Raw genomic sequence first — 558,211 nt, 5'->3', positions numbered from 1 at the left:
TTCTCTTTGAGGGCTTGTGCCACTCCCACACCTGCGTCCAGATGACGCAGGGAAGGTGGCTGCCTGGTGACGTTGGAGACATGACACATCTTTTTATGATGATTTATTTATTTATTTTTGAGACAAGAGTCTCGCTCTGTTGCCCAGGCTGGAGTGCAGTAGCTTGATCTTAGCTCACCGCAACCTCTGCCTCCCAGGTTCAATCGATTCTCCTGCCTCAGCCTCCTGGGTAGCTGGGATTACAGGGGTGCACCACCACGCCCAGCTAATTTTTGTATTTTTAGCAGAGACGGGGTTTTACTATGTTGGCCAGGCTGGTCTCAAACTCCTGACCGTGTGATCCGCCCACCTCGCATCTTTTATCTCAACACTGGCCGTGGTGTTTCTCCCAGGAATCAGTCTCTGTCTCTCTTTGCCTCCTCCCCTCCACCTCCATCCACTTCCACCCACCCCTGCCCTTTCTCCGTCCCTGTAGAGCCCCCCAGCTTTGGGACAGGGTAGACCAGGGGCACACATGCACGAGAAAGTCCTGTAAACCAGGGCTGACCCTTTACCAAGTCCTCCCGTGTTTAACAACCACCCTGCACCCTTGGAGACGAGACAGAGGGAAGGGAGTTAATGAAATCACCAGCCTTTACCTGGCATAAATGGCTCTTCACCCCCCAGGCGGGCGGCGATTTGCAAGGCTGAGAGGGTCTGGGCATTAACTGTTCTGGGCACTCTTCCCAGCTCAGCGCTCCGTGCAGCTGGAACAAATCACTTTACTTCTCTTCCTTCCCCCAGCTTCGATCTGCACCCGCTCAAAAGCGGGGCAGTCATGCTTAATTAGAAAGTGCTCGGGGTTCTCGGGAAGGCTCCCATTCTCCCTCCAGATGGGACGACCCCATTTCTGTGACCAGGGCAGACCTGGCTGGCACCCATGCCTGATCCTGGGACATGCACGGGTGTTGCCTCTGCTGGTTTTCCTGTTGAGACCTCCCAGGTCTTGCAGTCATTTGTTTATGGCTGACACGTCTGTGATCAGTGAAAGTCTGGCAGGTAGCAGCTCTTTCCCTCGGGGTCAGCAGCTGCCGGGAGATCTTGGACAGCCTGGGCTGTTCCAGGTGCTTAGGTATCACTCAGTGGTTCCCCGCCCTCAGCGGCTTGGATTCTCATCTTTTATGCCCCCACGACTCCGCATGAAGTCCAAAGGCTGTGTTGCATTTATTGCACTTTTCTCCTGCTACACAGAGCAGCTGGAGCTGGTCCAGTTTCTCTTTTGGGCTTTCCTTCTTGAGCACAAAGCCTTTCACGTCCTTTAGCATCCAGGCTCATTGTTTTTCCCTGGTTGAAGGTCCTGACTTACTAGTGTTTTTTTGTTTGTTTGTTTGTTTTGTTTTTGTTTAGAAGGCATCTCACTCTGCAGTCCAGGCTGGAGTGCCATGGCACAATCTTGGCTCACTGCAACCTCTACCTCCTGGGTTCAAGCAATTCTCCTGCCTCAGCCTCCTGAGTAGCACATCACCACACCTAGCTAATTTTTGTATTTTTAGTAGAGATGGGTTTTCGCCGTGTTGGCCAGGTTGGTCTTGAACTCCCGACCTCAGGTGATCTGCCTACCTCAGCCTCTCAAAGTGTTGGGATTACAGGCGTGAGCCACCGTGCCCGGCCGCCAGATTTTCAGGGCTTCCCTCAGCGGACTTTACATCACAACATACTCTTTCAGTCTTCGCTGCAAGTCTCTGTTGAGTATTTGTTTTTGTTTTTGTTTTTGAGGTAAGATCCTGCTCTGTTGCCCAGGTTGGAGTGCAGTGGTGCAATCATAGCTCACCGCAGCCTCGACCTCCTGGGGTCAGGTGATTTTCCTACCTCAGCCTCCCTAGTAGCTGGGAGTACAGGCATGCCCCACCACACCTGGCTAGCTTTAAACAGTTTTTTTTTTGTAGACACAAGGTCTCGCTCTGCTGCCCAAGCTGGTCTGCAGCTCCTGGGCTTCTACCACCTCAGCCTCCTAATGTGCCGGAAGGCATGAACCACTGTGCCCAGTCCTTTGGTTGGGTGTTTGAATATTACTTAAGCTGGAACTGTAGTTTTCAATTTAGTAATCCTCCCAATTACTGTGTAATCAGAGAGGCAGTGTGGTTGGGAAGTGCTTTCTTCTGGAGGTCTGGAGACCAGATCTGTCCCCACAAGCCATGTGGCCTTGAGCTCGTCAGTTCACTTTCTGAGCCTCAGTTTTGCTGTTGGGCTGTTAGGAAACCGGAGTGAATGGCCCAGCAACCTCTGATCCAGGAGGACACCTGGGCCATCCCATGCAGATGGGACGTTCAGAGTCTCTCGTGCAGCCAGGGGAGAACCTCTCTCTTCCGAGGGTCCATTATCACTAGCTCAGCCCAGCCCCAGCCCACCGCCCAACACCTCTGCTGCTCACAGGTCTGGTGCCTGGGGCTGAGGGCTGCCAGAGACATTAAGCCAAGCCAGGTGGGAGGACAAGATGGGACGATATGGACAGAAGTTCATTCCCATGCAGGCGGCCAGAGCCCACCTGTAACCTGCTCCACAAATGACCTCCCACCTGCTCCTGGTTCCTTTCCCAACAACCAGGCTGAGCCATTCCACCTCCCAGATGGAAAAGCCCTCAGAGCAGTGGTTCTCAAAGTAGGGTCCCGGAACAGCAGCCCTTCCCACCCCCTCACCCGCACCTCGTCCTTGTTAGAGGAATGCAAATCATCCAGCCCCACTCCAGACCTACAGCTCCGGAAATTCAGGGGTTGGGGCTCGGCAGGCTGCAGGACTGAAGCCATCCAGGGGGTTCTGACGCCCCACTGTGTAAGTTGAGAAGTGCTGCATGAGAGAATCTGCAAGGGATACCCCCTAAATCAGAGAATGTCACAGCCTCCATAACAATGCAACACTTGACTCTCATACACCGCCCAAGTACTTGCCACCTCCAGCTGTTCATTGCACCCAGCACCATCCCTTCCAGGGAGAAAAGAATTGTTCTTCCCATTTTACAGAGGAAGAAACTGAGGCTCAGGGCCCGCCCAAAGTCACAACTAGCAGATGGTGGCACGAGGGACCAAACCCCGGCCTCCTCATTCCAAGGGGCGGGCTCTCTCTTGGACACTTTGGGTTTCTGGGGCTTCTTAGACCAAGAGAGCAAATGCATGTTCCCCGGCCAGAGACGCATCCCCCTTGCAGCCTTCTCCCCGCTTCCCAGTTGCAATCTTAGGCACAAACATCCAGGAAACATAAATTTTGCCTGGCAGTTGAGTAAGAGCTCTGAAAGGAGTTACACGTCAGGGGTATGGGACTTTATTTCTCAATGAAATAGCCTTTTTATGGTTGGAATAAAAGTGCCAGAGGGAGCCTCATGCCAGGCAGTAGCAAGTTATTTGATAAACTCCTCCAGCCAGGGGTGGGGCTGCGTGGGAGGTGGCGGCCAGAGAGAAGATCCCCCCATTTCCAGATGCATCTTTCTCTTCAGGTTAACGCTGTGGAAGACCCCGGGGGGCCTCGTGGGCCACCCAGCTGGGGAAGGGCTGGCCCTGGGACCATGCCAATGCCTTCGCTCCGATACCAGGTCCCGGGAGCAGAGCTGCAGTTCAGAGAGCGAGCAGCAGGGGGCAGCATAACCCACCCTTCCAGCCCGTCTGGTGGGCGCTGCCGGGGGCTGCGAAGCCCGGGTCCCTGAGGCTCAGCCCTCGGAGGAGATCAGCAGTAGCCCCCTCCCTGGGACCTCTTCCTCCTCCCTTCAGCCCTTCCAACCCCTTGTCCCTTCATGGCAAGGAGAGTTTGTCAACCTTACCCTGGTGGCAGCCTGTGCCCCAATCCAGATGACCATGGGGGTGGGAGTAAGTGGGAGGGGGCTTCTCCATCCCCTTGCCCACCCCGTGGCTGCTTTCTCAAAGCTTCTCCAGGGTTCGCTTTGGATTTCATTAACCCTTGGCTTCCTTCTGAGGGGTCTCTGGAGGGGTCTCTGTGTTCGTGGGTGGATGGGTGGCTTTTGTGGGCTGGGGACAATAGCCTTAGTGGTCACTGGGGGAAGGGGGACAGGATAAAAGCCTGAAGGACAAAGAGAAAGCAAGGAAACCTCCTCGTTTGAGAACGTGTGTGATTGGCAGGTTTACGGCCTCGGGAAGGTGCGTGGTATTCCGCACAATCAAGTCATTTTTAAAAATAATCTCTCTGCTTAAGTCGTACACGCTGCTAATTGCATTTTAATAAGTCTCTTAAAATCTTGCCATATTTTTTAATATCCTAATATTAGGTAAGTGATTGCGGGGGACACTGGAGGGCATGGGGAGTTTATGTAGCAGAGGAAGGGCTGTGATGAAGCCGGGGGGTGGTGGCCACCCAGTGGCCTGTGGTGTGTGTGGGGGATGGATGGGTGTCTGTGTTTGTGTGACCTGTGCAAGATCCGGGGGCTGTGAGTGTCCACAGACAGGGCTTCCCCTGGCCACAGCCCTGGACAGTGGGCCCCGTCTTCAGCCGCAGTGCCAGAAATCACTTATTACACCTGCTGGGGTCCTGCAGTCATCGGGGACAGACAGGCTTCCTCCTTCCTTTTCATCCTCTGGCCCCAAACTAGAACATCTGAACGGAGGGGACCTTCAACCCAGTTCCTCTTCTCCTCTTTTCCCCAGGATGCAGGCCTTGAGCCCAGAGAGGGCAGGTGACTTGGCCAAGGCCACGTAGTAAGAAGGGGGCCGGGGAGAAAGTCGGACCCAGTCTTGAGAGGGGCAGAGGAGGAACTGCCTCATCCCTCTCATCGCAGCACAGGGCGCTGGCTACACCATCCGGCCCTAGCATCCTTCCACACACACTACATGCTCTGACCTCCCCGTGGGGAGAAGGTGGGTGGTGGCTGGTGGTGGCTGCCATTCCTGGAGCCCTTACTACGTACGTGCCAGGCACCCTGCTGAGCACATTCCCTTGAACAGCCGTATGGGTTGAGTATTTTAGGATTCCTGGGTGGACCCACAGCTAAGAAATGGCAGAGCTGGGATTTGAACCCACAGTCGCTCCTGCGCCTGGCTGGGGAAGGTTCTTGACCACCATTGGATGGGAGGCTGAGCTGGGATCCAAGCACATTCTACATCTCCGAATGCCCAGGGCCAGGGAGGACCATGCTGGGAACAGCAGGGGAGACTGGCAGAGGCAGGGAGGTAGGGCGTTGGGTGCCTACGGTCTTTTTCTCCTGACCCCTCTGTTACTGCAGGGCAGGGTCCCAAGGCCAAGATCAACAGCAACCCTTTTCCCCAGAGCCCCTGGAGGTCAGAGGCCTGGGAAGGCGGTGGCCTGGGGTTGCAGGCCTCAGACCTTAGCCACGCTCTGGGTTTCCGGAGGCCCCCTGAGGCACCCGCCAGCCTCCATTGGCCCTGGCCTTCCTCCTCCCTCCTTCTCCCTCCCCTTCCTCCATACACGCCATGGGCCCGGGTGGGAGGCACATGTCGAACGAACTTCTGAACAGGAAGTCAGCGTCCAGGTCGTCCCGAGTCCCTTTTCATGTGGTTTCTTTAATCCCCCAGGCTGGGTTTCAGAAGCGTTTTACAGTTTCAGTTTTACAAAGCTACGCTCCCTTTAATGTTGGCGTTTTTCAGGAGGTGGGGGCAGAGCGGCTTCAGTCAAAACATGTGTGTTTTACATCAGCCAGCTGCGGACAGGGCGGCCCAGGGCGGGAGGCAGCAATGTGGCTTCCAGGCTCCGCGCGGGGTCCTTGGGTAGATGCATCTACTCGGCTCTCTACCTCTCCTCTCCTGGGCTCTGCCTTCCTGCCTCCCTGAGTCCCTTTCTCCTGTCCATGGGGCCAGCGGGGCCAGGGCACTCCTTTCCAGCCCCTTCCCACCTGAGCTCTGATCTGGTCAATGCAGATCTTCTTGCTGGTTTCTGCTGCCAAGACACCAGCGTGCTGATCTTCCGCCACACCCTGAGCTGTATCCTCCAACCACCTGGGTTTTCATTTACTTAGTATTTTCCCTTAAATCACTGCACTTCTTTCACTTACGTAGATAGTACCTAAGCAAAAATGTCCCTGAAATTGTGAATTTGATGTGCTAGTTACATCTATCTGCTCTAATACACAATAAAACAAATCTAAAACTATTAAGGCATTTAAAAAGGTGAAGATCATCACGCCAGCCTCGCATGCTTCTGGAAATCCTGCCTCCATCCCCCTTCCGTGGCAGAGAAGACGAAGGTCAGGAGGTGAGGTGGCCCGTCCGAGGCCATGGGGTTGGTTAGAGTCCTACCTGACTGGTCTGCCTCCGAGGCCAGCACTGGATGTGCCATGAGTCATTTCCAGGGCTGGCTTCTTGGCCACGCAGTTTCAGGCTTTAGAGGAGCCGCCTGGGGCTCTGTGAGCACACCAAGGAGAGGGGCTGAATTCCCTGGCAGTGTGGGTGGGTGGAAAGAACAGAGACTTGGAATCAGTCAGACCTGGGATCAGATCCCGGCTGCACTAACTCCTAAGACTGTGATCGTGGGCAAGCATCTCCACGGCTTTGAGCTTTGGTCTCCTCCTCTGTGAAATGGGGATGACCACGCCGGCCTGGAAACAGCAATGCCAGGGTCAGAGACACACCGGGACAGAGCCCGCATCGGCCAGGCCTGCAAACCCAGCGGTCATTCGCAAGCCGTCAGGGCTTGGTTCTTATCCCCTGTGCTCCTTGTCGCCAGCCTGGTTTCCATCTCTCCTCCCCTACCCACAGGAGGCAGCAGGAGGTCCAGGGAAGGAGGATCAGGAGTAAAGGTGCATGCCCAGAGGGGCTCACGGGCCCTCTCACCCTCTGTCCCTGCGCTGCCTGGGAGCAGAGCAAGTCCTGTGTGGGAGGATGCTGTGACCAGCAGTGCAGTCTGCGCCCTGCCGGGAGAAGGAGGAAGACAAAGGTGGCTCTCCCTGCCCACAGAGGCGGGGTGACTCGGGGGCTCCAGAGGCTGTTTGGATAGTGGGGAGGGCCTAGGATACCCAATCCATGCTGCCTGAAATGATGGGGGGTCCAGTATTGCAGAGGCCACCCCCCTGGTAAAGCAGAGGCCCTGACCCCTGCTGGCCCCAGAGCTTTGCTGCTACCCAGAGCCCCCAGCTGCTTGAGGGGCTTTGCCTCCATAGTGGCCAAGGGGTCTCTGGAGCATGACGCCTCGGATCTGAGCTGCTGTTCTCTGGCGACAGAGTGAAGTGGTCTGGCTTCCCCCAGTGCCAAGGGCTGCCCCCAAAGGATCTGGGAGAGTGGAGGAGGCTGATGTCAGGCCAGAACACAGAGGGACAGGACCTAGGGGTGGGCACTGTTCTAGCCGCTGATTCTCTCCCTTCAGAGCCTGGGGGCAGTTAAGAGACCTTGAAGAATGCAGTAGTGATGACGATGATGATGGGGAGGCTGGTTAAATGCACTGAGCGCTTGCTACGTGCCGGACCCAGTGCTAAGTATTTTATTTTTATTTTATTTTTTTGAGGCAGGGTCTCACTCTGTCACCCAGGCTGGAGTGCAGTGGTGTGATCTCGGCTCACTGCAACCTCCACCTCCCTGGTTCAAGCGATTCTCTTGCTCAGCCTCCCGAGTAGCTGAGACTACAGGCGCACGCTACCACGCCCGGCTAATTTTTGTATCTTTAGTAGAGATGGGGTTTCACCATGCTAGCCAGGCTGGTCTCTATCTCCTGACCTCAAGTGATCCACCCACCTCAGCCTCCCAAAGTGCTGAGATTACAGGCGTGAGGCACCGCGCCTGGCTGCAGTGCTGAACATTTTACACAGTCATTTCATTCCATCTGCTCTGTGACACACAGTGGGAGGGCATCTAGAATAGTGCCCGCTCACAGTAGGCCCTCAACGAATACTTAAGAAAGAGGCTTGGAGAGGGTGAGAGATCCACCCGATTCTCAGCCTCCGTGTTCTTACTGTGTTTGTCCTTCAGGGCTGGCCGCTAGGGCGGGCATCCGGGTGTTGGCAGAGGAGAGGTTTGGGGCCGCAGGTTCTGCACAGCGCACCTGCCGGCTCTTCCTGAGGGAGGCTGTGGCTGTCCCTTTCGGGTGGGTCTGTGGGAGGGCCATCCCCCAGGGCTGAGGATGCCTTGTCCACTTACCCCAAGCCACCCAGGGGAGCAACACCCTCAGCCTAGGGCCTCTTCTGCTCCCCCTGGGGCAGTGTAGGGCTGGGCCTGGCCCTGCTGCAGCTGCGTGGGGCCCAGGGAGGAGAAAATCAAAGGCAGCCCATGTGGGTCCTGCTTTCATCTCCCGGCTTCAAAGAGGTGCAAACAAACCCTGTCCCCGTGCCAGGCAGCAGCTCCCTCCTCACCGCCCAGCCTGCTCTTTCTCTTCTCCTCCTCTTTCCCCGGAAACCAGCAGGCCTCAGTCCTGGTTCCAGGAGCACCCCAGAGGGGCCTGACTCCTGGCTGTGTGCGAGAGGCTGGGCAGGGCTGGCAAGGAAGGAAAGGGGAGGCTCTGCGAGGCCGAGAGAAAGGGGGCTGGGACCCTCTCACCTGCGCACGCTCTGAAAGCTGGGGATTTATCCAACCCAGACGTAACCTTCCAATCTAGAACTGTACTGTCCAGGACTATGGCCATCTGTGGCTCCTAAGCACCAGTCTCCTGTGTCTAAATGCCCTATAAGTAAAAGATGCACAGGACTGCTCAGCTTTGGTGCAATCAAAGGAATGTGAATTATCTCATGCATCATTTTACCTCTGACTATGGGCTGACAGGATAATATTTTGGAGCTACTGGGTTTAAAAAAACACGTTGTTAAAATTAATTTCACTTGGTACTGCTTACTCTTTTTTTTTGAGATGGAGTTTTGCTCTGTCTCCCAGGCTGGAGTGCAATGGTGCGATCTCGGCTCACTGCAACTTCTGCCTCCCAGTTCAAGCGATTCTCCTGCCTCAGCCTCCTGAGTAGCTGGGATTATAGGCATGTGCCACCACAGCCAGCTAATTTTGTATTTTTTAGTAGAGATGAGGTTTCTCCATGTTGGTCAGGCTGGTTTCGAACTCCTGACCTCAGATGACCCGCCCGCCTCAGCCTCCCAAAGTGCTGGGATTACAGGCGTGAGCCACCATGCCTGGTGGTTTGTTTTATTTGTGTTGGATTGTTTTGTTCTAGACAATATTCCCATGTTGTTCTTTTTGATTTTTTCAAGATGGAGTCTTGCTCTGTCGCCCAGGCTGGAGTGCAGTGGCATGATCTCGGCTCACTGCAACCTCTGCCTCCCGGATTCAAACAATTCTCCTGCTCCAGCCTCCCTTGGAAGCTGGGATTACAGGCACGCATCCCACGCCCAGCTAATATTTGTATGTTTAGTAGAGATGGGGTTTCACCTTGTTGGCCAGGCTGGTCTCGAACTCCTGACCTCAGGTGATCCACCCACCTTAGCCTCCCAAAGTGCTGGGATTATAGGCGTGAGCTACTGCGCCTAGCAATATTCCCATTGTGCAGATGAGGGTCCTTGAGGCTCAGAGGGATTTTGGCACATGGCTCCCAGGTGCTGCTCGTAAAAATCATGAATGAATGAATGAATGCATAAATGAATGAATGCATGGATGAATGAATGAAAACCTAGTCCTGGCTGCTGGGGAGACACAGGTGAAACCTGTCCCTGTTGCTGCCCTCAAGGAGCTCCCAGTCCAGAGTCTAGTCCAGTCTAGGAAGGAGAGGTAGTGGTGGAATCAGAGACCCCTGCATTCTGGGGGACCCCAAGGCCTCTGCACAGTAGGGTGGGGAGTGGTAAGTGGCTCCTGGGTCCACATCCTGGCTTCGCTGCTTCCTGGTTGTATGACCTTGGGAGAGTTACTTAACCTATTTATGCCTCAGTTTTCTCCTCTGTGAAATGGGGGTGATAATAATTATCATTACCATGGAAGCAGCTCACTCTTGGGTTTCTGTGAGGATGAAGGGAGTTAACACACTTGACTCAGGCGGGGCAGAACTTTGCGCACAGTGCGTGCAACCTGGTGATGATTAGTTATAATTCGGGACAAATGCTGTCCATCACGTGTCACCTGGTCCTGACAGCAGCACCTGGGAGGGCTGAAGGCAGTGTCCTGCCCTGGAGAGAGAGCCGCACTCCCAGCCGGTCCCAGGCTGCCACCACCTGGAGGGGAGAGCGGAGGGACTCTGTGACTTTCCCTCCAAATCGTTTATTTGGGTCCGCTTGGGCAGCGCCTGGAGTCCCTGCTCTCTGCGCTTCGTCTCCCGGCCTCGCCTGCCACCCATCATCTCTTTGCTCCATGACACACCCACCCTTACCCTACCCTATCCCAGCTCTGTCCCTGAGGCCCTGGGGCCTTTGGAAGTGGCTTTGAAGAGAAATGCCCTCCAGGTAAACACAACTTTGTCTTGCTTCTGTGCTCTCAGGACAGACAGAGCCTCTGGTTCACTCCTGGTTACCAAGGACCTCCCAGGGAGGGTTGGTGGGAGGTGGGGGTGGGGAGCAGGGAGCCCAACACAGTGCCTGATGCACGGGAGGGCCCACCCCAGGAGGTGAAGGGAAACAGGCCTAGGGGATAGCGGGGTTCCTGGAGGTCTGGGCGGGACCTGGCAGGCTGTGGGTGGGCATTATGAAAGCACAGGCTCCCAAGCTGCAGGAGCAGCCGGAGGAAAGGTCTGAGGAGACATCTGGGGGCAGCGAGATGATCCATCACATTCATGGTGAGCCCAGGACCCTCTGGAGCCTGGATAGACCCCAAGCATCCCCCGGATTGCAGGGGGACACTTGGGACCCACCCCTGACACAGCCTTTCAATCTAGAGCTGCGCTGTCCAGGACGACAGCCACCCGCGCCTCCTGAGCACCAGTCTTCCGTGTCTGAATGAGGTTGTCGGGGACCCCACTGAGCAGGATTTGCTGAAGCCTGAGGGAAGGGGTGGGGGCTGTTCCCACAACTTGGCAGGGGTTGGGGGCACCCAGAGACGGTAGCAGGAAGCGGGATGATTAGAACCAAACGCGGCCGATGGGAACCAGATGTGCTGAGGTTTTGGGGGCTCTTCCAGAGGGAGATGTTTTTCTTTTCCACTGAAGCTGTAGATGGGGGAAGAGAAGGGCGCAGGCTGTTTGTTCCTCCCTGCTCCCCCAACCTCCTACCCAGTGTGGCATCAGGGCGTTCTGCAGCCCCAGCTGCCAAAAGGTAATGAGAGCCACACCTGGAGGCGATTTGCATAACTGCTCCTGTGGTGTCCTAGGACAGTTTCTGGGGAGAGGGCTGGGCAGGACCTATATGGATGTGGATTCGAGGGTCAGGGGACAACAGCCCCCAGCCCAGTCCAACCCTCCCTCGCTCACCCTGCAGGCCTGGGGATGCTTGGGGTCCAGAGGGTGCTTCATGGTAGCCCAGAGGCTCTGGGCTCCAGAGGGTGCTTCATGGTAGTCTCTCCTGCTGGCAGACCCCATGACTGCTCAGCCTCACTACTCACGCTCAGTGCCCCTGCTCCAGCCACTTCTTCCAGGAAGCCCTCTGGGTCTTCAGGTTAGATCAGTCACCTTCTCTGGGCTCTGGAATGCAGTGGCGCCATTGCGGCTCACTGCAATCTCCACCTCCAGGGTTCGAGCCATTCTCCTGCCTCAGCCTCCCAAGTAGCTGGGATTATAGGTGCATGCCACCATGCCTGGCTAATTTTTGTATTTTTAGTAGAGACAGGGTTTTGCCATGTTGGCCAGGCCCATCTCTAACTCCCAACCTCAAGTGATCTGCCCGCCTTGGCCTCCCAAAGTGTTGGGATTACAGGCATGAGTCACTGTGCCTGATCTTCTCTGGGTTCTGACACTGGGTTAGAGCTTCCAATATTTCCTGTGGTGGATTATAATTCCCTCTCCCAGTGAGCAGTTATCCAACTTAGACACCCTCCCCAGCTGCACTCAGCACTGGACCTAATAGGGTACTGCCTGTGGCCACACCCGCCTGCCTCCCCAGGCCTCTCCAGATCCCAACCCCTCCCTCATGGACACCTTCTAACACTCTACTCCTGGGGCCACTGTGAATTTTATATATATATATATATATATATATATATATATATATATATAACACACACATACATACAGTAAATTGGTTTTTTAAAATCAAGTCAGTCACTTGAAAGAAAAGCACTCATTGCAAAAATTACAAACCCCAGAGGCATAGAGAGTAAAACACGAAAGACCCCTTTGCCTGGACTGACCCCAGTCACTCCCTTCCTCATGGCAACTTCTGTTAGATTTGTGTAAGCTAAGGTATCCAGTCTTTTGGCTTCCCTGGGCCACAGTGGAAGAAGAACTGACTTGGGCCACATATAAAATACACTAACACTAATGATAGCTGATGAGCTAAAAAAAAAAAAAATCACAAAAAATCTCATAATGTTTTAAGAAAGTTTATGAATTTGTATTGGGCTGCATTCAAAGCCATCCCATGCCACAGGTTGGGTAAGCTTGGTATAGAGCTTTCTAAATTTGTGTGTCTGTGTGTGTGTGTGTTAAAAAATATACATATATGCTGGGTGCGGTGGCTCACACCTGCAATCCCAGCACTTTGGGAGGCCGAGGTGGGTGGATCACTTGAGATCAGGAGTTTGAGACCAGCCTGGCCAACATGGTGAAACCCTGTCTCTACTAAAAATACAAAAATTAGCCAGGCGTGGTGGCACATGCCTGTAGTCCCAGCTACTTGGGAGGCTGCGGCAGGAGAATTGCTTGAACCCAGGAGACAGATGGAGGTTGCAGTGAGCCGAGATCATGCCACTGCACTCCAGCCTGGGTGACAGAGCAAGACTTCATCTAAAAAAAATACATATATATATAAATATTATATACTATTATATAATATTTATATAATTATAAATATTAACATAACATAAAATTTACAATCTTAACCTTTTTTTTTTTTTTTTTGTTAGAGACAGGGTCTCACTAGATTGCCCAGGTCTCAAACTTCTGGCCTCAAGCGATCCTCCTGTCTCAGCCTCCCCAGGTGCTGGGATTACAGGCATAAACCACTGCACCCAGCTGATCTTAACTGTTTTTTAGTGTACGAGTGCACAGGTTCAGTGGCACTAAGTACATTCACGTGGTTAGGCAACCACTGCCACCATCCACTTCTAGAACTTTTTAATCTTTCCCAACTGAAACTCTGCACCCATTAAACAGTAACTTCCTACTCCCCCCTGCCCGCAGCTACTGGTAACCGCTACCTTACTTTCTGTCTCTGTATTAGTCTGCTTGTGTTGCTATAAAGAAATACCTGAGGCTGGGTAACTTATAAAGAAAAGAGGTTTAATTGGCTCACAGTTCTACAGGCTGTGCAAGCATGGTTCCAGCATCTGCTCCTGGTGAGGCCGCAGGAAACTTCCAATCATGGCGCAAGGCCAAAAGGAAGCAGGCGTGTCACCTGGCGAGAGCAGGAGCAAGAGGTGGGGAGAGGTAGCATGCTCTTTTTATTTATTTATTTATTTTTGAGATGGAGTCTCGATCTGTCACCCAGGCTGGAGTGCAGTGGCACGATCTTGGCTCACTGCAACTTCCACCTCCCAGGTTGAAGCCCTCCTCCCGCCTCTGCCTCCCAAGTAGCTGGGATTACAGGTGCGCACCACCACGCCCAGCTAATTTTTGTATTTTTAGTAGAGACAGGGTTTCTCCATGTTGGCCAGGCTGGTCTCGAACTCCTGGCCTCAAGTGATCCACCCCCCTCGGCCTCCCAAAGTCCTGGGATTACAGATGTGAGCCACCATGCCCAGCCTCATGGTCTTTTTTTGTTGTTGCTGTTGAGACAGATTCTCACTCTGTCTCCCAGGCTGGAGTGCAGTGGCGCAATCTCGCTCACTGCAACCTCTGCCTCCCGGGTTCAAGTGATTCTCGTGCCTCAACCTCCCAAGTAGCTGGGATTACAGGCGTGGGCCACCACGCCTGGCTAATTTTTGTATTTTTAGTAGAGACGGGGTTTCGCCATGTTGGCCAGGCTGGTCTCGAACTCCTGTCCTCGGGTCATCCTCCCACCTTGGCCTCCCAAAGTGTTGGGGTTACTGGCTTGAGCCACCGCGCCCAGCCTCATGCTCTTTTAAACAACCAGATCTTGCATGAACTGAGAGAGAGAACTCGCTAATCCATGAGGATGGCACCAGGACATTCGTGAGGGATCCCCCACCATGACCCAAACACCTTCCACCAGCCCCACCTCCAACATTGGGGATTATATTTCAACATGAGATTTGGAGAGGACAAACATCCAAACCACATCAGTCTCTGTGAATCTGACCATTCTGAGGACCTCATGTAGGTAGAATCCTACGTTCTTTTGCCTTTGTGTTTGACTTAGTTCCCTTATAGCATAATGTCTTCAAGGTTCATGCCTGTTGTAGCATATGTCAGAATTCCCTTCTAAATCTTTTAATTAAAACATTTTTTTTTTTAAGAGAGTCTCATTCTGTCACTCAGGCTGAGGTGCAGTGACATTATCACAGCTGACTGCAGTCTCGAACTTCTGGGCTCAAGCGATCCTCCTGCCCTTAACCTCCCAAGTAGCTGGGACTACAGGCATGTGCTACCATGTCGAGCTAATTTTTAAAAGTGTTTTGTAGGCCGGGCGTGGTGGCTCACGCCTGTAATCCCAGCACTTTGGGAGGCCGAGGCGGATAGTTCACAAGGTCAGGATTTCAAGACCATCCTAGCGAACACGGTGAAACCCCGTCTTTATTAAAAATACAAAAAATTAGCTGAGCATGGTGGCATGCGCCTGTAGTCCCAGCTACTCGGGAGGCTGAGGCAGGAGAATTGCTTGAACCCTGGAGGTGGAGGTTGCAGTGAGCTGAGATTGGTTGCGCCACTGCACTCCAGCCTGGGCAACAGAGCAAGACTCCGTCTCAAAAAAAAAAAATGCTTTGTGGTAACAGGGTCTTACTATGTTGCCCAGGCTAGTCTCAAATTCCTAGTTTCAAGGGATCCTCCTGCTTCAGTCTCCCAACGTGTTGGGATTACAGATATGAGCCACCCTGTCCGGCCCAAAAGATATTTCTTACTCTGAAGTCACAGTCAAGAATGTTGAGAAACCTGGCCTGAATTTCCATACCAGCCAAGTGCCCTAGTGTGGCAAGCACAATTCCTGCCCCAAGACACACAGGCTTTCCTCTTGAGGTCCCTTCTGCTGCTGCTGCCCTTGTCTTAGGTTTTTGCCACCTCGTTGGCTATTTTTTTTTTTTTAAGTCAGAGTCTCGCTCTGTCGCCCAGACTGGAGTGCAGTGGCGCGATCTAAGCTCACTGCAAGCTCTGCCTCCCGGGTTCACGCCATTCTCCTGCCTCAGCCTCCCGAGTAGCTGGGACTACAGGTGCCTGCCACCACGCCGGCTAATTTTTTGTATTTTTAGTAGAGACGGGGTTTCACCGTGTTAGCCGGGATGGTCTGGGTCTCCTGACCTCGTGATCCACCCGCCTCGGCCTCTCAAGTGCTAGGATTACAGGCGTGAGCCACCGCACCTGGCCTTTTTTTTTTTTTTTTTTTTTTTTTTTGAGACAGAATTTCGCTCTTATTGCCCAGGCTGGAGTGCAGTGGCATGATCTCCACTTACTGCAACCTCCACCTCCCAGGTTCAAGTGATTGTCCTGCCTCAGGCTCCCGAGTAGCTGGGATTACAGGCACTGCCACCATGCCCAGCTAATTTTTTGTATTTTTTTGTATTTTTTTTAATAGAGATGGGGTTTCACCATGTTGGCCAGGCTGGTCTCAAATTCCTGACCTCAGATGATCCACCTGCCTTGGCCTCCCAAAGTGCTAGGATTACAGGAGTGAGCCACCGTGCCTTCCCCAGCTCCCCCCGCCCTTTTTTTCTGAGACAGAGTCTCATTCTGTCGTCCAGGCTGGAGGGCAGTGGCACGATCTAAGCTCACTGCAAACTCCACCTCCCGGGTGCAAGCGATTCTCCTGCCTCAGCTTCCCAAGTATCTGGGATTACAGATGCTCCCCACCACGCCTGGCTGATTTTTGTGTGTTTAGTAGAGATGAGGTTTTACCATGTTAGCCAGGCTGGTCTGGAACTCTTGGCCTCAAGTGATCCACCTGCCTCAGCCTCCCAAACTGTTGGGATTACAGGCGTGAGCCACTGCACCTGGCCAGTTTTTGGCACTTTTTAACTCAGCTGAAATACTCCCTTCTCTGGAAAGCCTCCCTGTTCCTCTCCAATGCCTGGAACACTCTCTCTCTCGGGTTCACCCTCCCATGTTTGGTCTTACTTTCCCTGACAACAGCTGAGCACACACTGTCCTGCAGGGTGTGTGACTGGGCCTTCTGACCTGAAAGTACACTCCTCTAGGAAGGGGCCCACCCCACACCTGTCCCATGTGGGTGTCTAACAGTGCCACTGAACACAGAAGGGCCAGGGCCAGGCTTCCTGACAATAACCATGACAATGCTGGTGCAGTGGTGATGTGCTGGTGACCATAATTCGTGGTCATTGTAGGGAACAGTTTTCATGCTCATGGGCCACCCAACACCCTGTGAACCCTCTTTTTAGAGTGGAGGCATCTGTCCCAGTAGGAGTCCTGCTCCCGCAAGGTAGAAGTCAGAAATTCACTTTGCCAGTCTCCCTTGCAGCTAGAGTGTGCCCATGTGACCTGGTCTCCACCAATCAAGATTTCTACTTGGGGCCGGGCGCGGTGGCTCACGCCTGTAATCCCAGCACTTTGGGAGGCCAAGGCGGGCGGATCACGAGGTCAGGAGATCGAGACCACGGTGAAACCCCGTCTCTACTAAAAATACAAAAAATTAGCCGGACACGGTGGCGGGCGCCTGTAGTCCCAGCTACTCCGGAGGCTGAGTCAGGAGAATGGCATGAACCCGGGAGGCGGAGCTTGCAGTGAGCCGAGATCGCACCACTGCACTCCAGCCTGGGCGACAGAGCGAGACTCCGTCTCAAAAAAAAAAAAAAAAAAAAAAAAAGATTTCTACTTGGAAGAGGTGTGGGCAGGCTCTGTGCTGATGGAGCTTGGGAGGGGGACACCCAGATTTCAGAAGCAGCAGTGGTGGTGTCCTGGCAGGGGCATTCCTGACAATTTAGGGTGGCTTGAAGCAGCATCCCCATGCTCAGCAACAGCAGCTGAAGTCACTCTTCCAGAGCATCCCTGGGTGCTAGTCTGGCCTCCAAGTCTGATCCTGTGGGCCCTCTAGAGAGTTCGTGAGTTACGTAGTGTCCCATTTTTCAGGTGAATTAAAGTAATATTTACACATAGTAGAATTTACTTCTTTTATGCATATAGTTCTATACACCTTAACAAATTTACACAGTCATGTAGCTACCACCACAATCAAGATACAGAACTCACAAAATCTCTAAGTGCCCCTTGGTAGTCAAGCCCAGTGGTGTGCTAGAGCTGCGTAGTATCAGTTCATGGGAGCCAGTTGTTAGGTTTTGAGGAACTTTGCAAGCTGTTTCTTAAACATAGTTATCATTAAACATTAAATTATATAAACTAGGGTGGGCGCGGTGGCTCACGCTTGTAATCCCAGCACTTTGGGAGGCCGAGGCGGGCGGATCACGAGGTTGGGAGATCGAGACCATCCTGGTTAACACGGTGAAACCCTGTCTCTACTAAAAATATATTTAAAAAAATTAGCCGGGCATGGTTGTGGGTGCCTGTAGTCCCAGCTACTCGGAGAGGCTGAGGCAGGAGAATGGTGTGAACCCAGGAGGCAGAGCTTGCAGTGAGCCAAGATTGCGCCACTGCACTCCAGCCTGGGTGACAGAGCAAGACTCTGTCTCAAAAAAAAAAATGATTTAAACTAACAAAAATTTTTATTAAAACAAAGGTAATAAGGCCAGGCACGGTGGTTCATGCATGTAATCCCAGCACTTTGGGAGGCCAAGGTGGGCAGATTGCTTGAGCCCAGGAGTTTGAGGCCAGTCTGGGAAACAAGGTAGAACCATCTCTGCTAAAAATACAAATAATAGCCAGGCATGGTGGTACTCATCTGTGCTCTTAGCTACTTGGGAGGCTGAGGTGGGAGGATCAATTGAGCCTCGGAGGTTGAGGCTGCAGTGAGCCATGACTGCACCATTGCACTCCAGCCTGAGTGACAGAGTGAGACCCTGTCTCAATAAATAAAATAAATAAATAAAACAAAGGTAATAAACTTACCACCTCCTAATTATTTTGCTACATTTTACTGTTTAGATGCCCTTGAGATTATTTATTTATATATTATTATTATTATTGTTAAGAGATGAGAGTCTTACTGTGTTGACCACACTGGTCTTGAACTTCTGGCCTCAAGCAATCCTCCCACCTCGGCCTCCTAAAGTGTTAAGATTACAGGCATGAGTCACTGCACCTACCTGAGATTATTTATGTCCATTGTATCTATATGGTATAAATACTATCTAATGATGTGCTAATGTACAGCTCTTCTCAACTCTGAATTCAGTGACCCCATGTGAGCAGCTTAAAATTGGCCATGGTTGGAGTATTTATATCAGAGACATTGGCAAATGCTACAAATCAGGGTCTGATTTTATTGTTTTGTTGATAGTCTAGACATGAGAAAGTAGCAGAGAAAAGGCAGATAATACAGATTAAACTTATAAGTGTGGTATGTCTGTTGCCATTACATTGAGAATAACACAAAAAATTAAGGAAACATTCTTTCAGTATTTAAAAACTATGATCTGATTCAGCAAAGAAGTCACTCACATCATTGATGAACTAAGTTCTGACATATATCTTTGTTGTTTTATTTTTGTCTTACTCTTGTCAAATGGTGGCTTCCCAAATACGGCCAGTGCAACCTGTTGATAAGACAAAGCTGGGTTTATTGCTTACTATAGGAAGGGAGAACATCACGTTGACAGGGCTTTGTTGCTATTTCAAAGTGGGAAGGCAAAGTCGGAATCCATTAAGAACTAGAAGTTTGGTTTAAGGAGGGTCTTTCCATGCAGGAGTTTGATTAGGATTGTGTTAGGAGCTGGGCGCGGTGGCTCACACCTGTAATCCCAGCACTTTGGGTGGTTGAGGCCAGTGGATCACTTGAGGTCAGGAGTTCAAGACCAGCCTGGCCAACATGATGAAACTCTGTCTCTACTAAAAATACAAAAATTAGCCAGGCATGGTTGGGGGTTGGGCTGTAGTCCCAGCTACTCAGGAGGCTGAGGCACTGCTGCACTCTAGCCTGGGTGACAGAGCGAGACTGTGTCTCAAAAACAAAACAACAAAACAACAAAAAACGGGATTATGTTAGGGTCACAACAAAACAGTCCAGGATTGGTGGAGACAGCAAGGTGAGGGTCTGTGACACAGAGCAGTCGAAGAATCTCAGGGTGCTGCCTGTCAATACTTCCCATTGAGGAGTTGGTGGGTCTTATGGGAAGTTTCTCTAATGCACAATCAAGTCATTTGTGTGGGCTAGAGTCTCCCAGAATAGCACGGAGACAATGGAATAATGCAGTCTTGTTGTACACTGTCATTTGTTTGAAGGGAGATAGTTTCAGTCTTCAGTGTCCAAGGTGTATGTTAGGGTAGGTGTTTTTTTTGTTTGTTTGTTCGTTTATTTGTTTGTTTGTTTGGAGTGCAGTGGCATGATCTTGGCTCACTGCAACCTCTGCCTCCCAGGTTCAAGTGATTCTCCTGCCTCAGCCTCCTGAGTAGCTGGGATTACAGGCACCTGCCACCATGCCCAGCTAATTTTTGTATTTTTAGTAGAGATGGGATTTCACTGTGTTGGCCAGGCTGGTCTCAAACTCCTGACCTCATGATCCGCCCGCCTTGGTCTCCCAGAATGCTGGGATTACAAGCATGAACCACCGCATCCAGCCGGGTAGGTGGAGTGCCCAGGCTGGAGTGCAGTGGCGCAATCACGGCTGACAGCAGCCGTGACCCTCAGGTGATCCTCCCACCTTGGCCTGCCAAGTAGCTGGGACAACAAGTGCATGCCACCACACCTGGCTAAGTTTTTTATTTTTTGTAGAGATGGGATTTTGCCACATTGCCCAGGCTGGTCTCAAACTCCTGAGCTCAAGGAATCCAACCACCTCGGCCTCCCAAAGTGCTGGGATTACAGGCATGAGCCACCGCTCCCAGCCCTAGTGGTTTTAATTGTTACTCTTTAATGTTAAGTAAAATATCAACCAACATTCACATTGGATCTGCACTTGTTTGTCAACTGCAGCCACAAGTTGGTTCCAGTTACATGAATTTAGCAAAATTGAAGCACTTTGTGAGAATCAATTGGCTATATGAAATTTACTTTTTTTTTAAAACGGTTTCACTCTGTCGCCCAGGCTGGAGTGCAGTGGTAAGATCTCAGCTCCCTGCAACCTTCGCCTCCCAGGTTCAAGCAGTTCTCCTGCCTTAGCCTCCCGAGTAGCTGGCATTGCAGGTGTGCACCGCTATGCCTGGCCAATTTTTGTATTTTTAGTAGAGACGGGGTTTCATCATATTGGCCAGGCTGGTCTCGAGCTCTTGACCTCCATGATCCTCCTGCCTTGGCCTCCCAAAGTGCTGGGATTACAGGCATGAGCAGCTGTACCCGGCCTGAAATTTACAATTTATCATTTGTAAGTTATGGGCTATAAATTCAGGAAAGTTGCAGGAGACAAGATCAACACACAAATATCAGTTGTGTTTCTATACACCAGGAATGAGCAAACTGAAAAGGAAATAAAACAATTCTATTTACAACGGCATCCAAATACCTAGGAAAAAAATGTAACCTAGGAGTTGAAAAACTTGTACACTGAAAACTACAAAACATTCCTGAAAAACACTGAAGACTTGATTAAAAGGAAAGACATCCCATGTTCATAGATTGGAAAACTTAGTATTGCTAAGATGGCTATTCTCTTCAAAGCAATCTACAGATTCTAGTGCAATCCCTATTAAAATTCCAATGGTCTTTTGGGGCAAAAATAAAAAAGCTGACCCTTACATTCATATGGAATTTCAAGAGGCCCCAAATAGTCAAAACAAGAAACAAAGTCGGAGGAATATACTAGTTTGCTTGGGCTGCCATAACAAAGTAACACAGACTGGGCAGCTTAAACAATAGAATGTATTTTCTCACAATTTTGTAGGTTGAAGTCCAAGATCAAGGTGTTAGGCAGTTTTGGTTTCTTTCGAGGCCTCTCTACTTGGCTTGCAAATGGCTCTCTTCTCTCTGTGTCTTCACATGGTCTTCTGTCTGTGTGTGTCTATATTCAATTTCCTCTTCTTGTGAGGACACCACTCCTGTTGGACTAGGTCCCACCATAATGTAATCATTTTAACTTGGTTACCTCTCTAAAGAATTTATCTCCAAATACAGTCACATTTTGAGGTATACTGGGAGCTAGAACTTCAACATAAGAATTTTGGGGGTAGAGACACAATTCAGCCCATAACAAAGGGTTACATTTCCAGATTTCAAAATTTACTACAAAGCAACGGTAATCAAAATGGTGTGATACTGGCATAAAGACAGACATGTAAACCGTTGGAACAGAACTGAGAGTCCGAGCTGGGTAGTGGCTCATCCCTGTAATTTCAGTGCTTTGGGAGACCAAAGCAGAAGGATCGCTTGAGGGCAGGAGTTTGAGACCAGCCTAGGCAACATAGCAAGACTCTGTCTCTACAAAAAATAAAAATAAAATAAAATTAGGCATGGTGGTGTGTGCCTGTAGTCCTAGCTACTCATGAGGCTGAGGTGGGAGGATCGCCTGGGCCCAGGAGTTCAAGGCTGTAGTGAGCCATGATTGTGCCACTGCACTCCAGTCTGAGTTACAGAACAAGAGCCTGACTCTAAAAAAAAAAAAAAAAAAAATTGAGATTTAATATCCAGAATATCTAAATAACTCTTACAGCTCAACAAGAAAATAATACACAATGCAATTTTAAAATAGGAATAATAATTGAATAGATATTTCTCCAAAAAAGATACAAACGGCCAAAAGCACAGGAAAAAATATTCCACATCACTGGTCATTAAGGAAATGCAAATCAAAACAACAGTGAGGCCAGGTGCGGTGGCTCACTCCTGTAATTCTAGCATTTTGGGAGGCCAAAGTGGGTGAATTCCTTGAGCCCAAAAGTGAGACCAGCCTGCGCAACATGGTGAAACACCCTCTCTACCAAAAAAGATACAAAAATTAGCCGGGCATAGTGGCACACGCCTGTAGTCCTAGCTACTCAGGAGGCTGAGGCGAGAGGATCACTTGAGCCCAGGAGGCAGAGGTTGCCGTGAGTTGAGATCTTGCCACTGCACTCCAGCCTGGGTGACAGAGTGAGACTGTCTCAAAAACAAAAACAAAAGTCAATAGTGAGATACCATTTCATATTCACTAGGATGACTATAATTTCTTTAAAAGGAAAATCAGTGTTGACTGTGTGGAGAAATAGGAACCCTCATCCATTGCTCATAGGAATGTAAAATGGCGCTGTAGCAGCCTCAGGAGACTGGCTGCTTAACTCAAAAAGTTAAACATACAATTACCATATGACTTAGCAATTTAATTACTAGGCATATAACCAAGAGAAAAGAGGACATGTCTACACAGAAACTTGTTGGTGAATGTTTGTAGCAGTGTTATTCATATAGCCGAAGACTGCAAACAACCCAAATGTCCATCAGTGGATGAATGGATAAACAAACCGTGGTATATTCATATAATGGAATATTATTCAGCCATAAAAAGGAATGAAGTATTGATAGATGCTACAACTTGGATGAACCTTGAACACATGATGCTAAGTGAAAGAAGCCAGACGTAAAAGGTCACATATGATATGATTCCATTTAAATGTACATGTAACTTTGCAAGAAACTGCCAAACAGTTTTCCCAAGTGGCTGCACCACTTGGCACCCCTACCAGCCATGTATGAGAGTTCCAGCTGGCACTGCATGCTTCATGTCCTTGCCAGCATTTGTTATTATCTACATTTTTTTTTTTTTAAACGGAGTCTCAGTCTGTCACCCAGGCTGGAGTGCAGTGGCACAATTTCGGCTCACTGCAGCTCCAACTCCTGGGTTCAAGTCATTCTCCTGCCTCAGCCTCCCAAGTAGCTGGGATTACAGGCACATGCCACCCCACTACGCCCAGCTAATTTTTGTATTTTTAGTAGAGATGGGGTTTCACCATGTTGGCCAGGCTGGTCTTTGAACTCCTGACCTCAGGTGATCTGCCTGCCTTGGCCTCCCAAGGTGCTGGGATTACAGGCATGAGTCACTGTGCCCGACCCTGCAGTTTTCATTTGAACCATTCCAATAGGTGTGTAGTGGTATCTTACTGTGGCTTTATTTTCATTTTCCTAATGACTAATGATTTTGAGTATCTTTTTTTTTTTTTTTTTTTTTTTTTTTTTTCTGAGATGGAGTTTTGCTCTTGTTGCCCAGGCTGGAGTACAATGGTACGATCTTGGCTCACTGCAACCTCCGCCTCCCAGATTCAAGCGATTCTCCTGCCTCAGCCCCCTGAGTAGCTGGGATTACAGGCATGTGCCACCATGCCCAGCTAATTTTTTGTAGTTTTAGTAAAGACGGGGTTTCTCCATGTTAGTCAGGATGGTCTCGATCTCCTGACCTTGTGATCCGCCCACCTCAGCCTCCCAAAGAGTTGGGAATACAGGCATGAGCCACCGCACCCGGCCCCTAATACCCGTTTATAATACCTTTCCACTCAAACCAGGGTGGCTTCTTTCGTTTGCAACTGAGAACAGCGACTGCTCTGGAAATGGTGGTGGTGGTGGTTATGGGCATGGCACCAGTGCCAGTGGTGAGGTTGGAGAGAACAGTCGTGTGAGTAAGAAGTTATGGTTGATGCTGGGGTTAGTGCTGGTGGTGATCATGGAAATGAGGCAGGTGGTGTTGATCAGTTTCTACCTGAAATCCTTCTCACTGTGGTGCAAAATCCGTGGCAGCCCTGACTGTCATTAGCTTGTCACTTCTCATTGAAGATCCATATATATTGCAGACTCCAACCTGTCAATCTCTCATAAAACAAGATGGAAAGTTGGGGGTGAGTCTCAAAGCCACCTCCAAGAATTTACCTCTGTATATACTTGCTGAAGTATTCAGGATGAGAATGTTCATTGAATCATTGTCTATTGCAGGAAAAAAATGAAAACCAACCGGAATGTCTATCTGTAGGAGAATGGCTAAATAAAATATGGTCTCTCCATACTGTGGAATATTACGCAGACTTCAAATAGAATGAGATAGATCATTACGGACTTCTGTGGAAGGATACCCATGATACATTACTAAATTAAACAACAAATTGCAATGATATATGCTATCCTATTTTTTAAAAAGTATATACAGATGCATGTTTGTACACGCCAAAAAAAAATTGTCTGGAACCACACACAAGAAACTATTATCAGTGGATCTCTAAAAGACACTTCACTTCACATGCTTCTGATCTGTTTGAATTCTTTGCCTTGAGCAGTTACTACTTTAATCTAAAAGTAAAAAAAAAAAAAAATACACAATAATGCATACAAGGTGAGGTGGAGCGAGATTATTCTCTTTATTCTCAAAATAAGGAAACAGAGTCATGGAGGGGAGGTGCTGTCCTGACTTGCCTGGGTGGGTGGCCCAGGGAGCCAGTGGGAGGAACTGGCTAGACAGAAGACCTCTCGTCTGGTTCCCAGTTGCTGTTCCCCCACTGCCTTTCTTGGAAGCACGGTCCTGCCTCCTTGCCTGTCACAGGGCAAAGATGACCTCTGAGCCCTGCTCAGCCACCAGTTGCGACAGGTAGCTGTGGCCTGGGCCAGCCCCTTGTCGGTCTTTCCTCCATGTCCTTCTTCTCCCACGTGGGTATCCCATAATAGCCCCACTGGCTGTGGGGTGTGTGCTGGGTGGATGGTGCAGGTTTAGAGGGGCTGAGGATGAGGAAACAGAGGAGCTCTTCCTGACCAATGGCCTGAGGCCCACAGCCTCATCATCCCCTGGGAAGTGTGTTAAGAATGCTGGCAGGGCTGAGTGCGGCGGCTCATGCCTGTAATCCCAGCACTTTGGGAGGCTGAGGCGGGTGGATCACCTGGGGTCAGGAGTTCGAGACCAGCCTAACCAACCTGGTGAAGCCCCATCCCCACTAAAAATACAAAATTAGCCGAGTGTGGTGGTGCATGCCTGTAATCTTGGCTACTTGGGAGGCTGGGACAGGAGAATCACTTGAACCCAGGAGACGGAGGTTGCAGTGTACCAAGATTGTGCCATTGCACTCCAGCCTGGGCAACAAGAGTGAAACTCTGTCTCAAAAAAAAAAAAAAAAAGAATGCTGGCAGGCTGGGTGCGGTGGCTGAGGTGGGCAGATCACTTGAGGTCAGGAGTTCGAGACCAGCCTGGTTGACATGGTGAAACCCCGTCTCTACTAAAAATACCAAAATTAGCCAGGTGCGGTGGTGGGCACCTGTAGTCTCAGCTACATGAGAGGCTGAAGTAGGAGAAGTGCTTAAACCTGGGAGGCAGAGGTCGCAGTGAGCCAAGATCGTGCCACTGCACTCCAGCTTGGGCAACAGAGACTCTGTCTCAAAAAAAAAAAAAAAAAGAATGCTGGTTCCTGGGTTTTACCCCTGGACCAATAATCTGAACCCCTTGAAGATGCATACCAAGGCTTGGATTTTATGGGATCTAGCTACAACAAGAACTATGTGAGATGCACCTCAAAACTATAGTTCTCAACCCTGGCTGCCCATTAGAATCACCGGGGGCACTTTAAAAAATACAGGGGCTCAGCCCGGTGCAGTGGCTCACGCCTGTAATCCCAGGACTTTGGGAGGCCGAGGCAGGCAGATCACGAGGTCAGGAGATCGAGACCATCCTGGCTAACACGGTGAAACCCTGTCTCTACTAAAAATACAAAAAATTAGCCAGGTGTGGTGGCGGGCGCCTGTAGTCCCAGCTACTCAGGAGGCTGAGGCAGGAGAATGGCGTGAACCCGGGAGGCGGAGCTTACAGTGAGCCAAGATGGTGCCACTGCACTCCAGCCTGGGCAACAGAGCAAGACTCCGTCTCAAAAAAAAAAAAAAAATACAGGGGCTCCAGTGCCACCCCGGAGATTCTCAAGGGTCTGCAATGTGGCCTGGGCGTTGGCAATTTTTCAAAGCCCCCAACTGATTGAATGTGCAGCTGGGCCTGAAAACCACCAGCCTTCTATTCTAATGACATCAGAATCTCTGGGCTGGAACCCAGGCATCTGTGGTTTTTCAAATTCCATGGGAGATTCTGATGTGCAGGCAAACTCAAGAGTCCTTGATCTGGCTCTTGGACCACAGCAGCAGCAGCATCACCTAGAAGCTTGTCAGAAATGCAGAATCCCAGGCTCTCGACCCACCTAGACCGACTGCATCAAAGCCTGAACATTAACAAGATTCCTGGGAGATTCGTATGCACGTTGCAGTTGGAGACGCAGTTGGAGAATTGAGCTGAAGCAGGGTAAGTTTAATATTCTAAACTCCCAACCCTGGAATCACCTGGGAGCTAAAAAATCTCAACGCCCAGGCAGCACTTACAGCACTTCACAGGGCAGCATCAGTGGTTCCAAAGGTCCTCAGATGCCTCCAGTGTGCAGGGCTCAGAACCCTAGTGTGGAGGTTTAGCTGGGGCAGGGGTGCAGGGTAAGGGCAAGGTTGGATGGAGGTGATCTCGTCACAGTTAAGGGCACTGGGGGTCCAGCCTGGGTTTTGTTTCACTTCCTATGTCCTGTGATCTAGGGCAAGTGATTTAACCCCACTGGGCCACAGCTTCCTCATCTGTAAAATGGGGATAGGGTATAGTACCACCCCTTGCCCCAGGGCTGTTGAGAAGATGAAATGGGTTAAACCACATGAAGGGCTTAGTGCGGCAGCTGGCTCTCAATAAGTGCTTCATGCCAGCTACTGTTTTTGTTACTGTTTGGCAGAATCTGCCAGTGGAACACAGAGGGTTAAGAGCCTGGCGTCTGAAGATAAACCCGCTGTGCTAAAGTGTGAAGTGTGGGCACACCACTGAACCTCTCTGAGGCTTGCTTTCACATCGATACACAAATAATGATAGTACCCACCTCGCCGGTCTCATCTGTGCCTGCTCTTGCCTGCCTGGCAGCCACACATCCCAAATAGACATGATTCCATAACGTGAGCACAAGAGAGAAGAGGAGATTTTATTGACAATTTTGTTGACAATTTTCTTTCTTTCTCTTTCTTTCTCTCTCTTTCTTTTTTCTTTCTTTCTTTCTTTCTTTCTTTCTTTCTTTCTTCCTTCCTTTCTTTCTTTTTCTTCCATCCTTCCTTCCTTCTTTCCTTTCTTTTTTCTTTCTTTCCTTTCTTTCTGTTTCTTTTCTTTCTTTCCTTTTTCTTCTCCTTCCTTCCTTCCTTCCTTCCTTCCTTCCTTCCTTCCTTCCTTTCCTTCTTTATTTCTTTCTCTCTTTCTTCTATTTCCTCGCTTTCTTTTTGAGAGGGGATCTCACCGTGTCACCCAGGCTGGAGTACAGCGCCACAATCACGGCTTACTGGAACTTCCTCATCTCAGGCTCAAGCAATCCTCCCACCTCAGTCTCCAGAGTAGCTGGGACTACAGGCATGCACCACCACACCCGGCTAATTTTTGTATTTTTTGTAGAGACGAGGTTTTGCCATGTTGCCCAGAGTGGTAACAAACTCCTAGGCTCAAGCGATTCACCTGCCTTCACCTCCCGAAGTGCTGGGATTACAGGAGTGAGCCACCACAACTAGCCTTTGTTGACAGTTTCTTGGGGGATCAAGGAAGAAGGTTCATCTCATACCCCCAACAGCAGAAGCTTTACTAAAGCAACCACTGGACATGTGTTTCTTCACTCCAAGTTCCTCTGCCCTGCTGGCTGCTTGTTCTCTCCTTGTCCCTCCTCCCACAGCCTCTGGAAACCCCATCTGGGGCGCTGTTCTGCAAAGCTGCACCTTATCCACCTCCCGGAGCAAAACACGAGCTACCTGCCAGGGATTGTTCAGAGTGCTTCACGCGAAGTCTCCCACTCAGAATTCACAGCGATCCTAGGAGGTAGATCTATTCCTCTGCCCGTTTTACAGACAAGGAAACTGAGGCAGAGTTTTGGTAACCGGTAAGTATGGAATCATGATTCTACTCCAGGCTCTGTGCCTGCCCCTTAACCTTTCTGACCTCTACTGTGCTGTTCCTCAGGCGGTGGTGGTGGGAGAGGGTCTCACTCCGTCCACACATGGCAGGGGAGGACAGATTAGACCTTGTTTTGCACAGTGCATTCATTTAACAAATGTTTGTTGAGCACCTACTACGTGCCAGGTGCCAGGGACACAAGGGCATGTCCTTGTCTTCACAAGAAATATGTGGTTCCTGTCTTCACAGAAAGATTGATTGAGTTCTTTGAAAAGAGATGAAAAAGGCATCACCTAAATCAAGAGGGTCCCGGACACAGTTTTCAGACTCTCTGAACCTCTGAGACTGCTTGGCCTCTAGTCCAACATTGCTCACCCCCACCTCACAATTGACCCAGACTCAAGGGGGATGAGCCCCTCCTCCCTGACCCTGGACCCATCAGGGTTGGTCTCTGGCAACAGAGGAGCAGGGTGGGGTTGCCTGGCCACAGGATGCTGGCCCACAGGTGGGCTGCAGCCCCCACCCAAACCCCAGCAGTTCTCCACCGAGATCTGGGTGCCCCCCGCCCACTTCCTCCCTGGCTCTCCCCTCCCCAAAAGCTGGTAATTGGTAGACAAAGGAGTTTCAGACAGTTGGGGACCTGCGTCCTTTGAGTCCCTGAAAACATGCTATTATTAATTAAAGACTTTGGCTTCGGCGGGGCCCAGGCCTGCCTTTTCCTGGCTGGGCCTCAGACTTCTGTCTCTCGAGTCGTCTCTTCTTGCTAAATTTTTCAGTGTTTTTAACATCAGACTGATGTTACGTATAATTACCAACTTTGCACCCAAATTATATTTGACATGGCTTGTGTGGGAAATTAGACCATTTCAGCGCCTACAAATTCACCTGGGAAGCCAAGGCAGGCATGCGGGCGTGCCGGGGGGAAGTAATTTAAATATTACATGTGCCCTCGTGAAAATGCCAAAACTCTTTAAACTGCCAGGAAGAATTCTGTCTTCCCCTCTGCTTGCCCCCCTCCCCAGTCTACTGAGTGCACCGAGGGTTGGGAAGCAAAAGGGGCCTTCAGGCAGGGGCCTTCAGAGGAGCCCTTTTCACTGGGACACGCATAGGGATCAGGGGAGGTGCCTCTGGAGATGCTGACTGGAGCCCTCGTGCCATCTGTACGGGGAAGGCCCATCACAGTGGTGTCTGTCTGTCCATCTGTCTGCGCCTCCCTTCTCTCCCTCCTTCTTCTGACCCACCTGTTCCTGTGCCAGGGAGAGGAGGCTCCACCTACCCTGGGATGTGGTGGAGGGTGGAGGTGGGAAGAGAGTGGCCACAGCACCCAGAACCCAAGCCCTGCTGGGATGCTGAGGCTGGGGCTCCGTGGCCAGTCTAAGTGACAGCCTGTCACAGAAGTCCCCTTTGGACCAGACAGGGCTGCCTCACAGGGGTTTCAGTTTGTCATTTCAATTCAACAAGTCCTGAACACTTACTCTGTGCCAGGAATTTTGCTAGGCATTAGGGATCCAGAGAAGAAGAAAACCCACTTCATTCATTAATTTATTCATTCAACAAACACCTATTGATCACCTATTATGTGCCAAGTGCTATGTAAGGGGAATATAGAAATTTAAAAGATTCATTTGTTTATTCACCCAACTCATACTAAATAAGCACCTACTATGAGCCAGGCTCTGTGCTGGGTCACATAGAAGAAGCAGTCAGTCCCAGTCCTTACTGGCTCATAGTGAAGACGGGGAGACAGGCTTCTAGGCAAATAATGAGTTACTGGGTCCATCAAATTGGAAGGCCAGACCCTGCCCCAGTTGCTCCCTTGCTTATAGAAGCTGCCTGGTGGAGGGAGGGAGACCTTGATGGCTGCGAAGCACTGTCACCTGGACAGAGACAAGACAAGGGCTCTGCAGCTGGCAGACCACCCTTTCCTGGCCCTGAGGTCCGTGGTAGGACCTCTGGAGGGGAGATATGGGACCCAGCCTGGCACAGTCTAGGAAAGAAACCTTTTTCTTCCCTTCCTGGGCATCAATCCCTATCTTAGACTACAAAGAGGAGAGCTGGCCCTCTGTAAGGTTCAGCACCTTCTGGAAGCCATGCTGGGCCAACTTTAGAGGCAGGGGTACAGAAGCAAGGATGGGGGAGGCTGAGGCACCCCCTGCTGCTCCCCCCTCCCACCTGTGCCTGGGAAGGTCCAGGACCAGAGAGAAGACAGCCAGAGCCAGGGGTTCTCGGCCCAGGATAAAGGGACTCCAGAAAGACACCCCTCCCAGGCCTCAGAGCCTTCTAAGACTGTGGGGGGTCCTGGAACCCCAGCCCTGTGCGGATGCAAGGAGGGGTGGTGTTGGGTGGCATCCTTTGGGGACCAACCAAGAAGTCCTAATCCCAGACACCATCTTCTGCCCCTTAGACTAGTGGCTGTGATTCCCCAGGGCTTTCTGGTCTTCTTTCCTCTATCTCTGGCTCTTTTTCTTCCCCCGTGTACTGGAGTAGTCAGCCCCATTAGCCCAGCAATCAAGATTGTGCTTGGTCCTTGTAGCCGATTGTGTTTTCTGAAGATGCCGCAGCAGCGTCTCTCATCCACAGGTTCTTCTTACAGTGTGCTCTCAATGGTCCTCCTTTCCAGTGGAGGGCTCTGTGTCCTCTCCCCTGGAATCTGGGCAGAACTTTGTGAATGCCTCAACCAATGGAACATGACTGCAGGGACACTATGTGATTTCCGAGGCTAGATCACCAACATTTCATGCACTTCTGTCTTGTTCTCCTAGGACTTGCCTTTGGAACCCAGCCGCCATGCTGTGAGGAAGCCCAAGCTAACCCACGTGGTGAGGCCATGCAGACAGGTTGTGCATGGGGTTCTAGCCAAGAGCCTGGCTGAGATCCCAGCCAACAGTCGGCTGTGTGAGTGAATGTGCCTTCGGATGATTCCATTCCCTGGTTATCAAGTCACCCCCAGCCTTTGTCTTCCCAGACAAGACCCTAGAACGAGGCAGCAGAGATAAGCTGATCCCACCATGCCCTGTTCAAATTCCTGACCCAGACAACCCATGGGCATAATCAAATGGCTGTTTTAGGCCATGAAGTTTTGGGAGTGGTGTGTTATGCAGCCATAGATTCTGGAACAATCTCCCCGGAACTGCTCCATTTCCCCACATACCTTTTCCTCCATAGACATATTTGGAGTTCTCAGCATGCTATGATGTTTCCCACATTCTTCACCTTTGGCCATACTGTTCCCCTACCTGGAGTACCCTTCCTTCATTCTTCTGGCACATGTTTGATTGATCCCTTAAGACTGAGCTTAAACAGGCTGGGAGCCAGGAAGGCCTCACCTCCTCCTCTAGGAAGCCTCCCCTGACCTCCTGTGGCCAGGGCAAGTGTTCCTCTGCTTCCCTGGCCATGGGCTTACCTTACTGATTTCTATTTGTTGGCTTTGCTCACCAGGCTGTGTGCTCCTGGGTGGCAGGCCACAGGTCCTGTTTCTCCTAGGCATCTTCATCTCCTGTCCTGGCCAACCTGGAAGTGCTTAGAGAGGGTTTGTTTGACCGACTGGAGGGTGTGGAGGATGGACACTAATCCTGGTAGCCAGGGATCCATCCCTGCCCACATTCTCTGAGCTCTCATTATAGGGAATCACTGTTGGCTAGGCCCGATGTGGACTGTGAATGACCTGGGCCTCCAGACCTCAGTTTCGCCACCTGTGAAATAAGAATGTTGGATGAGGATGAAGGGGCTCCCTCAGCTTATTTGCTCAGGGATTCCCCAAGAGGGTGAGGCAGCTTCCTCACCATCCAGCCTCCCAGCCTGACCAGACAGGGAAGAGGGAAGGAAAGGGTTTTGGAAGGAAGTCTCATCTAGCCACCCGGCTTCGTTGGAAACTTGGTGACACTCAGCAAACTCCAGCCCCGAAGGCTGAGCTGGGGCTTGATGAAGGGGTCTACTGGGAGCAGAAATGCTCTGAGGGCAGGGCCAGGCCAGCAGAGGCGCCTGAGTGCAGGTTCTGCTCTCCCACCTGCTCACGCCCCTTCACCAAGTCTCAGTTTCCTCATCTGAGGAATGGAGAGGGCAGTAAAGCAGCCACTGCAGAGGACTGTCAGGGGGACTTGCAGACCAAGACGGTGGCGCAAAGCGCTCCGCACAGTGACTGCCACGGGCTCCAGCTCCATGAATGTAGCCATTAGCACCGTAGAGGCAACATGAATGCGAACCTGCCCCGTGCCAGTGGCCAAGTCTCATATATTCTTTTTTTTTTTTTGAGAGAAGTCTCGCTCTGTCATCCAGGCTGGAGTGCAGTGGTGCGATTTTGGCTCACTGCAACCTCCGCCTCCTGGGTTCAAATGATTCTCCTGCCTCGGCCTCCCACATAGCCGGGATTACAGGCACGCGCCACTACACCTGGCTAATTTTTGTATTTTTAGTAGAGACGGGGTTTTGCCATGTTGACCAGGCTGGTCTTGACCTCCTGACCTCAGGTGATCCCCCCACCTTGGCCTCCCAAAGTGCTGGGATTATAAGTGTGAGCCACCACGCCCAGCCGTTCATACATTCCTGTAATGTCAGCTCCCAACAGAGATCCTGCAGGAGGGAATATCTTTATTGCTGTCTTACAGGGGAGAGAATGAGGCTCAGAGAAGCTATGTGACTTGTCCAAAGCCACACAGCCATGAAGAAGCAGTACCAAAAATTAGAACTCAAGACTGTCTGAGATCTTGCAGCCTCCCCTTTCTGGGACTTCCGTGCAGGGCAGGCCCAGAACGATGGCACTGATGCCACTGCAGGAACAGTCCATCTCAGCACTGCCAGTGATTTGATGGCAGAAGATTTTGGGTGCAACCTCTTTGGACTCTGCTCCCCAGCCCAGGTCAGTGCAGACTCCCAGACCCCAGGGATGGGCTCTAGAAGCACGGGAAGATCCCAGAGAGGACACTGGGCTGGGCCCTGAGCCTGCCCTGTGGGTGGGCTGGAAATTCCTCTCACTCTCAGCTCTGGCGGGCCGGGGACGGGCCAAGAGGAGTGGCTGAGTGATGTTTCCTCTGCAATGATGTCCCCAATCAATCAGTGGTCACTACAGTCCCAGTCGGGGCCCTGTACCCCCACACGCAGGCACAGAACACAGCCCCGCTCCTGGCAACCTGGACCTATGAGAGTGCATGTGGTCACATGGGCAGCCCCCAGCCCTGCAGCCACACACACAGTCATGTTCACAGGCTCATGTCTGCACGCCCACCACGTGTGACAATACACAGATGGCTCCCCAGGAAGGACAATACACGGCCCCTTCGCAGCTGTCCAGGCTCAGCCATGATTCCTGAGACTGCCTGGGCATTGCTCCCTGGTTACGCAGAGGGCCCCGGCCCCCCGTGTTCCTCTGCTCTGAGTGTGTGTGCACACAGGTGTGCATGTGTGTGTGCCTGATTGTGTGTGTGTGTGAGAGAATGTGCGTGTGCATGTGTGTGGGTGTGTGTGGAGTAAAGGCCGGGGCTTAGAAGCAGCCCTGGCCTTTACTCCACAAAGCAGAGGGTCCTGGAGCTGAAGCCAGTCTAAAAGCCGCAGTTCCTCCCTATGCTCTGAGCCTCATTCAGCCCTGGGGACAAGCCCAGTGGAGAGTAGCTCTTATTTTTCACTTTAGGAATGTGAAACAGCCACAGAGACATTAAACAGCTCACCCAAAGTCACAAAGCTAGATTACAGACAGGCAGCTTGGCGGCTCAATGCCCAAGGCCTTAACCACCAGGTTATGCTGTGGTGATGGGGTGAGCCCTTGTCACCCACTCTAACCCTCCCTCCTCACCTGCCCCCTGCTTGGTGTCCCTTGGCACCTTAACCATTGGTGCCCTTTAAACAGACTGTGAACTTTCAGTATTTGCTATTCTGCCCCCTCCTTGCCTCTCCCCACCCTCACACACAATGTCAGCCCTACAGAGGTGGGCGTTTGCCCTGTTCTCTCTGTCACCAGTGTCCTGTGGCACAGTGAGGACTCACAAATGTGTGTAGAAGGGAGGGACTCCGTGGATGAATGAACAGGGTCATGCAGCCTCAGCACACAGGGCTTCCCACGTCCCGGTCCCGAGGAGGGACTGGTGTAATGGGCAGGAGGCTGAGTGCCTTGGGGGCTGCAGGTACCACCCCCACTCCTTCCCGCCCACCCCCACTCCTTCCCGCCCAGCCCTCAGTCTCCCTCTCTGGGTAGGATGCTGGTGTCTGAGCTGCTGCTGGCTGGGCTGGCTGGGGACTCCCGAGCTGGCCCAGGTGTTCTGGAAGAAACCCCTGCGGCCCTTCCCCCCATGCCTTCCCCACTGTCCTGTTCTGCTCTCCCAGGATGGCCTCCAGGCTGGGAGGGGGCTGTGACCTTTTGGCGCACACTGGCCCCAAACAGGGCCCAGAGAAGCCGCTGAAACCTGCTCCTTGGCCACGTCTCACCCTCTCTGGTTTCCATCCTGCGCCAGGGCCCCCGCCCCGCCCCACCCTGCCCCTGCCAGGCCCTCTGGTGCCCCCACCCGTCACTAGGTGGTGCCAAGTACCCTGAGGCGGCAGGAAGTCGTCCCAGAAGGGCTCAGGGCTGGGGGTGGAGGGGCCGGTCCCTACATTCAGGCTTCGACTGGGCCTCCTGTCCCCATGTCCCCTTCCTTGAATGGCATGGCAGCCCCTAAGAGAGCTGTGCTAAAGGGTGGTCATACATCCCTGACATGTCCTCGCAAGCCTCGCAGAGGCCAATGAGGTGAATACCATCTTGTCCCCATTTCACAGATGAGGAAACTGAGGTGCTGGGAAGAGAAAGCCGTGTGTCCAAAGTCACACCGCTACTAAGAAGCAGAGTCGGCCTCAAACCTGGGTCTGCCTGGTTCCCTTCTTCAGTTCTGCTTCCCGAAAGCTCTCCCGGAACGATCAGTGGCCCCTGAGTGAACCATGGCCCTGGAGCTGGCTTGAGGCTCTGTGGGAGCCTCCAAGAGGGGAGATGATTGGAGGACTGTAGTGGGCAGGGAGGATGGACAAGTCCCAGCTGTCCCTGGATTCCCCGGCAGCTGCCCGATGGCTCAGGAAATGAAGGCAGGAGAGTACTAGAGGGCAGCTGGGAGAAGCCTGGGGGGCTAGGCACAGGTTGGGGGAGAGGTCGTCCCAGATGTTCTAGGAAGTGCTTGGCCGAGATGCTGCTGAGATGGGCAGGCCCCATCCTGGAGTGTGCAGGCTTCCACGGGTCAGGCCCACCTGCCCACTATGACAGCCAAGTGTCAATGCGGTCCCCCATCCATCTTTCTTTTTTTTTTTGAGATGGAGTCTCACTCTATCGCTGGAGTGCAGTGGCACAATTTCGGCTTACTGCAACCTCCGCTTCCTGAGTTCAAGTGATTCTCTTGCCTCAGCATCCCAGGTAGCTGGGATTACAGGCACGCACCACCACACTTGGCTAATTTTTCTATTTTTGTAGAGATGAAGTTTCACCATGTTGGCCAGGCTGGTCTCGAACTCCTGACCTCAAGTGATCCGCCTGCCTCAGCCTCCCAAATGCTGGGATTACAGGCGTGAGCCACTGTGCCCGGCCCTATCCATCCTTCCCTGGAACACACGGACTCTGCCTGTGCCAGGTGCTGGGGATACCACAGAGAACAGGACCAGTGAGGCCCATGCTTTCTCGGGGATTACTCTTTAGTTTGGGGAAAACGGGGACTAGACATTCTACCGTTGAAATTCCTGATATTCCCAGTAAAAGAAAACCAGAGAGATCAGAGAGAACAAAAAGTGATGGAGGGTCTGTTTGGATTGAGTGATCCGGGAGGACTTCTTGGGGGAGATGGTATTGGCTGTCAAAGGCCAGAAAAAAGTGATGGAGGATCTGTTTAGATTAGGTGATCCGGAAGGTCTTCTCGGAGGAGGTAGTGTTTGCTATAAAGGGCCAGAAATGATTTTCTAGGCAGAGGGGCCAGCAGGAGCCCTGGCCCTAAGGCAGGCATGAGCTTAGTGGGCTCAAAGAATAGGAAGGTCAGTGGGTCTCCCGCTGAGTGAGCAAGCACAGAGGACGGGGGAGGAGGCAAGCCTGAGACAAGGCCAGACCGAGGAGAATCCTGCAGGGCCACGATTGTCTCCTAGGCAGGAGGGAACGGGGCTTAGAGGTGTCAGCTCGGGAGAAACAAGCTCTGCATTTTGGAAGATTACATTTGTTGATGTTGGAGAATGGTCGACGGGGGCAAGGGTGGTGCAGAGAGACCACCTCAGGGAACCAAGGGCCTAAGGGCTCTGCCTGGAGACTGTCAAGCACCTGGGTAGCTCAGAACAGCAGAAAATGCACGCAACAGGGACTCTAGTACTCTGCCCCTATTCGAGTGCTGGACACACGGCTCACTGACAATACAACCTGAAGTCTACAACTGCCCCTCTCTGAGCCTCAGTGTCTTTTCTGGCAAAACAGGGACAGGAAGAGCTGCACAGCCTCCTTCCCTGGCACGTGGTGAGAGTCGAGGTTGGGGCATGACATGGGGCCAGAGTTTTATAAACCCTAAGGCGCCAAAGGCAGAGCTGGCAGGTAGGAGGACCCCGAGCCTGGGGCTAATTTCGGGGACTGATACGGGGGTGACGTTGTTTCTCCTATGGTTGAAATCATCCGTACGGGTCAGCCTCCATCACTGCTCTGGCCTCCCCAGTCCTCTGGGTCTTGGGGTCCCAGCTTGACTGATCCCCGGAGGCTGCCCACACCCCTCCACCCACTCTCTGTCCCTCCGCTTTTTTTTCCTGCATCTTCTTTTTAAAATAAAGACGCCGGCCGCTCGCGGCTCGCTGATGTTTATGCCTCAGTAATACATTATGTATTATTTTGTTTTAAGCACAGCTTTTGCATCCTGACAGTAACAATAAAATGTGACTATGGGATTGCTAATACAGACAGACTAATGTTTCCATCGCCCGCCTCTTTTTTTTGCGTCCTAAGCACTTTTGAAAAGGCTCCTTTTATATTCCTAATAAAATTATAGCAAAATACATCGATTTACTGGAAAAGAGTTTAGGGTCGGGGTTGGGTTTTTTCCTCCTCCTCCCCCATGTGTGGGCTTCTTTTCCCCCCCCAAAGACTGATGAATATTCTGAATCAAACCTTCTAAGTGCTGTTTGACCCCCGACCCTGGCTGCATCTTCCTGCTGCTGGAGGGCCAGGCTCACCTGGCCCCAGCCTGCTGCGGGCGAGTGTGGATGTGCTGAGCAGTTGGGCCGGGTGTTGGGAAGTGGGAGCGTGCCCGTGTGTATGTTGGGGTAGCCATATGTCAGTGAGGGCGTTCGTGTTTATGTCGGGGTGCCATGTGAATGTTGGCTGCGCCTGTGTGTATGTCAGAGTGTCCACGTGTATGTTGGGGTGTCTGTGTGCATGTCAGGGTCTGCCTGTGTGGAAGTTGTTGAGGTGTGTGGGACTGTGTAAAGGTGATTGTGGTTCTGTGTGTGTGTGCTAGTGTGTGTGCTCGGCAACACCTACCAGTGTGACTCTTTCTCTGGGAGAATGGGAGAGTGGTGGGTGTTGGGGTGTGAGCCTGGGTGCTAAGGTGCTGGTGGGTGCCCTAGAAGCAGGCTGTGGTGAGTACTGGGTGGTGGGTGCTCATGGATTTATGAATGCAAGGCTATGAGTCTATCTAGCGTGTGCTGGGGCCACTGATGGTCAGGGTCAGGTTTGTGTCACAGCGTGGGGTGGGCTGGGAGTCGTCTGCCTAAGTCAGGGACCAGCAGTGATGTCCAGTTCTTTCCCGTTGGGGAATGTAGTTTACCTGTTTCCAAAAAGCCTGCATTATCAGGGAATTACTTTCCATCTGAAAAGTGGGGTCTCCTTCTAGCTGACCTCTAATTCATTTCCATGCTCTGTCTATGAGTGTGTCATTCTGTCTGTCTACACGGGGCTCTGTGGGATCCTGGTGTATGTGAACCGGGCACAGCAGGGTGGTTCCTGGGGCACAGAGGCCACCGCAGGCTGTGGCTATGCCGAGCTTGGGGGCTGCCCCTGCCAGCACACAGACATCGATTCTCTGGAGGGGAGAGAGGGAGGGAAACCCTGAAGCTCTTAGTGGCCTCCTGGGCAGGGGTGGTACAGGGGCGGCAGGTGGGGGAAGGGTTCCAGGCCATACTATGAAGGAGAAACTTTGGATGGAGAGGACCAGTCCCCTTCCTCCCACCCCAGTGGGCTCAGGGAGAGGGAGGAAGGATGCCCTCCTCATCTTCACCAACGTCATTGCCAGCATCGGGGCAGGAGGTCCCGGTGGGCTGAGCAGGAAGCGGTGGCCCAAGCTTTCTGCCCTGGCCACCCACTTGGTGCCAGGACCCAGAATCTGGGGGCAAAGGCTTTTTTTCCACTTCCTTCTGCCTTGGTTTCCTGGTGCCAGATGGCTCCAGCTTTCACCCTGCCCCCCGAATCCAGTCTGGGATGTAAAGACATCCCCGGGCTCTCCCTACCTCCACAGTGTGCCCCTCGAGGGAGTCTGAACCCCAGATCCTCAGGGACCCCGTGGCCAGAGGGGCTGCTTCTGGGGCATGGAGCTCAGGGGAGGGTCTGGCGGAGAACCCTGGTTCCCCTGCACCCCACCCTCCATGGAACTGAGTGCCTGTGGCTGCGCCTGCTACTACAGCTCAGCCCGGCTTCCTCTCCCCATCCTCCCGCCCACCCTCTCGGGAGTGTATGTGGATCTGCACGATTCAGAAACAGGGGAAAAAAAAAAAAGAATTGGGTTTTGTATACTAAGCACTTTTGAGGGCAATCTTGGGCCCCCTAATCCAGAGGTTTATAACCTCCCCAGCTAATGCTCCCTGACACCGTGTTTTGATATCATTACTACATTATACTCACAATTTTTGAGTGAAAAAATACAGTACTTAGAAAGTCGAAATTCATAAATAAATTCATGTCAAACCGCACTTAATATTGATTTTGTTAGTGTTCAGATTCAATAATAAGGTACTGCGTGCATGAATATTTAAATATAATCATCATTTCTGCATCTCCTAATGGCCTCTGCTCCTCTACACTCAATTTAAACACAATTTAAAAACTATAATGTATTGAAAAATACTAGGATTTAGCAATAAATCATCATCGGGAGATTCCAGGCCTCTTATAGGGTGGCTCGATATGGGTTTCTCTGGGGACTGTACAATTAGATTCATGTTTTTAAACTTCTCAATTATCCATATACCATAATTTTATGTGAAAGTTTGTTTCGCTTCCCCCCCCCCGCCCCCCGCCGCCCCCACCCCTTGCGGGCCCCCCCACCCGGCCTCCCTCTGTAGGAAGCGGTAGAATATTGCTTAAGTGTTCTCTTAGCCAGAGTGGAGTGGGGTCAAAGGTGGCCGTCCTCAAACTGAATTAGAGACCAGGCCTGCCAGAGGCAGCCGGCGCTGAGTCACTTAATCACATTATTTGGGAAAAATATAGGGGGGAAAGAGATAAAATGACTTAAAATGAACTTGCCAAGGAGGAAGTGGAGTTTTTTAGATTTATTTAAAAAGCAATCCTTGGCCTGATGAAATAGACGCAGGGCTGCGGCAGGAAGTGGTACGAACCGGGTAGAGTAGTGGAGGGGCGGGGGCTGCCCTCTGGGAGCAGAGGGGCTTCCAGATTGGCCCCTGGGTCCCAGATCTTGATGAGGAGTCCCTGGGGGTGCAGAAGGCCCCCGTGGGTGAAGATAAAGAGGGTGCCCTTGGGACCTGGGGGTGTTGCTGGAGTCTTCTCATCTGGGAGCCTGAAGCAGGCTGGATGGTGTGGGCTGTGGGGAGGACAGGGCATGGCAGGGCCCCCAGGGTGTATGGGGCTGGGCATGGTGCCCCGATGGCGGCAGGCACAGCTGGTAGATGGTGGTAGAAGTGGCACAGCAGCAGGCACAGATGACAGGGGTGGATGGGGACCCAGGACCTGGAGGGATGGTGCCCACACACCCAGTGTGTAGAATCCAACGCCTACATGTAGCTCCCGGGAGCCCCATAGCCGCTGTGTGATGTGAGACGTGGCCATGCCCATTTTACAGATGAGAAAACTGAAGCTCAAAGTGGGGAAGCCATTTGTCCAAGGTCACCCAGCTATGAGGGGACAGTGCTGGGATTTGAACCCAGCTCATTCTAGAGCCAGTGTTCTCTTTGCCTGGCTCCATGCCTCGCTTGGAAGGTGCAGTTGGAGGTGGGGACAATGTTGCCTCTGAGCCTTGGCTTCTGGCCTGCTCCAGAATGCAGTTCAGCTGTTCACATCGTAGGAGATGGGACCAACATCTATCCATACAGGGAAGGGCCAGGGACTCAGCAGGGTTGGCTTCTGGAAAACTGTTTGGCCTCCAGACACTGGGGACTGGGGCTGTGGTGGAGGGAGTGGGGTCGCTGACGTGGATCCAGAGCTGTTCCTCTGGCCCTGTTGCCAAGGAAAACCTGAGTGTTAGATCGACTATGAGGATGCCCCTGGGGCCGCCCTGGAACAAATGGGGCAGGCAGCTGGCGGGAGCTGACGCCCAGCCTTCTGGGCAAGGCTTTCCACATTGGGCAAAAATGCTGGGACAGGATAGGGGCTCTACCTGGGGAGGGGAGGGCCACCAGAGGGGCTGGCTCCCCAGCTGTTTCATGAGCAAGGACAGCAGCAGGGGCCCAGCCATTCCAGGGATGTGGTCAGGTGTGTAATGAGCAGAAGCAGCACCTGGCTTAGCACACTGTCATGGGGAGGAAATGACACAATGAATGCCCACCTAGCATGGTGCCTGGCACACAAGGAGCTGTGATTACAATGGCCCATCTGGGCCCAGCCTCAGGCTCCAGACCTCCAGTGAAGGGTGTTTTGTATTTTTTTCCTTCTGGCCTGCACTGCCTTGGTCCTTTTGGGTAGGTTTGGGGCTGTGGAGCTTTGGGCACTTTGGAACCTGGACTCTTACTGGGGGAAAGCGAGGCTCCCATCCCATCAGCTGACTTTGCAACAGGGACACCCATGGGACCGTGTCAGCAGGCAGCAGGTTGCCTATCCCCAGACCAAGGCGGAGGCAGTTGAGGGGGAATGAAGGGCCCGAGTGCCAGGCTTCATGGCTCAGCCTCCCCAGCAACCCAGAGCTTCCTATGTCCTGCTATGGGCATTACTCATTCATTCACTCATTCAGCAAATGCCTACTCCATACCAGACCCTGTTCTAGGCACAGAGATACACCAGTGAACAAAACACTATTTTCGGCCGGGGGCGGTGGCTCATGCCTGTAATCCCAGCACTTTGGGAGGCTGAGGTGGGAGGATCACTTGAGGCCAGGAGTTTGAGACCAGCTTGGCGAACATGGCAAAACCCTGTCTCTACTAAAAATACAAAAATTAGCCAGATGTGGTGGCTCACGCTTGTAATCCCAGCTATTTGGGAGGCTGAGGCGGGAGGATTGCTTGAACCTGGGAGGCGGAGGTTGCAGTGAACCGAGATCACGCTACTGCATTCCAGCCTGGGTGACAGAGTGAGATCCCATCTCAGAAAAACAAAGAAACAAACAAAAACAAAACAAAACAAAACAAAAAGCCACTACTTTCAACGGAGGACAGAACCTCTGTCTCTTGCTCTGAACCCCCAGCCTCAGTTTCCTCATCTGTGATAAGGGGATTCACATGACCCATTTCACCTCCTTCTGCCTAAATTGTTTCAGTCTCGGAGGTGAAGAGGCACGGTGAACATAATTCTTTTTCCAGGGAATGGGCCTGACAAGACACTCATGGATAGAATTCTTTTCTTCTGTCTGCCACACTTCAAGGCTGTGGTTCCCAGATGGTGAGGGCAGGAACAGAGATGAAACAGAGTAAAATTTGGGAAAGTGGGAACCACTGTAAGCCCTTGAGCCACAGTGGAGGCCTATCTGGGCTTCTGTGTTCCCAAAGTCCTGGGGAAAGCGAGCTCTTTGAGAAGGGGGAGGGACAGGTGGGAAGGGGCCCAGCTGAGACCTCCAGCTAATTCCCGCACCCCAGCTCCCCATCCCCCTGGCCCAGTTGTGGGCCTGATTAGAGGTGGGATGGGAAGGAATGCATTTCCTTTGCCTTCATGGAAGCTACTGGCTGCCAGAAGGCACAGCCCAGAGCCTCAGACCTGTGGGACCCCCATCTTCTGGACAGAAAGAGTTGCCAGGAAGAGAGAGTGCAGAGCTTGGGCAAGGTGTGGGCAGACAGCAGTCCTGGGTCCCGGGGTGGCCACCCAGCCCCACAGACAGGATGTGGTAGGGAGAGCCAGAGCCTGCAAGGAGTCTCTTCACCTCCCACCCCTGCAATCCACTTCCCCTAAGATCGTCTCCCAGCTCTTCACCTCCCACCCCTGCAATCCACTTCCCCCAAGATCGTCTCCCAGACTTCCCCCTCAGGAACCTCTCTGAGCTTTTAGATCCCTGGACCCCTCTCCAGTTCCCCTCCAGCCCACACACTTGCGCCTACCTTCCCTTTTCCTGCAGGCCTCAGTTTGCTCATCTGTCCAGTGGAGCTGCTCTAGCAGCATTCCTCCCACAGGGCTGTTGAGAGAACCCGAGGGATGGGAAGATAGGCCTGGGAGCCGGAACTGGGGGAGAGCTCCTATTTGGGATCCTAGAAAGCCCCCGAAGGAGTCAGGCTCTGAGGCTGCTGACAGACCACTGGGGACACCCGCCATGTCCCGGTCCTCAGACACGGAAGGGAGGGCTGGTGCCCCCCGAAGCCCTGTCACTCTGGATCCAGGGCCTGTTTTTTTCTGGAAAACAAGCGACATTCATCACGAGTGACAGCCAGGCCCTAATGCAATCTCGGCTGGAGCCATGAATTGCAAATGCGCCACAGGGAGGAGGCTGCTCCATCAGGGCCCCCAGGGAAGTCACACGCCTGGGCCCCGGGGGTGCTGGTCAGCGGTGGGGACACCTCACAGACCCAGCAGGGTCCAGGGCTCCCACAAGCCAACCTGGGCCAGACCCCGCCACCTCGGGGTCCTTGGGTTCTCGGAGTGGGGTGGGGACCAGGCTCCAGCGTGGGCAGAAGCGGGAGGCGGTTCCTGGTGACTCAGAACTTGCTTTTGTCCCTCTGTGAGATTCACAGGGAAAAAATAAAGCACCGGGCAATTAACCGGAGCAAGTCGGGTGAGTGGGGCAGGGCAGGCAGGCCCAGAGGCCCCCACTCTGACACCTCACCCGCCTGGCAATTGAGAAGGCCCCACCCCAGGGCCAGGAGCACTCATGTGACCAGGGTGCCATGGCCCCTGGGGGTGGCGGGGCCTGAGCTCTGCCCCTCACCCTAAGTGGGCCCTGCCCCCTCACCCGCATCTGGCCTCCTCCCAGCTACCCACACACGTGTGCCCTCCCCCTGCCGCCTCATCCTCCCATGCCCAGGGGCTCCGCTCCTTTCCAGGACCAGTGCCACTTCCACACTTGTGTGCCCGGAACTTCTGGCTCTGCACACACGTTTGCGCCGCTGTCCCCCACTCCCCAGCGTGTGCCCAGGCCTCACGTGTGTGCCCAACTTGCTGCCAGCCCAGCACTGAGTCAGGGCGTGCCTGCCCGCCTCTGGCACCCGGAGTAGACGAGTAGACGGGTGGGTTTGTTTTTCCCTGTGTGTTTTGGGTTCAGGAAAAAAAAAAAAATCCACAAACGAGCTCTCCCTGAGGCGCTTTTCCCTTCATTTTTCTGCCCAGGTGTCTCTAAAGGGAACTTCATTGTCTGTTTCAAATTCATTTGCACTTAACTCATCTAGAAGTTTTGCAAGAGCTGTTTGAAGTCCAAGGAGCCTCTGAGCACCCTCTCCACCTCTCCCCACCCTTGTAATGAGCCCTTTAACCCTTAGAGACCCAGAGCTGCCTCTGGGCCTGAGTCAAAGGCTCTGCTGTCCCCTCCCCTCCTGGGCGTGGGAGCAAGCTTAGGACTGGGTAGAAGGCGGGAGTGGCATGGGGTGGGTGAGGCTCTGTCCAGCTTGCCCCCTCCTCTGGAACACACACCTACCTGGGCATCTCTCAGTGCACCCCTCCACAGTGGCCTCAGGCTCCACTGGGTGCAGGCCCAGCTGTTGGGGCTTTGAGCCTCCCCTACTAATTAATGGGTGCCTGCAAGGGCTGACCCAATCAGCCCCCAAATTAATCTCAATTACAGCGATTTGGTAACTACAGCTCTAGCCAGCCTGATTGAGCCGGGATTTCATCACCTGAGAATGGTAAGCCGGAACCCAGACAGCTCAGCCTCGATGTTATTGGCAGGGGGCGGAATTGTGGCGGGGAGCTGGGTGGGGCTCCGGGGCCCCAGGCAGCCCAGCCTTTATCACCACCATCAAATTATTTCACGCCAGCTAATACTCACATTGGCAGCCTGGCCTGCCATCCCCCGCAACACACACCCCCGTCCCAGGTACTGGGGAAGGTGGAGGAGGCTCTGGTGGATCTCGGGCTGCCTCTCCAGGTTCCCTGAGCTCACAGCCTGGAGAGGAGGCTGCTGAGCCCAGTGGAGCCCAGAGAGGTTAGGCTCTGGAACTCCAAAGTTGGGCAAAAGTCCAGGCTTTAGACCCCGAGATCCAGCTGGGCTGCCTCCCCCAGGACTGCGAGGCCAGGAGGCAGACGTGGGCAGATGACTCTGGCGCGCTGGCAGTTCCCTGCAGTTTCCAAAGCCCTTTCCCATCCAGTAGCACTGGTTTGCTCCCTGCAACATCCCCACAGGGCAGGGCAGGGCTATTAACTCCATTTTACAGAGGGGGAAGTGGAGGCCCAGGGAAGAGACATGGCTTGCTCGACGTGTCAGTACAGGAGCCAGGGCTCTACCAGGCTGCAGGACTCCTAGTGCAGTGCTCTTCCCATGAGAACACATCAACTGGGAGATGTCCTCCTGCCCCCAACTTCAGCACCCCCACATCCCCATCACACACCCAGCGCCTCCTCTTCCTTTTCCTCCCTGCGCTCTAACTGCCCCAGCATGTTGCCATTTGCTCATTCATTCAGGCAGGCCGACTTCTCCAAGGCTCTTTCCTCATCTGTAAAATGGGGTGAAAATCATTACATCTGCTTCCCCACTGACCCCCACAGGACTCTTCCTTCCTTCCTTCCTTCCTTCCTTCCTTCCTTCCTTCCTCCCTCCCTCCCTCCCTTCCTCCCTTTCTCTCTCTCTCTCTTTGAGACAGTTCTTGCTCTTGTCACCCAGTCTGGAGTGCAGTGATGCGATCTCAGTTCACTGCAACCTCTGCCTCCCGGATTCAGGGGATTCTCCTGCCTCAGCCTCCCGAGTAGCTGTGCCATCGTGCATGGCTAATTTTTGTATTTTTAGTAGAGACAGGGTTTCACCATGTTGGCCAGTCTCATCTCAAACTCCTGATCTCAAGTGATCTGCCCCCTCAGCCTCCCAAAGTGTTGCGATTGCAGGTATGAGCCACCGCGCCCAGCCCCCTACAGGGTATTTTCTATGTCCTGAAGCCTTCTTTGAGTGTGAGGCTTCAATTGTTGTTTTTACGAAGAGTCATGGTGGCAGCAGAGGGTACCAGAGACCTGGCAGCTCCTGGTCTGTTCCCCAGCCATGGGGCATGTTCATGTGGACAGAAGGAGAGCGGGAGGGCCGCCTCCCTGGGGCCAGGCAATGGCTCTCTATGGTGGAATCCAGGCAGCCAAGGCCAATTGAGGGAGGAAGTCTTTGGGGCCCTTGCTCATCACCCTGGCCCACCCCACACCGCCAGTCAAGACCCCTGTATCATAACATTCCAGCTCCTGGAGGACTGTGAAGTCCTTGGTCACCTCCTCCTGAACACACGAATGAATGAATCAGGTCACACATCCTGTGGAATAGACGGAAGAGAGGCTTAACACAGCTCAAGCTACTTCCACACGCCCTCCTGCTGCTTCCTTCCACCCTGGCCTCTGGGGGGCTCCTCTGTCTCCAGGGCCCTGTCTGCTGCACCCTTGGCAGTAGCCCCAGTAACTCCCACCACCCCACCCTCTCAGCCCTGGGCCTGGTTGGCCAGCTGGGAAGGGGTCCAGAGGTCAGGGTGGGATTCTCTTGGGAGTGCTTTGCCAGGCCCCCAGCATCACCCATGAGCCCAGGCACCGCTCACAAGGGCTGTCACCCTGCAAGGGAGCCAGGGCCCTGCGAGGCCTCCTGCCGGCCCCCACTTCCCGCAAACAGTGGCAGGATGATTGATTTTGCGGGAAGAGCAGCCCCGAGGGTGGGGGCGGGGAGCCGGGGCGCCAGGGGATCCTCACTCCATTTGCTTGTGGCTGTGAGTCAAGGCCAGGTCCCTCTGGGCAGGGTGTGAGGTGTTCCCCACTGTGCCTGCTGTGGGAGGGCAGGGAGGGTCTTATGTGGCTTCCCACAGCAGGTCCAGGGCCCTGGGGGTCTGACAGCCTTGAGGGGGCCCTCCGACCCCTGGGACTCCTGGTCACCCTGTTAGAAGATGTGGCTGGCGTGGCTCACCCCAGGGAACATGAGTCTTCCCTCACTTAGTCTGAATTCTGCAGCTGGGCTGGGGATGTGGAAGGGCAGGGAGAGGCTCTATCCTGGGCTGAGCTGGCCCCAGTCTGCCTGGGACTCCTGCCCTACGGCCAGGCCTGCAGAACTCCCTCAGGACCTGAGGGGGAAGGAGGGAGTTCTGAGCCATTCGAGAGTCTTGGGTACATATGCCCAAAGACAGACAGACAGACACACACACACACACACATACACAGACATACACACACTGGCCAGGATTCACAGGTCTCAGGGTCAGGTCCTCAAGGCCTCATACCCACAAACACGAACACTTCACACAGGGGCATGGTGTCCTGGAAACGCGCTAATATGAGTGGACTCCAAGCAAACCCCGCTCCACGCGGCTGCCCCAGCGGTGGACACAAAGACAGCGACACCTTCAACAGCAGGGAAGGGGGGTTTTCTTGTATTCTGCTCCTTTTGGAGAGACAGGCAAACTGAAACCCAGTAAGAGAAAATGATTCAGACCCTGGGTGAGTTGGCAGCAGTGAGCAAGTCCCAGGAGGTCGCCTGGATTCAGGATGCTCCGGAAAAACAGGCCAGAGCCCTCTCCGTTTGTCACGTTTGTCCCCAAGCTTTTGGGCCTGGCACAGGTGCGTGTGTAGTGGTGGTGGAGGCGTGGGGGGTGGGGAAGCAGCTTTTTCTAGCATTGCCCCAGAAGGGGATGACTTCCGCCTGGATTGAGAATCACGGAGGACTTCTTGGAGGAAGGGATGGCAGGAGTTCTTCATTAGGGAGGAGGAGAAGGCAAGCAGGAATTTGGGGGGGGGACCCTGGGAGAGTTTGGGGAAGCTGGGTGTCTTGACTTGGGCGAAGGGAGGGAGGCAGCCTCCAGAAGCAGAAGGCAGCTGGAAGGGGGTCGTGGGGGTGGGTTTCCCCGTGAAGTGCTTGTGGTGTGTCTGCAGTGTGTCCAGGCTGCGCCCAGTGCTACGTGAGACCCAGGGGAGGTCCCCACAACCAGCCTCGCCTCCAGGGACCTTGCAAGTCGGTTGGGAGGACAGAATACCCCCCTAGTCATGCAGAAAAACATCCAAATACCGTCATGAAATCACGATGAGGGACACCAGGAACCCCCCAACCCAAGCTCAGTCAATGCCACTGGAGCTCAAGAGAGTGAGGGAGGCTTAGGCTGCCGGGGAGGGTTGGGCGGGGGTCAGTGCAGAAGAAGGACACCCCAGTGGGCAGAGGCTTGCAGAAGGGACCCAAAGAGACTGATGCAGGCCCGGATTCCAGATTCTGTCCAGGGAAACCTGGAGAGACCCCAGCAGCCCTCAGAGGCCCATCACGAGTACAGATGGCATCCAAGCACCCCCAGCCCCACTCGGTACCCAGGGATTCACCACGAGCTACTCTGTTTCCTCTCCCACCACATCCAGGAAACGCTGTTGACTGAGCCATGGTGGGTGTGACTGTAAAGGCTCTGAGAAGGCCTGCAGAGGTGAAACTGCTTGGTCTCTGTCTTTTTTGGTTTAGATATTATTAGTTTCTTATAGAAGAGACATACAAATTATTTACACGGTGAAACTTTCAGAACTGCAGTGGAATGGCAGTTTCATGTGATGCCATTTCAATAAGCGATTAATTTCAGTCCACATACATCCTAAGAATGTCACCATCTCTAGATAAGAAATAGTCCTTATTGGTTTCCGGATCTCTGAGTAAGTGGAGGTTGCTCATGGGTGGCATGCCCAGAGAGGGCGTGGAAGCTCTGCACCCCTTCCCACATACCTCTCCCTAAGCACCTCTTCATCTAAAACCTTAAAGCAAAAACTCACCTAATCTCTTGGTTGACAATATTGGCTGGATACTGAAGTTTCTTCTTCCTATAATAGTTACTGCTTTATAAATTCAGGAATATAAAGAAAATCTAAAAAAAAAAAAGACAGCTGAGCACGGTGGCTCACGCCTGTAATCCCAGCACTTTGGGAGGCTGAGCAGCGTGGATCGCATGAGCCCAGGAGTTTGAGACCAGCCTGGCCAACATGATGAAACCCTGTTTCTACTAAAAATACAAAAATCAGCCGGGCGTGGTGGCGCGTGCCTGTACTCCCAGTTACTCAGGAGGTTTAGGCAGGAGAATTGCTTGAACCCAGGAGGTGGAGGTTGCAGTGAGTCGAGATTTCGTCACTGCGCTCCAGCCTGGGCGACAGAGTGAGACCCTGTCTCAAAACCACCCCCCCAAAAAAAACCAAAAAACAAACAAAAAAACAAAGACAAGAAAAGTAAGAATCTTTGTTGTCTAGAACAACTTTAGTGCCTCCATATTCTAGGAGAATAACTTGATCTCCAGCTTTCACTCTAACTAGTTGAATCTCTCTACCTTCCCTTTAAAGCTGCTACTGTTGCTTGCAATACTATTCTGGAAGCATCAGGCCTCGTTTGGTTACAGTTTCAGCTGCACTCCTTCAATCAATACTGGGTCAAAGAGCAAAAGAAACTTCCTAAGCCCTGTCCTGTCATGCCTCCCGCCACCTTAGTTTGTACTCATGCTTATATTCTCTCTCTCTCTCTCTCTCTTTTTTTTTTTTTTTTTGAGATGAAGTTTTGCTCTTGTTGCCGAGGCTGGAGTGCAATGGTGTGATCTCAGCTCACTGCAACCTCCACCTCTGGGATTCAAGTGATTCTCCCGTCTCAGCCTCCTAAGTAGCTGGGATTACAGGCGCTCACCACCACGCCTGGCTAATTTTGTATTTTTAGTAGAGACAGGGTTTCACCATGTTGGTCAGGCTGATCTTGAACTCCTGACCTCAAGTGATCCACCCGCCTCGGCCTCTCAAAGTGCTGGGATTACAGGCGTGAGCCACCGTGCCGGGCCGCTTGTGTTCTCTTTACCTGACCGTTGTCAAACTTCCCCAATCCCTCAGAATCTTGGTTTTGGCCACCTATTATTATAATAACATGCTGTGGAAATAGCATTTGGAAAATGCTGACCTAAATCCTTAAAAATTCCCCTTTCCCTGATTACTAAAGCGTTGCAGTTTCCATGTTCGTTGTAAGAAATATGGCAAATGTAATAAAAAATAGAAAAAAATGTTTCAATCCTTTAATATCTCATCACCCGCTCTTTTTTTCTGTGAATATGTAGGGGTTAGGGGAGTGCATAAAAATATGTAAATCTGAATTAGGATCATACAGTTTTTTATTTTTATTTTTTAAGGATCAATATAAAGCCATAAGGATCATATAGTTTCATATCCTGCTTTTTTCCTGCATTTTATGATTTACTTAATACATGCAAAATAGTATACGTACAGTTTAAAGAATAATAATAAAACAACCAGATATCCACTCCCAAAGTGCTGGGATTTCAGGCGGTGGCTCACACCTGCAATCCCAGAACTTTGGAAGGCGGAGGAGGGAGGATCGCTTGAGCCCAGGAGTTTGAGACCAGCTTGGGCAACATAGTGAAACTCTGCCTCTATCAAAATAAATATACAAGAATTAGCTGGGCGTGTTGGCGTATACCTGTAGTCCCAGCTACTTAGGAAGCTGAGGTGGGAGGAACAGCTGAGCCCAGGGAGATTGAGGCTACAGTGAGCTGTGTTCACACCACTGCACTCCAGCCTGGGCGCCAGGGTGAGATCTTGTCTCAAAATAAAATAAAAATAATAAATAAATATTCTTTGAGAACTTGAATTTTGATGGCTGCCTAGTGTTCCTTCAATGGATGTACCTTATTTTATTCAAGCAATCCCACTTTCTCAGAAATTTAATTGCTTTCAACTTTTTCTATTAAAAAAACACCATGAGGCTGGGCGTGGTGGTTCATGCCTGTAATCCCAGCACTTTGGGAGGCCCAGACGGGTGGATCGCCTGAAGTTGGGAGTTTGAGACCAGCCTGTCCAACATGGAGAAACTCCATCTCTATTAAAAATACAAAATTAGCCAGTCATGGTGGCGCATGTCTGTAATCCCAGCTACTTGGGAGGCTGAGGCGGGAGAATCACTTGATCCTGGGAGGCAGAGGTTGTGGTAAGCCGAGATTGCGCCATTGCACTTCAGCCTGGGCAACGACAGTGAAACTCCGTCTCAAAAAAAAAAAAAAAACCAAAAAAACAAAGAAAAGCAAACAAAAAACAAAAAATCCCCAAAACCAAGAAACAAAAACAAAAAACACCATGAGGAAACTACTGTATGTAAATCTTTGCCCATAATCAGAACAATCTCTGACTATTTCTTTATTATAAGTGAATAGAAGTAGAATTGTAGGTTCAAAATTTTAAAATAGTAATTGCCAACATATGCCAAGCATGTGTATGCCAGGTACTGTACAGGCAGTTTATATGTATTAGCTTGTTGAAATTTACAACTGCTGTGGTAGGTACCATTCTTTTTTTTTTTTTTTTTTTTTTTTGATACAGCGTCTCACTCTGTCTCCCAGGCTGGAGGGCAGTGGCATAATCTCAGCTCACTGCAACCTCCACCTCCCAGGTTTAAGCGATTTTCCCGCCTCAGCCTCCCGAGTAGCTGGGATTACAGGCGCCTGCCACCATGCCCAGCTAATTTTTGTATTTTTAGTACAGACGGAGTTTCACCATGTTGGCCAGGCTGGTTTCGAACTCCTGACCACAAGTGATCTGCTCGCCTCAGCCTCCCAATGTGCTGAGATTACAAGTGTGAGCCACTGTGCCTGGCTTATTCCCATTGTACAGATGAGCAAACTGAGAGTCAGAGAAGTCAAGTGAATTGCCCCAAATCACACAGAAAGTAGCAAAGCAAGTTCTTGAACCAGCTGTCTGGTTCCAGAGTCTGAGCTCTTAGCCACTACGCCATATGTATATATACATATACAAATTATAGGTATATAGCAGTGAACCAAACAGATAAAAATCTCTGCCCTACATTCTAGTTGGGGCAACAGACAGTAAACACAGTAAGTATAATCTTTACATTGTTAAAAGGTGGCAAGTCTCCTGGCCAAAAAAAAAATGCTACTGCAGGTAGAGGGAACTGGGCGTGGCCACTCATGCCTGTAATCCCAGCGCTTTGGGAGGCCGAGGCGGGCAGATCACCTGACAGCAGAAGTTCAAGACCAGCCTGGCTAACATGGTGAAACCCCATCTCTACTAAAAATACAAAAATTTAGCCAGGTGTGATAGTGCATGCCTGTAATCCCAGCTACTCTGGAGGCTGAGGCATGAGAATCGCTGGAACCTGGGAGACGGCGGTTGCAGTGAGCTGAGATTGTGCCACTGCACTCCAGCCTGGGAGACGGAGTGAGACTCTGTCTCAAAAAATAAAGAAAGAAAATAAAGAAGAGAAAAAAAGAAAGAAAGAAAGAAAAATAAAGAAAGATGAAAGAGAAAGAAAGAAAGAAAGAAAGAAAGAAAGAAAGAAAGAGAAAGAGAGTATCGGAGTGGGCATGCAATTTCAAATAGGAAGGTCAGGGAATATCCCCAAGAAAGAGATATTCATGCCAAGTCTTGAGGAAGGTGAAGGAGAAAGCCCTTTTGAGATCTGAAAGGAAAACACTCCAGGCAGAGGCACCTGCAAGTGCAAAGGCCCTGGGGCAGAGTGGCCTGACTGTCCCAGGAACAGCAAGGAGGCCACTGGGGCTGGAGTGGAGTGAGAGGTGAGTTGGGAGGAGGTGAGATCAGAGAAATAATGGAGGAGATGCAGATGGCAGGGCTCTGAGGGCCAATGTGATGACTTCGGCTTTTCCCTGGTGCCAGTGGGAGCCATGGAGGATTTGAAGCAGAGCGGCAATGTGATCTGGCTTATGTCTAACAGGATCCCTCTGGCTGCTGGGTGGAGACTTTCCATGGAGGGCAAAGGTAGAATCTTGGAGGCTGCTGTGACAGTCCAAGATGATGGTGGCTCGGCCCAGGCGGGGAGTATAGGCTGGAAAGAAGTGGTTTCCTTCTGGATGAATTTTGAGAATACAGTTGACAGGGTTTGCAAATCACCTGGCTGTGGGATATTTTTTTTTGAGATGGAATTTCACTCTTGTCTCCCAGGCTGGAGTGTGGCAAATCTCAGCTCACTGCAACCTCTGCCTCCCGGGTTCAAACAATTCTCCTGCCTCAGCCTCCCAAGCAGCTGGGACCACAGGCATGTGCCACCACGCCCAGCTATTTTTTTTTTTTTTTTTTGCATTTTTAGTAGAGATGGGGTTTCACCATGCTGGCCAGGCTTGTCTCGAACTCCTGACCTCAGGTGATCCACCCGCCTCTGCCTCCCAGAATGCTGGGATTACAGGCATGAGCCACTGCGCCCAGCTGGCTGTGGGATGTTTTTAAAAGAGAGGAATCCAGGACACCCAAGCCTTGGAGAAGGGGAGATGCCATTAGCACAGCTGGGAAGCCTGGGAGGAATTTGGTTGGAACAGGTTATGTTTGGGGTGCCGAGGCAGACATCACTGAGAGCTTGGTACCCTGTTCTGTTGGGTGCATAGGAAGATGGTACATCTTGCCACATTGAAGTTAGATGTGGCCATGAGACTAGCTCTGGCCAGAGAGTTGTGGGTGGGAATCATATGTGCAATTTCTGGGTCAGGGCATTTAATCACCTCCAACTCCGAGGGTTCTGTCCTGAGGCTGCCTAAGGAGGAGGCACTGAGGTGGAACCTCCATTAACCTGGGTTACTGAGTGACTCATGAAGGAAAGCCCCCTGTCTACCTGCCTACCTGACCTGGACGTGTATCATCAGAAAGAAATAAGCTTTTGTTGTTCTAAGACACTGAGATTTTAATGTTGTTTGTTACAACAGCATAATTTATCTTATCTTGACTAATACAGGCACCTATTAGCAGGACTGTCAGGTAAAGTTGCACAGGTTGTACACTATACCAGGGCAGCATAACCAAGGGGGTTTCATTTTGATCATAGACCTGTCTACCTTCCAAGTCCTGCACACAGGTAAGGACGGTGTTCTGTTGTAGTCACACTCAGAGTGGCCCCTGAGGCTGCTCCTCTTGCTCACAGCCTCTTTGGGAAGCCTAACTTCCACCTCCACCCAAGTCTAAACCTGTCAAGCTGCGTCACAGGGCAAGGGTGGTGGGGGGAGTGGTCAGAGTGTGACTGTTGCCTTAGTGCCTGGTGTAGGTGAGCAGGAGTGTGTGCCTGGCCTGGGATGCTGCCCCCAGGAAAGCTGCTTCCGAGCCAACCCAGGCCAAGCTAAGGGGATGAGTGTGGGGGCACTGTAATGCCCCAGCCCCGGCACTGCTTCTAACGGGATCCATATGCTCTGGCCACAGATTTAACAAGAAGTTTGATTTATGGAACTGCTGTTCAGATGAACTGAAGCTGGATGCTGCTGATTAAACCCCAGAGCCAGTGCCCCTCCCCCTCCCTTCGCAAGGACCAGTCTGGGGCTGCCTGGCCAGGCCTGGAGCAAGCAGGTGTGCTCTGCCTCCTCCCGTCCAGCCTTCCCGCCATTGGATGGAATCATGTGCAGTGCCAAATTTTAAAGAAAGTTTCTTTTGCCTTAGAAAGTCACTTTCTCCTAACTGGCCAAGGGCTGTATGAGCTGGAGGCAGCTCCGCCTCTTCTCCATGTGCAGATGTGGAGCAGACAGGCTACAGACATGCCGGGGGCTCTGGGGAGAGAACTGAGCGACAGATAGAAGTTTAGAAATTGTCGGAATACGCTTGGTGTTTAAAGAGTGGAGGCACAGAGGGGATCTCGGAGGGAGGGGGCACGTGGAGAAGAGTCAGAGGATGCTTGGGTGTTTATGGTGAGGACGAGGAAGAGGAAGCTGCAGAGGAGACTGGAAGGAGCAGCTGAAGAAAACGGGGAGGAACAGCCAAATAAGGAACGTTCAGGAGGGCGCAGGGACCACTGGGTCCAGTGCACTGATGGGACTTGTAGAACAAGGGCTGCGAGCTGATGACTGGGCTTTGCTACCTGGACCCTAGATTAAAGCAGTTAGTGACATAGAGGGTGGGAGGAGAGGAACCCGAGCTCCCTGAGTCTGAGAATAGGATGGTAGCGGAGGGGAGGTGGGGTTAAGGGAGAAATGAGGCTGATGAGCTCAAGACAGGGACAGCTCCTGCCGCTTGAAATGGAGTTGGAGCGCTGTCCCCAGGCAGTGAGAGGGATGAGTCCGGGGCCCAGCGGGAGGTGCTGGCCTTAGATGGGAGATGCCATCTCCCATTAGATTGCCAGGTTGCCTATGTGGAGTTTCCCCATTCCAGGCCCCTAGCAGAGCCTGAGGATGGCCTGTTTCCCGTCTGCCCCACACCCGGCTGAAGATTCCACAGTGCGTGCAGAGCCCACCTCTCCTTATGGGGTTTCCAGTCCCCTCCCCAGCTTGGGTACTGATTTCTGGGAGTCTCCCGCTGGGGGGAGGAATTAGGATCCACATGGACCTTTTCCCACCAGGCCTCGATGAAGCTGCAGATGTGGGAACCAGGCCCAGAGAAGCTAAATCACTTGCCCAAGATTGGGCGGCTGTTAAGTGGCAGATTCTAATTCAGCCCGGATTCTGCTCAATACTCTCCTGCTCTCAGGGATCAGAAGAGGGAATCGGATTGGGAGCTCCTTGTCAGAAGCGCCTGTGAGCTGCGCTGGTTTTGCCTCCTGCTGCTTTTGTGTTTATGCCTTTGGTACCCGGGAGCTAGATGCTTTCATGGGGTCGGTGGAAGAAGTGCAAGGACAGCGGCTGGATCGGGGTGTCAGGACAATCTTCTCAAGGAATCCACTAATAAGCAGGGAGCCAGAAAACGAGCGGGGTTAGGCTTGGTGAGGAGCGATGGCAGGGGGGCGTCCCTGGCAGGGGGCAGAGCTCGGGCAAAGGTCTGGAGGCTGGAGCGCAGTTCGGGAAACGGAGGGAGCCAGCCGGCCGGGGCGGGCGTGCGGGGGATTCGGAGGGGCCTGCAGCCTCGCCGGTCGAGCCGGGCCTGGCATCCCCGCTGCGCCCGCAGCCCGCCCTCCAGGCCGCCCAGGGGCCGCCTGCTTGGAGCCAGCCTCGTCCCGCCCGCGCGGTGGTCGCCCGGCCGCCCGGGGGCGTCTAATGGGCTGCCCGGCCCGCGTTCCGGGGAGTGGTCCGGGCCGCGCTAATGTGCGGTCGCCCCGCCCGCCGGCAGCTGGTGCCCCCGCGCCGACCCCGGGCTCCGATCGATACGCATCAGGCGGCGGGCGGCCGGGAGCCCCCACAGCGCCCCCTCCCCCGGGCGCCGCCGACTGCGGAGCAGGGGCCTCCCGCGCCGGGGGTGGGGCAGGGCGGGCCAGGTGGGGAGGGGCGCCCCGTCTGGGACCCCCGGGCCGCGTCCACCCCGAGCCCCTCCTCCCCTTCTGTCTCGGGCCAGACTCCGGCCCCCTCTCGCCTCCCTCCTGCCCCTCTTCTGCTGTGGGGGCCCCGCTCCCTGCCTCCCCTTCTCTGTCTCTCTCCAGGGCTCTCCCCGGGACCGCTCAGCCGCCCCAGGCGGGAAGCTGTGGGATTTGGGCGTCTGGAGCCTCCCGCCCCTCTCGCCTGGGAGACCCGGGTGACGGTTTTAGGGACAAGGCCAAGGCCAGGGTCACAAATCCTGTGATCCTTTGGTCTTTTTGACTAAACCTCTTTTATAACGTGTTCAATAAAAAGCTGAACTTTAAAAAAAAAAAAAAAAAAAATCCTGTGATCCTGGGCGGGAACCTGGGTAGGGCGCGAATGAGGCACTTGAGTGCAAAACTTCAGGGGGCGCCAAAAACCCCTCAGAAATCAAGATAAATAATACTTTCGTGCAATTAATTAATTAATTAATTATTATTATTTTTAGACAAGCTCTCACTCTGTCGCCCAAGCTCACTGCAGCCTCGATCTCCTGGGCTCAAGCGATCCTCCCACCTCAGCCTCCCGAGTAGCTGGGATTATAGGCTTGCACCACTATGCCCGGCTAATTTTTTTTTTTTGAGAGGGAGTCTCACTCTGTCGCCCAGGCTTTAGTGCAGTGGCGCCATCTCTGATCACTGCAACCTCCGCCTCCTGCCTTCAAGTGATTCTCATGCCTCAGCCTCCCAAGTAGCTGGGACTACAGGGGCGTGCCACCATGCCGGCTAATTTTTTGTATTTTTAGTAGAGATGGGGTTTCACCATGTTGGCCAAACTGGTCTAGAATTCCTGACCTCAAATAGTCCACCCGCCTGGGCCTCCCAAAGTGCTGGGATTACAGGCATGAGCCACCGTGCCCAGCCCCTGGCTAATTTTTGTATTTTTAGTAGAGATAGGGTTTCGCTATGTTGCCCAGGCTGGTCTCCAACTCCTGCACTCAAGTGATCCATCCTCCTCAGCCTCCCCAAGTGTTGGGATTACAGGCGTGAGCCACTGCACCCAGCCCTAATGGAATACATTTTAAAAGCAAAATTAATGCAAAAATTTTTGTGGTGAACAACATATCAAAATTTTAAATACAGACAAGATCAGTAACTACCTAGCTGAGCCATATTGAAGCCTGCAGCAAAGGAAAAATCAGAATACTGATCCTATATTTAAACTTCTGAGATTTTGTTCATCGTAGATTGTTCACCACGGATCTTAAAGGAGATCCATTCAGGGGTACTTGGACTGTAGGTGAGAGTCCACTCCATCGGCTGTGATTAACCAGTGGGAAAGCATCACGTGCAAGCATCTTAATTATCTTTTTTAAAAATAGCTTTACTGGGATATAATTTACATACCATACAGTTCACCTAATTTAAAGTGTAAAATTCAGCTGGGTGCAGTGACTCATGCCTGTAATTCCAGCACTTTGGGAGGCTGAGACAGGAGGATCGTTTGAGGCCAGGAGTTCAAGACCAGCCTGGACAACATAGCAAGACTCAGTCTCTACAGAAAATGCAAAAGTTAGCTGGGTGTCATGGTGTGCGCCTGTAGTCCCAGCTATTTGGGAAGCTGAGATGAAAGGATCGCTTGAGGCCAAGAGTTGGAGGCTGCAGTGAGCTATGATCACACCACTGCACCCCAGCCTAGGCAAGAGAATGAGAACTTGTCTCAATAATAATAAAGTGTGAAATCGAATGATTTTTAGTATATACAGAATTGTACAGCCATGGCCACACCAATTTTAGAACATTTCCATCACTCCTAAAAGAAGCCCTGTGACCACCAGCAGTCACTCCTCATTCCCTCTCAGTATCCAGTCCTAGAAAAGCACCAGTCTATTTCCTGTCTTTGGATTTGCTTATTCTGAATATTTCATATCAATGGAAACAGACAATCATACATCACTGTGTATTGCTTTTTCACTTAAGTATAATATTTTCAAGGTTTGCCCATGTCACAGCATGGATTGTCAATATTTCATTCCTTTATGTTGTCAAATAATAACCCATTGTATGGATATACCACAGGTTACTTACTCATTGGTCAGTTGATGGACATTTGGGTTTCTACTTTGGGCTATTATGAATAATACTGCTGTGAACATTCTTATGTCAGTTTTTGTGTGGGAGAAACTTTTTTTTTTTTCTTTTGAGCCAGAGTCTCATTCTGTCACCCAGGCTGGAGTACAGTGGTGCCATCTTGGCTCACTGCCACCTCCACCTCCTGGGTTCAAGTGATTCTCATACCTCAGCCTCCCAGTAGATGGGATTACAGGCACGTGCCACCACACCCAGCTAATTTTTGTATTTTTAGTAGAGACAGGGTTTCACTATGTTGGCCAGGATGGTCTTGAACTCCTGGCCTCAAGCAATCCACCTGCCTCGTCCTCCCAAAGTGCTGGGATTACAGGCATGAACTACTGCGCCCGGCAAGCAAAACTTTTTCATTTATTTTGAGTATATACCTAGGAGTAGAATTGTTGGGTCATACGGTAACTCCATGTTTAGCATTTTGCAGAACTGCCAGACTGTTTTGTGGTTGTACCATGTTACAACCCCACCAGCAGTGTATAAAAGTTCCTATTTCTCCACACCATTGCCAACACTTGCTATTATCTGTCTTTTTGCTTATAGCCGTTCTAGTGGGTGTGAAGTGATACTTTTTTTTTTTTTTTTTTTGAGACGGAGTCTCGCTCTGTTGCCCAGGCTGGAGTGTAGTGGTGCGATCTCGGCTCACTGCAAGCTCCACCTCCCAGGTTCACGCCATTCTCCTGCCTCAACCTCCCGAGTAGCTGGGACTACAGGTGCCCACCATCATGCCTGGCTAATTTTTTGTATATGTAGTAGAGATGGAGTTTCACCGTGTTAGCCAGTATGGTCTCGATCTCCTGACCTTGTGATCCACCCACCTCAGCCTCCCAAAGTGCTGGGATTACAGGCATGAGCCACCGCGCCCGGCAATTATCTTTTATATAAATGACATCACACCACATTTGTTGTTCTGACTTGCTTCTTTGCCCTTGACAGCATGTTTTGGAGATCTTTCCATGATATTTACAGATTTTCATAGATCTACCTCACCATTTTTAGTAGCTGTTCAGGGTTCCTCAGTGTGGCAATGCTATACATATTTATCCAATCTCTGATTAATAGACATTTATGTTTTTTCAAACATACTTTCTATTACAAAAAGGCAAAGTAACAAACATCCTTACATACATCTTTGCCCACCCAAACAAGTCTTTCTGGAAAAGAGAGCCCTAGAAGTGGAATTCCTGGGTCAAATGTTTAAATTCAATAGATATTAACAAATTGTTCTGGCCAGGCGTGGTGGCTCACACCTGCAATCCTAGCACTTTAGGAGGCCAAGAGGGGCAGACTGCTTGAGCTCAGGAGTTCAAGATCAGCCTGAGCAACATGGCAAAACCTCATCTCTACAGAAAAAAAAAAAAAAAATTAGCCAGGCTTGATGACACGCACCTGTAGTCCCAGTTACTTAGGAGGCTGAGGCAGGAGGATGGCTTGAGCCCGGGTGGTTGAGGCTGCAGTAAGCCAAGATCACGTCACTGCATTTCAGCCTGGATGACAGAATGAGACCCTGTCTCCAAAAGAATAAAAAAATAAAAAATCAAGCTAGGCTTGGTGGCTCATGCCTGTAATCCTAGCACTTTGGGAGGTTGAGGTGGGCAGATCACCTGTGGTCAGGAGTTCGAGACCAGCCTGGCCAACATGGAAACCCAGTCCCTATTAAAAATACAAAAATTAGCCGGACATGGTGGTGCACACCTGTAATCCCAGCTACTGGGGAGGCTGAGGCATGAGAATTCCTTGAACTCGGGAGGCGGAGGTTGCAGTGAGCCAAGATGGTACCACTGCACTCCAGCCTGGGCGACAGAGCAGACTCTGTCTAAAAAAAATAAAAATAGAAAAAACAAACAAATTGTTCTCCAAAAAGTTAACTCGTGTAGCCCTTCACCAGCATTGTATGATAGTGCCCGTTTCATTGGATTTTTACCAATACTAGATATTAATAGATCTCATTATTTTTTCTAATTTGTCAGGCAAAAACAAAATGATGCCATTGTTTTAACTTTCATTAATCTGATTACTAATAAGTGTGAATTATTTTTCATATGATTATTTGCCATTTTCATTTTACCTTCTGTGAAATGTGTTTATATCTTTAGTCCATTTCCTAATGTTTTTCTATATTCTAGGCACAAATCATTTTTCTCACAGCCTGCTGCTGGTGTTTTGTCACATAGAAATGTTAAATATTGACGTCATAAAAGAATGTAACACTTTTTTTCCTCTTGGGTCCTGGATTGTGTCTTGTTCTTCCTGCCCGGGTTTGTGAAAATATTTTCCTCTAATATTTTTATAAAACATTATATGAAACATTTCTTTTAAAAAAAATGAAACGGAGAGCCAGGTGTGGTGACACACACGTATAGTCCCAGCTACTTGGAAGCAGGAGTGTCTCTTGAGCTCAAAGTTTGAGGCCGCAGTATGTGATGATCATGCCCATGAATAGCCACTCCAGCCTGGGTAACATAGCAAGATTCTATCTCTAAAAAAATTAAATGAATTAAAGGATTTATTACAGGGACAGAATATAAGCTGGCCTTAAACAACAACGACAAAAAAGAAATGGAGAGATATATTTTAGATGAGACGACAATATTGAAATAAGTCTTCTTAATAAATGGAATGTAATCTCAATGAAGTTTCCAACATAAATGTTTATCAAACATGATAGTTCATTTGTAGAGTTCATATAAAAAAAGGAAATGGGCCGGGCACAGTGGCTCATGCCTAGAATCCTAGCATTTTGGGAGGCCGGGGTGAGAGGATAGCTTGAGCTCAGGATTTCAAGACCAGCCTGGGCAACAACATAGTGAGACCTCATTTCTACCAAAAAATAATAAATAAATAAATAAATAAATAAATAAATAAATAAAATAAAGTAAAATAAAAAATTAGCCAGATGTGGTGGTGCACACCTGTAGACCAAGCTACTTGGGAGGCTGAGGTGGGAGGATTGCTTGAGACTGGGAGGTCGAGGTTGCAGTGAGCTGTGATCCTGCCACTGCACTCCAGCCTGGGCAACAAAGTGAGACCCTCTCTCAAAAAAAAAGAAAAGAGGGGCTGGATGAGGTGGCTCACGCCTGTAATCCCAACACTTTGGAAGGCAGAGGCAGGCAGATCAGCTGAGGTTAGGAGTTTGAGACCAGCCTGGCCAATGCAGTGAAACCCTGTCTCTACTAAAAATACAAAAATTAGCCAGATGTGTTGGTGGGTGCCCGTAATCGCAGCTACTCAGGAGGCTGAGGCATGAGAATTGCTTGAACCCGGGAGGCAGAGGTTGCAGTGAGCTAAGATCGAACCACTGCACTCCAGCCTGGGGGATAGAGAGACATTCTGTCTCAAAAAAAAAAAAAAAAAGAGAAGAAAATAGATAATAATATTGAAAACAATTTTTTGAAGAAGAGCCCTAACAGTTGGCAAAACACTATAGACTTATAATAATCCAAACAGTGCAGTATTAGAATGAGATTAGATAAATTGATCAATGGATAGGAACTAGTCCATGTTTACATGAAAGATTAGTTTATGATAAAGGTGACATTTGAAATAAGCAGAATTTCATAAATGGTCTTGGTCCAAATGGCTATCCATTTACAGGGGACTTATTTTTTCATTTGTCCATCACATATGTTTGAATGAATAACATCTGCCAAGCATCATCCATGTGGACACTGGGGTGGGACAGTGAACGAAACAGACAAAAGCATAAAAAATTTCTGACCTTGCCAGGCGCTGTGGCTCACGCCTATAATCCCAGCACTTTGGGAGGCCGAGGCGGGTGGATCACAACATCAGGAGATCAAGACCATCCTGGCCAAAATGGTGAAACCCCGTCTCCACTAAAAATACAAAAATTAGCTGGGTGTGGTGGCACATGCCTGTAATCTCAGCTACTCTGGAGGCTGAGGCAGGAGAATTGCTTGAACCTGGGAGTCAGAGGTTGCAGTGAGCCAAGATCGCGCCACTGCCTTCCAGCCTGGCAACAGAGCAAGACTCCGTCTCAAAATAAATAAATAAATAAAAATAAAAAAATAAAAAACTTTGACCTCATGGAGTAGGGGGGGGTAGTGAGTCTCCCATAAAAATCAACAACAACAACAAATACATAAATGATGTAATGTATTAGAAAGTTATGAGTGCTGCAGAGAGAAATAAAGGAGGGGGCAGGAATGTGGGGAGATAAATGGCAATGTTAATAAGGAAGACCTTGTAGATAGCTGTGGGAAAGCCCAGAACAGACAGTGCAAAGGCCCAGAGGCAAGAACACATCTGTTTTTCTGGGCTACTATATTTTGAGCTCTAATGTGTGGACTTGAACTTTCATGCTAAGGGACATGGGAGGCATTGGAGGGTTGTGAGCAGAGGTGTGACAGGAGCCTATTTATTTATTTATTTATTTATTTATTTATTTATTTTGAGACGGGCTTACCTCTGTCGCCCATGCTGGAGTGCAATGGTGCGATCTCGGCTCACTGCAACCTTCGCCTCCTGGGTTCAAGCAATTCTGGTATCTCAGCCACCTGAATACCTGGGATTACAGGCCCTCACCACCATGCCTGGCTAATTTTTGTAGTTTAGTACAGATGGAGTGGAGGGGTTCGGGGTTTTCACCATGTTGGCCAGGCTGGTCTCGAACTCCTGGCCTCAAGTGATCCACCCACCTCGGCCTGTAAGGTGGTTTACAGGCATGACCCACCTCGCCGGCGCCCAGTGCAGCGATCAGTTTAGACTTTAACTGGACCACTCTGGGATCTGGGTGGAGCACAGATTATAGGGGCAAGGGCAAGAGTGGACGTGGAGAGACCAGGGAGGAGGCGATTGCAGGTATCCAGAGGGGAGGTGTTGGTGGCGTGGGCCATAGTGGCGGCAGTGGAGGAGGTAGGAAGTGGTCGCATGCTGCATGTATTTTGGGTTTTTTGTTTGTTTGTTTGTTTGTTTGAGTCAGAGTTTAACTCTTGTCGCCCAGGTTGGAGTGCAATGGCACAATCCTGGCTCACTGCAACCTCCACTTCCCCGGTTCAAGTGATTCTCCTGCGTCAGCCTCCTGAGTAGCTGGAATTACAGGCATCCGTCACCACGCTGAGCTAACTTTTGTATTTTTAGTGGAGACAGGGTTTCACCATGTTGGCCAGGCTGGTCTTGAACTCCTGACCTCAGGAGATCCACCCGCCTGGGCCTCCCAAGGTGCTGGGATTACAGGCATGAGCTACTGTGCACAGCCTCTGGGTGTATTTTGAATCTAGAGCAGCAATCATGGAAATTGGATGGGGGGTGGGTGGTGGAGGAAAGATCAGGAGCTCAGCTTTGGAGGTTGGCGTCTGAGATGCCTATTAGACTGCCAAGAGGAGATGCGGAGTAGGAGTAAGTACACGTGCCTCCAGATCTGAGAAGAGGGAGCTGGGCTGGAGATGACGCCAGTAGAATGGTCAAGATAGATTCTATTGCTGCTCAATACAGCAGCTGCCAGCCACGGGTGGTTACCAAGCTCTTGAACTGCCACTAGTCTGATTGAGATGTGCCGTCAGATGTAAAATACAAGTCAGATTTCAAAGGCTTAGGATGAAAAAAAAGCAAAATGGCTCATTAGTGATTTTATATATTGATCACAAGTTGAAATGATAATATTTTGGATATATTGTACTCGGTTAGAGTATTTGAATTCATTTCTCTTTTTAAAAATGTGGCTACAGGCCGGGCGCGGTGGCTCGCGCTTGTAATCCCAGCACTTTGGGAGGCCAAGGTGAGAGGATCACTTGAGTCCAGGAGTTCAAGACCAGCTGGGGCAACACGACAACACCCTGTCTCTACAAAAAATTAAAACATTAGACGGGTGTGGTGGTACATGCTTGTGGTCCCAGCTACTCAGGAGGCTGAAGCAGGGGGATCGCTTTAGCCCGGGAGGTGGAGGCTACAGTGAGCCATGATCATGCCACTGCACTCCAGCCTGGGGGACAAAGTGAGATCCCCCCCTTAAAAAAAAAAAAGCTATGAGCAGGATGGATGGTCACCCTGGGAGTGAGTACAGTAGAGGAGAGGCCCCCAGGATGAGCTCTCCAAGGTGAAGAGGGGGAAGAAGGGTAGCAAAGGAGGCAAAAAGGAGCAGCCAGGGCAGTCAGAGGAAAGGCAGGAGCCTGCAGTCTAGGAAACCAAGACAAGAGAGCATCTAGGAGGAGGGAGAGGCCCTCAGCCACAAAGGCTGCTGAGAGGCTGAGACCATCGGAATGAGCTGCTTCGAGGTCACGGTTGCAGAGCGCGTTTCATTCACATCATATTCTCCAGCTCCTATGATGCTCAGGTGCTGGAGGTGCCGCAATGAACAAGGAGATGTGGCCCCTGCCCTTCCAGGACTCATGATGCCAAGGGGTAGCAGGGTCCTCAATAATGAGCTGCCAGTCACCTGAGAGGAAAGGAAAAGGAGGAGAGGGCAGAAATCAGGGAAGGCCAGAAGGTGTGGAGGCCATGTCCTGAGGGCTCAGAAAAGGTCTCAGCCACATTGTGTAAACCCACATCCCGGGGACCTCAACCCCCAACCTTACCCCCAACACACACCCCAGGCAAGGGTGCTGCAAGCCAGGGAGAAGCCAATACAACCTGCTCAGGGCTTTACAGTGCTAAAGAGTCCTCCTGGCACTCCTAGAAGGTGACCAGGTTTCAAACCCAGGGCTGTCTGTCCCCAGAGTCCGTGTTCCTAACTACTCTGCTTGCTGCCCTGATGTCTGCAAGGGCGCGGTCATGTCCACTTGTGACACAGGTAGTTACAACAGGCTCTTCTTTTTGTTTGTTTGTTTGTTTGAGGTAGAGTCTTGCTCTGTCGCCCAGGCTGGAATGCAATGGCACGATCTCAGCTCACTGCAACCTCTGCCTCCTGGGTTCAAGCGATTCTCCTGCCTCAGCCTCCTAAGTAGCTGGGATTACAGGCGTGCACCACCACGCCCAGCTAATTTTTGTATATATATTTTTAAGCAGAGACAGGGTTTCACCATGTTGGCCAGGTTGGTCTTGGACTCCTAACCTCATGATCCACCGACCTCCGCCTCCCAAAGTGCTGGGATTATAGGCGTGAGCTACTGCATCCAGACTGTTTTGTTTTTTGAGATAGTCTCACTCTGTTGCCCAGGCTGAGTGCAGTGCTGCAATCGCTGCTCACTGTAGCCTTGACCTCCCTAGACTCAGGTGATCCTCGCACTTCAGCCTCTAGAGTGGTTGGGACCACAGGTGTGCTCTAGCACGCCCGGCTAATTTTTCTGTTTTTTTTTTTTTTTTTTTTTTTTAATAGAGATGAGGTCTCGCCATGTTGCCCAGGTTGGTCTTGAACTCCTGGGCTCAAGTGATCTGCCTGCCTGGGCCTCCCAAAGTACTGAGATTACAGGCATGAGCCACTTCACCCAGCCCAGGCTCTTCTTTTTGACAGCGGGAGCTCTTGGGCTGAGAGTCCCACATGCTGGGTCTGCAGCCGGCTCCCAGCACTGCAGCACTTATTTGCCCAGCTACTTTAGGCAAGTCCCTTTAGCCTTAGTTTGCACATCTGCAAAATGGAACCCCTGAAATGGAGCCACGGCGCATTAGCAACCACACCACACTACAGATTACAGGCAGAGTTAGGTTGGGAGGCGCAAGCCAGCCTATGCCCCTTGCGTGCTTTGGAACTCATTTCCTAGGGAAGAACTAGCCTGAGCTCACTTGACAACAGGGAGGGAGGGCGATGAGGGCAGGTGCAGCCTCTGATCCCTCCCTGGCCTGTGTCCTCCAGAGCTCTGAGCCCTGTTCCCGGTGCCCCTGAAGGTCAGGCACCCCTTCTGACTCCCGCTGCCCCCTTCTGCCTCTGACTGTCCCCTCCGCACTGGATAAACAGTGCCTCCGCCCGCCTGCCTCCCCATTCCCTCACGCTTCACCAGAATTAAATTCATCATTCATTTTTTATGGTTTATACATAGTGTAATTTATGTTTTCAAATATATTGAGGTCACACTTTAGCAGAAAAAAAGTATTTCACATTGAAATTGAAGGCATGGGTGTTCCATTAAATGGGGATGTTTGGGATAATTTTAAAAGGCTAAAAGTAGTAGAAAGTAACATTAAAATAAAATTTGAGAGATGTAATTACCCCTAATCGCACCATAAAATAATCAATACTGCATTCCATTATTTCTGACTTCCCTAGTTATAGCTTTTTTTGTTAAGCTCTTGAATATTGATGAGGTGAAAGGGTTGTGTCTTCTGGCGGAGGTCTGATGGAGGTGGAATTAAGGTGGCATCCTCTCCGATTAGCCCAGGGATGCTGTGAGCACTGTTCTTTGTAGCTACAGATCCCAGGGGGCGGCACCAGGCTCCCCAATCTCCTGTCTGTCAGGCAACCCAGCTCTTCTGAACCCAGAGCCTGGTGAGAGGCCAGGGTGAGGCCATGAGTGGAGGCCACGTGAGTTCACTTGAGCTACATTCTAGGATCACTTTGTGTGCCACGCTCTGTGTAAGCATCGTAGATGCATCAACTCATTTGACTCTTAAAGCAACCCTCTGCAGGGGGTGTTGGCAAGACTCCTCATTTGCCAGGTGGGCACAGCTGAGGCTCAGGAACATAAAAGAAGTTAGTTACCAAGGAGCAGAGTAGGGAATTGTACCCTCGTCTGGGCTCTTGCCGCAATCTATGTCACCTCCCCAAGATGTCTGGCCTCTGGCTTGGGGGTGGGCTGAGGGATGGCGATCCCAGCAGAAGGTTGCAGGGGTGCTGAAACCCCCTGGTAGAAGATGATTCAGTGCTGGCCTTGAGGACAGTTGTCCCAGGCCACAGTGGTGCATAGCTAACAGGAAAACCTCTGGTTCCCTTTAGAGACAGCTGAGAATATCTGTTCCTCTCCTATATTTTATGCAACAAGTTCGCTACTCTGGGCCTTCATGATCTCATCTGTACAATGGGGATAACAATACAGCACCCCTCACTATGTTGTGTGGCTGAAGGGTGCTCTAGTGCCCACCCTCCCAAGCATGTGGGAAGTGCGGGGCAACGGTACCTACTGAGGCACTGGTGATGCAGCCGCTAATGACGAGGTCACTTCTTTTCCCTGGCTTGTCTCCCCATCTCTAAAACGCCCCTGGGCGGGCACTTGAATGGAACAGCAGCAAAGCCTGGCCTCTTTCTGATGTTCTGTCTTCTATGATCTATGCACAGAGGTTCTGCCCTGTGCCTTTATGGTAGCCCATGGTGAGCAGGGTCCTCAGAAGGTCACTTCCTCCAGCCCCCACCCACCAAGCAAGGTCACACATCTAGGGGCGCTCCCAGACCCTCCTCCTTCGACCTCAAGAAGCCTTCACCGGCCAGGCACAGTGGCTCACACCTGTAATCCCAGCACTTCGGGAGGCCGAGGCAGGAGGATCACTTGAGGTCAGGAGTTTGATACCAGCCAGGCCAAAATGGTGAAACCCCGCCTTTACTAAAAATACAAAAAAATTAGCCAGGCATGGTGGCAGGCGCCTGTAGTCCCAGCTACTCAGGAGGCTGAGGTGGGAGAATCACTTGAACCCGGGAGGCAGAGGTTGCAGGGAGCCGAGATCATGCCATTGCACTCCGGCCTGGGTGACAGAGCGAGACTTGGCCCCCCCACCCCCGCAAAAAAAAGGAACCAGGAGTTTGAGACCAGCCTGGGCAACAAAACAAGCCCCCCACCCTCTCTACAGAGATTTTTTAAATGTTTTCTTTAAAAAGAAGCCAGCGCCTTCCAAGCTGCAGAACTTCCCCCAGGGGCTCAGCACTGGGACCTGAGGAAGGGCCTATGGGAGCCCCCCTACCTAAGGAGGGCATCAAGCTGATCCTTGTCATACCCAGCATATCTGGGTGTCTCTATGCCTACTATTTGATATCTGTGCACCAGAATCTAGACATCTCCCTGCCTAGAGCCTGGATAACCACATGCTCGAAATCTGGACACCTCATAGCAGTGCTGTTCACAACAGCCAAGAGGGGGATATCACCAGAGTAGCCATCAGTGGGAGGCTGGATAAACAAAATGTGGTCCATCCGTGCAACGGAATACTCTTCAGCCACGCAGAACAAGGGATGGAGCGGATCCACGCCACAACCCGGATGAAGCCTGAATCCATGAAGCTGAAAGGCAGAGGCCAGAAACGAAAGACCGCATATCAGATGATTCCATTTATATGAAATATTCAAAATAGGCAAATCCGTAGAGACAGAAAGTAGATTAGCGGCTGTCAGGGATGCGGGGGATGGGAAAATGGGGAGTGATCGCTTAATGGGTATGAGGTTTCCTTTTGGGGTGATGAAAAAGTTCTGGAATTCGATAGTTGCATAACATTGTCAGTGTACTTAATGCCACTGAAATGTACACTTTAAAGTGGTTTACACTAGTACATTTTATGTTCTGTGTATGTTACCACAATAAAAAAGAAGTTTAAAGTCTGGACACAGCCTGGGCAACATGGAGAAACCCCATCTCTACCTTTTTATTTATTTATTTTTTTTGAGATGGAGTTTCGCTCTTGTTGCCCAGGCTGGAGTGCAATGGCGCAATCTCAGTTTACCGCAACCTCTGCCTCCAGGGTTCAAGTGATTCTCCTGCCTCAGCCTCCCAAGTAGTTGGGATTACAGGCATGCATGGCTAGCTTTGTATTTTTAGTAGAGACGGAGTTTCTCCATGTTGGTCAGTGTTGTCTTGAACTCCAGACCTCAGGTGATTTGCCCGCCTCAGCCTCCCAGAGTGCTGGGATTACAGGCGTGAGCCACCGTGCCCAGCCTGCAAAAAATTTTAAAAATTAGCTGGGTGTGGTGGTGCACGCCTGTGGTCCCAGCTACTCGGGAGGCTGAGGTAGGAGGATGGCTTGAGTCTGGGAGATCGAGGCTGCAGTGAGCCGTGATAACACCACTGCACTACAGCCTGGAGCAAGCCCCTGTCTCAAAGAAAAACAAACAAACAAACAAACAAACAAACAAACACAAAGAGAAAGTCTGGATACCCGCGGGGCCTCATCCCATGCCTCAAGCCCAGCCCATACTCCATGCATGGCTCTTGGTGCGGCCACTCAGGCCCCAGCACATAGCAAGCCCAGGATGATGGGCTGAGGGGCAGCCCCGTGTCATTGCTGTGAATACTAAACAACAATAGAGTGTATTTTTAAAGTTTTCCCTAATGCAGATTCCCAAGCAGCAACCAAAACACTCTGATTACTCACTGGCTCCCTCAAGATAATGACACACGAGCAGAGTGGGCCACGGGGGTCCCCGAAGAACAAGTCTTCAACTTGGAAAGTACAGGCTTCTTGAGGCAGGAGGAAGAGGGGCTGGGAGCGTCCTTCAGACGCGTGACCCTACTTGGAGGGCTGGGGCTGGAGGAGGTGACCTTCTGAGGCCCTTCTCCCCATGGGCTACCACAAAGGCACATGGGCTGGATGCTCCCTGGTATCTGGGTAGTGTCTGTCACCTCTCACCCCTTCCCTGCCAGCTCCACTTCCAGCTGTCCCCAGACGTACCAGGGACGGTCTTCCGCATCGTTAAGGTCCTTGCCGATGTTCTGACTCAGTTTACCCAGCAGGTTCCTCTTCTTGCCCTGCTCCCTTAAGGCTGGGCTTAGGGATGTGGGGTGGGGACACCGGGCCCACAGTCATCAGAGCAGAACTGGCAATGCCGACATCAGTGTGCATTCTGGTGTCAGGGGGCCAGCAGCAGCCTGCACTCCCCTCTGACATGTCTCACATGGGACCTGATTACTCAGACCTGACATGCTTAAGGTCTCCCAGCAAAGAGGCCGCAGAGTGGGAGCTTGAACTCCTGGCAGATGGTCCACGTTTGCTCTCACGTCTCAAGCTGGTGCTCAGTAAAGGCAGAACAGAGCAGGTGCCAACTCAGACCCTGGAGTCAGACAGTCCTTCCCCTGGGGAACCTCAGGCCAGGCAAGTCACTAACTAACCCCCAAGGCCTCCGCTTCCCCATCTGTAACTGGGTTGGGGAGGATTGTGGAGACCATGCATATGGTGTCTCAGTCTCAGCACCATGCTGAGGAAATGGTGACCATTATTCCAAAGATGAGGCCAAGTCCCAGGCCTGGGTGGCCTCACCCTATCCCAACCTCCCTGGGTCCCACCTGGCTACCTGGCCAGGACTGGCCAGAGTCCCCCACCCCACTGAGTTAGGAGGCTGGGCTCTGAAACCACGAGGCCCAGCCCAATACTGGCCACTTGTGATGGAGCACTCACTCACACGCTTTGCCAAATAATCTCTAAGCAGCCCTGGGAGAGAGAGACTGTTGTCCTCACCGTACAGATGAGGAGACTGAGGTCCCAAGAGGCGGAGGACTTGCTGCATGTGGGATTCAAAAGTGGTTTACCCTGATCCAAGAGCTGTTGCTTTCAAACACCACGCGATGACCGAATTGGGGTGGGGGCTGCCATGGTGTAGAGCGGTGTCCCTGCAATTATGCAATTCCTGCAGGGAACACGTTTGTCTGGAGTAGGGGGTAGAGCTCATCAAATTTTCTTTTTCTTTCTTTTTTTTTTTTTTTTTAGACGGGGTCTCGCTCTGTCACCCAGGCTGGAGTGCAGTGCCACGATCTCGGCTCACTGCAACCTCCGCCTCCCAGGTTCAAGTGATTTTCCTCTCTCAGCCTCCTGAGTAGCTGGGATTACAGGTGTGCGCTACCATGCCTGGCTAATTTTTGTATTTTTAGTAGAGATAGGGTTTCACCATGTTGGCCAGGTTGGTCTCAAACTCCTGACTTCAAGTGATCTGCCCACCCCGGCCTCCCAACGTGCCAGGATTATAGGCATCAGCCATGGCTCCTGGCTTCATCAGATTTTCAAAGGGATCAGAAGGAGACCTCTGTTTAGGTCCCAGCTCCTGTAGTGATTGACTATGCGGCCCTGGGAAAGTCACTTCCTCCACTGTGCCTTAGTTTCTCCATGTTTCAAATGGGGGGTTAGACTGGAAAATCTCTAAGGTCCCTCTAAGCACTGACATTTGCTCATTCTAATATTCTCTCCTCCACGCTGCCTCCTCATCCTAGCCCTGGCCTCCCTGACATAGCCTTGCAAATAGCCACAGGCCCAGGCCAGCAACCAGACTAGGGGCGTGTCAGGGAGAAGAAGGAGGCTGACACCAATCAGGGAGAAGAAGGAGGCTGACACCCAATCAGGGAGAAGAAGGAGGCTGACACCCAAGAGCTTGGGGCTGGGCTTGCTCTACTTCGCTTCCCCAACATTCCCCTGTCCCTATTCTCCCCTGAGGTCAAAGAGGGCCCCAGTCAGACCCCATCCAGAGGCCCCTGATCCCCTCCAGACCCAGTGACCCCTGAGCCAGCCGCAGCCCACCCGTCTGGTGAGATGTAATTGGTTTCAATTGACAACCATAACAAGAAGGCTCTTTTAGGAAACTTCGGAAATGGAAGGGAGGCCATTAGGAAATTTACATTTGCGAATATGATGTTTAATTAGCAATACCAATAAATTAATAGGAGAATCTTGCTGCGGTTCTGGGTTCATAAAACACCAGCCTCAATCAGCAGAGGAGGAATGCAGCCTGAGGCAGCCTGAGGGGAGGGGACGGGAACAGGACCACTCCTGGTTGCAGCTCCTCACAGGGACCCTGGGCCCATGCCCCACACCCCTGCCCCAGCCCTTCCCTTGATGGAGTGTGGGGCAAAATGAAGCCAGCATGGACCGTGGAATCAGGAAAGTCTTAGTGAGCATTCCAGTTCAGCCACTTATTCCCTGGAGAGGCCACTCAGCTTCTGAGCCTCCATGTCCTTATCTGTCAAATGGGGACAGTGATCATAGTACCCATCTCATAGAGTTGTTGTGAAGATTAAAGCAATTAATATGGGTAAAAGCACCTAGAACAGAAAGAAGCTGGCACAAAGTAAGTGTTAGTTATTAGGCGGCGGCTGCTCCCACGATTACTATTATTAATGGGGTGATGAATGGGAAGCCCCTGCCGAGGAGGAAGGACCTGGTAAACACTAGGGTGTTACTGGCTTTGAAATTTTCTTTCCCAAGCCGAATCCTCTCCTCTGGACTCCTGGCCACCTGGAGCAGTCATCCTGATGGCTCTTACCACCCGATCTTGCCCTGGCCTGGGGCCCTGACTGTTTTCCCCTTGGAGTTATTGGCTGGTGATTTGACTGCAGAGGCCATGGCTAGCTTATTGTTATATCCCCAAACGCATTTATAAACAAACATGGGATACCCACTTCTGGCAGTTGCCTCCACAGCTTGCAGACCATCCACAGCTCCCAGTTGCTCTCAGGACTTTGCTCAGGCCCCTCATCAGTGCTGCCCCATGGCTGCCTGGGATCCAGCTACCTCATCTTCCACCTCTGGGGCCTAAGGCACCATCTTCTGCCACAATGCCGGGCCTCTCCCGCTCCCCAGTTGTGCCAGCTCTCTCCTGCATTTAGGCCTTTGCATATGGTGGGGCTGGTCTTGGAATGTCCTCCTCTGACTGATAAACTTCTGCTTCTTCTCTGAGGCCCAGCCTTACCAAGCCCCCTCTGACTCCAAGCCAAAAATCAGAGTCAGCCCAGGGGGACTGGGACCCAGGAGGCCTTAGTCATCAGACCTCCTCCTCCCCCTTTTCCATGCCACGACTGCTGTGTCCAACACTATAACAGGGTCTTGCTGGTCCCTTTGAAGAAGCTGGTACGTGGCCGGGCGTGGTGGCTCAGGCCTGTAATCCCAGCACTTTGGGAGGCCAAGGCGGGTGGATCACCTGAGGTCAGGAGTTCAAAACCAGCCATGGTCAACATGGCGAAACCCCGTCTCTACTAAAAATACAAAAATTAGCCGGGTGTGGTGGCGCACGCCTGTAATCCCAGCTATTTGGGAGGCTGAGGCAGGAGAATTTTTTGATCCCAGGAGGTGGAGGCTGTAGTGAGCCGAGATCGCAGCATTGCATTCCAGCCTGGGTGGTGACAGAGTGAGACTCTGCATCACAAAAAAAAAAAAAAAAAAAAAAAAAAAAAAGAAAAAGAAAAAGAAAAGAAGAAAGAAAAGAAAAGAAAAGGCCAGGTGCAGTGGCTCACGCCTGTAATCCCAGCACTTTGGGAGGCTGAGGTGGGCGGATCACGAGGTCAGGAGATCGAGACCATCCTGGCTAACACAGTGAAACCCCGTCTCTACTAAAAATATAAAAAAAATTAGCTGGGCGTGGTGGTGGGCGCCTGTAGTCCCAGCTACTTGGGAGGCTGAGACAGGAGAATGGTGTGAACCTGGGAGGCGGAGCTTGCAGTGAGCTGAGATTGTGCCACTGCACTCCAGCCTAGGCGACAGATCGAGACTCCATCTCAAAAAAAAAAAAAAGAAAAAAAGAAAAGAAAAGAAAAGAAAAAAGGCTGGAACATGACCCCCGAACTGTCCTCTGTAGGCTCAGAGAACTCACCTTCTATAGGTCCCGGAAGACCTGCTCAGTGCCTCCTGCCAAGAAAAACCTCCCCAGCCATTTCCCCAGCCTCTGCCCTCTCATCTGTCTTGGTTCCTTCCTCCCCACCACGTTTCCTCATTGCGTTATAATAATTTAGTTGCTGGCTGACTCTTCCCCTGAGTCTTGGCTCCTCGGCACTGGGCCTTCCATCTCTTGCCCTCTCCAGGAACAGTCTGCTCTGCCTAAATGGATGAATAAAGAAATGAATAAATCAGGGAGTGGATTTAAATGTTGCCTCCTCCAAGAAGTCCTCCCTGACTTTCCCAGCTCTTTTTTGTAACCATTGCATGTAGTTATTGTCTGTCTCTCCACCAGATTGTCAGCTCTTCTAAGGCAAGGACCTTGTCATTTTATTTACCACTGCTTCCTGGCACCTGTCCTGGAGCTTGTCACATGACTATGCTAACAAGTATTCCCTGGATAAGTGAATGAATGAATGAGTAAATGAATATCCAAATGAATGAAGGACTGAGTGAATGAATCAATGACTAACTGGATGAATGAATGAATGAGCAAACGGCAGAAAGAATGAATGGATTTGATCATGAATGATGATGGAAAGGGCTCAGCTTCTCCTGAGCCTTGGCCCCACCAAGATCTTGTTTCCTCAACTGTTGATTAAGTTGTATAAAGTACATAGAAACCATGATAATAATTCAAGCAGATACAACAACAGGTAATTAATTGCATTTTCAAAATTTGATCCATGCTCATGAATGAATGGGAGGTCATAGATTCAGTGGAGGAGGAGCCCCCATGCTCTCCAGGGAACAGAGGTGGGGGGGTCTTTGCAGAGTGGAGCTCTCAGAGGTTGATCCTTCTGGAGGTTCTGTCTTCCCCGCACCCTCTTGGCTTGGCCCTAGCTCCCAGTGAGGAAGGGGTGTTTAAGGAGGGACTATACAGGGATGGCCAAGGAGGGGTTGCCCCAGGAGCTCACAGCCATAGAAAGTCTCTGGTGGTGATTTCCACGAGGTGGGGAGAGGTGACTAGTAGCTCAGCACAGAGCAGGAGAATGGATCCCCAACCCAAATCCACCAACTGCATGAGGAGGCCCTGGATGCTTGCTTTAAAAATGCAGAAGTTCCAATCCCTGCCTGGATGCTCTGGACATAGAGATTTGAGTGGGATCTGTGTCTATATTTTAAACAAGCTCCCCAGGCTCGTTTAAAGTTCTGAAAACTTTGCTGGCTAACCTCAGGTAGCCCCTCAGGTCCAAGGCTCAGAACTACCCTCTCTCCTCCCTAACCCCCTCTCAAGAAAGAGAGTCTACCCTGCACCCAGGAGCACCAGGGGCAGGACAGAGTCTGGATTGGAGGACAGCTGTCCTGGAGTCCAGGATGATGGGAGAGGCAGAGACACCTCCCCACTCCAGCCGTAGCAGTGTGATATTAGTTACTACAGCCAGAAGCAGCTTTGGTGACAGGGGACAGTTGGGGGGTGAGGTCCCTCTAGACCCCAGCACAGAGAACTGAGGTTCAGCTCAGAGTTCTGCTGGGAAAATGTCATCTCCTCCAGGAAGCCTTCTGAGCCTCCAGGATGAACTGAATACTCCTGCGTCTGGCTCCTAAAAGGCAAGGGGCCCACCTGTCTCCCCCAGCACTCATTCCACGCATTCTACGGAAAAGTGAGCATCCTCCCTCCCCTTTAAGAGAGCTGGGGCTGAATCTGGTCCAATGCTGGCTCCAGAGCCTGTACAGCCCAAGGTGGGCACTGGTGATGACAAGTGTAGCTGGCAGGCGTGAGACCACCCGAGTGGGCACTGGGCCCCCATCATATCCTTTGGTCTACCCAGAGGGCATCTGCAGCTTCTACTGACAGTTCCCGTCACTCTAACTCAAGTTCCCCAAGGACATCTCTCTGGCCATAGGAGCAAGCTTGGCCCCCTGTGACCTTCAACCAATGACAGATGACAGTTAGTGGATAAAGAAGTATCTCCTCCCCGCTCCCCAACACCTCTTGGGACAGTCTGGAGCGGAGATCCACAGGCTCTGCAGGGTCCCCAGGTGAGCTGAGGACCGACCACCCACACAGGAACTGCCCTGTGACACGGCTTCCTGCATTTTGCCTCCCCTCTCTCTTACCGTTTTCTTTGGGGATCACGCCCAAATAAAGGAGGGGTGAGACCCCAACTTACTAACAAGAATTGTCTTAGCAGACAGAATTCTCTTGGGCCACCCTGAGGAACTCTACACATCCCTCCTCTTTTCTGGCCCATGCACCCCCCTGGGACACAGGTAGTGTTTTTATTTCCAGTTTACAGATGAAGGGACAGAGAGGTAAGACTCCTTGGTCAACGTAACAGAGCCAGGCAAAAGGCACATAGGGGCTGGAACCCAGGCCTCGCCTGAAGGAGCAAGATTCCAGGGCGAAGGTTGCTAACTGGTTGTCAGATATCATCACCTTAAACCATTGTTTCCTTAAGAGCCAAACTATTTGGGAAACTCTTGGGGGAACCATGTGTTTGCATGTGTGGTCCACTTCATGCATTTGCATTGCCAGTCTAGGCCCAGGGCAATTGAGTTTGCAACTCATTTTTAGTGACGCAGACCAACTGCTGCTCCAATGGGGAGGGCTTGTAGCCCAGCGCAAGGTTTGAATCTGATCTCCTGGACATGGGGTCCGGGACACAAAGCAGCGTCTGGGTGGGGGGATGGAGTTCCTCTGCCCAGCTCCGCGCCTCTTGGCTCATCTCTGAGCAGCTGTGTGATCTTTGGCACATGGCCGCATCTCTCTGGGCCTTGCTTTCCTCGTCTGTAATATGGGGCTTACAATCTGAATGTGCGGGGTGTTGCTGGGACGAGAGATCTCAACACGAGCCAGCATCTCAGCAGATGCTCAACAAATGGCCCTGGGTCCCCAGCCCCTGTGATGGTCGTTTCTGCCTTCTGGCTTATTAAGCCTGGGCGGGGAGTCAAGGCACAGCAGGAACCATGGGGGGGTGGAAGGGGGGTGTCATTAGAATCTGTTCTCAATGAGGAGAGGCCATGAGGCCGAGAGGCTGGCCCAGCTCCCCAGGGGCCTGCGTGATTAGGAGCTAAAGCAGCTGCCTGAAAGAGGCCTCTGCTCTCCTCATTACCTGCCTGTTAGCAGGACCGGCAGGCTTGAAGAACAGGCGACTGCATGCAGGCAAATCCCCAGAGATCACAGGCATCTTAGGGGACACTCCAAGCCCGGCAGGGGCCTGCTCTTGGTCATCACTCCCCCCACCGTGTCCTCTACCACCCAAGTAGATCATCTGCAGCCAAGAAGATCCACTCCTCCCACCGAGAAGACCCCAGGAAGACACTTCCTGGACGCTTATTCTAAAACCACAGATACCCATCTATAGACAGTGGGCTTTCCTGTATTTCACTTGAACTTAAAAAAAAAAGCCTTCATATCTCAACGTTGTAAATATTCTGCAGAAACTTGGAAACTCTTATAAAATTGTTTGTAACCATTTTTATAAACGAATGAAATCTCCTTCTCTGCTCTGTCCTTCCGAGCCTGTCCTTCTCTGAGGCTGCAAGTCCTGGTCCAGAAGCCCTGGGGTGAGGGTGAGACGGAATGGGGGGGTCCTGGTCCCCACTGCACCGCGAACCCAGGAGCATAAGAAGGGGCTCTGGCTTGGGCTCTATGCAGCCTCCCCCGCCTCCCCAAACTCATTCCTCGGTCTTGGAGTGAGTAGGAGGCTGCTCCCCGGACGTGGAGGGTGGGGGAGGAGGGCCTGGCCGGGTTGGGGTTGAGGCGGGGATAGAGGCAGGAGCTCCCTCCCGGGTGGGCAGGGACACGTGCGTGTCCTGGGTCCGGCCGGGTTCGGGAGCGGCTGGGCCGTTCCTGCGCCGCCCGCGGCCGCCGGTAGGGGGCGCCTTGGTCATGCATTATTCATCGCCGGCGCCCGCCCGCCCGCCCGTCCGCGCCTCCCTCACGGCCCCCGCGCGGGCTGCGGGCTGCGCTGCGGAGCGGGAGCGCGGAGCCTTCACAATATTGTGGCAGCTCCGCGAGTGACGGATCCGGGGAGGCGGGGGCGCGCAGCCTCGAGCGGCTGCGGGGGCGGCGGGGGTTGGGAAGGGTCCGGGGTGGGGGCGAGGCTAGGTCACCTGGCCCCGAAGGGGGCTCAGGCGGGGGGCTGGCCGAGCGGAGGGCGTCCGTCTGTCCGTCCTCCATCGAGTCAGCTGGGACAGAGGGAGCATTGGCTCAGCGTGAGGGGCGGGGGATGTGATGGGGAACAAGGTAGGCGCGGCCCCATCCTTCTCAAACTTACATTCAAAGGTTGGGGGGGTGGTGGTGGGATGCAGATCCAAAGCATATAAACAGACAAGGAAGATAATTCCAGGTGAGCGCTCTGCATAAAGTAAAACTCGGCTGGGGCTGTTTGGATGGCCACGGAGGGCTTCTGGGAGAAGGTGACATTTGTGCAGAGACACGACTGGCAAAGAGGGGCCTGACCTTGGCCAGGCCCTGGGCCACTGGAGTTTCTCTCTGCCCGGCCCCTGGCCTTCTAAAGGTGCTGTAAAAGTCAGCACCCCAAAACCTACACACATCCTGAGAAGCAAGGAGGGAGGGTCTTGGGGAGACCCCGCTGCGGGCTGAGGCCCTGAGATGGGGTTCCTGCCCAGCCTTCTTCTGGTTACAGCAGCCAGTAAGCTCTGGGGCCCTGGGCACTGGGCATCAGACGGGTCAGGTTCAAGGTGCCCCCCTCCCCACTCCTGCACGGGGCGCTGGGCTGGGGAAACTTGGGATCCTGGAGTCTGAGCAGCTCAGCCCCTGGTGGGGGGCTTGGCCCCTCCGCCTCCCAGCCCCCAGCTCCAGGGCAGGGGCTGGTCGGGGGGTGGGGGCAGGTGGAGGGCGTGGGCTCAGGGTCACAAGCATCGGGTTTCCTTTCACTTGTACAAAGACTCATTGACGCCTGAGCACATCAATATCCTTAATGACAGTGAGAGGAGCTGGGACTCCAGACGGCCCAGCCGGAGCCCCCCACCCCGCCTCCGCCTCTCCTGTCCTCTCCCCTCCCGGCTCACTCTTCCTTCCTCCTTCTCTCCTGATTCATGTCCCCTCTCTCCTCACTCGCTCTCTCCTCGTTCCTCTCCCCTCTCTCTCCCTCACTCCTGCTTGCCTCTCTCCTTTCCTCTTCCCTCCTCTCCCTTGGGTCCTGGTATCTTTCCTCTTCTTTTCTTTCTTTCCTTTTTCTCTCAGCTGTCTCCTCTCCTCTCTTCTCTCCCCTCCCCTCCTTTCCTTCTTCTCTCCTCATTCCCAGGACCTCACAGCTCTTGGGCATTCACAAACTTTCACCCAGCGAGCTCGAGGCTCCAGTGGGCAGCCCCTCTGTCTGTCTGCCTGCCTGCCTGCCTGTCTGTCTGTCTGTCTGTCTGTCTGTCTGTCTGTCTGTCCTGGCCAAGGCAGGCTTACACAGTGGGGCCCTGGGAGAGGCTGCTCAGCTCTCAATCCCGCAACTGCGGTCCCACAGGGCCCTGGGCTTCTGCCTTTCCCGCCGGCCTCACACTACTCTGGGAAATGAAAATGGCAAGTTTGGGTGCGGGGCGCCACGGGTGAGGAGAGAGTTTTGGGGAGGATTTTCTGTTTTGTATTTTTTATGACCATATATAATTTCGCATTTCTCCCCTCAGCCTCTGCCTCCTTGGCTCCCAGATGTGTCCCACATTGAAGAATTATCTCTCCTCCCTAGAGTGAAATAAATGCAATCAATATGAGTATTGCTCTCAGGGCCTTGAAATATTACATTAATGTTCCATGTGGTGACATTTTAGCTGGAATTTTCAAATACATTATGATGGTTCAAATTAATATTTATCAGATCAGCTTTTATATTTTGCAAAAGAGAGAGAGAGGGAGAGAGGGAGAGAGAGAAAAGGAAAGACAGAGAGAGCATTATTAAAATACGAAATGCAGATCAAGTCTAAAATCGATGGTCCATTTTCCCAGCACTTTCCAGGGGCTGTCTTTAGCTTTCTGGGTTTGTTTTTAAATTTATTGGTGTTTCAGGCAAATCTATTGGGCTCCCTCGGCCCCCTGGTCCTTCTCCCCTCCCTGCTCCCCTTGCAGGCTACAGGCCCCTTCCTTTTCTGTCTTTCTCTCTTTATTATCCTGAAATGTAAATTACGACATTAGCCCGGTCCTTATTTTTTTTTTAAACTCTCCGATGATTAAATCTGCTACACGACATCCTTGTCCTTTCTATAAATTAAATCATCTTGGCTTTGCACCTCCAGCTCAGAGTGGATGCCACATGGGTGTTGAGGCAGCGGGCAGCTCTGGCTGAGGGCTGGGGTCCTTGTCCCCTCCTGGAGCAGACACTGGGGGCCTTTGTGTAGGGCAGAGAGGACGCCTCCCTAGCTCCTTGTGTTTCTGTAAATAAGAAACAAGGACTGGAGGGAGGGGGTGATGGCAATCATACATTCCACTTTATTTCAGTCTCTTCCAAACTGATTACTCTGTGAAGTGGAAAATCCAGGCAGATTAATGGTTTAATTCTCTTTTCTCTTTTCTTTTGCTTTTCCCACACTCTGCCTCCTGTTTTGTTTTTTTTTTTCTCTTTCTTCTTTTTGCATCTTTTTTTCCCTTCTTGGAGCTGTATTCAAGAAAAGACTCAAGAGATTTGGGGAGATGCACACAGAGGTGAACGTGGTTCTGGGAGGAAGGACAGCAGGTCCAGCTAGGAGATGTTCCCAGCCCCACCCCAGCTCTGCCTGGGAGCTCTGCAAGGGTTAACAATGCCCGCTCCAGCCCTTAACTTTTTCTCTCTGGTGATTTTCTGTTTTCTCTCTCCTCGAGTTCTCGGCAAGAGTTTGAACTGGAGCAAGTGTTTATTGTCAGGTGCACAAAGGTACGCGCACACACGCACACACATACACAACTGCAGATCCCACACGCGCACATGCAAACACGCACACAAATACAGCAATATAGACACTCTGAGAAGATCTCCATAAAGCGAGCTGCCCTCCTGATTTCTCTCCGCTGCTGATCTGGCCAAAAGAACGACAGGAAACTTAAAAAAGAAAAGGAGGAGGGATCGATTATTCGACCTGTACTTGAACCCGACTGAAAGAGATAAAGCGGAATTTTCAATAGGTCCCCTGCCCTTTTCACCAGGAGGGAAAGAGGAGAAGAAAAACAAGAGATATTTATATGACAGCAGCTGCTGAAAATAGCATTTCAGTGCCATAAAAAAAGGCAAAAAGAAATTCAATGGTAGAAAAGGCAAGAAACTCCTCGTCTGCTCCCCAAAATGCAAAGCAGGCAGTGAGTGTCCCTGGCTGGAAATGCATGCATGCTTTCTATAGATCTGTTGGAAATTATACTTGTCATTGAGGGGGAATTTATGCTTCTATTGATCTGCAAAAGGAAAATATTAAATGGTTTGGTTTTGATCTTTCGGTGACCCCAAGGTCAAGGGTAGTAGCAGATTAGTATTCATAGAATTCATCACAGAATTGCAGCCTGCATCCACTTTATGCAAACATGCTCAAAACACGTCTGGTGAAGCAGGCAGCAAATGGCCAATGACAGGGAAAAAACCAACAGCACCCCCTCCCACCCCAAGGAGCTCTCCCTCTTTCAACCCCTCCGGAAGAAAAGGAAACAGCAGAGGGCTGTTGTTGGATGGATGACGGCAGACACCCCCCTGACTCTCGTGGGCCTGCACAAAAGGTGGGGTGCCCAGGTCGGGGCAAGTACACGAGGAGTTCAGAAGAACATCCTTGATGGTGTGAGCAGAAAGATCCAGGGATCAGGCTGCGGACCCAGGTGGACAGTGAGGGGCACGTGTACCTGCAGCAAGACATCACTGGGGGAGCAATGAGCAGACAGGTGCGCACACACACACACACGCACACGTGCACACACTCAGCCAGTGGAAGCCTGGGTCTTTCCTGAAGGGGGGAGCACAGAGCGCTCTCCTGGGGTGACATTGCTTCTCGTTCCACGCTGAGGAGCATCTTTCATGTGAGGCGTCCAGGTGCCCAGCCGGGAAGGAGACAGGCCAGGCGCGCATGCCTCCTGGAACTCCTCCTGGAGTTCTTCCTGCTCTCCCTCCCTCAGTCGCCATGGGGCCCGAGTTCAAATGTGTGTGCAAAAAGGACACACGAGGAGCCCCCAAGATGGGCTGCAAACCCCCTCCTGCCTTGGTTCAGCACACAAGTGCCCTCTTAGCAGATTCTGTCCCCAATGTGGGAACATTTGGTCAGTAACAGAGTCACTTGCCAACGCACTAAAAATAACCCACCAAGCATATCCCTGCAATGGCAGGAATTCTGGCTGGCCCTTGTTCTGCCGGCTGATCAGGGGGCCAGTGGGGGCCACAGATCCCCACTCCCACTGGGGGCTGGGGAGGAGGGAGAGGGGGCAGACTTGGGGGATGAGGGTCTCCTCGGGTGACTGGTCCCCTGTGCTTAACCTGCATTAATCTTGCATTTAACACTTGCATCTCTCCTAGGCAGGGGTCGTTAACATTCCATTGTATAGATGAGAACACTGAGGCTCAGAGAGGTGAGGTCACCAGCTTTAGGTCTCAGCTCTGTCCTGACACTCAAGTCCGCTCTCTAAACTGCTCTGCTTCCTGACACTTGCCCTTCACAATTTGGGTGAATTCCAGGAAGGGTCCACATTTCAGCTGCGGAGGGAAGGGAGTTTGGGATAAGGATAGGGGCTTGGAGGCCTTGGGGGGCTGGGGGCTGTGGGGAGGGACAGCTAGAGTGGCCCCAGCCCTGCCTCCTCAGCCCTGCTAAGGAGGACAGCGTTCTGCCTATTAATCATGTTTCATTTATATTAGCTTGACTCGATCTACTGTATATTTGAAATGGATTTAATTTTAGATCACGCACTATGGAAGAGGGCCAGTTTGGTGTAAGGAGCATTATGAATATTTTCCATAAGCTGGATATACATTATCCAGGGACAGATATACGAGCAGCAGCACAGGGCTCCTGGCTGGCTAAGGGGGCTGTTCTCTCCTCCCTTACTCCCATTCCCCTGAATCCCAGGGTCACAGGGCTTTGGAGGCACCCATCTCGACACCGTGCCCCTGTGGGTGTGGTGGGCTGTCAGCCCCATCTTTCCTCTGCCCGTGACCTCATCCCCATTGACCTCAAAGCCGCTGCTTCTCCCAGCTCCTTGCCGACTGGCAGGCCTGAGAGATGTGTGCAAGGTGGGAGGGGCCCAGGACTGCACCAGATCCCAGGGCCAGGGTACGCTGGCCTGACCTGCTCTGATTCCCCAGAGCTGTGGGAGGCACAGGGCGCAGCCTGAGATACAGACCAGGGGGTGGGACTTGGAGGAGAAAGGCATCAGAACACCCACCTTCAACCCTAAGCTCTGATGGAGGAGGAAGCCAGGTTCCCACTGGCAAGCTGATGGGTGGCACCTTCCAGCTCAGCCAAGCAGCAGTAGACAGGCTACACCTTCCCGAGAGCCCCCGGGCCTGGGCTGGGATGCCCCTTTCCTGGGGGCTGGCCGTGGGCCTGAGTCCTAAGGTCTTGTCCCTGACAGAGGGCATTAAAGCTAGAAGGCCCCTCTTGAGCCAGCCTGTGATTCCAGACTCAAGCTGGGGAAACTGAGGCCCAGAGAGGATAAGGGTCTTGCTTAGGGTCACAGGGTGAGCAGGGAAGGTGCACATGGGCACTTACTTACCTAATGTTTTCGTGCTGTAACGTGCTTCCCTTGTTGGTTCTCCTCTGAGCCTCACACCTGGCCCTGCCCTTGAGGAAACTGACACTCATAGTGGTCGAAGGACAAGCCCGAGGATGCACACTCACACCTGGGGAACAGCAGAACTGAGCGTCAGAGGCCTGCCCCACAGCTCTGTGTGAGCCAGGTGTGGCATCGGACTTTACGGACAAAGGAAACCGTGGCCTAGGAAGGTGATGACATTCATATCCACACCTGAACCTTTTCTCTTCCCACACCCCAAATCTGTGTCCCCATTCCATTTCCTTATCTAGATAAGTGGCTCCACCATCTCCCAAGCTGCACATGACCCAAATCCGGCTTTCATCCCTGCCCCCACCCCTTCTCCTCCACCACCATCACCACGACTGATCAGTCTTCCCTTAACTGACCCTCTCTGGTCTGCCTGCTTCTCTCCTTTGCCCCCATCTCCCTTACCCGGGCTGCCACCATCTCTCCCAGCCCACCGCATGGGCCTCCTGGAGTGTCCACAGAGTCTCTGCCAACTCCAATCTGTTCCCTGCACCGTGGCCAGAGGACCTTGTTTAAACACAGCACAGTCACATTGCACACTCCTCCTCTTGGCATTCCTAGGACCAAATCCTGAATCCGGACACTGGACAAGAAGGTTCGCCAGAGAGTGACTCCTGCCCAGTTCCCCAGAGTCACACCCTCCTCCCTCCTTTCCACCTCCAGGGTCAGCTTCCATGCCTTTCCAGCTCTTTACCTGCCGTGCGCCGTGACCCTCCACTCCAGGACCTCGGCACACACTGGTCTCTCTACCCGGACCTCTGCCCCCTTGCTCTGTACCTGGGGGTTGAAGGGTTTACTCCTCTGCAACCTGCAAGCTCTGTTTTGACTATTCCAGGGAGGCTCTCTGATCACACCTACCCTTCCCCACCCAAGTCTAGCTCAAGACCTACTTCTGCCTTTTGCGAACCCTGCAGCCATAAGGGGATAGCTGGGGATTAACTCTCCACACCCAGCTGCTTTGGAAAAGCGCTGGGCCTGGTGCGGACAGGTACCAGCTGCTATTCCGTCCTCCCCACTACGTGCACATCCATCAGCTCCTCCATCGGCGCAGAGTATAATACACCCATCACCCACCCCAGCCTGGGCTGGCAGCCTTTCAGAAGTGGCATGCAACGCTTCTCTTATTCATTCTTAATTTAAGGTTTTGTGAGTTGTAATAACCCCCCTTCCCCCCAAATCACTGGGGATGGGGACCTCCATGTCAGCCCCGGGCCAGGAGATCTGAAGGGTAATTGCATTGCACATATGCTAATGGTTGTCTGGAGAAGACAATGGCAACAGGGGGACTGGGATGGGGCCTATCTCAGTACCCAGAGTATCTGAGGGTGGGGGAGTGTGGGCTGGGTTTGGGGGACTGGTGTTGCAAGCCAGATGGGGGCATTGAGGGATTGTGTGGTCCATAGTCCACAGTAGATAAGATGAGAGGGGCTGGGAGTCACAGTCTAGGGGGCTTGACTGGAGACAGATGCCCTGGAAAGGGCCTGAAAAACCCCTTTCTTTCTCCAACTCCTCCTGTCCCACCCCAGAGTGCAGGCTACTCCCCTCTTTTCTGGGACCACAGATGGCTCTCAAAGAGAAGGAGAATTGGGGTGCATGGATGTTGCACTGGGCACTCAAATCCTGGTCCTGCCTCTTACAACCTGTGTGGCACCAAACAAGCTACTGAACCTCCCTGAGCCTCAGTTTCCTCATCTTTAAAAGTTTTTGGTTTTTTTTGACAAGGTCTTGCTCTGTTGCCTGGGCTGGAGTGCAGTGGCGCAATCTCCACTCACTGCAACCTCCCCCTCCTGGGCTCAAGCAATCCTCCCACCTCAGCCTCCAAGTAGCTAAGAGCACAGATGAGCACCATCATGCCTTTTTTTTTTTTTTTGTAATTTTTGCAGAGACAGGGTTTCACCATGTTGCCCATGCTAGTCTCAAACTCCTGGACTCAAGCGATTCACCCATCTCAGCCTCTCAAAGTGCTGAGATTACAGGCATGAACCACCACACCTGGCCAAACGTCTTTTTTAACTCGTACCTGCCTCTAGGTTGTTCTATACTTTAAAAGAGATAATACACAGAAGCAAGTTTCAGAGCACTTGGTATAGATAGGTCTTCAACGAGTTAAGTGGTACCTGAAGATTTTATGACTATTGAACCAAGGTGGGTCTGCCCACAATCTGTGATGAGCTGGGATGTGGGACTCCTGACTTCCTACCTGGAGGGGAGGTGCTTCCAGGATGGAGGGAGGATCTTGAGGCACCAATGTCCCTTCCTCGGAGGTCTTCTGCCACCTCCCATCAGAGGAGGCTCCTTCTCCCTCTCCGTCTCCCTTCGCCCTGCAACATGCTCCTGCTTCCTTCACTAATTCCAGCTTGTGATGAGATATATTGTCTGCCCCCTCTCCAGACTGTGGGTTTCTTGGGGTGCCTGGAAAAGCCCTGGCAGATAGTAGGTGCTCAATACATATTTTCCCAGTGAAGGAGTGATTGATTGACATCTATGCAGAAAAGTGGGGGACGAGGGCAAGCGGATTAGAATTCAGGCAGTGGTGGTCTCCCGGACCCACCTTCCCTCTGTCTTGGACCTCAGGAATGACACCTGTCACTCACCTGCCCTGCCCTCCCTAGGGCCCCATGCCCATTCTGTCACTGGCATGGAACTTTCCTGCCTCCCAGGGGATTCAGGGCTGATGGGGAGCCAGGACACCCTCTGGGCATGGGTGTGGAAAGGAGGGTGCTTTCCAGGCCACTGTCCCCAGTGTCCCCTCCCAGCACTTCCCTTTTGGGCTGCACCAGGCCACGCAATGCACCTGAGGCCCGCCACTGCCTGGCAGCTGAAGCGTCCCTGGAGCAGCTTGGCTGTTCCTTCTAAGGGTCTTATCAGGATTACTTCCCTTCCCCTTGACCAGGGAGCCAGAACCTAGCGTTTTAAGCAGGTTTTGAGAGGGTCGCATCCTCCTGGGGAATGAATAATAGTGGCCGAGGAAGTGGCCGATGAAGAAACTTTGGTGATGCCTCCTCCTGCGGCCCTGGTCCCACTGCTGTGGCCCACTGGGAACCAGGTCACCCAGATCTCAAATGCGTGGCCTCACTGGCTCCAGTGCCAAGGAGAGCCAAGAGGCTGGCAGCCGACTCTGGCTCATGCCAGAGAGTCTCTGAGCCGGTCCAGCCTGTGTTCCCGGGTGTGGGTCCTCCATGGCCCCAGGGAGCTGCCCGCTCCACCCACCAGGCCCACAGTGAGGGCCAGGCTGAAGCCAGTAGCTCCTCTCAGAAATTCTGAGCAGTGCGGCTGAGGGAGAAAATAGATCCGATGACGCTGATGCCAGGGGATGGGACTTCCAGTTACGGAGGCCATGTGCTGGGGGTGGGGGCGGGGGGGTGTCTGTGACAGAGACAGAGCCGGAGAGAGAGGAAGAGAGTCAGGGAGGGGAGAGACAGAAAGAGGTAGACACCAAGGCAGGAAGCAGATGGAGAGAAAGAGAGAGAGACAAAAAGAGGTAGCAATTTATCTAACAAAAGATGGAGAGAGAGACAGAGACAGAGAGCAAGAGAAAGGAGAGAACGGGAGGGAGAGAGAGATGATGAGAGAGTTTCTCAGAGACAGAGACACACAGAGGGATACTGAAGCCAAGAAGTGGGGTGCCGGGCCAGGGGCCTCTGCCTGTGGGACCGGAACGCAGGAGGTGGAGACAGCTGGAGCCCAGCGTGTCCGTGCGTGTCGGCTCTGGGACTGTTGATGCACAAGACATATTGCTAGGCTCAGAGTCATTCGGTGAATTCGATGGAAAATTGGAAAGTTGGGGGCGGGCACTTTGCATGAGGAGAATGAGTGGCCTCCTCATGTGACTGCGCTCGTGTGTCTGTGATCACATGTGTGGCGTGTGGAAGAGGGCAAGGCCCAGTTTCCCCCTCAGCTGTCAGGACTCTGAGTGCAGACAGCCCCGGCTGGTGGGCTGCAGGGCCAGGGTGGTGTCTGGTAGGGGGCAGCCAGACACACGCCCTCAGTAGGGGAGGCCAGGGAGCTGTCAGCAGCCCAGGGCCAGGCAGGCAGCGAAAGTGAGCCATGGCATGGCCACTTCTCCTTGCCGCTGTTCACTTGACACTCTCTAACCCAGAAGCCACCTGTTCAGCCATCAGTCACCCAAGGAAAATACAGCTTTCCTGAAACTGGGAATCGGACAGAGAGTCCCAAGAGGGGGTGAGCAGGGGGAAATGCCTGCTCTCTGACACTTCCATGGGGCCCCGGGCCCACTCCCAGGCAGGCTGGAGGCCCAAGTCTGGCCTTCAAGAGCTATAAAAAAAAATACACTACCAATCGGGCACCATCCTGGTACATTTGGGGGGATTTGGGTGGCAGTGAGGGCCCCTGCAGAAATGCCCACCTTGGGGGTGGTGAAGGACCAGCTCTTGCTGGGGTGGCGCAGCGAGGACTGTGCCTTGCAGGAGCTGCTGTGTGAACCACATGCCCCTGGGTGAGGACAGGGCAAGGGCTGGCATGGGGTGGGGGTGGCACTCCAGCTGGGCCGGTGTTTTGGGGGCAGGCAGGGTGGCTGGGGCCTGGAAGGGCCCTGGCTTGGAGGCAGGTCTGGGGCTCTGCCCAGCAGCAGCGCCCTGGCCAGTGGAGGCCCGGCTGTGCCCCGCCATGCCCCGCCTCAGATGGCTTGTTAATTTCATCGTTTAGCCCGTTTATGGTGTTCCCAGTTGCTGTTGCTTTTATAAACAAGCATTTTGGTGACCTTCCCCTCCGGACATCAGCTCCGCAAGAATCCCGAGCCCTGAACATTTATAAATAAGCCTTCTCTCAAGTTCCACAACAGGTGTGACCTCCCCCCCGCCCCCCTCCCCTGTCCTGTCCGAAAACTGAACAGTTTCAACAAGCAAAGGGAAGCCGCCCAGGCTGTCTTAAAGGGGTCGAGTGGAGGCCACTGTGCACTAGGCAGCCAGGGGGGCTGACCTGCTTCCCTCTGCCTCCCCCAGGCTAGGGGTCCCAGGGGAGAGTGCCAACCTGGTGGGCAGTTGACCCCTGACCCCACTTCCCCCTAACACCCCACCCCAGAGGCTATGGACTGAGAGGGCTCCTTGGCTGACACACTGTATCTGAGTCAGACCTCTCCTCCCAAGGGAAGCCTTAACAAGCCCCCAACCCCATTCCCCTCCACAGTTAGCTTCCCACTTCTCGCCGTCCTTGGCTCCACCCTGGTGAGTATAGAGCCTTTCTGTCTCTTCTTCCCTGCCAAAAGCTCTCTGATTCATGATTTGCAACATTTCATACACATTTATTTAACAAGCATTCATTTGTTCAACAAATATTTCTTGAGCTCCTCCTCTGAGCCAGGCACTGTGCCAGGGATAGAAAGCTGAAGGAAACCCAGCCCTGCCTCCAAGGAGCTCACCCTCTAGTGGGGCAGACAGACAAGTAGCAAGACAAGTGAACCACAGGTGCCTTGGCTCCTGAGAAAGAGCTTTCAACCCAGACTCGGGGTCAAAACCCTTCCTGGGAGGGCTGACTCTTGAGTCCACCATGGACATGATGAGGGGAAATGGACAGGGCAGGGCACAGAGGCAAACACGGCCCGTGGGGAATTGCAGTCATCTGGGCCAGAGCTCAGGGTTATCAGCAGGAGTGGTAGGGAAGGAAGGACTTTAGAATCCCGCCATCCCCGTGCCTGTCCCCAGCAGCAGTGCTGGCCTTCGATTCAGAAACCCCAGAGAGCAGGGATCTTCCTCGTGACAACTGGTCCCCAGGGGAAAATAAACCTATAAGGTCCTTTCGTATTGGTCATGTAGGAGGGCAAGATGGTGTTGTTGAAGGATGATGAAGGTGGTGATGCTGATGACTGAGAAAGATGAGGAGGGAGAATAGGAGGGTGATGATGATGATGATGATGATGATGATGATGATGATGGAATTGAAGATGGTAGTTGTCTCCAGTGAGCAGTGACTATCTGAGACCAGCATCACGAGGGCAGTAAGAAGACTTTACCAAGACAATTGTAGGTAAAGAAGGGCAGACATATTAGAGAAAGTATGAAAATACGCTGCAAGAGTGCAATGGGCAGACCAGCAAGAGAGGATGATATGGTTAGGCTTTGTATCCCCACCCAAATCTCATTTTGAATTGTAATCCCCAGGTATTGAGGGAGATACCTGGTGGGAGGTGATTGGATCATGGGGCGGTTTCCCCCATGCTGTTCTCATGATAGTGAGTGAGTTCTCACAAAATCTTGTGATTTTAGAAGTATTTGGAAGTTCCTCCTTCATTCACTTGGCTCTCCTGCTGCCTTGTGAAGAAGGTGCCTGCTTCCCCTTCTGTCATGATTGTAAGTTTCCTGAGGCCTCCTCAGCCACATGGAACTGTGAGTCAATTACATCTCTTTCTCTTTCTTTTTTCTTCTTTTTGAGACAGAGTCTCTCTCTGTCACCCAGTCTGGAGTGCAGTGATGCAATCTCAGCTCACTGCAACCTCCACCTCCCAGGTTCAAGTGATTCTCCTGCCTCAGCCTCTTGAGTAGCTGGGACTACAGGCACGTGCCACCACGCTCAGCTAATTTTTTATATTTTTAGTAGAGGCGGGGTTTCACCGCATTAGCCAGGATGGTGTCGATCTCCTGACCTCATGATCCACCCGCCTCAGCCTCCCAAAGTGCTGGGTTTACAGGCTTGAGCCACTGCGCCTGGCACATCTCTTTCCTTTATAAATTACCCAGTCTCGGGTATTTCTTTATAGCAGTTTGAGAACAGACTAATACAGAGGAGCTGACTGCAAGGAGACAAAGGCTTGCTGGGGATTTTATGAGATGGTGCTTGTACTGTGTGCTGAAGAGGGCTTTGTGCAGTACTGATAATGCCAAGGTTGCAGTGAGCTAACTTGCAGGTGTCTGGTGAGAAGTCGGGCTCAGGAGGGCTACATGTCCTGGACCATGAAGAAAGGCGGACTTAGAGCTTATCTGCTTTTTCTTTCTGCTTTCCCCTGCTCCTGCCAGCCTGACTCCTTTTCCCTAATTAGGACTCCACAGTAGTAGCAGGTGGTGATGTGGATGTTGATCAGGATAGTAGTAGTGGTGATTTTGGTGGTGACGGTGATGGTCACTGTAGTGGTTGTGATGTGATATGCTGATAGTGGTAGTGGTTATGGCGGTGGCAATGGTGGTAATGATGGTGATAACAATAGTGGTAGTGATAGATGGTGATGATTATGGTGGTAATGATGGCAGTGATAATGATGATGACAGTCATCCTGGTGATGGTAATGATGGTGGTAGTGATGATGGTGGTGATAGTGGTAGTGATGATGGTGTTGATGAGGGTGGTGATGGTGGTGGTGATGGTGATGATCATAGTGGTGGTGCTAGTGCCTGTGCTGAGGCTAGTGATTGTGGGGAGGGTAATAATGGTGATCAGGGCCATGGTGATGATGGTGGTGGTGGTGACAGTGGTGATGATAGTGATGGTTGTCATGTAATGCTGATGGTGTTGGCAATGGTAGTAGTGATGGCAGTGATGGTAGCAATGGTTGTGGTGGTGGTGACGGTGGTGATGACAGTGATGGTTGTCATAGGAATGGTGATGGTGATGGCAGTGGTAGTAGTGATGGTAGTGATGGCCATAGTGATGGTAGCAATGGTTGTGGTGGTGGTGATGGTGATGACAGTGATGGTTGTCATAGTAATGGTGATGGTGATGGCAATGGTAGTAGTGATGGTAATGATGGCAGTAGTGATGGCAGCAATGGTTGTGGTGGTGGTGACGGCAGTGATGATAGTGATGGTTGTCATAGTAATGGTGATGGTGATGGCAGTGGTAGTAGTGATGGTAGTGATGGCAGTAGTGATGGTAGCAATGGTTGTGGTGGTGGTGACAGTGGTGATGATAGTGATGGTTGTCATAGTAATGGTGATGGTGATGGCAGTGGTAGTAGTGATGGTAATGATGGCAATAGTGATGGTAGCAATGGTTGTGGTGGTGGTAGTGATGGTAGTGATGGTGGTAATCATGGTTGTGATTGTGATGTTGGTGATCATGCTGGTGGTTGCAATGCTGCTCATGGTGGTAGTGGTGGTGCCTGTGGTGTGGAGTGAGGCTATCGATGGTGGTGATGGTTCTGATGGTCATGATGGTCATCATGGTGGTGATCATGATGTTGTTGTTTGGTGGTGACGGGGTGATGGTGATGGTGGTACTGATGGTAGTGATGGTGGTGATCATGGTGGTAGTTGTGATGGTGGTAGTGGTAGTGCCTGTTGTGTGGAATAAAGCTATCAATGGTGATGATGATAGTGATGGTCATCGTGGTGGTGATCATGGTCTGGTGGTGGTGGTGACAGTGGTGATGGTGATGGTGGTAGTAATGGTGGCAGTGGTAGAGATCATGGTCATGGTGATGATGGTGCTCATGGTGGTAGTGCTGGTACCAGTGGAGGGAGGCTAGTGAGGGTGGTGTTGGTAGTGATGGTACTTATGGTGCTCTTGGTGAGCAAGGTGGTGATGGTGATCCTGATGATGGTTGTCATGGTGACAGCTGAATGCAACTAAAAGGAGTATTTCTCCCAGTGTAGCCCAAGGCAGGAAGGTGGGAGATATTTATCATGCTCATAAGCGAACGTCAAGATTTCAATTCAACTCTGAATGCCCAGGGTGACAATCTAGGTGAGAAGGGAAATAGAGAAGAAGCAAAAAGGCCTTGATCCTGAAGGATCAAGTGCTGGATAAAGTAGGGACCAGTTAGATCATGGGGCTCAGATCCAAGTCTGTCCACATGTGTCTTGGGTGAGCTAACTTGCCTAGTAGCTGGCATGGGTGTCAGGGTGGGCCTCATGACCTAGAGGCCTCCCACAGGGCCTGGACTCTCCAGGTGGACATCAGCCACAGAGGGTGGGTCCTGGGGTCACTCTTCGGGTCTGAGAGAGGGAAATGGAGCCCAAGGACCCCACCCATCTTAATAAGGACCTGAAGAATAATTCCTCCCATGCGTTCTGTGATTCAGTTTCAAAAGAACGTTCCCCTCCTTCTCTCTTAAAACATAGCAAGCCTTTGACAGGAGGTCTGTTATTCACTCTACCGATGACAAACCGACTTCATCTGGGATCCCCTTTCTCCTTTTCTTACGTTTAGTTACTCTGTTTATCCTTCCGGCTGGCTCAGTGGCTTTCTCCCAGAAGCTTCCCTGAACAGCCTCAGATGAGTTACCTCACCTCCTCTGGGAGCCCTGGCATCTGCGATGGCCACGCTGTGTTGCAGGAATCTGTCGTCTGCCTCACTCCACAGCTAGACTGTGTCTGTAAAGGAGGCTGGCGAGGGTGTGATGGTTTGCTTTGCCGCAAACCCTGTGCTCGCTTCAGCCAGGGACCTGCCTCTTACCTCCAGCCTCAGGTGCCTGGCACAGACCTGGCTCAGGTGGTGCTCTGAAATTGCCAGATTTGTTGATTATTGAAGTCACTAGCTGACTCACAGCCCCTCTGTCGACCCTGGGCCACCCAGAGTTGGTGGTGCCCCCACTCAACTCACGAGTGGGCACAGGCTGGGCCTCAGGAGAAAGGAGAGAGTATGAGCAGGCCAGGCTCAGCTGCCAGTTTAGGGCCGGCTAGGGGAGGGCTTGGGGCTGGGGATGTAACAGCCCCGTGGCTCCTATGGTCTGAGCTCCTTTAAATGTTCCGACTGTCCATCCCTAGAGACTGGCTAATGGCCGACTGGGCACCACGAATTTAACGGCATCAGACCCAAACCAGCCTTGTCTGCCCTTGACTTGTTTTGCCCCCAACCCCAGGGACTGGGGGCTCCCCCAAGGTCTGCATGGAAGAGACAGCCAAGCTCTGGGGGACTTGGGCTGGGTTTTGGTCAACAGACCCAGGCAGCGGGTGAGGAAGGGCTCCTGGCTCCGTGGGTGGTGGGGGTTGGAGCAGCAAGGTCACTGGCTGCAATCCCTTAGACCCGTTGCCCCGCCTTCCAGGTCCTGGGTAATCAGATTAGCGTTCTCCCTGCTGGCCTACCCCTGGGGCTTGTCTGTGAGTGAGGAGGATGGCAAAGCACTTTATAACCTTTGGAAGGAAGTCCATGGTAACCCAAGCTTAGAGTATCAATACGATTGGTAACAACAATAAAATTGAGCCCTGACATTTGGCACTGTCCTGCCGAGTCACAAAGAACGAAGCTCTCTCACACGCATTGCTGTGCTGTGACAGGGCCTCGGAACAAGCCCAAGGGTAGACAGGGCAGTAATAACGGTAAGCCCAGGGGCCGGGTGCTTACCGTTATTACTCATGCCTGTAATCCCAGCACTTTGGGAGGCCGAGGCAGACAGATCACTTGAGGTCAGGAGTTTGAGGCCAGCCTGGCCAACATGGTGAAACCCTGTCTGTACTAAAAGTACAGAAATTAGCTGGGCATGATGGTGCACCCCTGTAATCCCAGCTACTCGGAAGCTGAGGCAGAAGAATCACTTGAACTTGTAAGGTGGAGGTTGCAGTGAGCGAGATTGCACCACTGCACTCCAGCCTGGGTGACAGACCAAGACTCTGTCTCAAAAAAGAAAAAAACCCAAAAAAGTAAGTGCAGTGGTGCGTCTGCCTGTGCCCTGCTGTGTGCCCGGCACTGGCTAAGTGCTTTATCTTGGCAGAGCCCCGACATCCTCACCTTGGCAAGCTTGGTAGCTCTGAAAAGGTGTCCCTGCCACCTCCCAGCTTCAGCTCATCAGAACTAACTGCTGTACCCTCGTGCCCCCAGAGAGCCCACCACAAGGAGGAGGGACCGTCTCCCCATTGTCCTGGCTTGGAAACTGAGGCTCAGAGAGGAGCTGTGTGCAGTAGGGAAGCCAGCCCAAAGCTGAGGCTCTGCTTTGCCCCAAACCCTCTGTGTGACCCTCAGCAAGCCCCTCCCCCAAGTGGTCCTCAATTCTATACCCCATCTTCGTAATAGTGGGGAAGGGGGGGTTGCTGGACTGAACAATTGCCAAGCGGTCTTGGCTTCATCCATTCAACAATATTCCCTGAGCACCTATAACCTGTCTAACTGTTCCAGGGGCTGGAGGTGTGGGGACAAATGGGACCCACATTGGCGCTGCCTTCCTTCGTGGAGTTACAGTCCTCATGGAGGTTACAGACAGGAGACTAGGAGGAAGGGGAACCAGGCAGTGATAAGCCGCAGAGGGCAGTAAGACCAGGTGCTGTGACAGTGACCTGGGTTTCCATGGGGGATGGAGATGGGGAAGGTGATATTAGGCTGAATGACAAGAGAGAGGAGGGGCCCTGTCTGCAGGCAGCATCAGCCTCTGATTCTGACAGTCTGGGCTCACTTGGCCAGGAGGCAGCAACGGTAAGACTCAAATCTGGGTTTCCCCACTCCCAGCCCTTTCCAGGGGGCTAGGGTTGGCTGAGTGACAGCAGGTCAGCATGCTAGTTAAGGCCGAGGCTTGGTGACTTGGATGTCCCCTCCCATCTCTGTGCTTCCTGGGGTGTCCTGCTGGGGCAATGGCAGGGCTTGCCTTGTCTGTTTCCCTTCTCTTAGGGATGGCTGCCAGGCAAAGGGCATGACCTGCCCAGGGCTTCAGTGGAGGCAGTGATGCAGTCAGAACTGGAAGTTGGGGCTCTGGACTCCTGCAAAAGTGCTCCTTCCACTGTCCACTTCCCTATGGTGAAAGGAGGGGAGGACCCTGTACCCTGGGCTCTGGGAGTCCCAGGCTTTTGGGGAAGGAGGTGATGGATGTGAGGTGGGAACTCAGGCCTTTGGCTTCACAGCTCCAACTCAGGGGCCACTCCAGGGCAACCCTTCAGCCTCTTCTTGGTAAAATGTTACAGAGCATCAGGTGAAGTCAGGCACACTCCATAAGCCATTTCACAAACCCTGCAGCCCCCAGGGTCAGGGGAGACTCCATTTCACCAGTGAGGAAATAGGCTCAGAGAGGTAACAGAGCTCTCCTGGGTGCCATAGCACAAAGGCGGCTCAGCTGGGATTCTAGCCCTGCTCTGCCAGGCATCCCCTGCCCAGGGATTCATTTGGTGAGTCCCATAATACAAATATTTTTTCTTACCAAACACCCACTGTGAGCCGTGGGGTTTACAGCACGCCCTGAAACACAGCCCGGCTCAGCCCACCAGCAGGCCTCTCACCCTCATTGCATAGAAGCAATCACTGGGGCCAGGCAGTGTTTCAGGGGCTGAGGACACAGACAAAGTCCTTGTTCTCGGGGAGTTCTGCCTGGTCAGGGTGGCAGACATGAGCCCAATAGCTAATCAGCCTCGCGCATGCTGTAAGCATGGAGCTCGTCTTCATGCCTCCTTCCGATTTTGACACAAAAGTCACCTTCTCAGCAAGGTGTTCCCTGGATACCTTGTCTAAGGTCTTCCCCTTTCCTTACTTCTCTTTTTCCCCCTCCTTGACACCTTTTATTATCTAACATACCATATACTTAACTTCTTTCTTTTCTTTTCTTTTTCTTTTTTTTAAGACAGAGTCTCGCTGTCACCCAGGTTGGAGTGCAGTGGCACCATCTCGGCTCACTACAACCTCCGCCTCCCAGGTTCAGGTGATCCTCCTGCCTCAGCCTCCCAAGTAGCTGGAACTATAGGCATGCACCACCATGCCTTGCTGATTTTTGTATTTTTTGTGGTGATGGGGTTTTTGCCATGTTGCCCAGGCTGGTCTCAAACTCCTGAGCTCAAGAGATCAGCCCAACTCAGCCTCCCAAAACGCTGGGATTACAGGCATGTGCCACTGTGCCTGGCCATACTTAACTTACTTATCTTGATTATTTTCTATCCCTTCCACTAGATCAGAGGTTGGCAAACCACAGCCGGCCACATCTGGCCCACCACCTGTGTGTATATGGCTGTAGAGCTCAGAATGGTTTTTACATTTTTAAGTAGTTATAAAATCATCAAAAGAAGAATAATACTTTGTGATATGTGAAAATGATATGAAATCCAAATTCCAATATCCATAAATAAAGTTTTATTGGAACACAGCCATGCTCATTCGTTTACGTGCTGCCTATGGCCGCTTTTGCACTGCAATAGTGGAGTCAGGCAGCCACGACAGAGACTGTATGTGGCACTCCCATTGCTTTGCACACTACAAATCACAGCGATGTGGTTTTAACTCACTTTTACTTCTTGGCCCACAAAGACTAAATATTTACCATCTGGCTTTTTTTTTTTTTTCTGGACAGAGTCTCACTCTTGCCCAGGCTAGAGGGCAGTGGTAGGGTCATGGCTCATTGCAACCTCTGCCTCCTGGGTTTAAGCAATTCTCCTGCCTCAGCCTCTCGACTAGTTGGGATTACAGACGCATGACACCATGCCTAGCTAATATTTTGTATTTTTAAGTAGAGACAGGGTTTCACCATGTTGGCCAGGGTGGTCTCAAACTCCTGACCTCAGGTGATCTGCCCACCTCGGCCTCCCAAAGTGCTGGGATTACAGGCATGAGCCACCATGCTCGGCCTTTTGGCCCATCTGGCCTTTTGTAGAAGTCTGTGGTTGCCCCCATTAGAATGTGCCTGACCCCTGCATTAGACGCAAGCTTCACAGGCAGGGGCTTTTTGTCAGTTGATTTATTATTGTGTCCTGGCGTCTAGAACAGTGTTTGGACTTCTGCCTCTGGACATGATGGTATAACAGGGCCAGATTTACTTTCTCACATTAAAGTACCAGAAAACTCTGCCTGGTATAGTCGCTTATGTTTGTAGTCCTAGCTACCTGGGGGGCTGAGGTGGGAGGATCACCTGAACCCAGGAGTTTGAGTCCAGCCTGGGCAACATAGCAAGACCTCAACTCTGAAAAATAAGGGCCAGAAAACTGGACAAAATCTATGAATCAGTGGTTTCAGACATAAGCAGCACAGGATGGTGATCTCTAAGAAAAGGAAAACAAAGAAGGCCGGGCACGGTGGCTCACTCCTGGAATTCTAGCACTTTGGGAGGCAGAGGTGGGTGGATCACTTGAGCCCACGAGTTTGAGACCAGCCTGGGCAACATGATGAAACCCCATCTCTACTAAAAATACAAAAATTAGCCTGGTGTGGTGGTGCATGCCTGCAATCCCAGCTACTCGGGAGGCTGAGGCAAGAGAAATACTTGAACCTGGGAGTGGAGACTGCAGTGAGCACTCCAAACCCGAGTGACGGAGAGAGACCTTGTCTCAAAAAAAAAAAAAAGAATGAAAAAAAACAAAGATGAGTCCTGCAATTGTCTCAGCTAACCTCCTGGAGAATTACCAGGCCAGTAAACAGAAAGGCAAAATAGAGTCATTGAGTTGAGGAGATGGAATTTGGGGTTCTGGGAGGTAGAATGACTAGATTATGTGCAGCAAATACCAGAGAGGGAGGAGGTGCACAAAGAGACGGTGCAGTGATCTGAGGAGGGGTTCCCTCTCTCTGCAGCCAGAGTGGAGAGAGCTGTACTCCGTGAGGCATCAGATGGAAACCCCAGAAGGGCATTGCCTTGGTAGTGGGGCTGAATTCACCCTAGACTAAAGCTGCTCTGAACTAATGCTAACAAAGCTTAAAAGCAAGCCTTGACAGTAGCAAACCAACTCCAAATAACTTAGCTGTGTTCCAGAACAAAGCCAGCAATATTTAAAGGAATCCAACAAAATCCAGCACTCAACCATGTAATATTTTAAATGCTGGTTGAACAATAAGTAAATGGATGGTGGTCAGTGGGAGCCAGATTTCTTGTGGCTGGAGGGGAAGTTTACAGAAAAACAAGGAGGGAAGCCTGGAATGGACTGTGGATTAGAGCTAGAGACATCAGTGCAAACCCATGCTTAGCTCAATGTACACACAGATGGATGGATACAGAAAGAAGTACAGGCATGTGTGGATACATGGGTTATGTCTTCTGAGAGGGCCTAGCAGCAGTGGCAACCTAGTAGTAGCAAGCACTCCCAGCCAGATTCTGGCTTCCAATACCATTCTCCACTAAAAGGAGAAATGGTGGATTCTAGGACCTGAGCTGGAAAAATACAAGATGAGGCAGAGCATCTTGTATACCAGAAAGAGCAGGCCAGGCGCGGTGGCTCATACCTGTAATCCCAGCTCTTTGGGAGGTTGAAACAGGCAGATCATCTGAGCTCAGGAGTTGGAGACCAGCCTTGGCAACATGGTGAAATCCTGTCTCTACAAAAAAAAAAAAAAAAAAAAATTAAGTATGGTGGTGTACATCTGTGGTTCCAGCTACTTGACAGACTGAGGTGGGGATCACTTGGGCCCCAGAGGTTAAGGTTCCAGTGAGCAGTGACTGTGCCACTGCATGCCAGCCTGGGCCACAGAGTGAGACCCTGTCTCAAAAACAAAAACAAACAAAGAAAAAAGAGACTCTATGGCCAGGCATGGTGGCTCACATCTGTAATTCCAGCACTTTGGAAGGCTGAGGTGGGCAGATCACTTGAGCTCAGGAGTTCAAGACCAGCCTGGGCAACATGGCAAAACCCTGTCTCTACAAAAAATACAAAAATTAGTCAGGCACGGTGGCATGCACCTGTAGTCCCAGCTACTCTGGAGGCTGAGCGGGGAGGATTCCTTGAGCCCAGGAGGTTGAGGCTGCATTGAGCAGTGATAATGTCACTGCACTCCAGCCTGGGTGACAGAGTGAGACCCTGTCAAAAGAAGAAAAGAAAAGAAAAAATAGAAAAGAAGGAAGGAAAAGAAAGGGCTCCAAAAACAGGAGGGGACGTGTCAAAGGGATACAGAAACCAGCCCGAAGACCTCTCGATGGCCAAAGCTGGAACAATTTGGACAATAAAATAAATAATGTAGTATTGGGTTATAACCCCAAAGTATAAAATAAATGTACATGAGTCCATACTGATGTAAATACACAATTGAATAAATAAATACAAGAGGGAGAAGAGATAAATCTTTCTCATGAAGAATTCTCAATAATATGTGTAGATTCTCTTCCAACAGGAAGTGGAGCTTAGTTTCCATCCCCTGGAGTGTGAGGTTCACTTTGTGACTTGCTTTCAAAGAAGGGGGCAGGGAAAGGAAAAAATAGTACCTTTGCTACTACTGGTGGAGAAACCTGGTCAGTAGCACCTTAATCAAGTGATGAGGGTTAGCCTCATTGGTGATATCCTAATAGGCTGTGATGAGAAGGGCATTTCACTTTGGTGGTGATATTCTTTCCATAAACCCATAATTCCAATCTACTCATGAGAAAAACAACAGGCAAACCCAGATCGGGGACATTCTATAGAATAATTGGCCAATACGCCTCAAGATCGTCAAGGTCATGCAAAACAAGAAGAGACTGATCGTGACCAGCCTGGGCAACATAGAGAGACCTGGTCTCTACAAAAAAGCAAACAAGAAATTGGCCGGGCATGGTGGCACGCACCTGTAGTCCCCATTAATAGGGAGGCTGAGGTGGGAGGTTGAGGCTGCAGTGAGCTGTGGTCATGCCACTGCACTCCAGCCTGAATGACAGAGTGAGATTCAGTTTCAAAAAAAAAGACTGAGAAATGGTCATAGACCAGAGGGAGTCATGACAAGTAAATGCAATATAAAATTCTGGATTAGATACTGGAATAGAAAGAGGACATTAATGGGAAAATTGGTGAATCTCAAATAAACTTTGGAGTTCAGTTAACAGTACTGGGCTGGCCGGGCGCAGTGGCTCACACCTGCAATCCCAGCACTTTGGGAGGCCAAGGCGGGCGGATCACGAGGTCAGGAGATCGAGACCATCCTGGCTAACACAGTGAAACCCCATCTCTACTAAAAATACAAAAAAAAATTAGCCAGGTGAGTAGTCCCAGCTACTCAGGAGGCTGAGGCAGGAGAATGGCGTGAACCCCGGGGGGTGGAGCCTGCAGTGAGCCGAGATCGCGCCACTGCACTCTAGCCTGGGCGACAGCGAGACTCTGTCTCAAAAACAAAAACAACAACAACAAAACAAAACAAACAAACAGTACTGGGCTAATGTCAGTTACATAATTTTTTGTTTCTTTGTTAGTTGAGACAAGGTCTTGTTCTGTTGCCTAGGCTGGAGTGCAGTGGCACAATCAGAGCTCAGATCATAGCTCACTGTAACCTCGAGCTCCTGGGCTCATAGCTTTGACAAATATATCAAAGCAATGTAAGATGTTAATGATGGGGGAACTGGATGTGAAGTGTATGGGAACTCTCTGTACTATCTTTGCAACTTTTCTGTAAATCTAAAACTATTCCAAAATTAAAAGTGTATTTTAGCTGGGTGTAGTGGTTCATGCCTGTAATCACAGCACTTTGGGAGGCCAGGGCAGGCAAGTCACTTGAGCTCAAGAATTCCAGACCAGCTTGGGCAACATGGTGAAACTCTGACTCTACCAAAAATACAAAAATTAACCAGGTGTGGTGGTGTGCACCTGCAGTCCCAACTGCTTGAGGAGCTGAGGGGGGAGGATCGCTTGAGCCAGATAAATGGAGGCTGCACTGAGCTGTGTTTGTACCACTGCACTCCAGCCTGGGTGACAAAGCAAGACCCTGTCTCAAAAAATATATTTTTATTTTAAAGATGTCCAGCATCCAATAAAAATTACCAGTCAAGCAAAGAAAGGGGGAAATATGACCCATAGCCAGGAAAAAAACAAATCAATAGAGATAGACCCAGAAATGTCACAGTTGGTAAAGTTAGCAGACATTTAGAACAACTAAAACTAATACACTCTTCATGTTCAAGAAGATAGAGGAAAGCATGAACATGATGTGAGAAATAAAAATACTAAAAAGACTCAAAAACTTCTAATGTTGAAAAATGCAACCACCATCCGAAATGAAAAATACAATAGATGGAATTAACAGCAAGTTAGACATTGTAGAAGAAAATATTAGTGACCTCAAAGTCATAGCAATAGAAACTATCTAAAGTGAAATGCAGACGGGGAAAAAAAAATCAGAGCCTCAGTGACCTGTGGGACAACATAAGAGGTCTAACATATGTGTAATTGGAGTTCCAGAAGAAGAGGATGGAGATGGGAAAGATATTTGAAGAAATGATGGCTAAAGCTTTTCCAAACTTGATGAAAATGATAAACCCACAGATTCAAGAAGCCCCAATGAACTCCACAGCAGAAGGAACCTGAAGAAAACCATATTCAGGCACCTCATGGTCAAATTACTGAAAACCAGTGAAGAAAGAATAGCATCTGGCACAAATTTTCAGTAAATATTTGTTGAATAGTAAAATGAATGAAATTCACCAGTGTTTAGAATGTGAAATTTAAACTATGGAGAACAATAAAACAGGATAAAGCCTGGGCATAGTACCTCACATCTGTAATCCCAGCACTTTGGGAGGCCAAAGTGGGAGGATCACTTGGGTCCAGGAGCTTGAGACCAGCCCGGGTAACACAGTGAGACCTCGTCTCTACAAAAAAAAATTTAAAAACTAGCTGGGCATGGTGGTGCATGCCTGTAGTTCCAGCTACTCAGGAGGCTGAGGCGGGAGGATCCCTTGAGCCCAAGAGGCTAAGACTACAGTGAGCTATGATTTCACCATTACACTCCTGCCTGGGTGACAGAGTGCAACCCTGTCTCAATAAATAAATAAATAAAAGGGTAAAAGGAACAGGGATGGTGGAATGGTGGGCTCCAGAGGAAGGGCTTTCACTGTTTCCACAAGGTGGTTCCAAGAATGTGGCATTTGAGCAGAGCCTGAGGGAGGCGAGGGAACCAGCTGCATGGGGACCTGGACAAGGGATTCCAGGCAGAGGGAGCAGCCTGGGACTCCAAGGGCCCCATAAGCAGTGACCGGTATAAGATGATGACCCACTGGCTCACCAATCTCTGCCTGCGGAACAGCAACCTTCATGGCCCAGGAGCCCAGAAACAAGTGCTCAGGTTTGATTTCTGCCCTGAAAAGAGACCATGCCTGCTGTGTTCAAGGAGGAGCAGAGGCCAGCCAGGGTCACGGGGGTGAGCTGGGGGGAGGGTAGAGACGAGGTCAATGAGGGTGGGCTTTGTGGTCAATGCAAGGACTTTGACTTCTACACTGAGTGAGACAGAAGTTATCGGAGGGCCCTGAGAAGAGAAGCAGGATCATCTGAGTTAGGTTCTAGAGGGTTCACTCTGGACCGTAGGGGGTAAGATTAGAAGAGGGAGACATAAGGAGGCCCCTGCAATCACTCAAGGGAGAAATGACGGAGACTCAGACGGGGCCGCATCAGTGGGGAGGATGAGCAGTGGTTGCATCCTGGGTACCTTCTGAAAGGAGCGACACCAGGATTTGCCTACATTTGGATGTAGGGTAGAGAGAAAGGGAAGTAAAGGGAGAGTCTAAAGGTTTTGACCTGAGCAGTTAGAGGAATTGAGCTGCACTTAATAAGAAGGGCAGGCTTGGCCAGGCACTGTGGCTCACGCCTGTAATCCCAGCACTTTGGGAGGCCAAGGAGGGCAGATCATTTGAGGTCAGGGTTCAAACCAGCCTGGCCAACATGGCAAAACCCCATCTCTACTAAAAATACAAAAATTACCTGGGCGTGGTGGCAGGTGCCTGTAATCCCAGCTACTTGGGAGGCTGAGGCAGGAGAAGCACTTGAACCCGGGAGGCGGAGGTTGCAGTGAGCCAAGATTGCACCACTGCACTCCAGCCTGGGCGACAGAGTGAGACTCCGTCTCAAAAAAAAAAAAAAAAAAAAAAAAAAGGGCAGGCTTGGTGGTGAGCAGGTGTGGGGTTGGGTGGGGCAGGGCTGAGGGGCATCAAATGCACAGCCGTCTCCTCCTGCCACAGTGGGCCACCCCACTCTTTCTCAATGATCCTAGATGCTCCCCGAGAATTCTCCACACAGTGCATGTAGTAGGTCCATCATAGTTCCATTAGGAGGCAGCAGGTGAGAGTTTGAGCTTGGGGGTGCTGATTCCCTGGACTCACATCCTGGCTCCACCACTAAGTAGCTTAAGTATTCAGGCAAGTGGCATCATTACTGGGGGCCTCTGTTTCTCATTTGTTGAATGTTTCTGCGTTTTCTAGCTCCCTAATGTATTAAATGGGATCATACTCGACATTTATCTCGTTGGGGTTTTGTGAAGATTTAGATGAGAAGATGTATGGAAAGGCCCACACACGGTGCCCAAAACACAGGAAGGGTCCTATAAACGGTGACCGGTGCATTCCACCACAGGACCTGATGGTTCACCCATCTTTGTGTGAGGAAGAGACCTTCATGGCCCCAGGAACCCAGAAACAAGTGCTCAGGTTTGATTTCTGCCCTGTGAATGCCTAACCAGAGTTCTGGAGAATGCTGCACGGACCCAGATGAAAACGCTCTCATTTTTGGACAGAGTGGGCAGTCACTGAAATATAAGAAGTCCCTGTTGAGAAACGTCCCTGCTGTGAGCACTGCTGGGTGGATTAGCTGGCATTCCTTCTCCTCCATTGAGCGGAGTCACAGGCTAATAAATATTTCAGAATTGGCTGTATTCAATCCAGCCCTTGTCCCGTTTGACGTCTGTTCTCTCGGCTTTCAGAAGGAGACAGGTGCAGAAGGATGAAAAGGGATTTAATTACTAAACATCCCCAACTCCCGATATGCAAACACATGCTGTACTGTACACACACCTACTGCGCACAGTCACGCACACCCCCTGCACTCACACACGTGTGCAGGCACAGCCCGGGGCACACGTGTACCCACGGGACCCTCTGGACACACACTCTACTCTAGTAGTGGCCTCTCTACTGTATTGGGGAGATCTCCCATGCATGCCTGCACACAGCTTGCACAGGAGTCCCACGGGCAAACGATACATGGGAACACACATGTGCCCCCGTGTATGCAATAGCCTTGGTTAACATGAGCATGTTTACAGCCGATGGGCATGGAGGTACGTGTACATGTGCATTTATTTTATTTATTTATTTATTTTTTAAGACGGAGTCTCGCTCTGTCACCCAGGCTGGAGTGTAATGGCGTGATCTCGGCTCACTGCAGGCTCCACCTCCTGGGTTCATGCCATTCTCCTGCCTCAGCCCCCCAAGTTGCTGGGACTACAGGTGCCCGCCACCAGGCCCGGCTAATTTTTTTTTTGTATTTTTAGTAGAGACAGGGCTTCACCGTGTTAGCCAGGATGGTCTCGATCTCCTGACCTTGTGATTTGCCCACCTTGGCCTCCCAAAGTGCTGGGATTATAGGCGTGAGCCACCGCGCCCGGCCTACATGTGCATTTATAACATGTGCACACACTGATATGCATACACTCAATAATACAGTCACACAGATGTTCATGTCTCCACATACATGTGTGTAATGTGTTTCTGAAGAAAGGACGTTTCAAAAGCCCTATTGTTGTCAAGCCATGCTGTTCACTCTAGGGGGAGGTTAGGTAATTTAGCAAAAAGGCAAATGGAAAGGGGCCATACAAGCCTTTCACACTGAAAACTTCGATTTTCCCTGACACATGAGTGAGCGCACACACAGCACACAGATGCACACCTGTGCACACAGACGTACAGATCCACGTACATCTGTGTCAAGATGCACATCTTCTCCCCTGTATTCAAGACTGTCGGGTCCACCCACAGGAGCACATGCACTTTTGAACAGGCATGCTTGTGCACACAGGCCATGCACACACACTCAGCCCTCTGCTGGGACCAGCAGCTCTTTCCTCCTCTTTGAGAACTCCTCAGCCTTTTGCTGCCTGCCCTCTGGGTGGCTGTGGAAACAGAATTTCCACAAATGCACAGCCAGGCGCCTGGTCCCCAGGTGGAGTGGGAAGGCAGGAGATGAAGCTGGCAGCATCTGATCGGCAGCCTCTCAGATTCCCCAACATCCACCCCCAGGGCTGGCCACACTGGCCCAGCGGACCAGGTGCCATCTCAGCAGTGCTGAGGACCCTATCACTGAGACCCCACCTGAAGATCTGAGCAGACTGGGCAGCTGACGCTCATTTTGACCCACCCACGCTTTGCTCATCTATCGATGCAAGAGCCGGCTGGGCACTTTCTGTGTTAGGCGAGGCCTGGGGACTGTTACCTGCTCTGTGCCACTGAGCAATCCCTACGGGCCTGATTCTCAGCGAGCACCCTGTTCCACCTAGACCAGGCCTATGGATTAGCCTCAGGTCTCACGGGCTAGCCTCAGCTCTCAGCCAAGCAGAGCCTAACTGCACTTCCCCCACCTCCACTCCCACCCCACAGGGCCATTGCAAGCAGAGGAGTTGGCAGGAATTGGGGACTTTCAAATAACCAATCAGTGGGACCTATGGAAATATATGCAAATGAAAGATGCAAATCACCACTCAGTCTTTTTGCATCTGCTGCCAGCCAGACCACCTGCCCTAGGTGAGCACTTCCTTCCTTTTGACAGGAAGGATGCAAGCTCCTGTCCAGCAGGAAGCGGGCTGGAGGTCTGAGGTCCTTGCAATACTGGGCTGGGGCCATCCACCATCCCCCCAGTCCTCTCTGCACTGCCAGACCCAGCAGCCTCCGTGCTTGGGAGTCGGGGGTCCCCTTCCCCTGCCCTGGCCTCAGTTGGCCCTGTCCACACTCACACTTACACTCAGTCACACTCTTGCACACTTATTTTCAGTCCAAAACACACTTATCCATGCACAAATACACACAAACCTATTCACACTACACACACCTGCACGCACCTACACACTCCTTTATGCAGTCATTTTCGTTACTGACCCACACATGTGTGCACAGACACCTGCCACATTCAGCTTTGCACACATGAACCGTTACACACGCAGTCACATATACACATCCACATTCTCGTTTTCCACATTCATATGCACTTACACCTTTGCATGCTGGCTCACACGCATGAATCACTTACAAGGGTTAACATACACCCACACACATGCCTGCCCTTGTTTGGCCTTGACCGTGTAGGAGGCTGTGGACGTGCGGCTGTCTGGGCCAAGAGGCCAGGATCCTGAAGGGGTGCAGGGGCAGGGCCATGGGGCGCCCCAACTGGAAAGCACATTTCCTGGAGGCTGGTGCACTTCCTGGGGCACTTCCAAGGGGCCAGTGCCCAGGGCCCAGCCTGGCCCCCTGTGGGCTTCCCTGAAGGATGGGGACGCCCTACCACAAATGCCCTCTGCAGCCTCTGGGCCAGGCAGGCGGCTGCTCCCAGGGTAATGCCTCTCTCAGGAAGCGGTAATTGAGGGGTAGAGAATTAGATAATCAACACCGCCAGGAAGTGGGGATGTGCCCGTGCTGCCTTTGTTCCTAGAAGAGCAAGTAGGGGACGGGAGGGAAGGAACCCAGCCAAGCTCAGGAGTGACTGGAAGGGGGAGCCAGGTCCCCTCATCCCTCAACTGCCGCCTTTTGGTGCCGCCAACAGGAGTAAGGCGGGCACTGTCAGGCCCTGAACCCACCGGTGGGGGTCTCTTGGGGGGCCAGCGGTGCCTGGGAGGGGCCTGGGAGTGGCCTCAGCGCCCCTGAGCCACATCACTGATTTCCCTTGGCCTTCCCTCCCACCACTGTGCACCAGAGGCTGCTAAGAGCCCAGGAAGGAGGATGACCTGAGTGCAAATCCTGACTCTTTCTCTCACTAGCAGTGTGAGCTTAGGTGATCCCCTAAATGCTTCAAGCCTCAGCTGCCTCCCTGCGACCATTCCTGCAACGAAGTGCTCCTTCTCAGCCCATTGAGCACCCACAACAGTGCTTGTCTGTAGCTCCGACCCTGTGCCTGGGCTAGGCTGGGTCCTGGGGTGTAGTCCCATCCCAACAACCCTGTGAAGCCAGGGCTCTTGCTATTATTCTCTCCATTTTATAGATGAGGAAACCGAGGCCTGGCGAAGTCATATGAATGAGTGGCTGGGGTCAGACACTAGTGTGAGGCAGAGCCTGAGTTTGAACCCAGATCTTTGTAATGCCAAGGCCCGTCCAAGGCCCATGAGTTCCACCTCCTGCCAGCTTCTACCTCTGTCCTGGTCTAGGGAAGAGCCCACAGGCTTCTTCCTCTTCTTCTTTGTTTTGTTTTGTTTTGTTTTTGAGACAAGGTCTCACTCTGTTGCCCAGGCTGAAGTGCAGTGGCGCAGTCATAGCTCACTGCAGCCTTCACCATCTGGGCTCAAGTGATCCTACTGCCTCAGCCTCCCAAAGTGCTGGGATTAGAGGCGTGAGCCACCAGGCTCGGCCCCCACAGGCTTCTTGACATCTATTCACCCCCAGAAGTGGGACAGTAGCAGTGGAGCTTGAGAACTAAGCAGCTGCCTGCTCTGGCCTCTTTGCTCCCTGTCTGCCTCCCTGCTGTGTGCATGGATGTGTGTGTCCACGCCCTTTGGGAGACTCTGCCCACTTGATCTCCGAGGCTGGTTCCTCCCCTCCGTGGACAGGGGATGCCTTCCACCCCTGCAGCGGCTGGCACTCTACACCTGCTAGAGTCCCACCCCCATTGCACAGATGCAATCACCATGGCCAGGGATGAGCAGGGGCTTCTCTAAAGGCCTTCTCTGGGCCTTGGTTCCCTCTCGGTAACATAAGAGGGTTGGACTCTCCCCCATACCTTCTCAGATCCTCCTGTCTCTGCCCCCACAGGCCCGTGGTCCCTTGAAGCTCAGCTGAGAATGACTAGGAAGATTTCCAAACTGCGAGGCATTTTACTCACCCGCCAGGTCCCGGCAGAGATGGGCTGATGATGCCACCTCTCAGGAGCTCAGCGGCTACAGGGGTGGACAGACAAACAAACCACCATAGACTTGAGGTCACTGCCTCACATCGTGAGCATGACGGTGAGCCGGGCTCTAGGTGTTTCACCTGTGTCCCCTCCTCTAGCTCCAGGCAAACCCTACAGGGTAGGACCACTAATCTTCCACCTGCTGCTCTCTCTGGCTGGAATGCTTTGCCCCAGATTTGCCTGGATTGCGCCCCACCTCCTTCTGGAGTGGACCTCCTATCCCAGGTCGCAACTCCTTCGCCCAGCTTCCTCCTCTGCGGCCCCGCTGCTCCTAGCTGAGCGATTTTGTGTGCCATTCCTTTATTTATTTATTTATTCATTTATTTATTTACTTGAGATGGAGTCTCACTCTGTCACCCAGACTGGAGTGCAGTGGTGTGATCTCGGCTCACTGCAATCTTCACTGCCTGAGTTCAAGCGATTCTCCTGCCTCAGCCTCCCTAGCAGCTGGGATTACAGGTGCCCGCCACCAGGCCCGGCTAATTTTTTTGTATTTTTAGTAAAGACGGGGTTTCACCACGTTGGCCAGGCTGGTCTCGAACTCCTGACCTCAAGTGATCCACCTGCCTCGGCCACCCAAAGTGCTGGGATTACAGGCTTGAACCACCGTGCCCGGCCCATTACTTAATCTTGATTCTTGTCTGTCTTTTGCACTAGGACTTGAGGGCAGCGAGGGCAGGGATTTGCTTCCAGTTTGCTCACTGCTGCTATTCTGGTGCCCAGAGTGGTGCCTGGCACGGAACAAATGCTCAGTATTTATTTAGTGAATGGACACCCGTTTCACAGACGAGAAAACTGAAGCCCAGAGAGGCTCTGCCAGCTGCTGCGAGCTCAGGATTCATCAGCTCTGTGAGAAGCCCACAGCAAGCCCCTCACTCTCAGCCCAGCCCTGGCCTGGGGCCTTTGTTCCCCCTCCGGCCTGCTCTAGGTGGCAGTGGTGGTGGGCAGACAGTCTGCCCAACCTTGCTCCGAAACCCAAGGCTGGGAGGGGCCACTGGGGGCGGGGAGGAGCCTAATTCTTCCCCCTCCCCTTCCTGGGCTACCCGCCCCCTCCTCCTGCTGGAAACTTGACACCCGAGGCCCATCTGCCGCTCTGCCGCCCTCGGTCCTCCCCCCTGGAGGCCGCTGGGCCGGCGGCTGCCGAGCAGTGATTGTTCCGGGCTGAATGGGCAGGCCTGGCGCCCACGCCAGGTGCACCATTGTGAGGGCTCTGACACCTGCCTGGCGGGTCGCATGCCCTGCCGGCACAGACCCTCACCCGCCTGGCTGAGAGGAGCCGCCCACTGCCTCCTGCGAGTGGGGCTGGGGGTCCGGACTCCTGCTGCTCCCCAGGGGAAAGCACCCCCGAAGGCACCCCGAACTCCTGCCTGTCTGGGGCTGCCTCCCCAGCCCCTCCAGCCCCCACCACCTCCCCTGCGCCTCCCTTGGCCTCTCAGCCCTGGTGAGAAGGGCATGTTTTGGAAGTCAGTGGTGCCACCACTTGCTGGCTGTGACAGACAAGAGACACGAGCTCTCTGAACCTCAGTTTCTCATCTGTAAAATGGGGGTGATCACAGAACCCAAGCCATAGGAGCATAAGAGGATCAAAGGCTTGAGTCCGTGGGCCACGCTTAGCCCATAGTGGGCGATGGAGAAAGCCGGCTCTTCTTATTGAGACCTCGCAGTGTGCAGACGGGGGCCCAGGGGAGCTGGTCTCAGCCCCCGGCAGGCCCAGCCTAGGGAGCCCCCAGCCTGCCCCCCTGCCCGCCTCCCCTTGCCTGGCCTCCCGCCTGCTCTATGAAAATTTAATGCCGGGTAATGACAGTCTGGGCTAATGAAAGAGGCTTCTCTTCTGGCAAAAAGAGAAAAACAAACAAAAATCAACAACCTGCAAGGGGGCATTAACTTTTCATGAGCTGCTCTCCCCACTGTCACCCCCCGCCCTGGCTCACCGGGGCAGCGCCAAGCCGCCTCCTTCCCCTCCTTTTATCTTAGAGCTGGGGCTGGGGAGCCAGTGGTGAGGTCGAGCAAACTTGTGGGGACCTGGATCTTTGGGGGGCATCTTTCTGGGGCTCTTCCACAGGGCAGCTGCCAGCCCTGGAAAGGGAGGAGAGCCCCTGAGGGCTTTTGCAAAGCTGTATTGGGCTCTGGGATGGGGATCCAGCCTTCAGAACCCTTTCTGGGAGTGGGTGGTGGGTGGGGGAAATGCAACTCAGAGTGGGTGGGTCTCAGGGGCTCAGTGGTCCCATCTCCCATCCGCTGCCAGCCTCCTCTGCAATGCAAGGCCTTGGCAGCTCCACTGTCTCTGCTGCCAGCCAGGCTGGAAGTGGTTAGAGAAAAGGGCATGGGGCGTCTTGCGCTCCGTTTCCCTCTCTTTGTGGTATCCTGGAGAGCCATTGGCTGCTGCCTGTGATATCCTGAGAGATGCGACAATTAATTTTCTTTTAATCAAGGTCGGATGAAGTAAATTGGTGCAGTTCTGCAGCCCTTCATTTTCTGTTTTTGCAGTGATGCAAAACAAATATGATCAAATTATGCTCTTTCTCACCTTATTGAATTAGGAAGCATGACTGATCAGAGGGGGTGGAAATGCTCTATACCATGCAGCGCCACCCCCTGCCCCGTCCCCCTCCTTCCCTACTCTAGCCTCAGTCTCTCTGGATTCACTGGCACTCAGAGCAGGTTTGTCTTCCCCAGGGACTCCAGGGTGTTGGAGGACAGCACCTGGCATCGTGGGTGCTCAGTAAATGAGTGAATGAATGAATGAGTAAATGAGTGAATGAATAAGTGAGCAAGTGAGTGAATGAATGAGTGAATGAGTGAGTGAATGAATGAATGAGTGAGGGAATGAATGGGTGAATGAATGAGTGAATCAGTGGGTGAATGAATGGGTGAATGAGTGAGTGAGTGAGTGAATGAGTGAATGAACAAGTAAATGAGTGAATGAATAAGTGAGTGAGTGAATGAATGAATAAGTGAGTGAGTGAGTGAATGAATGAATAAGTGAGTGAGTGAGTGAATGAGTGAATGAGTGAGTGAATGAATGGGTGAATGAATGAGGGAATGAATGAGTGAATGAATCAGTAAGTGAATGAGTGGATGAATGAGTGAATGAGTGAATAACGAATAAATGAGTGAATGAATAAGCGAGCGAGTGAGTGAATGAATGAATGAGTGAATGAATGGGTGAATGAATGAGTGAGCGAATGAATGGGTGAATGAATGAGGGAATGAATGAGTGAATGAATCAGCGAGTGAATGAGTGGATGAATGAGTGAGTAACAAATGTCCTGGTCTTGAGAGAAATCCAGGTCAGGCTGGGAGAAGGATTTGACTTGCTTTGGTGAAAGCCAGAGTCCTATCAGCTCAGGTTCTCTCTAGAACTTCACTTTGTTTCTTCATACGATTTATCACTGTCTGAAATTAGCTTGTTCATGTGTCAGCCGACATGGGTATTGCTGTGTCTCCCTCTTGGATTTGTGCCCTGTGAGCTCAGGCCTTGTCCACCCTGTTTACCCCGATGCCTGGCACATACTAGGTGTTCAATAAATATCACTTGAGTAGGTGAATTATTTTATTTGTTCATTTTTTGAGAGAGGGTCTTGCTCAGTCACCCACGCAGGAGTGCAGTGGCATGATCACGGCTCACTGCAGCCTCAACCTCCCAGGCTCAAGCAATCCTCTTGCCTCAGCCTCCCAAGTAGTTGGGGCTACAAACATGCACCACCACATCCAGCTAATATATAAATTTTTCATAGAAAGGGGGTCTCACTGTGTTGCCAGAGCTGGTCTCGAACTCCTGGGCTCAAGCGATTCTCCTGCCTCGGCCTCCCAAAGTGCTGAGATTATAGGTGTGAGCCACCGCACCCAGCCTGGGTGAATGATTTTAGTACATCCTGGTTGAGTGTTCGGGACTCCTCCTGATTCAGCAGGGGGAACAGACATGGACAATACCAAGGCCACGTTCTTGGCACCACACAGAGATCTGAACTCAGAGCCATGAGGATGAATTCTGTGTGGTGGAGTTGAGGTGATATTTGAGCTGAGTCTGGAAAGATGAGCAGGAGCTGGGTCCAGGGACAGGCAGGGGGACGGTGGGTGCAAAGGCTTGTGGTCAGCAATGATAGTGTTGGCTTGGAGAGAGGCTGGCTGGCCTGCCCGGAGAGGGAGGCTGCCCCAAAGGGCCAGGTGGTCAGCCTGGGCTCAAATCTCAGATTCCTTCTGGGACATCCTGGATTTTCTGTCACTCTCTCTAAAGTGAGGATGACAGTTGACACCCCATTTCAGAGTTACCTGGAGAATGAATGAAGTGACCCCATCTGCCAGGTGACCTCAAGCATGAGGCACTCAGTCAATGTTAACCTGTAGGATCACTGTCAGTTTTTATTTCTGTTATGAAAGGCAGGCTGGGGCTCGATTGGGAAAGGCCTTGAATACCACACAAAAGAGGCGGACAGGGCAGACAGGTACGTGGGCTTCCTGGGCTTGCCAGTGGACCCAGCCCATGATGCTCCAAGCAGGCCAGGCAAGTTGAAAATCTGTAAATAAATCTATCTTGCAGGTACCAAGAGATCTGGCTGTTTAAAGAACCCCTGCGAGCATCCTTCTCTAAAGCAAAGACTTTCTGTAGAGTGGACTTTACCCCTGAGTATATCGGGTTAGCAAGTCAAGAGTCAATTTCACTTACAGCAAAGCTGCCTTGGGTGCCTTCTTACCTGCTATTCTTGAGTGTGCTGGAATCTTCTGCCCCTCCACTGTGGCCAGAGTCCTGTCCTAGGTAATGGGGGTGGGAAATGATTATACGGCTTAGAGCTAGGCTCTAAGCTCACATCACACATAATGATAAACCTATGAAGAAACAACCATGATGCGGCCGGGCGCGGTGGCTCATGCCTGTAATCCCAGCCCTTTGGGAGGCTGAGGTGGGCAGATTAGTTGAGGTCAGGAGTTTGAGAGCAGCCTGGCCAACATGGCAAAAACCTGTCTCTACTAAAAGTACAAAAATTAGCCAGACGTGGTGGTGGGCACCTGTAGTCCCAGCTACTAGGGAGGCTGAGGCAGGAGAATCGCTTGAACCAAGGAGGCGGAGGTTGCAGTGAGCCAAGATCGCACCACTGCACTCCAGCCTGGGCAACAGAGCAAGATGCTGTCTCAAAAAAAAAAAAAAAAAGGAAAGAAAAGAAAAGAAATAAACATGATGCTCACACACAGAGAAGAAAAAGACAAAAGAAGACCAGAGAAGTTACCCAGCCACACAGAGGGCAGAGATGCTGATTTCAGGGCACTGGGGTGGAGGGTCAGATGGCTCAGGGAGGCACAGTGGTGCAGGGAGGCTGCCTGGAAGAGGCCAGAGAGTTTAAAATAGGGGTTTAATGGGAATCTGGGTTTAATGGGAGCGCAAGGGGGAGGAGTTCCTGGTGGAAGGGGAGTCCCCTGGGAAACCCAGCACTGAGACCAGCCCCCAAGGGCATGTGGACGGCTGAGAGTGCCCATATCTCACTCCCGAGAGCAAGGCCTGCTGTGGAAACGCCCCCTGAGTCTGCTCCTCAGGAGCCTCTGGGAAGCCCCCTCTGAGCACCCCAGGGCCCGCTGGGCCCACAGTGCTGCTTTTCCGGGGCGCTGCCCAGCTGTCAGATCCTAGGATTAAAAGGTTTGAGGCTCACGCCAGTGCCAGTCTCCAGCCGGACTCTGGGCAGCCTGCTGTTACAGGCAAGCTTTGGGCTTCCCCACTCTGTCACATCCAAGCTGTGTGACCTTTGGCAAGTGACTTGACCTCTCTGGGTTTGAATGGGATGAAACCTCACAGGCCTTGCTGTCTGGCCCCAGCAAATTCCTTGATCTCTTTGGGCCTGCCCTGCCTCAGGAGAGCCAGCTGGCTGGTTCTAGGTTGCAGCTTGGACAGGGGTGTGAAGAGGCCAAAGGGGGGTACCTGAGCCCTCAAGCAGATGGGTAACCCTGGGCATTGCTCCATGGGCCTCCCCAGTGCATGCCTGCTGTGCCCGTGGGGCTGAGCCACAGCCTGTGGGACCAGTCTCTGGGTGGGGAACTTCTCACAGGTGAGTCATCACCCCTGGGGTGCAGCCGGTGACCCAGATGGGGCAAGATCATGACATATATTTATCTCTGTCATCTCCCAGTGCCTCCCCTTCCCCTTCCTCTTCCTGTCCTCATCCCCTCCTCCAGCCATTGGGTGAGCCAGGGTGACACTGACTACTCAGCCCCCGATCTCGCCTATCCTAGACAAAGTCTATGGTTCTTCTAGGCCGCCTGTCTCTTCCTCTGTAAGTTTGACAACAACAGTAACAGCCGCCATTAATTAAGCCATTAGCAATTACCAGCAGCTTTGCATACATTAAATTGAACCCCTCCATTTGCGGGGTGAAGATGTTGCTATTATTATTCCCATTTCACAAGTGATTACAAGGAGGATCAGAGAGGTTGCGTGGCTTGCCCGAGGTTCCAGAGCTAGGGGTGGCTGGGCTGGGATTCTAACTGGGCTGCTCTGGTGCCAGGGCTCATGATCTTCCCATGATGCTTTGTGGAGTTGTCTTCACGGCTCGCCTCCTAACTCCGTAGGGTTCCTCTCGTCCCCCAGCGCCCCCTGCCCCAGGAGCTGCCACCTGGTTCCCATTACATTGACTTCTCCCAGGTCCCAGGCCATCAGCTGCTGACCCGATCACTCCATCCAGCTGGTGTAATGGGTTACCTCCCTCCAGGAACTTGCTAACTCTATCAGAGGAGTTAGAGATGCTTCTAGAGACACGGCCTGAATCCCAAGGAACACAGGCCAGTAGAGGGGAGAGTAGAGGGCAGGCCTCTCAACCTGCTCTAGGACAGAGGGTGGGAGAGGGTTCCTGGGGCCATGCCCCCTGGTAGCTGCCACCCTCCCTCAAACAGGATCTGAGCTGCAGGCTGGGAAGTGATCGAGGGGGAAGGGGCGGCGCCGGGGTGGGGGGGCGTCCAGCTGGTGAGCGGTGATCCTTCCTTATCCGGCATCAGCGCATCATCGCTTTTCCAGGCTGAAGTTTCAGATCTCGTTTTCACTTTGGCCTTTGATCATGCCCGGAGCGGGTGGCGGGTGGGCCAGGGAGGTGTGGGGCTGTCAGGGGCATTGGGGAGAGTGAATTCCAAGGTGACACTCTCCCCGCTATGTACAAGTATCTGCTGCCTGGAGAAACACTCTGAGGACAAAAGACCAGGGTGGCGGCGAGAGAGTGATCTAAGGATAGGGCCCCCACCCGGCATTGCCACTGTCTCCCCCTTCGGGTCATTTCTTTTTCTGTTTTCCAAATGAAAACAGCTTTGTTGGGTCTCTCCCCTCCGAGGATTAAAGACGCATATGTTTGTTGTATAGGGTTCAGACAATACAGAGAAAAAGGTCCCCAAATCTTTTTTCCTCGTCACCAACACTGGGCGAAGGGGTGACAGGGTCTGTGCATATATCTGCACAAAGATCTTTTTTCCTTGTGACAAATGGCATGCTGTGTGCCTCAAACTGTTCTGAAACCTGCCCTTCTCACTTCACAGTGTATGTTGAACGCTTGTCTGTGCTGGCACATTAAAAGCTGCTTTCAGTGGTGACATAAGAGTCCCTATGCCACACTTTATTTAACCAATTACTTCACTCTGGACATCGACACCATTTCCAGCTTTTGACCCTCCCTGGCCAGGCGGTCCGAGGCTGCCCCTTTCTTGCTTTTCTCTTCTAGGCCCTCCTGCCAGGTTGTCTCAGTACCTGGTTCCTCGGTCTCTGGATCCGTCCACTGAGGGGGTCTCAGCTCAGCCGGTCCTGGTGGGTGGGAGGGTTCAACACAGTGGGAAAAACATGGGTGCGAGTTCAAGGGAGTTGGTTTCAAGTATAGCTTTGCCATATACTAAGCACGAGGACTTGAATGACTTTTTTTTTTAAGACAGGGTCTGGCTGTGTTGCCCAGGCTGGAGTGCAGTGACAGCACATGATGACGGCTCACTTCAGCCTCAGCCTCCCAGGCTCAAGCCATCCTCCTGCTCCAGCCTCCTAACTAGGTGGGACCACAGTTGCTTACCACCAATGCCTGGCTAAATTTTTGTTTGTTTGTTTTTGTTTTTATAGAAATGGGGTTTCACTATGTTGCCCAAGCTGGTCTCGAGCTCCTGGGCTCAAGCAATCCTCCCACCTTGGCCTCGCAAAATGCTGGGATTACAGGCATGAGCCACTGTGCCTGGCTTGAATGACCTCTTATCTCTATAAAACTTGATTTTCCAATAGAGAAACAGGGACGATAAAACAAAAAACAAAAAACAAGACAAAAAAACTTTTGCGGGGCTGCTGTGAAAACTCCGGAGTTTGCGGGTGGAGTGTGCTCCGTCCTGGGCTTGAGGAGACTTGCAGGGGCCAAGCACGGCTGAGAGAAGGGAGTTTGTGCAGGAGAGGCAGGGGAGGCCTGGGCAACCGGGTGGAGGGCGCTGCGGCCACCTCCATTCCTTCATCCTCACACCTGCCAATTTTCCCATTTTAAAAATTACACACGCACATGTTCATTGCGGGGAAATTAGAAAACACATCAAGGTTCTAAAAAGCAAACGTCTTTTCCTGGTGATTTGATCCCCGGGAATGAGCTCCTTTGAACATTTCCTGGTCATGGATCTGAAGGCCAGAGGCTTCCCACTCCCCGAGGGCCTCGCCACAGAAACAGGAGGTCCCCACTTGTTCTGCTGCAAGCAGGATTTAGGGTAGATTTGGGAGGGACTGTCCCAGCGGGCAGTGTCAGCGTCCCTGGGTCTGGTGATGGAGGAAAATGGGGGAAGATTGAGCGCTTCAGGACCAGATACTGGGGGAGTCTCTGGCTGGGGCTTCCGGAGGTGGCAGCCTCAGAGACCCTGAAACTTACCCGTGGAAGAGAAGGGCTATGAAGTGGGGTGGGAGGCGCAAGTGGCCTTTTGGAGGGGACAGCTCTTGCAGAGGAGAGGGTCGGGGAGGGGAGAAGAAAGGGGGCAGGGAGGGACGGTTTACAGCCAGAAACTTGCGTCTGTCACCGGGGGCTGCTGGGATGAAAGATGGCGGTGGGCTCTGAAAATGTGTGTGTCAGCAGCGGGCAGGCCCCGCCAACACTCGGAGCTGCCAGGCAGGGAGGCACTTTCAGGGCGAGTGGAGAAAGGACCGAGGAGCCAGGTGGAGCGATAAATCTCAGGCAGGGCCTACTCACACCCCAAGAACCCCGTCTCCTCCCGCCACTCTGAGGGACCCCGGTATTCGAGGGGTCCCTCCACCCTTCTTCCCCATCCCCTCGCCATTGCCGTCTCCCCAGGAACGTCCTTCATCGGCCCGCAGGGTTCATGTCACCCCACGGAGCGCGGGCCCCGTGCCACTGTACACTTCGGAGAATCATTAGCAGAAATCATTAGCTAGAATACAGCCTCCCCCATAAATCTCCCCTGCACCTGGATCGTTTGTCCGTGCCTAATTTCCATCTCCCGAACTTTATGATTTGTCCCTCGTTTGATGAGCATCTCTCCCATCAATTGTGCGTAAGTGCTTGCAGAGAAAGACCCCCCGCACTGACCCCATCTCAGAGAGACGGGTGTGGGCTCCTGGCCCCGCATGCTGGGTGGAACCCCCCTCCCCAGTCCCCTCCTTGGTTCGTCCCTGAAAGGGCAACTTAAAGACGCTGTGCCCGCTGCCTCGCTCCCTCGGGGACGGGAGACAGAGCTGGGCTCGGAGCGTGGCTGGGATCATGGGGGAAGGAGGGGGGTGGCAGGGGCCCGTGGATGGCTGGGTGGCTTGAGTTTCCCATCACAGCCCCCAACTTCCTGTGTGACCTCAAGCATGGTACTTTCTTTCTCTGAGCCTCAATTTCCTATATGTGGGGAAGAAGCTGCCCGTCTTTCCTGGTTATTGTTAAGAGTTGAGGTCATTCACTCACCCATTTGTTGACTCATTCATTCATTTGTGCTTTCACACATTCAAAAATCATCCAGTAAGTTCATCTACCCAGGAAGCATTCACTGGACACTCATAAGAGCTATGGACCGGGCTGTTCTGGTGCAGACAGCAAAAGGCTTGCAAATGGTGGGACAGAAAGGAAAGGTGCTGATTAAGAGCCAGGGCCTTCGTGCCAGGTAGAGATGTGGGTTTGGATCCTGGGTCTACCATGCACTAAGTGTGTAACCTTGGGCAAGCCACCTGACCTCCCAGGGTCTCAGTTTCCTCATCTGTACGTGGAGGTGAAATGAGCAACTGTAAGGGCAGTGCCTCACATGTAGCACGCGTGGCCCGGGACACGCACTGCCATTGCTGTCTCCTCACACTGGGGATTGGAACATGTGAATGAGAGAACTTAGGAAAATGTAAAGAGGGACAGGAACACTGGACAGAGGGTTTCCGCCCGGGGAGCGAGTATTTTATTTTATTATTTAAAAAAATTTATTATTGGCCAGGCGCGGTGGCTCATGCCTGTAATCCCAGCACTTTGGGAGACTGAGGTGGGTGGATCACGAGGTCAGGAGTTCAAGACAAGCCAGGCCAGCATGGTGAAACCCCATCTCTACTAAAAATACAAAAAATTATCTGGGCATGGTGGTGTGTGCCTGTAGTCCCAGCTACTCGGGAGGCTGAGACAGGAGAACCGCTTGAACCCGGGAGATGGAGGTTGCAGTGAGCCGAGATCATGCCACTGCACTCCAGCCTGGGCAACAGAGTGAGAGTCCGTCTCAAAAAAAATATTATTATTTTTTTGAGACAGAGAAAAAAATATTATTATGTTTTTGAGACAGAGTCGCAGTCTGTCACCCAGGCTGGAGTTCAGTGGCGCGATCTTGGCTCACTGCAACCTTCGCCTCCCAGGTTCAAGTGATTCTCCCATCTCAGCCTCCCGAGTAGCTGGGATTACAGGTATGTGCCACCACGCCTGGCTAATTTTTGTAGTTTTAGTAGAGACAGGTTTTCACCATGTTGGCAACACTGGTCTCGAACTTCTGGCCTCAGGTGCTCTGCCTGCCTTGGCCTCCCAAAGTGCTGGATTACAGGCGTGAGCCACTGCACCCAGCTGGGGAGGGAGTATTTTAAACCTTGCCTCATTGCCTAGCAGGAGTGCCGAGGAATGTCTGGTGGACCCCAGGAGAGGGGCTGTGAGGAGGTTAGGAGCAAAGCCTGGAGTTGTGGACCCTACAAAGGAAGGGTGTACCTGGGGCCTGCCCTCAGGAAGCTGTGGGGTTCCAAGAAAGTGCTGGGTCCCCAGGATGGGGCAAGGATTTCAAGTCAGGGAAATTGGGAAACCTGGCTGCCAGGCCCTTCTCAAGGCAGATCTGCCCATCTGGTTGTGATGTGTGCACCTCAGGGTTTTAGGACGCAGAGTTCAGCCCCGTCTGCCCACAGGAAAGTGCTGGGAGGAGCCAGGGCTTCTCTGAGTTCTCTCTGAGTCGGGGGCAGAGGGGCATGGCTGCAGGGTCCTGCTGTGAGTCCCATCAGGACCTGTGGCAGGAGTGGATCATCTGGAGAAGAAGCCGTGGAAGGAAACTCCCGCCTTCAGCCTCCTGGACGGCAGGGGAGGGGCTCGGCCAGCCCCGTGATCATGTGCCTGGCATTTGCAGGGCTGTCCTTAATTTCCACTGTGGGTGGCCGGTGAGCCTGGTAGTTGGGTGTGTAAGTCATGTGGCCTCAGGCAGGTTACTTAACCTTCCTGAGCCTCAGTTTCCTTCTTTTGAAAAAGAGATAATGATCTCACAGACCTCTTACTGTTGTTGGGAGGATTAACTATAAACCTTCTAGTATGGTGTCTGGCACACAGTAGGGCACTCTGTAAATGATGGTTACTGTCATCATCCCAAGAAGTATGCTTGCTATGATATAGTTTTTTTTCTTTATTATCTTCTTGCAAAATTACAAGGGGCAGGACTTTTATGTCCATTTTAAAGGTAGAGAAACTGAGGCCCCAAAGCTGCTCAGAACTTATCAAGATTCCAAACAGCCGATTGCTGGTGAATTTGGGAATAGACCCCCAGCCTACCGGCTCCCATCTTGCCACCCTACTTGGCAGCAGACCAGGGGATGGAGTGTCTGCCCCCAGTGTGTGAATTCCCAGGAGCTGAAAACAAAGAACCAGGATTCAGATTCGTCAACACACTCCCACGGGGTGACTCACCCCGAGAACGAGAGCCGGGATCTGCCCTAGCACATTCCCACCCCCCGGTCTGGCAGCAGCAGCCCTGCTGACCTGAGCGCCCAGGAACGGTCTGGGGGGTGGCGAAGAGGGGGGTGCACTGGCAGTGGGGAAGGGTCTCACAACCCGCTGCCCACCTGTCCAGACTGTGGTGCCTCAGGGCAGCTGCCTCCCCCAGCTTGAGGGTCCCTGAAGCTTAGAGGGCCTGGGCCCCAGGGGACACCCACGGTAGTGTCCTCAGCCTGGGGGCAGGAGAGTGGAGCTGGGAGTGGGAGTGGGGTGTGGGGCCGGGCGCCACAGGCTGGGAACAGCTTGCAGATTTTACAGGTCACATTATCTTTTATGGGCATCCTAAAAAGAATGTCAGGCACTAGAGGGTTTTTTTTCCCATTTTCTTTCTTTCTGTCTCTCTCTCTCTTTTTTTTTTTTTTTTTTTTTTGACTCTGATCACTGCAGTTGCCACTGCAGGATTTTTATCGCAGGCCTGGTCCCTGAGGAGCTGGGCAGCCCCACTGGTACCTGCCAAGAACTGGGTGCTGGGGGAAATCGGGGTGGGTCGGGGTGGGGTGGGGCAGCGTGACTACAGGGAGCAGCACGCTCACTTCTTCAGATGGAAGGGCCTGTGTCTCCCCCATCAAGCTAGGACAATAAGCTCAACCTCCAAGTACAGCCTTTTCCTCTCCCCTCTACGGATCTCTGCCCACAGGAGAGTTCAGTCCACGGTGGGGACTAATTCACTTCCAGCATCAGCTCTCTGGCCCTGCATCTCCCAGATTAGGGAGTGGAGAATCCCCATGAAGACGCTGGCTCTCCCCGCCCTTTCCCCAGCAGCTCAGTGCCCCTGTGGTTCCATCTGCAGCTGATCTCACTCCCAGGAAGCTGCCTGGCCCCTGGTATCCCCAGAAACCAGCTTTGGGGCCCAGAGGTCCTGCCTGGGCAGCATCATCTCCCTCACCTTTCAAATGGCTTGGGTCCTCCAGAGCCCGCTGCCTCAAGGGCATTGTTTTGGGGGCATTGACTCCCTACTTTTAAGGAAAGCACCATTCTGGAACTGACAGCAAGATCTGCAAGATAAGCATGTGTGTGTTGGAATGGTGGGGGATGCTGGGGAGCATGTTCAGCCAGGAGAAGGACATTCGGAGACTCTCTCTTTTTTTTTAAGACAAAATCCCACTCTTGTCGTCCAGGATGGAATGTAGTGGTGGGATCACTGCAGCCTCTGCCTCCCAGATTCAAGCGATTCTCCTGCCTCAGCTTCCCGAGTAGCTGGGATTACAGGTGTACACCACCAGGCCAGGGTAATTTTTGTATTTTTACTAGAAATGGGATTTTTACCAGGTTGGTCAGGCTGGTTTTGAACTCCTGATCTCAAGTGATCCGCCCACCTCAGCCTCCCAAAGTGCTGGGATTACAGGCGTGAGCCACTGCAACCTACCTCAAAGACTCTTTGAGTCGACATGGCATGGTGGTTAGAGACATTGATTTGAGGTCCCGGCTCCACCACTTACCATCTCTGAGCCTTACTTTCCTTACCTATAAGACGGGGATGATAAAGAAGGGTCTCAGCCTCATTAGGCTGCTGGGGAAAGTCACTGAGTTCACAGACCGTGGCACACAGTAAGAGCTCAATAAATGCGCATGATCATAATTGGTGTTCTTACGAATCAAGTCTGGGTACAGCTGAGCCGCTGCTTTCTGTCCCTGGAGACTCCGGAAAAGGGGGTGTGGGCTGACGTGGCAGCAAGACGCACCACGGTGACACGGCAGGAACAACTCCAGGCCACGATACCAGGCGAGGGGGCCGGGGGTGAGACAGCTCTTTGCCCTGAGATGGTTAAGAAAGAGGAGAGACTGGCCAAGAAAGCGAGTGCCGCCCAGGAAAATTAGGCAGCTGGCCTAATGAAAACCAGGCAGCGAGCCAAGCGAGAAATGTGACCTTCCTTCTGCCTTTCCTTTTTCTTTCCTCGGAACCTGGGGAGGGGTGGGGCAGGGTGGCTGCCTGCAGCTGGGGCTTGGGCTGGAGGTACCACTAGGACTGATGGGGTGGGGGCATTGTCCAGGCAGGGAAGGAGAAGGGAGCCCACGGAGGAGGAGAGGAGGCCTGGAGAGGATGTAGAACTGCACGAAGCCGGCCAGCCGATCTTGGCTTTAGAATCAGAAAGGTTTGTAGGGCCTGCTGGGATCCTAGCAGAGCTCTATTATATGCCAGTCATTTTACCCACAAGAAAGCAAAGACTCAGAGAGGTGGGGTGGCTTGCCCAAGGTTATACAGCAGGCAGAGTGAGAGCCCTGGCTGGAACTCAGGGCTCCTGGCTTTCAGACCCTTCTGACTTTCCCTGCTCTGAGGGTAGCCCAGAGAAATTCAGCCCTTAGCCCAGTCCTCTGAAGGCCTGATTTTCTCAGGCTGGGGCAGCGCAATTGGGACATGAGGTCTCAAACCTTCTTCCAACTAAGGGCGGCCACTACCCAGGGTGCCCTGATGGTGGCTCCAAGGGCCCCCTTCAGTCTAGAGTATCTCTCACAAGTTTATGTAAGTTTGATGTGCTATCCCATAACGGATTTGTGTTGCTTAAATAAAAGTTAATGCAGGTCGGGCATGGTGGCTCCACTCGACTTCCAGCACTTTAGGAGGCCGAGACAGGGAGAGCGCTTGAGACCAGGAGTTCAAGACCAGCCTGGGCAACATGGTAAGACCCCATCTCTACAAAAAATTTTTAAAAATTAGCCAGGTGTGGTGGCACGCACCTGTGGTCCCAGCTACAAGGGAGGCTGAGCCAGGAGAATCACTTGAGTCCAGGAGGTTGAGGCTGCAGTGAGCTGTGTTCACACCACTGCACTCCAGCTTGGGAGACAGAGTGAGACCTTGTCTCTAAAAGAAGAAAAAAGTTGACTGGGCACGGTGGCCCACCCACGCCTATAATCTCAGCGCTTTGGGAGGCCAAGACGGGTGGATCACCTGAGGTCAGGAATTTGAGACCAGCCTGGCCAACATGGCGAAACCCCGTCTCTACTAAAAATACAAATATTAGCCAGACGTGGTGGCAGGCGCCTGTAATCCCAGCTACTCGGGAGGCTTAGGCAGGAGAATCACTTGAACTCGGTAGGCGGAGGTTGCAGTGAGCTGAGACGATGCCACAGCACTCCAGCCTGGGCGACAGAGAAAGACTCCGTCTCAAAAAAAAGGAAAAAAAAAAGAAAAAAGAAAAGTTAATGCTCCCGCACCCAAAATTTAAGAAAGAAACTGATGGATTGGGAAGATGTGCCAGTTTATCCCAGGGCTTCATCTCCCCAGGGTGGGGGTTGGAGGCCAGCTCCACCTGCTAGGGAAGTTCACAATTAATGATCCACTCGGATGTTAGTTTCTTAAGGCCAGGGATTGGTTAGTTTGGTCACTGCTGTGTCACCAGCACTCAACACAGGGCTTGGCACGTAGTAGGTTCTCAATAAATGTGTGCTGAATGAGTGAGTGAATGTATGAGCAAGGTTGTCCAGAAAGCCTGTCTAAGGAGTTGAAGTTCTAGCTGAACTCTGAAAGATAGAGAGGCATTTAATTGGCAAAGAGAGGAGACAAGCCCTCAAGCCAGAGGAAGCAGCTTGTATGAGGGTCCCAAGATAAGAAGAGCCCAGTGTTGGCGTGGCTGAAATACGGAGTGTGCTGAGCGGGGCGCGATGAGGGACTGTGAAGCTCAGCTCCTCTCCTTTCCCGCTGTGTGATTATTGGTCCTCTCTGAGCCTCCATCCCTTGGTCTGTCAAATGGGGTATTACATTAGGATCCATCTTTCGGGAGTGGAGAGGACCCTGGAGTTGATGCACAGAGCCTGCCTGTGGCCAGTCCCGAATACCAGTAGCCCACAGAAGAATAACAGTAGGCTGGGTGTGGTGGCAGGCACCTGTAGTTCCAGGTACTTGGGAAGCTGAAGCACAAGAATTGCTTGAACCCAGGAGGCAGAGGTTGCAGTGAACTGAGATTGTACCACTGCACACTAGCCTGGGCAACAGAGTGAGACTGTCTCAAAATAAATAAATAAATAAAATAATAGCAGTGATTATTATCATTATTCCAATGAGCTTCCATGCTTCATTTCACACCATACCCTCAGGCCCCGTCCCCAGCCCAGGCCAAGCTGTGGCCCCAGGGTGGCCCCTTCTTGTTCCCACCCCTCTTGAAGGTCAGGCCTCCCCAAGGTTATCTGTGTTTTTCCCTGGATTCTGTGAAGTCACACAGGTCACACTCTGGGGCTGAAAAGTGTTGCTTTTTATAGCCTTCCCTGATGGCCAGGAATGCCTGTGGGGCCCATCCTAGGGAGTCCTGTCCCCTGAGCAGAGACACCTCCAGGGGCTGGGGGCTCTTCAGTCACACCAGCCCAACACCCCAGCAGTCTGGGGCTCTCTAGGCCAGGCCCCCACCCCAGCCAGGTGTCAGAGTGGCGGGGAGGCTGGCCAAGAAGGTGAAAGTGCCCTGGACAGACAGCCGGGACTCCTGGGTTCCAACTCTGGTCTTGGGCAGCCATTATCCCTCTCTAGGCTTCAGTTTCCTCATCTGTAAAATGGGAACATTGGGCCTTGCCTGCCTCCCACGGTGGGGAAGTGTCCGGAGGCTTGGAGAGAATGGGGCAGAGGGTCAGCGGGTCCCCCAGCTAGGCCCCCATGATGGCAAGAGTGGGAAAGGGACAAGGGCAAAGCCAGGCAAAGACGGCGTCAGAGCGTCATTGATTACGTGGAAAGATGCGGTGGGAGGAGGGAGGTGTGTCTCTGTGTGGCCGACACCCTGTCCCCTCCACCGTGTTTCCTCCTCACCCTGAGCCTCGCGGGAGGCACACTCATCAACACAGCTTACTGGTGGGGAGACGGAGGCTGGCAGCGCAGGCTTGGTTTTCCCAGGGTCACCGGCTTCTGTCCCTGGTTGGGGCATTTCAGCAGGCAGCCCTAGGTGATGGCTGGCTGCCGAGGACCAGAGTTGGGGACTATGTGGGCACCCTCGGCTTGGGAGGTCAGTACCTCTCCTTCTGCTGGCCAGCCCGGCCCATGCCTGGCAGCTCACCCACCAGTCCCTCTATCCCTGCCCCTGCCAGTGCCCCCTGGAAGGAGCTTGACTCTGGAGTCCTAACTGGGCCCTGACCAGCCCGAGAGCAGCCAAGGGCTGGCTCAGCAAGAGCGAAGCTGCACTTTGCTTCCCTCCTTCGCCCTCCCGCCCCTCTCTCTGCCCTCTCTCCCCTCTGCCCCCCTCCCCTGTTTAATCTGGTTCTTATCAAGGATAATAACATTCAGCGACAATCACCCAGCTGATTGCCCCCACACCCTGATTCAGCAATACAGAAGCCCATGGCCTGCGCTACCTGAGGAGGCCTCCGTGAAGGAGACCACTCCCACTCCCCCACCCAATGGGGCTTCTACCAACACCCTCATCACCCCCACACCTGGCTGGCTCCCCAGGGCACCTCCAGGGAGGGGACGCAGCCTCCCATCTCTACACGTCTCTCAAAGCTGTTTCCTTTCCTCCAGGACCTGCCAAAAGGGCCCAAGGACTCCCGTGGTGCCCATCTGCCCATCCCTCTCTCCCAAGAACAGCAAGCAGCAGCTCCCATTCACTGAACACTGACTTTGCTCCACGCTCTGCAGTGTTTGGGGCAGGTTCTCACTGGATCATGAATAACGAGGACTATTCTTAAGCCTGTTTTATTCAGAGATGAGGAAACTGAGGCTCAGAGAGGTCAAGTCCCTTGCCGAAGTTCACACCGCTGGGCAGCGGCAAAATCAGGATTCGAACTCAAGACTGCTGGATCCCAGAATCCAGACTGAAGTGCTGTATGTACTGCCAGCTGCCTGTGCCCTGCCAGAGGGAGAGCACCTGCCAGGCAATGTCCTGTCCTCACACAACTGGGGTGGCTCTGTCCCTAGGGAGATGGACCTGAGACCAAGATCCCTCCCTCTCTGCCCTGAGGCTTGAGATGGCAGAGCTGAGAGTGGGGGTTCCCGCTGCAGCCCAAGCCCAGACCAGCTGCCAGGGCTGAGCCTGAGGTGCCTGCACCCCATGGGGACCTTTGTCCCTTTAATAGGTCCTCTTGGGTACAAGATGTCCCAGGGCGGAGGGTGCAGCTGGAGTGCCAGGTCTGGGCAAGCCCTGCCTGGGGCACTCCCCAGGCTCTGGGGCTGGGGGGAGGGCAGCCTTGTCTTTAACTGCAGCCATTGGTTTCCCTGCAGACAAGAACTGTGGCCCACAGTCACCCCCAGCCAGAGCAAGACTTAGGGGTCCTAGGTATGGTGGTGGCCAGATGCACAGCCTGGCACTCTCCTAAACATCACCCACGATGTTTGTACAGATGCCCCACCCCTCCCACCTGCTTTCAACCTCACGCCTCTTGCTCCTGTTTCCTGTATCCTGGTCTCCACAATCCCTAGAAAGCATCCGCCCTCCTCCCTCCCAACTACTTTGAGCCTCCATGGGCTTCAAGGCCGTGTTCTCAGCACCTCCCTCAGGAAGCCCTCCCTGCCTGCTGCAACACACACTGGTCTGCCTTTCCCTCCTGGAACTCATGAAGTTCCTGGTGTAGGGTTATCTTTGGCCGGGCGCGGTGGCCCATGCCTATAATCTCAGCGCTTTGGGAGGCCGAGACGGGTGGATCACCTGAGGTCAGGAGTTTGAGACCAGCCTGGCCAACATGGTGAAACCCTGCCTCTACTAAAAATACAAAAATTAGCCAGGCATGGTGCCGGGCGACTGTAATCCCAGCTACTTGGGAGACTAAGGTGCAAGAATCGCTTGAACCCGGGAGGCGGAGGTTGCAGTGAACCGAGATCACACCACTGTACTCCAGCCTGGGCGGAAGAGCAAGACTCTGTCTCAAAAAAAAAAAAAAAGAAAGAAAGAAAGAAAGAAAGAAAACCTTATCATTTATCAGTTCTCTTCTGCCTGCATTGGTTGAGCCCCTACTGTATGCCAAGCCCAATGCTGTGCTCTACGGGGAAAAGTAAAACATTATTAGCTCGTGGTACTGGCCTTGTATATGCTCTCAGGCCTGGAAGAGAGGAGATGACACGTGCCTTCCTAGAGCCCCTTTCTAAATAGCCAAGTTCCTCTTCCGCCCACACCCCCTGGGTCTCAGGGCTCCAGTCCTCAGGGGCGCAAGCACCCCAGGCTCAGCCCTGGCAGCTGTTCATAGTAGGTGCTCAATAAATCCTTGTTGGTTGAAGAATGAGCTGAATGAAGGTGCCAGTACCAGTGGGGCATCATGTCCTTCCCTGAAGACAGGGACCAGGTGGTGTCCTACACCCAGGAAAAGCCAGAGTTTCTGGGAACTTGCAAGGGGGACAAGGCTAGGGAGGCGGGGGCCAGGAAGGTGCTGTCTCATTTGAGACCTTACAACAGAGGGGTGGGGGCAGGGAGCAGGTAGGAAGAGCATTCCCTGGGAAGCCACAGTAGGGGCAAAGGTGGGGGCTAGATCACCTGGGCCTGGGGAAGTGAGTGCAGGCCAGTGCCTTGGAGAGGGGGAGCCCCAGCGAAGAGAGGAGAGGGTGAGGCCAGAGGGTGGTGGGACCTTGCAAGTCAATGTGAAGGGAACTGGACCAGGTCCTGCAGGCCCCAGGAGCCTCTGATGGGCTTTGAGCAGGGGACTGTGGGCTCAGGTTTGCGACTGCAAGAACAGCAGATGGGCAGGTCCAGCAGCCCTCAAGGAGGAGGCCACAGAATTCCAGGGGAGCCTGGGCTGCAGAATTCCCTCTCCTCTTCCTTCAGCTCAGTCTGGGACTCCTACATCTTAGCCTCTTGGGACCCCTAGGGCTTGTAGATGCAGACAGGAACTGTGCCCCCCGGTCACCCCGGGCAGGGCAATCAGGGCATGAGTTCTCAAATCTTCTCCCCTTACCAAGGACAGCAGCTACTTAGGGTAGTGGCCTAGAGGCCTAGAGCTGGGAGAGGCTCTTACTTGAGTTTGACAATGAGCTGAGGCGCAAACCCAGGCCCCCGGCCTCAGACCGAAGTGCCCCTTCCCCACCGTGGACAAGGAAGGGTAGTGGGCACCTGTGGGAATGAGGGTCCATCAGGGTATCCCTGCTCAGGCCACAGACAAATACGATCTCTCATAGTCCTGGCAAGACCAGGGCATTTAGAACGGGCCAGAACACAGGCTGAGAATAACAAGTATCTTCCAAGGAATAGGGGTGGGGAGGGACAGGGGACCAGGTTCCAGTGTAGGATCCCCTGCCAGTCTTGCTGCTTTTAAAGAGGCAGCCTGTGTCACAAAGCAGTAAGGTGATTCCACGGATGACAGATAGGGATAGCAATGGCTACCCCGTCAGGCACCTGGTACGTGCTTGGCAGTTTTCACGCACGATTTCCTTGTGCCCTCATGATAACCTTATGAAGAGGTCGTGTTAGTGACCCATTTTGCGGGTGAAGAAATGGAGGCCCAGTCCCAGGATGTAATTTCTGCAGTGGCTGTAAAGTGGAAGAGTCAGGATCTGAACGTGTGAGGCCTGACCCTGGAGCTGTCTCTTAATGCCATCTGGCTGATGTGGGTTGTGTCAGGCGGAGAGTCAGAAAGGCTTGGGTTTGAATTCAAGCTCCGCCATTAAGTGACCTCTCTGAGCCTCAGTTTCCTCCCCACCACCCCAGAACACAGAGATGAGGACAAGTCTACCTCCTGAGGTTTTTGTGAGGACGTAAGGCGATGCATTTCACATGCCCAGAACACAGAGGGGCTTGGGAGCATCTGCCCACCTTCCTCTGCAGCAGCCAGCCTGACCCTGCCTGGCCTCTGCCAGGTGCCCACAACCCTGTCTGGATACCTTCAGTCTCTGCCCCACACCCATTTGCATGCCAGGCTGCCAGCCTTGGCAGGTGAGCCAGGCACGCCTGCCTCCTCCCCCTCCTGTGGTTGTTAGAGAAAGAGCTGGGAGCCGAGCAGGCGCAGGGGCCTGTCAGGGCCCTTACCCCTTTGGGCTGGGGCTGGGGAAAGTGGGCACTGGGCACAGAGAGCAGCCCCCCTCTCTAAGGGCCCCCAAGAGTGCTGGTAGGTGTCGACTCTGGAGAAAGGTAAAGGGCTCCCTCCGCCTCTTCCTCCCGCCCACTTCCTCAGCCCTCGATAAAAGTGTTTAGCCAGCAAACAAAACAGACAAGGCCCATTTCTCAGAAGCCTTTGGCTCCCCTGAGATGCCAAATAGCGACTCCCTCTTCTACCTGCACGGACTGGCTTTGGTGTTCATGCTGGTTGGGGTGAGTGCTCTGAGCGTCAACATCCTCATCTGTAAAACGGGAGTGAGACTCTCTCCCTGGATGGTCTTGAGGCTTCAGTAAGAGTGCATGGAGTGATAGCTATTTTATCTTAACCACAGATTCTCTGGCCCTACTAAGCTCCCAGGCTGAAGTTCCCCCTCTTGAGCACTTGGGGAAACTGAAGACCTGCCCCCAAGCCCCTAGGGTAGTACAGGTGGGAAATTGAACCCAGGAGTTCACACTCCCGCCTCTGCCTGTTCTTGAGGGAGTGGTGCCAAGATACGGTCTCCTCTCCCAAGGGCCCAGAAGAATTTGGACAGGGAAGAAAAAACAAGCCCCAGCCTAATATTTTTCATTTCTGTCCTGAACAATGCAGTTTCTGGGCTGATTGTTAAGCAAATATTGCAGGAGGCAGGGCCTCAGAGCTGACACAGGCTGGGAACACCATCAGAGCTACAGCTCCAAGGCCAGGGCCCCGGCCTCTGCCACCCACAGATCCTTCAGCGCTCCAGGTCCCCTAGTTCACCCTCCCCCAGGTCTAGCCACCTGTGCAGAGGGGCTTCAGGGCCTGGAGGCTGTGTGAATCCCGCCCTGGGGTGAAGGCCTCATAGAGACTGTCTGGCCCACAATGTCAGGCCTCTTCTCCCTCCCTCCACCCTCCTTGGGGGCAACTGGGAGTTTGATCCACTGTCCCAGCTTGTGCTGGACTGCGGGGTTTCTCGTGACATGGGACTTTCAGTGTTAAACCAGTAGAATCTCGAGCAAATCGGGGTGATTGTTCACTCTACAGGCCTCAGAGAATGAAATGGGAAGATTCCTTAGAAGATGATGATGATAATAATAAAAACAGCAACCATTCATACTAATACAACTAACCATTTATTGAGCAATCACTAGGTGCCAGGCACCATAAGAGGAGCTTTACAGGTAGCATTTCACTTATGCCCACAACGGGCCTTGCGGAGATTCATTAGTCCCATTTTACAGCCGAGAAAACCGAGGCTCAGGACCTGACTTGCACGAGGTCATGCAGCTAGGAAGTGGCAGAGCAGAGAGTGCAGTGCAGTCTGAGTCCAAAGCCCTAGGCTTCAGTTACCATCTGCCCCATCTGGGAAGTTGACCTTGGCGTGACACAGATGGTGAAATCAAGATCCAGTGAGGCAGAGAGCACCCTACTCTGAGCCGGTGCTCTGTCAGTGTGGCTGGCTTCAGGGCACCTCTTGGTCCAGCTCCTGAAAACACACACCAGTTGGTCTGGGGGAACGCGACGCTTCCTTCTTTTCTAAAGGGCCCCAGAAACTGGCCCCAATACTGGGGCTCAGTGCAGCCCCTGCGATCTTGCTTTTCCTTGGAGAGCCTGTCACAAAGTCAGACAAACCCTGGCTTGCTCATTGTGAGAGAGTCCTGTCCAAGGCTGAGGCATGGCAGGGTCTCCAAACTCCAGCCCTCTCCCAGGTTCCTGAGGACTGGAAGGCAAGGGTCAGATCTGGTGTGGATCCTTTTCTCACCAGAGGCTGGGCCTGCCCATGTGGTCCCCTCCTCACTGTCCCTGGGCTTGGCTGGCACCCGTGGTGGGGAGGGCGCTGGCGCTCTGGGGGTCTGTTTGAGGTTTCCTCCAGCGGCTGGTGGCAGCAGGTACAGCTCACTAATTAATTAGCGCTTAAGTACTTAGCATCCTCCTGCATCGTGTCAAACGAGGATTTGAGTCTTAATTCCCTGTGTAGGTAACGGTGGGAATGTGCCGGGGAGAGCGGTCAGGACTTAGAGGAAATGCTTCCCCTTGCCTGGATGCAGGCTGAGAACATTCGCTGCTGTGGGAGCAGAGCACCTGGACCCCCAAACCTTCATCTTCCCCCCATTTACTTACCTCCCAGAAGCTTTACTGTGGCACAGAGGTGTAACCAGGCAGGCTCTGCGGCCACACTGCCTGGGTTCCACTCCCAGCCACATCACCTGCTGCCTGTGTGCCCCCAACGGAGTCACTTCTTCATCTCCCTGGGTCTTGTTGTGCATGTCTGGAGGGTTTGATGGGGTGGTATCCACCCACAGGATGCCTGCAGAGATTAAAAAAGCTAGCATGTAGAAATTCTGTGGAACGTGGCTGGCACATAGCAGGCCCTGATTAACAGAAACTATCACCTTTCATGCGTCCACCCTCTTGGTTATGTTTTTATTTATTCATCAAACTTCTTTCAAATGTCTACCATGGACCTGCTGAGCACAAGGCTGGGTTCCCGGGGCACAGAGTTGAGTAAGTCTCTCGACCCCTCTAAGCCTTACTCTGACCATCTATGAAATGGGGATGATGACAGACTCCGTCTCAAAGGGGTGAGGGTGAGGCATAAATAAGATGCTGTAAGTCAAAGCCCTTAGCACTTACTATGGGTGGCAGGAGGGGCAATGGCCCCAGCAGAACTGGGCTGAGGGCTGCAGGAGGGCCCCACCTCCAGCCCAGCATGGCTCACAGGATGAGTCTGGGAAGGTGCCTCCAGCCCTTGGCTGCCAGTGCTGTGCCAGCCTCTGGGCAGGGCCACAGGGACTGCTTGGGAGGGCTCCCCCTACTCAGTGTTGGGACTCGAGGACATGGGGTGAGGGTGTCAATGGATCCTTAGAAGGGGCAGGGTGGTGGGAGCCTCAGGGAAGGCCAGGCTGACTCTGACCCTCTTTTTCCTAGTGCTTCTGGCCCAGGAACTGCTGGGCCCCAGGACTGGGCGGTTTCCATGGTTGCTGTCACAGAAGCAGCATTGCTGGAGTCAGTAGTGTGGCCACCTTGCCATGGCCGTGGTGGGTCTGCCTGGGGGAATCTCAATCCCGCAGAGTGCCATGCAACCACTCCAGCCTGCTGTTGAAGGCCCCCGGCCACCCCTGGGTAAATAAAAGATGTCATTTGGAAGTGTGGCAGCGAAGGGGGAGCCAGGCAGAGTACGAGCATGAAGGTAGTAGCAGGGGGTCGAGGAGGGTGCTAGAAACTGAGTCTGAGGTTCTTAGATTGGCTCTGCTCTGTGACCTGAAGAAAGCTGCACAACCTCTCTGAGCTTTGATTTCCTTGTGTGAAACGAGGCTAGCAATTGTGCAGGAGACAGTGTCTCCAGATGAGTGCTCTGTAAATTGATAACATGTCATAAGACTTCTGCAATTATGTTATTTAGCAGTCAAAATTGGCTAACGGTCCTATGGAAACCTTTACCCACTCTATTATAAACCCCTTGCAGGAAAAGACTCAAATTCAACTCTGCACCCATTATGGTCCTAACACTAACTTTTGCCCATGAGAAAAATACATGCCATAGGCCAGACACGGTGGCTCACGCCTGTAATCCCAGCATTTTGGGAGGCCGAAGTGGGTGGATCACCTGAGGCCAGGAGTTCAAGACCAGCCTGGCCAACATGGTGAAACCCCGTCACTACTAAAAATACAAAAATTAGCTGGGCCTGGTGGCACACACCTTTGTAATCCCAGCTACTCGGGAGGCTGAGGTAGGAGAATCGCTTGATCTCAGGAGGCAGAGGTTGCAGTGAGCCGAGATCACACCATTGCACTACAGCCTGGGCAACAAGAGCAAAACTCCATCTCAAAAAAACCGAACCAAACCAAAACAAACCAACAAAAACCACCATGTATGCAAGGCCCACTATATGCCAGGCACTGTGTTGAGCAATGGGCAGTCACTGTGTCCCATCAACTCTTACCCTCTCACAGAGGGAGAAACTAGGCTCAGCCTGGTTAAGTCACTTGCCGAAGTTCTCCTAGCGAGTAAGCGGTAGAGCCAAGATCCGAACCCAGCTCAGCTGAACCCAACACTTGGTAAATATGTGTTGAGTGAATACATAAACAAATGAGTGCGTGATTGCAGGAATATCATTGGTTAGAGGAGGATGAGTACCTCAGCCTCCTGTGTAGCTGGGATTACAAAGGTGTGTGCCACCAGGCCCAGCTAATTTTTGTATTTTTAGTAGTGACGGGGTTTCACCATGTTGGCCAGGCTGGTCTTGAACTCCTGGCCTCAGGTGATCCACCCACCCCAGCCTCCCAAAATGCTGGGATTACAGGCATGAGCCACAGTGCCTGGCCTATGGCATGTATATTTCTCATGGGCAAAAGTTAGTGCTAGGACCATAGTGGGTGCAGAGTTGAATTTGAGTCTTTTCCTGCAAGGGGTTTATAATATAGTGGGTAAAGGTTTCCGTAGGACTTTTAAGTGAAACTATAAAGGCAGTGGCAATTGAGTAAAGAGTTCCCCGTGGTTTTTTTTTACTGTTTCAAGCTATTACTTTTATTTGCACAGAGTTCCAGAAGTTTAAGAGACATACACAAAATTATCCAAGCCCAGAAGAAGAGTGCAGTTCCAGGGACAATTTAAGTATTCAGCTGGTAGCAGTAAAGCACCTGCTGCAAGCCAAGCGCGTGGATAGGACCTGTGGTTACAACCCTGGATGGGCCACACATTATCCTGCTCTCATGATGCTAGCGGTGACTGGCAAGGGAGCTGACCTTGCAGCATGAGGGCCACCTGGAAGGTAACCTGTCTCAGGTGGCAGGTTGGGGACTTGGGGCCAACCAGATTTCTCCTCCTTTCTGTGTCTGTTCCCCTCCATGAAATGCAGAGTTTAAGAACCAGGGTGTTATCTGACCATATCACCCTGCTTACATATTCAGACCCAGGGTCTGAAAGAAATGAGATGGAGACAAAATGAAAGCAGAAGGTTGGAGGAATGAACTTCACAATAAAACCTACAATCTGCTCCTTGACCAAAATGATAGCTCAGGCACGCTGAGCACTCACTACGGGCCTGGCGCTGTGCTAAGACCTTCACATACTTCATCTCACTCAGCCCTCTCAACAGCTGCATTTTCCAGTTGACAGACTGAGGCTTGGAGATGTCACCCTGCCCAGGGTCTAACGGCTAGTAAGTGGTGGAGCTGGGATTCAGACCCCAGGGTGTCTGACTGTGGAGACCGCAAAGTCAGCTCTGCTCTGTTGCCTCAGCAGGTCTATTCCTTGGATTGAAAGAGCTCGCTGCAGTCTGATTTCACACAGAATAGTAGCATGGAAAGAGTGGAGGGAGGCAGGGGAAAGTTCCCAGGCTGGTAGCTGGTGTTCTATCTGCAAGGCTGCCTTAGCTCATGTGGCCCCAGCCTCCAGGCAGCTGGTAGGAAGGTAAACTGCTGAAACTGAAGAATTTGCAAAACCCACCATGCTCCAGTTAACGAGCCTCTTGGAAAACCTCTCTGAAGGTTCCTGGCAATGTCCCTGTGGGAGCCAGCTCATGTATTTTAAGACCAAAAAAAAAAAATCATTAAAGAAGTTAGGACTCTGGAGAGGCCGTAAATGTAAAATATTGGTGGTTCGACAGTGTGTCCCTAGCAGCCGTAGGCAGAGTTCATCTTGATGAGCCAGAACCATGTCTAAGAAATGAATCATTTTGTTTTCCTCAGATGGCTCCCCCTGAATCTTCCCAGGCCATCTGCTCCAAAGTTTTTAACTTGCCCACCTAGCTCAGGACCCACTAAGACCATGACTGCCCCTAGCCAGGAAAGGGAATAGGGTTGGCAGAATTGTAGAGCGAGCTGGGCCCCAAACACTTCTGGGACGGTGCCAGAGAGATTCCATTTTCCAGATGGCCCCCAAGCCTTCCCTTACTTTGGTTGTTGGTGACCATAACCGTCACACCAAAGGCACTTGTCTTCATGACATTCTGGAGGAAGGAGGTCATGGCATATGGCACCTCTTAGGCACTCCGTGGGTGCTTGTGGATGGTGGGGGCAAACACACGGTTTGTATGGTTTGGGCCTCCCACATATGGCACCTGCTTGTCTCTTTGACTGATGGGTGCCCAGCAAAGGTGGTACCGCCATCCAGCCAATCTTTTATTCTGCTCCCTCTTTCATTTGGTGAACCATAGTGAGGATCCAGATCTAGAGGATTTAAAGTGTTGGGGACCCCTGCCAGCTCAGATCAAATTTAAAGGCGTTGGGGACCCCCACCTGCCTCAGATCAGATTAAAGTCAGTGGCAGCCGAGGCCAGGAACTGAGGCTAGAGGGAGGATTTCCAAGGTCCCACCCTAGCCCCCAGCTCCCACATCCAGGGTGACTTCCAACAAACCACCTGACCCCTCCCCATCCCCTCTTCCCAGCTAGGAGGCGGGGAGGGTGACATTGAGCTTCGGCTCTGGGGCATCCTAAGGGTTAACTAATTAATGGTTGGAAAGTGCTTTGAAAAAATAAAGTGCTGGATAATGGGAAGGCCAATTATGTCGGGAGAAACTCCTAATTTGGCTGGAATTGATGTTAATGATAAAGTATCTGAAACATGTAGCAAGCAAGCGTGATTGTATTTTATATGACAGAGAGAGACACTTACACGCAGGGGACACGGACAATGGTTAATTTGGCTAAATAAAGTGAAAGATAAAAGGAATGTGGACACCGCAGGACTCGCTGTTTATCCGGACTCAGTGTAACACTTTGCAATTGGATCGGGCGCTTTGACTCTTATTTATTTGTTTGTGATGAAAATAAATGGGAAAGCGCCAGTTTTATGGCTTAAAAGGAGACGGTAGAAAGTAGAATCCAAGAAGGAGGCCCAGGGCTTCCGACGAGGCAGGCTCAGGCTGCGTTCCCAGGAAGGAGAACAAGGTCTCCATGAGAGTCAAGGTGGGTGAGGACATCCTCACTCCACCCCACCGGAGCTGGGGGAATCTTAGAGGGCAACCAACATAGCTCTCACCTTCCAGAGGGAGAAACTGAGACCAAGAAAGGGGGAGGGTATATGACTCAGTACAGGAGCCAGCATTAACTGAGCACTTCTGTTCGCTATGATCAGATGAGATGTTGTGATCCCATTTAATCCCTAAAGCAAGCATATGAGGTGGGTACCATTTTCACTCCCATCTTACAGAAGAAGAAACAGAAGCTCAGAGAGGTCAAGCAAGGAGCCCAAGATCACACAGCCAGGAAGTGGTGGAGCAAGGCGTTGGGCTCAGGCAGCCTGACTCTGGGAGGAAAACTCCACGAATGGTGACTTTGGGACTAAGCAAATGCTCTTAATATTCATGTCCCTCTTCTCCTTGACTATGTTCTGCTGAACAGGGAACCGGGAGAAGGAGGTGAGGAGACTCTTGTCCCAGTCCAGGGAAGACTGAATGGGGCTGCCCAGGGTGATAGGGACGCCTGGTCTGGGACCAGAGCAATGGCAGGGGTTTGAGCCCTAGTTTGGGGCCCCAGAGGACAGCATGAAGTTGCCCCAAGGAAGAACAGGAGACTTGGTTTCTGGAAGGTCTGTGAGGTCCCCGCAGGTCCAGATTAGTATTCAGTATTTATAATATTTCCATAATGGTAAAACAAAAGAAAACAAGCAGAGAGAATGCATTTTTAATCACCAATCATTTCTCTTTGTTTGTTGTGAATGAACAGCGAGGTGAAATAGTATTTCATAATCACCCCATTCGAATTTTCCTCCCCACAAAGCACGGAGAAATCTCTAAATAAAATAAATAAACAAGCCAAGACCTTAAAATAAATTCCAGAAGGTAAAGTGCTACGTGTGGGTTATCACAGCTGCAGGGAGGCAGGGGCTGGGAGGTGGGGAAGGGAGGACAAAGGGCCAGGGGCCTTGTCAGTTATCAGGAATCGGATCCCCCAGATCCAGAGACTGACAAGGAAGGGCAGAAGAGCAGAGGAATGGTTTGAAGATCCGCAGCAGCATGGAGCTGGGACAGACCCCCCACACTTCATTTCTTCCTTCTTTTTCTTTCAGAATCTTCTGGTCCTCCTTCTTTCACTGAAAACCAAAGAAACTCTTGTTCCCTGTCCCCTTGGCACTTTACAACCTCTCACTCAAAATACTCCTCATCCAGGGGCTCTTTGGATAATGTCTGCCTGCCCTCTGAACTAGTCCAACCTTCTCAAGTGATAGAGGAAGAAACCATAGCAAAGAGAACATGGAAGGAACATATCTAAGACTCTCCAGCAAGTTAATGACAGGGTTGGGCCTGGAAGCCAGGGGGCTTGACTCCCTGTCAAGTCAGCTTTCATCTACCTGCACTTATCTCTAGATGTCTTTGAGACGCCTCCTATGCCGCTGGATTTTCTCCACTGGCTGTTCCCAATTTTTTGTTTTGTGCATCTCAGCATCCCCAGAACTTCAGGTCCCAGCAAGGTGCCTGGAACATGGGGGCACTCATCAAATGTTTGTTAGATATGTGGATGGATGAATGGATGGATGGATGGATGGATAAATGAATGAATTGGTGGGTGGATGGATGGAAGGGTGGATGGATGGAAGGATGAATGGGTGAATTGGTGGGTGGATGCATGGAAGGGTACATAGATGGATAGATGGATGAATGGATAGATGGATGAAAGGCTGGGTGGATGGAAGGATGGATGGATTAGTGGATGGATGAATGGAAAGATAGAAGCTGGTGGGTTGGATGGATGGATGGATGAATTGGCGGGTGGATGGATGAAAGGATGGATGGATGGATAGACGAGTGGATGGATGGAAAAATGGAAGGGTAGATAAATGAATAGATGGGTAAATGGATGGATAGATTAAAGGTTGGGTGAGTGGATGGATGGATTATTGGATGGATAGATGGATGAATGGATGTATAAATGTTGAGTGAGTGGATGGACGGATTATTGGATGGATAGATGGATAAATGCATAAAAGACTAAAGCTGATTTCATCCCCTTCCTGGCCAATGGAAAAGGGCACCTTGGATGGCCACTTGCTAGATAGCTAACATCAATCACAGTGTAGTCTAGTTAACATCTGGGAGTCCTGGCACCCTGAAATTATGTCTTCAACAACTCCTTGAAGGACTCTGGAAAAAATCACCTCCTAGAAAAGAGGCCTCCCTCCTGGTTGAAATTTGAGGCACAGTGCCAGGGCCAGGCAGAGCCCATTTTCAATAAGTCATATGGTGGGAAAGAGCCCTGGCTGGGGCCAGAGGACCCAGGCTCTGTTCTCATTGTGTCACTAGCTCTGCATGGTCACTAGGGTCACTGGTGAGCAAGCGGCTTCCTCTTTCTGGGCTTTAATTTTTCATTCTGAACCATTCTCTGTTAAATGTTCTAGGCTGTGGGTCTGGCGCCTTCGACATGGACAACTTGCCAGGGCTTGGGAGAACTTCACCTCTGGGTCTCTCTCTTTTTTTTTTTTTTTTTGAGATGGAGTTTCACTCTGTTGCCCAGGCTGGAGTGCAGTGGTGTGATCTCGGCTCGCTGCAACCTCCATCTCCCAGGTTCAAGCTATTCTCTTGCCTCAGCCTCCCAAGTAGCTGGGATTATAGGCACCCGCCACCACCCCCAGCTAATTTTTGTATTTTTACTAGAGACGGGGTTTTGCCATGTTGGCCAGGCTGGTCTCGAACTCCTGACTTCAGGTGATCCGCCTGCCTTGGCCTCCCAAAGTGCTGGGATTACAGGCGTGAGCCACCATGCCTGGCCTGGGGTTCTTGTTTTGTCAACTGGGTGGCCCCTCTCCCTGGTCCCTGACTCCTTCCACGTTGAGGAGCGCCACTCGGACCTCTCCCACCCAGCCTCTTCTCTGGCAGGGCAGTGGGCACGGAGACAGCACGGGGACAGCACAGAGCCTCAGGAAGCCAAGCCGCAGCCAAGACCCATACTCCTCTGAATCCTATTGAAAAAATAATAAAAAGGTAATTACTTCGTCATTACTGAACACTGGTTTGTCTTTTTTCTTTTTTTTTTTTTAAGCCCTGACCATAAATAACGAGCCCATTACCCTTCAGAGTGGACACACACGTTCATACGGGACCTGCCTCCTGGAACGTCCTGGTTTCCTACCCACCCCCATGCCCTGACATACACCGCACATCCCCCAACACGCATACACATCGAGCACAGAGACACTATTTGTTCACTTGTCATTTTCTAAGCACTCTGCTGGATGCTGGAAATAATCATAACAACAGTCATTATGTGTGAATCCAGGCTAAGTGCCCTGCATGAATTATCTCAATTAATTCTCCTGACAATACTGTGAGGCAGATCCTGGTTTTGTTGCCATTTTACAGATGGGGACACTGAGGCTGAGAGAGGTTGGGAGTTGCCCAAAGTCACACTGCTGGTAAGTAGCAGAGCTGGATTTGAACCCATGTGACCTAATTCAGAACTATAGCGATGAATTAGGCCAGGTGTGTTGGCTCGCGCCTGGAATCCCAGCACTTTGGGAGGCCGAGGCGGGTGGATCACCTGAGGTCAGGAGTTCGAGACCAGCCTGGCTAACATGGCAAAACCCTGTCTCTACTAAAAATACAAAAATTAGCCGGGCATGGTGGTGGGTGCCTGTAATCCCAGCTACTCAGGAGGCTGAGGCAGGAGAATTGCTTGAACCCGGGAGGCAGAGGTTGCAGTGAGCCGAGATTGCAGCACTGCACTCCAGCCTGGGCGACAGAGTGAGACTCCATCTCAGAAAAAAAAAAAGAAAAGAAATACAGTGATGATTTAAACATAGATTTTAAAACCACACACACACCGTCTAATGGGAGTGTTTAGTGAGAAGACAGTTATAATATATGCTATGACGGAGAAAACAAGGGGGCTATGGGGCACAGACAGAGGCGCCTAACCCAATTTGGGGCAGAGGGACAACAGGGAAGGCTCCCCAGAGGAGGTGCCACCTGTTTTGGTCTTAATGGGTGAGTTGAGGGGCGAAAGGCCTTAGAGCAGAAGGAACAGTCTAGACAGAGGCCTGGAGCTGGGAGCAAGCAGGGTAGCGTGGAGATCCATGTGGCTGGAACAGAGGATGTGTGAATATGTGAGGGGGAGTGCGGAGAGGCAGGTCGGCCTGTCGCTCACATCTGGGCCAGCTTGGCACAGCAGGGCAGTCCTCCTCCTCCCCCACCCACATCCAGGGACCTGGCACTCCGGCCCGTGTGACAAGAGGGCAGCTCATCAGCAAAACAGCTCTTTCTTGCCTCCATGGCCAGCCCCGCCCTCCATGTGACGCCAGCCATGGGTGGCAGCCAGCGCCTGCACAGGTGCCCGTCGGGAGGAAGCATAGCCACTTCCGGAGTCCCAGGGCGGGTTCCCTTTCCACGCCAACCTCTGGCAAGATTGCATCCCAAGACAAAGCACCACCATGACTAGTCCCTTTGGCTTCTGCTATCAGATCTGGGAGAGGTGCGAGGGAAGAGAAAGGGGCAGGGTCTGTGTGGGCCCACGTGGCACGTGGCAGGGACCACACGGCTGTGGGAGTGTGGCTTTGCTCTGAGGACAGTGGGGAGGCTGGTCCTCCGATTTTTCCATCACTTGGTTTTCCCTGTTCCACAGGCCCTGGGGCCAGGCCTGCCCCACCCTGGCAGGCGTGGGAGGGGTTAAGGTGTTGTCCCGGGGATCTTTGGGTAAGAGGTGATGTCAGCATCAGCCAGCCCTGCCCCTCACCTGGCTGGATTTCTGTGTATTTGGGTGGCTGTTGACAGCAGAAGCAGTCTTCCCATGTGCAAATACAGCACAGCCACACCTACATGGACCAGGACCCTTCTTTAAAGGGAATGCAGTCCTGCACCTCCACAAGTGCACACACACACTCCCTCCCACACAGATAAAATCACATTCACACACCTCACCACTTGGCATGAATGACACTCCTATCCACGCACATCTCCCAGGCAGTCTGCTGAGGGGGCCTCGAAAAGATATATCTGGAGGGTTTCATTTCAATTCGTTCTTTAAATCCTTAAGTTCAATTCACACCCAAATACCTGGCTCTCCGATGGTGGGTGTTTTTTTATTCTCTGCATTATATTTATCTTTGTTATTTCACTGAGTTTCCTGAATTATTTGCAGAGAATGTGAATTACCCTCCTTTTTTTTCCCCAGAAATTTAAAGCAACTTTTTTCTTAAAAAAAGGTAGATAGTTCAGAGAATGTTAAACCTGCAAGGGGCCATCGAGATCAGAGACCCTGGGACTAGGGAATGTTTCCTAAAAGGAAATGTTAGTCACTTGCAATTCTTGTAGTTACCAGGCAGAGGTAAACATAAATACCCCTGAAAAAGTAAATTAATTAGAACCAACTAGGAAAGAAGGGGTTGAGTCAGAGAGCAAGACAGCTGTCCCTTGCTTGGAGCTGAATTGAGAGCTCGGACAGGGAAAATGAAAGCAGGTACAAAGTGTGGATCCTAAGCTCGGAAAACAGGTAGTATTTATGGCATAAAAATCCCTAAGGCTCTTCTGTCGAGAGAGATTTCTGGAAGGTGTGGATGAAGGGGTAGGAGGAGGTGGGGAGCTCAACTTTGTTGAGACTGAAGGACAGAGACAGACCCCACTCCTTCTCTCATCTCGGCTGAGAGTTGCCTAAGAAGCCTGGGCTCAGTAGCTGTCCTGGAAGCCTCTGAGAACCTGTCAAGGAGAGGCTCTGGGCCGCAGTTCCTAGGAGACTGCCTTTCTCTCCATCCCTGCCTGCGGCTGTGGATCTGAGCAAGGCCGCTCAAACCTTGAAACAGCCCCTGCTTGTGGCCAGCACAGTTCTAATAAGGATTCATTACTAGAATCATAGACTCTTTCACCCATTAAATTAGCAGGGGTTAAAAAAAAAAAAAGACAGAGAGAGAACACCAAAGGTTGGAGAGTAGACAGGAGATGTACGCTGGTGGAAGGGCAAATGAACACAACCTTCCCGGGAGGAGGCAATCTGGCAATGGATAGGAACGGCTTCGAAACGTATGCACACTCTTGGACTCAACAATTCCACTTTAAGGAATGTGCATGATTATTTATGGAGAAAGATATTCATTAGAGTTATTTATAATAATGGAAAGGATCAGAAACAAGTTCAATGTCCAAAATTTCCAATAGTGAAGTACTGCGGAAGTAAATTATGATCAACTCTACAATATGGCCATTAAAAATCATGTTGGAAAAGAATATTTAATGACCTGAGGAAGTGTTCATGCTACATACACATGTCAGACTAAAAAAAAAAACCCCACAGTCCAGTATGTTCAGTGTGATTCTGATTTTATACAACCAAACAAAACCAAGATCAAAAAAACAAACAAATAAAAATCCCGGACTGGAAGGAAATACACCGAAACATCAATCAGAACATTAACAACCGTAGGTGGTGGGATTACAGATAATTTAAATTTGCTTCTTCCTGTTTATCTGTATTTTCTGAATTTTCTACAAAAAAAAAAAACCACATATTATATATTTAGTCAGAAACAAAGAATTACATACTTTGCTAAAAGAACGACGGAATGTTGGGGTGGAAGAACTCGTCAAGTTCACCAACCCAGATGGGATTTGGGAACGAAGCTCAGAGTTTGGGAAAAAGCCCCTCTTGTTCTCCCTCCCCAGGACTCCCAAGAGAGACACTTATAAATAAAATGAATGAACTCAACTTTTAAAAAGTTTTAATTAGGCCAGGCGCAGTGGCTCACGCCCGTAATCCCAGCACTTTAGGAGGCGGAGGAGGGTAGATTGCCTGAGGTCAGGAGTTCAAGACCAGCCTGGCCAACATGGTGAAACCCCGTCTTTGCTAAAAATACAAAAATTAACCAGGTGTGGTGGTACATGCCTGTAATCCCAGCTACTTGGGAGGCTGAGGCAGGAGAATAGCTTGAACTCCAGAGGCGGAGGTTGCAGTGAGCCGAGGTTGCGCCATTGCACTCTAGCCTGGGTGACAGAGTGAGACTCCATCTCAAAAAAAAAAAAAAAAAAAAAAGCTTTTTAAAATTACTACTTGCCCAGTAATCACCATAATCACTCATCTCAGGCACTTGTTTAACTCTTCAGTTACGAAGCATCTACTGAGCACCTACCTGATGCTAGCACCAGGCAAGGCACAGTGAGCCAGAAAAACATGGGCCCCAGCCAAGGAGAACCACAAAATGAGGAACAGCCCAGGAGAAGGAACCCAGCACATGATTCACCATTTTCAAGTGTAAAAAATAGTGACTCTTTGTTACCATTTATTGAGTGCTTACTATATACAAGATCTGATGCTTTGTGTTTTTTGTTGTTGTTTGTCTTTTGTTTTTGAGACTGAGTCTTACTCTGTCTCCCAGGTTGGAGTGCAGTGGCACGATCTCAGCTCAATGCAACCTCTGCTTCCGGGGTTCGAGCGATTTTCCTGCCTCAGCCTCCTGAGTAGCTGGAATTACAGGCACGCACCACCACGCCTGGCTAATTTTTGTATTTTTAGGAGAGATAGGGTTTCCCCGTGTTGGTCAGGCTGGTCTTGAACTCCTGACCTCAGGTGATCTGCCCTCCTTGGCCACCCAAAGTGCTGGGATTACAGGCATGAGCCACTGCGCCCAGCCTAAGATCCAATGCTTTGTACTGTAATTTCTTTGTTTCCTCTTATCTTTTACTAGATTGAAATAAGATCAACAGATTTGTTCTGCTTCCCCTTTCTCCTCTCCTAATGCAACTCACATTCAAGTTTCATCTCTTTATGAACATCAAGTAAAGGTAAAAATGCTTGTTGCATTGGGGTAAGTGGAGTAGTGAGGCTTTTGTTACCTCCCTGCCCAAGCAGCTGGTCCCAAGGGAGTCAGACTGCCTGCCTCAGTCTTGGGAAAGTTATTCTCTGTGCCCCACTTTCCTCATCTGTATAATGGGTATATTTATAATCGCAACAGTTTCATATGGTTGTCATGTGGGTCTAATGAGATATCACGAAGGCTTAGCATGGTGCCAGGCACATAATAATCACTCAATAAATATCAGTGATTGATGTACAATTTGCTTTCCAACACAGTAGAGGACCAGAAACCAAAAACTGTGGGCAGCAAGCTGAGCTGTGATTACCCTCAAGGCTTTCCCAATTACACAAACTGAAACAGACCTAACTTTATTTGTTCCACAACCAATTATTGGGAGCCTCTTGGGTGCCAGGCACGGTGCTTGGCTCCTGAGCTTCTGAGATAAAGGCGCAGACTCTGTCCTCAGAGTGAGAAAGGTTTATGTGTGTGTGTAGGGGGGTCTTCCCTGGAGATGTAGAAATGGGAAAGGCTCTTGATTACATGCAGCCTTCCTGGAGGCAGGGGGCTGGAGAGATGTTTTGATGGGGTTCTTAGCTGACCCACCTCCCTTCCCACCTGTGCAACCTCCTCTGCTGGGTACAGTTTGCCAGAGCCATCCATTTCCCCACTGTAGACCCCCCGGCCAAATGCCAGGGAGTAAAAATCTCAATCAAGGCCACTGCACCAACCTGGTAATTCCTGGGAAGTCCTGGGTTGTATCAGCTCGTATCGGCTCCACTTCCCCCCGCCAAACTTTGTCCTAGGACCTTTCTAGTCATTCTCCAACAGCATAGGCACTTGGAGGGCAGGGACCGCATTGGCTTATCTTGATTCTGTGCCTGACTCACAGAGAGTGAGGGCCTGCTTTATGCCAGGCACTGCTCAAGGTGCTGAGGACACAGGGGATGCAGAACAAAGTCCCTGTCTCCAAGAAGCTCCATGCTAGCAGGGGCAGCCGGATAGGAAATATGGGAACAAAGGAGGAAGCAAAATCATTGTGGACACTCAAACAGGACAAAGTGGTAAAGAAAGGCTGGGAGCTACTTTAGCTAGAAAGCCCCCCTGAGGAGGTAAGATAGGAGGAGAAACCTGAACAATGCCATTTGATTTGCAGGAAGCAGCCTGCAAAGGTGACATTCCACGTGGAAGAAACAGCAGGTGCAGAGGCCCTGAGGTGGGGACAAGCTTGGTGTTTTCCAGGACAGCAAGAAGTTGGTGTGAACCAGGCAGAGAAGGAGGGAGGTGAGGCCCAGTGACAGGCGACAGCCAGATCTTGAAGGACCTTGGTGACCGCAGGGGAAAGGCTTGGATTTTTATTTTAGCGGAAGCTCAGGAAATGCTAAATTGAAGAACATGAGGAGAAAGAGCACCTGATTTCAGTCCCTGCACAGGGAGTTTGGGTGGGGAGTGAAAAAAACAAGCAATGGAGGAACAAGGCATGGAGATATTTGGCTGCAATCAGAGGCTGCTGTTTGGGGTTGCCACTCTCTCCTGGCCCCTTACTTAAATTTTTTGGGGGACATTGTGGGTGGTGGTTGAGAAACAAAAGAGCTTTCCCTTTTCACTTCCCCTGCCCCCAAATCCTCTTCCCTCCTCCCAGCCTTGCCTCTGTTTCCAGCCTTCCCTACCCGAGATGAGGTTCCTTTAGAGGAGGTGGAAAGACTTCTTGGGAGGTGGGAGAATTACGAAATATTTGAGAAAAACATCGAGGGAGGAATACACATTTTAATAAAAGTTTGGTGGGTGACGTGGCTGTTGGAGACGTTGAGAGAGGTGGGAAAGGGTGTGTGGGAGGGCATTATAGTGGGAAAGGGGTAGGGGTGAGCCTGATAGTGGGAAGTGGGGTAGGCCTGATAGCGGGACAGAGAGACAAGTGAATTCTTCCCTAGCCCCTCAAGGGCAGTCTTTGTCTCATTCATCTCTGTCTCCCCAGCACTGGTGGAGATCTGCTCTTCCTCAGAGCTCAGCCATCTCTACCAAATGAATGAACGAGTGAAGGACTATTGTTGGAGGGGGAAAAAAAGGACAGAGGAGAAGAAGGAATGGAGAGAGAATGGAAAGAAATGAGAAGTAAAGGGAGCACTGGATGTCCCAAGGAGCAATGACAATTACTTGCATTTATCGATCAATATCTTGGCCCAGGCCCTTTTCCTGCATTAACTCATTTTAGCTTCTCAACAATCCCAGGCAGTAGGTAGTATTATTATCCCCATTTTACTGTGGAGGCAACTGAGGCACAGAAGGGTCAAATGCCTTCCTCAAGGTCACCCAGCTGGTGAGAGGTAGGGTCTCACCCCCAAGCCCAAGCTGCTAACCCCTTCTTTACGCTGCCCCAGGAGTGGACTCAGCCGTGAGCCAATATGTTAGAAGAGCTACCTTGCCATTTCTCAGGTTACTGCCCCTCACTGTCCCTCAGTTTCTCCTTCTGTAGGATGACAGGATTGGGCTTGAGATCTCTGGGGCTGTGCATCCTGCTGAGTCACCAGACACAAGGGTCTTAGAGATGGTGGGTGAGCCCCCAACCCCTGAGAGCTGAGAATGCCTTGGATGGTGGGGGCAGCAATGGAGAGTAACCAATCAGTGGTCTTTGAGGGATGTTAATTATCGATGTGTTGCTGCTTCCAGTTAATTATTGGGATAAGGAGGGGGGAAACAAAATGAACCCGAAATTTGTCTAATGCCTAAATCTGGCCTTCCTGTGTAGACAGATCCTGAACGGATCCCCAGAACTATTCCAGGAAGTGAGGAGCTGGTTTTTTGAGATGATTTATTCCCCAGTCCATCTAACACAAGCAAATATCACTGAGTATCTAAGGAGTGTGGGATGGCTCAGCTTCCTTTCCCAAATTTGTTGGCTTTATTAGGGCACAGGGCAAATCCTGGCCTCCTCAGGGCCAGAGGGCCATCATGTCTCCAGTCTGTGTTCGTATGCTTCTGGACAATTAACTTCCAGTTTAAGGCAGGACATGGGAATGCATCCCGGAAGATGCTTGTCTTAGACAATCATCATACAGGGTTTTGGGTCGTTTCTCTGGTCCTGAGAGGCTTTCCTGACACCTTGCAGATTAGGCTCCAAATACTAGCAGCCCGCAACAATGTTTATCAGCCTGTGCCATTGCCTCTTAGTTTAATGCATTCTGTTGAGCAGGGCTTGAAGCTGTAGGTCATACTTTGAATTTATATTCATTTATTCCACGAATCATTGATCTATTTCGTTTACTGTTATGGTCAGTTTCTCACTTATCTCATCATCTGGGTGTTTTCGCTTTCTTTCATGCCTCTGGATATTTCCATCCCACCCTTATGCTGAAGGGAAAAGTAGCTCAGGCCTGGAATGAGGGGTGCGCTTGCTGCGAAAGGCAAGACCAGAGCTACAGAGCCTCAGCACTGAAGCTGACTACTAGGCTCAGCTGGTGTGGCCACCTCAAACCAATTGGGAAATGGGAAGGCTGGGTATGGGAGAAAAAGGGGTTTCTTCAATAAAGTATGAAAGTGCCCCTCAAAAGGCCCTTCCCCCACCATCTGGGGGCAGGGGGATTAGTTCTCCCAAGACACTGTTTTGTTTTGTTTTGTCAGAAATGAGGTCTGGCTATGTTGCCCAAGCTGGTCTCGAACTCCTGGGCTCAAGTGATGCTCCTGCCTCGGCCTCCAAAGTGCTGGGATTACAGGCGTAAACCATCACGCCGGCCCCCAAGACACTCTTTAGCCTATTGCCTTGGTTTATTTTCTTCATGGATACTTTCACTCTCTGAAATAACATTATCCACTTGTTTTAATATGTATTATCTGCCTCCCAGCCCCTCCTCGTAAGGTTCATTCTGCACGGCCTATCTTGCTCACTTAAGGATTTATTTCTTGCACAATAGATTGAATGAAAAACTCCCTTGCAAAGAATAAGTGCAAAGCAGATATCAAACAGTGAGAACATTTCGTTCCTTTGGGTTCCACAGTTCTAACATTCTAACTTGCAAAAGAGCCAGTTCTTCTGTCGAAAGTGGGAACCAAACTCGGGCTCTCTCGGGGTTCAGAACAGGTGGAAAGTAACCCCCCCATCCCTTCTCTCTTTTCCCCTAGCCTCTACTCAACTCAGCTGGGGGGTGGAGAAGCCTCTGGAGCTGCAAAAGGGGGCCGACCGCTCAGATGCTCCTCCGCAGGCCGCGACTAGCCACGCGCGCACTTTGAGCTCAGCCCGGGCGGTGGGTGGGAAGGATCCGGGAGGGGCAGGTCTGGGGGTGTGAGGGTGGAGCGGAGCCCGGCCCCACGATCCGGCCCGGGTTTTCCATGCCACCCACTCGCCCGCCCGGCCGCGGAGAATTCCATAATCACAGCGGGCGAGAGCGGAGACTGGGAGCGAAAAATCCGGGATCCGGCAACTTTGGGCAGCGCATGCGCGCCCGCGGCGCTCCATCCCAAACACACACACATTTTTCCCCCGGACTTGGAAAGTCACCCAAAGCCGCCCCAAGTGCAGGTAAGAGACTCGGCGCTCCCTCCGCCGCGGCCCCCCCACGCCCCCCAGCTCCGCGGGCCTCCCGGGGCGCCTCCCCGTCTCTCCCCTTGTCCCGGTGCACCCCCCCACCCCCGGGGCTGCCGCTTGCAGCAGGGAGCGGGCGAGCGAGCGAGCGAGAGAGCCAGCCAGCCAGCCTGCGATCGGCGGCTGCCACCCAACTCCGGCCGTGCGGAGGCAGGGGGCAAGGAGGGCTGGCACCCGGGCGCGGGGCGGCGCGTTGCCCGCCGTGGCCAGGGGAATGCCCGGCGCGCAGCTCCGGGGGAGGGGAGGGCTGCTCCTCCTGGGGGTCACTTACTCCAACTGAGGGGGCGGCGGGGTAGGGGAGAAGAGAGGGAGGTGCCAGGCGCCAGTGCAGGACTTTGCAAATAGGGTGGGGGCGCCCCCCGCGCTGTGGGTTCCCGGGGGGGGCAGGTGCTCTCCAATACCGGGTAATCACTCCTTCCCCCTAAACCCCCACCCCACCCCACCCCCCAGCAGCAGAGGGGTCGTGCGCTCTCCAGGGCAGAGAAGGAGGCAGGGGTGAGGGGTGCCTGGGGTGACTTTGCAAGACTTTGCCCATGGGAAGAGGTGGGTGGGGAACCCCTCCAGCCGGCTCTTGTGCCCGGATACCGGGTGTAGGTGCTGCCAGCAGAGGTAGGCAGTGTTCGCTTAGGCGCGGGGTGCCAAAGGGTATCCCCGATAGGAAATCGAAGGCAAGAGATTTCTTAGATGGGGGGAGCGGCACCCCCTTTTTCATCTGTGCCTGGAAAGTTTATCTCAAGTGCGCTGCTCCAGGCGCGGCAAGTGGCGTTCCTCACTCCCTTCCCCACCCCTCCCCCTGCCTCCCCGGGTGAAGGGCTGGCAACACAGGGCACGGGGAGCCGGGGCACCGGCCCAGAGCTGCCCGGCGGTCGGCCGGAGCCCGCCTGGGTCCCGGGGAAAGTTCGGGCGAGTTGTTGCCGGCTGTTGTGTGCGCCGGGAGAGAAGTTGCGCCCGGGGACGTGGGACGCTGGGCTGGCGGGCTAGCGGGCTGGTAGAGTGGTGCGCTCCGGGGGGGCTCTGCAGCGTGGGAGAGGGTCGGGCGGGGTCTGTTACCCCAGGGTGGGCTGAGGGTGACCTCGGGGCTCAACAATTGGGGAGGAGGAGCCCTGAATCCAAGGGCACAGGGCTGAAATAGGCACCTGGTGAAGGACAGAGAAAAAAGTAGTTTGTGGGGGCGCAGGGAACACCAAAGGGAGAGAGCCGATTCCCCGGTCACTTAGGGTCCGGCTTAACGGCAAAGGAGAGTGTGGTGACTGACGGAGGAGCTTCGGGGAGCGGGGCTCCAGGGGACACGCGGGAATGGGAGATCGGGCCAGACCGAGTCAGGGAGCTCCCGGGGCAGGGGGCCGATTCGTGCGCCCGGGGTGAGCCGGCCGGGCGGAGCGGCGGCCGGTTTATTTTTACTCGGTGGCATTTGCAGAATGTGCAGCTGATGGCCGTCGGCCGCCAGGAAGTTTGCTTTCTGTTCTTTCTCTCTCTTTCCGAAGCCAGCACTGCCGGGAGCTGGCGGGCCGGGCAGCCGGGTCTGGAAGGGGAGGGGGCGGCCGCCGGGGTGGCGAGGTACGGGCAGAGGCGCGCTGGGGCCGCTGGCGGGGGCTAGCCGGGCGCGGGCGGGCGGGCAGTTGCTGGGCCGCTGCAGAGCGTTTGGGCGAGTGTCTGTCCCCGGCGCTGGAAGCTCCTCCGCGAAGGGAACAGGTGTATGCGCCGTCAATCACGGCTGGAGGGACACTTTGGGGGCGTAGATTAAGATAATAATAATAGATTTTTCTCTAAGGGGTGGGCGCAGATTCTTCTTCCAAGTCATCCCCGACCCCGGTCCGGAGTTGGGGGAGGCTAGTGGAGCGCTGAGGGAGGCAGGGGGCCCCCTCTTCTTCCACACAAGTTCCTCTGCCCCAGCCTCAGCTTGGAAAGCCGGCTCTGGGCGCTACGAGGACCTCCTTCCAGCCACGCTGGCTACAGTGCGGGTGCGGGTGCGGGTGCGGGCCCACCGGGAAAGCGGCAATAGCGCCCCTCCTGAGTATGGAGCTCCCCCAAACCTGGATCACTGGGCCACGGGGCGGGGTGTGCATTTCTGCCCGAGTGGAGTGTGGGGGCGCGGCCCTCACTGTGCGTAGTTGTCCCGCCAACACCCGGTACACTCAGTGGGTGGCGAGGGGGAAAAGGCCCTGGTAGTCGCTGGGCAAAGTTAGTAAATTTAGGACGTCTCGGAGCTGGTACAGGCGCGCGGTGAGAGCGCACGAGGGGACTGGAAAACAGATCACCGGATAATCTTGGTGTCCCCCCGCCCAACCCACGACGCGCGCGCGCACACGCACACACACACACACATACACGCACACACACGCGCGCACACACACGTCGCCGTCCTAAAGGGAGCTGTCCCGGCTGAGCAGGAGCAGCTGCGCCGGGCATGGGGAGGGGGGTAGTTGGTCCCCGGGGGCTGAGCCGGGGCTGCGCTCCACGTGCCCGGAGGGGGCGCTGGGCCGTTGGGCGACCGAGCGCAAAGCGCCGGGTTTGCGTCCTGGTGGCGACCAGGCGGTGCGTCCCGGGCGGGCGTCGCGACCTGCGCAATCTCCGGCGACCCGCGCCACTCCCCCGACCCCCAGCCGCTTTCCCACTTCCCAAACTTCGGTTTTTAGGGTGTGCCCCTCGCGGGAGCTCTCGGACCCTCTCCAGGGCAGAGTGGAGAACTTCTCCTTTCCAGGCGGCAGCCACCATCTGTGTCCCCAGAGTCCGGCGAATTGGAGAGATCGCCGCCCCCCCACCCACCCCCTCTTGTTAGCCACCTTAGAGGCGGTTAAGGAGAGTTTATGGGGAATATTGTTGAACTTCAGTAATCAGGTTTCCAGCGATCTTATGCCTCCTGTTTAATTTATTAGACTAGTTATTTATTCTGTTGATGATAATCTGTTGCTGGTTTCTATGGAGATGTTAAACTGATCTCTTTCAGAAATCAAACTCCATATGCACTAAAACGTTTAAAGGGGCAGTGCCTTCCTCTTTTTTTCCCCTTGCCTTGTTTGTTTGTTTTTTAGACTTTGCACCTTGCCGAGACTTGGAGTCTTGCTCTGAGTCTCGGCGCATTTTATTTCCTTCTTACGAAGGAGAGGAGCCCAGCCCGGGAGCCTTACGCTTTGTGGCAAGTATAGCTTATTATGGCTAGAAGAAAGCGAAGGCTTTGATCTCTAAGTTGCATCATCATTTAAAACAGATCATTTCACCACCACCCCCTTCCTCCCCCCATCATATAAGAGCAAAATTCTTTCAAGATCAAAGAGTCCAATCTTAAAAAAAAGCTATTGTTTAAAAAAATAAGAAAGTCAGTTAAATATGAAACTCCCTTTTATATCTGCTCCCTTTATGTTTAAATAATTTTTTAATACGAAAAACAAAACTTGTAGCTCAGCTATTTTTTTCACACTTATTAATAGTTTATCTTGCCCCCCACCCCTTTTTAATTTAAAAGAAGTTCAAAGTTAGATTTCTCTGCCTGTGGGGGTTGAGGTATATTTGCTTCTCTTTTAGATCCTGACCATCTGTTTTAGGAAAATTAGCCTCTGGGAAGAGGGGAAAAGGAGTTTTTAGTCAAACTTACTGGAGTGCTTTATTTATTTATTTTTTGGGGAAAACTGTCACCCAAATATTTTAAAGTTCAATTTTGCCTGCTTTTTGGGAAGTTATCAATAACCCCTGTCTGGTATGTTGAGAGTACATCAACTTTTTCTCCTTTTCTCCTCTGCCCAGGTATTTTTCTGTAGATTTGTGACTGGTTGGGGGTGGTGGTGGGGGGGCGCGGGGAGGCGGTGCAGTGAATTAAGAAAGGAAGACAGAAAAAAATTATCTTGTTTTGTGACACTGAAAAATTGCAAACTGACTCTGACTCAGATATTTATCACGCTGACAGATATGATACAAAGCGATTGCATTTCCTAATGATCCTTTGGGACCAAGTTGTAGGTAGAACCATTTAATGCATTTTTAATATTAAAGTAAGGCAGGGGTTCCATTTTCTTGGAGATAGGGGGAGTGGATGTCCTTCCATAGAGATGGTACTTTCTGAATATACTGCTTTACTTTTTCAACTGGACGCCGCCCCCCCAACCCCACCCCTTCACATTTCCATTTACTTTGTGTGTGTGCGTGTGTGGGGAGGGGTAAGCCATGCACAGAGCATTTGACTTTCATAAATAAATTTATATCTGGCCAGAAGGTCCAATGCTAAATAAGAGCACACTTAAAAAAAAAAAAAACTGACTCCACCCCTGCTATAGGAAATAAAACAGGCAATACTTGAGTTTTTTTTTTTTTCTTTCCACCACCCTGGTTCTCTTTTATATTATTTTATATTGGAGAGAGGTAGGTAGAGTGGTTGTTGCTTCTCAGCTCAGAGGCAAGAGGAACCATTCCTATTATTTCCCTCTTTGCTATATTTTTAAAATTTGTTTGATTTGGATTGCAAACAGAACAGAGGCTGACGAGTAGAAAAGAGCACTGTGGCTTTAAACTCAGGAGTTTGCATATTCTCCTTGTATCTTTCCCCTTTGCTAATTATTGTGTTGTTTTCAGAGCAAATATGTCATATCCATGGCGACCGGGCAGGTTTATTGTCTTTCTGAAGCAATAGCTCACATAAGTAATTAATGACTTTCTTTTTTTTCCTCTGGCTTAGGTTAAACAGATCATTCAAGGAAAGTCATATCTCTCTCTTCTCTCTCTCTCTCTCTCCCCCTCTTTTTCTCTCTCTCTTTTTTTAGCCCAGTGACATAAGAACATGAGTAGAACAAGAAAATACTTTAACCAAGAAGTCAACAGCTTATTTTCCCCTATTTCTTTTCAAAGCTGAAGTGTCAGCTTTCAGACATATGAGGCTGTCATTCTCGCAGCCCTCAGCAGTGCAGTCCACGCCTGGGCTGGAAACCCACTGAAAGGTTGTGTAGCTTGGAGACAAGGGCGGTGTTAGCATGGGGGGGAGGAACCTGGAGGAATTTGCTTTTGAGGTTGGGGGAAGCACTCCAAAATGAGTATTTCTCCTGTATTTAGCAGAATTTAATTAAATTGTTTACAGGAAAGAATTAATGAGTTGGTAGTAATGTGTTTTCCCACCTCCCTTCTTTTTCCCAGTCTAGTTAATTGGAAAGACAAAGTTTTTCTTTTTGATTCACCTTCAGCTTCTGCTTTCTCCGGCCTTTGTCTCAAGTGCTTTTTCCAGGAAAAGTAGCTTTTGGAATGCCCACTGGTTCATATTTCCAGAAGTATAGTGGGGATTTTGTTTTTGTTTTGCTTTTCCCCTTAGACCTACAACTCAAAGCTGGTTTCTTCTTCTCAGGAATCAACAGCTCTGATGATTGACTAATAATACTTGGAGTTTTCGACTTTTTGTTGTTGTTGTTGGGAAGAGGGCCTTTTCGGATGTAAAATTATATAGATGGCACATCTCCTCTTCTGTATTTCGTGGCAGTATTAGGGAAGGTAGAAGCAATTTTTTTCTTTTTTTTTTTTTAAATCACCTTTTATGATCTGCCCTTTACAAATAGACCTTTGCTAATAAGAATCCTCATGATGTCTCCCCTAAACTTTAGAATGTGCTAGATGTCCTACTAGTATTCTCCAGGGCTCGCTCGCCCCCTCACATAGACATACATTAAGTACATTTATACTGTCCTCTCCCCCTTTTTAAAATTTCATGCATAGCCAAGGTTTTTGTGTGTGTCCTTACAAGGGGGGAACGAGATAAAGAGAGAAGCATTTATGTTGTACTCAGACACAATTAAAAAGAATATTCTCTCCACCATCTGAACGAAGTTCAAAAAGGCTGTGAGTTCACGGAATGAATCTTTAGGCTTTTGGCATTGAAAATAAAAATATAAAGAAGAGAGATTTATTTGGTATCTTGTTTCTGAAGAGGAGAAGAGAAGGCCGAGCCAGTCTGATGCTGAGACTCCAGCGGAGTTGTAATTGAGCCCGTAACCTCTTGATGTCTATATCAGAAAAACAGACATGAGCAGAGGGAACCGAAGAGAGGCAAACAAGCCTGGTAGAGGAGAGGGAGCTCAGGGGGAGATTCACAGAGAGAGGAGAGAGATTTAATTTATAGACATTTTAAAAACCGTAATTTCATTAGGATCTGTTCTTCCCTTTCTCTGAAGGGCAGCCCGGCAGACCGATAAGGCCGGTCCCTGTGCCCGGGATACATGGCGTGGTTGGGAGGGTGCAGGCTGGAAGCATCATCGCCAGCACCCCGGGTTGGTTTCTTCTCTGTCCACTTTCTACTGGCTTTCTTATTTTGAAATTAAAAAGTCCCAGATGGCCAAAAGTCAGCCGTGGTTCTGGCTGCCTGGTGATCTCTCCTCTGGGTGCCACGCCACTCTGCGAGTGGGTCTGTCTCCTGCCTGGGCGGTGGCATCTGCGTGGCTCCCTTCGGTTGCAGGGCTGCCTGGGGTGCCAGCAGCAGGAGGCCACTGGGGGAGGGGGGCACCCCCACCTCGGGCCCCCTTGAGTTCACCAAGTTAAGTTGCTGTGGCTCTGAGGCCACAGCCTGGGGAAAAAAAGCTAAAGCCTGTCGTAAATTCTGCAAAAATTAATCAAGCGTTTAAGAGCTGCACGTTAACGAGGTTTTGCAGGCAAGTTGGGCCCTTCTCATGTTCCCCCTGTTCAAAGTCCGGCAGAGTGAGGGGTGTCTTGGACAGTGTGAAGGGAAGGGGGAGTTTTTTTTTTTCTTAATTGGAATAATTGAGGACAGCCAGGGAGAAAGAAAAAGAGAGATGGGTTTATTGAATAGAAATTCTCAAGTGCCCTTCTTCCGTATTGTTGGAAATTTTTTCCCTTTGGTCTGGATTTGTCCTATGTGTCTTTGGTGGAAAAGACACGTAGAGAAAGAGAGTGAAGGTGGGGGGAGAGAGAGAGAGAAAGAGAGAGAGAGAAGGATAGAGAGAGAGAGAGAGAGAGAGAGAGAGAGGGACGCGTCGCTCCTTCGGAACTCATTATCATTCTTAATAAGTCTTAAGGAATAAGGAAGCGCATTGAGTGTAAATGCTGGGTAATCCTAACACTTCTCAAGGTGAGAGGAGTCTTGAGGACACAGAGAAAAGAGCCAGCAGTGGAGGGGGTGGGGGGGGCGGGCAGAGGCCCTGGGGAAGTGGCAGGCCCAGGGTTTGGGAGGCTCAACAGGAGGCCTGGAGGCTGGGGTGGGGGACCCCAAGATGTCCCAGGTGGGATGGGTTGTCTGAGATGACCCAGGGGATCCCAAAGATAGGGGGCTTTGCTAGGGGCAAGGAGCAGGGGTGATGGGAACAGCCCTGCCTTTGGTGGGGGGTGTGGGCAGGGGCCACAGGGTATTTGCTTTCGCCTGGGTGCCTTGTCCCCAAACAACTTGGCTCCTGACCCCTGGCCTCAAGTCCCTGGAGAAGGCCCAGGTGGGGGTAGGGTTAGAGGAGGCTTGTCCCACCCCAGGCTCCCCCTTGCTGTCCCCTTGGGCTCCCCCGCAGTGGCTGCTCTGAGAAGCAGGAGGGACAGAGTGGTGGCTAGAGCTCAACTCTGGACACTAGGTGGCTTAGAGGATCTGCGAGGTTCTCCAGAGTGGCAGCGGCTGCTGGCTTCCCCTCCGTCCGCACTGGTGGGCTCTGCTGTGCGATGCCTCTGCTGGCTAGGCAGGAAGCCCTGGCGCACAGGAGGGAGGGCGCTGGCCCAGGGCATGGCACAGCTCCCAGGCCAGCCCTGCCAGTGACCAGCTTCCAGGCAAAGCGAGGATGAGGCCGGGGCAGCTCCCGGGTGAGGAGGCAGCGGTCAGGGACGCTTGCTGCCAGGACGACTGGAGTCCTGCCTGTGGTCTCTGCCCGCTCCATCCTTGGCCACCTGGGTGTGAGGCACTGCTGAGCCCGGGTTTGGGGGGCGGTCTCTGGGCTGTGCTTCCTCCCTTCTTTTGAATCCATATGCCCCCTTTGAGAATCCTCTTAATAAAAAAAATCTCATAAGCATAAATATTGCTTATACTTTGAGGGGTTTCGCAGATCTTATAAACGCAGTCTAAGGACCCTCTAGGGCCCCCTGCTCTGGTGGGCTTCTTTCCAATTCTCCAGGATAAGGCAGGGGGCAGGAGGGAGGAGGCAAGATCAGTCCCCACCACCACTCCCACCTGCCTGCCTCTGTACTGGCAGAGGAGAGTGCTGTCAAACTGTCACCCAGGGGACCCCATAGGTGGATCGGGGCTAGCACTCAGGTTGCTCTGTAAAGAACCCCACCTGCTCAGGTAGTGATACCCCGCACCGAGCCAAAGGCAGCTCTCCTGGTTCCCCCATCCACAGTAATGGATACATCCCCTTAATGGCAGAGCTCTTGGGCACATATAAGGGGATGTTCTGGATAAGAACATCCCTATATCCAGCTAACATTCTCTGGGATTCTAGGATGTTTGAGCAAGGGTCTTAGGCAAGGTCATGTTCGAACCTTCGACAGTTTGCTCTGTGGAGAGACATCAGCATGGAGAATAGCACAATTCAGGTTGGATTTATCATAGTTTAAAAAAAACATTTTTTCAAACTCTGTGTTTCTTTTGGAAAGCAACTTCTGGGGAGCTTTTAAAGGGGATGTGTGGGAGTCAGAGGTGAAGGCTGGTGCCTGAGCCCGTGGGAAGCCCCGGGGGAGAGCGGGATGGGTTAATGGCGGGTGGATTCTGCTTTTCTGTTGTTTAAGAGCAGTAATGGCCAAATTGCATGCCCTGCATGTGCCTTGCTGATGAGATTTACCGAAAGGAAGCCTCGCTGCCTCTTTGCTGCTGGTCTCTGGGTGGGTGAGCGTGTGTGTATGCGTGTGTGTGTGTGCGTGTGTGTGCATGCGTGTGTGTGATCGTGCGCGTGTGTAAATGAGAAGAAGGGGTGGGGGAATGAGCTCTGCCAGGCTGGCACCCTTCCCCAGCACTAATTGCTGGCAGAGTACCTATGAGGGCTGTGCCAGCGTCTCCAGCTCCGCCCGCCCCCCTCGCCCCCGGGGAGCTCAGCTGTGCAGCTCGCTATGTGAGGGCCATTTCCGGGCCCACTCATCTCCACAGCTCCTTTGGGAATTTCAGGAAAATCTGATCCTTGGGGGAGACCATGGGTCAGGCCCCAGCATCTCTGGCTGGGGATCGGGGGACAGAGTGAGACACGGGTGGCCCCGAGCTCCACTCAGGTCTAACTGTCCACTTCCCTACCCTTCTGCGAGCCCCACACTTAAGGTCTTGCGAGGTGTGGCCTGATAGGCTATGCATCTGGGGACCCTGTTCTAGTTCTGGCTCTGCAGTAAATCACTGTGTGGCCTTAGGTAGTCATTTTACCTTTCTGGGCCTCAGTTTCCTCTCTTGTTAAATGGCCTCTGACCCTACCACTCTCGGAGGGGTGTCCTGATGGTTGGCTGGGCTCTTAGCTATGAAAAGTCCTTTTTAAAGTAATTAAACGTAATGAAGAATTTATCATGGTTGGCATTGTCAAGTGCAAGGTGTCCCCAAGGTCAGGGGAGCCGGTTTTTATGTCATATGGTATCAGTCTCAAAGGGGACCCCCGTGAATTCCATTCCAGAAAGCCATGGGCTGGGTGTCGCAGGTGGTGCTAGGGTTACATTTTTGTGTCAGGTTGCAGGTTGGTTCTGTTATCATTGGGAACTTGGGAGTGAATTTGGGCACTGCCTTTCAGGCAGAATGGGGGATCCCATTCAGGATATGGGGTGTGCTTTGCTGTTTTGTGCCTCTGGAGCCAATAGGTGCATTTGAGGAGCTGTGTATAGTGTAGATGGTGCATTCTGGAGCGAGTTAGCTGGGGATCAAAATCGTGTGACCTCTCATCAGTGACTTAACTGGCCTGTGCCTCATCTGTGAAATGGGCATAATAGTACCTACCTCGTGGGGCTGATGTGAGGGTTACATGAGCTAAGACGTGTGAAATATTAGGACCGAATGCCTGTGTGTGTTACAGACCCATGCGGGAGAGGACACGGAAACACTTGCGGCTTATCAGGGATTGCCATGGAGAGGGGAACCGGGAGAGCTTACTCTCTGTCTGTCTGGAGCTGGGCCCCTAGTGCAGGGTGAGTGGTGTTGCATAGAGATTCTGCATTTTGTCTTTTACCTCTCTGGCCTGCCTGGGGTCCTCCTGGTGCTTTTGCTGCTGGGTCTGGAGGGGATGAGAATGAAGACTCTGCCCACATGTGGAGTCAGTCACTCAAGTGGGGTAGGGGCCACTGCTCTTTCTTTCCCACACTGGCCAGACCACGTGTTCCTGGAGCTCGGGTGGGTGAGGTGGGTCATCATGGGAGCTGTTTGGGACAGAAGGCCAGGATGGGGTGGGGTGAGGGCAGATCTTGGAAACCGGCCCAAGGCGCCGGTGGCCTCTGCCTGTGTGAGCTGAATTCTGGGTGCTGGCGATCCCAGAGTCATGCCCATGAGGGCGCCTCACAGATGGAGGCTGTGTGGCTGGCAGAGGGAGCGGTGCGTGGGATCAGGAGCCAGGCTGAGCTGAAGGCGAATCGTGTTTCCTCCACTTGGACAGATTCATTCCTCGAATCCTTTGTTTCTGCATCTGTAAAATGGGACTTGGAATTCCCGCCACATGGACCATGAGGATTAGATGAGAGGATCCCAGCTGACATTTGCTGGGGTTCCACTTTGCGCTTTATTTTACGGAATGCACACCGCCGGTGAGCAGCACATAGCAGGGGTGCAGGACGAGGATGAAGCAGCCAGTGTGGGCTGAGCCTCAGTGGGGTCTTGGCCTGAGCTCATCGCAGAGGCTCGGTGCTTAGCCAAGGGGCAGAGGACTATGGTTGTCCCTTTAGCCCCTGACATGGATGGAGCTGAGGTTTCCCACCTGCCCTGGGGATGGGTGCTCCCCAGGCCTGGATGGAGGGCCAGGAGACAGGCAGGGCAGGGCCAGGAGAAGAAGCAGAGGTGCGGTGGAGGCAGTGACCTAAGGAAGCAAGGGCATGAGGCCATGAAGCGGGGGGCACTGGAGGGGCGAGGGGCACTTATGGAAGATGAGGTGTGTGAAACTCCATCGGCCTCTCCCATTTCACTGTGCTATGCCAAAACACTCAGGTTCTTGTTTCACTATCTGAGATCTGGGAGCAGGTTAATTTCCATGACGAACTCCAGGCCACGTGCTTGGAGGATTTATCTAATTAAACGGATGCTTTTTTCTAAGAAGGAAATGAAGAAAGGGAGGGAGGGAAGGAAAGAGAAAGGAAAGGAAAGAAGGAAGAAAAGAAGGAAAAAGATGAGAAGGAAGGAAAGAAAGGAAGATAAGCATAAGGAAAAGAGAAAGAAAGGGAAGGAATGAGAGGAAGGGAGGAAAAGAAGGAAGGAAGAAAAGAAGGGAGGGAGGGAGGGAGGAAGGAAAGAAGGAAGAAAGGAAAGAAGGAAAGAAGGAAAAGAAAGAAAGAAGGGAAGGAAGGAAGGAGAGAGAGAGAAAGAAGAAAGAAAGAAAGAAAGAAAGAAAGAAAGAAAGAAAGAAAGAAAGAAAAAGAAAGAGAGAGAAAAGAAAGAAAGAGAAGAAGGCAGGCAGGCAGAGAAGTTGGAGGCTGACTGGTAATTTTTGAAAGGCCATGAAGGAGCAGAGGAGAGGGCCTGGTGGCTGAGGTGGGGCCTCTCCTGGCAGGTCATCCTCCTGCCTTTAGATGCTTTTAGTTTATTTCCAAAATAACTCTTGGGGCCGGGTGTGGTGGTTCATGCTTGTAATCCCAGCACTTTGGGAGGCCGAGGCGTGTGGATCACTTGAAGTGAGGAGTTCGAGACCAACCTGGCCAACATGGTGAAACCCCATCTCTACTAAAAATACAGGAAAATTAGCTGGGTGTGGTGGTGGAAGCCTGTAGTCCCAGCTACTCAGGAGGCTGAGGGAGGAGAATTGTTTGAACCCGGATGGCGGAGGTTGCAGTGAACTGAGATCACACCACTGCACTCCAGCCTGGGCAACAGAGTGAGACTCGCTCTCAAAAAAACAAAACAAAATAGCTCTTGGGCTGGGAGGTAGGGAGATAACTGGAGGGTGTGGGGTCTATACCGTCTCATACAGTAGCCATTAGCCCACATGGCAATTTAAATTACATTTAAAATTTGGTTCTTCCATGAACGAGCCACAATTTCATCTGCCCCACAGCCACGTACGGCTGGAGCTCCTGCGCTGGGCAGCTCAGATGGGTCATTTCATCATCGTAGGAAGGTCTATTGGAAGCTTCCCTCCGAGGGATGCTTCCCTCATACTTGGGCTAAATGGAGGACCCCCCACGGGACAGTGATAGAGATGGAGGGCGGGGGCACACCCAGATGTCGTGAGGGCTCCCAAGGCCAGGGCCTCTGTGGTGCCAGGACATCTTCTCTTTTGATTCTGCCACAGGTTTCCTCTCTCCCAGGGCAGGGTGAGATGGCTGGTCTAGAGTAAGGCAGAACGGGGCGTAAGCCCTTCTTTTCCCACTTAGGACCTTTGTGACCTTGGGCCTGGCTCTTACCTCTCCAGGCCTGTGGAATGGGCAGGCAGTCAGCAGTGCCGCCTCGCTGGGTTCTTGTGATCAGTAACGGAGGTGGCACAAAAAGCACTTGGTAGAGAGCACAGGGCGAGCACTTGAAAAATGGGGACCACCATTATTATCTTGATCTTGATGATTATAATTGTAGGTTTTTTCTTTTTCTTTTTTTTTTTTGGAGACGGAGTCTTGCTTTTTCACCCAGGCTGAAGTGCAGTGGCACGATCTAGGCTTACTGCAACCTCCGCCTCCCGGGTTCAAGCAATTCTCCTGCCTCAGCCTCCTGAGTAGCTGGGATTACAGGCGTGCGTCACCACACCCGGCTAATTTTGTATTTTTAGTAGAGATGGGGTTTCACCACGTTGGTCAGGCTGGTCTCGAACTCCTGACCTCAAGTGATCCACCCACCTAGGCCTCCCAAAGCACTGGGATTACAGGTGTGAGCCACCACGGCCGGCCAATATTATTTTCATAATGATTATTGAATAGCGTTTGGGCCTGCGGAGTTCTTAGGGACACTCTCCCAGCAAATGTGGATTTATCCATAATTGACCCTTTCCAGATTTAGTTTCAGTGACCCCCACCCCGTCACATCCTTTCCTTCTGGAGACCTAATTTGGATTTCTTCTTTCCATCCCTCCTTTCTTTGGGCAAAAGGAAGACTTGGAACTGCCCTGGAATGAACTCTTACAGGCCCTTCTTCTTGGGAGGTAGAGCCCCTGTCTTTCCCAACACATATAAGCGTGCCCATGTGCACATGTACACACACGTACACACACACACACACACTTCTCCACTGGCCTAGCCATTAAAAATAAATAAATAAAACCCAAAATATTAAAGCAGGGGTGAGCAGATGTGGCCCTGGCAGGGCTGGCTGGGTTGTCTGGAGGCGGAGGTGGCCAGTGGCCCCGGGAGAGCCGTGTGTGTTGATTCCCGGACATTGCCCAGCGCCCTGTGTGCTAATGTGAAGCTGAAAAGTCCCCTGCATTGTGCCGGCTCCTTTCCCCGTGAAAAGGCAATTGAGTCAGTGAGTTCCAAATGGATTGGAGCTGACAGTAAATGAGAATTTGGCAGTGGGTAGAAAACAAGCTTCCCCCACCCTCCACCCAACACACACTCCCTCATCCCTCCCTCAACTCCCAGTGCCTGTTTGGTTTTGAGAGGGATTTTGCAAAGAATTATGATTTCTTTTTGCATGTATCAAACATTATCAGCAGGGGTCGTGCCCCAGCCTGCCCCCCGCCAGGGATGGCCCAGCCCCCTCCCCCAGGTGACCAGGCCCGCTCCCCTTGCCGCCTCGGTGGCTTGGCCAGTGATCCCGAACGAGTTAAGGGCTGAATCAACTCTAGACCCAGCTGTACATTTTACTCTGGGTTCCTGAATGAAGTGATGTGCTGTGCTCAGCACGATTGGAGACTGTCTGTCCCGGGTGACCCACCCGGCCCCCACCCTGCTGGGCTCCACCAGCTTTTATGGGACCTGCCACTCAGTCCCAGGACCTCGTCCCTGGCAGCTGGGGAGCAGGTGGCTCATGCCGTGGGGACCTTGTCTGGTCTCCTCCCCATGTCCAACCTGCTCTTAGAGACCTATTTTAATTTTCAAAGAAAGAGTACACCGTTTTAAGTTGGTCTTATCCCTGGTTTGTAAAGAAGGATTGCAATGTTGAGGGTTCATGGATGCCAAGGGCCTTGCCCCCATCATTCTCCATTCCACAGTGTCCACACCAGTACATTAGTCCGTAGATACTTACTAGCACCAGGCCCTCTCGCCAATGGCCCCGTGTCCCTAGACCTCCCCACTTAGGCATTCCCAGGAGCTGCAGGGAGGGAAACACCGCTTCCTTTCAGATACCCCTCCAGTCGTGCTCCTCGTTTGTGACATAGCAACTCTTTAGCCTGACCAACCTGTCTCCATAGAGGGGTAGCATCTTTCCTATTTCTGCAGGGCAAGAGGCACAGTGATGCGCTTGTTTTGGCAGAATTACAACCTGCTCCTGGGGGGTGTCTGTGCCCCCAGTGGCTAGGGAGGCCCCTCAGGGGCCTCATTCTGGAAAAGGCTGGTGGAGTCTGCTTGTTTAGGGAGCTATGCTGGGAGGATAGTGGTAAAGTCCTCAGCTCAAATCCCTAGTCTCTCCTTATTGGGACTCTGACTTTGGAATATCATGGGCTCTTCTGAGCCTCAGCTTTCTCACTTGTAAAAGAGGGTTCACGATAGCACCTATCACTTGGGGTTGCTGTGAAGATTAGATGAAATGACGCTGGAAAGGCTCCTGACACAAGGCCTGGCATATGATGATGAGGGGTAGCTATCGTTGCCACTAGTACTGTCTCTACTCCACCCTCCCCATCTGTCATCATGAAGGCAATAAGGCAGAGGGCTCCCTGTGTTTGAGCTCTAGAGACCCCCAAGGCCAGGCTGAAGTGCCAGCCCAGAGGCTATAGCCACCACAAGTCTGTTGGAGCATGTTTGCCAATAGCAAGGCAAACATGTCCGCCCAGTACAGAGCCCTCGAGGGAGCAGGGAAAGGCTTGCAATGCCCAGGGCAGAGCTGTTGGACGTGCAGGTGGCAGTCCCTGGGCTGGCCTGGACTGCCTGCCTGGGGAGGAGCTGACTCCCAAGCACTGGCGCCATTTTGGTTCTCCTTGGCCTCTCCTCGCAGACGGGAGTGTGGCCCTTGCCCTTCCCCGGGAGCAGGTGGCCTTTGCAGCCTGGCACCTGTTCCCAGAGGGTGGCTGCCAAGAAGGCACAAACCCAGGGATCTCCCTGCGTGCCCTCCGAGTCATTGCACGAGGCCTGTGTGCTGCCTGGAGGGGCTGGCCTGGGCCTGTGCTAGTGGAGAAGGTCGGAGGAGGAGCTTCTCTCCTCCCAGAGCCCCCTCCTCACCCTCCAGGTGAGTCACAAGAGAGCCGGGACCAGCATCCTGAGGTCTGTGTGCTGGGGGTTTGTTGGGGTGGGGTGAGTAGGGGAGGGCAGAGACGGGTGAAGGATGTGAATGAAGTTGGAGAGGGGGTGCAGGAGAAGGGTCTTGCCTCTGTCCCTAAGGGGCAGCAAGGAAGCTGAGTTGATTTTACATTCTCATTTTATTAAAAGAGAAAGGAAATAGACATTTACTGAGGGCCGATTGTGTGTCAGATGCTGCGCTGTGACTCTTTGTGGGATTGAAAGACGCAAGGCAAGCAGTGGTTCGATTCCCATTGTACCTGGCAGGAAATGAGGCTCTGAGAGGTTCAGTCACTTACCTGAATTCACTCAGCTCGTTAAAGGAGAGCTAGGGTTCCAACGCTGGTTGATCTGACTCTGAAATGCACGCTTTTCCCTATGCACCGGAAAAATAGAACCATATTTTAAACAGTTTTTGAAAATAGATCAAAGGGAAAAAATGCACCCCTAACTTAACTATCATGAGACAACATTGTTTAGTATCTGGTGTATTTCTGTCTAGTGTTTTTCCCCCGTTTGGTGACTGTATATATTTATTAAACATGTATTTTACATAACTATAATCATAAAAGAATATGGTTTTGGTTGAGACTTTGGACGAGGTAGGAGGGTCTCCTCAGGGCCACCGGGGAGGGATTGATTCTTGGCAAAATGGAAACCTGGTTTTGGCTCTGAGCCATCTTTTCGGTAATGAGGTGCCTGAAACTGCATTGGAGAAGGCAAACTGGCTGAAGGGAGAGGCAGGCGAGACCCCAGTGTTCTCTCCTGGGTAGCTTTTGCTCAGTTAAGTGGCAGAATTTTCCTTTTAACTCACTTCCTTCTTGCTTTTGACAAATGGGAATATTTGTACCATTTTCCCGAATGACCTCCTCTCCTTGGGGTAATGAGAAAATGAAAGTCTTTGCTAAGTGCTTTGAGATATTCAGATATAAAAATGGAGAGCAGAGTGTTGTCGTGGGCCTTTTGCTGCCAGGGCGCTTTATAAGGAGGAAGTGCAGTTTGTGGGGAGTGAAGGTCACCGTGAGGGTGAGGGCTCCTGCTGGAACCCGTGTCTCTCTGGGCACAAGGGCCAGGGCACTCGTGGCCCAGCTCAGGGTGGGCGGGGTGTTGGGGGAGCCTCTGCCCCTCTTCCAGGTACACATTCCCAGGCCAGATCCCCAAGGGCCAGGTGATCTGAGTCACTCAGGCAAAGCCCCCACCTTGGCTAGAATCTTGCAAATAAACGATTCAATTCCGAGAGAGTTCTCCCCTTCTCACTTCATAGGGTCTGCCCAGGAATATCACGATGGAATAAATACAGCGTCACCTGTACAAATTATCATCCCGAGGATGGTTTCGAAACATGGAAAAATGTTTATTATATGAGTGAAAAAATATACCAAATGCCAAGTGCTGTGAACGCCGCAAGAGAAACTATAGAAAAATCCAAATGCTTCTGTAGAACGCTTGAAAGGTGATCCTCCAAAATGAAAATTATAGCGTTAGGGTGGTGGGACTACGGTGATTTGTTTTTTATTTCACAACATTTTATTTAAATTCCCCCCCTATGATTAAAAACCAACAAAGCCAGCGTGTCGGCCCGGCAGGGAGCCCTGGCAAGGGGGAGGGGGCGGGGCAGCGCCAGGCGAGAGGGCGCCTGCACCCACGGCCCCCGCAGGGCGCTGAGCTCACCGGCTGTGCCAGCCACAGAAACCTATGAGATCTCGAGAAGCTGAGGCGTATCGGTGACTCAGCCTTCGTGTTGTGCTGTGCAACAATAGCTTTTGTCCTTTGCCCAAAACCCTAGGCCAGTGTGCTAAAAAAAAAAAAAAAAAAAATTACAAAATTATGAGATAGTTTGTACTTTCCTCACCAGCCGGTGCCAGCTTCGGGTGCTTTATTTATTCAAGGTGGGGAGGCAGGGAAGACGGGGTGGGGCTGGGGGGAGACAGAAAGGAAAAGAAAAACAAGGTAAGACTCGGACAAGGCCCAAGAAATGTTTGAACCTCAACAACAAACTTTCTTTTGTTTCACCAGTGGGAAGGAAAAAATAAATGTGAACCAAAGAAAACTCCCTACATTTAGCGCGTGAGGTTGATTCCTTCGCTTCTTGCAGTGGTCTTGGCCTTTTGTTTGCAGGCTAGGAGAGCTATTGGTGATACCCACCTCTGGGCTAGGATGTGATGGGAGGTGGGATGCAGGGGCCCAGGGAGAAACGGCTGCAGCCAGCGGCCAGGCTGGGAGCAGAGACCTCCAGGCGGATCCCTGGTGTTCTGGGCAATCACGCCCAACTGCCAACAGCCTTTGCTTGCACTTCCACTGGGGTTAAAGAAGATTCTTCCCTCCCAGAGTCCCAGAAGCCGCTCTCTGCCAGGGGGAATTGGAATTCCACGTGGATCAGGAGCAAGGACGCGTTTGCCTTGGAACAGTTTGGATGGAAGCTCTCCTCCTCGTGTCCACTGGAAGACATTTTAGGAATCAGATTCAGGAAGAAAGACCGCGAGAGGGGAGTTGGGAATGGGTGTGTGTGAGATCGTATGTTGTTTTGTGTGTGTGAGATTGTGTTCATGTGTAAATCGTTTTGTGTGTGATTGTGTCTGAGATTGTGTGAGTGACTGTGTTTGAGACTGTGATTGTGAGACTGTATGTGAGATTGTGTGATTCTGTATGAGATTGTATGAGGATGTGTGTGGTTGTGTGTGATTGTGTGTAAGATTGTGTCTGAGATTGTATGAGTGATTGTGTATGAGACTGTTTATGAGATTGTGTGAGGTGGAGTGTGAGATTGTGTGGTTGTGTGAGAGTGTGTGCTTGTGTGTGACGTTTTGTGTGGAATTGTGTGAGATTGTGAGATTTTTGTGGGAGATGCTGTGTGAGATTGTGTGATTGTGTGTGAGATTGTGTGTGATTGTGGTTGTGTGTGAGAGTGTGTTTGATTGTGTGTGAGATTGTGAGATAGTGTGAGATGGTGTATGAGATTATGTGTGCTTGTGTTTGAGATTTTGTGTGAAATTGTGATTGTGAGATTGTGTGAGATGGTGTGACTATGAGATTGTGTGTTACTGTGTGAGATTTTGCGTGAAATTGTATGATTGTGTGATTGTGTGAGATTGTATGAGTGAGTGTGTATGAGATTGTGTGAGATTGTGTATGCGATTGCGTGTGAGATTGTATGTGGTTGTAACATAGTGTGAAATGGTGTGGAAGATTGTGTGTGCCTGTGTGTGAGATTTTGTGTGAAATTGTGTGATTGTGTGAGATCATGGGTGATTGTATATGAGAGTATGTGTGAGATTGTGTGTGGTTGTGAGATTGTGTGAGTGGCTGTATATAAGATTGTGTGTGATTTTATGTGGATTGTGAGTGGGTGTGTATAGGATTGTGTGTGACATGGTATGTGGTTTTGCGTGTGATTTTGTATGAGATGGTGTGTGTGAGATGGTGTGTGGTTGTGTGTGAAAATGAGTGTAAGTGGTTGAGTATGAGATTGTGTTTGGGTGTGTGGTTGTGTTTTGTGTGTCGCTTCTTCCCCCTCGTTGTAGTAGCCGGGCAGAGTAAAATTATTGAGGTCTTCCGTCTGTTTTTCGTGTATCACTTGGTCCCCTGCCCCAGGCCTACCCTGAGTGAGACTGTGCTGTGGCCAGATCCAGGGCTGAATGGCGATTCTTCCTTCCGCATGAGCTCAGAGGATTTTATGGGAATGATGCGGTGGTTTGACCAATAAGAGAAAGGAGGCTTGTGGGTGAAGGGTGAAGTCACAGAGGTCAGAGGTGGCCTGGCCCAGGACTCGGATGCCCCTCTCCGTGGTCCTCATAGGGATCCCAACCTTGTGGTCCTCGTCCCATCCTCAGGAACAGATTCCCAGCTGAGCTTCCGAGGCTCGGGTGGGCTCAGAGGCACCTGCGTGATCGTTCCATCATCGTGACCCTTCCTGTGAAGAAGGCAGCTCACAGGTTACTGTCCTGGTTTACAGGTGGGGAAACTGAGGCCCAGAGGGAGGTTGCTTGGTGCCGCAGGCCCTACAGCTAGTCAGTGACAGATCTGGAACTAGGACCCAGTATTTGAGCCATTTGGAAACACGGTCATCTTCCCCACTGGCTCAGGGTGAGGCCGGCCGGTTCCAGACGTGGAATGATGCTTCCTCTAGTTGCAGGAAGTAAAGGGACCCTCCTAGGGGATCAGATGGTGGGACTGTGTTTGGGGGTGACTGGTTTTAGGGACTGCCTCTGTTGAAGAAAGAGCGCTGGATGTTGAGAAGGTGAGGTGGTTCTAGCCCCATCTCCATCACTGGCAAGCAGCCACCTCCTAAGATGAGCAAGAGGGCTGGCCCCCATAGAGCCGTCATCCCTTCCCACTTCAGGATGGCTGGAGCTTCTTGCCACTGTCTGGAGTCCGCAGCTGTGCCATGCAGCCAACCCTCTCCCACAACCTGTCAAACCAGAGATGCCAGTTTCCCCAGGACTCCCAGGAGCTCCCGCCCCTAGCTGGTACCAGAGAGAGCCTTTGCAGGCTCGGTGGGCCGTGCCCCCAACCCATGCCCCATGCACCTGCTTATTGATCACTACCTGTCTGGATGTGTCTCGTGTCAGAGCCCTCTGGTGTGAACTTGCGGAGTACTGAGAGGCCAAGACGTGAGACAATTACAAGCAGGGGAGAGAAGTGGTACCCTGTGACAAGAGGCAGCTGTGGAGAAAGGGGCAGGCTCCATGCCCGGGGTGAGCGCCATCTGGGCAGGAGGCCTGGCTTCCAGCTGTGGGGGCTTGGAAAGGGCAGAGCCTGGGAGGAATGATTTTGAAGCCACTACTATGGAGATTAAAGGGATGAGAATGTAAATCTCAAGTAAAAAGGTAATTGAATATAATAGCAAACACTGCTCGCTCTATGTTAATTTTAGCTCTTCCCCTGGATACAAGACGCTGTATTAGTGTTTTATTACCATTTTGTTTGCACTAATAAAATAGTAAAATTTATTTCAAGGAAGTTGAAGGATGGTTTTACAATGCAAATTTGAAGAAATTGGACTTTTCATTTATGCCTCTGCTATTTTAAACCCTGACGGGTGTAAATTAGCTACAGGGACCGAGCAGACCCCACTGATGGGGACTTGGGAGGCGGGAGCCCTGACAGAGGTTCCAGACGAGCTCAGGGCAGAAAGCAGACAGTATCACACGAAGAGGCTGGAGCGGGAGGGTACTTGGGGGCCTGATTGGGTGGGACGGGGTGATGGTTGAGAGTGTGTCAGGCACGAATGAGTGTAGGAGGGCATGTCGCACACAGAGCTGGCACAGAGACACATGTGGCCACAGACCTCAGGTCTTCATCTTTCCTTTCGGCCCTTTGGCCTCCTTCTTGTCCTGACATCGGGCCTCTATTAACCTGGTAAACCCCTAAGGGTAACTGAGCAACCCTACCCTCAGTGCCTAGAGAGGGCAGGTAGACCAACTGCTCTGCTCCCGTTCACACCCATCCCCTTGAAAGGGGCTGAAGATTGAAGAGATCATCGGAGCACGGAGGAGAGACCTTCAGCCGAAAAGGAACCAGGGAAAAAGACCTAGGCCAGAAACCAGCCCAGTTGAGGTCTCACCTTCTCCTTCTCCTTCTCCTTTCCAACCCAGGCATCCTGGAGAAACTGGGGCAGGACTTCCTCAGTCCCCCGTCATGCCTTCACATTGAGCCAAACGGCCCCAGACATTGTAGTGTCCATGAATCCAAAAGCTAGAGGACTGAATTTTTAAAAGAAAAAAAAAATCAAGTCGTCTGAACCTGAGGAAACTGGATGATGGTTATAGGTAGGCGGAGAAGGGAACGAAAGGGGTGATAGGAGAGTTTCATTTTGAGTTTTGGGTGAAGAATTCAGGTTGGATCTTGTTTTATCCAAACCGGTTTGTTTATCTCTGAAAAATTATCGGCAGCAATGGCCCAAAGCGATGCACTGGGGGCCTGGCTTCCAAAGGGTAGGGAACCGAACAAGTGTTCTAATGTCTGGTGGAGTCCGCCGTATGTATTGCCCAGGGTTTTCTGGCCGACTGCCTGGTGCGGGGGAATGGTGAGCTGGTGTCGCCGGTTTCCAGCCCCAACCCTCGGTCTGGTGAGGTTTCCTCAGTGTATTCTGTCTCCCTTGTTTGGGTGTTGTGTGTGTGTTTAATGCAAAGATTCAAACTGTTGATTCTGGCAGGGCCAGAGTAGAGAGACTGGAGGAGTCTGGAAGAGAAGCTGGAACAGAGGTGCTTGCAGGAGACACGTGGGGATTCATTCCCTTGTCTGTAAGACCGCGGGAGCTCTGAGTGTCAGGACTGTGCTTGTGGGTTGCAGGGAACTTGGCGCTGGGACAGAGGAGGGAGGGCTCAAGCCTCCAGCCTCTCCTGGTGGTTCCTCTAGGCCTACAGGGTCACACTTGGGGAAGAGATGGGTCTGCGTTGACTCAGGTGGTGGGAGATACCCAAGAGTCAGGCCAGTCTCCAGCAGCGGGGCCAGCGCTCTGTGTGGTTGTTAATGGAGCAGAAAAATTCTCCATCTGGGTCTCCTGGTGATCCTTTTGGATCGGGGGGCTATGGATGGGATTTCTTGGGATCATGGGGCTTAAAGAATGTGCAGAAGGCAAAGGACTCTAAACCCAGCCCCGCAACAGGCCAGAAACCTCTTCTTTTCCTCTGTAGACTACACAGGAGGCCCTGGTGGTGGGATTTTTTCCAAATCCCTAATCTCAGGGACAGAGAGGGAGGCCCTGAACTTGGCCCCGGCTAAGGCCAGGGCAGATTTGACAGTGTGCTGCCGAAAGCAGTCAGAGTTGAGAACATTTAAAAGTGGTGCGTTGTTTAGCTTTTGAAATGGTTCCCGATTCTCCGAGAGTCAGGAGATGTACTGTGTGTACCGAAGGATTTAGCGACGGTGTCAGGTCGGGGGGTGCACTCCGGGTAGATTTCCACCCAAAACTCTAATTACATCCACAAGCAGACGGAAATGGGAAAAGAGGATTAGTGCAGTGCCCCTTGTGGGCCTGGCGGTGGAGGACCCCAGGAGCGCCTGGCCTCTGCGCAGGCACCTGCCCACTCCCTCAGGTCCCACCTCTGTGCTGGGGTCAGAGTTAAGGAGGTTTGCTCCGGACCACCACAGGGAGCTGCCAGGACCTTCAGACACTTCTTTGTCTACTCATCTGCTCTGAACTCTCCCCAACCCATCTCTGGAGAGGTGAGGCCCCTCTGAGCAGCCACAAGGCTGCTGCCACCCTGCGGCCTCTTCTCAACCATGTCAACCCCAGCCCAGACTAGAAGGACGCTCCATTTTGAGTGCTTTGGCTTTCTTTTTGGCATAGGATGTGTGTGTGTGAGCTGGGGACAGGGTAACTCACAAGCACACACACAGACTGCTGTCTGGTCTGACCACAGCAGGCCCTGGAAGCTGGAACCCCCACTTGCTACCTTGTCCTGCTTGGTTTGGGGGAGCCTGTTGCCCGGTCCATGCGTTCCCCCGGCCAAGTATCCCGAGAAGCTAGAAGGCCGAGGCCTTCTGCCCGCAAGACTGACCCTTCCTCTCACCATGTTCAGTCCCCGGGGTGCGTGAGACCCCTGAGGATTCGGAAACCCCGCTCGCCCATTTCCTTCCCGGGTCCCACTGTCCTGCACCTGTCAGCTGTCTCGCTGACTGTCTGGCTTGGCTGCCACCCATCCGATCCCTCCCAGACCAGCTCCACCCCCGCCCCCTCCCCCAGCCCACACTCCCTCCCTTCCTGTCTCTGCCCACGTCTGTCTCTACCTGCCCGTAGCCGGCACACCTGAAGATCCGAGGCTGCCTAACGGAGTGTGGGGATGGTTCAGGGTGTTTACCAGACAGCTGGGATAAGGTATTAAATCCTGCTGCTGTCTTCCCAGGGCCAGGTTCCTCAGATGGTTTTCCAAATCCCTAATCTCAGTGCCCACATCCCTGCCCAGCCTATGTTTGATGGGAGCTTTCCTTTCTGATTGAAGCTGTACCCAGCAGGATCTGTCATGGGCTTGGGTCTGGGTTCCCACCGGTGCTCGATGACACGGGCACCCAGCCCCTTCCTCTCTGTGGTCCTTCCTTCCTCCCCTCCTTCCTTTCCTTGGGAATCTTAGTGAGTGGGGGCCAGGATTCTGCCACCAGGTGTTCTAGAGCCTTTGGGAGCCCCCATCCTCCACCATGTGGTCATGAGGCCACCTGCTGTAATGGCAGGGGGAGGTCCCAGATTGGGCTTCAAGTCAGAGGCGAGGGGGAGGAGGTGGGAGGGAGCAGGCCAGGAGCAGCCGTTGCTGAGCCCACCCATACAGCTCTTCATCCTCAAAGTAAAAGTGGCCAGTGTGGGGTTCTGCCCTGGGAGAGAGTCTGTAAAGCAAACCTGTTCCTTTACGGTGTCTCTGCATTGGCTTAGGAGATGACAGCTTTAGGGAGGAGGCATGCGCCTGTCTGGCACTCGGGTGGACACCCTGCCCTCGTTCAACTGTCCAAGCTTCTGGGGTCACAGGAGGGCCCGCGTGCTCCCCAGTGAACAGGGACTTGGAGACACCCAGTGGTATCCATTCTTCATGTGTGGCAGAGACAGCTTCCCAGGGTCTTCCCTGTGGTAGAATATCCTGGGATGTGTCTGCCCTTTCCAGGATGGCAGGACTAGGCAGACAGCAGGGACGCCCTGCTCCTGATCCTCAGCCTTCCCCCGCAGAAACAAGGCTGAAAGAGGCCAATCTGCTTCCTCCCCTGAAGCTGGGAAGTTTCTATGGGGGAAGGAGCAGAACTCTAGACCAATGGAGGCATGTGGCCAATGGTGGCGGCCTGGGTCTAGCCCTCTGGGGGTGCCTGGGACTGATGGATGTGTTCTTTCTCCCAGCTGCGATGTGGCCTGGGCAGACCCTTCTAATTTCAGCTTCTCTCTCCCTAGCTCCAGACTGCCTCTTCTTTCTCCCTCCCGTGCCCCTTCTCCTCCTTCCTCCAGGCAACCAGAGGTGTCTTAGGTTTCACAACAGCCCAAGCCTTCCTCTCTCTCCAGGTCTCCTCACCTTGTTCCTGCAGGCTCCCCCCAGGTGTCACGTGGCTCCACCCTCTCACTGTTGCCTTGGCAGTCAGTGCCGCTCCCGGTTTGTCTCTCTGTCTTTTGCTGAGATCAGGGCACAGACAGGAGTGGGGAGGTCCCTGGGGGCCGGCCGAGAGGGGCTTGGCAGCAGCTAACTGGGCTGGGACAGGACAAGGGGCTGCAGCAGCCAACTTCATGCTGGGTCCTCAGCCAGCATCCTCACCATCAAGGCTGGAAGCAGGTTCCAGGGGGAGTCCTGGGTGCCAGCATCCCCAATTTTATTTCAGGGGTGTTCTTTTTCTCATATGTGTTTGGCAAAGATCAAGAAGTGGAATAGAAAATAAGGGGACAGAGAAAATCTGGAGGGTGACAGTTGGGCTGGTGAGGAGGAGGAGGAAGAGGAGGAGGAGGAGGAGGAGGAAAGAGGTGAAATTAATTCATTAGAAAAACTTGTTTACTGGCTTTGCTTAGGTGCCTCCATTTTAAAAGTCTACGTTTACAATAAGTCGCTAATTAAAATACAAAATTAAGCAACAGCTATGTTTTTTTTCCCTTACACTTTAATTGCATGATTTTTTGTGATGTAATTTCTGGAAACACCCAGTGTACCTCACAGGGCTGATTGTTTGATAAACTAGAAGCACCTGAAACCAACCCCAAAAAATAAGTATATAAATCCAAGGGAAACCGAAGGTAGATTGGAAATGACACAGAACTGCAGACAGCAGGGAACCAAAAATCCATAATAATAATAATAATAATAATAACTTCTAAGTAAAGACATTTATCCTGCCGCCACCCCCCGCCCCCACCTCCCCAACCTGCCTGAAACCAGAACAATCTGTGCCTCTCAGGGGAAAAACAAGCTGCCATAGAAGCCAGACCAAGTAGGGCGGTTGCTCCCTGTCCTGCACCCCCAGGTTGGCGCTATGGAGAAAAAGCAGGTGCAACTAGGAACTTTCCCTGTCTCCATTTCTAGCTGGGCTCAGTACTTGCTGGGGCTTCTGCCTTCATCGCTGACCTTTCAAGGGAATTGTCTTTGTCCCCCTTGTTCTGAACCTAGATGCAATCCCAGGAGGAGATGCTTGGGGGCAATGACTGCCCCTCCTGGGAAAAGCACGTCTCTCCTTGCACGTGCCATAGCAGACAGCGGGACCCGGGCTTGGGTTGCTGGCCCTGTGTTCCTCGTTGTCCTGAAAGCACTGGCTCTTCTGGAAGGGAGTGGGAAAGGGTGATCCGAGGTAAAAGAGGCGTGGGTTGACTTTGCAGATGGCCCCCTGGCCTACTGCCTTCTTTAAGATGTAGACATAGGTAATGATTGCAAAACTGCAGAGAAACCTGTCAGGAACTGACTGGGGGTGGGGCTGGAAGGAAGCTGGGTCCCACTGGTGGCCTGGCTGCTGGAAAATTGCAGGCCCAGCATCATCTGTGGGCTCGGGGCTCCTAGGTGCAGGGCATCTGGGCAGTGGGAGCATGCAGGCAGGACAGAGGGGGCCTGTGACCGCACTGCTGGCTCCTCCTTTCACCACCCTGCAGCTAGGGGCCCAGTTGGCTGGGGCCCCAGCAACCCCTCCGTACACTCTGCCCCTGGGAAAAAAGGAATTACCTCCTTTTAGGGCCTTTTTAAAAATCGATTTTTTCTCCTTGATTATAAGTTATGCTCACGTGCGTTGAAAAATACAAAAAAGTATAAAAAAAATATTTAGGCCAGGTTCGATGGCTCACACCTGTACTCCCAGCACTTTGGGAGGCTGAAGCAGACAGATCACTTGAGCTCAGGAGTTCAAGAAACTCCTGGGTGACATGGCGAAACCCTGTCTCAACAAAAAATACAGAAATTAGGCGGGCGTGATGGTACACATCTGTAGTCCCAGCTACTTGGGAGGCTGAGGTGGGAGTATGGCTTGAGCCCAGGAAGTGGAGGCTGCAGTGAGCCAAGATCGTGCCATTGCGCTCCAGCCTGAGTGACAGAGCCAGGCCCTGTCTCAAAAAAAGAAATGAAAGAAAAAAGAGAAGAGAGAGAAAAGAAAAGAATTTAAAAATGTGCTTTGTGAGTTAGGGAGACAGAGATACCTGGTTATAATCCCTGGTTTTGCCACCCAGCAGTATGACCTTGAGTAAGTTACTCAGTTTCCAAACCTCAGTTTCCTCATCTGTCAAGTAGAAATACTGATAGCATAGATCTTGCAGGCTGGTCCTTGATTTAGTGTAATGATCCATATATAAAATACTTAGCACTGAGCCTGGCACATAGCACCCTTAAATATTATTTCTGGCCAGGTGTGGCGGCTCACTCCTGTAATCCCAGCACTTTGGGAGGCCAAGGTGGGCAGATCATTTGAGGTCAGGAGTTTGAGACCAGCCTGGCCAACATGGCGAAACCCTGTCTCTACTAAAAATACAAAAATTAGCCGGGTGTGGTGGCGCGCACCTGTAATCCCAGCTAATTGGGAGGCAGAGGTAGGAGAATTGCTTGAACTCGGGCAACAGAGGTTGCAGTGAGCCAAGATCAGCCCACTGCACTCCAGCTGGGCAACAGAGTGAGACTCCGTCTCAAAAAAAAATTAACTATTTCTGTTTCTGTTATTATCATTAATAATGACTATTCCCACTATCTTGGGATAATAGACATTTAAATTTTTTACACTGATGAGTTAGCTATCTAAACCTGTGCTATCCAAGCCTCTAGCTTCTTTAAACTTTCATCCATTAAAGTAAAAGAAAATTGGAAATTCAGTTCCTCAGTCACATTGTCCATGTCTAGTGCCCAGTAGCCGCATGTGGCCAGTGGCTGCTGTGTGGGACAGCATCCTCCAGCACACAGCCACTGGAGCGTTTTCACCGAACCTTCTCCCACTTTTCTAAATGTCTCTTAAGGGCTGCATAGTGGTCTGTAGAATGGCTGAATCACAGTCTCTTACTGGCTTGAGTTTTCTTTTCTTTTCTTTTTTGAGACGGAGTCTTGCTCTGTCGCCCAGGCTGGAGTGCAGTGGCACAATCTCGGCTCACTGCAACCTCCGCCTCCCAGGTTCAAGTGATTCTCCTGCCTCAGTCTCCTGAGTAGCTGGGATTACAGGCGCCGCCACCACGCCCGGCTAATTTTTGTATTTTTAGTAGAGACGGGATTTCACCATGTTGGACAGGCTCATCTCGAACTCCTGGCCTCAAGTGATCCGCCCGCCTCTGCCTCTCAAAGTGCTGGGATTACAAGCATGAGCTACCCCGCCTAGCTTGGCTTGAGTTGTCATTCCTGGGAGGTTGGTGCATTCTCTGGGCTCTGATTGATCCCCAGAGGTTGCTACCTCCTGGCACCTGCCCTGTGGTGCTCTCTGATTGGTGCCAGGCAGTGATGGATTCTGGGAGGAGCAAGGCTGGCTGGCTGATTGGCTCTCAGTGGTGATGCCAGGGCTCTGCTTCCCCTCCCCCACAGTGGGCTGTGGCTGGGCAGGAGGGGCCACTCCCCCCAGCACTCCGGTGCCCGTCCCCCAGGATACCTCCTCCTCACCCTTCACCCCAGAAGGCTGGAGTCCAGGGAGAGGAGGGCCTTGGTTGAGGGAGTAAAAATGAACAATAGGCCAGGTGCAGTGGCTCATGTCCCTAATCCCAGCACTTTGGGAGGCTGAGTCCGGCAGCTCACTTGAGGTCAGGAGTTTGAGACCAGCCTGGCCAACATGGCAAAACCCCATCTCTACTAAAAATACAAAAATTAGCCAGGCATGGTGGTGCTCACCTGTAATCCCAGCTACTTGGGAGGCTGAGGCAGGAGAATCATCTTAAACCAGCAGGTGGAGGCTGCCGTGAGCCGAGATTGCACCACTGCACTCCAGCCTGGGCAACAGAGTGACACTCTGTCTCAGAAACAAACAAACAAACAAATGAACAATAATGACCCACCCTGCCCTGAGCAGAGAGTCCAAGATAAAACCTGGAGGCCCCTGGGGGAGCCCCCCAAGATCAGGGCGGCCTGCCTCATGGGAAGCACCACGGTGGAGGCTGGCCTGGCTCCCTGAATCCTGTGCAGGCCTCCCTCTCCTTGTGAGGGTCTTCCAGCTCCCGGAAGGTCCCTGACTTAGTCAAGACACTTGTGAGCTTCCAGGGTGGGGTCTAGGGTCCCAGGTCTGGGGGCTGCTCCATGAAGACCTTGCAATGGTGGGTGACCCTCCTGTGACTAGGGTTGGAGTGGGCGTCGGGGGGCTGGGATGATGCCAGGGTCATGGCCCTCCTCGTGGGCCAAGGGCTGTGGGCAGGGCCAGCGGGGGGAAGTGATCCCTGGGGCAGTGGGCAAGACAGAGACGGGGAGCTGCAACCGGACCTGCTGATGTGGCCCTTTCTGCTCGCAGCGGGTCATAAAATATGGCTCAGATTTTCATTACGGGCTCTATTGATTATCTTCTGCGATGGATGAATTATAGAGAACATTAAATTTTTTTAAAAAAGCAAGTGAGAGAGGAAATATCTGAATGACTTTGGGTGGTCGATGGCAGAAAGGGCTGAGCCACCAAGCCTGGTCTCCGAGCACGTGTGGACCAAACCTCTTGGGGCAGGCAGCTGCTGACTCCTCCGGCTCTCTGCTTCCCGGCCTCCCTGGGCCTGGCTTTGCAATAAGGGAGGCCTGTGCTCCCATCGCCCCTGCCCTGTCCCCTCCAGGGATCTGCCTAGGATCTGGGAAGGTGGAAAATCAGGTTGTTTACAGGGCTGTGACCTGGAAATAGGACCTGTCCCAGGCTTTGGGCCTCCATTGCTGGGAGATGGGACCCCAGCTCTGCTGTCTGCCCTCCAGGGACTTCCTGATTCTAGAGATGCCTGCCTGGGTAGAGGGAAGGGTCAGAGGACATCGCTGATCTCCGGGGGCCAGGACTGGGGCAGGAACTCATGAGGAATGCGGACGACCAGGCCCCATCTTTTCCCCGCTCCTCGTTCCTTCCATCAGCAGTCACGGGCAGGGTTTCTGTTTTCCTTCTTAAGTTTGTGAAGAGCGAGTCTAGGTCCCACCACCCTGCCTCTAAGGCCAGTCCAGAAAGAGAAGCTCCTGAAAGCCCCTCCCTCCCTCGCTTTCTCCCCACCCACCTTACTAAGCAGTGTCGTGATGAGGTGTCAGGCAGTTGGGGTTAAATCATGTACCAGTGTGTGACTTTGGCTGGGTCACATCCCTCTGCGGGTCCCAGTTCTTCAACCCTCCACTCGCCAGTTGAGAGAATCATCTACTTCACTGCAGGTTATAGATATTAATTTGCGATGGTTATATGCATTAATATATTAAAATCCTGAGCCCACAATGCTTAATAAACACGAACTAGTATCATTTTCCTCTTCTACTGTGGCAGGGTCTAGAAACCTTTCTTTCTCTTTGTTGAGGCTTTATGATTGATTTATCAAATGCTTGACAGCACCTACTTTGTGGTGCCGTGAAGTACCTGCTTGCTACCCGGGTGTTACCACAGGCTTCACCTTCCCCTACCTTTCAGCACGGCCAGAAGCACCTGAGGCTTTGGTTGTGACGTCTGAGCCCTGTCTGGTGGCTCTAGGGGACTTACTTGGTCGAGGGTACTTTCCTCAGCATGTTACACGTAAGAAGCCATTTAATCCTCATGACGGTTCGCAGAGGAACTGTCTTTATCCCCATTTTACTGATGGAGAAACTGAGGCACAGAAAGGTTAAAGTTGTTAGCCTAGAGCCACACAGCTTGTGAGTGGCAGAGCCTGGATTCCTACCTGGGCAGTCTGGCTCCAGAGTTTGTGTGCTTAACCACAGTGGCATGTTGCCCGGTGATCTGGCAGAGTGGCATGTGTGTGTGTGTGTGTGTGTGTGTGTGTGCATGCGCACATGTGTGCACGTGCTGAACGTGTGTTTTGTGACTGACTCCACTTTCGACCCTCCGCACGGTATTTGGCTCCTGCAGATAGATCATCAGTGGCCCCTGCATTTTCTGGGGCCCTGTTCTGGGTGGAGCGTGTGTCCCCAACCCCCACACATCCCCTCACCCAAGCTTCACCTAGGCTGCTGTGAAAAGGTGGTGGTTTCCATGGATATCCGTCTCCCTCTGGCGACACACCCTTTTTTGTATAACTCTGTTCCCTGGAGTTGATTGTTTTTGGCACACAGCTCTGTAAACTCATCCAACAATTAAAGTGGGGGAGGGGTGGAACAGAAAGGAGACAGATAGTAACCGTGGGGTGAGTGATACGGAGGAAGGGCCTCTGGATGCGGGTCCCCTCCGTCCCCTGCTGGCAGCAGGACAGTGAACAGTACCTTAAGTGCGGAAAGGCCGCATAAGCAGCTGGCTGGGAGTTCTGAGAATTCAGAGCCCTCTGCACTTCAGCTACGTTCTTGCCCCATCTCTCTCTCCCTCAGAAATCTAAAGGGTCCCACGTTCAGGTCCAATGAGGCCGTCGCCAGAGGTCACCTGAAGCCATGAGATGCCAGCCTGGACCAATTTGCATGTTGGCCGCCCTTGTTTTGGCTCATTGTGTATGTGTCTGCCCTGTTTGTGTACCGTCGAATACCTGCTGCGTTGGGCGTACCCGTCGTGGGCCGTGTGAGATCACAGATGAAAAATGCAGCGAAAAACACTTTCGTGCCACAACACATCATGGAGGATTTTTGTATTAAGATGTGGATTTTTTTATTGTTTTTTTTTTTTTTTTTTTTTCCTTTTCCATACAGCCCTGGAGCTGGGCAATGTGCACGTCTGTGTTTTTGTTTTCACTCGGGTGGTTTATGAAATCTGCTCATTAGCGCTCTGTCCTCTCCCCACCCCGGGCTGATCTTCCACCACGTACCCTCTCGGATAGAAATCTTTCCCTACCACTTCCCAGTGTCTTCCCTCCTTTCGGGGAGATGATGGGCGCCTCCCCGTACCCACATTCCCCCAGGTGAAAATCAAGGGGTTCTCTGGCCCTGCTTCCCAATCCCGCGTCTCCGTGGCCAATGTTCATTGTGGGGGGAGGTTCCGATGTTGGGGAGGCAGCAGAAATCTCTGCCCCACGCCCCCAAAGATAAAGCCCTTTTGCTTTCCCCTTATCTGGAGAGAAGAAATGGAAGTTGTCCTGTCCCAACAGGACCTCCTGACTTAACATGGAGGTGGCTTCCTTGTCCCCATCCTGTCAGATGACAGGTTGCAATGGGCATGACCACAGCCCAGATCCCATTTGGAAGATGTGTTCAGGGGTTCCTCCTGCTTGCCGGGTGTTACCACAGGCTTCGCTTTCCCCACCTTTCAGCCTGGCCAGAAGCACCTGAGCCTTTCATTGTGATGTGTGAGCGCTGCCTCGTGGCTCTGGGGGACTTGGTCCAGAACTGTTTTGAGGCCAGGAGAACTGAGATTCTGGAGGGACAACAGCATCAGTTGTGGGTGGCTGCAGAGATCACGGGGAGGGGAGGAGGATGACCTTTTAAGTGAGGTGGGCCTTGGAGCCTGTCAGCTCAGGCCTGGCTTTGGCACCTGTACATGGTATGATCCTTGGCAAGTCACTTCGTGTCTCCGTGCTCGCCCTCCCTAATCTATCCACAGGGACCATAACCATTTCTGCCTTTGTGTTGTAAAGATTTGGCCAGATCATGTGCGTAGGGCACTTGGCACGGTGCTTTGCAGATAGAAGGCATCTGACTGGTTCATACCAAGAGTTCTCACTTTGGCCTATTGGCAGGGGGCAGAGGCCACTCATCGGTGTGCCCTTACGCCCAGCCTGCCACCTGGCACATAGTAGGCACGTGGTCCATTCTTATTGGAATTGGTCAGAGGGGATCAAGTAACTAAGGGGCTCCCTTGAACCTGAGAGCTGTTAATTCACGGGGCTAATGGAGGAGGAGGAGAGACCAAGGCACAGATTGAGGCTTGGGGAGAGCTAAACAGAATGGGCATGAAAAGAGCCAACAGGGCTGGACGCGGTGGCTCACGCCTGTAATCCCAGCACTTTGCAAGGCCGAGGCAGGCCGATCACCTGAGGTCAGGAGTTCGAGACCAGTCTGGCTAATCTGGTAAAACACCGTCTCTACTAAAAATACAAAAATTAGCCGGGTGCAGTGGCACTTGTCTATAGTCCCAGCTACTTGGGAGGCTGAGGCAGGAGAATCACTTGAACCCGGGAGGCAGAGGTTACAGTGAGCCGAGATCACGCCACTGCCCTCCAGCCTGGGTGACAGAGCGAGACTCCATCTCAAAAAAGAAAAAAGAAAGCAGCAAACGGAGCATTCTATTGGAGAAGAGGGGCCAAGCTGCGCGAGGCTCATCTGACTCTGACACGAAGTCAGGGACTAGTTCAGTTCCACCGACACCTTCGCTGCCCACGGTGGCCCAGCTGTTGTGCTAAATAAATGCTGGAGATGCACAGATCATTAAGACCCGCTCTCTGCCCTTGAGGAGTTAAAAATCCAATGGTGGAGACAGACTTGTGAACAAATTACTTTAGTCCAGTATGGAAGTAAATGCTGTGGTGGAGGATGTGGGAGGAGGAGAGTCAGGGGCGCGTGGGGCCACCCGGGGTAGATTTCAGAAGGCTACCTTGAAGAGACTTGGAAGAAGAGGGTGGTGGTGATTCTGGGCATTTCTAGAGTGCTTGTTAACACCCTTTCACGCCCCTTGTCCATCCTCCGTGCAGCCTGCAAGGTAGGAGGGAAGACTTAGGCATCGTCTCCGTTTGGCTGGTGAGGGGACGGAACCTAGGGAGATTAGCAGGCTTGTCTGAGGGCCCGTGGAGGTTTCGGGGACAGAACTAGGACTCGGACCCATGTCTCCTGGTTCTCAGCCCGTTGTGATTTCTGTAAGCGCACTCACTCAGCTTCTCACTTCTTCACTCTGGAGCCACTGGTCACAGAGACCTGGCCTCTGCGCTCTGCACTTTCTGACCGGGATCCATGGCCCCCGGGGCCTGGGCTGTGGGAGAGCCTCAGTCCATGGAAGCCCCGGGGCCTGTGCTCTAGTTTGGTAAGTGGGTCAGGCCACTTGGTTGGGGACAGTCCTGGAGCAAGGCCATGCCCTGACAGGGTTGGAGGATGGCAGGAATGGGGAAGACCGTGGGGGAGAAGGAGGAGGACGCCTGGCCACACCCTTTATTCAGTTGTTCTTGCTGCCAAAGCTGAGAAGCATCCTCTGCCCTGGGCAGGCCCCTCTCTCCACTGGAAGAAGCCCAACAAGGATCCCTTCAGGGCCTGGAACCCCCTTTCCTTCCGTAGCTGGAACCTCCTCTGAGCCAAGGACATGAAACACTGAGAGTGTTCACCGTTGGCCTGTGGTCAGACCCTGGTCTTGCCAGCGTCTTGCCTGGAGTTGGGGAGGTAGAAGTGTCTCCCTTGACCTTTATTCTGGGGAGTGTACATGTCCGTTTTACAAAGCTGGAAGAGGGGTGTGTCAGCCTCCTGAGTAAGATGCTGGCTTTTAGGTGGGGTCGTTCTGATGGGATATTGGAGTGGAGACCCCCAGCAGATGGAGGTTCTTGGAGTAGGAGTGTAGATGGTCCAAGGCATGCCTTCTTCTAGCCCAGGGGGATTTTGTGGGTGGACGGGCTGCCCAGGGCTTTGGGGGATTCTGGACTAACAGGCAGCGGAGTTTCAGAGCCCAGAGGAGTGAGTCTCCCAGTGGCCCTGAAGTTTCCATTAAAGTGTTTTTTCCTCTTTTTTAAAGAAAAAAATATTCCCAAACTGGAAAACAAAGGAAATCCACTTCCCCCAAATCACACGAAACTCACATTAGGGGCCTGGCGGGAATCCATGGAAACCAGGAAACCCGCTGTTAACCCTGTGTGGCACTGAGGGGTGGGATGGGAGCTGGGCTGATCCAAGCCTTGGACAGTGGACGCTGTCCACCCCTGATGGCCTCCCCCAGGGAGCTGGTCTCGGTGGCATTGCCCCAGCCGAGGTGGGGCAGAGCTGATGCTGAAGCTCTCACCTTTGAAGAGCCAACTCCCCCTCGAGCTCAGGTCCAACCTTGGGAGGCAGGAGGGGAGGGGTTCATGCACTCCTGCAAGGCCTCTGGGGACTCCGAGGGCTGGGCCAAGTTGGAGAACCTGCAGGGCAGCTGCCCACACCATGCCACACTGCGGAGGCAGGGCCCAGCCTGCTCACACACTTCAGGAACGCAGAGCTGCTGTGGCTGCTGCAATCTTCCCGCAAAGGGGGAAGGAAAGGGCTGGGATTTCAGTGGCAATCTTCCTGATGCCAGCTCCGCAGGCAGGGTGGGCAGGAGAGCGGACCGAGCACCCCCTCTGGGTTCTCTGCACCCCATTCTCACATCCACAAGACCGGGCTTCCAGGGCTGCGAGGTCGTATGCCGAGATCGGGTTGTGTGTTTGTGTTTGCATGCACATGAGCTCCTTTTTTCTAAAAATGCTGAAAATATTTACAGGTTTGAAGTTGAAACGCAAACAGGAAAAGCCCTTTAAAAAGTGAGTGTAGTGGATATTCAAAACAGGAATCACCATGGAAACACCACAATATTTGTTTAAATTGACACAAAGGTTGCCGGTAGCAGGGCACCAACTTTCTTTGGCTACTTTTTTTTTGTCCCAACACCTATCACAACTGAATCTCAGCAGCCCCCTTTCAGGGGATGGGCCCACACCCTCTTTTCTTTTTATGAAATTGAGTCGCACAGTACCAGAATGGAAGTGGGGAAGGAAAGCTAGAAGAAATTAAATTCAGTATCCTGGATCGCGCAGAGACACCTGTTGATTCCTTTTATAGAGACTCCCAGAGGCCACCCAGGGGTCAGGGGAGCAGCTGGGAGCCGGCGCAGGGAAAGTCTGGAGGGAGCAGGCGTTGGGGAGCCCAGGGTTGGTTTGGTTGCATGGGTTTGATCTGTTTCCAGTATTGGCTTGATCCATTTTCAGGCCTGACCTTTCACCCTGGGTGCGCAGCCTTGGGTGTGATCCTTCTGTGTTACCCAGGGAGGCACCTGATTGGCCTAGTATTGTTTCTACCTGTTTGCTTCTTTTATTAGGTACGACAACTACGTAGCCATTGGCTAATAATTGTGCGAAGGGTGCATTGGTTGCAGAGCCAGGCATGGTATGCACCGTGGCAATGCCATCTGCTGATTGGCTGGCAGGAACGAGAATCTCTTACCTGGCTGGCTGGTTACCACACAAGGTGTGGGAACTTTACCCTCCCTTGTCCTCCAGTGTGGGGTGGGTTTGTGGGTGTCGGTTGTAGCCTCATCTTTTCTGTTTTCCTCTCTCATTTTGGCAGGCAAACAGACCTTGCTGACTGAAGGCAAAGACTCCTCCATCCCACCTGCCCTCCCAGCTGCCACGGCCATCGACCCCTCCTTTACAAGGGGCTCCTGCAACTCCCCAGCGGCGCGTGTTGGAATGGACTTCGAACCCTGGCCTCTTGGGATGCAAAGGTAGCTGCTTCCGGTTCCCAAGATGCCACTAGGAAGTGTGGGGTGGCCAGTTTGGGGGTTGCTCCTTAGGGTACGGACTACGTAGGGCCTAGACTCACCTTTCCCAGTGGGTTCTGATCCCGATGGTGGTAGCTTAAGCACCATCAGTGAAAATGAAAAAGTGTTGGATGGAGAAGAAAGTTCTGGCCTGGGAGCAGGGCACCTGCATTTGGGCCTTGGCCTTGTCACTGACTCACTACTTACTCTCTGGATCTCGGTTTCCCCACCCGTGAAATGAAGAGGTGGCATAACTGGCCTTTTAAGGGTCTTCCCAGTGTTTCTATGGTATGACATTGAATGGTGCCAGCAGTGCCCAGGCTTTGCGGGCAAGGACTATTCTCCATCAGATGCCACTCCCAGATCTAAGCATTAGGTTGGAACTTCGTCTTAGAAGGGCTGGACAGTAGTTCCAGCCTTTCTCCATCTCCAGAGGCTGCTCTGCTGTGAGCTCATGTGTGGTAGGAGCTGGCCTGGGGATGACTTATCAGGGTCTCTTCAGTGGTCCTCCAGCCCAAATAGGACCCTTCATAGAGGAGAAGCTGTAGATGCCTTTTGACCCAGGCTTGGAAATAGCCCTTTGCGTAAGGCAGGTCACTCATGCCAGGGAGAGGTAGTCTGTGGAGCTGGTACTGTCAGATATTTACCTGCAGGTATCAAACGTGGCAGTTCTTGGGGTGAGGGGTTGACACATATTGGGTGACTCATTGCATGCTGGTCATTATTCAGTACTTTCTTGAGATCCCAAGGGAACCAGTCCAGAGGGATTGGGTGTTTGCGAAGTTCACGGGCAAGGTCTAGGGGTGGAGGCGGAGGCTGAGGACCTAGAGGATGTCTGGGGAGGGCAGGGCTTGGGGCTGCTCTTCCTGTGTGTGCCAGCCTGGAGCCAGTGTCCCTGGCTCACCTGCCTGCGCTCTTCCTCCCCATGGTCGCCCTGGGCAGGTGTGTCCTGCCCCTCCCTCTGGGGCTGGGCTCAGCAGCCCTGGACTTCGAACTTGCAGGGAGGAAGCACTTGCAGAGTTGGGTGCCTTGGTGTGCACTGGGGTTTGGTAGGTGCCCGAAGCTGCAGACCTGCCTGAATCCAGGCCATGCCTCCTCGGGGAACTAGCTCTGGATACAGCCCAGAGATTTGCAAATCAGATGCAAATGTGGCCTTTGGTCGCTGTGGTGGAGCAACTGTGTGGCTGCGACTCTTCTTCCTGGTGTGCAGAAGGTGATCATGCTCCTGAAGTTGGTCCGTCGTACTCAGGATGTGCTGCCGCTGTCCCCTGGATAGCACCGGGGCTGTTTAGACTGTCACCTGGAAAAGGCCCTTGGGGGAGTTTCATGGCACTAAAGTCTTCTGGGTTTGGCGTTAGCGCCAGCACCTCTGCCACCTTCCCAGGCTGTTCTTAACAGACTCTGCTTCCTCTGATGATCATGAATCCTGGGATGCAGGTTCAAATGTATCCAAGCCTCAGGGTGGTCTTGCCCAGCCCTGCCCTGTACCCTGCCCATGAAAAGGCTGTGAGTGCCTGCAGAGCCCCTTCCCCTCTGAGAGGGTAATGTTTGCCTGCTCTGTTCTCAGTGATGGGTTTTTTGTTTTCTTCTTTGCCTGGGCAAAACACGCCCATTCGTTTATCCCTTTCCGAAGTTTCCACTCGCTGTTGACTCCCAGGGGTCATGCAAGCGGGGATTTGCGCCTGGCATGGGGTACGGGATCCACAGGTCCGGTGGGACACCTGTATCCTGGCATCGGCTGTCTTGGACTTGATAATGAAGCTTGGGAACTCCAAGGGCTCCGAGAGAGAATATCATGGCCAAGTCCCTCCTCACTTAGCCCTTTCCAGTGACCAGGCTGGACCACAGGCGGGGATCCTCTGTGGCGGGGGTGACCCGTGGTCTCAGAGCTGTCCTGCCTCGCCAATGTGGACCGGGGGCAAGCCTGTACGTAGGTCTGGTCTGCAGGCCTGACCCTGTCTGGCTCAGATTCCCCCCACCTCTGGCTCCTCTGCAGAAGAGCTGGTTGCATTTATCCAGCAGTACAGAGGGTCTGGAGCCAGGCACGGTGGCTCAAGCCTGTAATCCCAGCACTTTGGGAGGCTGAGGCAGGCAGATCACTTGAGGTCGGGAGTTTGAGACCAGCCTGGCCAACACGGCAAGACCCCATCTCTACTAAAAATACAAAAATTAGCCATGTATGGTGGTGCATGCCTGTAATTCCAGCTACTTGGGAGGCTAAGGCAGGAGAATCACTTGAACCCGGGAGGCGGAGGTTGCAGTGAGCCAAGATCACACCACTGCATTCCAGTCTGGGCAACAGAGCAAGACTCTGTCTCAAAAAAAAAAAAAAAAAAAAAAAGAGAGAGAGAAGAGGGTCTGGGGTCTGTCAGTCACTCACCAGCAAACAGAGTGGACAAGACCGCCCCTGTTCTCATGGAGTCCGGTAGGCGAGGCAGCGTGAAACAAACCCACAAAAACGAAAAAGGAAGATGCCAGCAGAGCATGGAAGTAGGAGGTGGTGGTGGGAAGTGACTGCTTGGCACTCCTGGCAGGCTGCTCAGAGGAGGTTTCTCAAGGACGTGGTGACATTTAGCTGAGATTAAAGGACAGGAAGTGGACAGCTCAGTGAAGAGCAGACTGGAAAATATTCTAGAAAGAGAGAACAGCTAGCCTAATGGCCCTAAGGTAGGATGCCCTCAGTGCATTCAGTGACTGGAAAGAAAGGCCGAGTGGCCAGGACGTGAATGGGGACGTGGATGGGGTGGGTGTCAGGAGGTGCAGGGCTTTGTGTGCCTGGGGAGAAGCTGGGATTTTATGCTTGGGTGATAGGAAGCCACTGGAGGGTTTTGAGCAAGAGGTAAAGTGATGTGATGGGTTTTTTTGTTTGTTTGTTTGTTTGTTTGTTTGTTTTGAGATGGAGTCTCACTCTGTCACCCAGGCTGCAGTGCAGTGGCCTAATGTCGGCTCACTGCAACCTCCGCCTCCCGGGTTCAAGCGATTCTCCTGCCTCAGCCTCTCGAGTAGCTGGGATTATAGGCACGTGCCACCATGCCTGGCTAATTTTTGTGTTTTTAGTAGAGACGGGGTTTCTCCATGTTGGCCAGGCTGGTCTCGAACTCCTAACCTCAAGTGATCCGCCCACCTCAGCCTCCCAAGGTGCTGGGAGTGGCTCACAGGCGTGAGCCACTGCGCCCAGCCAATGTTTGTTTTAAAGAGGTAGTTGGGGCTGCCAAGGGAAGAAACTGGGAGGCCAGAGGGACAGCTGCTGCGGCTGATGGTGTGAGAGGATGGTGGCTGGGTGAGGAGGGAGGTGGACAGGCGGGGAAGGGGTCAGAGTCTGTGTGTGTGTAGAAGAAGAGTTAGCAGGACTCAATGATGGATTCAATGGGGCAAGGAAAAGAGAGGGCCCCAGGATGACTCCAGCATTCTGTGCCCCCTGATTTGTGGCTCTGTGTCTTCTTCTCTCTCTCCTGCCCCCTGAACACAATAGTGCCGAGAACGACCCACGGCTTTGAGAGGGTTAATGTCTCATGCATTAGGGGAGAAGTGCCATCTTGGAACCATGCTGGGTGCTGAGAAAGGCTTGTTCAAGTGGGTCAGGCTCCTTGTGGAGGGAACTGCTTCTCTTGGGCACCGTTTTCAGGAGTGAGCCTGGGAGCAGGCCGGGACACACACTGTCCCTTCAGCCCTGGCTCTGCACTGAAGCCAGCTTTGTGTGTTTGCTCCCTGGGTTCTGTGCTGCGTCTGAGATTGGGTCTAAAAGTTGGCTGAGTTTCTCTCACTGTGGCTTTGAATGTGATCTGCGTGCTCAAGGGCTGAGCTTCTGCACACCTTTTTCCATGTGCCGGGTCATATAGAGCCTCGTTGATGAGCTGTGAGGACTGGCAGATGGGCTTGTCTGAGGCCCCCGTATTTCCGTGGGGCCAGCTCAGCCTCCAGCTGCTGCTCTTTGGCAGGGATCCTAACAGTGTCGCCACACACAAAGGTGTGAATTGCCCCAGTACCCCACTCGCCTGGGACCCAGGCCAGTCTCCCTTTTCCCAGTGCCTCTGACATGGGGCTCCACTCTCCTGGGTCCTGACACCATCTGTGAGGGCCAGGTTGGGGCAGGCAGTCCCAGCATCGATGCTGTGATAGCAGTGATCCCTAGCTCCCCTGGACAGGCCCCATGCCGCCCTGGGCACTGCCCTGTAGCCCAGGAGCAAGCCAGAGGCTTGGTCCGCGAGCGTGAAGCTGTCACAGCTGGCTGCCGGGCTCGCGTGAGCACTTGCCCTTGCTGGCAATGTATTCCCAGCCATATGGGCCAGCCCAGCCTTCCAGGAACACTCTGGAGACCTGACCTCCATGGGGGTGACAGGAAGGGAGGGCCGGTGATGTCTTGCGGGGGCGAGGGTGGGGAGTGCATCAGGGATGTCCCAAGTGGGAAGCAATGTGTGGCACAGCAGCCTGGCCCTGTAAGGAGGCTCTGGAGGCCTGACCTCCAGAGGCAGCGACAGGAGAGAGCAGAAGTGCGGCGGCTTGCGGGGGTGGTGGGGCTGTCCCAGGCCTACAGCTGGTGCCTCTGCCTGGCTCCGAGGGGCGTGTCAGCCGGTCTTCCTGGGCGTGTCTGCCGGCCTCGGAACACTGGGCCGGCCCTGGGGGAGGGTGTGTCCGGGTGGGAGGCGTGTGCATCTGTGCACGCGTGGGAGGTTTTTCTGCTTTCTGCCTCTGTGGTCTGCACTAGATCCGTGACCTTCACTCCTAACTGGACTGGACAGTTCTCATGCCATCCTCCAGGGCTTTGATCTGATGTGAAGCTGGCAGCTCCACGGCCTGCAGCTGGGGTGGGGGGTACAGAGGGGTGGGAGCAGAAGGGTTCCCTACCTCCCACCGTGATGTGGTGCTTCAGAGGATGAGTGGACCCCAAGGTTGCCTTGGGCTGGGCAGAGATGTGGCTGGGAGTCGGTCTGGGAAGAGTTATTGATCTTCCTGATTTCTAATCTGGGCAAGTGTTCCACCTGGTGGTGCAGACACCCCAGCCTGGGCCTCCTTCCTCCGTTCTCCCCACGCCCCCTGCCTTCGGAGCAGATGCAGGAAACCCCCGCATCTCGCCATGCACGGGCCCCAGGGAAGAGGGATTGGGAAGGGCTGGGGGCACCTGCCCTGTCTGGAGCTACTCGGGGGACTTCTCAGCGGGTGACGCAGTTGCCCCAAAGGATGGCATGACCCGTGGATTTGGGAGGGTTGACGCTGTGTGGTGGACGAGTGGAGAAGTGCCTCTGCCCTGCCTCTGTCCCTGAGTGCCCACAGTGAGAGAGGCTGGCATTGGAGAGGCGACGTCAGGTCTCACACATGGAGGAGTCCCGGAGTCCTGACTGCATCATCTCCTCGTGTAGACCTTCAAGCTCCTCCTCTCTGGTCTCCTGCCAGGTTCCCCCATCTGCTTTTGTTCTGGAATCTACCCAGGGATAAGCCTGGTCCAGGTGAAGGCCCTTAGGCCCAGAGCCACCACCCTGAGACATGAGGCGGCCAGTGATCCCCTTGCTTCCCACCTTCCCCAGGACCCCTGGATGCTGCCACGTTCCCACCCACACCACTGCCACTTGCTTTCTGCCCTTCAGGCCTGGGGGTTGCTCCCCTTCTGCTCACCACCCAAGTTTTCTCTCTGGTCTGGCTCCTTGGCTTTCCTCCAGAGCACGGGCTTTTGTGAGCCTGGGCCTTGCTATGGTAGCTGGGTTGGGACCCCCGTGGCCAACGGGCTAAGAGGAGGAAAGGTGTAATTAAACACTAGTTTCTTCTCCAGAAATGCTAATCGGGAAAAGCAATTAAAAGCAACTTTTTTTTTCCCTTAGTAATCTGTGTTAAGAGCTGGTAATGAAGTTTAGGGCCATTGTGACTCAATATTTCAGCTTCACCGACTCAAGTCAAAACAATCCGAGCCCAGGAGTTTGCCAGCAGCTGAGCTGGGCCCGGGCAGCAGCTGGGAGTCCCACCCCGTGCTGCTCTCTGGGCAGAGAGAGGATTGGTCCCAGCTGCGGGGAGGGGGTCTGGTGACACAGAGATGGGTCCCCTCGGGCACCCCTCCAAAGACCCTGGAAATGCATCCTAGTGAAAATGCTTAGGACGAGGGTGTGAGGAGCACCTGGTTTAGGGGGCAGGACTGAGGAAGCATGGGGTCCAGTAGGGTCAGGGGAGAGGAACTGGGTGCTTGAGGAGCCCACTGGGTTGGGCCAGGGCTCAGCCTCAGGGGTTCAGAGCCGGAAGAGGTGGGGGTCCAAGTCCTGACCTGTCACCTCTGGTCATTCATTTTCCATTTCCATTCAGCGACACTGCGGGTAGTCATTGTAGGTGCTCAAAATGAAGAAGAGGCCAACGTCCTGCCCTCATGAGGTTTACATTCGGATGGAGGGAGCCAAATGATAGAGGAGAAAAGGGAATGAAGGATGTGCTGGATGGCGATGCGTGGGAAGGAGAAAACAAGAGCCTCTTTGCAGAATAGAATAGGGAGTGAGAGGCAGGTAGATGGATGGTTTGTCATTTTAGATGTGGCTCCCAGGGAAGGGGTCACTGAGATGGTGACATTTGGGTGAAGACAGAAAGGAAGTGAGGGAGTGAGCCAACCTAATCAATATCTGTAGGAAGAGCGTTCCCGCCAGGGGGAACAGCAGGTGTGAGATCCCAGAGGCATGTTGGAGAAGCAAGGAGACCAGTGTGGCTAGAGCAGAGTGAGGGGCAGATGCCATCTGAGGTCGAGGGGGTCAGGGTGGGGGCCCTCAGATCCCGCAGGTCTTGCAGGCCATTGTGAGAACTCTGGCTTTTACCCAGAGTGAAATAAGAAGCTTTTTGAAGAGTTCTGAGTGCCATGATCTGATTAGGAACAAGCTCTTTACTAAAAAACAAGACCCACCTGTCACCGACTCCGCCTCTCACAGGTCGCATATGTGCCCAGATCGCCCTCCTTGAATGCACTCTCTTGATGTTTCATCTGGGAGCGGGCAGAGAGGGCAGAGAGGGCAGAGAGGGGTCTGTCTGGAACTCGCCCTGCTCTAGCCTGGGCCTCTTTTCCCCGGTCCTTCCGGGGGGCCGCTCAGAAACAGGGTCTTGTCACTTTAAGCAGCCCCCCACCGCCTCCCTGGCCTGCTTTATCTGAAGTCCGAGCGCATGTTGTTCCAGGCCCGATCCGCTTTAGCTAATTAATAATCTGACAGGAGCCACCCAGGGGATTAGCCGTTGAGCTGAGCTCCACCAAGCCCCAGCAAATGAGCCCTGTGCTCCTTGGGGACGTGGAGGTGACTTTGGGGGGTGCAGCAAGAGTGGACCCCCGCAGGTGAGCTGTGGTATTGGACAGTGCAGGAGTGACGGGTGAGGGAGGAGGCTGGCCAGGGCAGAAAGTGATGAGAAGAGCCTCTGGAAAAGAATCTGCTGTCCTGAGACGGATGGGGACCTCCACTCCCCCTCACTGCCTCTTCTGTTCTGCTCACCCCCCAGGAACTGTCCCCCACTGCCGGGTGCTACCTGCTGAGTCACCTGGACAGGGCTGCCAGAATTAGCAAATAAAAATACAGGATACCTAATACATTTAAATTTCACACAAATAGCACAGACTTTTTAGTATAAGTATATTCCATGCAATGTTTGGGACATACTTATATGAAAATAGTATTCGTTGTTTTTTTGGTTTGTTTTGTTTTTTGAGATGGAGTTTTGGTCTTGTTGCCCCGGCTGGAGTACAATGGCACAATCTCAGCTCACTGCAACCTCCGCCTCTCAGGTTCAAGTGAGTCTCTTGCCCCAGCCTCCCCAGTAGCTGAGATTACAGGTACCTGCCACCACAGCCAGCTAATTTTTTGTATTTTTAGTAGTTGGGATTTCACTATGTTGGCCAGGCTGGTCTCGAACTGCTGGCCTCAGGTGATCCACCCACCTCAGCCTCCCAAAGTGCTGGAATTACAGGCGTGAGCCACGGCACCTGGCCATATTCATATTCATTGTTCATTAGAAATTCACATTTCACTGAGCATCCTGTATTTTCTCTGGCAGCCCTAAGCAGGGAGGGCTGGCAGCTGGGGGGGCTCCCTCTCCAGGGCAGCTGGGACCTCCCTCTGGAAGAGCCAGCACTCCCTGGGGAGCTGCCTGGGGACTGCAAGCAAGGCAGGGCTGGGGTCACGATGACCTCCACTCCCACAGTACAGGGAGAGGAGGATGGAGGCAAACGTCAACCACTTGCTGGAGTCTCCCAACCTGTATTTGGGCCCAGGTGGCCCTTGGGTGAATCGAGTCTAAGTCCCCACAGGGGCATCTGTGGCCACCAGGCTGGGGAGCAAGTCCCCAGGACCACCTTCCCTGGTGAGGCTGCTATCTAGGAATAGTCTGGGGGCCTCTCCAGAGGAGGCTGCCTGAAGTTTCTGGGGTAATTTGGGAGGATGGCCATCCGCTAAGGGCATCTGTTCTGAGCCCAGGGAGAGGTGGGCAGGGATGGCCCACTGTGTAGGAGGGGCTGGACCAGGCCAGGCACAAGATCAGGGACAACAGCCTTCTACGTAGGGCCACCTCTGTGTTCCAGGACTTTTGGGCACTGAGCAGGAATCCCCGTCTGCTGCCCTTTCCATGCCCACTCCAACTGGGCAGCCCGTGCTAGCTCCTTGGGGAGGGTGTGCCCTGCAGGGGCTGGCCTGCCTGGTCTGTCACTGTGGGGCAGGGAGGGGAGGGCCAGTCTGGAGTGGAAAGCTTGATGGGGTCCTTACTGCTCCCTCTGGTGACCCCTCACATCCTGGATCCATTCCTGTGGCCAGGGAGCTTAGGGCTGCCAGCTGGTGGAGGTCCAGCCTCCTGCAGCCAAGGGGCTTGATGCCAGGCGGGCAGTGCCCCAAGGTGGGAGCTCTCTGCTCTGGCTCTGTTCTCTAGGAGTTAACAGCATCCTGTGCCCTGGGAGGCCTCCTCTCCCCTAGCCCCCTGGGGCGCCCTCCTCCTAGCCTTTCCCGGCACAGCCAGCCAGGGCGTCTTGTGGTGTGAGCAGAAGGGGGCCGGGGGTGCCGCACGGGTGGGAACCTCTTCCGCTTCCCGAGCTCTCAGCCTCTTCCCCAGCCTGCCCGGTGGTTTGGCCCCGTTTCTCGAGCCGGCTGCTGCCCGTGTTGCCTCTGACCAACATCATTAGCGTGGGTATTTATATTTCATTAACAACATTAAGCCCAAATGGCATTAAAAGCAAAGCTGGTGATAAATAGCTTATTGATAAATAGCTTATTAATAAATAGGGAGTGCTCCATGCTGCCTGGCCTCTCCCAGCCCCGGTTTTAACCCTTGCTGCCCTAGATAAATATGCCTCACCCTAAAGATCATCCCCGTGAAGATGGGGCCAGAAGTGCCGGTCCCTTCTCCGCCCTCTGTCGGCTACTCTGAGGTCAGTGTGTCTTGGATTCTATGCCAGGCAGGTCTGGGTCACTTGAGCTCACAAAACCTGGCCAGACCCCTTCAGGGCCTCTAATCAGATCCTTGTCACCCTGCCCTCACTGGTTTTGATTCTGGGGATTAATAATTTAGGAAATGTGGCTTTTCTAGGTTGTAAGCTCAGATCTTTCCTATTCCCTTTTAGCTGCATCCGAAACAAGGTTTACAGACTCAAAAAGAGTCACAATAGTAGTAATAATAATAATAATAATAATAATAATAATAATAATAATAGCAATGACAGTTACAATCGCAGCCAGCATACACAGAGCGCTCACCATGTGCTCACCAGTGTCTTGGCGATCACTCCACACGCAGCAGCTCTCAAACCCTCCAGTGACCCCAGGAGCGTCCAGCTCAGCCTCCTTTTATTTTTTATTTTATTTTTATTGATTTATTTTTTTTTGAGACAGAATCTTGCTCTGTCACCCAGGCTGGAGTGCAGTGGCACCATCTTGGCTCACTGCAACCTCTACCTTCCGGGTTCAAGCTATTCTCCTGCCTCAGCCTCCTGAGTGGCTGAGATTACAGGTGTACACCACCACGCCTAGCTAATTTTTGTATTTTTAGTAGAAACGGGGTTTCACCATGTTGGCCAGGCTGATCTCCAACTCCTGAACTCATGTGATCCGCCTGCGTCAGCCTTCCAAAGTGCTAGGATTACAGGCGTGAGCCACCTCACCCGGCCTCAGCCTCCTTCTGTAAGTGGGCAAACTGATGCCCACAGAAGTGAAGCAGGGCTGGGCACGGTGGCTCACGCCTGTAATCCCAGCATTTTGGAAAGCTGAATCGAGAATCGCTTGACGCTAGGGGTTCAAGACTCCCATCTCTTAAAAAAAATTAAAAAATAAAAATTAGCCAGGTGTGGTGGTGCACGCACCTGTAGTCTTAGCTATTTGGGAGGGGAGGCTGAGGTGGGAGAATCACTTGAGCCCAGGAGGTTGAGGCTGTAGTGAGCTGTGATTGCACCACTGCACCCCAGCCTTGGCAGCAGAGCAAGACCCTGTCTCTTAAAAATTAGAAGAAAAAAAAAAAGAAAATTGAAGCAAAGCAGCGTCACTAGCCGGGGCTCATGTCACACAACCCCCAGGCTACTGTCACTGTGCAGTCAGCCCCGAAACAGAACTCATTGCAGAAGAGCCCATCCCTGGCTCCTGGTCCTCACGTGTGCCAGGGTTTCTCAGAGCTGTGGCTCTGGCCTGACTCTCCCTGCCCCCAGGACCCTGCCAGTTCGTCATGCAATGCCCCTGTCTAGGCAAGCTGCCTGCACACAGGCCGGCTGTCCAGAGGGCACAGTTATGTACTTTGCAAGCCACCACTCCACCTAGGACCCAGAGGTGCCAACAGAGAGCCAGCAGGGGTGTCTGTGATGCTCCAGAGACCCGTGTGAGCCTCTGCTTCCAACTGGAGCAACTTCTACTCGGTGCCTTTCTGGGGAGCAGGGAGCAGCCAGGCCTTGGTTGTTGGGGGTTATAAGTCAGTATTAATATTTGTTAGATGTAGGGTCATCTTTTAACACTTCTAAGAAATAGGGGCACGCTCAACCCTGGGTCCTCTCGCAACCCCAGCTCCCCAGCCGAATTGGCTGAAAGAAAGAAGAGAAACTGGAACCTTGTCTAGATTAAGAGGCCCCACTTAGAACTTCCTGCTACAAGAGTCTCCTTGTTCGCTTGGTCCATTCAGGGCTGTCTGGGCCATGCCTGGCTGAAAGGGGAAATGGGGCTGTCTTGGAGTTTGCAGCATAAAAGGGAAAGATAGGCTGGGCACAGTGGCTCACACCTGTAATCCCAGCACTTTGGGAGGCCGAGGCGGGTGGATCACAAGGTCAGGAGATCAAGACCATCCTGGCCAACATGGTGAAACCCCATCTCTACTAAAAACACAAAAAATTAGCTGTGCATGGTGGCGCATGCCTGTAGTCCTAGCTACTCAGGAGGCTGAGGCAGGAGAATTGCTTGAACCCGGGAGGTGGAGGCTGCAGTGAGCCGAGATTGCACCACCGCACTCCAGCCTGGGCGACAGAGTGAGACTCTGTCTCAAAAAAAAAAAAAAAAAAGTGGGGGGAAATGGAGGGAGGGTGGAAAGTGAAGCCGCCATGTGGTTGCAAGGAGGGGACAGGGTGGAGGGCATGTCGTGGAGACCATCTGGCTGTGTCTATGAGCACTCAGGGAAGACGGAGAGCTCATTAATTAGCAGGGCTCCCACTGTCTCTGCAGGGCTCCGGACTGCTTCTCCCAACCCATTCCCAAGCTGGGAAGGAAGCTGGGACGCAGCAGCCGCAGGGCTCCTCATCAAAGAGGAATCCCACGTCTCATCCTGATGCCTGCAACCTGACCAACCACTCCCCAAAGAGAGAAGCGAGTAGGGAGACCTGGCAGGGAGGCCTCACCCGACTGATGTGGCGATGTTAGGGCTGCCTCAGGTGGTCTGATTCGCATCTGCTGCTTCTGCCGAGAAGACCTCCATGCTTGCTCTGGCCACGTGGAGTTTATGATTGTCACCTACATTACAGTTCAGGTGACTGTACAGGCATAAAACCAGTGGTCAGAGACCCCAGACCAGGAGCAAGCAGTGGGGAAGGGCCAGCCAGGCCTGCCCTGCCTGGAACTAGTGGTCAGGTCGGGGAGCTGATTGTGAGAAAGAGGTACGATGGAGAGAGATGGGCTCTGGAACCAGGCTGACCTGAGTTGCAGTTCAGACCCACTGTTTTATAGACGTGGCCGTCACTCGGCAAGCTTAGCCTCATTGTACACCTCTGTAAAATGGGCACAATAGCATCGTCTTTGCAGGGATGCATTCTCTAAAATGCCTGTGACCGGACCTGGGACTTGGTAGCTACTGAGTGAGGGGTCACTGCTGCCTCTGTCACTGTTAGGTCCACTCCTAATTTGTCGTCACTAACGTCTGTTTGAGAAACGGGAAAGGAAATGGGTGAAAAATACGGTATACACACAGGGCTCGGCCTGCAGCCCCTGCCCAGGAGTAGCTGCTGCAGCAGTAAGGACAGGCCAGGCCTGGCAATCACCTTCTCCTCTGCCAGGCTTAGAAGGGGAGCCTTTGAGAGGCGAGCACATGGCCGGGCGCGGTGGCTCACGCCTGTGATCCCAGCACTTTGGGAGGCCGAGGTGGGCAGATCACGAGGTCAGGAGATCAAGACCATCCTGGCTAACGCAGTGAAACCCCGTCTCCACTAAAAAATACAAAAAAATTAGCCGGGCGTGGTGGCGGGCGCCTGTAGTCCCAGCTATTTCAGAGGCTGAGGCAGGAGAATGGCATGAACCCAGGAGGCGGAGCTTGCAGTGAGCTGAGATCGTGCCACTGCACTCTCCAGCCTGGGTGACAGAGCAAGACTCCGTCTCAAAAAAAAAAAAAAAAAAAAAAAAAAAAGGCAGGCAGGCGAGCACAGTGTACCGTATACCCTCTCCCAGTGAGTGCTCATTCTGGAGGGGGAGCTAGGTGTGGTGAGACCCCCTAGTTCCAGGCAGCTGCAGTGACCCACAAGAGAGCAGAGTGGGGGTCTTCAGTGTGGTCACCCCTGCAGCCTTTGATGTCACCTGTGCCAAGGCGGGTTCTCTCCCATTTCTTGCACGTGGGCTGGGCTTTGATTAGGGACCCTGAGCACACCTCACCTTCTCCCCACTCTGTGAAGCCCGGGACAGGGACTGTAGCTTCTGCTCGCTCACTGGAGGCGTGCTGAGATGTGTTCTACTCCAGGGTTCTTCCCTGACATCTGGGTGGAATGCCTTTCATCTGCTGCTGGGACCTGGCCACTGTTAGACCCTCAATGGCAGCCATTGCGTCCGCCACGGTTTGGCAGGTGCTAGACTTAGCACTTGGTAAGAATCCCTGCCCATGGGATTTGGTTTGTCTGCTGGGTTGCATCTATGAAAGATGAGCATATTCAGACCCCTGCCTCTCTCTGCAGACCCCACCTTCCCAAGGACGGCTTCCCCTTTGCTTCCCAGCCCCACCCTTAGTCTCAGGTCGCCTATGTCTCCAAGGGCCAGAGGCTCAGAGGGGATGGGGGTGGCTGGTGGAGTGGCCAGAGCCTCCTGGGGCAAAGGGTCTTGTGTGTGCTTACCTTGCTTTAGGGGAATGGCACTGCCAACTGGGTGGCCATGACATGCCGTTTGTCACTCCGTGGACTTCTGGGTGCCCATTCCTGGTTAGCAGGGGCTATGAGGGGAGAAGCCATGGGGCCATCCATCTTGCCCACATGATCTCAGAGCTACCCAACCCCACATGGGCCCTAGAGAAGGAGCAGGGGGCGGGAGCCTGGAAAACGGCTCCTGGGAGTGGGGAAGATGGCATGTGCATCCTTTGCTCCATGGCCCAGGAGCCAGGCCTTTTGGCTTGATGGGCAGACTTTCCAGTGGATCAAAGGGCACTCCAGATCTGAGCTTTTTCTTTTCCCTGCTGTCTCACCTCCAGGGGTGGTAGAAAGAGCTCACCCTTCTCTCTGCCCTGTGGTGGCCCCAGCATGAGGCCAGCCATGGGCTGGGGTCTAGGACGGCTCTAGGAGAAGGTCCCGGGTCCAGGCTGGCCCTCGGTTGGGGTGCAAGGTGCTGTCTTGGTTCTGCGCCTGCCTCCAGCAGTAGGCATTGCCAGCCTTTTTAGCAGACAACCCTGATGCCAGCCCCAGGCAAAGGGGCCCTCATCTGAAGCCACGGGGCTGGGAAGGCAGAAGGGATCCCGTGCAGACTCCTTCCTCTGGGAGCTTCTCCTACTTTCATTTTCTTTTCGCCACTATTTTTTCCTGGGGTCTAATTAAAGACTTGGAGCCGTTTACAGCCTGTGGTTGGCTTTTTATTTGGATCTTTGGCAATTACCTCCTGCCCTAAAATAAGTTTCGATGGAACAGGGGTAGGATTTTTCTTTTTGGCCGAGTTCTCAGCTTTAATTTTGCCGTACATGCGTGTGTGTGCGCGCACGTGTGAGTGATGGAGTGTAATGAGGCCCTTCCCTCCCCGCTCTTCCAAATCCTGCCTCCTTGTCACTCTCTTTGTCTCAAGTGTCCTGTGGCCAAGGCAGAGGCCCGGACAGCGGGAACAGTATGTCCTTAGCCTCGCCCTGCCTCGAGGCCACTCTGTGATGGCGACAGGCAGGTCATCTGTTGACTCTGTCCCAGTTTCTTCACCTGTGAATGGGGCCAGTGGGCCGGGCACGCCAGAGGCTTCCTTCTGCACTGCTTGGTGGCAGACCTCTCGCCCAGCAGAGTAAGGCGATCCCCCGGGGTGGGAGGAAGCCAGCACCGTGGCCACCAGGCCTCCTTTTCCCCTCTTGAGCCACACCTTGTGTTTGAATAGGAGCTCATGATCATGTGCCCAAGGCTCTTGCCCGTTTTTGTCCCTCTCGATTCTCTCAGCTTCTGTGTGAGCAGGTGTGATCACCCCATTTTCTAGACCCATAGGGCCATAGGTGCCCTATGGCCAGAGATAATTAGTGGCTTTTCTGATATCTCTCGGCTTAGAGGGGACAGAGCATTGGGATTCAAACCCAGGTCCTCTGATCTTCCAAAATCCACACCCAGGACTGGCGACATCATTTGTGGGGCCCAGTGCACAATGAAAATGCAGGGCCTCTTGCTCTAAAACGATTCAGAATTTCACAACAGTGACAGCAGGACGTTCAACCCAGCAGGTGCCCTTTGAGTATGAGACCCTGTGTGGCTGCACGGATTGCACACCCAGGAAGCCGGCCCTGCCCACACCCCCTTGAGTCCCCTTTTTCTGTTTGCCTCTGTTTCAATCCACGTGGCAAAGGGCAAGGAAGGTCAAGAGGCCGTCTGTGTTCTGTGTCCCTGGCACTGTGGTTCACTCCTGCAGTTGGGGAACACACTGGATTCTCCCAATTCTTGGCCTGTCCCATCTGACCTCTGTCTTATAGGCACGATGCAGGCTGTCTAGGGTTCCCTGAGTCTCTTAGGGGACTTCAGACCTAATTAAGGCCACCTGAGACTTCATGTGAGTCAGAGGTGAGGAAATCGAAATAAAAGGACAAAGAAAATTTGGTAAGAACTCTGTTTCCTTGGGGCAGAGGGTGAAGCTTTTGGGGATCGGTCCTCCCAGTCCCATTTAGGAGCCCTGTGGGATCTCTCTTTGTCAAGCAAAAGCAAATGGTGACCTGCCAAAAATATCCAGGTCATACTGGGCTTTGATTGCTCTGCTGGGGCTAGAAGGTCAGGTGGCCTATTCTGTAGGCTCATCTGGAAACTTTCTCGCCGGTTGTTGGGGACTTGGATTGGCCGTGGAGTCTTAGGGGGTAATGGGTGGATTGACGGAGCACATGGCAGACATGCGTCTGCATGTACTGTGTACCGAGGTGCCTGTGTGCTCTAGTGAGGTCACGGCTCTCCTGCGTGCCAGGCAGCTCTTTAAATAAGAGCTGTCAGGATGAATGGCTCTCACTGGCTCCCCAGACATATAGTCCTTACCCGCCCATCTGGGACTGTGTTCCCGTGTCAAGACATGCCTGCTCATGGTGCCCTGTCTCTCTTCTGCTAATGCCCCCACCCCACCCCCAAGAAGTCTGGGTACCAAAGTTCCTGCCCCAGGACCCCACCCTTGGCTCTCTTTACCATGCCACCTGCTTCCTAGAAACTGAATTCTGGACTTTGGGCAAGTTTCAGGATTAAATGTGTCCTAAAAGCCACAGCAGCTGTTTTTATGGGTGGGGAGGGAGCAACTTTATCTAAAATCAGGGGGCAGGGGCGGGGCGGGAGTACCCTGGGCATAAGGGCTGAAGCAGTTTGAGTCTAAAGAGGAGAAAGTGCCCGAGTTTCCAAGGACTGATTAGATGGTATGCCAAGTGTATTAAATTTTGCAGACATTTTAACAGCAATATGCTAGATAGTTGGGTGTCCCCTGAGGCGGCTGGATTTTTTATATCCTTCACAGAAGGTCAGAACCCTCTTCTGCCTGCCTCCCTCCGCCGCCCCATGCTCCCTGCTCCTCTCTCTCTCTCCCTCCCTCCCTCCCTTTCCTCAACAATTTCCCTTGCTTCTTGCTCTCTGCTCATCGGGTACCTAAAAGACATCTCCCATCCCGCCTGCCCTCCCGTCATGGGATCAGGGGTCTCCAAGGCTGGAGAGGGGCACAAACAGGGCACTTGATTTCTATTTTTTCTCCCCTTCCCTCTTCTCCTCCCCCCACCCTCCCCCCCCCCCCATTTTGGAGACTGTCGTAAGACCTACTCCCTCCCTCCTTATTTTTATAGAAAAAAAAAAAGGCAGGAAAAGAATCCATCTGGCATATGAATAATTGAAATGGCTCAACTCTGTTCCTGTTGCCGCTGTTTGTTCTCAGCTCCCCCGGCCCCCAGCCCATCCCCCTGAGTACAGGTCTCTACGTGGAGGATGTGGGGGTACACTTAGAAGGTTCTCGGTGGAGGCCCAGGGCTCTCCCAGGGCTCTCCTTCATCCTGAGCCCTTTCTCCCCATGAACCGATGAGTCTGAGTGGGGGCACTTGGAGATGTAGTCTCCTTCTCCCTGACCGTGGGGACAGCCAGCCTTGGGCTAGAGTCTCCCCAAATATCACTCACCCTTGAATGGCTCCCTTGGCCTCTTGGGGCTTAAGGGACATCTAACTGGACCCTGATTTCTCCCAGAATCCCCTGGGATTCTCCGGTTTATGCCCCTGACTCCTCCTGTCCCCCAGCCTCTGCCCCTCTGTCCTGAGGGCTCCAGTGCCCTTCCTGAGCTTCAGGGACCATAGGGACTCCTATTTGGGGAAAACTGGCTTTGGGAATACTCCCTGAGCTCTCTTTCAGTGCTGCTTTCAGGGGGCTGCTCCACCCCCAGGAACTGGCCCAGGCTTCTCGCTCAGAGGCTTTTATTTTTTTGCTTTTTTGTGAGATGGAGTCCCGCTCTGTCGCCCAGGCTGGAGTGCAGTGGCGTGATCATGGCTCACTGCAACCTCTGCCTCCTGGGTTCAAGCAATTCTCCCATCTCAGCCTTCGGAGTAACTGGGATTACAGGCGTGTGCCACCATGCCTGGCTAATTTTTTGTATTTTTAGTAGAGACAGGGTTCCACCATGTTGCCCAGGCTGGTCTTGAACTCCTGACCTCAAGTGATCCACCTGCCTCAGCCTTCCAAAGTGCTGGGATTACAGGCATGAGCCACTGCACCCGGCCAGAGGCTTCTAACTCCTCACCAACCCATTCCCCTTCCTCTCCTTCCTTTCAATGCGCTTAGATAAGGGCTTGACCCTGGCTGGAGGATTTCAAATTCTTCACTTCTAGATTCAGCCTTTTTATGGGGAGCCATGAAAGACAGGGATTTTAAACTTTGTTTTCTGCGACAAGTTGAGAGAAAGCACATGGGCAGGAGGTGGGGCCAGGCCAGGGACTGGGGAGAGAATGGACTCAGGCCTCGCTGGAATCTCTGCCTGCTCACTTTCCATAGCCTGGACCGGCTGCACACCAAGCCCCGTGTCCGAGCCGAGAATTCACTGTCTCTTTAAAACCATTTAGAGGAAAAACAAAAGAACTTTAGTGCATTAATTCTAGATGAAGATGGGTCTCCAGATGACAGCCTGATCCACATTATTCCCTGCAAGACAACTTCCCCTCTCCTCCACCCCCTCCCACCTTCCTGCCCCTCTGCCCAGCTCTTTGTCCTCCTCCGTGGTTCTTGCTTTGTGAAAAGCGGACACCGAGGTGGCATGAAGCCTAATCGTGTGCTTGATGTTTGAGAAGTCAATACTTCTGTCTGTTTGGGACATCACGTTCATGTCACGTGTGAGGTATTGACTTGCTGCCGTGGGCCCTGTGGTTGCAAAGTGCTGGGAGCCAGTGCGTCTCAGAACCACCGAGCAGCCGTGGTGGGGTTGCGGCTGGGGGCACGTGAGAAGCGGTGAGGGGTCCGTGTCTCGGCGCTTGCGGGGTTAGGCACATTAGGTCTTAGAATAGCACCAAAACGTTCTAGATCTCTCCTGGCTTTGGGGGAAAAAACACACAGATACGCACAAACTGCCCAGTAAGCAAAAAATAATTCAGATGAGATTCAAATCAGATTTGTTAATATATAACTATATATAAAAATATAAATATAAATATATATAAAAATCGTTTGTAAAGACTCCTACACATGTTATAAAAGCTGCAAAGTGTCTGGCATTCCAGGGCCTAGTAGGAATAATTAGATATTTATATCCAATAAAACTGGTTTGATGGGGAAATCGTTTCCCTCCGTGTGGATTCTCAGTTGAGGGCGAGTTTCGGTGGTTGGGTTTGTTTTTTTTCCCGATAATAAAACCAGGGGTTTGGCACCAACAAATGTATTTCCCGTAAATATCTAAATCTCTTTTTTCCACTGTGAGCTCTGCGAGACCAGCCTCATCACGCCAGCCCTGCCCGTGCTCATCTTTACTGGAGAGCTGTGTGCACAGAGCACCCTCAGCCTGGGCCAGTGCTGGAGCTTGTGTGCACCTGTGTCTGCTCCCTGTGCCCCGCCGCCCCCACCTCCAGGACAACTGCTGGTGGCTCTTTTCCAGGCTTTGCTTTGCTATTTTCTTCTTTGAACAAGTCCCTAGAATGGGGCTTCTGCCCTCATGTTCTTTAAAGCCCAATCTAGAGCCAGGCGCAGTGGCTCATGCCTGTAATCCCAGCACTTTGGGAAGCTGAGGCAGGTGGATCGCCTGAGGTCAGGAGTTGGAGACCAGCCTGACCAACATGGTGAAACCCTGTCTCTACTAAAAATACAAAAATTAGTGGAGGTACATGCCTCTAATCCCAGCTTGGGGGGCTGAGGCAGGAGAATCACTTGAACCCAGGAAACGGAGGTTGCAATGAGCTGAGATCGCGTCATTGCTCTCCAGCCTAGGCAACAGAGTAAGACTCTGTCAAAAAAAAAAAAAACAACTAAGTGTTTTTTAGAATTTTTTTTTTTTTTTTTTTTTTTTTTTTGTCCAGACGGGGTCTCACCCTGTCGCCCAGGCTGGAGTACAGTGAAGCGATCATAGCTCACTGCAGCCTCCACCTCCTGGGCTCAAGTGATCCTCCCACTTTAGCCTCCCAAGGAGCCGGAACTACAGGTGTGTGCCACCCCAACCAGCTGATTAAAAAAAAAAAAAAAAGTTTTATGGAGACACAGGGTCTCACTATATTGCCCAGGCTGGTCTCGAACTCCTGGCCTCAAGCAATCCACCCACCTTGGCATCCCAAAGTGCTGGGATTACAGGCATGAGCGATTGTGCCCTGAAATTTTTCTGATTTTACCAAGCACTTCCTACCTGCAATTTGCAGTTGCTCTTCCTTCACCTCCTGCTTCTAGACCCTTCTCTCCCACCTCTTCTGAGGTCTGCTTGGCCTCCCGGCCCGTTGCCTTCAGGGCCTCCACCATGGTGCAGCTGCCCTGGGGAGACACTGCCTCAAAGCCCTGGCTTGGGGGGACCCTCAGCCCCATCTTCGTTTCTCTCCCATCTGTTACACAGGCATAAGCCAGAAGGAGCCATAGATCCCCAGGACCTCAATCTCCCATTATACAGATGTGGAGCTGAAGCCCGGGCTGGGACGCATGGGTTAGTGGGAGGGGCTGTGCTGGCTTCAGGTTCCTCACTGAAACGGGGCAGAGCTGGGGCCTGAAGCACTGCCCTTGACTTCCAGCAGGTTCTGGGAATGGGGAAGATACACAGGCCTTGCCTCGACACTGAGCCACTGTGAGATATTGGGCAAGTGGCCTCGCCTCTCTGAGCCTTGCTCTTCTCATTTGTGACGTAGAATCGGTAACGGTATCCTATGGGGTTGCAGAGAGGAGTGAGTGAACTAAAACCTAGCAAGCACCTGGGTTGGTGCTGGCCACGGGGGCAGCTTCCCTATGGGGTGGTGGTAATTGGCATTCACCCTAGCTGCAAACGAGGACACGCTGTGACACTGGGCCACTGGAATGAGACCTTGTCCGTGGGCTCCACCTGTGTGGTGGGTTGGCTGTAGTCCCTTTCTCCCTGAATGACTGAGTTTCGCCCTTTCAGGAGGGACTCATCTGGGATCCCAGCACCTTGCGGCTTCCCAAGTCTCAGCCTCAACTCATTTCAGCGGGGAAGGAAGAGCCAGGACCAGTGGGGGAGCTGGCAAAAGGCATGTGCTAGAGAGGTCAAGGTTTAATCGGGAACCAGAACCCCAAAGAGAGGGCCCAGAGAAACAGGAGGGAGGAGCTGCAGGGCCTTTGACACAGAGCCACCCTGGCCGGGACATTTGGGCCAAACTATAGCTTGGACTCTTGAGGGGCTGGTCACCCTGTTGTTTTGATCAACGGCAAGAAGACCCCTGAAGGCTCTGTGGGGAGTGGAAGTAGCCAGCAAGGCTGGGAGAACGGGGAGTGGGCCCGGGGGGCGGAGGGCTCAGGGAAAGTTCTGGAAGCCTGAGTGGGTGCAGCCGAGCTTAATTACAGAGCAGCGAGGGGAGTGAGAACAGACAGCACTTGTGTGGGCCACGCACATGCTGTGCCCCACACCCTTCCCTGTGCATGTGGTCCTCCTCCTCCTCACCATGGCCACCCTGGGCCCGGGCCCCTGGGAGGGTTTCCCTCGCAGTGACACTCACAGAGTGGCACATGTGAGCTTCACCTGCACCCCTACCCAGAGAGAGAGCAGAGGTGACCCCCAGGCACACACACCCCCCTCGTGAATGCACCCATCCCGCAGCTGCAGGTTTCACCGCACAATGTACGCCCAGGGACTGGCCGCCGGCCTGAAAAGAGCAGCCACCCTCCTCAAGACGCCTGGGTGATTTGTTTTTCGTTATTGTTGTTGTTGCTTTTTTTCCCTTCTTCCCCCGGACCCCCAGCAAAATTTTAAAAAAGAACTCAACAAGAAGCAGAGCCCAAGCTTCCTATGACTGGTTCTCAGAGAAGCCAGTCAAATCTCCCCTTGTTGAGAACATTTTGACAGCATAAAATTGCTGCCGGAATGTGACTTTAGCGAAAAGTAAAAAAAAAAAAAAAAAAAAAAAAAAAAATCCTTCCTTCATGCATATGGAGTTTTTTGGAAAAAAAAATGGTATTTTAATGCTTTCTATTAAATTGGGACTAAAAGTGGTGTCTTAATTTGCATGCATTAGCATATTTGCATATAGATCACTGAAATGGTGGAAGAGAGAAGAGCCTTTAAATGAAAATTCTTTTAAAGGCACAGGCCTGCCTCCCTCTCCTCTCCCTCTCCCTGTGGGGTTTATGCTTGATCTTTTCCTCTCACCTTCAGCCCCACCTTTGTGTCCTCCCTGCAAAGGGCCAGTTGGGTTGAGGCCCTGCCTCTCTGAAGCTGGTTTGGATGGGGTCGAAGGGCTGGAGAATTCCCTGGCCCAGGTTGCCCCACGGCCCTGCAGCCTCCTTGTGCGGGCAGGATCCCACCTGGGCTATCCTGGCAGTGGCTCTGGAGGAGGGGCCTGTGTCCACAGCCAGCAGGCAGGTGGCCTCTCTGCCAGCCATTGTCCTCCCCTTTCCCCGGCCTGCTGTGGGCACCCGTCCTGCCAGCCACTGGCCTGGGCCTTTGGCCACCTGGCACCAAAAGGAGGGGGTGGGTGGGGTGCTCTGCATCCTTCCGAGTTTCCTGCCGCGTCAGCGTCCCGGGACTGAGGCATTCTGGGTTCCCCTTTCCCGCCTTCCTCACCTGGAAGGCCCAGGCAGCCCTGTTCCCTTGGGTCTCTGGTTCAAAGGCCACCTCCTTAGAGGTAGCTGAAGCAGCCCCACCTCTCTCCTCGGTCAGTCCCTGTCACTCTCCTTGTTTTATTGTCTTCACAGAACTCATTAGTTGTCATTTATTAGTTGCTCGATTGCTTGTCCCCACCCCCACCCTTGCCAAGGGTAAACTCCACGAAGGAGGGACCTGCGGCCGTCCTGTCCCGGGCCGCCCCACCAGCGCTTGGACAATATGAGGCACATCGTGGGTGCTGAGTGACTATTTGTGGAATGAGTAAAAGGGGACTGGGACCCTACCAGGGCTGAACTTGTGTCCCCAGCGTCACTGCCTGACTGCACCCAGCGCCCCACAGGGCTATGCCCAGCCTTCCTAAGATGGCCTCAGCCTGGCAGGAAGAGCAGACCTGGAGTGGGCCAGGGCCTCTGGGCTGATCCACAGCCCTCCGAGCACCTTGGCCCACTGTCGCTCCTTTGGGTGACAGGCTGGGGCCAGGCCCTGGCCTTGGTGAGTGGGAGGCCCGGGTGGCCTGTGCCGATCTTGCAGCTGCGGGCAGTAGGAGAGGCTAATGGAGCTGAGGGTCCCTTGTGGCAGCCCACAGACCCCAACCCTTACAGCCATGTAACTCCCTTGGGCACCCTTCTTCCGGGTCTGGGAGGTCCCCCAGATATTTCGGGGTATGCAAACAAGAGCACAGCTTTCTGTGTCTAGATTGTGCTCACTGGCGGGTCCTATGTGGGTGGCTGGAGTCCTAGGGAAACCCGACCCGCTTCTCTGCCCTCCAGCGGGGCAGCCAGGACGTGAGGTCTGGCCCTTGAGTTCTGTGCCCTCTCCACTTCACCGCTCTGGTGGGCTGGGACTTCTGAAGGGCCCCTCCAGGCTGACAGCAGCCCTGGGCTCCATGCCCAGCCTGAGGGGGGAGGGCCCACGAGGGTGAGGGGGACGCCCAGGGTTGGAGCGGGGCTGTGCCTCCACCGCTAATGAAAATCGGAAACCAATTGAGCAGGACAAGGTGCCCAGCCAGCAGGTTATGGAAACAAGGGGCCTAATGGATGTGGCTGGGTGGGGAGCGGATGCCTCATTGATCGCCCAGTGGCTATATTTATCCACCTTGGTCTGTGGCCCCCGCAGCTGGATGGAGCAGGGATAAATAAATGGCCACTGAAATATTCATGAACTGCACATGCACATCCGTGGTCAGGGGACTGCCAAGGGCCTTCTCTTCCTTCCTTCTCCCCCTCTCTGCAGAAGCCTTTCAGGAAATTCCTCCCACCTGGTCCAGGTGAAGTGTGGCACAGCTCCAGTGGGCACTCAGCCCAGCCCACGGCCCCAGAGCACCTGCAGGCCCGGGCGCCTCCCACCCAGGCGTGCCAGTCCCTGCCTTCCCCTTGTCCCCACTGTTCCTCCCACGTCCCTGTCCTTCAGTGATGGATTGGACACGTGGGGCCGTGGCTGTCTGCCTGGCCCTGTGTCCGCTACTAGACCGTGTACTCCTCAAGGACAAGCTGGTGGTTCACTCGTCCTTATTTCCCACGTGGCCTGGCATGGTGCCTGACACATCCTTGAGGCAGGGGCCTTGTAGGTGATGAATGAGAACTCAGAGTGGGGTTTGAATCTCCGCTCTGCCCTGTGTGTTTTGGGGAGTGATCATGCTTTGCTGGACTCAATGTACTCATCTGCAAAATGGGATTAGTAGCAATGTTGCCAGCGTTTCTGAAGTGTGGGTCTGGGACTGCCCAAATCAGAATCCCGGGTGAAGCAGGTTAAAAACAACAAGCCCGACTCCATCCAGACTCACGGGATCAGAACATCCCAGGGAGGGGCCTGAGGACTCCCCGGGCTCGGGGTTCTCCGTGCCGTGCTGCTCACTAAGGTCTGGAGCTCCCATCTCGTTGCCTGCTGATCCCTTTGTCCAGGTGGCAGATGCTGACCGTGAGCCCAGAGTTACATGTGTGTTCTCTAGGACCTGAGTGATAGGGACCAGGAGTGTGAGGGAGGCAGGTGTGATTCTGAAGCGTCCATCAGTTGGGCATTCTGGTGAAGCTGCCTGGCTTGGGGGTTCCTGGAGACTGAGCTGAACTTGGCACAGTGGTCCCGGGTGGCAGGGCCCAGAAATGCTGCCAGTACCGCCCATGAGCAACAGGTGGGTGGGGTTGGGTGTGGCCACTGGGGCATCGTTCATGACTTGGGGGAGTCTGTTGCAGGACAGAGTGATCTTTGGGGTTTCCTCTACCTTTAATGCTCTGCATTCTCCCCCTTTTTTAAGGAAGTCAAACTGCCCTGCCCCTGGGTAGGAGAGAGTGGTGTCAGCAGAGCAGCTACTTGACCACATTTGGTCTTGACCAAATGGCTGAAAAAGCACATTTTCAACCTGATGTGCCTGGGGCTGCCCCTGATCCTAAGCCACTGCCTCTGGGCTCCCTGACTACCTACAACTCCCAGTGTCCCCTTGGTGCAGCCTAGAGCCAGGCACTGATGGCCTGTCAGATGACACCGGGCCTGTCCCTTGGTAGGCAGATGCCCATGACTTGAAAACCATTTGACCTCATTTAACCGAAGGGACTGAGGGTTCAGCTGGCCACCTGTGGTGGGTTCTCCGAGAGCTCAGGGCACAGAAACCGGGAGAGTCATTTGGGATGGGTAAAGGCAAAACTTCTGTCCGTGGCACTTGGCTAAGAGGCACCAGCCATCCCTCCTTCCTGCAGCACACCCCCTCCCCCAGGCAAAGTTTGATCCAAACTTTGGGGACAGCCCTGGCGCTGCGTAGAGCTGGCTGAGCCTGCGAGTGGCAGCGGGAGCAGAGGGAGGCAGCCCTGGCGCCTGACTCCGCCGGTCCCCCGTCCCCTCCCAGAGCTCCCGGGCCTCGCCTGCGTTTGCAGGCGCCTCTCTCGTCAGCTCAGAATGCAGCTTGGGGCCCGTGGCGGCTCAACCTTTCCCTCTCCCAGAGCCCCGGTCTAATCAACCCCTATAATTTATGCAGAAAATATGATTTATATTTAATTTCACCACACTTGCATTGTTAATTTGAGATGTAATTAACCCGTCGCCATGACAACTAATTTTGTGATGCCGTAAATTACCGCCGTCTTTTCATCAAAATTCAGTTACTTTGGCTCCTGTGTGCAATGTACTGATGCAATTAGGTTGCTAAGGGCAACTCAAAAGTGTTCAATTTCTTTTGTGCAACTGCAATGGGGTAGAAGCTCCCTTGCGTCCTCCCAGGGTCCCGTTGGCCATGGGGCGGGGAGTTGACAGTATGTGGCCACCCTAAAGGGATGCCTCTGGAAAGCCGGACTGGGTGGGCACTTGTGGCACCCCCTTCTCCCTCTCCCACCCTCTTCTCTCCAATAATTGTTTTTAAACAGTGACCCCTAGATGCATGCTCCCCAGACCCTCCGTGGCACCCCAGGGCAGGCGTAAAGGGCCCTCTCCTTAATGGCATGGACTGTGCCATACACCTTCCTCCCCCAAACATTGCAGTGCTCTGGTTAGAGAAAGAGAGAAAACCACATTGCCTTTCTTCTCTCCTGGTGTCTAACTTGTTTATATAGATCTTCCCTTCTCCCTCTCTCTCTCTTTCTCTCTCTCTTTTTTTCTTTATTTAAAACAAAAACCCTCTGTGTTGCTTTTGTCACGTTAATTCCCATTTTGCCAACACCAGGGGCCCAGGCAGACGAGTTACCAAGGAACACAAAATTTTAATTAGTGTATTTTAATCATTCAGGCTTTCCGAGCTAATCCACATGCCCTAGAGAATTCCCGAGATGCAGCTCTGCCCTGCTTTACCATTTATTGTTGAGTCTATTATAATTACTGTTAGCAGGTGGGGACTGGGAGATGTTTATTATGAGTTTTTCATCTTTAGTATAATTACCGAAAAAAAACAAAATAAAAAGATGTCGTTGTATTTTGTTTCCTAGAATTTTTTTTTTTCCAAGGGAGGGCACGGCCATGGGTTCTTTTTTTTTCTTGCTTCTTCCCAGGCAGGTGACTTGGAGTTTCGGTGCTGGAAGCCACACTCCTTGAGATCAGCATGGAGTGGTGTTCAGTACTCCACATGCTCAGGAAGGGGGGCAGCTGCCACCTCTGCCTGTCATCTGCTCGAGCAGGCCCTGGGGTTGTCCCCTCCCACCCGTGTGTGCTGTTGTACATTGAGAGAGCAGGGCTGGGGATGTACCAGCACTCCTCCTGGGCTGGTGGCTCTGCCTGGTTGGGTCAGCCTGGGGGCCTGGCCAGGTGGACCTGTTGGGGGTGAGACTAGCACTTTTGCTAGTTATTAATGTAACAGTTAACACTTATTCAGTGCTTAGTATGTGCCAAGTGCTGTGCCATGCCCTTTAGCTGGACTCTCCCTCAGCAGCCCTGTGAGGCAGGTGCCAATATCACCTCTGATTTTATAGAAGAGGGGGCCAAGGCTGGGGATCCCAGAGCTAAGAAGTAGCAGGGAAGGATTCCAACCCAGGTGTGTCTCCAGAGTCCAGGCTGCCCAGTACTGACTACACTGTACTGGCTCCTCTGAGCTCATCTTCCAGGTCTCATCATAGACGCCACCTCCTCCCAAAAGCCTTCCAAGATTAGTGGAGACTGAGTTGGGGCTCTCTTCCTATATTCCCACAGCTTTACAGTGTCAGTGCCTGTCCCTGAGTTATAGTTGCCCAGTGACTTCTCTGCTGGCCTCTGAGAGCAGGGACCGGTGAGGGTGGAGCCCTTTTTGCCATTGTCCCTGAAGAGCCTCTAGCATTTAATGTGGTCGCTGATACAAAGCCAGCTCTTGGGAAGTGTGTGGGATGGACAGGAGTGCAGGTGGACCTGGTAGGGTGCTGTACCATGAGCTTCCTCTCGGCAGTGGCGAGTGTCAGGGTCTCTATACACAGAGGTTTAGCTGGTCGGACATGCCACTCTCAGCAGAAGCCACAGAGGCTGTGTGTCCCTGAGCTTCACATTCTTGGAGGAAGGATGACCTGGGGCCCCAGGTCAAGTTTGGGTGCTGTCCTGGGGACTCTGGGTGTGAAATGAAAACACACAGCCTTGTCTTTCACATCCAGTCCTCCGTGCTGGAGGTGACCCTGGGAAGCCTGGCCTGCCCTCTTTCTTTCCTTTCTCCTCTTTAAGATCAGTTTTCAAATGTCTTCCCCTCTCAGTGATGATTTTGAAGTTTCCCTGGAAAATTCCACATCTCTGCTCTAGAGCCAAGCCTGGGGCCGGGGACCATGGGCTTTCCCAGGCAGAACAGAGCAAGGTGAGCCAGAGCCTGCCTTTGCTCATTTCCAGCCTGGTTACCCCCAGGGACCAGTGGGGGAAGATAATTAACACGTCCCTGGGAAGGGGCCGAGGGCATCCTGTGAATTGCACACTGGTGGCAAGACTCTTGTTCGACTCTAAATTCTTAGGCACCCTCTCCACCAGCTCCTCCTTATGCCCTGATGGGGCAAGTGTGGCCCAGGGCAGTGTTACCTCACCTGGATCCCACGTCCCCTGCACTGCTGCTGCCATCATGGGAGCCAGACCCTTTTCAAGCCCAAGGCAGAAGGGGCCACCTCCCCGACTGATTCTTTTACTACTTGTAGGACCATCTCTCCCTCCTCTGCCTCTGCATCCCAGGGTCACCATCCTGCCCGAGGTTGAATCTCTCACTCAGGATGTGATGTGTAATTCCCCTCGGATGTCCTGGCAGCATCAGTGAGGCAGGCCCTCACCACTTCCAAGGCCAGCTGTGGGCCAGAGAATCATCCCTGCTGAAGCCCTACTCCACTGCACTCCACCACATGTATTTTCTGCCCCTAGTTCCCCAAGACAGTGGTTCTTAACACCTGTTGGTCTCGTGACTGCCCCTAGTTCCCCGAGATAGTGGTTCTCACACCTGTTGGTCTCGGTGACCCTTTCTGATCTTAAAAAGTATTGGAGCCCTTAAAGTTTTGCTTTGAGTGGAATATATATATATATATATTTTTTTTTTTTTTTTTTTAATTTTTTGAGACGGAGTCTTGCTGTGTCACCCAGGCTGGAGTGCAGTTGCATGATCTCGGCTCACTGCAGCCTCTGCCTCCCGAGTTCAAGTGATTCTCTTGCCTCAGCCTCCCAAGTAGCTAGGCCTACAGGCCTATGCCACCACACCTGGCTAATTTTTATAATTTTAGTAGAGACTGAGTTTCACTATGTTGGTCAGGCTGGTCTCGAACTCCTGACTTCAGGTGATCCTCCCGCCTCACCCTCCCAAAGTGCTGGGATTACAGGCATGAGCCATCATGCCTGGCCTGCGTGGATTATATATATGGGTATTTAGCATATTAAGACATTAAAACTGAGAAATTTTAAAAATTATTATTTATTAATTCATTTTAAAAATAACAGCAATAAGTCCATAATGTGTTAACATAAAGAACATATTTTTGAGAATAATTGTATTTTCCAAAACAAAATTTTAGTGAGAAGAGTGGAGTTGCTTTATATTTTTTGACAAGTTTCTTTCGCGTAACCTTTCTGATGGGTTGTTTTGGTTGAAGTCTATGAAGAAAATCCAGCTGGGCACAGATGTGTAGTTGGCAAAGGCAGGAGTATCTCAAGGGCCTTTGCAGACTATCATAGACTCTCACAGGTTAGTTCCAAGGTGGAATCTGAAGCCACATCAATGAACTTTGTGTACTGTTTCAGTAAACCCCATTGATCTATGAGCACTTCGTTTTGTTTTTTTGTGTGTGTTTTGTTTCTGTTTTTAAGTCAGGGTCTCTTTCTGTCACCCAGGCTGGAGTTCAGTGGCGCAATCATAGCTCACTGCAGCCTCAACCTCCCAGGTTCAAAGGATTCTCCCACCTCAGCCTCCCAAGTAGCTGGGACCACAGGCGCATGCCACAATGCCTAGCTACTTTTTTTTTATTTTTAGTAGAGAGAAGGTCTCACTGTGTTTCCCAGGCTGGTCGCAAACCCCTGAGCTCAAGTGATCCTCCTGCTTCGGCCTCCCAAAGTGCTGAGATTACAGGCATGAGCCACCACGCCCAGCTAAATTATTTATTTATTTATTTATTTTGTAAAGACGGGATCTCACTATGTTGCTCAAGCTGCTCTATGAGCACTTTGAATGACTCATTCCCTGATGTGAGACTTTGTAACCTCATGCATCAGTTATGTGGAAAATACTGGCTCACTGAGGAATGCAGGTCTTCAGAATGTTGACACATTTCATTATATGATTTTTTTTTAGACGGAGTCTAGCTCTGTCGCCCAAGCTGGTGTGCAGTGGTGAAATCTCGGCTCACTGCAACCTCTGCCTCCCGGGTTCAAGTGATTCTCCCACCTCAGCCTCTCAAGTAGCTGGGATTATAGCACACGCCACCACACCCGGTTAATTTTTGTATTTTTAGTAGAGACGGGGTTTTGCCATGTTGGCCAGGCTGATCTTGAACTCCTGACCTCATGATCCACCCACCTCAGCCTCCCAAAGTGCTGGGATTACAGGCGTGAGCCACCACACCCAGCCTATGTGATATTTTTTAAAAATCACAGTCATTAGTATCATTACTGGTCTTATCAGAAAAGATGTTAAGTATTAGGATGCCATCAAGGTTGCAGTGCAGATATAAGTTTTCCAAAAGTCTGATTTTCACTGGAAAGCTCAGATTTTATCATTGGCAACAAATATTGTCAGGTTTTTTTCCCCTGGAAGTGACAGGCCCACTTTGTCCACTTTTGAGAAAATAGCTGCCAAACACTCAAATCTGAAAAATCACAATTTGTCTGTCAGTCACTCTTTCAGATAAAGATGGTGTTCCCTGGAGCAGGTGGCTGGTTCCACTTTCAGCTCAGTCACACGGGTCCATGTCCTCCAGACAGGCATTGGACTTGAAGGCCCTAGGCATGCTTCCCTTTCATCCTCCCCGAATATTCAAAGGATGCATACTCCAGGGCCAAGACTTCCTAAAAGTTAGTCATATTTGCAGCTTCATCAAGGACATTTTAAAGTGAATATGGGGCCGGGCGCAGTGGCTCACACCTGTAATCCCAGCACTTTGGGAGGCCGAGGCGGGCAGATCACCTGAGGTGGTGGGCACCTGTAATTCCAGCTACTCCAGAGGCTAAGGCAGAAGAATCGCTTGAACCTGGGAGGCAGAGGTTGCAGTGACCCGAGATCACACCACTGCACTCCAGCCTGGGTGACAGAGCAAGACCCTGTCTGAAAAATAAATAAATAAAGTGAATATGGCTTGTAATCCCAGCACTTTGGGAGGCTGAGGCGAGTAGATCACTTGAGGTCAGGAGTTCGAGACCAGCCTGGCCAACATGGTGAAACCCTATCTCTACTAAAAATACAAAAATTAGCCAGTTGTGGTGGCACAGGCCTGTAGTCCCAGCTACTCTGGAGGCTAAGGCAGAGAATTGCTTAAACCTGGGAGGCGGAAGTTGCAGTGAGCTGAGATAGCACCACTGCACTCCAGCCTTGGTGACAGAGAGAGACTCCATGTCAAAAATTAAAAAAATAAAATAAAATAAACTGAATATGGCTTTTTTCGAGCTGGAAGGGCATGTGCTGAGGAACACATGCCTTCTCACACACTGCCATGGTCTGCGCTGGGACGCCGGCAGTTCCGCTCACCCGCTGCCTTTGCGCTGTCAGTGTAAAGTCCCCATGTTGAATAGGGCACGTTGAAACTGTGTTCCACTGTGGGGACTTCACGGCCTCCTGAGAGGGTCTCGGGAAAAGGCCTGGAGACCATGCTTTGCGAACTGCTCCCCTAAGCCCCCCAGGGCTCTGGCACTTGGTTTCTGCCATCTGAAGGGGCTGAGCTCTCGGCCTGATGGTGGACTGCGGCAACTCAGCACCTCCTCCTGGCTCCCTGGACTGTCCGGGACAGATGAGGAGCTGCGGTGGGAAAGATAGCTAAGGGGGTGTGGGGGGGTTCTCATGGGGTGGCCGGGGAGAGGGAGAGGAGCCACCTGAGCCCAGCTGCCCCACAGTGCCAGCCTGTGGATGTGGGCATTCTCCTCGCCCACAGCTAGAAGAGCCTGGTCCTCCTCCCCCAGGAAGCCCCCCTGCAGCCGTCTTGCTTCCCATTAGCGCCAGCGCAGGCCTGTCTTGGGCCCTCTGGCCTCCCGCCCTGCAGCGGCCTAGTTTCCCATCGGCCACCTGCCTTCAACGCCGAGGGCCTGGGGGGCAGGAGCCGCAGGCCGGCCGCCCCCTCCTCCCCGCCCCTTCCCTCTCCTCCCCGCTCCCCTTCCCCCAGCTGCCTCCCAACCGCCTCCCCCAGCATGGCAGCCTGTCCAAGACAGGGTTTTGTCCCCTCGGTCCGGGCACCGTGAGAGTGACAGAAAATAGCTGTCCGGAGAGTGGGGGGGAAGGCCTCTTGTTTTCACCTCTCAGGGGCTGGTTTTCCCAACTTTCCCATCCCAGCTCCTGCGGAACAAAGGGCCTGCGGCCCCCGTGTGCTGGGCCCGGCCCAGCGAGGGGACTCACCAGCAACTCTTTATTGAGTCTTCAAGCGCCGGCCAGGCACTCCATTAAAAAGCCATTCCCCTTTGTGCAGCCCGGCCCCCAGCTGTCCCCCCTCTCATGTGACGGTCGGTCACAGTTGTAAAACAACAACACACAGAGTTGGCAACTAACGAGGCTTTTTTTCAAGCCGGGGTCTCCATGGCAACCCCCGTCAATCACCCCTCAGGAGCGCTTTAACCTGACCAAGAGGGGGAAATAAAAAATAAAATAATAATAATTAAAAAAAGAAGCCAAGAAAGAAAGAGTTGGAAAGAGAGCGAGAGGCCAGTAGACAGCTGGGGAGAGAAACAATTCAGAAAGTTTCTGGGGTTTGCGCCCTCGATCGGGACACAGATGAAAATTTAACCAGTGGGATGGGATTGTCCTGGTGACCGGAGGGGAAGGACGTTCATTTTCATTTTTAGATAGTTTGCACATTGCACCTAGTTTTAGAAAAGCTTCTAACCTTTTCCCGTGGCCCATCAAATGATGGTGCGTGGTGGTCTGTGGGCACAGAGGGGGTGGGAGGGCAGTCCCATGGGCCCTTATAGTAAATGGATGGTCCCACGGGCCCAAACCCAGAGGTGCCCAGTTGATGGCCTCAGGCCAGCGGGGAGAGCCATTCAGAGCTTGGCTAGAGTCCAGCAGGGTGTCTGAGTCCTCCCATGTGCGGCCTGGTGCCAATGGGGATAGCCCACAGTATGTGGCAGGCATGGTGCCAAGGGGACATTGGAAGGCCCCATACCCAGTGCCATGTGGGGAAGGAGCAGACCTACCACCGCGATGTGTTGAGAGGGAGTCCGGAGCATAGGCGGTGATGGGACCCCTCGTTCTTCACGTGCTGCTGCACCAGCAGATGCCCAGTTTCTGGGCACGTGGCATCGCGCCTGGGGTTAGTTCAACCTTCCACGTGTTGGCATGGCGCCGGGGCATGGCAAGCCTGAGTTCTCCCCCCAGCTCACCCCCGACACTCATACATGCTGTCTGGCCGCTAGCCAGGGGCTCCACAGGTTCCCAGGTCGGCACAGTCTGGGCAAGGGCTGAGGGCAGCCCTGGCAGCTGCTGCCTGGCCTTCCTGAGCCTCTGATCAGGAACGAGCCGATGGCCAGCTTCTCGGCCCCACTTTTGCTTCCTAGCACCCTGAACCCTAGGCTGCAGACACTTTTTCTTCCTGGACGTGGTGGGAAGGCAGGAGTTCCTATTGTAACTCCTGGCACCTTGGGAAAGGGGTTTTCTCATTCTTGGAGTCTAGGAACCCGGCTTGAGGGCTATGGGGACCAAGGAAGAGAGTCCTTCAGGACAGAACCGTAAAAGCTTCCCAACTTTCAGAGGGTGGGCACTGGGGCACTGTTGGGCTGTGCTGAATCCCCTGGGCCCGGGGGTTCAAGGAGCTGGGGGGGTGTTTGTGAGCTTCTGGGAGGCTAGGTTATTTTTTCTGGACTTAAAAGGCCTTGTGCAAACCTGGTACTCAGAATAGCACACGTGGAGAGTTGTGAATGAAGGGCTGGACGGCTGATGGCTGGGCGTAGGGGCTGGGGCTGGGCTCAAACGGCAGGTGCCTCATGGCTCTGCAGCCCCTGCCTGCGAGACGCCCTGGTCTCCCAGCTTCCCACGGGCCTGGAACGGTCGCGGGACTCTCCCTACCCCTGGCCACCTCTCCCTTTTCCCTCTTCCTTCTCCAGGCTCTTTCCATGCCACCCTCCCTGGTGGGCTGGGCCTGACACTGGCACCCATGGCTCTCCTTCTGCCTTCGTTTCAGTCTTCCTCACTCACAGGCTGTGTTCTCTTCCAGAGTGGGTAAAGTGAAAACCTTACCAGTCACCTCTCCCGGTCCCCCTCCCCTCCGTCCTGGCTTTCACGATAGAGAAACTGGCCAGGAAGCCCCACATGGTGCTACTTACCTGACACCTCAGTGGGTTTGGCAGGTGCTGATTCATTCCCTGAACCATTTCCCCCAGGACAAGGAGCAGGCCAGGGAAGACCCCCTGGGCCTCTGAACAGCCCCATGCTAGCCTCTCCCTGGCCTCTCTTCAGGGCCTGGGGTGATTGCTGCAGGGAGGACCCCCCGGGGACCAGAGCGGCCTTGGCTGGGCGTCATCTTCATGCCTCCTTTCCTCGGTGCCCTGGGCAGCTCCTGCAGGAAAGGAATGCTAACGATCTGCTGGTGTAGTGAGCTGGCACCACACCCAGGCAGGGGCCGCACAGCGCCAGGGCCTAGTAAAGATGCTGGCGAGGGCTCCATTCCCCGTGCCCGGTGTTTCCTCTGGCCGGATTGGCATGCAGCCTTCAGCTTGGCCTGAGGCGGCACGAGGAAGAGGTGGCATCCTCCGCCGGCCCCAGCCAGGCCAGCCTGGAGGACTACACCGCCCTCCTCCTCCCTCCGGCTCCAGCCAGGAGGACCGTGATGGCCATGAGTATTTCATAGCATCTTCTGAAAGGAGACATGGAGTGGGCTAAGGACGGCGGCATCCCAGAGCGTGGCTGTTGGTCAGTAGCCCCAAGCTGAGGAGACCCGGTTTCACCTCCCCAAGCCTCATTTCCTCCTCCGTAAATGAGGGCACGAACAGTGGTGTCTCCTACAGGGTTTCTGTTGCCGTTTAATGAGGTGGTTTATAAAACCAGCTTCACTCTGCCTGGGACGCGGTCAGCCCTCCATAAGCACTAACAATTAATGGTAGTGCTGGTGGTAGTAGCAGCAGTAGTAGTAGTACTGGTAGTAGTGGTGGTGGTGATAGTATAGGCCCTACCCCATAGGTGGTTGGAGGCATCATCAATGAGATGGTACAGCCCCCGACAGATAGTGACTGCTCAGCAAATGCTAGCTGTCATTATTATTGCTATTACCATGATTTCCTAGTGCACTGAGGTGGAGCCTCACCCTGCTCTAGCTACTAAGGGAGCCTGAGGATGCTGCCCCCTGCTAAGTCCAGCCCATCCTTCTAGAACATTCGGCAGGCCTTCTGGCCCCCTCAATGACTCTCTTACACCTGCCCTGCTGTCTTCCGGCCCCCCTTGCCATCCCCTCCCCACCCCACTGCCGCTCTCTGTCACTCACCTGTCCAGGGTTCCCCAGCATCATCCTCTCTGGGGTCTCCTAGGAAAAAAAAAAAAAGGCTTTCCAGAACCTGGCTTCCACCTCCTCCCCAAGCCCGGCCTCCCCCAGGCCTGGAGTGTGACTGGATTGTAACATAGTAGCTGAATGAACTCCAGTTTCAAAGGTTAATATCAAAATCTGGAGTGGATTACCTAAAAATTACTTACAACACCATTAAAATTCTGAACTCTTTTTGTTGTGGCTGTAAATTAATTTAAAATGTCAGGTTTTTTGAGAAATCCAATAAGAAATTGAGCCAACAGAGCAATCTGCAAACTGTCTGGCAAAGAGGAAAGTGTGTCTCTTCAATCGACAAGGAAAAATATGGAGCTTAACTGGAACCATATGGCTCAGTACTTGAGAGGAGCCTGCCGGAGAGGGAGGGCGGGAGGGGAGCTCAGCTGACAGCCACACACATGCAGCGGGAGGCGGCCGCGGTGTTGGCATTGGCGCAGTGGAGGGGCCTGGCAGACGCCTGGCACCCAGCCTACTTGGCCGCCTTGTGTCCACGGTCACCGGGCTGCCCTGGGCAGTGACATGGTCACTCCTTGGTCTTAACACGTTCTCACCGTATCCATCCAGGGCTCCCTGGCCAACTCGGGAATCCTACCCCCACCTAGGGGAGCCCAAGCCCCCTCCCTCCAGGGAAGAACAGGCACCTGCGCGTCTGTGAGGGCTGCTTCCCTGCGTCCTCTGTGGGCTCCCTCCCGGCCAACATGTGGTCCCAATTACTCCTGAATTCCCCCAGATTTACAACACATTAAGTAATTTGTAGGTTATTTCAACTTCAATCTGCTGAAGTTGAGAAAATCAAAATTAAATTCAAACCACAAGGAAACTTCAAAGAAAGAGGAGGAAGAGAGAAGTTGAGCGCCTTCTCTTCCCCAGGTTGGCTGTGTCCCCCTTATGTCATCTTCCGAGGCTCCCAGCCAGCCCCCCACCTGCCTTCCTCTGCCTCCTCTTCCCCGCCTTGCCTCTCTCTCCCTCCCAGGGCCCTTGCCCCTGCCTCTGGCTGGGCAGTGCCCTTGGGGTGCCCCTCTGAGTGAAGACCAGGGGCAACCTTGGGGCTCGTGCTAGGCCCTGCTTGGCTTAGATGGGGGAGAAGTGCCTCTCTAACCTCTAACACTCTCTGCTCCCACTCCCTGAGCCCCTACCCCTGCGGGCTGGGTGATTCCTGGGCTCCAAAGCCTCTCTCTGCTTTCCTGACCCATTTCAGGAGAATCTCCACCAGGACTGTTCTAGCTCCCGACATGCCTGGGATGGCTGACAGCTGGTAGGTACCACCTGGCCCCCGGGTTTAATAGCTCAGGTTACCTTATTTTGCTTTCTACCCTTTAAAACAGCCTTGTAAATAAGCAAACACTCGGTGCCAAGCACCTTCGGCACTTCGCCAGGCTGGTAAATATTTTAGTAGTGACTTGGTAACAGTTGCGTTCACTTTGATTTCCTCAGAAAGGTTCTTGGTGCTGGGGAGGGGGCCGTGGCTCTGGGAAATGATTTGCTGACTATTTATAGCCCAGCTCTGACCACGTGGCCTTTGCTCTCACCCTGTGGATCGTGTGCTGGGGTATTTTTAAAGCTGGTGTAACGTTAGCCTGACACCTCTTTTGGCAAAGATGGGGAGGACTCTTCCACCTTCTCCCAAAGTGTGCTGTGGTCAAAGAGCTCCAAGGTCGGTTTGTAAAACTGGACTTATCCTCACCAGGAATCCAAAGTGATCTGGGAGGCTGGGGCAGATGCTAGCGGTTGGGTGTGAGTTTGGGGTTGACCCCCTGCTGGCATGGTTTGGACTCGGGAAGAATCCCCAGGGAACAGGAGAAGGTGGGCTCTGGGGCTGGGGCACATGAAACCCAGGCAGTGCTGAACTGGGGAGGCCACCTGAGACGGATGGACTGAAGCTGACCATGAGAGCAGCCAGGTTGCAGGGGGAGTTAGAGGGAAATGTGACCGCTGGGTGAGCTTCCTGGGCATCTGGTCCTGGAGGACCCACGCCATGGAGAAAAGAGAGTAGGAGACAGGGCCAAGGAAGACTCAGAGAGGGGGGCAGCTTCCAGCCAGGGCTGCTGATTTGATGCCCTGGAGGGTCCTTTCCTCTAAGCCATGAGAAAGGCACCTGCAAAGTGCAGGACCCCATTGTCCAGTGCCAGGAAGCTGGCCTAACCCCACCCAAATTTGCCGTATCCAACAGGGCATGTGCTGCCCCCAGGCTGGGCACTGGGGCAGGGGTGAGGCAGCAGGTGAGAGGCTGGTGCCTGGCTTGAATAGACTGCTCAGAGCCACAGCCAGTAGCTCCTCTGTTTTATGGGTGGTTTTAATGCACAGATGGGTTGGTTTTAAAGGGGCTCTAAATCATGGCACAGTGAGAGCCCCCACACCCCAGAGCCCCCCAGGAGGCTGTACCTGTGAGTGACTGCGGTATGGGCACAAGTGAAGTAGAAGCAAGGCCTGCCCCCCCTCACTGTGCAGTGGTGATGGACAGGCTGGAGGGAGGTGGGCCCCTCTGGCTGGGTAAGAAGGGCTCAGTGTTCAGATGAAACCCTTCCTCTTGTCCCCCTACCCACCCACCATCCACACTGGCAGGTGGGGCCTTCCCACGTCCAGTTTACAGCAAGGGCACTGTTCAGTGACCAGCCAGCCTGCTGCCACTCCCAGCCACTTGCCCTTCCTCCTCTGGCTCCTGGCGCCATGATGCGCGCCTCCTGTCTGCACCCACGCACACCCCATTGGTGCTCAGCTGCCGTGGGCGCACATCAGGTGAGCGCAGACAGTGGCAGACCCAGCTCACCTCCTTCCCGCAGGACTGGTGCCAGGGCAGCGCTCTTCCCGGAAGGCTTCCAAGCTCCCCCGGATGGCATCCTGTTGGGCCTGTTTCTGGGGTGCGGGGGCAGGCCTTTTTGGGGGGAGAGTGTCTGCCCATGCAGCCCTGGCGCCAGCTCTTCCTAGAGGCCTGTGGCAGTAATGCCAGAGGGAGGCAGCTGGGCTGGGACAGGAGACAGGGATGTTTGAAATGGAAGTCGAGTGAGATGGGACCACCTTTGGCCACCACCATGGCTCTGCTGGGGGCAGACACGGAGCCCTGGGCCAGTCTGAATTGGTGCTCACTGGATACCTGCCTCTTAGCTGCCCCCCTGTGAGTGGGCCTTGCCCACCTGGGCTCCCAGCACCCAGTTTTCAGTGTCCTTGGAAACTTGGAGGAGTTCTGGAAAGGTGATAGGAAGATAGAGGAAGCCTTCTCCGAGCACCCAGAATGTTCGAGCTTGAATGGAAAGAGATCTGCCCTCGAAGGTACTCGGTCCCTAAGTCCGTGCCCTGTAGGCTCCCCTTGTTCGCTGGCCCGTGTGGGATGGAAGGCTGCTTTAGGGAATCTTTTTCTGCCCCTTGGCCCTGAGTTTGGAACTGTGTGGCACCAGAACCTTCCCATCCTTTACTGAGTGTCTTCAGCAAAACATGTTGTTTCCTCTCCAGTTCCCCCTTGGCGTTTGAGAATGGGGTGCCTGTCAACACTCACTCTCCTGCCTGTTCTCCCTAAAGCCATGGGGTAAAGGAAGCCTCATTGTCCTCTGAGGAGTCCTCATGGCCTCCTGAGCCGCTCAGAGGAGATGGTGGCTGTGACAGCTGACGGCCCACTTCAGTGCAGGTTGCGAAGGGGCGGGGCCGAGACGCAGGTGTCTGCCCAGACACAGCGGATGCCTGGTTCCAATGTTTCCATAGATGCCTGTGTCATCTTAAGGAGCAGATGCTCTGCTGTGCCTCAATTTCCCTAGGTGGCCTCTGTCAACAGGTGCTCAAGGTAAAAGATACAGCAGGAGAAACACAGGAAGAAACAGTTGAGAGTGGCAGCTGGGCGGACCCGAGGAGGCTGCCCTGACCCCTCTTCTTCCCCTCGGCATGGGCCCGCCTCTGCTTCCTAGCAGGCAGGTCAGGCAGCAAAAAGGCAGTTGGCCTCCACCACGACCCAAAGATTTGCTGGGCCGAAGCTGCCTGAGGCCTCCCCAGGCTTGCCAGATCCGATAGAGGCTGGGGCCGTCCACTTCCTGGTTTGCAGGTCAGCGATGGCAGGTCAGTGGCGAGGTGCAGCTTAGGAGAGGAGGTCACTGGCCTACCCTCCACCCTCATCCAGCCCCCCATGGGCTCTGATGGCAAGGGGGCCACGCTGGCAGGTAGCCAGTTGCCCTGTTTCTCCTTGATGCCTGCATGGAACCAGTCCTGGTTTCAAGCTCCCTGCGAGCCAGAAATGGAGGAGATCCTATGAAAATGATGATATGTGACAATCAGTCACAGCAATTAGTGTTTTGGTTAACAGGCCTTTTTTGTTTTCTCTCACCCAGACAGAATGTCACAAATAAATCCTCTCCTGCATTTGCATATTAATTGGATCGGAGACGTCAAGCATCTTTCATTAAAGAAAATGATCTGCATATTTGGAGACATAAAATAGTTATTTTGATGGGTTTTTTTTTTTCCCTAAGATCAGGGGGTGGGGGAGGTAGGTGATAGGAGCAGCAGAAATTGAGGTAGAGTGAAGGAAAGCCAGCCAGCCCCTCTGTCTAGAGTTAACCCTGTGCAGTCTGGAGTTGATGGCCAAGCTTGGCCAGAAAGATAATTAATACGCAAATAAATCAAGGAGCCAAGGGGCCCCTGGGCACCGGGCAGTTGCCTGAGGCCCAGGAGCCCAGCTTGGCTCCTGTGCAAAAGGGACCCCCGCCAGAGTTACGAGCGAGGAGGCAGGATGAGGGCCCTCTGTGGCTTTGCTCTTAAATCCCTCCCTCCAGAGCCGGTTGTGGCCCTGAGCAGGGCGAACTTCCCTGGGACGGTGGGCGGTAGGCAGGGCATGGGGTCGGGTGTCCACCTCGTGTCCTGGAGCCCTTGGCCGGGCCCACGCGGCCCCCATGCCTGCCTCTCCCCTTGGTCCCTTGGCCAGCCCTAATCCTCCAGCTTCCACTCACCCTCCCTCAGCTCACCCACCGGCGTCCACTTCCTCCCCACTCTCTGACCTTGGGCTTCCCTACGCCCTTCTCATTCTTTGCCAGCCGTCCTCCCTCTCCCCAGATGGAAAGTTTTCTGGGGGCAGCAGAAGCGAAGCCTGGAGTCATTATCACATGTACTCGAAATAACCCAGAAAGCTGCTGGGCCCATATTAGGACATGAGTCCCGTGGAAAGCCGAGCGAATGTACAGTTTTTGATAGGCAAATGGGACTGCCCAAGTCTTCCCACCTTTCCCTCCAGCCTTACACTCCAGGGCCTTGGTGGCTGCTTTTGTCAGTTTTCAGGGCAGGCAGCAGGGGCGGCCTCCTCTAGACATTTATGAGCTTCCCCAGGCTCTCTGGGGAGCACAGCGGGAGGGCTGGTCAGTGCTGCCAGTCTCTCTGCCATCACCAGCCCCAAAGGCACGATTCCTAGTTACCATATCCTGGTTAGAAAAGTGTTTAGCAATGGCGATGATGATGACAATGATCACAATGATGACTGGCACCACGTTTTCCACATAGAAATGTGTAGACACTGTGCTAAGAGCTTTACCCTCATCGCCTCCCCAAACCCTCACCACAGCCCTCTGCGACAGGCACGATCATCGCGTGCATTTTATAGACAAGGAAATTGAACCTCGGAGAGGCCAGATCACATGCCCATTGGTACCTACCAGACTTCAGAACTTGCAGCCGGATCCGAGCTCTCTGCAGCCAGGCCACGGGGCCTCTGGGCAGAGCAGTGGGGACCGGCAGCCACCTGGCTCCTGGTTTGATCCCAGCTGACTATTCTTTTTGTGCGCAAACACACCGCACCCTGGTGCTGTCGGAGGACTTGTGTTCAGGCTCCGTATCTCTGCACTGCTGGCCTCTTCACCGCACCAAGAAGACAAGATTTGCCTCCTCTCAGGGGCTGGGAGCTGCCTCCAGTGGCTTCTGTGGGCCTTTGAACCCCGGAGGTGCCTGTTCCAGGCCTGTGGGGGTCCCCCATGCTCTTTGTGTGCAGTTTTTGCTTGGAACATTGAAGTGCCCAGTTCCTCTATTCCCATACCCTGCTGCCTCTTCTCTCACTGTGCCAGCCTCTGGGACCCACGGGCTTCAGGACTGGGCAGTACCTGAGGGCATGGCCCAGCTCCCTGGTTGAATTGAGTCATGCATCTGCTCACCTGAGCCCCCCTTCCCCATGCCCTACAGGTGGCCAGCCTCTCCTCGTGCTCCAGGTGGACCTGAGTGTCCCTTAGAAACTTGTTCGGTGCCACCTTCCCCACAGCGCTGCTTCTTAGGGATACCTTCTCCCAAGCACTCAGATTCTAAATGCATGGCGTGTGCAGCCTTAGGCCATCACCTTGAACTTCAGGGTCCCTTGTCTTGGGCTACCATTCTCCACAGTGCGTGGGCAGGTTGCAGCTTTTCAGGTCTAAAGGGAAGGCAGTGGGGTACGGTTAAAAGAACGAGGGCTTTTTATTCAAATAGAAGAGAAACAGCCTTACTGTTCTTAGGAGCTGTGCCTTGCCGGCAGACCTCCCTTCTCCGAACCTCAGGCTCTCCCCTTACAAGAAAGGGGCAGGGGGCCGGGCGGGTGGCTCATGCCTGTAATCCCAGCACTTAGGGAGCCGGAAGCGGGCAGATTGCTTGAGGTCAGGAGTTCGAGACTAGTCTGGCCAACATGGTGAAACCCCACCTCCACTAAAAGTAAAAAAAAATAGCCAGGTGTGGTGGCGAGTGCCTGTAATCCCAGTTACTCGGGAGGCTGAGGCACAACAATTGCTTGAACCCAGAAAGCAGAGGTTGCAGTGAGCCGAGATCACACCAAGGAATTTGATGGCTTTATCAGAAATACCAAATGCACAAATGCACTCCAGCCTAGGCAACAGAGCAAGAGAGACCCTGTCTCGAAAAAAAAAGAGGCAGTAATTCCTCTTGTGGGCAAGGGTCTGCAGAATGATTTGGCTCCTCCAGGTTAAGTGCCCAGTCATAGGTGTGAGATAGGGCAGGCTCCTGCGGATGCCAGTGGAAGACATTGTGGGCCTGGGTCTGCTGCCCACTCCCCAGTGGGTGAGGACTCCGGCAGGGTCTCCTGGGCTGAGGCATGGAGGTGACTGTGTCCCAAGGCACTGGCAGCTCTGCCCAGCCTGTTCCTTTCCCACCCTCTGGCCCTCAGTGACTTTGGCTGCATGTGCCTCTGGCAGGGCAGAACCAGAAGTGGGGGCCTAGTGGCCTTCCAATTTGGGGTTCTTGGAGAAGGGGCCTGGCATGCCCTCCTTGGGGAGCAGGTGGACAGGCTGGATGTTTTATGGAGTCTGAGGGAGTCCTGCGGCAGCTGTATCTGTTAAATGCCAAGAAGCCAAGTTGGTTTAATATGATTGTAGCCGCTGCTTTGATAAATCAAAATAATTAAAAATAATAAATTTGATTCCTCAACCAACAGGCTGTGTGTGGGCGCAGGGCCTGGGCTGCCAAGCCAGGGCCGAGGAGGTGGGAGCGGGCACGGGGACACAGGAAGGCCTGTCTTGTGGGATCCTAAATGGGGAGTGGACAGCAACAGGGCGGAAGGGGAGACTGCAAACCAGTCTGGGGAGGAACATCTCTCACTTAGCAGAGCTGAGCCCTGCTGTCCACAAGCCTGGGCTGGGGCCCCAGCTGGGCCTGCCCCTGGCCCTGTCGCGTTGGGCCAGCCTCAGTTTCCTCATCTGTCAAATGGGAAGGCAGTTCTGCCCGCCTCCCAGGGCTGTGTGAAGTCAGGCTTTGCTGAGTGTGTCTGCCCAGTGTTGAATGGGCCTCCGTAGCCCCCTCGGCCCGTCCCTGCACCCCCTTTGGCGCTGCCATGGCTGAGGCGACCAGGTGTGTTCACAGCGTCTGCGCAGCCTCGAAGGCCCACCAGCATGCCCGGACTCTTCCTCCCACTGATGGCCGTTGTCCTAACACAGGATTGTTCTGTTTATGAGGACGTCCTCCGGTGCAGGACGTCTCTATTCATAGCTCCCTTCGGCTTCCAGAGTTGGGTCAGGAAGCCCCATGCCACGCCCTGGGACCGAGTTCAGGGTGCCAGCAGCTCTGACATCAGTGGGGGGGAATTGGCAAGGGTTTTCCACCTCCGCCCCTGTCCCCTTGCCGCCTGCCCCCCATCCATGTCCTCAGGAGCCGTATTTGGTGTCTGATCCCAAAGTGTCTGAGCAGCTGGAAATCTGAACTGGTTGGAGGGGGCAGGGGCTGGTGGGGAGGGAGGGACAGGGTGTCTGTCGCTTTAAATGCACTTTGTGTCAGTGCGATAAGGAATTTGATGGCTTTATCAGAAATACCAAAGCTTTATTTAGCAGGGTGAGGCTCACACCACTCAGCTCCACACAATCTGCTGATAAATAGCAAAAAAGAAAAGAAAAAAAAAAGAAACTCCAACAACTCACCAACACCCCAGCATAGCAAGGCAGGAAAGATGCAGCGGACAGAAAGGCAGAGAAGCGAAGTGGGAAGTTTGGGGAATTGGGGAGCTGCAGAGGGTGGGGGTGGGGCGAGTGGGTTCCATGGGAACTGCAGGGGCTTTTTGGAAAGGCTAATAGGCAGGCATTTGTAGATTTTTCTGTCATTAGGTAAAAATACTATAATGATTTTGATTCTTCCAGAGAAAGGGCTTGTTAAGGAGACACGCCCTCCCCAGTGTCCTCGATGGCCGTCTGTCCCTCCTGTTCCTGCCCTTCCAGCAGCCCAGCCCATCCAAGTCTCTCTAGGAGAGCCCTGAGGCCCAGCTCTCTGCTAGGTCTGTGCCCTGGTACCCCGGCTGGCTGTGCTGGTGAAGGCAGGGGCAGCCTTGAGATGGGGGAGTAGTTTGACTGAACATAAAAGAGACTGCCAGGGAGAGAGAGCCGCCTGTCATTGCAACTCCAAGAAAGGGACCCCCTCTCCGTACAATGTGGCTAAGGAAGCTGGGGAGGGGAAGGCTTGAGAAAGCCTCTGGAAGACTGGACTGACTCCATGCTCAGGGCCGGGTCTCAGCCGAGGGTGGTGGCCTGGCCCTGCCTACTAGTGGCATTCCGGGACTTTCTGTGCTACCTGCCACTGGGCAGCTCTTGGGGAGCCCCTCCATCCTGGCCAGTCTAGATTTATTGTGCTGTCTAGAGGGTCAGCAGAACAGCAGAGTGCCGCTTCCGCCTGTTCTTCCTCTTCTTACTCTCTGCACCGGGGGATTCATTCTCCTGTCTTTGCTTGGGGAGCCCCTTCCCTTGGGTCTGGCTTTACGCTCAGCACAGGGGCTCAAGTGCAGCCACCCTCAGTATCCCCCTGGATGGTCCATACGTCTCCCTCTGCCCACGGCTCCCCATGAATCTTTTGATGTGAGCAAGCCAGATTTAAGCCGGGGTCCCCATCCATGCCTCTCTGCCTGTGCCTCTTCTAGCCGGCTTGTGCATGTGACTTCATCTGGAAATGGAGGCAGGTATCAGCACTCCCTGTCTACCCGAGAGCCATGTGGATGGGGAGCAGATTGGGTGCTGTGGGGTGCGGATTGGGTGCTGTGGGGAGCAGATTGGGTGCTGTGGGGTGCGGATTGGGTGCTGTGGGGGGCGGATTGGGTGCTGTGGGGTGCAGATTGGGTGCTGTGGGGGGCGGATTGGGTGCTGTGGGGGCGGATTGGATGCTGTGGGGTGTGGACTGGGTGCTGTGGGGAGCGGATTGGATGCTGTGGGGTGTGGATTGGGTGCTGTGGAGAGTGGATGGGGTGATGTGGGGTGTGGATTGGGTGCTGTGGAGAGTGGATGGGGTGATGTGGGGTGTGGCTTGGGTGCTGTGGGAAGCGGATTGGATGCTGTGGGGTGTGGATTGGATGCTGTGGGGTGTGGATTGGGTGCTGTGGGGGGCGGATTGGGTGCTGTGGGGGGCGGATTGGGTGCTGTGGGGTGTGGATTGGGTGCTGTGGGGGCGGATTGGGTGCTGTGGGGTGCGGATTGGGTGCTGTGAGGAGTGGATTGGATGCTGTGGGGTGTGGATTGGGTGCTGTGGAGAGTGGATTGGGTGCTGTGGGGTGTGGATTGGGTGCTGTGGGGGCGGATTGGGTGCTGTGGGGTGTGGATTGGGTGCTGTGGGGAGAGGATTGGGTGCTGTGGGGAGTGGAGGAGGCATCTCTGCTGCCTCTCTCTGCCCGGCTGCTCCCAGGCTCCTTGCCCCATCCTAATGGCACGATCCAACAGAGCCAAGGGCTTGGGGTTCTCACCGCAGACCCTGCCTAGCCCAGGTACAAGGCTGCTTCTACCATCGTAGACAGTCACCAAGAGGTGACTCACAGAGTTGGTTGAGGAAGAGAGGTTTCTGCCCACATAGTTGTCCCCAAACACGGCCGAGAGGCCAAAGCTTGCCAAGGCCCACGAGCCAACCCCTCAAACAGGATGAAGGTTGCTGAGGCCAGAGGATGCTTCTGGGGCAGTTATGCAGAGCCCAGAGTTGGGCCAACCGGAGGCCGGGGTGGGCTGGCTCGGAGAGTAACTCTGAACTGGACACCTAGTCCCTGGAGCCAAGGAGAGGTGGAGCCCGCGTGCTCCCCAAAGTCAGCTAACGGAAGGGAACCTGGACCAAGGTTAGGCCCGCGGCTGAGTGGCGGCAGGTGGGTCTCGTAGGAATTCCTCGGCTTTAGATGCTGGAGCAACAGGACTGGCATGGCTGCTTGGGGAGGGCCAATGCTGGGCTGGGCAGAGACAAGGCAGCTCCGAGGAGAGGGTGGGGGCTGGGCTGGCCAGGGAAGGGGCAGAGGGTGGAGGAAACTGCAGAAAGGCCGAGGCCCGGAGACAGACAGGAGGAATAAATGGAAGTGACAGGGTCAGGCCAGACCTTTGTCCTGCAGCCTGATTAGAGAGTCTGCCCTGGATTTCTGAAACTTTGGGATGTTGTCGGACAAACTGGAGCTTAATTCTGTCACAGCGCTGGGGAGATTAGAATTGACATCCTGGGAGCACATTCCTGGCTGGGCAGAAATCCAGCCCCCGCTGGGAAAAACCTGTGAAAGCATGGCCAGCCCAGTGGTGGTGGCGGGGGGTGCCCGTCAGCACCAGTGGCCACTCCAGCCTCATGGGCCGGAGCCAGGAGCACTGGGAGGGCCGGTCGTTGGAAGGCTCTGGCCTAGTGGAAGGCATGGAGGCTCAGCAGAGCCACTGCCGAGTCTGAGTTCCAGTTCAGTGCCTCATCCTAGCTGTGCTGCCTCGGGCAGGGAGCTTAAGTTTCTTTCTTTCTTTTCTTTTTTTGAGATGGAGTCTTGCTCTTTCTCCCAGGCCAGAGTGCAGTGGCGCGATCTCGGCTCATTGCAGGCTCAGCCCCCCGGGGTTCAGGCCATTCTCCTGCCTCAGCCTCCCGCGTAGCTGGGACTATAGGTGCCCGCCACCTCACCCGGCTAATTTTTTGTGTTTTTTAGTAGAGTCGGGGTTTCACCGTGTTAGCCAGGATGGTCTTGATCTCCTGACCTCGTGATCCACCCGCCTCGGCCTCCCAAAGTGCTGGGATTACAGGCGTGAGCCACCGCACCCAGCCTCTTTCTTTTTTTTTTTTTTTTTTTTGAGATGGAGTCTTGTTCTGTTGCCCAGGCTGGAGTGCAGTGGCATGATCTCGGCTCACTGCAACCTCCACCTCCCGGGTTCAAGCGATTCTCCTGCCTCAGCCTCCTGAGTAGCGGGACTACAGGTGCGCGCCACTGCACTGGCTAATTTTTGTATTTTTCATAGAGACGGGGTTTCACCATGTTGGCCAGGCTGGTCTCGAACTCGTGACCTCAGGTGATCCACCTGCCTCAGCCTCCCAAAATGCTGGGATTACAGGCGTGAGCCACCATGCCCGGCAAGAGCTTGTTTCTTAACCTTCATTTTCTTATCTGTAAAATGGGACAGTCTGCCTCTGGACCTACGGAATTTTCCTTTCCTTTGAAGTTGAAGGCGTAACCTTGGAAAGCCAAGAGGGATGGGTCAGACGGTGGTGGAGTTCCTGAGCCAGGGCCTGCTGGAAGACAGAGAAGGTTCCCCTTGCAGAGTTCCCTGGCGCAGAACCGGCCAGCAATGCCAACCCGGCAGGGCTCTCTGGCTCAAGCATGTGAGAGGTGGCTGTCCCCACACCACGTGTGTCCTTTCCATCAGCCACCTGTCCTCATCAAGCCTAGAGAAGCCCAGCAGGGGACTTAGAGATGGCCTTGTCCCTCTGTAAGAGCTCCCAGGAAATCCTCACCCAAACGAAGAGAGCTGAGGGAAACAGATGGAGGCCTGCCTTCTGGGAGCCTCCAGTCCAGGATGGCTGGCCTTAGAACCAGAGAGGGGGTTAGAGGACTACAGTGAAGGCCAAGCACCACAGCCCCAAACCAGGCTGTTTCCGGAAGAACAGGGTACCCCTCCCCACATCCCTCCTGACTCTAATGACTCTTAAATAGTGGTAAATATTTTGGCTAATGTAGGCTCTCATGGCAGAGAGCAAAGCTGTCTGCAGTTCAGGACCTACAAATTATTTATTAAAGATTTGAGATGCAGTGCAATTATGTGGAAAGAACCCAAAAAATTAAATAAATAAGTAACAAAATAAATAAATAACAGCCCCACTGGCCTCTTGAAGGCTTGGGAGTGGCACGTGATTGCCGTCTTGATGAAATCCCCCTGGATGTAATGAGCTGATTTTCTGCTGTTAATATTGCATCTGCTGATGAAGGATTCGTTAGGATAATGGAACGAAGCTAAAATATAAATGACTCCCTGTCAAGAAGCAGCTTTTGTTTGTTGATCTCCTGACAGTTCCTGGGCCAAGGCAGGGGTTTATGTGTGTACATGCATTCTGGAACAGGCAGGAGGGCGGGGGCAGGAGCTTGGGGGGGCTGCCCCACGAGCCTGGCTCCCTGGTTATTCCAGGCTTTCCCTTCGAGGTGGGGCTCCTCGACCTTGGGAAGCCCTGGAGCCCTGTGGGTGGGGAAATCATAGACTCAGACCGATCCAGAGGGGCGCTTGTTGCACTAAGATGCTGAGCGGCAGCAAAAGTTATCTGGGGAGCATGGTGGAGAGATAGATTGGCTGGGCCGTGTGTATTGGGATCCGCACAGGAGAAGAAGCGCTCTGTGTGTGCCGGGAACGGCAGCCCGCGGGGGTGCGGAATCACAGGCACTTGAGCGAGGGATCCTAAGGGGTGGTCCCTTCACTGCAACCATCCTAGCCTTTCCACCTCGTCCTCTCCCTCAGTGATCACACGGCACATCTTGTGGAGGCCTGGGAGCCCCCCTCGGATGGTGGATTCTCAAGCAGAGGGGGAAAGAGGGCCCATTTGAAGTCACCGTGTCTCACCTACCCACCCCTCTGGCTTGGCTTCCCCAGCACCTGCCCTGAGCTGCCACATGGGGACAAATTCCTTCTCTCCCTAGCAGTTGCTTTTTTAAAAAAGCAATATCATTTTATTTTACTTTATGGTGGTAAAATGCATACACCGTAAAATTTACCATTGTAACTATTTTATTTTATTTTATTTTATTTATGTATTTATTTGAGACAGAGTCTCACTCTTGTCTTCCAGGCTGGAGTGCAATGATGTGATTGAGGCTCACTGCAACTTCCACCTCCTGGGTTCAAGCGATTCTCCCTGCCTCAGTCTCCCGAGTAGCTGGGATTACAGGCGCCCGCCACCATGCCCGGCTAATTTTTTTTATTTTTAGTAGAGACAGGGTTTCATCATGTTGGCCAGACTGGTCTCCAACTCCTGCCCTCAAGTGATCTGCCTGCCTTGGCCTCCCAAAGTGCTGGGATTACAGGCATGAACCACCACACCCGGCCTGTAACCACTTTAAAGTATACAAATCAGTGGCATCAAGTACATTTGCAGAGTTGCACAACTATTAAGCTAGTTCCAGAACTTTTTCATCACTCCAGACAGAAACCCTGAACCCCTTAGCAGTCCCTCCCCACTGTCCCCTTCCCCCAGCCCCTGGCAACCACTGCTTTCTCTCTCTATGGATTTGCCTGTTCTGGATATTTCATATTAATGGAATCATACAACCTATGGCCTATTGTGTCTGTCTGGCTCCTTTCTCGATCAACATTTCCAGGTGCATCCACATTGTAGCCCATATCAGAACTTCACTCCTTTTTTATAGCTGAATAATATTCCATAGTATGGGCAGGCTCCATGTTGTATGTCCACTTCTCAGTCCGTGGACACTCGAATTGTATCTACCATCTGACTACTGTGAATAGTGCTGCTATGAACATTCATGCACAAGGTTTTTGTTTTTTTGTTGTTGTTTTTTTTTTTGAATACCTGTTTTCCATTTTTTCTGGTATACGCCTGGGAATGGAATTGCACCATCTCTCCTAGCTTCTTAAAGGCAGGGACCCTGGAAACTAATAAGAGGTCATATTTATTGAGCACTTACTATGTGCCACCTACTGTGCTAACCATTATTTCCACGAGTCCTCAACAGCACAGGAATGGAAGCTCCCTGAGGGTTGAGTCTTTGGTTTGCCAATGTTCTCTAGGTCTAGGACAAGGATCTAATAGCATACAGTAGGTGCTCAAGAAATACGGAATGAACTTCCTTTGAGCTAGGTACTCATAGGCCCCCACTTTTCAATGGAAGAAGCTGGGGCCTGGAGAGGTTAAGCAGCCTGCGTACCCAATTGCATGGCAGGAGGTAGCAGAGGCAGGATTCAAACTCAATTCTCACCAACTCGGCTTTTGTATGCTGTCTTTTTTTTTTTTTTTTTTTTCCCCAAGACGGAGTCTCGCTCTGTCGCCCAGGCTGGAGGGTAGTTGCACGATCTCAGCTCACTGCAACCTCCGCCTCCCAGGTTCAAGTGATTCTCGTGCCTCAGCCTCCCGAGTAGCTGGGATTACAGGCGCGTACCACCGTGCCCAGCTGATATTTGTATTTTTAGTAGAGACAGGGTTTCACCATATTGGCCAGGCTGGTTTCAAACTCCTGACCTCAGGTGATCCACCCGCCTTGGCCTAACAAAGTGCTGGGATTACGTGAGCTACCGCCCCCGGCCTTTTGTAAGCTGTCTTGTTTTCTCTTCCTTGTGCCTGGCACAGCATCATGCACACAGTATGTGCTCAGTGAGTGCCTGATGATCTCGCTGTGGAGCAGGGACAAGAGAGATCTAGGGTCACTTGACCTGGCACAGGGGCTGGGGAAGGCCTGCAGCAGGTGTTGTCTTTCTGTGCATCTGTTGGCAACCTGCCTGTCTGTTGAGAGGAGGCACTGCCTACTGCACTGAGTCCTGAGCTGGCAGAGACTGGAGTGGGCACCACTAAGCACCCTCCCAGCACGTGGGAAAATCTTCTTGCTGACTCCTTGGCCAGAACCACTCCTCATCTTCACCTTCAAGGCCCTTAGAGAAAAAGAGAGCAAACTAGGCCACCGACTCGGACCCTTCCTCCTGGGGAGACTAGGGGTCTTGCCCAAGAAGATCGGGAAGGGCCACTGGGAAATGGAGGTGTTGCTTCCTCCTAAGGGAGTCTCAGGAGGGGTGGGGAGGCCAGCTTTTCTCCTGGAGCCTCTGGAGAGTCTCCTGGAGAGTCAGGCAGGGCCTCAAATTCACCATTGAAGTCCCTGGCCAGGCATGGGGACCACATAGGGCAACATCCCACGAAGGACTTGAGGGCCTGACTGGGTAAGGTCCAAGACAGGCGAAGGCAGGCTCGAAGCTGGTGCTGAGCCAGCCTCAGGGTGGAGGTACAAGTTGAGGTCTCCTGCTTTTTAAAAAATACTATGATTAAAAACACTTCTTAAGCCAGGTCTTGGGAGAACAAGGTGGGAAAACCCATTTCCTGTCCCCAAAGGATGAGGACCCTTCCTCTTGACCCTATGTAGATTTTTCAGGATTCTGGCCCAATTCCAACCAAGACTGTGCCTGGAAAGAGCCCAGAGCCAATCCGGAGGCCTGCTCCAACTCGGGGGGCTGGACAGCCACCCCCACCGCCCCTCCCTGCCTCCGCAGCCCAGGCTCCTTTCCCGAGGCCTCTGTCTCGATCCAGCACCTGCTGGCCTGTGCGGGCCGTCGGCCCCCTCATTGTCCTGCTAACCACTGTGTAAAAGTTCCGGGCTTCCTCTGACCTTTCCGTTTTGCCTGGTTATGCCGTGGGATCCCCCTGGCGCGCATCCCCCTGTGGCATTGCCCGGGGCACTGCTCAGCCCCTGCCTGGGGCCTTTCTCTCCCCAGCCGTCCTCCGGGCAGCACTTTCATTCGCTCTTTCTTTTCTCCTCTCTTTCTCTCTCTCTCCCTCTCTCTCTCCCCCTCTCCCGCTCTCTCTTTCTTTTTCGCTCTTTTAACATGGTTTTCCTAAAAAGTTTTTTAATCAATCAAATTTGAGGCAGAAAATAGGTTTTGTCACGCCTGGTCCCGGGGTAGTGTGACTCTCACTCAGGCTCCTGACAGCTCCTCAATGCAGGAAGGAGGCCAAACAGAATATTTCTCCGGGAAAGTGCCCGTTTCCATGACGCTGCCCCTGTTGTCTATGCCGCCCCCCTCCTCACACTGCCGGGCTGACATGGCCCCAGCCCCTGTGAAAGGGCTGGCCAGGGAGAGGCTGTGCATGAGGATGGGGCTGGGGGCAGGGGGAAGGAGACGCAGTGGAGTGGGGGGGCGGATGGGCAGCCCGACAGCTGCCCCAAGCCCCCATGGCCCCGGGAGGCCTGGGGAGCAGGTAGGAGTGCTGGCCGAGGACCCTGGGCCGGTGCCTCATAAATATGGAGCTGGGCAGCTGTGGATGAGAGGCTCCAAAGCCAAGTCCTGGACCAGCAGCGGCTCCAGCAAGAGGGAACTGCAGATGGAGGAGGCCCCTTCAGGTCCTGGTACGCTGGTCCCTGCCACTTCTCCGCCCGTCACTCTCCCCCGTCCCATCTCTCCTGGCATTCCCTCCATTCCTCACCCATGGCCGCCCCCTGTCCTCCATCCCTTGCTTCCTTCCTGCCCTACCCCGACCCTGGCACCCCTTGTGCCGGAGGAGCCTCTGGTCCTCCCAGCGCCCAGCCCACCAGGCCCCACTCCGAGCCCCCTGCAAGCCCCCAGGTCTTCCCTCTCCAGCTCACCTTCCCTCTTCCTCCTTCCCCTCTCAGTCTTTCACCCTCTCCTCTCCTCCTCTTCTCACTCTCTTTTATAATTAATGATTAGTTTTAATTGGTTTGCTTAGGCAGCCTGAGAGCAAATTAACAGAAGCCAGCCCAGGGCTGCCGGGCTCGGTGAGAGACCACTGTGCTTCAGAACCGGCCAGGAGAAGGGCTGGATGAGGCTGCCTCCAGGCTCACTCTCACAGCAGCCCCAGGGATGAGATGGAGGGAATGCCGGGCCTCACCTGGGCAGGTGCAGCAGCCAATAGGAAGAAGGCACCAGGCTCTTTGCACACATAAGGGCTCACGTTTGCCAACTTTTCTCTGTACTTTTGTTTTTCTTCTCCTCCTCCTCACATCCCTTCTGTGCTCTTCTTCTTACCCAAGACATTGCTGGTGTCTTCAGAGATTAAGGGTGGGTAAAAGGTGGGTAGGGCCACTATCCTTAGTTTGGGGCAGGGTTTGCTTTTGGTATCACTCATCCTCACTTGTGCAATGGGATGGTGGGATGGGCAGCAGGATGCCTCTGGGGCCAAGATCCTGCTTTTTCACATGGACAGGAGGAAGGAGGTCAGAAGGCTGTTGTCACTTTTAGCTCAGCCACCAACCAGCTATCAACCAGCCATCAGCCCCACAGCCTGGAAGCTCCAGGACCCAGTTCTGTTTCTGATTTGCCATCTACCTCTGGACAGAACTCTGAACCTTTGGGTCCTCAGTTTTTTGGCCAGAGTACTTAGGATTAGGAACATTGGATGCATGGATGGATGGATGGATGGATGGATGGATGGATGGATGGATGGATGGATAGATGGATGGATGGATAGATGGATGGATGGATGGATGGATGGATGGATGGATGGATAGATGGATGGATGGATGGACAGACGGCTGGCAGAGAATAGGTGTGTTGGCATTTCTTAGGCACTTTCTGCCATGATCTCTGAGCACATGGCTTTTCTTTCTTAGCCTGGAAGGGTTCACTTTACTTCAGCCTCACTGAGTGTAGGGCCCCTGCTGTCCTCTGGGTTTTCCCAGTACTGTGCCTCTCCCCTGGCCTTGGAGAATCCTTCCTTAACTACGTCAGCTACCAGGTCCCAGATGTGCTGACCACTCACTCACATGGGCCACTCACAAAGCAGACATCAGGGACAGTGAGAGGCAGAGAGACAAGAAAAGATGTCCAGAGAAGGAAGAAGAGACCAAGATGAACTCTCGGCTACTTCTTAGGCCCCCACTGGGGTCCCAGTATCCCAGGGTCCCAGATCCCACCTAGGGACAGCTTCCCTGCTCCCATCAGCCGGGACCCCTCCCCTGGGCAGGTGGGGTACAGGACCCCATGCGCGTCCTGGTCCCTGTACGTACACATCTCTGGCCCTCGCCTCCCTCCTCCACCCCCGACCAACTCCTGGAAAGTTTCCTCCCTGATTGTTCTGTGTGATCAGATCTGCAAGTTGCTCTCTAAGCTTCTTGTCACATTTTGACTTAATGAAGTGCAACTGCTGAGGGATTTGGGTTCAGCGCTCCGGTCTCCCGCGCTCCCTTGTTGTCAGAAAACAGGGGTGGTTGGGGACGGCAACACCGCGCTGCAAGTCGTTATCATTCCGGTCAGTCTGTTTAACACAAAATTAAACAAAGAACTAATTAGTGCCTCATGAATTAATAAATGCACAGTTGCCAGGGAGGATGGGAGGGGAGAGAAAGGTGGTGGAAGGGAGATACCGGAGTTGTGGAGTTGGGGGGCTTTGGGGGTCCACAGGAGGCTGGCCAGGGCGCCTTGAGAGATCTCAGACAGGAGTGTGTGGGACAGACGGGACGGTGAGGATGACACCCCAGCCAGGGCCCTGGGCCGACCAGCCAGGACTCGAGCTCTGATGGCTGAGCCCACCTGGTGCCTTGCAGTGGAGGCCTGGGGGTCTCCATCCCCAGACCCTGTGACCCTCCCTGCTGGCCTCCTCCTCCGTCCTCTCCTCTCCTGGCCAGCTCCTTCTCTTTTCCTTATTCCCACTTTGCACAGCTCCCTATCCTCTCTACCGCCCTGTCTCAGGGGTCCGCCCAGCTCCCTGCAGACCCCCCGCCTCTCATCATCTGGATGAGATGGGCATCTGAGGCTCGTGGGGTAGCACTTCCTAACCGCTCGATGCCCACCCGGCCCTCAGCCCTCCCAGAGCCCTGTATCTGGCAGGGTAGGCTCCGCCCCAGTGGGCACCCTCTGCCCAGGCAGCCCAGCACAAGCGGCAAAAGCTGGTGGAGAGCCGAGCCCTCCTTAAGAGGATGTGTCAAGTACAATTAGTATTATCTGTCTAAATATGTCCTGGGAACCGGAGAGCGGGCGGTGGGACTGGGTGGCATTCCGGGAGCCCTGAACAAGGTCACCTCATCTCCCGCAATCCCCCCAATCTGATTTGGGGATTACACAGCCTAAGGAAATTGGTGTTATTCCTCTTGCATCATTGATAAGCCACAAATGAGGGAGAGGGGAGAAGAAAACGTAACAGACAGCCCTCCCCAAGCCTGGGTAGAGTTCCGAGGCCTGCAGGGGCAGGGCCTGGCTGGAGCAAGGGTTGGGGGGCCCAGTCAGCAGGCTGGTGGGGGGGCTCCCTGCGTTTTCCCTCCATGTACACACAGGCTGCCCCTTTGAACCTGGCTCCCCAAACTCATTCTCTGGGCAGGAGGGCCCCAGCCTGGCACACTGGGCTGGGCCATGTGTTGGTTAAAGCCTCCACGTTGTCTGACCATCGTCCCTCTCCCTGCATGGTCTCTGGACATGGGCTGTAATGACTCATGTGTAGGACCCCGGGGTGGAAGGCGCTGTCGGCAGCCTGATCCTGGGGCGTGGAGGCTTCCTGGTGCCTTGGCCCCTGGCCTGCCCTTGCCCCTCTGTCACCAACTTGCTAGAGCGAACGGTTTGGCATCTGTCATTTTTATGTTCAGGGGCCCGGGGGAAGAGAGTGAAGGAGCAGTTGCTGTTGTATTCTGTCATTGTCCCCAGGCATCCCTGCTAGGCCGCTGCAGCTCCATGGGAGCGTGCAGGCCACTTTACCAGCACCCCCACTCCCAGCCTCCTCCACGGAGCAGTGTGCACAGCACGGCTGACTCTTCTCTGCCTGGCTAGGGGTTCCTGAGGACCACATTGCCCCTGCAGTCAGTTCCTACCGCTTTCTGACTTTTTTGCAAACTGTGTCTGGCATATGCCTGAATGAACCAAGTCAGAGCCCACCCAGCATGCCTGAGTTTCTGGCCCTCTTGGCTGGCCCTGGAGCATCAGCCCCTCAGCCCATGTGGGGAAGGGAACCCTTGGGTACTCAGGAGGGATGGAGGGCATGCACTGGGGAGTCATGGTCTTGGAAACGCTAACAGGGCTCCTCTCTCTGCCTCTCCAGGATGAAGTGACACCCCCAGCTACATCCGAGGAGGCTCTGGGACCCGCTACGAGGTAAGGCCTGAGCCGCTCCCTGAGCCTCACGTCCTGTCCCCCACTGGTGACCACTCACCTAATGCACGCGTCACCCTGGGCTGGGTTCAGTCCCGCTGAGCACCCAGGGAGAGATGAGAAAGTGGAGATGGGGAACTGCAGCCACCCCGCCCACTCCGCCCTGATGGGAAAAGATGCCCTCTCGCCAGTAGCATCCCCTCGGTTTGGCTTTTAGGCTGGAAATGGTCTGGGAACATATGGATTGCAGACTTTGGGGAAGGAACGTGCGCAGAGCAGCGTGGGGCAGTGGGGCACCTGTGGTGGCTGGGCTCAGGTTACCCAGCCTGCGGTGCCCGCTCTCACGGCGCTATTGCCTCCGTGGCAGTGGCCGGCTATGCCTGGACGGGCTGCCCAAGCTTTGCCTCAATAACCGCATGGACTCGAAGGCCCCGGAACCCCAGTCCTGCCTTCGCTCCTCGGAGGCTATGCCACCCCTAGTGGCTTCCTCCATCCTCCCTAAGAGGCTGGCAGGGAGAAGGCCACGGCCGAGGCCAGGACAGGCTGCCATGTCCTGCCTTTCCTCAGGCACGGGGCCTCCCCGAAGTCCAAGCACACGGGGCTGCCCCAGCCTGGCCCAGCCTTCACGGGCTGTGTCAGTCCCCCGGGTGGTGGCGCGAGAAACCGCGGGGCCACCGGGCCTCGGGCCCCAGGCAGTGCTGTGTCAGAGGTGACCGGTGGAACGCCAGTGTTATGTAAATAGCGGGGCCTGCCCGGCGGGCGAGCTGGCTGGCTGCAGCCATCCATCATCCCCGCTTGGCGGGGCGGGGGACAGACAAGGCACCGTGCGCCTGGCTCCAAACCTGTTTGTTTTCCCTTTGTCTCTCGCGTTTCGGGCCCCGGCTGCGACCGACCGGCTCTGGGTTTTGTCCTACCGGCCCCCTTCCCCCCAGGAGGACGGAGAAGGGAGGAGATTCCCCGGCTCCCACCGCGGCATCCCTTTCGGACTTCAAAGGCTCCCCCCAGCATTGTCTGCGCTGGCGGGCAGTGGCCCTGAAAACGTGATCAGAGGCGGCCCGGTGTAGGGCAGGCCCGACCCGCGCCCTGCGCTCTCACTGGGGCCCGTGGATTCCTCCCTTTGCCGCCAGCACCACCCTGGTTACAGCTCCGTCCCCGGTCCTCTCGGCCTTTCTCTCCCTGGTGCCCCTTCTTGCTCCCTTCTGGCCACTCCCGTCCTCCTCTTAACCATGGCCTCATCCCTGTCTCATGGAGTTGAGAATTCTAGAATCTTCAGAGCTGCGAGCCTCCATGCCTTCACATGGTCCATGAGGATCTGAGTGCCGTGGTAGGCTCCTCAGGATGCCCCAAGCTGGGACCAGTTCCTGGATATTGGCTTCCCACGCCGCACCTTGTCCTCTGTCCCTTCCTTTGCTCTACCCTCTGATCATGAGAACCTTGCTTCCTCTAGAAACCTCCACCCATGAGGTCCTGACAGGATAGATGCATCCGTCCCCAGGCAGCAGGGTGAAGCAGGGTGAAGCCAGCCATTCCGTGTCCTGAAATTCGGCCCCAAGTGCTTCCATTCTCTGGAGCAGGGCTTGGCAGATGGGCCACCTTTGACCCACAGTCTGCTTTTATAAATAAAGTTTTATTGGAACACAGCCATGCCTATTTGTTCAGGTATTATCTATGGCTGCTTTCACTCTATACTTGCAGAGAGAGTTGAATGGCTACAACAGAGACTGTTTGGCCCACAAAGCCTAAAAGGTTAATAATTTTCTCTCTGGCCCTTTAGGGAAAAAGTGTTCCAGCCCCTGCTCCAGAGGTTCTAGCTCCTGCACTTTCTCTCTCTCTTTTTAGTGGTAAAATGTACATAACAGGAAATTTACCATTGTGGCCATGCTGAAGTGTACAGTTCCCTGGCCCTAAGTCCAGTCCTGAAGCTGTTACAGCCATCATCCTGCCCTGTGCACGTGTCTTCATCGGGACTGCTCTGACGGTCTGGGCGCATTTGTCTGGGAGCCCTGCGCTGGGGTTTCAGGGCTGTTTGCAGTCCTGGTCTGTTCGGGGGGCTCCCTCCCACTGCTCTCCTTAGGACCTCTTTCTCTGCTCAGTCCCTGCCTCAAAGTCTCAGCTCTTCCTCTCTTCTGCAGCCCCTGCTTCCTCGGAGCTCTTGCACCCGCTGGCATCCCGGGAGCCCTGTAGTCTTTAGCAAGTTCTCTCACCTCAGATCCACAGCTTCCTTTTTTTTTGTTTTTTGAGATGGAGTCTCGCTCTGTTGCCCAGGCTGGGGTGCAGTGGCGCGATCTCAGCTCACTGCAACCTCTGCCTCCCAGATTCAAGCAATTCTCCTGCCTCAGCCTCCCAAATAGCTGGGACTACAGGCACGCACCACCACACCCAGCTAATTTTTTATATTTTTAGTAGAGACGGGGTTTCACCATATTGGCCAGGCTGGTCTCAAACTTCGGATGTCGTGATCTGCCCTCCTCGGCCTCCCAAAGTGCTGGGATTACAGGCATGAGCCACCGCGCCCGGCCCTCACAGCTTCCTCTTTTGTAAGGGGAGAATATCTACTTTGCAGGGTTGTTGAGACAAGTGAGTGAATTGTTGTGGCTGAAGGTGGCTTGCCCGGTACCCACCAGGTAGTAAGTGCTCGAGTTCCCACCTGCCTGCGCTCCAGAGGCTACAGCCATCCCTGGGCAGATTCCACAGAGCTCCCTACCCTCTGCCCTGGGGGCCTCGGAGTCTGACCCTATGGAGAAGGGTGGGCTCCTGATTCCGGGGAGCACCTTGGAAAAAAAAGCCCCACAGGTCGTGGACTGGCAGCCCTGGGTCTTCTATTTCTGTGTCAGGGTCCTGGGAAGCAGCATAACCTCTGAACGCCAGTTTCTCTATTTGTAAACTACTGTCTGCTTCCCAGGCTTGTGGCAAGGAGGAGCTGGGGTGCCTGGGAGAAGCTGTGAAGGCTGCTTTATCGGGAGCTGCTGAGGGGCAAGCAGGCCGAGGGGGGAGTCCAGGTCTGAGACTGGGCCTATAGGTGGTGGGTGGGAACCAGGCTGCAGTCTGACTGAGAAGGCCCTGGAGGTTACACAGTGGGTGCTGGCTCTGTCCAGGACCAGGGATCAAGGCCGCCCTGGCCCGGTTCTACTGCTGTGGGCCAAGGTCAGAATTAGGCTCCAAGCCCAAGAGGAAAGGCTGGCAGGGAGTGGCAAGGAGACGGGAGCTGCGCCCGCAGCCAGAGGTCTGCTGCAGAGTCTGCTGGGCCTCCTTTCGTGCTAGGGCTGCTGCCGTCTCTCTTGCTGTCCTCTTTTTGAGGGCTCCTGGCCTTTTGTCCATCTCTCTTTCCCCTCCAGGCCCCCTCTCTGCATCCCTCTATTTCCTCTTCCTCCTTGCCTTCCCACCACCCATAGCACCCCCACAACTCCATGGCGTGCACTTTCTCTCTCTCTCTGCCTCTCCCTCTCTCTCCTTTTCATCTACTCGGAAGGCTTTACTTTACTTCCTTGTCACCCTAATTGATTGCATTAACCTTTCAGCGTATTGGATTTCCCCGGCATCGTGCAGAGAGCCCTGTGCAATATGCTTATAATCTAAGCCATAATGGACAGTTTGCAGTCAACAAGCCCCTTCTCCCATCGGCCCCATTGACATCTCTCTTGCCCAGGCCACCGTGGCCACTTCCCCTGCTGGCAGGGGTGGGGCAGTGGAATGGGGCTGGGAAGAGGCAGACACAAACCTGGACCCACCGATGGGGTTCTTGGCCTCCCTCTCCTCCCAGCACTGCCTCCAGCCCCACGTCTCCCTCTCCAAACTCCCTGGCCCGGGTCATTGCCAGGCCTCTGGTCTTCGTGATTCCTCTTGGCTTGGCCTTCTGCCCTTGGGACTCTCTGTCTAACAAGTGACTGATGGGGCCAGCTTGGATTTTGTGGGTGAGTTCCCTGTTCCACCCAGATGCTTTTCAAAGCAAATCGTTCCTCCTTCACTAGCTCAGGAGGCTTTGGGGAAAGACGATGGTAGCCACTTCAGGAGGCAGGTGGATAAGAGGAGGGGTCTGAGATCTCTGACCTTCACTGGCCTCTGAGCCAGTGGGAGGCCTCTGTGGACCTTCTGGAAGCTGGGCGTGCTCCTGGAAAGGGTGCAGGTGCATAGGGCAGACAGAAAGCAGGGGATCTGCTGAAGCCAAGGCAAGAGGGTGATGAAGACCCCACCAGGGCTGGCCAGCGGGGAGCAAGGCAGCAGCAGCTCCTCCCAGCAGGCAAGGAAGTGGGTATGTGTCACCTGGGTTGGGACCTGTCCCCCGCACTCATCTCAGGATTGCGTGACTTGGGTGCTTGGTAGGGGACGTCTCAGAGTCTCTATTTCCCATCTAATGTTTGGCAGTAGCTCTGAGCAGATCCACCTGCCGTCCGCAAAGGAAGAGAGACACCGCCCAGGCAGCGGGGCCGGAAGCCCAAGAGAAGCCTCCTTAGGCAGGATGGCTCAGCCCAACGGGGGATGGGCTGGGGGAGGTGGAGAAACTGAGGCCTGGCTTGTCAGACTGGTAGGAATGGGCTCCCTCAGGTCGGCTTCTGGATGGGCACCTGTTAGTTCAGCAGGAGGCAGGAAAGCCAGCCCCCCGTCAGCTGCCTGGTCCTAGGGGCTCAGCCCCAGGCCTGAGCCCTGACCCCGGTCCATCCCGGCTGAGGCTGCCAGCCCTCCAACCAGCAGCCTGATCAGCCGAGTCTTCATTCACGACAAGATGGGATGTCAGGTTGAATACATTAGTGTCAGGCTGGAGGAGCAGGACGGAAGCTCCCATTAGCCCTGGTGGTACTTCCCCTCTCCCGCACTGTTCTCCCCCCAGCCCTTTGCCCGTCATCTCCTCCTTCTGACCGCGCCCCCCCTCCTCCATCACTCTGAAGGGTGAGCTTTGGCGAGAGGAGGCTGGACCTAAGTCCTTCCCATCCTCTCCCAAGGATTTCGGGGGTGGGCAGAGGGCACAGCAGGGAGAAGCCAGGCAGCGAATTAAAGTTTGTGATTGTCAGCATCAGGAGAAGCTAAATAACCCTGTAACTAGTATGAAGGTGAATTCACGGTCTGCTGCACACGGAGAAGATGAGTGTCTGCGAGACGGGGAGAGTGCGGCACGGGAACCCGCCTGCCACGGTGGGCAGCCTCCTCTCCAGGGACCCGGGTGGGAGGCAGGAGGAGGGCCACGTACCCGCTTCCCTACCAGGGAGCAGCTGCCCAGGAGCCCCACCAGACACCTGGGGAAGCTCAGCTCCTTGACAACCTGCTGGCCCTGGCATCAGGGGCCCAAGTAAACATTTGTAAGCACCAACGGTATACACCCATGGACACCAGCCCAGGCCTTGGACTGATCCATCTTAACAGCTAATCATTATTGAGCACTGACTGTGTGCGGGCTGAGTGCTGTGTGACAACAACTCTATCCAGGAAGTGCTAATATGATCCCCCGTCTTTCCCCCACTTTTTAATAACCACTTTATTGAGATACCATTCATATACCATAAAATTCACCTTTTTAAAATGTACAATTCAGTGGTTTTTAGGATATTCACAAGGTCGTACCATCATCACCACTATCTACTTTTAGAACATTTTCATCCCCCCAGGAAGAAACCCCGTACTCATTAGCAGTCCCTCTCCATCCCCCACTATCAGCAGACCTACAGTTCCACTAACGATGATTTCCTTAAGATGCTGGGAAGGTCGAGGGTCAGTGCCTGGGTTCAGGGAGCACAGCCCGTGGAAGATGGAGCTGGGGTGTGAACCCAGGTACTGAGACTCCAGAGCTGGTGCTCCATGAGGGATTGCTTGATGTCCTGGCTGACCCCCACCCCACCCCTGACACACATGTGCCTATCACGTGTGTCTGACAGTTCAGGCTCAGGCGTGTACATACACCATACAAACACTGAGACTCAGGCAGCAGCACACGTGTCTTCTCCCCAGGTACGCTGGCAGCTCCACATAGAAAACCTCACACCTCCCATAAGGACAGTGGGCCTCCCCGCCGGGACCCCTCCCTCGGCTTCTCCCCAGCCCTGCTCCTAGAAGGGAGGCTTGGCGCAGGAACCAGCAGCAACAGAGTGGCTGAAGTAGCCAGAGAAACCTAAGTGGTTTCAGAGCTTAAAATGAGAAATCCCATATCTCCTGCAGCTGATCATTGTAACTGAGACAAAATGCCAACCCGACATTCCAGAACAGGTCCCCGCCCGGGCTGGGGCCACAGGCTGGGCCAGGCCCACAGGGCAACCCAACTAGCCCAGGTCCCTGCTTCATACTCTCTCTTTGTCTCTCTCTCTCTCTGTCTCTCTTTCTCTCTCTGTCTCTCTTTCTCTCTCTCTCTCTGTCTCTCTCTCTCTTTCTCTGTCTCTCTCTCTGTCTCTTTCTCTCTCTCTTTCTCTCTCTGTGTCTCTGCTTCTCTTCTGTTTCTTCTCACCTTTTTCTTCCCACCTACCTCTCTCTTCTCTCACACTCCACGTTTCCACCCTAAAACTTTTTTAAAGTTTTTGTGGCCACACTCTTGAACTCACAAAAATTGGGAAATTAATGTGAAACCGTCACTGCTTCTGATAAGAGAAACCTACAAGGGTGAGACAAAGGGGAAGGGAGACACAAGAGAATCAGTCTGTTGGATTTTGGTTTGGGGTTTTTTCCTCCTTCTTCTCTCTCCCTCCAAAGCGGAGGATCCGGCCGGGCCAGTTTGGATATTTATTAAGAAAAAGCCAAAGATAATTAACTTTTTTGTTTTTGTTTTGTTTGCGGGTGCCTCCCCTGCTGGCACTCCTGGCTGCCTGGTGAATTAAACCTGCTCCCGGCTCCCTGGGTGCTGGGCTGCCGGCAAGACTTCTGCCGACTGTCCTGGATTTGCCAGGGCTGCCAGCTGCCCACCCAACAACCTACCTTGGCTTTCAGACCTTGGGTCACTTTATGCCCCCACCGATGCTACCTCCCAGGGCTCTACTGACTCTGAGAGCACCTTTTAGAGGAGGGTAAGTGGGATGTGGGGGTGGGGGGGAGAGGAGGGGCTACTGTTTGGGGTTGTGGCCAGCACTTCCCTAAAAGGAAATGGGGGGCAAGTTTGAGCCTCTCCCAGGGCACCAGGGCGTTCCTTCTGGCCAGTTCAGGGCCGTTGACTTCCCAGGAGAGGGTAAGGAGAACGGAGGATGAGCTGGAAGTGCAGGGAGAGGCCAGATTTGGGCCATGTCGATCCCCAGCTCTTCTCCCCGAAGGCTGGTACACTGCCAGGCCTTATGGGCCCCTGAGAACACCCTGGAGCAAGCAGCCTCTGGGCCATGTAGCCATGCTGTGATACCTGTCCACCCCCAACACCAGGCTCCATCCTGCTCCCACCCCCAACCCAGGCCAGGCCATGGGTTGGGGGGCGGGGTGGGGGAGCTGAGTGGCTGGAGAGCCAGTGCTTGGGTAAGAGCTGGCTGCCTCCGGTCTGCTGTGCTGGAGCCACACAGAGCCCTGAGGCCAAGCTGTGACCTAAGCCGGAGCCCAATTCATGGGCCAAGAAGGTGACGCTGGGAGTTAGAGGCTTCCTGGTATGAGACAGAGCTGAGGACTTCTCAGGAGCCAGGAGAGCCCACAGGAGGAAGGCCAGTGTGGAGGAGCTCACTGGGGTTGGAGGTGCGGCTTGCCCCTCTGTTAAGCCAGTCCCCCTCAGCCCTCCCCTGCCAGGGACCCTCCTTGGCCCCTTGGCTTCATCCCCAGCTGGACAAGTAGGCAGCGATGGTGAGCCTCTTCCAGGTGGGGAGCCTGCTTCGGAGCCGGCCACAGAGAAGAGGGCATTTTTCAAGGATTTTGCTGGCCGTTTTTTTTTTTTTCTCTGAAATATAAGGATGTGCAATTTTTTTGGTTTCAATTTAGCATTGGAGAATTTTATAATTTAGTAATTAAAATCTCTGATAGGCTTTAGAAATTGCAGCTAATTGAATTTAATGGGAAGATGATTTTCAATTTTATTTGATTACCGGGACCCCTGGCATCGGTATTTATGGGAAAAAAATGGGAAATGTGCTGTGTGGGCTAAGATGGCATAATTGAATTAGGGATAATCGGATTTCTCCGTCATGAATTTCACTATAATTTTCCTATAATTTTCCATTAGATATCTAGTTTACAAATATTCACAAAGAAATGAAGCTCTTTCGGAATGGAGATTGCTGGCTAACAGGATTACGGGGCCGAGCGTGCGGCTGTGCCAGCCCTTCTCCTGCCATAATGCAATCCCTGCGTCTGCCTTACACTCGGCGCGGCCCTCGCTCTGCCACCCACTCTGTGGCTCCTTTCTCCCCTTTGTTTCCTTCTCATCCTGTTGACCCCCTGCCCCAACACCCACCTGTCTGTGACCCACGACCTCCCGTGCCCGTGGCCATGCTGTGGTGCCTTGGCTCTGCCCTCCCTCGGCCCCAATGCTTCCCATCCACTTCGCTGGCTCACAGCTTTCCCGACACCCTCCCTCCATCAGCCCCGGAGCGGGCTCACACGCAAACACACGGACTCCCTCGCAGGTGCGAACATGCTTGTTCGCAGGCACACGCAGTCCTTTGGCCAAGGCTTCTGTGCCCTGGCCCAGTCGCCTCAGATGGAACCAGTTTATTGGGATCCTGGGGTGGGGTGCAAGAACAAAAGGAGCTTTGTTCAAGTTTATGTGAAAGTTACAAATTCAAAATGAGAGCAGATAAAGCATGAGATACCTGGTGTGCAAACAGGCTGGCGAGTGAGAAGGCCCCAGGCTCGGGAGGGAGAGAGAGTGAGTGGGCAACTTCGGGGTGCGAGGGGGAACAGGAACCAGCGATGGCAGTGTGACAGGAAGGGCGGATGGCTTTCCTTGGTGCTGATGTGGGGAGCCTGGGTTGGGGGGGGACTGCTGGGTTGCCTTCTACTTCTTTTTCTCTTGTGAGTAGGATGTCTCAGGAGAAGCTGGAGGCTCTGGGCCCGGGGACTCAAGATCAGGAGAGATTATGGCATTGGACTTCCATCCCTTGAGTCCCAGGCATGAAGTTCCTCACTGTGGCCTGGTTTTGGGGTCTCAGGTGTCACCACGTCGGAGTCCTCAAGGCAAAGATGGACCATAGCCTCAAAAGATGCCTCTCCTCTTGGTATGAGCAGATACACTCAGAGAGAGAGAGAGAGACAGAGAAGCGGGGGCACATAATCTGGGGGCCCCTCCATGACACAGCCTCTGACTCACACCCCACAACCTCGAAGCCTCCGCCGCCTTCTCTGACCTTCATAAATCCTTGCACTCCGAGTTGGCCTGTTTCTTGCTTCTCTGACCCCTGCTCCTCCACTGAAGGCCTTTTCCTCTTGGGCAGGGCCCACTCGGCCTGTGGCTACCTGGCCAGGGACTTGGCAGAGCGGAGGCTTTCCAGGCATCCCTACACCTCCCTCCACCGCTGGCTGCCGTCCCCCAAGCTCTCTCGAGTCCTGTCCCTTCCACCATTCCCCTCCAGCCTTTGTCTGCCTGAGACCCCCAAGTTACTGGGTGGCAAATCCAGGTGGTCCTGCCTGGGCAGCTGGAGGGAAGATGCTTTCCTTTTCCCCTCCACACCTTCCTCAGGGGTCAGGCTCTGACCACTATCAGCTGAAGCCCAGGAGGACACTCAGAGCCAGCCAGTGGCTGTGTGGGTCACTGCAAAGCTCCTCATCTTTGCAGACATCTTCAAATGCACCCAGAAATCACCTCTTCTACCCCTTGCCTCCAAGCTTCCTCCTACACACAGTTGCCCAGACAGGAGAACAGAGGCTCAGAACTGGGGTGGGGATTGATCACCTGCCGTCACCAGCCAGAGCTGCAAGCCTTTTGTTACAATTCCTTGCTTTGGGGAGTCATTGGGGGCAGCACCCAGAGGCATGTGTGTACCCCACAGCGGTCCTGGACACAGATGCCCTCTCTGAGATCCCATGTGGAGAGCAGGGGCACACGGTCCTCTGTGCTGGGTGCCCAGTACGGGCAGTCATACTCCCAGGCTTAGACTTGGGGTAGTTCTGTTCCCTTATTCAGGGTTTTGGGGCCAGGAGCAGCTCAGTAAGGTTTCTAGGCCTCTCCAGCTGCTGTTCCTATGTAGGGATGGGTTGGGGAATCACAGAGCCAATGGGGCTGTGTGACGGCCAGGAGTGGGGACTGCCAGGAAGGCAGTGGGAAGGGCAGTGGAGTAGGGGAGGGATGCCCAACTCCCTGCGAGGCCATTTAGAACTATAGAGCAAGCAGGAAAAAAGGAGAAAAATGAGGGGAAAGTAGGAGAAAGAGTAGATTGTTAACTCCCTGATGTCTTTGCCCCAAGGCCTCCCTGGCCCCTCCCTTTGCAAAATAGAAATATTGCAAAAATAGGCCAGCGCCATGTTGCTGGATGCTGTCCAAAGACCAGGGAAGCCTGGGCCCTGCTCCCCTCCCCTCATCTGAAGGCTGTGTGGCCCCTCCTGAAAGAGGAGCGCTGGGAGAGGCGAGGAGGGCAGCAGGATAGGTGAAGAAGGGACGGAGGACCAGGTCCTTCCTTAGCAAGGCTGCCCAAGGCCCTGCTCACCCCACCGTCTCTTTCCTTGAGCCCCTCTGGGCCGGATGGGTCACTTAAGTCACCAACATTTAAGGACTCTCAAAATATATGGCTGCAGCAGGGACATCTGGGGATGTCCCATGGTGCACGGTTCATCGTGGGGAGACCCCTCAAACTGCCTTCTCTGGCAGATAAGGAAGAGGAGCAAGGGGAGCACAAAGCGCCTAGCTGGCCATGGGCTGGCAGGAAATGAGGTTCCATGTTGAAGGGGACAGGGCCTGGCCCCAGAGCCCGACGCGGGGAGATGGGGGGGCGGGTAAGGGAGGAGGAGCCGGGATGGGCCTCAGACTCCCTGGTTGAGGGTGCCTGTGCTCTGCTAAGCGCCCTTCCTAGGGCAGCGGCCAGAGGGACAAGGCAGGGAGGAAGCGCAAGTGACGGCCGGGATCATGAGTCGGGGGCTGTGGGGGAAGGGGGGCGCCGATCTCCATTCGTCTGGCTGCGGGGGGCATGGCCCAACTTTGAGGGAGGAGTGGGCAGAAAGACCGGAAGACCAGGGAGGCTCTGGGAGGACACTTGGACCCGTTTTAAGGGCAAAACCAAAGCAACGCCGAGGAAACCCCAGTGCGTGTCCCAGGCCGGCGCTCCTGGGGCCCAGGGCCGGGAACGCGCGGGGTGCGGGGGCGCGCGGGCCTGACTGCGCCCTGCCCCGCCTCGCCCCGCGCTCCTGTTCCTCCAGCTCCAAGAGCCGCCAGTGCTGTGAGGGGAACACGAAATCCCTGTGCTACCCCAGGAGTCCCGAGCCCGCAGGCAGCGGGCAGGGGAGCAGGGGAGCGCGCGGCCCGGCGGGCGCGGCCCCGCGGCGCCTCACACCTGCGCCCGCCCTCGCGGAAAAGTTAGCGCGGCCGCGCGGGGCGTGGGGCAGGCGCGCGCGGCGGCCGTCGGTCGCGCTCGCGGGGCCAGAGCGGCGGCTGGGAGCGTGAGAGCGCGCGCGCGGCCGCCGGCGGCCGGCAAGAGTGGGCGCGTGCCCGCGTGCCCGCGGGCGCCGTCCTCGGGGCGCGCTCCCCGCCCCGCGCCGGGTCCCCTCCCGCCAGCCCTGAGCGCAAGTCCCCGCCCCCTCCTCCCGGAGCCAGAGGTTTGGGGAATCGCAGAGCCAATGGGGCCGGCCGCCCTGCCAGTGCTGCGCGGGCGCGCGCAAGGGGGCGCGCGTGGCGGGGGCGCCCGGCGGGGGCGCGAGCGAGCGCGAGCCCATTCACTCCGGCACCGGGCGGCGGGCGGCGGGCGGCGGGCGGCGGGCGGCGGGCGGCGGGCGGGCGCACCGGGCGGCGGCGGCGGCGGCGGGGCCGCGCTCTGCTCTTTCACCTGCCGGGGCCGGCGCAGGCCGGGCCGAGGAGGCGGCGCCGCGGCCGCCCTGCCAATCACCGCGGCGCCTGGCAGCGCCCCCGGCCGCGCCCGCCCGCCCGCTCCCTCCTGCCAAACTGTTACCCTGAGTGTTACCGGCAGGAGCAATGACATCAGGGCTTTAAAACAACTTGTTATTCGGGGAGTAATCAGTTGCAATTAGGCATTAATTAAGTATTATGAAAGTTGATTATTTAAGTGAATTCGGCTTTCGACTCTCCGACTATGGTGAGTACCGGGCGCGGGCGGGGGAGGCCCGGGGGCCGCGGTCTCGGGCGGCGACCCGGGCGCGGGGCGCGGTCGGCGGGACGGGGGCGCCCCTGGGCCTCGCGGATCCCCCGGCCAGGGCCCCCAAGCCGGGGCCGCGCCGGCCGAGAGTTGCTGCCTTAGTTGGAGAAACTCAGGCGGCGCGGACCCGCGGGCGCGTGCGGGGCCGAGCGTGAGAAGCGGGCGGCGCGGAGGAGAAAGTTTCTCCGCCGCGGCCTCGGCGTCCGCCCGGGACGGGCCGCTCCTGCGGGGCGGGGGGCAAGCGGGGCGGGCGGCCGGGGTCCCGCGAGACGCTAACCCCGTGTTTCTTCTCTCCTGGTCTTCCCCTGGTGGCGTTCCGCGAAGAGTTTTGGACCAAGGAGAAGAGAATGGATCTTAGAACAGGTACCGGCCGGTGGGAACGCAGGGGCGGCTCTTTCACTTTTCTTTCGCTTCTTTTACGGAAGTTCTTATTTTTAGCCCAACGAGGTGGCGGCGGGGCCGGGTGGGGGCCGGGAGGGTCGGGCGTCTGCCTCCCGGCGTCCCGGCCTCGGGATCGGCGACTTCTGAGGCTGTTGTTGTTGTTATTTGCCACTTGCTTAGAGGCTGTGACTAATGTGATGCTTGTCATTATGAAAGAACCGAGAGGAGCAGGAGCTGGGGGGCACCCAGAGAGAGGATTTAGGGGGTTTTTGTGGGGTTTTTGTTCTCCGTGTTTTTTGTATGGCTTCGTGTTTTTTTCTGTGTGTGTGCCTTTTTTTTTTTTTTTTTTGTTCTCTGCAAAGATCTTTGTGTGTCTGGCTCTGGGGTGTGTGTTTTTATTTTTTTAGTGGGGGGTGGTTTAGTTTTTGAAAGCAGCGTCCTGTTGGGAAAGGTGGTTAGTCTGGTTTCGGGGCGACTGTCTCAAGGTAAAGGAATTTAATTTATTTGGGACAAGGCTGTGTCGGATGATCAAGCTGCTTATTATGGCTAATGAGTATTTTTCACCTGAGAATCTGTGGGATGAGGTGGCTGTTATCAGTTCAAAGTGAGGGGCCCCGGACTGTCTCCCACCTGCCTCTTTAGCCCCCACCCTGGGGGGTGGTGATGGACCAGACGGACTACTCAGCGTAGGCATCTGGGTTTGGGGGCCTCTTGTGGGACAAGGCCCGGGGCTCCAGGAGGCCTGGTGCTCACCTGGGGCAGTTTATCCTGATATTTTGGTGTTTTCTTGGTTTTAATCTAATTCTTTCCAGTGTTTTTGCCTTCAGCTCTTGCGGGCTTCCCATTGGCCCTGGCTATTGAAACCAGATTTTGACCAGGACCCTCACGTGCTAGGCTGACAAAAGCAGCTGTCTTCTTAAATGTTTTAAAAGAAACAAACAGCCCGATCATTCATTGAGACTGATCTCTGAACTCTCCTGGTTCATTGATGGGATAGGTGATACTGGTGGCTGTTAGCGTTGTTGTTTATAATAGGCCTAAGTTCACAGCATCGGCCCTTGGGACCCATGAGCTGATATCTGACCTTCTAAGGTCAAAGGAGAATGGGCAGAGAGACAGGAGGCAACCCTGAGGGGCCGAGGATGGGTGGCACGGTGGCCAGTGAAGAGTGAAGAAGGGCCTGTGTTTGTTGGGGGGAGGTGTCGTTTGCAGAGTTTGAGGACTGTGTGACACCAGGTGTGATCCTGGCTGGTCTGACGTGGAGGGCCTCGGGACCTCTGTGCCCAGGAAGGGTGTGACACCCCCTGCTGGGCAAAGTGGTAAAGGTGTCTAAGGCCACGGCTGCCCCTCCCTGCCCTCCACTCCCACAGAGAACCTGCCCGCCCCCACCTCCAGTCGGTGTCTCATTACCTCCCTCTCAGGCCCCACCCCCTTTCTTCGGAAATGGGGCCCCCACCCATCCCAGCCAAGAAGCAGACCTCAGAGATGGGCCTGGTGGCAATGCACCACCCCTTACCTGGGGCAGGCGAGCCTCTACTTGTGGGCCAACACACGGGACCCAGGCATTACAGAGCTGGAAGGCAGGCCCTCTGGTCGGCCTCCTCCTAACCCGGGTGCCAGCTGGAGCCAGCGTCCCTCCTCCTGCCATCCACCAACCAGTCCCTCCAAGTCTGTCATGGGGGCAGTACTCTAAAGCCCTTCTCTGGGGCGTCCTGACTGGAGCGAGGGCCTCCCAGCCCTGGTAGGAGGCAGGTGGCAGAGCCTCTTGTGGCTTCTGTACTGGGCCTTAGGGAGACTGACTTCTTCCAGCACTCCAGGGACAGGCTCTGGAAACTTTTCCTAGAAGCTAGAAGGGACCCTGAGGTCAGCGGCTTCCTCCTGTAGCTGGAGTAGAGCACTCCCAGTGGGACTCAGGCCTGGACTCTGGCCACTCGGAGGGGAGGCCCAGGGTGGCAGAGTTCTGACTGTTTCCTGGAGGAGTCATCTGGTGATACCATCTCAGTCTCTTCTTTGAACTTGGAAGTTTCACTTATAATCTCAGAACTTAAGAAGAAAAGCAATCTTCCCCCCACTTCACCAAAAAAGGGAAGCAGATGAGGATGCTGAGATCCCCTCTGAGCTGGTCCCTGGGCTGACTCCATGCTCATCTTCAGGAGCTGGGAACAGCTCCCTCAACTTCATAGTGCATGCGGGATACAGCCGGGGCCATGGGCCTCGTCTCTGGCCAGGGCTCGTGGCTGGTAAAGTGAGGGTCCCTTCCTCTGGGGCAGCATGGGCAGCTTCATCCGAGGGCCTCTCTGGCATAGTCCAAGGCCAGGGGCACAGGCCCCGAAGGGCTGCTGGCATCACGGGCCCACCAAGCCCCTGATCATAGGTTAACATCCCCTGCAGCCTCGGGCACATCTAGGTCCTGAAGGCCTTCAGCCACAAGGAAGTCAGTGGTGGGAGGGCCAAGCCTTCTCAGGAGGGGACACAAGGACCTCAGGATCCTCAGGGGCCATGTGGACCCCCTTTCCCCCAACATAGTTCAGCCAAGGGCTGGATCAATCTGGACGTCTTTAGCAATAAAAAATGCCGATGTCGTCCTAATTCACCAGGCCCCGAGATGACAGCAAATTTACATTTTTTAATTAAACTAGCAGCCAGTTTTTATGAGAGGGGGTTGGGTTATGCAAATCAAATGGTTGTGTACGGAAGATTAGGAGAGTTTGGGAATAAATTCCACAAATGCTAATAAAAAAAAAGGAAAGAGAGAGAGGGAGGGAGGGAGGGGAGAGAGGAAGAGAGGAGGACATAGTTCCATTAGGCCCTTTTAGAGTGATTTCCCTGGGGGAGGGAGCGGGGAGGGGGAAGGGGAGATGGGAGGAAGCTTTCAGACACAGGTACATCCATCCTGCAGTTGCGAAGTTCCCAGAGTTAGGCCCCACCAATCTGATTCCCAGGCCCTGAACACAGCTAGAAGCCAGGGTGAAAATGGCGGTGAAGCACAGGTGGAGCTCTTAGCAGGCGCTCGCCCTTGACTCGTGGGGATCTGGTGATAGTTGCCCCTTCTCTTCTTGAGACGAAGGGGTGGGGCTGTCCAAGGCTCGGAGGAGCCAAGATAGGCTCTACAAGGTCAAGGGCCAAAGAGGCAAGAGGACAAGTTTAAAGGGATGGCCACCGACTGCAGGGGGAGCCAGTGAGGGACAGTGCTGCCCATGTGTCGCTGTGGCTGCAGCCTTGTCGTCAAGGCGGGTCAGTGGGAGGAAGCCCGGCCGGTTTCTTTCTCCTTCTGGGGCTCCAGGCCAGGACCCCCTTGCATTGCCGGCAGATCCCCCATCGCAGACGGCCCAGGCCTCAACTGTGGGGAGGCCAGGAAGTGTGGGATCAGAAGCTGGGCCAGGCTGGCTCATTTTCCTGATTCTCAGTAGCCCCATGCTTTGAGAGCAAACTGTCTTGAGGTAGGCCGCAGACTTCTTCTAGATGGTGTCTAAGCCGAGAGAGCAAAGAGCTTGGCATCCCCAACCCAGCTCCAGTGTGTGCTGCTCAGGCCCCTGCCCTGAGTGTCAGCCGCCTTCAGATCAGACCTTCCATGAGCCGCCAGGTCAAGGCCAGAGCCTTGCCAAGTGTGGAGGCTTCTAGGAACGTCACTAGCTCTGGTTACACCTTCGACCTGCCAGGCACCGGGGATTGAGAAGGTTCCTGTGCTGTTCTGGAGGAAGAGATTCCATGCCGGGTTTAGGGCAGAGCAGATTGCTCTCAATTTCTTTCCTCCAGCCTTTACTTGGCCAGATACACCCACTCAACCAGTCTAAGCTGGGGCCAGCCCCTGTAGCCAGGTTGGGCACCGGTTTTGCCAGTCTGCTGCAGGGGGTAGGTGCTCTGGGGCCATCTTGGCAGAAAGGAGCTGTCAGAGCCCGGGACAGAAGGGGCCATCTCAGAAGTCATGAGTTTCCTGGTACCATTCAAACAGAGGTTTGTGCTGTGCACCGGTTAGTGACATTTGGAGGGACTTGCACATCAGATGACCTTTAAGATCTTCAGCTCTCTGACTCCCAACTTGGTTTTGTTCAGTGGGGCAGTCCTGGCGGGTGGGAGTAGGGGGTGAGTGGACGAGGTGAGGAGCACATTATTTGGACCTTTTCTTTGGTAGAAAGCATTGGAGACAGGCAGCTCTGGGCTGTGAAGTGACCCTTTGAACCAGCCCTGGTTGTAGTTGCAAGACGTCAGAGGAAACTGAGGCTAAAAGGCCTAGCATAGCCTTTCCTCCCCAACAAGAGACAGAGGCAGAAGGGCAGGTCCAAAAGGCTCCCTAGAGAGACCCCACCCCGGGCCCTTTTTCCCTGGTAGGGACCAGCGAGGAGAACCCATTCGCTCTCCTCTCCAAGAAAGGCACTGAGTGTGGGTGTTACTCAGACCTCTCTACTGGCCTTGTCGGTGCTACTGGTGTTCCCCCAGCCCCCACAGCCCCAGAATCTGGCTGAGCTGCAGCTTGGGTTTTTATGATGGAAAAATAAAATAAATGCAGGCACCTTTGGAGGGCTGAGCCACGCAGCGGCATCTCCTCATGAAAGTGGCTGCCCTGGCTCAAGGCTGTGCCCACTGCCTGAGTAGGGGATTGGGTGGGGCTTGGAAAGTCTCTTGGCCCCAACTCCTCTTCTTCCTGGGTCCTGCCAGGCCAGTGGTGCAGCCCCAGCCTCCATCAGCCTCCTCTAGAACGGCTGGCCCAACACTCTGCCAGGGCTCAGGCCATTTCTCCACCTGGCCCACCCCCCATGACCCCAGGCCCCAAGGCTCACCTTTTAACACGGCCTTCCCCGAGCTGATTTTTAAACCCTGACCACCCTGGCCGCTGCTACCACCTCTTCCTGCTTTTCCTCCTTCTCCTCCTCATCTTCAGAGGGGGAAGGAAGTTGCACTGTAGTAATTACCGCCTGTGGGTCCCCACGGCAAGCAGCAGCTGTTCTGGGGTAGCTGGGCCAGGGTACAACGAGTAGGGAGAAACTGGGAGCAGGAGGAGGGTGGGCAGCCCCAGTGTGCAAAAGAGGAGGGGCAGCCTCGCCGGGACCACCTGTGCAGGGCAGCAGCTTGGCGGTCTGGCGCACACCCCTCTGGCTGCCTGGCCACAGAACAGCACCCTGACACCCTCGACTCAGCAGGATGTATGGTCTCCTGTTGGGGAAGAGACCCATGCGGGAGGCGAGGCCTGAAACCCAGGAAGCATGGGAGGCTCTCTTGCAGCAAGAGGGATGGAAATGAGGACTGCCCGGGCCCCTGTGTTGGCAGTGTCTGCCTAGTGGAGGGAGAGGAGAGGTCTGCTGTCCCACCAGGCCGAGGAGCCAGGGGCCAGGGACCAGGCAGCTTTGTGAAAGAGTGGCCTTAAGGGACCTCCCTCCGCTACCACGCTTTCTAGACTCCTAGCCAGCCCCTTCTCTCTGCTCCTTGTCCTCCCTCCCCCTCCAAGAGCAGAACTCTTGCTTCCCATTTTGCAACCACGTTTTTCTGTCTTTTTCATCCAGGCCACCCAGCTCCCTAAAGCCGGGCCCTCCCTGCTACCTTTCTTGCCCCGTGCAACCTTTCCAGCCTCACACCCCATTGGCCCTGGAAAAAGATAAGAGAAGCTGCTGGCTGCGGGCCTGCTGTTCTGAGGCTCTGGGTAGACCTGTGACGTTGCTGTGCCAGGATCCAGCACTCAGACTCATGTGCCCTGATCCCCAGGAGGCCAGGGCCCTTGTTTTCCTCTGCCACGGCTGCTCCTAATGGTGACCATTAGATGGTAGCTGGTGTACTGCCACCTCCTCCCTGGGCCTGGTACGGGCCGGGGCTCACGCCTTCCTGCTGTAAGTGCTGGTGGAACTGATTGATTGATGTGCCTCTTCCCCAAGTGCCTCCCCGGCTTGTTAGTGGGGGCAGAAGGAGGAAGGCAGGAAATGTTGGCCGATTCCCTTGGGATCTGGGTTTTAGCTCCTTCGGAGCTTTCTAGAGCCTGGTTTACAGGAAGGAGCGAGGCTGGGATTTGGGACGACGTGAAAGGGGCAGGGGAGCCCTAAGGATAAAGACAGGAGTGTGATGGTTGAATGGGACCCACAGTAACTCCTAACCATGACCATGGCCTGGGACTGGGACGTCAGTCTGCTGTCCAGTGGGGACAGGATGGCCGAAGCCAGAGGGTGATCCGGGCCCTTCTCCACTTCCTCCCTTGCCCATCTCCCTCTCCCCTTTTTCTCTCCTCCTGAGCAGACCTCACCGCTGCATGTCTGCCCTCTCTCATTCTCTTCCCCGCTTCCGGGATCCCTCCAGCTAGACAAACCCAGGTCAGGGAGTGAGGCCAGAAAGCCAGGGATACACCCACACTGAGGGCCAGCCAGGCGCCAGGGCTTCAGGCCTCTGCCCTGGGCGTGGTATGTGGGCCACTCCTGGCCGGGGCATCTGCTCTTAGAATGTCCCACAGGCCTGATTCTGGGGTCTCCTCTGGCCCTCCTGGGCCCTCCCGGGCCCTCCCGGTGCTGTAATCACTCACCTGCTGACACCCTTCCTAAAGCCAAGAGGGCCCTCTCTTGATGCCACCTGGCTGAGGCTGGGGCACTGCCTGGCTTTGGAGGAGAAGGCGGGAGCCGGGAAACGGACACATTTTGTGTTTCCAGACACCAGGTGTTCCCAAAGGTCGCCTGGCCTTTTCTTATGGGGCTCTTTCGGTGAACTAAGGCGGCCCTGGGAGGGACTGCGCTGTGTGAGAATGGGGGACTGGAGGAGCCTGGCAGAGCTTTAGGTAGGGGGACCCTAGTGCAGCGGGAGAGCAGGAGGCATCCCAGAGGCCGGCTGGGAGAGACTCCTGGAAGTTTTGTCACCAGGAAGTGCCTCTTCCCCGCAGCCGTGATCCTCACCGCCCTCTAGCCCAGTGCCTCCCTGTCTGTCACCCCTTCAGCCTGGGAACCCAAGGCCACAGGAAGCCAGGGGCTGCCTCGCGGAAGGATGACCCAGCTCTCCACTGCCTGGCAGGGGGCGCCCCAGGGCATCTGCCCCCGTCCTTTTAGGTGTGGGGCAGTGTGGTCAGGAACTGGTCCAGGCCTTCTGGTCACGGGTGGGGGAGGGGCAGCCTAGCGTCCCCGCCCCCAGAGGTTCCTTGGCTGAGTTTGTTTGCCAGGGTGACCTGTTTAATCATCTCATTTTCTGGTGGCCGTTTATTCCTCGTTTCCACGGTTACGGCCCCATTAAGGGGAGAAGCAATAAGGCGGTGAGTCAAACAGGTAATAAAAACATGCAGAGCCCCTGTGCACCAAGAGAGGGTGGCGGGGAGGGGCGCAGTGAGCTGAGACGGCCTGGGGGAAAGCCCAGGTGACACCCTACCTGCCTTGTCCTCCAGAGGCCCAGAATGTCCCCAAGACCCAGTCCTCGGCTTAGAACTGTCCCCAGCCCTTGGTCCCCTGGGCAACAGGCTGTCCCAGGTAAAACAGGAAGGAGAAAGGTGAGAGGGGGCGTGATACGAGCCCCCCCCCAGGGCTACCCCACAGCTGGTGTGTGACCTGTTTCCAGGCCCCACCTCGTGCTCCCTTGGTAGGGGCGGGGGATGATTTCTGACATTGGTTTGAGCTCTAGAATTTTTTTCTGCCAACTTTATCAGAAAGCATATTTGTGGTGAGTGCTGCTAACAGGGCCAGTCCGGTGAGTAAATATTCCTGGTGTGGACGGCCGTGTGACCTTGAGAGGGGAGAGTACGGTGGTGCGGCCAAGGGCATGTAAGGAGAGGAGAGGATGGCCAGGCACCCACCGGCCCCTGTGCTGGGTGGGGGCCCCTTGCTGGGAAGGGGTCGGGTGGGGGCCACGGGGTCAGGTTGGCCCCAGTAGCCTCTTCCCAGCAGCATGGTCTACCTCAGGCCCCAGTGACACCAGCTGGAGCTGGGTTGTGTGACTTGCTGGCTGGGGGACAGGCCGGCAGCTGCCCCTGTGGGCTCCCTTCCTCTGGTAAATGGAAGCTGAAATGAAAGTCAGCCTCTTTCCGGCTCCTCTGAGTCCAGGGGCACGTGCCTCCCTCCCAGTGTCCCCTCCCTGTCCTTCTCAGGAGCTTCCTGGGTATCCCCAGCCCTTCTGCCCTGCCCTTGAGGTTTTTGAATAAGCAGAGGCAGTGGGCTGACTGGAGTGGACAGGGGGAGGCTGGGGTCTTCCTGTTGCCAGGAAGGGTGGGGCTCAGGCAGGCATGGCAATGCCAGGCCATGCGGGGCCAGCTTTGTGCCCGGGGGCCGAGGATCAGTGGCTCAGAGAGCAACAGCGGAGGCCACTCTGAGGGCTCCCAGGTTGGGGAGGAGCCTCTCTTCTCTCCAATGCCATGCCCCCTGACAAACTCACCCAGGTCGGTGTCTCTGATTATTAATTTCAAAGTTGATTTCTGACGAGAGAGAGAGGGAGGAAGGTGTGGGAAATGGGGGAACCCTTTGGCTGGGAAATGCATCTTGGGAATGGGCCTAGATGCGTGAATATTCCGATCAAACAGTTAAAAATAGAACACACTACCAAGGCCCCAGCTGCCGAGGTTTTTCAGCAACTGTCACCAGCGGGTTCATGGGGCAGGTGGCACTGGAAAGGAGTTTTTCCACAAACGGCAAATATCAGAGATGCCAGTGTGCCCCCCACTTCCCTCCCAGTTCTCCCCAGACTCCCCTCTAGGGCCTGTGCAGCTTCAGGGCCGCCCTTCTCCCCTGCAGGGTCCGGCCGCAGCGGTGAAGTCATCGCCAGATGCCTTGGTAATTGCTTTAAGAATCTAACTTAAAATAAGATGAGAACTTATATTCCTGGGTAAGGAGTAATTTCCCATGTAATAGTAAATTAATGAAAGGATTATACCAGGGGGCCTGGCGGGGAGGCCGTGCTCATCTGATAAATGCGAGGATTTCAGGCAAGACAGCTCCATTCCAGGAGGCTCCCGACCTTTGGTCCAGGTCCCACACTGGGGGTTCCCCTTGGGCTCCCCCGTGGGCGGCTGAGTTGGGAGGACACATTCCATGTGTGCTCAGCGTCCCTCTCAATGATGGGAACCAGCTTTTCAAAACCTACAGATGGGAGAGGCTCAGGTCTGGCCTCCACGGGCATGAGAGGCCCTGTGTCATCAGTTCGCCCAGGAAAGAGAATTTCTGACGCCCGAGAGCGTGGGCCCCCAGGAGCAGGTGCGAGTTAGACTCCAGGCCGAGTTCCCAGCTCTTCGACTGGGTGGTCAGCATCGTGGTGTCTCGCAGTGGGATGACCAGCCACCCCAGTTTGCCCAGAACCGCAAAGACCCATGTGTGTGAACCCCCTCGGTCCCGGGCAAACTGGGAGGCTTAGTCAGCCCTGTTTGGAGGCAGGAGGATGGGCTACTTGGCATGGTCCCACCCTCAGGGTCCTGGAGAGCCCAGGCACCTCCTGAATGGACCATGTCTCTGTCCAGGAGGAGGACTTGCAGCTGGCTCCACTTAAACCCCCTTGCACTACCAAAACTTTCTCCCAGGCTGCTGCGTTCCACTAGGCGCGTGTGCTGGGGCAGGCATGCTCGTGTCCCCTGCTCCCCGCCCCCTCCAAGGCATGGCAGAGCACTACTTGGAAGCTTGACCCAGCCTAGAAAAGGGCTTGCAGCTGTGATCCCATCCCTTTAACACTGAGCCTTCTCCCCACCACATATCACAGTCCAGGCGGGGCTTCTGGAGAGGATGTGGACAAGGCAACCCCCACCCCCAAGCCCCTCACTCCCCCACCACCGTAAGTTTATCAGCGCCTTCCTTCCGAGAGAGCCACACCTAACATCTCATCTCTCCTCATCAGTTCCCTTGGAGGAAGACAAGGAGCTGTCCCATTTCCTAAGTGGGGAAGCTGGAGGCCCGGAGATACTGCTGGGTTTGTTCCCAAATGCTAAATGCCAGAGGACTTGGTGCGCGGCGCCCCTGAGCACTGTTCCAAATGGCAGCACTGAGTGAGGACACACAGGCCCCCAGCTCTAGGTATCTACCGTGCTGCCTGGCCCACATCCCCAAACGTCTCTGGCCCCCATGTGTACCCCACCTGTAGTCTGCGAACTCATCCCTGGGCTGCAGGGATGCAAGATAAAATGTAGTTGTTGATGCAGATGCATCTTGAGCTTCTGAGGGAAAGCCTCCTTTTCTAGAGGCATCCCTGAGTGCCCGTCTTTGCAGCAACGAGTGCTCCCGTCTGTCCGCAGGGGAGAGTTGCAGGTGGGTGGTATGCACTCCGACTTGTCTCTCTGGTGAAATGGAAGTGAAAGGACTGGACGCAGAGCCCTTCAGGAAGCATGTCTAACCGAATGGGCATTCTCCTAGGAGACAGGTTCACGATGCATGTTTGCTGGGTATGTTTCTGTGTAAGCAGAGACTTTGCTGGAAGGGAAGATGGGGACCTTGCCCCCTGGTTCACTGGGAGACCATTTGCAGTTCAGCTCTGCGGTGGGTGTCTCCACTGGCTTTCTTTGCTACTAGAGGTGATGGGGCTGCCTTGGGAACTCCACGTGATAAACTCACTAAACTCACGACTTTGCAGGCAGCTGTCCCAGGTGGGGTTTTTGCCTGGGGGCTGTATTGAGTTTGCCCAGGTCTTTGCTTGGTTGTAATCTGAGAGTGAACCGGCTTCTTTCCCAGTGTAGACCACACTGTGCTTCAGGAGGTGGGGAAGATTCGTGCTGCCCTTCCCCCACACCTACCCCCAACCCAGAGGAAGGAACGTGGGGCAGTAGGGCTGAGAATTCCTAGTCTAAACAACCCAGGAAAGCACGCTCAGAGAGCCAAGCCAGAACCCCAGATGGTGTGATCCGATTGTAACTGGAAGGATGGTGGCTTTGGTTGTTAGATGTTATGTGGCCGTTGCTGTTCAAGCAGACAGATTGGTGACTTCCAGACTGCAGAGATCAGAGCGGGCTCTCCTTTATTTATCTTCTCATACCCGCAGGGTTAGGGGACCGAGTGGAATAGCTAGAATGGACAGACAGGCCTGGAGAGCCAGGCACAAGAAGCAGGGGGATGACAGGCCCCGGCCCAGCCACACCAAGCGCACCACGCCTCCAGGGGGCCATGTGGGGTTCTTTCCCTGGCCTCCCTGATAGGAGGAAGGATCACTTTGGGGCTCCTCGGGAGGCCTTCAGATGGAGCCTCAGGGCCAAGAGCCCAGAGAAGGAGACGGAGATGTTTTCTATTTCCGGGTCCCTGGGGGGCCCAGGGGCGGATTGAGACAGGCTCCTTGCAGGGAAGGTGTTAACAAACAGCAGGTGATTAAACATGACAAGCGGTGACATTTCTGTTCAGGGTTCTCAGTCCCGGCAAAGCCAAGAATGAAGCTATAAACCCTGACATTTTGTGTTATGCACTGAGAGGTTTTTAATAGACCTTGCTCCCTCTTCCCCACTCAACTTCTCTCCCTCCTATGCTTCCCCTCCCGGTATCCACTGCCCCACTGGAAGCTCCTGCCTCCCGGATTCCGCCGGGCCCCCATGAGCCTTCCCGGGCCCTTGATCCACAGACCCTCCTCCCTCTGCCCCTGCAGGGCTGAGTACAACCCTGCCCTCTGCCTCTCCCACTTCACGGTGATATTTCCCGTTGCCCCTTCTCCCTGTCCCGACACCCCCCACTTCCCTCCAGCCTTCACTGTCTCACCTCCTGTTTTTGGGTCCTGATCTCACAGCCTCACCCTTAGCTGCGGCTGTCCCAGTTGTCTGGGACAGCAGGTGGCTGTCCCTGTGTGTTGTGTTTATAACATTTTCAGACAAACTTGAAAGTGGGTGTAGGGAGATGGTGGGGCTTGGTATGGGATTTTCCCCCATCTTTTTTTCAATCCCCTTTTCTCCTTTTGGGACAGGGACAGGAGGTGGAGGGAGAGAGTCGCACTTCACTGCAAACAGTTGCAGGATTTATTCAGAAAGGGACTGGCCAGCAACAGTTGTTCCTCTCGCCACGAAATGTTCAAACAACTGGGGCCTCTTTTGTTCTCTGGGTAGAGCCCTGTGAAGGGCGTTTGGAGGTGAGCCTGGGGCTCAAGAGGGCAGGAGACCCAAGAGAGGGGGCTTCAGCTCAGTCCCACCCAGGGAGTCCCCACCCCACCCCTCCAGAAAAGGCTCCTGGAGCCCCGAGGGGGTCAGTCCAGCAGCCAGGCCACATCCCTGGGGCCCAGCGCCGCCCTAATGTTCTCCAGAAGCACTGGATTTTCTGCATTCACTCAGTAAATATTTGTTGGGCCAGACACAGCGCTGAAACGGTGTCGTCCCAAGGACGGTCTCGTCCCAGGGATCTTGCAGTCTGATGAGGCAGAAGGCTAATTAAACAAGTTACTGGCCGGGCGCGGTGGCTCACGCCTGTAATCCCAGCACTTTGGGAGGCCGAGGGGGGCGGATCACGAGGTCAGGAGATCGAGACCATCCTGGCTAACATAGTGAAACCCCGTCTCTACTAAAAATACAAAAAAATTAGCCAGGCATGGTGGCGGGCGCCTGTAGTCCCAGCTCCTCGGGAGACTGAGGCATGAGAATGGCGTGAACCCGGGAGGCAGAGCTTGCAGTGAGCGGAGCTCGCGCGTCACCGCACTCCAGCCTGGGCGACAGAGCAAGACTCCGTCTCAAAAAAAAAAAAACAAAAAAAAAACAAGTTACTACGAAAGTGCTAAGACTAGGACAGGGTGCAGTGAGGACAGAGGGAGAGGACAGTCCCGGGAGGCTGCCCAGAGAAAGTGAAATGTCAGCTGGGACCTATGAAGGCTGTGTAGGAGGAGGGGTGGCGGGGCCCTCAGGTGAAGGAGCAGTTTCTGCCGCTGAAGGGGCAGCGTGCTGAGGGCCTGGCAGGGAGAGGCGGGTGCTGCCTCAACGTGGGCTGGCTGGCAGGTGGAGTAGGGTCTGGGCTGTGCCCTTTGATCTCTGAGTAACTGACCCCGTACATGCTCTTCCATCTACCCTTCCACCATCCCAACCCACCTGGGCCAGGCATGGAGGTCAGGGTGAGGATGGGGATGGGGGTAATGGATAAAAGACTTTAAGGAAAAAAAAAAAAAAGGCCAGGCATGGTGGCTCCTGCCTATAATCCCAGCACTTTGGGAGGCCAAGGCGGGCAGATCACTTGAGGCTGGAAGTTCGAAACCAGCCGGGCCAACCCCGTCTCTACTAAAAATTCAAAAATTAGCCAAATGTGGTGGCAGGCGCCTGTAATCCCAGCGACTTGGGAGGCTGAGGCAGGAGAATCGCTTGAATCCAGGAGGTGGAGGTTGCAGTGAGCCGAGATTGTCCCACTGCACTCCAGCCTGGGCGACAGAGTAAGACCCTGCCTCCAAAAAAAAGAAAGAAAGAAAGATGGGGGTGAGGCCCCAGTCCTGCCCCAGTGGGAGGGGGAACGCCTGGGAAGTCAGCGTGTGTCCCCAAAGACTGGGGCTGCGTCTGCTTTCCCGCTTCCTAGTCCCTGTTGCTGGTGACTCATTGGTAGTGGGGTGGGAGGGAGGCTTCAGACCTGCATGGAGGAACTGGAGCCCAGGAGGACCCAGCTGGGCTCAGCAGCGAGTCCGTCTGCCCGCCTGCCCCCTCACCTTCTCCACCCGCTGACCTCAGGGCACAGCCGGGGTGTGGCCTCTTGGACGCCCTCCTCCAGCCCGAAGTTGCCCTACCCTTTGTGCTCTCAAGTGTGAAACAATAATGCTGGAGCCTGTGACACTGCACCCCCTGAGACCCAAAGCCATCCTCCCAGGATCCCTAGGGCAGAGGGGGCAGTGCCAGTAGCTGCTCAGGATGTATTTGAGAAACTCACCCAAGCCAGGAGGAGAGGATTTGAGTTCATCTTTAGAGCAGGACTAGTGAGGAGCCTGCAGACTGACCTGTGGGTCCCTGGTGTCCAGAAGAGAGGCCCTGGAGGTCCAAGTTCAGCTCCTTCCTCTACCCCCAGAGCTGGCCTCGCACCCCCCTCCCCCCCACCCCCCGTCCCCCCTGTGCCATCCAGCCGGAGCCATGCGGCAGCATCTTAAGGCCTTCTGCCTGGAAGGGGCTCTCCTGGCCCTTAGGGTACTTCCTTCCCCGCTTACTCAGCCTTTGCCCAGAGGTCAGGCCCAGGACACCCCACCTTCACATTGGTTCCCTGAGAAGGAAGCCAGGCGGCATAAAGCCATCTCTCCCCTTCCCCAGCCAACCCCACCCCAGCCTTTCTGCAGGAGTTGGCCTGGGATCCTTAATGCCACCCCTTGTCAGTCCAGACCCCCCAGAGTCCAGCCAGGAGTCCCCTAAGGGCCAAGGGGCTCAGCCTTCCTCCCTCACTTGGCAGCTGGGTTTGGGACGGGGAATGGGTAGGGATGCTGAAAGGGGAGGGGAGGGGAGTCCCAGGGCCAGGACTTGGCCTGCTGCCCCTGCAGATCCGGAGCCAGGTTTTACTGTAATCCCTACATCCTGTTGCAGATCCTTAATCAGCTGGAGCCCAGGTTGGGCCGGACCCTGTGGTGACACTCGGGGTTGTAGTATGGAAAACCTGAAGTGGAGCTTCCAGATTTGGGGTTGGGGACTGTGAAGATGAGGCAGGTGGAGGGGAGGAGAAGGGTGCCCGTGCAGGCACAGGATGTGGACAGAGCCCAGACCCACCACCCACTCGACCCAGGCTGGGGGTGGAGGTGCAGCTGTTGCAGGCTGGGAACCAGGACTATGGGATGGGGAGGAGGGGCCCACGGGGGGGCCCTAGGAGAATGCCAGAGTATGTGGGGGCTGCTACATTGCTTGGTAGCACCATCGAGACAGCTGGCCAGAGTCGTCCTGATAGTGAACAATGACTCCAGCCAGGAATCGGCAGAGGGAACCCTGGGTGGCGTTGGCTCCCGGGGTCTATTCTGACTGGGGCCTAAGTCCGGGGTTGGGAGTGTTTCCGCCCTGCTGGGAGAGGGACCCCTTCCTGGGGCAGGTGGTGCAGATGGCCCAGGAGACCTGTCTGCCTCAGGTTTGGGACTAGGCTCTGTCCTGGAGGCAGCAGGGGTCCTTTAGCAGGGCAGCAGGCTCCCAGGATCAGCCGATGCTTTCGTCAAAAGCAGCAGGCCCTGGTGGAGAGCTCTGTGCCAGCCCTGCAGTCCCCTCGTGAATCCTGGCAAGTCGGGGCAGCGGGTACCCCTCCTGAACCTCAGCTCTTCACGGCCCAGGGAGCAGTGGTGGAGGAGAGTGAGGGGACACGCACAGGCCAGAGATAGCCAGAGAGCGGAAGCCGGGGGTGGGCTGGCTCGCAGCGGGCGGGCAGACGGGCGTCTGTCCTGCCAGGGGCCCAGGCTGGCTCTGCAGACAGCCTCTTTTCTATATGGAAATGAAGAATTTAGGCTAATGGAGCTCAACCATCTCTAATTTTGCGATGGCAGGAGGATTTTGATTGAAAGTAATTAAGCAAGCTAGCTGTAAAATTAATTAAAGCAAAAGGGGGGGATTTTTTATTGGATTGGATAGCGATATAGCGTCTGTCAGGCGGGGGACGGATGGGGGTGACCTGAATCCTCTGCCCTCCCCCCTCCCACTCGGGACGTTTATGTCACTTTAATCTCCTTACAGCGGCTGCTGTGCATTTGTTTGAAATAATCAAGGAAATATGGTCAGAAATTGTCAGCTTTCAGATCTAATTTACCTGACGGCCCCTGCGCGAGCCGGCGCGGCCCAGGGAGCGAGTGTGCGTGAGCGGGTGGGGGAGCTGGGTGGGCTCAGAGGACACTGGGATCTTCAGCCCCGGCCTCGGCCCCCTCCCAGGGGCGGTGCTGCCCCGGCCTGTGGGCACCTCCCTGGGCTCTGCCCCCTTCTGGAACAGACCCCCCCACCCTCACCCACCTGCTGCCTCTTCCTCACACTGTAACCAGCTTTAGGGTTTAGGGAATATAGGATTAGGGAGGTGATTGTAATTCCTTATTCCAGATGGCTGACAACTGCTCAAGCCCTCCACCAGGGCCACTGTTTTAAAAATACTCCTAAATTAGTCCCCTCATGTCCTTGTCATGGTCGCCGCCGCTGGCCTCAGCAAGGGGATTGTGGAGACAGGCTGCAGGGAGGGCGGGTGTCGTGCCACCCAGTGTTCCTCTGCCACCTGCTGCCCACGCCGCCGCCTCTCCTGGGCTGGGCCTGCTGTCCGGGGCCTCTCTGGTCCGGGCTTTTCCTCTCATCCCCAGAGAGCGCCTGCCCTGTCTCCCCATCAGCACACATTGGAAGGTCTCAGGGTCTCAGTCCCTGCAAGAGAAAGGTCCCCTCCTTCTGCCACACACGTCCTACCCATTTCCGGTGGGTCAGCCAGGCCACGCAGCCAGCCTCCACTTTGCTTCCCCTGGAGAGCCGGGGAGCCTGGCTTCCAGGCCTCGCACCCCACAGATGCTGGTTCGGACCCATTTGGGGTCCTTGCCCACTGGGCCATGTGTGGCTCACATCCTCTGCAGCAGGGGGCCTTTGTGGTATTTGGGGCCCAAGGGGCCTGGTGCAATCTCCAAGGCTGCAGAAAGCTCTGCTTTGAAACAGAAATGTGTACCATTGGATTTGCTGGGGGAAGAGGGCTCCGACTGGGAACTGGTCCCCTGGATCTGTCTAGTCCTTGCGAGTGAGTGGCCTGGGCTTTTGCCAAGTTTCTCAGCCTCTTGGACCTCGGTTCCCTTCCAGGTCTAAAGTTCCGTGCACCTAGGACAGCCTCCACCCTGATAGCTGTCCCTTGTCCCAAGGTGAGTGGGACCTAAGTGCAGGCTGCCCTCCTTAGCTCCGTGTCCAGCCAGAGCCACTTGCCACACCACTGCCATGCCCCACACACAAGTTCTAGAAACAACGGGTCAGGACGAGCAGCTGGTTCCCTGTTTGCCCACTTTAGACGTACCCATGAGAAGGCCCCTGTCCCCACCTGCCTCCTCGGTGCCACCCAGACACCCTCTGCCTTGCCCTCTGTCAATCCTTCCCCTGACCCTGAAGGCGCCTTCCCCTGCCCCCTCCTGCTCCATCGAGGCTTTGGCACTGGGTGACTCAGTCTGCCTCCTCCAGCCGCGAGGGAGTATGAGCTCCTGGAGTTCCTTCCAGCCTGAGCAGAGCGGCTGGAGGCTTGGGAAGCGTCACCTGCCCCCTCCTGAGCTCTCTCTGTCTCGACCCTCCACTCTGCCCTCACCATGACTCACTCATCTTGGAGGCGGGGGGCGATGGAGCCCCAGGGGGCTCTGCCCAGGAAAGAGGAGGAGAAAAGCTGCTGGCTTTCCTTCACGTCCTACGTGCCAGAGCCCAGGCAGCACTGAGGTCTGTGGGGCCCTGCACCTCCTGACTGGCTGTGCCCACAGGGGCCTCAGCCAGAGGCAGTGGCAGAGCCAGGCAGTACGGGGTTCAGCTGGGAGAGAGTGCATGCCCTTGATACCCGCCAGCTGCCAGGACCTAGATCCTGGGAGACAGGACGTTAGAGAGAGTCTCTGGCCCAGCCCAGCATCTCACCTCCATGCAGGGCTCACGGAGGCTCCTGCTGGCCTGTGCAGTGGGGACGTGGAGGAACCAGCAAAGGCATCCATGTCAGGAAACTATGGGGCTGCTTGCCCCGGGCCAGGGGCTCGTTTCTGAGCTGTAGGCTGGTCCAGGGCAGGCACCAAGGTGGAGGGAGGCCTGCTATGGAAATAGGATCCCAGGAAATAGGATCCCACCCCTAGGCAGGTTGGTCCACCGAGGCACAGAGGGAGATGCAGAAGCCCAAGAGGAGAGCTCCTTTGTTCAGAGGATGGTGGAGAGGCCTCCCCGGGGGCTCTTGGTGTCTTCTTTGTCCTGGTGGGAAGAGCCCTGCATTGGGGATGTTCTGCTGAAAGGTCACTTTTTGGGGCTAACGCTGTGTGGTGGAGTGAGAGCTTTGCTTCTGCAGTGGCTCTCCTTGGACAGGAAGGACAGGGGTGAGCATCGGACAGGCAGGAGCCCTCCCTCAACGGGGTCGACAATAGCGGGGGCCCAGGGCTTCTGGGAGAGGGAATGAGAAGCAGCATGGGGGACGGGGGTCCGGGCCAGTCCAGCAGGGCCTTGGTGTCTGTCACTTGGTTGGCATGGGTTTGTCACCACCCTGAGATCTCACATTCTGTGTGACCATCAGGGGTTCCTGCTGTCCCTCCTTCCTTGGCCCCCAAGCCTCTGAGCCTGCCTAGGTCCAGGGGGAGCCCCGCCCTCTTCCTGGGGCCCCTCCCTGGCTGCTGGGGTTGGGCGCCTGGTTCGTCCTGACCCTCTCTGCCATCCCTGGCAGGCAGGTGTCTGAGCCCCTGGGATGGAACTTGAGGGAGAAGAGGCAAGGCTGAGGGTAACAGGCCTGGCCCTGCCCATCCCAGGCAGCTCTGGCCCGGACCGGCCTGCCAGGCCAGCTCCCTGCAAGCCTTGGGGAAAGAGGACTTCCCCGCTGGGGACCCACCTGGCCCAGCAAGTTGGCCACTTTCTCCCTTTGTTGGGGGTAGGTGGGGGTGTCATGTGCTAGGCTGGCTGACCCCCGAGTCCTTACCCATGCTTAATAGGGGCCAGGAGAGTTCCCATAGTGTCCTGGCCACAGGAGCCGAGGCAGGGGTGGGGGTACCTGCCCAACTGGGAGAGAAGCCCAGAGTGGCTGGGGTCCAGCCCCAGGAATCATTAGCTGCAGGGTCTCCTAATGCCCGCAGTGTCGGGGGACCTGGCACCTCCCCCAGCCAGGTCCTTGCGGAGTTGGCCGGATGTGACCGAGGCACTGGGCAGCCGGAAGTGCCTGAGGCTGAGCTGGGCACTGGCCTCGCCCCTCTCGAAGCCTCCCCACCCAGGACTGTTCCCTGCCCATGCCAGACCACCCCGCCTGCTCGCACTGTGCCCACCCTGCCACCCCAGGACCCACATTCCTTCCCACCAGCCTTGCCTCCGGGTTTCTGGCCCTTCAGGCCTCAGGACTCCCTGGCTCAACCCTGGCCCCGTCCTCTGTCCCCACTGGCTTCACAGTCACATTTTGCTGCCAGCGCAGGGCACTGAAAAACTGCTGGCACTGCCAAAAACCCTGTGTGCGCTACGACTCCCCAAACATCCCTTTATTTTTATTGTTCTGTTAATTACTGTTTAAACTTTAATAAGTCACTTCGTCAGGAGGGGGGACCTGCCGTGAGCTTTTCTGTGCAAACACGGGCCGGGAGTGACTCGGGTGTAATATAACCCTTTATGCGATGTGGGAATGTTTAGATTGTAACAGAAACTTGTTATTTTAATGACAGTTGGTTGGGGGGGGTGTATCTGAGCACAGAAAAAAAGGAGGGGTGGGCGCTCCCCTTGCATCCCCACGGAAAGCTTGGGGCAGTCTGGGCTGCCCCCCTGCTGCCACAACAGAGGGCCCAGGGACCCATGGGGACCTTCTTGGGCTGCCCACTGGTCAGCTCCAGATTGGGCCTGGATGGCTGGGGCAGGTGAGGCCGAGGAAGAAGTTGGGCTTTGCGGGGATGGGAGCAGGAGGCCTAGGGCAGCTCTCAGATCCCCAGGCAGAGGTGGGCAGGGCCACGCGGGGCCGAACTCCAGGTCTGCAGTGCCCTGCAGTTACCAGGCAGGAAGAAGTGCTCCCGGCTCCGAGGAGGGGCTCTGCCCACAGTCACCGTGGAGCATCAGGGAGGCACTGTGTGCTCTGCAGCCCCAGCCAGACGTGTGCCCACATCATCCCCTCAGCAACGCTGTGTTACAGTTGGGGACCCGAGCCCAGGGCAGGGAAGATGCAGAAGTGATGAGCTTTCCAAGGGGCCAGGTCTCTGGAGTCGATTTGTCTTATGTGGAAGTTGCCAAAGCCCAGGTGCCCCATGGTGGCCTCAGAGGGCTGGACGCCCTCCCGCAGCAGTGGTGCCGGGAAAGGCTCGGACCCCATGCTGGATTCAGGACTGTCCGCGTCGGCTGGTGGGGGCTTGGGCAGGGCATCCCTCAGGTTCCTCTTTGCCTTCATCAGCAGAGGGAGCAGGCAGGTGAGGCAGGGTCACCCTGAGACCTGGAGGCACTGGCCCTCCTCTTAGAAGGTCTTCCCATCTCCGGGGAAGTCAGGGGCTCATGCCCAGGTAGGGGTGATGGTGGCCAATGCCCTGACTCTGTGGGAAGAGGCACTTCTGCACCAGAGCTGCTTCTAGTGCAGGGGCACCTGGGGAGGGCATCTTGTCCCAGCATCTGTGGGGCCCCTGCAGGCACCTCAGGATACCTTAGGGCCTGTTTCCCTGCTTTGTCGCCATTCAGTCCATCTGTCAGTCTGTCCGTCTGCATAGCTGAGCTTCTGCTCTGATCCAGGCACTGCGGTGGCAGGGATGACAGAGGCCTGCACTTGCCCTCAAGGGCTAGCCCTGGTTGGGGTTAGTACAGGCCATCCAGGGGGGGCAAGGAGGGCAAGACCCAGGGCGCCTGGCCTCAGCCCAAGGCATGGATGGTCCTGTTGAGCCAAGGAGGAGACCCTTACTCTCCGGGCTCTCCTGCCCACGGAGGGTCCACACGGAAGCTGTCCTGCCCTCGCCCCACTTCCTGCTGGCAGGGCCAGAGGTTCAGGGACCAGGTTCCCTAGAGCTGGAGGTGGGAGCCCCCCAGATGGTGGCAGCAGCATGGGCCACGAATCGCTGAGGTTTTCCTTTTCCAAGCAGCGCGTTTCCCTAAATTGTCTTTGACTGCGTGCATGGGTAATGAAAGTTTATGCCCTTGTTAGAAGGACAGGCGGCCAGTTCCAGTTAGAACTGGGGCTGTCTCCCTGCCAGCACCCTCAGCCCCCCTCCCCAGCAGGAGAGAGGCAGCGTGAGCACAAGAGTGTGAGAGTGTGTGTGCGTGCGCGCGCGTGTGTGCACGCACACAACCTCCCCCTCCCTGGCGGGTAAGAAGGCTGTTAGGCGAAGGGAGAGGGGACAAAAAAAAAATTTCCATATTTGTGTAAGTTGCTTTAAAAGCATTTTATCATGTCATAAAAAAGGGAAAGTACTCTCAGAAATTGATCCTCTCCGCCAGCCCATTGGACAGAAGGACGTTGGGATGTTAATGGCCATCCTGCTCCAGGGTGGCTTATTAAAAAATTTATACATAAATGCTTAAAATTGCATAAATTATTTAAAAAAACCGACAAAGTAAGCGATTTGAATTCCCTCTTTTCCTCCCCTTCACTCGGTCCCCCTTTTCCAGCCCCTCCGCAGGGCCCTCCCGGTCCCCAGGCTCCCGCCCCTCTTGGAGCTTTTCTCCTCTTTTCTCCACTCGCCACTGCACCCCAACGCCGTCCGCCGTGCCTTCCTCTGGGGCTTCCCTGCCTCACCCACAAATTAATGGAACCGCCAGCCCACCTCCAAACACTCACAGGCACACGCGCTAATAAAAACACCACTAATAATGCCCCAAATCGCGAAATTAAATATTAAGGCCAAAGGAGGCGGACGTGGAACGGAGCCGCCGCCACCGTCGCCGAAGTTGGAGCTGATGAGTGTGTCTCTCGCAGGCGTGGAATGTCACCCACACATCCTGGAGACTGGAGTGGGGAGTTTTATGATGGTTTTTCATTGATTTGTTTCCCCAGCGCAGCTGCCGACCTCTATTGAGGGACAAACATAATCAGCACTGACGCAAATTAGATGGTTATTCGTTTTGAAAATTGACAGAAAAACAATAAAAAAGATGAAATGCTCCCAAATCAATAGATATAATGAAATTCAAATAATCCGAGAGATGAGGTCTCCATGGCAACTGATAATGTGGAAAAGAAAACAATTTAATAAAGGGCAGACACACTTTGAAAACAGATTGGGCCCGGGGAGGGGGGCGGGCCGGCGGGCGGAGGGCTGGAGCGCGGGCTGGTGAGTGAAGGATCACTGTCCGTCCCAAGGACACCCGCCATAATTAAGCGAGGCTTTCGGCCCCAGAAAGTGCAGATTCAGGTTTTAATACACAAAATTATTTCAGGAGCAGTGAATCGGAAAGTCGTTTGTAATGACCTTCCTGAGAGGCCCGGGCGCGGGGCATGTTGGAGGCTGGGCGGCCGGGCGGCTGAGTTATGGCATATTTGTGTTTTTATAGTGCGGAGGGGAGGGGGTGGGGGGGGAGGGGGGAGAAGGTTAAACAGTATTTACAGCTCAGTTGTTTTCAGAGAGGAAAGAGAAATAGAGTTCATGGGGAGATGCGGCGGGCGGGTGAGCCGGGGAGGCCTCTTGGGCAAGCAGGGAAAGGAGGTGGCCTGGGCAGGTCCCCCACCTCGGGCTGCCTTGCCCGTGTCCGTCTCTGGGACCTAGAGGAGATGCCAGGAGCCGCCTTCCCCACTCCGGTCTCTAGCATGGCACAGCTTGTGGGGCTCTCTAGGTCTGGGGCCTCTCCAGGGCAGTCCAGGCTGTGTGGACACCCAGCCAGCCACACCTGCTCCCGTGAAAAGGCAGGGTGTTTCTGCTGTCGTCCTAGCCTCGCGCCCTCCAGTGCACTGCATGGCGTTCGGCCACCCGTTTAGATGATGCTGCCTTTCCTGAGCCCAGTGCCGTATCTGCGGTGTGCCAGCCTCGGCATAGCGAGTGAGGACCCACGGTGACATCATGCCCCGCTGGGGTGGCCCGCAGCTTACAGCCTCCTGCCTCCTTTTCCAGGCTCCACGCCTCTGCCAAGTGCCTACCTGGGGCTGGGAAAGGGAAAAGCTTGGGCCCTTTGGGTTTGGCAGAGGTGGGGGCCACAGAGAGGGGAGGGGACCAATCAGACCCCCTCCACTGCCCTCCAGAGATACTTGCCCGGAGCAGCGCAGGTCAGGCACTGGGAGTCAGCCTGGCCCTGGGGGTCCTAGGCTCACCCAAAGCCCCTTCCCTCAGATCTGTCTCCCCTCATGGCTGCAGGAGCCATGTTTGTGTTCTTTTACCACGACCACACACAGCACTCTCAGATTCTACATGTGCACGTGTGAATATAACAGGATTGTACAAACACAGGCGTCCGAGTGTGTGTGTGCGCGCACAGGCATGCACGTGGTCTGTGCACGTTTGCTCAGTGTGTGTGTTTTAAATCTCCCCTGGGTGGTAACTCTTTTTTCTCCCCTTCCTGTTCGGCTGTGACCTGGGGGAGATTGATAGCCAGCCTGTGCGGTGGATGCTAACAGTTCCCCTGATTTATAGAGTTACTTACGCTAAGTGAGGCCACTTAGACGCGTCTGGATAGTAAACCTTTTAACTGGACTAAAAAAATCATAATAAATAAATAAACAAAGTGGGGCAAGCTAGGGCCCAGTGGCCAAGCATGCCCCCCACCCAAGTTGGAGCTGTTGAGGGCCAGGGGACCTGGCTGAACCCCTAGGGCCCTGGCTGAACCCCTGGGGAGCAACAACCATTCCTCCCACAGAACTTGGAGGCCCTTCTCTTTGGAGCTGGGGGTAGAATTGGGTCCAAGAGGGGGACGGGTCCTGGCTGGGGGAGGGGTCACAGCTGAAGGATGGGGAAGGAACCGTTCAGGAGGAAATGGGCTGTGAGGTAGAGGAGGGAGGAGGGGTAGATGCCTAGGCCCTTCCTGGCCCTTGCTGGCCTCCAGACCTGCCACTCCTGTGGCACCTCTGATGCCCACTACAGAGACGGCTCTTGTACTGGCTTTGAAGTGTTCATTCCCAAGTCTGAACTGAGCATCTGCGGCGCAGGAACCAGGGCTGCTGGTGCGCCCACATCACGGCCTGAGGCGTCAGCCCAGGGTCTGGTCTGTACACGGCGCTCAGAGAGAGGTTGTTGAAAGGACACCAGCACAGCACCCCAAAACTGGGGTTTGTGGCCTGTGAGCTACAAGTTTGGAAGTGAATGGCAGGGTAGAAGCCCCAGCAGCCGCCTGCCCCTGACTCCAGGATGCCTAGGTGGGAGGCTGTGGGGGACACAGGTGGGGTTGAAGATTATGACCTTGGGCATCTGAGCCTGGTGGGAGTTGGGCTCCAGCACTGACTGTGGGCAGCTACCAGCCTTGCCGCCTCTGCTTCCTTATGTGGGAATGGACAGGACAGCCGACCATGTGGGGATCCTAGGGGCATCACCAAGGTGGCACTGTAAGGCGCCCAGCACAGACAAGGTGCTCAGAGGATGCCAGTTGCTTTATGGCCCCAGACACCATGGCCCAGGACAGCTACCAGAGTGGCCTCCAAGCTGCCTGGCAGTGGGAAGGCAGGGCCCCAGCCCTGGTTCCTGGCCCCTGCCTCCCCACCTCCTGATATACAGTGGGCATTAGGCCGCCCAAAGGGGATACTGCATCCTTAGGAAGAAATATGTCCTCATTTTTCTTAAACACCGTTTCCACTGAGTGAAATGTTTAGAAGGGACGCGCAGGGAGAACTTTATTTCCTACCAGGGAGTTCAGAGCCACCAAGCAGAGCCCATAAAGCACCCGGAGCCTGGGAGCTGACAGGCAGCCCGGCCCCAAAACACATTACTCATGGCTGGGGAGGGGCTGCCAGGCCTGCCCAGCCCCCTGGGACAGAACCCCCCCCCACCCCACCACCGACCGTCGAGGCAGGACAAGCAACTCTGAGACCCAGGGCCATGGGCGGTGGGCACTGCAGCCTCTCCGCCCCTTGAACCCAGGCTGCCTGCGGGAGGGGGCCTGGCCCTGACCAGGTGAGCAGGCTACCTCCAGAGAGCAGTGAGATCAGGGGACTGGGGATGCGATGCAGCTACAGGAACGCCCCTCTCACCCAGAGCTGGCAGGAGCCCTGGCCTGCCCCAGCCTGTGGAGGGGGTGATGAGATTCATGCCATAACAGGGCCTTCTCCCGAGGCCCTCCCTTCATTCGATTTCTGAAGCCGGCTGATTTGAATATTTATAAATATCAGTAAATTATTTATTGTAGCAATCTGCTGCACCATTTTACCCACCGCAGTTAACACTTTAAGGGGCTCCGTGTTATGGGAACAGGAAGTGAGGGTGAGGAGGGGACGGGGCAGGGGAAGGAGTCCCCGCAGAGAGGCCTGGGATTTCCTAGGGCCGGCTCAGGAGCCCTAATCGGGATGGGGCCGAGTCCCAGCCTTTGGGAGCTCCTGACCAGGGTGAGCTTGGGCTCGGGAGAGTCTACAGCCGCCTCCTCTATGAAATGGGACAATGACAGTGCCGGCTCCGCTGGGCCGTTACAAGTCATCCCTTAGTGCCCAGAAAGGTGGACGGTCCAGTCCATGCCCCTTTTCCCCAACCCTGTGCAGGGTCTGCTCAGCTCAGAGACCTGCTGGGGGACTGTTGCTCGTGGCACCCTGAGAGGGAAGGTCCCAAACCTAGGAATCTGAGGAGGGGCTGAGAGGCCAGCCCACCCCTGCCCCAGACCTCCGGCCTCCTCTCTGTCCCCTGCCTCTTCCAGGCCAGGTAAGGTTTCTCAGCCTTGGACTCTCAAGCCCATGTGTGGCACCACATCTGGCTGGTGGCCCTCCCAGGGCTCAGCTGCTTTTTCCCAGGTTCATGCCTGCCAGGCCCTGTGCTTAGCACAGACAGGTGCCCTCTCGCCACAGCCTGGCCACCTTTCTACAGGGAAAAATCTCGCCCAGGGCCAGAGCTAGCGCAGGGCAGAGCTCCGCTGTGAGCTCACGACTCCCTGACCCCAGAGGCTAGGCCATACCCTGGTGCTGCGCCAGAGCCCCTGGGGCCAGAGGCTGGAGGCCAAGAGCACCGCCACCAGCAGAGAGTGGGCTCTGGCTGTGTGTGGGTCCCAGGCCCCGGCCCAGCCCACCTTGGCGGCCCCTCCCCTCGCCTCTCCCGTCTCCGTCTCCGGGGAAGCAGAGCAGGAGTCCCCTCGCCTTCCCACCCTCTGGCCCAAGCCTGCCTCCTGGGCAGTATTGTTCCCAGAGGAAGTGTCCAGTGTAAATAGAGCAGCGGGCAGGCTGGTGGCGGGAAGGAGATGAAAGGGGCAGTGACAGGGCCGGGGACGGATGGCTTCCTTCCATTGAGGCCTGGCCACGGCGTTTATATTTTAGGGAAGAAAGTCAGAGGAATGTTTACATGGACAGGAGTCTGGGGTCAGACCACAGCGGGGTGGGGGGCGGATTGTCTATGGATCCCAGGGCCCTGGGCCGGAAGGCGGCGGGCAGCTTAGACCTCAGCACCAACGCACCCCCGTTCCCGCCGCCCAGCCTCATACACACTCGCACTTACAAACCTAAGCCCTACCTCTGCCTCCTGCCCCTGTGTCCCCGGCCCACACGCCTCCCACCTCCACCCCTGGGACCGGCAGGAGAGGGAGAGGGAGGGCAGCATCTGGAAGGCAGGTGGGCTGGGGCAGTGCGGCAGCTGGAGGGCAGGTGCTGGGGGAGTCGGCAGGAGCAAAGGGGCCTGGGGCTGGGGGGCGGGTCCTGAGTACACAGCTGCACCGCAGCTGGTGGGGGCCCAGGCAGGGACTGAGCCAGGCACACAGCCGAGATGGGGAGAAAGTGGGCTGGGCTGGGTGGGCCAAAGTGCGTGGAGGCTCCAGGATGGGTGGGGGCCCAGGGAGGGGGCATCACCAGCAGCAAGTGCAGCCCTGGGAGCTTCTGCTTCCCTCTTCCTTAGGATAAATATTTATAGATTCATTTGCCGTCTGCCATCCACACTTGGCTGCTTACCTCCTGGTAAAAATAGTGCAGGCTCCCCCACTCCCCCCTTCCCTTCCCCATCGAGGGCAGGGGACGAGGGGACCAGGTGAGGCCGGCTTCCCCGGAGGCCTGTTGGAGGAAACCCGCGTCACAGAACCTGCTGGGCAGCTGTGAGGTCGGGTGGGACCCTGTGGTCAGGAAATGGACAGAGAGGCCAAGAGGGGGCTGGCAAGGGCCGGCCCCGTCTCAGAACTTCCAGAGGGGCCCCGCGTCGTGCTTGGGGTCTTGGGTGTGGGCGGCACAGACTTGGAGACGTGGACAAACCTGGGTAGAGTGGGCACTGGCTTGGGCAAGTGTCTGAGGCCCTGAAGCCAGGGTCACAGGACTGGAAGGCCTGGGAGTAGGCTAAGAAGACCCTTCTCTGGCAGTGGGCCTGGCTGGGCTGGAATCACCCTGTCTCGTCTGGGCCAAGTGACCCGTCCGTACTGCCACTGGCTACAAGGGAAGGATCTGGCTGGGACTGCCAGGCACTGTGTCTATCGGGATGGTTGTCTGTGCGTATGGGTCAAGTCCACCTCAGGGATGCGGCCCCTGGGTGGACCCAGGTATTACCATTCCCACCTGAGTAGGCCTCTCATCGGGTTTCCAGGCGTGTGGAAAGTTGGCAGGGGGTGAACATTAGAGTGAAGCCTTTTCTGAGCATGGAGCCAGGGGGCCCTGCCCTCGGCCTTCCCACCTATGTGGAGACTCTGACACACCCATTCCTCCCGTGAGGGCCATGGAGAGGCACATTTTGTTTTGTACACAGCGAGTGTGAGCCGACCCCTGCTGCTGTGGCCACTGCCCTGTCCCCAAGCCCCACCACAGGGTCTGGCCTACAGAAGGAGCTCACTAAATGAACGGACAGACAGACAATTCCATGTGGCTGCACTGTATGTGCACGCGTGTCTGTGCATGTGTGTGTCCATCCTCGCCAGCCTTTGTGGCAGGTCCCAGGCTGTGTGGTGGGTGGGCTTGCCGTATGCCCCCCAGGACCCTCGGTGCCCTATCAGGGACAGAGTTTGGGCTATGCGGCCGCGAGGGAGGTCGCTGGCTGTCAAGTCGCCTCGTGAGGGCTTCCTTCCGGCTGTGTGTGTCGGGCTGTCACGTTTGGGGATTAGGTGCTGTGACCGGCGCTTCGGGGCGTTCCGTGAGGGATCTAAGTGATCCCACCCTGCGCCAGCTGGAGCTCCTGGGGGCTGGGAAGTGGGCTGGCCAGGCCTTCCGGGGCTGCAGAGGCTGGCCGAGGCTGGGGAGCAAGGTCCTAGGACAGGGACAAATGGCCCTAGGAAGGGCCATGAGGAACTCCGCTTGGACGGCCCTGACTGAGGCTTGGGGAAGGGCGTGGCAACAGGAAATGGACAGAGAGGCCAAGAGGGGGCTGGCAAGGGCTGGGGAAGACCCTGAGGCGGGGAGGAGATTGAAGAACACGGAGGCCTTTGGGAGGGTCCTGAGCGGCTGGGAGAAAAGGAGATCTCTGCTTTCTGCTGAGCAGGGTTGGAGTCACGTGGAGCCCAGGGACCTGGCCTGGCAGAGGAGCTGCCAGGGGTTGACGTGCTCAGGTGGGAGGGTGCCAGCCAAGTGCTGCCGGGACAGTGAGGCAAGAGGCTGGCACGAGCTGGTCCCTGGCTCTCTGTGACTCCTCCCCGGGAACGTGTGGTGAGGCAGGACGCTCCCAAGTGGAGCCAGCCACCAGCAATGCCACGCTGTCCCTTGACAGCCTGACTGCATAGCCGGCTCCTTAACCTCCCTGGGCCTCAGTTTCCTTGTGTGTCAAAGGACACACCCCCTCCCAGGGCCCAGCAAGCCTAGGAAATGCCTCCAGGACCTGGGCGCCCCTTGTAGTTGAAGAGTCATTCATTCATTTGTTCATTTACAGACAGTTCTTGAACTACCTACTCTGTTCCAGGCACTCTGCTAGGCTCAGAAAGTAGAGTGATTCTCAAGCACGGCCAAGGAGCTCATAGACTAGTGCGGGAGATAGACATGTGCCAGGCAGTCTCAGGGCAGTTTGATGGAACTGTGGTCGATGGGGGAGGCCTGCAGCTTAGGGGATGCAGGGCTGTTCGGGAGGGTGGGTTGTGCTTGGCCTTGCACGCCTCTGACCTCCGTGCCCTCCTCCATCCCTGCAGCTGAGGGCACCCGGTGCACGGACCCGCCTGCAGGCAAGCCCGCCATGGCGCCCAAGCGCAAGGGTGGTCTGAAGCTGAACGCCATCTGTGCCAAGCTGAGCCGCCAGGTGGTGGTGGAGAAGCGAGCTGACACCGGCTCCCACGCGGAGGGCAGCCCATCGCGGCCCCGGGACCAAGAGCGCAGTGGCCCTGAGTCTGGGGCAGTCCAGGCCCCCCGCAGCGAGGAAGACAAGAGACGGGCGGTGATCGAGAAGTGGGTGAACGGGGAGTACAGCGAGGAACCGGCACCCACACCCGTGTTGGGGCGGATTGCCCGCGAGGGCCTGGAGCTGCCTCCTGAGGGTGTCTACATGGTGCAGCCCCAGGGGTGCAGCGATGAGGAAGACCACGCGGAGGAGCCCTCCAAGGACGGTGGTGCCCTGGAGGAGAAGGATTCGGACGGGGCAGCCTCCAAGGAGGACAGCGGCCCCAGCACCAAGCAGGCTTCAGGTGGGTGCCCGGCCTTCGAAGGGAGGCCAGCAGGGGAGGGGCAGTGTGTCTGGTGAGCACACCCGACTCCTCACTCCTGCTCTAAATACCGGCCCCTCATCCCACCCAGGGAGGGCTCCTGGAGTGGGAGAGACTAGGATGGGGAGGGGCATCCCAGGTGAGAAGGGAAGGGCTGGAGCTGCCCCCCACACAGTGGGTCTTCGAGAAACCACAGGCAGAGGGGTGGACAGGTGGGGAGGGAGGGAAGGAGGGAGGGATAGATGGGTGGGTGGATAGATGGACGGATGGGATAGATGGCTGGACAGATGGTGGGTAGGTGACTCTTTACACACACCTATGAGGCCTGAGCTTACCGGGCACAGTACCTGGCACAAGAGGGGCACGGTGGTCAACAGCATGAGCCTGTGAGCCTGCTGTCTGCGCATTCTGCTACTTACGGAGCTTTCTCGGAGGAGCCCAGGACAAGCTTTGTTCTCCTGCCACTCCCCTTGGCCTCCTCTTCCTTCCCTACACCGCTGTCCCTGGCCCTCCCAGCAGGACATCTCAGGGCCACACGGATTGCCAGCCCAGCCAGCATATCCTCTTACAGCCAGCTGCCCCAGCCGCGGTCCCCTGGCTGACCTCTCTCCCACGAGGCACCGAGGCCCTGCTCTGCTGATGTCTCCATGTCCTGGGGATCCAGAGCAGCCTTGCTCGCCTTCTGCTCAGGGCAGGGTGGGCCTGGGGTTCCAGCAGGCAAGGGGATCACCAGGACCACAGCCCCCAGGTCTGGGCCTTCTCTCTGCCCCAGCCTCCTTCTCAGCCTTGTGCCCGGTGCCCTGCGCCTCCTCTGCCCGCTCCCCTAGCCCTTCCCCTGCAGCGAGGGGCGCATCTCCTCCCTGTGCGGGGAGCCCTGCGCAGCCACATAATTATGCATATAAGATATAAACAGAGCTGTTTAATTATCCTTCGCCACATCAGTGACAGAGTAATTAACAAACATTGCAAGATCAATGAGGAAAAGTGTGACCTTCAGTTTCCTCTGATAGGAAAAGCCCTTGCCGTTGCCAGACACAAGGTGATTGTGCTGGGCCTGAGGAGAGGAGAGGAGAGGGACGCAATAAGGGCCACTGTCCCCTCCACACCCCCACCCAGGCCAGCTCTGCCTGCAGCTGACGGGGAGCGGAGTGGGCCTCAGCCCCTGCCTCCTTCCTCCAGGGGAGTGGAGAGCGGAGAGCAGGGCTGGCAGAGGCGGGCCTGGAACTGCCAATGGCCTCAGGGACCCAGGCCTCGCCCCCTCAGCCCCGACACTGGGACTGCCTGCTCAGCGCTGAGCACTGGAGGAGACAGACAGCGGAGCCTCGGCTGCCTCTGTGGGCTTGGCCTCCAGGCCACCTTCTCTGGGCCCTGGGCTCGGCCATGCAGGCCTGTGGGCCCCCTCATGGACCCCTGCCTGGTCCCCTCCCTGTGCAAGCTGCCTGCCCTTCAAAGCCTCTGTTTCTCTGCCATATATAGCGAGGGCTCAGCTGCCTCCAGCTATTTTTAGCCCCTTTCCCTGGTCCCTGAGCCACTGAATCCAACAGCCAGAGCCCACTCCTCCCGAGCTGGGCCCCTAACCCTGTGTAGCTTGAGGCCAGGACAGCGGCTGACCTGCCAGCCCCGCCCCAGGGGAACAGCTGTCTGTTGGTTTCTTGAGTCCCTCCGTGCACCCTGGGTGCCAGGTGGCTGCCTATGGCTGTCCTCTCCTCCCCTAACCGGGTCCCAGGCCCTCCCCGGAGCCCACAGCCTCTCCTTCCACATCCCGCCAGGTGTCCTCACCTCCCCAGGCCCAGTCCCGCCCCTTTAGAGCCCCATCCCAGGTATCTCTGAGGATCCCAGGCCTGGCAGGTTCGCCTGGGAGGAGACCCCCCAGCCACGCCTTCCCTTGGCTGTGTAGTCAGCCTGGGGTCCTGCCGCCACGAGTGTGCCCACGTGGCTGGCTTGCACACCAGCAGAGAGAACATGGTGTCCCCCGGGGGCCATGCAGGTCTCGGTCTCGCGGGTGCACCTAACCCCGATGCAGGGCATGGCACACGGGAGGCATGTAGCATGCGGGCAGTGAAGAGGCAGGTGTGCATGTGCACTGGGGTCACGCCTCGGCCATGGGGTGGGGCATGTGCAGAAGAGGCGGGTCCACAAGAACAGCTCAGAATTAGCCTGGGACTGACCGCCTTCTCCCTCATTCCGAGAGACCCAGGTCAGGGGTTCGGGGGGTTGTGTACCTGTGTCTGCAGAGGTGGGAAGGCTGCTAGGGATGGGAGCTGGTGAGCCCGAGTGAGTGCAAGAGTGTGTGAGGTGTGAGTGTGTGGTGTCTGTGTGTGAGTCTGTATGAGTGTGTGTGTTGTGTCTGGGTATGTGTGTTTTATGTGAGAGTCTGTATGTGACTGTGTGGAAGTGAGCAAGTATATGAGTTTTATGTGACTGTGGGTGTATTTGAGAGTGTGATTGCATGTGTGTGTGTGATTGTGAGCACATGACTGGGTGTGTAGAGTGTGTGTGATTGCATGTGTGTTGTGTGTGGTTGCGTGCATGTGACCGTGTGTAGGTTTATGTATGTGATGGCATGTGACTGTGTGAGAGTGTATGAGAATGCACGTGTGTGTTGCATGTGATTGTGTACATGTGACTGTGGGCATGTGTGTCAGAAGGTATGTGTGTGTTGTAAGTGCATGTGACGCTGTGGGTGAGAGTATGAGAATGCATGTGTGCGCTGTGTGTGAGGGCATGTGACCGTGTAGGTGTGTGTGAGAATGCATGTGTGTGTTGTGTTGTGAATGTGATGGGTGTGTGGATGGTGTGTGTGTGAATGTGACTGGGCGTGTGTGAGAATGCATGTGTGTGTCGTATGTGATTGTGTGAATGTGACTGGGCGTGTGTGAGAATGCATGTGTGTGTCGTATGTGATTGTGTGAATGTGACTGGGCGTGTGTGAGAATGCATGTGTGTGTCGTATGTGATTGTGTGAATGTGACTGGGCGTGTGTGAGAATGCATGTGTGTGTCGTATGTGATTGTGTGAATGTGACTGGGCGTGTGTGAGAATGCATGTGTGTGTCGTATGTGATTGTGTGAATGTGACTGGGCGTGTGTGAGAATGCATGTGTGTGTCGTATGTGATTGTGTGAATGTGACTGGGCGTGTGTGAGAATGCATGTGTGTGTCGTATGTGATTGTGTGAATGTGACTGGGCGTGTGTGAGAATGCATGTGTGTGTCGTATGTGATTGTGTGAATGTGACTGGGTGTGTGTGAGAATGCCTGTGTGTGTTGTATGTGATTGTGTGAATGTGACTGGGTGTGTGTGAGAATGCCTGTGTGTGTTGTATGTGATTGTGTGCATGTGACTGTGTGTGGGTTTGTGTGTGTGCGTGTGTGTTGATGTGTGAGAGTGTGTGTGCATGTCACTGTGGGGAGGTGGCTCCAGGCTTCCTGGTGTGCCCAGGGGTGGCCACAGTGGGGAGGCTGCACTCAGGCCCTGCCCGGACTCCTGCCCTCCCCGGGTGGCCCAGCCTTGTGTGATTGCAAGTGACTGGAGGAGGCCAGGGGCTTGGAGGACGTGTCCAGGTCCTATGTCACAGGCCAGGGGCACATCCACACACCTGTGCCCCTGGCTGAGCTGTGTTGTCAGGGACCCTCAGCACCTGGAAAGGTGTGGGGAGGCCAAGAGGCCAGGTCCTAGGAAGGCTTGGAGTGGACCCTTCATCTGCCCAGGGGATTCATTTGTGGGGTTAAGGGAGGTCCTCCAGCCAGGCCCACCCTGACCCCGGCCAGAGCATCTTCCTCACCCGTGGGCTCCCACTCAACTGCCCACTGGCCCACGTCCCTACCTGTCCCCGGTTCTTGCCGCTCCCTGTCCTGGGAGGCAGGTTGGGATCTGGTCTTACTTCCAGTAAAATGACTTCTCTTTCATATTAGGCCAAGGCAAGAGAGCGGAGACATTTATGAAACTTTGTTTAATGTACTGAAAAGCCATCGGCCAGAACATTTAGGAAATTGATTTTCCTGGCATTGATGAACTCGTTTTATTTTACCCCAGTATTAATTACTTTTTTTTAAAACAAATTAATTTAAGAGTCGTAAAACCTAACAAGTGAGCCAAACGTCCATAGATCATGTCCTGCTCCGCCCCTCCCCACACTGACCCCCTCCCTCTATGGGTGGGGGCCCCCGATGGGGGGACCTCCTGTCCCTCCCACTCCTTCCCAGAGGTGATGTGCCCCCATCCTCCTCTGCAGGAGAGGCCTCCTCGCTGCGGGACTACGCGGCCTCCACCATGACCGAGTTCCTCGGCATGTTTGGCTACGACGACCAGAACACGCGGGACGAGCTAGCCAGGAAGATCAGCTTTGAGAAGCTACACGCAGGCTCCACCCCGGAGGCAGCCACCTCCTCCATGCTGCCCACCTCCGAGGATACCCTCAGCAAGCGGGCGCGGTTCTCTAAGTATGAGGAGTACATCCGCAAGCTGAAGGCTGGCGAGCAGCTCTCCTGGCCGACCCCCAGCACCAAGACCGAGGAGCGGGTGGGCAAGGAGGTTGTGGGCCCCCTGCCCGGCCTGCGGCTGCCCAGCAGCACAGCCCACCTGGAGACCAAGGCCACCATCCTGCCCCTGCCTTCGCACAGCAGCGCCCAGATGCAGAACCTGGTGGCCCGGGCCTCCAAGTATGACTTCTTCATCCAAAAACTGAAGACCGGCGAGAATCTGCGGCCCCAGAACGGGAGCACCTACAAGAAGCCATCCAAGTACGACCTGGAGAATGTCAAGTACCTGCACCTCTTCAAACCCGGGGAGGGCAGCCCCGACATGGGCGGGGCCATCGCCTTCAAGACGGGCAAGGTGGGGCGCCCCTCCAAGTACGACGTCCGGGGCATCCAGAAGCCAGGCCCCGCCAAGGTTCCGCCCACCCCCAGCCTGGCTCCCGCACCCCTCGCCAGCGTGCCCAGTGCCCCCAGCGCCCCCGGGCCAGGGCCAGAGCCTCCTGCCTCCCTGTCCTTCAACACTCCCGAGTACCTGAAGTCAACCTTCTCCAAAACAGACTCCATCACCACGGGGACCGTCTCCACTGTCAAGTAAGGCGCTCCCCACCCCACAATGCCCAGAGCCGGGAGCCAGACTAGACAGGAGGCCTCCTTCCTTACCGGCGTTGCCCGTGCTTGAGGACACACCTGCCACTCACACGTTACACACATCCACTGTGCATCCAGGCGCATGCACACTCAGGCTCCCATCCATGCACTTCCACACACACAGGTGCGCGCCACACTCACGTTCACTCTTGCACCTACAGAACCATGGGGGAGCCCTCCTGCAGCACCCTGCCCTGCTCCTGGACCTGCACGTGCACCTTGCACACACCCCACACACACGCCCCCCACACACGCCCACACTCCCAGGCACCAGTGTGCTCTGCCTTTTGCTAGCATGCACACCAGGACTGCGGCCACCCCCATCTGCCCATGACGGGCTTTCTCTACCTGCTGCCGTGAGCGCTGAATGCAGGCCTGTGGTTGGCTGAGAAAGCACCACCCTGGCTGGGGATGCTGGGTCCATGCTGGTGGCCCTGGCTCCTGGACTCAGAGCCTAGGCCCTGGGGGAGGCAGGAAGCACAGGTAGTGACCGGGGTGAGGTACATACACCCTTACAGCCTGAACCCATGGGCAGGGGAATGGCCTGGGTAGTCAAATGGTGGATGGTGTGGGGCTGAGCGAGACCCTTCCCCAGAGCTCCTCCTGTACCCTGGGGAGGCTCCCGGACCCCAGGGGCTGCATGCGTTGGAGCAGATCGAGGTGGCACCTGCTGCCTGGGGAAGGATGCACTTCCCCTGCCCAGCTGCCTGCCCCCACCCTGAATCCCTCCCTGTTGGGAGGCCTGGTGCCCCTCAGCCAGCGGCCTCCTGATGCTCCCTGAATGCCAGGTGCCAAGCCTGGGCTTCTGTGGCTTGCCAGCCCGTGCCCAAGGGGGGCTCCAGCCCCACCTGCACGAGATGGCACTGCCCTCCCAGAGTTGGGCTCGTTGAACCTCTGGCCAGCTTCTGCCAGGGGTGTCCTCAGTCCCACCCTGGGTGCCTCGGACACTGCAGAGCGGAGCAGAGGGGCTGGGGCCTCAGGGCAGGGGCTGCCCACCAGATGCCCCTGTGACACGAGGCTGCCCCATCTGCTTACTGGCTGTGCCCTGTGTGTCTCTCGCCAGGAACGGACTGCCCACAGATAAACCAGCCGTCACTGAAGATGTAAACATTTACCAGAAATATATTGCCAGGTAGGCCCCTGGGGAGGAGCCTGCCGTGGAGAGAAGGTGGGGGGCCAGGACTGACCGGGCACTCTGAGGCCATTCGTTTGACATCTGACCTCTAGGGCCAAGGTAGCTGCCTCCTCCCATCCCCATCCACTTCAGTCCCTCCACCGCACCGAGGGCTGCCCTGCACGCCCGTCTCAGAGCCTCCCTCCGCTCTGTGTAGTCCAGGCCACACATTCCCTCAGCAGCCTGTGCCCCCAGGTAGGGCTGGGGTCCCGACGCAGGGCCTAGCCACAGGTGAGTGCAGCTCCCCCAGCTTGCCTGGGTCCTGCTGTCACACAGAGCCTTGCGTAGGGTGCAGGCCACCGTGAAACTGTCAGGGTTGGGAAGGTAGAGGCAGGCAGGCCGGGTGCAGTGGCTCATGCCTGTAATCCCAGCACTGTGGGAGGCCAAGATGGGAGGATCACTTGAGGCCAGGAGTTTGAGATCATCCTGGGCAACAGAGTGAGACCCTATCTCTTTTAAAAAAAAAAAAAAAAGAAGAAGAGAGAGAGAGAGAGAGAAGGTGTGGGCTGTCATCCTCTCTGACACAGCCCAATGCACTTCCCCAGTGAGGCTCTGATACCACCTGACTCCAGACCAACCTCTTTCCGTCCCAAAGGCAGTGGGATTGGCAGTGAAGAGCCTTCGCCTCAACAGATTCCCCGAAATCACACAAATCACACCCCCGCCCCCACCCCACCCCCCACCGCCTGCCCTCTGATGGGGCAGCACACAGCGGCCGGCGCCTGTCTGTCCACAGATCTTCCAGGTTCCTCCCGCCCGCTCTGTCTCTCGGACTCCATGTCCGGCTCTGTCTCTGCTCCCCTGTCCTGCTCTGTCTCTGCCCACCCCCATCCCACTGTCTCCGCCCCCCTGTCCCACTCTGTCTTCAGCTCTGCCCTGTGCTGTCTCCTCTGTGGTATTATTATTACCATTATTATTAGTGCCTCCGCAGATGGCCCTTTTGGCCACTTCAGCCTAAATATTTGTTTGCACGTGGTTTTCCCATTACAGTATGAGGTTTCTCTCTGCATCTCCTGCAATCTCACATCACTCTTGGAGGGGTACAGGCGGGCTGAGTCACCCCATTCTCTACAGTCGTCATAGTGTGGCCTCTCCAGAGTGGCCTCCCCACGGCCAGCCGTCACCATGGCTGTGGGAGGCACGTCCCAGCGGCCCTGGGGCCTGGAGGAGGACGGGTTTCCTGGGAGGCAGCACAGGCTCCTGGTGGTGGTGGCGGCGGCTGGAGAGTGAGCTCCTTGCTGCAGGAAGCCAAACAGATGCTGTGCTTTAAAAATTCATAACTCTGCACTGTTTCAAGTGTCAGGAAAAGCCCGGGACAGAGAGAGCCCTTTAACACCTCTCAGCATCAGAGCCCAGGCTGGCCCAGCCAGGGTCTCTGCACCTGGCCAGAGCTGGGCGGGCTGGGAGTGGGGCAGGCAGCCCCTGCAGAAAAGACAGGTGGGCAGCCGAGGGGGCGCCTGCCTTCCCTTCCATCCCAGGGCTCGGGCCCCATCTGTCTCCCCCCACTTTGACTTTTGGCCACCTCAGTGTTGTCCTGCCCCCTTCTTGGGGCCAGGCCTCTTTGCCTCAATGGGCCTGGGATTCCCGCCAGGCCCAGTCACTTGCCTGGGCCTCTGCAACTTCACCTCCCCTCCACATCCCATACAGGGCCCGAAGAGTCCCCCCCTGGGGCTGGGGCCGGGGCTGGGGCTGGGACTGTCACCCACAGCAGGGCCCTGACCCCACCCCTCCTCCCTCCAGGTTCTCGGGCAGCCAGCACTGTGGCCACATCCACTGTGCCTACCAGTACCGCGAGCACTACCACTGCCTTGACCCTGAGTGTAACTACCAGGTACGGCCACAGCCAGATGGGCCCCGCCTCCCCGCCACCACCACCCCCGCCCCCGCCCAGCACAGCATGGAGGCACTTAGAAGTCTGCGGAGGGGGACAGCAGTCGGGGTGGGGGGATTAGTTCTAGTCGCACCACCCAAACTTGACTTGAGCAGGCAGAGGGCCTGCAAAACCACCAGCCTGCCCACATTCCCTGATTCCTGCTGACAGAGCAGCTCCTACCATTGGGGGCCAGTGACCGGGTCCCAGTGGTGATCATTCCAGTTCCCTTTCACTGAGAGCCTCCCACCTGTCCAGGGCCATGCCAGCCAGCCTATGAGCCTTGCCTAATTGACTCTTTGCAGTGGCCTTAGAAGGTTAGCATTACTGCCCCATCTTAAAGATGATAAAATTGAGGTTCAGCCAGAGTGCCACTGTGCCCAAGGCTGCCCGCCGGTGAGCGCGGGGCTGGTGAGTGGGGGGAGAGTCGGGGCAGCCTGTGTGGGGTGGCTCCCTCTGGCTTGCCAGGGATCCCAGCCTGCCTTAGTCCAGAGGTGCACTGGGCGGGATGAGCTGTCAGCATCAGAGCCCCTGCCGTCAAGGCCTGGCCCGATGCATCGTTTGTGCTCCTGGGGATGGCCACTGGGGACCTAGGGGAGCATCGGGGAAGAATCTATGGTCCTAGAACCTTTGGGATGGTTCCCTCCAAGGGCTGGTGTGCCTGCCACTGGCCTTGGACAATCTGGGCTGCCTTGACCCCAAGCAGGGTTCTTTCTAGGGAGACCTGAGGCCAGCACCTGGCCCAGGTGCTCTTGGCATATGGGAGGAAGGGCGGAGGGGGAGCTCAGGCTCCTGCCCACGCGGCGCTGTCTCCCGGCAGAGGTTCACGAGTAAGCAGGACGTGATCCGCCACTACAACATGCACAAGAAGCGCGACAACTCCCTGCAGCACGGCTTCATGCGCTTCAGCCCGCTGGACGACTGCAGCGTCTACTACCACGGCTGCCACCTCAACGGGAAGAGCACCCACTATCACTGCATGCAGGTGCCTCCCACACCCGGGCCCGCCAGGCAGCTGCAGGACCCGCCCAGGCCCTCCCAGCTCTGAGCCCCTGACTCCCAGAGGCAGGGCTGCCCCATGGGCAGGGGCCTCAGTTGATCGGGAGCCTCTCTTTCCCCTGGCCCAGCACAAGGATGGCCAGCGAGCCAGGAGGGTCCTGGGGGTTCAGGCTTGGGCAGCGTCTGGTGGGCCAGGGTGGGGCCTTCCCCATGGCCATACTTGGTGTGGATGAAATTCAGTGAGCTGTTTATATAGACGGACATTTTTCAGGCTTTAACACCAAGAGCAGCATTGCAAATGATTCCTGAGGAGGTTTTTGTTTAATTCTTTGTTTTAATGCCACGCAGAGTCTGGGCTTTTTCAAGGTGTCAGGGCCAGGAGGAGCGACTTTGGGTTGCACATAGCAGCCCTGTGCCTCCCCCGGTATTTGTCAGGGATTGTTATGGCCTCTGTGAACAACCTGGGCCACGAGGAGAGGGGGGCCACCCTCTGGGCTCTGAGATGGTGCAGACACTGGCACGGCCCAGCCTACGAGAGTGTTCAGATTCCACGGGTTTTTACTCAATATGGCAACGTTGCCTTCCTGGCCCGGCTGGGGTGGGGTGGGAGGGCCCCGTGCCCAGGGACTGTCCACTAAGCAAATCCCTGGGCTAAAGGTGACCTCCAGGGTCCAGCCCCTGTCCACCCACTGAGGGTTTTAGAGGTAGGGCCATGGATTGGGACTCAAAATCCAACTCCTGCAGAATGCAGCTCCCTCCCCTGGGCCAAAAAGTGCCCTGGGTCTCCGGAGATGCCCTGACCCTCAGCACAGACGGAGCCAGGCCCCAGCAGCACTTGGTCCCTCCGTGGAGGCCTGAGGGGTGTTGGAGGCTTTCTACTCTGCTTCCTACATCGACATCCTGAGGCCTCCAGTTTGAAGTCGGAGGTGCCAAAGCTTCCCTGAGCAGGGAAGTCAGTGGCCCCAGCCACACACAGTGGTGTCGACCTCGGCCCGGGAGCGCCTGGCCTCCGTTCGCCTGACTGCCATCCCGTCCTGTGCAGGTGGGCTGTAACAAGGTGTACACAAGCACGTCCGACGTGATGACCCACGAGAACTTCCACAAGAAGAATACCCAGCTCATTAACGACGGCTTCCAGCGCTTCCGAGCCACCGAGGACTGCGGCACAGCCGACTGCCAGTTCTACGGACAGAAGACCACACACTTCCACTGCAGGTAAGCGGGAGCCTGGCGGGGGCCTTCCTGGGCAGAAGCGGGGAGGGAAGGCAAGGACCCAGGCTCGTGGGACAGCTCAGGCCCCTGCCTTGGTGTCCAGCCTGGGTCTTCCACCCGGGGGACTGTCCCTCCCAGGGCCATGGTGGCAGCAGGGCGGGGCCTCCTCTGGGTCCCATGACAGGCTCCCAATGTCCCATCCAGGCGTCCCGGCTGCACATTCACTTTCAAGAACAAGTGTGATATTGAGAAGCACAAGAGCTACCACATCAAGGACGATGCCTACGCCAAGGACGGCTTCAAGAAGTTCTACAAGTACGAGGAGTGCAAGTACGAGGGCTGCGTGTACAGCAAGGCTACCAACCACTTCCACTGCATCCGCGCCGGCTGCGGCTTCACCTTCACCTCCACCAGCCAGATGACCTCTCACAAGCGCAAGCATGAGCGCCGGCACATCCGCTCCTCGGGCGCGCTGGGGCTCCCGCCCTCGCTGCTGGGCGCCAAGGACACGGAGCATGAGGAGTCCAGCAACGACGACCTTGTCGACTTCTCCGCCCTGAGCAGCAAGAACTCCAGCCTGAGCGCCTCCCCTACCAGCCAGCAGTCCTCTGCGTCCCTGGCTGCCGCCACTGCCGCCCCCGAGGCTGGGCCCAGCGCCACCAAACCTCCCAACAGCAAGGTCTCGGGGCTGCTGCCCCAGGGCCTGGCCGGCTCGATCCCCCTGGCCCTGGCCCTCTCCAACTCGGGCCTGCCCACCCCCACGCCCTACTTCCCCATCCTGGCTGGCCGTGGGAGCACCTCCCTGCCCGTGGGCACCCCCAGCCTCCTGGGTGCCGTGTCGTCTGGGGCAGCAGCCTCAGCCACCCCTGAAACGCCCACGCTGATCGCCTCGGGAGCTGGAGACTCGGCCCCCGCGGCTGCCGCCTCTGTCCCGGCGCCGCCCGCCTCCATCATGGAGCGGATCTCCGCAAGCAAGGGCCTCATCTCGCCCATGATGGCCAGGCTGGCTGCAGCTGCCCTCAAGCCCTCTGCCACCTTTGACCCAGGTGAGCAGACTGGGTCCTGCCCAGAAAGCAGGCACCTTCTGGACTGGGGTGGCCACCTGGCCTCAGGCTGCAGAGCAGAGTCAGTGGGTGTTTGGAAAAAGTGTCCGTGTGGCCCCTGCCTGCCAGCACCCCCTCTTTGCCTGGTCTTTGCCCCCATCCTGTTGGTTTCTATGTGGGACCCCTGGTTCTGGCTCCCCACAGTAGGGGGGCCATGCTTCTGTTTCCCCATCTGTGAGCTGGGGGCGATGGTCCCTGCCTCCTCGGCTGCCCTGCATCCCTGGGGCCACTACAGGTCCCCCCTCCCTGTCTGCTCACCCTCCCACATCCCAAGTCCACCCTGATGAGAGCAGGCCCAGGACCCCTGGCGTGCTGAGCGTTTCCTCCAGCTGACCTGGAGGGGGGCCAGCATCCAGCCCATCAGTAGGGGGGATGCACCTCACACCTGGACACCTCCAGGCCCAGGGAAGCCCTTCCCAGGCTCCCTCCTCCATGAGTGCCATCCCAGTGGGACTTTCCAGGCATTGGAAGCCTTCTATTCTGCACTGTCTGACTTGGCAGCCACTGGCCACGTGTGGTTGTTGGTGCTTGAAGCTGGGTCTGTGATTGGGAAGCGGGATTGTCACTTTAAACGGCCACAGTTGGCCAGGGACGGCCATGTCAGACAGAAAAGGGCCAGAGCCCTGGAGTTGCATCTTCCTTCTTCACGCTGGTTCACTGAGGGGCACAGTTCTCTTTCCTGCCTCCCTATAATTTCATAAATTTTCCATTTAAAAAAAATTTCCCTCTGTTTTTCTCTGGATTGGGGTGGGGGTATTTTCTGTTTACCTCACTCTTCTCCCAGTTTCCCTGCTCTGGGTAGTTCCTATTTGTTGAATCCTTGAGGAGAGTTCAGTTCACATCTGGGATGTGGCTCATTTCCCTTATTCATTCAACAACCACTGATGCTTGCTGAGAGCCAGGCTCCAAGCTGGGTGCTGGGGACACAGCAGGCAGGACGCCAGACAGAGCCCCACACCGTGGAGCCAGCAGGCAGTCAGGGATGGTCTGTCCTGGGCACATGGCTAGGAAGTGGTGAACCAAGGCGCTGCCTGCAGGAGTGGGACTTCTGGGCCTAGATGCCCTGTTCCCATTCGAAACCCTCTCAGAACCAGCCAAGACTGAGGGTCCCTGTGGCCCAGTCCGGGGCTCTGCCCACACCTTGCAGAGGCTGCCAGTGCTTGGCAGGGGAGCTGGGCCATGTTTTCCTGGGACCGTGGGCAGGTGACTTTGGAGAGCTGCTGGAATGTGGAGTCCTGAGGTCTGAAAACTCTCACAAGCCCAATAGGGCGCTCATGCCCGGCGCCGCACGGAGGGACCGCCTCCTGGTCCAGGCATGGGTGGGGCCTCGCTGGCCACGCCCCTCCATCCAGGTGCCTGATGGATGGGGCAGGGCCCACTCCAGGGCCACCTGGGCTTGGTGGCCAGACTGTCAAGTACTTTGTTTTCATTAGAAAAGTCTCCTCCCAAAAGAAAGGTCAAGCACAGGGGAGGGGGCCATTTTATTTTTTAATAAAATGCCACTTGCTGTCTCTGAAGCAGCTCTCTGTCAGCTACAGCACCTTGGGGCAAATTAATATTTCCGTCACTGGGGGATTGTAGGGGAAGGCTCGCTGGACAGCCCTGTCAGCAACTTCTTTTACCCCTGCTCTGCTGGCCTCCTGCGGCCTCACCCGCCCAGCTCCCTTCCGGACCCAGCTCGGCCCAGCCTGGCCTCGTGTCCCTGCCCCGGATAGCTTGACTGAGAGGTCACACAGTGTGGCCGCTCTGATTGGCCATCGGCCCCATCGCCCTGACACAGCAGAGGTCCTTCCCGGGCATGCTCCGTGCGGGGGCCGTCACCCCGGCAACCACGGGCTGGGGACCACAGAGGGGCCCTCCCAGTCCAGATCTGCCACTTTCCCTCAGCATTAACAGAGTCTTTAATAAAAGCCTAAGCGGCAGCCCCACAAATCGACTGTGACAGTTGGTGGAGAAAATGAAGGGCTCCCGCCCCCACCCCAGCCCCCTCCCCAGCCTCCCGCCCTTCTCCTCCAGGAGGCCCTGAGCCAGGACAACTTTGACATAATTTTGCAATAATTATCACTTGAAGAATTGCCACACAGGAGCAAGCGTCGCGAGCGATCACGTCAGCGGGAGAAGCGCTGACCAGCAGCCGGGGCCCACCCAGCCCACTGCCCTCCCTCCAGGGGGCACAGCTGTCTGTGCCCGGGCCAGGCCTTCAGCCCCTCTGACGCATCTTCCCTCCCCTCCCCTGCAGGAAGCGGGCAGCAGGTCACCCCAGCCAGGTTCCCCCCGGCCCAAGTGAAGCCGGAACCCGGTGAGAGCACCGGCGTCCCAGGCCCCCACGAAGCCTCCCAGGACCGCAGTCTAGACCTGACTGTGAAGGAGCCCAGGTGAGGCGAGGCCCCCCGTGGGAGCCAGCCCCGGGAACCGCACCTTGGAGCTAGAGCCCTGGGGTGGTCCTGCCCGGGCAGTTGCAGCGGGCACGGCTGGAGCCCCAGGGTCGGGCAGGGAGGGTGAGCCCCAGGGCCCAGGCCCCGGCCATCTGAGCTCAAGCCCCTTGGTTTGTGTGTTCTAGTAATGAATCAAATGGCCACGCAGTCCCGGCAAATTCATCTCTTTTATCCTCGCTTATGAATAAGGTAAGAGCCATCCATCACACGCCTCCCGTTCCCCCACCCAGAGAAATTAAAGCTGTGCTGGGGGGTGGGGGGATGTGTTTGTTTTTTAATGTTTTGCCTCTAATAAGATGAGTTTGTACCATTTAAATTTTGAGGCCATTTTTCATCGGATATAATTTCAGAGCCACTGCTTACAAATTAATTTAATGAACTGGCTGAAGAAATATATTCCAGCCTCTGACACCTTTTTTTCCCTTCAGATGGAGGGCTCCAAAAGCTTTTCCAGAGCCCTTCAACTTCGTTCGTGCCTTGTTATTAATTTTATTTATTTATTTTATATATATTTTTTGTTTGTTTAAAAGGGGATGGGGGAGGGGGACTGAAGTGGGAGCAAAACATCAATTTCCACTTTTCGGGTTGAGTAATGGTCTCGGACGCCTTCCGGAGAGGTCGCTCCGGAATATTTATTTTAAATAATGCAGGGTCTTTGTAAATTATACATCATCTCAAATATATTTTTCCCCTTCACATGATACATTTGACTACAGCAAGATTAATTCAGTTACTGTACACAAGTGACTGCCCTGAGGAGGGGCCGGGCCTGGGCCGGACCTCTCGCCGCAGGGCCCCAGCCGGGCACTCGGTGGGGAAGAAGCCTCGCTGGCCCGTGGCGTCCACTCCTTGGCCACTTGCTCTCTTGCTCTCCTTCCCCTTCCCCTTCCTTTGGCCTCCGCCCCCACACCCCCCTCCCTTCCCTTGGAGCCTTGCAATGACCCCCTCCGGGCCGCTGCAGCGAGCCTGTCTGGGTCTCACCCGTGAGCCTCCCTCCCTCCCTCCCTCTCTCTCTCTCTCTGCTTTGTGGGCCTCCTCTTGTTCTCAAGGAATTCGTAGGGGTTCCCCCATCCCTCCTCCTTCTGCGCTTTTGAAAACCTTCTGGCAGGAAAATAACCAGGGAGCCGCAAAGTCTGGGGAATGGGCTGCAGCGTGCACCCTGAGTCGCGGCCTCGGCTTGAGTGATGGATCCCGCGGCACGGGCTCATGTGGAGGAGCCCTGAGGAGGCCTGGCAGCTCCTGGGGTCGGGGCAGCGCTGCAGGCTTTCTGTTCAGAGAGGGCCCGGCCATAGCCAGAGCCAAGTAGGCGGGCCGCATTCTCTGCTGGCTCTGAGGGCTCGGTGGGTCCCAGCAGCCCAGAGCTTCGGCTGTTGCTCCCCAGGCTGCCGTGTCTGTGTTCCAAGCTACCCCAGCCCCATGCTCGGCCTCTGTCCTCACAGATGTCTCAGGGCAGCCCTGGCCTGGGCAGCCTGCTGAACATCAAGGCGGAAGCGGAGGGGAGCCCCGCTGTGGAGCCTTCGCCCTTCCTAGGCAAGGCCGTGAAGGCGCTGGTTCAGGAGAAGTTGGCAGAGCCCTGGAAGGTGTACCTGCGCAGGTGAGGGGCTGCTGGCCACGTCCACCCATCCTCCCCCAACACCCGCCCTGGAGCCCCAGGCTCTCCTCTAACGCTGGCTCCTCTGGCTAGGTTTGGTACAAAGGACTTCTGTGACGGCCAGTGTGACTTCCTCCACAAGGCCCACTTCCACTGCGTGGTGGAGGAATGCGGCGCACTCTTCAGCACCTTGGACGGGGCCATCAAGCACGCAAAGTGAGTAGGGTGCTGGGGGCCATTTCAGCAGAGCCCCACTGATCCCAGCCTGGCTCTGGGGTGGGTGGGGCTGGGGCTGGCACAGCAGTTTGTTCCCGCTAGACCACAGAAGCTGAGCCGGCTTCTCGGAGATGCTGCCCCAGCAAGGATGGGCTTCCCATCCTCCTTCACACATGCAGCCCTCAGCCGGGGGCTCTGAGCCCCTGTCCAGGCCCTTCCTGGGGCCCTGAGCAACAGCTGCTGCTGCACCCATGTCCCCAGGGCAGCCATCAGTCCCAGCACATGCTCCCTGCAGAGCAGGCCAGAGGGGCACAGAGCCCAGCTGGAGAGACTCAGCTGTGACCTGGAGCAGGAACCCTAGCTGAAGGCCTTTCCAAGCCACAATATTACATCTCTAGGTTACCTTTGACCTAAACATAATGACATGAATTTGTAAATCCCATTGAGTTAAAAGGCTTCAAGCCTAGCCGCCCACTTATAAGGGAACTCAGAACTTGCAATCGTTTAAAACAGATCTGCAGTGCTCCCAAGGCTTTTCCGACCGTGTAGGCACCCTCAGCCGTAGCCTGCAGGGAAGCCTGCTGTGAATACTGAGAATCCTACCTTTAAGACCTCCGAGCAGGTTCTGGAAGGAAGGGGCTTCCTGGGGCAGGGCCTGCTGTCACACACATGGAGGAGCTGGGGACCGAGGAAGGGCACAAGTAGGAAGGCATTGTTAGGCCCAAGCCAGGAGACCAAGTTTGGAACCAGAGGACGTGGCAGTTTGCCCTCCAGTCCTTCTGTCCTGGTGGGGTCACAGGGGACTTCTGGAGCTGAGTGATGGAGACGAGTAGGGACGGACACCGGGGTCTAGGCCTGTGATGGGGTCACATGCGTGCCCCTCCACACCTGTCTTCACTGCCTCCCATGAGACCCCCTCTTCTACCTCTCACAGCTTCCACTTCCGGACAGAGGGAGGAGCAGCAAAAGGAAACGCAGAGGCTGCCTTCCCGGCCTCGGCTGCCGAGACCAAACCTCCCATGGCCCCCTCGTCCCCTCCGGTCCCTCCTGTCACCCCGGCCACGGTGTCCTCTCTGGAGGGGCCCGCTCCCAGCCCCGCCTCCGTGCCCTCCACCCCCACCCTGCTTGCCTGGAAGCAACTGGCTTCCACCATACCCCAGATGCCTCAGATCCCAGCGTCAGTGCCTCACCTGCCCGCCTCGCCCTTGGCAACGACTTCTCTAGAGAACGCCAAGCCCCAGGTCAAACCCGGATTCCTCCAGTTCCAGGAGAAGTGAGTCCCTCGATGAGCCGGGAGTCCCGCGTTCCCCTCGCGTCTCGGGAGTAGGTGCTAGCAAGGGCGCTAGGAGGCCCTGTTCCTCACTGCGGATGGTGCTGCTGTCCCCAGCCTTTCTGGGGCATGGCCATCGGGTGATGTCCTTCTAGCCAAAGATGCTGCTGCTCCTACCTCACTGCCTGTCCCAGAGCAGGCCAGCCAGCGTGGGCCAATGGCGGCGGCAGTGGCCGCTGCTCCTGCAGGGCGTGTGGTGATCCTGCCAGGGCCAGCTGGGGTGGACTGGGCGTGGTGGTCCTCAGAGGACAACTCCCAGCCTGACAAGGAGGGCTGCGTCTCCCTCGGGCCTCCGTATTGGCCTCCTCTGTGGCTCACACCCATGGCTGAATCTCTGCAGGGCACGTGAAGTCACGGGTGGGGTGCGAGGGGGCCAGGCCCCTCCAGGCCGTCACTGGCCTGCACAGTGGTCTGAGCTCTTGGGTGGAAGGGACCCTCCTCACTGGATGGTGGTGGCTCCTTGCAGGGAGAACGGTGACTTTGTATTGTCATGTGTGCGGCTTCCTGTTCTCAATAAAAGTAATAAATTGGATTATTTATATCGCCTGAGTGGCAGCTGTCCTCCCTCTCTGAGCACCTGGGGCTGGGCCCACAGCATGGAAGGGGCCCGGCACTTTTCTCCATCCCCCCCACAAGCTTCCCCTCTCCCTCCTCCTCCCCATAGTAGCAGCTCAGGTTTCTCTGGCCTGGTCAGAGTGCCCACCGTGGGTCCCCTGGGAGGGGACTACATTGTTGCCAACCAGAGTGGAAGGCTGGGACCAGTGTCCTCCTGCAGCCCTCTGCATCCTGGAGGCGGCCCAGGGCAGGCCAGCACACCCGCTCTGCCCCAGCAGCTCTCCCACTCCACCGGCAAGTGAGGTCTGAGTGGGTGGGCACCATGGGCCCCGAGCTGACCCTGGGGAGCCCAGCAGCTGTGAGCTCCCAGGAGCTGACACTAGGCACGCACTCCTGCTTGTTAAGGGCCTGTGGCAGCAGCACTTCCTGGTGGGGCCGAGCACCCATCTGCAGTCTGTCAGTCAGCCACATCCACGGTGGCGCCCATGCCACGCCAGCCAGGGCCTCACGGCACCCCGCCAGGGCTGGCAGCACCATCCTTATTTTCTGATCCAAGAAGTTATTACAGCCATCCTTATCTATAATCCTGAGGTGTGGCCGTGGAAACTACTTGTCCCAGCATGCAATGCTCTGGGCACCCTGCATATTGCAATCCCTGTGCACCATGCAGAGCTCCTAAAAGGAGGCAGGAATGCATGCTGGGATCTGTAGTCTCCGGCTGAGTCATCCTATTGAGCAGGACGGCAGCCCAGGCCATCCCTCTTGGTGGTACCGCTGGTCATGGGGGAGTGAACTCCAACACAAGTGAAGTCAGGACACCAGCAGGGAGGGCTTGGGAATGGCAATGACCTTCTGGGCTGTGGTTTCCTTCCAGCGATCCTTGCCTCGCCACGGACTGCAAGTACGCCAACAAGTTCCACTTCCACTGTCTCTTTGGGAACTGCAAGTACGTCTGCAAAACGTCTGGCAAGGCCGAATCCCACTGCCTGGACCACATCAATCCCAACAACAACCTGGTGAATGTGCGAGACCAGTTTGCGTACTACTCTCTGCAGTGTCTCTGTCCCAACCAGGTCAGCATGGCGGGACGGCCCAGGGGCAGAGTAGGGGGCAGGGAGGTGCAGGGCTAGCTCAGGGCACAGGATAGACACCTCCTGGCAGAGGCTCCGTTTCTCACGCCTTGCTTAAACGGGCCGACCGGACTCTGGGAAGGGCACCGTCTGCCCCTAGGCCCCTGGAGGCCCCTGGGCAGAGGACCAGATTGGTGCTAGTTGGTGAGGTCTAACCCCTGAGTGGTGACTCAATGCTGGGCAGCCACCGTGCCCTTGACATCATTCTTGCCTATCCTGGAACTAGCTTTATGCCCCCTTTCTCCAAAGCCCGAGAATTTTCGAACAGGCCCATTGTCCATGCCCACACAGGAAAGTCAGATCAGATTCACCTTAAAGGCCTGACTCCCAAGACCAGGAGGGGCTGCCTGAGGGGGAAACTGGGCCCAGAAGTGCTAGGATAGAGCAGCGATGTCTGCCCAGGTCTAGGCACACAGGGAAGAGTGTTAAAATAGATTCGCGATGTCTGCTCTAGGTATGGGATTGCAGACGGACTGCAAGGTTACCAGGCTAGGATGCTTTAGTGCAGTGATTAAAGGCAGGCACTGCCTTTTTTTTGAGACAGAGTCTCGCTCTGTCACCCAGGCTGGAGTGCAGTGGCGCGATCTCGGCTCACTGCAAGCTCTGCCTCCCGGATTCATGCCATTCTCCTGCCCCAGCCTCCCGAGTAGCTGGGACTACAGGCGCCCACCACCACGCCCGACTAATTTTTTGTATTTTTAGTAGAGATGGGGTTTCACTGCGTTAGCCAGGATGGTCTTGATCTCCTGACCTCGTGATCCGCCCACCTCGGCTTCCCAAAGTGCTGGGATTATAGGCGTGAGCCACCGCGCCCGGCCCTGCGCTAATTTTTAACATGCGAAAAGTGTTTCTATGATCATCAGCTTCTGAGCAGAGAAGAACACATGTGCCAAGGGCCCACCACAGCCTCAGGCCTGGGGCAGGCGGGAGCTCATGAAAGTCACACGCCTGTCCTGACCCTCCCATGTCTCCCTGCAGCACTGCGAGTTCCGAATGCGTGGGCACTACCACTGCCTCCGCACCGGCTGCTATTTCGTGACCAACATCACCACCAAGCTCCCCTGGCACATCAAGAAGCATGAGAAGGCGGAGCGGCGGGCAGCCAATGGCTTCAAATACTTCACCAAGCGCGAGGAGTGTGGCAGGCTAGGTACTGAGGGCTGGGGCTAGGGGCAGGGACTTGCAGCAGGCGTCAAGACCATGGCCCCCGTGGCCTGGGCTGCCTCTCCTGGTACCCGCGTCCTGTTCCCCACCGCAGGCTCCACGTTTTGTTAAAGGTGTCCCAGATATCACAGGCTAGGCACTGTCAAGCTTGTGAAACAGTCCAAACCCACAGAGCCCAGCAAGAAGGGTGGGGGTGACTCATGCAGGGCACCACCCCTCCACCCCCAGACAGCTGCCCTGGGACCTCATCGTGAGCATCCAGGGCCTGGGCGTGGTTCTGTTTTCCTTTTCTCATCAAGAAGGCGAGCAGGGAAGTCTTAGGAGTTCAAAGTTCTTTGCTCTGGGATCTCTTTCCATGGCTTTCATGATGAGGTTTTTGTCCGCAGTGAGCTACAGTTTGTTTGTCCATTCATCCATTCTGCAGTTACTTATGGAGGGACAGCTCTGTGCCAGGCTGGGTGCTGTCACGGGGTGGGGGTGGTGACAGTGGTGGCGACTCAGATCTAATGGGGAATGGTCAAGTTCTCTATGGGCTCAGCTGGAGCACCCGGGACCCGGAACCCAGGAAGGGGCTGCTGTGGCTTTGGGAAGGGAGGCCACTGATGCCTGAGAGGTAGCCGTGCTGCTAGGAGCTGAGCCCCCTGGCCCCTGTGCACGGCCTGCTGATGGGGCAGGACTCTCCCTAGGAAGAGACCGGAACCCACGGGCAGGCCAGAGCCAGGCCGCCCGGCAGAGGCCCCTGGGCTGCAGGCAAGGCCCGTTGTGGCCTGGTGGTCACAGCAACAGGGGTGGGGGCTGTTGCAGTCTGGTCCTTCCAAAAGTGAAAGGTGACATACTCAAAGTCAACTGCCAGAAAAAGGAAACAAACCTTGCCTTCAAGTATGAATTCAAAAAGGAGTTCTCAGCCAGAGAGAGGACTGGTAGCCATGCCAATAAGCGTCAACACTCGCGGCCTGTGCTGTCCCTGGGCTCAGTTTACAGATGTCAGGGTATTCTGCAGTTGCTGTTATTTACTCAACTTGTGGTGTTTTTGGTGATAGTTGGGGCCAAACAAAGCTGGGGGATGACAGAAGACACCTGGCTGGCCTGGGCGCCATGGCAGCGGACAGGCCCTCACCTGCCCCGCGATGCTGTTTCAGTCCCGCCTGCTCTGTTTGTTCTCGGCCTAGAGTGAGGCAGGGGGTGCTGGGGCCTGGGCAGAGGGGCAGGCAGCACCCCGGGCTCCCCAGCAGAGATGTAGGGACAGGTGGCTTCCTGGGAGGTAGCTGGCCCAGTATGCAGGGACCATGAGGGTCCCTTGCCCTGGAGCTGTGCACCTCCCTGTGTGTGGGCCAGGGGATGGGGGCCAGCCCAGCACTGTCACTCGCCTCTGTGCCAGAATGGAGAGGAGGCCCAGGGTTTGGACAGCCAGGTGGCTTTGGACTTCCTGACCTTCCCCCTAAGAGTGCCAACTCGGCTCAGAGCCCTTTCCCCAGATACCATCTGCCTTATTGACCACACTGCCCTCATGCCCAGAACAGTGCCCAACAGGACCTGGAAGCCATGAGCGCTGGCCAGCTGGGGGCTCATGCCAGGTGGGGCTATGTCCACAGGTTGCAAGTACAACCAGGTGAACAGCCACTTCCACTGCATCCGGGAGGGCTGCCAATTCTCCTTCCTCCTCAAGCACCAGATGACCTCCCACGCGCGGAAGCACATGCGGAGGATGCTGGGGAAGAACTTCGACCGCGTGCCCCCCTCCCAGGTGAGAGCCCTCCCCAGGTGAGAGCCACCCCCCCCCCGCCCCAGGTGAGAGCCCAGCCAGGGTGACGGGAACGCATCATGGTCCCACGCTCACTCTCAGGCCTGTGCTGCATAGAGCCTCAGCTTGCCCTCCGTGGGCAGCATGCCCCACAGCCCCACTTCCTTAGGGACCCCTGTGTCCTTTCAGGGCCCCCCAGGCCTGATGGATGCTGAGACAGATGAGTGCATGGACTACACTGGCTGCAGCCCAGGCGCCATGTCCTCTGAGTCGTCCACCATGGACCGGAGCTGCTCCAGCACCCCCGTGGGTAATGAGAGCACCGCGGCAGGTGAGCGGCAGGCAGGGGCTGCTGGCAGGGCCAGGCCCCACTCCCAAAGCCCAGCACCGCTGGGTGCAGCTTGGGACAGAAGGTCCGGGGCACGCGGCCTCCGAGGAGGACAGGCTGGCGTGCAGCAGAGCCAGCTGGTCTGTGGGACTGGGTCACTGAGGCCCCTCCCGCCATCCTCCCGCCTCCCTGTCGCTGCCCTTCGCGTCAGTTTCCAGGAGAGGACCCTGGGCCCGTCCTCTCTGAGCCACAGCGGGAGCAGCGCAGCCCCGTCCTCCTTCCTCTGCTGCCTCCCACCCGGCCTGGGCCCAGCGCCAGTCCTGCCCGGCACACCTGCCCACGTGACCCCTGGCACTGCCCCGCCTCTCTCTCCTCCTGCCCCCTCTTCTTGTGTCCCTCTCTCTGCTCATCCGTGCACACATTTTCATGCCATACCTGCTTCTGCCATCGGGTTTCTCATTTTGGTTCTTTCTGTTTGTTTGTTCTTTGTTTTGGTTTCTTTTTTTTTTTTTTTTTCTGCTTTTCTCCACCCTCTCCAGGCTGCCCGGCTCCCCCTCCTCCTCCTCTTCCTCCTCCTGCGGCCGCTGGTGATGAGGCTGCCCGCGCGGCCCCGCAGCCGCCAGCGACTCCATCCTTCTCGCCGGCCACGCTCCGGCCGCCCCTCCCCCCCTCCCCTGCCTCTTCTCTCCGTCCTGTCTCTCATACTCTCTGCTCAGTGCCACTCTCGGAGCCGGCCGGGGCCTGGCCCATCCCACCTGCAGCCCGCCCAGCTTCCCGCCCGTCACTGCCACTCCAACTCCAGTAAAAAGTGACGTCCCCCTAGTTCAGGATGCTGCAGGTAATGCGCACATGCCTTCTCACCGCTGTCCATCACCCCAACCCACCCTCCAGGCCACGCTCCGGGGCCTGACCCTTTTCTGCAGCCAGCCAGGCCAAGGACGGGGCTGCTCCGCACCCCTCACAGCCAAGCATCCCCGAGACTAGACAGCGTGGCCTCCATCCCAGGGACAACTCCTCGTGGCTCCTGCTCAGTGCTGGGCAGGCCACAGCATTGCTGCCAAGGATTCTCCCTTGTTCACAACTGCTCAGAGTCCCAGAGATGGCTGATCCTGCGGAGGCCCTGTGGGGTCTGCCTTCCTCGGCCTGGGGCAAGGCAGGACCTGTCCCTTCTACTCTGAGGAGTCCCCCTGGGATCTGGCACTAGGGAGAGACAGAGGATGCTTTTGGGAAGGTCTGCTGGGATCTGGGACCTGCCCAGGTTCAGAGGGTCCAGATTCCAGCCTGAACCCTGGCCCACGCCCAAAGCTGAACAGTAAGGGAAGTCTCTGTGGACTCAGGCCCCGGCAGTGCTCAGGGGCAGAGGCACCTCCCATCTCACCCCCATATCTGATACCCACCGGGATGGCATCTGCCCGCCCCCTCCCTTGAGCGTAGACACCACCCAGGCTCCGACTCCTCTGCTAATTCTTGCCTCACGTTCTGCCTGAGTACAGGCCCCAGGAGTTACGGCCAGGGCAGGGCCGAGCCTCCCCCTCCTCAGGGACTTCCGGCTGTTGGAAGCTCCACTCTGGCATAACCAGACCCTGTGACTTCAGACCCAAAGCCCCTCCTCACCCACCAGGTTTTGGGCCTGAGGCCATCCCTTGCCCCCTGCCTGGGTGCCCCTACACCGTCACAGCCCTTAGTTTCTCTCCATTTTTGTCCACTCCGGGTGGGCGATGGGGCCTGGCCTGAAATGCGCAGGGCAGACATTTGGTGGCTAGAGTGACTGCTGGGCCTTCTAAGCAGGCTCTGGGGGAGCCAGGCAGGTCAGCCGTGTGGGAGGAGCCCAGAGGCTACCCACGCTCTGGTGGGGCTGGTCAGAGAGCTTCTCTTGCTTGTGGAGGGTGGCGTGGGGAGCCAGGACTAGCTGCCTGTGCCTCTGGCAGGAGCCGGGGCTTCCCCTCACCCATGGCCATAGGGGCACAGGTGCCTCCCAGAAAGGGTTACAACCCTGGCCTTGGCAGGGGGGCATCCTAAATCCCAGGAAGCAGTCTGGGCCAGCTGGACATAAATGGGCTTCGCTCCCCATGGCTGAGCCCCCGCCCTGGTCCTGACCCAGGTAAATTACAGCTCTGAGCAGAGGGCAGAGGCATTGAGCTCCCTGAGTCCTGGTCCTCCAGCAGGGCTGCCCTCTCCCAGCCCTTGGGGTAGAAAACCCCAACAAGACCTTAAAGAACCTTCTGGTACCAAGGACAAGGTGCTCCTTAGGGCAGGGAGTTGCAGCCCCGCACAGCCCTGGGGCACTTGGCACCCCTACTGTGAGTAGGCAGCTCCCCCTGTGCAGACAGGCGCAGCCAGGGAAGCCGGGTAGCCGGCGGGAAAGGAGCCGGCCTGTCCCTCATTAGAGGCAGCTATAGCTGGCGTCTTGGCCCGAGTCCAACTTGGGTAATTGCACTCTGCCGACCTAGATTCCCCCTTCAGCTTCAATTAGCGCCAGGACGTGTCCTCACTTCCCACCCAAACTGGCCAGGAAGCAGCCACCACGTCCCCCAGAGCTGATTGGGCTGCCACCTCCGGGGAGAGGCCTGTGTGGCCCTTCTGCAGACAGGGATGAGGAGGGGAAGCCCGGGACCCCTGCTGTGCTGGGGTAGGGAGGGGGCGGGGCAGGAGAGGCCTCCGAGCCAGGGGAAGCCGAGGGCTCCCTAAATGCCGCCCTCTGGCTCCATGCCAGATCAGGGGTCCCGTGTGGGTGTAACCCTGTGGATGGTGCCCATGTGGGTCCCTCTTCTGCACTGACCTCCCTGCCCCTCCGCAGGGAACACCATCTCCATGCCGACAGCCTCGGGGGCCAAAAAGCGCTTCTGGATCATCGAGGACATGTCGCCCTTCGGCAAGCGGCGGAAGACGGCGTCCTCCCGGAAGATGCTGGACGAGGGCATGATGCTGGAGGGCTTCCGGCGCTTCGACCTCTACGAGGACTGCAAGGACGCAGCTTGTCAGTTCTCGCTCAAGGTCACCCACTACCACTGCACGCGCGAGAACTGCGGCTACAAGTTCTGCGGGCGCACGCACATGTACAAGCACGCGCAGCACCACGACCGCGTGGACAACCTGGTGCTGGACGACTTCAAGCGCTTCAAGGCCTCACTCAGCTGCCACTTCGCCGACTGCCCCTTCTCGGGCACCAGCACGCACTTCCACTGCCTGCGCTGCCGCTTCCGCTGCACCGACAGCACCAAGGTCACGGCGCACCGCAAGCACCACGGCAAACAGGACGTGATCAGCGCCGCGGGCTTCTGCCAGTTCAGTTCCAGCGCCGACTGCGCCGTGGCCGACTGCAAGTACAAGCTCAAGTGCTCGCACTTCCACTGCACCTTCCCGGGCTGCCGCCACACGGTGGTGGGCATGTCGCAGATGGACTCGCACAAGCGCAAGCACGAGAAGCAGGAGCGCGGCGAGCCCGCGGCCGAGGGCCCCGCGCCCGGGCCTCCCATCAGTCTGGACGGCTCCCTGTCGCTGGGCGCCGAGCCGGGCTCGCTGCTCTTCCTGCAGTCGGCGGCCGCCGGCCTGGGCCTGGCGCTGGGCGACGCGGGCGACCCCGGCCCGCCCGACGCCGCCGCCCCCGGGCCGCGCGAGGGCGCCGCCGCCGCCACCGCAGCTGGGGAGTCGTCTCAGGAGGACGAGGAGGAGGAGCTGGAGCTGCCGGAGGAGGAGGCCGAGGACGACGAGGACGAGGACGACGACGAGGACGACGACGACGAGGACGACGACGAGGACGACGACGAGGACCTGCGCACCGACTCGGAGGAGTCGCTGCCCGAGGCGGCGGCGGAAGCGGCGGGCGCGGGCGCGCGGACCCCGGCCTTGGCGGCGCTGGCGGCCCTGGGCGCCCCCGGCCCCGCGCCCACCGCCGCCTCCTCGCCCTAGCGGCGCCCGCGGGTGGCCCTGGTGGCGGCCTCGGGAGCGGCGCCGCCCCGCGCGAAGCGGCCCGTGGGCAGAGCCCCGCGCCCCGCCGGTGCTTCCGGACCCCGAGTCCGTCTCAGGACAGAGGCGGGGACCCCTCTGGTGCTCCGCGGCCGAGGACACAGGCGGCGGCGGTGGCCCTGCTCTAGGGAGGCCGGGTCTCTTCAGGGAAACAGAAGGTGCTCTTGTCCCGGGGTAGGGAACCGAGGAGCAGGGGTCCCCGGGCGAATGGGGCGCAGCTCCCGGCCGCTGCCCCGGCGCCCCTCCCCGCGGCCGATTCGGCCCCGCGACCATTGCTCAGGACTGGGACGGGCGCTGGGGGCCACTGGGACCCCCACCCCGCGCCACCAGGGCGGGGTGGCTCCTGGAGCCGCTGGCGGGGCCTCCCTCATGCAGCTAGGATCCTCCCCCCTGCCCGGGGGGAGACGGGCAGAAGGCGGTCAGCACGGGTGACACTACAGGGACCGTGGAGGAAGCCTCATGGGAGTAGCAGCCACGGAGCTCCAGCTCAGCCCCATCCCAGGGCCCAGCTGCTCCCCCAGGCCTGGGTCGGGTCTGTTTGGTGACTCCCTGGCCCCAGCCTCCGCCCCAGGGAAACCGAGGCTGCGTCCAAAACCCAGAGTAGCCCGCTGGGGGCCAGGGCGGGGTCTCCGCCACCCTGGTGGTGCAAACAGGAAGGATGCGCCTGGTTTTGGCTTTAATATTCAAAATGGAAAAAAATACAAGAAAGTTGTACAGTATTTTTCCTGTAAAGGTTATTATTCTACATAGAACAAAAAGGAAGAAAGCAGGCGTGGTGAGAGTGCAGACCCGCCTGGGCCCGGCCTGAGGTTGGAGGCTCAGTCCCGTTTATCCTGTGGGATTTGGTCCAGCGTTTTTTGTAGAGGCCTTAACAGTTTGAGGCTGTCTGTCTTCACACTAGCACTGATGGGAGCTGCGTGATTCCAACTCTTAACTTGAATTTTGTAGAGACAAGAAAAAAGGACTATTACTGTTGATCCAAGTTTGTAGTTAATTTAACATTTGAGTTCTCTCTTGGTGATGCGTGTGGCTTTATAGGGCTTTTTTTTTTTCCAGTTTGTTTTATTACTTTGTTTGGGATGCTTCTTTGCTGGTGCAGTCTACCCAGATTGGGTTCCCTTTGCAAAACATCCCCCTTCCTGGAGATGATGAGGCCATCGAAGCCCGGGCCGGGGCCTGACCTGGCAGGCACACACCTGGCTGGTGGCTCTGAGGTCCCCGGGGACTGAGTCCCCTGCGAGGGCAGGCTGCCCAAGGCCACACCTGCCCACCTTCCCTACTCCAGGCCACCAGCTGGTGTCAGATTGGGCCACCAGGAGAGAACAGGCCTAGGAGGGAATGGAAGGCTGGCGGGGAGGCTGTCACCCAGAAGCCTCCTCCCCAGAGGCCTCCAGGAGGAACCTGGCTCAACTGGGGGCAGTGGTTTACTTTTCCCTTTTTTCTTCCTTTCTTTTGTTCTCTCGGCTGCCCACAGCCAGAAAGCCAGGACCACCTGAACTGGACAGGGAGCAGGGAGGGAGGAGTGGTCGCACGGAGCGTACCTGATTCAACAGGAAATCAGTTGTTTTCTAAAAGAGCCCCCACCAGAGCCTCCTGAACTCTGTGGGCACCACGTGCTGCTGTGAGCATCTGCCCAGACAGTGACCCGCCACGGGCCCCAGGCGTCTGTGGAAGGAGTTTTGTAAAGGAAAAAAAACACACACACACAAACATTTTTTCAATGTAGCAAAATCAAACTTAAAAAAAAGAAGAAAAGAAGAAGATGCCGACAGTGCGAAGTCTAGCCTTTTGTAACCTTCATATTGCACACTAGGACTATAAGCCATTGCTAGCTCATTTTGAATTTTAACGTGTAATTTTTGTTTTATTTTCTTTCTGTGGGGAAACAATGCTTGATCCACCAATGCTGTTTTTAATGTTTTATAACTATGTATGTGTATATATATAAATATCAAATAATATGTATGCACATATGTGTGTGTATATATCTATATGTATATACATATATAGATATATAGAGATATATAGAGAGGTTTTGAGACAAAAAAAATACAGAACGTGAAACCCGAACTGAACAGCGTGTGCTCTGATTACTTGAATCTGGTCTCCTCGGCACCTGGTTATTAAGAACTGAATATTTTTCCACTTGAATTTAGTGCTATTAGAAATTTAATATATGTGTTTTATTTATTTGATTTTTTTTTTGCATGACTGATGCAAGGTTTGACATTTTCACTCAATAAAAACTGGAAAAAAATCTATCAAGTTACCTTTTATTTTTAAAATCGCCCCCAAGAGGCTGGCCATGACCCAGCTACACCAGTGGGGTGAGGGGAGGAGGAGTTGGGTGCCCTTCAACCCTGGCAGGAAAAGGGGGGAACAGACCAGTTTTGTCCCTGGGCTGCTGGGGACAGAGGTAGGGGGCTCATTCCTGGCCTGGCCAGAAGGGTGGCCTCCTCCCCCGCCCTGCCTGAAGCCCCCACTTGGGACTCAGGAGCCACCTTTGGTCAAAGCCATCTGACACCAAGGCCTGGGTCATCGGACAAAGGCTCTGCAGCCTCCCAGGACCCCCACCCCAGCCAACCCTCTCCTCTCCTGCTAGGCCGGCGTTGGCAGGGCCACCCTCCTGCCTCCTCCCTCGGCTCCTTCCTCCTTCCTGCAGGGACCTGTCCCGGCTGGGAACGGCGCGTACCCGGATCCAATCCGGATGCTGGCGTGACTCCTGCCTGGAGCACAGGATGGCAGAGCCAGAGGGGGAAAATAATTCCTGGGTCCGTAGCCACCAGCCCAGAGCCCGAGCTGCCAGCCCTGGTGGCACCGTGGTTGGCTCCCTTGGAAGCATGGTGGCCGGAGTGTTCACCAGACCTAGCCTGGAGTGCAGGCCTCCCAGGCGCTCCGAGAGTTTGTCTTGACGCTTCCAACGGATGGCCGGCTTCTCACGACACCACATCGTGGGAATCACCTTGACAGCCCTGCCCTGAGCTGGACTCCAGGTGGCCGGAGCTTCCTGGGACCTTGAGGAGGGGATGTGTGCGGGATCTGCCACATTCTTCCACGCTGAGGAGTCTTACTGGCTCATCACACCCCAGCCACAGGGATGTCACAACCACTTGCCTGACGAGGAAACAGGCAGACTTGGGGGCTGGAGAGGTTCGGTCACCGCAGCACGCTTCTCCCTCACTGAGTCTGGCACCAGCCGGCCAGGCACCAGGGACCAGGGACGGCAGGGGAGTGGCCTCAGCCCACAGCGCCCAGGCCCGTGTCATTTCCCACCGCAGAAGTGCGTCTCCAGCCCAGCCCCAGCGCGCGGGCACTCCCTTTCTTCTTTCCTTCTGGAACGCAGCCCACAGGCTATTTACATAAATATGTTTGTAACAGACATAAAAATACATACTTTTTTCTGTCTTATTAAAATGTTCAAGTTGGAACTCGCCTATTGTTTGTGGATATCTTGATTCTGTTAAATAAAACAGTGACTAATTTATGGGATAAAACACAAGTTCAACAAATTAAAACCATTATTGGAGCTTCCCAGGCTCTGGTGGGCCTCCCGTGGGGCCTGAAGCGAGGCAGGGAGCCAAGCCCTGAACAGCCGGTGGGTGGGTGGTGCAGCCACAGAGCACCCTCCAGGCCCCGGCACAGTGGGCAGCTCTCTGGGGCAGCACTGACTCCTGGGGCCCAGGGGAGGGAGGATGGGGACTCAGGGTGGTTTGCTGACCTTGTCCAGAACCCAAAACTGCCCCCTGGTCTTCTGGGCCTGGATGGACCACACCCAGGGTCAACCAACCTCACGACAAGCAGGGCCCCCAGTCCAGCCCAAGGAAGGGGAACGGGGACCCAGGGACCTCTCAGAGGCATCTCAGGGCCTCAGGACGCTGCACCCAGGCCAGCCCGTGGTGCCACGTCCCAGGCCCCGCCCCAGAGGGTGGAGAGAAGCTCATACCTCCACCAGGCATGTGTGCCCACTCTGAGACCGCCTCCAAGAGCCTGGAGGGGGCCTGCGGCTGCGGGTCGGGGGATGGGCCCAGGTCCCACGGCACTCCCTGTGGCTTGTTGGACTCAGTAGGAAATGCAGTAAAGCATGTTTTCCTTCTGGGATTTAATTAGCTGTGGTGTGTGATGCTCCTACACCCAAACTGGGGCAAATTCAAGTGTTTTGCAACCTCTTGGAAAGGGCCAAAACCCGCCACACAGGCTCAGGGCTGAGCTCAGGGGCCTGCCCACCTCCCACGGACCTGGCCCAGCAGGGGCACCACCAGCAACCTGAGTCACCCATGGGCGCCAGGGCTTGGCACTCACGAAGCGGCCTTGCCCCAGCCTGGACACGGCGACAGGCAGCCCCCTTTCTGGGCAGCATACCAGGCCACTGGGCAAAGGCCAGCTGCCCATCCACTGTCACGGGAGGTGGCCCTGGCCCCACAGGTGGCGTTGGTCTAGGACCAGGGCTAGCAGCAGTGCCCTCTGAAGGGCTGGAATCCCAGAGCCTTGTCTGAGAATGAAGCAGCCAGGCCCCAGCCATCCTTGCTGGGAGGTGTCTCCGCACCCTCTGGGGCAGGTCAGGGAGGAATCGGCAGCTCCCAGGAGGCCACAGCCAGCGCTGGAGCAGCTGGACCCAGTGGCTTGGCCTCCAGTAAGCCCCATGCCCCACACCACTGGAAGGAGCCAGGGATCCCCAAGAAAGAACCTCCCTGCCCGGAGCCTCCCTGAGGCTGGCTCCTCCCGCTGGGTCTATAATGCATCTGGACCCTGAGTGTCAAGGTGGTGTTTAAAGCCATGACCCTGTCCCTTTAAAGAAGGTCCTTCCAGTATCTGTCGTGGAGCAAGGAAAGGTTTCAGGCATCTTTCTGATGAACATATCATATATCTCATTTCTTCTTCTAGGAGAACACAAACTTTAAAGTGCTCAATGATAGTAAATTATTAAGGTTTATTCATGATTCAGGTAGTCATCCCTCAATGCCAGGCGAGATTTCAGACCCGTTTTGCATTAAAGAGAGTGCCAAGGCCAGGAGCGGTGGCTCATGCCTGTAATCCCATCACTTTGGGAGGCCGAGGCGGGCGGATCACGAGGTCAGGAGATCGAGACCATCCTGGCTAATACAGTGAAACCCCGTCTCTACTAAAAATACAAAAAAAATTAGCTGGGCGTGGTGGCGGGCGCTTGTAGTTCCAGCTACTCGGAGAGGCTGAGGCAGGAGAATGGCGTGAACCCGGGAGGCGGAGCTTGCAGTGAGCCGAGATCGCGCCACTGCACTCCAGCCTGGGCGACAGAGCGAGACTCCATCTCAAAAAAAAAAAGAGAGTGCCAAGGCTGTGGTCTGAGCTGTGGCCTGCGTCGGCACGTGTCGGGGGAGGACAGAGGGACCTCTCGAAAAGGATCAGGACCCACTGGGCCCTGCGTGTGAGGGTGCCACACACATGTTCACATGCATGTCAGCACGTGCCAGCTCAGGCATGGCTCCCACTGGCCAGGCGGTGGCCAGTCCCTAGGTGGGAAGCCCCTGTACACAGCAAAGGAGCAGGGGCAGGAAGAGCGGCCAGGCCCTCCAGGTCTACCCGGGTGCTACACCTCAGGAGCGCCCCCTGCCTGGCGCTGGAGCTCCCACCTGCATGCGGGTCTCACTGGCGCCTCCGCGCCTGCCCTGTCTGGAGGCTCTGACCTCTTCTTTTGGTGCCTTGGCAGAAACCAGTTTAAACAAACAGACGAATTAAGTCAACTCCTGGGGACAGAGATGTCTGGCCATTGAAGAATGGCCCCTGCTTGCCCTCCCCCTCCCTCCTGGGGTCTGGGGCAGGGACAGGGTGCTCACCAGGAGAGGGAGGGGTCTGGGGTGAGGCCGGAGACCCAGCACCTCCATGCTCCTGTCTAGGCCACCAGGAGGGCAGAAGCAAAACCTTCTAGAAAACTCTTCCACCTCTACCTGGGTGTGAGGGCCCCGAAAGATGAACACAGCTTGCTCAGATGCGTTTATTAAAAACAAAGAAAGAGGGAAAGAGACTCTGTGGGCACACAGGGAGCCGACTGGCAGGTGGCAGGTTCTCGCATCTCTGTCCCCTTCTATGTGGATTGGCTTTGCTACACATCCCACCTGTGGGTACCAACTCAGCAGCCCCTTCCCCTGACCCAGGCGCTCCCTTTCCCAGCTGGGGTCCTGGGATGGGACTGGCTCTGGGAGCCTTGGCTTTTGAAGGACTGGGCAGCCCCAGGCGGGCGGAGACCCTACCATTCCCCGAAGGCAACTCCCCCGCCTCCTGGCCTGTCCTGTGAGTTGCAAACACCCAGGGAGGTCCCCTGTCCTTCCCCAAGTAGATGTCCCTGCCCAAGGCAGAACCAGCGAGTCACCGGAGGAGCCGGGACAGATCCCGGGGACCGAGGGAGCTGGTCCGGGGTGAGGTCAGGGCGGCTGTCCCCCAGCCTCCAAGCACGGGGCTAGTTCTTTCCTAAAAGACACTTTATAAAAATACATTGTAATTGAGTTTAATAATCTTCTCCCTTCCAGAAAGGGCCTGACAGGCGCTGCCTGCTGCTTACTTCTGCCCCATTCCAAATATTTTTACCTTATTTGGATGAAATGCATTATTTTTCTAATGAAAGCCTTTTTTTTTTCAAAGGGCTGTTTTCCCTGGTCCAGCAGCTGGCTTTATTAGGCAGCACTCCTGCCGTTTTGGGGAGGGGTTTTTCTCTCCCTGAAATCACGCCAGACTCTCTGTCCTCAAAAGCCGAATTCGTTGTTCAGGACCCACAGGGGCAAAAGGCCTCCGGGCCCAGGCTTCTGTCCGTTTCTCCTCCACGCTTGAGCCTCAGGGATGTGCCAGCCCACTGACCCCCAGGTTGGAGAGCACTTGCCCTGTGAGGTCTCCACTGCCCCCACCCCAGGGATAGTGAAGCCCCAGGGAATCCCTTTCTTGGTGGCCCCAGCTCTCCAGGGAGAAGTGGAGCCGGGAGCTGGCACTTCACTTCCACAGCACCAACCCCACAGCCCTGGCTTCCCTTCCTTCCCAGGGTATCTGCCCTCTGGTCTCCCTTTCTAGTCCCACTGGAGGAGGGACCTCTGAGAAGTTACAGACAATGGCCACCAGGCAGCAAATGACAGGGGGCGGGGACTCCTCAGGAACTGATCCGCCCACGATGCAGGCCTGTGACCCAGCAGGTCTGAGGGTGGGACACAGGCAGTCACTGGCCCACCTGTCTGCCCGCCCCAGCTCCCAGACACTGGGACTCCTGGGGTCCTGGTAGGCAGGGCCCCCTCGTCCAGGTGAGGGTGGCAGCCCCTGGGAATTGAGACACCTGCTTCTTCAGGGACAGCAAGGAGGCCAGGGAAAAAGAAGAACAAGCAACAGTGTGACACTGAACCGGGCTCCGCTTGTCCCTGGGGAACACGTAGCTGGAAACAGGAACTGCAGGAGTGTCCTTCCAGGTGACAAGCATGAAAGACACAACCCACAGGCCAGAAACCAGATTGGGGCTGGACCCTCCAGCAGGTGGGTGCGGCCTGCTCCCGGTGACCCTCCAGTGGGTGGGTGCAGCCTGGTACTGGGGACCCTCCGGGGGTGGGGGCAGACCTGCTCCCAGGGACCCTCCAATGGGTGGGGATGACCTGCTCCCAGGGACCCTCCAGCGGGTGGGGATGACCTGCTCCCAGGGACCCTCCAGCGGGTGGGGATGACCTGCTCCTGGGGACCCTCCAGCAGGTGGGTGCAGCCCAGTACTGGGGACCTTCCAGTGGGTAAGGGCAGACCTACTCCCAGGGACCCTCCAGTGGGTAGGGGTAGACCTGCTCCAGGGGTCCCTCCAGCAGGTGGAGGCAGCCCGGTCCCAGGGACTCTTCAGTGAGTGGGGGCGGCCCGGGCCTGGAGACCCGTCACTTTAGCAGGCCCTGTGTTCCCAGCATTAAGAAGGGTTTGCTGCAGGGGCCGAAAGCGAAACATCTGAGACAAAACAGCCCCAAGTCTCTGAGCCCAACCACATGGCCTCCTCCCTCCCCAGCAGAGGGAGGGGCAGGGCGGAGCAGGTACATGGAGGCCACACCTGCAGGGACTGCCCAGGGCTTCCTATTTCTGAAGCCCTTGTGTCCACATAGGCACATGGACATCACGGCGCCTGCGGCCCACGAGCCTGGTCCTGACGCTTGGGGGCTTCAGGGAACAGGAGCGCCCCTCAAGGAGCCCATGGCTCTGCTCTTCTGGTTTTAGCCAAATGCTCTGTGAAGGCGAAAGGGAGACTGGGAGGGCGAGAGCCGGGGGAGACCGGGAGTCAGAGAGGACGCCACACTCCCCTCCCGGGGAAGCATTCGTCCATTTAAGGAAGGAGAGCTCCTCATTCCACATGAGGTCTATATACAGTCACACGAGGTCCCTGATCCTCCTGCGGTCAACAAAGTGTCGCCCTCCAGCAGCCACCAGACCTGAACAAGGCGTCTGCTTCTGGCTGAGCAGCGGCGGAAGCTGCCCATGGGCCCTCACCCACACTTCACCAGCTGGAGGCTGCGCTGAGACGACCCGCCGGGCCCAGGGTACCATGAGCAAACAGGGAGCCACAGGCAGAAATTAAATAGTGGCAACTGGTATTTATTACAATTATATACAGTCCTATCTTCCGTTCTGAGGTCTATACATGATCACACAAATGAACATGTGTTTCCTGGGGGGAAGGACAGAGCTGGCTGTTGGTCAGGAAGGCCCTGATGCCTGGCTCCTCCTCCGGAGTGAGCCCCATCTCGCCATGGGATTAGCTGAACCATTACACGGCAAGCGGGGGCATCAGAAGCGCAGCGTGGTTTCATTTGTCTGGGAGGACGACAGGGCACGACTGGGGGCTGGGGACAGGCACCTGAGGGGTCCAGGGCCGGGCCCAGGGAGGGAAGTGAACGGCAGACACCAGAGGGACCGCAGCTCCTCCTCCACTGAGTCGTCGGGAGGCAGTAGGGACGCTAGCTCTGGCCATGCGTGGTGCCACGGTAGTCAAGACACTCGGCAAACACACCCTGGGCAAGGCGTCTGTCTGGGAGAGGGGGCTGGGGAGGGGCTTGGGCCCCGAGGCTTTGCTGCCTTCAGCCTGACTTGAGATCGATGCCAAAGGCCGCTGGGCCTGGGGCTGGGGCTGGGGCTGGCGGCCAGGCGAGAGGAGGCCAGGGGGACAGAAGTGTGACTCCCCATGCTGCCACCAGGCCACAGTGCAGCTGAGGACAGCTCTGCCCCCTACCTGGGCTCCAAGCTGCCCTCCCAGGGCCAGAGAGAGAGGCAGGGTGTGGCCACGCACGGGCACACTGGATGCCATCCTCAGGCTGGAGGCAGCAGGTGCAGCCCTAGTCCCGCTCACTCTCATTGCTGGCGCCCTCGGGCCGCCGCAGCTTCTCCACCTGCTCGTTTATCTGCCCATCCCCGCCCCGGCGGTCCTCCCTCTGCACCCCCAGGCAGTCCTCCTCGTCCACATGGCTCACATCATCATCCTCCTCGTCCTCCTCGTCCTCCTTGTCCTCCCTCTTCTCCTCCTCGCCTTGCACCTCCATCCGCACCTGGCCCTTGACATCCACCACCCCCTCGCCTTCCTCCTGGGGGCCCAGCAGGTGGTAGGTGACCGTGGAGCCCTCGGGGCTGTGGCCCTCCTTCCCAGGCGAGGACGACGTGGACTCATTGCTGACAGGTGAGATGTCGCTGCTGCTGTGGTGGTTCACGGCCGCGGGGCTGGAGGGTGACGGTGACTTGACCGGGATCTGCCACGAGGGGATCTTCGGGGCTGACGGGGATGGAGGGAACTGCCTCCTGGCGGGAGAAGCAGGGGAGGAGGTTGGTGGCGGCATTCAGGACTCCCACCCTTGAAGGGCCACGCCTTCCCTGACCCGCAAGGGCTCGGCGATGGTGAGCTGCTCCCCCAGGGCCACTGGGCAAGGGACAGGATGGAGCCCTTCCTCCCCTCCTTTCAGGAGCAAAGATCCTATAGCTGAGATAGATGCCAAGCATGTCCTGTGCCCCCACAGATAGCCCAGGGTCCCCCCAGGACCCCCGCCCTGGGAGAGGCCCATCTGCCTGGGCAGCTGCTGGAAGCCAAGTGGGGCCTGCCTGCCATGCGGGAGCCTGCTTCCTCCTGATCCTCAGCACCGGCCCTGCCTCCACTCCAGTGGCCAGGAGAGGGACAGGGTGGGGAGGAGCCCAAAAGGGCTATGAATGGGGACTCCAGACACCTGAGCCACAGTCCTAATTTGTCTATGGCCTGAGCAAAAGGTGGAGGCAGGGAGCCCTGGCCACTGGCAGGGGGTCAGACACATCAGAACCAAAAGGGCGGTGGTGATGCCCTTTGCTAGAAAACTTCTGAGCTCAACACTTTCAACGGGGAAGAGGCAGCTCTCCCTTCTGCGCCGTACTCCCTTCCTGGGCCAGCAGCCAGCCCAAACCAAAGCCAATTCCAGGAGGGACCTGGGAGGTCAGGTCCACTTGGCAACGGCTCAGAGACAGAGCTCTCCAACAGGCAGGCCCATCTCTGCCTGAGCCAAGAGGACAAAGCCCTGCCCACAGGGCTGTCCCCCAGCAGGGGCCTTAGACACAACTCTCCCACCTCAGACCCCACTTGAGTGGGGCACATACCACGGCCTGCTTTATTCACCAGCATCCTAAACGCTAACAAGAAATTCCGTGTGCAGTTTTCTTGGCCCCACGGTCACCCAATGGCCTGGCCTCCATCCCCAGCCTCCAAGGCACTGGTCTCGGTTAGGGAAAATAGAGGCCGTCTCCTAATGACAATGCTCTGGCCTCTGCCAGGGCCACACCTCTTTCCAGGACATGTTCTTTTCCTCAGGGAGAACCAGGAAGTTGGGTGGCTTGGAAAATGGGGTCTTCTGGCTGGAGCCGCAAGGCCCCTCTGCACCCCATCCCGGACCCTAGTGAAGAGCCCACCTGCACCCTCCCACTCACCCAGCTCCCACCAAACCCAGCCCAGCAGGGAAACAAGGACACCCCATGCAAGGCCCACTAGGGCATCAGCCCAGGAGGACGGCCCACAGTTGCGGCTCCCAGGACAGAGTGGCTCCTGGACACCGGACTTTCAGTTTTAAAAAACCAGAACAGTCCAGGCACAGTGTGGCTCACACCTACAATCCCAGCACTCTGGGAGGCCATGGGCAGATGACCTGAGGTCGGGAGTTTAAGACCAGCCTGGCCAACATAGCAAAATCCCACCTCTACTAAAAAATACAAAAATTAGCCGGGAGTGGTGGCGGGCGCCTGTAATCCCAGCTACTCGGGAGGATGAGGCAGGAGAATGGCGTGGACCCGGGAGGCAGAGATTGCAGTGAGCCGAGATCGTGCCACTGCACTGCAGCCTGGGCGACAGAGCGAGACTCCGTCTCAAAAAAAATAAAAAATAAAAAATAAAAAAAATAAAAATAAAAATAAATAAATAAAAATAAAACCAGGACAGTCCCAGGCAAAGCAGGACAAGTTGGTCACCCTACCTCTGAGGCTGCATTGATGACAATGTGCTGTCACTACAGAGGGGCAACAGGGAGACAACCAAGAAGCTGGGGGGGCAGGGCCTGCTTCTGCCCACGTCTTCAGTCGTGGAACCCTTCCAAGTACAAAACACAAAGACCCTCCCGCAGGGGCTTTCCGTGGGACAAGGCTGTCACTGAGTGGTCACCTAGGGCTCAGGAAGGAGGAGCCAAACCAGGAAGTTCTCCTCTGCTCCAAGGGCCCTGCTTTTTGGCTCAAGCTGTCCCTGACCAGGTCTTCACAGGCCTGGGAACTGTATTTCAAAACTTGTGTGCCACAGACCGTCACCTCTGGAGTGGAGAGGGGGTCAACTGGGGAATGAAAAGAGAAGCTCAAAAGGCCCCAGACTCAGTGCCTGAGTCGCCCACACAGATGGGGTCCTTGGGGGTGGGGGTGGGGGTCATGCCCCTCCCATGCCCTGGAGCTCCCAGTCCTCCTTTCCAGGCCCAACCTGAACAGGGTCCCCATTCCTCCCTCCTACCGATTTAAAAGAAGCCCTTTCAAGGAGTTAATTTCAGACTTGAGTTCGTTGATATTCTGGGACTCCAGGATCCAGTTGGTGGATGTAGTGGCCTGAAAGCAGAGCACAGGAAGGCTCAGGGCGGGCACCTTGCAGCACGGGCGGGGACTGCGGCTGCAGGAGGACCTGGGTGGGGGCAGCAGGTGGGGCCTTCTGGGTCTGTTCTGGGGAACCCGGGGGAAGGTTCTGCCACTGCCCACTGCCTGCCATGTCTCTGGATGACAATATCCTTAAACTTTCCCACGGCTCTGTTTAGACACCTGATGACGTAAGGAATCATTACGTGTTTTTAGGTGACATAATGGTATCATGGGCATCTTTTAGAGACATGCGGAGGCGTGCAGGTGCGGTATGAAGTGTGATGATGTCTGGGATTTAGGATGGCCTGGGGTGGAAAGAGGAAACAGCCACCATCTCTGACAAACCCCATCCTTCCATGCACACCTTTCCCCTTTGAAGGTAACACTGTTTTCCAAATAAACTTCACAGAACTACATCTTACTTCTGGAAAATCTTGCTGGCATAGACGGGAAAGAGGACAGCCAAACCAGAGGTCCCCAAATGGGAGCTGCCGGTGGCCACCTGCTTGTGGCATGTGCGCAGAGGACAATGCCACATGAGGCCTCCGTATGAGGTCTACCTCGCCCAGGCTGAAGGCCACCCCAGGCCGTCTTTAAGTGCACAGATGAATATTGCCAGCTTTCCTGATACTGCTCCCCTGAGGTGGGCAGAGGGGACGTTCCCTGGCTGTTCCCTACCAGTGTGCTGTGGGCTGCTGGGCTGGTTTACAGAGGCCTGGCCCCTAACGTGGGGTCGGGGGCTGCTGTGGGCTCACCCCAGCAAGCAGGCCAGCTGGCACACCTTAGCAGGGAGAAGTCCTTCAGAGGGCCTGTAGGTCTCAGGAAGGAAAACCTGGGCAGTCTGAGAGTGAGTGTGTGTCACCCACCACCCTCAGACACAGCCCCTCAGGGTTCCTACTCCAGACCACCAGACAGGGAGGACCCAGGAGCCACTGTTCTGGCTTCTCTGAGACCTTGAAAGCTACAGCAGCCCATTAACAAGGGCACAATTTCCACTCACTGGCCTACAAAGGACTCAGATTTCCAAACGCATATGGTGCCAGATGCCAGGATTTAGAAATAAAATCTGACATCTGGGGCTTTTTAGCCAGTCTCTTTAAAAAACAGTTGTAGAAAACTCATAGCCTTCAGTTTTATGTAGGTTTTTTAATTACTTAAAGCTCTTCTTTTTAATTTTTTACAGTGCTCCAGTAGGAGTTTGGAAGCCAGATATAAAAACTTACATTACAGCTGAGAAAACACAGCTCTGGGTCTTTGGTTTATGGGGTAACCGAAGTCCTCACACATACGAGTTTAGATGCCAAGCCAGTGGCCCCATGCAGCTCAGGAGAGAAGGCTGGGGTGGGCCAGGGACAGTGGCAGCACAGCCAGCTCGAGGGACTCTGAGGGGCCCGACCCCTCTACCACCAAGCACATCTCGGGTCCCCACTGCTTCTTAAACACAACATGTGGTCTTAATCTCAGGCGTAAGGCCTGAAAACAGTTTTCCAATTTCCGAAATGGCTTCTGGCCATAGGCAGAGCACGGATCCAAAAGATGACCTGACCAGGAGAGCAGGCGGGGCCATCGCTGGGCTTCCTGCTGCTTTAGGGACCGGCCACCCGCGGAGAACATGCATTGCAGTGGCTGGAGGTGGTCACCAGTACCCACAGCCATCCCAGGAGGAAGGGCAGGTGGCACCTCTGTGTGTGGTTTGTATGTCCAGGGGGGAGATTCCTGGGACCCTCTTCACAAGAGACACCCCAGACTCCATGGAAAATGGAAAGATTGTCATTTTCGTGGTTTTTGCAAATGCAAAAGATCTGAGTGCTGGCTCAAGCCAACTCGTACACTAGGAGTGGCTTTCCCTGGGTAAGCAACTCGGGATGGGACTCTACAGAGCCCAGGTGGTGGGGGCAGACAGGGAGCAGTGTCCGCCGGCCACAGAGCTGTGGGGCAACGGAGAGAGGAGCCAGTGGGTATTCTGGAGCCACCAGGCCACTGTCTCCTGGGCCCGGTCTGTCTGATGCTGCCTCAGGGATGACCCCTGTTACCCACCCACAGAACCCAGGCCTGCAATCCTGCGAGCTGGCTGAAGCCAGCCACCCTCTGGAACCCATGAAGAGCCCCAGGAATTAGGTGCCGTTATGGCTCCATTTTACAGATGAGGAGACTAAGACTCAGAGAGGTTAAGTAACTTGCGTGTGGTCATACAGCTAACAAGTGGCAGGGCCAGGATTCAGCCTGATCCTGGAAGCTGCCACGCCAAGATTTCTTCACACTTGGGCAGTGAGGCAAGGACACTGCCTTGGGAGTTGGTTCTGGCTCCCTAGGGTTGCCAGAACCCGTGGAACCTGAGTCTAGAGAACCTGCTCGCTGCACTGCGGTGTGGATGGGGCTGGTGCGGGTGAACTGACTGCCACTCGCTTCTCCTCTGTCTGTTCCAGAACCCCTCCTGGCCATGCTGTGACCTTCAACCTAACTTATAAGTAGAGGTCGTCCCATGTCTACACAGAAAGCCTCCAGAGCTGCGGGGATGTGGCTGCCATGAGATCTCCACAGGCAGAGGGTAGCTTTTCCTTCCTCCTGCTGGGAGGTGACACAGAGAGAGAAAGGACGGCCTCCACGGTTAAACGTCACACTGACTGCCCAGCAACGGCCTCCTGTCTCTACAAGGAGAGAAAGGACAGCATCGGCCGTGGCTGTGTAACCACCGTGAGACTGGGGCAAAGTCCAGCTCCCGAAGGTGGCAAGCCTGGCCCAAGGGACAAGAGTGAAGGGCACATGGGACACACCTGGGCCTGGAGGGCCCTGAGCAGCAGAGACAGGTACCTTGGCAGCGGCCAGCTCGTGGGCAAGCTCCTGGATCTTCTGCTGCTGCTGAATCAGCAGCTCCTGGACGGAGGCGAGGGTCGTCTGTAACTGAGTCACTGCGAGAAGAAAGCAGTCACGGAGCTGGTAAATTCACAGGCACAGACGTTCCCCTCGCTCGGTCCACACACCTAGGAGCTGCCCGTGTTCCCGCTCCATCTAATTGATCTGCAGACACCCCCAGCCCCCGCAATGCATGTGATTTATCTGCACTCTGGGTGATCTGCCTGCGCTGTGTCTAACCTCTAGTATTTCTACTTTATCTTTCCATTGTGTAGTTGGCCATGGCCAACAGTATATCCGTCCAGAACCTCTCCCCTCTAATTAGAGCTGGCTATGATTTGCTGAGCTCTCCCGGCTTCTCTGGCGCCTGCGTCCTTCATCTCCTGGGCCTCAGTGTCCTTGTGAAACTCCTGGAGTCTCCAATGCTGGGAGAGATGGATCTCAGGTCCCCGCCACATTCACATCCAGGAGTGGCTCAAGCCACACGTCCTGTTTCCCACTGCTCCTTCCCGCCCTCCCCACCTGACCCAGGCTGCCTGCTCAACTCCCCGGTGTCCCGTGACCCCTCGGGACCTTGTTGCCACCAATGTCAGCCTCGCAGGAGCAAACGCCAGCAGGATGGACATGTCAGAGGGTTTCTGCGAGCTTCACAAACGTGCCCCAGAGGGACACAGACTCCTGCCTGGGACAGGTGGCTCTCTCGTTGGCCTCGCTCCGGTTTTTAGACTCAGAGCTGCCGTCTAGTAAATAAGTTTATAAAGAAGAGAAGCTATGGCGCGACAGGTCCCAGCTAATCTGGGCCATCGCTGGGGCACCAGGTAATGAACGCGAGCCCTGTCGAGTCGATAACAGGGGAGGTGGCTGGGGTCCCGGGAGCCACAGTAATTACAGACTCTCTTGACCCCACAGTCGAGTCTTAGAGGGAAGGGGGAAAATCACTGAAAACCCCCCTGAAAACCTCATAGAAGCAGAAATTAAAAATGAACTTTACAGCCCTTAGAAAGGCTGTCATTTTATTCCCCTTATTAATATTCTGAGGTTGGGAGCCTTTCCGTAAAAACATAATTAATTGAGGCCGCGCCGACAGTAAACAAGCAATTTCAAATTAAACCGAAATGACGGCGGCTTCATTTGCAAATGTGAACAGATTCTCAGAGCAGATAAATGAAGTCACCACATAGAGTGGAAACGGAGGGAGAGGGGAGGGGCAGAGAAGGGGCTGCTTGGAGAAGGCCGTGAGGGGTGACTTGATGGAGTCATTAATCTTTACCTGTCTGGGCCACGCTGCCACTCAGCTCAGAGAGACCGGCCTCCATCCTCTCCAGCTGCTTTCTGTCCTCTCGGCCGCCCAGGATGAGAGGGAGCAGGTATTTCTGCAAGAAGTGGGACAGGGTGAGGAATGCATATGGGCCCGGGGTTATCCTCCAACAATCTCTCAAATTCTGCCGCCCAACTTTCTCCCTGTCATCCCCGGGTTTTGGAAACCCTAAGCAAACACCATAAATGAACAAGATATTTGAAAAAGTTATGAGACTGCGATTACAACCACGTAAAAATTCTGCCTGAATAAGGACAAGGACCAGGAAGGAACGTGGACAGGGAGAGTCAGCTGGATCTGCTGTGATGGGAACTTTTCGGTTCCTTTATTTACTTTTCTTAGTGATGCTACACTATTTCTGTAACACAAAGTTATAAACTCTACTGACACAGTTGTAAGATATAAATGTGGATGGACACACAAGCAACAGATAACGCTGGGGCCTCCAGGCGGCAAGGGAGGCGGGGCAGCTCTTCCCAGCATATTCTCCTGAATTGTGAACATTTTGAACCTGTGAGTGGATCACCTATTCAGAAATAAACGAGTAAAATTAATAAACAAAACATCACTGGAGAAACTAAAGGAAAATCAACAACACATTTCTGGGACCCTTGGTTCCCTCGCCAGGGGATAACATGCGCGTTCTGAGGCTGCTGGAAGAGGTCACCTCAGTCTTTTTCTAAATGAAGCCTGAATCCTCAGAACAAACTTCCTTCATGTAAGAGTCAAAACAAGTCGAGTTCCCGAGAATGAAACACAGGGCAGAAGGGAGAGGAAGGTGCAGGACCAGAAGAAACTGGCTCTGGGGAAAAAGAAAGTGGATGCGGCAGGGCCACCCCTCACAGGGGCCTAGAACCAGGGACGCCCGAGGGGGCCGTTCAGGAAGGAGGCAGGCAGGGCAGGGCTGGCAACTGGTGCTCTTGGTTGCCTTGGAGGTGAGGGTGTGGAGGGATGGAGGTGGGTGGTGGGGCCTGCGGGGACAGCTGCATGTAGGAATATGTGCACTGACGTCCAGCCACTAGGGACATGGAGACAAAGTCCCCCAGGTGAGGAAAGTGAGACCTGCTGCCCACTTCAGTGGGCGCTGCCAGAGGCAGTGCAGCGCAGGCCTGGCAGGAGCTGCCCAGGGATAACTTTGGTTCTTAATCTATCTGGGCCCAGATAGGAAAGAGGATGGAAACTTCTCCATTACGGTTTCTGTACCAGGGAAGGAAAAGAAGCTCTCTCGCAAAGGGTTTGTGGGAACTCATTTCCAGAGTGACTCCTAAGTGAAGATCATTCTTCAGCAGCACATGTATAGACGCATTTTCTATTTTGCAAAGTGCTTTTCAACCACAGTGTGAGCTATTACCCACAACTGAGCCAAAACTCATCAAAGGTAGCCTTACGCTTCAGAATGAAATGTCCTCAGCATGAAAGGTAAAGAATTCTCGGCCGGGCGCAGTGGCTCAAGCTTGTAATCCCAGCACTTTGGGAGGCTGAGGTGGGCAGATCATGAGGTCAGGAGTTCGAGACCAGCCTGGCCAACACATTGAAACTCCGTCTCTACTAAAAATATAAAGATTAGCTGAGCCGGGCGCGGTGGCTCATGCTTGTAATCCCAGCACTTTGGGAGGCCGAGGCGGGCGGATCACGAGGTCAGGAGATCGAGACCACGGTGAAACCCCGTCTCTACTAAAAATACAAAAAAATTAGCCGGGTGTAGTGGCAGGCGCCTATAGTCCCAGCTACTCGGAGAGGCTGAGGCAGGAGAATGGCGTGAACCCAGGAGGCGGAGCTTGCAGTGAGCGAAGATCGCGCCACTGCACTCCAGCCTGGGTGACAGAGCGAGACTCTGTCTCAAAAAAAAAAAAAAAAAAAAAAAAAAAAAAAGATTAGCTGAGTGTGGTGGCGCATGCCTGTAATCCCAGCTCCTCGGGAGGCTGTGGCTAGAGAATCGCTTGAACCCGGGAGGCGGAGGCTGCAGTGAGCCGAGATCATGCCACTGCACTCCAGCCCAGGTGACAGAGTTAGACTGTGTCTCAAAAAAAGAAAAAAAAAAAAAAAGAATTCATAGATGTGTGTGTAACCAACTAAACGCCATTTCTGAGATCAGAAGTCCTAAGGGCAGGAGCAGACACGCTGCCCTAGCCGAAGTCTTCACATGCTTATAAAGCAAGTCGAGGGCTTCTTACCATTTCTTTTTTTTTTTAATTTCGAGAAACTGAGCAGATGCTTTAGAAATTCTCTTGTTACCATTGTGACTGATATTGCAACGTTTCTTTTCTTTTTTAAAGCAGAGCAGAGAGCCCAGAGCTTCGTGGAAACTACAGGTGGCAGCTCCGTGTGAGTGCCCACACTAAGGTGGGCTGCCGAGCTGCCCTCCCGCTCCCGTCAGGCCACAGGCCCTCCATGGGTGGCCATGTGACAGTGCCTACTGCTCATTACAGCCGAGGCATTCATCTGAGGACTCTGCATTCGTGTCACATTCTTCTTGGTGCTTGTATACAGTGATTTGAAGGGGGCACCAGTTCAGAGGGAGAAGTACCAGGTCCCAAGAGGTGTTTTTGTTCTGTTTTGTTTATTTATTTATTTATTTGAGACAGAGTCTCGCTCTTTCACCCAGGCTGGAGTGCAGTGGCACAATCTCGGCTCGCTGCAGGCTCACTGCAACCTACGCCTCCCAGGTTCAAGTGATTCTCCTGCCTCAGCCTCCCGAGTAGCTAGGATTGCAGGTGCATGCCATGACACCCAGCTAATTTTTGTATTTTCAGTAGAGACAGGGTTTCACCTTGTTGGCCAGGCTGGTCTCAAACTCCTGACCTCAAGTGATCTGCCTACCTCAGCCCCCCAAAGTCCTGGGATTATAGGCGTAAGCCACTGTGCCTGGCTTATTTTGTTTTTTAAATTGAGACAGGGTCTCCTTCTGTTGCCCAGGCTGGAGCGCAGTAGAGTGATCTCAGCTCACTGCAACCTCCACCTCCCAAGCCCAAGTGATCCTCCCACCTCAGCCTCCCGAGTATAGCTGGGACTACAGGCTCATACCACCATGCCCAGCTTATTTTTTTATTTTATTTTATTTTTTTGGTAGAGACAGAGTTTCACCATGTTGGCCAGGCTAATCTCAAACTTCTGGGCTCAAGCAATCTGCCTGCCCTGGCCTCCCAAAGTACTAGGATTAGAGGTGTGAGCCATGGCGACTGGGCCAACCCAGGATGTTTTGTTTCTTGATTTCTTTTTCTTTTTTTTTTTTTTTTTTTTGAGACAGAGTCTTGCTCTGTCACCCAGGCTAGAGTGCAGTGGCATGATCTTGGCTTACTGCAAGCCCCGCCTCCCAGGTTCACCCCATTCTCCTGCCTCAGCCTCCCCAGTAGCTGGGACTGCAGGTGCCAGCCATCATGCCAGGCTAATTTTTTGTATTTTTGGCAGAGTCGGGGTTTCACCATGTTAGCCAGGATGGTCTCGATCTCCTGACCTCGTGATCAAGTCAGGATCCTCAGCCTCAGCCTCCCAAAGTGCTGGGATTACAGGTGTGAGCCACCGCGCCCAGCCCTTATTTCTCAATTTCTAACATGGAAATGTCCAGCTCCAGGAATACATGCTACACTTAAAAAATTATATTCTGCTATAACTGTCATTAGCTTTTGTACTACATCAAAAATGAAGAATCCAGAGTACCATGGCTGAACATGCTTCATGTGCTAAGAATGACCATGGCGAGTCTGAGTGCTCATTCAGGTTGTTTAAAAAAGAAAATCACCAGCCGGGCACGGTGGCTCACGCCTGTAATCCTGGCACTTTGGGAGGCTGAGGTGGGCGGATCACCTGAGGTCAGGAGTTCGAGACCGGCCTGGCCAACACAGTGAAACCCTGTCTCTACTAAAAATACAAAAATTAGCCAGGCATGCACCGGCACACCTATAATCCCAGCTACTCAGGAAGCTGAGACAGGAGAATTGCTTGAACTCAGGAGACGGAGGTTGCAGTGAGCCGAGATCATGCCACTGCACTCCGGCCTGGGTGACAGAGCGAGACTCCATCTCAAAAAAAAAAAAAAAAAAAAAATCACCAATCAGGGGTGGAGGAGCTGTCAGCCTCGAAAGAAAAGAAGCTTCTCTACAGGATCCCAAGATCTGGACTGGGCACCTACCCTGGCCCTGCATTTTCTAGAAACTAGACTCATTTGCTTCATGTCCAAGTTGGGCCTTCACAGGGGAGTCAATGTTCACTTCATGCCTGCAGTTCTGTTGCAAGCAATGAGCCTGGGATCCTGAGAGTTGACTTGAGAAGGCTGGGAAATCCTAGATTTCTATAGATGCCAGCACAACAGACAGAGCAAAAAGAACAGCTCCCATACATCTGACGACACTGAGGTTCTCACCGCCGCTCTTAAATGCTATGGCAGAACAATGGTGTATAAAGCACTTCCATGTGCCGGGCATGGCTCTGAGCCCTCTACAAGGGAGACTGACTCTTTGGGACTTCACGACAACCTTGTGAAATGGGGACTGTTATCCCCATTTTACAGACCAGAGCCTGTGATCACCCAGCTCCTGAGGGGCAGAGCCAGGGCTCAGCAAAGCAGCTGGCCCAGCATCTATGCTCTTCACCATTATGTTATTCTGTGTCTCAAAACTGCTCATACGGCTTCCCTGTGCAGGCACTACTCTAAGTGCCTGACATGGGCTGGCAAGGGACAGACCTCACGATGCCCCTGCAAGTGGAGATCTGGGTGGTACATGCTAAGCACTAGAGAAAAGGTGGGCAGAGCCTGCCAAGCCCCGCAGCAGGGCAGGGCCTGGATCCAGCCGTGAACCCTGACTTCTACCACAGCCTCTCGCTGCCAACACGCTCCAGGGCAGAGCACGGCAGTGCATGCAGGGGAGCCAGTGAAAGGGTGCTGAATGCCACAGGGCAGCAGGGGCACAGCATCCGCAGCCGCTGGGGTGACTCACCTTGTAGAGCTGGTGAAAGCCAAATGCGATGCCTGCCATGATGATGGCCAGGGCGCCGTAATCTCGCCATCGGGAGCCTGTGGGATCTACAGGCGGGAAGAGGAGGAGGGTTAGAAGACGCACATGGCGTCCTTCCCCAGGTGGGGGCCGGCACGCGTGCCTCAGTGGCACAGTCTCCTTGCCTCCAACGATGGGCAAGTGGAACACTCCACCACAGGAAGGCAGCACATGATCATCACAACAGCAGCTTGGCTCCACCCCTCCTGTTCCCACTGCCTCAACTGGGACACAAGGGATGCCAGTCACGCAACCCTGACTGCAGGCTGTGAGTAGAGGTATCTAGCAGTGAGCTGAGACCCGAGTCGGCAGTCAGGTGGCAGAGGTGATCTGAAGACCAACAGCATGGTCTCTACCTCAGGAACAAAAGATCCAGAGAGGGTAACAGGAGTACATTTGGGAGAGCATAAATACACCCACATATGCCCTACTATAGCTGGCGATAAGCTGGGGGCCACAGCAGAACCAAGCGGGGCCTCAGCGAAGTGGAGAGGGGACCGTGGTACGCTGGGTGGGGGTGCGGGGGTGGGCTGTGCTAAACTAGACCTCCCGGCCTTGCTCTTGCTTAGAGCCAGCGGAGAGAAAACACAAGTCTCCAAATGACTGAGCAAGGCTTCAGAGAGTGAGAACACCTATCAAAAGGGATGGGTGTGGCAGGAGAGGGGCTGGGGTCAGCAGGGCCTTGGAGGGGCCCTGAGGCCCTTGGGGGCTGGAGGGGAGCAAGCACAAAGGAGAGACGACGGTAGGTGGGTGTGGACCAGGTGAGCACCCTGGGCATGACTAAAGAGGAGAGCTGCTCTGGCCCAGAGGACCCCCAAGAGTAGGGTGCTGGGGAGAACGGAGAGGAGCCAAGGAAGCTGCAGGTACAGTGGAGGCTGGGGCGGGGCAGGAAAGAGGTGGACAGGTGGCGCCAGGTGGACTGTGTGGTCAAGGAAGCCGAATATTCTTTCATAAGCAATGGGAGTCACTGGAGGATGTGAATCAGGGAGTGCCATGACCCTGGAGAGCAGCACTGGGGTGGCTCTGAGGGTGGTCAGAAGTGGGGGCCGCAGAGGCAGAAGAGCTGGGGCGAGCCTGCTGTAAGGGTTCACGAGGTGGAGAGGGACTGGGACCAGCACAGAGGGCAAGAAGGGAGTGGGGCAATGTCTCAGGAGAACATGCTGCTGCTGCCGTGAAGGGCAGCCAGTCTTCATGGAAGAGCACCTGGCCCCGTTCTCTTCTCTTTACCTGTATTAATTAAGTAATCTTTTTAGAGATGGGCTCGTTATGTTGCCCAGGCTGGAGTGCAGTGGCGATTCACAGGCATGTCCCACTGCTGATCAGAATGGGAGTTTTGACCGGCTCCATTTCTGACCTCCTTAGGCGACCTCGTGGTCCCCTGCTCCAGGAGGTCACCATATTGATGCAGAACTTAGTGCAGAACCCCCATCAGCACAGTGCCCCACAGCCCGGAACTCCTGGACTCAAGGAATCCTCTCACCTCAGCCTCCCAAGCAGATGGACTACAGGCGCGCAGCACCGCGCCCGGCCCCAATTCTCTTTAGAACGGCACATAGCAAAGTCCCCTCCTGAATGCAATTCTAGTTGACTTGGGGAGAGTTTCCACCTTCACTCTTTCCCATGTCCAGTTCACAAAGTGCTCCCATGTCCACAACCTCATCTGATCCTCCGAGGCACGTTCACAAAGTGCTCCCATGTCCACAACCTCATCTGATCCTCCGAGGCACGCGGGAGAGCTCCGTCTCCACTGCGAACACCCTTCTGGAGCTGCCATCTCCAGGCCACGTGGCGGGTGCTCTGCCTCCCCAAAGGATCTCTCATCAGGAGGGGTGTGGGTGGGACACAGACCAGTGGCGAAGGCGATCACGGCACCAGTGGAGAGCTATCTGGAAGGCGCCCCCATGGTGTGCTGCTCATCTGGGAGAAAGGGGGAGAGGGAAAATCAGCAGCGTTCTGAACTCTGGGAAGGAGCATCACAACACGGCCGAGTGAAGCTGAAGGACTTGCTGCTTGAGAGACTTCTGCCCTCAGTTCTCACCTGTGCCTGTAAGTTTTCAGAGGTACCTTCCGTGTCCTGGCGTTTTATGACCAGAGGAGAGGAGAAGGCCCATTCTTTCTTTCAGCTCAGGGCCCGATATGGCATGAGGGGGAAGGGGCTGCTGGCCCGCAGCCCAACCAGGGGGGTCCAAGTCGCAAAGACCTCCAAGTGGGCAAGGAGACACCCCCTCCCCCAGGGCTGCTGAATGGCACTCTCAGGGGGCAGAGACGACAAGGCTGGAGGGGCCTGGAGTCTCTCCTTGGCCACCAAACTCCCTCCCTGCCTGCGGATTCCATGCGAGACTCCCCGGTGGGTCCTACCCCTGGAATCTGGGTCCCAAAATTGTAATCAACATATGGCTTCTCCCTCAGTCCTCAACGCCCATTTCTGTTTTACACTTTTTGAACAGGTAGCACGCACACAGTTGACTCATCAAATAGCACAGGGCAGAAGAGAAAAGGCTGTGAAAAAAGGCTTCTCTCTCTCTGTGAAAAAAGGCTTCCCCACCACCAACAGCCATTAGTAGTCTTACATTTATCCTTCCAGTGAGTTTGTGTGCACATCTAAGGCGGCACAGGATGTCTTCTCTTCCTTCACGTTTCCCCATCTCTCAATCTTGTTTTCTACAGCTGCAGGATATTCCACTTCACCTGCCCTCCAATGGGCATCCAGCTCATTTCCAACTTTCTACTACTGCACACCACGCTGCCATCAACAACGTGCACACATGCCATCTCCCACATGGGGACACACACCCCGTGAGCCTCAGAACTCCCAGAGGCTGGTCCCAGGACGTGTGCATTTGCAGTTTTGAGAAATACTGCCACGCTGCCTCCATGGGGCCGATAATTCACCCTGAGCCCCTGCGCAATGCCTGCTTCCCCATGGCTGCGCCCATACGATGCACGATTCAAACGCAGAGATTCCTGCCAATACCACAGCAGGAAAGCAGAAGTTCACTCTAGTTCTAATTTGCATTGATCTCATTTTGAGTGAGGATTGAGCATGTTTTCATCAGCATTTCCTTTTCGGTGTACTGTATGCTCTCCACTTTTCTACTTGATTTCTTTTCCCTTGTCACTTTAGAGAGACTTTTTATATAGCAGGGATATTAGCCCGTTGTCTGTGATCTGCATCGCAAACATCTTCTCTGGTTTATTTTTCTTGTGACTCTGCTAATGGTGTTTCGTCGCATGCAGAGGTTTTTATACAAATTTATCAATCTATTCTTTTATGGGTTCTGGGGTTTGTGTTATGGTTAGAAAGGACTTCCCCACTCCCTTCCCAGGCTGTGCAGTGACACTCAGTGTCTAAGAAACTGCCATGGGAAGGGGACAGTGCTACTTCGCTGATGATGGTGGACACCCCCACCCGACACTAATCACCTCTCGTTACACAGGGAGCTCTAAGCCCACTGAGGCAGACGGATCTTTCACCTTGACCCCAGGGAGACAGGCACTTGGGAGTCCCGGTCAGGTGTCTCTTCTGTCTCCCCTCTTCTAGCCAGCTCTGCTTGGCACTCCAGATACAAAACCTGACATGTAGTGCAAGTCCATTTTCAGGAGGAAAAAGTGAAGACAGAGCAACCTGGCCACCCCGCTCCCTCAGAGTCCCTGCTCAGGAGGGCCTCCATCCATACCCGGAAGATCCCTCCCTGCAGCCAAAATCCTCAGGCAGAACAGGTGCAGAATGGGGCCCATGGCCCAAATACCATATTCACCACTGATTTCTCAGACACCACGAAGCTTCTTGCAAGAAAGCAGCTGTGACTGGGCTGAAAGCTTGACCAGTACCTGGAGTTTGCTGGATTCCTCTGCTCACCCACAAACATCCCGCCATGAGGAGGACAGCCTTCTCTGGGGCCCTCTGGGCTGTCAAGGCTGAACAGACGCTGGCTGTGTGGGTTGAGGACCAGGACCCTCCAACAGCTACCTCACTTTCCAGAGTTCTGAGCTCTTCCAGCCCCAAGAAACACCTGTGGTCCCTGCAGCCTCACCCTTCACCCCTCACCGCTCCTCATTCCTGCCATGCTCACGTTAAGAACATTTTATTGCCCCCTGGTTTTCATTATTAATGAAAAGGGACCAGAATGATCTTTCCTAAAGTTCAGGGAGTCTATAAAGACAAGAAGCTGAAATGCCATTTTACTTGTTTTGGAGATGTGTGATACAATTCTGTCTTGTGGCAAAATGAAAAAAGAGAAAAACTCGGATAGAGATGACTCCTACCCGCTGTGTGGCTCTCAGAGGGTAACAGACCAGGCTACTGCAAAAACATCAGCATGGTCCACACTAGCTCAAACTCCCAGCCACGACCACCTCGAGTCCTGCCCCTCCCTACCCTGGGGCCTATTTTTTCCAAGTCTGGTGCAGACCCTGCAAGGGAACTGAGAGCAGCGTGCCTGGGAGCATACCTCCCTGCCACCAGGCTCCCCGAATGTCCGGAGGTATAAAGATAAGGGCAGGAGATGGGGCAGTCACTCTTCTCTAGCTGGGAAGAAAAGGAAGAGAATGAGTGGGCTTTTTAAATGCTTCGAGTCTCCACTCTAGAAGCAGGGACCAGCCTGCCATGCAGACAAGGCAGACAAGGTAGCAAGTGGGCAACAAGCCTGGGGTCAGAAACCCTCGTGCCACCACCAGCCAGGGGGGTTCCAAGGACATTTTTCTCTTCTTATCAAGCACTGACTGAAGGGGGCAGGGCTTTGTGAGCCCCAAAGAATCCAAGAACAGGAGATATCTTCACTCTCACTCAGAGCCCGGCTGTCTAAGGACCGGCGCCCTGGTTGCGTGGCAGGGGTTCCTCACCAGTACCAAAGCCCTGGCATCTCTTTGAAGGCTGAAGAGACGGGCATCTGTGGCGGCAATCCTCATCCTGCACACCTGGGCCTTCCTGGACTGCCTCTATGCTGTGGCACTGTGGGCTGCAATGAGGTCAGGGGACAAACTGCTATACAGCAAAGGGCATGGTGCTCTTCAAAACCCAGCCTTCCAAGGACTCCACGAACTAGCTTAAGCTCTGCCCGGCTCCATGGAGGTCAGCCTGCGCAAAGGCTCCAGTTCGGGTAAAACCATGGTAGAGAGTGGGGGCAGGAGAGGTGCATCCCCACAGCTCCTAACTAGTCACTGAACACCAACAAAACCAACATGACTCTGTTTCTTTATACCTCCACCAACCAAATTCTCACCTAACAGGTGAGAACAAACATCATCAACTAAGAACGCATACACAGGACTGGGACTTGTGCGTACAACACGGCAATGTTAGGCCTGAAACCTTGTTGAGCAAGTCACAGACTGATCCACACCATGGAAATTCTGCAATCCAGTAAAGGTTCATCGGCAACACAGAGCTGAGAGCTGTCACGGAACCATCCTGCCGAGACAACTGGCACTCCAGTGATGTGCTGGCTGACAAGAGGGAGAGAACTATCACGTCCTTGGGGAGGCTGGCAGCCCAAGCATGGGCAAGGCAGTGGCAGAAACGGGGCCAGCCCATTGAGGTCGCCTCCAGGCTCAACAGGGTTGGAGCCATGCCTCCATACAGCAGTGTCTCTAGCTTCTCACATCAGCCCATCAGCTTCGCTCAGAAGCCACCCTGAAAATTAAATGACAAGACAGGCTCACTCCCAGTAAGGTCCTGGAATAAAGCCAGCCCACCAAATCAGTGCTTGCTACAGCACAGAGGTGGAGAGCACAAGTGCGGAGAGACGGGGACCTGGCTGGGCTGAGAACGGCTTGGGGGCGGGGCGGGCCCTGAAGCACATGGCTGTGGATGGCTGGCAGTGGGCAGAAAGACAGGCCCAGAGAGCAGCAACAGAAACATATCGTCTCTGCTCTGAACAGAAGGACCTGGCAGCCTGGATGGCAAAAGGCACCACAGTAGCCCAACAGTAGTCGTGTTGGAAAATGCAAAGCCTGTATTTACACGTACATCCCATGAAAGACAATCTTTTCCACTTTTCATGGGCTACAATGTTATTAGCAGTGTCATCTTTAGGCAGGAAGGACACCGAGAGGCATATCTATATCCCCTCTCCATAGATTAAAAAATATGAGCTCTAATTAAGCTGTTAAGAATTCATAAGAGTCCAGAAATAGACCCATGCTTACATGGTCAACTGATTTTTGATAAAGAGGCCAAGGTAGCTCTATGGGGAAAGGATAATTTTTGCAACAGCCATGCTGAACAACTGGATATCCACAGGAAAAAAAAATGAACCTTGACTCTCACCTTATACCATAGACAAAAATTAACTCAAAATGGGTCACACCTAAACAAGAAAGCAAAAACTATAAAACTTCTATAAGAAATCAGAAAGCATAGAAGAAAATCTTTGCAACCTTGGGGTAAACAAAAACATCTTAAGATATAAGAAACATGAACCAAAAAGGAAAAAAATGATCAAATGGACACCATCAAAATTTAAAGCTTTTGCTTTTCAAAAGGCACTGTCAAGAAAATGAAGAGACAAGCCGTAGGCTGGGAGAAAATATCTGCCAAGCATATATCTGACAAAGGACTTGTAACTAGAATATATAAAGAGCTCTGACAATTCAATAATAATAAAAAGACAAAGTGGCTTTTAAAATGGGCATAAGATTGGAAGTGACTCTTTACAAAAGATATATGAATGGCCAATAAGTACATGAAAATATGCTGGATGTCATTAGCCATTAGAGAAATCCAAATTAAAAGTACTATACAATAAGGTTCTATTACATACACATTAGAATGGCTAAACTCAAAAATGAGACTATCAGGTGTTGACAAAGATATGGAGCAACTGAAACTCTTACATATTGCTGATGAGAACACAAATGCTACAACCATTTTGGGAAATAGTTTGACAGTTTCTTTTAAAGTTAAACATGTACCTAACATGTGACTAAGCCATTCCACTCCTAGGAAATGAAAGTATAAGTGCACATAAAGATTTATACATGAACGTTCACAGCAGCATTACTCATAATAGCCCCAAACTGGGAGTGAGCCAGATGACTACCAACTGGTCAACAGATAAAGAAATTGCGGTACATGGAGCAACAGAAGTTAGCACTATAGCCAGTTGGCCAGTCCTACTTTAGCCTATTTTTATATAGCCATGAGCTAAGAATGGTTATTAATTTTTTTTTTTTTTATTTTGGCGGGGGAACAGAGTCTCGCTCTGTCACCCAGGCTGGAGTGCAGTGGCGCAACCTCAGCTCACTGCAACCTCCACCTCCTGGGTTCAAGTGATTCTCCTGCCTCAGCCTCGCAAGTAGCTGGGACTACAGGCATGCCACCATGCCCAGCTAATTTTTATATTTTTAGTAGAGACGGGGTTTCACCACGTTGGCCAGGCTGGCCTCAAACTCCTGACCTCAAGTGATCCACCCACCTCACATCCCAAAGTGCTGGGATTACAGGCGTGAGCCACTGCACCCAGCCTGGTTATTAAATTTTTAAAGAATTGTGGTCATGGGAAAGGGAGAAGAAGAACAGGAAGAGGAAGAAGGAGGAGAAAGAAGAGAGGATGGAGGGAGAAGAGAAAAAGGTGAGAAGGAAAACATGTGACAGAGACACATGTGGCTCACGAAGTCTAAAATATACCCATTTAAAGAAAAAGTCCAGGCGGTGGCTCGTGCCTGTAATCCCAGCACTTTGGGAGGCCAAGGCAGACGGATCATCTGAGGTCAGGAGTTCAGGAGTTCGAGACCAGCCTGACCAACATGGAGAAACCTCGTCTCTACTAAAAATACAAAATTATCCGGGCGTGGTAGCGCATGCCTGTAATCCCAGCTACTCGGGAGGCTGAGGCAGGAGAATCACTTGAACCTACCCAGGAGGCAGAGGTTACAGTGAGCCGAGATCACGCCATTGCACTCCAGCCTGGGCAACAAGAGTGAAACTCTGTCTCAAAAAAAAAAAAGAAAAAGAAAGCCCACTGATCTCTGGAATACAACTCAGTAATGAAAGAGAATGATATCTCTCTCTCTCTCTGTGTATATATATATGTGTGTGTGTATATATATATATGTGTGTATATATATGTGTGTATATATATGTGTATATATATATGTAAAGTTATATATATTTGTGTATAATATATATAAATATATAATAAATATAGTCTGGGCAACAGAGTGAGATGTTGTCTCCAAAAAACTAACACTATAAAACTTCGTAGAAGACAATATAGGAGAAAGTCTCTTCAACCTTGGGATAGACAAAGGCTTCTTTAGGATGCAAAACCATGAATCATAAAAGGAAAAAAAGATAAATATATGTCATCAAAATTAAAATTGTGTGCTCTTCAAAAGGTAATGTTAAGAAAATAAAAAGGCAAGCCACCAACTGGGAGGAAATACTCGTAAACATTACATGTATCTGACCAATGACTTGAATCTAGAATACATTAAAAACCTCATTCAACTCAGTAAGAAGACTGTTAATAATGGGCAAAATACTGAAACACACTCTTCACAAGAAAGATATGCAAGTGGACAATAAACACACAAAGAGAGGCTCAACCTAATCAGTCATCAAAGAAATATAAACCCAAACCACCATGAGATACCAGCATATACAGACTAAAATTGCTAAAATTAAAAAGACTGAGAAGACCAACTGTTGGGGATATGTAGCAACTAGAACTCTCAAACATTGCTGGTGGGAAGGTAAAATGATGCAACCACTCCAGAAAACAGTTTAGCAGCTTCTTATAAAGTTAAACATACACTTAACATATAAACCAACAATTCTACTTCTAGGCGCTCACCCAAGAGAAATAAAAACATACAAAGACTTGTATACGAATGTTCACAAAAGTTTTATTCATAATAGCTCAAAGCTGGAAACAACCCAAAGTCCATCAACTGGTGAATGGATAAACAAACTGTGGTGCATCCCTACAATGGAACACCACCCACCCAATGGTAAAAAGGAAAAGGCTTCGGATACGTACAGCAATTTGGGTGAATCTCAGCAACATTACGTTGAGCGGAAAAAAAAAAAAAAAAAATAGAAAAAAGAGTACAATACTGTATGATTCTATTTATATTAAAAAAAGAAAAAAACTCTAGGAAAGAAATCTAATAGGTAGTAATAGAAAGCAGATCAGTGGTTGCCTTCAAGCCAGGATCAAGGAGGGTGGATTGACTGGAAATGGGACCCAAGAGAACCTTTCAGGGTATTGGAAATGTTCTATCATGCAATGATGGTTATATGGAAATGTACACTTATCAAAACTCAAATTGTACAATTAAAATGGGTGTATTTTATTTTACGCAAATTATGTCTCAATAAGACTTTTAAAAAATAAAAAATCCATTCAGAATTTTTTTTAAAAAAGAGCTACTGGAAGTCAGGAGTGCTTGGGAACACTACCCAGTGGTGTAGGCTCTAAGTTTTCTCTCTGCACAGTTTGCAGCTGGGACCAAGAGAATAAGCCAGACCTGAGAATTCTAATGCAATTTTAAAAAACGTACCCTGTAATATTTGATGCATACAAAAGAATATAACATTTATTTAAGTTATAAGAACAGGAATACAATGAGCAATTCTAACCTGCCTTATTTACTAGCTAAAACTTTCCAAATACCACTGAAGCTAGCCATGTGTTCCTCCCCAGCCCAGAGGTAACCATTATCCTAAACCTAGTATTTATCAGAACTCAAACCTCCTATGGGATGTGGAAAGCTGAGGACATGTGCTACCGAGATCAGGACTACATCTCAGCCTTACTCGCAGGCAAGGATGGCCATGCAAGATCCAGCCAATGGGGAGGAAGTGGAAGTGACATGGGCAATTTCCAAGAGGTGTCCTTAGAAGGCAGCCTGCCCTTTTCCCGCCTTCTCCCCGCTCTCGCTGGCTGGACAGCAGGTGGGATAGTTGGAGCTGAAGCATTCATACTGCACCACGAGACGGATGACAGCCAGTCAGGAATGCAGAGCAGTGAGGCAGAGCAGGGTCCCTGCAGACCACAGAGCCTCCTGGGCAGCCTGGGCTGCCTACATTTATGTAATAGAGAAAAATTCCTCTATCTCTTTAAGCCACTCTTGTTTGGAGTTCTCTGCCACCTGTAGCAGAATTTTCTAAAACTAACAAACTGTCAGCACAGCCAGAATCCTAACTGCCACCAACACCAAAGACTTTTAATGGTCCAAGAAACCTAAGGAAAGGATCACTTCATTTCGGTTCCTTCTCGTGATACTTACCCTCTTCAACATCCACAAATGGCATTTATCCAGCCCCCACATGGCACCACACCAGGCAGAACACACAGCAACAAAATGGAGAGAGGGTGCTTGCTAATCCAAACCGGCACCATGGACAAAAGAAAACAATTTCCTCAAAATTAAAGAAATACTTTCTTCATATATAAACCAGTAACTTTCAGGTAGCAAAAAGAGAGATTTGTCTGCTAAACCAGCAGAGAAAGAAATGGAAGCATGAGAGAGAAATGGAAGAGACAGAGAGAGAGGTGGAGGCGACGTGCTATTTTGCTTTCTGACGGGAACCTCGAGGCTGCCCATGCATGCTTTCTGTTTACTGTCACCTCCGTATCACTTATGCACAGGCCACCCTGGCCCCAGGCCTTTGCTGTCCCCTCTCCACAGTGATGCCTTCCTTGACGCCTTGGGTCTACCTTATGGCTGACTGATCTTCAAAGCCAGTTCAAGTCCTGCCCCTTCCAGAAAGCCTTGCCTAAGACTAGCGTTCTGGGAGTTTCCTTTGTTCTCAAATTCTGAAAGCTCTCAACATTCTCACCATGCAAGGTGACATGGGATGGTCTTCCCTGTCTTTCTCCAAGCAATGAAGGGCTTCCCTCTACGATGAACAGCAGCTCCTGAAAGCGGGTCCCATCCCCTACTTCTTCCACAGCCTGCCCAGAGCAGTCTGCACCAGCTGAGCTCACAGACCGTATCACCGACCGACCACCAGGGCAGCTCGTCCGCATGACAGCCCTTCCATTCTCAAGCACATTTCCACCTCTGTTAATCCATTCCACAAGCATTTCTAGAACACCTGCTCAGTCAGAGCCTCAGGCCACTAGATTTTTTTAAGCCTCAGAACTCACAGTTTAATAGCGGAGACACTGGAATAAATGTTTAAGTGCAGTGGGGCGGGGTGGGGAGTCTAGGGGCTTGAGGGGAGCTTCCCTCCACGTCAGAATGGAGGCACTGGAAGGACTCCCTGGAGGAGTGAGTGCTGGCCTAACCATGAAGAACAACAATGAGCACATAGCGTAGGCACTACAGGCTCAGCACAGGAACAATGGCCTCCGGCTGATGCCCCCCGACCCATGTCTCCCCTAACTAACCTCATGGCACCTGCTGAGACGATACAAATAATTTTAATATTAGTCTAAGAATAAAATAGCCATATAGGTCGTATGGCACAAAAATAATTAGATGATGCATTTCAAAGTAAAACATCACTGTGCTTTTGGCTGTCCTCTGTCGGAGTTGACAGAGCCACCCTTTCTCCAGCCATTTCTTCTGACTCTCTCATCCCATGCTCCAGCCACTCTGAACAACTCAGAGTTTCTTTCTTTTTGGTTTTTTAGAGACAGGGCCTTGCTCTGGCGCCCAGGCTGCAGTGCAGAGGTTCAGTCATGGTTCACTGCAGACTCGACCTCCTGGGCTCAAGCAATCCTCCCACCTCAGCCTCCCAAGTACACATACCACCATGCCTGGCTAGTTTTGTTTTTTAAATTTTTTTACAGAGATGGCATCTCACTATGTTGCCCAGGCTGGTCTTGAACTCCTAGCTTCAAAGTGCTCCTCCTGTCTCGGCCTCTCAAAGACTTGGGATTACAGGCGCCACGTCCAACAACCTAGAGTTTCTTAAATTCATCAGTTTCACATCTATGTGCTTTTGTGTTAGCCTGGAATGCTCTTGTCTATCCTGTCTGATCACTGAACCAATCAGCCCACCACATTCAGTTAGACATCTGCTCTCTGAAGCTTCCCATCACCTCTTCTGTGCCACCGTCCTCACCAGGGCCACCTGACAGGCACTGCTATGTTGGCCTAACCATCTTTCCTACCAGACGGGAGCAACCAGAGAGAGCAACCAGGCCTTGTTAATCTCTTTAGCCCAGGGGTCTGGCACACAGTAGGCATTCAATAACAATGCTTGCTCAGTGAATTAAGATAATCACAGATAAGTTTATGTTACTACACAGGGCTACAAAAGAAGTAAACAGAGGAATAACTCACTCTCTCTCAGGATTTCTAATGAAATGGTTCAAAACCTTTCACGGGCCTCAGACACTGACATCCTATTTTAAGAAGAGGCAACTGAAGCTCTAGGTCAGTCTTTGAAGGCGTTTAAATTGTTTATCAAAGACAATGGAGGGAAAATGTTCAAATCTAAGAAGAAATTATTATCTGACAAAATTTACATTGGTCCTGCTTATATCTCAAAGCTTCTTGGTCTCTCTGGGAGGATGAAGACAAATCAGCTTGGTGTGAATCAATCAACCAGCATTTATCAGGCCTCTGCTCAGGACTGGGCTAGGCCTGCACCTATACACATGTGCTGACTCCCAATGTAAAGCCAGACAAGAAACCAAAATGAGAAATGGAGAATGTCAGATCTTCTCTCAAATCGCAGCTTGACTTCTCCTGAACTGTACCAACTTTCTTCTAACCCCCAAGAGCACTGGTTTATGCTCACACCAGGTGACACCAAGCTTCCCCTTGGTGCCAACCTCCTATCACTTTCACAAAAGCCTTCCCTGACTCTAGCCCACATTAATTCTTCTCTTTTCTGTATTTCAGAACTTCAGAATTTCTTGTCTGTATAATTAATTTTGGCATTAAATCACAACATCTTATATTATTATCCTTTTCTTAAGAGTTTATCTTATCTTTCCCAAAGAGCTGGCAAGGTGCTTAAAGATCAGGTTTTGGATCTCTCGCATGATACAGTACTGAGCGTATAGTAGACGGTTAATAAAAATACTGAGAAATTGAACTGTTACTATTCAGGCAGGTCTCTACGTTCTCTCTGCCAACACTGGCATTTGCTAACATCTCAAGGTCAACCACATTCACCAAAGAACAGAGATGCCGAAAGAGGCACTCAGTGGCACACCTGCCACTGAGCAGGTGGGCCAGCAAGTTCAAAGGTGAAGAGCACTGGGCTCCCTGGGGTGGTCTTGGAAAAGCTACCCTACCTTGAGACCTGAGTGTTTGGGGCTAGGCCCAGGGGATCCCATTTTCTAGGCTTGGGGCTCAGAGATGGAATGTCCGTAAAAAGCCAAGAAATGGGAAGGAAAAGGCTGCCGGGGATCTAGATGTAAAATCGGCAGGAATGCACATGAACAGGCCATAAATCCCTCCCGGACACAGACAATGCCTCAGTGATAAGCATGCAGATTGCGCACCTAGTTCAGAAACTCCCCTGAGTTTGCTTGTAATTAAGGGGGTTAGAAAGGTAAAAAAAAATATATAAACCCAATTAATCATTTAAATATTTAAAGTCAGATTTTTCCCTCACTCCAGGATTAGTATATTTCATAACGCCAGCAGCAGACAGCCCTGATTTTTACTGGGGTTCATTTTAGAGCATGTTTAAACTAGTCAGATTGAGTGATGCTTCCAGCAACTAATCGCATGTCAAATAAAAGATATTTTATGTAATAAATTACCGCTACAAGTAATTCAAATGTCATTTATCAGTTTTATTATCAGTCAGGCAAAGTCTTGTTTCTCTATATTAATCAAAATCAAGCTTTTTTTTTTTTTTTTAAGCAGTTTTGACACCCCTTGGCAAAAGTACAGAAGTGAAGAGGTAGAGTCAGCCCCGGAGTGAGAGGAGCAATGTAACGGTACGAGAAGAATGAGGCTCAGTGATGACAACTAAAAACTTCAGGTATTTAAAATTATCGTTACCATTGTTTTTACACTAGTGTCAAAGCAGGAAGAAGTCTGTGTCTAAGAACGTGTATTTTATTTTTAGGACTGGGAGGCTCTTAAAAATATTCCTACCTAAATACCTCAACATGTATTGCTTTTTCTCAGATTGATCTGCACATGAGTATGATTTAAATAACTGAATTGCCCCTCCCCACCCCATTCTTTTCCTCTTTCAGAAAGACTAACAGTTTAACCCTTTGTGTCTATGGAAAGTAGGTGAACATATGATGTTTTACGCCAACTCTGTGATCAACCAGAACAATTTGTTCTGAGTAAGAAGTTTCCAAGTAGCCGAGAGACCTGTTTGGTACTAAGCCACTGGAGGAAACAGCTGGAATAGAACAGATGTGCATCTTAGAAAATTCTGCACCCCAGCTGCCGCTGCCTATCCTCAACAAATCCCATTACACTAGGCTGGGCCCAGGGACACAACTAAAGAAAAAGTGTGGAGACTCAGCCTTTGGTTAAAAAGAAGCACATAAAGTCAGCTTAGGACCCAAAGCAACTACAATGGATTGGAAAAAAAGCTGGCCAGGAAGGAGAAAGGGGCCCCAAGCTGACAAGTCACAGGTGCTAACTCAGTAGCCCGAATGCAGGACAAGGCTCACCACTGAAGCTCTGCACCCTGCAGTGGGTCACCCAGGCAAGGCACTGACAGATTGACACACTTGAGCACACACTCCCTGGCCTCCCCCATTCAGCCTTTTGTGGACAGCCAAAGAAGGAGATCTCTAAATAAGATCTGTAACACAGGCAGCAGATTCCAACCCACTGGCTGGCCCTTCAGCAAGTCCGGAGAAGAGAAGGCCTTTTTGGCTCTACCGCCAAGATCACACACCTGCCTGGCTGCAGCTGAGCTGAATGAAAACAGTGCTGAGGTGAGGGAAAGAAGGCAGCTTCAGACCAGGTGCTGGGGGATCAAAACGAATCTGTCATTTTAAAATATGCCTTTTAAAATCTGATATCTTAACACTATTTTTTTTTTTTTTTTTTGAGACAGAGTCTTGCTCTTGTCACCCAGGCTGGAGTGCAATGGCATGATCTCAGCTCATTGCAACCTCCACCTCCTCGGTTCAAGTGATTCTCCTGCCTCAGCCTCCTGAGTAACTGGGATTACAGGCACCCGCCACCACGCCCAGCTAATTTTTGTATTTTTATTAGAGACAAGGTTTTGCCACATTGGCCAGGCTGGTCTCGAACTCCTGACCTCAAGTGATCCACCCGCCTTGGCCTCCCAAAGTGCTGGGATTACAGGCGTGAGCCACCGCGCCCGGCCTGTTTGTTTTTTTGAGATGGAGTTTCGCTCTTGTTGCCCAGGGTCGTCTCGAACTCCTGACCTCATGATCCGCCCGCCTCAGCCACCCAAAGTGCTGGGATTACAAGCGTGAGCCACTGCACCCGGCCTTAAAATCTGATATCTAACAGTTTTAAATCATTTTTTGAAAAAATAAAACTTCTGAGAATAACAATTAAAATAACAATTATAGAAAAGGCATTTTAAGAGATTACAGATCCAATGTTGAGTTTCTTTATTTTTTCTTTTTTTTTTGAGACAGAGTCTCGCTGTGTCATCTAGGCTGGAGTGCAGTGGCGCGATCTCGGCTCACTGCAACTTCCACCTCCTGGGTTTAAGTGATTCTCCTGCCTCAGCCCCCTGAGGTGCTAGGATTACAGGCGTGTGCCACCACGCCCGGCTAATTTTTTGTATTTTCAGTAGAGACAGGGTTTCACCATGTTGGCCAGGCTGGTCTCGAACTCCTGACCTCAAGTGATCCGCCTGCCTTGGCCTCTCAAAGTGTTGGGATTACAGGCGTGAGCCACTGCGCCCTGCCTGTTTGTTTTTTTGAGACAGAGTTTCGCTCTTGTTGCCCAGTCTGGAGTGCAGTAGCACGATCTTGGCTCACTGCAACCTCCACCTCCCGGGTTCAAGCAATTCTCCTTCCTCAGCCTCCTGAGTAGCTGGGATTACAGGCGCCTGCCACCACATCTGGCTAATTTTTTGTATTTTTAGTAAAGACAGGGTTTCATCATGTTGGCCAGGCTGGTCTGGAACTCCTGACCTCAGGTGATCCACCCGCCTCAGCCTCCCAAAGTGCAGGGATTAGACGGGTGAGCCACCATGCCCGGCCCAATGCTGAGTTTCATTAAAGAAACAAAATGGAGCTATTTTCCATAGCTTTGTAGTCAATTTTAGCCTTTTTAAACTTTTTATAAGTGATTTCAAGGAGGGCTTCTGGCTGCATTTTGGAGGTATGCATTTATAACTTGTTTGAAGAAACTTTATTCCTATAGTAGCTTTCATTTAAGAACAACTAAAGACACCTCATGGGTCATGATCTCATATAATTAAAAGCAACATTCAAAAAGGACCTTCATGTTTTAACCTGAAATTCCCTAACAGACTGCTACTACATAAACGTACAAAGTATAGCCAGGACAAGGGAGGGAGGGAAATGGAGGCTGACCTAAACTTACAAATATTAACTTAAAAAAATAAAAGTGGGAGACAGGTTATTGCAGTGAGCAAACAAGAATGCACCCATGAGTCAGATGTTCACGTTGTTTTTAGTGAAACAGTAACATTCAAAAGCACTGGTATGAGGAGATGGGAACAGAATCAATAAATAGTTGTACAGGTTTTCTGCATGTAACCAAAATACCTGAAACAACAATAAAATCATTTATTCTGATCCCTTGTCTCTTCTTAAACCTTTGTCACATACTTTAAAAAGTTTGTCTAGAAGACTGGGGTGTGTCACATTCCTTGGGAAAAACCCAAGAGCTTTCTGCTGCTCCCAGTTTCTCCCGGTTTGCTACGTCTGGGAGATACAGAACACTGCCCTTTGGCCAGAGTCCTGAATCCCAATCAAGGTTAAGCAGGAGTTTGAGTGGGTGACTTACTGTATGGCTGAGATATGAGGTGAGGGGGCTGGACAGGAACCACCTGTGTGGCTGGGCCCAAGGACGAAGGCTCATCGGCAGCAGTGCCCGACTGCTGGAAGGCCATATCAATCTCTTCATCTGTCAGCCCTGGGGAGAAGAGGACATCAGTGCAGGTGAGTACCTTTTGCCAGTGTCCATAGCTGCAACAAAATCTTCACTGAGCAAAGACCTTTACAGCCACAGAATGCCTCGCATCCTAGTAAGTTGCCTCCCCGATTTCAGATTCTCCGGAACCTCTCTCAGTTGCAATTTAACCTTAAGCGACAGAATATTAGCCTCAACACTGCTTCCAAATGTGGCTCATTCAATTTCCTTAATTTATCCTTGAGTTTATTGCTGCTTTTGAAGTCGCTCCGTACTGCAATTCTCCATTCTTCCCCTGAAAACAGATACCATCAACTGCAAATGTGGCTCATTTTAATCTGTAATGGTGTTAAAAAAAAGAGGGGAAAAAACTAACAATAATGCATGAAAACAGACAGGGAAACAAAAAACTAATTATTGGGTGAGACGACTAATTAGTCTAGATCGTTTCTGAAGACGGGAATAATTTGCTTTATTTTATGACAAATGCAGAAATAAAAAGAAAAATCAGGACTGACTGTGATTAGTATGAATGGGATATAGAATGTAAAGAAGAAAATAAAACAAGAAAACAGATCAAAACAAGGCCAGGCCCAAACTTTCAGATGATTATTACTCTAGCCTATCACACGCTGCCTGTATCGCCTTTGGCTAGCTTTTCTTTTCCCTTTTTGAAATCCTCTCGACATTCTAAACCACACCAACACGGGACATCAGGAAGTAGCAGGGCGCCATCTGCAGTGGCTATGCCATGTGGAGAGGATTTGCCCCTAGAAGAATGAAAGGCAAATGAAAACCCATGAAGGCCACATTTCCAGTGGGGACACAGCTGGGATATTTCCACCGGGTCTGAGCCAATCTGGGACACTGACTCTTGGGAGGAGGAAGAGAGCCCCGACCAACCCAAAGAACAGAACGAAATGTGGCGCTCAAGTATGAAAGGAGCGCGGTCGCAAGGGGCCAGCTCAGGAAGTGGCTGTGTGTACAGAGGCGCTCCAGCTGCTGAGAGTGGGAAAAGCAGGTGGGAGGTCACTGTTAGTCTGCAAAAGACCACTCGGCCAGCCCTTGCTGTTCTGGGAGTCCCAACTTCCAAGCGAGCCGCAACACAGAGCTTTTAAACTACAGCCGAGAGCTTTTCCACATCTGGTCGGCAGCTCTCCATTAGAGGCCCACAGCATGGTATATTTGCCCCTGGGGGTAGATGAAGTACAAGGAGGTTCTGAGGATCAGCATCTTCAAAAGCATGGTGCCTCATACTCCGTGCCTAGGGGCTAATAGATGGTGCACATTAATGCTTTAAAGCACAGCTCTGCCCTGCACCATACTGGCATGTGAGTTGACTGCAGCCACCCCTCAAACTTTTCATGCCCTACCACAGCTGGTCAAAGGAAAATGCCCGAACTTCTCTAAACAGCCCTGGACTCTTTTTTCCCCTCTCTGTGCTGAGGAGTTGAGGACTATCCCCTTAAAACTGCAGCTGTTCCCCTCTTTACCCTCTTCACACAGTGGGGCTGGCCAAGGGCAGGCACGGCCTCACCACTGGGAAGTCTGAAGAGCCACCGGGTTGCCCTGATAGCACCATGCTCTCAACAGATTGGTGGGCTGGATGAAAATGCTTCCAGGGTTCACAGCGCATCACATACCACCTTCCAAAGACAAAAGCTGAAGGTCGGTAGAGTGTAGCTAGAGAGGGGGTGCTTGCTGCAAAGGGACTGCTTTACCCATAATTTCACCTCCCAGGAGGAACAGGGACAGGACCAACAGGCAAGCCAGGCAACAACAGAGAATACTCCCGCCCTGAGTTTGTGCCTCTCAGGTTCCAGCCTGTGTAGCGACTGCCGATCGCTCCTACTAAACAGGAAGGGGAACCCCTTTCGGAGCCCTGGTGGGAAAGACATTGTTTTAACCAGTTCATAATCAGCCATTAGAGAAGAAAGCAGCATCTGCAATGTCAGCACAGGCTGATGGTCACTGGTACACTACGGAATTTTATAAACCTGGTGGTTCGTGTGCCTTGTCAGCCGCTGGCTGCAAATGAAGATAATTTTCCCAAAAGGAGCATTCAGTTGCATTCTCATTTTCCCTTTTGGCTCTTTCAAATATAAACAAGTACAATAATGTTTAACACTGGGGAAATATACAGTAAGTTACAGACTGTGCTGTGGCCCTGAGAGCTGGAGCTGGTTAAAGGGACAGGACTCCCTGCCCATAGTTCTGCCCTCTGGCCCTGAGCTTTTATGAAGCCTATTTTCCTAATAAAACATGTTCGTTGCATTACCGCAGCCGAGCCCACTAGTGAGGCCACAGTTGAAAGGGCATCAGTACTTCCTTCCAAGCTCTTGTTTTTCAGAGACCTTATCATTTGAGGCTCAAAATTTATATTGGCTGAAATTCTGATATCCCTGGTTCTCTGGGAGAGTCAGGATTTTGATTTAGTTACGGTGAATGAATCCTTTCTCTTCGTTTAAAAATTAAGCGTTTTAACAATCTCAGTGAATCATATTCAGAGCCGGGCCATTATCCTGGTCACTGCCCTCATTTAACAGATAAGAAACCTGAGGCCCAAGGAGGGAAGAAACGATGCCCCACATCCTACTTGTAGAGAGTGGTGATGCGATGGGCACTTGAGGCTCTCCCTCTTCAGCCCAGTGACTTTCCACTACACCAGAGTTACAAAACATCAAATGGCAGACTCAGACTATGTCCTAGGTCTTCAGACTCGTTAAAGAGCTTCAGAAAAGGATTACATTTTCTTCTCCCTACCCCGCCACTCTCATCTACAGGAAGGAGCCAGTGAATATTGTTTTGGGGCTACATTGAAACAATACAGGAACTTAACCCCTGGCTCCTATCTGTAAATGACGCCTGGACAACTTTTTGAACAATACTAGAGAGAAAAAGGTAGAATGTCCTCGTCTTGTTCTCGTTCTAACATTCTAACCCTAAATCAAGTCCAAATGCCTGTCAGAGACTTCCCTAAGTGTCATCTTCCTCTGGAATGTCCCCACCTTAGGCAGAACTGGCCAGCTTCATGACTGCATTTACAGGACTCAGGTGATTCATTTGGAACTTAGGGAGACTGAGTGGGAACAACCCACCCGTCTCCAGATCACAACTAGTTATCTGCCCAGTCATTGGCTCTTGGTGCTGTGATGACCCTGCCTTCAGGGTCAAAGTGCTGCCATGGAGCCAACATAGGACATCGAGGTGCCCTAGCCCCATCTTTCCCTCCACTGCCAAGACAAACTGCTGATCTTAGATTGAGATCTTGCAGAATCCAAAAGGTTAAAAGGAATAATAAAGGAAACTGCCAATTGTGAGTGAATTATATTTGGCTCTGAAAGCTGAGGCACAGGCTATATTATAAAAGGCATCTCTCTTTGCGTTGTTTACCATCACCCTGACTAATGCAGACCTTTTTTTGTTGTTGTTTTAAATAATCTCATGCAAATTAGACACACACACTTCCTTCCAGTTGATTGCTATCTGCAAGGAATAATCTAACTGCAGAGGGACGGAGCAATGGCTGAGCAGGCAGAGAGCTGGAAGCAAAGGGCTTCACCATCCTGCAAGCCTCCTCCCTCCTCTATTCATCTAAGTCTTCCTTCAGCTCCTATCTTTGGAAGAATTAGTCAATTTTAATAAAGCCCTAAATGTTCTTTTAGTTGAGGTATCAATATGCATTACCTGACACCACTAGCACTAAGCCTTTAGATGTTCTTCCTAGAGCTTCCTTTCTGCCACTTGGTGATTTTCAAGAGCTACCAGCTCCCCAACCCCCAGCCACCCAGTCTATAGCACTGACGATTAAAATATATTATTGATACAGAATAACACTAAGAAATTCCCGTTCAGTTACTCTCTCCACTCACTAGCTCTAGTCAAAAGGAGAAGAAAGGGATGAAGGAGCTTCTCTGAGAGGAGGGGAGGCGAAGAGGGTGAGGGCTGACTCTGAGAGGTAAAGAGGCCGCTTCATCTTTTCACATCATAGTTACCTGATATGCAAAACTGAGAGCTCTCAATTCAAACCAAACTCTCTGAATGAAGATTCCATGTGCCCAGAGTGGGGCAGACTTCTTGTTCTCTCAGTTCTCTAGAATCTACTTGCAAAAACCTCCAGAAGAGCTCCCTGGACCCGGAGATGACTGCTGCCCTTGTGTAGGAGCTGGGCCAAGCATCTCTTCTCCAGGGTGGGCTTTTTTTTAAAAGGACAGAACAAGTGAGCTACATCCTATTGATTAATAAAACCCCGGTGTCACTGCTGCAGTGTCTGACCTGCATGGCCGCAGGGCTGCCATACTTGCCTATTTTTATCCCCTAGAAGATAAACAAATTGGCTTTTTCTCAAGGTTTCTGTTCAAATGCAAATAAAACCAAACTGATTGACTCTGTGAGCTGCAGGGTACTGGCTGCGACTGTGATGCCCTAGGGTCCTTTCCCACGACTCAGACCAAACCAGGGACCCGGAAGGGCTGTCTTTTCTCTGCGGGACAGGCTGTGCAAGGGTTTCTCAGGATAAGTAACCTCAGCGCTGTCCCCAGTGACTGCTGGGCACTGCCACGGGGCCTGGCCCTGTGCAGGTGAAGCAGAAAGACAGATGACAGAAGACAGCAGTGTTCTCTTCATCTTTCAGGTCAAACAACAACCAAGACAGAAGGGTTAGGAAGAGTTTGAAAATAAGCAAGGTAATGAACTCCTGCCAGCTCCTTCCTGCTCAGCCCTAGTTTTATTATAAAAATGTGGCATCTGACTGGGGTCACGGGAACAGGGCCAGGGGGCCAGCGACAAAGGGTGGCAGTCAAGGGCTGGTCATTGGGACCTCTTCCTCCCCGCTCCGCAGCCCCTCTATTTCTAGGACTTGGCCAATTCATCTGGGACTCACGGACACTGAGACGGGGGTCACCTCTCTCAGAACAACTAAGTTATCTGCCCCGGCACACTCTGGGAGGAGATGAGGCAGAGAAGACAGCTGGCTAAAAATACTCCCCAAATTAAAAGAAAAAATCAACTCTCAGAAAAGGTTCAGGGAGGGGAAGGGGAAAAGTATTTTTATTTTATTTTATGAACATTTTGTTGGAACAGTAGAGTATAATAAGGACTCTCAGAGCCTCTAAAAGTCGTGGGATGACCTGGAGACCCCTATTTCCCAGTGCCTTGTATAAAATTGAATTTTTTAAACATAAATTACACGTAATGACGACACTGTAAAAACTAACAGTAATGGAAAGCTGTGCTGTATTTCATTAGCCTGTATTATTCCGTGCCACCTGATCCAGCCAGGCCTTGTTTATGAGTTAGTGTGTTAGCAGATGCCGATGGAAGCATTTGCTTCGACCTTGCTCTTCTCATTGGGGCATGAAATTACGACGGCAGCACCTTGATATTACAGCCATAAATACAGTAAACTGCAAATTTAAGCCAACGGCTCCTATTGTCTCTGAACATAAAACTGATCGGTATTTATTTAAAAGGAGAACAAAAAAAATATTATATATCACCTTGTTTATGGGGCCTCCCCCACCCACTTTCTTATCCCCTCCCCCAGCCCCCCAACCTGTCTAATTCACTTGGTTAAAATATTAAGCAGATAAGCCAAACACTTTTTCCTCCACTGATTAACTATTCCCAAGCAGTGAAAACAGTTTCTGAGAAAACTAGTTCCAAATGTCATGACCCTGAATGAAAGAGTTTTTATAAGAATTGATCTGATGGGGAGTGGCAGGGGGCTGGTTCCCATCATCTTAATATTGATATGTAAATTCAAGAACAAGACCTGAGACTTTCCCCTCTCCTTAAATGAGGGAAGTTCAAACAACAGGAGAAAAAGTTGCTGATGATGCCCTGAAGCTGAATGTCCTCTCGGTATCCTTCTAGAAATCGTTAGGCAGAAACATTATTTCAAAAAGCAGCAAAACACTGCCTCCTGCCACCTAAGGAAAGAAAGAAAGATATCTAACCAAGAAGATAATTCTCAGCTCAACACAGAGAGCTGGGGCACCTCTCATTAAAACTTGCACCAATCCCTCCTTATCCCAGTGAACCATAAAGACAATATATCCTTTAAATACATTAAACGTGGAAGAAAAATAAACACAAAGACAAAAGGACGCTGGATATCACCCAGCCATGTCTCCCAGTATAAATCACTGAGTAAAAAAGCCAGTGCAAAATGTATTTCACTGCTAGCTGAAAGACTGAGGAAACTGGCAGGCTTGTTCCACTTGAAGCCTAAAGAGAAGGCAGGTCTGCTTTCCTAATGTCAACAGAAGAGGCAAAGAGGGATGTAAAAACTCAACCAAGTCCAAGTTTGGAGGTTTCAAAGGGCTAGTGGTGGAAACCGTGGAACAACAGCAGGCAAGCTCAGAAGTCACTACCAGTGAAACACACGAAAGGCCATTTTAGCAGTGAATCAAATGCGGGTTTGGGGGAGCAGTTTAATTCCAAAGCAGACAGGCTGGGTTCACGGGGTCCAGTGCTCAGCAGTTTCAATGACACAGCCAAATCAACCAAGATCGAAAGTTTCTGTACATTTACTTTTGATAGGTCATTCCACAAGGCAGGCGTACTCCCTTGGAGCCCTAAATTATATCAGACACACCAGTCATTGAGCTTAGCTCCTTCCGCATAAGGAGGAAACTTTCCTATAAAATTTATTGAGCTTCTCTGGGGAGTAGTATAACTGGTGAACAAGACAGAAGTGAGCTGCCCCTCTGTGTAACACAAATTGAGATCTCTCATATGAAAGACTGGGAGGGTTTCCAATCAGCATCCATGATGTCTATTTTTAGATCTATATAATCTAAAGGTTTTTTTTTTCTTTTAATCCCTCTCTGCTAAATTAGAAACAAAAACAAAGAGAAGTTACTTTCGATATTTGATCGATTCCAGCGGATTAATAGCAGGACAAATATTGTTGCAGCTGCCACGGACAGCAGGTCTTTGGCAACAGGTAGAGAAGTCAGCCCTTCCCACAGTATACTGAGTAAGTCCTAGGGAAGAAACTGTGTCCCTAAAGACCAAGGGGATGGTAATCAGGAATCTCTGCTACTTAAATGCCAAGTAAGCCAAACGTGTGTTTGTGCATGCATGGAAAAGCCAAATTGATAAATACTTTTAGTGACACTTAAATCTTGCTCCTGTTTTCAGAAGAGGTCATGAAGGGTGGTTTAAAAAAACGAATCAACTTGTCTTTGACAACCAAAGAAATTCAGAACTGCAAGAAAAATTGGAGTTTATCTGACCTCTCTCCTGTTCTCTTTCTTTTTTTCCTTCTGTTTTACAGATCAAGAAAAAGGGACAGAGAGAGGGGCAGGGACTTGCCCACAGCCCATGTGAGCCCCAGAATTGGATTCCCACACAGGGCTCTCTATGCTGGGCAGGGGCAGGGGGTGGGGAGCATGGGCAGCCTGACACACCTGCTGCCCTCTGCCACTTGACAGAGTCTGCATATTTTAAATAAGCAAACTCTTAGAATTAACACCCCCGAAAGAAGAAAGCCAAAGAGAACATCAGGAGCATGGGGGAAAACTAGGTGAAGGGTACAGAGAAGTACACACACACACACACACACACACACACACACACACACACACACAGTGTGTATACCTGAAAGAAAAAGAGGACAGGAAACTGGTAACACTGGTTATAGAGAGGACTAGTTGCTGGGGAACAGAGATTGAAGAACACTTTTCACTGCCTAGCCTTATGAATTTTGTTCCCTGTGAATAGATTTCTGATTCAAATAAATAAATTTAAGAACAAAGAAAATATCTGGGGAAAACAAACCAACCAGACTTGATCCTCAACAAAATCACAATGGTTCACCCCATTTTCTGGAAGAGAAAAACCAAGACAGAAAAAGATACAAAGCCAAGTCTAGGAGCTAGGATTATAACAGAAAGACATCCACAATTTCTAACTTCTTGCTTAACCCATTGTGGCTGCGACCACAACAGCCAAGTACAAGGTGGCTTTTTTTTTAATGTGTTTTTAAAAGGCAGACATCTGTTCTATTTTGACACATCCTGGCTGCCCAAATGTTTCTTTCAGCTCTAAATATTTGCTTCACCAATGGAAATGTTTCCATCACTGCAACAAAACAAACATTTGCTTTGGGATGGGAGGGCTAGCCATACGCCGTCTCATATGTTCTTTGAAACAGCCTGATTTGGGAAACAACTCCACTATAGGACACAAATCAAGGTGGAGATTTTTTGTTCCTTTAAGAAAATCTTTTTTTTTTTTTTTTATGATTTTATTTTATTTTTATTTTATTTTTTTTTTATTATACTTTAGGGTTTTAGGGTACATGTGCACAATGTGCAGGTTTGTTACATATGTATCCATGTGCCATGTTGATTTCCTGCACCCATTAACTCGTCATTTAGCATTAGGTGTATCTCCTAATGCTGTCCCTCCCCCCTCCCCCCACCTCACAACAGTTCCCGGAGTGTGATGTTCCCCTTCCTGTGTCCATGAGTTCTCATTGTTCAATTCCCACCTATGAGAGAGATCCTTTAAGAAAATCTTGTCACAAGAGTTTGGTGCACTAGGGCACACTCTTTAGTCACTCAGCTGGATGCTATAGATTTTCCTTTGGGGTTTTCTTCTACATCTTGAATCTTAAATATGTGATCAGAAGGTCTATTATTTGGCATGCAGCTTACTTCCTAAAGATTTAAGCTACCATGCAGCCATCAGATGTTCTTGCAAGTCCTCACATTAATCTGATATTAACACATGAAAACATGCTATGTCCTAATAGGTCAATACATAAATTACTTTGTCACCACCTAGTTGTGTAGCTCAAATTAATCTGGTATTGGTTGCTACTGTCAACATTATTAGTATTGAGATAAATATGTAGCACTCAACCAAATCCATACATACTTGAGTGCTTATTCTGCTAGGCAATGTGAGAGTGCAAGATCTCATTTTCCCTACCTGTTATATGGGACCCTCCCTAGGACCCCTTCCCCCCAGTTTCTTATGCTGAATGAGTTTTGTCTGTTTCTCTATCTGTAATGCATAATAGGTATAGTATACAGAATAATATCGATTATATATTGATAACAAAATAACATGTCAACTGCAGAAAACATGGAAAATAAAGAAAAGCACACAAAAAAACAAAAAATTCATATTTCCACTCTTCACTCAAAATAACAGCCAAGTGTATTAAACCCACGTGTAGCAGAGCGTTTTAGTTCTTTACATCTTTAATTCTTTGAGCTCCATGCTAATGCTGTGCAGGCCTGCCGAGGGGCATGACACACGGTTTGCAGGCTCATGGTTCTGTTTGCAGGCTCACGGTTCTGTTTGCAGGCTCACGGTTTTGTGGCACCTCCGAGCAGTGCCAGAAGTAGACACTTGATTCTCCCCATTTACAGGGGAGGAGCCTAAGGCTCACAGACACGAACTGGCCTATCTAAGATCTCACTGCTGCAGGGTGGAGGGCCAGGCTCGGACCACAGGCCCAGGCTCCTCAGCACTACTCTATACAGCATGGGGCAGGGGTGGAATATTCCAAATCCCATTCAAGCTGAAAGGTAACACTGACATCTCTGACTTCCAGCCTATTATTCAGACGTATTGGTAAAGTTATTAAGACTGGATTTTTTCAAATTAAAAACTGCTTTTCAACAAGAGGATGCCCAGTGCTAGTGAGGGTGCTGTGGAACAGCAAACTGAGACACTTTGGAAGAGACTTCAGCACTCTATCACAAGAGTTTTAAAAATGTTCATACCTTTGACTCAATCATTTTGCTTCTAAGAAATAATAAAATAATGTAGTAAAAGACTTATGTAGAAAGCCAGGCACAGTGGCTCACGCCTGTAATTCCAACACTTTGGGAGGCCAAGGTGGGCAGACTGCTTGAGCCCAGGCGTTTGAGACCAGCCTGGGCAAGATAGTGAGACCCCCATCTCTACAAAAAAACAAACAAACAAACAAACAAAACTACAAAAATCAGCTGGGCATGGTGGTGCACACCTGTAGTGCCAGCTACTTGGGAGGCTGAGGTGGGGATTGCTTGAGCCCAGGAGGTTTGAGACTTGCATTCAACTTACGCTCTGAATTCAACTTACACTTGCTCAGAAGGGGAGAGAGAGGGAAATTACACTACACCCAGTGGGGGTGGGGATGGGCTCACCATTTCACTCCACAAGTGCTGCATCTTCCAGTGAGCACAAGACCGGATGTCTGAACCCGCTGTGCCCTCATCACCTCATTCCCACACACCCTTGCAGTCTGAGCACCGTGTCACAGGCTATTTTTCCCCACACGGCTTGGCACTCACATGCAATGCAGACTATGTCGTCTGGTATTAAACCAAAGGTCTGTTTCAGTGTGACGGAAAATGTGGGTGCTACTGAACTTACTGAGAGAACATCTTTCTAAGGGATTTTTAACAATTATTTTTAAAATTAATGTTTAAAAAATATTTGCATTGTATAAAATTCTAAAGATACAAAAGGGTATAGAGTAGCCCACCCTTATCTGTGGGGGGATTCATTCTAAGACACTCAGTGAATGCCTGAAACCACAGATAATACAAAATTCTATACATTCTATTCACAAATTTTTTTCCTCTTTCACAATTTCATGGATAGATTTGTTCTTACAATAGATTTTAGCAACCTCAGCATATGATTTTTTTTCTTTCCTTATTAAGTCAAGAGCATTCTCCGTTTCACTTAAAGGAAGAACTTTACAGCTTCTCTTTGACATATCTGAATTGCCAGCATCACTACTCTTGCACGTGGGGTCATTATTAAGTAACATAGAGCTTACTTGAACACAAGCACTTGGATACCATGACCATCGATCTGATCACCGTGAGGGCTACTAAGTGACTGCCAGGTGGAGGCGTCCACAGCATGGATAAGCTGGACAAAGGGATGATCCACATCTCAGGTAGGACAGCATGAGATTTCATCAAGCTACTCAGAATGGCACACAATTTAAAACTTATGAATCATTTATTTCTGGAATTTTCCATTTAAACATTTTTGGACTTTGGTTGACCTCGGGTACCTGAAAGCATGAGAGGCAGAACTATGGATAAAGGGGGTCCACTGTATCGTGAAAAATCAGTCTCCTTCCCACTCCTGCCACCCTGTTACATCCTCCAGGGGCAACTATTGCTAAAGTTTCTTATATAAAAAGCATACATGTAGCTGCGCACAGTGGTGGACACCTATAATCCCAGCTGCTTGGGAGGATGAGGCAAGAGGATTGCTTTAGTCCAGGATTTCAAATGTAGGCAACATAGTGAGGCTCCATGTTTTTTTTTTTTTTTGAGACGGAGTCTCGCTCTGTCACCCAGGCTGGAGTGCGGTGGTGCAATCTCGGCTCACTGCAACCTTAGCCTCCTGGGTTCAAGAAATTCTCTCCTCAGCCTCCCGAGTAGCTGGGATTACAGGCACCTACCACCACGCCCAGCTAATTTTTTCGTATTTTTAATAGAGACGGGGTTTCACCATCTTGGCCAGGCTGGTCTTGAACTCGTGACCTCGTGATCCACCCGCTCAGCCTCCCAAAGTGCTAGGATTGCAGGCATGAGCCACTGCGCCCGGCCAAGACTCCATCTCTTTTTTTTTTAAAAAAAAGCACATGTGTATATAATATGTGTGTCCGTATATTTTTATACAAATGATAGCACTCTATACATGCTGTTCTATACCTTGCTATTTTTAATTAGGTTATCTTAGAGGATACTCCATATTAGTATCTACAGAGCTCTCTCATTCTATTTAATGGCTATATGGTTGGTATGGATGTACTATAATTTACTTAACATCCCCTACTGAACCTTTACTACTACAAACAAAGCCATAATAAAGGACCTTGAATGTACCACTTGTACATGTGTAACCATATCCCTAGGAATAGACTCAGACATGTGCAGTTTTAATTTTAATAAGACCTGTCAAACCTTCTTCCAGGTTTTTTCCACTCACATTCCCTCAACCTTGCCTACATGATGCTATCAAGCTTTTTATCTTTGCCATTCTGAAAGGTTAAAAAATTGTCTCATTATTTATTTATTTATTTGAGACAGAATCTCACTCTGTCACTCAGGCTGGTGCCATCTCAGCTCACTGTAACCTCCGTCTCCCAGGTTCAAGCAATTCTCGTGCCTCAGCCTACCGAGAAGCTGGGATTACAGGAGTGTGCCACCAGCCCTGCTAATTTTTGTATTTTTGTAGATACGGGGTTTCACTATGTTGGCCAGGCTGGTCTCAAACTCCTGGCCTCACGTGATCCATCTGCCTCGGCCTCCCAAAGTGCTGGGATTATAGGCATGAGCCACCACACACAGCCTCATTATAATTTTAAGGAAACTTTTATTGGCATTGTATACAGAAAAGCATGCACATTTTTAAGTGTACAGCTTAATGAATTTTCCCATGGTGAACACACTTATGTAACTACCATCCAGATCAAAAAATAGAGTAACGGCCTCTAGCAACATCCCTCGTCTCCTCCCAGTCACCACCTAACTTCTAATACCACAGATTCAGTTTGCTTGCTTTTGAATTTTATATATGTGGTACAATACGGAAAGCATTATTTGATAAACGCTCCTTTTGTTCAACATTATGCTTGCGAGTCATCCTTGTTGCTACACGTAGCCACAGTTCATTCAAATTGTTGTATTGTAGTCTTATACAGTAAAAGAATGTATCTATTTCCAGTTTTGGACCATCTATGAATAATGCTATCAACATTCTTATATATATTTTTTGAGGGGAAATGCTCAATTATAGAGTGCACATCTTCTCAGCTTTCACAGATACTGCCAACAATGTCCAAAACGGTCACAGCAATTCACACTTCCACCAGCAGAGTAGAAGAGCTGTAGCTGTCCCACACCCAGCAGCAAAGTTCTCAGTCTTTTCCATTTTAGTCATTCTGGTGGGTGTGAAGGATAGCACATTCTGATTTCAATTGGCATTTCTCTGACAACGAATGAGACTGAACACTTTTTGTTTGTTTATCGTCTTCAATGAGTACAGCGTTCTACGTAATAAGGCAAGTTTGTTCATTGTGTTGTTAGAATCTGGATTGCTTTGTCTGTTTGTACTATCAAACATGGAGAAAGAAGTTTTGAAATGCCCCATTATGATAGATTTGTCCAGTCCTCCTTTCAGGTCTGTCCAGTTTTGCTTTACATATATTGAAGCTATGTTTATTAGGTGTGTAACTATTTTGAAATGTTCATCTTGTTGGTGATTGACCATTTTATTATTCTGAAATTTTTCTATCTTTGACTCTACTTTTGTTTGTTTGTTTGTTTTGAGACGGAGTCTTGCTCTGTCGCCCAGGCTGGGGTGCAGTGGCACGATCTCCACTCACCGCAACCTTCGTCTCCCAGATTCAAGCGATTCTCCTGCCTCAGACTCCCGAGTAGCTGGGATTACAGGCATGCGCCATTGCACAAAGACAGGGTTTTGCCATGTTGGCCAGGCTGGTCTTGAACTCCTGACCTCAGGTGATCTGCTCACCTCGGCCTCCCAAAGTGCTGGGATTACAGGCGTGAGCCACCACACCTGGCCTTCTGACTCTACTTTTAAAACCACTTTGTCTGGTATTAGTACCGAGTTTCTTGTGCTTAGTGTTTGCATGGTATATCTTTTTCCATCACTTGACATTTAATCCTTAAATATCTTTATACAAAAGGTGTGTCTGATGCAAGCAGCATTGAGTCTTTTAAATCTAATCTTGACCAACTGCTTTTAATGGAGTATTTACTCCAATTATATTTAATGTAAATGCTGAAATTTGGGGGTTTATGTCTTTCATATTACAATTTGTTTTCCTTTTGACCTGTTTAGTGCTCTCTCTTCTCTCCTGTCTTCTTTTTAATTCAGTTTTTCCCTCTATTACCTTGCAGTCAAGGTGGTTTCTAATGGATTTCTCTACTGCAAAGTTACCATGTTTTCTTTCATAGTTAATAAATAGCTTGGAAAAGACACTTTGCTCTTTCTCTTCAAACTTTCATCTTCTCATTTTAGCACCCGTCAATGGAACTTGTCTGCAACAGTAATTACTGGATGTTTGCCTAATGGGAGATCCTCAATTAAGAGTGAAAGGGGTCCTGAGACTAAAACACTTGCGAACCAATGCCCTGGACATCACAATATATCCTTTACTTACTATAGTGTGATATAAATGAGAAATTTTACTGTTCCCCCAAAGATCCTCACACATATAACTTGCCCTCCACCCCTCCCCTTTTGTGTACTGGCAAGCATTTCAATTATAATGTATGTTAAAATCCACAAGAAAGACATTCTTATTTTACACAGTCAATATTCATTGATACGTGTCCTTTTGTTTGTTCTTCATTCTTTCCTGCCATTTCTATGTTTCCATGTAAGATCATTTTCTCTCTGCCTGAAAATTCCTTTAGTGTTTCTTTCAGTACAGTGTGCTGGTGATGAATTTTCTTTTTGTTTGCCTGGAAATGTCTGTATTTTCCTTCACTTTTAAAAGACATTCTGTTATGAAATAATTTCTGGTTTACAGAAAAGCTGCTGAAAGCATAGTACAAAGAATTCTCATATATCTTTCACCCAGGTTCTTTAAATGTTAAATTCATCACGTTTGCTTTATTATTCTCTATTGATCTGTCTATATGACTTTTTCCCTGAACTGTTTGAGACTAAGTTACAGACATCACACCCTACCCCTTAAATATTTCAGTAAGCATGTCTTGATTTGGGGTGGGAGTGGGGGAAGCTCATGCTTGTATATAACCACAGAATAATTATCAAAATCAAGAAGTTAACAATGTTACATTTATATCTGTAGCTCAGATCTTTCCTCTGAACTTGATTCATAATATCCCTCTGCCCACCTGGTACCTCCACTTGGATGTCTGATATCTCAAACTTAATATGTCTAACACTGAACTCCTAATCTCGCCCCACCAAACTGCTCCATTGCTAGTTAATGGTGACTCCAAACTTGTAGTCACACAAGGCCAAAAACCTTGGAGTCATCCTTGATTTCTACTTCTCTTTCATATCCAGATCCAACAAATCAGGCTATTCTATTGGATTTACTTCCAAAAAAATATCTAGGGAATCTGAGCACGTCTTAACACTAGAGTAGTCTCCCAGCTTCCACCCTGGTGATCCTATTAAACCTTACATCAGATGGTATAACTCCTTGCTTAAAACACTTTGATGATTTTCCATTTTACTCAAAATAAAACCAAAGTCCTTACCAAGATAATGTTGCCCTATACAACGTTACTTCCTGTGAATGCTGTGATCTCGTCTCTCACTGCTATCCACCTGGCCTACCATTCTTGTTCCTGGAATTTGCCAGATACACTTCCTCTTCAAGCTTCTGCATTGGTCATTCCCTTTTCCTGAAACTCTTTCTACCCAGAAATCTGCATGGTTTGCTTCCTCGTTTTCTTCAAGTTTTTGCTCAAAATGTTATCTTAGCGGGGCCTTTCCAAACCATCCCATTTAAAATTGCAAATTCCTAAGAAGAATCCTCTATTGCTCTTACTCGACTTATGTTTATATTTTATTCCATTTACTGCCTTCTCCCTCCCACTCTACCATTACATTTGGGGTTATTTTATTCACTGCTATGTTCCTAGTACCTAAAACACCTAGGTTCTACTGGCACCTAGTAGGTATTCAATAAAAATGCGTAAAAAGCCAGGCATGGTGGCTAATACCTGTAATCTCAGCACTTTGGGAGGCTGAGGCAGGAGGATCACTTGAGTACAGGAGTTCAAGGCCAGCCTGGACAACATAGTGCAACCTCACCTTTTTTTAAAAAAGAAATAGCTGGTGCAATGGTGTATATTTGTAGTCTCAGCTACTAGGGAGGCTGAAGCAGGAGGACTGCTTGAGCCCAGGAGGTCAAGGCTGCAGTGAGCCATGACTGCACCACTGCACTCCAGCCTGGGTGACAAAGCAAGACCCTATCTCAAAAAAACAACAACAACAACAACAACAACAACAAAAAACCCAATATGTAAAACAGACAAAAGTAATGTTCAGGTTTTGGGAGGTCCGGAGGGGTATGGAGAAAAATCAGAGTCCCACCTTCTTGATTCTCTCTTTGCCCCTGAAATATCTCCTCAGAATCTCCAAGAATCCCCAGAAGTAAGTATAAAAACCGTTACCAGGCCTGGCATGGTGGCTCATGGCTGTAATCCCAGCACTTTGGGAGGCTGGGGGGCGGCGACAGATCACTTGAGGTCAAGGAGTTCAAGACCTGCCTGGCCAACATGGTGAAACCCCCATCCCTATTAAAAATATAGAAATTAGCCAGGTGTGGTGGCAGGTGCCTGTAATCCCAGCTACTCAGGAGGCTGGGGCAGCAGAATTGATTGAATCCGGGAGGCGGAGGTCGCAGTGAGCTGAGATGGTGCCATTGCACTCCAGCCTGGGCTACAGAGTGAGACTCCATCTCAAAACAAAACAAAACAAAACAAAACAAAATGCCTGTTACCATATATTCATTCACCCTGTACTAAAGCAAACTAGTTTATTCATCAGCCCCTGATATGCCTTATACTCTGGAGAGAGTCAGGCATCAGTCTTCTACCCCTGATGTTCCAGCCATCAGAGTAGCTTCTTCCCAACCCCACTCTGAGCTTGTCAGTTGTTCTGAGTTATCTCTTCCATCACCAAAGCTCCTCTGTGATCACCCTAGGCAGAAGTACTTTTCTACAGCAATTACTATCTAGATAATACTCCTCTGGTTGTCAAACATAGATGGCTTTGTAACCTTTATCTTATATGGTTTTCTGAGGATTTTAATGGTGTTGAACTTTTATTCTCTGCCTTATTCATTACTGTATCCCCAAAATCTAAAATACTGATCAACCCATAGTGGTCATTCACCAAATAATTGTTCAATGTGTGAATAAATGTGAATAAAGCATACTGGTGCTTCATGAATTGCAGATTTTCAATAGCTATAAGATATATTTGTAGCCCTTCGTGATAATCCCTTTTTTCCCCTCTTAAAAAAAAAAAGCTGTTTATAATAAAACTCATTATCACTGTCATCATTAACATTTAACATTATTCTTGGAGTTTCATCCTATGTAATAAAGCAGGAAATAAAATTAAAATGTCTACGAATTAGAGACAAGTTTACAAAATAATCAATTGACCATATACCCAAAAAATGTAATTTAATCATAAGAAAGTGGGATGGCAAGATATAGTATATAAAATTAAAAATCAGTAGTACTCCTGTATACCAGCAATAGTTAAAAAATAAAATGAAGAGAAATTCCTTTGATAATAGCCAAGAGAAATAAAAAATTACTATAGTCTTCCAAAATGTTAGATCAGTATAAAGAAATGTTGCAAAGAGAAATAAAGGGAGACAAATGAAAAAGCCTTTTCAAATTAATTTATAAGTTTAACACAATTTCAATAAAAAATCCCAATTATTCTAAATTATCTCAGATGTTCCTCAAGCTTATCTGGGAGAATGCACAAATAAGAATAACAAGGATCAGCCAGACATGGTGGCTCACGCCTGTAATCCCAGCACTTTGGGAGGCCAAGGTGGGTGGATCACGAGGTCAGGAGTTCAAGACCAGCCTGGCCAAGATGGTGAAACCCTGTCTCTACTAAAAATACAAAAATTAGCAGGGCATGGTGGCAGGTGCCTGTAATCCCAACTACTCGGGAGGCTGAGGCAGAGAATTGCTTGAAACCAGGAGACGCAGGTTGCAGCGAGCCAAGATTGCACCACTGCACTCCAGCATGGGCGACAGAGCCAGACTCTGTCTCAAAAAAACAAAACAAAACAAAAAAGGCATAACAAGGATCCTCTTAACACCAAGGTCAGAGGCAATAAGAATGGAAACAGGTTTCATTCTGCCCTCGTGGGATTCCAGACTGCTCTTAATTTTCCTTTCCTGACTACCTGCCATGTAGACCTCAAGCTCCAGCCTCAGACATGGCAACAGCATACTATTTCCCATTGGTTCTGCTTCTCTGATTGAACCCTTGCTGAGACAAAGAAGACTGTTCTTTTCCTTTGTCACTCATATCAATAGGACACTTATTTGTTAATTTATCTGTCAGCTGCTTCCTCCACTAGAAGCATAACATATTGGTTAAAAGCAAATATTAGAAAAAAGTGGCTTATGTTTTAATCCCGGCTCTGACACTTAATAGCTATGAGTCAGGTCCCTCATCTGTAAAATGGGAATAAAGTTGTTATAAAGATTAAATAAGGTACTACTTTTATAGATCAATGCCTGGCATACATAAGCAGCATATGAACTTGATGAATAAAAATATAATAAAAATAATGCACTGATAAAAAAAAGAATAGCTAGGAATGTTCGGTAGTCCATTCTGTATCCTCTTCTGGATATTTAGATATTCCTTTGTGTTTTTTTTTTAAGTAGTCCCTCTAGGGATTACCATATACATTCTTAATTTATCAGTCTACTCTGAATTAATATTACACCATGTTACATATTAAGAACTTTAATATGATACATATAATTGTATGTACTATACTGTATTATTGTTTATATTAACAATTCATTTTATTCAGAATCTTGGCCGGGTTTCTCTGCAGTGGCTCACACCTGTTCGGGTGCAGTGGCTCACGCCTGTAATCCCAACACTTTGAAAGGTCAAGGCAGGTGAATCACCTGAGCTCAGGGGTTCGAGACCAGCCTGGGCAACATAGTGAAACTCTGTCCCTACTAAAAATCCCAGCACTTTGGGAGGCCGAGGCGGGCAGATCACGAGATCAGGAGATTGAGACCATCCTGGCTAACATGGTGAAACCCCGTCTCTACTAAAAATACAAAAAATTAGCCAGGCGAGGTGGCGGGCGCCTGTAGTCCCAGCTACGCAGGAGGCTGAGGCAGGAGAATGGCATGAACCCCGGGGGGCAGAGCCTGCAGTGAGCCGAGATCACGCCACTGCACTCTAGCCTGGGCGACAGCAAGACTCCGTCTCAAAAAAAAAAAAAAAAAAAAATTAACGAGGTGTGGTAGCATGCACCTGTAATCCCAACTACCCAGGAGGCCAAGGCAGGAGAATCGCTTGAACCTGGGAGGTGCAAGTTGCAGCGCGTTGAGATGGTGCCACTGCATGCCAGCCTGGGTGATAGAGTGAGATATTATCTCAAAAAAAAAAATCTTAATTCCATTTACACCCCTTCTGTCCTTTGCGCTCTTGTTGTAAAATGTTCATTACACATAAATATATGAGTATATTATAAATCTAACACTACATTGTTATTGCTTTAGTCAACTGACTTTTACAGAATTGAAGAATACAAATAAAATAGTATTTTATATTTTCCTATGTATTTAACATTCCTACTGCTCTTTTTTCCTTCCTGAGGACCCAAATTTCCATCTAGTATTGTCAGAGGCATGTGAACCAGAACAACTCCATCTTGAGTAGGAGCTGGGTAAAATGAGGCTGAAACCTACTGGGATGCATTCCCAAACAGTTGAGGCATTCTAAGTCACAGGATGAGACAGGAAGTCAGCACAAAATACAGGTCATAAAGACCTTGCTGGTAAGACAGGTTGCAGTAAAGGAGCCGGCCAAAACCCACCAAAACCAAAATGGCCATGAGAATAACATCTGGTTGTCCTCACTGCTACACTCCCACCAGTGCCATGACAGTTTACAAATGCCATGGCAACATCGGGAAGTTAACCTCTATGGTCTAAAAAGGGGAAGCATGAATAATCCACCCCGTTTGGCATCTCATCAAGAAATAACCATAAAAATGGGCAACCAGCAGCTCCCAGGGCTGCTCTGTCTGTGGAGTAGCCTTTCTTTTATTCCTTTACTTTCTTAATAAACTTGCTTTCATTTTGCACCGCAGACTCGCCCAGAATTCCTTCTTGTGTGAGATCCAAGAACCCTCTCTTGCGGTCTGGATTGGGACCTCTTCCCTAACAGATTTCTTTCTTGTAACAGTATTGTCTTCTCTTCAATGGGAAGATCTCACACAGATATTTATTCAATGTATGTCTGCTGGTGACAATTTCTCTCAGCTTTTATCTTATAATGTCTTTATTTTTCCTTCGTGTTTAATGGATATTTTCACTGTATAGAGAATTCTAGATTGTCTTTTTTCTTCCATTTTGAAGACATCATTCCATTATCCCGTGTGCTACACTGTCTCTGATTATGAGTCAGCCATAATTCTCATCATTGTTCCCTTTTTATTTAATATTAGCAGTTTCACTGCAATACACCTCGATGTAATTTTCTTTGTATTTATTTATCCTTCTTGTAATTGGCCACACTTCCTGGGCTGCTGGAAATTTCTCAGCCAACATTGCTTCAAATACTTTTTCTGCCTCATCCTTCTCTCTTTTTGGGAGTACTGCTGTCATCCTATGTTAGACAGCTTGATTTTTGTCCTGCAGGTCATTAAGGCTCTGGTCCTATTTTTATTCCAGCTATTTTTCCTCTCCATACTTCAGTTTGGATGATTTCTGTTTACCTGTCTTCAAGTTCACTGATGCTTCCTTATGTTATGCCCAATCTGCTGTGTCTCTCACCCAGGGAAATTTCAGTGTCAGGTTTTGTGTTTTTCAGTTCTAAGATTTACATTTGGTTCTTTTTCACAACTTCCTTATCTCCACTGCACCTCCTCACCTCTTTACCCTTTCACCCATTTTTTTTCATGTAAATTCTTTTAACATATTTGTTCACAGTTAAAGTTCCTGTTCACCTGTGAATTTGTTTCTATTAACTGACTTTTCACTTCAGTAAGGGTCACAGGGTCCTGTTTCTTCCCACATCTAGTAATTTTTTATTTTTATACTGGATGTTGAAGGTGATAGTTTGTAGAGGCTCTGGATTCTGTTTTCTTCTGCAGAATTCAGTTTATTCTAGCAGAGAGTTAAATCACTGGCAGATCTGGTGTAGGCACAATTTTATGCTTTATTTCTGTTTTGCCCTTAGTCCTAGGGAAAATGCCATAGCCCTGGGGGGTAGTATTTGCCCCTAAGGGGTAGCCCTTCTGGGATTTCAAAGCAAAGTCCAAGGTGTTTATCAAATCTCCTCTAACTTGACAAGACTCCACCTCCAAATTCTCTCTTTCCCACAGCAGGCAGCTACTGAAATCTCTGCTGGAATCTGTGGCACTTCCCCTATGCATGGGCAGTTCGGAAGTTAGTCTAGCATGTGAGGGGTGTTTATATGTAGTTTGGGGTGATCCCCAGCATGGTTCTCTCCTTTCTATGATTTCCATCTTCAATTTCCAGACACACAGTCTCAAAATCCATCCCCTGATTCCTCAAACCAATATGATACAGCTTTCTGCTTGAGTTCTATTTGCTAGCACCTGATGGATTGGGGAGTACCTCGAGGAAAAAGCCTTATAAAGGTGGCTCCCCTGGATGGGGTCTTTCTTTCAAGAATAAAATTCACTCCAATTTCTGCTTGCTTTTGGTGGCTCTCCAGTACCTTCAAACTATATTTTTAAAATATTGTGTCCAGGCTGGGTATAGCAGATCACCAAGTCAGGAGATCAAGACCATCCTGGCTAACACGGTGAAACCGTCTCTACTAAAAAAATACAAAAAATTAGCCGGGTGTGGTGGCAGGCACCTGTAGGCCCAGCTACTCGGGAGGCTGAGGCAGGAGAATGGCATGAACCCTCCCTACTCGGGAGGCAGAGCTTGCAGTGAGCCGAGATCGCGCCACTGGACTCCAGCCTGGGCGACAGAGCAAGACTCTGTCAAAAAAAAATATATGTATATATATATAGATATATATATATATGTATAGTGTCCAAAATTTATTTTTGTTATTGCCATATGGGAGTATTATTCTAATACAAGCTACTCCATCATTACTGAAAGCCAACAACTCTCAGAATTCTTTTTTTTTTTTTTTTTTTGAGATAGAGTATTACTTTTTCACCCAGGCTGGAGTGCAGTGGCACGACCTTGGCTCACTGAAACCTACACCTCCCAGGTTCAAGCAATTCTCCTGCCTCAGCCTCCCAAGTAGCTGGGATTACATGCACGTGCCACCAAGCCCAGCTAATTTTTGTATTATTAGTAGAGATAGGGTTTCGCCATGTTGGCCAGGCTGGTCTTGAACTCCTGTGATCCACCTGCCTCTGCCTCCCAAAGTGCTGGGATTACAGGCGTGAGCCACTGCGCTCGGCCTCAGAATGTTTTTTAAAGGGAAGAATGGGCCGGGTGCAGTGGTTCACGCCTGTAATCCCAGCACTTTGGGAGGCCGAGGCGGGTAGATCACGAGGTCAGGAGATCGAGACCATCCTGGCTAACACGGTGAAACCCCATCTCTACTAAATATACAAAAAAATTAGCTGGGCGTGGTGGCAGGCACCTGTAGTCCCAATTACTCAGGAGGCTGACGTAGGAGAATGGCGTGAACCCAGGAGGCGGAGCTTACAGTGAGCCGAGATTGCGCCACTGCACTCCAGCCTGGGAGACAGCGAGACTCCGTCTCAAAAAAAAAAAAGGGAAGAATGATGAAGTGAGCCTTGCTCTTGTACATATTAAAGTTGATAATAAAGATACAGCAATTAGGCTGGGTGTGGTGGCTCACGCCTGTAATCCTAGAGCTTTAGGAGGCTGAGGCAGGTGGATCGCCTGAGGTCAGGGGTTAAAGACCAGCCTGGTGAAACCCCCTCTACTAAAAATACAAAAATTAGCCAGGCGTGGTGGCACCTGTAATCCCAGCTACTTGGGAGGCTGAGGCAGGAGAATCACTTGAACCTGGGAAGCAGAGGTTGCAGTGCACTGAGATCGCGCCACACACTCCAGCTTGGGCGACACGAGCAAAATTCCATCTCAAAAAAAAGTACAGCAATTAAAACATTGTGGCACTTGTGTAAGAGTGTATAGGTCAATAAAAACAGAATAGATACCCCTGAAAGAGACCTTGTTATGTATTAAAATTTAATTTATAATACAGGAAGCATACTAAACAACTGGGGAGAAAAATGATTTATTCATTTGAAGGACAGTCAGGGAAAAAGTAATGTTTGAAAGGAGCTTCACACCATTTCACAAATTTCAGGATTAAAGAGTTAAATATAAAAACATAAACCATAAAAACTAAAATGAAATGTGGGTGAATATTTAACATCACTGGTTCAGTGTTTATGGACAAACTATTTCATCTCTTTCCTTAGTTTCTTTCTCAATTGCAAGAAGATAATAAAAAATACGTACCTCGTAGGGTTTTTGTGATTAAATAAGGGACTTAGCTTATTGCCTGACACATAATCAGCCCTCAATACATGTTAGCTGTTACTGTAATTATTGCTATTTAATAATTATGGGGATGGAATCTCTTACCATAAAAATAATAAAGGAAATATCAGAAGATTGGTAGATCTGATTATGTGAAAATAATCACTTTTATATATTAAAAAATAGAAAAGGCAAGGAACAGTGGGGAAAATGTTTGCAAACATGGCCAAGAATTAATATTCTTAATATATAAAGGGTATTTAAAAATCAATAAGTAAAGCACTAATATCCCAATAGAAAATGGGAGGGAAGAAGGACTGAATAAACATTTCTGAGAATAAACATATTTCAAAAGCTCAACTGTTACTAATCCAACAGATGCAAATGAAAACAATACAAGAAAGCTGTTTTCTTGCTATTTTGTCATTTTTTAGTGACCATACTCAAGTAGCATATTGAGACAGGTACTCTCAACCCCTGGTGAAGGATCCACTATGCCCTATTCAGAAAACTATCACTGTGTGCCCAGAGTCTTAAAACGATCATATCCTATGAGTCAACACTTCCGCATTTCAGGAATCCATTTTGAGAAACTATCAGACAATGCTAGTCACCATTTTTTTCTAATTCCTTTAAACAAAAAACAAGAAAAAAAGAAAATAAATTAAGTGCTCATCTCAAGATGCTAGAAGAACATCAGAAAAATCCAAACAAAGTAGAAGAAAGGAATTATGCAGAAGAGTGTTTTAAGTTTTCCAAGTGGCCAAATTTTTTTCAGGGCTTCTTACTGTAAATTTTACTTTTATTGCCATACGGTCAGAGAAGCAGGGGCTATGTGATTTCTGCCTTTTGGGCTTTACTGGAATTTTTCTTTGTGGCTAATTAACTTTTTATAAATGTACCATGGGTGTTAAAAAATTAAATATTCCATTTTATGTGTACAAAATGCCATTTATTTATATATATATAACAAGTTTGTTATCTAATTATTTCATATTCTCATTTTTTGCCTGTGATTTATGAAATTCTAAAGTGTTAATATCTTCAACTATGTGTTTTTAAATTCTTCTATATTTCTAATAGCTTTCGCTTTATACTTTGATAGAATGTTTTTCAGTGCATAAAGTTGCATGATTATTGCATCTTCTAGGTATGTTGAACTTTGCAATGCTATAAATTGACAATGCATTCTTTTTAATATTTTAAACTTGAATTTCTAATCTGCCTAATATTGTCAATTCTGTTTCCTTTTTTTCTTTTCTTCCTTTCTTTCTTTTTTTTTTTTTTGAGAGATGGGTTCTTGCTCTGCTGTCTAGGAGTGCAGCTCAAGCTACCCTCCCGCATCAGCCTCCTGAACAGCTGGGACTACAAGTGCACACCACTATGCCTGTTCGTGGTGTTCATCTTTTACAAATTTTTTTTGTAAAACCTGCTCATGTTCATCTTTTACAAATTTTTTTGAGATGGGGGGGGGTCTCACCATGCTGCCCAGGCTGGTCTCGAACTCCTGGCCTCAAGCCATCCTCCTGCCTCAGCCCCCTAAGCTCTGGGATCACTAGTGTGAGCCACCACACCCGGCCAATTCTGTTTCTTTTGATTTGCATTTGCTCACTGTATCCAGCCCATCCCTTATTTTCAACTTTCCTGTGTTGTTTTATTTTAGTTATGTCTCTTGTTGACGCATAAAACTGGCTTTTGTTTTTTTCTTCAGGTTTTACTGAGTTTGGGATCTGTTCTTTAATAGGGGATTTCCTAAATCCCATGATTATATATTGTGTGTACCATCTCCTGTTTTTTTCTCTCCTAGCCTTTGCTGATCATCTTTTCTTCCCTCTGAATGTGATTTGCAAGTTCTAAGTCCTATTTTCCTCTAGTCTAATAATGAGTAGCACTAATTTTTAAAAGCTGAGATGATATACATGGTTTAATATGCAAAATTACACTAATCCTAAGCACAAAGCTTGAAGAAGTTGTACATATGCATATACTTGTGTAACAACCACTCAGATGGAGATCCAGAACATCTCCCAGTACTCCATAAGGCATCTTCACTCTCCTCCAGAAGGGCCACTATAACTCTGATCATCAGCATTTGTTTTGCCTGTCCTTGAACTTCATAAAAATATATGTATTCTTTTATATCTGGCTTCTTTGACAGAATTCTGTAAGACTCATTCATGCAGATGCATTGACCAGTAATTTATTCTTTTTTCTTCTTATGTAATATTTCCTTTTGTATGTGTTTCATAAACCACCCACTTTTCTGTTGATGGGACACTTCCCCTCAGGTTTTGGCTTATTTATTTATTTATTTAGAGTTGGAGTCTCACTCTGTCACCCAGGCTGGAGTGCAGTGGGGTGATGTCGGCTCACTGCAACCTCCACCTCCCAGGTTCAAGCGATTATCCTGCCTCAGCCTCCGAGTAGCAGGAAATTACAGGTATGCACCATAACACCCAGTTTATTTTTGTACTTTTAGTAGAGATGGGGTTTCACCATGTTAACCAGGCTGGTCTTGAACTCCTGATCTCAAGTGATCTGCCCACCTCAGCCTCCCAAAGTGCTGGGATTACAGGCATGAGCTACCGTGCCCAGCCTTGGCTGTTTTAAATAAAGCTGTTATATACATTCTTGTACATGTCTTTTTATGGATAGATCCACCCATTTCTCTTGGGTTTATGTCTAATAATGGAATTGCTAGGTCATAAAACAAGCATGTACTTAACTTGAGTAGAAAGTGCCAGCTTTTTAAAGGCAGCTACACTGTCATCACCAATGCATGAGGGTTACTGCTGCTCCACATTCTTGCCAACATTTGCTACTCTCAGCCTTTTAAATTTTCGCCATTCTAATGGGTGTGTATAATGGTGACTTGCTGTGGTTTAAGCTATATTACCCTGATGAGGAAGGATATTAGGCATCTTTTTATATGCTTATTAACCCTCTGGAAATGCTCCTTAATAAAGTAAATATTTGAGTCTTTTGTACACCCTTTTTTAAGAGAGACAGGATCTTACTATGTTGCCCAGTCTGGTCTCAAACGATCCTCCGCTTTGGCCTCCCAAAGTGCTGAGATTACAGGTGTGAGCTACTGTGCGCAGCCTGTATACTTTCAAAAAGCCTGTACACTTTAAAAATTAGGTTATGTGGCTTTTTCTTACTGATTTGTAGGAGTTCTCTATATATTAGATACAAGACCTCTGTCAGATGAATAAAATATATAGTCACGTGCCACATGATATTTCAGTTAACAATGGACTGCACATACGATGGTAGTCCCACAAGATTATAATAAAGCTGAAAAATTCCTATTGTTTAGTGCTGTCACAGCCATCATAATGTTATAGCACAATTCATTACCTTTTTTCTGTGCTCAGAAACACAAATATGTACCATTGTGTTACAATTGCCTACAGTATCCTTTTCAGTAACATGCTGTATAGCTTTGTAGTCTGGGAGCAATAGGCTATACCTGATAGCCTAAGTATGCAGTAGGTTATACCCTCCAGGTCTGTGTAGGTACAGTCTATAATATTTGTACAATGAAATTGTCTAATGACACATTTCTTAGAACGTATCTCTGGCCAGGCACAGTGGCTCACGCCTGTAATCCCAGCACTCTGGGAGGCTGAGGAGAGCGGATCACGAGGTCAGGAGATCGAGACCATCCTGGCTAACACAGTGAAGCCCCATCTGTACTAAAAATACAAAACATTAGCTGGGCATGGTAGGGGACGCCTATAGTCCCAGCTACTCAGGAGGCTGAGGCAGGAGAATGGTGTGAACCCAGGAGGCGGAGCTTACAGTGAGCAGAGATTGTGCCACCGCACTCCAGCCTGGGTGAGAGAGCAAGACTCCGTCTCAAAATAAAAATAAAAAAGAATGTATCTCTGTCGTCCAGTGACACAGGACTGTATTATGAATATCTTCTCTATGGCTTGTCCCTTTGCCTTCTTTCAGTTTTCATGAATAGAAGTGCTTGATTTTGATGTAGCATCCTTTTTGTTCTACAGTAAGTGGGCTTTGTGACCTAATTAAGAAATCTTTGCCTAATCCAAGCTCATGGAGACATCCTCCTGCGTTTTTTTTGTGCTTTATAGATTTATCCTCCTTATTTGTATAAGTCTAAAGTAAGGGTATGATTACTCCAGCACAATCTTTTGGAGTACTGGCATATCCTGTTAACTTATTTATTCATCAACATGTAATTATTGAGAGCTTACTATGTCAGATGTCAGGGAGATAGGTCAGTAAACAAGAAAGATACCACTTTTGCCATGTAATCTAGTAAGCAGTTTAACAAGTTAGATCTGTCAGCCCTTTAATTTCAGGAAATTCTTAATCTGAGCAAAGAGCTAAGTAAAATCTCTAACTTGTGTCCAGTATGTGGCAATCTGATTGTACTACATAAACTGGAAGCTCCGTGTTCTATTTCCATTTTTCCAGATATCCTACAAACTGATGATGGTTGAAGGGAAGATTATGAAAACTCACTCCTTTTATTTTTTCTGATTATGAACATTCAAAAACTGAAAATTTTAAATTATGGCAAAATATACATCATATAAAATGTACCATCTTAGCCACTGTTTTTTCGTTTTGTTTTGTTTTTGAGACAGAGCCTCACTCTGTTGCCCGGGCTGGAGTGCAGCAGCACAATCACGGCTCCCTGCAACCTCAGCCTCCCAGGTTCCAGCGATTCTCCCGCCTCAGCCTCCCGAGTAGCTGGGAATACAGGCGCCCGCCACCACACCCGGCTAATTTTTGTACTTTTAGTAGAGACGGGGTTTCACCCTGTTGCCCAGGCTGGTCTCGAACTCCTGGGCTCAAGCAATCCGCCCGCCTCAGCCTCCCAAAGTGCTGGGATTCTAGGCATGAGGCACTGTGCCCAGCCCATCTTAGCCATTTTTAATGTATGGTTCAGCAGTATTAAGTACATTCACACTGTTCCAACCATCACCACCATCCATCTCTAGAACTCTTCATCTTGCAAAACTGAAACTCTGCACCCACTATAAACAACAAAACCCTATACCCCACCCCCACCCCCTGGTAAATACCATATGACATTCTTTAGAAACACATTTTTTTTAATACGGAAAAGTTTAAAGGCACCAGAACTGAAAAGTAACACACATTTCCACCATCCAGAAGCAATTGGTGTTAACATCTGGAACATAAGATGGAATCACATCTTAGCTGAAAATTAGATTCTAAAGTTGTGTACAAAGTGAAAATTGTGTATGTCAAAACAACTGTTGAAGGCCGGGCACAGTGGCTCACACCTGGAATCCTAACACTTTGGGAGGCCGAGGTGGGAGGACTGCCTGAGCCCAGATGTTCGAGAACCACCTGGGCAACATGGCAAAACCCCGTCTCTACCAAAAAAAAAAAAAATACAAAAACTAGCCAGGCGTGGTGGCGTGTGCATGTGGTACCAACTATTTGGGAGGCTAAGGTGAGAGGATCACCTGAGCCTGGGGAGGTCAAGGCTGCAGTGAGCTGTGATCAAGCCACTGCACTCCAGCCTGGGCAACAGAGTAAGATACGATCTCAAAAAAAAAAAAAAAAAAAAAAAAAAACAAACAAACAAACAAAAAAACCCTGTTGAAATTTTCTCTAAAGAAACTTCCAGTTAGATATAGCAGCTTGAACACATACTTCTGGTTGATTTTCGTCATCTTACATGTTAGGAAGGACTCATGCCCAGAGATGCCCCAGTTTTTTAGGGCCTCTATCGTAAATACTGGATAGCCAAAGATCACCAGACATTTGAGGGAAAATGGAAAACTTAACAATGAAAAAACAGGGTCAGGCACGGTGGCTCACGCCTGTAATCCCAGCACTTTGAGAGGCTGAGGCGGGCGGATCACAAGGTCAAGAGATCGAAGACCATCCTGGTCAAGATGGTGAAACCCCATCTCTACTAAAAATACAAAAATTAGCTGGGCGTGGTGGCGTGCGCCTGTAGTCCCAGCTACTCAGGAGGCTGAGGTAGGAGAATCGCTTGAACCCGGGAGGTGGAGGTTGCAGTGAGCCAAGATGGCACCACTGCACTCCAGCCTGGCGACATAGCAAGACTACGTCTCAAAAAAGAAAATGAAAAACAGCCATCCAAAAATAAACAAAAAAAGCTTGGAAGAAACAGAAATTAATTCTCAGAGAAAAAAAGTAATATTGCATCAATGAAACAAGAACAGAATGTGGGGAAAAAAAGGGCACACACAGAGAAAAGAAAGAATTCTCATAAACACCTGAGAGCAGAAAATTATTCGATACCCAGGAAAAATATTGAAAGAAAAAATTATTAGAAGACAAAATATTAGGAGAAATTACATATAAAGTAGGGCAAAAAAGATAAAAGATAGGAAAGAAAATATATTTTCTTAAATACTTGAGGGTCAAGCCAGGACATCTACCATCCAACTATCGGGGTTCTAACAAAACAATATACAACACAAAAGAGAGGAAATTATTAAAGAAATAATACGAGAACATTTCACATTAAAAGACCCTCTCATGTACATCACTGTGAAATTTCAGAATATGTAGAATAAAGACAAGCGGTAAAGCTTTCAGAGGGAAATAAACAGCTCGTATAGAAAGGATCAGGAATCAGAATGACCTCAGACTTTTCAGCAGCAACACAGGAAGGTAGAAAACAATGGACTATGTCCTCAAAATTCTAATAAAAAATCATTTCCAATCTAGAATTCTAAACCCAGCCAACCTAAAGATGAAATCATGAAGACACATTAAAGATGTTTTCAGATACTGGATCTAAAAAAGCTTACCTCCCATGCACACCTTCTCAGGAAGCTACTGGAGGATCTGTTGTACCAACCCAAAGAAGCAATCCAAGAAAGACCACATAGAAGTTGGAAGACAGGAACTCGACCACAGGATACAGAAAAGGGTCTTCCCAGAGTTGTCGGGAAAGGCTGACAACTGGGGAACAGGTCTAGAAAGCACAGTCCAGACTGCAGTGGGAGGGCGGGCAGAGGGCTCCAGAAATGGCACCAAGAAAACAGTAAGTTGCCTGATGTCTTTGATGGTGCCGAGGGGAATTTTGCAGCTTGAGCTGAGTGAGGATTAATCAGTGATAAGTACACAGCTAAGCAATCTGCCCCCATCCCCAAATAGAGTCCATTAACTCTATAAAAAAAACATTTTACAAAAGAGAAAGCACAACTATCACATACTTCATGGCTCAGTTATAAAAAATAGTTACATACTTTTCACATTCATTATAATTAGTATTCATGATTTTACTAAAGTATGAATATTGCTTTAGTACTATAATGCTTAGAATTTGATATTTATAATATTAGCACTGTTTAGTATTTAATGCATCCGATACTACTAAAATAAACTAGATCTCCATCAATCTCTACTTCAAAGCCAGGCACAGTGGCTCATGCCTGTAAATCCCAGAACTCTGGGAGGCCAAGGTGGGCAGATCATTTGAGGTCAAGAGTTTGAGACCAGCCTGGCCAATGTGGTGAAATCCCGTCTCTACAAAAAATACAAAAATTAGCAAGGTGTGGTAACGCACACCTGTAATCCCAGCTACTTGGGAGGCTGAGGTATGAGAGTCACTTGAACCCGGGAGGCGGAGGTTGCAGTGAGCCGAGATCATGCCACTGCACTCCAGCCAGGGCAACAGAGTGAGACTCTGTCTCAAAAACAAAACAAAACAAAACAAAACAAAAACACTCTACCTTAATTTTTCCAAATATCCTCAAATTCATGATGTCTGAGGGCATGAACATAAAGGCATGAACATGAACACAAAGGCATGAACAAATTCATTATCTCTGCGGGCATGAACACATACTTATGGCTATTTTGCTAACTGCTGGATAAAATAATGGCACATAGAATCTAGCATATTTAAAAAATACTACACTACAACTGGCTGGAATTCATACTAATAATATAATTATGATTCACTGTTATCTATTAATATACTTTATCATATTATTAGATCAAAAGACAATAATTATATGATTATTTCTGTAAGTGATAAAGGACATTAGATATAATTCGACATCCATTCTTAGTAAAAACTCTAATACAATAAGAATACAAGAATACTTCCTGAATATGATTATCTGTTGGTGGGAATGGGGCGGGGGGGGGGGGGGGAAGAGTATCTACTTGTGTGTATGTGTTAGTGTCACTCTCCAAAACTGACATCATCTTTTATTAAAAAGATATAAAGCATATTATTTAAAACCAGAAACAGGTCATACGTTCACAATCATCAGTTTTATTTATCACTGTTCTGGAGCTATTTGCTGATGCAACTGGACAAGAAAAGTAGTAATAGATACAAGCAACAGAAAAGAAGAGGGGAGAGTGTTCTTTACATATAGCACCTGGAAAAACTGACATGAATTAATGTACCATAAACAATATAAGTATCTAGCTAGGTGTCAACATTCAAAATCAGTATGTAAAAATTGCCTTCAAATTAAAGAACTGGCTGAAAGACATAATGAAAGAATACATCCCATTCAAAGTAGTAACAAAAAAGATACATGGCTGGGTGCAGTGGCTCATGCCTGTAATCCCATACTTTGTGAGGCTGAGGCAGGGGGATCACTTGAGCCTAGGAGTTTGTGACCAGCCTGGGCAACATAGTGAGACCCCGTCTCTACAAAAAATAAGAAAATTAGGCCGGGCGCAGTGGCTCACACCTGTAATCCCAGCACTTTGAGAGAAGGAGGCAGGCGGATCACTTGACATCAGGAGTTCAAGACCAGGCTGGTCAACATGGCGGAACCCCGTCTCTACTAAAAATACAAAAATTAGCCAGGCGTGGTGGTGCACGCCTGTAATCCCAGCCACTTGGGAGGCTGAGGCAGGAGAATCACTTCAGTCTCCTGAGGTGGAGGTTGCAGTGAGCCGAGATCACGCCACTGCCCTCCAATCTGGGTGACACAGCAAGACTGTCTAAAAAAAAATCTTTATTTTTCATTTTTTACTGGGCAAGCTAATTTTGAAAATTATATAGAATAAGAATAGCCAAGAAAATTCCAAATAATTGAAAAAATGCTGAGGCAAAATTAATTTTAACAGATAATAAAACATGTAAGATAGTGTGACACTGGACACAAAGAAACATTTCAAGTGAACAGAATACATCCAGATATATACAGGAAGTTAACATAGGATAAAGCTTCATTGCAAATCAATGGAGAAAAACTGCAGAGATGGGATACTACAGCCAGGGAGACAAATTTAGCCCATTGTCTATTTTTGGATGGCCTGCAAGCTAAGAATGGTTTTTACATTTTTTTAAAGTTAGGAGGAAAACTAAGAATTTAATGATACATGAAAATTACATGAAACTCAAATTTCACAGTGTCCATAAATAAAGTTTTATTTCTCATTAGTTTATACACTGTCAACGGCTGCTTTTGTGCTACCACAGTGGCGATGAGTAGTGTTCAGAGACCATACAAATTGCAAAGCCTTAAAGTATTTACTATCTGGCTCTTTACAGAAAAAGTGTGTCAACCCTTGCAATAATGGATGCTGGATTATTTTATTAGCTGGAAAAAACTGAACTTGAATCCTTATACTCTATACACTGAAATAAATTCCTGATTACTTACAGAAAAAAACAACTTGAGGTTTAAAAAATAATACTGGTGGCCAGGAAGCACTTTGGGAGGCCAAGGCGGGCGGATCACCTGAGGTCGGGAGTTTGAGATCAGCCTGACCAACATGGAGAAACCCCATCTCTACCAAACAAACAAAAAATACAAAAAACAAAAAAAATTAGCCAGGCATGATGGCACATGCCTGTAATCCTAGCTACTCGGGAGGCCGAGGTAGGAGAATCCCTTGAACCCAGGAGGCAGAGGTTGCGATGAGTCAAGATCGTGCCATTGCACTCCAACCTCCAACCTGGGCAACAAGAGTGAAATTCCAGGTAAAAAAAAAAAAAAAAAAAAAAAAGGAAGTCATAAAAGAAATGACAGATACATAAAAAAATTCTGCCTGGACAAAAGCATCATAAACAAAGTCAAGACAAATTTCAAACTAATAGCATATATTTGTAACACAAATCCAAGACATGGGGCTAATTTCTTTAGCATATAAAATTATAAATCAATTTTAAAACATTAATCTCCTAATCCCAAGAAAGGGTAAAATACATGAATCGTCAATTTGTAGATACAAAAATAAAAATGGCTCTTAAGTTCAAAAGAGAAATTCAAATCAAAACAGTATTGAGAGGCTTTCTGCATCTGACCAAGACAAAATAGCTTATAAAAGTTCAACAATACTGCTGAGAACAACTGAAAAACAAACTGATTGAAAGTACTGGGGAGCTGCCAAGGCAACCAAGACTTGAGAGTCCAAGATCTCAGTGAGGAGGGAACTGCAGAAAGGTAAGCAGATACCCTATAAGATGCTGAGGCAGAGCTTTTGTCCATCTTGAGATGGACTAGAGAGATATAAGTAAATAGACAGACATGTAAATAAATAAACAAATGGAGTTCACAAAGCAGAACTCCTGGGCTTAAGAGATCTTCCCACCTCAGTCTCCCGAGTAGCTGGGACTACAGGCATGTGCTACCACACCCATCTAATTTTTTTTTTTTTTTTTTTTTTTGTAGCAATGAGGTTGCCCAGGCTGGTCTCAAACTCCCAGCCTCAAGCAATCCTACTGCCTCAGCCTCCCAAGTAGCTGAGATTACAGGCTCAAGCCACTGCACTCAGTTACAATTTTTAAATTGAGTAAGGCTAGAGCTTAAGATCCAAAGTTGAGAATATAAAATTATAAATCCATTTTAAAACATTAATCTCCTAATCCTAAGAAAGGGTGAAATACATGAATAGTCAACTTGTAGATATGGAAATAAAAATGGCTCTTAAGTTCAAAAGAGAAATTCGAATCAAAACAGCACTGAGAGGCTTTCTGTGTCTAACTGGGATGAAATAGCTTGTAAAAGTTCAACAGCAGTAAACAAAAATTAGGGTTCACCAAGGAAAAGGAGCCATGAAGAACTTCAGGTTCTTTGCTGGGACCCATAGAGGGCTATACCCTAGGAACATGGATTGACCAGGGGAAGACAGACTTATTTTCTAAAACCCTGCAACCTGACTCAGGTCAAATCCTGATTAGATCAAGGTCATAAGTCCCACTTTACACAAGCATAAAGTAAACTTCAGAGGAAAACAGTATCTTTCAGAGCTTCTCAATTATTCACTGTCATGCAATAAAATATTTTAAGATACACAAAAAAGGCTGGGCACAGTGGCTCATGCCTGTAATCCCAGCACTTTGGGAGGCCGAGGCGGGCAGATCACGAGGTCAGGAGTTTGAGACCAGCCTGGCCAATGTGGTGAAACCTTGTCTCTACTAAAAATACAAAAATTAGTCAGGTGTGGTGGTGCATGCCTGTAGTCCCAACTACTTGGGAGGCTGAGGCAGAAGAATCACTTGAACCTGGGAGGCAGAGGTTGCAGTGAGCTGAGATCGTGCCACTGCACTCCAGCCTGGGTGACAGAGTAAGACTCCGTCTCAAAAAAAAAAAGATATACAAAAAAATAGGACCAAGGGGGGAAAAATGAATTTAAAAAACCCAAACTCATAGATAGCCCAGTGTTAAAATTTATCAAAGACCTTAAAAGAACTAATTAATATATTCAACGAAACAGGTGACAAAACAGAGAAGTTTACTAGAAAACTAAACTTAAAAGGCATCACGTCAGGCATAGTGGCCCATGCCTATAATCTCACGACTTTGAGAGGCCAAGGCAGGTAGCATCACTTGAGCTCAGGAATTTGAGACCAGCCTTGGCAACATGGCAAGGCCGTCTCTACCAAAAAAAAAAAAAAGAAAAAGAAAAATCAGGCCAGGTGTGGTTGCACACACCTGTAGTCCCAGTTACTTGGGAGACTAAGGTAGGAGGATGGCTTGAGGCTTGATTGTGCCACCACACTCCAGTCTGGGCAAGAGAGTGAAATCTTTGTCTCAAAAAAAAAAAAAAAAAAAAATCAAATGCAAATAAGGTAATTGTAAAATGCAATAATTGAAATTAAGAGCTCAACAGATGGGTTTAACAGCAAACTGGATACAGCAGAAGAAAGGATTAGTAAACTGAAAGATCAGTAAAGAAAAAGAAAAGCGGATGGACAATGTAGAATAGAGCAAAAGACATAAAGAACATGGAAAGAAGGTCTAACACAATTACAACTGGAGTCCAAGAAAGAGAAGAGAATGAGAACAAGACAACAAATTAAAAGAGATAATGATTAATAATTTTGTAAAACTAACAAGGCAATCAGGCCGAATATTCAAAGATTCTGTGTTACATAGGATAACTACAAAGAAAACCACCTCAGGAACATCACATAGGAAAACTACTTTTGAAAAAAACACCAAAGATTGAGAAAAAAATCTAAAAGCAGCCAGAAGATAAAAACATGTTTCATCTTCTTCAAAGGAGCAATAACAAGACTGAAAGATGACAATAGAAGCCAGAAAATAATGAAATAACTTTTTTTTTTTTGAGACAGAGTCTTGCTCTGTCGCCCAGGCTGGAGTGCAGTGGCGCAACATCAGCTCACTGCAAGCTCCGCCTCCCAGGTTCACGCTATTCTCCTGCCTCAGCCTCCCGAGTAGCTGGAACTACAGGCTCCCATCACCGCGCCCGGCTAATTTTTTGTATTTTTAGTAGAGACGGGGTTTCACCATGGTCTCAATCTCCTGAGCTCGTGATACACCCGCCTCAGCCTCCCAAAGTGCTGGGATTACAGGTGTGAGCCACCGCGCCCAGCCCAACTTTTTTTTTTTTTTTGAGACAGAGTTTTGCTCTTGTTGCCCAGGCTGGAGTGCAATGGGGCTCAGCTCACCACAAGCTCCACCTCCCAGGTTCAAGCGATTCTCCTGCCTCAGCCTCCTGAGTAGCTGACAGGCATGTGCCACCATGCCCGGCTAATTTTGTATTTTTAGTAGAGATGGGGTTTCTTCATGTTGGTCAGGCTGGTCTCAAACTCCCAACCTCAGGTGATCCGCCTGCCTCGGCTTCCCAAAGTACTGGGATTATAAGCGTGACCAACCACGCCCGGCCTGAAATAACATTTCTAAAGTGTAGAAATAACTGCCAATCTAGAGTTCTATACCAGCAAGAATACATTTCAATAGTAAGAGGATTAGAAAATCACCATTCAGCAGCTGGGAGCCGTGGCTCAAACCTGTAATCCCAGCACTTTGGGAGGCCGAGGTCAGTGGATCACAAGGTCAGGAGTTCGAGACCAGCCTGACCAACATGGTGAAACCCCCGCCTCTACTAAAAAAAAAAAAAAAAAATACAAAAAAATTAGCCAGGCGTGGTGGTGTGCAACTGTAATCCCAGCTACTCAGGAGGCTGAGGCAGGAGAACTGCTTGAACTCGGGAGATGGAGGCTGCAGTGAGCCAAGATCATGCCATTGCACTCCAGCCTGGATGACAGAGGGAGACTCTGTCTCCAAAAAAAAAAAAAAGAAAGAAAGAAAGAAAGAAAGAAAATCACCATTCAGCAATCCTTATAATAACTGATATGAGGATTCAGCAATCTTCATAATAATTGATTCAGTGAGGAATCATTTGCAATATTCATGAAGCTGATAAAAACAGGCTACTCACATAGTGTCGAAGTATCGAAGTATCTCCTCAAAAGGTACTTATTAATTATAAAGGGAAAAAATATAACTCTGCTGTGGAGAAACTTGGCAGATACCACTTCAACCAACAGATCAAAGTGAAATCACAGAACAAATCAAAATCAATGTCCTTTTATGATGCTGCAAAGACACAATACCACTCCTGTGTATTCTTACCAAAAAGGCACAAATGAAATCTAGTCATGAGGAAACATCAGATAAATCCAAATTAAGTACAGTGTACAAAACTGGCCTCTATCCTACAAAAATGTCAAGGTAATAAAAGACAAAGGAAGACTGCAGGACATTGTTCCAAATTAAGGGGGGTAAAGAGATAGGACAATCATGCAACTCACGATCATGGATTAGATGGTGGACTAGAAAAAAATCTTTTTCTTTTTCTATAAAGGGCATTATTAGGACAACTGACTAAATTTCAATATAGTCTGTACATCTGGTAATAGAATTTTATAGTTATCTTCTTGATTTTGATACACATGTGTTGGGGGTGGGTGGAGAAAAGAAGGCAAGAGAAAAAGAAAAAGAGCTGGGCCTCATGGCTCACGCCTGTAATCCCAGCTACTGGGCAGTAGGGGGCAGTGTGCAGGGGAGGTGAAGGGATTGCTAAAGACCAGGAGTTCAAGACCAGCCTGGGCAACACAGTAAGACCTTGTCTCTAAAAAAATAAAATAAAATAAAAAATTATTCTTAAATTAGCCAGGCGCAGTGGCACACACCTATAATTCTAGCTATTCGGGAGGCTGAGGCAGGAAGATAGCCACAGAGTGAGACCTTGTCTCAGATAAAAAGAAAGAAAAATGACAATAATAGATTACAGCACTCTGAACTAAAGAGTATATAATAACACTCAAATTAAAGTGAGATGAGAAAGAAACAGAAGATGAAAAATGAGAGAGCTCTTTATAGAAAAATAATAGATAATAAATGAGTAATAAGGCCGGGTACAGTGGCTCACGCATGTAATCCCAGCACTTTGGGAGGCTGAGGAGGGCGGATCACGAGGTCAGGAGATCGAGACCACGGTGAAACCCCGTCTCTACTAAAAATACAAAAAAAATTAGCCGGGCATGGTGGCAGGCGCCTGTGGTCCCAGCTACTCGGAGAGGCTGAGGCAGGAGAATGGCGTGAACCCGGGAGGCGGAGCTTGCAGTGAGCCGAGATTGCGCCACTGCACTCCAGCCTGGGCGACAGAGCAAGACTCCGTCTCAAAAATAAATAAATAAATAAATAAGTAATAATACAGTTACATAATCACAACTGTTAAAGTTCCAGAGAAAGTCAGCTGAAACAAGAATCTCCAATGGATACTAAAACCACTGAATGAAAGGTTGTTGAGTAACCAGATAACATGGTCTCAAAGAAGCACTTCTCAGATTACTTGTTAATTACAAAAGGGAAAATGTACCTTTAATATAGAGAGTTCTGGTAGTCATCTCATTAACCAATCAAATTAGCATCACCAATACTGGAAGAATCTGATCTTTCTCACCTTTTACTGTGATGCAATAATAAGCACACAACGTTACTAACTGTTCTTGCCAAAAATGTTTACTTTTAATCTTATCAAGAGGAAACAATGAGACAAATGCAGAATGTGTGATATTATATAAAACAATTGATTGGAACTCCTCAAAAAAAGTTAATGGCAAGTAAAACGAGAACAGACAAGAGGGCAGTTCTAGATAAAGAGACATGGCAGTGAAACGCACAGCACAAGCGCCAACTGTCCCCTGAATCTGAAATACAAAAGAAATGTGGGGGCAACTGGGAAAATGTAAATATGGGATATATAGCAGACGATCTTATGGAAGTAGTGTTAACTTTCTTCTGTGTGGTAACATGGTGTGGTTATGTGTGGAAGAATGGCTGTATCTGAGGAGGTATATGCTGAAGTAATTACAGGTGAAGCGTCATGATATCTACAATTTATTTTTACATGGTCAGATTAGGGTTTGTGTGTGTGTATATGTGTGTGTGTAGAGAGTGAGACAAAGTAAAAGTGGCAAAATGGGCCAGGCACAGTGGCTTACCCCTGTAATCTCAGCACTTTGGGAGGCCAAGGCAGGCGAATCACAAGGTCAGGAGTTCAAGACCAGCCTGGCCAATATGGTGAAACCCTGCCTCCACTAAAAATACAAAAATTAGCTGGGCGTGGTGGTGTGCGCCCGTAATCCCAGCTACTTGGGAGCTGAGGCAGGAGAAATGCTTGAACCTGGGAGGCAGAGGTTGCAGTGAGCCGAGATTGCACCACTGCACTCCAACCTGGGCGACAGAGCAAGATTCCGTCTCAAAAAAAAAAAAAAAAGGTGGCAAAATGTTAACAACTAAGAAACTGAATAAAAGGTATCTGGGAGGCTGGGCGTGGTTGCTCATGTCTCTAATCCCAACACTTTGGGCGGTTGAGGCAGGCAGATCACCTGAGGTCAGAAGTTCGAGACCAGCCTGGGCAACATGGCGAAACCCCATCTCTACCAAAAAACGAACAAACAAAAAATTAGCTGGGTCTGGTGGTGCACACCTGTGGTCCCAGATCACACCACTGCACTCCAGCCTGGGTGACAGAGTGAGACCCCATCTCCAAAAAAGAAAGAAAGAAAAGGTAATTGGGTGTTCATACACTATTCCACTTTTCTGGAAATTTGAAGCTGTTAAATGTAAAAGATGGAAGGTCAGGCATGTTGGCTCATGCCTGTAATCCCAGCACTTTGGGAGGCCCAGGCTGGCAGATCACCTGATGTTGGGAGTTCGAGACCAGTCTGACCAACATAGAGAAACCCCGTCTCTACTAAAAATACAAAATTAGCTGGGCATCGTGGCGGACGCCTGTAATCCCAGCTACTTGGGAGGCTGAGGCAGGAGAATCGCTTGAACCCGGGAGGCAGAGATTGCAGTGAGCTGAGATCGTGCCATTGCATTCCAGCCTGGACAACAAAAGTGAAACTCTCTCTCAAAAAAAAAAAAAAAAAAAAAGATGGAGGAAAAAAATCAGATTAGAAAGAATATAAGCAGACAACAGGACTTGATCCGAGGAGCAATAGAAACTACCCAAAGGAGTGCAGGGAAGACACACGCCGAAAGCAGAACTGGAATCTTATCATCTGGCAGCAACGCAGAGTGGAGCAGGGGAGGCGAGACTGAAAACGCAAGAACTCAGCCTCGCAGCTCCCCAGGCCTAAGATCATCAAATGACCCCCTGTTCCATCCTTTACCACAATCTGTCACAGGGTGAGGGCGGCAGCCTGATGACACAGAAGCTGCTGTCAGTTGTCCTCTGAGAGAAGAGAAGTCTCTAGTTCTGTAGAATAAATAATCACTTCTGATGATGTCCTACAGCGTCCATGTTTCATTTACTCTTTCGGCCAAAAACTTGCCCATTCCGCTCAGGCTGTACACTGTTGGGTGGTGGTGAGGGGAGGCTGCCGTGGTGTTGAGAGCTGCAGCAGCCATGGCAATGGACCGCCAGCCCCCACACCATCCTCTCCAGGCAGTGGCTTTGTCTCACACAGGGGTCTACTCACTGATCTGTTTGCCAAGGGACTGGGAGTTATTTCCAATGTCTTTCAGCTTTTCCGCTTGACAAAATAGAAATAATGTTTATTTTCTTCTCCAAAATAAGGTGGTTTTCAGCATGTCAAGCCATTTTTGGCCAAAGAATAAATACTGGACCAAATAGGTGAAAAACTGAAAGTAAAATAGATGAAAAAGTCCTGCAAAGCAAGGACTTTAAAAAGTCTAGGAATCATCATGGCTATGTCTCTTATATTCCTATGCCCTTCATCTCTAAATTAATGCTTTAAAGAAAAGGGGGTGATTGTACCTCCCAATGTACCTCCTTGTGCACTCATATTTAATTAAAGTTCTAGAAGGGCCAGTCAAAATAATAATAATAAAATCATACGACATTGGAAAAGGAAAATGTTATTTTCATGTGATATGCTACTGAGAAAATCTAAGAGAACCAACAAAAACAATTAGGACTATTAAAAATAAAATAATTTTAAAAACACAGAAATCAATAGCTTTCCTAACTATTGGCAAAGATCAATTAGAAAATATAATGGAAATAAATATCCTAAAGCAAGAACAATAAATTAAAAATACAGGTACTCAGAATTAAAGGAAATATGCAGGAACTATGCAAGAACTGTACAAAACCATCAATGAGGGGCATTACATATTTTACTTGAAGGATACCCCACATTCGTGGATGGAAAGAGTGTGTACTGCAAAGACACCAATTCTTTCCAAAGTAATTTCTTTCCTTTTTTTTTTTTTTTTTTTTTTGAGACAGGGTCTCATTCTGTCACCCAGACTGGAGTGCAGTGGTGCAATCTCAGCTCACCACAGTCTCTCCCTCCCAGGCTCAAGCGATTCTCCTGCCTCAGGCTCCCGAGTAGCTGGGATTACAGGCGTCCGCCACCACACCCAGCTAATTTTTGTATTTTTAGTAGAGAGATGGGGTTTCACTATGTTAATCAGGCTGGTCTTGAACTCCTGACCTCAAATGATCCACCTGTCTCAGCCTCCCAAAGTGCTGGGATTACAGGCATGAGCCACCGCGCCCAGCTTCCAAAGTAATTTCTATGTTGAATGTAATTATCATCAAAATTTCAAAGGGATCTTCTTTTTTGATTCGCAGTGGGTAGGGGTGGGGTGGGATCAAGAAGGAGATGATAAAAGTGATTCTAAAATGTCTTAAAAAGTATACAAGGGGGCCGGGCGCGGTGGCTCACATGTGTAATCGCAGCACTTTGGGAAGCCGAGGTGGGCGGATCACCTGAGGTCAGGAGTTCAAGACCAGCCTGACCAACATGAAGAAACCCCATCTCTACTAAAAATACAAAATTAGCTGGGCGTGGTGGCACATGCCTGTAATCCCAGCTACTTGGGAGGCTGAGGCAGGAGAATCACTTGAACCTGGAAGGCGGAGGTTGTGGTGAGATGAGATCGTACCACTGCACTTGCAGCCTGGGCAACAAGAGTGAAACTGAGTCTCAAAAAAAAAAAAAAAAGTATACAAGGGCTAGAAAAGCCAGGGATATTCGAAGAAAGAACAATAACAAAAGAGTACAACGAATACTAACAAATAAAATGTATAACAAATCTATAATAATAAAAACATTGCAGTATTAGCATAACAACAGACAAGTACAGCAATGAATGAGAATAGAATGTCCCTGATGACACATCAGTATATTTAAGAATTTAGTAGATGAAAAAGGTGACATGTCAAATGAGTGGGGAAAGAAATAAATCGTTCTATAAATGGTGCTGAGACTATCCAGTTGGTCAACAGGAAAAAATAAAGTCATATTCCCTGTTACTCAACTAGCAACAATACAAATTCCATAAAAGAAAACTAAAATCATTAAAAGAAAAAAAAAAAAGGTAGGCAAATAGTTCTATGCCCTTGCAGTGGGGGAAGGGTTTTCGATGCTTAGACAAAGGAAGAAACTGTGAACTTGACAATGTGGAAGTTTGAGACTTGTGCTCGGGGCACTGGCCAACTGGTGTTGAGGCTGTAAGCTGAAATGACCTTTTTAAAGCACAGGTTAGCAATGTACATTTAAAATGAAAACAAGTCCATTTTCTTTAACCTAGGATTAGCAGCTCTGAGGTTTTTTGTTTTTTGTTTTTGAGACAGAGTCTCACTCTGTTGCCCAGGCTGGAGTGCAGTGGCGCGATCTTGGGTCACTGCAACCTCCGCCTCCAGGGTTCAAGCAATTCTTCTGCCTCAGCCTCCCAAGCAGCTGGGATTACAGGCACTCACCATCACAGCTGGCTAACTTTTGTATTTTTAGTAGAGCCGAGGTTTCACCATGTTGGCCAGGCTGGTCTCAAACTCCTGACCTCAAGTGATCCGTCCACCTTGGCCTCCCAAAGTGCTGAGATCACAGGCGTGAGCCATGGCGCCCAGCCTAACCCTGAGGTTTTTACCCCACAAAGGTAATCACAAAAGTAATACCTATTTCCCAAGGATTTTTAAAGAAGAGTTGCTGTAATGGTGAAAAATGAAGATAATCAAGGGGACTGGTTACAATAAATTATGGCATATATTTTCAGCAGAACACAAGGCAGTTACTAAAATTGATGCTAGAGATCTGTATTGATGGATATCAGTTACATCCAAGACCTAGTATCAAGTGGGGAAAAAAAAAGAAAGATGAGAGAAGAGGCAAAATCTAGGGTGACTGGCTTTACTTAATGACTTACTCAAATGACTTTAAGGTAAGACTCAACAGTCCCAAGAGAGGCCAAAAGGCAAAGCACTCTAACCTCAGCTTCCATATTTGTGCCCTCCCTCTGGCCCAAGTCACAGATTCTTCCAGGTGCCTCAGTCTCTCAGTCTATAAAATGGGGATAAAAATCACCAGTGCCATTACCATACTCTCCCCTGTCCCCAGGGTGCTCTGAGGATTAATTAGCTGGTATTTGTGAAGTGTGTTCCTGTACTGAGTTATTACTGAAAAGTTTCCATTAGGCTCATCAGCTCTTTAAAGTTCTTAAGCAAAACTAAAGAAGTTTTGATGAAATGCCCCAAAGACAAGCATGCCTGGTAACAATGAAGCCATAGAAGAAACAGCCCGGCAACCCTGCCCCCTAACCCTCCACATCAGGCACAGTGCTCAGGCAGTAAGGCCAAGCCAGAGTTTCATCAGCACTCCCCCAGGATGAGGTCAGCGCACACCGACTGCCTCTGGCCCTCCAAGGGGACGATTATCACACTGTCGCCAGCGTCCCCAGTGCTCCTTATTAGTGTAATAGAAACCCTGCACAGAGACCGACAGAGAGCATGAGCGGAAAAAGAACACGTGCAGATAGGCACCCCCCAACCCAAGTCCCTAATGAGGGGTACAGGGACGGATGTGCATGGATCCTCAACAGCCCCACCCTGTGGAATTCTGATCACAGCTGCCATGCTCTGGGGATACAGGGAGACATGGAGCAGCTTCCAGAGGGGCAGCATGTTCACAGTATCACCAGCTCCAGCCAGGAGTCCAGAAAGACAAAGGTTATGCTGCTGAAAGGGCAGGCAGGACACTGTGAACCCCTGTCATCCCAACCCCTCATCCCAGCAGAGAAGGAGCCCTGCTGACAGCGCTGAGCACTGGCAGAGGGTGCCTGCAGAAGGGGGTTTCAGTGGCAGGCCTCTGGGCTGCCCCTTTTGCCTCGTGTTCAGTGGAATGTCCACGCTGGCTCCACAGTGCCAGCCCACCGAGATGGACTGCTTTGTCCAGCAGTGCCTGCACCAAGGACATGCTCCAGGATCATTCAGCTTTCTTCCTCCCCTAATGCTTGTGTCTTTCTCTGTATGTCTCATCCTGTCTCTCAAATCTATTCCTGTGTGTCCCAGAGGGCCAGAATGAAGCAAGTTCTGCTGTTATGATGCAACTCCCGGCCACAGGTGAAGCCCGGACTCTTCTGAAAACCTAATGAACAGGCAACAGCAGCCTGTGTGCTTCTTGACAGCATACAGGTGCTGATAAATATCGACCTCCAGGGTATTCTTGGTAAACACAGGCACCGCGGCCCCTCACCCTCACGGGTGCATGCGCACACATGCACACACACACACACTCTCACACCTTGCCAGCTCTGCTCTCACACCTCAAAAACAAATTATTTAACTATTCTCTTCCCTGAGGATTAGAGCTCTAATTTCAAACACAGAGCTCCCTGGCTTGTCTCTCACATATGCAGCACATTCTGATAGGTTAAACGCTGCGGTTTAATTACTGTAATGAGAGGTGCTTTTTTTGGGTTTCCTCAAACATTCGTTTTTCCCTCCCTTATTTTACATTGAAAATCATTTTTAGCATGTTGTCCTCTGTCATTTTCCCCATCTCTCCCCCTGACTCTATATGTAGGGAAGAAGGAAGGCTCTTCGAGTCAGTGTCTTGAAGAGTCACCAGAAGTGAGTGGGTAACAATAGTCAATGTCCAAACCTTTCATTTAAAATTTTTTTAATTTAAAATTTGTAAATTAAAAAAAAAGCAGATAGGAGAGGTAAAAGCCCACCAAAGTAGACTGCTACAGTAACTATCCTGGACAGGAATGGTCAGTAAAAGACACGGCAGGTTGGTGTAAGGTGTTATTGGGGGGTAGGGTCAGTCCTGCAGGTGGTTTTGGGAAGGGATGGGATGTGTTCCCACGATGGCCAGCATGTGATTTACTGCAGCCCCAGATCAAGAAGAAGGCTGCTTTCCACGGGAAGGCTGGACAAAAGCAGACTGAGGATGATGCCTCTGGTGTATGGTGTATGGTGGTACGCATCTGTAATCCCAGCTACTCGGGAGGCTGAGATGGGATGATCGCTTGAGCCCCAGGAGATGGAGGTTGCAGTGAGCCAAGATCGCACCACTGCGCTCCAGCCTGGGTGACAGTGTGAGGCTCTGTCTTAAAAAAAAAAAAAAATAAAAATAAAATAAAATAAAATAAAGCGTACAGCCTATATGCTTTCAAAGCTGTGGATCGTAATTCACCGCCAAACCAGGTCCACCTTCAGCTCCAGGCATTAGATCTGGACTGCACTGCGTGGGCATCTGAAGGCTGCAGTCATTTAAAAGGAAAACCTGACCACAGCTGCAACGCCAAGAGAGCTCTAAGATCAGGCTGGACTGGCAGTGGAGCAGAAGCTTCAAGAAGCGAAAATGCCCTTCTCCCTGTCTCTTCAAGGTGACCTGGAATGAGTATCATGGAGTTCAATGACTCTGCGTGTGCTCTGGGATCTCCCAGGAAGTAAGTTAACGTCCTGATCATTTTTATCCCCCCTTTTGGAGTCTGCCTTTTAGGCTTTCTGCCTCAGCTCCATACATTTTGTAAACTTCTTTTTTTTTTTTTTTTCTGAGACAGAAGTCTCGCTCTGTCACCCAGGCTAGAGTGCAGTGGCGCGATCTCGGCTCACTGCAAGCTCCGCCTCCCGGGTTCATGCCATTCTCCTGCCCCAGCCTCCCGAGTAGCTGGGACTACAGGTGCCCACCACCAGGCCCAGCTAATTTTTTTTTTATTTTATTTTTAGTAGAGACAGGGTTTCACCATGTTAGCCAGAATGGTCTCGATCTCTTGACCTCACGATCCACCCGCCTCAGCCTCCCAAAGTGCTGGGATTACAGGCGTGAGCCACCGCGCCTGGCCCACGTTTTGTAAACTTCTGACTCCACTGATTTGTAGGAGTAAAGGTACCACAAAGACCATCTGCTACCAGAAAACCGAGGTGCATGCAAGGTCAGGGAATTAACCATCACGTCATAGGTGTGCAGGGAAGCCCTGAAAATTGCCAAGGCCAGATCAGCAAACAGGTTGACTGTCATAAGCAGATCAGTGGAAATACATGCAGATATAACAGAGAAGGACAAACTCAGGGAAGAGCAGATGAGGAAACAGACGACAAAGGAGGGGAGAGGAGCTTTCTGGAAGCTGAGTTTTCAGGGGAAGGTGGGAGTAGCAGCCCACTCTAACCGTGACCCAAATCAGTGGGACCTTCTCTTCTTGGAGGGAGAAGCAGACTTTACCAGGAGGCAGAGTGACAGGCTCATCCCTGAGAAATCATTTCCAGATAAAATAACACTTGCTTCATAAATGCCATCTTCCCTTTCTTCAGAGAGTCTCAAATTTCCATGAAACCACTTAACAATGTCCGCGTCAAAGAACAAGCCTAACGGTCACCCTGTGGAAGCGACTTTGAAAGGCAGAAGCCAGAGCCACTGCCTGACTGTGGGGCATCTGCCTCTGGCCAACCACTAACCACATGACAGGGTCCCCCGCACCTCCCTCTGGGCCTTCTCTCCTCACAGCGTCTCTCACTCCTAGTCCACTCTTTCATCTGCTATCCTCCATACCAGCTCCCTAAGACAAAAGTCTGGACAGTGAGCCCAGACTCTTCCCTCTTCTTCACTCTTGCATCCATTCAGCCACCAATTCCCAGGAGATTCTACTTCTTCACTCTCTAATCCATCCTCTCCATCCCCATAATAACTGCCCTGATTCATCCATCATTCCCCTCTCCTAAATGCCCGCCCTACCTTCAAGAGAGAGCTTTCTAAAACGCTAGTATGAAACTTATTATTCCACATACAACTTTTCCGTGGTTTCCCCACTGTCCACATAACAAAATCCACACTCTTGAGGTAACACATGCCAGGTCTTGCCTGATCCCACCTTTGCCCACCTTTCCAAGCTGTCTCCTCGATCTCTCGCCTTAGTGGCTATGCCCCCATTACATCCTCTGCATGGACAAAAGTCACCATTCCGCTTCAGACCTTAAAAACAACTAATCCTCTTGCAGGGCTCAGATAAAGGGGACCTCCTCCATGAATGGAGGCACCTTTTTAACCTCTTCCCCACTAGTTCTCCTCCCCTACCACAAAACTGATTGCTTTCCCCCCAGGCCTCCACTCAGATACCTAATATAGCACCTATAATATTTTATCACCCACACCACATCTGTTTATATATCATGGAACCCCACTAAACTACAAATATTAAATCTTATTTTTGTATTTTTAAAGTTTAGCAAAAATGTTGGCACATGGAGGAAATGCATGTTTAATAATTAGTAAATGGACAGATGATTTTTCCAGTGAATCATACTGCCTCTATGTGCTAAACTGGGAACCAACAATTGATACAAACATAGATATAAATATACAGATAACAGGCATGAACAAACTTAGAGCAAATGAATCTAAAAAGCAGATTTTTTTTCTTTTTTGAGACAGAGTCTTGCCCTGTCGCCCAGGCTGGAGTACAATGGCGCGATCTCAGATCACCGTAACCTCCACCTCCCAGGTTCAAACGATTCTCCTGCCTCAGCCTCACAAGTAGCTGGGATTACAGGCGTCCGCCACCACACCCAGCTAATTTTTGTATTTTTAGTAGAGATGGAGTTTCACCACATTGGCCAAGATGGTCTTGAACTCCTGACCTCATGATTCGCCCGTCTTGGCCTCCCAAAGTGCTGGGATTACTGGCATGAGCCACCACACCCAGCCCGGAGATAGTTTTTAAATGTTTATGTTTCATCTAAGTATGCAGTATAACTTTTTTTTTTTTTTTTTTTTTTGAGACGGAGTCTCGCTCTATCATCCAGGCCGGAGTGCAGCGGCACGATCTCAGCTCACTGCAACCTCCACCTCCCGGGTTCAAGAGATTCTCCTGCCTCAGCCTCCTGAGTAGCTGGGACTACAGGCACCTGCCACCACACCCGGCTAATTTTTGTATTTTTAGTAGAGGCAGGGTTTCACCATGTTGGCCAAGCTGGTCTCGAACTCCACACCTGCCTCAGCCTCCCTAAGTGCTGGGACTGTTTACAGGCATGAGCCACATAACTTTCTGCTTGTATTTTTGTTAGGCTAACATTAAAGTTAGTTTGCATCCCTGATACCAAACTGGTTGGAAGGGAAGTAGAGCTGCAGAAAATTAAAGAAAAATTGGTATAAGATAAAACTTCTACAATGAATCATTCACAAGTGAATAGCAAGAACTAACTACACATGTATACTCTTGGTTCACCACGAAATCCTTTTAAACAAATACCTACCATTTCCCCAAAACAAACAGAGTAATTATGGTAAGGCCTTGTTAGTGTTCAGGCAATATGCATGAAATACATTTACTGCCCTGGAGTCACCTCTAAAGAATCTCCAAGCCGAATCCGTGCTGCTGGGATAACGCTGCCTAATGCACCAGCCTCCAGTGCTCTGCGTAATGACATCCGCGCTAATGGAGATGAGCTCGGCTTCATGGAGGTTCGACTCCTGACAATGGATCTTAAAGGTGAGGCACAGCAGCTCAGGAGAAAGTCGATTTAATTTGTTTAACATCATAAAAAGGGACATTTCCACATGGACAGCAAGGACATGAATATCATGTGTGTATGGCAGAATTATAAACGCATTTTTGGCGAAATTCAATAAAGCTGATTCCGCTGCATAAGGTCAGCAATTTACTATAAAAAATGATATGATTGCAATTTTTAATATAACCCATGTATTTGCTGCAAGATGCTCTAGAAGATTGTGTAATGTAACCATTCGACCTCTCCACAGGAGCAGAGATCACCCTATTTACCCTTTATTGTCCTGATAAAAGCGTCCATACAGAACAACAAAGTCAACAGCATTTACTTAAGAGCCACACTCAAGCCCAAGACTTCCTCTCCTCATACACAAGAATGGGGCTCGGGATGAAAGCCCTCATGGAAGGCAGCAGGAAAAACTCCAAATTAAATTCACTTCCTATGTAGCAAAATAATTACTGAAATGTATATGAAAATGTACAGATGAACTAAGTAACCTCTGTAGTCATTCTAGATTTCATTTTCTATAATGTGATTCTTCAAGGGGAGAGCACAGGTGCAGACTACACACTGAAATTCAACTCAGTGATGACAGAGACCCTGCTCCTCAAATTGGGTGGGCTTCCATATGTCTCATAAGCCCATGTTTACACTTTTTGAGGAAATGACTTAGGTTACCATGAAAATTAAATGGGCAAATGTATGTGTGAATGCTTTTAAGCTGTAAATCAAAATACACATGCCAGTGACTATTATACAGTCTGCATCGTATCATCTCAGGCTTGCCTGTAAATTAAAACATCTGTATTACTAGTAGCTTCTACAGCCTCATCACCAAGTTCTCTAAGGGTGTGGACCATTTATGTCCCCAGTGCACTTAGCATAGCACTTGGCAAACAGCAGACGAGGAATGCTTGGTGAACAGAGCTGAACTTGGTCACAGCTAACATGGACAATTCTAGACTGGGAGAATAGAACTTTTATTTTCCATGGTGTCTCCAGATGGAAGCTACAAAATGTCACTCTCATTTTCACTCACTACTGCAGGAGTTCCTAGATCAAATCAAGCTCCTTTCCTGCCTTGGAGTCTTTGAGAGCTTGCTGTCCTTTCTGCCCAGGCACTCTCACTCTTCACAGAACCACTTCTCATTCTTCTGGTCTCAGCAACCTTCCCAATGCAAACCTACCCCACCCTCTCCATTATTCTCTCTCACAGCACCTTGCTTGTTTGTTCATATTTCTGGGGAGTCTGCCTCCACCCCAGGCCTCTGTTTGTTTTATGTAAATGGTAACATTACATCCTCACTCCCAGGGCCAGCACCATGCCTTGTAAGATATATGCACTCAATAAATACTTGTTGGATGGAAAGATGGATGGATGGATGGATGAATGGATGGATGGGTGGTGGATGAATGAATCGTAAAAATCTTTTCAAATAAGGTACTAAGATCTTCCAAAGAACAGTGCTATTTTATGTTATTTCTGTTATTTTCTATTGTTTCTGCTTGTTACAGGTGAGCATCCCTGATCCAAAAATCTGAAATCCGAAATAATCCAAAATCTGAAACTTTTTGAGTGCCAACATTACATTCAAAGGAAATGCTCATTGGAGGATTTTGGAATAGGGATGTTCAACCAATACAATATTCTGCAAATATTCCAAAATCTGAAAAAATCCAAACTTTGAAACATTTCTGGTCCCAAGCATTTTGGATCAGAGATACTTAATCTTTATTTCTATTTCAGCACTGTGTCTCCTCTTTTCAGGACTGCCTAAAGGAGAGCCTTTGGGGAAAAAAAATGTAAGTAAATATCAGAAATAGACTCAAAGAGGACATCATGGAGCTCCATATTTATTCTCTTTCAATTACATTCTGTGCAAATTATCTTCATGTGAAAGTTACACCAATTTTTCTAGCTGCCTCTTCTTCAAATTCAACCTGTGTTCTTTCGGCCAAGACCCCAAATTTTGCAATTAGAATAATTTAATTCACAATTCCGCAGGTGACTTACAAAGCTGGGGAGAGTATGGCTTTGTTCTTTAGCTTCATAGGTTTACTACTGTCAGTGTTAAAATATTTTTCTTACAGCTTAAAGCCAAAAACAGACTGGAAAAGAGTCCCATTCCTATGCACTTTCAGTTTCATTGAAAAGATGACATTTACGTGGTTGTGATATTTAATTTATCACAGAGGGCCATGATTTTTTTTTTCCTGAAATACCATGATATAGTAAACTTCAACTTCATGAATGAAAGCCTCTGCAACCATGTAACAATCTGAAAATCCACACAAAATTTAAGACCACCATATTACTAAAGACAATCTACTCAACAATCTAATTACAGAAAGATTACTTTAAAGGGCTTTAAAACTAAAAAGAATAATTAACAGTAAGAGATTAGAGCATGCCCAAGTCCTCTGTCTGATGAGAGGGGAGAGTTCTGAGGAGATCAGCTCCTATCAGGATGTTGAAGAAACTGAACAGGTATGTTTGAAGTTGGAAGGGAAACATTACTAGAGTTGTTCAATTCTCAGCACAATTTAAATATAAGTTAGCTTGCCCCATCACTCTGTTTACTGAGGACCATTAGTAAGTCACCTTTACTTCAAAAACGGAAAGAAGATCAAGCTGTGGAATGACCAACCTAGCAAGCCTATCTATAGTTAAAAATAAATTTAAAATAGAAGCACACTGTCTTATACAAAGATGAGAATACTCCATATTCATACAATTACAGATACACTAATTCATACACCACCCTCCAACAGATAAACTTATTTTTAAAAGACATCAGCTCAAAAGTGTTGAATATAACAATGGATTGGTAAATTAATGAATACTATCCAAAGTTATTTTTAAATCTTTCTAATTACAGTCCAATCAACATAAAATGTTTTTCAGTAGAGATTGCCTTATGTTATACCTTATGTTAAGTTTCAAAAATCCCTGCTTCTAACATTTTCCAACAGTTCCAATAAGCCCGCATATTGTGTAGTCCGTTCGGTGGAAACTCTCTTGTCTACCCTTAGCAGATAAATCTCATTAAAAGAACTTCCATCCCTAAGTGAGGCCAGATAGGAAAGAAAGTTTTCTTTTTGTTTTGTTTTGTTTGTTTGTTTGTCTGTTTTGAGACAGAGTCTCACTCTGTCACCCAGGCTGGAGTGCAGTGGCATGATCTCAGCTCACTGCAACCTCCACCTCTGGGATTCAAGCGATTCTCCTGCCTCAGCCTCCCAAGTAGCTGGGATGACAGGCATGCGCCACCACGCCTGGCTAATTTTTTTGTATTTTTAGTAGAGACAGGGTTTCACCATGTTGACTAGACTGGTCACGAACTCCTGACCTCAGGTATCTGCCTGCCTCAGCCTCCCAAAGTGCTGGGATTACAGGCGTGAGCCACTGCACCCGGCCAACAAGTTTTCTGAAAATCATCTCGAAAGCCAGTGATGATACAGAATACATCAACATTTATCTCTTGGACAAACTGGAAATATATCATTACAGTTGTTAACAAAGGCCCAAGTCTTCTAAAACAATAATAATAGACTAAAAAAGCATAAAAGTATCCTTCCATCACATATACACAGAAGTCTCCCTTTATCTGTGGTTTTGCTTTTTGCAGTCTCAGTTACCTGAAAATAAGATAATTTGGGAGAGGGGGTGAGCCCATTCACATTACTTTTATGACAGTATATTGTTTTAACTGTTCAATTTTATTATTAGTTAACACTGTTAATCTCTTAGTGTACCCTAATTTATAAATTAAACTTTATCACAGGTATGCAAGCATAAGAAAAACAGTACATATAGAGTTCGGTACTAGCCGAGGTTTCAGGCATCCACTGGAGGTCTTGGAACGTCTCCTCCGTGGTTGAGGCAGGGACTAAAGCACCCATAATTTGCTCTATATTGCACAAGATGCTTCCCTCCATGGCAGCTAGAGTTCTGGATGGGAATTAGGTACCACCAATTAGGTGCACTCATGGACAATTTGGAAAGTGGAAATGAGGCAGAGGACTGCTGTTCTTGCTGCTTTTGATTGCTGCAAATATCAGCAGATGGGCAGGCAGGATATTGGAAACACCAAGGTTTCCTATTGTAATGTCCAGTCTCCAGCTTCATGGGGGTCAAGAGCCAATCTTCACAGAAGTAGAAGCCAAGCCCACATTCCAATGTCCTGTCATTGCTTTTCCAGGTGTCACAAAACACTTGCAGTGGGGGCGGCAGCAACTTCTTGATCCCTGGATCACAGCTGCAAGGACACGCACTTGAGCTCAACAGCTCCAGTGACAGCCTCTTGATTCCCCACTGCTTGATCAGGACAGAGGTAGCACCTACCCTGGCAAATTATCTGGAAGTCATTCCTGAAGGCCTAACCTTGGGTCTACTCTCCTAGCCTTTTCAATAAGTAAGTGCCTAACCATCTGGTTTTTGTTGTTGTTGTAGTTGTTGTTGGTTTTTTGTTTTTTTTTGAGACAGAGTCTCACTCTGTCACCCAGGCTGGAGTGCAGTGGTGCAATCTCGGCTCACTGCAACCTCCGCCTCCCGGGTTCACGCCATTCTCCTGCCTCAGCCTCCCGAGTAGCAGGGACTATAGGCGTCCACCACCACGCACAGCTAATTTTTTTTTTTTTTTTTGTATTTTTAGTAGAGACAGGTTTTCACAGTGTTGGCCAGGATGGTCTCAATCTCCTGACCTTGTGATCTGCCTGCCTTGGCCTCCCAAAGTGCTGGGATTATAGGCATGAGCCACCACACCCAGCCTTTTTTTTTTTTTGAAACAGAGTCTCACTCTGTCTCCCAGGCTGGAGTGCAATGGCGCAATCTCGGCTCACTGCAACCTCCGCCTCCAAGTTCAGGCAATTCTCCTGCCTCAGCCTCCCAAGTAGCTTGGATTACAGGTGTGCGTCACCACGCCCAGCTAATTTTGTATTTTTAGTAGAGACAGGGTTTCGCCATGTTGGTCAGGCTGGTCTCAAACTCCTGAGCTCAAGTCATCCACCTGCCTGGGCCTCCCAAAGTGCTGGGATTACAGGCGTGAGCCACTGCACCCAGCCCAACCGCCTGTATTAAATCCCTCTCTGCTCAAAATTCCTAGAGGTTCCTGATGCACGAATTCTTATGACACAATTACAGCAAACTGACTGTAGCCCATTAAGAATATATCTTCTGGCTGGGCGCAGTGGCTCATGCTTGTAATCCCAGCACTTTGGGAGGCTGAGGCGGGCGGATCACAAGGTCAGGAGATCGAGACCATCCTAGCTAACACAGTGAAACCCCGTCTCTACTAAAAATACAAAAAATTAGCTGGGCATGGTGGCGGGCGCCTGTAGTCCCAGCTACTCGGAGAGGCTGAGGCAGGAGAATGGCGTGAACCCGGGAGGCGGAGCTTGCAGTGAGCTGAGATTGCGCCACTGCACTCCAGCCCGGGCGACAGAGCAACACTCCGTCTCAACAACAACAACAACAACAACAAAAATATATATATCTTCTAAGAGAACATATACTATTGATGATTGTTGTCATCAATTAAGCCCTTATTTTGGTGCCAGGCACTCTGCTAAGCACTTTTCATATCATTTTCATTTAATTCTCCCCACCCCCCATCTTTTTTTTTGAGACGGTGTCTTGCTCTGTCACCCAGGCTACAGTGCAGTGGCACAATCATAGCTCCCTGTAAGCTCAAACTCCAAAGTTCAAGAGATCCTCCTGCCTTAGCCTCCGGAGTAGCTGGGACCACAGGCATGCACCGCCATGCCCAGCTAATTTTTAATTTTTTTTGTAGAGACAGGATCTCACTGTGTTGTCTAGGCTGGTCTCGACCCTTCCATCTAAAGCAATCCTTCTGTCTCAGTCTCCCAAATTGTTGGGATTACAGGCTTGAGCCACTGCACCCAGCCAATTTTCATTTAATTCTTACAAGAATCTTTTGCAGTAAATATTATCATTAATCCCATTTTACAGATAAAGAAACCAATGTACCACGAAGTTAAGTACTTTATGCAGGACCACATAGTTACAGAGTGGTGAAGCTGGGATTTGAACCCAGATAGTTTATGCACCGTTGCCTCTAAAGCTGAAGTAGTCCAAGCATGACCTATTATTTAGTCACTCTTAAGAATATTTCCAAAGTCAAGTGGCTTCATTACTAGAAAATTTGTCACCTTCATCTTCCTATTCTCCAGGCTCAAAATGCTGGTACACTCATACATGACTGGTGAGAATGTAAAATGGTATAACAACTTTCAAAAACAGTTGAGAAGTTTCTTAAAATGTTAAATACACACCTATTATATGATCCAGCCACTCCATCCTAAAGTATGTACCCAAAAGAAATTATACGTCCCTACAAAGACTTATACATAAATATTGACAGCAGCTTTATTTTTAATATCTAAAATCTGAAAACAACACAAATGTCCAACAAGTAGTATAGCCATATAATGGAATACTATTCAGCAATAAAAAGGAATGAACCACTAGTATATACATCAACACGGCCAAACTTCAAAGTAATTATGCTGAGTGGAAAAGCCAGAACAAAAAAGAGTACACACTGTATAATTCCATTTATATACACTTCTAGAAAATGCAAACTAGGGCCAGGCACAGTGGTTTGCACCTGTAATCCCAGCACTTTGGGAGACCAAGGTGGGCAGATCACTTGAGCCCAGGAGATCGAGACCAGCCTGGGCAACATGGTGAAACCCTGTCTCTCCAAAATACAAAAAAATTAGCCGGGTTTGGTGGCGTGTGCCTGTGGCCCAGCTACCTGGGAGGCTGAGATCAGAGGATCATTTGATCCCAGGGAGGTCGAGGCTGCAGTGAGCCGTAATCACGCCACTGCACTCCAGCCTAGGTGACAGAGTAAGATCCTGTCTCAGAAAAAGAAAAAGAAAAAAAAAAAAAGGCTAATCTATAGTGATAGCAGATCAGTGCATACTTGCAAACCAGGATATGGGGGGTTGGGGGGACCACAGGAGGAAGGGATTACCAAGGGGTAGGAGGAAACTTTTGGGGATGCTGGGCATGTCCATTATCTTAATTGTGATGATAGTTTCCCAATTTTTAAAACCACACGTTAAATATGTGTAGTTTACTGTATGCCAATTACACCTCAATAAAGCTGCTTCACACAAAAAACAAAAACAACCCTGAGAGTCATCTTCAGTCCATCCCTTTGCCACACACACTCTCCTGAGCATGGCTTACTCTTTCTTCTGCCATGTCTGTGGTTCTGTCCTTCCTCTCCAGAAAGTACGTGGTATAGTTCAAAGAATCTTGGTCAGAAGACATAGATTCTAGTTCCACTTCTGCCATGTATTAGCTCAACTTAGCCTCTCTAAACCTCAATTTCTTCATCTATGTAAAATGGGAGAAAAGAGCTGCTCTGAGATTCATTAAATAGTTTTCATTCATTTAACAAATATTCATTAACCTGCCCACTACATACTAGGGTCATAATGAAAAAATCAACTAATATTCATTAACCTGCCCACTATATACTAGGGTCATAGTGAAAAAATCAACTATGTGAGAGTGTTTTGTAAACTGTAGAACTATCTACATAAATATGCTGTCATTTCTATTTCCATCTCTACTGCTACCAACCCAGCCCAGATGCCCCACACCTGAAGATGGACTCAGCAGGACCATCTTTGTGGCTGGTCTTATTATTGCCAGGCCAAGTCAGTTTCAATACAGAGCCGAGAGTAAACTTCCTCAAACAGAGTTTCTCTGTGCTCCATGGGCCAGGTGCCGTGGTTCCTGTTTGTAGTTCCAATGCTTTGGGAAGGCAAGGCAGAAGGATGACTTGAGGCCAAGAGTTTGAGACCAGCCTGGGCAACATAGTGAGACCCTGTCTCTACAAAAAAATTCACTAGGTGTGGTGGCACGTGCCTGTAGTCCCAGCTACTCGGGAGGCTAAGGCAGAAGGATCACTTGAGCCCAGAAGTTCAAGGCTTCAGTGAGCTATGATCATGCCACTACATTCCAGCCTAGGCAATACTGTTATTATAATATTGGGTCCTAACCCCAGCTCCTCCCTCACTTCCTATCTCACCAGCCTCAATTCTCTTCCCTTCTTTCTCCTCACAGGCCAATCCAGCTACTGGCATATGCGTCTCCGCCTGAGCCTCCCCTCACTAACAAAGGCCTTCCTGCTCTTTTCTCTCTGTGCCCACTGTCTCCCTCAATGGCTAGGTCAAAACTGAACAGGCCGGGAGCGGTGGCTCATGCCTGTAATACCAGCACTTTGAGAGGCCGAGACAGGTGAATCACGAGGTCAGGAGTTCAAGACCAGCCTGGCCAAGATGGTGAAACCCCGTCTCTACCAAAAACTACAAAAATTAGCTGGGTGCGGTGGCAGGCCCCTGTAATCTCAGTTACTCGGGAGGCTGAGGCAGATGAATCGCTTGAACTTGGGAAGCAGAGGCTGCAGTGAGCCCAGATTGTGCCATTGCACTCCACCCTGGGGGACAGAGTGAGACTCTGTCTCAAAACAAAAAAAGAAAGCAAGAATTTTTCACATAACCAGAATGTCCATCCCTTCAAAACCCAAATCTGTGCTAAGTGTTAACAGCAATTTGTTACTCCTTTTCCTCTTATTAACTTCCTTCTACCTATAGTCCATGTTTAACTTAAAAAAGTTTTATCTTCTTTACTGTGAAACATAATCCCATCAAATTTAAGCAAGAAAAATATCCCCTAGCCTGCTTACCATATGCAAAAATGCTCTGACTTCAGCATGGTGCCAAATCGACAGGCGTTCAACAATGTATACGACAAGAATATTCACTGGGCCATTGCTTGAAACAGCAGAAGATAGGAATCAACCTAAATGCTCACAAATTTGGGGCTAATTTTTTGTTTGTTTTTGTTTCTGTTTTTGAGATGGAGTCTCGCTTTCTCACCCAGGCTGGAGTGCGGTGACACAATCTCGGCTCGCTGCAACCTTTGTCTCCCAGGTTAAAGCGATTCTCCTGCCTGAGCCTCGCAAGTAGCTGGGACTACAGGCGCATACCAACACGCTGAGCTAATTTTTTGTATTTTTAGTAGAGACAGGGTTTCACCGTGTTAGCTAGGATGGTCTCAATTTTCTGACCTCGTGATCCTCCTGCCTCTGCCTGCCAAAGTGCTGGGATTATAGGCGTGAGCCACTGCGCCCAGCCGGGACTAGTTTTTAAAAGGATAACACGTGCATATAATGGAATATTATGCAGCCACTGAAAAGAATGAAGCAAGTCTGTATGTATCGATGTGGAATGACTGCCGAGATACAACACCAAGTATACGAGTAAAGTGTAAAATATGCTACCACTGTATTTAGAAAGCATTTGTGTTTCTGTGGGGGAGTAATACATATTAACATGCTGTCATGTGGATAGATATCTCTGGAATGATACATAAGAAACTGTAGCATCCTCTGCAAAAGAGAACGAGTGGGGAACAGGAATGAGAGAATGAGAGGAGAAGACTTATTTTTTACTGTATATCCTCTACTGTTTGAATTTTTAAGACCATGTATATGCCTTACTTTTTCAAAAAGTAAAAAAAAAAATTTCTTTTAGTAATACATGCCAATGTCATTTTGTCACTTTTCTTTTCATTGCAGTATTGTTGCAGGCACACAACTTTAAGAAAACAGTCTTCAGTTGCAGGGAAAACATAAAAGTAACTGGGTAAATCTGAAAGTGCTCCCTCCCCGCACACTCCTCTGCACTATTTCCCCATCGCAGGGTGAAGTGGAGGAAACCCCTCAGCTCAGCCTTCTTAGGGCAGCAAGTGCTATCAGCTCCCGCTCTGAATGGGGAAGCCAGGGCATCTCTGTTTCTACAACATTCGGCTGGCCTAGCTGCCACAGGTCTCATCCTGGATGCCGAGAAAAATCTGTGGAGTTCAAGACAAGTTTGGATAACAAGGGGAGCGGGAAAATTGATGTGGGGGACCAGTCGGTGTGATGAATAGGCTGGGCCAGAACAGCAGGTGACGAATATGCAGGTGCAAGACTGGCAGGGAAGGAAGACGGTCCGTTCACAACAGATGGATGGAGATGCTCAATCATCCTCAGGAACAAGCGCGGCTGCCACACAGCTCTGCCTGCTCCGCACGAGCAGCTCCTCGCTCACCTGCAGGGCACGGCCCCGCCCCCAGAGGCTCTGCACTGGACCCACACTAGGGCAGGGCTACGGGAGAAAGTGCAGGAAATAGATGCGGAAGATGCCACGCTGCTGCAGGCGGGCCTCTCCGGGACTCACTGCCAGTGGACTCTTCTCATTTTGCCTTCTTCCTCCAGGTTCCAAAACCAAACCCGTTTTGTCTCCCCTGGTAGCTCTCACTCCTGAGAAAGGCTTTTACCGCTAGGGTGACCTGTTTGTCTAGGACCACGGGGCTGTCCACAACATGGGAACTTCAGGGTTGAACCCAGGGCAATTCTGGGCAAACCAGAACCCTTGGTTGTCACCCCTACATTTTGCCCACTGTCCTCTCTTATTTCTCTTCCTCTTCAGTCAATGAGAGAACCCAGATCGGCCTATTTGGTTCACACTTATGACTGAGTCGAATCTGTGTAGGGCATTTGTTTCCTCTGGTCGTCTACAACGAACAGAAAGGTAAGAAACAATAAGACATTCAACTTCTGTCTTTTCTCAGAATGGGGACCTCTTTAAAAAATGTCCAGGATATACTGGCTTCAATGACTCCAACAAATAGAGGAATGAATCTAAATCTTGATGCCACAATCCATGTCTCGTTAACAAAAAATCACAAGGGCCAGACAGCCCCTCACAGAGCCAATTCTATTCCTTCCAGCTCCGCCGCAGGAGTTTCTGAGGATGAGGAAATGGGCCACACGCAAGCAAGGGGTGGGAGCTGGCAAGATTTCCGTGCCCTCCCCGCAAGCTATCTGCTGGACCCAAGCTCTAGGAAGAAAAGCTTTGTGAAAAGACTTCTGGCTTCACTAAGACGCATTAAAGAATTAATTATAAAGTAAAGCTGAAGGAGAAAATTAATTTTAGAAACACAAGAGGTTACAATTTTTTTTCCTGGAGATGGGGGAGGAACACAGTTATTTTCGTTTTCATCCTGGGGGCACAGGCTGGGAGCTGTCCAGTCGATAACCTGGCCATCAGAACAAGGTTTGTAATTAAAAGGTCAGTGACCTGGAAAGCCAGGGCCCCACTCCCAAAGCTTCTCAGTAATGACGGAGCTATTAAATTAAGACTGTTATGAAATCAATGCTAAAAAAGCTTTCATGGTAACGAGATTCCATTCAAGGACATGCAAACTACCTCATGAAATGGACACAAATGATAAAAAAAGAAAAGTAATAAAAGAGAGTTAAATTGAAATCTGTGTAAGAATTTACTCCCCCTTGAAATATTCTACAGAGAAGCCCTTCACCTCTAGCCCACTATCAAGGTTGGGACCACCAGGTTTCTTCAAGTTCATTTCCAGCAAGGAGGCGGTTTTGCTACCAGGGTTTCTGCTTCCAGGAACAGTAGAAGAATAAGATCTAGTTTCACCTTTTGGAATGAGAAAGTATAGTGGTGTGTTTTATTTGTTTCACTTGCCTACCCCAACCAGGACCATTTCTTGGATGAGGCAGGAAAAAGCCCTTTACTTAGACACTTGAGAAGGACACAGTAAGTGTGAGCCAACACCACCCAGGCCCCACTATGCAGGGTTATACAGAAAAATAGATGATGTTTGTCTTTCCTAGAAGCTTGCTTTGCAACAGATATGTTAGAGTAAGTTAACAGACAATTCTACCCCCCTCCCCCACCTCACCCCCCTCACAAACAAGCACCACTATTACCCACCTCAACCTCAGCCTGCCAAACATGTTTGGAAGCAGATTGCCTCCTACATTTTGTGGTTGGATAGGGTGTCAAATCAACACAAGCCTATTGACGACAATTTCCAAGCCTCTAACTTTCTGGACTGATTCTATTGCTGTTTTTACGTTACTCTAACCTCCTGGATTGCAGCCTGCTTAAAGCCCCAGATATGATGCCTGCCTGGCAAGAACTGCTTCTATATATAGACTGGTTCTATGAGGGCTTAAACCCCACACACAGTCCAATTATCTTGATGTGTGGCTGACTCTGCAGTTGATGTGTCATCTGCAGAATCAAGTGGTTGGAAGGAAAACAAAAACATTTATTCTAATACTCTGAAGGTGAGCAGCTGCTTTTCTCTTTCACCCAAAATATTCCCAATAAAAGGAAGAAATGTTGTAAATTACACAAAATGGCAATACAAACTTCAAAGAAAATGATAAATGATTCTAATAACTTCATGTTTCTCATTAATGGCTCCATGTTCAGACTTTAAAGCATCCGAAAGAGATCTCAAAACAAAAAACAAAAACAAACAAACAGGAAAGACCTTTGCAAACCAATGCTCTTCCATCCCTCTCCCACTCATTCCCCACTCGCCCTCACCCAGCACCCCCACCAGAAGTCAGAGAGCACAACACTTAACCCATCGGTGACACGGGCAGGATGCAGCCCCTGCTCCCGGCTGCAGTTTCACAATGAAACAAACTCAGCTGAGGCGCCTAAAGTAACCCTCATTTTCCACTGAACTGACATGCACTACAGGGACCTCAATTTCTATATTAAATATTAAATAATATTAAAAGAAAAACAAAATTGGATTTGCCTTTTCAGGAAAGAGATGTTTATTAAAAAAAAGAAAGTCAAGATTATAATTCAAGTCAGTGCTCCACTGCAATTCCCTGTAGTGACATTGCTAGGAAAAGCCAAGACTCCAAGAGCTGAGAGCCCTCCCAGAGCCAGTGCTCCAAGCCCAGCACTGCAAGGCTTCTGCAGGGAGTCCAAGAGCACGGATGCCAGAACCCCGGCCCCTCCTGGTCCAGACGGCCAGCGAGCCAACTTGCTTTCCTTCCACAACTACTGTTAGGGACCCGGTAGACGTTCACCCTCATACCCATCGGAGACAGTGCCAGGCCGTGCTGAGCGTGGAAACCTGACCCTGGAACAGCCCGAAATTTGAAAAGTGAAGTTTAAATCTGTGAAGGGGCTTTTCTTCCCCAGACACCGATCAAACCTTGGAATTCTCTGCCCAGGAAAGGTCTTGCCAGAACCTACTCCATTGGGATTCAACTTGGAAATGGATAATTACTGACTGAAGCAGCATTTTAGAGGATAATGGAGATGGGTGATTAACCTCAGAGATTCCCGGTTTAAGTACGGGATAAACTTAATGCGGTTCTCTTTAGAGGACGAAGGGCAGGACAGCATCTCAAGGTGCCAGATGCCTAAAATTCTAAAAACTCTAACCCAAATTAGGGGTCAAGAAGGAATTATATCCACTGTACCAATAAACAGTCACCTTCCAGTCCTTGCTCATGTGCCACCCTCTTAAAGACACTCTGACATTCATGTTGTTTAAGATCACAGTCCAGCCCACACCAACCCTGGCGTTCCTCACCCCAGCTCCCTGCTTCATTCATCAGTATCCATGGCGCTCAGCATCTGACATCCGACCTATTTCATTTTCCCATTTGTTAATCGTCTGCCTTCCCTCCACTAGAATTTAAGCTCTGCGAGGGCAGGGATTTTGTCTGTTAGGTTCTCTGCTAAATTCCTGATGGGAGTCTGGGGACAGGGCACAGGGTGCACAATGACTCTTGGATGAATTGATCAGTTGGATTTTTTTTCCTAAAGGAGCAACAAATCATAATTGCACAAAACAGTTTTCTCTCTACAGTAATTATTAGCCAAGTAACTCAAAAGAAGTATTATTTGGTCCAGAGTTTCTCTCTCTCTCTCTCTTTTTTTTTTTTTTTTTTTTTTTGCTCCCTCTCCCAGTCAGGGATTTATTAAAATTAAACAGATTAGATGGAGCTCCTGATACTAAAACTGCTCAGCAAATCCTGCGGTGGGGAAGTGCCGAGCAAACACCAGAGACATTTGTCTCTAAATTGCTCTAAATACCTTCTGCAAATGAAATTCTAACCCAGCTGCGTTTGAGAGAAAATGAGGACTAACTGGTCATTGTCAGTGGAAGAGAAGATCAGGCAGTTATAATATTGCACAATATACTGGAGCTAAGGATCTCTCGGCAACCATAGATTTTGTCTCAGGTTACCCCGGGTAATCAGCTCAGCTTTTAGGCTCAGCTTTCCCCAGCTTCACTGCTTTGATGAGAGAGCTGAAATCCCTAAGCTTTTATGATTAATTACTCCCCATAGGTACACATATTTCAAGGAAAAACTCTTTTATGGCATGATGCTTGCGGAGTGGCGAGGCCAGCCAACACACTCCAAATTTTAATAATCTCCTAATGATAAGGGGGGCTGGCACAATGCAGCCAGCCAGCAGCCGCACAGTGCTCCTTACCAACTCTGTCACGGGGACCTAGCCTTGGGGCTGCCGCGAAGCAGCTGCCTGTGGTGAAATGTTTGGGTTTCTTCTGCCCAAACCCTGTTAGTGCAGCCCCGGGACATGATTGTGTGAAGGGACCAATGGTTCCTGCTGCATCCCTTCAGTGGGACATCACAGAGCAGACCTAGGAAATATCACCCACCCATTCCAGCCAAAAATGACTGAAAGCTCAAAACTCAGAATTTCAAGGCTGGCATTCCAGCTCCTTAAGGAAAAAGAGTTTTGCTTTGGGAGGAAGAAAGCTCACTTTTGCCCTTCATGGTATATAAGGACGTTTAAATGACTTATTAGATTTCTAGAAAATTACATGTATAAAAAATTGAAAAGTCAGGTTTCTTTGTTGTTTGTTTTCATTTTACAAAAAAGAAAAATACCCTAAATTCCAACAGAACCAGAATAGATTGTCTCTTCAGACAATATTGAATTTGTCAGGGTCCATTTTATCCCTGCTTACAGAAATACCATAAAACCACTAATTTACCACTTCAATCTGTAAATCGGACTGACCCCAAGCTTGACTTTAACCTGACCTTGTTAGTCATCTCGTTTCCCTCGCCCTTCATTTCTTTCTTCCTCATTCTCTATTGAAGCAGCTGAACTCCTAACCTAAGCTAGTCATCCTGCAGCCAGGGTCACTGACACAGAGCGGACCAAAAACCATTAGTCCTCCACAGTCTCATCCAATGGGCCAACTCTGCTACTGAATGCTGCCTTTGCCATGATGGACTGGACTAAGTCCTCCGTGCTTAATTACCCGAATCGTGTCATCTTGCCGCTCCACTGTCAGGTAAGAAACCTGCATGCCCCAATTGGGGGCTCGCCTCAGCCCCACTGCCCCGTGAGTGGGCAGCTCTAGGAAGTCCTGGCGGCTTAGCACCTGCCTTGCACTGTGGCTTCCATCTGCCCCAGCCCCAGTCCCCCTGCAGGCCGTGCTGCACGGCCCTGTGGAACCTGTACCTTTCTTCTTTAGGAATGCTCTCCTGGTTGCAAGTGGGCTCTGGCGGACCCGGGAATTCTGTAGAAACTTCACTGCCGTGGCAATCTGGTGAGAGACAGAAAATAGAGGAGTAAACTTCACTTCAATAGTCTGAATTTCAAGATTAAAAATCCTAGGCGTTTTTCCCAGCTCCACAGAGACAAGCATACTATTGTGGTCAAATTTATAATCAGTTATTTCTTAAACTTAAAATCTACCTAAATGAAAGGTGATGTTGTTTCCCTGTCTTCACTGGCTTCCTGTATCTGAGTCTGTCAAATCTAATCCCTCTGCCGAGCTTCAGGCCTGCGATGATCCTTCCTGTTCCTCCTGATCTCCATTCGAGCTGATTCTTCATACTCCACGGCAGGTGTGGCCATGCGCACCCATGTCACCGCCCTTGTGCCCTGTATGCTGTCTTTCTGGGAGGCCTCCCTTTCCTGCCTCCACCTGTCTAAACGTTACCCCACACGCACGTACAACACACACACACACACACACACACACACACGTTCTCTACCAGCACAGCCCTTTTATAGTCTGTTCTGATTCCCCGAAGCCTTGCCTAAATAAGCAAGCCATCTCTGATCTCCCTATTCTCTTCAATTCTTCAGTGCCTGTACTGTGTACCATATAATTGAAGACATAATTACACCGTCTTCTAATGTTCAGCCTGCCTCCCCAACTACACTGCAAGCAAGTGAAGGGCAGAGACCACGCTGTCTCCAGAGCCTGGCAAAGTGCTGAGGGCGTCCCGGCTGGAAGGGATTATGTCGGAGACAACACCCACTGCCATTCACACTGGCCCCCCTTCTGCACTGGAGCTGAGTTCTGAAGAGCCTTCAAAGGGCAAAGTTTGGAGTTTCATGGCTAAAAGCTGACAGACTGACAGATTGTCTACCTGCCTCTGGTAATGAATATTATTTAATGAAATCTTCCTATCTCCACATAAGCCGGGCAGGGGATGGAAGGGGCACCGCTGCAGGTATTAACCTTCACATCACTCAGCACACGCGAAGTGTGTGTTTACGCCTGGCTTGTCTACTTTCCACCCCAGATACCAGCCCTATGGATGGGAAACGCCCACCTGCCCCAGGTAGGAAAGGGGCTGTTTTAAATGACTGCTATTATTCGCCTCATCAAAACCAAAGGAATAATATGGTCTCATGTTACAGATAAAGTCAACAGGCCCTGCAGTTCACTCATAAGTTGTTGAAAGAAAAAATTTCTAAGGCTAGATGTAAGGAAGTTTTCTAAGATCCTTCAAACTAAGGGAAGCAGTCAAACAGAAAGTACTGTGACTATAAGTGAAATACAAGTTACAAATAATCTCCTTCCCCATATTTTATATGAACGTAATCCTGAGACTAGACTTTTGGGGAACAAAAGATATGAGGATAAACCAAAGAAAAAAAGCCAGAGAAAAGCCTGTATTCATTTTCCCTGTAACCCCTCTGTGGGAGGCTTACCCTAGACATTCCCCCTAAAGGATGAACTCAGTATCTTGACTTTCCAGATCTGGGTCTGTCACCGACAGGACATATTAGTGTCCCTTGAGAGCCAAGCCCAGCTCCGCACAGATTACCATCTGTCCTCCAATGCTGCCAACAGTACTAACCACCATCATGAACCACAGTAATAGACCAGTTCTGGACTAAAGAAAAATGAATGCTCAAGATTCTAGAGCCCCCAAATGGCATATTCACCCCTTAAGCCACTCAACCAGATCGCCTCAGGTCACACCAAAATCAAGAGAAATCTAACAAACATCTACAACACTGATGCGTTTTAATGAAGAGATGGGAGAAGGGAAGAAGGAAAAAAGAAGAGAAAAAAAGAAGAGGGGATGGGTAGAGGTGGGAAAGGTGGGGAGAAGGAGGCAACAGTACACGAGGAGCTATAACAGAAGAGAGGGGGAAAAGGAGAAAGGAGAAATGGGAGACAAGGAGAAAAACCAACGGAAGCTAGGCCCCTGCTCTGGAAAGAGAATGAACAGGTACCCAGTCACTGGCCCCCAGGGTCAGCGCCAGTCTGCACAGCTCAGATGGCATGGGGATAGTTGTTCTTCACCTGGACAAAAAAATACACCTTCAACACACAAGAAAATTACACTATTCGTATCATGCGGTAGTCTGCATGCTGTGTGTGATACGTGTACCAGGTGTCAGCGGAAATGTGGATGAACAGGTCTTAAGCAGAAGATGCTAATAGTTCAGCTCCTATCATTTACCCATAGAAACAGAAATCTTTCCTTCGTCCTTCCAAAATTTTCCATGACAGAGAAAGAAAACAGAATCCCACCACTGGAACACACAGGTTTCACCTTGCTTTTTTAATATAATCCTTGGTATATGCATTTCTGGTCAGAGAGCAAAGTTCTGATGGGTTTAATGGTGCACTCAATGCAGTGCTTGGCGCATTCCATCAATTTTTTTAAAAAAATTGCATCTCTTATTTCTTTAAATACATTAATCAGCCTAGTGTAGGCAAAACGGATCCATCGGACAATGCAATAAACATGAATTATCATCTATCCAACACGCATAATGGCTTAAAAATACATAATAGCAGGTGTAGTTTAAATGATTAGTTATTACACCTGTGGTGGGTCTGATTCAATTGGGAAAAATCATCTTTAATAGGTTAAAAGGTTTAGATCACCATGCTTTCCTTAAAGTGGCTGCAGAGAGGGAATGATGGAGTGCTCTGTCATTAGTAATTCATTTAAGAAGAACGTGGGGGATATAGCAAAGAACAGCATAAACGAGCGAATCCAATTTAAACATCAGGTAAAGTAGAAAACACCTTTTAAAAAAGCAAGATAAATGAATTTCGAAGGGAGATGAAATTGACGTATTTATTTTAACGGGAATTTGACAAAGTCCCGGCACACTTCGAACTTGCAAAAATATGAACAATTTCTTTTAAAGTTTCCATTCACTAATTTCAAGTCATATAAAATAACACTGCCAAACACCTACATAAAGTATATTTGGGGCTTGTTTATGTTCCTCTTGATCTTTGTCTGAAAATGCAGGCGACAGGCAAATCACATATTTAACAGCATCGACATCACTACACTAGATGCAAAAATATAAAGCACTCAAATAGCCCCAACCTAATGTGCTGAATAAGAAAGATACCCTGAGAAGCGGCTACATGTAAGTGTGAACATATGAAAACCTCTCTCCTCCTTTCACTAATTATTTCTTCAGTTACTCTAGACTCTTCTCCCTCCCTCCCTGCAAGGAACTGGCACTACAAAATGGGGGGAAGGACCTGTCCAATCTAGAATTTTATAGCCCCATGATTCATACATCAACGGGAGAAGATTTTGCAAAACTCTTTACCCATAATGCTAACATCTTCACACACTAAATAACTGACAGGGCGCTCGGTTTGTGCCTTTCACCCACCTATTGTTGGGCACTTTTCATTAACTTCATGAAGCAATTCAACTGACTTTCCTCTGCAGAGGCCCAACACACACAACACGCTTTTGTTGGATTCGATGATGGGGTGCCTGCAGCCTGTCCTGTATTATCGTTTGATTTTCTAATTAGAAGATGAATGTGACTATTCATGGGTTATATTTGTGCCCAACTAAATTACATAAATTCAGGCCAAATCTTCCGCCTCAATGTCAAAGATGTAAAACGGAGACAGGAACTTTATTGCACATGTTGTGGGAGTGCAGCAAGCCAGGGCGAATTCTGGCGCTAAGCTGCTGATGCCACTGTCGAAGCCGCTTGCTGGTAAGCCTGTGATAAATATGGAATCAGTGTTCCTTTCCCTTCCTCTTGCACTGAGTTCGTAATGAGTGCACCTTGAATTACCAATAGCTAGTTTAATCAAAATATAAAGAAGACAAACTCTGAAGAAAACAGACCACAGTTTCTGCCCCCCACCCATCCCTCTGACCCTACCTTCTGTCCCCTTCTCCACCCAAAGCAAAATAAAACAACCGTGCCACCACCAACTCCACAATTTTGGGGAAATTTCATAATTTTCACTATGTGTCACTTAGAGATAAAACTGAGGTGCAAGGAAGAGGAGTAAATTCTTGTCTTTGCAGTCTCATAACAATGGTTACACCGGAGTCACTGCCAGCAACTTGGAAAAAAGGTGGGGGGGGACTTCAGGTTGAAAAACACCTTTAGATCTAAGATGACTGGCTAATTGAGAGAGATTTGTATTTGAGAGAGCAGGATTTGTAACTGTATAAATCAATGGAATACAGTATACTCAGGGGTTATCTACTATGAACTATGTGCTGTTAAATGCATTGTGTAGGGTAAGTAATCCCCAGTGAGAAGAACTGAAGTTCCTGACAGTCCTCACCAAAGAGATGCTTCCTATGTGTTTTCCACTCTCCTACAAAAGACCTGCACATTGTAATCTTCAGAATACACACTTTATTTTCTGCATGAGGGGGACAGGAGGACAGAGCCTGCCTAATAATGAACCTGGGGTTTGAGGGAGCCTTAGCACTTTGCACCTGACATGTAAACCTGATGCATTGTCTCCAGTGACGCTTACTTGGAATGCCACCAATTCCAGCACTCCTGTGTACTACATACACATCTATCTCCTAAGATGTGGGCATTCATTAGCCATCTTAAAATATTAAAAATATTCAAAAATTAATGACACTAACAACCAAAGCCAAGTCCTTTTAACCCAGAGAGATCACAACTAGAGGGCAAAAGAAAATGACCAATATAATCTACGGGCCCGAAACCCCATTCCAGCACCGCACTGCTCCACGTGTGCTGCTCAGAAGATTAAATTGCCTGTGAAAGGTTCCTACATTCATACTCTAAAGTAGATACCCAGAATCCTGTTAACAAGCGTTAGACCAAAGCCAACTCGAGTTTTAACAAGGACTGACTTAAAAAGCCAGGCACTGCCAAGAATGAGAGAACCCTCTTCAAACAGAAATGCTGCATTTTAGTAAGAAATCAGTACTCTGTCAGGAGTTCTTTGACAAATATGGTCATCAGCGGCACAAGGAAATAGTTGCAAAGCAGCTGTTAATCAGAGAAACACATCGTAGAACGCTGATGCTAGCACTCGTGAAAAAATGCAACGGGCTAATTATGAAGCTATATATCTCACTAAAGAGGCCATGTTCCTTGAGATTCCAGGCAGAGCACTCTCGGATCCAGGGTCCTAGGACAACATAATTCTGGTTTTCTACATGCAGGCTCCTCTCTGATCTACCATTCACAATGCCGGGCTCCCTGTTCTTTCTCAAGTCTACACGCTCTCTTTCTAGCTAGGGAACGGGCTGGGGAGGGAAGGAAGCAGCGGCAACCACAAGCCACATTCCACGAACATATCCAAAAAGTGACATATCCTAAACCGAGTAGAAGAAAAATCTACGAGTATGCAAAAGAAAGGAAGCGTCGGAATTGTCATTCTCAGTGTGGCGGGAGGGCAAATGTGTGTGAGCTTCAATCCAGGAGATTTGCCCCAGCTGCCAAAATGAAAAGAAAGACTAAAAAAGCAGCAGGAATAAACAAAAACTAGAGGCAGTTCTGTGTGCAACCTCAAAAGGAGAAAGAAAGCTTCCAGAAAGCTGCTCTCAGAGTGTGACTGCAACTCAGGGAAGCCAAGGGCCCAACAGCCAGGTAAGAGGGGAAAGTTAATATGCAGAGGAAGGCTCGGTCAGCCAAAATTCAATACGCGCCTCTGCAAGGACAAGGAGGAACAGGCTCCCCGAAACCAGACTAGTGGGAGTGGGGGGGGAGGGGCCTGCACACTCGGAGTAAAACCACTGGAATGGCAAGAGGGGAATAACCTTGAGGTGGACGAGCCCGCAGGCGGCAGAAGCGCAGAGCCAAAGTGCCCCCTAGCCGGAGCCGGAGGAGGCGCAGGCCGGGGCGGCCGCTCCGCTAACTCGCACAGCCCAAATTAAGTGTTTTCACTCAGGGAAAATGAAATGTTTTGCAAGATGAAACAGAATGAAAATTGAGGTTTTAGGTAATTACTAGTTGGCATTTACATATCACGGGCTGGTTCAACACCTATTCATTTTCCTCTTTTATTTTCAATTTTTAAAAATTGCTCATTAAAAATGAACAGATGACAGTGACAGGAATTTTTTTGTACTCTTTCCCCTTCTCTGAGGGTTACAAAACCAAGAGGCAATTTTAGCCCATTTATCTATAATTAACACACACACAAAGGTATGTTTCATGTGCATTAAGGGAGGAAAAGAGAAGGGAAAGTCAACAAAAGCCAGGAAGTTCAACAATAAAGACAGTGAGTTGTACTCAGGTAGCCTCCTGCACCTGTGTAAGGAGCTGGCTAGCAAGTGCCCTGGCACTCAAGGAGTTAAAGGAAAGAGCCTCTCTTTCGACTTGGAATTTCCTGGGTTTTGTCACTGTGTCCTTCCCATTGTTGATTTGGGTTACAACACTATACTAATTAAGCTTGTGGGCCCTAATTTCCTTTGTTTTACTTTACTTTCCTCTGTCCTTTTGTTTTTCACATTAAAGAAATAAAATTCCGCTGGTAGAAGTGCATAAGAGTTGACATGATAGAACATAATATATTTTAAGGCTATTGTGTAAATCTGTATTTAGGGAATTCTAAAGCATGCATTATTGACCCTAGTCTCTCTTAAAACTCATTGATATATGTAGTAAAAGCCTTTATGAAAAGCGGCAACTTCACATGCGCAAAAACTACCTTTCAAAGTGAAATATCTCTGCCATTTATTTTTTTTTCCCTTGGCCTTAGTTAAAAATATTGCATGAACTGCTTGCCAGAATGTCATTGTTTTGTTCTTTGATTAAAGTAGTTCTTCCAGAAATGCATATTGAAATAAAAAGCACCTTAAACCACCATGCACTATTTAATGTCAAGGGACAGTGATCTTAGGGACGTAAGGGTGACTTTGGAGAGGTGTCCATGTCCAGCCGAGGACTCTGGGTGCCAACTTCCAGCCCAAGGGCGCTGGTGCAGTGGAGGAGCACAGCTTGAAAAGCAGAGCTGCTGATGCAGCAGGCGACAGTCACCACGCCACAGAAGGAGCTGTGGAGCACACGCCGGCCTGGAAGAAATGAAACCCTTGCTTGTGGGTTGGGAAGATCAAAGTTCCTTTTTAGGAAAGGTTGAGAAGGAAAAGCGTTTTTCTCCTTCAGGGAGAAAGAAAAGCAAATTTAAATGCCTTGTCCCCACGCATCCCCACCTGAATTTAGATAGCAGCCCCTCTAATTTTTGATGCAACCAACAAAGCAGTTACCCAAAGAGGGGAGAAAAAAAGGATGACATTTGCCTTTCCCCTGGCTTTGAAATGCAACTGGCAGCAAATTGTTTGAAGTACTGTTTAGAGAAGAAACTGTAATAGCCTTCATACTGAAAAGAGGAGGAAAATGCCATTATACACGGATCACGGTAGCAGTGACCTCAGCAAAGAAGGCAAACGAGCTGGCTGCAAGTTGGAGGTTCGGCCAGCGTGCCAGGAACGGAAATAAAAGGTTTATGTGCCAGAGACGAGTGGCAAGAGCTGGGTGCTCTATCCCAAGAGATACCAAGGAAAGGCAAGTAGTTCAATTCCTTAACATGATGTCTTTCAACAGCTCCTTGACTGCTCCTTCTTCCAGTATCCCCTGGTTTTATATTTTCAATATTCCTCTAATTTCCCTGCACTGTTAAAGAGGAAGCAGAGAGCACCCAGGCTTCATGTTGTAAAATTAATGAAGGTGTCAAGCTGTTGAGTTAAATCACTCTAAAGGAATGTAATGACTCAGTGTCCAAGATGCTCCCTGAGAGAACTGTGAGCTCACACAGTGACGGTGGCGGGTGACTCCAACACTAAAAATATGTGGCACACAGTCCCCAGCACCTCCCTAATGATACAACTGCCTCTATTTCCTAGTCTCTTTCTCTCCACCAGTGGTTGAATTTCATGCTTTCTGAAAGGTATTTCTCCTAACCTCCAGTAGCTTCAGATGCTCAGCAGATGAAACCCTGCTTCAGTTTCTACTTCTTCTGAAGTTCGGCCAGATGGAGATTGGTGAAGCTCTCTAGTCACGCACTATTGAACTGAGGGATGATTAGGAAGGAGACGAAGAAAGGTTGTGTCATGGATAATGACAACGTCAAACATTAAGGCATCACTGGGGGTCAGCTACTGAATAGGTGACCACCAGCTGGTGCAAGGCAGGATCCCCTCTCAAGGGCTTAGGGCCACCTGCCCTAAGGGCAAGAGATGGGCTCCTGAATTCCAAGGAAGATAAGCTCTGGACCAAAAAATTCTGTTTACCATCAGCCCACACTCTGCACAAAACTAAAACCTTCAAGGAGTCTTTAAAAGGCACTTCTAGGCCAAGCACAGTGGCTCATGCTTGTAATCCCAACACTTTGAGAGACCAAGGCAAGTGGATCAATTGAGGCCAGGAGTTTGAGAAGAGCCTGGCCAACATGGCGAAACCCCATCTCTACTAAAAAAAATACAAAAATTAGCCAGGTGTGGTGGTGCATAGTCTCAGCTATAGGGTGGCTGAGGCATGAGAATTACTTGAACCTGAGAGGCAGAGGTTGCAGTGAACCAAGATTGCACCACTGCACTTCAGCCTGGGTGAGAGTGAGACTCCGTCTTGGAAACAAACAAACAAATAAATAAATAAAAGGCAATTCTACCAAACACCCCATAAGAAAATTAGAGAATTACCTAATGCTAAAAAATAAATTTGAATACCAAAAAAAGAACTACTCATAGCCTAGAATGAGTTCAAATTTAGAAGACAGCAAGAAACAAATTTTCTTTTCTTTTTTTTTTTTTTTTTTTTTTTTTGAGACAGAGTCTCAATCTGTCACCAGGCTGGAGTTCAGTGGCGCGATCTCAGCTCACTGCAACCTCCACCTCCCAGGTTCGAGCAATTCTTGTGCCTCAGCCTCCTGAGTAGCTGGGATTACAGGCACATGCCACCACACCCAGCTAATTTTTGTATTTTTAGTAGAGACAGGGTTTCACCATGTTGGCAAGGATGGTTTCAATCTCCTGACCTCGTGATCTGCCCGCTTCGGCCTCCCAAAGTGCTGGGATTACAGGCGTGAGCCACCATGCCCAGCCCACAAATTTTCTTTTTTTTTGAGACGGAGTCTTGCTGGAGTAAAGTGGCATAATCTCAGCACTGCAACCTCTGCCTCCTGGGTTCAAGAGATTCTCCTGTCTCAGCCTCCTGAGTAGCTGGGACTACAGGCACATGCCACCACGCTTGGCTAATTTTTCTATTTTTAGTAGAGACAAGGTTTCACCATGTTGGCCAGGTGGGTCTCGAACTCCTGACCTCAAGTGATCTGCCCACCTCAGCCTCCCAAAGTGCTAGGATTTATAGGTGTGGGCCACCGCGCCCAGCCTAAGAATTTTCTTTAGACCCACCAGAAAACAGAAGAAAGTAAACAGTCAACATCTGCTACTAACAGGATGCCACCAAGTCCTGGATCCTGCTACAGGCTAAGCATCCCTAATCTGAAAATCCAAAATCCAAAATGCTCCAAAATCCAAAACTTTTTGAGTGCCGACATGACAGTCAAAGGTCATGCTCAAAGGAAATGCTCACTGGAGCATTTTGGATTTGGGATTTTCAGATTGGAGATGCTCAACCAGTAAGTATTATGCACATATTCCACAATCTGAAAAAATCCAAAATCCAACACTTTTGGTCCCAAGCATTTGGGATCAAGAATACTCAACCTGTATTACCTTTGATTCTTTTATGGCCTAAACAAAAAAACTACAGTATGGGTTCCAAAAGTGTAATTCATAATGCAGTAAACTGGCAGACTTAAAAATCTTCAAATTGCACTTTGGGAGGCTAAGGTGGGCAGATGACCTGAGATCAGGAGTTCAAGACCAGCCTAACCAACATGGTGAAACCCCGTCTCTACTAAAAATACAAAACTTAGCTGGGCGTGGTGGTTCACACCTGTAATCCCAGTTACTTGGGAGGCTAAGGCAGGAGAATCACTTGAACCCAGGAGGTAGAGCCTACAGTGAGCTGTCGCGCCACTGCACTCCAGCCTGGGCAACAGAGCAAGACTCTGTCTCAAAAAAAAAAAAAAAAAAAAAAATCAGCCCGGCGCAGTGGCTCATGCCTGTAATCCCAGCACATTGGGAGGCTGAGGCGGGCAGATCACGAGGTCAGGAAATCGAGACCATCCTGGCTAACACGGTGAAATCCCGTCTCTACTAAAAATACAAAAAATTAGCCGGGCGTGCCGGCACTCGCCTGTAGTCCCAGCTACTAGGGAGGCCGAGGTAGGAGAATCGCTTGAACCTGGGAGGCAGGGGTTGCAGTGAGCCGAGATCACACCACTGCACTCCAGCCTGGAAGACACAGTGAGACTCTGTCTCAAAAAAAAAAAAAAAAAAAATCAGCCAGGCACAGTGGCTCACACCTGTAATCTCTCAACACTTTAGGGGGCCAAGGCGGGCGGATCACGAGGTCAGCAGTTCGAGATCAGCCTGGCCAACTTAATGAAACCCCATCTCTACTAAAAATACAAAAATTAGCCGGGTGTGGTGTCATGTGCCTGCAGTCCCAGCTACTCGGAAAGCTGAAACAAAAGAATCGCTTGAACCCAGGAGGCAGAGGTGGCAGTGAGCTGAGACCATGCCATTGCACTCCAGCCTGGGTGACAGAGTAACACTCCATTTCGAAGAAAAAAAAAATCTTCAAATTGACAGTAGAATGACAAGGACTGGAAACTTACTATTCAAACAGTCATATACAATCAGCTACTGTCAGAGGAAAGTCACCTTCCTCACCAGCACCAGAGAGTGGCCAGAAATGGGCTCTCCATGGGGACAAGTTGTGGTCAGGTTCCATTTTCTAAAAAAGCGGTATCTAACACAGGTCACACCCTTGTAGACGACTTCAGAAGTAACATATCAACACAAAGTGTGAAACACAGGAAAGCAATACAAACTATACCACTGACGCAGATGAGGAAAATGTCATTTTTTTTTTTAACACATCTTTCAGAGGTAATGACATAAGGGCTGTGAAACTGATTATCACAGCCATCATCAGATTTGTACCCACAGACTGTCTTTAGTATCGAGGTACAAGTTTGGAAGAGAAACTGAATCAAGAGATATCAGTCCAATTGCCTTCTCTGATAAACCCCAATTTAGAAATTTTCAGCTCAGTGAGGAAATCCATCGCACATAAGAAGAACCCAAAGGTAGTCCTCATGGCTTTGAACCATTCAGCAACCTTTCACTAAATACCATAAACATCCCTATTATTAGCCAGCACAGCTACCAATAAACAAACACACACTTTAAAAAATAAATGATCCGTCCGGGCATGGTGGCCCACGCCTATAATTCAGCACTTTGGGAGGCTGAGGCAGGAGGATGGCTGGAGGCCAGGAGTTCAGGACCAGCCTGGGCAACATAGCGAGACTCCATTGTTTCAAAAAAAATTTGTTTTTTTTAAATAGCTGGGCGTAGTGGCGCTCCAGCTACTCGGGGGGCTAGGTGGGAAGATGGCTTGAGCTCAGGAGTTTGAGGTTACACTGAGCTATGATTGTGCCGCTTCACTCTAGGCTGGGTGACAGAGTGAAACCCTGTCTCTAAAAATCAATCAATCAATCAGTCAATAAAACAAATGATTCCACAAAGGCCTACTGAGCACCAGAGCCATCTTGGCCAAGAGCCACTGTGTCCTACTAATAATGGGAAGATGAAAAGGAGGGTCTTTATGCCCTATATCTGATGCTCTTCCCCATCTTGGTCATCTAGGAGATGCCAGATAAGCATGTAATTTACTTATGAATAACACAAAATTTACACAATTCTCACCATTAAGCATATCAGTTTACTGAGCATCTTCCTCCTTTAAATCAATGGTAACTCCTTTCAAATTCTTCCCAGCTCTGTCTGAGAAACAGAGAAGTTCACTTTTTGTTATCTGAAGGATTATGAATTACCATCTTGCTTTGTAACCTTCTTGGTTCTTCACATACTGTTCATAAGGTAAGATACCTGGAAATTACAAAAATCCCTAAATTTCCTCAATTTTGCACAAGCTTCCTGAAACATCCCTCATCCTTTTCTGCTCACTGTCCTTTCTCTCTCTCTTCTTGCCTGTTTAAACACATGGACATGGAGTTATTAACTTTTACAGGAAAACCAAATAAAATAAAATAATGTTGAAGCAAAAACGCAGTGATGTCAGGCTGCAGCTAGCACCATTTATCTGTGGGAATCTGATTAGCGCTCGAGTGGCAGAGCTACCTGGAAAAGTGCTCACAATCAAATAAAAAAATGATACCAAAACATTAACCTGATGGCTAAAAACTCCACATTTAAACAGTTAAAGTAATAAAGGAGCTTTTATTGAGTATTTTTTATATTTCATTATGCCCCAAATTGACGAGGACTCCCGGATACATTTTCTAGACTTTTGGTTCCTCAAATCAAATGCTCTCTTGGACTTTTTTTTTTTTTAAAACTAAAAGGAAACAGCATTTCTTGTAAGTTTGAATGAAAGGATTAAAGCTTCTCCTAGAATATCGATAACAGTCTTGAGTACAAACACAGCCAAATGCTGCCACAAACAGAAGCCTTTTTTTGGTTTATGTACTTTAATTCTGAACTTGCTGATAAGCCGGCAGAGAATTTTCCTACGAGATTTTTTTTTTTACCTTACACAAATACTGTCATGAACCTTGCCTCTCATGTCCCCACTCAGTGCCTCAGATTCCTTCATTGCTATAAAATAAGGGGTTAAACAGATGACCTTCAGGACCCCCTACCTGCGCCATTTTATAATTTCTAAGTTGATTCCATGAGGCAGCCGCTGATACCTGGGCCAGAGATATGGGCTTAGGTCAAGGACAAGACCCAGTCTTTCCAGATTTCATCTCTCCAAGCTGACACCCAATTCAAAAAAAGGAGAAAATCAACAGAGGAGGAGGAGACAGGGAATAGCAGAAGAAATCAGGGCAGCCAAAAAAGGTATTACAAATTCCATATATTTTATACACTGTGAAGCTTTACTCACACTACTTACTATTTATTTTATATACAAGCTTAGTTATCTGGTATCCAAATCATAGAAGATAAAAGCTGCAAATGAGAATGGAGGAAGGAGCCAGCTAGTATAGAGACACAGAACAAAGATGTGACAGCAAAAAAAAAGCCTAACAGCAAATGTCAAGAGAGAAACATCCATGAAAAGCAAACAAAAAAATTCAAAAAGCTTATTAGTCTGGGGTCACTTAGAATCGGCGGAGTCATTTCAAGTAGGGGCAAATATACAACATATCTATATTTCAACAGGTTTTGAAAACAGAGCTATGCTTATAACACCATATAAACATGTTCATCTAAAATGACAATACTGAGTCATCACGATTAAATTATATTCCAGATATTCAGCTTAAAAAAGCAAGAAAGTATGTAATCCATTTTACATAATTCCCAGCCAAAAGTTTTAGTGTTTTGTTCTGCTTTCAAATGGCTCCTGATGACCATCCAGAAAACGTGGCTATCCAGAATGCCTCATTCTAGGAGGTGCCAGAGATGGTGGTTTTCCTGAATTGAACAAGAACAGCTTTGATTCATGTTAGATTAAGAAGCAGGAAGCCAGAGATTAAATAATGAATAGTTACTGAGCATTCACAGGTCCTCACAGTACACCGTCCACTTGTAAAGTCAAAATAGAAGCAGGAAAGATGCTGTTTTTGCTGTAGCAATCTAAGACAAGGAAACAAGCCAAAAGAGATCTTGAGCCATCTGGTCCCACCCATGACCTAGGGACTCCCCTCTTCAACAACCCTGACAAATGATCAGGAAGCCTCCTCTTGAATGCTCATAATGAGCAGGGAAACTACTCCCTTAAGATACTGTCAGCTCATTTTCAGGAGTGCCTCTTTAAACTGAGTTGAAATCTCCTTTCCTGAACCTTCTATCCATTGGTCCTCGTTCTCTGTCTGGGAACAATATTAACTGATCCACTTTTTGAAACAATGCTGGGTGAGGAATCAGGATAGAGTGCTGTCACTGGCTATCTTTTCTATAAAAGCATTTATTTCCCTTTCTCCGCTTAGTAACTAAAGGTGAACACTGGTCTCACTGTGTAACAGTTTCATAAATTCTGCTCTTTCGTTTGGTAAGAGCAGCCTTGCCCTTTCTGGGAGAGCCAAGGCTACACCTGTAATGTCAGAATGCATTAGCAATAATAAAGGCCACAGTAATGCAAGAGCCGACTTCATGAACACGTCATTCCAGAATGGCTAAATTCAATCAAATATGGCAGCGCTTCCTACAATGCTACGATCACTGGGGCCAGTGCGTGTGACGTGGGCCCACTTACTGGAAGCCGTTGGAAAGTGAAAGTGAGCACTCTGCTTTAAGACCGTAATAGACAGGGTTTTCACCAGCCCACAAGTGGTTCAGCATCCTTCTTTCCCAGGAATTACCTAGAAATTCATTTAACATCTAAAGACTACAAATGAAACTTCAGAAGGTTAAAAGTATATAATGAGAAGGGGCCAAGGGGATGGTATTCACTCAACCTCACCTTAAATATGTATGATTCTTAGGGGGAAAAAAGTCGACACCCATAAGGTGGTAATCAAAAAGCAAAGCCAAAGATGAGCCAGGTTTAATTCTAACTCAGTCACCAACTTCTTCAGTAACTTTCAGAGCTACTTACCTTTCCTGTTTCTGCTTCCTCATCTGTAAAATGGGACTAATACTGCTTAGAGACTCACAAAGTGTTATAAGGAATAATTAGTTAGCATTTATGTAACACTTTTCATCTTCAAAGTAGGATGACAGACTATAAAGTAGAGTAGATGTGGCTTGAAAAATCTTTTTAAAACCTAAAATAAAGCATGAAAGCAAATTCAGAGAAGCAAAATCAGCTGACATCATCTCAGAGCAGCCAGATAGCTCTGCCTCCACAGGCACCCCCGTCTGCCCTAGTCAGTATTTGCATGTGGAGACAAAGGCATAAGAATATTTTATTAGGGAAAATGGGAGGAGATAGAAAGAAGAGAAAAAGGAGAAAGAGAAGGTTAGAGAAAAGGAATGGGAGAAAGTATAAAAGGGAGAAAAGATAAGAGAGAAAAAGAAAAGGAGAGTATAGAAAAACAGCAAGAAATAAAGGGAGAAAAGACAAATCTTATCCACTAGAAGAAAAACAAAAACAGGAAGAGAGGAAGAAAAAAAGAGAAATGGAACAGAAAACTTCTTTAAGGGGATACTTTTCCTGTTTCCAAAGAAAAAAAGAAGATTAAAAAGTAAAAGGAAAGTTTAAAATGTTTAAAAAAAAAAAAAGACAACGACAAAGAGCAGAGGATAGAAAAAGAGAAGATAAAGCTTTCAAGAGTATGTCTGGAAACCAGAAAGCTGGAAGAGAAATCATTAGCAAGTCCATAGTGCGTCTACAGTGATACTGTGTGGATCAATTCATTTAACGCTGCCCTGTACATTTACAGAAAAGTACCTCTGATATAATAAAGGCTCATAAACACGCAGAAATTGGGTTAGACCCGTTTCGAATTCCTGCCAAACAATGGTTCAGAAAAATGAAGCTCTATTTTAATTAGCTGGATTCACGAGTGATTTGATAACAGCAGATGCTGTCTGGATGCTTTCAGCTTGATGGGCTCCACATACATGAACTTAGAGTGGTTTTGATGCAATTAGGTGTTTCTTTCTGCTCCAACATGCCAGGCCTAAGGACCTGAGCCTACGTGTAGCCCCTACATGTTGCTAAATTTATCTGTATGTTAATATTCAAATCATGAAAATGAGAAGGGTGGCCACCATAAGGGAAGTAGAAAAGTAGTTTTCAGGGCTGGCCATGCTGGCTCATGACTGTAATCCAGCACTCTGCGAGTCCAAGGTGGGAGGATCACTTGAGGCCAAGAGTTTGAGGCCAGCCTAGACAACACAGTGAAATCCTGTCTCTTCAAAAAATTTAAAAATTAGCTGGGCGTGTTGGCATATGCCTGTGGTCCCAGCTACTTGGGAGGCTGGGGCAGGAGGATCACTTGAGCTCAGAAGGTCGAGGCTGCAGTGACCTATGACCGCACCACTGCACTCCAGCCTGGGGTGACAGAGTGAGACCTTGTCTCTAGTTAAAAAACCAAAAAAACAAAAACAAAAACAAAGAAGAAGAAGAAGGCCAGGCACAATAGCTCATGCCTGTAATCCCAGCACTGTGGGAGACTGAAGCGAGAGGATTGCTTGAGCCCAGGAATTTGAGACCCAGCCTGGGCAACAAAGTGAGACCCCGTCACTACCAAAAAGTATTATTTATTTAATTTATTTTTATTTTACTCTCACCACTTCTGTTCAACAACAACAACAAAAATTTCAAATGAGCTGGGTGTGGTGGCACATATCTATGGTCCCAGCTACATGGAGGTCGAGGCGAGAGGATCACTTCAGCCCGAAGGTCAAGGCTGCAGTAAGCCGTGTTTGCACACTGCGCTCCAGCCTGAGCAGCACAGGAAGCCCCTGTCTCCAAAAACAAAGAAAAGTAGTTTTTAAAAGTCACTAGTAAGTAGAAATGAATATTCTCACAATGAATTCTTCTTTCCACCGGGGAAAGAAAAGTTAGGTAGCTGAGAGAAAGCCACATAGGGCACTGTCTGTGCAGAAATATTTAATGCCAAAGCTGAAACACAACAACAGGCTGTGCACTTCCAATTTTGCAAGTCCAGCACAGTGTTACACCGAAGGATGAGTGCACCTAATGCACAGCCTGACCTGGGAAGTGGCCTTCAAAATGTTCTTTGTAATCAGGCATCCTATTATAACCCAGCGCACCATTCCCCGAGACGGGCAGTGGTATTCCAGATCACAACCCTGAAAGTCCAAGTCTTTTCACCAGGTGCTTTCAAGCCAGGCACCTTACTGCCCCCGCTCTCCCTCTTAAGCACTCTCTCCTCCAAAGAGCATTCTGTTTGCTTTTCCCAAAGCACTCCCTGCCCTCTGCTATGGCCACTTAGTGCGGCACCACCCACACGCACAGAGCTGCTAAAGGACTGCATAGAGCAGCTTCCAGCACGGGGCACGCCTAATAGGAGGGCCTGATCTGTTAATTATCTGTCAGTTTGTCACGGCTGGGCTGAGGAGGGGAGAATGATGAAAAGGGGGGTGTTGGGGGGGAGGCTCTCTACTTGGTGGTGTGCTACTCTTTCTGAAATTCTGAATTCCGCTTTTGAAATCATTCATCCCCTGTTGGACAACGTGTAGTATAGAGGGTGAAGAAGAGAGGATGAGAGTTTGGCTCGACTCCTTTTGACAGAAGCGGGGGCCTCTCGAACTCCACCACTACCATGACAAGCACATGGCAAGAAACACACCCCCTCACTTTCTCTCCAAGAGGACAAAACGGACATAACGACCTTCACACCATCTCTCCCCTTCACCGGTGCTAACAAGCTGAGCACTGTAAATCAAGGATGAAATCCCTATGTCAGGAAGGGAAGGAGAAGCATCTCTTCTGTAACGAGCCCAAAGATGCTTCAGAATCAGCATTTCAGGCAAGGGCTGGGAATGCAGGAAGCACCATGCAGGCAACTGAAGGAAAAATATATATTTATTATATATAGTAGGTCTCCTTCTTCAAAAGTTATTTATTTCACAAAACCACTCTGCTAAATAGAGGTTTCAATCTAATTGGAACTGGAATTTGCATATTGTAAATGCACCAAGTGAGAGTCTTGGACACTTGTGTTCTATTCTACAGTGCACGGGTTCAGCCGTGGATTTCCCAATATATACATTACAAGAATGTAAGAAAAGAGCACAGAGAACTGGCCTTTATATTTTATTTTTTCAGCCCTTCACAGAGGATCCAGTCTGTGAAATGGGATGACGCTTTCAATATCCGCAAGGAGACAAAACCAGTGAGACAGAGAGGAGGTTCTCCCTGGCATTGGGTTTGCCGTCAGCTGTGTCCAGCTGTTCAGTCTTGCAGGTCTGTGGAGCACCCCTGCCCACCACCCAGGGGAGGCAGGGAGTAGACCTCTATTCATCTAACCCTTAACCCTCCCCATCCCATCTACATATCAAATTAGCCATGCCTAATTAACAGAGATGCAAATAGTCTGGGACCGAAATAAAGGTTTTTGACAAGAAGCAAAGAGGGATACTTTTTTTTAAGGAAAGGAGAGCGAAAAAGCACCTAAAACAAAAGGTCAACCTACAAATAACTGAGGAAATGAGAAAGAAAAGGCACAGGTCAGGACTTCCCATAAAGGTCTGAAATTTTCTGTTTGTAACTCAGGGTTCACGTGGAAAAGTGATGCATGACAGAGGAAGAGACACTTCTGGGGAAGTCAAGTCGGGACAAAGGTTCTAGAGTCCACCATTTGCCTGGGACTTACCTCCCTAGACTGCATTCAGATTGGGTTTCTGCACCCGGCTCCCCTCACTCAATTCAAGAAAGAAATTATTTAATTTTTTTCAAATACTGAACCCCTAAAGCCCAAAGATGTCTTGTTTCCTCAAAAACTAAGCATCTTCTAGTTTACAGCAACTCCTTTCTGCCCCCCATATACTCTGACAATGCTAGCCTCTCGGTCACAGGGTGTAACCTTCATTTAAAAAAAAAAAAAAAAATCACAGGTTCTGCTTCTCATTTAGAAAAAAAAAAAAAGAAGAACAAAATGGAAAGAAAGAATAAATAAGAATTTGGAGGGGAATTCTGCCAAAACCTGAACCTCCAAAATCTGGTTCAGCCACATTCTTGCCCACAACCAGTACTTCTCGGTGCCTCCCTACATTTTTCAAAATGCAGCTGCACAACCTCTTAAAATTCAGATTTCTAGCACCTATAATTACAGGCCTCTCAAGCCAGGCTCCTTTAATTAATGAACCTGACTCCTCTGTCTTCAAAGGAAGTCTGCATACAGGCTATATCAGAGGGTGAACCCACCCGATCAGTGCCTATCTGATCACTGCCTGACACAGCCAGCATTCTGCGCCCAATAGGAGAGGGAGTTGCCCCTCACCCCCACCTCCACTGCCCAGTTCAACATATCTCAATCTGGCACCAGCCAATTGTGCAGTTAAGGCCATCAGTTCTTGCAACTTAAGGGAAGAGAAAGCAGCTTTTGTGGGTGTGACCAGCAAAATCTAAAGAGAATTCAATTCTCCCTGGTTCACGCGCTCCCCTGACCTCACTTCTTCCTACTGCTGGGATGAAATGCAGAGTGCAGGCTGAAGACAGTCACTGGTCAAGGCTGGACAAGCAACAGAGGGAGCAGGCTTGGGCTCTGAAACTGGAAAAGAAAAGAACAGAACAAACCGAAGTCTGACCATCATCCCAAGGCTGAACTAAAACTGCGAAGAAAGGCTCTGCCACCTTAAAACAAAACAGGTGGAGAAGGGCTTGTGAGGCACGGCTATTGCTCTCCAGGTCTAGAGAAGAATCTGAGCGCATCCCAAGGACAGCCCACTGACCTCGGGATCACTCACCAGGCTGTCCTCACCCATTCTCCAAACTACTTTCTTTCTAAACCATTACCTGACGACCAGTTTTTAAAGTACTGGTTTTCCTTCTAGCTGTTCTGGGGCAGCTCAGCCTAATCTGTTTGTATCTGCTTCAGATGCCAAGTCAACCCATAGCTATTCTCCTGCAAGTAGCTAGAAGCTGGTTTGTACCCATGTTAGCTGGGAGACCAGACTGTCCTTGGCCACAATAAAGACTAAAAAGGGCTGCAAACAAAGTCACAGATGCCAGCACAGACGAGGCTTGGGTCCTATCAAGACAATCCCAGGTAAAGTTTCAGGCAGGAGATTTGAGATCCTGTAAAAGATTCCCACGGACCTGGCAATAATGAAAACAGGTTTGGTTCAGTCACTACCATCTGATAACTGTTTCTCAAGGTCCCACGGCAAACCCAGTGGGTCCCACAGCAAACCCAGTGGGACAACATTTGCATTACTGACCAAATAGACACACTCTTCTACAAAGAGAGACAAAGTTCTCAGAATGTGTACTCAGTAACACACTTTCTACAGTTCTTCTAGTTTCTCATCTGTGATTTGGACTATAAAACAGGGCTGGGGAACAATCAGAGAACAGCATTAGCATTAATAAATGAAAACTTAAGACACGTAGGCCTGGCTTCTTAGTTCTGCCCAGGGTATTTCACAGTGCAGATGTCAAAAATTGAATTAGATCATTCGGTATTCTGCCAGAAAAGGGGTTTCCAGTGACTTTCTGCTGTTGCAAATACAATTTTGGAAGAAAGGGGGAAAAAACAGTAACATCAGTCTATCCAGTGGTTAAACCCTCAAATCAAAGCAAGGTATGATCACAGACCACTGAGTCTAACTCCACAGCACCTGTCTTGTTTCCTGGCATGGCTACCTACCATCGTTATGCCCAACACACAGAGGCTAATATAGGATATCGTTTCTGCTCTCCCATTAGATCCAGTCTTCAAATCTGTCAGCATGTTACAACCTGGATCCCCTGACCACAGCACACAGTGGAGTTCCAGGCTGAGACACAACAGGCTGATTACAAGGAGCAGCCACTTCCTTTTTCTCAAATCACAAGCAGACAAGCCGGGTGAAGGATTTTTTACTTTGGTTTGGTTTTTCAACCAAGACATTCTCAAAGTTCATTGTTCTTTGAAGGGGAAACATTTAGTTTTCTAACAAACAATTAGAAGCACAAGAGTAGAGAACATGAAACTGAGAACGAAGCTCAGGACACGCAAAAATAAGAGGCTGGGAGGCAGCTGAGATCAGGAATGTCCAGGGATCCTTGGCCACACAAGCCGGCCAGGCACTCTCTTTCCAGGGTGTCTCAAGGGGAAATCACCCATCGATCCTGGGACACACGAGTTCTAGGACCAATCCCTTACCTCGGAACAGCCTTGGCCTCAAATTCCTGCTTGCGCTTTAATGTTTAAATTATTAAATGCATTAATGTATTTACATTATTCAAGTCTTATGTGCATTTTTCTAAGATAATTTATGTATAAGAGTTTGAATGTCCATGACTGTTAATGTCTACAACCCTTCCTGTTCATTATTGATTCTAGAAGAAAAAAAAAAAGTCAGAGTTTTAATGCCTTATTTTTAATGTATTAAGAGTCTGAATAAGTGCATTCTCTTTTTTCTTTTGTAATTTCATAATTTAAGTAGTGCATTTATTAAACTGACACAGTATGAATTGTGGTGAAGCCTGGCACAGATCCATGCTGCTGGAGAGCCCGCTGGAGGACGGAGCCCACTCTTCTGTGACCAGGCAGCAGCCTGGCTCTCTCTCTGCACTCTCTTCCCACCTACACAGGGGCAGCGGCAGAGGAGTGGCAAGCATTTGCCCAAGGAGATTTTCTCCCTCCTTTTTCAAGTTCTTGCCCAAATCAGCTCTCCTTGTTACCTAGGCTTTTAAGGGGAACAGTTTTCTGCACACAGAAGTTCTCATCTAGATGCACTGCAAGTTATAGCCGAACAGATCGCAGTCAGTACGAAATTTTCAAGAACAATAAAAATGCTAGAAGCTTGGTGTAGCAAAAACAAGCAAACAACTACTTTTTTAAAGGAAATTCCAAATGAGAGACAAACATCTCAAAGAGACAACACCTCCAACTCAAGCAGAAAAACTTCTTTCTTTTGAAAACCAGTTTCCCCAGCAGATAACCCCTCTTTCTCCTATAGCCAGTAGAGCGACAGTGACACCCAATGGCCTATTAGTTCAATCCCAACTGAGCATTCCCCAATGGCTTTCCCTAGAGTTGTGTCTTAGGCCCAAAGTTCCTGCGTGAACGTGGAATCTTGAACAAAATAAGGTATTAGCTACTCACCAAGAAGGTGAATCGCTAATAGACCAATTTCCTGCCAGGACACTGAACACTGTATATTGTTACACACGTGCACAAACAACATAGTATGGCACACCTCAATATGACATCTTTCTGGCGGGTGATGACCACGTGCGTACACAGGCGCATGCACATACACACATACAGATGCACAATACGTGCGCTGAGCAGCACTGTACAAATCAACCTGAACTGGGAGAAAGGATGACAGAAGTTTCTCACTGCTGTTTTAGAAGGTGACTCTCCCATTTCTAACACCATACACACACACACACACACACACACACACACACACACACACACACACGCATAGATTATTTTATACATTTTTTCCTTTTTTTCTGTTTCCTTCTTTTCTTTCTTCTTTTTTTCTTTTTTGGCTACTCATTACCATTCTTTAACTGTTACAATTTATATCAGCATATAATGTTAAATAATTACAGGGAGCGGAGCTCACTCTAGTGAGGATATAAACGCGCTGTGGGAATCTACAGATTTAAACAAATAACACTCACAGCAGGGGGTGAGCGGATGAATTAGCATTAATATCCTGCCTGGGAGATCCCAGTGCACTGGTACTGCTTAAATACAGATCTTTTCTGTAACAGTCAATATGACAGCTCCCGGCAATACGGCCCCTTTCCCTTTCCCAGTCAATATAGCAGCCAGTGAAAATAGAAACGTCCCTATAGCAATCAATATAGCAGCCAGCTAAAATAAACCCTTCCCTTTTAAGGGCTATATAATAGTCAGCTAAATGGAAGAATTGGCACCCCTGCTGGATAGCTCAGCAGAGAAGCCAAGGAATGAGCAGGCCATGAGCACTAAATGATCCTTCTGCTCCTCAAAGAGGCCCTGCCCAGGGAAGGGGAAGCTATCCTTAGGTAGAGAACCAAGAGGGAGCCTGCGAGGGACACTTGGCTCCCAGGCCCTAGGAGTAATTCCCCATGTCCTAAGCAGGCTATAGGGCCACTCCTCACTGCGGTTCAATTAAAACAGCCAGAAACTTTAGAATCCTTGTTCAAGCTGTCAGCTGGAACAGGGGAACACACTGGTCTTTGGTGGGAACTGAGAGCATGTTGATTCAAACCCCGCCACCATCCTGTTCCCACCTTAACCTCAGAAGGGTAGAGTATTATGTGAACAGCCTGTGGTTTTCTGATTTCTAGCATCAGGGATAGCAGCTATGTTAGAATCAGACAACCAGCCAGGTGGGTGAAAAACAGCATTCTATGTGGAATCCTACCCCAGTGTATATACAGAACTCGCTTTCATAACTCACAGCCATCAACTTGTTAACTATTGTGAAAACACGCTATTTTCTCCCACTCACATCACAGAAAACACTCTCACACTCTCCTTCATTGGAGGCATACAGGAAAAAAATTTATTCTAATATAAGTCAAAGGATGGCTCACCCTGAAGGCCAAAATAGACCAAAGGCATTTTATAAAAGAAGGAAAAGGGCCAGGCGTGGTGGCCTACGCCTGTAATCCCAGCATTTTGGAAGACCAAGGTGGGTGGATCACGAGGTCACAAGATCCAGACCATCCCAGCTAACATGATGAAACCTCATCTCTACTAAAAATACAAAAAATTAGCCGGGCCTGGTGACACGCGCCTGTAGTCCCAGCTACTCAGAAGGCTGAGGCAGGAGAATTGCTTGAACCCGGGAGGCGGAGGTTGCAGTGAGCCAAGATCACGCCACTGCACTCCAGCCTGGCAACAGAGCAAGACTCCATCATAAAAAATAAAAATTAGAAAAAAAAAGAAGGAAAAGAACAGGGAGCATTTCATTTAAAAACGATCCTATGCATCTGAATATGTTGTTCTTTTTCATTATAACTAGCTACTTCTAAAATTAGTTCAGTTGGATTAAAGGATTTGACAAATGTGGAATATAACCACCGACACCAGTGCAGGTTTCCAGCCAACACCCCTGAAGTTAATGCTGGGATTCTGCTATGCTTCAAGGCAGGCGAACATCAGGGATCCACCCCACCTTCATTAAAATTCCACAATCTGTCTGCCATCCTTTGGATGAATCCACAGAAGTCCCGTTTCCCTGGCCAGGTGTTTCAACACCCAGCAATGCTCATGTCATCAATCAGGTGACTTAGTCAAGTGCCACAGTGTCGGGTATCAGAAAAAAAGATCCGGAAAGTCCTGGTCTGAGAGCTCTAGTCCTTAAAAATTTAGACTTGGGCCAGGCATAGTGGCTCACGTCTGTAATCCCAGCACTTTGGGAGGCTGAGGCGGGCGGACCACGAGGTCAGGAGATACAGACCATCCTGGCTAACACGGTGAAACCCTGTCTCTACTAAAAATACCAAAAATTAGCCGAGCATGGTGGCAGGCACCTGTAGTCCCAGCTATTCGGGAGGCTGAGGCAGGAGAATGGCGTGAACCCGGGAGGCGGAGCTTGCAGTGAACCAAGATTATGTCACTGCACTCCAGCCTGGGTGACAGAGCGAGACTTCATCTCAAAAAAAAAAAAAAAAAAATATTTAGACTCAACAGCCCACCTAAGCCATAAGACTGAGCAGAAATTCTAGTATGTGACACCTCCGGACAGAAACAGGTTAACACGATCAAGCCTCTCTTCTGGCAATACACATGTTGATGAGGTCCTGCAGTCCACAGAAGACTTGGAAGTCAAAGAGGTCACAGGTCCCAGAGACCACAGAAGTCAGAGGTCCCACAGGCCACAGAGGTCAGAGATCTCACAGGCCACAGGAGTCAGAGATCCCACAGGCCACAGAAGTCAGAGGTCTCACAGTCCACGGAATTCAGAGGTCCTGGGGTCCATAGAAGTCACAGTCCCACTGTCTATGGAAGTCAGAGGCCCCACAATCCACAGAAGTCATAAATTCTACAGTCCACAGAAGTCAGGAGTCCAGAGTCCACAGATGTCAGGGGTCCCTCCGTCTCTAGAAGTTATAGGTCCTACAGTTCATGGCAGACTTTCCTTGGAAAATTTAAACTCTGATGTGCATGGCCATTTCCATTTCCAAACCCTACACAAAAATCTGAGGGGAGACACTCTCAATCAGATAGCATTAAAGCTGGAAAGAACGCACCATGATGTTAGCAAAAACCACTTCAACTACTCATGCCATTAGAGTCATCAAAGGGGGGAGGCAGGAAGGAAGGGAGGGACAGAGAAAGAGACAGTAATGAAAGAGAAAATAACTCTGAAAAGAAAGGAGAAAATAGAAATATAAAAGATTAGAAAAAACAGAGGAGATAACAAAATAAAAAAGACAAAAACCTCACTTTGGCATTTACAGTTTAAAGTTTTCAGGGCATTTTATGAAATGACAGTTGCAATAAAACAAATAGAATGGTGAGTCATCTGGGTTCCAACTTCTGAGTCAAAAGGGGCTGTTTCTAGACAAACCAGCAGCTCTGCTGCCTGCACATTTAACGACGCCTATCGGTGCACCACAGCTACGGAACAGGATGTGGAGAGACAACGAGGAGGTGGGAGTGAGCATTGTCTTTACTGATCCCAGTGTCATTGCAAATAAAGACTGTCAAGATTTAAACCATAATAATGGAAAGGCTGTAAAGGTCTCAGTTATAATGTTTCCTCTGAAGTTCCTTTCATAAAATGGCCTCTTTATGTTGCCTACGTAGCAGTCATCCACTGAACATCGGCATATGTGTGGCCCAGTGGGAATGCTGCACCCTAAGTTCCTAGCAAGACGCCAGGCAGCAACTGTGCAATCCAACTCCTTGGCTCATCATCTCCATCGCACATAAGTGAGCACACACACTCACTCATTCCACAAATATGTATGAGTGCTTATTTTCTGCCGGGAGCTGAGCAATACGGTATATGCCCATCCCATACAGGGCTTAGCAAAGTGCCTAGGTGCCAAACACCCAGGAAACACACACGCAAAATGTATACGGCCATACAACACAAGGACTCCTTTCCTACTTTGGCACCTAAAAGTCTTACATAAGTGCCTGGCAGCCTAGCAGGAAATGGGACTTTTCCTTCTCCATGCCAGAGCAAAGTAGATAAGCTGGAACACAAATCAGATAAATGCTCAAAAGGGGGGCTTAATATGGCACCCACAAAGACTTGCCTTTACTTGGACACATCAGACAAAAATGCACAGAAACCCACTGTTTCAACAGAATTATTTATCTGCAGCCTGTCATCTAACCATTCTAGGCACCAGGGAACCTCAAAGGAAAATAGAAACAAAACCTCTGCAAATTAATACTTTGTAGACATGCCAAGGAGGCATGAACTAAGAAAGACACCAGCAGCATGTGTAGGGATGAAATGAGGCTGAAACCTGTAAACCAGGGAGCCGTGTGATGCAATTAGAGAAGCCAAAGTCCAAAATTAGGAAAGGACCGATCTAGTCAAGCCCAACTTGGTGGCAGGTAGAGAATAACTCACATTTCTAGGTGGGCAGCCTGTGCCAACCACAAACCATCCCTGGGCTGCCTTCCCTGCTGATCTATAATTCGTGGGTCAGTGATGGAGCTACCAATTATCTTGAGGCCCCCTGTATTTAGTTCACAGACAAAGGGAAGCTGGAGAGACCAGTTAGTAATGAGTAAGCAATGGCCACGAAAATACATTGTATTATACAGAGCTGCTTCGGCAGGAAAAGCCATTTGGAAAATAAAGCATAAAAGAATAAAATAAGCTGGAGAAACTCAATTTTCTCCTCCCTTCCTCCCAAAGCCACACTTAGGATAAAATGAGGTTTGTGCAGGTTAATCCTTAAGAGGTAAGAAAAAAATGATTAAATACATTAAAAAAATCAATTGTACATTAAACCAAATCCAGGAACTGCAAAAACAAACACGGCGGCGTTCCTCCAGCCGGCATTAGCTCTGCCAGTCTGGTCAGTAGGGGATACCGCCCACCTGATGGAGCCCACTGAGGTCACAGAAGACAAGCAGAGAGGAAGGGGAGAGAACCAGAGCTGGGGATGGGGTGGGACCACAGATCTGGATTTCACTGGAACTGAAGTTATTTCTAGATATTATAAAGGAAGAAATAAAATGCCTTATAAATGGGGCTCTGGGGACCAGGCTGAATTCTTCAAAAATCCAATAGAAATAATAATAATGAGAATCATTTGATAAACAGAAATTATAAACCACCTTACTGTCAAATGATGTGCCACTATTTCTCATTATTTCTTCTGTTTATTAACAAATTCTATTAACTGCCATTTTGCAGACAACAGAGAGAGCTGGAGAGGTGAGGTTAAGAGGCATGCCTCTGCCGGGCGAGGTGGCTCACGCATGTAATCCCAGCACTTCGGGAGGCCGAGGCGGGCGGATCACGAGGTCAGGAGATCGAGACCATCCTGGCTGACATGGTGAAACCCCATCTCTACTAACAACGACAAAAAAAAATACAAAAAAATCAGCCAGACGTGGTGGCGGGCACCTGTAGTCCCAGCTACTCGGGAGGCTGAGGCAGGAGAATGGCATGAACCCGGGAGGCGGAGCTTGCAGTGAGCCGAGATCGCACCACTGCACTCCAGCCTGGGCGACAGAGCGAGACTCCATCTCAAAAAAAAAAAAAAAAAAAAAAAAGAGGCATGCCTTTGTCTTTCAGGAATGCCACTCTCTGCAATAGAGCTGGATGGAAACTCCCACCCTTCCCCAGTACCCTGGGATCTTCAGATGAAAGCCTGAAAGAATGCAAAGCCACAAGAAAGTGGCCCTAGGTCACCCGCTCCTCCCTCAGTGGAGTCAAGGCTGCGAATTCTTAGCTAATCCTAAATAAACCTCACATGGCTGAAATGTCGCGGCCAATTTGCTTCCCTGTGTGGACTGCAACCATCTGGTTCTGCCTGCAACCAGCCTTTCTCCTCCTGGGCACCTGCCTCAGCCACACAGCTGGAAGATCTGGCAGGCCGGAGCATTCAGGGCACAGTAGGAGGTGCACTTCTGGGAGGGGAGGGAGCTGGGACTCACTCTGACAAGGCACAAGTTGCCCATATGTCAGTCTTGGGCCCCCAAGTCTAAAAAACTGGCACATCCAAGGCTGGGCGCGGCAGCTCATGCCTGTAACCCCAGCACTTTGGGAGGCCGAGGCGGGCGAATCACGAGGTCAGGAGATTGAGACCATCCTGGCTAACACAGTGAAACCCCGTCTCTACTAAAAATACAAAAAAAATTAGCCGGGCATGATGGCAGGCGCCTGTAGTCCCAGCTACTCAGGAGGTTGAGGCAGGAGAATGGCGTGAACCCGGGAGGCAGAGCTTGCAGGGAGCCAAAATCGCGCCACTGCACTCCAGCCTAGGTGACACAGTGAGACTCCGTCTCAAAAACAAAAACAAAAACAAAAAACAAAAAACTGGCACATCTGAAATGTTCCCCTTCATGTGTTTCTGAAATAAGTCATTTAGAATTGAAGAATTGAAGAGAAACCTCTGCAAGACTAGTTTGGATAGAGGGGAGGGAGTGGGGTTGGGGGGAAGTGCTGACAGGAAGAACACATAATCAACCATATGACAGTGGTATTCCCAACAGAATTAAAGACACATGCCCATGGGGGAAAGTTTCAAAACCTCTAAACATTATTTGAGTGGGTTATCAATGTCTAGCTCTTGGCAACAAGTAAGATCTGACAGAAAGATTTTACTCTCTTAAAGACATCTCTATTCTCTTATCTTCAAAGCAGGTGAACTTTGCTGCCTTAACTCTGATAATGAGGAATTTGTGGATGTTGATAGAAACACAGATAAAGGATTTACCTGAGGGGGCAGAGAAAGTAGAAATAAAAGATCCTGGATATTGTATTTTCTTTACTTATGTGGATTCCGGTGACTCCCTGGAGACCTGCAGGCACCACTTAAAGAGCTGGAAACCAGAGCAAATTGCTCAATTGTCCAACCTTCTCTCTGCCAGCAGGAGACAGAACAACAAGCAGCTGCTGCCCCCTAGAAGCTACCAGGGACATAGCACCTTGCTATATAGACATCAGATGAAAAGATCTATTATCTCCTCTCCATCCCATAACCTGTCATTAGTGAGGTACATGGGTGCAGACGCCTCCTCTGAGCACAAGGAGGCACACATCACCTGTGATAAATTAATAGGCGCCTTTTCAACAGCTAAGATGCACACAAAAGACTCCAACCACGGAGAGCACACTAAGGCAGCAGCCTCAGAACGGAGGTACAGAATCACCAGGCAGCACTGAGCATCGGCTGCAGCTACGTCTGTGCAGCGGGCGCCCCGCACGTACGCTAGTGTGCCTGACAGCGCGGTCCACACCGCACCCATACCTGCTCTCCCCGTCTGCACAGGTTCAGCAGCATGGACACGGGCTTTCAATCCCAGTCCTGCCACTTCTTAGCTGTAGGAACTTGAATGCTCTGGGCTCAGTCTCCTCACTGCAAAATGAGTAATTCTCACAAATTTGTTGGAATCAAACAAAGTAACCAAAATAAAGACACCAACAGCGAGGCCAGAATATTACAGAGTAGAAGCCCTCCTGGCCTATGTGATCGGAGCTAGTAATTGTTCAGTTAATCAAAAAATCAGTTAAAGCAGGGAATCAAAAATGGAACCTGCTCCGCATACCGAAAACATTTTCTATTAACTGGAAACCTATAAACATTCAGTCATTGCTGATCTTTTGATGTAAAGCCAAGCCCTTTGCTTTGAGTGTGGGCCCACAGACTGAAGTTCCCAGACGTCTTTCTTGCATAAACCCTACCCGTAACACAGCCTCCACAATTTCTAAAGCAAAGTAAGAACTTCAAGACATCAGTAAAGCAATCAAAGTACAGAATCCTTCTAGATGTTTATGATCTTCCTCTAATGTTTAACTGTCATCTCGCTCACACCTAATTTGACAGCAATGTTTTTAGCAATTCACATTTAGCAAAGCATTTAACTTAGTTTTCATAAAACCCTCTTTTCACATTTCTTTTTATAGAACACATTATAGCTGGGCGTGGTGGCTCACGCCTGTAATCCCAGCACTTTGGGAGGCTGAGGCGGGCGGATCACCTGAGGTCGCGAGTTCAAGACCATCCTGACCAACGTGGAGAAACCTCGTCTCTAATAATACAAAAAATTAGCCGGGCATGGTGGCGCATGCCTGTAATCCCAGCTACTCAGGAGGCTGAGACAGGAGAATCACTTGAACCTGGGAGGCGGAGGTTGCAGTGAGCGAGATCATGCCATGGCACTCCAGCCTGGGCAGCAACAAGAGCGAAACCCCATCTCAAAAAAAACAACAAAAAAAGAACACATAATATTTGCAGAACCCTCTCTTCACACTCTTAGGTCACTTGTTTACATCATATTTAATACAAGTATACAGGTTTAGGGACAAACTAGCTCCTGGAGTACAGATGAGTGTGGGAGAGACTGGCTGAGGACCTGCCGTGTTCAGAACACCAAGAGCCTGGTGTGTACGTTCCATGGGGCCCAGACAGCAAGTTGGTCAGACAGGGATGCCAAATGCAAGCTCTTGACACATTTTTAAAAATATGTTCTTGGCCGGGCGCGGTGGCTCAAGCCTGTAATCCCAGCACTTTGGGAGGCCGAGGCGGGCGGATCACGAGGTCAGGAGATCGAGACCATCCTGGCTAACACGGTGAAACCCCGTCTCTACTAAAAATACAAAAAATTAGCCGGGCATGTTGGCGGGCGCCTGTAGTCCCAGCTACTCAGGAGGCTGAGGCAGGAGAATGGGGTGAACCCGGGAGGCGGAGCTTGCAGTGAGCCAAGATCGCGCCACTGCACTCCAGCCTGGGCGACAGAGCGAGACTCCGTTTCAAAAAAAAAAAAAAAAAATGTTCTTATTGATATCCCTGCTTCATTTCACAAAAGATTCGAAACGACTCTCAAAAGTACACATAAGCCTGTAATCCCAGTACTTTGGGAGGCTGAGGCAGGCAGATCACTTGAGGCCAGGAGTTCAAGACCAGCCTGGCCAACATGGCGAAACCCTCTTTACTAAAAATACAAAAATTAGCTGGGCATGGTGGCACACACCTGTGCTCCCAGCTACTCAGGAAGCTGAGGCACAAGAATCACTTGAACCTGGGAGGCAGAGGTTGTAGTGAACCGTGATCGTGCCACTGCACTCCAGCCTGGGCAATGGAGCAAGACTCTGTCTCAAAAAAAAAAAAAAATACACACAAGCTGGGCCCGGTGGCTCACACCTATAATCTTGGCACTTTGGGAGCCTAAAGAGAAGGTTCACTTGAGCCCAGGAGTCTGAGACCAGCCTGGCCAACATAGTGGGACCCTGTCTCTATAAAAATTTAAATAAAATTTAAATAAAATAAAAATTTCAAAGTACACACAAGACAACGAGATACAGCAAAGGAAAAGTATGGTAAAGGGGGGGAAAAATATTTTGTTTTGTTTTTGAGACAGGTCTCGCCCTGTCACCCAGACTCACTGTAATCACAATCTCCTGGGTTGATGCAATCCTCCTGCCTCAGCCTCCAGAGTAGCCGGAACTACAGGCTCGAGCCACATGTCCCACTAATTTTTGTATTTTTTATAGAGATGGCACCTCGTCACGTTGCCCAGGCTGATCTCAAAACTCCTGGGCTCAAGCAATCCTCCTGCCTCAGCCTCCCAAGGTGCTGGGATTACAGGTGTGAGCCATCGTACCTAGCCTAAAAGATGTTTAATACCTGTTCTTTATTCTCCTTCTCCATCAAAATCCACTATCAGTAAATGCTAGTTAAATGAAACCATTTATAGAAATAATCAGGCCAGGTATGGTGGCTCATGCCTGTAATTCCAACACTTTGGGAGGGGGGCCAAGATAGGCAAATCACTTGAGGTCAGGAGTTTTGAGACCAGCCTGGCCAACATGTTGAAACCCCATCTCTACTAAAAATACAAAAACTTAGCTGGGTGTGGTGGCGCACACCTGTAATCTCAGCTACTGAGGCCGAGGCAGGAGAATACCTTGACCCTAGGAGGCGGAGGTTGCAGTGAGCCAAGATGGCACCACTGCACTCCAGCCTGGCTGACAGAGTGAAACAAAAAGAGGGGAGGGGAGGGGAGGGAGGGAGGGGAGGGAGGGGAGGGGAGGGGAGGGGAGGGGAGGGGAGGGAAGGAAAGAAGAGAAAAGGAAAAGGAAAGAAAGGAAAGGAAAGGGAAAGGGAAAGGACAGGACAGGACAGGAAAGGAAAAAGGAAAGGAAAGGAAAAGGAATCAATCAACTTGTATGCTTGATTGTCAGCAACTCCTTACCACCATAAGGCTGGAAAAAGTGGCCCTGGTCCTAAAGACCCACTTGCCATGGGCCTGGCTGGGCCAACACAGAGAGAAAGGCCTCTTGGCAGACACAGCTGGGTAAAGGGAATGATCACTGACCCAGAGCACCGCCCCACACACTCTGCACACAAACAGGAGAACTGTGCCCCCAGGGTCACTGTGAAGGCAAGAGGTCACAAAAGTGGCAGCATGTCTTCTTCTTGACAGGGGTAATTTATCCAGACTCCTGCTCCACTGGGGGCTGTGAGTTAGTTCCTCTCTGCCTCTGACTGTCAAGGAGTGCCCCTGGATAGATTTACTTCAAGAATCACTCAGTGTCGGCCCCATCTCTAGACTGTTCAGACAAACTCATAACGGCAGAGAGAAGATTTGTGGAGCAACAAGCATAAATCTCGGTTATAACTACAAACCATAAAAGAAAGGAGAGCTGGGAGGGAAGAAGGAAGGGCGGTGAAAACGTCCTTCTCCAAAGCACCACTTTATCTTCCTGCGGTTTCTCACAGCGCAGAAGTGGGACTAACTACAAGATCATATTTTTCAAGCCAAAAATCAGTCTGCACGGTTTGACAATGAGCTAAAATATTTTAAATTACAATTATTCTGGAAAATGGGCCAGGCACAGTGGCTCACACCTGTAATCTCAGCACTTTGGGAGGCCGAGGCGGGTGGATCATTTGAGACCAAGAGTTTGAGACCAGCCTGGCCAACACGGCAAAACCCCATCTCTACTAAAAATTAAAAAATTAGCCGGGCATGGTGGTGGGCGCCTGTAATCCCAGCTACTCAAGAGGCTTAGGCATGAGAATCACTTGAACCCTGGAGGCAGAGGTTGCAGTGAGCTGAGATTGTGCCACTGCACTCCAGCCTGGGCAACAGAGCAAGACTCTGTCTCAAAAAAAAAAAAAAAGAAAGAAAAGAAAAAAGAAAAAAGAAAAAAGATTATCCTGGAACATGTAGGGCACTTGGTTATCTTAACCAACACAACAGTCAATGGTTCTCAAACTGGGGGCTTTTAGATTTATCCTGAGTTTGCCCCATGGAATACCTATGCTTTAGATCACACTTAAAAAAACACTTTTACATGAAAATTCTTTGAAACTGATGACTGATTAATCAAAAGAAAAACATTTTAACAGAGGAAGTTTTATTTCCTCTGCCCAAATAAAAGTTTTGTAGATCACATCTTCAGCAATGGTAGGGCATGTAAAGGAGCTCTAAGATTAGCAAACTCAGGATAAATCTAAAAGCCCCCAGTTTGAAAACCATTGACTGTTGTGTTGGTTAAGATAACCAAGTGCCTACATGTTCCAGGATAATCTTTTTTCTTTTTTCTTTTCTTTTTTTTTTTTTTTTTTGAGATAGAGTCTTGCTCTGTTGCCCAGGCTGGAGTGCAGTGGCACAATCTCAGCTCACTGCAACCTCTGCCTCCGGGGTTCAAGTGATTCTCACGCCTAAGCCTCTAGGAGAAAAGGGAGGAAACAGAACTTTTTCTTCTGAAAGAATGATGCCAGGGATAAGATAAAAGGCTGCATTCCAGGCAGGGCGTGGTGGCTCACACCTGTAATCCCAGCACTTTGGGAGACTGAGGCGGGGGGATCATTTAAGCCCAGGAGCTTGAGATCAGCCTGGGCAACATAGTGAGACCTCATCTCTACACAATTTTTTTTAAAAATTAGCTGGGCATGGTGATGTGTACCGGTAGTCCCAGCTACTGGGGAGGCTGAGGTGGGAGAATCACCTGAGCCTAAGAGGTGGGGGGCTGCAGCGAGCTATGATTGTGCCATTGCACTCCAGCCTGAGTGACAGAGCAAGACCCTGTCATTTAAAAAAAAAAAAGAAAACTGAATTTCCCCAATCACTGAGTAGCTCTGATAAAAGGCACCTGAGTGCTCAGTTCCTCAGTTCCCACATCCTCAAAATAAGGACAATGCCCATTTATCCAAGAGTCGGGGCCTCTGATTACAGGAACAACAGCAAATATAAAGCATTACTATAAAAGCCAGGAAACCAAAGTATAAACAAAGCTGAATAACTTTTTCAAATTCCATTTCTTTAATTATTACTCCTAAGAGTTTCGATTCATCTAATAATTATTTGTAAAAGGGCACCTTAAAACTGGAAAGCAACCTCTTCATTTACCTGAAAGAGGAAACAATGGAAAGGGCACCGCCTAGTCTATGCAATAAACCTGCTGTCTGTGATAGGAAGGACAAAGTAGGAAGAGGCAGTAATTTCAAAATCAGTAAGTGGCCTAGAGATCATAACTACCCAGAAACAGTATGAGGCTTTGCTCAAGTTCATCCATTGCAGCATCCAGTTCTTACCAGCTTTCTTCGGCAGACCTGGCAGAGGAGGTGGGAATCACAGGCACCCTCCCAACCAAAAGTCAGTATACATGGACACTAGTGTTAGAAATGTTTTCTTCACTGATACCTTTATATTGTTGATGAGAGAGGAGTGAGGAAAGAGGACAGCCAACATTTTTCTCCTCTCTGAAAAATGCCTAAATCTCAGGCCCAGGATGCTGGATCTGATAATGATGACAATGTTACCTTCAGTGAAGTGTACCGTGAGCCCATCTGTGGTTTATACTTGATTTTAGTCCCCAAGTTTCTCTGCAGCAGTTGTGAGGGGCACCCTGATGAATATGTTGCTAGTAACAGTTTAAGCACCAAAATTTTTGTAGATTTTGGGGGTGGGTTTTGAGACAGAGTCTTGCTCTGTTGCCCAAGCTGGAGTGCAGTGGTGCGATCACAGCTCACTGTAGCCTCAACCCACTGGGCTTAAGCAGTCCTCCCACCTCAGCCTCCCAAGGACTACAAGCACTCACCACCACATCTGGCTGAATTTTTTTTAATTTTTTGTAAAGACAGGGTTTTGTTATGTTGCCGAATCTGGTCTCAAACTCCAGAACTCAAGCAATCCTCCCGCCTCTTCCTTCCAAAGTGCAAGGATTACAGGCGTGAGCCACCACACTCAGCCAATGATTTGCTTTTTAAAAATAAACTAATAGGGGTGGGGCGCGGTGGCTCACGCCTGTAATCCCAGCACTTTGGGAGGCTGAGGTGGGCAGATCACAAGGTCAGGAGATCGAGACCATCCTAGCTAACACGGTGAAACCCCGTCTCTACTAAAAATACAAAAAATTAGCCAGGTGAGGTGGCAGGCGCCTGTAGTCCCAGCTACTCGGGAGGCTGAGGCAGGAGAATGGCGTGAACCCTGGGGGGCGGAGCCTGCAGTGAGCCAAGATCGCGCCACCGCACTCCAGCACTCCAGCCTGGGAGACAGCGAGACTCCGTCTCAAAAATAAATAAATAAATAAAAATAAACTAGTACGGTGGATTTTGAATTATCCCTATATCACCCCCAATCACTTGCATCCCAACAGACATTCCTGAGCAGGAAAAAGAGGTGGAAGTGACAACTAGTTTCAGCAAACCTAACTCTGCACAGAAATCAACCACTACAGACTTTTTAAATAATTATGTTTAATACTTCAAAATTAGGTTTGTCATATTTATATATTTTTCCTGGAAAATGACAAGTTCCTGAAATCCCTAAATGGTTGGTTTCATTACCCATGTGCTTGTAAAACACTTTCATGAATACAGTGTCAAAATCAATGTTATTTCCCCACAAAATGCTTAAATGTTATAAAATATATATGTATTGTCATATACATGCATACATGAGTGCACACAAAGAAACGTATGAGCATGTTAATGTCATTCTTCAGAAATGTTTTGGTGGGGCCAGACATGGTGGCTCATGCCTGTAATCCCAGCACTTTGGGAGGCCAAGGCGGGAGGATCACTTGAGCCCAGGAGTTCGAGACCAACCTGGCCAACATGGCGAAACCCCGTCTTTGCTAAAAATACAAAAATTAGCTGGCCGTGGTGGTGCACGCCTGTAGTCCCAGGTACTCAGGAGTCTAAGGCAAGAGAATCACTTGAACCCGGGAGGCAGAGGTTGCAGTGAGCGGAGATTGCACTACTGCACTCCAGCCTGGGTGACACAGCGAGACACCGTTTCAAAAAAAGAAATGTTTTGGTGGGAAAAAAAATGAGAACCACTTATCCACAGTGAACCTGCCGACAAGTGCACCAAAGTATTCTAACCACAAAAGTCACAAAAGACACAAATGCTGAGGAGACTGTGCCAGGAATACATGTTAGAGGTCTTTGGCAGACAGGCAACTGGCTGTAGCTATTCTTCTTGCTATTCTTTTTTTTTTTTTTTGAGACAGAATCTGGCTCTGTCGCCCAGGCTGCAGGGCAGTAGCGCGATCTCGGTTCACTGCAACCTCCGCCACCTGAGGAGCCAGGATTATAGGTACCTGCCACTACACCCAGCTAATCTTTTTTTTTTTTTAGTAGAGACAGGGTTTTGCCATGTTGGCCAGGCTAGTCTCGAACTCCTGACCTCAGGTGACCCACCCGCCTCGGCCTCCCACAGTGCTGGGATTACAGGCATGAGCCACCATGCCTTGCTTATTCTTACAGAGATCACAGTACTGGCTCCCTGAATCCATCAAAATACGCCTTCTGATTATCAGCCTCTGGTTAATTGGCTTGTAAACCAAAGAGAAAATCTTGGGTGTCCCAGGGGTAAGGTGGATGAGCTTCCCCAGGACTGAGATCAAATACATGAGGTAGAACCCCCGGGACAAGGTTCCATCTGAGCCTCAGGAAGAAACCTAAGGGTACTTTGGCACTTGGAGAGCAAAACTACTGAGACACAACCTAGATCTGCAACTGCAGAGCATCTTTATTTTGAAGAATTCAGCATACTAAAAAAATAGTAATCCTAGAAAAAGATGATAAAGTAGAAATTCCTGTCATCAGTTATAAAAAAAATTGTAGTTTGGGGCCGGGTGCGGTGGCTCCCACCTGTAATCCCAGCACTTTGGGAGGCCAAGGTGGGCAGATCACAAGGTCAGGAGATCGAGACCATCCTGGCCAACATGGTGAAACCCTGGCTCTACTAAAAATACAAAAATTAGCTGGGCATGGCGGCGCGTACCTGTAATCCCAGCTACTCAGGAGGCTGAGGCAGGAGAATCGCTTGAATCCGGGAGGCGGAGGATGCAGTGAGCCGAGATCACACCACTGCACTCCAGCCTGGGTGACAGAGCAAGACTCCATCTCAAAAAAAAAAATTGTACTTTGGGATTATTTTGGTGGAGAGATGCAGGAAAGAGGACAGAAAGAAAAAACAAAAAGAACCTACACCTAAAAGTTAAAGGAAGAGACGATGGCCAAGGACTCATCCATTAGAGAGAACTTGGTGTCAAAGAGCAAAAAGCTAAAATTCTAGTTTAGCCAAAATCCATAAGCACTGTTTAAAGTAGATGAGCTATAGTATTGCTGAACATTGAGAAACTGAGTTGAAACAAGTGAGCAGATGTGTAAATCAAACCTTATTTACTGCTTACTTCAAATAACCAAAAATCATATGACTAAATGGAAACCTCAAAAGTTTACTTAACCCAAGTTTCAGTATCCAAGCAAGATGGGAACTGAATTACCCCATGCAGACAATTGTCTGCTCATTCTACAACACCTATAGACTAGGCAGGGACTTGGTCCTACCAGGACAGCACAAGGTGCTGGATCCAGAGACTCTGTGTGGGCCTAAGTACAGGCACACAACTGTGGCTAGAAAACCAGGGTCTGCGGGAAATTCACAGGTTTTCACAGGTCTGGGAGAAGCTGGAGGTCTGTACTCTGGAGGCCTGTCCGAACTCCTTGCCTCAGCAGGCAAAGCTCAGTGAAGAGAGTATAAAGAGAAAAAAGTAACCAGCCATTTTAACTTTGGTGGAGTTTTGCCAACAACAGAGAATTTCAACTTGGAGTTTGCAGAATTTCTCAAGACTGGTCTGTTCACCAATCTCTATCCCTAATGACATTATGATATTAGAGAGCAATACTCCTCTGAGATGGTCAATGTTGCTGGGTTGGTTTGATTTGGAGGCCAGGATCGGGGCAGGATTGAACGGGCTAGAAACGGAAACACGCAGCCTCACTACTTTGCTAGAATCAAGGCCCGGATTTGGCTACAAACACGAATGTGTCGTTTAAAGACTACAAGATTACACTTCTCACCACAAAATCTCCAGACAGTTTTTATGATTCAGAGAGGACAGAACTGAAAATCAAGTCTTCTTTGCCTAGCAAATAAAACAAAACAATCATGCACATATTGACTACATCACAATGTCACCTGCACGGCACTGACTACCAAATAGAACTTCTTCTGTTGTAATTTACTTTTATTTTTATTCTTTTGTTTTGTTTTATTTTAGAGACAGAGTCTTGCTCTATTGCCCAGGCTGGAGTGCAGTGGCATGATCATAGCTCACTGCAGCCTCGAACTCCTTGAGCTCAAGCAATCCTCTGGCTTCTACCTCCTGAGCAGCTGAGAGTATAGGCATGAGCCACCAAGCCCGGCTAATGTTAAAATTTATAATAAAGATGGGGTCTCTCTATTTTGTGCAGGCTGGTCTCAAACTCCTGGCCTCAAGTGATCCCCCAATCTTGGCCTCCCAAAGTGCTGGGATGATAGGCATGAGCCACTGCACCTGACCAGTAACTTACTTTTTTAATAAGGGGAAAATTATTTCAAAGTGATCATCTAGTCTGGGACAAAGAATAAGATTATTTGCCTTTAGTGTAGAGACTAGGCAACTTCCATTAAGGAATTGTATGAAAAATATGCATTCAGTTAAAAACAAAAATACATATTTCCTGAAGCTTAAAAAAATAATAATAATAAAAACAAAAACAAAACAACTTAGCAGTGTGTTCCCCCAACACTGAAATATCCCATTCCTCAAGGCCTGGCTTCAAGTTTCCCAAAAGCCATCCCTAGGTGCCCCTCACCCTCCGCAGAGCTCTTCCTTCCCTGAATAACTGGGGGCTCCCTTCTATGCCCAACCAGGCAGCGCTGCACCAAGTGATACAATGTTGTGCTATTTGCTAAAATTACATACAGTTGTGTGCAGTTTGCTCATTATTTCATATGTATAAATGCCTTTTCTTCCCCAAGTAAAACACGTGAATTACTCGAGAACAAGATTCAGTTTTATTCCTCAATTGTCTGTTCCCCATCCTCAGGCCTGAGCTGAGCTAAGCTGAGCATGCAGGAGACAGCAAATACACATGGCCTGAGAAAGCTCCCTCCCTATGGAAGGGCTGAGTGCTGTGTGTTTCCACAAGCCGCAACACCACCACACTGAGCTGTGGGGCTTTCTGGGCAAGGGGGCTGCCCATCTTGTGCCCCCGTCCTGCCACACGAGTCCTCAGCGGGCTCCTTTGCCTGACACCCTCCCAACACCACTCCCAGGAGGAAGAAGTAGTTCACACAAGACCACGCGACTCGGCTGGTGCCCCCGTTTAATCAGGCTGCTGCAAATGCTTGGCCAAAAGCAATAAGGGCATGACTGAGAGACTGTGGGAGTTTAATATAAAAAAATTAATCAACAAAAAAGGGGGGGAAGGAGAAAGGGTCTACCTTTTAATAGGGCCCTAATTACCCAACTCATAGGATCAGCCCAAATGAGATGGGAGTTTATTTCGGGGTTTTTTTAATTATTGTTTTTATATATATATATAAATTGCTGCTATGTGTTTTCTTTCCTCTGAGCAATTATGCAGCAAGTACGTAAAGAGGAGAAAAAATATTAATTAAATATAAGGTAATTGTGGAGTTGGCCTGGAGAGAATGAGTCTGAACTCTGGACGATCACAGGCTACTAGGGTTTGAAGACTGCTCAGGGCCTCCCAGAAAAGAAAGAAATAAAAATACAACCAACCAACAAGCAGATGCACAGTACAGCAGGAAGAGCAGGGCACAGAAACACTAGCAGAGCAAGGGGTCTGCAGGGCTCCAAACACCAGAAATCAGTGAGCTGGCCAACTGCTCAGGGCTCTCAAAGGGTTTGTCGAATCAAGCCCCAAAAGATGGACTGGCCATTCCTCCGGTGATCAGTTAAATGGGTACATCAAAATTTGAAGAGAGAGAGGAAGGAAAGGACTGCAGCAGCCTATGGTGTTCAATCTGCACTTCAGTCTAAAACAACCACAACTCCAGCCTGAGGGGCACTGAGGCAGGCCCGAGGGAAGCAGGCAGAGGTCCGGAGAGACTGGCAAGGCGGGGCCTCCTGGGCTTTCCCACCACGACCTCAAGGAAGGACCTGGGCAATACCAAAAGAGTGAAACGAGGCCACCGTGGGAGTGCTGGGATATATGCCCGTAACTGGTGACATAACAGCAGGTGACACGAGTGACAACACTGCTCCCCTGAAACACTCCCAGCAGTGCTTGTATCACCTCTGTCTTTCTACAGACAGCTCAACTGGATCCAACTCGCCCTCAGCCTGGGAAAGCCTTCGTACACGCTGGAATTCAGACGTGTTCATACCCGCTAAGGCCCTCACGTCATCTCCTCCCACGACTGCCAGAAGAGGAGTGAAGCAAAACAGGTGAAACCACAGGCCCTGTTGAAACAAAGCCTTGGCAGTACAGCCCTATGCCTGCTATCGCTATGCAGGAAGAAAAAGCTCTGAAAAGTTAAACCTAGAGCCGGCTCTCCCATCAAACTTATCTGGTTTGTACAGAACCAGTCTTACTACCCAGCCAAGAGGATTTACAGCAGGCCCTGAAAAGCAAAAAAAAATGAAAATGGGATGGGCAGCCTGGGACTCTGGCCACCAAACGAAAAGCACTTGGGAGAGAAAACTACCTGTAGTGCTTAGTAGGCCTCTTCCCTATCCATAGTCTAAGAAGATAGTGTTGGGAATGACGATCACACAACTACTGACCAGGCAAAACCATCGCTTACCTGTTCTTTAAAGACCCCTGAGGCGCTCGCACCCTGAGGGGCAGAGCAGAGGGCGGCTACTTCAAACAATCTGGAAGCCCAGCCACCTCACTCCACCTCAGCCGCCCACAGGCGCAGGAATCTCACTAATTACTGTCGATCAGCCACAAACAAAGTGGTGCAGGACCATCTGGGGTGGATGCTTTTAGTTCTAGAAAGGACCAGGCTTTACTAAGGAGAGATCTCAGTCATCCCCGCACGCGAGAAGTCAGAGGTCACTGACAGAGGCAGTCTCTAGGTAACAGCTACTTTTAAAGGGACACCACTGATGCAGAACCATAGGAACAGAAGGTTTCTTTTCACTCGCGTGGCATTTTAATTACTAGAAAGTGATACCACACATCTTGGGTACTTACCAGCGGCTCTCGAGGCAGCACATTTTCACTTCCTGGAGTAGAGCTTGGCTGCAGAGAAAAATGGAAACAAAAATAAGATCACAGTGCCACCCAATGGACATCAAAAAACCAAAGATGTTCCATTCTCAAACGATGCACACTAGCACCTCTTTCTCACGTCTCTCACCGGTTTTTCACGACATGAGAGTATTCTGCAGTGGACTACCTGTAAAAAGTAGCCCAAAGAGTCTGAATTCACCAGGGAAGATGAAGAGACTGTTTCTGGGTTCACTGTCACAGCACTCCAAGAACAAGGCTTGGTTCTGCTCAGGAAGGCCCACAATCACCTACTGAGCAGCAAGGGCTGGGGACCATCACAAAATCCACGGGAAGAGTAGAGTCCAGAGAAAAGGCTTGAAGAGAGAGCACAACACCTCCTCTTTCTGCCACCTCCCCAACGTCAGGGGACTGGGAAGAGAAGTCGCGCAGCAGTGGAGAACCAGATTCTACCACCAGGGGGCCCCAGCTGCCCACGCTCAGGATTTTCTCTGGGCATCTAGTTTCTGGAGCCCAGAAGCCAGTAAACTACACAGGTTCCTATTTATCGCCTGCCACTAAGGACACCACCCCACAATAGTAAAGAAAGCCCCAGGCTTAAATCCTTCTTGGAAATAAGCTAGTGACAGGCTGACATACAAGTAGACCAACCTCCAGGCGAGCAGGCAGCACTGTGGCAGAGCCCCTGGCTCTAGCCCGTTTCCTCCTCCTTGGGGCCACTACCTCACCCTCACAGGCGCCTTCGACCCTTGACTGATCTGGCCAAAATTTAGAGAAAGGGAGAGGCAGAGGTAGAGACAGATTCTGAAGAAATTTACAAATTTCCAAAAGAATAAAGCAAGCAGGTATGATGCTAAGTGAGCTATGATTAGTTTACTGTGACTGATGGTCAGGTCAATTGCCATCTATCTACAGATAATATCCAGACGAGTGCAGCGAAATCTGTGTGTCCCAGGAGACAGCCTGCAGCCTCCATTCTCCTGGCTATTACAGATCAGATGGAAGTGCCAAGCCGCCTTGAAAAAGGACAGAAGCCCGGTCCACAGAGGGTTCCCAAAGAATTCCTCATGCCCAGCTGCTACCACATTAGCTGGCATACAGCACAGTGGCAAGCACTCTGCTGGGTGAAGGACTCTATCCCTCCATCTGAAGTCCTGTCCCAAGAGCCTCACCACCCCAGGACAAGAGGTCAGCCAGCAGGAAATGATCTAGAAAGTGAAGGTCAGTCTCAAGGAATCTGAGCAAGCTTCCCCTGCCTCCCTGCCTCCTGCCCTCCCAAAGCTCCAGGTATTGGTAAGTTCAAACCTTTAGAGCTCCAGCCCACACCCCTCTGAGATACACATTCGACTGCCTTCCTGCCTCCTCTTGGACTTAAGCTGCCGTGGAGCAGACTCACAGTCCTCTCTGCCACATGTCTTCTTCCAGCATTCCCTCTTGGCATGAATGGGACAAACTTCACCAAATGATGTAAACTAGAATCCAAAAGGCCATCTTGAGACAGCGCTTTCTCCCTCGCTCCCAGAACTAACTCATTACATCAAGTCTGCCAATAGTCCTTCCTCAATATCCATGGAAGAGTGATGTAAATGCCAGCACTTTGGGAGGCCCAGGCGGATGGAGTGCTTGAGCCCAGGAGTTTGAAACCAGCCTGGGCAACATGGCAAATCCTCGTCTCTATAAAAAGTATAAAAATGGGCTAGGTGTGGTGGTGTGCGCTTGTACTCCCAGCTATTCGGGAAGCTGAGGCAGAAGGATCCCTTGAGCCTGGAAATTCAAGGCTGCAGTAAACCGTGATCACACCACTGCACTCCAGCCCAGGTGACAGAGCCAGACCCTGTCTCAAAAAAAATTAAAAAGTCCATGGAAACAATCCACCCATTTTTCTCCATCTCTACTGCCATCACTTTAGGCCAAGCTACCAAAATCCCCTGCCTGGACCACTGCGTCAGCCTTCTCATCAGTGCTGGCACTCTTCCAATTCATATTCTGGGATGCAAACAGACTGTGATTTCCAAAGGAGAATCTGATTGTCCCATCCCTTGTCCACCCACTCACCCCAGTAAACACAACAAATTTAAGGGCTTCTCATTGTTCTTGGAAGACAGAAAAACTCAGCATGGCCTACAAGGCCTCACATCTACTCTGACTACATCTCAGGTCTCAAGTGGCACCACATTCCCCACTTCTGCCCCCAACAGACACACTGGCCTTTGCTTTCTCTGTCACTGCGCCTTTGCACATGCCCTTCCTTCCCTTTAATTCATCCTTCAGATCCAGCTAAGACATTTCCTTGGGGAGGCATTCCTTCTCTGACATCCATGACTAGGTGAGATCTCCCTATGACACACTCAGGTAACACCACCTGCCTATCCTTCAAGGACCTGAGCAGACATGCAACTTTACATCTGTGTGACTATAAGACTGATGCCTGTCTCTCTCACCAGATTATAAACTCTACGTGTGCAGAAACTGCCTGTGTTTGCTTATCACTGTATCCCTGGGGCCTAGGACAGTGCCAGGCACAGAGGAGGCCTTCAATAGAAATTTGCTGAATGAATGAATGAACGAATGGGGAACAAAAAAACAGAACAATGGCAACAACTCAGCTGAATGGATTATTTAGATTCTTCCGTTCATTATCTTCCCGAGGGTTTCCTCTACTCCACTTGGTAGATACTAAGTGCTAACATTCACTTGGCTCTTTCCTCCTTTAATTCTCACAATAAGTATATCAAATTACTGCTGATGAGGAAACTGAGGCAAAAGAGGTTAAATAACTTGCCCATGATTACTCAGATAGTAACTGATATTAGGATTTGAACCCTTCTACTTAATCAAAATAAGCAAGTTTTGTTTAAACCACATTTTATTAAGCAACAACCTTAATGCTACCCCATAAATAATAATGTAGGTTATTTGACCAGACAAAACACACAAAAGCAAACAGCTTTAGCATTTAGGAAGCCCCATTCTGACTTAACCCAAAACTTTCTTCCTAAAATAAAACTAATCACTATGAATTGTTTTCACCAAGGAACTGCTCTTAAAATTAGTTCATCCCTTGAACAGCTAGTAATGACCAGAGGGAAAAACTTCAAACAGTACACAGTGCCAGATAAGTCTCTTTCATCATAAACCCTTTAGCACCTTTTAAATTATAAGCCATGTAAATGAATTGTTTTAGAAAATTCAATATTAAAAGTAAAAAAGAAAGCTTCCCTCTCGTTCCAACCCTAGGGGACCCACACTGACACTGGTTCCTTATATATTCTGCCAAGGATATTTAAAGCATATGAGAAGCATGGCTGGCCGGGTGCAGTGGCTCATGCCTGTAATCCCAGAACTTCAGGAGGCCAAGGCGGGTGAATCACTTGAGGCCAGGAGTTAGAGATTAGCCTGGCCAACATGTCGAAACCCTGTCTCTACAAAAAAATGCAAAAATAAGCTGGATGTGGTGGTGCGTGTCTGTAGTCCCAGCTACTCGGGAGGCAGAGGCACAAGAATCACTTGAACCCAGGAGGCGGAGGTTACAGTGAGCTGAGATCACGCTACTGCACTCCAGCCTGGGTGACAGTGAGACCCTGTCTCACACACACACACACACACACACACACACACACACACAAAGAAGCATGACCAAGTGTAGTGGCTTATGCCTATAAACCCAGCACTCTGGGAGGGTACAACGGGAGAATCCCTTAAGGCCAGAAGTTTGAGACCAGCCTGGCCAACACAGCGAGACCCCATCTCTACAAAAAATTTAAAAGTTAGCCAGGTGTGGTGGTGCATCCTGTAGTCCCAGCTACTCAGGAGGCTGGGGAAGGAGGATCGCTGGATCCCAGGAGGCAGAGATTGCAGTGAGCTATGATGGTGCCATTGTATTCCAGCTTGGTCAACAGAGTAAGACCCTGTCTCAAAAAGAAAAAAAGGGTGCATGTGTATGCATATTCCTACCATGGAATTTGAAACAGCAACACTCCAAATTCCTCAAGTCGTGGCTTCCCAGAGCCACAGTCCCAGTTTGAAGCTGGGAATACAAATGTGAGACACCACACCCAGTCTTTTTTTTATTTTTTTAATCATGGACTACACTGTGAACATTTTTTTAAAATCTTCCACCATGCTAGCTGTTTAAAAAACCAAAGCAGGCCGGGCACAGTAGCTCATGCCTGTAATCCCAGCACTTTGGGAGGTCGAGGCAGGCGGATCACCTGGTCAGGAGTTCAAGACCAGCCTTGCCAACGTAGCAAAACTCCATCTCCAACTGATCCTGGAAATCCTCACAGGGTAGTCCATGATAGAAAAAAATAAAAAAATAAAAAAAAATAAGGCCGGGCATGGTGGCTCACACCAGCACTTTGGGAGGCCGATGTGGGAGGATTGCTTGGGTCCAGGAGTTTGAGACCAGCCTGCGCAACATGGCAAAACCTTGTGTCTACTAAAAAATACCAAAATTTGCCAGGCATGGTGGCACACGCCTGTAAGTCCCAACTACCCAGGAGGCTGAAGTGGGAGGATCAACTGAGCCCAGGAGGTTGAGGCTGTGGTGAGCTGTGATCACATCACTGCACTCCGGCCTGGGTAACAGAGTAAGACCTTGTCTCAAAAAAAAACAAAAAAACAAAACAAAGGCTGAGAAACCACCCGCAGGCATCTATTGTAACGATATAAGAAAAGGATCTAAGGCAATCCATGCCCAGGATCCTTAGAGGCCCAAATGGGGAGAGCAGGAAGGGAAGAAAGCAAAAGCAGAAAACTGCTTTAAAAAACAAGTCAGGCAAAGACTACGGCGGCAGAGAGAGAAATGCTTTTCTTTTGGTAGAGACAAAGGTGCTCTCACTCCTGCTGCCAAGGCGCTGACCTTCCCCAACTGGAAGGCGTTCCCAGATCCTGACCTGCTGTCCAACAAAGAACAACCTCACAAGCAGCTCACAGATTTGAGCAACTGGCGGAAGCTCCACGTCTAGGAGTACCCAGTCTCCAGCATCTGCCCAGTGACTGTGACTCCAGATACGTCCTAAACCAGTCTGTGTAGTTCTCTGCTGGGAAGAATAAGATTCAATCCCACCAATATCCTTTGAGATGCAGTGGCATGACAGAAAGTACACAAGCTTTGGCATTAAGAACTCAGTGATTTGGGGGTACGCTGCTCAACCTCTCTGAGCCTCAGTTTCCTCATCTATGGGAATAACGGGAATAATACCACCACCTCACATTTGGGATTAGAGGAGATGATAAATTATTTCATGTCACTCCTCTGCTCAGAGTCAACCAATGCACTTCCACTTCGGGTCACGATGGAGTAATAGGGAACAGATTTGCCCTCCCACTGTAAACAACTAGAAAACTAAGCCAAATAAATAAAACCACTGTGTGTACACACTAGACAGCAGGCAGTGTAGGACTACAATCCCTGAAAGCAGAGAAATAAATTACTTGAGCCCTAAAATCACTCTGGCTTCCTGCCAGGAGACGTATTTCAGACCCCAGAGAGAGAGGGGGATCCCCAGCAGAGCACACCGTCCACTTAAGTTGAAGAGACAGAGATCAGAGTTCAGGGAGGCCAAGGCAGCTGAAAGCTGCAGGACAGACTTCAGAAAGAAAGAGCTATGCAGAAAAAGTGGTCCAGAAATCTGCCTGGAGGTTCCCTCAGGTCTCTGCTGAATACTAAAATTTGTGCATGCATAGGGTGAAACTCCACAGTGATGAAGAAGCTATGAGCTGACATTTCTTAGAACTCTCAGCGGAATCATGAGTCCCAAGCAGCCAGACTGGAGTGTCCTCACAGGGCATTCAGGAGAGAACTAGAAGGGCCACCTCTTGGTAGGAGAGGTCAAATGATCCCTAGATTAAAGATTATCCAGATCCACTCTAACAAAGCTAAAAAACAGGACTCAAAATGATAAAACTAAACCATAAAAAACTGCCCAGAAGAACAAAGCTTTAAGCACTCGTTAAAGACCACAAAATCCAGAACCTCAACAATACTGAACTCACAATATCCAGCATCCAATCAAAAATTTCAACACATGGCCAGGCGCGGTAGCTCACGCCTATAATCCCAGCACTTCGGGAGGCCAGGTGGGTGGATCACCTGAGGTCAGGAGTTCGAGACCAGCCTGACCAACATGGAGAAACCCCATCTCTACTAAGAATACAAAACTTAGCCGGGTGTGGTGGTGCCTGCCTGTAATCCCAGCTACTTGGGAGGCTGAGGTAGCAGAATCACTTGAACCCAGGAGGCGGGGGTTGCAGTGAGCCGAGATTGCGCCATTGCACTCCAGCCTAGGCAACAAGAGCAAAACTCAGTCTCAAAAAAATAAAATAAAATAAAAAAATTTCAACATATGTCAAGAAGCAGGAAAATGTAACCAATAACAATAAGAAAACCCAGATGATATAACTAGTAGACAAGAACAGTAAGACAGGTGTTACAACTATACTCAAGTATTTAAATGAAAACATGTCACAGTAAGAAGAAAATGTAAGGTATAAAAAGAAAATAGAGGCCGAGCACGGTGGGTCATGCCTGTAATCCCAGCACTTTGGGAGGCTGAGGTGGATGGATCACAAGGTCAGGAGATCGAGACCATGCTGGCTAACATGGTGAAACCCCTTCTCTGCTAAAAATACAAAAAAAAATTAGCCAGGCATGATGGCAGGCACCTGTAGTCCCAGCTACTCAGAAGGCTGAGGCAGGAGAATGGGGTGAACCCAGGAGGCGGAGCTTGCAGTGAGCTGAGGTCACGCCACTGCACTCCCCACCTGGGTGACAGAGTGAGATTCCGTCTCAAAAAAAAAAAAAAAAAAAGAAAGAAAATAGAATTTCTAGACATGAAAAGTATAATATGTAAAATAAAAATTTCAGACCGGGTGCAGTGGCTCATGCCTGTAATCCCAGCATTTTGGGAGGCCAAGGCGGGTGGATCACCTGAAGTCAGGAGTTTGAGACCAGCCTGGCCAATACAGTGAAACTCCATCTCCACTAAAAATACAAAAATTAGCCAAGCATGGTGGCAGGCGCCTGTAATCCCAGCTACTCGGGAGGCTGAGGCAGGAGAATCACTTTTATCCAGGAGGCGGAGGTTGTAGGGAGCCGAGATAGCTGAAATGGTAAGGACAAATTCCTTGAGACACAATATACCAAAACTGACTCTGGAAAAAATAAAAAAGTTTAATATCCTCACATCTATTTTTAAAACTAAATATATAATTTAAAAATATGTAAATAAAAAAAGTAATAGGCCAGGCACAGTGGCTGACGCCTGAAATCCCAATACTTCAGGAGGCTGAGGCAGGTAGATAACTTGAGGTTAGGAGTTCGAGACAAGCCTGGCCAAGGTGGTGAAACCCCATCTCAATTAAAAATACAAAAATTAGCCAGGCATGGTAACACATGCCTGTAATCCCAGCTACTCAGGAGGCTGAGGCAGAAGAATCCCTTGAACCCAGGAGGCAGAGGTTGCAGTGAGCCGAGATTGAGCCACTGCACTCCCGCCTAGGCAACAGAGTGAGACTCCATCTCACAAACAAAAAAAGTAGGCCGGGCACAGTGGCTCATGCCTGTAATCCCAGCACTCTGGGAGGCCGAGGTGGGCAGATCACAAGGTCAAGAGACGGAGACCATCCTGACTAACATGATGCAACCCTGTCTCTACTAAAAATACAAAAACTAGCTTGGTGTGGTGGCACACGCCTGTAGCCCCAGATACTTGGGAGGCTGAGGCAAGAGAATCGCTTGAACCTGGGAGGTAGAGGTTGCAGTGAGCTGAGATCACGCCACTGCACTCCAACCTGGCGACAGGGCAACACTCTGTCTCAAAAAAAAAAAAAAGAAAGAAAGAAAAAGTAATAAAGTATATAATTAAAACTTAAAAAGAAAAAGAAAACTCTAGGCCCAGATGGCTTTACTGGTGAATACTATCAAACATTTAAGGAAGAAATAATGGCAATCTTATATAAACTGTTTCAAAGAATACAAAAAAAAAAAACAAAACTGCCAAACTCACTCCATGAGGCCAGTACTATCTTGACATAAAAACCAAAGATTTTACACATCCACCTACAAAAAAACTATAGACCAATATCCCTCACAAACATTAAGTGTTAAAATCCTTAACAAAATACTATTGAGTCCAGCTATACATAAAAAGAATAACATATCAAGTAGAACTTATCCAACGAATAAAAAATCGGTTTAACATTTCAAAAATCAATCAACATAAATCACCATATTAATAAAAGGAAGAAAACAAAAGGATCAACTCAATAGAGACAAAAAAGAGCACCTGACAACATTCAAAAATAATTTTTTTTTAAGAGACAGAGTCTCAGGCCGGGCACGATGGCTCACGCCTGTAATCCCAGCACTTTCGGAGGCCAAGGCAGGCAGATCACAGGGTCAGGAGTTCAAGACCAGCCTGGCCAAGATGGTGAAACCCCATCTCTACTAAAAACACAAAAAAATTAGCCAGGCATGGCGGTGGACGCCTGTAATCCCAGCTACTCAGGAGGCTGAGGCAGAGAATCGCTTGAACCCAAGAGGCGGAGGTTGCAGTGAGCCGAGATTGCGCCACTGTACTCCAGCCTGGGTGACAGAGCAAGACTCTGTCTCAAAAAAAAAAAAAAAAAAGCCGGGCGCGGTGGCTCACGCCTGTAATCCCAGCACTGTGGGAGGCCAAGGCGGGCGGATCACGAGGTCAGGAGATCGAGACCACGGTGAAACCCCGTCTCTACTAAAAATACAAAAAAATTAGCCGGGCGTGGTGGCGGGCACCTGTAGTCCCAGCTACTCAGAGAGGCTGAGGCAGGAGAATGGCGTGAACCCGAGAGGCGGAGCTTGCAGTGAGCCGAGATCGCGCCACTACACTCCAGCCTGGGCAACACAGCAAGACTCCGTCTCAAAAAAAAAACAAAGAAAAAAGAGAGACAGAGTCTCCATCTTTTAGCCAGCCTGTAGTGCCTGTAGTGCAGTGGTGTGACATAGCTCACCGTAACCTGGAATTCCAGGGCTCAAGTCATCCTCCCGCCGCAGCCTCCCAAGTAGCTAGGACTCCAGGTATGTGTCACCATGTCAGACCTATTTTTCAAAAATTTGTATAGAGACAGGGCCTCACTATGTTGCCCAGGCTGGTCTCGAACTCCTGGCCTCAAGCAGTCCTCCTGCTCCATCCTCCCAAAGTGCTGGGATTACAGGCATGAGCCACTGTGCCTAGCCTCAAAACACAAATGATTTAAAAAAAAAAAAAAAACAAAACTCAGCAAACTAAAAATGAAAGTTGAATTTCTTCAACTTGACAAAGGCACCTATTAGAAAATACCAATAGCTAACACTTAACTGTAGAAGACTAAAAATATTTCCCCCGAAATTGGGAACAAAGCAAGGACATCCACTTCCACTGTTTCTTTTAACATTGCACTCAAAGTCCTAGACAGTGCAATAAAGCAAGAAAAATTAAAAGCATATTAATGGGAAGGTAAGAAGTAAAGCTGTCTTTATTTGCAGACGATATCATCATCTATAAAGAAATCACAAGGAATGTACAAAAAAGCTACTAGAGGCTGGGCGTGGTGGCTCACACCTGTAATCCCAGCACTTTGGGAGGCTAGGGCAGGCAGATCACCAGAGGTCAGGAGTTCAAGACCAGCCTGGCCAACACAGTGAGACCCCATCTCTACTAAAAATACAAAAACATTAGCCGGGCGTGGTGGCGGGCGTCTGTAATCTCAGCTACTAGGGAGTCTGAAACAGGAGAATCCCTTGAACCCAGGAGGCGGAGGTTGCAGTGAGCCAAGATCACGCCACTGCACTCCAGCCTGGGTGACACAGCATGAATCTGTCTCAAAAAAAAAAAAAAAAAAAAAAAAAACCTACTAGAATTATAAGTTAACAAGGTTGCAGATACAAGGCCAATATACAAAATTCAATTTTATTTCTACATAGTAGCATTGAATAATTAAAAAATAAAATCCATAAATATAACAGCATCCTAAAAACAAAAAATATTTAGGCTTGGCCCTGTGGTTCATGCCTGTATTTCCAGCACTTTGGGAGGCAGAGGTAGGAGGGCTACTCAAGTCCAGAAGTTCAAGACTAGCCTGCGCAACACAGCAAGACCCCCTCTCTACAAAAATTCAAAAAATAATTAGCTGGGCATGGTAGCATGCACCTGAGTATTAGCTACTCAGGAGGCTGAGGCTGGAGGATCACTTGAGCCCAGGACTTGGAGATTACAGTGAGCTATGTATGACTGCACCACCTGCACTCCAGCTTGGGCAACAAAGATAAAGAAACATGCTGTCTCTAAAAAAAAAAAAAAAAAAAAACACACACACACACAAATAAATAACACTACACACACTCACCAGAATGGCTAAAAACACTTAGACAATTTAGACAGTTTCTTACAAAGCTAAACATACTTACTACATGACCCTACCATTCCACTTACAGGTTATTTCCCAAGAAAATGAATATGTCCTCGCAAACACTTATACATACACGAATACTCACAGTAGCCCAGAATGAGAAGGAATCCTGTGGGGAACAGAATCTAAGGTGACCCCATGATCCCCACCTCCTGGTATCCACGCCCCTGTGCTGTTCTTTCTCCTCAAACGTGGGCAGGATCTGTTACTTGCTTCTGGCCAACAGAATATGGCAAAGGTGACAGCATGTACGTGATTGCATTAATTTGGGTAAGATACATGGTGGTAATGTCCATTTTACTAAGAGACTCTCTCTTTTGCTGGCTTTGAGGAGGCAAGTGGGAAGACTCATTTGGCAAGAAACTGAGGGCAGCCATTGGCTGACAGTAACAAACTAAAGTCTCCAGTCTCATGGTCCATAAGGAACTGAATGCCACCAACAACCACACAAGCCAGGAAGCAGACCCCTCCCCAGTCAAGCCTTGTGTGCGACCACAGTCCTGACAGATTTCTCAATAGTAGCCTGGTGAGACTCAGCCCAGCAGTTTCCTGACTCCTGACCCACAGAAACCACGAGATAATCAATGTGTGCTGTGCTAAGCAGCTAAATTTGTGGTAATACTGTTATGCAGGAATCAAAAACTACTACAAATGTCATCAACTGGTGAACAGATCAACAAATTGAGGTATAGCCATCCATACCACTCAGTGGTAAAAAGTAATTCATGGTCAGGCGCAGTGGCTCACGCCTGGAATCCCAACACATTGGGAGGCCAAGGCAGATGGATCACCTGAGGTCAGGAGTTGGAGACCAGCCTGACCAACACAGTGAAACCCCATCTCTGGGCGCACTGGCTCACGTTGTAATCCCAGCACTTTGGGAGGCCGAGGCAGGCGAATCATCAGGTCAGGAGATGGAGACCATCCTGGCCAACATAGTGAAAACCCATCTCTACTAAAATACAAAAAGTTAGCTGGGCGTGGTGGTGCACACCTGTAGTCCCAGCTACTCTGGAGGCTGAGGCAGGAGAATGGCGTGAACCTGGGAGGTGGAGACTGCAGTGAGCCGAGATCGCACCACTGCACTCCAGCCTTGAGACACAGCAAGACTCCGTCTCAAAAAAAAAAAAAAAAAAAAAGGGAAAACTTGGTCAGGTTCACACCTGTAATCCTAGCACTTTGGGAGGCCAAGGCAGGAGGATCGCTTGAGCCCAGGAGGTCAAGACTGCAGTGAGCCATGACTATGCCACTGCACTCCAGCCAGGGTGACAGAGTAAGACCCTGCCTCAAAAATTAAAAAAATACTAGCAAAGTTGCAAAGAAAGCAACTAGTTTAGCAAGTTACCTTTACGATGGAGAAATGTGACAGACACCACCTTAACCAAGCAATCAAACTTCCATCTTCAACAATGGGACACGTTCCTCCAGATATGATACACAGACACAATGTCACTTACATAATATTCTCACAAAAGAAGGTTTAACCTGAATCTAAATGTAAGGGAACAAATCAGACAAATCCAGATGGTAGAACATTTCACAAAACAAGTAGTCCAGACTCTCCAAACATGTCAATACCATAAAAAATAAAAAACATTGATGAACTCACCAGAAATGCACATACTATGTTCACAAAAAGACACGTACAGGTATTTTCACAGCAGTACTATTTGTAATGACCCCAGAAGTGAAACAATCTAATGTCCATTAAAAGTAGAATGGCTCAGGCCAGGCACGATGGCTCACGCCTATAATCCCAGCACTTTGGGAGGCCAAGGCAGGCAGATCATGAGGTCAACAGATTGAGACCATCCTGGCCAACATGGTAAAACCCCGTCTCTACTAAAAATACAAAAATTAGGTGAGTGTGGTGGCACGCACCTGTAGTCCCAGCTACTTGGGAGGCTGAGGCAGGAGAATCACCTGCACCCGGGAGGCAGAGGGTGCAATGAGCCAAGATCCCACCACTGCACTCCACCCTGGCAACAGAGCAAGACTCCATCTCAAAAAAAAAAAAAAAAAAGTAAGATGGGCCACCCACAGTGGCTCACGCCTATAATTCCACCACTTTGGGAGGCCAAGGCGGGCGGATCACTTGAGGTCAGGAGTTCAAGACCAGCCTGGCCAACGGGGTGAAACCCCATCTCTACTAAAAACACAAAAATTAGCTAGGCATGGTGGCAGGTGCCTATAATCCCAGCTACTTGGGAGGCTGAGGCAGAAGAATCACTTGAACCCGGGAAGCAGAGGTTGCAGTGAGCCAAGATCATGCCACTGCACTCCAGCCTAGTCAACAGAGCCAGATATTGTCTCAAAAAAAAAAAAAAAAAAAAAAAGAGTAGAATGGTTAATAATAAATGGCCAAACACATTCATACAATAACCATATAAAGCAGTGATAATAAACTGTCGCTGTTCTCATCATGAATTAATCTCAAAAATATGCGTTAAGTAAAAGAAGCCTGGAAGACTAAGGCGGGAGGCTCACTCGAGGTCAGGAGTTCAAGACCAGCCTGGGTGACACAGCAAGACCCGACCTCTACAAAAAATAATTAGCTGGGCATCGTAGCACATGACTATAGTCCCAGCTACTTGGGAGGCTAAGACTGGAGGATCACTTGAACCCAGGAGGTCAAGGCTACAGTGAGCTGTGATAACACCTCTCCACTCCAGACTGGGTGACAGAGTAAGACTCTGTCTCAAAAAAACAAAAAAAAAAAAACAAAAAAATAAAGTTTAAGGCTGGGCGCGGTGGCTCCCAGCACTGTGGGAGGCCGAGGTGGGTGGATCACTTGAGGTCAGGGGTTCGAGACCATCCTGGCCAACATGGCAAAACCCTGTCTCTACCAAAAATACAAAAAAATTAGCCAGGCCTGGTGGCAGGCACCTGTAATTCCAGCTACTCGGGAAGCTGAGACAGGAGAATCGCTTGAACCCAGGAGTTGTAGTGAGCCAAGGTAGTTGGCTCCCAGGTTGTAGTGAGCCAAGATTGCACCACTGCACTCCAGCCTGGGCAACAAACAAAAAAAAAAAAAGAAAGAAAGAAAGGAAAAAAAAGAAACTAAAGAGACAAATCAATGCAATCTCTGTGTCTTCACTAGATTCTGATTTTTTTAAGTGTGAAAATTTGAGTGCAGATTCTGTTTTAAATAATACTATTTATCAACACTTAAATTTCTTGTGTGATAATGATATTGTGGTTATGCAGGGGAATAACCTTACTCTTATGAGAGACAAGGCGAAATATTCTAGGATGAAATATCCTTGATGTCTGTAACTTACTACAAATCCTTCCAAAAAAAAATATACATATATATATATAGAGAGAGAGAGACTGACATAAAGCAAATTCAGCAAAATGTGAACAGTGCATCTTGGTGAAGTTTTTATGGGAATTTTACAGAAGTTCTCAGTATTATCCTTTCAACTTTTCTATACGTGAGAAATTTTTCAAAATAAAAAGTTGAGGCCGGGTGCAAGGCTCACACCTGTAATCCCAACACTGTGGGAGGCCGAGGCAGGTGGATCACCTGAGGTCAAGAGTTCAAGACTAGCCTAGCCAACATGGCGAAACCCTGTCTCTACTAAAAATACAAAAAAAATTAGCTGGGTATGGTGGTGGGCACCTGTAGTCCCAGCTACTCGGGAGGCTGAGACAGGAGAATCGCTTGAACCCAGAAGGCAGAGGTTGCAGTGAGCCGAGATCGTGCCACTGCACTCCGGATCGGGAGACAGGGCAGGACTCCATCTCAAAAAAAAAAAAAAAAAAAGTTAGCCAGACATAGTGGCACTCACCTGTAGTCCCAGCTACACAGGAGGCTGAGGCAGGAGAACCGCTTAAACCTGGGAGGCTGAGGTTGCAGTGAGCCAAGATTGAGCCACTGCACTCCAGCCTGAGCAACAGAGGGAGACTCTGTCTCAAAACAAAAAAAAAAAGTTGAGAGGGTAAATACCTTGTCTGACCTACTGTTATTCAAGAGTTCAACAGACTCTCAAAACTACACGTAAAGACTGGGAGAAGAAAACTAACTCTGAGCACTTAGCACTTACTATGCAGCAGGTGCTCTTCACATCTGTGATTTCAGTCAACACTAAATGGGTAATTATTTTGTATTTTATTTATTTATTTTTTAAGCGATAGGGTTGCACTCTGTTGCCCAGGCTGGGGTACAGTGGTTTATTCACATACGTGATCATCGGGCACTACAGACTCCAACTCCTGGGCTCAAGCAATCCTCCAGCCTCAGCCTCCTGAGTAGCTGGAACTATAGACATGCACCACCACACCCAGCTTTAGGGTAACTATTATTGCTCTCGTTTTACAGAGGAGAAAACATACTCAGAAAGGTGGTGTGATAAGTCCAATAGTTGTGAGTGATGAAGTTCCACCAAAACCTGCCAGGATGCGAGGCCATGCTCTTCCACTCTTTCACTCTGCTCTTCTCCCTGCCTGCTTCTGTAGCCTCTCAATGCAAAATTTACTGTACCCAGTGAACCTCCACAGATAGGAAATCTACCTTCCGCAATAATACTCAATACTCAGTAACTGTGAAGTAATAGATTGAACCATGCCTCTGTTGTTCAATGAAGGAAGAAAAGCTAGTAGGAAAGTTGGGAAATAGAGATAACGTTTCTCATTCCTATGGGCTCCAACATGTACACACTAGAAAGGACTTCGATGAGAGATCAGCCACGCTGGTTGGGCGTGGTGGCTCATGCTTATAATCTCAGCACTTTCTCTCTCTCTCTCTCTCTCTCTCTCTCTCTCTCTCTCTTCCCCCCCCCCACCCCCCCACAAACACCCAGGCTGGAAGGCAATGGCACAATCACCACTCACTGTGGCCTCAACTTCCCAGGCCCAAGTGATGCTCTCGCCTCAGCCTCCTAAGTAGCTAGGATCACTGGCAAGCGCTACCATGCCTGGCTAATTTTTTAATTTTCGGTAAGAACGAGGTCTCCCTATATTGCAAAGGCTGGTCTCAAACTCCTGGCCTCAAGCGATCCTCCCGCCTCAGCCTCCCAAAGTGCTAAGATTACAGGTATGAGCCACCTCGCCCAGCCAGGGACTCACCACTACAAAAATTGTCTTAAAAATACATTAGCCAGGCCAGACGCGGTGGCTCACACCTGTAATCCCAGCACTTTGGGAGGCCAAGGTGGGCGGATCACGAGGTCAGGAGATTGAGACCACCCTGGCTAACACGGTGAAACACCATCTCTACTAAAAATAAAATTTAAAAAAAAATAGCCGGGTGTGGTGGAAGGCACCTGTAGTCCCAGCTACTCCGGAGGCTGAGGCAGGAGAATGGCGTGAACCCGGGAGGCAGAGCTTGCAGTGAGTTGAGATCGCACCACCGCACTCCAGCCTGGGCGACAGAGTGAGACTCTGTCTCAAAAAAAAAAAAAATACATTAGCCAGGCACGGCGGTGCACACCTGTAGTCTCAGTTACTCAGGAGGCTGAGACGAAAGGATTGCCTGAGCCCGGGCAGGCAAGGATGCAGTGAGCCATGATCACACCACCGCACTCTGGTGACAGAGTAAGACCCTGTCTCAATCAATCGATAGATCAACCACATAAAACAGAGCAATGTGGGGAACACAGAACAAAGGAAGCAATAAATGAAATTCCAACAAATCGTCTTGAGGATAGACTAAAAAGACTATACCATTATGAAAAAGTAAGTATGTTCCTGAAACGCAAAAGTCATGAAGGACAGCTAGCATAAACACTAGCATTCAGGGCATTCCTTGAAATTTTAAGGAATTACTTCTGAATAAAAGAACTTTACTAGACAAGTAGTCAACACATGAAAAGTCATACCCCAGGCCGGGCGCAGTGGCTCATGCTTGTAATCCCAGCACTTTGGGAGGCCGAGGCGGGCGGATCATGAGGTCAGGAGATCGAGACCGCAGTGAAACCCCGTCTCTACTAAAAATAGAAAAAAAATTAGCCGGGCGTGGTGGCGGGCGCCTGTAGTCCCAGCTACTCGGAGAGGCTGAGGCAGGAGAATGGCGTGAACCCGGGAGGCAGAGCTTGCAGTGAGCCGAGATTGCGCCACTGCACTCCAGCCTGGGCGACAGAGCGAGACTCCGTCTCAAAAAAAAAAAAAAAAAAGAAAAAGAAAAATCATACCCCAAAATATGTTGTAATAGAACTTGAGGAAAGGTTTAGATCCATTTGTGAGTGAAAATTCAGAGCTTATTAAATTGAATAATAATAATAATAGACAACAGATTGTTTCAGGTACTGTTCTGGCACTTTTACATAAATAACTCATTTAGAGCCAGGCGCGGGGCTCACGCCTGTAATCCCAAGCTCTTTGGGAGGCTGAGGTGGGCGGATTACCTGAGGTCAGGAGTTTGAGACCAGCCTGTCCAATATGGTGAAACCCCATTTCTACTTAAAAAAAAAAAAAAAAAAAATTAGCCAGGCATGGTGGTGCATACCTGTAGTCCCAGCTACTCGGGAGGCTGAGGCAGGAGAATCACTTGAACCTGGGAGGCAGAGGTTGCAGTGAGCCAAGATCGTGCCACTGCACTCCAGCCTGGTCAACAGAGACTCAGTCTCAAAAATAAATAAATAAATAAATAACTCATTTAGTCCTCAGAGCAACTCTATGAGATAGGTCCTAGTATTTTCCCTGTTTTACACATGGAGAAATTAAGTCCAGAAAAATTAAGCAGATCTGTCCAAGATGACATTGCTGGTAAGTTAGTAGAGTTAGGATTCCAAGCCAGTGGGTCTGGCTTTAGAGCCTGTACTTGCAACCACAATTCTACACTGCCTCTCAAGAGAAGAGAAGGTTATTCACCTTTAATAGCTGGAAACCAGCAATTGATATGACAAGGCTAACTAACAAACTTTCTGTGAGAGACAGAATACTGGCTCAGCCCCACAGTTCTAACCCTACACAACAAGGTATGGGGGAATTAGCTAAACAATCCTTTCAATCCTACTCTGCTTTAATCGGAGACATGGGAAACTGGATTGATCAAGACTTGAAAATGAAACAAACAATTGCTGAAGAGCGTTGGTTCATTCAAAAAGTGTGCATTTGCTACTTGTTAGATAGCAATAGAATCTGGTATGAAAAGTTCAAGTTTTGGCCAGGCGCTGTGGCTGACGCCTGTAATCCCAGCACTTTGGGAGGCCGAGGCGGGCGGATCACGGGGTCAGGAGATCGAGACCATCCTGGCTAACATGGTGAACCCCCGTCTCTACTAAAAACACAAGAAGTTAGCTGGGCATGGTGGCGGATGCCTGTAGTCCCAGCTACTCTGGAGGCTGAGGCAGGAGAATGGCGTGAACCAGGGAGGCGGAGGTTGCAGTGAGCAGAGATCGTGTCACCGCACTCCAGCCAGGGCGACAGAGTGAGACTCTGTCTCAAAAAAAAAAAAAAAAAAAAAGAAAAGTTCAAGTTTTTCCCCCAGGCTGCCAGCATGTTCTGTTGCAATCCTACCTCTACCAGCTTTGGAAAGGAGGGCAAAGGAGAAGCAGAGCTGAAAATCAAACAAGTGATGGCCATGCCCCCTTAAAGGACCTTAGATCCTTTTCTATTAAATACATATACAGAGAGGGCAAACTTGCAAAACCAAAAGAATCCCTGGGCATGACAATGGCTCCAAGTGGCAAGATTTTTAGTACTGTTTACAGCACTGGCAAATTAAATGTCCTATAAGAATTAGGAACAGAGCCCGGCACAGTGGCTCATGCATATAATCTCAGCACTTTGGGAGGCTGAGGCGGGTGGATCACTTGAAGTCAGGAGTTCAAGACCAGCCTGGCCAACATGGTGAAACCCGTCTCTACTAAAATTACAAAAATTAGTCAGGTGTGGTGGCAGGCACCCGTAGTCCCAGCTACTTGGGAGGCTGAGGCAGGAGAATCGCTCGAACCCATGAGGCAGAGGTTGCGGTGAGCCGAGATTGCGCCAATGCACTCCAGCATGGGCGATAGAGCGAGACTTCGTCTTAAAAAAGAAAAAAGAATCAGGAACTGAGGACACCCTTCAATCCCAGCCTGTGGGCATTCCTAACACAAAACAATTCAGAGAAACCCAGACCCCGAGATGCCTCAGTATTTCAGCAAACTAAATGTGGTAAGGCAAGAAAGGAGAGGTCCTCCTCTCAAGACACTTGCCAAACTCCAGAACACCTGACAGTGAGAAGGCCAGAATCAGTCCTTCTTATCTCCCATGTTTTACAATCAAGACATCTTCCTCCTGAATCATTCACACTGCTAATAGAAACTGGTATGGGGGAACACACCAACTCCTTTAAGTGCAATTCCTGTAACAGACACGCAGAATGAGACAGTAAGAAACACTAAGCGGTGGTCTTCTGCCTCTAAAGGAAGTGAAATACTACTAAGTTGCTGAAAACTCTTAGAGGTGCTTCAAGGAGATGGGAGAGGAGAAATGAGGCCCCAAGTTGAAACTATTTTCTTCTTCCTCATTCTAATCCTAACTAAACTCAAAAATGTATGGATGACTAGTGGAGTCACACAGGTTCAATACAGGCTCAACAGGGCACACGATTTGGGGCATGTCACAAACCCTTGGTATTCATTTCTGTGAAATGGAGGTTAGTAGCCTGCACTTCATAAAGGTTGTAGTGAACACTAAACGAGATAATAGATGTAATTTGTCCTCAACATGACAGCACATACGCAGTTAAATGTAAGATGTCTCTTAGCCCTTTTCTCCTCACCCCACCCCACCCCACCTTTGGACTATAAACCCCTTCGGAGGCCTTATCATCCACTGCCTCCCGACCGCAGAGGCACAGGCGTCAACACTGGTCCTTATGGTCCCCTTATTGGAGTGGGATTTGTCTGAATCTGCAGGTGAAAAGCTAGAGCGGAGCCCTTCGCCAACAAAACCAAACCCAGGGAAGCGAGGATGGGTCCTCTGCCAAAAGCTTGGTGGCGTCTGTTATTCACAGTGCGTCCCCTTCCTATCAACGCACTGAGAGGGTTCGACTAGATTATTTCTGACTATCCAACTTGACGAGAGAAGCGCAAAGGTGACTACAGATGAAGAGGCTGGCAGCCGCTCCAGGAGGCTGAGGCCGTGAGGGAGTGGGAACCCTAATGGAATCAGGCCCCTCCCCGGAGGGGACAGCCGGGAACGATCTATCCTCTCCTTCTCAAGCCCTCGCATCTCAAGGCTGGGGGCTTCCCAAGGGTCCCGCCAGCCTCCCCGCCAAGCTCAAGTGGGACCAGAGGTGTTGGCAGGCGGGAAGTGGGGACCCGGGGGCACAGCCAAATACCAGAGCCCGGGCTCCGGAATGTGGTCAAAGAGGGGTCACCGGGGGAGGGGCCGGGTGGGGAGGACCTGGGGAGGGGCGGGGCTCAGGAGGGGGCAAGAGGTCGGGGTCCCCAGCTTCGGAGACTCGGGGTCCCTACCCGGCTCCCAGCCGTATGCTGAGCGCCCCCTCCAGCCGGGGTCTCCGCCGCACAGCGGGGCAGTCCCACTCCCCTTACCTGGCTCGGCTGCTCTGCCTGCTCCGAGGACGCCATCTTTCTGAGGCCTGACTAATCAACCGCCGCTGGGCGAGGTTTCTCCCAGGCGCCCTCGCTCTCGCCCTCCCGCCCAGACTAAGGTAGCCGGAACAGAGCCTGTCGATGTGGGGGACTGGGGCAGAGGGTGGAGCCCGGGTGTCCGGGTCACCTTGCATAGTTTCCGTTAAGTCTCTGCTTTCCAGGAAGATCCCAAGTCTATATCTTCTTTGCGTTGTTATATGTGTATTATTCTGGTTTTTGTGTTTTTTTTGAAATGGAGTTTCGCTCTTGTTGCCTAGGCTGGAGTGCAATGGCGCGATATCGGCTCACCGCAACCTCCGCCTCCCGGTTTCAAGCGATTCTCCTGCCTCAGCCTCCCGAGTAGCTGGGATTGCAGGCATGCGCCACCATGCCCGGCTAACTTTGTATTTTTAGTAGAGATGGAGTTTCTCCATGTTGGTCAGACTGCTCTCGAACTCCCGACCTCAGGTGATCCGCCTGCCTCGGCCTCCCAAAGTGTTGGGATTACAGAAGTGAGCCACCGCTCCCGGCCCATATTATTCTTATTGAGTTAAATCTCTGCCCATCCCCACAGTGCCATGGGCACATTTAGGGACTTGCCAATGGATGAATGCGAAGAAACTTGGAAATTAATTTTTAGACATCAGTTCAGTTCCATTCATTGAGTGCCTACTATATGCTAGGGACTTTGGTAGGCCTTGAAATAAAAACATTCAAGACTCAATCCCTACTCCCACGCCCAGGCCAAACACACATACAATTACAGTATTGTGGGGATAGGACTCGGATAAGTGTGCAGGTCTATTGGGATAACATAAAAGGGGGCATTTTGAAGAGAAGAGGCGTCTATAAAACGTCATTATTTTACACTGGTTGAATTGTTAGATTTTTTTAATTGTTAGATTTTAAATTAAATATTGGACGGGAGCAATGGCTCACACCTGTAATCCCAACACTTTAGGAGGCCAAGGCAGGAGGATCCCTTGAGCCCAGGAGGTTGAGGCTGCAGTGAACTATGATTATGCCACTGCACTCCAGCCTGGGCGACAGAGCGAGACCTTGTCTAAAAATAAGATAAGAAAATAAAAAATGAAATTATATGAAAAAGGATACATACATTAGAGTTAACCGCCAGCTCCTATTAATAGTTGTGTTTTGATCAATATAGACTGCTTAAAAGGGATGACTTAATTAATAATTCCTCCTACTAAACGCTGTTTTAAATGCCTAAACTTTTCTTGAGATAATATCTAATTTCCTCTCCCACTTTTTTTGTTTGCTTTTGCTTTTGTTTTTGTTTTTGCTTGAGACGAAGTCTTGCTCCTGACGCCGAGGCTGGAGTGCAATGGTGCGATCTCGGCCGACTGCAACCTCCGCCTCCTGGGTTCAAGCGATACACCTGCCTCAGCCTCCCAAGTAACTGGGACTACAGGCGTGCGCCATCACGCCCGGCTAATTTTTGTATTTTTAGTAGAGACGGGGTTTCACCATGTTGGCCAGGCTAGTCTCAAACTACTGACCTCAGACCATCCGTCCGCCTCGGCCTCCTAAAGTGCTGAGATTACAGGGGTGAGCCAGCGCCCCCGGGGCCCTTGCCCACGTTTTTATAAACAAAATATGAGGTGGGAGGATTGCTTGAGCCCAGGAGATCAAAACTGCAGTGAGTCATCATCGCGCCACTGCACTCCAGCCTGGGAGACAGAGCGAAAGGCTGTCTCAAAAAAAGAAAAAAGAAACAAGGAAGGAAAGTGTCCCCCGAATGAATAAATATGAGCAGATAATTACTTCTAGTTTACATAAAATGCCCTCTTTTAAGAGAGGAACTTTTTGATCATTTTTATTACTATTCTTTTAATCTTAGATGTTTATTTTTCAGGAGGAAAAAACAAACTTTTCCATAGTAGCAGTGTTAAAACAAAGATGAATATGTTGTCAAGAGGCATCTGAACAATCTCCAACAGTGCCGAGGTTCGCGTTTCCCCTTTCCTCTCCGATACATTTGAGACTTTAATGCTTACTATATTTATTTAAGCGTTTTGTTCTGAGACCCCAAACTAATTTGCACAGTTGAAGCAGGAAATAGAATGGGTGGAAACATGCGGGTGTCTGAATTAGCATTATGCATCTCATATGCGAATAGGAATGCTCTAAAAATTCAATACAGTATACATGCGTGTGCATCGTCATGCAAAATAAGTCTCTATTGGCCTTATTTTTGAACGCGCAAATGCAGCTCCTAAAAGGTAAAAACAACTCCTAGGCTGAATCGCGCGATGGAACGAAAGCGGCTTTACACCCAGAGACTACAGTTTCCGGCATGCCCCGACGCCACACGTGATTAGCGGCAACTAGAACTACATCTCCCGGCGTGCCCTGGTCTCACGTGTGATTTGCTGTGGAGCGAACTACACCTCCCGGCAGGCTGCGGAAGGGGGTCGAGTAGAAGGACCGCCGCTCCGGCCTCCCGCGACTTCTCGAAGCCGGGCAGGTCCCACCTTGTAGAGGATGGAGGTGACCGGGGACGCCGGGATACCAGAATCTGGCGAGATCCGGACTCTAAAGCCGTGTCTGCTGCGCCGCAACTACAGCCGCGAACAGCACGGCGTGGCCGCCTCCTGCCTCGAAGACCTGAGGAGCAAGGGTTGGCTCGGGACCCCGGGCGAGGGTGTGGGGGAGCCAGGGCCGGGTGAGGACGTCCGGCGGGGGCGAGGCGGGGTCAGGAGAGGCGACTTGGGGATTCTTGTATCTCGGGTGGAGCCTTGGGACAGAAATGGTCCGAGTGGGCATAGCGATTTACAGATTTATGGCGCTTGAGCGTAATTAATCTCGTGTGAGACTCCACGGTGGTGGGAAGAGAGCCAGGAAGCAATGTGCAAATGAAGCCAGACTCGGCTTAGGTCTCTTGCCTGAAATCACTCCGATGTTGGACCAAACGGACCCCATTGGGTTCCTCCCACTCCGGCACACTTAGGTGGTACCAGAACCCCCAGCTGAGCCCACGGCGGGGTGGGGAGGGGTTTCCACCGTCCGCTGTGGCAGGAACCTATGCGGGAAAGAGGGAGCTGCTACTGACCATTTCTGGAGGTCCAGACAAGGAATGTGAGTTGTAAGTGACGGAGCCGACGGAAGTTCCGAGCCCGGCCCCATACCTTTACCAGCTGCTTGGCCTTGCACTTAACCATCTCTCAACCCTCAGTTTTCTCATCAGCAAATTGGGTATAATACTTATAGCCCTGCTTCAAAGCATTGTTGGGTCTCTCAAATAAGATGATATATTTAAGTGACTTGCAAGTCTTATTAGCCGGTAGCAACAAATTGCTTGCCCAAAGAAGTTTTACAGGTTAAATGTGTGAGCCAGCCCCAGGCATGTAGTCACAGTGTGTGTCAGAGGGCACAGTTGCTTCCTCTCAATCACCAACAGAAATCATATGGAAATTTTCAGAGACCCACGAACAGCCGAAGCATTATAAATGCTTTGGTGGCATGGATTTTGCATATAAGCATTTATGTGTTTTTTTCCTGACATCAGATTACTTTACTTCTAATTCCCCTTCAGTGCCTTGGCTGGATGTGCGTGGCACAGAGGCTGGTGTTCTCTGCAGTCCAGCCCATACATGCCTTGCTGTTCTATTGGGTGGTAGACAGCACCGCTGAAGGATATTTGTAGTCTCTTGGCTATTTCTGATCACTCCAGTCCCGTCAGTATTTGAAGCATTGCTGTCGCTAAATGGGATAGTACAGACCTGTCCTGGAGAAAGCCTCTCCGCCAATGATAATGATATAAAAGCTGCTGATAGAAGCTTCCACTTCTTTTATACTTTCCCATAGGTTAGAAAAGAAGCTGCTAAGGAAGATACTGTAAAGAACAAAAAGCATTTTCTTTCTTTTTTTTTTTTTTTTGAGACGGAGTCTTACTCTGTCGCCCAGGCTGGAATGCAGTGGCGCTATCTCGGCTCACTGCAAGCTCCGCCTACCGGGTTCACTCCATTCTCGAGATGCCTCAGCCTCCCGAGTAGCTGGGACTACAGGCGCCCACCACCAGGCCTGGCTAATTTTTTGTATTTTTTAGCAGAGACGGGGTTTCACCATGTTAGCCAGGATGGTCTCGATCGCCTAACCTCGTGATCCGCCCGCCTTGGCCTCCCAAAGTGCTGGGATTACAGACGTGAGCCACCGCGCCTGGCCTTTTTGGTGTATTTTTTGTTACACGTAGGAGAATTTAAGAGGACAACTGAGGGCTGGGTGCAGTGGCTCACACCTGTAATCCCAGCACTTTGGGAGGCCGAGGTGGGCGGATCACGAGGTCAGGAGATCGAGACCATCCTGGCTAACACAGTGAAACCCCGTCTCTACTAAAAATACAAAAAATTAGCCGGGCGTGGTGGTGCACGCCTGTAGTCCCAGCTACTGGGGAGGCTGAGGCAGGAGAAAGGCGTGAACCTGGGAGGCAGAGCTTACAGTGAGCCAAGATAGCACCACTGCACTCCAGCCTGGGCGACAGAGGGAGACTCCGTCTCAAAAAAAAGAAAAAGAGGACAACTGAATAAATGAATGAGAGACTGCTTGTTTGCAAGGAATCAAACCAGACTTTGCTTGGTTGTTCATTCCAGTAAAAACTCAAATGCCAACCGTACATGAGTTTAGAGTAGCTGGAGTAAACATACTTTCAGGAGCCAAACTTTGTGGGTTTAAATCCCAGCTTTGCTACTTACTGTGTGATCTTGGACAAGTTACTTAAGCTCTCTGAGCCTTGGGTTCATCATCTATAAAACAGAACTGGGCCGGGCGCGGTGACTCACGCTTGTAATCCCAGCACTTTGGGAGGCCGAGGCGGGTGGATCATGAGGTCAGGAGATCGAGACCACGGTGAAACCCCGTCTCTACTAAAAATACAAAAAATTAGCCGGGCGTGGTGGCAGGCGCCTGTAGTCCCAGCTACTCGGAGAGGCTGAGGCAGGAGAATGGCGTGAACCCGGGAGGCAGAGCTTGCAATGAGCCAAGATTGCGCCACTGCACTCCAGCCTGGGTGGCAGAGCGAGACTCCGTCTCAAAAAAAAAAAAACAAAAAACAGAACTAATAAAAGTACCTACTTTACAGGACTATTATGAGATTAAATACTGTATATGAAAAGCACTTAGGCCAGGCGCGGTGGCTCATGCCTGTAATCCCAGCACTTTGGGAGGCCGAGGCAGGTAGATCATTAGGTCAGGAGTTCCAGACCAGCCTGGCCAAGATGGTGAAACCCGTCTCTACTAAAAATACAAAAATTAGCCAGGCACGGTGGCCAGTGCCTGTAATCCCAGCTACTTGGGAGACTAAGGCAGAGAATGCTTGAACCCGGGAGGCAGAGGTTGTAGTGAGTCAAGATCGTACTACTGCACTCCAGCCTGGGCGACAGAGTGAGACTACTCTCAAAAAAAAAAAAAAAAAAAAAAAAAGAAAGAAAGAAAGAAAGAAAGAAAGAAAGAAAGAAAGAAAAGCACTTAGGGCTAGGCACAGTGGCTCACGCCTCTAATCCCAGCACTTTGGGAGGCCAAGGCGGGTGGATCATGAGGTCAGGAGTTCGAGACCAGCCTGGTCAACATGGTGAAACCACATCTGTACTAAAAATACAAAAATTAGCCGGACATGGTGGTGCACACCTATGATCCCAACTACTCGGGAGGCTGAGGCAGGAGAATCACTTGAACCTGGGAGACAGAGGTTTCAGTGAGCGGAGATCGCACCACTGCACTGCAGCCTGGGTAACAGAGTGAGACCCTGCTATAAAAAAAAAGAAAAGAACACTTAGAACAGAATCAGGCACGTGATGAGTGTTCTATTAGTGCTAGAAGTGATGATTGTTATTCTAGTTATTACCTACCAGGAGTTTTCTGCTCAGCTCTGGAGCATACATACTTGAGATGCAGGGACAGATGTAATTTCCTTATAGTTATTTGTCATTTGCCAAATATTTTATTCTTTTCAGCCTGTGACATTCTGGCCATTGATAAGTCCCTGACACCAGTCACCTTGGTCCTGGCAGAGGATGGCACCATAGTGGATGATGACGATTACTTTCTGTGTCTACCTTCCAACACTAAGTTTGTGGTGTTGGCCAATAATGAGAAATGGGCATACAACAATTCAGGTAAGAAACTCTAGCCATATATAAGACGGCCTATGCAGTACAGCATCCGTCATGATTACTTTCACTGCACAGACAATTGCCATTTGTCTGGCTTTTTAAGCATTTGTTCAGCAAATATTTACTGAGCACTTTCTATGTGCCAGACATGGTGCTGAGTCCTGGGGATAAAGATGAATGAGGCCAGGCACGGTGGGCAGATCACCTGAGGTCAGGAGTTTGAGACCAGCCTGGCCAACATGGCAAAAGCCCATCTCTACTGAAAATACAAAAACTAGCTGCGCATGGTGGCAGGCACCTGTAATCCCAGCTACTTGGGAGGCTGAGGTGGGAGAATTGCTTGAACCTGGGAGGTGGAGGTTGCAGTGAGCTGAGATTGTGCCACTACACTCCAGCCTGGGCAATAGAGCGAGACTCTGTCTCAAAAAAAAAAAAAAAAGATGAATGAGACATGGGCCCAGTTCTCAACTAACTTATGGACAGACAGCAACTAAAATGCAGCCTGGCAGGGAGTTCAGTGCTGCAGGCTGCAGTCCGGCTATTTAGGTCTGGATCCCGGCTCTACCATTTACTAGCCAGGTGACCTTGTGCAAATTACATAACCTCTCAGTGCCTTGTTGACATAATAATTATAGAACCTGTCCCCTAAGATTGTTGTAAAGATAATATAGTACATATCAAACCAGGGTTTCTCAATGATACTGTTAACATTTGGGGCTGGAGTTGTGGAGAGGATGCTTTGTGTGTGATAGGGTGTTTAGTAGCATCCTAGATGTTACGAACCTCCCGCCACAACTGTGATAACCAAGAATAAATGACTCCAGATATTGTTAGATGTCTCCTGGGGAGCAAAATTGCTCCCATTTGAGAACCACTGGTACGAAGCATTTAGATCTTACCTGGCACATAGTTAAGGACTCAATAAATGTGACCTGTCCCTGCCATCATCATCATCACAGCAGATATAAAGGGGACTAACATTGGTGACCAAGGATCAAGAAGTGTCTTGAGAGGGGGATTAGTTTTAGGGAGGGTCTTAAAAAAAATCGTCCTGAAGTGTGCCACAGAATTGAGGAAGTCATCCTACAGCAGTGACCCTACCAGCCACCTTTGTACTCAGGCCTAAGGGACAGCAATCAATGGCTACAGCTCCCCCAGTTAAAGAAGGGACCAATCCCCAAGCACCAGAGAAATGCTGGCACAAATGACTATTTTCATATAAAAAACAGGACACACCTGGACACACAGAAACCAAAAAGGGAAGTGTGATTGGATTCCGTGTAGGTGTGACCACACATTGGGTTTAAATGGCTTCTTTCTATGGAAGAATACAGAGCCATTGCACACAGAAATAAAGATGAAAGAGGGTCAGGCGCGGTGGCTCACGCCTGTAATCCCAGCACTTTGGGAGACTGAGGTGGGTGGATCACTTGAAGTCAGGAGTTTGAGACCAGCCTGGCCAACATGGTGAAACCCTGTCTCTACTAAAAATACCAAAATTAGCTGGTCATGGTGGTGGGCACCTGTAATTCCAGCTACTTGCAAGGCTGAGGCAGGAGAATCGCTTGAACTCGGGCAGTGGAGGTTGCAGTGAGCCAAGATCATGCCACTGCACTCCAGCCTGGGCAACAGAGTGAGACTCTGTCTCCAAAAAAGAAAAAAAAAAAAGATGAAAGAAGAGGGAAAATCAAGGTCCTAGATGGATATTGGCTCTCCTGTGAATCCTTGAGATAAGATGCTTCTTTCCCATTGAAATTAATCTAGATCCTCAAGAGGTCTGTGTGTGCTGGGGGAGGAGGTGAAAACAGCACTTCAGGTTGTTCTGTGCCTGGCATTTTCTCCCATGTGTCAGATGGAGGTACAGCTTGGATTTCCCAAGAGTCCTTTGATGTAGATGAAACAGACAGCGGGGCAGGGTTGAAGTGGAAGAACGTGGCCAGGCAGCTGAAAGAAGATCTCTCCAGCATCATCCTCCTATCAGAGGAGGACCTCCAGGTAAGCCTCCTCCACAACCTGCAGCAATGCTCATCCGGCCTCTGCCCCCCGCCCCAGCACCTTCTTAGCTTCCATACTTGCCATAGCAATTTCTTTGTTTTAATCTTAATTTTTAAATAATTCTTAAATTACAGCTAAGATTTTTCATCTTCTCATTCTTACCTAGAGTAATTTTTGAACCCTCGTCACGAAGCAGAATTAGCTGTGGATTTTTTTTTTTTTTTTTTTTTTTGAGACACAGTCTTACTCTGTTGCCCAGGCTGGAGTGCAGTGGTGCAATCTCAGCTCACTGCAGCCTCCACCTCCTGGGTTCAAGCAATTCTCCTGCCTCAGCGTCCCGGGTAGCTGGAATTACAGGTGCACACCAATATGCCCGGCTAATTTTGGTATTTTTAGTAGAGACAGTGTTTCATCATGTTGGCCACGCTGGTCTTGAACTCCTGAACTCAAGTGATCCACCCGCCTCGGCCTCCCAAAGTGCTGAGATTATAGGCATGAGCCACTGCACCTGGCCAGATTTTTTTTTTAATACAAATGCCTGGGATCCACCCTAAACCTAATTAGGTGGACGCTGGGGTCAGGGATGCCCTGCTAGAGAATGTAGCGTTGGAGTAGCTGGCTTCACATCCCAGCGCTATCACCACAACTTTGAGCCAGTAGCCTAGCTTCTCTCCTTGTGTTTTCTCTCTAGTAAGATTGGGATAGGCCAGGTAGAGTGGCTCACGCCTGTAATCTCAGCACTTTGGGAGGCCGAGGCGGGCAGATCACAAGGTCAGGAGATTGAGACCATCCTGGCTAACATGGTAAAACCCCATCTCCACTAAAAATACAAAAAATTAGCCGGGCGTGGTGGTGGGCACCTGTAGTCCCAGCTACTCGGGAGGCTGAGGCAGAAGAATCGCTTGAACCCGGGAGGTGAAGCTTGTAGTGAGCCGAGATTGCACCACTGCACTCCAGCCTGGGTGACAGAGCGAGACTCCGTCTCAAAAAAAAAAACAAGATTGGGATAAAAACAGTATGTTTTCATTCAAAAAAAATGTCTCTTTGAGACAGGGTCTTGCTTTGTCACCCAGTGCAGTGGCATGATCATAGCTCACTGCATCCTCGACCTCCTGGGCTCAAGCCATCCTCCCACCTCAGCTTCTCAGGTAGCTGAGACTGTAGGCTTGCACCACCACACTGCGCTATTTTTTCTTTTTTCTTTTTTTTTTTTAAATTTCTGTAGGCCAGGTGCAGTGGCTCATACCTGTAATCCTAGCACTTTGGGAGGCCAAGATGAGCAGATTGCCTGAGTTCAGGAGCTTGATGTGGTAAAACCCTATCTCTACAAAAATTAGCTAGGTGTGGTGGCATGTGCCTGTAGCTCCAGCTACTCAGGAAACTGAGGCAGAAGGATCACTTGAGCCCAGGTAGTCAAGGCTTCAGTGAGCCATGACTATACCACACCAACCTGGGCAACAGAGCAAGACCCCGTCTCAAAAAAAAAATGAATAAATAAAGCCAGGCGCAGTGGCTCGCACCTATAATCCTAGAACACTGGGAGGCCGGGGTGGGTAGATCACGATGTCAAGAGATCAAGACCATCCTGGCAAACATGGTGAAACCCCGTCTTTACTAAAAATACAGCCGGGGACGGTGGCTTATGCCTGTAATCCCAGCACTTTGGGAGGCCGAGGAGGGTGGATCACAAGGTCAGGAGTTCAAGACCAGCTTGGCCAAGATGGTAAAACCCCGTCTCTACTAAAAATATAAAAATTAGCCAGGCGTGGTGGCAAGCACCTGTAATCCCAGCTACTCAGGAGGCTGAGGCAGGAGAATCACTTGACCCGGGAGACAGAGGTAGCAGTGAGCAGAGATCACGCCACTGCATTTTAGCCTGAGAGACAGAGCAAGACTGTGTCTCAAAAAACAAAAAAATACAAAAATTAGCTGGGCGTGATGGCGTGTGCCTGTAGTCCCAGATACTCAGGTGGCTGAGGCAGGAGAATAGCTTGAACCGGGGAGGCGGAGGTTGCGGTGAGCCGAGATCACATCATTGCACTCTAGCCTGGCAACAGAGCAAGACTCAGTCTCAAAAAAAATTAATTAATTAATGTTTTATAGAGAGGAGGTCTTCACATGTTGCCTAGGCTGGTCTTGAACTCCTGGACTCAGGCAGTCCTCCCACCCTGGCCTCCCAAAGTGCTGGGATTATTGATATGAGCCTCTGTGCCTGACCCAAAAAATATTTATTGAGCCCCATCCTGTGCCTGTCGTGGTTCTATGCACTGGGCGTGCAGTGGCGAACAAGCCAGACACAGTCTCTGCTCTAACGGTACTTGTATTCTGATGAAGGGAGGCAGAAAACAACAGGAAAGCGTATCAGACAGTGGTATGCAGAGAGCAGTGGAGGCTACTCTAGATTGGAACACGGAGGAAGGCCTCTTTGAGGAAATGATTTCTTGGTGTTTTTTGTTTTGGTTTGTTTTGAGACAGAGTCTAGCTCTGTCACCTAGGCTGGAGTGCAGTAGTGCAATCTCAGCTCACTGCAACGTCTGCCTGCTGGGCTCAAGCGATCCTCCCACCTCAGCCTCCCAAGTAGCTGGGACCACAGGCATACTCCACCATGCCTGGTGAATTTTTATATTTTTGGTAAAGACAGGGTTTCACATGTTGCCCAGGCTGGTCTTAAACTCCTGAGCTCAAGCAGTCCTCCTGCCTCGGCCTCCCAGAGTGCTGGGATTATAGGTGTAAGCCACTACACCCGACCCTTCTTCCCAATTTTAACACTAGAAGAAAATTAGAAAATTGGCCAGGCGCAGTGGCTCACACCTGTAATCCCAGCACTTTGGGAGGCCGAGGCGGGTGGATCACCAGGTCAGGAGATCGAGACCATCCTGGCTAACACAGTGAAACCCCGTCTCTACTAAAAATACAAAAAATTAGCTGGGTGTGGTGGCGGGCGCCTGTAGTACCAGCTGCTCGGGAGGCTGAGGCAGGAGAATGGCGTGAACCTGGGAGGCGGAGCTTGCGGTGAGCCAAGATCGTGCCACTGCACTCCAGGCTGGGCGACAGAGTGAGACTCTGTCTCAAAAAAAAAAAAAAAAAAAAAGAAAATTAGAAAAATTACGTGCTTTTCTCTTGACTGTCTGCCAACTATCATAGTAGGCAACTTTGGGAAATGGATGCAATGAGTTCTGAAATGGATGTATTTGAGAGGTAGAACACCATGTTTAGAAAGTCCTTGTAGGCCGGGCGTGGTGGCTCACACCTGTAATCCTAGCACTTGTAGGAGGCCAATGTAGGTGGATCACCTGAGGTCAGGAGTTCGAGACCAGCCTGGCCAACATGACAAAACCCTGTCCCTACTAAAAATACAAAAATTAGCTGGGCTTGGTGGCACACGCCTGTAATCCCAGCTACTCGGGAGGCTGAGGCAGGAAAATTGCTTGAACCCAGGAGGCGGAGGTTGCAGTGAGCTGAGATCACACCATCGCACTCCAGCCTGGGCAACAGAGCAGACTCCGTCTCAAAAAAAAAAAAAAAAAAGTAAGTCAGAAAGTCCTTGTAGATTTCTAAGCGTCTGTGTTTGTTTGTTAGATGCTTGTTGACGCTCCCTGCTCTGACCTGGCTCAGGAGCTACGTCAGAGTTGTGCCACCGTCCAGCAGCTGCAGCACACACTCCAACAGGTGCTTGACCAAAGAGAGGAAGTGCGTCAGTCCAAGCAGCTCCTGCAGCTGTACCTCCAGGCTTTGGAGAAAGACGGCAGCCTCTTGACAAAGCAGGAAGGTAGGACTCTCTGCAGGCAGAGTTACTCTGAGAATTCAGGGCTGATGGAAGCGTCCCTCGGGAGGACACTATTTGTGATGCAGCCAGAGCCATTGAAGCCACGGCTGCTGGGATGTGGGAAGGGCACGTTTCTCTCTTGCCCGGCCAGTTATTCTGGCTAGTTGGTCATGTGGCTGTGTGGTCACACCACGTGTGATCTCTGTCTCGTATCTCCTTTGCAGAGTCCTTTGGTGAGGGGGTGGATGCAGTAGACACGGGTATCAGCAGAGAGACCTCCTCGGACATTGCGCTGGCGAGCCACATCCTTACTGCACTGAGGGAGAAGCCTGCTCCAGAGCTGAGCTTATCTAGTCAGGATTTGGAGGTGGGCGGAAACCAGGGTCACTGAGCTACAGAGGATGACAGGCCCTGGGATGTAGTAGTATCGTGCAGAGGCGTGTGGGCCCTTTTGTTCACCTCTGCAGACTGAATCCTAGCTGCCAATTTGCCTATTATATGCCAAAGCATTTGCAAAAATCTTATTAATCTAAATCGAAATAGCTTTAAAGAGAAAAGCATACACTTCCTCAGATCATCAAACAGACTCTGGTCCAAGGTTGGTAATGAAATGACTGTTCCTGACAGGGAGGAATAGCGAGGCCCAATCTTCTGAGATGGCTTCTGGGTCTTTCCGTGGTCAGAGAAGATCTATAGTCCGTCCTGAGGTCTGTCAGTGTCACAGGAAAAGGCAAACTTGAGGGGATTATCGCCTGCTGGCTAAGACCAGGGAACTAAAAGCTTGAGGAAGGGAACCCGCCAGGGTGGGTGCTACTTCTGATTCATTGTCCTTGTCCCTGTCACAAGTACCTCCCTATTGTAGATAGAAGGGAAGGAAACTGTTGACTTGAGCTTGGCTAAATTTCCTGAAGGTGGAGGACCTTAGAGTTGCTCCAAGTAAACTTTCCAAGGACTTCTTCCTGTTGATGTTGTAAGAAAAGGCCCACGCTTGGCCGGGCACAGTGGCCCACGCCTGTTAATGCCAGCACTTTGGGAGGCCGAGGCAGGTGGATCACCTGAGGTCAGGAGTTTGAGACCAGCCTGACCAACATGGTGAAACCCCGTCTCTACTAAAAATACAAAAATTAGCCTGGCATGGTGGTAGGAGGCTGAGGCAAGAGAATCACTTGACCCAGGAGGTGGAGATTGCTGTGAGCCAAGATCGCACCACTGCACCCCAGCCTGGGCAACAAGAGTGAAACTCCATCTTAAAGCCCATGGCAGGCTGGGTGCAGTGGCTCACGCCTATAATCCCAGCACTTTGGGAGGCCGAGGCAGGTGGATCACGGGGTCAGGAGATTGAGACCATCCTGGCGAACATGGTGAAACCCTGTCTCTACTAAAAAAAAATACAAAAAAATTAGCCGGGCATGGTGGTGGGTGCCTGTAGTCCCAGCTACTTGGGAGGCTGAGGCAGGAGAATGGCGTGAACCTGGGAGGCAGAGCTTGCAGTGAGCCGAGATAGTGCCACTGCACTACAGCCTGGGCGCACAGAGCGAGACTCCATCTCAAAAAAACAAAAAGCCCGTGGCAATTGATGGTAAAGGAAACCCAGCATTTCAGTGTAAAGAGGTAACATAAACAGATACTGCCTCATCGCACTCCCCAAAAGAGAGTCAGGAGAGCAGCAGGAGAGGCGCACAGAAGGCCCAGTTCTCAGGGGTTCTTATTCTTGCTGCAGTTGGTTACCAAGGAAGACCCCAAAGCACTGGCTGTTGCCTTGAACTGGGACATAAAGAAGACGGAGACTGTTCGAGAGGCCTGTGAGCGGGAGCTCGCCCTGCGCCTACAGCAGATGCAGAGCTTGCATTCTCTCCGGAGCATCTCGGCAGGCAAGGCCTCACTACCTGGAGACCTGCAGAATCCTAAGCGAGCCAGACAGGATCCCACATAGCAGCAGCGGGAAGTGTGCCAAGGAAGCTCTGTGGCGTTGTGTTATTGGTAGACACCCTCAGCCTCATCATTTGACTACCTATGTGCTACTCTACCCCCTGCCTTAGAGCACCTTCCAGAGAAGCTATTCCAGTTCTCAGCATATGCCCTTCCACCAATTTTTTTTTTTTAGCCCCACCAGCTTCAGGACTTCTGCCAATTTTGAATGATACAGCTGCACCAACAATATCCCACCTCCTCTGATTACATATTACGTTCTCTGTTCAAAAGTAATTGGCAGTGATTGGCCGGGCGCGGTGGCTCACGCCTGTAATCCCAGCACTGGGAGGCCAAGGGGGGCGGATCACGACGTCAGGAGATCGAGACCATCCTGGCTAACACGGTGAAACCCCGTCTCTACTAAAAATACAAAAAAATTAGCCAGCCATGGTGGCGGGCGCCTGTGGTCCCAGCTACTCGGGAGGCTGAGGCAGGAGAATGGCGTGAACCCAGGAGGCGGAGCTTGCAGTGAGCTGAGATTGCACCACTGCACTCCAGCCTGGGCGACAGAGTGAGACTCCGTCTCAAAAAAAAAAAAAAAAAAAAAAAGTACTTGGCAGTGACTATGGGTGCACTGCCTAACATTTAGCCCTGCCCCATATGGAACAAGTTAAAAAAAAAAAAAAAAAAAAGCCGGGCCGGGCACGGTGGCTCACACTTGTAAGCCCAGCACTTTGGGAGGCCGAGGTGGGTGGATCACGAAATCAGGAGATCGAGACCATCCTGGCTAACACAGTGAAACCCGTCTCTACTAAAAGTACAAAAAATTAGCTGGGCATGGTGGCAGGAGAATTGCTTGAACCGGGGAGGCAGAAGTTGCAGTGAGCCGAGATTACGCCACTGCACTCCAGCCTGGGCGACAGAGTAATACTCTGTCTCAAAAAAAAAAAAAAAAAAAGGGCAGGCACCACAGTGGCTCGCACCTTTGATCCCAGCACTTTGGAGGCTGATGCAGGCGGATCACCTGAGGTCAGGAGTTCAAGACCAACCTGGCCAATATGGTGAAACCCCGTCTCTACTAAAAATACAAAAATTAGCCGGGCATGATGGTGGGTACCTGTAATCCCAGCTACTCGGTAGGCAGAGATTACAGTGAGCTGAGAGCACACCACTGCACTCCAGCCTGGGCGACAGAGTGAGACCCCGTATCTCAAAAAAAAAGTTTTGTTTGTTTTTTTGGGATGGAGTCTCACTTTGTCACCTAGTCTGGAGTGCAGTGGCACACTTTCGGCTCACTGCAACCTCCACCTCCCAGGTTCAAGCAATTCTCCTGTTTCAGCCTCCCAAACAGCTGGGATTACAGGCGCGTGCCACCGTGCCCGGCTAATTTTTGTATTTTTAGTAGAAACAGGGTTTTGTCACGTTGGCCAGGCTGGTCTCAATCAAACTCCTGACCTCAGGTGATCCACCCGCCTCAGCCTCCCAAAGTGCTGGGATTACAGGTGTGAGCCACCACCCCTGGCCAGAAAAAAAAGTTTTTAAATAAAGTAATTGTCAGCTTAGGCAACATAGCAAGACCCTGTCTCTACAAAAAAAAATTTTAAGTTAGCCAGGCATGGTGGCACTGACCTATAATCCTAGCTACTCTGGAGGCTAAGGTGAGAGGATTGCTTGAGCCCAGGAGCTCAAGGCTGATCATGCCACCTTACTCCAGCCTGGATGATAGAGTAAGACCCTACTTTTCTTTTTTTCTTTTTTTTTTTTTTTTTTTTTAAAGGTAATTGTCAAGGGCAATGAAAAGAAATGGTCATATTTCCAACTCACGATAATATCCTTATTCTGAAGATAGTACTGCAGAATTTTAAGCAGAGATAGTGATGAAGACGGTGACATTATAGAGTGTTAATTATGGCCACAAACTTGTTTCTCCAGTTAATGAATTTTTTTATTTGCTTGTTTAAAGATACATACTAAGCTTGTAGACCATAGGGACATACGGAGAGTCCATTTCTAATATCTAATTCAGTATTGCAAAATTATATCTCACCACTGTGAAACTCTTCAGTTTTCTAATTGCTTTATCAGCAGGGGATATAAAAGGTCATTAAAGCAATTTCCACGTGCTGTGACTCCAAGTCTCTGCGTGTGAAGCAGAGCAAGCCTGGTTTGTCCTCCTGTCTCCATACAGACGGCTTCTGCAGGTTTGGTAATCTACAGTACACTCCTTGCAGGGAAAAGGTGATGAGTTATCATGGACTTACTTGACCATTCTTTATGCATGCTTAGAGGAAAACAATACTATTAAGGGATTCATTGGCTAGTTATTAAGTAAAGAAATATCACAATAGGCCGGGCACAGTGGCTCACACCTGTAATCCCAGCATTTTGGGAGGCCGAGGTGGGCAGATCACCTGAGGTCAGGAGTTCGAGACCAGCCTAGCCAACATGGTGAAACCCCATCTCTACTAAAATTATAAAAAATTAGCCGGGTGTAGTGGTACACGCCTGTAGTCCCAGTTACTTGGGAGGCTGAGGCACGAGAATTGCTTGAACCAAGGAAGTGGAGGTGGAGGTGAGCCAAAATTGTGCCACTGTACTCCAGCCTGCAACAGATTGAGACTGTCACAAAAAAAAATAAAAGAAGTATCACAATATGTCACAATAGGCCAGGCGCAGTGGCACACACCTGTAATCCCAGCACTTTGGTAGGCCGAGGCAGACGGATCACCTGAGGTCAGGAGTTTGAGACCAGCCTGGCCAACGTGACAAAACCCCGTCTACTAAAAATACAAAAATTAGCTGGCCGTGATGGTGGGCACCTGTAATCCCAGCTACTCGGGAGGCTGAGATATGAGAATCACTTGAACCCAGGAGGTGGAGATTGCACTGAGCTGAGATCCTGCCACTGGGCTCCAGCCTGGGTGACAGAACGAGACACTGTCTTAAAAAAAAAAAAAAAAAAAAAAAAAAATTATCATAGTAAGTCCTAGGGTAAAGATGGGGATACAGAAAACAATTAAATAGAACAAAAACAACTGTTTCCTTTTCCTGTGATTCAAGGAGGGCTTAGACCTTCTACTCAGCATCCTTTTCCTAATGCCCTGCATTGGCTCTTGCCCCAATATTTCCTTTTTTATAGATTATTTTGTAATGTGTCCTTAATTATCCTTTAATAGAAGCCACTGCTGATAAGCTACCTACACTCATACTTACAGAAGCATCAATATAATGCCCCAAATGTACTATTTCAGGGCAAAAAGGAAAATAATTTCCAATAAAGTGGCATGTGTTTCACTGTCAGATGCTTGCACTTAAGCACGGAATCGCTGTGCATCCGACAGAGGCTGACTGGCACATGGGGCACGGGGGTTGTCAGCTCAAACACCGTCAGCAGCGTTGCCCTTGGGAATGGGATTTGCCAGAACAGTAAATGTATCTGTCCTTGATTTACAAAGTAGCTACATTCCCAGGAAATCCAGGGTATGTTAAAACTCACCATGTTCCCAGGCTGGTCTCAAACTCCAGGCCTCAAGCAGTCCTCCCACATCAGTTTCCCAGAGGTGGGATTACAGGCATGAGCCACCACACCCAGCCAGAATATTTTATTTCTGCCAAACACACAGAGCATTCGTTGACTCGTCTGGGCGCTGGCGTTGGTATTCTGTACTTGAAGCAAGCCCACCTAGCGGCTGAATTGGGTGGATAATGGAAAATGTCCTGTGGATGTGGGAGTGAGACAAACCGGCTTGAGTCTAACCTGTCAGGTAGTCTAAGGCTCCAAGCTTGAAAGGGTTAAATGAAGTACTATATTTGTTTTGCTTTGTTTTGTTTTGTTTGAGGCCTCGCTCTGTTGCCCAGGCTGGAGTGTAGTGGCACAATCTCTGCTCACTGCAACCTCCATCTCCCAGGTTCAAGCGATTCTCTTGCCTCAGCCTCCAGAGTAGCTGGGATTACAGATGCCTGACACCACACCCAGCTAAGTTTTTTTTGTATTTTTAGTAGACACAGGGTTTCACCACGTTGGCTAGGCTGGTCTCAAACTCCTGACCTCAAGTGATCCACCTGCCTTGGCCTCCCAAGTGCTGGGATTATAGGTGGTGAGCCACCACGCCTGGCCTAAATGAAGTACCACATGACTGACCGACCTGGGGAACATAGCAAGACCCCATCTCTACAAAAATTTAAAACATAAAAATTAGCCAGGTGTAGTGGCACATGCCTGTAATCCTAGATACTCAGGAGGCTAAGGCAGAAGGATCACTTGAGCCCAGGAATTCGAGGCTGCAGTGAGCTGTGATCGTGCCACTGCACTCCACCCTGGGTGGCAGAGTGAGGCCATGTCTCAAAATAAATAATCCAATCCCCCCCAAGAAAGGAATGAAGTGCTATCATGAGAAAAATCCTAGTACCTAACATATAGTAGACAGTGGAGATTGGTTCTCTTTCGTTTCTCAGGGGCAAACAGATGGGGTGCTGGAGTCCTCTATCAAAGAGTGAGTAGGGCAAAGACCTTAATCTGCGAACTCTATCCCAGATGTGTAATGAATGTGGTCACAAACATTGTCCCATTACCATTTACCTTCCCTATAACCACTGTGCCACCAGCCTTGTAGAATAGACACATAGGAGCACAGCAACACATCTAAAACTAGGAGCAAGAGAGAGCAGGGCATGCCTGTTCTCGTGGTAGGAGAAAAGACTGTCAAAGAAAGCAGCGGGAACTAATGAACTTTACATTAGCCATATTCCATTCTTTCAACTTAAGTCAAATGTCGGTCCTCATGAGGCAATTGGCTTTGACAGGAGTTATGCTAATTACCACTTACCAACCTTTAATTTCTGGGTAAAAGCAAAAGAGAAAAACTAATGGATTTTTCATTTTCCAGAGAGACAAGAATAAAATAATAGTAGTCTGTAGAAAAAAGAAAACCTGCATCAATTACAAGAATTATTAATGTATCTTTAATAACCAGATTATTTAGTGGTTTAATTTCCTAATTACCTGTTCAAGCTTTTTTTTTTTTTCTTTTTCACCTTGAGGGTTTTTGTCCATTATGTTTGTGGAGTTTTGCCTTAAATCATTTTGGCTGCATCTTATACACCTTGTGGTTTTTAAGGACCTTGGACATGATCTAGTCTGAACCCCCATCCACTGCCTGAGTCCTCCCAATAGCTCTGACAGTGAGGGCCTCCATTCTGTGTGAGAGCCTCCAGCCAGAGGGACAGACGCCCTCCCCAGGAGCTGCACTGCATTTTCAGGTTGCAGAACCTTAGAGTTGGCAACTTGCTCAAATGAGATCAGACAACACTCGTGCAATTACAAGGTTACAAGGAAATGAACAGGTTAATGCATAGATAGTGGATTTTCTTTGCTCTTTTCTTTTCTTTTTTTTTTTTTTTTTTTTTGAGACAATCTTGCTCTGTCACCCAGGCTGGAGTTCAGTGGCTCTATCTCAGCTCACTGCAACCTCCACCTCCCAGGTTCAAGGGATTCTCCTGCCTCAACCTCCGAAATAGCTGGGATTACGGGAGTGTGCCACCACCCCCAGCTAATTTTTGTATTTTTAGTAGGGATGGGGTTTCTCCATGTTGGCCAGGCTGGTCTCAAACTTCTGACCTCACGTGATCCACCGTCCTCGGCCTCCCAAAGTCCTGGGATTACAGGCATGAGCCACCGCACCCGGCTGTATTTTTCAGTGTCATGTTATAAGAACTGTCACCCCCAGGCTGGGCACAGTGGCTCATGCCTGTAATCCCAGCACTTTGGGAGGCTGAGACGGGTGGATCACGGGGTCAGGAGATCGAGACCATCCGAGATAAAGTGGTGAAACCCCGTCTCTACTAAAAATACAAAAAACTTACTTAGCTGGGCACGGTGGTGGGTGCCTGTAGTCCCAGCTACTCGGGAGGCTGAGGCAGGAGAATGGCATGAACCCGGGAGGCGGAGCTTGCAGTGAGCCGAGATTACACCACTGCACTCCAGCCTGGGCAACAAGCGAGACTCAGTCTCAAAAAAAAAAGAGAAAAAAAACTATCACCCCCAAAATTGTAGCTTTTCCTCCAGACTGATTATTTTAATAAGACAAATAAGTTTTTTTAATTACAAATGCAAAATGGGAAAGAGAAATTACTATTTTTACTAGCATTATAAGAAGTTACAAATAGCCCAGGGGTGGTAGGTACCACAGTGGCTCATGCCTGTAGCTGTAATCCCAGCTACTCAAGAGGCTAAGGCAGGAGAATTGCTTGAACCCGGGAGGTGGAGGTTGCAGTGAGCCGAGATCGCCATTGCACTCCAGCCTAGGCAACAACAGCAAAACTCCCTCTAAAAAAAAAAAAAAAAAAAAGTGTGTGGCATCCCCTTACTCAGCCCAAGTCTCTCTGTTGCTCTTGCTCTCACTGTGTGATACACTGGGTCCTACTTGGCTTTTTGTAATGATTGGCAGCTTCCTGAGGCCTCACCAGAAACTGAGCCGATGCCTGGTGCCATGCTTTTTTTTTTTTAAGTAGAGATGGGGTTTCACCATTTTGGTCAGGCTGGTCTGGAAGTCCTGACCTTGTGATCCGCCTGCTTCGGCCTCCCAAAGCGCTGGGTTTACACGCGTGAGCCACCGCGCCTGGCCAGGTATTTATAGCAGCACAAGAACGGCCTAATACATTCCAAATGAAACCTATCTCTCTACGGAAGACGCTACCGTTTTTAAGATGGGCTGCCCCTGGCCAGGCGCGGTGGCTCATACCTGTAATCCCAGCACTTTGGGAGGCTGAGGTGGGTGGATCACAAGCTCAGGAGATCGAGACCATCCTGGCTAACACAGTGAAACCCCGTCTCTACAAAAAAATAGAAAAAATTAGCTGGGCATGGTGGCGGGCGCCTGTAGTCCCAGCTACTCGGGATGCTGAGACAGAAGAATGACGTGAGCCCGGGTGGTGGAGCTTACAGTGAGCCGAGATCACTCCACTGCACTCCAGCCTGGGCGACAGAGGGAGACTGTCTCAAAAAAAAAAAAAAAAAAAAAAAAAAAAAGATGGGCTGCCCCTTCAACAGGTGCTGCTTAAATCAAGGTATCTCCCCTGAGCTTCCCAGTCTGAGTTTCCTAAAGCCTGGAATCCTTTGCTGTCAGCCCTGAAATAGGAAAACTGAGTGCCTGTCATCCTTCATTCCTCCTCACCAGTTAAGGAGCTGTTCTGGTGCCAAATCCTGGACAAAATAACAAGAGAATGAACTTGAAGTTGCCCAGGGCCTGATTACCCACATCTACACACCTGACTCTACTGAACTACAGAAAAGTCCACCAAAAACCAGGTGGTGGGAAATTACCATTTTACCCTGATTTATTAATCACAAGCATATTCATCTGGTCTAACATGCAGTTGACGCCAGTTAATGTTGTATTAAGTCCCCTGAACTAAGGTAGGCTTAGACTTGAATTTCCTGGCAGTAGCACTAGTAGAGCCTCATTATCCTACAGATAACCACTTAGTTAAAAGGTAAAATCCCTAAAGTCTGTATGGATGACCCCAATTTATTTTATTTTTTGAGACAGAGTCTCACTCTGTCGCTCAGGCTGGAGTGCAGTGGCACAATCTTGGCTCACTGCAACCTCTGCCTCCTGGGTTAAGGCGATTCTCCTGCCTCAGCCTCCCAAGTAGCTGGGATTACAGGTATGTGCCACCACGCCTGGCTAATTTTTTGTGTTTTTAGTAGAGACAGGGTTTCACCACATTGATCAGGCTGGTCTTGAACACCTGACCTCAGGTGATCCACCCACCTCGGCCTCCCAAGGTGCTGGGATTACAGGTGTGAGCCACCATGCCCAGCCCCTATTTTATCTTATTTTACTATTATTTTTGAGACAGAGTCTCGTTCTGTCACCCAGGCTGGAGTACAGTGGCATGACCTCAGCTCACTACAACCTCCGCCTCCCAGGCTCAAGTGATTCTCGTGCCTCAGCCTCCCAAGTAGCTGGGATTACAGGCGTGCACCATCACACCTGGGTAATTTTTGTATTTTTAGTCAAGACGGGGTTTCATTATGTTGGCCAGGCTGGTCTCAAACTCCTGGCCTCAAGCGATCTGCCTGCCTCGACCTCCCACAGTGCTGGGATTACAGGCATGAGCCACCGCGCCCTGCTGACCCCAATTTAAAAACTGAAAAACACTAAGCATGGCTTCTTTCTAGAAAAATCTTAAAAAAAAAACAACAAAGTTCTGGAAGGTTAGCTGGCCTTTCAGGCAGGCATCTTCCACCAGTGCACTGACCCAATTCCTGGTCTCCCAAAGCTGCTGTGTTTTGAAACGTGGATACTATTGTCTCTTCCATCACATCATACTTTATTCAGCTAGTAATTATGAATATGAGCTCAGCTCGGCAGAAAACAATGGAATGGTCAGCAGCCATTCTCAGGGGGTCCGCTCCCCTGGTGTCCAGAGAAGAGAATATTCTCGTGTCCTCCAGCCAGCCTTTGCTGGTTTTCCCAATAAAGTTTAGCATCTAAAAACCTTCATGGCCGGGCGCAGTGGCTCACGCTGGTAATCCCAGCACTTTCTGAGGCCAAGGCAGGTGGATCACCTGAAGTCAGGAGTTCGAGACCAGCCTGACCAACATGGAGAAAACCCGTCTCTACTAAAAATACAAAAATTAGCCAGGTGTGGTGGTGCGTGCCTGTAATCCCAGCTACTCGGGAGGCTGAGGCAGGAGAGTCACTTGAACCTCGGAGGTGGAAGTTGCAGTGAGCTGAGACCGTGCCATAGCACTCCAGCCTGGGCGACAAAAGCGAAACACCATCTCAAAAAAAAAAAAAATTTAGCCAGGCATGGAGGCGCATGCTGTAGTCCCAGCTACTCAGGAGGCTGAGGCAGGAGAATCACATGAACCTGGGAGGCGGAAGTTGCAGTGAGCTGAGACTGCACCATAGCGCTCCAGCCTGGGTGACGGCTAGACTCTGTCTCAAAAAAAAAAAAAAAAAAAAAAAAAAAAAAAAAAAAAAAAAAATTCTGTGGGTAGACTTCATTCCTCCCAAAGCAAATCTGAAGCTATAATCCATGAAAAGATTGCAACCCATTAAGCTACTAATTAAAACTGGTAGGTAACAGCAAGTTTGAGTGTAAGTTTCATAGGCATGTCAGCATGTTTTCTGTTTAATAAGTTTTAAAATTAATTTCAGCTAAAACATGAGGAATAATCATTTTGCTCTTCGAGCCTGATGTTAAAAATTTGCTTTTAATGTGAGGGAAATATTTTTTAAATTAGACAATTCATATCAATTCATAAGCTGAAATAAGATGTTATTCTGAATTCTTAATTATGTAGCCTTTAGCTATTTTATTTTAAATCAAAGACAGAGCTTCCCAGCACCATAAGGAACGTCAGAAGGAAAGCCCAGTGCCCGCACTCAGCACAGTCCAGTCAAACCACAAAAAAATCTTTGTCAAAGATGTTCACTTTGGGTTCCAAATTACTCGAGACACGTCAGTATTGGGCATTATTGGAATTTAAATAACAAACACTTTTCAAATGACTTGGGAAGGAGGAGAGGAAAGATCACTGCTGCTTAATACATTTTATTCAGGTCTGTCATTACACTTGCGTGAGTAATCATGGGTGAGGTTTTATTTGCAGGAGGAGAAGGTCTTCCAGAAGAAGTTCCTGCAGGGCGTTCTGTCCCGGCGCGCGGATTGCTGGGGGGCTGTGCCTTCCTGTCGCCTGGCCACCTCCCGGGCTTCCTCTCCTATGAGGGGCCCAGCACTGGCCTGGGAGGTCCACTCAAACCACCAAGCGAGGAAAGTCAGGAGGCTGCTTTTCCTTATTCCTGCCGCTTCCTGCATATGCTTTTAAAGAGAAGCAGATGGCAAAGGAAAGAAAACTCAGCAATCTGGCTCAGGCAGCAAGCATTCAAAGATATGCAATCTCCTCCTTACTTAAAAAAAAAAAAAAAGATCTAAAAGACTACCCTGGAGAAGAGAGAAAGAAAATATTAAAATGAAAAGATGCTCCATAGCAATAAGCCTCACTTCCATTTAAAGGACGAGGATGAGAAAGTGAAGAGAATACCTTAAAGAAATTGCTCTAATTAGAGAAAAGGAAAAGTTGGTCATTTTAAGTCAAGGGAAAAAACCTGGTGGTTTTGCTCCATACTCTTTGCTAAGGTCCTTAATTAGGAGAGGTCAGGAAATCTGCCATTTTCCCCCCAGTGACTGGCAGCTGAGAAGTCCCGAGTTGTATCAGGCTAATTTACTCATTCTCCCACCTTTGGCCACATTCCTGGATGTTCACAAGTTGCTTTCTGAGACGATGGGACTGAAACGTTATATTCTGGTTTTTCAAATTCCTTAGAAAGCTTCTGGGAGTAATCTGCTGATAAATGGCCTGCCTGAAACTCATCTGATAATTTTAGAGAAAAATCCATTTTTAATGCTCAACTTTATATACTCTTTCTTGGAACTTTCTCAAAATGGAAAAAAGAACAATCACCTCACGAAGTTACAAATTCTCACAATGGAAAATGTAATGATGCCAATTACTCTGAGCCAGTGGGAGCCTGTGCTATGTATAACTGAAGGCTCTGGAAAGGCTGTCACAGCTCCACGCCTGCCCTGCAGTGGACAGGTACACTCGCTTCCCCTTTCCAGACACCCGACGGAGGGCCCTGCTTGAGCTGCACAGGTTTCCAGCAGGCTTCATGGGTTGGGATGTGTAACTGAGGATCAGTGGTCTGAATACGGCATCCCAGTACCTCGGGCCAGCCAAGAACACTAAAGTTCAGCCCTGTGTCCTGTCCAAGCTGTGAACTGCAACACACGTGCACACACACACACACTCACCATGCAGGCCAAAAAGCCAACAAAAGACAGAGTAGGCTAGCGTGTGGCCACGTCGGGGCTGTACTCACCTCGCTGTCTGGGCCAGTGGGGCCGCCCTCCAGGGACAGGGCAGCGGTGGCCGTGACCCCGGAGAGCAGCAGCAGCAGGAGGCCGGGGGGCAACGGCATCTTGTGGGCTGACTGGAACTTCTCTCCCACCCTGCTGCTGCTCTTCCTTCCTGGCAGCCCTGAAATCAATGTTTTGGGGACTTGGGTCTCTTCTTTGGAGCTTGGTGGGTATTTTAAGCCCAATCTCCAGCTGTTTTTTGTGTCTATACATGTCTAACGCCTGGATCCTCTTCCCTCACACAGTGACGCAGAAGCTGGAGCAATCAGTGCCCACAAAAGCGCTTTGGGGTTGGATCTAACTCCTTAATTAAAGCTTCAGGTCTTTTCCTGTGTTTAGAGCGAATTTGCTCTTATTTTGGAACGCATGTGCGCTTGCTTCTGGAGAAGTTCTGCTTCCTCGTAATTATGCCTATAGCAGGCAGGAAGCTGTGAGAACAAAAACAAGTGATTTAACATAATATAAAATTAGCCTAGGATAAGGAGCTTGAATGTGAAATTGTGCCCATGTGAAAGTATGATTGAAACTCATCCAGTAATTTCAGAGACATTCTTCTACTACGGGCAGAGAAACAAGGAGGCAATGGGGGCTCAGAGATGCTACAATCGTATCTGCTGGTTTCACCCAATTGTCGGCAAGGAGGCCCCAAGAATCGTTCCCAGTACTGCCTCTCAGCCCAGCAAGCCAGACCCACTGTCCTCTAGGCCAGGCCTTCTCAAACTGAAGTGCAGATGGATCGCTTTGTAGGCAGGTCCTGATGCACTGGGGCAGGGAGGAGTTGAGAGCTGCATTTCCAACAAGCACCCAGGCACTGCTGGCCCCGGGGCAGCCGGGCTCTGGCCCACCTAGGCTGGGGTGCAATGGCGCGCTCAACTCACTGCAACCTCCGCCTCCTGTGTTCAAGTGATTCTCCTGCCTCAGCCTCCCGAGTAGCTGGGATTACAGGCACCCGCCACCATGCCTGGCTAATTTTTGTATTTTTAGTAGGGGTGGGGTTTCACCATGTTGGCCAGGCTGGTCTCGAACTCTTGATGGTCCAGTATTTTCTTTTTTTTGAGATGGAGTATCGCTTTTGTTGCCCAGGCTGGAGTGCAATGGTGTGATCTCAGCTCACTGCAACCTCTGCCTCCCGGGTTCAAGTGATTCTCCTGCCTTAGCCTCCCGAGTAGCTGGGATTACAGGCATGTGCCACCATGCCTGGCTAATTTTGTATTTTTAGTAGAGATGGAGTTTCTCCATGTTGGTCATGCTGGTCTCGAACTCCCAACCTCAGGTGATCCACCCGCCTCGGCCTCCCAAAGTGCTGGGATTACAGGTGTCAGCCACCGCCCCCAGCCTGGACCAGTGTTTCCTTTTTGTTTTTGGATGGAGTCTCGCTCTGTCACCCACGCTGGAGTACAGTGGCATGATCTTGGCTCACGGCAATCTCTGCCTCCCGGGTTCAAGCGATTCTCCTGCCTCAGCCTCCCGAGTACCTGGGACTACAGGCGCTGGCCACCATGCCCAGCTAACTTTTTGTATTTTTAGTAGAGACAGAGTTTCACCATGTTAGCCAGGCTGGTCTCGATCTCCTGACCTCGTGATCTGCCCGCCTTGGCCTCCCAAAGTGCTGGGATTACAAGCGTGAGCCACCGCGCCCGGCCTGGTCCAATGTTTTCTAAACTGCTCCTGACCACCCACTTGTGGGTCATAGGCCAGTACTTTCCTTTCGAATGAAATTAAAATTAGTGTGCATCACCCGTAGTAAGGATAAATGATTCGCATTGTGTGTGTCGGGTGTGAGACGTGCTGTTACTGCAGGGCAGTCAGTTTGCGAAGCAGTGCCCGGCCCTGCCCTTGGCCAGCTCCCAGGGCTCTCTCTCCTCCTGAGGCTGGCACCACTGCTGAGAGTGCAGACCATGGAGTCCCTCTCTGTGCCACCTGCTGGTTCTTCCTCACAGGCCCTCATTGCTGAATCACACAGACAAATGCACAGACCCCTTTGCCCAACTGGACACTGAGTAGAATCTGAAACATCCACCCAAACCTGCTATAGACGACCAGCATCCAAGGCAAGGCTATAAATTGAAGTAACACAACCCAAAACTGACGGCACTTTCTAGAAGTGAACATATTTGTTTTCAGTTTTCCAAAGTCCTGGTTTACACCTTCAGCAGGGAAATCTCAATCTTGAATTTGTCACAGTCTTTTTGCTTATGTTAAAAGCCTAGGTAAGATCAGCATGGCCTGCTGGCCAGAGGCTTATACATCGTATGTTGCTTCATCTTTTATTTCTTTTGTTTTGTTTTGTTTTTTGTTTTGTTTGAGATGGAGTCTCGCTCTGTCACCCAGGCTGGAGTGCAGTGGCTCGATCTCGGCTCACTGCAACCTCCGCCTCCCGGGTTCACGCCATTCTCCTGCCTCAGCCTCCTGAGTAGCTGGGACTACAGGCGCCCGCCACCACGCCCAGCTGATTTTTTTGTATTTTTAGTATTTTTGTATTTTTAGTATTTTGTATTTTTTTGTATTTTTAGTATTTTTCACTGTGTTAGCCAGGATGGTCTCGATCTCCTGACCTCGTGATCTGCCCGCCTCGGCCTCCCAAAGTGCTGGGATTACAGGCGTGAGCCACCGCGCCTGGCCCATCTTTTATTTCTGTACCAAAATAATTCCCACAAATGACACTAAAAATTTTGAGTTATATTTGCAGACAAGACATTCACAGCAGTTCAGCCATCTTCTTTTTGTTTTTGAGACGGAGTCTTGCTCTGTCACCCAGACTGGAGTGCAGTGGCACACTTCGGCTCACTGCAATCTCTGCCTCCCAGGTTCAAGGGATTCTCCTGTCTCAGCCTCCCGAGTAGCTGGGATTACAGGTATAAGCCACCACGCCCAGCTAATTTTTGTATTTTTAGTAGAGATTTCACCATGTTGGCCAGGCTGGTCTCAAACTTCTGAACTCAAGTGATCCAACCCATCTCAGCCTCCCAAAGTGCTGGGATTACAGGCGTGAGACCACCACACCCGGCCTCACCAGCTTCCTATATCATTAGTCTAGTGTGCCAATTTGATTCTATAAGCTCATTAAACATTCCAGTATGGAACTTGCAATACCACAAGGGACCCACGCCACCCACACCCTGACAGAGGTGTTGCGGCCTAAAAGAAATAGGATACATAGACACAAATGAAAGACAAGGACATTTTTCAGTGCGATAAGAAGTGTGCAAAGGGGAATGTGCTGCAAATTGGGGAAGGATTTATGAGAACTGATAATGACTGTTTCAAGAAGGTGACAAACTTTAGGAGGTGGAGACAAGAGGATCACTTAAGCCCAGGAGTTCAAGACCAGACTGGGCAACATAGCAAGACCCCATCTCTACCAAAAAAAAAAGAAAATTTAGCCAGGCATGGCAATGCACACCTGTAATCCTGACTACTTGGGAGGCTGAGGCGAGAGATTCGCTTGAGCCCAGGAGTTCAAGACCAGCCTAGGCAACATGGCAAGACTCCATCTCTACAGAAATTAGCTGGATGTGGAGGCACATACCTGTGGTCCCAGCTACTTAGGGGGCTGAGGTAGGAGGATCACCTGAGCATGGGAGGTCAAGGCTGCAGTGAGCCAAGATTGTGCCACTGCACTACAGCATGGGTAACACAGTGAGACTTTATGACAAAAAAAAAGAAAAAATTTAGCCAGGTGTGGCAACACACACCTACAGTCTTGAGCACTTGGGAGGCTGAGGCAGGAGGATTGCTTGAACCCAGGAATTCATGGCTGCAGTGAGCTGTGATCATGCCACTGTACTGCAGCCTGGGTGACATAGCAAGAGCCCATCTGAAAAAAAAAAAGGCCGGGTGCAGTGATTCATGCCTATAATCCCAGCACTTTGGGAGGCTGAGGCAGGAGGATCACTTGAGCCCAGGAGTTCAAGACTAGCTTGGGCAACATACAAAACCCCACCTCTACAAAAAAAAAAAAAAAAAAAATACAAAAACTAGCTGGACGTGGTGGCACACACCTGTGGCCCCAGCTACTTGGGGGGCTGAGGTAGGAGGATCACTTAAGCATGGGAGGTAGAGGCTGCAGTGAGTCAAGATTAAGCCCCTGTACTCCAGCATGGGCGACAGAGTGAGACCTTGTCTCAAAAAGAAAAGAAAACTCAGCCAGGTGTGGTAACACACACCTGCAGTCTTGGGTACTTGGGAGGCTCTGTCAGGAGGACTGCTTGAGCCCAGGAATTCATGGCTGCAGTGAGCTGTGATCATGCCACTGTACAGAGCAAGAGCCCACCTCAAAAAAGAAAAGAAAAAAGAAAAGGCCAGGTGCAGTGACTCATGCCAATAATCTCAGCACTTTGGGAGGTTGAGGGAGCAGAATCACTTGAGTCCAGCCCAGGAGTTTGAGACCAGCCTGGGCAACATTCTGAGACCCTATCTCTACAAAAAAAACTAAAAAATTAGCTGGGCATGGTAGTGCATGCCTGTAGTATCTATTCCCTAAACTCTTCTTGATTTGATGCCCTGCCCTGCCCTGCCCTGCCCTACTGAGTCTCACTCTGTCACCCAGGCTGGAGTGCAGTGGCACAATCTCGGCTCACTGCAGCCTCTGTCTCCTGGGTTCAAGCGATTCTCCTGCCTCAGCCACCCGAATTTATTTTATTTTTTAGAGTTGGGGTCTTGTTCTGTCACCCAGGCTGCAGTGCAGTAGCACAATCACCTCACTAAAGCCTTGAACTCCTAGGATCAAGCAACCGTCTGCCTCAGCCTGCTGAGTAGCTAATTGGGTCTACAGGCATGCATCACCATGCCTAACTTAGTTTTTATTTTTTTTAGACATGGGGTCTCACTGTGCTGCCCAGGCCAGTCTCAAACTCCTAGACTCAAGTGAATCTCCTGTCTCAGCCTTCCAAGTTGCTGGGACTACAGACACAAGCCACTGCACCTGGCCAATAAGGAGTTCAAAGAGTGCTTATCCAAAAATGAAACTGCTAACATATGGGCCTTTGGCTGAACGTACTAGGATGGAAGGCTTTATGATTCACTTTTCATTCACTGATATGACACACAGACATTGTAATTAACATAAGAACAAGTGCTGAGCCATTTGCAGACCCGAAACCATGAAGTGTGAACTCGGTGCCCTGCTACGGCCATAGCTTAGCGCCTCCCTTTGAGAGTCAGGCTTTGGGGTGTCTTTTGCTGATCATATTTGAGCACAGATGGTATAAATTCTACTCCAAATGAATGCCATTTTCTCTCACCCATTCTAGAGTGAGCGGCCCCAAATGTGAACACTGTCTCCTGACTATGGCTGGGTGACCCTGAGCAGCTGGTGAACCTCATCAAATTTCCATTTGCTCATCGGGAGAAGGTGGAGAATCAGATCCACACCGATCAAGCTGTGGAGATCAGTGAGGTAATACATGGCGTACCCAGTGGGTGCCTGGCACACAGAAAGGGCTCCACAAACCCTTGCCCCTTCTCTTCACCATATTGCCGAAGGGTAAAGGGAAAGGCATGCCTGGACCTCTAAGAAATCCAAAGGCATGAGAAGACAGTAGGACTGGCACCCTTGGGAGCGTTTTCTCTCACAGACTAAAACAGGATGACGCGCCGAAGTGTTCTGATCTAGCAGCCCCAGATTTCCCCTCAGGGAAAACTACCATGAGCAGAACCACAGCTTCGTTACAAAATGGAGAAAAGTCACAGACAGCCAGGTGCAGTGGCTCACGCCTGTAATCCCAACACTTTGGGAGGCCGAGGCAGGAGGATTGCCTGAGGTCAGGAGTTCAAGACCAGCCTGGGCAAGATGGTGAAACCCTGTCTCTACTAAAACTACAAAAATTAGCCAGTCATGGTGGCAGGTGCCAGTAATTCCAGCTACTCGGGAGACTGAGGCAGAGAATTGCTTGAACCCAGGAGGCGGACGTTGCAGTGAGCTGAGATCGTGCCACTGCACTCCAGCCTGGGTGACAGAGCAAGACTCCATCTCAAAAAAAAAAAAAATTAAAAAGGGCCATTCCCAAACATATGCCCTTTTATCTGGTGATCAAAGGCGGCATGTGTTTAAAAACAACATTAGTAACCAGAAAAGCTAAATAAATATAGCTTTATTCATCTTTCAGAGATTCTCATTTAGCCTAGAAAATTACATCAAAAGATGAACTGATTTTTGCTTGAAAAAGTCAACCATGTTTAATTGCTCACACAATTTTAATTACAATAGATGTAATTTCTAATATATACCATTCAATCACACACCATTTTTATGTTCTGGAGTGAGACCTGGGAGTATTTTGCTTAAGACTTTCCCATTCTCTAAACCTAGCTTTTGCAGTTAACAATGTGGAGAATTCAGCACGAAAAGCCCCCTAGCCCAGCCTTTTTATTTTATTTTTTTAAATCTCTATTTAACCCTTCAAAGTTTCCTTTGCAGCCATATGCATTTCTAGGTGGCTCTACCTGTAGAAGGCTGCATTCTCCAAGCGGTGAGGGACTTTAATTCTCACTTTCCACCACTCCAGCCTCTGCTGGCTGCCTTGAATTTTTGCTACCATCCTCTGACTTCTTTTTCTTCTGTGCTTTTCGTTCTAGGTTAATCTGAGCAATCTCTTCACTTTTGTCTGTGATGTATTTTAGCTATAAAAAAAAAAAATCTGTATTTATATCTGGCTGTAACCATTTTATAAACCTAAATAAACAAACAAACAAAACTAAACCCTCCACAACCACCTCTGACTCAAAGAATTTGGGTAGAAAAGCCAAAGCCTGGGTTACATTTCTTAGAATTAAATGCAGCTTCAATTTTTTTTTTCTTTTTTTAAAAATTTTTTGTAGATATGAGAGTCTCACTACGTGGCCAGGCTGGTCTCAAACTCCTGGGCTCAAGCAATCCTCCTGCCTTGGCCTCCCAAAGTTCTGGGATTATTGGCATGAGCCACTACACCTAGCCAATAAGTTGTGTTATTAAGAGTTGTGACCAGGTGCAGTGGCTCATGCCTGGAATCCCAGCACTTTGGGAGGCCAGGGCAGGCAGATCGTTTGAGCCCAGGAGTTTGAGACAAGCCCAGGCAATATGGTGAAACCTCGTCTCTACAAAACATACAAAAATTAGCCGGGTGTGGTGGCATGCACCTGTAGTCCCAGCTACTTGAGAGGCTAAGGTGAAAGTATCACTGGAGCCCAGGAGATGGGGACTGCAGTGAGCAATGATTGCGCCACTGCACTCAGCCCCGTCAAAAAAAAAAAAAAAAAAAAAGTTGTGGCACATGCCTGTAATCCTGGCATATCGGGAAACCAAGGCGGGAGGCCTGCTTGAGTCTAGGAGTTCAAGACCAGCCTGGGCAACATAGAGAGACCACATGTCCAAAATTTGAAAAAAGAAAAAAAAAGTTGTGAGCATTAAATAATACATGTAAAATAGTATCTGGAAAAGCCCCTGTAAACTGCTATACAAATTCATTCACTCAACAACTATTTATTGAGCCCCTCCTGTGTGCCAGGCACACAGGTGTGTTCTAGGCAACACAGATGGAGAGAGAACAGAGAGACAAAAAAGCCCCTGCTCTTGTGGGGCCCACATTCTACCAGAGCCATCAAGTGCTTTAATGTCTAGCATTACACTCAGTCAGGAAATCTCCCTGGTGTCCTGGCTCTGCCACTGGCCAAAGCCACTAGCCTGGGATGACCAGAGTATCTCTGGGTCTTCACCTGAACAACGGAGGCTTGGTCAAAATGATTTCTAGACTTGAAAATATGGAAAACGTGTTTTCCTGCATATCCAGCCATACAGAAACTCCTTCCATACCTGGCCCGTTCGGAGAATTGTGAACACAGTAACAAAACCATCCCTACAGATTAGCCTGTGACCAGTCTCTGACATCATGTTGCAAATGAAACATGGGACCAAAGTTTTGAGGTATTACGAAAAAAGGCAAATTATAAAATCCAGAGAGTGCTGATTAGAAAATTTCAAATTGGCTTAGCAAGATCCATCATAATGAAAGCAAGACTGTAAATTACAGGCAGGTCTGAATGGTTCAGCCACCTCTAGTTTCTAATGCAAGGTGCCCTGGGGAATAACTTCATGGCTTCAAGTGATTGATTGGGAATAATGCATTCCAATGGGAAAGGGGAGTGAGGAAAGAAATTCATCTCTCACCAGTGAATTACTCCTCCTGGCTAAGAGCTTCACATCTTCAGTGTTAATTGTGGTTCTTTTCGCATGTCTGCAGAAAGGGCAGAAGCAAGTCACCAAAATGTTTGGTATTATTTAAAGTTTTGATGAAACACAGAAGTTCATGGTCAGACTTCAAACTAGCAGGGATCTCTAAGTAGCCCATCCTTTTAGATAAAGGGCATTAAGCAAAAGTGACACAAAAATTAGTGAAGTTCCTAAGACCCCAATTAAGTAAAGAGATGGAGAATGCGGAGGCCCATCTCTCCACCTCCGCTTAGGGCCAAGGGTACCTGAAGCATAAGAGCACAGACTGGAGGCTGGGGGCTTAGAGCCCTTCCAAACCTGGCTTGCTTGGTCACAGCTAAGGCCACAGACAAATCAAGAAGGTCAGTGTACAACTCTAGTGCAGAGAAAACGGTCCTCACGATACAGGGTGCACCCGCTTAAATAGACATTAAATAGAAGAACAAAGAGAACCTCCACAAAGGATGGCTTTACTTAGGTCAAGATCCTGATGTTCTCCAAGGGCTAACTTACAGGAAAAAGCATATGCAGACGCCTCCTAAGGCCCCATTCCCAACAAGTAGTTAATGCATTCCCTCCGCAATAACCCAGGTAGAACCAAGAACATCCTTTTCTTTTTTTTTTGAGACAGAGTCTCGTTCTGTTGCCCAGACTGGAGTGCAGTGGCACGATCTTGGCTCGCTGCAACCTCCGCCTCCCGGGTTCAAGCAATTCTCTGCCTCAGCCTTCTGTGTAGCTGGGATTACAGGCACCCGCCACCATGCCCCGCTAATTTTTTTGTATTTTTAGTAGAGACAGGATTTCACCATCTTGGCCAGGCTGGTCTTGAACTCCTGACCTCATGGATCCAGCTGCCTTGGCCTCCCAAAGTGCTAGGATTACAGGCGTGAGCCACCGTGCCCAGCCACAAAGAACACCCTTTAAACTGGAGTCTGCTTCTTGCTCACAAGTTGGACTCAAATTCTCATTCTAATCCTTTTATCTTTGCTAGGAAAGGTAATTTGAGATAATAAGCTCTATTCAATAATATATTACCCTGATTACACCCTTCTTCCATTTCTAACTTCCCCACAAAATACACAGGTACTTTGTAAGCGGAATAAATAGGAATCTTTGCATCCCTAATAACTAGCAAACTGGCCAGCACACATGGTGAATCCTCACTGAACAACTGCTGAGTTAAAAGATAAATTCAACACAGAAATTATTCTCCATAATTTGGCCAAATTAATCCTTCACATTCTGCTAAATAGACAAATATCACGCGTCATCTCATCATGATTGACAATATCTGCTTGTCACGAGATTAATACCCACTTCAAGAGATAATTTTCTAATTAGCAACCTGCAAGGACCAGGAAACAGGGGAGACAAAAGATGGAGGTGACATAAGAGCAGCCACAAAGAATGAGGCCAGACCACAGATGTTCTCGGTGGAGAATTTTAAGTGCGCATGGACAAGGTGGCCCAGTCTCAACCTCACAACCAGGCTGCTCTGTCTGTATTTACATTCTTCTTAAAGTACAGTAAAAGGAATAACCACAATGAACTGTTTACAGAGTGAACTTATCTGTTTACAAGAAAGCGTTTAGGAAACAACGATCTCAGTCCTCTCCACCACTTCAGCTTGGCCTCTGCTGTCTCTGCACTAAGGCCCTCAATGGAGGGGCAAGGCATCCTCTGCCAGCCACTGCATATCACAGACTCTCCTAAGTCAAACCTCCAAATCCAGAAAATTACTCTAGCTAGGGAAAATCAAAAGCAATTTTTCATATAACACGCTTCGTAACATGGGCTTTAAAGACGATTCCCAAAAGTTTCCAGAATGTATTTGCTATAGAATATCTATCTTCTTCAAAATGTTTGATTGTTAACAATACCAGGAGACTAGAGATTTCAAAGCTATATAAAGAAATTCACAACTCAGGCCAGGTGTGGCGGCTCATGTCTGTAATCCCAGGACTTTGGGAGGCCGAGGTGGGTGGATCATTTGAGGTCAGGAGTTCGAGGCCAGACTGGCCGACACAGTGAAACCCTGTCTCTACTACAAAGACAAAAATTAGCTGGGCATGGTGGTGGGCACCTGTAATCCCAGCTATTTGGGAGGCTGAGGCAGAAGAATCGCTTGAACCCAGGAGACGGAGGCTGCAGTGAGCTGAGATCACACCACTGTACTCCAGCCTGGGTGACAGAGTGAGACTCCGCCTCAAAAAAAAAAAAAAAAAAAAAAAAAAATTCAGATTGGCAGTTGCTTTCCAAAGTCTGCTAGTGAATTGATTATTTAGAATTTAATTGTGTATTCTCTGGCCAGGCATGGTGGATCACACCTGTAACCCCAGCACTTTGGGAGGCCGAGGCAGGCGGATCACCTGAGGTCAGGAGCTCGAGACCAGCCTGGTCAACATGGTGAAACCCCATCTCTATTAAAAACACAAAAATTAGCAGGCGTGGTGGCATTTGCCTGTAGTCCCAGCTACTCGGGAGGCTGAGGCAGGAGAATCGCTTGAACCCGCAAGGCAGAAGCTGCAGTGAGCCAAGATTGAGCGGCTGCTCTCCAGCCTGGGCGACAGAGAGAGACTCTGTCTCAAAAAAAAGAAAAAAACTGGCCAGGCACAGTGGCTCATGACAATAATCCTACCACTTCGGCTGGCCGAGGCGGGTGGATCACCTGAGGTCATGAGTTTGAGACCAACCTGGCCAACATGGTGAAACCCCGTCTTTACTAAAAACACAAAAATTAGCCGGGCATAGTGGCAGGCGCCTGTAATCTCAGCTACTTGGGAGGCTGAGGCAGGAGAATCACTTGAACCCAGGAGGCGGAGGTTGCGGTGAGCTGAGATCGTGCCATGGCAATCCAGCCTGGGCAACAGAGTGAGACTCCATCTCAAAAAAAAAAACAAAACGAACAAAACACAAAAAAACAGCCCCTGCTCTCAAGTTTCCCTCTTGCTCCAAAAAAAAAAAGAAATAATAATTTAAATGTGTATTCTCTTTGGCCGGGCGTGGTGGCTCACGCTTGTAATCCCAGCACTTTGGGAGGCCGAGGCGGGCGAATCACGAGGTCAGGAGATCGAGACCACGGTGAAACCCGTCTCTACTAAAAATATAAAAAAAAAAATTAGCCGGGCGTGGTGGCGGGCGCCTGTAGTCCCAGCTACTCGGAGAGGCTGAGGCAGGAGAATGGCGTGAACCCAGGAGGCGGAGCTTGCAGTGAGCCGAGATCGCGCCACTGAACTCCAGCCTGGGCAACAGAGCGAGACTCCGTCTCAAAATAAATAAATAAATAAATAAATGTGTATTCTCATAGAAACTTCTCATAACAAGCTCACCGAAAAGAAAAAAGATGCCAGGTACAGTGGCTCAGCTCATGCCTGTAATACCAACACTCTGGGAGGCCAAGGTGGGAGGATCACTTGAGCCCAGGAGCTCTAGGTTGCAGTGAGCTATGATCCTGCCACTGCACTCCAGCCTGGGTAACAGAGAGATCTTGTCTCAAGAAAAAAAAAAAAGAAAGAAAAGAAACAAGAAAAAAGAAAACAAATTTGTCCTAATGAAACAATGTTACAAATACTCATTAGGTTCCCAGGCCAGCCTACAGAGACTATGTAACATAGAGTTGACTTGAAACAGTCCATCTTTCTCAAACTGGGGTAATGATAGTCTTGGGAGTAGAGAAAGTGTGACAGGGACAACTCGAATCCACAAGATAACCAAAGCTGACCTTCCAGGAATATCAATTTTATTCAGGGATAAAACAATGCTTTTTTGTATGAAAGCAAACTGGAATTCACACACAAGACAAGTCTTCAAATGAAACCTGTACTTGTGGGTTGTGCTAAGAAGAGGGGGTGCTTCCCTGCCTCTGGCTGCACCCCAGACTCCTGGAGCCTCATCACTGGACTCTGGACTCACTCAGTTCTCAGAGACAGCCTTTCCACAAACTTTTTTGTTGTTTGTTTTTTTTCTTTTTTTAAGAGACAGAGTCTCACTCTGTCACCAGGCTGGAGTGCAGGGGCACGATCTCGGCTCACTGCAACCTCCACCTCCCTGGTTCAAACAATTCTCCTGACTCAACCTCTTGAGTAGCTGAGATTACAGGAGCATGCTGCCACGCCCAACTAATTTTTTTTTTTTTATTTTAGGAGATGGGGTTTCACCCTGTTGCCCAGGCTGGTCTCGAACTCCTGAGCTCAGGTGATCCACCCGCCTCGGCCTCCCAAAGTGCTAGGATTACAGGTGTGAGCCACCACGCCCAGCCTCCACAAACACTTTTACATAAAAGATGTCGCCCTTCCTTGTGGAGCTTATGGTCTAAGTCACACACACATATACACACACATGCACGCACACACCCCTTTCCCCGCCAGTACCCAGCAAAAGAAAATCAACTGTTTGCCGGGTGCGGTGGCTCACATCTGTAATCCTAGCACTTCGGGAGACTGAGGCGGGCAGATAACTTGAGGTCAGGAGTTCAAGACCGGCCTGGCCAACATGGTGAAATCCCATCTCTACTAAAAATACAAAAATTAGCCAGGTGTGGTGGTGCATGTCTGTAATCCCAGCTACTCGGGAGGCTGAGGCAGGAGAATCACTTGAACCCAGGAGGCAGAGATTGCAGTGAGCCAAGATTGCACCACTGCACTCCAGCCCGGGTGAGAGTGAGACTCTGTCTCCAAAAAAAAACAAAAAAAAAAAACAAAAAAAAAAAAAAACAAAAAAAACCTTTTATGTAGTTTTAAAAACACAGAATATCTGAAAGCCTAATGTGTTACCATGCTCTAATTTCATTTTCCTAATAGAATTTTTACAGAAGTATTTTCAGGCTGGGCATGGTGGCTCACACCTGTAATCCCAGCACTTTGGGAGCCCAAGGCAGGATTGCTTGAGACCAGGAGTTCAAGACCAGCCTGGGCAACATACCAAGACGCTGTGTCGGGCCGGGCGCGGTGGCTCACGCCTGTAATCCCAGCACTTTGGGAGGCTGAGGCAGGTGGATCATGAGGTCAGGAGATCGAGACCATCCTGGCTAACACAGTGAAACCCCATCTCTACTAAAAGTACAAAAAATTAGCCGGGCATGGTGGTGGGCGCCTGTAGTCCCAGCTACTCAGGAGGCTGAGGCAGGAGAATGGCGTAAACCCCGGGGGCGGAGCCTGCAGTGAGCTGAGATCGCGCCACTGCACTCCAGCCTGAGAGACAGCGAGACTCCGTCTCAAAAAAAAAAACAAACAAACAAACAAAAAGATGCTGTATCTCTAATATAAATATATATGTGTATATATATATATATTTATCATTTTTAAGTATTTAAATTTTTCATTTTTTTTCCCACAGCTAACAAAGAAATAACAAGTAAAGGTGATTAATATCTTTCACTGGGGAGGAGGGCCACACATAAGGGGCAACTGCCTGAATCAGCAATGACTAAGCCCCATGAACTATCAGTATCCCTTCATACTATCTTATCCCTTTTGGCCAAGCTGAAGATGCTAAGCGGTTTTCAGGGACGAACATACACAGGAATAGGACAGATTGAGAGCTTGCCCTCCGAGAACTCACTGCTTTAATTCATTCAAAACACGCACCCGAGAAACAAAGAGCTAACGGGAACAAGGTGAAAAGTAAGGGGTGTGGGAGAGGCTGGCACCGAATCCAAGTGGCAGCAAATTAGAACGCTTTCGCCCTTTCAGGCCTTCATCATTCAAATTGCTTCATAAAAGCAATTTGGTGCAATTGTTTTCAATTACCTGCGGTACTAATTGAAGAGCTGAGCATAAATCACCTGTAAAAGCTGAGGCTTTAGCAGCTGAAAGCAAGTCACCCACTTTCCAAGGAGTGCGTCTTACTGGGAACAAATGCGGCAAATGAAAACCCCTGCCTGCCATTCTGTGTACACCTGCAAGCAATTACCACCGCGGACACGCTGCAGCTCCCTCCGCAGACAGGCGGCCACCCCCAGGCACCATGTTCTCAAACCCTGAGCAATCCAACCACCCGAAGACATGGTTTTTAACACAGGCACCACCATTCAGGGTCCTGGAGATGGTATTCACACCTTTTTAACTTGGAACTGAATAACTTGGGTTCTTTAACAAAAAATACTTGGAAAACTTCAAAAAATGTTCAAGTAAGTCTGAATCACCATGATTGAAGCAGGCGTCATGTTCTTGCAGAACCATGATTAGAGACAAGCCTCCACAAAACACACGGAAAACTGAATAGCTAAAGCTCTCCTGAAATAACCCACCAGATGGAGAGGCCCCGAAGAGCTACACAGACGCAGTGTCGGATAATCAAGTTCTCTACCCACCTTGCAAACATTTCAAGGTCTTTGGCAAAATTTTCTGAAAGAGAAGAAAAAAGATACACACTTTAGGCACCCTCCCATCTAATTTCAGAAGCAGAAAAAGTGAAGCCTTGATTTCTACAGCCAGTACAGTGACCTGACTAATACAACAAACCCTCTTAAAGGTGAAAGGAGGCATTTCCAGCAGCCCCGCCATTCCATAAGAGCCTTTAGCTTTTTATGCATGACGATCTCCTTGTCCTTCCCAGAGCCCTTCACCCTTCATGGCAAGTCTTCCATTAATTGTGACTACGCCTCTGGTTTCTAGAAACTATCCTTTAACTTCTGCTACAGTTAAGGCTTGTGAGGCCTTTCATTTCCCCTCTGAAGTCAAGCAAATACCAATGCTACAAGCTCCGCTGTCAGAGAAACTATGGGTGATATAAAAATGTTATAAAGCACTGAAATAAAGAATTTAACGTCTAATGTTCCAGCCATCAGGGCAGTTTAAAACAATAAAATAAAGGCATTAATGCCCCAGTGTTAGTGTAATAGGAAAAAAATAGTTCTTCCCATAAAATACCCACATCTCGCAGCCAAGAAGAGAAGTGTTTCATGAAGAACGCATGACGATGATAATGTTCTTGGTCTGCTGGTCAGACTCCCCACAGCTCCCACCCACCCACGCACTGCTCCCAGGTGAAATCAACCTTTGGGGTTTACAGACATGGCTGGGGAGGCCGAAGCTTCATACCGCACTGTCGGAAAGTCAACTCCGAAATGGCCGCAATGGTCTGTTTGCTGAACTGCATCTCTTTGTCCAATGCAACTTCCTCGCAAAGACAACCCACAGTATAGTGAACTGCTGCCTTTAGCCTCTGGGGAAAAAAATTGAAATATTTCATGGGTAAGGCTGCAAATAAGAGCTTTTCACGCCTTAAAAAGTTAAGACCAAGGAGAGGGTCTGCTCAGCCCAATCCCTTTGGTGCTTTCCATAATGGCTGAGTGGCTTTTCAAGTGTACAATAAGTTAATGAGACCCGCTGGAGTGTGACTTGTAGAAACATTACTTCCTTGTTAATGGTTATGATTTATGTCAGGTAAAGATAAGAAATTAGATGGCAAGTCAGTGGGGAGACAGGTCAGACTGGTGCCAGCCAAGGCCCTGAGTGGTTTCACTCACTTATTCCAAACCATCTGCAGAGCTCCAACTGAGTAAAGGCATATGCTAGGTGTTTGGGAAACAATGAAAAACCAGGCAGGGAACTTTGCCCTTAAGGTGGTTAATCAACTAAATACAGAAGGATCCCATCCCTCTGCTGCAAGCCCCTGGCAGCCCCAGGCCTGCATGTCACAGAGGACAAAAGTACAACACGGGAAAGGCTCAAGAGGGCACACCCACCCCTCTCGATTTGGAGGGTTGGGAGGCCACCTCCACGGGGCCCTCACTGGTCCTTGGCAACCCTTTTCAGTACTGAAAAAGATCTCTCTGCCCCTTGCAGAAAATTACCGAGAGGGGAGGATGAGCCTCAACTGCAAGACAAGCTAAGCAATGGTCTTGGCCACGTGTCAACAGAGTTCTGTTGAGCCCACCTGTGGGTACTCTGCCTCGGGGCTGAAGACATAGCTGAGCTGCACATGATGACAGCTGAACCCACAAGGGCATAAAATCTACCAGCAAGTGTTCAACGCATAGGCAAGAGGAGGAGGAACTGCCAAAAACACAAGTCCAGGACCTCAGGATAGAGGCTAGACAGATGAGGGAATCTACCTTCCTGAATTTCAGACCTCACAAGACTAGGTAAGCTGAGGCCTCTGGTAGGAGAAGCCAAAGAGCCATCAACCTGGGAGGCACGAAGATCACAGGTGTGATCACTGCACACTACAGCCTCGAACTCCTGGGCTCAAGTGAACCTCCTGCCTCAGCCTCCTGAGTAGCTGGGACTACAGGCCCACATCACCCTGCCCGGCTCAGGATCATCTTCTTTAGGTATGGGTGGGGGTCAGGGTACAAGACATTAATTCTTCTGAATGCTCTTGGCTCCAGGAATTTTTCTGACCTTCCTCCTCCTCCTCCCCTCCCCCTGGGTGGGCTGAGGGTATTACTGCACTTAGAGGCTAAATCACTAAACTCAAGGGCAGGACCCTGTCAATTTCGTTCACTGCTGCCTACCAAGTGCCAAGAACAGTTGGTTACACGAATGGGGGGAAATCTTCTACAAGCTAATCACAGCTGAGGAGCAAATTTCTCAGCCCATCTTTGCAGCTTCATTTCATCAGTAAGCATTTGTTCATCTATTGAGAGCCAGGCTCTATTCTAGGGACTAAGAACAGGCCGGGCACAGTGGTTCACACCTGTAATCCCAGCACTTTGGGAGGCCAAGGCGGGCAGATCACTTGAGGTCAGGAGTTCAAAACCAGCCTGGTCAACATGGTGAAACTCCGTCTCTACTAAACACACAAAATTAGGTGGACGTGGTGGCAGGCGCCTGTAATCCCAGCTGCTCAGGAGGCTGAACCAGGAGAATCTCCTGAACCCAGGAGGCGGAGGTTGCAATGAGCCCAGATGTGCCACTGCACTCCAGCCTGGAGTTTCACAAGAGTGAAACTCGGTTTCAAAAAAAAAAAAAAAAACAGGGTAGGCAGCACCAAAGATGACTAAATGCAATGCACCATCCTTAACTGAATCCTGGATGAAGGAAAAAAGACAGTTAAAATAAACATCTTTAGGACAAGTGGGGGCACTTGACGATGCACATTGAATGGAGTTTTATCAAAATTAATTGTCCCACTTCCTGAGTGGGACAATTTATTGAAATGATGTAGTAGGAGAATGGCTTTTTTTTTTTTTTTTTTTTGAGATAGAGTCTCGCGGAGTCTCGCTCTGTTGCCCAGGCTGGAGTGCAATGGTGCGATCTCGGCTCACTGCAACCTCCGCCTCCGGGTTCAAGCAATTCGCCTGCCTCAACGTCCCGAGTAGCTGGGATTACCGGGGCCCGCCACCACACTCGGCTAATTTTTGTACTTTTAGTTGAGAGGGGGTTTCCATGTTGGCCAGTCTGGTCTCGAATTCCTGACCTCAAGTGATCTGCCCACCTCGGCCTCCCAAAGTGCTGGAATTACAGGCGTGAGCCACCGCGCCCAGCCAATGCCTTGTTTTTGGGAGATGTGTACTAAAGAATTAAAATGTAAAGGCGAAGTGTCAAAATATCTGCAATTAATTCTCCAATCACGGGGAGGGCGGGGAAGCATGGGAGCAAACAGAGCAAAATGCTAACCAAGGTGACGCGCATCTGGGCATTCTGTACCATGTTCTTGCAACTTTTCTGAACGTTTGAACTTCTCAAAATACAAGGGGCAGGGTAGACAGCTGCTGCAGTGTAACTTTGTAGAGAGGAAACTCCCACGTCTGGAGCTCATTCCTGCGTTTCTTCAGTCCGTCCTCTTTAAGGTCGCCACTCCGGGTCTTGCTTTTCGCCTCTTTACGGAAACGTTCTCAGCCTCTGCCGCCCCATATGCCCGGCGCTGATGAAAGGAACGAATGGGATGCCCGCAGCTACCCTGACAGGTAGTTATTCTTATGACGATTTTGCAGAGAAGAAAATTGCGTTTGGGCCGAGTCGGTACGATCACGAGTTGGCGGGGCGGAGATTCGAACCCACATCTAAGGACGAGCTCTGGGCCTGACTGGTCCGCACCGCGTCCCTGCGTAAGTAACGAGGGGTCGACGCCTCCAGGGCCAGCGTTCCAGAGCTCCGGCCCGAACCGCCCACCGCGCTACGGGCGTCACCTGGAGTGTCTCTAATGCCGACGTTCTACCCTCAAGAAAACCCCATCCGAGAAGGGGAAACCGAGGATTCGTCGCAAAGCCAGAAGGTGGCCTCTCGCCGACGGACCCCGGCGCCCGCCAGCTCCCCTGGAACCGCTTTCTCCCCAGCCGGCGTAGGCCAGGGTCCAGCCGCTTTGCCGCGGAAACCGCCTCCCAGCACCACCCGCGGCAGTTGAGCCAACGCGTGCGCAGCTGCGGGGGGCGCCCATGAGAAGCCGCCGGGGGCTTCCGGGTACTTTTCTGTCCGCAAACTTGACGCCGTCCTGCCCCAGCCGAGCCCGACCCCCGTTTTCCTGTACCTGTTGGTAAGAGAATCGCTGCTGCTCCTCGGTCTCCGCCTCCTCCTCCATCACTGCGGGCAGACCCTGGGCAAACGCAGGAGGGCCGAGAAAGGGCAGTGGTGCGCGGCCAGGTCGGATTTTCCCGCCGCGGCGCGGGCGACGGGCCGCGCGGGCGGACAAAGTACGCAGCTCCGCCCTGCCTCGCGCGCCCCCTGGTGGCGCTCCGTTGAGGGGCCTCCGCCGTCGGCCTCCAGCCAGCCCCCCCTGCTCAGCTTGCTCTGCGGAGGTGGCCAGGCGAGGCGGGGGCATGACCACCGAGGTCACTGCTGCACCCCAGAACCTGATTCAGCGCCTGGCACAGCGCTGAGCACCACTCTCCGCGAAACACATGTGCGCATAGGTGCAAAGCGTGTTCCAGTCGGGTGTAGAGGATGCATAGCCCACGATTATCAGGAGCTCCATGCACCTGTACCTCAGGAGTATCTTGCGAAATCCACCATCGACTTTATCATTCTATCACCAACAATAGCGTCACAAAGTCAGACTACAGTGAGTGAATGCCCCGTGACCTCATTCAGCGAGTGGAACAGGAACTGCCTTGTTGCCATTGACAGGAGCAGAGTTCTGACACAAGTGGTACTGTTTTTCCTTTGTGTTAACAATGAAGTGAAACCATCAAACCCAATTTTGGTTTGTTTGTTTTTATTGTAGTTTTTTGAGAGGCAGGGTCTCGCTCTGCCACCCAGGCTGGAGTGTAGTGGCACGACCAAGGCTCACTGTAACCTCCACCTCCTGGGCTCAGGTGATCCTCCCACTTCAGCCTCCCGGGTAGCTGGGACCACAAGTCTGCATCAGCGCACCTGGCTAATTTTTATTTTTTGTAGAGACCAGGTCTCACTATGTTGCCCAGGCTGGTATCAAACTCCTGGCTTCAAACAATCATCCCACCTCAGCCTCTCAAAGTGCTGGAATTACAGGTGTGAGCTACCATGCCCTGCCTGTATTTCTAGGTTTTTGTTTTGTTTCATTATTTTTTATTGCCTATATTTCTGTATTCTGCATTTGTCACAAGCAGGTGCTACTTTCAGAACGGAAGGAAAGCACATAAAACCACTCCTTCTCTTCCCTTCCCAGGGACGTCCCTCAAGTTCCCTAAGCTTGCCAAGGGCCGAAACCCAGATCAAAGCTTTTTGGAGGAATCAGCCTTCTGAGGACTTTCCTCTGCATCTGCTCGGTGGGTGGCATCTGGAAATGACAGGCACTTCTTGCCTCTGTCCACTGCTCCCTGTGGGCATCCCAGTCAACCTGGACAGTCCTCCAGCCCAAGCAGGGCAGGCCTCTGACGGATTCCCCTAATGGGCAGCATGGGGCTGGGCAGGGCAGGCCATCCAGGGTGAGCCCAAGCCTGCAGCAGGAGAGAAGGCTGGGCGCTGGTTGGTGAGCAGCCCCACTCTAGGGCACACCGTGGCTGCAGAGCCCAGCTCCCTCCCTGGAGCCTGATAACCCCAAGCAAGTCACAGGACCTGGCCAAGCTTCATGTCCTTCATTTATCTATTGGGGACAGTAGTTCCAACTTCACAGGGCAGGTGTGAGGTTTTAAACAATTGCCTCACATAAGAGCTAAAGAAATAGTAACAATTCGTCCCAGGAATTTCCTGTGCTTTGTACCTGTATGTTCCCTCATTTTAAAGCAATTGCTTCCCAGGATTAAAGAACATTATTCCAGTGACATGTGTGCAATACAGAGGCACTTAAGAGTCTCAGAGGCCAGGAGCGGTGGCTCATACCTGTAATTCCTGCACTTTGGGAGGCCGAGGTGGGTAAATCACTTGAGGTGAGGAGTTTGGGACCAACCTGGCCAACATGATGAAACCCCGTCTCTACCAAAAAATACAAAAATTAGCCGGACATGGTGGCACATGCTTGTAATCCCAGCACTTGGGAGGCTGAGGCAGGAGGATCGCTTGAACCCGGGAGGTAAAGGTTGCAGTGAGCTGAGATCGCACCATTGCACTCCAGCCTGGGCGACAGAGCGAGACTCTGTCTCAAAAAAAAGGTCTGAGAAATAGGTCGAGGGCTGAGGTATTCGTTACAGAAAGTGGAGCTGGGTGTGATGGTTCAAGCCTGTAATCCCAACACGTAGGGAGACCAAGGCAAGAGGATCACTTGAGTCCAGTTCAAGGCTATACAGTGATCCATGACTGCACCACTGCTGTCCAGCCAGGGTGACAGACGGAGACACTGTCTCTAAAAAAAATAAGGAAGAAAGGAGATATTAATATTTGGTTGAAACTTACTTGATGAAGAAGTAGCCCTATAATCTGGCCACTAGATGTCAGTGTTGCACTACAGCATGAAGCAAGGCCAGGGCCCGCTGGCAATGTTGCCGAGCACTTTGCACCTGTCCTCACTCTAGGCACTCATTTAATATCTCATTAATATCTCATCTGCCCTCAAAAGTAGGTGCTGTTAGCCCCATTTTACATGAGGAAACAGGTGAAAGAACTCTGCCCGAGGCTAAACTACTGGGAAGTGGTAGAGCCCAGATTTGATTATGAGCAGGCTGGTTTCTGAGTTTCCGGTTTATCCCCTGCCCTCACCATAAATAAGACAAAGACCTTTGTGGGTTTCTTTAATCCTTTTCATCTGCATTAAGGAGGGTTCCATAAATATTTAGTTCAATAGCAATACTTATTTTTCTTAAAAACTGCACTGTAATTGGCCGGGTGTGGTGGCTCACTCAAGCCTGTTAATCCCAGCACTTTGGGAGGCCGAGGTGGGCAGATCACCTGAAGCCAGGAGTTCGAGACCAGCCTGACTGAAATGGAAAAACCCCGTCTCTACTAAAAATGCAAAAAAAAACAATTAGCCAGGCGTGGTGGCGCATGTCTGTAGTCCCAGCTACTGGGGGTGCTGAGGCATAAGAATCGCTTGAACCTGGGAGGCGGAGGTTTTGTGGTGAGCTGAGATCGTGCATTGTACTCCAGCCTGGGCAACAAGAGTGAAACTCCGTCTCAAAAAAAAAAAAAAAAAAAAAACTGCACTGTAAAATGTCAATACAAAAATCAATCTTGGCCGGGCGTGGTGGCTCACACCTGTAATCCCAGCACTTTGGGAGGCCGAGGCAGGTGGATCACCTGAGATCAGGAGTTCGAGACCAGCCTGGCCAACATGGTGAAACCCCATCTCTACTAAAAATACAAAAATTAGCCAGGCATGGTGGCGCGCACCTGTAATCTCAGCTACTCAGGAGGCTGAGGCAGGAGAATCGCTTGCCCGGGAGGCGGAGGTTGTAGTGAGCCAAGATCGCGCCATTGCACTCCAGCCTGGGTAACAGTGAGACTATGTCTCAAAACAAAAAAAAAATCAATCTCCATTTCATAGGTTTATTCAAGAGAAGGTAAAAATTAAAAAATAATTTTCTGACCTTGCCTGCGCCCGCCTGGAGCCAGCGGTTCTCCAAGCACCCAGCATCCTGCGAGACGCGCCGCGCACCGACGGAGGGGACGTGGGTAGAGCAATGGTGGCTAGGCTCGGGCTGGGGCTGCTGCTGCTGGTACTGCTCCTACCCACGCAGATTTATTCCAATGAAACAACTACTGGAACAACTTCAAGTAACCCCTCCCAGAATACTTCCAACTTTGGGATTGCCCCAAATCCAACTACTGCCACCACCAAGGCGGCTGGTGGTGCCCTGCAGTCAACAGCCAGTCTCTTAGTGGTCTCACTCTCTCTTCTACATCTCTACTGTTAAGAGACTCAGGCCAAGAAACATCTTCTAAACTTCCCCATCTTCTAAACCCAATCCAAATGGCGTCTGGAAGTCCAACGTGGCAAGGAAAAACAGGTCTTCATCGAATCTACTAATTCCACACCTTTTATTGACACAGAAAATGTTGAGAATCCCAAATTTGATTTGAAGAACATGTGAGAGGTTTGACTAGATGATGGATGCCAATATTAAATCTGCTGGAGTTTCATGTACAAGATGAAGGAGAGGCAACATCCAAAATAGTTAAGACATGATTTCCTTGAATGTGGCTTGAGAAATATGGACACTTAATACTACCTTGAAAATAAGAATAGAAATAAAGGATGTGATTGTGGAATGGAAAATAATAATCATAATAATTTTCTGGTAAATATTATACATATTCTGTAAGCACATGAGGTCAGGACTTTGGACTTCTCTCACCCCTGACATAGGGTACCTAGCACAATGCTTGGCACATGGTAGGTGTATCATAAACATGCCAAATGACTGAATGAGTGAGGCGATGAACCGTGCACGCCGACAGGTCAGACAGTCTCATGATTAAGTGCATGGACTCTGGCACCAGATCTGTGGGATTCAATTCCAGTTCTTCAGTAGCTCTGACCTTGGACGAATTACGTAGTATCACTGTGCTTCATCTCTAAATTAGGGATAGTAATAGTGCTTACTTCAGAGGGTGCTGCGAGCATTCAGTGAGTTACAGAGCCCGGCACACACTCTCAATGTTAGCTAGTAGTATACATACTATATGAGACCCTCAGGAAAAGCCCCAAATAGTGCTGGTTCCCAACTCTGCTACGTAACAGATGTTCCTTTTCAGGGGCAGCATATGTGGCAGACTGTAATTTACGAAGATGGCAAGAACAATGTCTCCTGATCCATGTGCTTTTCTAGAACCTCGTACTCCCCCATCAAGAGGTAGAGTCTAATCCTCCGCCCCTTGAGTCTGGGGAGCTTGTGACTTGCTTGGAACCGATTTTGGACGGCTATAATCCTGCCATGTAATATTCACAGCTGGGTTTTTAAAAGCCACGTGTGTGCTTCTGCCTCCTTAGCGGGAAGACTTACCTTTGGAGCCCTGGGCCAACAAACAAGCTGTTTCCCTGGCCTGAGGCCATGTGATGAGGCCACATGAACTTTTTCCAGCTCGTAGCCCTAGCTGAGGTCCCAGCCAACAGCCAGCATCCACCGCAAGATGAATGAGAGAGGACCCTCCACACCCCCGAGCCATGGTGCCATGCCTGCTCTCAAGTCCTCCTAGCTGAGGCCCTAGATGTGTGGAGCAGACAAGCTGCCTCTGCCTCCCCCATCCCCCCACTGTGCTCTTTCCAGATTCCTGAGCCACAGAATTAGGAGAAAATTTAAATGGTGGTTATTTTACACCACTGACTTTGGGGTGGTTTGTTACACACCAGTCCGTAGCAACTGTGACAGCATACAAGATGAACAGAGTGAACAGATGCATTCACCTGCATGCTGAACAGAGTGCTGAAGGCTCCCACCCCTTCCAAAATGATGGGCTCCACATCTGCCTCAAAGAACGTGTAACCCCTGCAAATCCTTCCCTAAAGTCTCTTTGCTTAGCAATCTTTCTGCTTGGCCCGGCATGGTGGCTCATGCCTGTAATCCCAGCACTTTGAGAGGCTGAGGTGGGTGGATCATTTGAGGTCAGCAGTTCAAGACCAGCCTGGCCAACATGGGGAAACCCTGTCTCTACTAAAATACAAAAATTAGCCAGGTGTAGTGGTGGACATCTGTAATCCCAGCTATTTAGGAGGCTGAGGCAGGAGAATTGCATGAACCAGGGAGGTGGAGGTCGCAGTGAGCAGAGATCGTGCCGCTGCACTCCAGCTGGGAAACAGAGTGAGACTGTCTCAAAAACGAAAACCAAACTCCTGTTTCCTTGTCTGACCCTTGTCTGTATAACACCCCTTTGTGTCCCCAGTAAAGCAGAGTTGTGGCTGACGTCATTAGGGGCCTATAATTTCTACCTCAAAGAAGCCACCAGATCTGTCCCTTCAGTGGTTAGACTGAACAGGACTGACTTGGCTAAGGGCAAAACCCTTCTTTCCACCTCCTTCCACGCTCAGAATTGTTTGGCAACCTCTCTTTAGGAGGCAGGTAATAAACAGTAAACCTTACATAGTGCTCACTGTGTGGCCGGCTCTGGTGCAAGTGCCTTGTGTTTAATCGGGAAGACGGCTCTGTGAGGTAGGTGTTATTATCATCCCTTCTATGTAGATGAGAAAATACACATATAGAGGTTAACTAACTTCTGAAGTAAGGCTGAATTTGTGGCGGAGCCAAGATTGGAGCCCAGGGCCAGGCTTGGTGGCTCACGCCTGTGGTCTCAGCACTTGGGCGGCTGAGGCCGGAGGATCGCTTGAGCCCAGGAGTTGATCAGCCTGGGCAACATAGGGAGAGCCCATCTCTACAAAGTTTAGAAATTAGCCAGGCATGGCGGTGTGCACCTGGAGTCCCAGCTAGCCAGGAGGCTGAGTTGGGAGGATCACCTGAGCCCAGGAGGTTGAGGCTGTGGTGAGCCATGATAGTGCCACACTGCACTCCAGCCTGGGCCACAGAATGAGACCTTGTCTCAAAAAAAAGATAGAAATGCAGAACATGGGGCTCCACCCCACGAAGAGCCATTTTCAGGATTCTACCGAATCAGAATCTACATTTTTTCAAAATCTCAGGGGGGTGGTGGTGGGAGTGGGGGAGTTGTAACAGGTTAGTTTGAAAAGCTCTGACCTTTCTTAACCTCTACAGCTGCTGCGCAGCACACAGAGGCACCCCCACCAGAAACCTTTTGAAGACTGGGGTGCAAAGCAAATTCACCACTGGTGCTGAGAGGTAACATCTGGTTTCTCTCAGTAGAAACAGCACTGCTGGCCGGGCGCAGTGGCTGCTGCCTGTAATCCCAGCACTTTGGGAAGCTGAGATGGGAGCGGCATCACTTGAGCCCAGGAGTTTGAGGCCAGCCTAGACAACATGGCAAGACCTTGTCTCTACAAAAAATACAAAAAATTAGTGGGGCGTGGTGGCACATGCCTGTAGACCCAGCTACTCGGGAGGCTGAGACAGGAGGACCACCTGAATTCGGGGAGTTCAAAGTTGCAGTGAGCAGTGATTGAATCACTGCACTCCAGCCTGGGCAAGAGCAAGACCCAGTCTAAAAAAAAAAAAAAAAAAAACACCACTGCTCCAGGCGTCCAGGGGTCCAGGGGTCCGGCACACTCAATGGTAGTAATTGCTGCCACTATTTTTTTTTTTTTTTTTTTTTGAGACAGGGTTTTGCTTTATCACCTAGGCTGGAGTGCAGTGGTGTGATCATGGGTCACTGCAACCTCCATCTCCTGGGCTTAAGCGATCCTCCCACCTCAGCCTGCCACCTAGCTGGGATCATAGTGTGCACCACTGCGCCCAGCTAATTTTTATTTTTTGTAGAGATGGGGGTCTCACTGTGTTGCCCAGGTTGGTCTCAAACTCCTGGGCTTGAGCAGTCCTCCCACCTCGGCCTTCCGAAGTGCTGGGCTTACAGGTGTGAGCCACTGCACCCAGCCTTGCTGCCACTTGTATAGGTTATTTACTATGTGCCAGGTACTGTTCTGTCTTCCCTTGCTGAATCCCCAAAACAGCCTCAAGGACACAGGTGCTATTATTTCCCATTTTACAAATGAGAAAACTGAGAACACAGTGAATAATTTCCCCAAAGTCTAATAGCTAGTAAGCAAAGAGGGCTGGATTTGAAACCAAACTCCACCACTCACAGCTTTTTGGAAGGTAAGCGGAAAGGGGCTGAGTGGATTCCCTTCTGATCATTACTGTTTGAAACATCGTGGGCCCTTTGACACTTAGCCTCTGACCTCTTGCTGTTCTCTCTTCATTCCAGCAGTGTCCATCCCTCAGCCTCAGAGCCAGGTGAAAAGATCCCCCTTGGGCAGTGCCTTTCACAAGCCTTAAAGAAAAATCCTGTCACATGCGGCTACTCGGGCTTCTCTTAAATGTACAGGGAGGGCAGGGGGAGTGCGTGGGGGCTGATCTAGCGAAGTACGTACATCTAGGCTGAGTTTAAAATGTTGGTAGCAGGGCACGGTGGCTCCTGCCTATAATCCCAGCACCTTGGGAGGCCGAGGCAGGAGGCTCGCTTGAGCCCAGGTGTTTGACATCAGCCTGGGCATCATAGTGAGACCACATCTCTAAACAAAATTTTAAAATACGGTGGCTCACGCCTGTAATCCCAGCACTTCGGGAGGCTGAGGTGGGCGGATCACAAGGTCAGGAGATCGAGACCATCCTGGCTAACATGGTGAAACCCCGTCTTTACTAAAAATACAAAAAAATTAGCCAGGCGTGGTGGCAGGTGCCTGTAGTCCTAGCTACTCAGGAGGCTGAGGCAGGAGAATGGCGTGAACCCAGGAGGTGGAGCTTGCAGTGAGCCGAGATAGTGCCACTGCACTACAGCCTGGGTGACAGAGCGAGACTCCGTCTCAAAAAAAAAAAGAAAAAAAAAATTAAAATAAAAAGTTGGTGATTTAATGAAAATTCTCTCCTTCACATAAGCCCTCAGAGGTCACACTGTAGACACCAGCTGTCGAGGCACAGGCGCTGTTCACTCCTCTTGGGCAACTCTTAGGACTTTCTTAACACTCCGGGGAAATCATCATGAAGTCAAACCATTGCAGGGAAACAGTTACATTGGCCCCAGGCCACACAACCATATCAGTATGCTGGCAGGTTTTATTTTCTCTGAGTAAATAAAATAAAGAGAAAAGCCTAGTTTAAGGAGCGGGCTTAGCTTGTTCAAAATCCCACATTGAATCCCTGGGCCTGGCTTAGAGCAAGTAGAGACAGGTGTGGGAAAGGAAATAAATCAGACCAAGCTGACCATCATTAAAGTGTAATTCTCTAGAAAGTTTATTATGAAGTATCTGACATACAAAAAGCCATAAAGAATGTCACGCACAGCTTGCCAGAAGCAAAAAAAAAAAAAAAAAAAAAGGACGAAAGAAAAAGCACGTTATAGTGAACGTCCACGTACCCATTGCCCAACTGGAGAAAGAAAACATGCCCAGTGTATTAAAGCCCCTGGTGCGCCCTCCCTGCCTGCCTCCTCTGAGTGAAGCATGATCCTAAATGTGGTGTTTCTTGTGTTATTCTAGTCTTTTTTTAAAGAAAAATCTTTCTGCCAATGGGGATAATGGCTCCATGTGGCCGAGGTGAGACTAAGAATCTGGAGAAAGAGCATCAGTCTGATGTAGCTTTTATTGAGTAAAGGAAAAAGGGAATTCAGCCGCATGATACAGAGGTTCCAGTTTATCAGAGTGCACAAACACCCTTCCCGTCTGCATGATGGGAACCGCGCCAGCACACGGGGAACGCAGAAGCCACTGCTGCAAGGAGATGGTTCCCACTCTCATGCACATGAGCAGCTCCTGGTCAGTCCCAAGAGGCAAGGGCAGAGGGCACGGTGGCCCTCACAGAGCTACTTTACAAATAAACTCTGTGTCTTCCTCAGGAGTCTCTTACAACACTTTTAAAAAAGATCTGAACAGAAAATAGGGCAAAGGGCCAGGTGACAGTGCCATGAGGCACATGGAATGTCCTGGTCTGTGGAATCATGGAGGGTGACAGGAGCAGCATGATCAGGCATTGTATGACGTGGATGACACAGCGCCACCATGGCCTGTCCAGTTGGTGTGGATAAACTGCCCTGGTTTGGCCAAGAGTTCATAGGTGTGAGCCCCGAAGTAATCCCGCTGAGCCTAGGAAACGAGAGAGTAGGTTGGTCAAGACAGTCCGTGGCCCACGCCCCCCAGGGGCCAGTCAGGTTAACCCCTGCTCCACAGGCTTACCTGGATGAGGTTGGCTGGAAGCATCTCGTGTCTGTACCCATCATAGAAGGAGAGGGCAGTGGTAAAACAGGGCATGGGAATGCCAGCCTGGACCCCAGTGCTGACTGCCCGCCGCCAGGAGTCCTGAGCACAAAACGTATGGCCAGAGATTAGTGATCTGCCCCTGGCGACGCTGATAGATTTTCATTCATATCAATGTGGATAAATGAAAAACTGATGGTTAGGCCAGGCGCGGTGGCTCACGCCTGTCATCCCAGCACTTTGGGAGGCCGAGGTGGGCGGATCACGAGGTCGGGAGTTCAAGACCAGTCTAGCCAACATGGTGAAACCCCATCTCTACTGAAAACACACACACACACAAAAAAATTAGCCGGGTATGTTGGCACACCTGTAGTCTCAGCTACTTAGGAGGCTGGGGCAGGAGAATCGCTTGAACCCAGGAGGCGGAGGTTGCAGTGAGCCGAGATCATGCCACTGCACTCCAGCCTGGGCGACAGAGCGAGACTCCATCTGAAAAAAACAAAACAAAACAAAACAAAAAAAAAATCACAACTGATGGCCCAGGGAGGTAGAGTAACCATGGCGCCAGCCCTAGGCTACGTACCTGACAGTTTTCAACAGCTGACTTAAAGAAGTCATCCAGTAGGAGGTTCTGAAGTGCCGAGTTTCGATCAAATGCATCCTTTATCTTTCCTAGGAATACACTGAAATAATCGAGGGGGGGAAAAAAGCAATGAATCTTTTTTTTTTTTTTTTTTTTTTTTTGAGACGGAGTCCCGCTCTGTCACCAGGCTGCAGTGCAGTGGCATGATCTCAGCTCACAGCAACCTCCACCTCCCAGGTTCAAGCGATTCTCCTGCCTCAGCCTCGCGAGTAGCTAGGATTACAGGCACGCACCACTACAACTGGCTAATTTTTGTATTTTTAGTAGAGCCGGGGTTTCACCATGTTAGCCACGATGGTCTGGATCTCCTGACCTCGTGATCCGCCTGCCTCGGCCTCCCAAAATGCTGGGATTACAGGCGTGAGCCTGCGCGCCCGGCCAAATGCAATGACTCTTAACTCTACCAGGGAAGTAAGTTGGAAGCCGATGTATACCCTAGTGAAGTACAAAGTTACATTTCTCATCTCTTCAGGCTGTTAACCCTTTTCCTGTTTAGAAAAAAAGTGCAGCTCGCTGCCAGCGCTCATTTAATTTTACATAAACATGCTTTTTGAGGCTGAAGCAAATCTGACTGATTTTCAATGTGAAAATAAAATATAAAAACTATTTTTGGAGTTATGTCTAAAGAGAATACTAGAATCATCTGAATCACCAGAATCATCCACTTCAGAAAAATCAGATTCATCAAATGAATCTTCAGCCAACATGAGAACGATGTAACGTCATGTGTAGGAACGCTACGTTTTCTATGATTTGACATTTTCAATGAAAATACAGAGCAAAAGTCCCAAGAGGCAAGGCCAGAGGGCACGATAGTTCACAGAACTACTTTAAAAGGTGTAGTAGGTGTAGTGCGCAGCCGGGCGCAGTGGCTCACGCCTGTAATCCCAGCACTTGGGGAGGCCTAGGCGGGCGGATCACCCGAGGCAAGGAGTTCGAGACCAGCCTGGCTAACATGGTGAAACCTCGTTTCTACTACAAATACAAAAAAATTAGCTGGGCGTGGTGGCGTGCCCTTGTAATCCCAGTTACTTAGGAGGCTGAGGCAGGAGAATCACTTGAACCCGGGAAGCGGAGGTTGCAGTGAGTCGAGATCGCGCCATGGCACTCCAGCTTGGGCAATAAGAGCAAAACTCAGTCTCCAAAGAAAAAAAAAAAGGTGTACTGTGGACAATCTAGTTACAGCAACTGAGGTATAGTGAAGAAGGGTGCCAGATAATCTAAGCCTATCTTGCTGCCAGTGTCCAGTGATGGGGCTAAGTGCCCATCCCTGAAACTGCTCAAGCTAAGTGTCCTAAGATCGCACTTCTGCACAGCCGTGTGAGTCCTTCCCGTCGGACCCTGGGCTGCCTCTCACTTACCTTCTGATGATGCAGCCCCCTCTCCACATCAGGGCGATGCCACCATAATTGAGGGTCCAGCCAAACTCGGTGGCTGCCTGCCTTAGCAGCATAAAGCCTTGAGCATAAGAGATGATCTTGGAAGCGTAGAGTGCCTAAAGAGTGACACAGAGACCTACTAGGGTTGCTATTAGGAGACTGACCGCCTTAGGTCTACCAGTCTTATTCTCATCAGCAGTGGAGATCCCAGAAGGGCCAAGATTCTAGGAAAACGCTGTAAGTCAAGATCCAAGTGAAGGTTGAACTTCATTCCACCTTCCATCCCGTGGCCTCGAGTGTTCTCCCACAACAACCCCCACCCCCACTGCCTTCCACAGGAACAACAAAGACCACTGCCAGGGACTGTGTCCCACCTTCCGAATGTCCTCCAGGAATGATTTCTTATCACCATCAAACTGGAACTTTTGGGGACCCTTCAGCTTTCTGCTAGCTTGAATTCTCTCATCCTTCAGAGATGATAAGCACCGAGCAAAGACAGCTTCTCCTACATGGGGGGATCGGGAAGAGGAAACAGATTACTGTCAGGCCTCTGAGCCCAAGCTAAACTATCATATCCCCTGTGACCTGCATGTATACATCCAGATGGCTTGAAGCAAGTGAAGAATCACAAAAGAAGTGAAAATGGCCAGTTCCTGCCTTAACTGATGACATTCCACCATTGTGATTTGTTAACTGATGACATTCCACCATTGATTTGTTCCTGCCCCACCTTAACTGAGCGATTAACCTTGTGACATTCCTTCTCCTGGCTCAGAAGCTCCCCCACTGAGCACCTTGTGACCCCTCGGCCCTGCCCCTAAGAGAAAAACCCCTTTTGACTAATTTTCCACTACCTACCCAAATCCTATAAAACGGCCCCACCCCTATCTCCCTTTGATGACTCTTTTTTCGGACCCAGTCTGCCTGCACCCAGGTGATTAAAAAGCTTTATTGCTCCCACAATGCCTGTTTGGTGGTCTTTTCATACGGATGCGCGTGAAAATTACCAAAGTTCACATAGCAACCAGAAGAAAGATGGAGCAGGAAAGTCTGTTTATACAAAGAGCTGAAAGTTTCAACCTTAGGCCACAAAAGTTGACATGGATCAGAAGGAACTTTTATAAGAAGCTCTAAACAGTTAATTTGATAACTAAAACTCTAAGACAATCTTCCAATATAAATATGAGTATTCAATCACAAAGATTAACATGAAATTCAAAAGGGAGTTTTGAGGGAAAATGAAGAGATTAAAAACCACTGTTATGGCTGGGCAAGGTGGCTAACACCTGTAATCCCAGCATTTTGGGAGGCTGAGGTGGGAGGAAACTTGAGCCCAGGAGTTCAAGGTTACAGTGAGCCATGATCACACCACTGCTCTCCAGCCTGGGCAACACAGTGAGACCCTGTCTCTAAAACCAGTAAAATAAAATAAAAACCACTGTTATGTAGAATACTCAGTGTTGGTCCATGAGTAAAATTTCAAATTCAATTTAGAGGACTTTAATTTTTTTTTTTTGAAGATTTTACATTGATAAGTCACATTTACGGATTCACGTCTCAAAAAAAGTTAGGTTTTTATGTTTTACAGTTTTCAGTATAGCCGTAATCATTAAAGTTTAACCACTTTACTTCATTTGAATTAAAAAGTCAATGTAGCATTTTAATATTAAGACATTTAGTATTTTCAGAAAGTATCCCCTATAAAAGACTACTTGCTCAACTGACAATTTATAGTTAGAATAAATGACTCTTTAACCACTTTTTTTCCCCACAGACAAAATGAAGTTAAATCTCGGGGAACTAACAGAGAACTTTATTTCTGAGGAAAGAGGAGCAGCTATGGCTTGAGATTGCTAACACTACTCAAAACACACGAAAGCAGCTACCTCTCTCCTGGCCCAAATGCACACACAGGATGACTTAGCATTTCTAGAAGGAAGCTTTGTAAGATGACTGGTGCAACAGGCTATGAGGCAAACCCTTCCTGTTAGAGGGGGAGAGGGCAGCTGGAAGACTTCTCTGTTAGTTCACAAATAATGATGGCTCCCAGCCAGGGGGTAGGCCCAGCCACCCTGGGGGGAGAGGTATATGGATCCACAGGAGGAGAGTAGGATTGTGAGATCATAATACTTACACATATACTTGAGTTCGTGATGAATAAACTGCTCCTAGCTGTTGGCCCCTCCCTCCTCACCTATGTTATGGCTCAGATCTGCTAAAAGCAGCCAACTTCCTTCTATACGGTACAGAACTGTAGAAACCACCAACTTCCCTCCTTACTCTGCCTTACACCACAGTTCATCAACAGGGCGAGGCACAATAAACAGGGAGGTCAAAAGGTGAGAAGAGTCAAGGGAGAGAAAGGCAACCTGTATCCAGAGAAGCAAACAGGAAAAATTCTGTTTTATTATTTTGAGATGCTTTTTTTTTTTTTTTTTGGCAGTCTTGCTCTGTCACCCAGGCTGGAGTGCAGTGGTGCGATCTTGGCTCACTGCAAATTCCGCCTCCCCTGTTCAAGTGATTCTCCTGCCTCAGCCTCCTGAGTAGCTGGGATTACAGGTGCCCACCATCACGTCCAGCTAATTTTTTATATTTTTAGTAGAGATGGGGTTTCACCATGTTGGTCAGGTTGGTCTCAAACTCCTGACCTCGTGATCCGCCCACCTCAGCCTCCCAAAGTGCTGGGATGACAGGCGTGAGCCACCACGCCCGGCCCAATTCTGTTTTAATATAGTGAGAACATTCTGCCAGAAGCAAAGATCAGCCTTTCATTAACCACGAGAGGCATCTTTCGTTCTCCTTTTTCATTCCTGCCAGAAGTCTATGTATTTTACTCTTAGAACCACCTTTGCTGGGCACGGTGGCTCACACCTGCCATCCCAGCACTTTGGGAAGCCGAGGCGGGTGGATCCCCTGAGGTTAAGAGTTCGAGACCAAACTGACCAATAAGGTGAAACCCCGTCTCCACTAATAACACGCAAAAATTAGCCAGGCATGGTAGCGCATGCCTGTAATTCCAGCTTCTTGGGAGGCTGAGGCAGGAGAATCACTCGAACCCGGGAGGTGGAGGTTGCAGTGAGCCGAGATCATGCCGCTGAACTCCAGCCTTGGCGACAGAGCAAGACTCCGTCTCAAAAAACAAACAAACACACACAAAAAAACCAAACCCCCTCACCCCCGCCGGTCAAGATTTTGATATTGTTAATCCCCTCTCATTTTACTTCTTTATATTATTTCCTTTTCTTTCTGAGTTTGATGCTTAGCTCACTAATGTAAGATAAAAAACAAGTGGGCAGGATACACACCAACTTCAGGATAGTGGCTGTCTTCTAAATGAGGAAGGAGAAGGAACTTAGCAAAACAACAAGGACTCAAACGGATAGGTAATTTTTATTTTTTTAATATCTGGAGGGAAAAAAGGAAATTTTTAATAATTTATGAGTATGCAAGCATATGTTATTCGTGAACTTTTTTTGGAGGGGATGGAGTCTCATTCTGTTGCCCAGGCTGGAGTGCACTGGCATGATCTCAGCTCACTGCAACCTCTGCCTCCCGAGTTCAAGCAATTCTCATGGCTCAACCTCCTGAGTAGCTGGGATTATAGGCACCTGCCACCACGCCCAGCTAATTTTTTTTTTTTTTTTTTTTTTTTTTTTGAGACGGAGTCTCGTCTCTCGCTTTGTCGCCCAGGCTGGAGTGCAGTTGCGCCATCTCGGGTCACTGCAAGCTCCGCCTCCTGGGTTCACACCATTCTCCTGCCTCACCCTCCTGAGTAGCTGGGACTACAGGCGCCTGCTACCACACCCAGCTAATTTTTTTGAATTTTTAGTAGAGACGGGGTTTCACCATGTTAGCCAGGATGGTCTCGATCTCCTGACCTTGTGATCCACCTGCCTCGGCCTCCCAAAGTGAGGGGATTACATGGGTGAGCCGCCACGCCCGGCTAATTTTTCTTTTTTTTTTTTTTTGAGACGAAGTCTCGCTCTGTTGCCCAGGCTGGAGTGCAGTTGCGCCATCTCAGCTCACTGCAAACTCTGCCTCCCGGGTTCAAGCAATTCTCCTGCCTCAGCCTCCCGAGTGGCTGGGACTACAGGCGCATGCCACCACACCTGGCTAATTTTTTGTATTTTTAGTAGAGACGGGGTTTCATCATGTTAGCCAGGATGGTCTCGATCTCCTGACCTCGTGATCCACCCGCCTCGGCCTCCCAAAGTGCTGGGATTACAGGCGTGAACCACTGTGCCTGGCCCTGTTATTCATGAACTTTTCTATGAAAAATTTCACTCAAGTTACCTGCCTCATAAATAAGATCTTAGATCACTGACTACAATTACATCACCAATGCTAAAATATTCCAAAGATAAAACTGGATAGGAAGGACAGTCACTTCTAAATTTACCTCACAGTTTGTATGAATGAGATACAAACTACAAAGAAGAGAATCAAAAGCAGTGTCAGCCTCTCTCACACTGTCAATTTCTTCAGCGCAAGAAAGAGCAAAAGGCCCTCTGAAAGCTGAAGAGGGCTGAAGAGATTCTCTAAAGACCAGTCTGTATCAGTCCTCCAGACATCAAGATCAGAATAGTGGACGAAAGGGCCCAAGTGAAAAGCATAACATTACCAATGAGGGTCACGGGTACGCCGTACTCCAGGGCGGAGATGGCGGTCCACTTCCCTGTGCCCTTCTGCCCCGCGCTGTCCCTGATCTTTGGCAGCAGGTGTTTGCCATCAGTATCTTGGAACTTGAGAATATTGGCTGTGATTTCAATCAGGAATGAGTCTAGCTCTGTCTTATTCCAATCCTCAAAGGCCTACGTGCAGAACACAGGAGAGAACCATGTTAGAGGAACGAGGGCTGAGCAAGGCAGCCCCTTGTCCAATGTCCATGCTGACCAATGCCCACGGCTGCCAGCAGGCTCTGCTCGCGTCTGCCTGGGGACTTCTGCTCCTGCTGGTTGAGTTTTATGCTAACCCAGTCAGTTGTGTTTGTTCTGAACCTGGTTATGCTGAATTTCTGGCCACCAGAAGTGTTGTCTCCTCAGAGCCAAGGGCTCCTCACTTCACTTAGGTCTCTGTGCACTGTCGCCTCCTCAGAAGCCTTCTGCAATCACCGGATCTTGTCCCAGTTTACTCTTCGTTCTCACAGTCATCGCTAACCAGTTTGATATTGTTTATTTCTGTCTGTCTTCCCAGCTCCAGGAGGGCAGGCACTTTGCTTTCTTCAGTAGTATATCCCCAGCATTTAGAATCATGCTTGGCATATAGTAAAGCACTCGTGTGTTTGCTGAGTGAACACATTAAATATTATATATACCAATTAAAAAGGAACACAAAAAGAAAAGCACTGTTTCTGTGAAAGAAAACTAAGATAATGTTTTAGAAAGAACAATTAACAGCAAGCCAGTGAAACAAACAATAGTCAAAATAGTGAGGATGACAGGAATAAAAAACTAGGAGGAAAACGAAAAATCTGGAAAGCTTCTATACTGTATGCCTTGCTAGTGTCTGTAAATCACATCCCATTGGAAATAACTGAAACTAGAAATTCTAGATGGTAAGATATGACTAGAAAGCGCATCAGCAAACCATACTTAACGAGAAGGCCTTGGCCCTCCAAAAAATGGCAGGTGAATGAAGGTCCTTTCCTATGTTTTCAGTTAAAATCTATGTTTATCTCATGATAGAGATACAGTCATCTAAAGTATTTAGGGAAAACAAAGGTATGGATACCTGCAGTTTACTTTGAATGTATCCAAAAAATAAGATGAAATTGGTGGGGGATGGACAGATATTGATAAAGCAAGTACAGGAACTTGTGGACGGGAGAAAGGAGGCGGTGTGTATCCAGGTGTTCACTGTAAAACTCTCAACTTCTGTGCTGCATGTTTGAATATTTTCATAATAAAATGTTGGGGGAAATGCTTCAGCTTCCCTACTTGGACTGACTTTTTGGATTAACTATCAAAAAGCCAATTCCAACTTGATCAGGAAAGAAAGCTTCTGCTGCGTCTGCCATGTGGGACAACTGTGGGAGTAAATGAGACAAGTGTGTGGAGTGACACAGTGCCTGACGCCAGGTAAGCTACGCTAAATGGTGGCGATGATAACCACCCAGGCTCTGTGGGGACTTTCTGCTTAGTGACTCACTAGCATAGTGTATAGCCTGATTACTAACAGTTTCTCTTAAATTAGGCTGAGTCCATGCAGGCCACCCGAATGGCCAAGGGGATAGGAATGAAGAAAAGATTCGGTGTCCGTGGCAAAGTGCGCACTCCCTGCAGAATGTGCACAGAGGCAGTGCCGGGGCCTCACCTGGGCCATCTCGTCCTGTGCCATGCCCAGCACGTCTTTCATCAGGTGGTATGCCTCACAGATCAGCTGCATGTCCCCATACTCTATCCCATTGTGTACCATCTTCACGAAGTGGCCTGCTCCCTCATCTCCCACCTGTCAGGACAACAAGCACCAAGAGGCCTTCAGAGAGACAGGCGACACACCAGAGAAGTCCACATCAGCTTTGATGCCAATGTCCCTGGCAAGGCTACCTCTCCACACAAAAAATAACAAGTATAAAATGAATATAGCATTTTTGATACAAGAAACTTATAGCAATTCAAAGCAAGCTTCAGTCCAGTACAATATTATTTAATACTAATTCTAGACTCATTCTTCTCAAGGTTTCTCAAAGTCCCTGAATTCACTTTCAATACCTATGGCTCTCTAGCCTGTATTTTCTACTCTTTCTCATCATTCAAAGCAACTCCCCGCCTCCCCAGCCCCCACCACAAGAAAAAAAGTCCTCTTTTTCCCAAAGTTACCACTTTTCTAGCAACTAGAGGTTAAAATATATTGGCTAATTAAATCACTTGTTTTTTTTTTCAAAATATAAATGTATTGTAGTTGTTCCTAATGGCTACTGAAAAGTAAAATGACCCTAGATCCAAGGCCTCAAGCTTGTAAGCCCAGAAAGGAGTCCCTCCAAGGCCCCATCATTACATTTATATTTATAAATAAAGACCAGATCTTTATTTATACGCTGGCAAGATGTACAAAATCAGAATACCAGTTTATGAATGCAGGATGAAAACCTTAACTGTGGATCTTCGTGGTTACAGATGTTAGTCTGGTCAACACATTCTGGCCCTATAGACAAGCAACTGGGAAGCCAGATTATCCGAAAATTATTTAGTTGTCAAGAACTGGAACAAAGGGAGTGACGAGAGCCAAACAGTTCATGGCATCAGGCTCTCAGTCATCTACACCCAGCTCCATGACAGGGACGCACCTGCCCAGGAGGCCAGGTGTTTGGATGACCTGGGCAGTCTCTCTCCTGGCTGTCACCACCTGGACCGATTGTCACCATCAGGACTCCATTGTCCGTGTTTCTTTTTTTTTTTGAGACGGTGTTTCTTTTTTTTTTGAGACGGAGTCTCACTCTGTTGCCCAGGCTGGAGTGCAGTGGTGTGATCCTGGCTCACCACAACCTCTGCCTCCTGGGTTCAAGCAATTCTAACGCCTCAGCCTCCTGATGAGCTGGGATTACAGGAGCACACCACCATACTCAGCTAATTTTTGTACTTTTGTAGAGATGGAATTTCACCATTGTTGGCCAGGCTGGTCTCCAACTCCTGATCTCAGGTGATCCACTCACCTCAGCCTCTCACAGTGCTGGGATTCCAGGCATGAGCCACCAGGCCTGGCCTTGTCCATGTTTCTATTGCTGCCCCCGCTGACTTCTGATTTTGACACTCTGGCCATGCAGTAACATGGCTGCTAACATCTTACTTCACCTTACCCTTCCTGCCACTTCAACTATGAACTAAGGAGGGCCTGCTTGATCAACACACGTAGGGGGAAGGACTGTGTCTCTCTTCATGACTTTGTCCTAAGTATGTGTATCTAAAAAGAAGTTGCAGGCTGGGTGCTGGTGGCTCATGCCTATAATCCCAACACTTTGGGAGGCCAAGGTGGGCCGATTACTTCAAGTCAGGAGTTTAAGACCAGCCTGGGCAACATGGTGAAATCCCATCTCTACCAAAAATACAAAAATTAGCCGGGTATGGTGGCACATGCCTGTAATCCCAGCTACACTGCAGGCTGAGGCATGAGAATCGCTTGAACCTAGGAGGCAGAAATTGCAGTGAGCTGAGATTACGCCACTGCACTCCAGCCTGGACGACAGAGCAAGACTGTCTCAAAAAAAAAAAAAAAAGTTGCTACCACTCCCTTTTACTGCAGTGATCTTTTTGTTTTTGTTTCTGTTTAAGAGACAGGGTCTCTCTCTGTTACCCAGGCTAGAGTGCAGTGGTATGACCACTGCTCACTGCAGCCTTGAACTCCTGGGCTCAAGGGATCCTCCCAAAATGCTGGATTACAAGCAGGAGCCACTGCACCTGGCCTTTTACCGCAGTAATCTACTGTCAGGGAACAGAAGTCCCTTTCCAATCCTTCAAACTAATGAGAAGATTACTCAGCCCTTTACGTCAGTCCCAGCACCAGCCTCTTTCTACCCTAAGCAGATTCTGACTGAGCTCAATGGCCGACCACTGGTGAAAAGGTAAGGACAGGTGAGCTGCTGTAGCCAAAGCCACCAAGCACTGGCAGGCCTAGGAGGGAGGGCTTCCCGGATTCCTCCTAGGCCTGAGTCCTTATTTCAACCTCACCGCTGATCTCATATAAAATAAAATTGAATAATAAAATTCGCATTAAAATTGCTGATATAAAATTAAAGGGAATCAGGAGCTAAAGAGAGCTTGGAGATCATGTAATCCAACCCCATATCTTACAGATTAGGAAACTGAAGTCCATGAAGGGACGTGGCTTGCCTGATGTCACAGTTAAGTTAATGGAAAGCCAGAATTGCCATGCGGGTCTCCTGAGCCTAATGTTTTTTTCCATCCACAGCATGGGCTGAATTACAATATGAGATAAAGTTTACTTTAACAGCAACGTGAGGCCGGGCATGGTGGCTCAAGCCTGCAACCTCAGCACTTTGGGAGGCCAAGGCAGGCAGATGACTTGAGAGTCCAGGAGTTTGAGACCAGCCTGGGCGACATGGTGAAACCACATCTCTACAAAAAATACAAAAATTAGCTAGGTGTGGTGGCACGCACCTGCAGTCCCAGCTACTCAGGAGGCTGAGGCAGGAGGATCGCTTGAGCCTGGGAGGCAGAGGGTGCAGTAAGCCAAGATCGCACCACTGTACTATGAACTAGGCTAGGCCTCCTTCACATTCAGTGAGGGTGCAAGTCCACAGGTTACTTTGTTCAAGCACAGAATGCCTGAATCCCACACTACGGGAAGGGGAATTTTCCACATTCATGGCCAGGACATTTGACACAGCAACAGTACATTCAATCCTCTTCCTTTCACCCATGCAAGCAAATGCCACTTTTGATTCTGACATTCTTTCCTTTGGCCATGGAATAATATGGCTCAAAAAAATCTTACTTTACTTCATCCTATTCCTTTTTAAGGAATCCATCTTTTAGATGAATTACAGAAGGCTGCTTTTAATATCAACCTCAAGGCTATGAACAGTAAGTTAAGATACAAAGATGTGAACAGCAGGCATGCATTCTAGGCATTGGATATGTTAGCGATCAAAGATTGAGACGTTTATGTCACCAAGCTAACCACTGGGAGACCACGGTGGCCTTTCTCTGCGCACTTCATCACTTAGACACGCCCATCTTGCCAAATGGCTTTAAAGAGTAGCCCAGAACTTGCCCAGTCACAGCAGGGTTCTCCAGTTCCTACTTTTGCAGCAATGCCTTGGAAGATAGTCTTGATATGGGGCCTGTGTAAAGAAACAGTGCAGTTCAGCTAATGAGATGAGACGGGCTGAGAGCCTAATTACATACCCATAGACACTAACCCCCATCTTTTCCTTTTTTTTTTTTTTTTTTGAGACAGGGTCTCATGTCACCCAGGCTTGAGTGCAGTGGTGTGATCTCAGCTCACTGCAGCCTCCTCAACCTCCCAGGTTCAAGTGATCTTCCTGCCTCAGCCCCCTAAGTAGCTGAGACTACAGGTATGTGACACCACGCCCAGCTCATTTTTTTGGATTTTGTAGAGATGGAGTTTTGCCATGTTGGTCTTGAACTCCTGAGCTCAAGTGATCCACCCACCGTGGATACCCAAAGTGCTGGGATTACAGGCATAAGCCACCACCACACTGGGCCCATCTTTTTCTTTCTAATGGGAGGTGGAAGTGCCCACAAAAAGATAATGAATGTGCTAAGTTCTCAAGGTCAACTTCAGACCCTTGACTGAAACTGGCCCCGTCCTCCAGATCCTGGTGGGCCCTCAAAGCAGAGACTGGACTATCGGACTGAGACTACAGACAGAAAGGCTGAGCAGAAGCATCACCAAAGCACTAGAAGAAATGTCTTCCTAGAGACAGGGTCTCACTCTGTTGCCCAGGCTGGAGTGCAGTGGCACAATCACGGCTCCCTGCAGCCTCAAACTCCTCGACTTAGTAATCCTCCTGCCTCAGCTTCTCAAGTAGGTGGGGCTACAGGTGTGTGCAATTACATCCAGCTACACTTTTTTGTAGGGATAGGATCTTGCTATGTTGCCCAGGTTGGTGTTGAGCTCCTGGCCTTAAGCAATCCTCACACCTCAGCTTCCCAAAGTGCTAGGACTATAGGCATGAGCCACCATGCCTGGCTAATTTTTTGTTGTTGTTGCAGAGATGGGGTCTCCCAATGTTGATGTGGCTGGTCTTGAACTCCTGGGCTCAAGCACTCCTCCCACCTCAGCCTCTTGAGTCACTGAGATTACAGGCATGAGCCATCGCACCGGCTCAGAAAGTTCTATTGCAGCAGCAGCAGCAGACGGTATGATTGCAAACAGCAACCAATAAGAAAGTTCCTTTAGAGATCCTCTTTTAATTTTTTCCCTTTTCTTTATTTCTCCTTATAATGGCTTTTAGCAAGTGAAGAGACCCTCTTTTATTTGTCTGGATGTGTGCTGCCAGGCACAGAATGGTTCTGGACATTTGGATTAAGAACCAGGCAGCATTTTTGAGAGCTACATTACCATTCAGAGAAAGGCCGCTGTTCATTCCTTCCACAGCTCAGCATAGGGATGTATGACTCCTGAGACTTTCCCTCACTGTTCTGCTCCCTATTGGCCAGTCAGGGCTTCCTCACAAAAAGTTTCTGGTACAGACATGAAATCTTACAGGGTTGCAAAGTTAACATTTAGGATTAGGGATGAAGACAGCTACACCGGAAACTGCAGAGCTTCACTGAACTTTTACAGCATTCTTCTGGTAAAGGTGCCATTTGTACTTCTGCCACCACAGTATGAGGAAAGAGAACTGATGAAACAACTGGAGCACTCCGTTTGTCAAATACTTTTACGTGCATTGTCTGCTGGCTGCCTTTCTAACTGCTCACTGTGCAGGTGCTTTGAGATAAGTATTTTCAAACCTTTTTTTTTTTTTTTTAAAGAAACAGGGTCTCGCTGTGTTGTCCAGCCTGGCCTTGAACACCTAGGCTCAAGCAGTTCTCTCGCCTCAGTCTCCTGAATAGCTGGCACTACAGGTGCAAGCCACTGCACACGCAGTTATTTAAACTTTTGAGAAGCAGGAAGGCCTCTCTACTTCTGTTTTATTAATAACACACTGAAGAGAATCCCCAGACTCATTCACCAGAAAGGTAATTTAGAAAATCATTTTTGGCTGGGCACGGTGGCGCACGCCTGTAATCCCAGCACTTTGGGAGGCCAAGGCGGGCGGATCACGAGGTCAGGAGATTAAGACCATCCTGGCCAACACGGTGAAACCCTGTCTCTACTAAAAATACAAAAAATTAGCTGGGTGTGGTGGCAGGCGCCTGTAGTCCCAGCTACTCGGGAGGCTGAGGCAGGAGAATGGCGTGAACCTGGGAGATGGAGCTTGCAGTGAGCAGAGATCGAGCCACTGCACTCCAGCCTGGGCAACACAGCAAGACTCCGTCTCAAAAAAAGAATCATTTTTTCTTTTTTACTGAGACCGAGTCTCGCTCTGTCACCCATGATGGAGTGCAGTGGTGAGATCTCGGCTCATTGCAACCTCCACCTCCCAGGTTCAAGTGATTCTCGTGCCTCAGCCTCCCGTGTAGCTGGGATTACAGGTGCCCTCCACCATGCCTGGCTAATTTTTGTGTTATTAGTAGAGACCGGGGTTTCACCATGTTGGCCAGGCTGGTCTTGAACTCCTGACCTCAAGTGATCCTCCCATCTCAGCCTCCCAAAGTGCTGGGATTACAGGCGTGAGCTACCGTGCCCAGCCTTAAAGAATCATATTTCAGGCCAGGTGCAGTGGCTCACGCCTGTAATCCCAGCACTTAGGGAGGCCACGGCAAGTAGCTAACCCACAATTTTATATATATATATATATATTTGTTTTGTTTTGTTTTTGAGACCGAGTCTCACTCTATCGCCCAGGCTGAAGTGCAGTGGCGCGATGTCAGCTCACTAACCTCCACCTCCTAGGTTCAAGCAATTCTCCTGCCTCAGCCTCCCAAGTAGCTGGGACTACAGGCACACGCCACCATGCCCGGCTAATTTTTGTATTTTTAGTAGAGACGGGAATTCACCATGTTGGCAGGATCATCTAGATTTCCTGACCTGGTGATCTGCCTGCCTCAGCCTCCCAAAGTGCTGGGATTACAGGCGTGAGCCACCAGGCCAGGCCAATTTATATTTTTTAATCAAAAAAATTTTTGTTTTACTTTTTTGTAGAAACAGGATCTCGCTATGTTGTCCAGGCTAGTCTTCAACTCCTGGGCTCAAATGATCCTCCCACCTCAGCTTCCCAAAGTGCTGGGATTAGAGGCATGGGCCACTATGCCCGGCCTGTTACCCATGATTATTACATAAAGTTACTTTTGGGCTATATATCAGCTAAAAGAGGCAGACCTTATTCCTACATCCAGACATTGCACAGAACATTATCTAAACTGCTTCCTTAAAGCCTATTTAGAGGCTGAGCGTGGTGGCTCATGCCTGTAATCCCTGCACTTTGGGAGGCCAAGGCAGGCAGATCACCTAAGGTCAGGAGTTCGAGACCCCACAGGGTAACATGGTGAAACCCTGTCTTTACTAAAAGGCAAAAAATTAGCTGGGCATGGTGGTGTGCACCTGTAGTCCCAGCTACTTGGGAGGCTGAGGCACAAGAATTGCTTGAGCCCAGGAGACGGGGGTTGCAGTGAGCTAAGATCTCACCACTGCACTCCTGCCTGGGCGGGAAAAAAAAAAGCCTATTTAGAACGTCAGGTATCAGTCTTGATAGAAATAACAGAAGAAAAAAGGCAAAAGAGGATTGTGCACATACATTATATCAAAGCAACAAAATGTCTAGATAAAAGAAATTGCCAGCATCTCCTAGCTGTCACACTCAGGGCACCACAGAGATCAGGGTGGCAGAACTGCTCCCGGCTTATTCGTTCTCAAAGTCCAGCTCCCTTGTACAGAGATGGGCACAGTGCTGATGGCACTCACCACGCTTCTTTGTTCCCTCCTGGCATGAGCGATGGGCCATACCGGGCCCCTTCCTCTCCACCACTGACTCCGCTCCCCACGAATAAAATTCCCTTGGCCTTGAGATCTCGGCACCGTCTCTGAAGGACAGAAAAATAATTTCATTATGCTTCCATGTTTCATTATGCTCCCCAAAAATGTTTCCCTTATGAGAGGAAGTTTCATTTATAATGTTTCCCTTATAAATAAGATAGGTATGGAGAGCCTACATTTACAGGAAATGACCCAAGGATCTAGGAATAACTGATGACTCAGGAAAGTTAATCCCCTATGTGTAGGAGTTAAAAAATAAAACAATACAACTATGGACATTCAAGATACCTACCTTGTCCCCAAAGTAAAATAATTAAGCCAAACACACATTGGCATTTTACTGGAAAAGACCTTGAGTAAGACTCAATTCAGAGTAGGTTTAATACAACTTAATGCCATTCAGCACTTCAGAGCACACAGGACTTCCCTCAGCATTTGATACCATTAGAGCAGTGGTTCTAAACCAGTTATAGACTGACATATCATGGATTACTTGGAAGAGGAAGGGGAAGAGTTTAAAAGAAATTCTCAGCCTGCTGTATCTGAGTAGTCATCCTTTGAGTTGTATGTGTGACTGAGGATCTCACCCACCAAGTGTGTCTTTTTTTTTTTTTTTTTTTTTCAGATGGAGTCTCACTCTGTTGCCCAGGCTGGAGTGCAGTGGCATGATCTCAGCTCACTGCAACTTCTGCCTCCCAGGTTCAAACAATTCTCCTGCCTCAGTCTCCCAAGTAGCTGGGATTACAGGTGCATGCCACCATGCCAGGCTAATTTTTTGTATTTTTAGTAGAGACGGGTTTTCACCGTGTTAGCCAGGATGGTCTTGATCTCTTGACCTCGTGGTCCACCTGCCTCGGCCTCCCAAAGTGCTGGGATTATAGATATGAGCCACCACACCCGGCCCCCAAGTGTGTCTTAACAGAAAAAAAGGCTGAGAACTATTGTATCAGTAGTAATCTCAAACAAATCAGTACCACAGGGCAGTTCACCCTACTGTCACATATGCAATGCTGACACTTTTTTCTAGAATGTTCTCAGAACCTGGAAGAATCTGGACTGAAGAACACTTACTGTGGTGTCCCTATATTCAGAATTTCCTCCGTCAATGATGATGTCACCAGTATCCAACAATGGTACCTGTAACCAGACACCAGCATTAAGATGGACCAAAAATGAAACATACCTTGGCAAATTAAAACAAGAATTTATTCCAAATAAACATAGTCTAAAAAAAGTCTCATTCTGTCGCCCAGCTTGGAATGCAGGAGTGCGAACATGGCTCACTGAAACCCTGAACTCCTGCAGTGGTGTGAACATGACTCACTGCAACTTTGAACTCCTTGAACCACAATGCCCAGCTAGTTTTAAAAATTTTTTTGTAGGCCAGACGCGGTGGCTCACGCCTGTTATCCCAGCACTTTGGGAGGCTGAGGTGGGCGGATCACAAGGTCAGGAGATCGAGACCATCCTGGCTAACATGGTGAAACCTCGTCTCTACTAAAAATACGAAAAATTAGCCGGACATTGTGGCGGGTGCCTGTAGTCCCAGCTACTCGGGAGGCTGAGGCAGGAGAATGGCGTGAACCCGGGAGGCGGAGCTTGCAGTGAGCCGAGATCGCAACACTGCACTCCAGCCTGGGGGACAGAGCGAGACTCCGTCTCAAAAAAAAAAAAAAAAAAAAAAAAAAATTTTTTGTAGATATGGAGTCTCACCATGTTGCCCAGGCTGGTCTCGTTGCCCAGGCTAGTCTCAAACTCCTGGGCTCAAAAGATCCTCCTGGATTGGCAGGAGGCCAATACACCCAGCCTATTTAATCTTCAATAATCCTCTCTGTGGCCAGAGTTGGACTCTATTTAAAAGTTTAGGGCTGACCGGGCTCAGTGGCTCACACCTGTAATCCCAACACTTTGGGAGGTTGAGGCAGGCGGATCACTTGAGCCCAGGAATTTGAGACCAGCCTGGACAGCATAGCAAGACCCCGTTTCTATTTTTCAGTAAGTAAATAAACACTGACTATAATGTCTGTCTAGAAGAGAGTGGGAATTCAGTAAATACGTATCAAATGGTTTAGTGTATGAATGAATAATTTTACGACAACAGTTCGGAGATCAGGAAGAGACAGAGCCTTGAACATGAATATCTACCTACAGCACACCAACCAGGCTGGGCTTTATTATTATTATTATTATTATTTATTTACTTATTTATTTTGAGACGGAGTCTTGCTCTGTCACCCAGGCTGCAATGCAGTGACACGATCTTGGCTCACTGCAAGCTCCGCCTCCTGGGTTCATGCCATTCTCCTGCCTCAGCCTCCCAAGTAGCTGGGACTACAGGCGCCCGCCACCATGCCCGGCTAATTTTTTGTATTTTTAGTAGAGCTGGGGTTTCACCGTGTTAGCTAGGATGGTCTCGATCTCCTGACCTCGTGATCCACCCACCTCCGCCTCCCAAAGTGCTGGGATTACAGGTGTGAGCCACCGCACCTGGCCTGGGCTTTACTATTTATTATTCAATCTTCTCCCTACAAGGCTCCATTTAACATTACTTAGTATTTTCTTATACTGATAAATAATCCACCGTTTTTCAGTTTTCTCTGTCTGAAACTGATCACAGGCAGCTTGCCACACAAAAAAATTTACTATGTCCTTTTTTTAAACTCAGTGTTCTTCTTTTCTAGGTCACTTGTTTGAAAAACAGTGGCATACCGGTTACAAATCCTTCTCCCTGTGGAAACAACCCCACTGTTGACACCACTCCTCTAGAAAGGAATGCTCAGCCTCCCCTGAGCTATCACTGCACTGCTTACACCAAAACATTTCTTCTAAATGGGTAGTGCCTGGGTTTTTTCAGAGCTGTTACTATAGAATTATTTTGGGGTATCTAAACACATTATTTCCACTGGTTCCCCTACATTTTTCTTCCAAAACAGATATACCTGCTAAAGCCAACAAATTGTTTGGTATAAAAATAAGCATCCAGTTCCCTAGGATTCCCTAAGGAGATCTTGATTTTATTCTCATTTTTTTTTTTTGAGATGGAGTCTCGCGCTGTCGCCCAGACTGGAGTGACACGATCTCAGGTCACTGTAACCTCTGCCTCCCAGGTTCAAGCGATTCTCATTCCTCAGCCTCCCGAGTAACTGGGATTACAGGCGTGTGCCACAACGCCCAGCTAATTTTTACATTTTTAGTAGAGATGGGGTTTCCCCATGTTGGCCAGGCTGGTCTTGAACCTGGGACCATAAGCTTGTAGCTGGGACCATAAGCTTGCACCACCATACCCAGCTAATTTTTTAATTTTTATGTAGAGACAGGGTTTCGCCATGTTGCCCAGGCTGGTCTCGAACTCCTGGACTCAAGCGATCCATCTGAACCAGCCTCCCAAAGTGCTGGGATTACAAGCCTGAGCCACTGTGCCCTGCCTTAGTGAATTTTTATTGAAATGTCTGTTAGTATTCTCAGAATTACTACCACCAAAAGACAAAGTTACTTCATAAGTGCCGATCAAGTTAACCAACACTGCAACAGTTAAGCAATCATTTGGTCAGAGCTTAGCAGAAATTGAAGAAAAAAAAATCTCTAGAGTTAAAAGGAGGAGAACTAAAGGAAGAAACCAAAAACAGCTGTTATCGTGGTAGCAGCTGAGAGTAGAGCTGGCCTCACCAATTTCTCGATGAAATCATCCACAGCTTGCCCAGCCTTCACCAGGAGGATGATCCGCCGGGGCTTCTTCAGCTTAGAGATCATCTCTTTCAGGGAATGGGCACCCACCACTTTGGTTCCCTTTGCCTCATTGGCCAAGAAATCATCAACTTTAGAGACAGTCCTATTAAAAGCACAGACCTAGAAGGACAAAAGGCCTGAGTAGGAGATCCAGGACACACAAGACTTTCAGACTGTGGCCCAAGTAACAATGACCTTTCCATTCAGCCCAAGTTCTGGGGAGGTCAGACCTGCCTTTGCCTTTTCCTCCCCCAGCTGTGGGAGGCTCACTGTAAAGTTCTGTCACCTCAGTAGGATGAAACGGCAGACAACCGAGGCGAAGGCCAACTACCCCCGGCGTATCAGGTAGAATCCACAACCAACCTGTTAGGACTCAGAATCAAATCCAGGAACTGGCCGGTTCAACAGGCTCTCTGTTGTTACCGACCATCCTGGCGTCTAAGCCACTTGAGCATTTAGAAGAAACATTTTCACTCTCCCCAGATCTCATCAGGCAATCAAGTTAGAGCTCCACACAGCCAGCAGGGGTTCTCCTCCCGCACCCTTCGTCTCTACTTAAGACACTGATCCGTTCATTCGGGCTGTGAACCTCACGGACCCACAGGCACACTCCGCAGGACTAAGTTCGGGATCGGCCCGCCCACGCCTACAGGGTGCTTCTCCTTTGGATACAAAAATGCCACGAGCAGCAACAGAGCACATTCGCAAAGCACGGCCAGGAGACCCGTGAGCTCCCAGACCCATCGCCGGCCTCGGCTAAGGCGCCCGGGAACCAGAGAGAAGACAATGCGCCCACGCCGCTTACCACAAAGCCGTGGTCATTCATGTTCAGAATTAAGTTCTGGCCCATGACTGCCAATCCGATCAGCGCGATGTCAGCTCTAGAGGGGCAGAAACAGAACAAAGGGAAGAGTCAGCACCGCTCGACGCGCTGCAACCCAGGGACCCGGTCCTTCCACATTTGGCCGTGAATGGGTGTCTGCACTTTCCTCCGCGCCTCCCGCGGGACCCCCGAAGCCGGGCGCGCACGCTGCAGAGCCTGTGCCGGGCAGGCGGCCCCCAGCCCCGCCCTCGCGCCCGGCTCCGGCTGGCACGCGTCCCGCAGGTGTCCCTGCAGACTCGGCGAGGCCTGGCCGCGCCTCCTCCCTGGCCCTCGAAGGGACCCGCCCCGCCCCATGCCTGCGCGGCCGAGAGGGCAGGGGGCCGGGCCCGCAGGGAAAGAGCTCTGGACCCGAGACGCCGCAGGGCCAGGGTCACAGAGCCCCCAAGTGAGCTCAGGCGACCCCCAGGGTGGGAGGCGTCGGAGAGAACGAGGGAGATCCCGACCTCCAAAGAGATCCCCCCGCCCGCTGAGGCCGAGCCAGCCTGCCCCTGGCGAGTCACTAACTGGGCCATGGCGGCGGACAGAGCAGAACCGAAGAGCGGCGACGCGCGGAGGACGAGTGAGGGAGAGACCCGCAGCGGCTCCCTCCAGAGGCTGCGGCCGCTCACGCCCGGCTTTTCGGCGTCGGCCAATCGAATGGAAGGGGGTGGAACCGTGAAGCCACGCCATTGGCCCTCCCCGACGCCTGTTAGACCATCCGAGGCAAACGTGCCCGCCCACTCCCGGGGGCCGGATCAGTAGAGCGCCGAGCACCTAGATGACATTGCCCCGTCGAGACTCAGGGCTCCCTGCCCACGCCCAGAGCTTTCCTCTCGTCCCAGTTGCACCTCGGTCCTGCAGGCCGTCCTCCTGGCGCAGATGTAGCTATAGCAACTCACGCAGGACTGCGCTTTACAGCTTACCAGGCACTCGGACGCCTTTGGCGCTCGCGCCCGTCGCTCCTTCCTCAGGTCACTGCGGTGCACCGTGCGGGTCCGCGTCGTGTCCCTCCGCTCCGGAGCAGGGGCCGGGCGTGCTCGTTTAGTCCTGTGAGCACTCGGAATGGGGCCGGGGAAGGCTGAGCCTCAGGGCGACCCTGATGTAGTGCCGTGCGACCGCTCACTGCGGGTGAAGCGACCCAGGCGCAGACAGCGCAGGCGGGGTATGTATTGGTCGGAGTATGATGGGGTCAGGACTTGAGTCTTTTACCCAAGCCCGGAGATAATGACATTGAACCCCTTCTCATTTTGTAGAGGCCATGTGACCCGCGAGATGGACCAGGTTAAATGCAGAGGCAGATACGAAAATCCAGCCATCTTAAGCCAGACATTAAAGAGATTTGCAAAGTAGCCAAGCAGCGCTACTCATCTTACTGAGTCCCTTCTTGCTAGGAGGAAATTGTTATTCAGAAGTTTGAGTTTTAGATTTTTTTTTTTTTTTTTTGAGACGGAGTATCGCACTGTCGCCTGGGCTGGAGTGCAGTGGTGTGATCTCAGCTCACTGCACCTTCCGCCTCCCGGGTTCAAGCAATTTTCCTGCCTCAGCCTCCCAAGTAGCTGGGATTACAGGTGCCCGCCACCACGCCCAGCTAATTTTTGTATTTTTAGTAGAGATGGGGTTTCACCATCTTGGCCAGGCTGGTCTCAAACTCCTGACCTCGTCATCCGCCCGCCTTGGCCTCCCAAAGTGCTGAGATTACAGGCGTGAGCCACCGTGCCCAGCCTTTTTTGTTGTTGTTGTTGTTGTTGAGATGGAGTCTGGCTGTGTCTCCAGGCTGGAGGGCAGTGGCGCGATCTGGGCTCACTGCATCCTCCACCTCCCAGGTTCAAGCGATTCTCCTGCCTCAGCCTCCCAAGTAGCTGGGACTACAAGTGTGTGCCACCATGCCCAGCTAATGTTTTTATTTTTAGTAGAGACAGGGTTTCACCATGTTGGCTAGGCTGGTCTCGAACTCCTGACATCAAGTGATCCACCCACCTCAGCCTCCTAAAGTGCTGGGATTAGAGGTGTGAGCCACTGTGCCCGGCCAGTTTTTAATTTTTATAAAGACCGGGTCTTTGCTCTGTTGCCCAGGCTGGAGTGCAGTGGCATGATCATAGCTCACTGCAGCCTTGAACTCCTGAGGTCGAGCAACCTTCTAGCCTCAGCTTCCTGAGTAGTTAGGACTACAGGCATGCAACACCGCGCCCGGCTAAGACATCCTACTTTAAAATATGTCAAACTTCACAGCACAGTTCTTTTTCTAAAATACAGATTTAATGAGATAATTTACATGTCATACAATTCAAACATTGTAAGTACACATTTGGATGATCTTTAATTTATACTGTTGTGTAGCCATCACCATAATCCACTTTTAGAAAACTTCCATCACCCCAAAACGTTCTCTTGGGCCTATTTGTAGTCAGTCTCTGCTCTCACCCCCAGCCAAACTCTGATCTACTTTGCATAGTTTTTGCCTTTTCCAGAAATTTCATAGAAATGGAATAGCATGTAGTTTTTTTGGTCTGGCTTCTTTCACTTAGCGTCACGTTTCTGAGGCTCATCTGTGTTGTTGTAGGTATCAGTGGTTTGTTCCTTTTCATTGCTGAGTGGTATTCCATTATGCAATTATATCATCATTTGCTTATCCATTTATATGTTGATAGACATTTGGATTGTTTCTAGTTTGGGGAATAAATGAATAATTCTGTTTTGGACTCATGTACAAATTGTTGTTTTCATTTCTTTTGTGTGTGTGCGCGAGATGGAGTCTCACTCTGTAGTCCAAGCTAGAAGGCAGTGGCACGATCTCAGCTCACTGAAACCTTTGCCTCTGGGGCTCAAGCGATTCTCCTGCCTCAGCCTCCCAAGTAGCTGGGACTAGAAGTGTCCCCACCACACCCGGTTAATTTTTTTGTATTTTTAGTGGAGACGGGGTTTTACCATGTTCCCCTGGGTGGTCTCGAACTCCTGAGCTCAGGAGAGCTACCCGCCTTAGCCTCCCAAAGTGCTGGCATTACACGTGTGAGCCACCATGCCCGGCCTGTTGTTTTCTTTTGGACATATACTTAGGAGTGGATTGCTGGGTTTTAAGGTAAGTGTAACTTTTTAAGAAACTGCTGGCCAGGTGTGGTGGCTCACACCTGTAATCCTAGCACTTTGTGGGGCCAAGACAGGTGGATCACTTGAGCCCAGGAGTTGAAGACCAGCCTGGGCAACATGGTATAACCCTGTCTCTACTAAAAATACAAAAATTAACCTGTCGTGGTGGCACACGCCTGTAATCCCAGCTACTCAGGGTGCTGAGGCAGGAGAATTGCTTGAACCCAGGAGGTGGAGGCCAGTACTAAAGATAGAAAAACTGAGGTGGGAGGATCACCTGAACCTGGGGAGGTCAAGGATACAGGGAGCCATAATTGTGTCTGCACTCCAGGTCTCACCCTGTTGCCCAGGCTGGAGTGCAGTGGCGTGATCTCGGCTCAGTGCAACCTCCGCCTCCTGGGTTCAAGAAATTGTCCTGCCTCAGCCTCCCAAGTAGCCGGGACTACAGGTACACGCCACCACGCCCAGCTAATTTTTTGTATTTTAGTAGAGACAGGGTTTCGTTGCATTGTCCAGGCTGGTCTTGAATACCTGAGCTCAGGCAATGTACCCGCCTCAGCTTCCCAAAGTGCTAGGATTACAGGGGTGGGCCACCATACCCGGCCGATATAAAACTTTTAACAAAACCCCAGACTTTATTCCAATGCCAATTTTTCTGCTGGGCACGGCGGTTCACGCCTGTAATCCCAGCATTTTGGGAGGCTCAGGTGGGAGGATCACTTGAGCCCAGAAGTTGGAGACCAGCCTGAGCAACATAGTGAGACCCCCATCTCTACTTAAAAAAACAAAAATTAAAAATAAAACTAGCCAGGTGTGGTGGTGCATGCCTGTAGTCCCAGCTACTCGAGAGGGTTAGGTGGGAAGACTGCTTGAGGCTGGGACGTTGAGGCTGCAATGAGTCATGATGGTACCACTGCACTCCACCCTGAGTGACAGAGCCAAAACCCTGTCTCAAAAAAAAAAAAAAAAAAAGAAAGGAAAAAAAAGGCCAAGCATGGTGGTCCACACCTGCATTTGTAGTCCCAGCACTTTGGAAGGCCGAGGCAGGAGCATCACTTGAGCCCAGGGTTGGAGAACAGCCTGGGCAATGTGGCCGAAACCCATCTCTACCAAAAAAAAAATTCAAAAATTATGGCCGGGCACAGTGGCCCATGGCTGTAATCCCAGCATTTTAGGAGGCTGAGGCAGGTAGATCACTTGAGCCTAGGAGTTCAAGACCAGCCTGGCCAAACTGGCAAAACCCCATCTCTACTAAAAATCCCAGCTACTCAAGAGGCTGAGGCAGGAGAATTACTTGAACCTGGGAGGTGCCACTGCACTCCAGCCTGGGTGATAGGGTGAGACTCAGTCTCAAAAAAAAAAAAAAAAAAAAAAAAGTGTCATTTACAATAACATCGAAAGAATAAAATATTTGGAATAAAATATTGAATTTAATAAAATAAGTCCAAAGCCTATACACTCAAAACCACAAAACATTGCTGAAGCAAATTACGGCTCTAAATAAGACATTGTAACATGTTAATGGATTTGCAAGACTCCATATCACAGTGGCATGATCTCAGCTCACTACAGCCTCCACCTCCCGGGTTCAAGCGATTCTCCTGCCTAAGCCTCCTGAGTAGCTTGGATTACAGGCAAATGCCACCACATCCAGCTAATTTTTATATATATATTTTTTTTTAGGAGAGACGGCATTTCACTATGTTGGCTAGGCTGGTCTCGAACTCCTCACCTCAAGTGATCTGCCTGCCTCAGCCTCCCAAAGTGCTGGGATTACAGGCGTGAGCCACTCTACTGGGCCTATCATGGATTTTCAATTGTCTATTTTTCCTTTCAATTCTGTTTTTGAGACTAATGTTAGCAGTGTATATATTTATAATGGCTAAATCTTCATGATGTATTGATGTAGCCATTATCATCATAAAACATTCCTTTATGTTTCTAATATTAATATTACTATTAAAGTCTATGCTGAGTTAAATGTATGCAGGAAGAACTTTGGGAAAAAGGCCATGTTGACTGTTGTTCATATAGCTATTCCTGCCCTCTTGTGATTCTTGATTGCATAGTATATCTTTTTACTTTCACTATTTGTGCCTTTGAATCTAAAGGATCTCTTGTAGATAGCATATAGTTGAATCTTGCTTTTTTATACAGTTTTAGTCTGTGCCCTTTGGAATATTTAGTCCATTCATGTTTAATGTAATTGTTGATATGGTTGAATATATGGATGACATTTTAATACTTGTCTTCTATATGTCTCATATCTTTTTTGTCCCTTTGTTTCCCTTTAATTCTTTTTTGAGATGGAGTCTCACTCTGTCGCCCAGGCTGGAGTGCAGTGGCACCATCTCAGTTCACTGCAACCTCCACCTCACGGGTTCAAGCAATTCTCCTGTTTTAAGCCTGCCAAGTAGCTGGGATTACAGGCATGCCACCATGACTGGCTAATTTTTGTATTTTTAGTAGAGACAGGGTTTCACCATGTTGGCCAGGCTGGTCTTGAGCTCCTGACCTCAGGTGATCTGCCTGTCTCGGCCTCCCCAAGTGCTGGAATTTCAGGCGTGAGCCACCATGCCTGGCTTCTTTAACTCCTTTCTCTGTGTTACATTTGTGTGTGTGTGTATGTATGTATTATTCTAATCCCAAAGTTGAAGGGTTTTTTCCTTTTAGTTATATGTTTGAGTTACTTTCTGTGTGGTTGTCTAGGGATTGCAGTATGTAGCTTTAACTTATTACAGTATATTTCAGCTCAATACTAAAAATTCTGGTAAAATACAGTAACTTTACTATCCTTCCCTTGCTCTTCCTTTGTGCTATTGTTATATATATATTATCGTTATATGTTATAAACCCAGCAGTGTGTTATAACTGGTTTAAACAACCTTGTTTTTTAAAAAATTAAAAAAGAGGGAAAAATATAAAGTATAAAAGAGAAATATAGGGAGGCCAAGGTGGGCAGATCACGAGGTCAGGAGATCGAGACCATCCTGGCTAACTTGGTGAAACCCCGACTCTACTAAAAATACAAAAAATTAGCTGGGTGTGGTGGCGCATGCCTGTAGTCCCAGCTACTCAGGAGGCTGAGGAAGGAGAATCACTTGAACCTGGGAGGCGGAGGCTGCAGTGAGCCGGGATTGTGCCACTGTACTCCAGTCTGGGCAACAGATCAAGACACTGTCTCAAAAAAAAAGAGAAATATATAGGGTTTTACATTTAGCTGCCTTCATCATTCTAGTGCTCTATGCCTTCTGGTGAATTCAAGATATTGTTCTACTGTCCTTTTCTTTTAGGCTGAAGGACTTCCCTTTAGTACTTTTTTTTTTTTTTTTGGAGACAGAGTTTTGCTCTCGTCACCCATGCTGGAATGCAGTGGCTCAATCTCAGCTCACCACAACCTCCACCTCCCAGGTTCAAGTGATTCTTCTGCCTCAGCCTCCCAAGTAGCTGGGATTACAGGCATGCGCCACCACGCCTGGCTAATTTTGTATTTTTAGTAGAGATGGGGTTTCCCCATGTTGGCAGGCTGGTCTTGAACTTCCGACCTCAGGTAATCCGCCTACCTTGGCCTCTGAAAGTGCTGAGATTACAGGAGTGAGCCACCACACCTTGGCATCTTTAGTATTTCTTTTAGGACAGGTCTGCTAGCAATAATTCTCTTATTCTCCCTTTTAAAAAATCTCAGAATGTCTTTATTTCACCTTTTTCTTGGGACAGGGTCTTGGTCTGTCACCCAGTCTGGAGTGCTGTGGTTTGAACATGGCTTACTGCACCCCCAACCTCCTGGGCTCAAGCAGTTCTCCCACTTCAGCCTCCCAAGTAGCTAGGACCACAGGTAGGTGCCACCATGTCTGGCTAATTTTTAAAATTTTTCTGTAGAGACAGGGTATCACCATGTTGCCCAGGCAGGTCTCAAGCAGTCCTCCTGCTTCAGACTCCCACAGTGCTGGGAGTATAGGTGTGAGCCACCGTGCCTGGCCTCACCTTCACTTTTGAAGGCCAGTTTTGCTGGATATAAAATTATTGGGTGATTGTTTTTTCCTTTCAGCACTTTGAACATCCATTGCAGTGGCTTTAGCCTTTACTGTTTCTGATGAGCAGTTAACCTTTTTTTTTTTTTTTTTTTCCAGAGACAGGGTGTTGCTCTGTTGCCCAGGCTGGGGTGCAGTGGCGCAATCACAGTTCACGGCAACCTTGACCTCCTGGGCTCAAGCAATCCCACCTCAGCCCCCCAAATGAGTGGGACTACAGGTTCATGCCACCATGCCTGGCTAATTTTTGTATTTTTAATAGAGATGGAGTTTCACCATGTTGGCCGTGGCTGGTCTCAAACTCCTGACCTCAAGTGATCCGCCCACCTCAGCCTCCCAAAGTGCTGGGATTACAGGTGTGAGCCACTACACCCAGCCCAGATTTTTGTTTGTTTTTTTCTTTTCTTTTTGTTTTTTGGTGCTTTTTTTTTTGACACAGGGACTTGCTCTGTCGCCCAGCCTGAAGTGCAATGGCTCACTGCAGTCTTGACCTCCTGGGCTTAAGCAATCCTCCCATCTCAGCCTTCCAAGTTGGTGGGACTACAGGTACACACCACCATGTCTGGCTTTTTTTTTTTTTTTTTTTTTTTTTTTAAGAGACGAGACGAGATCTCTCTGTGTTGCCCAGGCTGGTCTCAAACTCCTGGACTTAAATAATCCTCCCACCTTGGTGTCCCAAAGTGCTAAGATTACAGGTTGAGCTACCACGCCCAGATCTTTTTTATTCTTCAGTTTTTAGCTTGACTTCCTGAGGGTTGCCTTGTGTCTCCATAACTCAGTGGCCAAAGAGTTGGGAAGAGGTTGTGCTCAAACACCTTGGCTGTGCTCAGATACTTAGGCCTATTGGTGTGGGTTGGCAGCGCATTCAGGGATCACCTAGTTCTTAAGTCTCCCTTGGCTTTTTTTTTTTTTTTGAGACAGAATTTCGCTCTTGTTGCCCAGGCTGGAGTGCAGTGGTGGGATCTTGGCTCACTGCAACCTCTGCCTCCTGGGTTCAAGTGATTCTTCTACCTCAGCCTTCCGAGTAGCTGGGATTACAGGCACCCGCCACCATGCCTCGCTAATTTTTTGTATTTTTAGTAGAGACGGGGTTTCACCATGTTGGCCAGGCTGGTCTTGAACTCCTGACCTCAGGTGATCTACCTGCCTTGGCCTCCCAAAGTGCTAGGATTACAGGCATGAACCACCGCGCCCAGCCTCCCTTGGCTTTTAATATTTTTCTTTTTCTTTTTTTTGAGATGGAGTTTCACTCTGTCACCCAGGCTGGAGTGCAATGACGTAATCTCAGCTCACTGCAACCTCCACCTCCCGGGTTCAAGCGATTCTCCTGCCTCATCCTCCCGAGTAGCTGGGATTACAGGCGTGCACCACCATGCCTGGCTAATTTTTGTATTTTCAGTAGAGACAGGGTTTTGCTGTGTTAGCCAGGCTAGTCTTGAACTCCTGACCTCAGGTGATCTGCCTACCTTGGCCTCCCAAAGTGCTGGGGATTACAGGCATGAGCCATGGTGCCCTGCTCTCCCTTGGCTTTTCTTTTCTTTTTTTAAACGGAGTCTCGCTCTGTCGCCCAGGCTGGAGTGCAGTGGCGCGATCTCGGCTCACTGCAAGCTCCACCTCCCAGGTTTACACCATTCTCCTGCCTCAGCCTCCCCAGTAGCTGGGACTACAGGCACCCGCCACCACGCCTGGCTAATTTTTTTTGTATTTTTTTTTTTAGTAGAGATGGGGTTTCGCCGAGTTAGCCAGGATGGTCCCGATCTCCTGACCTCATGATCCGCCTGCCTCAGCCTCCCAAAGTGCTGGTTTTACAGGCGTGAGCCACCGTGCCCGGCCTTGGCTTTTAATTTCCATGGGCTTTCTGAAGTCTCATCTGTGTATGGCTGGTTTTCCAGCCAGCCAGCAACGTGCTGAGGTCCTGTCTAATCCTTTTGTGGCATTCTCATTTCCAGAGTCTCCTCTTAGATTTCTAGCTAGTCTGCTACTTGAGATCTCAGGCTAGTAAGCTGTGGGTTTCTCCCGTTTATTTTTCAAGAAGTTTGCCACTTTTAGCTGATAAAAAAGTACACTTCTTGAGGCCGGGTGCGGTGGCTCACACCTGTAATCCCAGCACTTTGGGAGGCTGAGGAGGGCGGATCACAAGGTCAGGAGTTCGAGACCAGCCTGACCAAAATGGTGAAACCCCGTCTCTACTAAACATAGAAAAATTAGCCAGCAATAGTGGCGGGCACCTGTAGTCCCAGCTACTTGGGAGGCTGAGGCAGGAGAATGGCGTGAACCCAGGAAGCAGAGCTTGCAGTGAGCCGAGATTGCACCACTGCACTCCATCCTGGGCGACAGAGCAAGACTCCGTTTAAAAAAAAAAAAAAAGGTACACTTCTTGGCCAGGCTCGGTGGCTCACGCCTGTAGCACTTTGGGAAGCCGATTTGGGAGGCCGAGGTGGAAGATTACCTGAGGTCGGGAGTTTGAGACCAGCCTGACCAACGAAACCCCATCTCTACTAAAAATAAAAAATTAGCCGCGGTGGTGCATGCCTGTAATCCCAGCTACTGGGGAGGCTGAGGCAAAATAATTGCTTGAACCTGGGAGGCAGACATTGCAGTGAGCCGAGGTCGTGCCATTGCACTCCAGCCTGAGCAACAAGAGCAAAACTCCGTCTCAAAAAAAAAAAGTTCTAGCACTTTTTTTTTTCTTTATCTTTTTCTTTTCTTTTGATACTAAGTTTTGCTCTTGTTGCCCAGTCTGGAGGGCAGTGGTGCTATCTTGGCTCACCGCAACCTCCGCCTCCCAGGTTCAAGCAATTCTCCTGTCTCAGCCTCCCAAGTAGCTGGGATTACAGGCATGAGCCACCATACCTGGCTAATTTTTTTGTATTTTTCGTAGAGACAGGCGTTTCACCAGGTTGGTCAGGCTGGTCTCGAACTCCTGACCTCAGGTGATCCACCTGCCTAGGCGTCCCAAAGTGCAGGGATTACAGGCGTGAGCCACTCTTTTTCTTTTTATTATTCATTATTATTTTTTGTAGAGACAGGGTCTTGCTTTGTTGCATAGGCTTGCCTTGAACTCCTGGCCTCCAGCCAACTTCCCACCTTTGCTTCCCAAAGTGTTGGGAGATTACAGGCGCAAGCTACTGTGCCCAGCCAGTTTTTTTTCCCAAGAATAAATGCTTCTTAATTTGCCTGCCTTTGGTTGATGTCCAGAACCTTGAAATGTTTTTGGTATATATTTTTTCCAATTTTATGCTTTTTTATTTTTGTAGAGTGCATTCCCTATTCTCTTCACGCTGCAGCAGCCAGCAGTCCCTCCACGGCACTGTCCTTGTCCTTCTGTCTGTGGTTAAGGCCTTCCTCAAGAGTCCGCCAGAAAGTAGTCAGGGTCTGTGGGCTTTTACTGAAGGCCCTGACCACAGAGCACGCTGCAATAATAGATCCTGTGCTGGGTGCTGCCTCTGCTGGCATTTCTCTTTCACAGGCTGGATTTGGGACCTCAGTCTTACAGGAAATAAGGAGACTGAGGATCAGAAAATGCGGAGAGAAGCCTCAATAGAAAGGACACACAAGCTCACACCTGTAATTCCAGCACTTTGTGAGGCCGAGGCGGGTGGATCACCTGAGGTCAAGAGTTTGAGACCACCAACATGGCAAAACCCCGTCTCTACTAAAAATACAAAAAATTAGCCAGGCGTGTTGGTGGGCGCCTGTAATCCCAGCTACTCGGGAGGCTGAGGCAGGAGAATCACTTGAACCCAGGAGGCAGAGATTGCAGTGAGCCAAGATTGCGCAACTCACTCCAGCCTGGACCACAAGAGTGAAATTCATCTCAAAAAAAAAAAAAACCCCAAAATTAGCTGGGCGTGGTGGCGCGTCCTGTAGTCCTAGCTACTCAGGAGGCTGAGGCCTAAGAATTGCTTGAACCCAGTGGTGGGGCTGGGGGACAGAGGTTGTAGTGAGCCAAGATCATGCCATTGCACTCCAGCCTGGGCAACAGAATGACACTCTGTCTCAAGAAAAGGACAAAAGGACTGAGAGCCTCCTCAAACTCCTGCCTTGCTCCAGAGGCTCACAGCAGTCCTCAGGCTGCTTGACGACAGGGATGCCACTGCTTGCCTGTCCTGCTTCCTTCCCAGGGTGGGCACAGCGAAATGAGCTAATGTCCATGAAAGTTCCTTGTAAACTTAAGACTGCTCCACAATTTTCATATTTATTAATATTCTCTAACATGACAAACTCAGCTCAGGGAAGTTGAACTTCCCAGCTAGTTAGTGCCGGAGGTGAACTTTAACCCAAGTCTACTTACTAGGGCCAAGCCCAGCATTCTTTCCCAATAGGGTGAGCAGGACATAATCATGTATACTCACAGTGACTGTGTTCCCAGTGAACCTGGGTATATCTGCATTTTAGAGATGTTTCATTGACTTTCAACGGAAAGCTGGGTTTTGGAGAACAAACAGTACTTGCAGAAATTTCACAAGTAGACCTTCCCACAATGGCTCCCTTAAAAGAACCTTGGTGACAGGCATCCTTTTCAACTTTGTTGCAACGACTTCCTCTTTCTATGGGGCTCAGTTACAAGGAAAGCCTACCATCAGACTTTCTTGCAGGAACAAATTGATTGCTTTAGTCTGAGATTTAGCAAGGGAGAAATTATGCTGAGTCAATGTGACTAATTTAACCAAGTTAATACTGAAGAGACATTTTATGGAAACATATTGCATAAAATCAATATGTATCTAATCATATAGTCATGTTTTCCCTTCTAATAATGTTACATGCTACACAAACTTTCCATTTCCATGTTAAGGTTCTAATCAGCAGTAAAAAATACTGCTTCCCAGAATTGCTAGAAAACTACAGTAAACTGGCTTGGGAGAGCAGGACTGGAACAAAGGCAAGTCTCCCCCTGGGGATGAACAGAATCAAGCCAGGGCATGCTAGAGCTGTGTCAGGCTGACTTTTAGCTTTTTAGTTGTTAGAAACTCCTCAAGTGCTTGACTTAAAATGCTTAAGAAGGTCAACTCACATTATTATCCACCAGAAAAACTTTCTGGCTTGCCCTAACTCCCCAAATCCCAAATCAAAGCACGAGCACAAGTTCTACAAGAACAGCCCTCTATGCAAACCTCCCAGGGTGGAATCCTTGTTTGACTTATGTAAGAGGGTGTGTAAAGCAACATACCAGTAAGGGCAGATTTGAAAATCCCAGCTCTGACACTCACTCAACTACATAATTCTTGTAGCTGAACTCAAACTGAACTCAAATGACCTGAATATATTTTAGGCGGAAAGAGTACTTTTTTTTTTTTTTTTGAGATGTGGTCTTGCCCTGTTGCCTGGGCTAGGCTGGAACTCCTGGGCTCAGAGGAGCGTGCATGAAATGATGCCTTTCGTTTACAGGCACATGCCACTATGCCCAGCTCCTTTTTTTTCTTTTTTTTTTTTTTGAGACAGGGTCTTGCTCTGTCACCCAGGCGCCAGTGGCACCATCATAGCTCACTGCAGTCTCAAACTCCTGGGCTTAAGGGATCCTCCCATCTCACCTTCCTGAGTAGCTGAGGCTACAGGTGTGTACCACCATGCCCAGTTAATTGTTTTTATTTTTTGTAGAAATGGGGGCTCACTAAGTTGCCCAGGCTGGTTTTGAACTCTGGCTTCAAGTGATCCTCCTGCCACAGCCTCTCAAAGTGCTGGGATTACAGGTATAAGCCACCATGCCTGCTCCCCCCGCCTTTTTTTTTTTTTTTTTTTTTTTTTTTTTTAAAGATACAGGTGCTTGCTTTGTTGCCCATGCTGGCCTTGAACTCCTGGACTCAAGCAATCTTTCATGTCAGCTTCCAGAGTAGCAGAAGGAGCAATTCTGAAAAAGCCCAGAGGCTATATATTCTCACCCCGGAGGAGTATGCTTGTGATGTGCTCAGAATAGCTAAAATGGTCTGTGCAGGGACAAGGAGTTCCTAAGGGAAAGTGGAATATCTCCCCATCCAACCACAAGTGGAATAACAAGAAGAACCAGATAGAAAAGCAGCACACCAGGCTGGGTGCGGTAGCTCACACCTGTAATCCCAGCACTTTGGGAGGCCGAGGCGGGCAGATCACAAGGTCAGGAGATCGAGACCATCCTGGCTAACACGGTGAAACCCTGTCTCTACTAAAAACTACAAAAAATTAGCCAGGCATGGTGGTGGGTGCCTGTAGTCCCACCTACTCGGGAAGCTGAGGCAGGAGAATGGTGTGAATCCAGGAGGCGGAGCTTGCAGTGAGCGGAGATTGCGCCATTGCACTCCAGCCTGGGCGACAGAGCAAGACTCTGTCTCAAAACAACAAAAAAAGAAAAGCAGCACACCAGACTCGTGCACACTTCTATGGGTCACCTGACTTCCCAAACTATCAGCTTTGCAAGAGACACGGGGATTTACTAAGCGTACAACCCTAGTGAGGACTCAATCCTACATGCTCCTGGGTGAGGTCTAGTTGAGGGCACAACCAGCGTAATATGCACTGATTCGGGGATGATCTCCTGTTTTAAACTGCAAGTCCAGTTTCAGGAAGACGTGGCCTGACATAAGCCCTAGAGCTGACATTACCTTTTTTTTTTTGAGACGAGTCTCGCTCTGTAACCCAGGCTGGAGTGCAATGGTGTGATCCTGGCTCACTGCAACCTCCGCCTCCCAGGTTCAAGTGATTCTCCAGCCTCAGCCTCCCGAGTAGCTGGGATTACAGGCACCCACAACTATGCCCAGCTAATTTTTGTATTTTTAGTAGAGACAGGGTTTCACCATGTTGGCCAGGCTGGTTTTGAACTCCTGACCTCAAGTTATCCGCCTGCCTCAGCCTCCCAAAGTGCTGGGATTACAGGCATGAGCCACCGCGCCCAGCCAGACATTAACTTTTAAGACTGAAGAGTCCTAGCAATCCAGAGACTTGCAGTGTTCCTATCACTGAGCTGTCGGCAGCACTTTGGATAAGCCAGGGTGCTCAGTTGGATCTGGGACCTACCTCTCTGCTGTGCACTGGCTCCCAGTTCCTCAGGCCCACTCCACAACTCTCTCCACCTCACTGTCTTCCCCACTGCCAGGTTTCCCCTCCCAGTTCATTTTTTCCAATTAGTATATGCACAAGCTATGCTATTTCCCTTCTTTAAAACAAAAGCCTCTCCTTTACCCCATATCCCCTTTCAGTTACTCCATTTCTCTTCTCCCTTTTACAGAAAAATCTGTGAAAGAATTGTTTGTACTGTTTCAATTACAATTGTATTGTACAATTGAATTCAATTTGGGGTGTTTGTACCCCAAAATAAGATTGGGGTAACAATCTTATTTTGCCCCTTTTTTCCACTTGTCCCTGCCTGAGTACAAAGACTGTTTTCCACTCAGCAGTCAGAATGGTCTTTTAAAAATGTAAATAAGCCCCTGTGACTCCTCTGCTCCAAAGCCTTCAATGGCTTCCCATTCACTCTAATGAAATTCGAAGTCCTCACCTAAGCTCTAAATATCCTGGTCCCTGGCTACTTTCTGATGTCTTCTATTGCGCTCCCAGTCCCTGACTCTGTACCAGTGACCTTGCTATTTCTGGAACCTACTGAGGACACTGCTGCCTCAAGGGCTTCATTTCTCTACTTGGAGACCTCTTTGCCCAGGGGTTTGCATGGATTACCTTATCCTTTAAGTCTAGAGTCTGCTCAAATGTGATCTCCTAAGAGAGGCCTTCCCTGACTATGCCATCTAAACATCCCTCCTTCCCACCCCTCTTTCATCCTTTTATTTAGCTGCTTTCCTCCAAAATACTTAGGACTCATGTTATAAATTTGTTTAAACAATGTCTTCCCCACTGGAATGGGAGGGCACAAGTGCATGGGCTTGCTTTGTTGGCTGCTGAATTACTGCAATTACTGCACCCAGCAGCACACCAGGCACAGGGTGGGTACTCAAATATTGGTTGGAACAAATCATTGCTTTTAACCTGAGGGCTGCTCCTCCCTCCCTTCTTCTGTTTCTCCCCAAACACCCAGGATAGTGGCCCCTGCTCATGCTCTGCTCATGATGATGGCTTGTTAAATTAAATTGACATGTTGAACTTTTCAAATCCCCATTTACCCTTCCCCAACATGGCCAGGCACGGTGGCTCACGCCTGTAATCCCAGCACTTTGGGAGGCCGAGG

The 558,211-nt window shown here is 50.8% G+C and overlaps 6 protein-coding genes and 1 long non-coding RNA gene across 11 annotated transcripts; 2 read left to right on the top strand and 5 right to left on the bottom strand.

The window, feature by feature from the left end:
* Positions 1–39,419: 39,419 nt before the first annotated feature.
* On the bottom strand, positions 39,420–42,874 carry LOC115833033. The gene is made up of 2 exons (XR_004028465.1): positions 42,360–42,874; positions 39,420–40,335 (listed from the first exon to the last, which is right to left on the bottom strand). It is a non-coding gene; the product is annotated as an uncharacterized LOC115833033 (long non-coding RNA).
* Positions 42,875–147,626: 104,752 nt separating this feature from the next.
* Positions 147,627–308,450, top strand: CASZ1 (castor zinc finger 1). 2 transcript variants are annotated; one of them, XM_030805723.1, is made up of 21 exons: positions 147,627–147,711; positions 183,381–183,537; positions 238,562–238,614; positions 251,115–251,153; positions 279,748–280,236; positions 284,488–285,322; positions 286,443–286,511; positions 288,294–288,384; positions 289,244–289,408; positions 290,465–290,637; positions 290,839–291,680; positions 293,977–294,112; positions 294,298–294,361; positions 295,612–295,766; positions 295,857–295,979; positions 296,914–297,252; positions 298,739–298,937; positions 299,973–300,144; positions 301,751–301,902; positions 302,089–302,230; positions 305,025–308,450. In XM_030805723.1, exons 4-21 carry the CDS (start codon positions 251,138–251,140, stop codon positions 306,134–306,136), a joined length of 5,274 nt encoding a protein of 1,757 aa, XP_030661583.1. In that variant the 5' UTR covers positions 147,627–147,711; positions 183,381–183,537; positions 238,562–238,614; positions 251,115–251,137; the 3' UTR covers positions 306,137–308,450. The 2 variants fall into 2 exon arrangements, with proteins under 2 accessions (XP_030661583.1, XP_030661582.1); XM_030805722.1 differs by lacking the exons at positions 147,627–147,711; positions 183,381–183,537; positions 238,562–238,614 and adding an exon at positions 250,578–250,730 and having other exon boundaries at positions 305,025–306,136.
* A 6,290-nt stretch (positions 308,451–314,740) lies between these two features.
* PEX14 (peroxisomal biogenesis factor 14) lies at positions 314,741–469,833 on the bottom strand. Its single transcript, XM_003274236.4, has 9 exons — positions 469,773–469,833; positions 449,824–449,871; positions 408,493–408,577; positions 344,285–344,413; positions 327,383–327,468; positions 322,401–322,503; positions 321,089–321,186; positions 318,159–318,250; positions 314,741–315,955 (listed from the first exon to the last, which is right to left on the bottom strand). Exons 1-9 carry the CDS (start codon positions 469,806–469,808, stop codon positions 315,499–315,501), a joined length of 1,134 nt encoding a protein of 377 aa, XP_003274284.2. The 5' UTR covers positions 469,809–469,833; the 3' UTR covers positions 314,741–315,498.
* Positions 469,834–472,191: 2,358 nt separating this feature from the next.
* Positions 472,192–484,283, top strand: DFFA (DNA fragmentation factor subunit alpha). Its single transcript, XM_003274238.4, has 6 exons — positions 472,192–472,452; positions 475,781–475,942; positions 477,792–477,934; positions 481,514–481,703; positions 481,925–482,067; positions 483,421–484,283. Exons 1-6 carry the CDS (start codon positions 472,317–472,319, stop codon positions 483,631–483,633), a joined length of 987 nt encoding a protein of 328 aa, XP_003274286.1. The 5' UTR covers positions 472,192–472,316; the 3' UTR covers positions 483,634–484,283.
* An 8,876-nt stretch (positions 484,284–493,159) lies between these two features.
* LOC100591911 (cortistatin) lies at positions 493,160–509,738 on the bottom strand. Its single transcript, XM_030805046.1, has 3 exons — positions 509,036–509,738; positions 494,504–494,661; positions 493,160–493,442 (listed from the first exon to the last, which is right to left on the bottom strand). Exons 1-3 carry the CDS (start codon positions 509,226–509,228, stop codon positions 493,224–493,226), a joined length of 570 nt encoding a protein of 189 aa, XP_030660906.1. The 5' UTR covers positions 509,229–509,738; the 3' UTR covers positions 493,160–493,223.
* CENPS (centromere protein S) lies at positions 493,160–513,317 on the bottom strand. Of its 4 annotated transcripts, none has more exons than XM_030805047.1 (6): positions 513,139–513,317; positions 509,766–509,889; positions 509,036–509,069; positions 502,684–502,750; positions 500,985–501,161; positions 493,160–493,442 (listed from the first exon to the last, which is right to left on the bottom strand). In XM_030805047.1, exons 1-5 carry the CDS (start codon positions 513,187–513,189, stop codon positions 501,021–501,023), a joined length of 417 nt encoding a protein of 138 aa, XP_030660907.1. In that variant the 5' UTR covers positions 513,190–513,317; the 3' UTR covers positions 493,160–493,442; positions 500,985–501,020. The 4 variants fall into 4 exon arrangements, with proteins under 4 accessions (XP_030660907.1, XP_030660910.1, XP_030660908.1 ...); XM_030805050.1 differs by having other exon boundaries at positions 493,361–493,433; XM_030805048.1 differs by lacking the exon at positions 493,160–493,442 and adding an exon at positions 494,591–494,661.
* Positions 513,318–521,788: 8,471 nt separating this feature from the next.
* PGD (phosphogluconate dehydrogenase) lies at positions 521,789–544,311 on the bottom strand. The gene is made up of 13 exons (XM_003274229.4): positions 543,470–544,311; positions 542,888–542,963; positions 542,023–542,202; positions 539,428–539,493; positions 538,285–538,403; positions 534,523–534,592; positions 531,106–531,240; positions 529,415–529,604; positions 525,168–525,298; positions 524,776–524,909; positions 523,355–523,454; positions 522,751–522,873; positions 521,789–522,660 (listed from the first exon to the last, which is right to left on the bottom strand). The coding sequence occupies exons 1-13, from the start codon at positions 543,475–543,477 to the stop codon at positions 522,541–522,543; spliced, it is 1,452 nt and encodes a 483-aa protein (XP_003274277.1). The 5' UTR covers positions 543,478–544,311; the 3' UTR covers positions 521,789–522,540.
* Between the last annotated feature and the right edge of the window lie 13,900 nt (positions 544,312–558,211).

Source organism: Nomascus leucogenys, chromosome 24 (genome assembly GCF_006542625.1).
Source record: "Nomascus leucogenys isolate Asia chromosome 24, Asia_NLE_v1, whole genome shotgun sequence".
NCBI lineage: Eukaryota > Metazoa > Chordata > Mammalia > Primates > Hylobatidae > Nomascus > Nomascus leucogenys.
This window is presented reverse-complemented; position numbering and strand designations above follow the sequence as displayed.

What these genes read in the sequence shown, in the direction of transcription:
- CASZ1 (XM_030805722.1), top strand. Translation starts at nt 250,682, where the DNA reads ATGAAAGTTGATTATTTAAGTGAATTCGGCTTTCGACTCTCCGACTAT. An exon ending in GAGAATGGATCTTAGAACAG is followed by an intron (nt 251,154 to 279,747) that starts GTACCGGCCGGT and finishes CCATCCCTGCAG; the next exon opens with CTGAGGGCACCCGGTGCACG. An exon ending in CCCACTATCACTGCATGCAG is followed by an intron (nt 289,409 to 290,464) that starts GTGCCTCCCACA and finishes CGTCCTGTGCAG; the next exon opens with GTGGGCTGTAACAAGGTGTA.
- PEX14 (XM_003274236.4), bottom strand. Translation starts at nt 469,808, where the DNA reads ATGGCGTCCTCGGAGCAGGCAGAGCAGCCGAGCCAG. An exon ending in CCTCATATCTCAGCCATACA is followed by an intron (nt 327,469 to 344,284) that starts GTAAGTCACCCA and finishes TCCCGCCTGTAG; the next exon opens with ATCCCACAGGCTCCCGATGG. An exon ending in GCTTTCACCAGCTCTACAAG is followed by an intron (nt 322,504 to 327,382) that starts GTGAGTCACCCC and finishes CACTTCTTGCAG; the next exon opens with AAATACCTGCTCCCTCTCAT.
- DFFA (XM_003274238.4), top strand. Translation starts at nt 472,317, where the DNA reads ATGGAGGTGACCGGGGACGCCGGGATACCAGAATCTGGCGAGATCCGG. An exon ending in CGAAGACCTGAGGAGCAAGG is followed by an intron (nt 472,453 to 475,780) that starts GTTGGCTCGGGA and finishes TATTCTTTTCAG; the next exon opens with CCTGTGACATTCTGGCCATT. An exon ending in ATGGGCATACAACAATTCAG is followed by an intron (nt 475,943 to 477,791) that starts GTAAGAAACTCT and finishes CCCATGTGTCAG; the next exon opens with ATGGAGGTACAGCTTGGATT.
- LOC100591911 (XM_030805046.1), bottom strand. Translation starts at nt 509,228, where the DNA reads ATGGCGGGGCTGCTGGAAATGCCTCCTTTCACCTTTAAGAGGGTTTGT. An exon ending in GACCTTGAAATGTTTGCAAG is followed by an intron (nt 494,662 to 509,035) that starts GTGGGTAGAGAA and finishes CATTGATTTCAG; the next exon opens with GGCTGCCAGGAAGGAAGAGC. An exon ending in CCACTGGCCCAGACAGCGAG is followed by an intron (nt 493,443 to 494,503) that starts GTGAGTACAGCC and finishes TCTCTTTAAAAG; the next exon opens with CATATGCAGGAAGCGGCAGG.
- CENPS (XM_030805047.1), bottom strand. Translation starts at nt 513,189, where the DNA reads ATGGAGGAGGAGGCGGAGACCGAGGAGCAGCAGCGATTCTCTTACCAA. An exon ending in GTTGACTTTCCGACAGTGCG is followed by an intron (nt 509,070 to 509,765) that starts GTATGAAGCTTC and finishes CTTCTCTTTCAG; the next exon opens with AAAATTTTGCCAAAGACCTT. An exon ending in GACCTTGAAATGTTTGCAAG is followed by an intron (nt 502,751 to 509,035) that starts GTGGGTAGAGAA and finishes CCCTTTCTGCAG; the next exon opens with ACATGCGAAAAGAACCACAA.
- PGD (XM_003274229.4), bottom strand. An exon ending in TGAATGACCACGGCTTTGTG is followed by an intron (nt 542,203 to 542,887) that starts GTAAGCGGCGTG and finishes TTGTCCTTCTAG; the next exon opens with GTCTGTGCTTTTAATAGGAC. An exon ending in CGTACCCGTGACCCTCATTG is followed by an intron (nt 525,299 to 529,414) that starts GTAATGTTATGC and finishes CCCCCCATGTAG; the next exon opens with GAGAAGCTGTCTTTGCTCGG.